Consider the following 479,142-nt stretch of genomic DNA (forward strand, 5'->3'; position numbering starts at 1 on the left):
CCGTTGTTATTAATGACACCCGCAGTGAACTGCAGTTCGCGTTCTCTTACGTATGTGAATGCCCTCTCCACACTACCATCAGCCCAAACAGGGATGAGACATGCACAGACTGCTCTGCACTGTTATTTCATAATGCTGTATGTCATGCACAGTGTGCAACATTGTTGGTTTATAACAACGCTTTTAGTGTTTTGGGCATTTAATATATTTGTGAGTATTATTTTTTTTCTATAGAATCAAACCAAGCAGACGTAGCTTCAGGTCTTTTCCCAAAATGTTTGAATCTCTCAGACAAACACAGTAAAAAGTGTTCTTTTAGCTTCTGTGCATTTAGTGCATATGCTTGGAAAATGTTTAGTATAAAAGAGCTAACTTGTACAGAGCGCATTTAACTATGATAGCTTTTAAATAAAATCAAATTAGAGTTTCTTCCAAGCAAACACGTTGCAGAAAAATCTGCAGGAGCAATAGTAAAACTTAGACTGCACTACTCCTGCTATGTTCACTACAAAGGACCAGAATCTTCGAGAAGAGGAATCTTCAGAATTGCATGATGAACTAACTTGTTATGCAACAAGTCAGAGAAACCTCAGGAGTAAACAGAGTATGACAACTTGCCCTGAGTCAAGGCTGTAGTTTATAATAGTCTTAAAGTACTTACTTTTTTAAAAATCTGTCTAATTAGCTGGTAAAACGAGTTTTTACTCATCTGTTTTACAGTTGAATATAGAAAGTGTGATAGCATAAGCTAAATTAGTAGCCCCAAAGTTTAAGACTTAATTAAAGAATTATTATGTGAAAAACCTGGGAGCTTCTGTCCATTTGTCCTCTATTTCATGTTTGGAAACACATACAGTAACGATGTGCATTCACAGAAACTCATACAAGCCCCAGGTAAATTAGCTTGTTGATTGTGCCGCTTTCCTTCCTATCGAGAAGCTTGGAAAACACACAAGACAAACATCAAACAATGGGAAAGTAGGAAGCAGTTTCTCACTCTTTACACATGGTAAAATCACTCTATACACCCGGACGTGCTAAAAATATCACTTTACAAAGGGCTGGCGTACAATATTAATTAACAAACAGGAAGAACCTGCCATAAACAGACATTTCAGTGATTGAGAGGAAACTAAATTTTGTTTTAATGTCCTCACAAAAATACTTCAGCTGCAAATTTAATTATTTGTTGTAAAGTTAATGGTATTGAGAAACTGCTCCTGCTCACTGTTCTAAAATCACAGGTCACTGACAGGTACAGAGCAGTGTGCTCTTCTTGCATAATGACTGTTTAACAGGGCAGATGCTTGTTAGCCTGTTGAATATGAGTTATAGTGTTGTTGCACAGGGATGTTAAGTGGGAGACTAGCCAATCAGAGGTGAGGCACAAAGTGTTAAATAGGTGATAGGCGCTCTCAGCTATGTGCCCCTCGGGATGATCTGATATCCTCGTGTTGGTGTTGTTCCCAGACCATCATGAAAATGTTGTTCCAGGTTCAACATTGCAAGTGACCAATCACATTGTTGCGACGTTATTCTTTTGCGCGCCAAGCCATTCGTGCATTTATGAAATTCCAATGTTGCAAGGACAATATCAATTCTGCTTACTGTTTATTAAAGGGTTAGAGTTAGGGTTAGGGTCCGTTGATCGGCGGACAGAGGCGGTTTCTCGCAGCTTAAGTACAGTTTTTTGTTTTACGCCGGTTTTTCCCGAAGTCGCAAAAGTATGACATCACAACATTCTGATTGGTCACTTGCAATGTTGATCCTGGAACAACATTTAGTATGATGATCTGGGAACAACACCAACACGAGGATATCAGATCGTGCACGTTCCTCGACTGTGCTGGGTTCGCTATATGGTTTGGACCCAAAGATACTTTAATAAGTTCATGTTTTATTTATTGTAATGTTTTATTTCTGTATTTGTACGTTATATTTACTTACTAATTCTCTGTTTGTTTACAGGGAAAGCAATGACTGCTGTTAATTTTAGGATGGTCAGTGTAGTTGGATTGTTTTGAGTCATGTTAGTAGTTGTGCTCACTGTAGGCTTTTATTTTGACCCTGTCCTCTCCTCCTGTGTTTGGTGGTTGTCCCCAGTCACGGGTACCGACACCATACTGGTAGTTTTTGGATGATATCATTTCTTTTTTCTCATCCTTTTGTAGTAAAGATTTTAATGACATGCCATTTATTGCACCTGAAGAACACTGACAGATGTGTCTCATGCATCTTCTTACATTTGTTACGGTCTGTAAAAGATGATATTACACTGCTCAAAAATGCTGCCAATATAATGAAGCAACATCTTGTTTAGGTTTATCCACTAAAAATTACTTTGTTAAGTAAAATGACTAAAGGTTTACACAGTAAACTATTACAACTAGAAACTATTCTGTGGGGTTTTGGCACTAAACTACTAGCTTATAAATCTAGAATCTCACTGCGACTACGCCAAAGGAATGGAGGACTGGACATTTTCCATCCATCCACGCATGCACCTATAGTTACCCTGGGAGCTTATCCGGAGGCCCGGTTTCATGGGGGCAGCAGTTTAAGCAGAAAACCTTCCTCCTCCGGATACCTCCTCCAGCTCATCCCGAGGGACACCAAGGTCTTCATAGGTCAGCTGAGAGATATAATCTCTCCAGCATGTCTTGGGTCTGCTACAGGGCCTCCTCCATTCTAGTCAGATGCCTGAACCACCTCAAATAACCTCCCTTGTATCTGTGATTTCATTCCTTCAGTCACTACTGTTTATAAAAGCATAAAACAATATCACAGTCCATTTTTTTGGTGCCATGCTGAGTGGCAGTCTGTTATAGCAGCTCTTTTTGTAGTTATCTACTTATTTAGTTTAAAATTTTGACTTTATTGCCGGAAAAGGCTGATTTTTCTTGCTTGTTGCAATTTTGTTTATTTTTACAAGTGTACCGGTGCTTTTTCGTCATATTACATTGTTGGCAACACCAGCTGATCGTGCTCACTGTTTTGCCTCCTGAGTGAGGGCTGTAATCCTGGAGGACCTAAAGAGGAAATGACAGGGTTTCATTGCACTGGAGCTGTTCAAGCAATCATCGTAGCGGATGTTTCAAAAATAATATCAATAAACTCTGTGAGCTGATTAGGATGAGTGGCGCTTGATGCCCTCGATGTAACGTTGCAATGCGACACAGTCACATTTCCCAATCCTCTGACAGTACCTGGCTTTAGAACATTGACAGAGATGTTAACCTGGACAATAGGAAGAAATGTGGAAAACTGATGTGACCCCAGATGACATTCTGTCAAGAGGTAGGTTCTATGTTCTGAATATTGAGCCACTAAATTTGGGTATGCATCCACGTCGTTCACCGTTGTTGCTGTTTGAATCGACGCTGTTTGGATTCCTCCATCAGGTGACAAAAAGCACTTCCAAATAACTGTAACTGCTGTGGATAATCAAGAGACGCTAACCACTCTCTGTACTGCTTACTGTGCAGCTGAATATTCTCTCTAACATTTTCTCACCTTACCTACGATGATTTTTAGGACCCTTATTGAGTAACTTGAGTTTTTTGAATCGCTTCTTCTATAAGATCCCAACTTTAGGAATAAAGTATTTCATTTTCTTCTATTTAAAGGAAATAACCGTTGACTGTGAATTGATTACACGGGAGGGTGAGCTTTGTGCCTAAAGGATATTTTTGCAATGAGGAGGAAGTACACACAATGCCAGCTAATCCAACTTTGAACTCAAAGTTTCATTTTTGCTTCCACAAAGAAGGTTCTTTCACTTTCTATTTGCAAATCTGACAGACTATTTGTGCGATAGCTTGAGAGATCAGAGAAAAGAAATAACAGCTGAATGGCGTACTTTAGCTGTTATTGTGCACTTTAAAACTAACATTTGTCTGTAAATACAGAAACCATTTTTATTTTTTTAAATGTCAAAACAGATCTCTACAAAGATTGTCTCCTCCAAATGAAACATTGTTTTAATTCACCCACAGTGGATGTTGTTTTATCTGATGTGACGCTTCTGGTTGTCTTATCTGGGTTGACGGAAAATCTGGAAGTCCCCCATATCCCAAAGCTCTTTTCACCACAAACCAACAAGATGGCCTTCAGCATCTGTTCATGTTTGGCTTTCATACAACTGCAGCCAAAAGGGACCAATCGGGCAACATTTACAAAAGATTTATCAGATTTAATTTATGAGATAAGTATTGACGTCAATATCAGAGGACTTTGTTTCTCCCTATTTTTCTCACGGCATGTGAAAATACTCAGTGTTTACTCCTTAACAAATGGATATGTGATGCGTTTCATTCACATGGCCAAAATTCCAAAACACAATTCGGGTGATAAGACTGATAAGATTATATTTTTGTTTCTAATCATGATTAAATGTTGTTGATGCTTTGTTTTGTTTTTTTACAAAATCACTGCTTTGGAAAATTCTTCCAAAAGGGTCACAGTGACAGGGCTCTTTGTGCGGGCAGGTAGAGATGAGGATCCAAATGCAGGACTCTGAGACAGAATTGTAACTGAAAACCTCAGATTTATTGCTGGCATGAAACAAAACCACAAACTGGAACACACACACAATTCTGAGGGTACAACGTGACACTAATACAAAGAAACACTAAATACACTGAGGAAGTCATCAAGGAATTAGAGACAGAAGGGGAACACAGCTGGAAGGAATGAGACCTAACGAGACAGGGGGAACAAAGCTAGAAACACTGACATCAAACATGAACAGGAACCTTCAAAGTAAAACAGGAAACAAGACACACTTAACTAAGACACGAACTAGACAGGGTGAGACAGACTAGACACTGAACTAAACCTGCAATAATAACAAAATACAACCAGAACATTAATCATAATACAGAAATATATCAGAATAATTGAAACATAGATTTATTATAATACTCAACAAAGCACCAGAGAAACAGAAAACAATCCATCATTCAAAAATAAAGCAAAACATAAGAAACTCAAAATGCTGGGTCAAAATGACCCAGAACCGTGACACACAGTAGCCCAAAAAACACAATCTCTCTTTCAGGATGCAAGTATCTTCCTGTGGGCCTTATCCTGTAACACCTCATCTAGGAGACATTCAGGAGATATCCTGGTCAGTTGCCTAAATTTTCTCAGCGGTCTACTTTCAGTGTGGAGGAGTCGTGGCTCTTCGCTGAGCCTCTCCCGAATGATTAAGCTCCTCAACACATTTCTAAGGGAGAGTCAAGACACCCTAAAGAGGAAGTTCATTTCTGTTTGTATGTCCAATCTAATTTATTACAAAGCCAGAACAAAGATTCAATGCACTCATCAAAAAGACAACAAACAACCTGGGACAACGACAGAAACTTGCAAAGGCTAAATCACCCAAGGAAGACTCAAACTTGCCACTTGCTGATGAAAACACTAGTCAGGCAGTGAAACACACAATGAGACTTAATTTATTCCAGATATACATAAATAACATAAAAGTGTGTATATTTTTAAAAAATAAAAGAAATGATTGTTATATAATTATTAAATGCGGCCTCACTGGACCTTCTTTATTTGTGTAAACAACATTAACCTCTTTTCTAATTTTTGTTTGTTTTTTGCAGCAATCAGTTGTAGGTTCTCTACTTTGAAGCACCTTGAGCTGAGTGTTTTTGCGATTTAGTGCTATATAAATAAAACTGCACTGAATTGAACTGAAACTGTTTCAACCATGTATGCAGGAAAGTTGTGCAAAAGCATTACGTTTAAAAAAAAAAAAATGCTGAATCTGCAGATGCTCTGTCAGGCGCACAGATCAGATGACACAGTTCAGCGTGTTAAATGAGGTTCTCCTGTGACCTCGTGCGACCTGTCCAGGGTTTAACTTGTCTTTCATCCTGTGACAGCTGGGCTCTAGCTTGGAAAGCTAGCTAGCTTATCTCAGTAACTGGAAAACTGGAAAATCCAACCACGTGGAAAGCACAGGAATGTAAAATAAGACACCAACAGTAAAAAAAAAAAAAAAAAAAAAAATACAGTGCACAGGTCCAGTTTAATTTTTCCAATTAACTGCCAGTGACTGGCAAACAGCTAGCAGCTACGATGCCTGATTTAAATTTTAAGCCTTAAAATAATTTAAACAGGTGAGTTAATGAGTCAGAGTAGCACGTTGGTTAGCACGGTTGCCTCACAGCACAGAGATCCTGGGTTTGAATCCACCATCTATCTATTCGTATGGAGTTTTCATGTTCTCCCTGTGTCTGTGTGGGTTGTCTCCAGGTACTCCAGAAATTACTAGGCTTAGGTTTACTGGTGATTCCCAGCCACCTCAACCGACTCCTCTCAGTGAGACTATATTATATATGTTGACTACTATATAGACTATATTCTCAGCAGCAGCAGCACTCTATTCCTGCTGTGTCACGAGACCATCAATTCCACCTCCTGGGTTTAGCACCAGAACAAGCACCAGTAACTTTGTAACAGCAGTTTTGTGCAGCAGGCTTAACATGGGAGGTGTGGAATATGGTCCATTCAGACTCAATGTCCCTAGCTTTTCTCAGGGAATCAGAATCAGAATCACCTGCACCCCTGCTACCTGATCCAACTCACCACCAGGTGATGATTTGCTGACACTAGAGTTCCTGTAGATGGAGCACCCACACTGTGTAGCTCCTTCTGGCTAAGCCTAGCTGGGGGCCATGGGCTAAGTCCCAGCGATCAAATGATAAGTCCCTACTCCAGGCCTGTTGCCAGGGTAGGACTCCAGTAACCCCGTCTCAGGAGAGGTGAACTGGTCTCTTGGTCTTCTGGTCATCACAGGTCTGGTCCCTCACCCAGGATTTATTTGCCATGGGAGACCCTACCCAAATGAAAATTGCCAGCATAGCAATTTGACAGCATAGCTTCTGGGATCACTGGAATACACAAACATTACTACCATTATAAGGTTGCAATATTAACTGGAGTGGGTAAACATAAATACAGTGGGATGCAAAAGTTTGGGCAACCTTGTTAATAGTCATTATTTTCCTGTATAAATCGTTGGTTGTTACAATAAAAAATGTCAGTTAAATATATCACATAGGAGTCACACATAGTGATATTTGAGAAGTGAAATGAAGTTGATTGGATTTACAGAAAGTGTGCAATAATTGTTTAAACAAAATCAGGCAGGTGGATAAATTTGGGCACCACAAAAAAAAAAAAAAAAAAGAAATGAAATCAATATTTAGTAGATCCGCCTTTTGCAGAAATTACAGCCTCTAAACCCTTCCTGTATTTTGGACAATTCCTCTTTACAAAACATCTCTAGTTCATTCAGGTTTGATGGCTTCCGAGCATGGACAGCTCTCTTTAACTCACACCACAGGTTTTCAATAATATTCAGGTCTGGGGACTGAGATGGCCGTTCCAGAACGTTGTACTTGTTCCTCTGCATGAATGCCTTAGTGGATTTTGAGCAGTGTTTCAGGTCGTTGTCTTGTTGAAAGATCCAGCCCTGGTGCAGCTTCAGCTTTGTCACTGATTCCTGGACATTGGTCTCCAGAATCTGCTGATACTGAGTGGAATCCATGTGTCCCTCAACTTTGACAAGATTCCCAGTCCCTGCACTGGCCACACAGCCCCACAGCATGATGGAACCACCACCGTATTTTACTGTAGGTAGCAGGTGTTTTTCTTGGAATGCTGTGTTCTTTTTCCTCCATGCTTAACGCCCCTTGTTATGCCCAAATAACTCAATTTTAGTTTCATCAGTCCACAGCACCTTATTCCAGAATGAAGCTGGCTTGTCCAAATGTGCTTTAGCAAACCTCAAGCGGCTCAGTTTGTGCTGTGGGTGGAGAAAAGGCTTCCTCTGCATCACTCTCGCATACAGCATCTCCTTGTGTAAAGTGCGCCGAATGGTTGAACGATGCACAGTGACTCCATCTGCTGCAAGATGATGTTGTAGGTCTTTGGTGCTGGTCTGTGGGTTGACTGACTGTTCTCACCATTCGTCGCTTCAGTCTCTCCGAGATTTTTCTTGGTCTGCCACTTCGAGCCTTAACTTGAACTGAGCCTGTGGTCTTCCATTTTCTCAGTATGTTCCTAACTGTGGAAACAGACAGCTTAAATCTTTGAGTCCATTTTCTGTATCCCTCTAAACCATGATGGTGAACAATCTTTGTCTTCAGGTCATTTGAGAGTTGTTTTGAGACCCCCATGTTGCTACTCTTCAGAGAAAATTAAAAGAGGAGGGAAACTTACAATTGACCCCCCTAAATACTCTTTCTCATTATTGGATTCACCTGTGTATGTAGGTCAGGGGTCGCTGAGCTTACCAAGCCAATTTGAGTTCCAATAATTAGTTGTAAAGCTTTTGGAATCAATAAAATGACAACAGTGCCCAAATTTATGCATTTGTCTGATTTTGTTTAAACAATTATTGCACACTTTCTGTAAATCCAATAAACTTCTTTTCACTTCTCAAATATCACTGTGTGTGTCTCCTATATAATATATTTAACTGACATTTTTTATTGTAACAACCAACGATTTATGCACGAAAATAATGACTATTAACAAGGTTGCCCAAACTTTTGCATCCCACTGTACATGAGAAAACGTGCAGGTTTCCCATCATGTCCTTCAAAGGTATAAAGACATTTCATTTATTTGGGTTTTTAGATTTTACCACTTCAAAAATATATATATATTTTTTTTAAAAATCCACTAGAGACATAAACAGTTATGTAGTATAAGTGTCTCTGAAGATAGCCACTGAGTACCTGAACCTGTTTGACAGGTGTGGCCTGTATACTGTATGTCCTCAGGGTGTGTGGAAAGATACTGTTAATCAGGGCAATATGTGGCAGACATGCAAATAAAGAAGTGAAGGTGAAAAAGAAACTGCTGAAAAAAATGACTTAATGACCGCACTCAGTCACTGGAAGGCTAAAGGTAACGTGTGTCAGTGTCCAGATATGAACTTCTTAAATGTTTGCTCAAGCGATGCTCTCTGTTTTCTTTGTTGATAATGAGAGGAGCAAAGATCAAACAAAGGAACCCTTATCCTGTCTGTTCTGTTTCAGGCGATCAGACAGAGATAGGAGGGTTTATTATCATTATATGTGAGTCTGAAGTTTGTTTTAAAGGTTGAAAGATGAAAAAAATTACACCAATTTGACTTTTCAAAATAACTGCTGGGCTATTTCATGTAAAATTAACAAAATAGGAATAAAGCTCCTGCCAGAGATCCTCAGAATTAGCTGGGGTGTTGTGGTAAAGTAGCTTTTACCTTCATTATATTAAGGCCACTGAAATATGGGCGTTTGCAGTATTTTTTTTTAACAGTATAGAGCCTTTATAGCTTCAGAAACACAGGAGATAGTCACATGAAAATTTTATGACTTTTTCTAATTAAAGTTCAATATCATGGAATATGACAGAGCTGCAGTAGTATGCCTGCACTAGTTTAATGGTGTTAAGGTACCCTGGATGTTTTGTATGTTTTCCGATCCAAAAAGTATATTTTATGCATTATAGCATTCAGAAATGCAGCTTGCAGCTGTGAATCTGAGAAACAAAATTGGTGTTCACATTTTTTATGTAATAGTTTCACATGCAATCCTGTAAAAAAAAGAACATTTTCATATATCTGCACAAAGTTGTGAAAAAATAAGTAAACCCTTTCTGCTTGCATGGGGAACTAAGAGAGCAGCAGCCAGGTGTTGCCAATCAGATATACTTAATTAGTAATCAGCAGATTTCTGGTCTGGCGTATTCAGGTGTATCTTAGCACAATGCCACAGAAGAGGATGTGCAAATTCATAATGTCAAGCCATGCAATACTCAGAGAAACTGCAAACAACCCAAGAATACATCTCAGACTGCAGGTCTCAGTTAGCGTGTTAATGTTAAACTTTATGACAGTACAATTAGAAACAGACTGAACAAGTATGAGTTGTTTGGAAGGTTTGCAAGAGCAAGCCTCTTTTCTTCACAAAAACATGGCAGCATAGCTTAAGTTATATCTAAACAAACCACAACACTTCTGGAAAAATTTCCTTTGGACAAACAAGACCAAAGTGGAGATGTCTGGTAAAAACCAAACACAGCATATCAGCACAAACAACTTATACCAACTGTCAGCAAGCACAATGGTGGAAGGGTGATGATCTGGGCTTGTTTGACCTGAGCACGTTCGGTCGACCGATTCAACCATGAACGCTGCTGTATATCAAAGTATATAGAGGGCCAATGACACCAAGCACAACAGCAAATTCACAACAGAATGGCTGACAAAGAAATAAATTAAGGTGTTGAAATGGCCCATAGTCCAGATCTGAACCCAACTGAAGTGTTGTGACCTTAAGAGAGCTGTGAAAAAACAAATGCCCACATTAAACTGATGCAAGAAGAAGAGTAGGCCAAAATTCCCCCCAACTGATGGGAGCGACTTATAAAGCCAAACAGAAATTGATTATTTCAGTTTATTCCTATGAAAGGTGGCTCTACAAGCTTTTGAAACATGGGGTGTCCTTTGTTTTTCACGTGACTGCATCATATCAATCAAGTTCTGAAGACATTTTTCAAAGTCACTGAAAAGAGATGGCTAACTAAATGTCGCCTTGATCCCTGAACATTTCACGTGGTTAGTTCCTGCACTCGTTTCTTACTGTGATTAAGTAATGAAGGCTCAAAACGTACTAGGATGACCTGCAGCTCGGAAATTCTTAATCAAGATCAACACTGTTTCTGGGATGGTCAAATCTTACCGAGCTTGTGGTAAAACACTACAAGTTTGTAACTTATACTGAGTATATGAGTTCAGCTTGAATGAATTTAAGGTATTGCATCAGGAGCAGTCATGTACTGCTAGCCTTAGGCTTTTTTTTCCCTTGAGTGTGTTTGGTTTTATGCTCTAGCAAGTACAAGTTAGGTATAAACTCAGTTTATTTTTAGGTTGCTTGACTCACACACACGTTTTTAGAGCTCTGCTTTCTGCAGTAAAAAGTAAAAAGATTTTTAGAGACATATTAAGTTTCCTAACATAACAGTTGTACTCAGAGCTGCACCAAACGATTGACAAACCTATCCATAGCTCATTTTCTCATTGCATAACACTTGAAAGTGTGGGAAATATCTGGCTGGCTACACAGCTTTGTGCAGGCTGGCAGTGCAAGTGTTAACCTGTTTGATTTCTATACCGAAGAAATAAAATATAGTAATAAGTAGCAGAAAAAAACACCTTCATCATGTCAAAGAATGTCACTGACATTTTACATTAACACACACTTAAAATAATTATACACAAGAGCGTCCTTCTTTAAAATATTTAGGTTCACTCCAAAACAGTAATTTTCCATGTTGCAAGACAGAGTCCTCGTTTTATGTCTTTACGCTGTGCTGGCGCTTTTTCCTAGAGGTGACTGTCCTGTTACCTCCTGGAAAAATTTCAAATAAAGACCATTAGTATGCCAAAGATGCATTCAGACCCATTTTGTTTTCAGTAGTTGAGAAAGTTTATTTCAACCAGAACTGACTGCACATTTGAAACGTGTCAAAACAGGCCTACATAGGCATAGTCATGGTGTAAAAATGTGCATCAGATTTAAGATAATTTTGTAGCAGGAGTAAAAAAAAAACCTCCCAAAACCAGAGTCTTCTGGTTTTACAGCGAAGCAGGAGAGAAGCTCACTTTTAAACCATAGCAAACCACATTTAAGACGTCTACAAATTTCATGCTTTTCTTGCCCCTGGTGCAAAGAAATAACATTGAATAACCAACACTAGAAAGAAGAAACCCCACATTAGGGGTTGTGGCTTCGATTTTAGAGCCAAGCATGCATCTCCAGAGCTGAAAAATGAAGCAACTGAGTCACATATTTTAATGAATGACAGATTTTAAAAAATCAAATGAAGTGTAAAAATTGGGTCTGCCGTTGCTAAATAATTCACTCCAACACTAGCCCAACCACCCTCCAAATGCGGACTTTTTTTAATGCTTAAAAAATGGAAAATAAATTTTGTGCACATGGAGATGGCATAAAAATAAGGATGGGAAATTCATGTTCTGGAATACAAATCAGCTATTTCAAACACTGCCCTTTTGCAAAATTGATAGCCTGTGGGGGAGATCGTTCATCAGTTTCTGTATTTTATAAAGGTTTGGGATGTATATTTAAGTCTATGGTATTGTGACAGAAAGCTTATTTAACTTGAACTTGAACTTTATTGTATCACTGGCCCCTGACATGACAGTTACATCACTCTATCCATGTAAATTCCTACCAAACTGTCTGTATAAATGGAATAAATAAGTAATCTTTAACTGGATGGAATGTAGGCATAGATATTGAGCCAAACAATGTTATAACAAAGGCCACATTAACTGTGTTTAAAGAGCTATTTTCTTTTACTTCTTCTTCTTATTACTTATTCACATTATTATTTAGAATTCTGGCTCTTTTTCAATGTTAACACTGAAACCAATTGAGGACTTTTATTTTGAAGGCAAAGTGTGTGCATCCGTCATATGTAGATGGACGTAGTAAAACCTGAAGAATCTGATCCCATTCAGAAATTCTAAAACTAAGACATTAACTGTTTATTTCTATTTTATTTAGTTTGTTTTGCAAGTGCACAGTGTGGTTTTAACCCTTTAAGACCTACCATAGAACCAAGTCCGCCAGAGCTTATATTATATTTTTACATGCTGTGGAGCCATTTTTGGGAGCATTTCAAGTTGCTATACATCAATACAACCATTATAGCCCAAATTTTAATAATATGTATGCATTAAGTGCATAGTACTTACATAAATTGCAAAAAAGTGCAATAAACTACAAAAAAATTGAAAATCGTTTTTGTTTTTGTAACATATATTTCTAGTTAGAGAAATTTAAGAGGCTTATCCCTCAAAACTGTAAATACAAAAAAGTTGCACAAACTAGTTTCCCACCACAGGAAACTTATTTTGAGTGTCTTCATAGTTTTATTTTTGAAATACACCAATTTTCATATACTGCAGGAAAAACGAAAATAAATATTATAATCCAAATTTGCAAAATAACAGCATATGCATCAAAATAAAAATATTTCCAGCAGTGCAATATGAGTCCTAAGCATCCCAGAAACGACACAGAAAGTCATAAAGTCAAACATAATTTTTAAAAACACCAGTATAGGCTCATGAGGCCTTGATGGTAAAAAAAACTACATTTCCACAAAATGACGTCACTTCCGGTTTCGGCTAGGTCATGGCGGACATGCGACAGTTCACGCTGATGGACGTAGGAAGTGTTACGAACAGCTGATCGGATCGGCAAAGCGTGTTTCTGGAATATTATGTTTTTGTTGCTACAAGCGCTTTTTATGTAATTTTTGCAAAGCTTTATGTGGAAGGAAACTGTGACCTAGGACAAGCTGATGGCATAAGATGTAAGTACAACTCCTCTGGTTTCATATGCAAAAAAAATTATTGCGCTAGCTTACATGGTTGCAGTGCTACCGGGATTTTAAAATAGTTACACAAAATGGAGCGTGTCCGCTCCAACCGGCTTTAAAGGGTTAATTAATGGTTAATTGTTATTTTTTAGCATAATTTTGAATTGAATTAATTTACTTTTACTTAGTTTACTATAATAACTGTCGGAACAAGCTGACTTCACGACTGTGAATTGTACCACATTCAGAGTCCAAAGCAACCGGAACAGAAAGGCCCTGGGTTTGAATCTTCTAGGTGTTTTGGTGCTTACCACAATAAAATGTACGAGGTATCTATTGGCATTGCCACAAGTAGGACAATGAAAACAGGAAACGCCTATGAAATTGACATTAAATACATAAAATAAAATACATAATAACCTGACACTGAATAAAACCATCTGTGTGAGGACCTGGGCCTGCAGGCGACCCTGAAAATCGTAGCCAGACTTTTTCTACACCAATTTTCCACACTAATTTCCTGTGGGGCCCCTTCCTCCCTTGCTCTTGGCCACCCTGTTACAAAAAAAGAAAAAAAAAACGTGGAAACGCCCCTGCTCTGGTGATCTCTTAAAAATTTTCATTCTTTTTGACTGAAGCTTCTGCGATTTAAAGAGGTTTGGATGTGTAAACGGTGTTCAGGAGTGCACCTGTAGGAAAAGAAAACAGGGAAAGAAGGAAGCGGATTTCAGAGTGGTTCACTCGTGGGCGGTGCTCGGTCCCGTTGTTCTTCATTTGCAGTCTGCTGCTCTCAGCGCTCAGTTTACCACCGGTTGCGCACGTGGACACATTACTACTCCTGCAGCTCCACGCGCGCGCACGCTCAACGAGCTTTTTGAAGCGCTTTTTGAAGCTTTCCCTGTCCGGAGCCCGATGCTGTCAGCTGTTCTTTCTGGGAAACTTTTAGTAAACTTGCAGAGTATGAACTCTGCATAGTTTCGGTTCCTGCTCTTATCTGCCCCCCTCCCTCTGTCTTTTTCCCCCGTCCCGCGCGCTCTCCGAGCCTTTGTGCAGAAGTATGGTAGATAAAGGTCCCTTGTTGACCTCTGCCATCATTTTTTACCTGTCCATCGGGGCAGCCATTTTTCAGGTGCTAGAGGAGCCCAACTGGAACCAGGCTGTAAAGCAGTACAATGCCCAGAAGGACAAAATATTGGAGAAATATCCGTGCTTGTCCGGGGGGGATTTGGACAGAATATTGGAGGTATGGACATCTTCATTCAAACGTTTCATTCTGTGTTTCACAGCTGCATGAAGATAACTTCCTGTTTAGTTTTACTGGAAGGCACTGGACACTTGAGTGTTTATTGAGCCCCAGCTGGTTTGTAAGCTTTTACGACACAAACCTCCTGGCCTGATTAACCAGCTGCTGTCAGACTGGCTCGACTTTTGGCGCAGTTTCACCAATATATAAATTCACTACTAAACGGTGCCTATTTTTAGTCCTTTATAAATCATAAATCAACAAATTTCCACGAGAAATTGATGCAGGGAAAAAGCTTAGCAGGCGAGATAACTTAGCTTTAACTGTTTACATGCCCCCAATCTTAAAATTTACAGGACCAGAACTCATGTGATAATTATCATCAAACCGTCTTATTATCTTTGCTGGCGTCCTGTTGTCCATGCCTAATGATTAGGATAATTATTTTATTACTTGTAAACGTGACAGTGTATCTAAAGCAGTGATTATGTGGGTGTGGATGTCCTAATCTGTGACCTCAGATCTTAAAATCTGCAGTACTTGTTGTTCCATTTACTTTCTTGTCACGGTGGCAGTTTCTTTACCAAAAAACCGGGGCCACTGGTTTCCCCCGTCAGCATGGAATGACCACAATATGTCAACAATCATGTAATTTTGTTTGTTTGCCCCACGCAATGCTGTTTGTTCATTTACTTTGACTGTCAGAGCTTTATGACCTTTTGGTTTCCATTTGTTGAATCTGAACTTGGAGGGAAGTCCTACACTGGAGAAGAAGAGTGCTGAAACAAACTGTTTGGCCCGTATTTGCAGTTTTCTAGCTTCCTTGAATCAGCCAAAGATCCAACTTCATCGATTAAAATGGATTTTTCATTAATTGCATTTGGGCCCCCCAAAACTGGGAATAACCCATGCTGGCTCAGCATGGGTTATAAGACTGAACTCGTGCTCCTCATGAGAACAGCAAGGCAGCTGGGCAGGGGTTGATGGTGAGCTGAAGCCACCAACTGACACCTTTTCTTGGCATGCAATGCTCCCAGCGTTAGAAGTCCTTCCAAAGGATCACCTGCAGAAACACACTTCTTCTAGAAGGATCTTGAAGACCAAAGCTTCTCCTTTTGTCATCTTGACACTTTAGATGAGCTAAACTGTGAATGAATTTGTGCTATGTGAAAATGAATGCTCAAAGTATGTTTTATCATCATTACATGCTTTATCACAATCCATAGCAGTCATATTTGGGACATATTCGGGCTACTTGTGGCACTTTCAGCTCTGTTTCAGTGCAGGAAAGGGGTGGAAGGGCCTGACGCATCCTGAGTGCCAACACAGGCCGATATAATCTCTCAGATTATTTCAGAGTTGGGAGCATCAGTAAAGGCCACAGAATACTCCCATATTTGGGCCAGGCATTCATTGCTTTCTGGGACGCATCAGAGAAAGGAGAGAAGCCTCACCATCTGCCAGAGGTGAAGATTTAGATGGTATCTGGGTCCTGTTTCTCACATTTTGCACTTGGAACATGTCTCAACCTGTTTCTACCCCCCTTTCCAGTATTGGGGGGATTCTCTTCCCCCCCGGTCTCCTCCTTCTGCGTCTTTGTGTTTGGGCAGTTGAAAGAGTCTCAAACAGCCAAAACCCCTGAAGCGGCCAAATCTGCATATGAATGTAGTTGAGAATAATATGGCTGAGAGATTTTGGCAGTTTCCCTTTCAGCAGCAGCTGCTGCTATAAATCAGCTGAGAGTGAGAAGTTTATTTGGTGTTAGTAGCTGCTCAGCTGCAGCAGAAATGACTCCTGCTTCTGTTTTCTCTCTGAAGTCTTAGGCTGTGTGTGTGTGTGTGTGTGTGTGTGTGTGTGTGTGTGTGTGTGTGTGTGTGTGTGTGTGTGTGGTCACATTGACATGTTCCCCCAGCTGCGCAGACAGTTGTTCTCCTCTTGTGGTATTATGTTTTCTCTGTTGCTGTTTGCTGAAACACCTGCTGCAAAAGCATTACAGTCATTTTAATAACAAGATATTTTTTTAAGAAGCAGATTCTGTTAGATTTCCACTGTGGAAACTCTGCCCAGCTCGTTAACGATTAAATCAAATGTAAGCAAGCTTAACGAGAGACGGTAACACTATTGTAAAAGTTCTGTTTTATTAACAAGGAGTTTTACTATTAACTGCAGGAGCCTTGAAGTGGTCACAGTTTGCAGATTGGATTTTATGGCCCATCAAAGTTGGCTCTTGAGAGGCTGCTAAAAGTTCAGCGGGGGGGAACATTATCTCTCCCACAAAAACAACTGAAGTTTCCTGAAAGCAGTAGCTGTTATAAGAGAAGTGGAAGCAGTGTGCTTTCTGTTACAGCCCAGAATAAACAAGAGGAGGAGGAGCTGAAATTTACACATGCAGGTAAAAAAGTGTTCTGAGCTGCATTTGCAGCCAGTGGTGTTTTATTTGCTTGGGTTTGGTTTTTATCTTTAAGCAATTATGGCACAAATAGAAGCACATTTTGTTGTATTCTTCATCACTACTATACACTAATCTAGTAAGAGAAAAGATGTACAATTTTCATGTGTAGCCCTGAGGCCTGTGCACACAATATTAAATAAGTGTTAAAGTTTTAAAAAAGTGTGATGCATATTCTTGGTCTGCAAAATGAATCCAGTGCCATAATGTGGTCAATCAGCATTCTTCTTAATGGCCACCAGGGGGTAACTTTCGGGTGTAAACAAAAATCATATTGTACAAAAGTCTGAGAAAATTAGCTAAATGAATCTACAGGCTTGCAAGTTTGAAGTCTTATGCAATACGATGTGATATTAATTTAGATCACATTATTGTCAAGAGGATGTGATTTATGGCAGTGCTAACTTGAGATTGACAGTTTGCTACCATATGAATATCTTTTAGTTTGCCAGGCAGGTTCACACCTTACTTGTCACCCTCAGCTCGATGTTTCAAAACCTGCCTTCTCAAACCAGTCGGTTACATCTCAGTGGCTATATCCATCTTTTATGTACAGTCTGCAGATTTTAACCAGTTACGTCATCATTATCCTGCCTATCATATACACCGAGATGGCTTCTCGATCACTTCAAACTGTACTATATAGCATAACAGGTAACAATTTTAGGCCTTTTCTTTTTAGCCTTCTGAAAAAAAAAAAAATCAAGAAGTCAGCCATTTTTAAGGTATGTGACATCTCTTGGAAGAAAATTTATCTTGAGATGAAATCATCCAGACTGGAACGGCTTTGGTGTTAAGTCATGTTTTTAGAAGTCTGTCATTACTCAGAAGCCTCTAAATAGTTTGGTAAGAGGTACAGCTCAGTTGTTACTCCCATTGGCATGAGTAAAATAAACTGATGCTATAAATCTGACTCCCCACAATCCCCCCCCAAAAAAGAAGGGGGAAAAAAAAACACTCCACTCTAACTCTGTGTGGTTAGAATTCTGCAGTAAAATGACTTTAAATGATCTTGGAAAAAGGTGTCCACTTCCTGAAAATGCAAGTGAATTACAGGATTTTTGTTTGTTTCAAATGACTGGCTCCAGACAAACATACAAATTGTAGTGCTTGTATCCTCTGATTATCTGCTGCGTTACCAGGTTAACCTTCAGTCTAAGGTGGGATTATGCTCTGTTGTAAACATGGAAAACTGCAGATAACCAGACCAGTGGTCACTCTTTGAAGTCCACTTGAAGAATGCATGTGTAGTTGGTGCTTTAAAGTGCAGTCTCTCCATGGATGAGTCTGAGTTTTAAAAGAAACTGGCAGGCAGACAGCCATCCACACTAGCAGATTCACTAATATATTTTAAGATTTAAGTATTTTTGAGTCTCTGATGGAAAGTTTTTGGGTTTGTTTTTTTTTTTTTCTCTTGCTAAGAAAATTGGTATTTTCAGTTTGGGGGGGGGGGGGGGGTCTTTTTTTTTTTTTTTTTTTTTTTTTTCTTTTCTTTTTTGAACTTTTAAAGAAAGAAATTTGAGTCTGAACAAGACGTTTTTAGCACTTTCACGTAGGACTGGGCGATATGACCCAAAATTCATTTCTTGATATTCTTTAGCTGGATGGCGATATACGTTATGTCTTGATATTTATTTTTTTAAAGCCATAAAGTAAGAACAAAAAAGAGTTCTTAGTCAAAGCTGTGTCCCAGATCTCACACAGGCACTTTTATTAACATACAGTGTAGATGTACATGAAAAAATTACTCAGAAATAAATGATCAGCATTTATTAAATAATAATGCTCCATAAATAAAATAAAACAATGTTTTTGTGCATAACAAAAAACTCAGAACTGTGCAGTTAAATGTAAACTAAAAGACGCTGAGCATAATAACAAAGACTGATTTCGCAGCTGCTCTGTTCCCAAGTTCTACTGTGTGACTGACAGCCTTGAGTTTGAAATCCTCTTTGCAACCATGTCTCTTACAGGTGCCATTTGTGGTCCGTATATGCACACAATACAGTAATATTATGTTGAAGCACAGTACGTATCACTCCGCGAGGCTCCTGACTACGGTAGCCGTAATGCGCCAACAATCCATCAAGTGGTGCGACTTCGCAGCTTACCAAAGTCGTACTAAAACATTTTTTGACAGATTGCTGAGCACCACATAAAATCGGTTCGAGGTCAGTAAGCACAACCAGAATTCATACATAAGGCTCGCTGTCGATTTTTGAGAAAATGAAAGGCTTTTAGGCCTTGCAGCCCCCGTGTGTGGGAGAGACAAAAGTAGACTAAAGAGAAGCAAACTTGCGTCTCCACAAGTATAATTATGACGTAACATAGACTATCGATATAAACTATATTGTTATATCTCAAATAAAAATATATAGATATATTTAAAAACTCGATATATCGCCCAGTCCTACTTTCACGCGTTTGGCAAGAAATTCAAAAGAAGCAGAAAAGAGAAATGGTTCTCTGTTTTTGGGGACAGCTTATTTGTCATGTGCCTGGAAATGTTGTCCACCGGTCACTGACTTGTGATAACCAAGACTTTGTTCCTCATTTTGGAAAGTGAAGAAATCACAGGGTGCAGCCCTGTAAGTTTCTGTAGGGTGTAGGTGACTCCCTTAAGGTGCTCTTCAAAACTCATACATTAGTCTCCAGGAGGTTAAACTGAGCTGAGTCCCAATTAAAGCCAGGATTGTTCTCCATCATGGGTGAGCACATGATTAGTTGTAGACACTGATCTAAAGGAGCCTTGAGTCTTAAATATTTGTACATTTTCAAGTGTGACATAAAGTTGGTAGTTTTTTGCGCTGACTAACATTAGGGCCAAAAATATGGAGTCCGGAGTCATTCAAAAACAAAATCAAAACATGTGATTATCTAGCGCTCTAACAAATACAGTATTCATTCTCTAATGAAGCACAGCATCATAACATCTCGTGGAAATGGGATCTGTTTGTTTGTGTACATGGACAGAGGTGCCAGTGGGACCTAATATGTTTTTTAATATGCACAAAGAGTGTGGTTCATGCCTTTTACTTTCTACAAAGTTCCACTAACTTGGCCAATACACAATCATAAAACTCAGATCAGCCTAACCAGTACAACAGAGGAGGATTTCCCCAGCTGGCAGCCATCATCATCAAAGCAATTAAATCAGTTTAACGATTTCTTTGAGCTGTTAATATTTTGTTAATAATTTTAAAAAATGAAATTAGGTGGTTTGAACCGATGATATTCATGCACATGCGTGTATGTACACTTCTGAGCACCACTCTATGAAGCATCACTGTTGTTGCACTACAATGCTGCTGCAGCTGACTCCTTGTGAATCCCAACGCCTCAGCATCAGATCCATCTCTCCAGATGCGAGTGAATGTCACAAAGATCATGATGGTCGCAGCACCAATTTTTGCAGATTCTCAGCAAAGTCTTCAACAGTCTGGCATCTTTCTAATTGCAGTCAAATACACAGGGCTCACAAGGATTACTTGAATATACACTGACCCCCCCCCCCTTTTTTTTTTTTTTTTTTTTTTATAAATATATAAACTTTGGCCATGTTTAATATGAAAACCTGCCATTTCACCAGGATATCTGATAGAAAATGTGGGCAAGCAGAGTAGTTCAACAGAAATTTGTACATTAAGGTTTAAGGGTTGTGTTGTGCAGTAATAGCATGGGGAAACCCTGCTGAAGCAAGGATTAAATAATCTGTAGCGTTTATCCAGATAACTGCACATACTATACAGTGTCTGTACATGCTGATTCAGCATTTAGGTCAGTGCAGCCTCTCTCCAGATAAGGCCCGTTTCCTCTGAACCTTCAGCGAGCCTGGTTTAATTTACTTAAATACTAATAAACTCAATAAATTGGATAATAAAGAACACGCTGTGGTGTCAGTAAAGCAAGCTTGCTTCATGTGATGGTAACAACCTAATTCAAAGCAACCACTCACAAATCTTGATTTCACCATCTTGGATATAAAAATCTTTTCACTTTTACTGGCTTACAATTTTATTCCCCTTTTTATACATTCATTAAATCCATGAAAAAGATGGATAGTCCTTTTTTTCCTTTACGGTTACTTCATTTATCCTAAAAAAGTTTGAAGACGTTGTTGTTTTTCCTCATGCTTGGATCTTTGGTTGCAGTACCGTACATGCAGTCAGATGTCAGTACTGTTACTCAGATGCATTGTTTGCAGCTTATCTGCCTCTTCCCCAGGAATCAATACATAATGAGACAGAAGAGCTTCAGTTTCTTCATTAATTGCAGCTCAGAAAGGGCTTTTGTACACTGCTGTTTGGTTCTGTTGCACTGAAAGTGGAAAAACACAGAGCTGGAGTGGTATGTTGAGCTGCTGCTGTCCTGATAACAGTTTGTCATTGTGGAGGTTTGTTTTTTTTTGTTTTTTTTTTCTTAACTGTTTTTTTTTGTTATCTGTGTCCTGCAGCAGAGTGGTAAACCTTCAGTTAGTTATACAGAAATGAAAGGAGCTTTCAGTAGAGGAGTGAACTGTGTTCTGTCATGCGATGTGTGTGTGATGAGTGTTAGTGTTGGGCTGGGTTGTTTGTTTTTTTTTACTTTTTTGTGACACAGTGGTGTAATTTGAAATATTTAAAGATTTCATCTCTGTCTTTTCAGTGGACAAGATTGTAGCTCTGAATTACAAACAAAAAAATGGCACATTGAAAACGTCAGACACAGAATTATGCTCTTCTCTAATTTTGGTGGAACAGATAATTGGTCCGGGAACTTTACGTGAGAGACACAAATGGTACAAATGGTAATGTTAGTTATTTGTATATTGTGACGTAAAACGATGCACTCTAATGCTTTCAATAGTTCTGTCATTAAAGTCAAGGTGTGGTTGCTCATTACAGAAAGCGCTTGTTTGCATATAACTGGGCTACTTTCAGTTGAAATGGAGTTGAATACAGACTTATTACATCCATCAGCTCAAGATGCATTAACATAAAGCTGCATTTTTTTTACTTTTTTTTTTTTTTTTTTTTTTTTTTTTATTGAGGTGGAGTTGTTTCACTCCTTCTTTTGGGTGTTCGGGGGGCTGGATTAGGATGGTCCATGGGCTGATTTCTGGGCCATGTGTGTCTGCCATGGGTTTTTGTTTGTTTTTGTTTTGTTTTGTTTTTTTTTATGTGAAAACTGTTCTGGCAAGGGGTGGATTTTTTTAAATTTATTTATTTTCCTCTCTCTCTCATTTTGTGAATGAGGCAGTGGGGAGAGCGGTCGCACATAGATCTCCATTTGGAAGATTTGAAGATATTGCCCAACTCCACAGTAGTTAAATTTGTTTGTTCTTTCTCTAATAAGCAGTCTTTGATTCCGACCTAACTAAGAATGTGCCATTCAGAAGTCCTCACATAAAGCTATCATGATAGAGAGGCGTTAAAGCATGTTAAACCTGATTAAAGTTACAAGCATCTTGCTGTCATTAATGTTATAGTCCAGTAATGCAGTGAAGTCTTTGTGTGGTTCATTTTATTGAAAGCAGCATTTTATTCATTTTCCCTCATTTAATTTGTCATGTGCTCTGTGTGCAAATTGGGGGAAATGCAGTTTGCTTAACAAGATTTGCCAAATTTCTTTTTATTTTACCCTTTTTTTTTTTTTCTTTTTTTCTTTTTTTAATTTGTGCATTTAGAGATAAACGTTTTATAAATAAACTTTACATTCTGTGATCACTTTATTTGCAAAATAAGCTGCCCCGCGGGAGTTTAATCTGTGTGGTTTAGCTACTATTTGGACAGACATGTGATGAAGCCAGTTTAACAGCTTCCTCCTGAGCTTGTTTGGTCCCGTTTTGGAACAAACACACTTTTGTGCTTTTTGCTCATTCCTCATGCTCATTAGTGACCTGAGGTGGCCTCTGGCTGACCTTTTAACCTTTCACGGACTTTTAGCTCTGCAGAGCTTGTTCGAGAGAAAGTTTAGTTGTGGAAACACAAGAAATTTGAAGACTTGCAGTTTCAGTCTGCTTTAATTTTAGATGTCATCACATTTTCTATTTGACTGACATACACTGGAGGTATGTGGTACTTGCTTCCATGCGTCAGCCTTTGCTGTGCTCATTCCATTCATGTGAATCAGTAGCTTTATACAGTGGGGCAAAAAAGTATTTAGTCAGCCACCGATTGTGCAAGTTCCCCCACCTAAAATGATGACAGAGGTCAGTAATTTGCACCAGAGGTACACTTCAACTGTGAGAGACAGAATGTGGGGAAAAAAAAAAATCCATGAATTCACATGGTAGGATTTGTAAAGAATTTATTCGTAAATCAGGGTGGAAAATAAGTATTTGGTCAATAACAAAAAATACAACTCAATACTTTGTAACATAACCTTTGTTGGCAATAACAGAGGTCAAACGTTTACTATAGGTCTTTACCAGGTTTGCACACACAGTAGCTGGTATTTTGGCCCATTCCTCCATGCAGATCTTCTCGAGAGCAGTGATGTTTTGGGGCTGTCGCCGAGCAACACGGACTTTCAACTCCCGCCACAGATTTTCTATGGGGTTGAGGTCTGGAGACTGGCTAGGCCACTCCAGGACTTTCAAATGCTTCTTACGGAGCCACTCCTTTGTTGCCCGGGCGGTGTGTTTTGGATCATTGTCATGTTGGAAGACCCAGCCTCGTTTCATCTTCAAAGTTCTCACTGATGGAAGGAGGTTTTGGCTCAAAATCTCACGATACATGGCCCCATTCATTCTGTCCTTAACACGGATCAGTCGTCCTGTCCCCTTGGCAGAAAAACAGCCCCATAGCATGATGTTTCCACCCCCATGCTTCACAGTAGGTATGGTGTTCTTGGGATGCAACTCAGTATCCTTCTTCCTCCAAACACGACGAGTTGAGTTTATACCAAAAAGTTCTACTCTGGTTTCATCTGACCACATGACATTCTCCCAATCCTCTGCTGTATCATCCATGTGCTCTCTGGCAAACTTCAGACGGGCCTGGACATGCACTGGCTTCAGCAGCGGAACACGTCTGGCACTGCGGGATTTGATTCCCTGCCGTTGTAGTGTGTTACTGATGGTGACCTTTGTTACTTTGGTCCCAGCTCTCTGCAGGTCATTCACCAGGTCCCCCCGTGTGGTTCTGGGATCTTTGCTCACCGTTCTCATGATCATTTTGACCCCCTGGGATGAGATCTTGCGTGGAGCCCCAGATCGAGGGAGATTATCAGTGGTCTTGTATGTCTTCCATTTTCTGATGATTGCTCCCACAGTTGATTTTGTCACACCAAGCTGCTTGCCTATTGTAGATTCACTCTTCCCAGTCTGGTGCAGGTCTACAATACTTTTCCTGGTGTCCTTCAAAAGCTCTTTGGTCTTGGCCATGGCGGAGTTTGGAGTCTGACTGTTTGAGGCTGTGGACACGTGTCTTTTATACAGATGATGAGTTCAAACAGGTGCCATTCATACAGGTAACGAGTGGGGGACAGAAAAGCTTCTTACAGAAGACGTTACAGGTCTGTGAGAGCCAGAGATTTTCCTTGTTTGAGGTGACCAAATACTTATTTTCCACCCTGATTTACGAATAAATTCTTTACAAATCCTACCATGTGAATTCATGGATTTTTTTTTTTTTTTTTTCACATTCTGTCTCTCACAGTTGAAGTGTACCTCTGGTGCAAATTACTGACCTCTGTCATCATTTTAAGTGGGGGAACTTGCACAATCGGTGGCTGACTAAATACTTTTTTGCCCCACTGTATGTGCCAAACTTCAGCCATGTATATCTGCCAGACAGACTATGAACATCCTCAGATCTTCTGTATAATGAGTTCACAGTTCAGTTTCAGAGTAATGAACGAATCGCTTATTATTTATTGCTTCATCTTGAGATTAAATATCCACCATGATTTCCAGAAAGTTAGCTGTGTTATTAGAAATGCCATCACTCTGCATTAAAGCAGCCCAAGCTGTCAAAGTCTGACACAGAACAAAAACCAGACAGGTTTTTCAGGTCTAAAAAGTGCATTGCTCAGATTAGAGCTGTGTTTGTTGCGTATATTAGATTCTTGGAGAGTCGTCATCATCTAGAAGATGACACGTTATATCTGTATCTAGAATTTATAAGGTTAAAGAGACCTTTGTTGATCAGCTGAATAGGTGCATTTTTTTTTTTTTTTAATACACTCTCTATGACACAGCCTTTGAAAAGATTAGTGAGTAGTACTGTGGAACAAAGCACCTATGTGGGAGTCTCTGTTACACTTTCTAACATGATTCACATGCCTGTTAAACTAGCTAATACCATGTGTTTTTCCCATCTGTTCATTTAGAGGCTGCAAAGCATCCTTCATCTTATTCAGGTTCCTCAGCTTGCTGGTTTCGGTGCCACCTGTTTTGTTCATCGAGAGAGGAGATCTGTACATAGATCTCTCCAACCTGGCAGCTTGCGTAATAGCTTTTTAACATGTGTTAAAACTTTCTAGTTTTTTTGCCTGACAGTGCAGCGATTGGTGATATGTTTGCACAAGCATGGATGTGCAATGCATGCAAGAATTCAAAATCCTCAAACTTTTAGGGATCCTTTGATTGTGGGCAAAAAGTGGACAAAAGTGAAAGAAAAATGGATCACACTGTAGTCGCACACGAGTGTAGGTGTACAGCTCTCCACTCAAGGTCAGCAAAATAAAAAGGATGATGGAATTAGCATATTTTTATACGTGCCCAAAAAAAGGCTGACCGTAGACTTGACCAAACATTGTTTATATCCAGCCAATTAGCCTGTTTATCTGTGACACATATTCTAAAAATCCTCTTAGATCCTAAACTCTTTTTCCTACCTCTAACCAAGGTCTGATACAATGCTACATTTTCTTTCTTTTATGCAGGTAGATTATTCTCTAAGTTAGATGCTTGCTCTGATCATCTGGTACATGCAGTTGCAGTTCCTGTAATCAGTTTTATGCAAGCAAAATTTAAGCCTCAACATGGCCAATAAGTAGTTTACCTCATGCATATAAATGTAAGCAGTCATTAGATGTGCTGGGTTGCTGGGAGGATTGGCAAAAGTGCGTAAGCGAACAGCAAACGACTGAGGTTTTTCCTCTTTAATTTCTAGTCATGGATTGAAAACAAACTTGGTCATCACCGCTGTCATCCTAAAGCCCAACAGTCCAACTGTGTTGTTTCAGAAGACAAAAGACTGGCCTCCCCTTGTTCTGGTAATTACAGAGGAGAACTGTAACAGGCCTGTTATTATTAGAGAACCAAGCATCTTTCAGGACTTGAGGGCTTATGTGAATTTTGCCAACGCCTGCACATTTCCCCTTTTCAGCCCTCGGGGAGAGAGAGCGTGGGGTAGTGCATTGTCCCGGCACACATGGTTGGGTGTTTGCTAATTCCCAGGAGGAAAAATTCAGTTTTTGTTGTGGTTGCGGATGGACACGTATGGTTGGGGATGATTGATTAAGCGCCTTTTGCCTCATCTGGATTTCAAAATGTCATTGAAAGAGTTGGCTGACATATTCCACACATAACTTGGTTAAACTGGGTTTTTGGGTCTTGGGAAAAGGAAAAACAGTCCAACAAAAGAACTGCTTTCAAACTACCTGATCTTTTTAATGCTGCATAATCATGCGATTATGAAATGGGTGTTTAGGTTTGAAGTGCTTGCCTTCCTGTTTCTCTACCAAAGTAAGCAAAGGCTTAGACTTAGAAGCCCTCAGGTTAAAGATGAGTCTCAAGGGTGCCAGAGTGACGTTTCAGCTCATCAGTAGTACTCTAGATACTGTCAGCATATCACAGGAAGGATGTGCTAGAAGAAACGCAGGTTGCACAGGATGCACTTCCTGCGTTCTTGTACTGAGCTCGGTGGACTGTTTTCTAAATGCTAGTTGACAGCACCCATCTGTTGTTCTATCTTTAATTCTCTCTAAGACAAAGTCCAGCCTTTTCTCATGCACAGTCTTTGTTTATTGTCCCCAGGTGGTGTCAGATGCTGCAGGCCAAGGGGTCACAATAACAGGCAATAAGACTTTCAATAACTGGAACTGGCCAAATGCCGTTATCTTTGCCGCTACAGTTATTACCACCATCGGTAAGTTCTTCTGGATGTTTGACAGCTGGATTTATAAAACGGATGCAGGATCACTTTAGAGCTGGGCTCTTGGTGGTTTTTATATTTTAAATGTCTTTATATTTACACTCAAATTTAATCTTAAAGGAGCACCGTGTAAACTTAGAGGACAGTTATTAATGACACCAGATCGTGCTCGTTTGTATCAGTCAAAGCGATGAGATATACAGTCTGTCCTGTTTGTAGTGTATGTCATGCAACCACTTAGAGACCGAGCCGAGTATCAGCATATTGACGGCAGAGTTTACTTGGACATTGTGAAGCTACTGATCTCAGATAGTTTTGTGATTATGTAGCCAAGTAACAGATTGATGGGTAACAGTTTGCTGTAGAAAGCCAGTTTTAGTTGCTTTTCTTTGTTTTGTGCCATTACGTGATTTCTAAAATCAGTACTGTAGAGTTAAATATTGAAGTAATTTGGCAAACTAGTCAACTAGTGTTTCCACTCAGATATGCTTTTTCTTTTGCTGGTGATATCGTGAGCCAGCAAGCTTTTGGTGACTGGAAAATGGGCAGCTGAGTTGGTAGGGCAGATGCTAGCTAACATTTTAGCAAAATCTATGTTTTTAGTTTTGTCCTTTTAAGGACTTCGTGTTGTCCCGGGAGCTGAATGTTTGTTCGCATTTGTGATTAGTGAAGTGTTGCTCACTGTTGAAGCTGTAAGTGGAAGAGACACTTGGGAACAAACCTAAAAGCTTCACATCCTTTGGATTCCATTACACAGAATTTAGTCCAAAAGCTCTTGGAGGCAACGGAGCAACTTACAATCCATTCAGATGTGAACAGTAAAATTGTTTATTGCTTGAAAGTAACATTACATCATGCATTTTTTATACGTTTCAACAGTGTGCTTATCTTCAAATTGTAAGAGATGCTCAAGTGGTGTCTTGGAGTCTTTTATAACTTGCTTACCTCTAATGTAGGACTCTCAAATCCTCTTAAATTATCTTTGCATGTTGCATTAAATGGCCTCTTGTTTTCTGATTATACAACGCAGGACATTTCAGGGAGTAGTCAGGAACCAATAGGTTGTCCAAATGTAAGCATGCTGTTAGGAATGATAATAAAAGTAAATTCAAAGATAAATCAGAAAAACAAATTATTTACAAATTAGCCAACAGGAGTATCAGATGTTGTAACTCTGACGGTAGTCAGTCCGCATAGTTTTGCAGATTTGATCATGAGCCACTTATTTGTATAATACAATGGAGGTGTTTTTTTGTTTTTTTTACCTTTCTTTCTTTCTTTCTTTCTTTCTTTCTTTCTTTCTTTCTTTCTTTCTCTCTCTCTCTCTCTCTCTCTCTCTCTCTCTTAAGGCTATGGGAACATTTCTCCGAAAACATCAGCAGGACGTGTGTTTTGCATCTTCTATGGTCTGTTTGGTGTGCCTTTGTGTCTTACCTGGATCAGTGAACTGGGGAAGTTTTTTGGCGGTAGAGCCAAGCACCTAGGCCTATTTTTAACCAAAAAAGGCCTATCACTGGTAAGCTGATACTCCTTTTTTTTTTTCCCTCACTCCCTTCTTTAATTTCTTTGAAAAGTACTTTAATCTGTTGTTCAGCTGAAGTAACTTTTTTTTCTTCCCTCCAGAGGAAATCTCAGTTTACCTGCACGGCTATCTTTCTTCTTTGGGGTGTCCTGATCCATTTAGTCCTCCCGCCTTTAGTCTTCATGTCTCAGGAGGGTTGGAGTTACATTGATGGCTTGTACTTCTCATTTGTTACCTTGACCACAATTGGATTTGGAGACATGGTGGCAGGTAAGCTGGCTTCTAAAATTTAGACAGTTAAGTTAGTATAGTAAAAGGTGCCTCTTGATGACCTTGAACTTCAATGCAAATCACTCACACTGTTCTTTGTCCATGCAGGTGTGGATCCAAACAAACAATATCCACCTCTGTATCGTTACTTTGTAGAGGTTTGGATTTATCTAGGCTTGGCCTGGCTTTCTTTGTTCTTTAACTGGAAAGTTCGGATGGTGATTGAAGCCCACAAAGCCCTGAAGAAACGCCGCAAGCTGCGCAAGCTATCTCTCGAAGAGCTCCGCCACTACAAAGAGTCTAACAAAGTTTCCCCTACTTCGCCTCCCACTCTGAATGATGTCAACATTTTCAGCTTCTTGTCCAAGAAGAAGGAAGGCTACAATGACCTGATTAAACAGATTGGCAACAAAAAAGATGGCAGCAAAACGGTCTGTAACTCTAAAGAGATCGGTCGCTCGAAGAGTTGCACCGATGCTCCTATGTTTAACGGCCATACCATCCTCAGCCTGGACCGCTCGCCACGTCAAAAGAGGCGCTATAGCTTTAGTGACCGCGTCACTGTTGCGTTTTCTAAGTCTAAGAACTACCTCCTGGGCTCAGACAATGGTTTACTGCTAAAGGAAGATCAGGTGGAGGGTGACCTAGAACTAAACCATGATCAAATGTTTGAGAACCAGCTTGACAAGGATGTGAATCTGGAGAATGGAGGAGAGAGAGAATGTGTATCAGTCGGTCACAGGGCGTGGGACTCCAAGGAGTACCATTCTCTAATGTTCCAAAATGCCAACATCACCTTTATCGACGAGGAGAACTTCCTCAGCAATAACTCTGAGGAGCTCGAGGAGGACGACGACGATTCTAAAGCAAAACTCTCCATCACCACGTGCGACGAAAACATTGAGACGAACTCCAAGGAGGAGCAAAGCTCAGAGTCCGAAGGATCTGTCTTCACGAGTGACGGTTCAGAACACAGCCACTCGTACGAGAAACTGGTAGAGGAATATGCAAAGGAGGAAAACACAGACTCCTGACACGTGAAGGCAACACACGTGAAGCATTGTAATGTGAAGTGTTTGAGAGGAAAGTTGCATTGCACTTTGAAGGGGTCTGATCATGAGAAGTCAAGATCAAATTTCAAATCAAACTCTTGAGCACGTGTTCTTTGTCTTGCTGAATCTGAACTGCAAAGTACGTGACACATAACCCCAGGAGTATTTAACGACTGATCTGTTTCTTTGTTTTATACGGTTTGGAAAAACTATAAGCAACATTTTGTCATGTCCAAAGAAGCAAGTATTTCTTTGTTTTGTTTTTTTTTCTACTTTCACATGGGATTTCTTCTGATTTCCTGTATTTTCATGTATTTATAATCACCATATTGGTGTTTTGTTTTGGTTTTTAATATATTTATTCAAATGAAGGAAAGGGTAGCTTTTATTCAGTGGCTACGTGGGTTTATGTTTCCCGTTGCACAATTCCACCAAGTGAGGATAGACCAAAGTTCATCCCAGTGCACATTGTTCTTTATATAATCTGAGCCAAGCATGTCTTAAAAAAATGAAGGGCCAAATCTTATTGCTGTGTCTGAGATTTCAATTTATTTTGACTGTAAGAAACTGATGTGACTGTACTCTGCTACACACGCGTCCTAGAACAAACGTCTTTGTGAACAGACTCCAAACTTGTGAAGTTGTGGGGCGGTGTTGTGGTTTTGTGCACATCTGTTCGATGCCTCCTTAGGCATTTGCTTCCTAAAGTTGATATTTTGACTTGGGATGGCGCTGCCTGACTGGAACAAGCCTTTAACAGTAAAAACAATCCTCCTTACCACTCTTACACGATTTTTATTTGCCATGTAAATATTGGCTGAAGGCCCGTCAGTAGCCTCAAACATGGCTCTGGCTCGGGACGCGGCCTTGCTACTCATGTTTGCCTTCGGGGGGCTCGCACTGCCGTCAATGATTGAAGTGCCGCTTGTGAAAGGGAGCCAAGGTTAACTCGGAGCAGATCGATCCTCTTTGACGCATGTTTGTCGTGCCTGCACAGGCCTGTCAGTTGTTGATGTCTGATGCGTCTCAGCCTTAATTATTTCTGCCTTTTTTGCACGTGAACTGGCACACAAACTTGAAACAGTATTACTCCGAATGGTAAAATGGCAGAGATCCAGTGCCACAAAGGGCTACTTTAAATCTAAAGCCAACTAAATTTAGTAAAGTTCATTAAAAACTCATAAAATACACATTAAAACGTTTTGTTTTGCTCATGTAAACATGAAAACTGCCTTGCAGGTGACCGCCATCACCTGAAATGGCTTTAAATCCACTGTGAAGCAGTAGATGAACATCACTGTAACATCTGTTGAATGTGACTCACTGAAAAGTTCTTTCACACTGGGTGAAAGAAGATGAGGAAATAAGTTCTGCTTCCTCTCTTGTGTTTCATCAGAGCCACTTTTTATTTTTCTTTCTTTTCACATTTTCCAAGGGGGGGGGGGAGACTGAATTTCTAGCAAAAAATGATTACTTAAGAACAGGTTAGGTAGATTTAGGGCCATTGTTCATTGTTTCCTTCCTAATGTTGCTCCATGGTGTAATAAAACTCCATTATACTCGTCTGTAAGTTTCTTTTTGTTATGATTAAGTTATTCATGTTTTTGTGTAAATTTTGTATATGAGTTCTGAACAAAACTGTATATTTCGTTAAAAATAAACACTGAATGAAATCTTGAGGGTTTTTTTGTTTGTTTGTTTGTTTTTGTTTTTTGAGGGGTTTTTTTTTTTTGTTTGTTTGTTTGTTTGTTTGTTTTTTGGTTTGTTTGTTTTCTCCATTTATTGGACTGGTAATGCATTGATGTCTTTTCCAGTGGTGGAGGTATGAGGTAGCTCTTGGTTCATGGTTGGCTGTGGCCATGCATCATATAACTGAAAGAGGGAGGGGGGGGGGGGGGCATTTTGGTGCAGATATTTTAAGTTTTTGAATGTAACTTTGCACTGCCCTTTGTTTTGAAGGGCATTTCCTCTGCGCAGGTAGTAATACACAGTTCAAATTATGCTACATTTGTAAACCCTATTTTCACAAATAAGGAAAAACAGTTGGATACACCAAATATCCTTTCCATCACTAGCTGCATTCCAAATGTTGTAGTCGTGGGTGGTTTAGGGGATTAAATAGTCCTGTATTTTTTATGTATGCCACTCAAAAATGACCACAAATCTATCCTGGTCACCCCACTGTGTGTGTTTGTTTTTGGGTTTTTTTTTTTTTTTTTTTTTTCCTGCTCATACCATGAAATGATCTCAGATGGTTTCCTCACATCTTCATGTCTCAGCTCTTTTGAGTCATGCCACAATAGACGAACGGTGTTTTAAAAACTGTGCTGTTGTAAAATTTTGGCAACCATAACATGCAGGTTATGGTTGTATAGCTAAAACTAAAATAAAGCGCTTTGTTCTTGGTGACACTTGCTCGACTAAATGTACTTCAGAGGGCAAGTTATTTAAAAAAAAAAAAAAATTACCCCTATGTATTTATGAGAGAAGTTGAAATTTTGGATTAATGTTCTTTTATACTTCAGCAAGCCATGCTAATTGCCAGATGAGTTCCACAGTATTCCCACTTCCATGAATGACAAAATTAAACTGGATGGTGAATCCTCAATGAATTGAATGCTTCCATGTTTGCAGACAAATTCCAGGGATGGCATCATTTCAATGATGAGTGACCGTGTAATCTGCCATTTCCCATTTTGTAACAATTTCATACCAGTTGTAGCTCAAGCCTAAATATAAACGGGTCAGAGATCTAAAGCATTTGGTGTTGCATGCTGCAAAATTTGGACATTTAAACACGCAAGTCTGGGCATTGACTCACTTTTGGAGCCAGCCTCAAGTGGCCGTTAGAGGGAAAAGTCCAGCTTTTGGCATTGTGCACCCATTATAGCTTTCTTCTTCTGTTATTTATCTATGCTAGGAGAAAAAAAATGTATTGCAAACATGTTTTTAACACCATCTCTGCTATGCAGCCCCAGAAGTTGTGTAGCACACATAGACTATCCATTACAGTGGGCATAATTTGTTTTTCCTTCTCAACACCTAATTTACGGAGTGAGTCAAGGACACTCACTAGTTCCAACCATTTTCTGTTCTATCTTATGATAGTGAGAGCCAGTCGATCAGAAGAAAGTTGGCTTAAAATACTAAACTAAGGATTCAATAAAATTATGAGATAAATGATACTAAATTGATAATTTACTTTGAGTTGTGAATCTTGCAAAGCTACTCTGGAAATGAGCAGAATGACTTCCTTTTAAACTGAATCCATATTGGAATGCATCTTAAGTATCCTTCAAAGGTTTAATGATACTTTCATATCATCTTGTACAGTCTGTCCTTTATTATAAGAAAGTAACGCTTCAAGTTACATTTACAGTATTAAAAATACTGTAATTGTGTTATTCCCCCCCCCCCCCCCTTTTTTTTGAAACACTAAGGCTACGTCCACACGTACACGGGTATTTACTAGGGGTGCAACGATACACAAAATTCACGGTTCGGTTCGGTTCGATACTTTGGTGTCACGGTTCGATATTTTTTCGATACAAAAAAATGTTCATGCCTTTTTAATTTGTCATTTATTAAAATTATAAATATATATTTTAACTCAAAAGTACAGTTTTTAAATTTAATGTTGCTGAAACAAAAGTAATTTTAAAAAATAAATAATCTGATTGAGGAATCACTCATCTTTGGAAAAGAGAGTTTATTACAGAGAAATGGCTCTTTCCAAAATAAAAGCTATACTATACGCTTCTTCTGGGCTATATTCTCAGCAGCATATTATAGCAGGTCAGGGCTGTTCGGGGTTCTGTTTGTACAGTTATGTTTTGTTTATGTTGCCATAGTGACGGGTGACGCCCTCTCGCTGCGACGGTGTGTCCTTCCGGGGTCAGAGGGCGCCCTGTGTGTTGTTGTTGTTGTTGCTGTGCGGTTGCCGCGCTGAGCAGTTAGCTAGCGGCAGTGTTCTTCTGCAGATGTCAATAAACGGCTGTGCTCCCTGGCTAGCTCACGGGAAGCAAGACCAAACGACACCTCCGTCTCCTCGTTGTCTGAGCTCGCCACATTGGTGTCAGAAGTGGGATGATGGTGGCACCCCATGTTCTGACCCGAGTGACTTTTCCCCCGCCGGTCGTGACCGGCCGGTGCGCCAAAAGAAGGCACCTGGACATTTGCAAAGTGAAAGCAAAAAACAAGCGCAAATTCAAACGCGATTTCAATATGTCACATATTGACAGTGGCTCACCGATGCCAATGACATAATTACCCAGCTACATTTCCGAAAGAATGCAAAAGCATTGACATATATTTTTCCTTCCTACAATAGCCCAACGGGCAGGGCAGAGATAGATTTTGGTAACCCGACTGGAAAAATCGCTAGCCCCGGGACATCGGGTTAGCGATTTTGCAAGCCCTGTGTTACAGGCATGGCCCTTTAAGGATGAAGCCTGATGGGAAATGTATTCGGGATGTGTGTAGCGGGACTGCCTGGTGTGTGTGTGAAGAGAGAGAGCGGAGAAGGGGAAAAAGTAACGGTTAGCTACAGAAGAGACGAAAAGAAAATAAATAAAAGGAATATAATAACTCCCTCGACAGCCAGAGTTGTGTCGGCGATGCTCGCTGTGAGTAAACTGTTTCAGCCCACTGTACGCGGTGTTCGTGCCTTAGAGAAGAAATAAAGTTCGGTGAAGCAGTTTCCTACGCCTCCTTCGATCTTTTTGCTAGCGGAGTTGACCTGTATAGTAAGCTGTTGCCGGCTACGAGTCAGTTACGGAACCTTCAAGTAACTGCCAGAGGTTTCCTTACTACGGTTCGGGGCCGCGGATCTGGCGCGGGTAACACCTGTATCTGATTGAGGAATCACTCATCTTTGGAAAAGAGAGTTTATTACAGAGAAATGGCTCTTTCCAAAATAAAAGCTATACTATACGCTTCTTCTGGGCTATATTCTCAGCAGGATATTGTAGCGGGTCAGGGCTGTTTGGGGTTCTGTTTGTACAGTTATGTTTTGTTTATGTTGCCATAGTGACGGGTGACGCCCTCTCGCTGCGACGGTGTGTCCTTCCGGGGTCAGAGGGCACCCTGTGTGTTGTTGTTGTTGTTGCTGTGCGGTTGCCGCGCTGAGCAGTTAGCTAGCGGCAGTGTTCTTCTGCAGATGTCAATAAACGGCTGTGCTCCCTGGCTAGCTCACGGGAAGCAAGACCAAACGACACCTCCGTCTCCTCGTTGTCTGAGCTCGCCACATTGGTGTCAGAAGTGGGATGATGGTGGCACCCCATGTTCTGACCCGAGTGACTTTTCCCCCGCCGGTTGTGACCGGCCGGTGCGCCAAAAGAAGGCAGCTGGACATTTGCAGGACTTTGTGTGGGGTAATGGGGTCGTCGGGGACGACTGACCCCTTAGGTGGGGGCTATGTAGCGGGTCAGGGCTGTTCAGGGTTCTGTTTGTACAGTTATGTTTTGTTTATGTTGCCATAGTGACGGGTGACGCCTTCTCGCTGCGACGGTGTGTCCTTCCGGGGTCAGAGGGCGCTCTGTGTGTTGTTGTTGCTGTGCGGTTGCCACACTGAGCAGTTAGCTAGCAGCAGTGTTCTTCTGCAGATGTCAATAAACGGCTGTGCTAGCTCACGGGAAGCAAGACCAAACGATACCTCCGTCTCCTCATTGTCTGAGCTCGCCACAATATTAAACATATCAGGTCCCCATAAGGAGAATCATGTGCTAACGGCTGTCTAAATGACTCGGGTAAAGTTTGTAGCATGCATGCTTGTTGTTTTTGTCTGCTTCCACTTGTCTTTGCACTAGGATGATGTCGACGTAAATGTGCAGTCATATTCGTTGTGTTCCCACTAGTGCTGTCAGCGTTAATCTCGTTGAAATGACGTTAACGCCACAACACGGCAAATCTCCGTTAACGAGCTATCCTGCGTGGGGCTAGACGGCCAACACGTTAACGAGCTAACTGCGCTAACACACTAGCTCCCACCCATGTAATTGAGCATTGCGTGGCACATCCAACATACTGTTTTACTTTAGTCCATGACGCGCTTACCTTCAGGGTCATACGTCACATGAAAACCAAAATAATTCCAAACGCCAGATCTGAATGAGGGTGGGAGAGGTTCAATTTGCCATGTTGCAAGGAGAGCTTAACTTCTGTCTCGCTAGCTTGCCCTGCGCTCTTCCTTCTGACGATGCTGTCTGTGTTGAGCGCTCAGTGGATCTGCGCTCGACAGTGCAGCCTAGGCGGAGTAGTCGAACGCAGATTCACTGAGCGCTCCACACAGACAGCATCGTCAGAAGGAAAGTTGATAAAATAAATTACAAATGTTGTATTGTTCGATACATATGCGTACCGAACCGAAAGCACTGTATCGAACGGTTCAATATCGATACGAATATCGTTGCACCCCTAGTATTTACGAAAACGGAGATTTTCCGTTTTCGTTTTAAAAAAGAATCCCGTCCACACGTAAATGTAGAAATGAAGAAAAACGCTGCTAGGAACATGCCAAAGCAGCAGGTGGCAATATATTCCTAACCGTGTAGAAATGTTGGCCAATCAGAAGTCTAGAAGCCTCGGTGGGAAATAGTAAACAAGGATGGGGCATAGAAGCAGAACCGAATCGTATGTGTGGAGGGACAGTAACTGTGTGTGTGTATATGTAAGCATTTAAACACTGCAGAGAGTACAATTAACAGTAACAGTATTGTAGAAATTCATTTCACCGAAACAATAACGTGGCGCACAGTGTGACGTCAAAAAAGGCGCACACCTTTGACGCTGCGTTTTCTCCGGAGTTTTCAAAAATATCCACCCTGGCCGGAGTTTTGAAAAATCTCCGTTTTCAGTGACCGAAAACACCGTTTACGTGTTGACGACAGGCGCAAACACATAGAAAAATCTGCGTTTTCAAAAATACCCGGGTACGTGTGGACGTAGCCTAATTCAGTCTGTACAGGGTCATGGTCATGCTGGCAGACAACAAGTAAACACAGACAAAGCAGCTATAATAAAAGCAATAAAAGCAGCTATAATAATGACACTGTTTATTCATAAGGGTGGAGCCAGGCTGCTGACATCTCCTGATCTGCTAAAAGAACATAAGGTTAATGTTTGCTTGACAACCAGTTTTTGTTGGCACAGTCGCCCACAGAAACTATGATCGTCTTCCACTTACAAGAAATCTGCTCAGAGAGCCTCCAAAAAGTTGTAGAAAAGGCTTAAAACGGACAGCGGCTGATATTTTTAATCTCTATTTAAAACTTTTTTTCTTTTTGTTTTGTTGCTTCTCCGTTTGAAGGTGTGTGAAAATGGTGTAAGATGAACATCATGTAGTTGGGGGAAATTAATAAAACAGCACACTGACACTGAGCAATAGTGGAGCAGTGGTTAGAACTGTTGCATCATATTAACAAGGTCATGGGTTCAAATCCACCATCTCAGAGGTTTTACTCAGAAGTGAGAATGAGTTTCTTAACTGTTGTTATGTCCACTGACCTTTTAGCCTCTTCTTAGAAGAGAGCTGCTCTCCCTCCCTCCCTCTCTGTTCTAGGTTACCACACCTGTTTGCCACAGCAGAGCAGCATCAAGATCATTTGTGGAAAAGTATATATAGCTCTAGCAACAAGTGCTTCGCCCTCTCTTTTAACCATTAAGTGCTGGGAAGTGTTGCATTAGTCCTGTCTAGCTTCAGTTGTTATTGAAGATTAAGGTGGCAAATTTGTGGGACGTAGTTTGTTTCTCCTGTTTTGTGGCCAGCCAGTGTGCCCCCTATACTTCAGAGACAAGGGAGGGGTCGTAACACGTGTCTTTCTCACTTGATGGGAGAAAATGTTGCAAGTGGCACCAAGTGTAATTACATAGTTAATGAAATCACTGAAATGATACTCATCATTCAAACACTTAGATAAACTATTAACGTGAGAACAGATTATTATTCATACATATCTGCTACACTGTAGAGTTACTGCATGAGCTGTGACAGATTTCCCGTATCTGTCGTTTGGGTAGCGGAGCCGAAACACAATTTAAAGATCCGAAAGTGCTCACACTTTGAATATGAGCCGATGCTGAGCACTGATGATTCTCACTGAACCGAACTAAAAGGTGAGCTCAGCATGAAAACGTGCTGAGCGTGGCAGAAACACAAACGTCTCCTGTTACTGTGCGGTTGAAGCAAAACTTAAATCATCACTCTGCAACTTCGTCAAAACGACTCAGTCTGAGTTTTTTGAATCAATTTCTTAAGTGGTCAGTTCAATTAAAATCAACAAAGTCTTAAAACAAATGTTCCCACCTCTAAATAAGCACATTTTCTATGCAATAACTCTTGCATATCTAATTTAACTCACAGAAGTATACGGGGGTGGCTTGAAATGTTCCACTTTTTCATTCAAACTTTGAGTATTTTTGAGCCTTAGATTCTTGTTTTATCTTGGTTTATTCTGTGGATACTTTCATATCAAGAAAACAAATTCAAAGTCAAATTAAAACAAAGGGGAATATAAGTACCATCTGCGTAAATGCTTACACTCCCTGTGCCATATATAACAAACAATATTAAATATCTCAAATCTAAACTTTTACATATTATATAGCTACTATACCCAAACAAATATAGGTAGAAGTTTACCACTTCTAGAGATCTAGTCCTTTATAAGTTAATAAGTACATGATTTATCCATATGAAAAAGGTCAGGACAGAAAAAAAAGATTTCAATCGCTTTAAAAATCAGGGAGAAAAAAGTCTTACACTCACTCCAATCGTCAAAATAATGGACTATAACATAAACATTAAACAGCAATGATGTCTAATGGCTGTGAGATAGAGTAACAGAAACAAGCTTTGGTGCTCTGGATGTTCGATCCAGTTTCTGATATGCACTGAAGGAAGATTCAAAAAGTGCATTTCAAGGGTCACATCACCATATGAGATGGGCTGCTGGTTAAAACAGGTTCTATCATATGAAAGGCCTCATTTTTACCTACAGTTTGTTACCCGGCTATCCTCCAGTTGTGATTCCATCCTAAAATAGGCATCGTTTAACACTTGCAAATAAAGCTGTGAAATGGAGAAACATCATCATTCATCCTGTGTTTAGACATATTCATTAAGAAAATCAATTAATGTCATTTATTCAATGATCCATTTGTTCTCTTTTCTTTGCCCTCACCCTCCAATCAGTTGTTATAGATGGCTGGCCCTTCACAAGTCTGCCTCTGCTGGAGATCTCTTTCTGTTAAATGGGAGTTCTTCCATCCCACTGTCACCAACTGCTGTTCAAAGTGGATTGATTGACTGATCTGATCCTCTTACCTGAAAGCAACTCTTATGAATTATTGCTACAAAAACAAAATTGAATTGGAAGGTTTTTAAAAGCTACGATCAGAAAAACAGCACTTTGTCTGCAAGTCTGAAAAAAATAGTCTGAAATACTGTCTATTTACCATCTGAATGTGCAACTAAAAGAGCCTCAATCGTACTGCATGTACGTGAGCAATTATTTCATGGTTTTATTATTAGAGCCAGGAATACCAGGCAGTTGTGGAGAGGCAGCACGTGTTGAACATCACAGTGCAAGTGTGTGCAAAGAGTGTATTCAAGGCTTTTCTCTTCATCATAAGAGTAACTGCAATGTGCAAGATGCCTTCGGGATACTTGGCATTTGGTCTGAGACAAGTCTCAGTTGGTCTCTGTGATCGGACTCAAAGAGTCAGTGTTGTCTGGCACTCGGCTCAAAAGGGAGCAGCTTGTTTGGTGGCTGTGTGTGCCGTCATGCTCATGGGGCGATAACCACAGGTGAAGGAGGATCAGAGGGTCTCGTGTCCTTGGTTTCATGGTGCTTACGCTTCACACATTTTATCACAATGTCAGCCATGAAGATTTTATATGGTTAGGGGATTTTTGGAGTCAGATTAGATCAGGGTGAGAGGTTTGTTTGCACTTTAGATAGAACATGCCTCCATCAAGTGTGCTGGCTCTATCTGGAAACTTGAATCTGAGCCACACTAAATACCCTAAGGTTTATGGTCCAAAGTTTATAAAGTTTATGTTATAATTAGAAGTAATATAAAGCAAAAGGGTTGCACATTGGCACTTGACACCTAGAATCTCAACTTGTAAAGTTCAGAGTTCACCTGTCATAAAAGAGTCTGACCTTTGAATCTACATTCCTGCAGCTTTTTATAAGCTCATAAAGAACAAAGACGCACGAAACAGGATCAAATATTCAGCGGGTATTTTAGATATTCTGATCACATCATGGAAAAAATAAATCATGTGTATCAATTTGAAGTTAATATCTCTATATAATGTCATAAAATTACTTTCTACATGAAACAGTGGAACAAATCAAGACTATAAGAGAATTTAAAAACACAAACACCTTTCTCTAGGTGTAGAGGGCGTGGTGGAAAATCAAACCTGTATCGGTCCTCCATGGATAGCCACAAAGTAGCAATGATGAGATAAAGTTTAACTGCTAACACTCAAATAATTATATCTATATTACAGTAAAACTTTAACTTTATCCTTGTTTAGCACATCAAATGACCTGCATGTTTTCCATTCTTCATGGGTGTGCTCTGTGCTGTTCGTTTAGGGAGTACGATAATGCAAGAATGACCTAAACCACGCTTCAAAGCCTCCTCTGTCTATCCCATCAGCAAAGCACCTTCTGGCACAGCTTCCTTATTAGCTTGTGTAATAGATTACAGTAAGACAGCAGCTGCAAGACTTCTGGGAAAACATTAGAAATCACACTGAAGCCTTTCACCTTTTACAAAGTTTACCCGCTTTGTAAAATGCAGATTCAAGCGAGATAGAGTGATTTAAGATATAATGACAGCATATCATAGACTGAAGCTGAAATGTTATTATTCATTTCAAAAGCGCTTCCTTCCTTGCACTGCTGCGACAGTTATTTGAAGCTGTTTCAAAAGACCAGAAAACAAAGAAAAGATCAGGTTAAATACTCAAATGAAGAGACTCAAGAACACCTAAAAGCTGCACAGCTTTTTTACTTTATATAATTATATGGTTGTGATATGGTTATGCAAGGACCTGCACCCTGCAGAGTTTCCTTAAAAGGTTTTTGTTTAACATTGCAGATTTCATGTGAAACGATTGTGAAATGTCAAAGACTGCTTAGCAAGCACTTTCTGTCAGAAAACTGAAACCTTTGGTAACCTCGTTACAAAATGGGTTTGGAGTTAAGCAGAATAGTGTGTGTGTGTGTGGTGGTGGGGGGGGGTAAATAGAAAAAAAACATATCACTGGTTGTTTAAGTGGGGGCTTGGTATTGTACTTTTACCTTGTTTGATATATCAGGTGCTTGACAGTTTGGTGCCTCCCTTGTCCTTTCTTACTTTTTATAATGTTTCTTATGGGCCTGGAGTCTTTTACTGTGCAGAATGCATGAAAACCTTTATTATTAAGTTTATTATTGTCTTGCTGAAACACATCTGTAGCATATGCTCCCCACAAACCTGTACACATCAGTTAGCATTAATGGTGCCTTCGCAGATGTACAAGTTATCTATGAAAAGTGTACTAATGACCAACCGCCACACCTTCACCAATGCTGATAACAAGCTAGCTGGTCCCTTTTCTGCAGCATCCATGGGACGTGTTTCCAGAGAAGGTGGCTGATAGCATTTCATGTTCTTTTTAGTCTTTGTTTTCCCTTTGCACGCTAAAGTTTGAATCTAAATTTTGGACTATGCTCACTGACAATGGTTTTTAGACGTCTTCCTGTTAAGATGTAAATTGGGCCATCATATGGCAGACTAGGATGCCAAATACAAAAAAGACCAAAAGTAATTACACCAAAAATACTGAGTTGAAAAAAAGCATGGGAAATAGGCACAACAAAACTAACATGAAGGAAACTGGAGGTCAAGCAGATGAGGAAGGAAGATGTGACTAATCATGTCTAAATGCCTGAATGCACTGAGCTGCTGCCATGCAATTACATACTGTATTTAGAATAATGAGCATATGAGCAAGTAAACCTAGAACAAAGAGTGTACATTATTTAATAAAACTATAGCTCTGTCAGTTTCAGATTTTTACATATTCTCTTTTTATTGTTTTCAATCAAATGTGGAATTTTAATGACAAAGTGATAAAAAAAATCTTTGTTTGTTTGTTTTTTACCTCTATTTACTTTTTACACATTGTTCCAACCCAAAATGTGGTAGAGAACAACTTAACATGCCATTAAAAAAAATTAGTTAATTTGTTTTATTTTAATAACACAACAAAAGTCTGAATGGCACCTATGACGTTACACATGTTTGTCTAGAACCTGCAAAACAAAAGCCAAAAGCTCAAAGCGGTGACTAATAGCGTGTATAAATAAATAAATGCCATCTTCCATTGTGTATCAGCAGCACATTCATCCTGAGACAGAATGATGCCAGCACGCTCTCCTGTCAACAAAGGAAGACGGGGAACCAGATGGAGAGTTGTTTCTGCTGCCTGGAAAACAGCAACGACACTTCAGGAGGGAGCGAATACTCCATGGACTTCTCTGACACCCAATTGTTTCCTGAGTTTCTGTGTCCGGCCTTCCGGACCGGAAACTTTTGGGCACCCCTCGGGGGCTTGCTTTGCATGTGTGTACTCATGTGTTCATGCACTCCACCGGGCGTTAGTGTGCGAGCGTGCTGTGGATGTGAGAGAGTGCAAATGAAGACGCAAAAAGTACACTGGCACGTTGCCCAGTGCTTTTTAAAGAAAGGGATGGGAAAGAAAGAAATGGAGCAGCTTTCAACACTGCCGGTAACAGCTGCTTATGTTGACCACAAGTTTCCAGGAAGGGAAGTGGCAGCTTTGACCTTTGACCTGACAAGATCCTCACTGAAATTATGCTCTATGTCTTCAGTAAAGTTAAAAAAGCAGAAAAGGAAACACGCTGAAAGAACCTAATGTGCTGCATAAATCCTTTAGTAAAGTTAAGGATTATAGCTGATCACTGGTGTATTGCACTGTATTACCCTGAGACTTTAGTGTGTCTATCACTTAGATTTATAAACTTACAAGGGCTGGAAAAAATACAGACAAGGGCCTACAACCTGCAAAAAAAAATAATAAATCAGCTGATTCTTAGTCACACAGCTTTAGTAGACAAAGATTCAAACCAATGACTGTATAAAGGGACAATGAACCCCAGTCTTTTATTGTTTAGTTTCTTAACACAATAGCTTTTCTGTCATATCTAACTTGTCAGGCTATTAAGGACTACAGGTGGAAATGTATTTATGATTATAATCTGGTTCAAAGCATCTTCTGTTTCTCATGACAGGAGGAGTTTGGTGTATGTGTGCTCTGTCCCAATCAAATAAACCCAGTAAACTAAAATAAATTACGAAAACCAAGCCAATTATGTGATATTACATTAAAATACCAGTTTATATTTCCGAGATTTAATTCAATTTCAGTGGCTTATGGTGGGATAAGGTGAACCGCTAACTCAATTTACCCCTTAGCTCACTCACAGCCCTTGGCTGCTGTTTTGGAAAAAGATGTAGCAGCTGTTACATCTGTTACATCAAACTTTTACTCTGACAAGCCAAAAGAAAAAGTTTCTGAGTAAACTTATTAAAGTTTTAGTTACTCATAATGTTGTAGATTTTAAAATAGAAATATTCAGATTTACAATGCTGTGTTAGTGTTGATAAATTAGCTGGTCTCATCATTTAAGCGGGCTAATTCATGACTTGTAATTGATTTGGGACCAGTTATTAAGGATAGGAGCTGAAATATGTTTGAGTCTTAGGTGAATTCATTTATTTTATGCAGCACCGCCACCTGCTGCTCAAACTAATATACTACCAGATAGAGAGAGAGATCTTTGTCTAATATTAAACATTTATTTGATTATCTGAATAATGTAAGTGGGACAAGTATGCACAAAAAATAATAATAAAAAAGAATTTATGACTATTATAACCTGTATCAGGAGCATGTCTTCATTGCTCAGTGCTGTAAAACAAGACCCAACTATACAAAATTCGGAGATACTGGACATCAATCTAAAAGTGAGCTCGTGTGTCTGTGGATCAATGGAGAGAATGGGAATGGGACTTTTTCACGAATATAAATTACGACTGAAAGAATCAAGAGGAGGCAGTAAGATAACATAAGGGGATGTAAAGTGCCAAGTGCCAACACCACAGAAGAAGAAGAAGGTCCCTTGCTGAGGAGCTTGTATTTCCTAGCAACGCCCCTTGTTGCTAGGAAAAGGTGGAGGCGCGCTCGTTGTGGCGGACTGTCAGCAGTAACAACAACAACAACAACAACAAAAACGACAGCATGGAACCTCCAGAGGTAATTTGCACGATTGCAGCTTGTCTTCTGGTGTGATTATAATGAAACTCGTAGTTCGGGAGCCTTTAAAGTAATTCTCAAGGCGGGAAATGTGAATATAATCACAGTGTTGGCGATATTAGTAGCTAGCTGGCTAGCTAGCTAAATGCTAACCGCTTTGCTAACTAGCATTTAACGTTACCCAAGTCTCTCCAGTATAATGTTCCTTGTTCCATGTCCAGTTGCAACAAACGTAAAGAATATGCACATTAGTCAATGGTTAGTCTCCTGAGTTACACCAGGTTAAATGTAACCTGTTGCTTCTAGTTTGTCAGTCCATTTAGTCTGTTAGTTATAAATAAATCACTTTGATGACTAAATGCTGCTAATGTGCCGACTCGAAAAACCGCAGATTTGTTAATAAAATTAACTGAGATAGAGATGTTAGATTACAATAATGCTTTGTTTATATAGTTAAAAAAAACTTGCTATGAGGATCATTACAGTCTGTAGCTATCCACCATCATTTCTAAAAGGAAGAACTCCAAAAATTTTACGAATGTAGAAACGAGGAGAAGAGCGTGTTCTTTATCCAAAATAGAAGAGTGTCGATAATTGTATTATGTACTGAGATGATCAGCAACAATACTCAGGTAAACTGCGGTGTTTAAATGATGCTCATTTGGTAAGAAAGGACCCACCTGAAACCAAACCAAACAACGTTTTTCTCGTCTTATTTTGTCCCGTTTGGGTGAGCCCGTTGCAGACTTTGGTTTCAGTTTCTTGCTTTCCTGTGATACCAAAGGCACGTGGTCTGGTCTTGCTGGTCCTACCGTAGCTTATTTGTTAAAGGTTTCATGTATTGTACATCTTCTGCATACTTTGATTGTAACAAACACTTGTTTGAGTTGCTGTTGCCTTCCTATCAGCTCAAATCAGTCTGGGAATTTTCCTCTGACTTCTGACTGGCAACAGTGTAATACCGGTGTAATCAAACTGGAATCAGAGCTGTATGGGATGAATGTATGAACTTTCTGCTTTCTACTTTGCTCATCAAGTAACAGACGTTTTTTCACAACAGACATTGGCTTGTCCCAAGCAGTGTTAATGATTGCTCAGTTTGATTTGATGCCCTCAAACCACCATGTAGTAATGCGGGACCTCCTGTTAATGAAATGCTGCCAGAATTAAAGTGTGATTCTGTTCACAGAGGAGGGCAGCATCTCCTCAGTTGCCAGCAGATGAAGATGTGAGCCGTTCTGCTGGACAAACACACATAAGCCAACTAGGAACACAAAGACATTCTGAACTTCAGCAGCCAAGAACACCCGCTCTACAGTTAGGTATGGATATTAACACAGTAATGATTGTAGATTGGAATTCTATCAGTATATTAAACCCCTATTTCCTCTGCATGATACATTTGGTAGATTTGGTATAGACAAAGTAGAGTTTGCAGATTGCATACTACTGGAGTGTCAGCAGAGCTTTAATCTCTTCATCTTTTGCAAGTGTCTCAGCCCACTTAACTCTGACTTAACTCTGACTTTGTCATCAAACAGATTTTGTTTGATGTATGATTTATTCATGACAACAGGAGGCTGCCAACACTGATGGGTTTTACCATAGTTTTATGTTAGATTGCTGCTTTTTTTTATTTGTGTGTGTTCATTCTGCACTTTCTGTTAGATTTTCAGGACAGTAACATGTCTCCAGCCCTTTCCCTGTTACCTGGAGTTGATCACAACCTCACTGAGTTTTCTTTATTACAACAAAGTGAGACAGAATTTGCCCCTCTAAGGTAAGAAAAAAAAGTCATCTTAATCGCTTGCTCTGTGTGCATAGTTTTCTACATATTGTGTGAATTTATAACATGTAGATGGATAATTATTATTTACGTTTTAAGGGCATACCCTGATGTTTCCATGGCTTCAGAGCGGTTTCAGTTTTTATCCCAGGATCACACCACTCGTACCTCTGAGCGTGGCTCATTATCCCAGCACCCATTGGCCCAGGCAAGCATCCTTTCTGAAGAAGGAGAAAGCAGCTGCTGCTCCCTCTCTCAGCACAGTCTATCACCAGGGGAGCAAAGTAAACGAGAGGAAAGGGTTCATCCCCCAGTGATTGTCATTGATATGAGTAGCAGAGAGAAGGACCTAGAGACCTTGATTAAACCTGGAGCAAAGCTAGAAGGAGAACCTGTTGAAGATGAGACTTTCTTTCTGAGTAAGAATATACCTGCTCAGCATCTTCTGAAGCTCCTGCAGAAAGATGTTGGGATGCTTAGCAGCAATAGCAGTGCTACTTCCTCTGCCTCTGAAACTTCTGTGAAGAGAACAGAGCCTTCTACAGAAGAATCTAAAAGTACTGAAGTTTGTGAACTGATCACTCAGCAAACTACTGATGTAAGAGAACACCCTCCAGGTGAAGTCTCTTTTCCCCATCAGCAGACACAACAGCAGGACAAAGTTTCAGATCCTGACCAACCACAAACAGTGTTATCTGAAGTGTCTAACATCACTGTGGGTTCCCGCAGTACTCAGCCTGATGAGAGTAGTGAAATGTTACATAGAGAGCTGCTCTCTGAAGTAGAGAAACGCAGCAGGATTGAAGCTGAATCCAAAAACAAACAGCAAAAACGTCCTACGCCACCTGGTCCATCTCTCACACCTAATCTCAAACAGATGTCTGAGGGGAAGCCAAGTGCGAGTAGAACAAATGTGGTTGGTATGCAATGGACAGGGCCATTTTCAACAGGTGTTGAACGGGTTTGCAGAGAGCAACACCTCTGGTCCTCAGGAAACCATACAGGGTTGGATGGCTCCTACCTGGGTTTTCTTCCACAGTCTCAGTCCACTCCAGGGATTTTTAATGCCCCAACCAAATCCAGTGTTAAGGATAAATTGGGGCACCTTTCCTCCATTGAATCTAGTAAAGAGAACTCTTATCAGTCAGTCACAAAAATTTCTCAACAACCAGCTTTTCCTGTAGTTTGCACCCATAACACACACACAGCCACTCAGTGCCAAGAGGACGCTGCCTCTGCAAAAGTCCAGTCCCTCCCAAGTCTAAACTATATGCAGAAAGTAGATGCGTGGAGGGCAAATCAGAGTTCAGGCAAGGTGTCTTTGTTTGATAGACTGTCACTGCAGGGATTTTCTAGCATCCCCTCTAAACAGAAAGGTTATGACACAGTATCTGGCAGCCTGAATGAACTGGTTAGTCAGAATATTAGGAGTTTACAGCAGCCTCTTGTTTCAGGTGCTGCCACACAGACCTCCTCAACAGCACCTTCTGGCCATTCTTCTCCAAGAAGAACGGAGGCAGTGGGCAGTGCTCTTGCTGATGAGGAGAACACGGGGTCTGCAGTACCACCCTCTGCCTCACCCCTAGGCAGGTCACAGTCTCACTCTTCTCTTAGCACAGTTGTGATGTCAGTTCAAAAAGATCAGCAGATCGACAGCCCTTCAGAAAGAGACAAGAGTCAAAGCCAGGATGATGATGCTCATCATCATGATCAAACCAATGCAATTCAAACCTCACATCTCACAAGCCTCGGTCACTTCAGTGATGTGTCACTTGATCGAGACTTGACACTTTCGAGTTCCCAAGATAGTTACAGCGGAGTAAAGTTAGGAACTTCCATTGGGACGTCATCTGTTGTCAGCCTAGAAATTGATAACTACGTACCCTCGTGGACTTCAAAACTGTCAACACCACCTCTCCCCAAGCCTCGAGAGCTCAACATTGATGAACGAATTCCGGTAAATTAAAAAAAATTAAAAAAAACCTGGGAAAAATACTCTATGTTTAGACTTACACTTTATTATCTGGTCTTCTCTCTGTTTTTTTGGGTTTTTTTTCCAGTTGTATCTTCGTAACTTGGGTATAGACCAGTCTCCATCTACAATCCTGACTCCGTTTGTGCCCAGGGGACCAATCAGAGAGCCTGAATTCTCTCCCACTGAGTTCTGCACAATTAAAGGATCTACTGGAACCCCAACTAAAAGCACTCAACCCTCCGAGGGTATCTAACCTCAACAATTACTATTACAGGTTTACTTTTATGAAAAGCTGTTGAGATTTTAAAAATTCCTCAGGCCATGAAAATGTGGTCATATATCCTGTTCACACACCTATTTAAGTACCCAAATTTGAGGGGTTTTACGTTTTGAAATATGGTATTGTGTTTTCAGGTGGCAGTCTCCACAAAGAGGAGTTTTCCCAGTCCAGCATTCTGTCAGTAGACTCCAGCATATCCATACCGTTCAGCCTGGACAGTCTCTGTCCAGCGGCAACTATCCCAGAGCAGGCCAGGTGGACTTCTCCTACATCACATACAGAAGCTAGACAGAGTAAACACAAACTGGCACCTTACACCTCACCCAATGAAAACACTCGTTCTTCCATACTGCAGCCTTGCCAACAGCAGAAGGACAGCAGTTTAAGCAGCAGTGGGGGAATCAGCCAGGTAGAAGACAAATTTAACCCTGACATGCCACCAGCTGTCAAGGAGAGGCACAGAGAAAGAAGCTTGGAGTTGCTTTTACAAACGAGTCGTAGTGCAGATCAAAATGCAGAAGATTCTTTCGTTAGCTCCAAGGCCTTGTTGGAAATCCGTAAACTGGTCTCTCATGCAGAGACCATGATGTCCACTGGGTCTTCTGCGGCTTCCTCAACCTCCCCCATTAGCCCCCGTCTTCTCCCCGATCAGGACATATCCCCATTACTGAAGAAGAAAACCAGCAGACTTGAGGATTTCTCCTCGTCCTCTACAACTGGAGACCAAAGAACATGTTCCTCACTGCTTTGGACCAGATCCTCCTCTGACTCCATGCTGACCTCAGAGAAGATGAGGAAAAGCTCTTTTGGTCAGAAAGGTGTAAATCGATCGTTGCAATCTGATTATTTATCCACACAAGCTGTTTTTACTGCACCAACCAAAGTGGCATACAAAACACCACAAGATAGCAATGTTAATGGTGCAGGGATGTCACTTGTCCTCTCCAAATCAGCCTTCCGGACAGAGCCTGAGGGCTGCAGTGCTGCACCTCCTGACAAAGCCCCCACACAGCCGGTGGCCATCAAACCTCCACCAGCTGTGAGTACACAAGAGCTCACTTCTACGCCTACAGATTCAGTTGATGTCCCAGAGGAGGAGGAGGAAAACACTCCCTCTGAAGGTGCTTCACAGAGCAGGTCCTCCTCACCCATCCTCAAGGATGCTGATCAAGGAGTGATGAGTGATGGGAGCTGTGAAAGCTCACTGACAGCCAGAGTGGCCAAGTTGCTGCAGAGTGAATCTCCATCCACCATGGTCTCCAGTACACCGAGCATTTCAGACCAAGAGGAGAGCAAAGCTAGAGGTAAAACAATTAACATGCACTCATGAATGAGTTTCTTACATCTAAGGTTTTAACATTTTAGATAAGTTCAAAAATTCACCTGCCGCACTGACCACTAGCTGCACAACTTGACCCTTCAAATTTGTTTAGATTTGATCTAGTTTAAATTGTGATCCTATTTAAATTGTAGCTTAAGACATCAAAGGCGTCTTTGTCAGATGAAAAAGCGTGTCTTAATGTTGCAGAATGGATTAAGCTGAAGCTATCAGGACAGCAGTGTGAGCCTCTGCAGCTGGACGAAGAAGATAGAAGGCGGATAGAAGAGATCAAGCGAGAACTGCTGTTAAAAAATCCCATAAAGGTAATTATTATAAGAACGACTCTTAATTACTGCACTTTACAAAGTAGGCAACCGCTGTGTGTAATTTGTAGCAATGTACTTAAATATAGTGAATTATAAAATGTAAATACGTACATTTGTATGCATTTTAAACTAAATTTGTGTAAACGTTTATTTATCATCTGCTACACGTGTCTGGACAGCTCTCATACTCAAGGTAACTGGTGTGTTGCAGGACTGCTGTGGGCAAATGTTAATTTGTTGTAGACAAATTATAATAATAATAAAACTGTCACCAGTTATGGTTCACATGCAGGTTTGCAGTGCAAAAATATTTGGTGTGTGGTGAAAGAAGAACACGTATAACACCAACAATGTCCTTTCCTGGTCTCCCTATTTGACACAGACTTGTTTTTTGCCTCTTTCAGAGCCAGTTCAGCACAGATACAGAGAGCAGTGTAGCATCCAGTGTTAAAATCTCGAGGGAGCTTGATCCATCTCAATCTGCGGAGACGTTTGCTGTTCTTAGGGATGCTATAAATGAGCCAACCCAGCTGCTGCACAGCCTGAGTAGGACCACCCGCGACTCCAGGACACTGCTACAAACTGCTCTTCAGTCAGACCTAGAAGCTCGAGTTTGTGAAATTGCTGCCAGAGAAGGAGTGATGCTTCCTACTAAAAAACCTCAGGTCTTCACATCCATCACTATCGCCACCCACAGAAGCTCCACCTCCCCCTCAAATTCCACTTCCCCACCTCCCATCAGCCCAGCCCCAGAGCCCCTCCGCCTGACCGAGCTCTCATCAGGAGCCGTCAGAACCACAACAGACAGGCAGCTTTCTTTAGAACTGACTGAAGAGCATGGGGTTGATTCACTACAAACAACAACCAGGGAACAATCATCAGTGCATGGATCTAGTAACAGTTTGCACAGCACGAATCAAAATGTAACTCAGTCTGCACCAGCCACTCAGAAGAGGCAAGACACTGAGGGAGGCCAGTTTGAAGAGCCGCTTCCTCCCTCACAGGGTTTAGATAAAGTAGATGTGACTGTCAGATACAACAGCACACAGTCATTCAGGCCAGATAGTAAGTTATCTGCTTCTGGTATGGGTGTTGGTCATGTTTTAGATCAGGCCACAGGCTCATCTGTAGTTGAAACCTCCGCCCATACAGGTCACATCTCACATGTCGATCTCACTCTGCCCCCCAAAGCTACAGATCCCAGCTTCACCTCTATAGTCTACTCCAGTCAGGCTGATGTAATCTCAGGGCTACCACCTAAAGAATTTGTCCCCCTGAGACATTCATTATCAGCCGCCAGCAGTCCGGATGAAGGTGTCGGTTTGTCCAGTCCACCTGAGTGGTGCGACACCAGAGAGCCATCACGACAGCGACTGCCTGAAAGATCCAACAGCTCTACTGTTTTTAAAACTGTTGTGCCTCAGGAGAGGATGACCACCACATCCGCACAGACCTTTACGCCACGTGAAAGATCTGAAATTTCAACAAGACCCTTTAACACCGAAACCCCAGGTAGTTTTTTTTTCCCTTTTTTAATTGTCTGTAATTTCAGCAATACATCAGTCATAATACCAACTGATTCCAACTGCATCTCCCTCCTACTTCAGTGCCTGTCCTGCTGCCTTATAAACCTCATGGCAGTGAGGAGGTCTTCTATGTCCCTCACACAGAGGCTGATCTCTCCTCCACAGAGGTATCTGACACCACCATGGAGAGCACCCACACAGGTACATTTATCACAGATTTTTTTTTTCTTTTTCAGCCTTGTTCCCATATTGCTGTGCTGAAGTGTCACAAGATGAGGATTTTAACATCTGCAGTTCAGCTCGCAGCTTGTAGTCTGTTCACACTGTTAGATCTTAAACCACAGTTTCATACCTGGTGAGTTTAGGGTGGTTTTTTTCTTTTCTTTGAACAAAATATATTATTTATGTCTATAACGTGAATTTTTGGGGCCATTTTTGCATCTTTAATGCTTTCGTAAATCACACTGCAAGCTGTAAAACATGTTCAAAGGATTAGAAATAAGAATTCAGAGGCATGCTGGGAATTGAATTGTGAGCTCTCATTTCTCCTGTGCTTGAATGGGTAGCAGCTGGTTCTTTGTAACGTACACCAAGCAGCACATTAATTATTCATGTTCAGGGGCTGGGTGAAACAAAGGCAGGGCTGAGACCCTGACACGACAAGCGCAGGCTGTCCCTGAACATCTTCATTTCTTTTCAAAATATTTACCCAAAATATTTCGCTTACTGTTTTTTTTTTGTTGTTGTTGTTGTTTTGCTTTTACAAGAAGAATAGTCGTGTTTTGCTCTGAATGCCACTCCTCATGAGATAACAGAGAGTATTGAATTCTAACTAGGCTCAGACGACGCCGTGCCTCCTCACTTTAGCAGTGACGTCCTCGGGAACAAGGACCCAGGGTTGGACCGCGGAGTGACCATCAGACACACAGAGGGCATCTACAGCAAGAGGCTGAAAACTGCCAACTTGACCATGCAAGAAAATAGGAAGAGAGGTAACCTGAACACGACGCATGCATATTCACACTGGATACCTCCTTTATTTCTTTGGTTTGATTCTGAAACATTATGTTACTAGTATGTGGAAAAAAGGTAATCATGTGAGTTCATTAATTTTATGAAGTTGCTGTAAATGTTAAGTTGGACAGTTTTGTGTCTGAAAACTAGCTGGTTCTTGGTGTCCTGTTACTGTGTGTAATTTTACTATGTGTGTGTCTCCTGACAGACGCCTATACAACATCGAATAAAAGCTTGCAGACTGTGAGCCAAAGACTAAAGCCTTCTTCTCAGGTTTCTGTCGCTTTTATCGAGGAATCTTTACTGAGGAATCAAGAAACCTTCAAGAGAGACCAGGGGACCAGCCCAATCCAGTTCACCCAACACCATCAAAGCGAGTCTCACCCTGAGAGGTTTCAGCCGTTTATTTCTGAAATGGACTATGGTAAAGGAAACACTCACTGGGACCAAACCTCTGAGCCTCAGACAGGAAGCGAGCAGCAGAGGGGTTCTGAGCACCCTCTGGACCAGTTGTGGCAAAAGTTCTGCGATCAGTGGACCACGGAGGAGTTGCATCCCAGCAGTGACAGAGAAGCATCACTTCTGGAGCGTTTAGAGCGCCTTTCTCGCCTTATTCAAAGTGCAAGGGGATTTAATGTGTGTGATGCACAGAAGGTGACTGGTTATCATCCAGAACAGGAGAGGAGGAGAGAGGATGTGTCAAAGAGGAGGAAAGAAATAAAGCAGACTTTGGGGGAGATTAAGGGGAGTGTAGGAGGTGAAGTCAGAGAAGATGGGAGTAAATTAAGAGGACAGAGAAAAACTGAATCTCCCATTCAACTGAGCTTTCGTGTTGATGAAACCTGCCGGTCTACAGAGGATGGCAGCCACACCTCCCTCACCTCCAGCTTCTCCCACAGCTCCTCCCCGAGCCACTACGCTTCTCCCAGAGACAGACATGTGTCGGAGACCCTGTCTACCACGTCTGGCTCCATGTCCACTGTGGACACAGCCCGACTGATCCGAGTCTTTGACCCCCACAAAGTACAGCACCTGAAAAGCGCCCCAAGCCTCAGTAAACTGTACAACACCATCAACAAGCAAAAAGAAGAGAGGAAGGACAGTGGAGGAAGAAACAGAAAGCCTCCTCACGCCTCTGCACTGTCAGTGACAACCAGCACTGATCAGTCGGTATGTATATCTGCGTGCTGCCAAGTAAGAGATTATTAAACCGATTTTAAGGAATGTTCACTAATCTGTAAAGCAAAAGTAAACACTAGAGATGGTTGTGTTTCAGTAGATCAGCAAGTTCTGAAATACTTTGACTAGCCCGTCTGGTACCAACAACCATGCAATGTTCAAAATCATGCAAATAACCTTCCTTCCCCAATCTAATATTAAGTTTGAATTTCAGCGAGTCATTTTGACCATCTCCACATGCCTAAAAGCACAAACTTGTTGCCATATAATTGACTAAATAGATATTTACAATAATGAGTAGTTGAACATTACCTAACAAAGTGGCAGGTGAGTGAAAAATGATAACTTTTTATAACATTTGATGTTACTGTATTCGTCTTCAGGTTGCTGCTGACTCTGTATCGTCGACCAGCACTTACAGCGTCCCTTCACACCACGGGCCTTCCCGGAGTCTGCCGGGTAGGAAGGCTGTTAAACTGGTGAACAAAAGAATCCAGGCAGGTCAGAGAAGACTCATGTCCCACTGATTCATCAGATTTAGTTCAAATTGTGATATACAAGAACATTCTGGTCCTTTTCGTAAAGGTTTATTGGCACCAGCTGCTGGTGCTGTAAAATCTTTGTGAAATCGTCTGTGCTAAGATTACATTTCTGTTAAAATTCCTTGGCATAAAATGTATTCATTTGTGTTTGTCACGCTTTTGGGCTTTCTCCTGAAAATAAGGCAGGAGTGTGTTTTAACACGAGTGAAGCACATGTGATGGAGTTAATATACATTCAGTCCAAATTCACACAGGTGACCTGGAGATTGTTCATAACGGGACTCGACGACACACCAGAGATGTTGGAACCACGTTCCCTTCCCCGGGAGGAGCTAGAGCTTTCAAGCAGATCTCGTTGTCTTCGTCCAGCGTAGTGAGAGAAAGAGGAGGGCGGAGGAGGAGCAAGAGAACCCCACCAAAGCCTTACCCTAAAGGTTTGTAAACTAGCAACGATTTGTAGCTAGGGATGGGTATCATTTAGGTTTTATCGATACCGGTGTCAAACCAGTACTTTTGAAACGGTGCCGGTGCTTAAAGAATGGAGAACACAAACTTTGTCCAAAAACCTCTCATGTTTAGCTGGTTTTTTGTAAAAAGAACAATGTTAGCCTTTTCTGCAGCTATAGGGCATATATGGCACTCTTGGCTGGAAGCAGTGCTTATCCAAAGGAAAAAACTCAAACTTTGTCCAAAAACCTCTCATGTTTAGCTGTTTTCTACTTTTTCTTTGGTCATTTTAGCCTTTTTGGCCAGGGTGAAGGGAGTATCTGCCATCAAACAAGAAGACAGCCGCATGTAACTACGACGGTGTTTGCTAGTTCACCTTACCTGCATTAATGTAATAACGTGGTTAGCCTACTCAACGTAAAATACACACGAACAACATTAAGCGACTCACCCAGAGAAGAACGGCTGCTGCTGCCATCATCATCCTCATCATCATTTCTGCTACACTGGCAGGGCTAGGGGCCAGGACTCTCCTCTTCAGGTTCTTGGGGGATTTTGCTAACTCCGGGTCCGATAACAGGTGCACACCCCACACCTGCACTCTGTGTGAGGTCTTGCAGCAAGTTATCAAATACGGTGCATTTTTCGGCTTTTAAAAATAACGCTATGCGTCGCCAAGTGTTTCATCAGATTCGAGATGTTACCTCCTTTGCACAGTATCACCTTAAAGCACTTGTTGCAGGCTGCTGAGTTTGCATCTTTTGCTGTAAAGTACAGCCAGACTTTGACCACTTCGCCTTGGACATTTTTAATCTGTAGCTCTGCTCTAAAAGAACGTACGTACCTGGGCCCGCCTACTACGCTTGCAAGGGTAAAATGATTGGCTAGAATTAAAAGTGCATGACATCTCAGGGGAAAAAATCTCAGGAAATGTGCGCTGCTTTTCGGTCTGGTTACTACCGTTTATGTTAGAACCGGTGCCAGTACCGGTTCCCATCCCTGTTTGTAGCTAACTGTAAATTTTCATTTTCTAAATTAAATCCCTGTTTTATTCTTGGTTAAATTTTTTCTGTGGGCTTTTTCAGCCGTTTCATGGTTCATCTCTGCTGACGGCCTGCTGTCAGAGGCAAGGAAGGAGAACCAGCCGGAGGAAGAGAGACCAAACATCGCCTGGTTTGAACCGTACAGCAGAATCAACCCATGGAGACAGCCGCTCAGACAGAGACAAGTGCATGAGGACACAAACAAACATCACTCTGAGCCTGAACTGGAGCCAGAGCCTGATCCTAAACACATGATGTCTTCTGGTCCAGCATACATGTCACTTCAGGTTAGCTTATATTCCTCTTTAGAGCATTATAGTCTTAGGAATTGTATGAAAAGATTTGAATTTCAGACGTGTAACTCACCTACTTAAAGGCTTCTATCATGGGTGCCAGCAAGGTAAACTTTACCATCATAATACCAATTAAAAAGGTAACACTGTCTGTTTCCTGTTACTTTGCAGGAGGCCTTGGAGATGCATCGTCCAGAGTTTATTTCCCGGTCCATGCAGAGGGTGAATCGTCTGTTTCTGCAGGTGGAGGAGAGGAAGCTACAAGCTGCTTTAATCCAAGAGAGGGGGGATCTATTTAACCACCAAGGAGGAGCTGGGAGGCTGCCAAGGCCTGCAGGTACCAAACAGCGGAGGGGATGGATGCTGCTCAAAGAACTTTTAGTTTACTGAGCTGATAATCTGTCCACTTGTCCTTCTTATATCCAGTAAATGTTATCTGAGGGACTATAAAGTCGCTCTCATTTAGCTTAGAGAGTTATTCAGTTATTTTTAATTATGGTTTGTTTCTCTCTCTGAAGGCGCTGCTCTGCTCCAGAGGGCCGTTCCCAGGAAGGAGATGATCCAGAGGTCCAAACAGTAAGCTGCTGTTATGATTCATTTTATGTGACGACATCAGAACCATAACTGTACCTCACACAGTATCAGTGTCAGTCTATCTTCTACTGAACACTGTCTCTCCGTCAGGATATACGAGAATCTGCCAGAGGTGCAGAGGAGGAGAGAGGAGGAACGAAGGAAAGCAGAGTATCACACTTACCGACTGAATGCACAACTTTTCAACAAGGTACAAACACCTTTTGTCATCCATGTGTCCGTGCTTCGAGCACTCCAATTACATGTTCCTATAAATAAGCCTCACGCGCTCAAATTAGAAGAAAGTTGTGTGTTAAAGCAGTTTGTATGATTGAAACCACAGACGTCTTTAAGACTGCTTGCTGTGTCAAACTGTAACGTTGTGTGAACCGAATCAATGACTGTGTTTTGTGTCTCTGTTAGAGAATCACAAACAGAGTCCTGGGCAGAAGATCAGCGTGGCAATAATCAGAACAAGAGACTGGATATTGAAATCAACGACGTGAAACTATTTTTTACACTTTTAATGTACATATTTTTAATTTAAAGATTATGTTGAAATTAGAATTACATTTAAATGGAAACATCTGATGTTTTTGTTTGTTTTTAAGGTCAAATTCGCAACTAGAAAATGTTTTTATGTTAAAATAAACAAAATTTGAACAAATTTACATGTTTTAGATGTAAATTATTGTTTTTGCTTAACCCACAGTAGATTCAAGACGGTGAAATGCTTGTTTTAATGTCTTTATTGATCAGTTATTGGTTGTGCATGAGCAGGAAGCCACACAAGGAAAAAGGTAAGACAAGCTGCAGTTTCAGTACATCAGCTGCTCACTGAGAGCACAGATAAATATTACAACCAATAAATAAGAGATGTCTGCATTTCCCTCTTTAACTACAGTTACTTAGATTCCCATTAATAAATAAAACTTCAAGTTATGACAGCACTGTGTAAACAAAACAGTCTATTAGACAAATTAATAATAAATTAAAAGCTTCTTGAAAATCAAACATGGCAGATGTGAAGAAAAACAAAGACTCTTTGGCAAAGATGTCGCTTTGCTTAAACAATGTTTGGTTGAAACAAATCTAAAATAAGGCAGGTGACTGATCTTTACCAAAAGGCTCTCTGCAGGTTTAAGGCTCGGACAAAGTTTACAAAATCTACAGCAACGGGAAGCTCGGCAGAACACAGGCAATGCAGTCGAATATCACCAGTGCGACCAGTGTGTCATTTATACCAAGCCAATAAAGTACACAGTTACAGGTTACACCAAAAGTGTAGTATATGTGAAATAATTTAAACCATGTAATGCTCTGGCTAAAGTGCAGCCAGATTGTGTGTAAATCTGCAAAAGAATTTCAGGAAATCCACTGAGCTTAATGTTTTTGTTTTGTTTTTCTGTTCTGTGCAGCCAGCAAAGGTTAATGAAACCACAGAGGTAAACACTAAAACCCTCAGTTTGTATTTAACTTCAGAAGGCTCAGTATTTAAATTAAATGTGCAAAAAAAACGTGTCAATGCCCGCTCACTTAAACTGGCAAATCCATCATTTCAGTGCTCCTTTCCTTTTACAGCGATGTTCTTAAAACGGAGAACGTCACAGTGACACCTGATGAAAGTTTACAGCACAGGCTCATGATTCTTCACATCTCGTTAGGCAATAACTGCAAACGGGAAATATGAAACAACATCCAATGTTCTGGCCAAATATAAACCACACTGAGCATGCTCCACACCAGGGTGCAGGAGGAGGCTGGCTCATTTTCTACTACATAGATTTGGTGAATCTGGGCAGCATGCAAGAGCATTGTCGCTTGTATCTCTGTTTTTCTGGCCATAAAACAAAATCTAGACGTAAATTACAAGGATGGCATCACAATCTCATCATCCAGGTTCCAATTTACAGCCAGCAAGGCCTCAGTCAAATGCAGAGTTGCCTGAAACGAGTCACATGTGCAAAGATGTGCAGTCTGATTTTGGCTGTGAAAAAACAAAACAGTCCTTCTCTTTAGCCTCTGACCTGGACTGAAAGTAATCACTAGTAGTTAATCTCCCCAGTTATTTTCTCAGTTCTTTTAAAAGGTCTTAAAATAGGAATAATTACAAGAAATTTTTCTCAAGCCATCAGTGTAGATTCCACTGATATTCAAATAACACATGAAAACCCTCGACATTTAAAAACGCTAAAAATCTGAGGAAGACTTCTCAGTCTTCAAAACTTAATGTGACAATGACTAACACAGTTGCCAATAAGCTGCTTGTCAGTCGACTAACAAATTCAGACTTCTATATTTCTACGTTTTAGCCTTCACCTGTGCACTTTGATGCCAGAGCTGCAGGTTGTAATCTCACAGCTAATAACCTAAAAAGCCTCCTGGTTTGACTTGTTTGGCCCTGGAGAAAAAGCTGATGGTGGTGGAGTGTTTTGGTGCGGCTGGCGGGAAGGCGGGGCATGTGATGTTTAGGTCCGCAGCAGACTGTGAACTCGCCGAAGCTCCGACTGTGACAGGACGAGGCGGTGGACCTGCTCCTGACCGCGGGGACACGGCACCATGACCCTTCCCACCAGCACCGTGTCACCCTTCTTCTCCTCCTTCACCTAAACACAGAAAAGCAGTCGGCTTTAGAACTTTAAATTCAGAAGTATTTGTACCCCGTTGCTACTGTGAGACCGCCAAAAGCTTTCATTCATCCACCTCCAAGTCAAAACCGAGCTTTATCAGAGTGCATGGACCAGCAGACTTACCTTAACAAATGAGGTCGAAGGGAACGTGGCGAAATCAGATGAGACTCGAGCTCCGGGCTGCAGGTTGACGACATGTTCTGCTACCTCGTCCTGACAGAAGCAGAAGAGATGAAGACTAAGGTGAGTACTTCAAGTTCAGCATCAGCTTGAACAGTAATGTTTTAATGTAACTTTTGTGCATTTTTATCAGCTTATTCTCTCTGTGCTTCACAGCTTTGTGTTTTGTTTGCACCTTCAGTCTGTCCAGAGTGTCATTCAGGGACTGCAGTCTAGCTGTCTGTTCCAGGAGCTGAGCACCAGGGGTCACTGCAGGGCAAAAACAATATGAGAAAATCTCTGAAATCAGTGCCCAACAATCAGTTCTAAATATTTGCACATGATTTCTGGTGTAATTAAGTTAAGATCATCCAGGATTCTATAGATTTAGCAGACAACACAAACAATACAAGGCAAATATTATGAAGACTTCCTGCTACCTAACCTGCTTTAGCAAAGTTATTCAGTCTAACTGTGCTGCTTTTGACACTGTCGTGTCAAATATTTACGAATTCCTTTCCTCGAGGAAGAAATGTCACATACCAGGAGATCTTCCAGTGATGTCCACCACCTTGACGTTGGCACTCATTTGCAGCAGTGTCTCCAGGAGCTGATCGGTCTTACGGTAGAGGGCGCTGGAGAGCACTTCAGGACGTCCGTCTTTGGAGGGAAGCTTGGTCACATTGAGAGGAGGCAGAGAGGCGAGCTGAGCACGCATCTTCTCCGCCTGTTGGAGAACACATGTTGATGGTGAATAAAAATAATCCATCTAATTTTAGGTGTGGTGATCTTAACCTAAAAAGCCTCAAACCATGTGGAAGTCGAGGTAAAATCTCAGCTTTGAAAATCTACAAGTTTGGTGGTTTTTTTACCATATTTGTTGTGTTTAATGAAGGAATAATTTCACTCTTCAGTTATTTGTGTATCCTCTGCAGGTTCTTTGACCTCTAAAGTGTGACTTCACTGTTGCATCCGTCGCATGCTGAGGTGGTGGAGAGGCATTCGTTACCTTCAGCCTGTTGTTCTCGTTCTTCAGGTGTTTGATGCAGAGCCTCTGAGCTTCGATCTGCTGAGTCAGCAGAGGTGAGTCGATCACTTGAACGCCCGATCCAGAGCCGACACCTGACACCATGTTCGCTGTGAACGATAACAGGAACGCCTTATGAGTATTTGAGTGCAGCCAAAGCTTTACTTAAACCTGAATGTTGGCAGTATTTTCACATTCGTTTGACCCTCTGACCACAGCTTTGCACTCTCGTCTTTAACATTGAGTTCTGATGAAAAAGTAAATAATCCTCTTGCATGCTAGAGGTGCACGGCGGTGGAAACAAAAATACATTTGACTTTTTATTCCACTGCATTTATTTGGCAGATGCCATTCCTGTGCATTATGACTGACTTGCATACAAACATATGCATAAATAATAAACAGATGTCCTTAAAAACATGGGAGGGATATGGTGTGCATGCCAAAACAATGCATATACACAAAAATGAGTTCCTACAAGGTTTACTAAGACTTTTAGATACTGAGTACAACACAAACAATATGATGCTGTTTGATCCACCGTCAGATTATTTATTTCAATGTAATTCAAAGCTCTTTCTTGTGCTACAACTTCCTGGTTTAGTGGTACGATTATTTGTAGTGAATGGGTTTGTTTTCTGACACCCTGGAATTTCCAGACCTGCAGACACATACATGTCATGTTTAACTCCTCTCATATCATGCGAGTGAACCACTAAAGGTAAAAAAATAAAATAAATAAGCATGCATCATCACATCAGATGCCAATAGAAGCAAGTAGATACCTTTTTGTTCCTCTGAAGAATGAGTAGGTGAAAATAAGAGGAATTAAAGAAGAGTTATACGGAGAGAAGAATCATTGGTTGTTGAGGAAAGGTATTAAACTGGAGTTAAAATGATGATAAATAACCACAAAATTCAGTATCAATCCTGCAGTGTGATTATCAGGTAGGTTAGTTAAAGTGGAATCCATTACCAGAGAACCACCAAACTAAGAGCATGTTATGCAGCTGCTTCACTCACCTCCGGCCATTCCTGTGACAATGGAGGCGATTCCTGACGGCCCGGTTCCTCTCAGCCCATCGATGGTCATCTTTGATTGGCTGTTGATTCTCTGCTTCAGTTCGGCCTTCTCTGCCTCAAGTTGATCGATGTCGGCCTGCAGAGCGTCCATCGTCTCCTCGAACTCTCTGCAGAGGAGAGGACAACATCACACAACTGTAGATCTCAGTAATCTACAGACGTGTTCTTATTCTTACTTCTCCTTCTTCTTCAGCAGAGTCTGGGCTTCATCCAGTCGAGTTTGGATCTTCTCAACACGTTCGTCTGCATCTTTGGATGAACTGTCCAGCTTCTTTTCTAGCAGGCTGAGACGCACGTTCGCCTCGCTCAGCTCTTCTCCCTGAAAAAGCACACATACCCCCCTAAATCAAAACACTGTGTCTCTGCAGAATTTGTGACTTTTCTTCAGATATTTTGGAGCAGATTCCCTCAGTGTGTACAGATGTGAACATTGACCAGTTCAGAAAACACAATTACACAAACTCCAGATACATACCTATCATTTCAGCTGCATGAACTCTAACCTGACAAAAGATTCGGCAGTTCTGTGTTTTTAATGTTTTTATTCACAGTGAATTTGCTGCTTCTCTCTACCTTGATCTTGAGAGACTTCTTCAGCTCCTTGATGACCGTCTCTCTGTCCTCCAGCTTCAAGCCGAGTCCTTCTGCATCTGTGATTTCCGCTCGAAGAGCTGCCGCTCGCACATCTACTGGCGGAGGGTTCTGGAAGAAAAACGGAGTAATATGAATATAATATTCTGGGTTCACAAAGCTAGAACAAAAATACCGACACACCTTCACAGTGGCCCCACACTGAGCTAATTACCTTGTTTTGAGGCTTCTCTGAGTCATACTCTCCCTCCTGCATAGCAGTCGCCATCTTGTTCATGGTTGCTATGACGATGCTACAGGACTGTCGCAGATACTCGTAGGGGTTGGCACCCTGGGATCCATAGATCTGAAAACGAAAGTATGATTGTCCAGGAGGCTGTCAAAACAGTTGTCCATAAACATGCTCAGACACACAACAAAAGTCAAAGTGCATGAACTCCTCGATTAGCAGGTGAGACTTTTATAATAGTTTCCGTTACATAAACACTTTCTCAGCTCACATTGAGTTCATTCACAAAATCACTGGCTTGCAAAATTTCCAATAATTCCTGCTGCAAGATGACTTCTAATGGAAACTGTTGTCACTGTGTCACTGCATTGTTTTTAATTCATTTAATTGAAATATTCTGCTATAAAAGAATTTTTGCACCTAAATCAATATTACTTTTTGTTGTCAGCCACAATTCTGAATTACAAATGACTAATTTACTCTAAGCAGTGTCCTGCACATACGTCTCAGTCAGGTCACTTGGCCTTTATCAATTAAGTACTAATGTACCTACTTGTTCTCCAGCTTTGAACGCCACGTCCTCCAGTTTGACGGCCGACAGCCCCTCCTGTTCACCGAGAGGTGACATCATCTGAGCTCCGGCTGCTGCCACTTCTTGCAGGACTGCCACCACCCAGGTCAGGTGTTTCCTGCAGTCTGAAAGGGTGTCTGACACCTGTTGGGTAAAAACGAACATGAAATGAAAAAAAGATTTAAAAAAAAAAAAAAAAAAAATTTTTTTACTGTGACTTTCACCATAGATCTGGGGTTCTTGTTGTTTGGGGTTTTTTTTTAACTTGATGGTTTGGTCACTATGGTTACCTGCTGTCCGAAGCTAAGTGCCGCTGGGATGCCGGGCGCGTCAGTTCCAGGCATTCTGCGACGGATCTTCTTGCAGAACTGCCTGATGTCACTACAGGATGTCTCCAGATCCTTCAGCAGCACGGCGAGGTCTGCTTTTTCCTGACCCGCGTGCAGGAATGCCCGCAGACGACCCACCTCCACAGCCATGCAGTCCAAGGCACTCTGGGTAAACTGCACATGAACATAAGCCACGAGTAACCAGTGAAGTCTATTTTCTTTAAGCAGCAGAAACAGAAGCATCTTAATAAAAATACATGAAAAAAGACTGAAACAAAGCTGGATTGAGGGCCAATGTGGTTTATAAACTTCCTACAGATTCCTCAGAGACTGCAGGTGATGTCGATACTCACTCTGATGTGATCAGCGAGCTGCATGGTGCAGTCCTCATTCTGATCTGCCAGGTGGATGCTGTACAGGTGCTGAAAAAGGACAAATATCATTAAACAAGCAGTAGGAGTCTAAATTGCATTTTTTCATCATAATGCAAATGAATTTTGTAATACAATATAGAAAAATATACCATAATATCTTGAAAATCTATTATAGTATAAAAATAAATAATATAAATATAATGAAAATAAGGCAGAATATTAGACATTAAATATTTTGTTTTAATAAAACACAGTTATATTAAACTGCAGTAATCACGCATTAAGTTTGTTTGTGTGTACCTGATAATATTTAATGGCCTTGGTGAGCGGCTCCACATTGACCGTCTCATCCAGCTGGTCTTTGTGCAGCAGGTCAATAAGGAAGTCCAGAGATCGCTCATGGACGCTCATCTCTGGGTACAGAGAGCCGATCTTCTTATAGACCTCCACGCTGCACTGAGACAGAGCTCTGACAAGCACAAGAAGAGCGTATGGAGGAGTTACTCTAATGATAAGCAACCCCTGAAAAAATTCTTTATTTGGAAGCAGTGAAACAGCGTCCGGCACAGCCAGGACATTAACACTGAAAATACAGTTACAACTTAAAAAACTGATAGAATAGTTGTTAATCTTTAGTTTAGAGTCTGTGGTGAAACTTACTGCTCATATTTGTGCAGCGTGGCCTGCAGCAGACTGAGCGAGTAGACGAGACCACCTGCGAAGCTCAGCTGCTCACCCAAAGCTCCCTTCAAGCCGGCTCGCTCCACGCAGTTTTCATTCAGGTCAAATTTCTCCTGTGCCTGTTTGCTGATCAGCTCGGCCTAAAAGACATGTAAACAGTTACAAAAACATGTTTAAACCTCACAAAGAGCAAGTCTCTTCTTCCAGTTTCTAAAAGCTGCAGTGGCTTTTACCTTGCAGATGAGTCTGGGGATGAGCAACAACACCAGGATGCAGTCGTGGTCTCCACCGTGACGGAGGAAGGACTCTGGCATGAAGGAGGTCAGAAGAGAAACGTGTCTGTTGGCCTGACCCACCTCCATCTTCCTCAGCTCCATCTCAATAGCCTAAAACATACACAGACATTAGAAGTTTTGTTTAGCTCCAAAGTTAAAATCAGAAGTTTTGATTTAAAACCTGTAAACACGTGAAAAGAGGATGAGAGCTACTTATTATTCAGACCAAAACCCTGTGATTGTTTCTGACCTTGGCGTAGGCCTTCGTCTCTGCAAATTTAATCTTGAAATCAAACATCTCTGCTGGCGGCTGCTGCTGCAGCTCTGCTGAGGCTTCCTGCTGGCTGGTCAGCTCTCTGTTCACCTCCTGCAGCAAACACATGAGAACAATCGTGACTGACTGACTGTAGGACACCAACACGTGATTAACAGGTTAGATGTGAAAACACGTTTTACATATTTCCTCTACATGTTTACCTGTAGGTGAGCTGTGAGCTCGCGGTACTTCTTGATGGTCTGCTGGTAATCGGCTACGGTCTCCTGTGCGGCTTCAACTCGTTTCTCTGCCTCTCGGACTCTCGCTGCTCCCAGATCCAGCATCTCCCTCAGCTCCAGCTCCGTCTCTCTGGCGTTCTCCTGCAGCTCGTCGTTCATCTCATTTATAGCTTCCTGCACGAAGGAGACGTGCACACAAACAATCAGGGCCACCTCCTTTTTTTGAATTTGATTTTTGAAATCTGTCTCTGTTTTTCTAGATCTATTAATTCTTGTGGGATAATAATGAGATTTTGCAGCTTGTATAAACTCATGTTTTGTTTATTCTTGGAAAAAACAACGTACGTTAAAGTTTCTTTAATCTGGAATCTATTTTCTTGTATATTTCAATGATTGTGCAATAAACTGAAATACTTTCAGACACTTTTGTCATTCTTTAATGACAGGTACAAGACAGATGAGTTTCTTGTGTGGATCATATGATCATTGTTCCAGGTCAGTGCTCACCAAAGGAGCACTTTAATCCAACAAAAGCTGCAGTGATGACAAACACCAGAGGGCTCCAAATGCATATTAATGACCCCGGCCCCATATTATTAATGAAATGAATCAGCAAGCAGCAATACTTCAATTTTTTCAGACCTTATTACTATGAATGTATGCAGGTAGGCCAGTCTGAGCAGTAAAACGAGATAGTGAGAAATAAATCAGAGTGTTTATGGACTGAAAATCACTTTGGGATTTTTTTTAACCTGCGCAGTTTATCGCCATGTTTGTTCTGGGCGATTGTCACTCACCAGATCTGTGACTGTCTCTCTCAGCTCTCTGACTTTCTCCTCCAGGTCCAAGTTCCTCTCTGTCAGAGTCTCCACCATCTCCTCTGCGCCTAAGGCTGCATCCACCTGAAACAGAGCACATGTTGTTTTTCTGCTGTTATCCATCCCACGAATTAAAGGATCACAGGCCTGGGGGGAGCTACCTTTCACTTCCTCTACAGTGTGACAAGTCAGAAAAGATGCAGCTCAGTCATAAGGTCCACTGACCTGCTCTTTCAGCTCATCAATGGTCTTTTCTGCCGCTTTCATCTCTTCCTGCAGTTTCTCCTTCTGGCTTCTCAAACAGTCAAGTTCCACGTTCTTCTTCTCCATCTGCTTCTGCAACTTCACGTGTTCCTGCTTCTCTGACGCAGACAGGTCACGCATCCTGGACACAAAAACACGCATCAGTGTTTTGGAGCTTGTAAAGTTCTGAATTAAAGTTCAGTTCAGTATAATTGTGGCTTTCATGAAGACATCAGCGGACCTACCTGACCAGAGCTTCCTTCAACCTGCTGTTCTGCTCCTCCAGCTGTTTCACATGGTAACTGGAGGCGGCACCATCTGAGCCTGACAGAAACCCAAAAACAAAACAAAAAAGAAAAGCTCGTCATTAAAGCTTGCAAACTTTTCACTCTAAATTGATGTTCATTTTACATACTTTAAAACCCAGACTCAAACTTCAGTATTTGTATTGATGGTTCATGTCCTGATTTAACAGAAATGAGGCCTGGATACAACATCTGCAATGATAAAAATCAGCTCTTCAGTACCTTTCTCCTCAATCTCATGCTTGAGGATCTCCAGGTCCATGGTGAGCTCATCCACTTTCTCCTTGAGGGAATCCACCTCCAGCTGCAGAGACTCTGCTCTCTCCTCAGCCATCTCCTTATCCAGCGTCGCCATCTCGATGGCGTCCGCTGTGTCCGACATTTCCTCCATATAACGCTCCTTTGCCTCCAGAGCTTCTTTAGCCTCCTACACACAGAAAAGCTTAGTTTCAACAAAGTATTACATAACTGCATGTTATTTAAACTGCATGCAAATCGTATACTTTCCCCCCTTATTAAAAGCCAGTTATAAACTATATTTGTTATATTTACATTTGTTTTTGTTGCTTCTCTTTAACCTCTAAAAACTCAGATCCTTTAATAATAATTTTACAGAAAGTAAGAAGGTATGTGGCAGCCAGGTGCTGTTAATCAAACACACTGTGAACACTTCACCAAAATAAATAAATAAATAAATAATCTGCAATAAAGGTTGAGATGAGTTTAGGCCCAATAATCTCAAAACCTACAGACTTAAATTAAGAGTAATTAATAAGATTTTTAAATTTGTAGTTCATTGGAAGCTAAGGAAGGAACGCAATTGCTGGCTAGTTTTTGTTAGCAGTCAACTGCTGCCTTTTAACACTTTTTCAGCCGAGCCTGAGCATCTACACTGCATCCCCTCCCTCCTCCTCCATCTGTGGCTCCTTACCCTCTTGGCCTCCTTGAGTTGCTTCTGCAGTTCGGCCTGCTGCTCTTGCATCTTGGTCTTCCACTCCTGCAGCTGCTCCAGCTGGATCTTGTGCTTCTCCAGCTCCTTCAGTTTTGCTTTGTCCTCCGTGCGCTTCATCTTCAGGGTCTCCAGCTTCTCCTCCAGATCCTTCACTTGATTACGCAGCGCCTCCTCTTCCTGGGTAACAGTTATATCAGGGGTGTCAAACTCAAATACACAGTGGGCCAAAATTCAAAACTGGAACAAAGTCGCGGGCTAACATTAATATTTATTGAAAAAAAAAAAAAATCTTCCTCCAGATATAAGAATGAATCTTTTCTTATGGACTCAAATAAGTTTTGCTGGAAAACTGAATATGGAACAAGCAAAGCTTAATACTAAACAATATATATATTAGCTGTATAATACCAGTAGGCCAGCTCTAATCCGGTTGTTCAGTCTGACGTCACTAGCCGTGTCTGGGTCTAAACTCCGCTGCAGGTCCATATATCAAACGATCACTATGGCATTACTGAGAGTTGAAAAACTGTCTAAAGTCTTTCATCTTTAATAAAATGATCAGCGTTCTGCTCTACCAGGTGTAACAATTGAGTTTAACATCCAGGCATCCATGAAAACGGAATTTATGACATTTAACGGAGTTAGAAGTTAGCAGGGAGTTAGCTCGCTAGCTTCTATCTAAATACAATATAGCATGTCCTGACTGCGGGGTTTTGGAAACAAATTCAAACGTACAGCTCTGCTATCACTTCCAACATAAATGAAGACAGAAAACTAAACAGCAGTGAAGTTTGTAGGGCTACTGAAGTTTGGCTAGCTGGTATATAATGATGTGCTACGTGACCGCTAGCGACACAGCTATGTTAGCATAATATAAACAAGCTAACTTTTTTTTTCCACTCGATAAAAGTTAACGTGAGTGTTCTCGGTGGTCAGGAACAAATGTAATCGCATGGCAGGATGCTGTAAAAGGACCAAACTTCAGCCAGGAGAACAACTGAGATAATCCATCCATAATACGAGGTTAGTCATTCATATACTGCTGCATGGGCTGGGCTGTAGTTACATCCTAAGGTTTTAAAAACTGAGCTTAAATAAATGATTAGCGGTCATAAAAGCTGAGGGAGGTCAACAGTGATCACTGACTGTTTTAGGAGCTTTTTGAGATCAAATAGAAGAAAATACATAACATTAAACATGTTAACAACAGTGTTGGTCAAGTTACTTGAAAAAAGTAATCAGTAACTAATTACTGATTACTTCCCCAAAAAGTAATCCCGTTACTTTACTGATTACTTATTTTCAAAAGTAATTAATTACTTAGTTACTTTTTAAAAACACGATTTACAACCTGAAGAGGTGATAAAGTGATAGATCTTTCAGCCCAATTCTACTTTTTCTGCATAATCCATCATACAAAATGTAATCAAATGGAAAAGTCTCTTTTTTTAACTTGTTTTATCAGTTTTAATCTTTTAACTTTATGCATCAAGCAAAAATTTAATTATATGCAACATTCTCTGACTTGAATAAATTAGTTTAACATTTAAACCTATTTTCTACACATTCCAGCACATAAAATATTTTTTGTGTTTACACTCACTCTTTCAAATAGATGCAAGTAAAACACAGCAGAACATAAATAAAGTCAAAGACTCAGCGGTCCTGTTGCTCTATTTTCACCTGTAAAGCAGGAGCAGGGTAGGCGGAGGTTTACCCTGGTGCAGGTGTGCCGCGGTCAGTTGAAGAATCCGCGAGTTTCTCTGTGAATTTCCCATTACGTCGTTGCGCACTCGGTGCTTCCTTGGAAGTTTAGGGGTTTTTTTTCGCTGTAAAAAGAAGTTTTCTTCCCATGCACGACGGACGCTAATGTTTTTGTCACTTTTTATGGAATCAAACTCAAAGTAAGGTCCACGCTTTAAACGCTGCACGCTCATACTCTCTCCCACAATCAATATGTGATCCATTGTTGATCTGCACACAGATGTTGTCACTAACGGCGCACTCACTTACGTCACTGTCGTGAGACATTCTCGCAAAAAAATCACGGTTTTAGTAACGCAGTAACGCAGCGTTCCTACGGGAAAGTAACGGTAATCTAATTACCGTTTTTGCAATAGTAATCCCTTACTTTACTCGTTACTCGAAAAAAGTAATCAGATTACAGTAACGCGTTACTTGTAACGCGTTACTGCCCATCTCTGGTTAACAACACAAAAGCCATATTAAACGCAGACTACTTTAGGCCCGGAAGTAGGATTCGTCGTGTCATCACTGAACAACCGGATAGTAATTTGGTATGGCTTCGCGGGCCAAATGTAATCTGGCCCGCGGGCCAGAGTTTGACACCTATGAGTTATATGGACAAGATGAAGGGGAAAAGTGAGATTTAAATAAACACATATTAGAGGAAACTCTCTAAAACACAAAAGGAGGATTCAAACTTGCTCCATTTTCTTTTCTTTTTATGAATAATTTCTCTTTAATGATTCTTCAGAATGAAGACCGAAAGCAGTGGATCAGGTTTAAAGCCTTGTGTTAGAAGCACTTACGCATTAAATATTAAACCTGCAGAAAATTCACCTGTGGAGAGAAAACACACACACACACACACACACATGCTGTATCACACATCCAGTGTGCACACACAGATAATCACACTCCTCTAAACACTCTCTGAATCCTGTGATAAACGTGCAGCAGAGACAATCACTGCACACACACAGGTTAGAAAAGGAGTCACGCCTCAGCTGATTAAAACGTTAGTGAGAGCAGAACAACACTTCAATACTTCAAGTGCAGAAACATCACATCACACCACCTCACTGCACCTGTGTTTCCATAGTGACATTTTCCTGAGGGGACAAAATACCAATTAGACTGATTATTCCAACTTTAACATTTCATTTAAAAAAAAAAAAAAAAAAAAAAAAAAAAAAAAACACACAGAAGGCGATTTTTACAAAAGGTTGATGTGATAATCGCTGATGTTTAAATACAACTTAATATGCAAAAGAAAACGAGAGACACAGATAAAATCTCGGTGTTGATTTGTTATCAGCACATTAACAGGCAGATAATTCACAAAAACAAAGGTAAATTCTGTCACGTTGCCTAAAAAGCGTTTCAGGCCTTCGGCTCTCGTTCTGACTCTGCTGGATGATGTCAACACAAAGTGACAGCTGGGTCATAAAATACACTTAAATTTAGACGAGAGATACTGACAAAGTTGTCACATCTGATTTTACTCCTTCGCTGTGCTTGTGTGGGTTATACTCAGAGTCCACTGACTCTGGTGGTACATTAAATCCTGTTAAACAAAATGTATGAATGAATTAATGTGACTATGGGTAGTGCCTTTTTAAGCAGGCTTTGCTCATTCGCATAATACTTGTTGTGGACTAAGTGCTGCCACAGAAGCTTCCTTCATAATGGGTCAATAAGCATTCAAAGAAAAGAAAAATGTATAGATAAACAGTAAAACATATCAGATCTGTCCAACGCAGGGTGAATAGAACTTCTGATCCAGACACACACTGACCTTGCTGGGGATGGGAGCTGGAGGGTTTCCAGGGGAGTGGAGGGTGGGGATGACCGGAGCAGCCAGGGGGGTCTGTGCTGGCGTGCTGGGCTCGCTGCTGCTCATCTCCCCAGCAGAGGCTGAAGCCGAGCCAGACGCGGCCCCCTTCCCTCCTGCAGGTCGACTGGGCTGCTGAAGGAATCGAGAAAAAAGTCCAATCAACAACAAGAATTAAAATTTTTATTTTTAAAAAAGAGAGAAACACTTTGTGCTGTGGAAAAGTCTTCCCTCATTTCTTTATATTTTCTTTCCAAGGAGCCCGATTAAACAGGACAACTTTTAAACTGTACCATTAAGCACATTGTTACTAACAGACTGCAAAAAAAATGTATAGCTCAATAAAATAAATATGTTGAAGAATAAAACATGTTCATAACAACACGGTCTTTAAAATTGTATGAACTCTGCCATAGATGCTGCATTTTCTTTCATGTTTGCGCATGATTTCATTAATCACTGCACCTCTTTCTCTTTCCAAGCAAAATGTAAAGAAATTGGGTAAGGTGCACCACTTTTGCACTGTGCTCTTAATTTAACTCAACTTTGAGGCTGGATTTAGCTTCTCTACAAAATCACCTACATCAAAATAATTGTTAAATTATTTATCATTACATTTTTTTATTCTACTAACTGAGACCTGAACATCTGTATAATATTAAATGTCTACATATTAACAGATATTTGATTATTCATGCTCATTGTTTTGTTAGCTTCAGACCTGAAAAGGAGAATTTCAGTTTATCGAAAAATTGACTGAGTTGTTTATTAGCTGTTGTAAATTTCCCAAAAAAATATACAACTGTGCCCTTCTTCAGTAGACCTCAATAGTGACCTCAGACACAATTAAGACCTTAAAATAGAGAAAACAAATACCGATGTAATACTAAATGAGAAGTGCTGAAAATATTCTGAAAATATATGAAAAAAGGTGTGCAGCAGATGGAAAGCAATAAGAAATAAAGCAAACTTTAGATTAATAAATGTAGTGTTGACATAAACATAAAATGTTTTAAAAAGTGTAAAATCTGTAAGATTAAAGTGGACTATCTTTTATGCTTTTGAACAAAAATATGATTCGTGTTATGAGTTATGTGCATAAATCTGATCTGCCTCATGAAGTGAAAATGATAATCGCATGTTCAAATAACGCAGGCTGACAAAAGGTGGAAACCCTGATGATGTTGAAGACTGGGCTCACCTTTGGCCTTCTGGCCGTGGTCTGAAGAAGAGGAGAGGAAGCAGGTAAAGGTCAAAGGGCAGCAGGAGGAGAGGAGGGAAGGGAAGGAAACAAACAACCAGGGTTAGTGATTCAAGGCAAAGTCATAGTAAAGAAAGATTACAAAAAAATAAAAAGTAAGAATGAGTGGATGAAGCTGATATGACTTTAGGCCATCGTTGAATATTTGCTGCTTCACTCACAGTTGAAATCCTGTTAATGTATTCTTCTTGACAAGACGCCCCTACTTATATTACTATCATCTATCATAATAACATCTACACAGATCTCTGCTCTGTTTCTCTAATGATCTTTATTGTCTTAACTGATCTCTGGGCCTCATCTCATCCACCCATATGACCACAGTCTTGGCAACAACAGAGACACTGACTGGTACTGCCGCTGTGACCTCAATGACCGCATTGTATCTCAGTTAGCTTCATCTATGTCGAACTACACTCATACTGCTGAGGTAACAGCAGCATTCAGGTACAACATGTGTTTCAGACATGCTACACCACAGGGTGGATGACAGGATTTGCAGTTGAGCTTGTAAAGAAACACTTTGCACTGTATAACACACATGGGTTACACTATTTTTGATTTCCTACCTCGAGGATGACAATGACAAATGCAGTTAAACTATAGATTCCCTGGTAACTTGTCCACAAGTCTTCAGTCACCCAGGCCTATAGACTAGCCAACAATCCCCTGTGAGGAATGTGTATTCCTCAGTGGGTTGGAGAGTGGTTTTTGAAACCAGTTGCAAAGTTGCTGCAACACAAATGCCCTTGTGATTGGTTTTGGTAGCAGACTACCATGGCCGACTACAGTTTTCATGGAAGATACCAACTTGTCTGCAAACACTTGCCATCTAACCACTACCAGTAGTAAAACTTATGCAAACTGGGAATGCCTCCAAAATAAGAGATTGAAAGCAATACATTTTAAAACTTTTACTTTGGTGGTCTCCATTTATGGTTTGTGTTACACTCTGCAGTTTTACGACTGCTTAGCAAGTATTTGGGGAGTATATGCAGACAAGCTGGCATCTTTCATAAGTCTGCAAGGAGGTGCTCGGTACAGCACTGTAACCCAACTTCACCTACTAACAGCAAAAAACCTCCAACATTCGACTGGTAGAAATACATTTTTCCCCAACTAACCAAAGGTTATCAGGGCTTCATAGACTGATCTCTAGGCCCAGGTTACATGACCTAATTATTTTCCAGCGACATGAAACTGAGAAACTGAGTCGCTATTCAGCAGATTAAAATCATAGTCCGTTTTTCTACAACATACTAAAGTTCAAATTATTTTCTTTAAAGATCCTGGAATTAAGTCTTGCGACTAGTAAGTCTAGATTTGCACATGGAAAAGATTTCTAATATATTACAAATGTACCAATTAACCATTGTCTCTGTTACCTGTAATTAGTGTTAAATTACAGAGGAAACAATCTTTGACGATACCAGAAAATTCTGAAGCATTCGGGCACTGCTACAATAAATCTACAGTTAACAATATTAATCTTTTCTTGTGACTATCACTTCATATTAAAGTACGTCTATGATGATGATTTAAACTTAACCCAAGCCTGACCAGACACTTGTATACTTTCTACCATATTCATGTAAAATGATCTGTTGCATCCAATTATCTTCCACTATCTGCCCTCAGTACACTCAATCAATATCCATCTCCATCTGGGCTTTGGCTCGTTATTGTTCTTTATTGGATTAAAGCACTACCATCCAACAGAAACTTGCCCAAGCTTATAGCTGTACCACCTAAGATCTGTCAGTCCTCTTAAACCACCATGTTGTGCTATAGTTGCCAGAACAAACTGTACTCAAACCACATCTGCCTGTTTGCCACATCTGCAAACAGTGATGGAAATCAACGTATAGTCTTGAGTAAGACATAGCTTCCGTATGATGAGGCTAAATAAAACAATAAATATGATACAAGGCAACTCAACAACTGCAAACACATGTAGAAGCATGGACAGCTACCGACAGCATGGGCAAAATAAACTTTGAAGTCAAAGAAAGAGCACAGCTGAGCTGCAAACACTTTTACTTTTATGCTGGGAATATTAAATATCAATGGTCTGGGAAAAAAAAAAAATGGGAAAAAAGGCAATTCCACCTTAAACAAAATGAGGACACATGACCTTTACAACAGCTCTGCCAACAAAACGAAAAGGATGATAACATCAACACAAGAAACCCAACAGAAAAAGAGCATCACATGGAGTTCTGTACCTTCCGGGGTGCAGGAGTCTGTCTCATCATTTTTGCAAGGGAAGAAGACATACACACACACGGTCACCCAGAAACATACAAACACACACACACACACACAAACAGGAAGCTGATAAAACAGGCAAAGATCCACAGACAGCGGGTTCAGAACAGACAGGCGGAAAGCTGAAGCTGAACAGTCAGACAGGCAGCGGCTCAGGCCGGGGAGCTGCAGTGGTGCAAATGGCCGCGGCGATTTATTCCCAGGCTCCCCCTCCCTCCTTCTGTTCGTCCCTTCCTCCTGCTATCGTCCTCCTTTATGTCCTCTTTCTCTCATAATCCATTTGCCGGCGCCCTCTGTCAGCACCTCTCTTCTGCTCTCGCCTCTGATTAGTACTCGAACATCCCTCTGCCACGAGCCTCCAGCCTGCTGCCGTTTCCTGCTACACCGGAGACGCCTCTCCTCCCCTAACCTCTCTCTCCAACCCTCTGTCTCATTTTCCCCCCCCTCTTCTCTCTCTCGCTTGTTGGGATTTGTCAGCTACTCCTGCATTACATCACTGTGTGCCCTCCTCCCTCCCTGCTGCTCACCCACTCATCACCACCTCTAACACAGACAGACAGGGGGGGAGGGGGGGAGGGAGGGATGGGTGTGAAGTGGTGATTGGGGACAGACAGGGGAGGAAAGGGATGGTGTGAGGCAGAGGAGGGCGGGGCTGTAAATGGAGGTGAGAGGGAAAAATGAGCAGCCATGCTGATGCAAGCCTCATATCTCCTAGCAACGCTGGCAGATCCTCAAAAAGGTTCATTAAAATGAGGCTGACAAAAACAAAAGGGGTGAGGGGGGGGGGGGGGGGGGGGCGCGACACCTGAGCGGCTTTATGAGGTCTACCTTTCTTAGTGAGTCTTGCTATTTTTGAACTGCGCCTAACCGTGCTTTACATAGACACATACCCAGAGTACAGAGGTTAAGAAAGCCTCACATAAAAACTCAGAAATGCAAACATTATGACAGCCAGAGATAAGATCCAAACTTTAAAAGTAACATTAACTGTAGCAAAAGGATTTTTTTTTTTAATTAAAAGGGAGATTTAATAGTTCGACAGTCTCCTAAAGAGCCGTCTAAGGAAGCAATCGTGATACCTTCCTCACTAATCTGTTGCTCTGCACCAACAGCTCAGCAGGAAGAGAGAGGGATCTCTAAGAGGATTAATCCACAAAGTATAAGATACTCTGATTAGTTGTGAGCTTTAAACCTCAAATACTTTCACGTCATGGGCAAAAAAACATGGGGAGAAAATGTCCAATGAGGTTTTAGTAAACGGGCGATGTTTAAGAGTATTAGGAATCTGATTGTGGAGAGAAAAAAACAAAACAAGCAACAGGACGTCAGGCTGCGGAGGCAGAAAGAAAAACAGCTTATGAGTATCTATTACAGAGCAGCTTAGAGAAAACTGTCCTGTTCAAATATTAAACATATTTTTTCATAATCCACTCAAATTCTCTCCAGCACACAGACTAAGTGCTACTCTGAGAGCGATGGAGTGAGAGTGGCCGACAGACAGAGTGGACGCTGAGATGGGTGGAGATGTATCAGGTTCCTGCTTTCCCAGCACACAGAGGGAGGATCGCTGCCTCCGAGGTCACTGCAATGCAGCTTCAACGAAACAAACGGAGATAAAATTACTGTCCAGAAAGCATAAATAAGCCCAAAACCTTAGCTGAGAAAAATAATGGCTTAAGGGTCAAGCTTCAGAATAGCAGTACAAAAGCATTTTACTTTGCTTTTCCTTCGCTGAGTTTCCATTTTGGTCTTGTCTGTAACATTTCCTACTCTTCCTCAGTTTCACCGGCTCTGTGACTGAACATTTGATCCTCCTGCTTTAAAGTTCCCTCCTGATGTTCAAAGTCAGCCTGCCAAGGAGGAGATGCAGACCAGGAGACGATAAAGAAGAACCGAGCTGACGGGAAATCTATACTCTGCAGGTTACTGCAGGCAGGAGGGCAGCTCATTTCACCTCAGTCGCATTCTGACATTTTCAAGGAACGCCTGCATGTATGAGTCAGCCAGGAATGACAAAGAGCAGCAGACAGCCAGCTTGGACCCTCATGATAGACGTGTGGGAACAAATACAATATTATAAGGAAATTATATTTTCTAACTTTGTGGCTGGTCTCAAAATTATTGTGTAACAGGATAATGTACACACCACCCTGTCTTTAATAAAGACCTTTATTAACAAGAGTAATAGGGAGTGGTGCAACAGATGGTCCAGCCCTCACAGAGCAGTGAAGTCAGCATCATGCAGTCAGTGTGGGATTACATGAAAAGACAGAAGAACTGCGGTTCTCTAAGATGCTTAAAACAACCTTGGAAACTTGGTGACGGTCACACCAAAGACTGGTTTAATTTAGTTTGTTCTCTTAATACTAATGCTTTAGTTAGTAATAAATGAAAGTGATTTAGTAAGGCTTTCATTCAAGAATCAAAGGCTGGATCACTGGACTTTTCAACAACAACCGAACTAATCCATCTCATTCACAAAAACAGAGACTTCAGGGTTTAATATAAAAGTGTTAACTTCCATAATAGGTTGCAAGATATGTTAATGTTATCAAAAATGCGTGAATATACAACTTAGTATCTAGACTGAGCAGAAATATCCCAAAAGTGACAGAGGAGTGAATGAGAGGCCAGGACCAAAACCCACGAACTCCAAAACATGTCCTGATCTTTACAGTTATTTTTATTTCATGCAATTAATCTGCTGCAAAAAATATCTATTGCCAATCAAAAAGTCTAAAGCTAAGGTGTAGAACATAAGATCCAGAAACGGCCTGGCAAAGACTCAAATCTGGCCGGTCTTTGGAGAATGTGATGGAGGATATACATTTTTGAAAGTATTTTTTACAACCTTTCCTACTAAACAAAGACCTCCCCATGGCCATTCATTCAACACCAAAGTAATTAACCAATAGAAAAACAGTTAAGTAAGACAATTTCCTGTTTTTTCATTGTCTACTATACATTTTTTTTTTAAAAAGTGTGTCTGTGAATTAACAAAAACACTGTGCTTTACAATTACAGGACAGTGTGGGTAACATGCTGCCACAACTTCTACACCTTTTACAGCCTGTAAGACACAGGTGACCCTCCCCTCCCATGCAGACCAAACAGCAGACCATGGCTTTAATGGGTGGGGGAGGATCCTAACAGTTGTGTTGACAGATTTCTTTATCATGTAGAAAACCTGAGACATACTGTTGAAATCATACTTCTTTTTCTTAATTTGATATTGCGGAGATTAAATGTGCAGTTAAACTTCTTTACATCGACACAAAGAGGATTTTCACCACTCTGGCCCATCCAAAAAAAAAAAAAAGAAAGAAAAAAGAAAAAAGGGCTGTATGTGGTGCATAGTGTAAAATCTGTTTGACATCCCTGGTCAGAAGCCTAAGATAGTTACATGATAATGATGGACTGCTTTTTGTCCTTTTTGTTAGCTCATGTGTGTCATTTTACTTTTATAGATGCAACCTTGCAGAGGCAGTAGGTGGTAAGTGGTAACCATTATTGTTAAAAAAAACAATGGTTCCATGCAGGAACCACTGCACGTTCACAGAGCCTCTGAAAAACCTTTGGACACTTAGCAAACTTAGCATGTTTGAATGTGCACAGAAAGCAGAAGACCAAGCAGACAATGTTGGACAGAGCTGCACCGAACAGAGAGCAGAGAGGGCGGTGAGGTGATGGGACACAGCTTTCATTCATACAAACACAGAGCGCTTCAGTACAGAGACCAGAGATGGCTGCGAGGAGTCATGGGTAAAATGAGGGGTGAGGCTCTGTTGCCATGCAGCAGCGAGGCCATTCAGAGCCACGGTTACCACGGTTACTACGGTCATCATCATAACATTACCACTGTACCGAGGTTAGAGAAACATGCAGCACCTTTTTGGGTTTCACTCCTCGCTGCGTCGGTCAAAGGAGGTAAGGAGACGAGGAAAGGAAGGAGGAGGGAGGGAGGGTGAAGGTTAAAGATCAGGAGTTTGTCAGCAGCATGCCGGAGGTGATGGGAACTGTGGTCCTTTGGACCTGTGTGTTGGACCTCAATAACTTTCACAAACACAAATCTCTTCATACTCACTTCTTCATTCTCATTTTGTTCATTTTCTCCACATTAAAAACACATTAAACTACACTTTCGTGTAAAAATATTTTCATTGCCTATTATTAAAATAATTTGAGCCATTCTCCCATGGCTGGTCAACAAAAAAAATTATTCTTCCATTTTCTATGACACAAGCAATAAAAATGGAAACAATGAGATCCTACAAATACAGTATATGTAAACATGAAGTACTACTTCTTTCAAGGGTAAGGTTTTACATATTAGGACATAAAAGATTATCTGGTCATTACCAGGTATTAAAATTAGATCAACACAACCTAAGATGAACAATAAACAGGACACAGTACAAGTTTTAATATATTTAAGAAAAACTGAGTGAAAAATCAGAAGCACACCCCATGATTCAGTACCTTGTAAAACCACCAACAGAAACAAAAACCTGAAGTGACTGTTTTCACTTTATCACTTACTAAGGACCAGATTATTTTCATTATGTCCTCATACATGAAACCTTACAGTTAACTTTCTTTTTACAATGACTGTACAATTTGCATAAATAAAACAACATATCTAGTCATAGAAAAAAGTCATTTAAATGTGACTAATTTGGAATATAGTTTTTAAATCAAATGCCTCCGTTCTGGTTTCCACTTGACAGAGTGAACTTATCATTACAGGTTATTCCCTGTGCAAAGATTCTCTCAACATGCTGACATTTGAATCCAGGACTGTCAGTGGATTAACCTTTAACAGCAAAGAGATTTTTTTTCCTTGATGTGTACAACTTTAAAGTTTAATTCAAACCCAAAACTTCTCAAAATTCCTTTAAATCCAGATATCCATACATCACTATAGTCACATCCATACACCATGTTTGCTTTTGCTCTTTTCATCAAAAGTGAACTCACACCATATTAACAGACTGCAGGTTTAAGGTAAATTTAACCAGTATACTTCTCTTCAGCACCAGATTTCTATTAAAACATATAACGAACATATAACAATTCCTATGAAAAATTACTGCAATGGATTTAAGTGTCAGTTTGACCTGAAGGCAAAAGTCAAGCACACTAAATAAATTATTAGTTAGATCAGTGCTTTTTTACTCCTGAGTCATGGCTCTGATGTGCTGGATTTTTTCTACATTTTTCTTAGTGTCTACCAAACATGCAGAGTAACACTGGACTTACGTGAGTAAACGGCGCTCTCTACTGGACAGAGAGAACTCATTCAACTCTAGAGCTACAATTTGGTTTAGCACATTTCTGAACTTGGTAAACTCAGATTAAACTATAATTGCATTAAGATGAATTAAATGGAAACATTTACAGATGTACATGTGCAAGAGCCTCATATAACATTTCATATTGTTTAATAATCCCATTACTTTATTTTTTTACTGTAAATTAGAACTAATTACCACATCACAGTGTTATGTTACACTAGTTTCATGTAGGAATCACCTTTTAAATTCCCAGCCATGCTATGATGAAGCCAAATTAAATGTTAATCTACTGCAGGCACTTTCCCCAAACACCTGGTCCTAACAAAACCTAACAAAACAGCAGCCGTCAGAAATAAATTAAATATCTCACATATGAATCTCCCTGCAGAGTGCAAATCGCCAAACAATAAACACCAACACATAGCACTTACTTTAGTACATCTATGTGTGTGTGTGTGTGTGCAGGTGGGAGTCTGTATGCATGAATGTGTGTACGTGCAGTGTGGGTGTGTGTGTATTCAGGTGTCAGGCGGCACGTTTGCCTCGGCTTTCCTGCAAACTTTGCGTCACAGTGCAGCGTTATCTGACTCACCAGTTTAGCAGACTTGGCTGACTCCAGGATTTCTGACGAGATAAAGAAGAAACACATTCCCAGAACATTAAGATAAAAATCTTTAAGAGTTATAAAAGTCCAACAGGAGGTAATGGCGCAAACAGAGTCAACATAATTTATTGTTCATTCACCAGATGGTCAAACCTGACTGGCAGCTGTTGAAACCTGTACGCACCCTTATTTAAAATTCACTTCTCCATGCCCTTTTTTCCCTACTCAAGTTATTGAGGGAAAGTGTTATTTGCATGCTGGTGATCTCACCGTCACTTTCAGAGCCCCATTTACTTTCAGACAAAAGCCAGATCGTAAGACAATAACTTTTCTTTCTGGCTTTCAGGCTGGCAGAGTTCCAAATTAAAGGCCCTAACTCACATAATGGCTGCAGCAGCAGGTAAGAGAGACAAAAATCTGCATCCTGGAAGATTTGTGTAATAGTAATAATCTGAATAATGTCTCTTTCTTCCACTCACACAAAATAAAACTAATAGAAATGTGATTGTGGTTTACAAACTTGCGTGTCAGAGATTATTATGAAAGGGCGACAGAACCGGATGTTCCAATGCCGATATTTTCTTGTTTTCAGTTGGCTGATTGATTTCATTTGTGTCTTGGAGGCCCTTATTATGTTTAAAAATAAGAAAATATTGGCAATAAGGCAGAGGTAAAATTACAATGTGTACAATGTGCCTTGCCGCAAATTAGCAACAACAGGCAAAACAAGAGAAAACTGTAAAGTTGAGACCCACAGTGGCTGAATATATTTGAAGATGTGAAAATGTAATATGGGAAGACTTGGGAAGGCATGTTATAAGAATTCAATAACATTGAATGGATAACGGTAAAGCCAGAGTGGTAGCTCACTTAAATAGACTGGAGCCTTTTGAATGTTATTACTTATACCTGTCAGCTACACTTACTGCTCATCTTTCCCTTTGAATTTTGGTGCATAGCAGCATTTACAGAAGCACTCAGCGTTTCAAGGCCTTTTCTTCGCGTCACTGCTTTAAATGAAAAAGTGTCTTGTTGCCAGGTTACATCTGAATCAACTGTCCAGTCTCATTTAATCTGCCTTTTCATGGCCCAGATGTCCATCAAAAATCCCACAAAAAAAGTGTTTACCACTAAAACATCACGAGTTTAGTGGGGAGAAAAAAACGTGTTATCCACATATATGTGTGTTAAGATCTCAAATCCACATTGGGATCCACATTCATAATTCCCTCACTTGATAAGACATGACATGATAACATATTTCCTCGTAATGTTAATCTGCTGTAGATCGTTTTATGTTTTTTTTAGACCTGCCACTTCTTTTGTCGTTCATTTATCCAGTTTCCTAATTTTTCTAAGGACATGCTACACACCAAGTTTTCAGCTAATAAGTCTTTCGAAATCACCTTATTTGTGCAAAAAAAAATCAATTTTATGCCTGTTAAACTATGTTATCTTTAACATTTTATATAGATTCAAGAAGTGGAGCACATTATATGTTCTTGTGACAGGCTGTTAGTAACAACATGCATAAAATGGGAATTTAAAGTTTGTTCTGTGCCAAGTTATCTGTAATGCGTAGAGACATAGACACAAGTTAAGTGCCTTTTTTATGCTTGAGCGATTTACGGGTCAGTGTTACGTGACTTTAAAAAAAATAAATATATAAAAACATTCCTCTGAAAACAGCCAGAGAAATGAAGTTTGGAGAACTACTGCTCAAAAGGTTTGCAAAAAAGTTTTTTATTTTACTGATAAAGCAGTACCAGCAGAATACTAAAGACGACCTGCAAATATGACCATCTGGATGTGTGTGTGCGTTCTCACCTCGTTTGGGAACCTTGCCAGTGCCGGGCTCAGGTGTCTCAGGAGACGTTGTGTCTGCCCCATCATCTACCAGCTGGATCTGAGACAGCGGGAGAGAGACGTTTAGTCATGTCTTCCAAAAACACAACTGTGAGTGCTGCTGTTAAATGAAAGAGGTGACAGAGAAGAAGAGGCATATCGCAAAAGGGGAGCCACAAGCGAGCCTTTTAAGCCAAGCAGGAGACACGCTGAAGAGGATTAGTGACACAACTGCTAATCTACAGTAAAGCTGAATCTTATGCATAAACGTGTAATTCTGCATAGGTTTGATGTTTCTTTTTAGCATTAAATTTGTATCACTTTTTTTCAGCACAGTCAAAAGGTAAAAAGCTTTAACAGTTACTGGTAACTGTAACAGAACACACAAAGTATAAACTGTTCTCTGCTAACATTTAAGTACAACCACCATCACATTAATTGGTAATGATTTTTTAGCCCTGAAGTGGATGGATTTGACGAGCAGCCAAAGAGTGATTGATGTGTTTGGATTCAGCAATGTAGACATCTCGTTCTGATTTGATGACTGCAACAACTTTGTGTAATTTGATCATAATAAGCTACCGTAAAATGGTGCTTGTCCCAGCACTAAAACAAATAGAATTAAACTGACAGTCACAAAGACAGATGTGACAATACTGCAAGTTACATTACACTGACTGTTTATTATTGTGTGCCCGCACATAAGAGATGTCCTGCAGGTACCATTTCTTCCAATCTTTTGACTTTTTCTTTTTAGTAGTAACAGTCCAGTTCCACATTAGGTTGGCAACCCTAGAGATGTAGATTACAGTCATATGATTAACATAAATCCTCACTGTAAACTTGCTCCTCCCAAACAGATTTATTTATTTATTGCCAGACTCAGTGTGGCCTATTCTCTTAGCGCTACTTATGAAGGATAAAACAGGTAAAGTAAGCCATCGTAATAATCACAGGTCCATAACCTTAGCCAGTATAATATTTCAGAAAGACTTTTGCAGGATAAATACATTTTTTAAATTTAAACCCAAACATGGAACTGGTCTGTGTATGTATATTTTAAAGGAAATTATAAACAAACACAAGAAAAGAAGTCATCAGTTTGTATTTGTTTTATTTCTATGCCTGCAAACCTTTGATTGTGTAAAACAGAGTTATTTTGCTGAGCTGAGTCATAAAGGGATGCCTGAATACATTGTGAGAGTTCTGATTTATTTCTATTCCAAACAGACGTTACAAGTAAAATGAAGAGACAGCATTTCAGCCCTAATAGTGTTAGAGGAGGAAGGATTTTATCCCGGTTCTTTTTAATATTTTGGTTGAAGATTTTGCGTGCCTGTAAAACTGTGTGCATGGTTGATAATATTCTAGATATTCTGAACCATATTATGTATGCAGATGATCTTGTGTCCTCGTACCGCTGGTCGCCAGCAGCTCCTTCACATATGTTCTCCTCATGGTGTGGAACATATACACATGGTTATAGAACCAAGGAGATGAACACCTAGTATTTCCAGAATTTGAATACTCAGATATTAATGCTGTCTGCAATAAGGTCAAATATCTTGAACATGTTATTATAGATCAAATGATGGATGACAAAGTTATTTACAGGCACAGCTGGATGATGTAAGCATAACCAAGCTTCCATTAATGAATATTTAATGCATGTAAGGACAGAGTGAAGATCTCTTTATTTAGAGCATATTGTACACCTGTACCTGTTTCTCTGAGCTTGAACTGTTGCTGTGCATTAGTTCTATGTAAATAAAATGGAACTGAATGAAACCCTCTGCAACTCTGATCAGGTTCAGCAGTTAAGAATATAGATGGACGGTTTCACAAGAAAGAAGTTTTAATTTACAAAAAAACAAACAACATAAGTAGCAAAAAAGTTAACTATTGTAATTTTAGTTTATTCTATCATCTCCTCCAGGTCACTATAGTTGAATTATGGTCACATTATGCAGAATTTTGAGGGAGAGAAACTCAGAGCTGTTGCAGATCAAAAAGAATAACCAAAGACCCCGAAGCAACAAAAAAACAAAAGCCCCACGGAAGACAATAAAGGAAAATATCAGCCCACACACACAGCACACTGTGCCACATAAAAGGAAAACAAAATCTCTTATGTGTTAAAAAAAATAACTGGGGTAAAGACATTTACTTAATACACCTGTATTTACCTGTGACTGTCTCACAAAAATCCCATGATTCTCTTCACAGGTGAAGTAACGCTTTCCCTGTACGGTGCCGTCATTTTTGCCCTTGGCTTCATCCAGGATGACCCCCACCCATTTTCCAGAGGCAAAGAGGGTGGTCCCGATGTAGGCCACTGTGCCACGCTGCCCCTTCCCAATCACCTCCACCAGGGAGCCCACTTTGACGGGCCGCCCGCCCCCGTCTGAGCTCATCCTGCTGCTGCCACTGCTGGTGGTCTGGGTGGGATGAGGAAAGAAAACACAGACCTGGGCTGTTAAAACAGGCATTTATAATCAGCTCAACATCACAGGTGATTTCGTTTGAGTGGTATTAAGAGGTATTTAATGTTTAGCATTAGATGTAGGTTAATGTATTTATGTTAAATACTACTGTTTAGTTTACTTTGAAAGAACCATTTTCCACATTGTGTTGGCAAAGGTTTGCAAAAAATTGATGTTTCACATTCAATAGATTGTCAAGATGACTGAACTGGTTGTGTTCTGGTTATATTTCTATATAAAAGTAAGGTCGCCAAACACTTGTGTCCTTTTGCAGTTAAATCATAGTCATGCAGAAACTCTGTCACAATTTGTGAGGGAACGTCTGAATTTCTTTAAAAAAAAAAAAAAAAAAAAAAAAGTTCAAATGAATTTGAAATTGTATATTTGTGATTTTCCCCAATTTATCACAGTTAATCATCACATTATAACAAACAACTGCATGTAACTACCAACTTAACCCAATTTAATCTGATAGCAGACTGACAGCAAACTGACTCAGTCTTATTGTTATTTTCTTGCACTCCTGATGCACCCAACACCCTTAGAAGAGAGTAACTGACCGCGAGTGGTCACAGGCGTGGTCGCCGACCTTAACAGGCAACAATATTGCAAGATGATTGCACATGTTAATAGTAATTTTTGGTCAAGTTGCTGTTTCCAATCACTGTTTTCCCTAGTGTGACTGTAGCAAAGACCCATTAGCTCAGGGATTAGGGTTGGTTGGGTGATACAACAGAAGGTGCTTTTATGAGACCATCCCGGTACACAGTGGCTCACCTTTGAGGGACAGAGGACCAGGCCTCATCCTGATGCTGCTCTCTCTAAATGTCAGTGCACGCTTGAACAGCACTGCTCTTTCTTTCTAGCTGAGGAGGCAAACTTTATGGTAATTCCATGGCAACAAACACCTGAGACGTCACAATGCAATTTGGATGTGTGAAGAACAAAATGCACACAAGAACGTTTTCAAATTGGCTTCAGCTACAATATTTTGTAATCAAATAATGCTGCATAACCCAATTTACAGAGCAATGTCCCAGAATTGATGGTGACTCAGCAGAACAGTGCAGAGAGGAGCAGATATCATTCTCTGCTTCAGCTAAACACACACTGTCTATGTGTTGCTGTTTAACTTAAAGGTTAAACTACACAAAAATCTTTGTGAAAGTTTAACCAAAAACAGAAAAACAACTATAGCATGAAGACTCTTCGACAGACACTGTATCCTCTGCTGTCACTACTTCTGCAAGAAGCTGTGCTGTTATGTTAATTTGGGGCTTTTAATGATTTCTTAGAAGTGTTCATTTTCAGAGTGGAATGATAGTACATCGTACATCTTTACTGACTTTAACAAAACAAGAGTTGCGTGCACAAGTTTTTTTTATCCAGTTTATTTTGGAATAACTGTAATCTACGCATGTTGAAAATTATACAGCCTTAAATATATACATAAACTCGCTCAAATCTGGTAACAAGTGGTGATGAAGGTTCTAAAAAGAGGCCTGTGTCTTTTAACTTGATAATGCCAAGCCCTATTAACTTGTCGTTAGCGATCATGACTGACAGGAACTGATAGTTTTGCTTTGTCTGCATCTCATTGAACTGCCCAATAGTCAGCACAGTATTAAAGTCCAACAAACTCAGTGAAGATAGAAGAATGAGTACAATTGCTTGACCTGATGATACCGATGTTATTTGGATGAGTCACCACTCTGCCTTTGTCTGGAAAAAGACCTAAACTGTTATCATCAGTTGTGGGAAAATTGGTTAGGATCAACCCAGGAACCACCAAGCATCTGTCATGGTCCTGAGACTGCTGACTCAGTGTTTTTGTTTTGATTAAGAGTTGCTTATGTTTCTGATTAATTCTTATTAAGATTTGCTAGTTCTTAGGTTTGATTTCTGTGCTCCCTCTGTTTAGTGTCTAGTCTGTGTCTTGGTGCCTGCCCTGGTCCCACATCTCCTGTCTAAGTTCCCTCTGTACCGTGTCAGTATCGGGTCTCTGAGTCTGTGTCTGTAAGTTCAGTTGTTGTGCTTCCTGTTTTACTTTGAAAGTCTGTGTCTGTATTCTGTGTTGCTTCCCTTGTCTTATCCTGCAGAATTAGTCCCAGCTGTGTTTCCCTTCTGTCTCCCGTTTCTTGATTACCCCTGTCATCCCCAGCTTGTTGTCACCTCGTACCCTTTCCATGCTGTGTCTTCACCTCTGTGTTACGATAGTTTTCTAGTTCTCTGTTCAAAGCTTAGCTTTCCAGTTTCCAAGGTAATGCTTAGTGCTTTGAGTTCTTGTTTTTTTGCCCTGTATTCATGAAGAGTTCTTCCAGCAATAAATGCTGCACTTTAGTTTAACCTTTTCCGAGTCCTGCATTTGGGTCCAATCTCCTGCCTTCCACGCAGCACAACATGACAGCGTCACTGTCCACAGTGAAGCCAGTTTCACGTTGCAATGGACTAAGAGCTATCTTTTGTGCCGACCAAGAAAGAAACCTCTGCTTCAAATCCACTACACATTGGGCCTGTGTAAAATCAACACCTTTAAGCTTGATTTAAATTTGTAGCTGCCCACATTAATAAATCAAACTAATTCTGGAGAAAGGTTTTTTGGTCAGACAGAACAAAGACAGCACCATTTGGTCACGACAAAAGGTATGTTTGAAAGAGTAAAGGTGAGGTTTTCAAACCTAGTACACTGTACCAACTGTAGCATCTTGCTCTGGGGCTGTTCTGCTGCCAGTGGTACTGGTACACTGAAAAAAGTGAATGGAACAATGAAGGAAGAGGACTACCTCCAAATCCTTCAACTTCACCTCAAATCAACAGCTACGGTTGAAACTTGAACACAGTATTCTAACAGGACAATCATCTCAAACACACATCAAAACTGGTTTGGAATTAAAAAAGCAGGCTGACATTAAATTTCTGGAACAGCCTTCCCAAAAGGAAGGAAATAAACCAGTTTAAAATGTAAATGAACTCTACCAATTTTTCCAAGAAACGTTGTCAAATATCCAGCCAAAGCACCTGGTCAAGGTGCAACCTGCCAAGGGACATTTAACCAAACTGGAGGTGGTTGTAACTTTTTTTGCCCTGTGTGGAATAGAGAAAGCCCAAAATAAATTTAAACTTGTGTTCCCAGTTCTTGCTTTTAAAGTCAATGAAGATGTATGCTGTACAATTATTCCACTCTGCAAAAAGAACAATTCAAAGAAATAATTCAAAGCCCTGTGACATGTATGTCCACAATGAGTCGATGTAAATTTCTGAACACAAAAGTACATTATGGTAATTCTAGTTCTAAACATAAACCTCAAACATTTGACTTTACTTCTTGTTTTCTGTGACACACTCGCTCCAAAAATGTCCAAACAGTTAACACCAGCTGAACAAGTTTTCCAGTCCTGTTTTAGTGAGCCTCGGTTAATGTCCTCTCTGGCCTGCATGGTGATTAAAGTGGCATCTAAGTCTACAGTGAAGGTCCTCAATAAAGGCAAAACGTATTATGAACAGGTGTCTACTCTCTTCAAAAGAAATCAACACAAGTACACTGGACTGCCATTTGTTCTTCAGATAGCAAAAGCTTCAAAAACAGTTGATGTGATTTATGGACCCAGACACACATTTTGTTAACTGGATTATAATTTCATGCGTTCAAGGAAACCCCTTTATTCAAACATGTGGCTTACCGTACTACATATTTGGTATAAGTTTGAACTTGTTAGCTTTTAGGTCTTCAAAATCTAATCTGATCATCTGCTCCACATAAAGCATGAAGCTTCCACTACATTGTGCATTATTCTTGAGTTTCAGTATTCATGAAAACATTAAAACATAAAATCTGGTTAAACCACATGCCTAAAGGTCTTAGACAATCAGTACCCTAATGTAAGGTCACTGAAACTTTGCAAAGTATACATTGGAATGCTGTAAAGTAAGGAGCGCTTTGCACAATCACTCCAAGAATTTTAATGGTCATAAAATCCTGGCTTGAAAAACATATTTAAAGTATAAAGTTGGTGTTTCAATGATTTAAAGGCACTCACCTCACACTGGATGAAAGTTACATACATGTATCTTTATTATAAACAACCATAGCTCCTCACACATAAAGTCAGACAGCCACTGCTGATATTCACTTAAGTGGCAGCTTTTATTCAAAGCCTGGATCCCCTTAATTGTTTAAAGTCGAATTAACTCCTCTTATAATTCATGACCAACATGGAGCGAGACATTTTAACTAGTCATGAGCAATAAATGATGCTTCCACAGTTTCTACGTCACAGCTGAGTCCTCGAAGCTTTTACTTAAAGCGTCAAATCACTTCAGTCTACATGGCTTCACAGGGCAACACAGCTCAACAATCCGCAATCACACATCCATCAGGGGATTATACTTGAAGCCATAATGAAAACTTGAAAGCTAACGAGTCTGTAATGATGTATTCACCGATGTTCAATCATTGCTTAGAACCGTTTGCCATGTGCTGGAGGCAGAAGACCCAACGAGGGCGTGCTGAATTATTTAGTGCCACTCTACTCTTACAACACACGCAAGGCTCGCACTGACTTTAAAGCTGAAATAAGATGAAAAACACGCATGTAGCTTTCTGATTGTCAGCACGATGTTTTATTTAAGCAAGAAAAACTGCCATATGCGTGCTTGCCACAGACCGCCTCCATATAAGTTAAAATCCATACAGTCTAGGAGCTATTTTTGCTTAGTAAGCTGACATGTAAGATCACACACTGATGTCATCCCTCCCATTGACAGCAAAGTCGCCTGACTCAGACACGGATGGCAAACAGGAAGTCTTCTGGGCTCATGGATTGTGTGTTTAGCTGATAACAAAAAGCGAGCCAACTACCTACCTACTAGTTCACAAGTCGTCAGAGTCAAGTCATAGCAAAGGTATGAGCTCTCAACATCGCAGCAGCAATGTTGATATTGCCCCGGAGGGGCATTTGAGCCGAACAAAGAGGCGACAATTCAGACAGAGGAATGCAGCAGTGAAATGGATTAGAAACCCTCCTATTGAAGGCAGGAATTGACAAGGAGGGGATGACAGAGTGAAACAAATCCAAGAAACCTTACAGAAACAATGGCCCGCTGAGCAGGACAAACTTAAACGCCACTCAGACCGTTCATTCAACTACCTTGAGCGTATATATATCCACTCACCCGGGTGTACGTATTCCTCCTAGTGTGTGACATGATTTCTGGTTGCTGAGCCCCCCACTCAAAACTGCCAGTCTTGACTGAAAGAGCGTGTTATTGGGGAGAGCGTCAGCCAGACAGAAGGGGGTCGAGGAGAGGGGAGTGGGGTTCAGTGATGCTGCCGGAGCGTCTCCCTCTTCCTCTCTGTCTCCTCGCAGAATCACACCATCCCTCTCCTATTGCTCACAGTACAGCCCGAGCTCCCAAAACTCCACCGTCCTGCCTCTCTGCTGCCCACAAGCCAAAGTCTGCGGGAGCTTTTATCACCATATCAGGAAGTCTCTGCTGGGGAGGATGCTGCCAATCCAGCCCGCTGATTAAAGGTGCCAAAGGCGAACAGCAGCGATACGAAGAGGGGGAAAAAATAAAGCCAAGCTGGGTCTGCTGTGAGCGCATCAGCTGAGGGGCAGCACTGCACTGTGCTGTGTCTAAGCTGGCTTCTGCAGGAGGGAGGGTGGTTTAGGCCCAGACAGTGCTGCTGGGTCCTAAAGCCTGCAGACATGCTTCTCAAAATAGACAGCTATTATTCCCGTGCATGCCCTCATTATTTAGGATGATGCAGAGGTTCAGGCTTGTTTTTTTACTTCTTATCATGAGTGCACTGATCAAAGGCTACTTTCAGCCTCGGCAATACAGACTTTTAAGGTAAAAATTAATAATATTGACTCAAGTTATGATTAATCAGTCAGGGAATGGGAAAAAAAACATACGGGGTCGTAAATACATCAAAAGAAAAGGCTGAAATTACACTAAACCTAATTTCTCGCTGCACTGCAGCCTATAATGGATTTCCAGGGGTTTTTTGTGTGTTTTTTTTATTACAAAGCATTCCACTTTCTTTCATCTGCTAGAGTGAGAACTGGGAGGGGGGAAAGTCAAGAAAAAACAGGTGCTAAGCATTTTTCATCCAGTGGGAGGTGAACCAGTTCAAGTTAATCAACTGCTGTTTCATTGTGGTTGAACACAAAAGGTCCAGGTGATGCTCCATAACACAGCACATTGTAAGCAAAAAGCAGCAGAGGTTGCATTAGGGTCCAGCCTAAAACTGTGGCCCATCACAGAGCAAGGATTAGTTCTTTTATCTGCTAACTGCATGGCTGGAGCTTTTCAACTCCCAGTCCTCTCTGTTTCTCTGCTGTCATCTCTTTGCAATGGAAGCAAGCGCTGCAGGGTTTCTGTGTAAAAGCTTTCAGCTTAGAGGCTGATGAGAAATGCTGGAACCCAAGCCTTCAAGAGAGGAGAATATTTTTCCTTTCAAAATGATGCAGGACATATAAAGCTTCAGCAACAAAGCATGGGCCAGGATAATAACAAAAACCAGCCATATATGCAATCCACAGACTAATATTTCAGCTGGGGGATAGCTGGGGATGTTTAGGGACAAAACAAACCTCTGCAGTGTCTTTGCACCCTTTTATGCAAATGATGGAGGCAGAACCAAAAAACGGGGGTGTTGGGCATTTGTGGGAAGAAATAGAGAAGGGGAGCCTCTTATCTCTCTAAAGACTAGCAGACAGTCTAATTCAAAGCTCGTCCTCCTTATAGAAGATGATGGAAGAGAAACTGAGAAAGAGGCGGTGCTGCTGCTTTGAGCCCACTCAGACCAGCGAACGGGAAGGACGCAGGAACAGAGGTGACACTCTGGGATTTTAAGCAGGAAAATTACAGCCACACTGCACCTCTGTCTGTCTGTCCGGGAGGAACAAATCAATATCACTCAACAAGGTAAAAACGAGCATAACTATTGCTCCAAGGGAGCTTTTATTTAGCACAAGCTTGGCTTATATGACACAAATTTTGCCAATATGGACACAGCAGCTGACGGTCGACTGAAAAAGAAACTGCAGCATCATCCAGGTAGTTTTAGAGGTGACCATTTTTAAAAGGAGACACTACGTTAAAGAAAAGAAACTAACTGAAATAAATTGAATAAATAATTTGTTCATTTTAGGTCAGGAAATATTGAGGTTACTGTGATTATTTTTAGCTTGGTTTATTAATCTTTATGTGAATAACAAACATAATTAATGGACTTACTTGAGTCACTGAATTATACATTTAAATTGTAATCAGTGTAGTTGAGCAGTGTCACTCAAGTTTATTTGAAGTGAGATTAAAACAGCAGATGTGACCATGCAAACCTTTTTTCAAACACTGTTTTTAAATGTGTCTAATTGCTGGAGAATACTGGGGGAATTACAGCCTGTAATGCTTGCATGTCAATGATATTCAGGATGGTCTCATCACTGAGCAATGCATACAAGAAAAGTAGGTCATCAGTTGAATAGTTGTGTAAAGCCAGCACTTCAACCCTGTATGCATTCAATTAGGATTTGAGTGCATAAAACACAAAGCACCCTTAGTATAAACTGGTATAAAGTATTTATAGTGTGCATGTCTATAGTCTGTACCATATGTTTACATATGTAATCTGGTGCCATCTAGTGTGTATAAAATCTACTGAAGGCTGAAATTCTGCTGCAATAATCGGGACATACAATGATATCTTATTTATACATGTATTACTGGGAAAGAATTAAGATACTACTACACAATAAAATAATAACTATATACATTTCTGCGTATTGCTTCTGCTGGTAATGATAATAAATCACAGCATGGGTGTGGCTGAAGCCCTACAGGACATTTTCTCCCGACAGATTAACCAAACTGGATGACAAATTAAGAAAAACAATCCGGATTAGAAGATTATTTAATTTAACCGAGAATAATCATCCCTTTAGGATTGGATATCGACACCGCCGCCTTAATCGCAAGCAAGGCTCATTACACTTGCTATGTTGTTCATTATTAGTCGTTTTAATGTGAGAATATTTAATTTTAACAGCTGTAACTAATACTAAACCTTAATTTTAACGCTCACATTTGGTGCTGTCAGCTGTCAGGCAGACACTCCCTCATCAGCTGCTAGCAGCAACGTTCGTTAGCTTCGTTTGGCAATTTCAATAAATGAATAAAAAATAATAATATCCAAGAGATAATATTAAGAAACCCCACAAGCTTATAGTTCAAGACAGGTGTGTGTGTGTGTGTGTTCTGAGTTAAAACCCCGACGGTCAGATGATAAATATGCACTAAAACCTACCTGCTTACGTCAAAATATCCGGCTAACTGCTCCGCTTCGTCCCTGACAGGCTACATCCATCCATGGAGGTCTGGCCGGACACATCCGCTTCGAGGTGGCCGAGCTGCTGCCTGACTCAGCCCGCCTGACACAAACTCAGGGGCCCGATGAAAACTCAAGTATTTAAACTAGCTCAGCAGCACAAAGATGACACGGTTTAAACACATACAGACTGAGGCTATATCAATAAAAAATTAAATAACTTTTTAATTGAAATTTTGCCTTTTTCTGTCGTTTTTGTGCTATTTATCGTGGCATTATTTTGTACTTATTTCCTGATTACAGGCAAGTACAAAAGTACCTTATATCACAATTTAAGTATAAATTTTAAATGAAACAAAAATACTCTTCACAGCTTTAATTATTTTTTTAAGGAATAAAACAACAACCTGACACAGGTGAGCATCATTGAGGTGGTAGTCATTTACAGCGAGGCATATAGCATGTAAAATAAACTCAAACCAAAGCAGTGACCCAAAATATCTGTTTGGGTTCTTCACCCTGCGGCCACAACCTCCCCCTGGCTCACAGTAGACACTGTTGGGCTGAACAGCTGTCAGCTTCCTTTTTGGGCCTCCAGCAGTACAATCTATAGTCTCAACACTCTGCTCAGAGGACCATAGAAATAAAGATGACTTCAGGTAGTTTTCCATGCATAGAGGTATTAAGTGATTTGTACATATATGAGTGTATTTCTGGATAAAACAGAAGTAGTGCATGCATTGTAACATTACACACCACTGTGCAAAAGTCCTAAGCTACCCCTCACTTATCTATATTTTACTCCAAGCAGCCAGACTAGCTTAACATTTTAAGAGGGCCTTGAGGAATACTTCTTCAAGGTTTCTAAAGCTCTTTTAAAGTTTTCTGTCGGCATTGACTGCTTTTTCATGTATTTTCAGTCCAGTCTTTGTACCTGACCAGTGGAAAAGTGGCTGTCAAGGATAAGGCATGGCAAATGATACAAGAACTGGACTGAAAATCAGTGGTAACAGGTCGATGGAGGTGATGGAGAGATTATTCCAAATTTGAAAATGTTTCAATACATATATGGAGGAGGTAAGGAGAGACATGCAACAGTGAGAGTGTAGAGCCATCTGTTAAACAGTGGAGGCTCTCTCATTGTTTGGAGCTGGCTAACATCTGGTGATGTTAAAGATCTTGTCAAAATTAATAGAATTATGAACACAGAAAAGTACAGTGAGAGAAATTTATAACCAAACTATTATGAATATTTTAATGACACCAGAGATTGTTGTGGCCAAGTTACTAAAAGGGCCTCTAGTGATCTCCTGTATTGGATCGATGCATCACAAACTGAGCAAAAACAACAGATTTGAAATAACACTGCAAAAGTGATCGCAGCTTTTGTGTTCAGATGTATACATTTATTGTTAAAATCATGTAGAAGTTAAATAAAATGACAAATCAACACAAAACCCTTAACAAAAGCTGAGTTTTTCTACTTTAACATTTTGTGAAACCAACTATTTTACACACAAATAAAACAGTAACGATCTTGTGTGTGTTTGAAACAGGAGAAAACACAACTGGACCAGTTCTACAAGTGTTGAGTAAACACCCCCCCCCCCCCCATCCCCGACCTGTCCAGAGTGTTTCTGCCTCAATCAAATACATGCTGGGAAAACACAGAGTGGAGGAACTAGATAAATGTGTTGTACTGCTGCCCTGAAATGGTTGTCAGTGTTTATATCTGATTCAGTCCATTCTTCAGTCCTGCTGTAAATCAAGTCTGTACTCAAGCAGGGTGAAGTTTAGGATTTTGGCAAGAAACTCTGGAACGACAAACTCTCTTATCTTTTTGTAGCCCATGTGCTCGTACAGCTTCTGAGCATCTGTCTGCACCACAGAAGTCTGCAGTATTACAGCTCCGTAACCCCTATCGCGAGTAAATTCAGCCACTGTACGACACAAAGCCTTTGCGATGCCCATCCCGCGGTGACTGCGGCGGACCGACATGCGTTTCAGCTTCAAGCAACCGGGAGCATCCTCAGCAGGAAGACAAGCCACCGAACCCACTACCCGGCCATCGCTATCAGCCACCCAAAAGCATGAGTCTTTCCCTTTCAGGTAGGTCTCACTGATGTTGTTGAGGTCCTTTCTGAGCGTGGCTTCGATGTATTTGTTGAACATGTAGACGACCATCTGCCGGGCTCCAGCCAGGCAGAAGGTGACGGCCAAGACGGGAAGCAGGAAGGACTTAGAGCTGGTCAGGAGAGCGCAGAACATGCACATGAGGACCATCTGGGTCAGCGGCTGCTTCAGAACGTGCACAAAGGATGAAGGCACGTGCTCACTCATCCCCAAGGTGAAGAGCTCCTTCACAACATCAGCATCTTCATCATGAAACTTCCGGATCTGTATGTTGTCCATGGCTCGTTCAGCTTTTCAATCACAGAGGTAAAGACATGAGAGATGTCAAAATACAAGCAGGGATCAAACAAATCTGCAATACACAATCACTTTTTTCACTCTGACAAAAGCTTTCTTTATCTCAGGCGAAAACAATCATTTTCTGTAGTAATTAGTGGTAGTAAAGACATCTAATCATCAACACTTGAATGCAATTCAATTTCCAGAAAAATATATTTTGTCTTTGCAGAAATTATAACCTAAAATACAGACACCAATATATTTCAGTGAGATAATACACTCAACATCTGCTTTATTAGGTACACCTTTCTGGTATCGGGTTAGACACCGATTTGCCTTTAGAATTCCCTTAATTCTTCTTCTTTGGTCCATGTTGACACGACAGCATCACACAGCTGTTGCAGATTTATCGGTCGCACACCCGTGATGCAAATGCCCTGTTCCGTTACCTCTTTTTTAAGACACAGCTGATCACGTTGTTTCACTAACTCTTCTGCACAAGGCATATTGCACGGGGTAAAACAGCCGTGGCACTTGAAACAACAAATGCAATCTCCACATTTTGACTTTATTCTCGAAATAAATGTTAATAATAATGAAATCCTCCATCGGATGGCTTGATTTATTGTAATGTGAGTATAATAACAGAGTCATTAAGACACTTGCAGAACAGGTTTCTTCTTTATTTCATATGCAACCCCTTTATAAATCCTGTTGACTGTAGTCTATTTCCAAATATAAGCGAAAATGTCGACCATCACAAAGATTAAGAAAACCCTGCTGGCTTAAATGACTCGTAAAGTATGCACCGGAATAAACAGTGTAAACATAAATAAACAAACACGGTGTGGCTGGAGTTGGAAGCTATTTTAAAAATTAAACAGTTTCATCTCTGATCGAAATGTCCGTTAAACACACCTGAAGGCACATCACATGAGTTAGCCCAAAACCGAAATAAGCTTTAGTAATGCTAACTGTCCGCTATTTGACCAGATATTAGACGGGACACACGTTCACATAATAAACTCGTCGTGTCCTTTCAGAAAAGGTGAATAAACAATCCAGATTAGCCAACAGAAGCTAGCATCAGTGCTAACCTCACAAAGGCGCTGAGGATTTGACTGCAGTTTGCTCTGATATTTTATGACTCACAAAAACCACAAAATAAATGCGACTTACCTGTTTTATGCCAGTCCTTGAAAGTGGAGTGTAAATTCAGTTTCCCCAAGTCAAAAGCCCTTCATTTCGCTTGGCTCCTAAACTACTTCCTCATGTCTACCGTGCTACATTCAGGGATCGTCGGAAGAACTTTGAAAGCTGGCGTGAAAGTGTTTTAGGGTTGATATTAATGCATTTAATGTATTAATGTATTTTTACTGTTACTGTTTTAGGCTGTTGCTACAGCCTTTTTGGAGATATTGTTCCAGATATGGAGATAATGTTGGGTAAAGTTTAAATCTTTACTTGCAATATCATTGTAATATCACAGTTTTGCAATGGTGCACTGCCAGGTTTCCTGCTACGTTTCCAAACAACTTCACTACATTACAAGGATAAATAGTATCCCTAGCCTTCTCTGTGATGTGTAAGTTGTATTGCAGATTCAGAAGTACACTGCATATACATGTTACTGCTTAAGAGTATTGTTTTGAAGACTCACCTTCATGAGTTAAAAAATTAAGATGTCCTCACACATCAACTATGTATAGCCCTAATATGCAGTATTCTTCTGCTCAATCACTGTTTATATCCTCAGATACACATATACTTATGTAATCAGCATTTTTTTTGTACATTTCATCATTTCATAGTCTGTATATAGAAACCATTTTTAAAAATTTTTCGTTGCAAAGTCATTTATTTTTTAAAGTGTCACACATATTACGATAATCACTTTTTATTTCATTTCTGAAAATATTTGAATGCTTTAACTTAACAAAGACAGTGAAGAGAGATGGGAAATGAGGGTATTTAGAGGATGGATAGGGGAGCAGACAGCCCAGCTAAACAGGAACCACCACTGAAGGCATTTGCTCCCATGTCTTATGTGTCCTAATCACTCCATTGTCAGGTCACCCTGAGGATAATGAAGAGAGCTCATAAAAAAGTAAGAAAACATGTTCTGATAAGCTTTTTTGTTATATGTCTTTGTCCAGTGGAGCATAGTAACTAGATTATATTGTGCTACATTAATTGCTGTATTAAAAGAGTTGCTATATCAATCACAGTTCAGTCTTGGTGTAATTATCATTCAGTTAAATCCCTAAACGAGAAAGGGCAGCGAAAAGAAATCTGCACGTTTGAAATACAACCGTAGCAACACAACCTGGAAAAGGTCAGAGAGGTCAAACATTTTCATTTTCCTGCCACAAAGGGAAACAAAAAATTTGGTTTACAGTGTAGCACTGAAAAGGTTAAAAAATAAAATAGTTCACAATACATGAAGACTGAAAAAATAATTTATTGTCTCCTTAAAATACATCTAGATTTCATACATGATGATGTAAAGGTATTCCCTTTTTATGGAGTAAACACTTCCACTATATTGATTGTACAAAGGTAGAAAAGTATTGTTTTAACTTTTAACATCAGGATTTCACTTTAAATTTACTTTGCAGTCCAGCTCTGTGAGCTGTGAGCAGAAACAGAAGCAGCTCGAATCTATTTTTATTTCCAGCTTGTGTCTCTGTGTCCTCTAGCCCAGGTTGATCTCTCCTGCGAACATGGTGATCAGAAGTATGATGGTAAACCCGGTTAGCAGCCCTGCATTTTGGATCAGGAAGAAAACGATCTTCGTAGAAGTTTTTTTTTGTTCCCGTGCTATGCTGTCCATCTCTGGGAACTGAAATGAGGAATAGCAATTAGCAAGGTTGAGGTTTAGATTTGGGAAGCAACAATATAAAAAGAAGAAGTGTAAATATTCAGGTTTGTATGGCTACAGTTATATTGTTCTCATGTGGTTCATATGAAACGAGGCAAGTTTTCTCATTGTTAACAAATTCTATGAAAACCAAAGCTAAATAAATTGCCCTTCTTAAATACGTTCCTTTACATGAAACAGCTGAAGGTTTGAGTTGATTAACAAAACAGGAACAAAAACAAAGTTCTTCACACAACACATTGTACTTATAATACTGAATACTGCAGTGAATATTTTTATGTCACTGGCCTTAATTAACCAAACTTAAAAGGTAGAAAAGGCACTGACAGCTTACAGAAATACAGGAAAATATAAGGTAATTTGGTGCCATGCACATTTCTGAACCTTTTAATTAAATATGTATTTTTGACTTAATTTTAAACCTACACTTGAATATTACCAGGATACTGCTATATATAATTGCTGGCCACTTTATTAGGTATTAGGTGTTAGTACCAGTTTGGATCCTCTTTTTCCTTCAGAAAAACTGGCATAGATTCAACAAGTTGCTGGAAACATTCCTCATAAATTATGGTGCATATTGACATAACAGTATCACACAGTTGTAGCTGTACAGCTGTACATCAATAATGTGAATCTCCCATTCCACCACATCCTAAAAGTGTTCTGTTAGATTGAGCTCTGACTGTGGAGCACATTTGAGTACCGAGAACTCACTGTTTTGATCAAGAAACTAGTTTCAGAAGATCTGAGCTTTGGGACATGGTGCATTAACCCGCTAAAAGAAGCCATCATAAGAATGGACACACTGTGGTCATAAAGGGGTGGAGATGGTTGGCAATAGTAGTCTGCCATGTTTAAACAATGCTCACTTGGTACTAAGGAGTCAAGAAATGATCTCCCTCACCTTCCCATGTTTTCAAGTTGCATATGTGCACAAACTCACTGTTTTCAAGTTGTTAATAGTTGTTTCAAGTTGTTGACATGCTCTTCCAACCAGATTTTCCTTTCTATTGTCCAATATTGGTGAGCCCACACAAACTGCAGGCTCAGTTTCCTGTTCTTTCATTTTGCCTTTTGTTTCTAAAGACTATCAGAGATGCTCTTCTGCATACCTTGGTTTTGAATTACTGCCACCTTACTATCAACTTGAAGAACGCTTAGCATTCTCCTCTGATTTCTGATATCAACAAGGTATTTTATTTTAAATGTTAGAGATGGTTGTGGAGGAAAATCCCAATAAATCAGCACCTTCTGCAAAACTCATACCATCGAAAGTAATTTAAATCACTATTCAGATGCTGGGTTTAAACTTCAGCATTTCTTTCTTGATCCTAAATGAATCAAGGTTAACGTGCAGCTGAACAGCTGTACCTAACATAGTGGTCACAGAGTGTAACTGACATATATTATCATATTCTATAAGCTGGCATACTGAATTTTTTATCAAACCATTCACAGCTGACAGTCTCTCCAGTATCTGCTAAAGATAGGTCCAATGTGTTCTCTACTTTTAATTCACATGAAATGTTTGTCTTAATGCTCCATTTTGCTCACAGCGTGTTTGAACAGGAGGAGTGTACACAGAGTTTACAGGTATCAGAGGCTTCACACAGATAGCACACAACTTTTTCTAGGAATAACACTGATAAACTCAACACGAGCAATTTTAAGCTGAAAAGTTGTGCATTGTAAAACAAAGACAATGGGGCTGAATGATCATAAAAAGCTACATGCAGACAACCATGAAACCCATCAGTAATTTAATAGAGTGGAAGCCTCGAACATGTTGGGGAAGTCCAGTGATTGACTAAATAAATGTTGGTTCTGCTTTTTTTTGTATCTGCCATCAAGAGAACTCAACTCACCATGTCCGCCAGAGCGATATACAGAAACATTCCTCCTGCAATGGCAAAGATCGCATTGGGGGCAAAGTTGCTGCCGAGCAGGATGCCAAACACAAGGCCGATGTAACACGACACGGCTGACAACAGGTTGAAGAAAATGGCTTGCGGGATGCTCATTCCAGCATTCAGCAGAATGACGAAGTCACCTTGAGAGGACAAAATAGCTCTTTTACACAAGCAGATTGAACATTATACTTAAAGCAACATTTTTTCTTTCTGTCTTGTCTGTTAGTCACATTTCCCCCTTTAAAGCGAGCTACAGTATATTTCATGAAAAGATTTGTTTTAATTTTTATACCCAGAAAGCAAGTTTGATCTCTAACTGTAAATATATACATGTTCCTTCCACTCATGTGTTTTCTGAAGTTTTTTAGTTGCAAGTCATATTTTCCATTATTTCTAAGAACATGTATTCTTGGGGCACTTCTGCAGCTTGTCTCTACATGCCCATAGATAAAGGATGTACAGGCACATTCAATGCAAAGTTTGGCTGCACAGCAGAGTTTGGAATGACTCATGAGGGGGCTGAAAGTGATTTTCCACTACTTATCACTCACCCAGCTCATGGGGAAACTCCTCACACACGATGGCAGTGGATGTACTGAACCCTGTCAAGACAGACACTGTGAAGGAAGCGCCGATAGCCAGACCATCTATGAAGTTATGGAGTGCGTCACTTAGAGTTATCATCCACGCCACAGTCTTGATGCTGCGGATGCGCTGGCCCCGCAACCAGCGGCACATGACATCAGGCACCTCGGCATCCTGGAAGAGTGGCAGGACAAGTTACACATACACTAATGCCTGATTGTGTTTTGATAGTGAGTGTGAAAGACAACATGTAGCTACATCACATACTTTCACTGTGAGAGGAAAGTACATCCTCTTTCAATTCTAAGGTTTTATATTATCATGACATAATAAAAATGATCTTGTTCTAACAGGATCAGATAAATAGAACCTCACATGAATAAGAACACAACAACAACACAACTTATTATTATTATTTACAAACCTGCCATAGTCTTTTGAGGAAATGAGGACAGCTATAAAGTCATATCAAAGACTAAACACACCCACCAGGAAAATGCTGCCCCCTGCTGGTGAATGTTTCGGATAATTATAAAAAGTAAACTAAGCGTTAATATAGTTTGACATCTTAGTTTGGAATGTTAAATTCTGACTGAATTATGATGCTAATGCCAATGTTGTTGCAATCCACTGTAAAGGATACACACAAATCTTGATATTAAACGATTTGATACAGTTCTTACGACATTTACCACAGAACATGGACATGATGCTAAATGAATGTGTGTTTCTAAGAAATTTATCAGCAGTCCTATTAATAGTTGGATCTCAAGGTTGAGCGATAGTTACACAGTCATAGAAAGAGTAACGCAGCTAGAAAGTCCAAAAATGAAGATGGTACTAAAGGCTTTAATCATGAAAGAGTCTTCATCTTTAACCCACAGAATAATACTGATTAATTGAAAACAGGAAAGATTTTCTCTAAGTGGATGCACTGCATTACTCACACAACTCCTCGCTTACACATATAATGGCACGCGTGCTGTTAACAGGAAACCTGAGAACATGCGGACACAAACAGCGCCTTTGGGATTTGATTAAAGACATTCTGCAGTAACAATAAACCCCTTTTACTAGCAGTGGGCACACAAGGAGTCTTTGTGCTCCTTTGACAATTCCAGCGTTTAGACCGAGGGGAAAGACCTGAAGCTTGGTTTCGCTGCTCAGTCCCTCCTTGTCATCAGCAAGCCTGTTTGCTTGGCCTCCGTATGGCACAAGAAATGTTGTTAAATATTAACAGACACGCCAATCAGCCTGAAAACAGCTCAATAAATGGCTCCAGAAAAAAACACTAAATGTCTGCGCTATCGCTTCCTGCTTAATAAATATTTTTAAATATTGCCTACCTTTTCAATTTATTTATGCATATCACACATCCTAACAGCATATCATGATTGCTTCCTGTGAGGTGTGTCTTTTATAGCAAAATTTGCTGGACAGCATGTCTCTATCAATTAAACACATGCTGTAGATATAATTTCAATGGAGGTTCAGTAGATTGACAAGCTTATCATAAGCTGATAAAAACAAAACATTTGAGCTACTCTAGATAAAATGTCTTTGATTATAAAATTGATTGTTCCATAGGTTGATGTGACCTAGAGCTGATACCTGTTGGCTTCCAAACCTGCGCAGTTTATTCTGCTATTAAAGAGCAATCACGTGTCAAATGTTACCTGAGAAGTTTCCACGTTTGTATCTAGGATTGGGCTGCTCTTGTCTGTAGCGACGGTGGTGATGGCGGTTAAAATGATGGAGTCCTTTGTTGCCACTACGTCTCCGTTGTGGATAGAGTTTTCCTGAGGTGTCTCTGAAAGTGTGAAGTGGCTGTGGCCGTGCTAAAAAGACAGACATCAAATTCAGGTTAAAGAAGCCTTTTCCACTTCAGGAACTTAAACTCATAACATTTAGGCTATTTTAGGCGTTTACTTGTTATCTGTGTCATGATTTATGGTTTTGGTGGGTTTCCTCATGTTTTCTTTTTCTTCTAGTTTCGATTTTGCATACTACCGCTTTGTTATTTTCCACATCTTTTCTCCTTTTGTACAACTTTTGGACTGCTCTTTGAACACTCTTTGAGTGATCATGTGTGGATGACCCAAAAGATAAAGATTTCAGTGTTGGACTTTTGCCCTAAATGTGCCCTAAATATACAATTACTCGTGCTAAACATGGGCCATGTATATAATAATTATTTGCATGCTGACCAAATAATAAGGTCAGCATGCAGTTAGATCCATGAATAATGAGACAATGACACATTTTTTATTTTGCAGCTTTGCCTCACTACATCATCATAGTGTATTTTAAAACAGTCAGTCTAGTCACTGTAATGTGCACATACTGCAGAAACTGTGTCACTGTCCGAACTGTACATGCACCTAATTGCTGTGAACTTTCATATCTCGCGTGTCATTTCTGATAAGAAATGATTTATGTACACATGACTACCTTGAAGTGTTATTAGAGTGATCAAATTATCCAATAAAACAGACATACTCAATGTCAGATGTAAAACAGGAGGGAATGACAACATTATAGTGCTTTGAACCTGAGAAACTTCCTGCACTGTTATCTTACCTCGTGGTCCATCCGGAGGCATAATTTCAGTATCTTTTCCACAAAGAACAGGAGGTAAAACCCTCCAAATATTGCAGCTGCATTTGTTGCATAGTGATCCACTTTAGGATCAAACCCCAGGGCCTATGGAAAAAACGAGAATGTCAGTGGTGCAGAGAAGACTTCTAGAGTGTGTGTGTGCATTCATAGGTATTATTCTATGAAACAATTAAACATCTCTCAAAAAAACCAGTGACAAGCTTAATTTTACTCACTCATCCATTTACAAACCTCTGGTATGAGCTGAAGAACAGCATTAGAGAAAAGCGTCCCGATGGCCAGACCAATGAAGTAGGTCAGCACTTTGGGGAAATAAGGCTTCTTGATGAACGGGATGAGCAGGAGACCAAGCAGGGATGCCAGGTTGATCACAGTAACAGCCAGAAACCCATAACCCCACACTGTCACGGCACAAAACGAGAAGAAAAGGTTCTCAAGAATTCAAGGTTTTTTCTTCTTTCTAGACTCTTAAATTCAGCCTCGATACCTCCAACATACCTACTACAATGGGGCCTGGCAATGTGACAAGAACCTGGAATGTGCAGGCAAATACCCGTGAAACACTGCAGTATTAAACCCTAGCTAACCAAACTCGCCTGCAGAAATAAATATACCTTCTTAAATGCATTTGTAACACCAACTGCAAATGTATGTGTTTTATTGTTTTTGAGCATTGCCAGTTTTTCAAAAGAACTTCAATAAATGTGCCAGACATTGTTATTAGACCAGCAATAATGCTATTTAGTGAAATATGACGATATAAGTTATTATTTTAATGTGGGCACAAATTACTTTTCTTAAATATAATCTAATGGTGAATAGATTTTCTTATTTTCAGTGCCAGGCCTCTTTTATTTCGAGATTTTAAAACATACTATTACTATTTATTTGCCTGAGAGAAATTCTTCTCAGGCCAGCAGAGGAAACAGCATGATTCGGGAACAACATGCTGAACAACAGTCACAGTTGGCTATAACTGTGTCAACAGCACCGAGCAGGACTGTTGATATGGCCGATATCTGCGAGGTCAGTGGCTCCGTGAGTCCGACAATGTGGCGCGTTATAGCTTCACAACTACAACGTTCTTCTTCTGCACTGTCCAGCAGGAATAAATTATTATTACCATTCTCAAACCATCTCTAAGCAATCAGAATCAAGAATGTCCCACATTTTCTTTATCAGGGTCAGTATAAGAAAAAAAAACCCATCAACAGCAGCTTTAAAAATCATCCACCATAAATGGGACTGTCCACAAAAATTTTCTTGACCCAATTCAAGTAAACAAGCAAACCCTGGCAAATTATTTAATTTACAGAGGTCTTGACAAATAGACACGTTGGGATGATTTGGCTCACCATAGTAGTCCACATGAAGCAGTTCCTTGGGGGCAATGTAAGGGCAGGAAGGCAGCAGCACCTGGGTCAACACAGCAGGGCAGATCTTCTCCAGATGTTCCACAGTCAGCTGACTGACATTATTGTAGCCAAACTGGGATAAGATCTGCTTTGCAGAGAGACACTGAGGGACAGAAAGTTGTTATTAGACATAATTTTCATGCATTTAAATATAAATGTACCAGCTTCTTTTCTGAAGCCCTTTGTGATGCATGTATTTGGATATGCTGTGTAATTAAAACTTTCATTATAAGTGGCAGAAGAGACATGCAGTAAAGAAATATTTGAAGACAATTCTGCTCAGTAATGAAAGTTTAAGGTCATTTAGAGTCTTTTTAAAGGCAGAAATGATACCATATGGCACATGGAGAAACTTTGAGGAATTGAGTAAAAATGTAAAATAAATTAAAATAAAATAATAATAATAAAAAGTAATAAAATAAAGGTTAAAATGTTCTATAATTGCATATATAGGGGTAAGAAATGAGTAATTACACTACAAGACTACTCATATATCATTGCTACACAATATTTCAAGGATTACATGCAAGGTCAAATAGTGTGTGGTTGTAAGCCCCAGAGAAACATTCTTGGTCGTAAGCAACTTTAATGATCAATAACTTTAAATAATAAAAACTGCAGTATATAGTAAATAGAATACGTTCGTACCTCTTGCTCTTCCAGTGGATTTTCCTTACTTATTAAGTCAGATCGTCTGGCTGAGATCAACAGCAGTAAATCTTCAAGATTCGTTGTTGTAATGGAATTATTTTCACCATAGTAGTGGATAATGTTCTCCAAAAACGCGTCTCCATCAGTGACATTCCCACGCACACTCTGGGAAGTTGTGATAAAAGCCAAGACGCACATTAGAAAACATATGAGGTTCAACATTGTCTACTTTTAAGCGATGTAGTTTCTACTTTTACGCGATGTAGTTTCTTCTAGTGGGCATAAATCTTTTTTTTTTAACTTCTGCTTTACTCAAAGCATTTCACTGATCCTCCAGGAAATAAGAATTAGGCTGTCCGTGGAAACCGCAGGCAGCGCAGAGGCAGATCCATTCCAGGGTCGGAGATATCGGGGTTTTATCCAGTTGCCTAAATTATTATAGAGGTACAATTTCCGCTGCGGTGCTCTGAGTGATCTGTGTGGAGTTAATGAGGTTCAAAGATCAGCCATGAAAGGAAAAAACGGAGGTGGAGGTCTACCGCGTGCGCTCACTGTTTGAGTACTTTCCTTTGTGACTGACTTTCTCCCCACAGAGCCACACAAACACACACGCAAGAGGGGAAAAAATAGTGTGTTTCTGTCTCGGTGACTATCTGTGTGAGGTAACAGTGAAGTGTTAGAAAGCGCATGCGGGATATCTTACTCAGAGTTGCTCAGCTCACAGCTGTGGCCCCGTCCTTTTGATCAATGGTGAAACAGCTGGAGGTAAACATAAACATGTGATTTGTTTTTGTTTTTTTAGGTATTTCTGTCGCCCTCCGGTGGCATCTGATGAACAACGCAGGATACAGGCAGTAAGTTTGTAAAAAATTATGAGTGATAAAATACTGCGTGAGAAACCTTAGTTTAACACTGCTTTAGTGGTACAGAAAAACATTTGTGTTGTGGAGATCTGGAGAAAGACAGCTGGACTTTTAACTTGTGGTGCAGTTTATTTATCTGAATTTTCCACCTACAATCTCAATAAATTATAATTTGTTGTTAGTTGTGTCTGCCTCTCTATCCTCTACCACATCTTCAAACGTAGTGTTAGCCCGCTTGATCCATTTCAAAACCACTTTTGATGTGTTTGGTCATGACTGTCATTTTTGTCCAAGTTTTAAACATCTAGCTACTGATCTAAGTAAAAATTAAATGCTTTGGAGGTAGTTCTTCTTAGTCATTATTTCCTTCACCTTGTGCAATGTACCAGTACCACTGGAAGCAAAGATCTCAAATTTGGACTCATCAGACCAAAGCTCAGATTTCCACTGGTCTAATGTCCATTCCTTGTGTTTTTTAGCCCAGACAAATCTCTTCTGCTCTTTGCTTCTCCTTAGTAATGGCTTCTTAACAGCTATTTGACCATAAAGGCCTGATTCTCACAGTCTCCTCTGAACAGTTGCTGTAGAGATTCCTCTCATACTGGAACTCTGTGAGGCATTTCTCTGGGCTCTAATCTGAGGTGCTGTTAACTTGCGATTTCTGAGGCTGGTGACTCAGATTAATTTATCCTCAGCAGCAGAGGTGACTCTAGGTCTTCCTTTCCTGGGGCCATCCTCATGCGAGACAGTTTCATCGTAGCGCTCGGTGGTTTTTGCAACTGCATTTGGGGACACATTCAAAGTTTTTGCAGTTTTACGAACTGAATGATCTTTAGTTCTTAAAGTAACAATGGACTGTCGTTTCTGTTTAAGTAGCTGATTGGTTCTTGCCATAATATGAATTCTAACAGTTTTCAAATAGCACATGAAGCTCATTAAGAGAAGGCCAAGGGTTTACAGCGCTGTACAAGACTTGAGTAAAAGACCACAGATATTAGCAGGTCAGTGAGAGTTGTTTTCTTTTATGTAATAAAGGACTTTAGGTAAATATTAAAGTAGAGGTAAACATTTTAGTTAATCATTTTTTAGCTATGCAACCTGTTTCAATTGTCTCATTGGGACCATTAAAGTCTTTCAAGCATGAAATCCTGATGAAACATCTGATTATTGCTGCTTTTTGTTTTTTCTTTCTCTTCCGCAATGAGTTGAACCTGGGCTCAAGCGTGATCCTGCTCACATAAAAAAGTGTAATCCTGAAAAGACAAGACATAAAGAACAAAGACTTCTGCAGAGCTCAATCAAGCTTTAATTTAACATCAAATCCAAAAAACAGTCCCTGATTGTTATTTGCTCATTGCTCATTCATGCACTTCACGGCTTTAGAGGCCTTGTGGAAAAATGCTTGTGCTCAGGTTTTGGATGTAACTTCAAAGTTTATTTTTTTAAATGGCAGTCATCAAACAGTGCTGCACGGTCCCTCGCTGTCCTCACTGTCATCCCACAATCCTCCACCGCTCGTGGCTGCTGCTGCATGGTTCACTCGCTGCTGAGCCAGCCCTGTCCTGAAGAGATGGGAGATGTGTTAGGAAAGTCAGTTTAGTGATCATATTTAGATTCATTCAATCGCAAATAATCGCAGTGCAATTTCCCCGAGCATGTTTGATCAATTTGCCTTGGAGAAAGGTTCACTGGTATCACATATTTGATGCTCTTACCTCAAATTTTCTCTGCTCGGGTTGAAATTCTGAAAGTTTTGCCTCGCTGGAGCCTGAATCGGAATGAAACCTTGCCTGTTGTCTTTCTCTGGGGCTGAATCAGCCTGCGTCATGAAGACACGTGAAGTGCAGGTACATATTAAAGCATTAACAGGCTGGAGAATCAGTCATGTGGTATCTGGAGATACTTCAAATTAAAACAATTCTCCACCATTTCACGATGATGCCTCAGATGACTGTCTTTAACATCTGTTTAGGTAAGACACCCAAACAAATTGACAGTTCTGAATGATTTGATCGATGGTCTGACTATTGATATTGATATATTCTCCAACAGATTTTCTAAATGGCAAAATCGTTAAGACATTATAGAGAATTTTCTGATCCCCTATTTGATTGAGGTCACTATGTGCAGAATATCAAAGCTTGTTTTGATAGCATTTTCCACATAAATAAAGAATAAGATGATCTCAGTGGGAGCTGTTGCAGCACTATATCACCTGGAAGGAACAAACTCTGCAAAAAAAACAGCACTGAAAGGTGTATTAAATTAAAAGTGAATACCTGCTTTGACGGATCATCCCAGATTGGCCTGAAGGCACTTTTCGGGTGAAGAGGAGGCGATCCCTTTCTAACGCTGACTAACCTCTTCCCGTAGGAGCTGACGAGACACGGCGTTGGCCCGTCCATGTGGGGTCCTGATGGGTTCCTCAGAGGAGGGTGAGGGGTCAGTCTTGGAATCTGCCACCTCAGACACACAGCCCTCTCTCTTGGTGTCTCTTTGACCTGCTGCTGCTGACTGTATGAGGGCTTTAACAGCACTGGCACCTGGCTGTCTTCCTCTTCATCCTCCCCGCTGTTGCTACCCGTCATCTCTCTGCGCAGAGTGCCATCAGGGCTACATGAGGTGACTGAGGAATAGTCAAAGGCAGAGGTGTCATCGGGGTCTGTCTCACAGTCTTCCAGGCTGTGGTTCGTGTGAGGTGCCTCTAGCTCGTTGGTGCCTTTCCCCGTGGGCTGGCTGAAGGTGCCCTGGCCTGAGTCGCTGTTGTCTCCCCATCCTGCTGTGTCTGGAGTGAGGAGGGAGCAGTAGGCATGTCCACAGTCATGGGCCGGCTGGTTCAGGAGGGCTCGGTCTCTTCTCACAGGGCTGCAGGACCAACACTCCACACGCATTGACTGGCAGCCATTCACGCCATTGCTGAGGCCGACAGCTATCTGCTCTTCTCTGCTGGCAAAAGTAATAAGATGACCCCACCATGACATCTACATCCACTGGAAGAAAGCACTCTGTGTGGTACTCATGTAGAGTGCTCTAACAAGATTTTTTTTCCTTTGTGTATTTCCCACAATGAAATGTTTCAAATTATCAAACAGATTTTAACATTAGACAAATATGACCTAGACAAAATGACAAAATGCTATTTTTTTAAAGAAAAATTAAGAGAAAAAAAGCTATGAAAATCTACCTGACCCTATGTGAAAAGATTATTTCACCCTAAACCTAACTAGTTGTTCTACCCTTGGCAACAAGGACTTTGATCAAGCATTTGTGATAACTGGCAATAAGAGTGTCACATGACTGTGGAAGAATTTTGGCCCACTCTGATACAGAATTGTGTTAATAAAGCCACACTGGAGGGTTTCAAACATGAATAGCTTGTTTACATCAAGCCACAGCATGTCCACTGGGTTCAAGTCTGAACTTTGACTAGGGCACTACAAACGTTTCATGCTGTTTTTGTTGTTGTTGGTTTTGGTTTTTTAGCCATTCACAGTTGACCTGCTGCAGATTTCATGGTTCCATCAGCTGATATTAAGTCTTCCAGGTCCTAAAACAGCAAAGCAGCTCCAGATTGTCACACTACCACCATCACATTTGACTGGCTGGATGATGTTCTTATTATGAAATGCTGTGTTAGTTTTACACCATATGTAACAGGACTCAGATGTTCCAAAAAGTTAAACTTTTGCTTCATCAGTCCATAGAATATTTTCCCAGAAGTCTAAGGGATGATCAAGATGGGGTGGGGTTTTTTTTGGTTTGTTTGTTTGGTTTTTGTTTGGGGTTTTTTTTTTTTTTTGGGGGGGGGGGGGTGTTTTGGGGGTTTTGTTGATGAAAACATCATTTAAAAACTAATTTTTGTGGTTATTTGGGTTATCTTTGTCTAGTGTTAAAATGTGATTGTTTGATGATCTGAAACATGTAAGTGTGACAAATATCTAAAAAAACAAACAAAAAAAGGAAATCAGGAAAGGTTCGAATGCCTTTTCAGAGCAATGTGAACCTGTACAGTTTAAAGTAAAAACATGCAAAACATTTTTGCAGATAAATGCCACTGAAATAGGCTGTTGCTTGATTTTGAGCAACACTTTGTGCCACAGCTGTTCTCGTGCATGCTGTATTGTCTGACGTCCGATGCGGGTGTCACTGACCTCTGAGCAGCAGCGTTTGACTCTTCCCTGGCCTGCTGAGACTCTCTGGTGTGCTGGCTCCTCGTGCAACAGTTTGCAGCAGAAACGCCAGCCCCAGCATCAGAAGTGCTTTTTATGCAAAGAACAAGTTTACTTGCAAAACTCTAAATGCAGACAAATGCAGGTGGAGCTATTGTGCTCTTCTGTATTTTCTCACACATATAATGTACTGTGTTATGATGTAAAAAGTTTCAGATAATGAGGTCAGCATATGTGGAATCCCTGTGAGTGAAAAGCTCAAAACACTGCACCAAATGCTTGTTTCTAGACAGTTTTTCTACTCATGGAGTTTTATCATGTGAATGACAGTGGATATCCTTACTACGATCATCTCGGGCACATAACCACAACCACCTGTTTACAGCGGGCAGCCAATAATATTTTAAACTATGATTCATGCAAAACTAGTCTAATAAAGTCCAAAAATAAAAACATGGAGATGAAAACTAGCAAATAGGTCCTTTGTGAGACTTCCACATCAGCAACCCAAATCTGAAACAAATAATCTGACATCTTTGATAATGCTCTCACCTTTGTCCAGCTACTTCTCCTTCTTCCCACTGGACGTCTTCCTCGAGAATTACATGACAGCGGGATAAAATGCTCCTCAGAGCTCGCTCAGTTCCCAACAACAGGCTGCAGTCAGGATGCTCTTTACCAGTCCACTGCAAGAGGTTCTGGAGAAGGAAGAGTAAGCTGTCAAGTCAAATCCTTACTAAATTAACTTAAATTAATACACTGAAAGTATCTGTAGATCTTCAAAATTGGATTTGCTCTGGCTGCTGACTCACCTGAATGTGACTCAGGTAGCTGTGTATGCGCGCGACAGGTGCCAAAAGCAAGGAGAGCAGTTTCATTTCCTCTCTCTCCATCTGGCTGCCCTGTAAAATAAGACACAAAGCGTCTTTCTGGTGTCCTTGGTGGATTTTAGCTGAACAATGTTAATGGTAAATCTCTTGAAATACCTGCAAAATTTGACTCTTGTCAGGATGATTGAGTCTCTTGAACTCAAGTGAGAGGAATGACGCCAGGGTCGTTGTGTATCCGAGGTACATGTCTGAAAAAGCTGTCTGGACAACACAAATGAGGAAGAATATGAAAACCTGTGTATCAGTGGAAATGAAAGATAGACTGAAATCATAAAAACGTCACAACAGAACATAGGCTTACATCGTTGTGGCCAATAAGCTGCACCAGGATGTCTCCAATCAGAGATTTCCAGTGTTCAGCTGATAACCGCTCCTGCAGTGTATTTCTGAAGAGCAGATGGCGCTGTAACAGCTGCTCCACAAACTTCAAATAGGTCTGACTGGATCACAGAAAACACACACGCATACATAGAATCTTTTACCACAAATGGAAACTTCTGTAACTCGCAGTGGAAAAAAGGGTCACAAATCCTCTCCAGCACTTACTATGGTTCTGCAGTCATGTGGTGAGCCGGTGGGGTCTTGTATTTGTCGTACAGCTGGTTTAAGGTTGACACATATTCCCACTCAGAGTGCAGGAGCTGCATCGTGACCTGATGGCGTGCATCTGTAAAACCCAAAGAAAAAAGAAAAAGGACGATGAATCTGCAAAATCAGAAGAAAAAAAAATAATACTCTGCATCTATACAAGCGATGTGTGAGCTCACCCTGTGCCTTCACTGAGACCGGCTTTGAGGCCCTGCAGGAAACAGTGGAGGAGCAGTTTTCCTCTGGACAGACAGGCAGGTGGAGCGGATGAACAATCACACTGACGCTGTACACGCTGCGGCTCAGCTGGATCGCTGCTGCACAGCAGTGAACAAATGACAGCATTTACTACTTATAATCTTACCTAAAAATGTTTACAGTCTCCACTGTGCATTCATATCATGAATCTAATTGCTTTATAACTCAAGGTTTGCAAAACTGGAAAAAGGTGTTACTCCTATGGATAAAATGTTGGAGAAATGAGCTTGCATTGACTAATAAAGGTCCAAACAACTCATGAGGCAAAGATGAGATGTAAGGATGAGGTTAATGACGGACTGTTCGAGGCTAAAAAATCATCTGAGCTGTGCTTTAATGATACCATGCTGAATTTTACACCGAGGTATGTCAGCAATAGCAATGCATTCTTCCAGGGTCGTGGTACATGTGTACCTTTCTCTTTGCTTGGATGTGGAGCTTTTTCCATCCTGCTGAGGTCTGTGTCTGTTGCTGTACAGCTGCACGATCTGACACCTCATCACACTGAGTTCCTCCTGTAGTTGACAAAGCACTGATGCTGAGCTTTTGATCTAGAAGTAGCTGAGCATCATCACTTGCGGAGAAATATGAGAAACCCTTCGGGTTAATTTTTAAGTCTTACCCTCAGTGAGTCGACTAGAGCCTCCAGCCTTAAAGCTTTTTTCTGACAGCTCCTCCTGTTCTCCTCCAGCTCCTCTCTCAGGTATGTGTCTCCATGTTGGATCTGACTGAGCTCCAGCAGAGCGCTGGTGAACCCCGACTTCAGCTCCGAGACCATGCATTGTAACTGGAGGGGATGACATAGTATCGTCTAAACGCTATTTTGGTCATCAAAGTTCAACTAATATGTCTCACAAATCCAGGCTGGCTGATGAGGGAAGGTTCAGCATACCTTGGAGATTTCAGTAACAAGCTCTGCCTCCTGAGGCTTCATGACCTGTGCAGGGAGACAAACACAAACACATTAATAATCAGTGTGTTTGCTGACACTCACAGTCATCTTTCTGATTTACATAATCCAAAAAAACTCAGATGGAGACCAAGCACGCAAGTCAATCTATCTCTCTTTCAGCAAACTAAACCTATTTTTCTTATTATTCAAAGAACCTGATTTAATGACTTCTGCGTCTTGTTTGTTTGTGGTACCTGCTCAGATGTTGCCCCTGCCAGCAGTCCCTCTGCTAAGGAAGTGGCGAGCCAGCCAAAGAGCTCAGCCCTGCAGGGGAAATGGCTGCAGGAGCCAAGATCCCTCCTTATAAGTCTGCTGACAGAAGGAGAGGCAGGGATCATCAAAAAAAGACAAATTAAACATTCATTGGATTCATTTTTTAAATATCAAATAAACCAGATACGATCACTTTATTATAGAGATTCATTATAGCCTTACAATTATTTCTAATTCTGTGAAATAATGCACATCATGGGTTTTTTATTCCAGGATGCCAGACTGTGATTTACAGAAACAAAAAAAAACAAATAAATAAATTTTATGAACACATACACATGTTAGGGATGTCCAAACATCAATCAAACCACTCACAATACATGAGAGAAAAGCTGATTATTGAAGCAAACAATGCAAAAGAAGGCTAAAGCAGCTCACCTTAGTCAGAGCTCCTCAACAGTGTTTCTTCAGACATCCGAAAGAGGTCCAGTAAATCCTAAAAACCTCCAGGTCTCCGCTTTTCTGCTGTTCTAACGTCAGAACTGGTTTGCAGCGTGAAGGGTCGTGAGGCTCTGTGTGCTGCTCTGTGCAGACAGCAGATGTCCTGCGTGACGCTCAGTGAACTATGAAGCAAGTGTTGCTTCATAGTGGATTGCCCGTTTGGTGCTGTTGTGCAAATGTGCTCTGTTTTTCAATTTATTAAACATATTTAAATTGTTGTAATGCCTATATTTTATTGGCATGACACTTAAATACACGTCCAAGGGTTTTCAATATGTAAATGGATAAAATTACAAATTTTTATCTGTTTGTTCATTTAAAAGGGACAATAAAGTTTGACATAGCAAAGAGCACGAAAATGTGTTTCGCGCACCTGGCTGCCACCTGGTGCCTGCTTGTGTGTGTTTTACAGTAAGTAAATAACAACATTTCCTCGTTAAATTGATGCAGAAATTGGCGCACAAGAATTCACCACAATGCAGAAAATGGCCACAATTTCTTTTACCTACCCCATTTCTTGAGAAATACGTTTTGAAATGCCTGCTTTGTTGTATTGTGTGTACAATACATTACGAAAATACGCTTAACTAAAATATGAATATTAGTATGGGAATATTATATGTGTATATACTGTACACCCCACCCTGTAAGACCCAGTCTGTTTAATTCTAAGAATATCCGATTTTGTGTAATTTCTAGTCGTATGTTTTTTCCGCCCGCCTCGATGACTCCTCTGGTTAAATCGAACGCACAAGCCCCTGTTTTGTTTTGCCCTGGGGTGTGGCCAAGGGTCATTGCTCGAATCTGATTGGCTGCGTGCTTCATGGAGTTTTTAAATTGTTGCAGCTGCCGACAGACTTACAGGGCTGTCAAAACAGTCGCGAGGAAGATCGCATGACTGGTGAGAAATGACGACACTACTCCGATATTCTGAATACTTACTCACAGACATGTATTTCCTTAAAGCTACGGAGCTTTCTGTTTATTTTGGGCGACAGTAAGATGGTGGTTTTATTTAATTTTGGTCTTGTTGTTATCGTGTTCTGATATGAGCTGCACAGCTAGCGTTAGCTGGGTTCGATGTGAAATAAACCGTCAGTTCTGATAATAATGTTCATAATAAATCAAACTTTATATTTATCGGAAATTTTATACCTTCAAAATATTGGAGAATCAAGTGTGTAGATATTTTGTTTACCTTGAGGCTGAAGGATTGGTTTGAAGCCTCCTTAGAGAATCATATATCAGAATAAGAATACTTTATTAATCCCTAAGGAAATTATATCCACACATTAACCTGACTTCTACATAAACCTCTTTAATGCCTTAATAATGGCAGGCCTAATATCAGGGCAGTTGCATTGTGTTTGAATATCATTTACTTTACATCATCATTGGCAGTATGACCTGACGTAGAGATATATTTTTTGTTAATAAAATGGTCAGGAAAAACATGATCATGCATAGAGTTCTGCTAAATGATTACACACATTTATTACCTTTACTGTGGGTTTTGATAATGCTCAACACAGTTAGTCACCACCTGAAAAAAAATCCATTGTGACACTGGAAAACTCTTCAACTAAAAGCAGGGAGCCTAGCCTTTTTGAAAACAAAAAAACCTACTACAGCAAGCTTGTTATGGCAGTAAATATATTACATTTTGGTATTGCAATGGAAATTTTTATTAATCTCTGCATGTCTGACATTACAGTGATGTGAATTTATGTGGCGATTATTCAAAACGGTATAATTCATGATATATTGTTGAATATTATCAGGACCGGTAAAGTGTCAGTTGCCAAACGTAAGTGAACTTTAGTGTGTCGCTTCTCAGCTGTTTAGGGGGGGGGCTGAAGAAATGAGGACAAGCGAGTTTGACTCTTCATCTGAAGATGAGGTCGGAGAAGAGGAGCTGACTCCACTGCACATCTCCTGGTAAGTTTGATCAATTTAAAAGCTGTGTGGATGTCTACGTGTTCTTGCTGACATGGACACAAACAAATATCACCCTGCTAATATTGGTTTTCATTGGTTTTAAGGTTGCCGCTATCCATAGTAGGGTGCCCGCAGTTTCTTGGAATATGTGCACTACCAGGTGAAACAATTTGTCTACTGTATTTACTGTATCGTATATTGAATTTTGTTTTTTTTCTGACTTTTTTTTTTTGTTTTTGCTCTTTTTTGTTTTGTTTTTGTTGACTAAAGGTTGCAAATACAAAGAAATCCGCAGATGTCTGCAAAGAGATATTGGTAAGTTGGTGCTGATCCTGATTTTACCAGATGTAATTAGCATTCACAAGCAGATGTTTGAATCTAACCACTTAATTAAGAAGCAAGATTTCAACATATATTTTAAATGTTGAAAAATAGTCTTTACTGTAAGATGTAGAAAACCTTGACTTTGTAATAATAATTAACAATCCTTGTTGTCATTGGACAAGTATTGAATGCAACCCCGTCTGTGCAAAAGTCTGTCAATTTAGAGCATGTTGAGTATGTTTTTTTTTTTTTGAGTCAAAGTCAGTCAGTGAGTGTTGTCATCTTATACAGCCTACAGTAATTAACTGTACAGATAGCTTCTAATTAGCGCACATTAAAAAATTTATAAAATACTAGAACTGAACTCACCAGAAGTCAAGCACAAACTTGATAGTGGATACTTTTTTAACTTTATGCAAAACATTTTATTCGCTTAGCTATCTGATTTATGATTTCATTTTTTCAGAGTATTTTATAAATAGTATGTTTATGCAGAAATTAGCCTTAAGTGGTGGAAAAAATGTGGATAACCTGGGGTTTTCCCGTTTTACAAGAGAAACTTCTCTACTTGTTTACAGAGGAGCTCCAGAACCAGGGGGTGCAGGATGTGTTTGTTTTCTGCACAAGAGGAGAGCTTAGCAAATACAGGGTTCCCTCACTGCTGGAGGTCTACCAGCAGCGGGGCTTCAGGGTTCACCACATGCCTTTTCTAGATGGAGACGCACCTGAGCTGAACCAGTGCTGCCAGATCCTTGATGAGCTGCAGATCAGCCTCAAGAATGACAGGAGGACGGTGATCCAGTAAGTCAAAACTGAGTTCAGTTTAATGTTCCACACAGTGCGTGATGTCTACCTGCTAATTAATACAGACAAAGCAGAGAGGAGAGTTAGCATGTAGTACTGTGTAAAAATCTTAAGATTTTTTTTAAAATCTTTTGCTAGTAAAATGGGGGATGTATTAAAATGTGAAACATGTAAACACAACTGAAGATGAAGAAAACAGAGTTTGTACAATTTGAACAAGCTCGAAAGTCAGTATTTGGCATGACCACCTTCATTCTTCAACACATCCTGAGCGAACTTGAGGAAAATATCTTGTTTGTGGTTCTTTGATCCCACACAAATCAGTTTTATAGCGAAAAAATGAACTTTTATTCTGATTAAGCTTTTTTTTTTTTTTACACATGACCAGGGTTAAACAGAGTTACCTACAAAAGCAGACCAGATTGGATAGTAAAGAGAGGTTTTTGTGTCGCTCTATAAAACCAGGAGATCTGAAGTGAGCAGAGCTTTTACTGTTGTTACTAAAAGGCCCCTGAGAAGCTCTCCACTCTCCCAGAGAGCTTATAAAGCTGCTCGCTAGGCAACAGGAGGAAACTGGTTGTCCTGAACTTGTATGATATGAGTGGGTTTTAATTTTAATGCTGAGAGGTATCGCTACCACAGTATTCCCTGTCCAATAAAGGACACCTTGGTATCATAAAACTTTGAAGTGCCAAATGGCATCATATCACCACAAATACATCTATTTTTAGCTCCTCGGGACACCTTTCATTATACAATACAACAGTTTTTTTCTTTAGCTGTCAATTTCATTGGATTTTGTCATTTTCCTTTTCCCTATCTCCTCAGCTGCTACGGGGGCCTGGGACGCTCAGCATTAAGTAAGATTATTATTCTTTTATTTTGAAGTTTTCTATCGAACATTCTCTGTCCAAAATCAGAAATGTCATGTAACCTAATTTAATGTCACTGCTCCCATCACATGGCTGTTGTTTGCCCTGCAGTCGCTGCCTGCCTGCTGCTTCAGCTCTCTTCCACAATGACGCCAAACAAAGCCATCGAAATCCTCAGGCACCACAGAGGAGGAGGAGCAATACAAACAGTGAGGGTGAGTCGCTGCTTTTCTTCCTCTTCATCTGTAGTTTTTAAGGGGTCATTTTGCTGCTTTTGTTAGTTTATTATAAACTCGTGTTTTTGTTGGTTTGTACCTTGCAGAGACATTTGATGGTCTAAAATTGGTGCGATTAATAAATTAGATTGGAATAGAATTTTTTAGCCCTGCGACAGCCTGGCGACCTGTCCAGGGTGTATCCTGCCTCTCCCCCTAAGCGGGCTATACAGACAGCTGGGATAGGCTCCAGCCCCCCTGCGACCCTGACAAGGATAAGCGAAAAGAGAATGGATGGATAGAATTTATTGTCATTGTACAGGCACAACAAAATTGTAGTTAAAAATTAACTCTAACATCAAAACGCTCAATTGAATCTGCTCGAGAAAAGAAAAGCATAAACGTGGAAGAACTATATGTAAAAAATGGACGTAGCTACTGAGCCTCCAACCATTGGTTTGTGTTTTGAAGCCTCAGCTTTGGCAGATGTCGCAAGCAAGCGGTGGATCTGATGAGAAACTGTAAATACTGTTACATACCTATATGAAAGCAGTTTGCTATTCACCTTATTCTAAATCTGATCATTCACTGCTATGTCACTGTTACTCTAAACAGATTGCAATAAGATCTGTAACTAGTGATTAAAAACAGAACCTCATGATTTTCAGGTAACTTGCTGCTAGAAGAGTCTTGGGGATCTAATTTATAAATGGGAAAAAAAGAAAAGAAAAAATGTTGCTTATGTAAAAGAATCAATTTACACCCAACTGTCACTTTATTAGGTACAGCTTGTTAGTACCTGATATTGGGTACTTGCAATGGACCCCTTTGCCTTCATACCTGCCTTAGTTCTTCATTCATCAGATTCAACAAGGTGCTGGAAACACTTCTTAGAGATTTTAGTCCACATTGACACAGTTCCTGGAGATTAGATTGACATCTTGTGACTGTGGAGGCCATTTGAATACAGTGAACTCAATGATATGTTCAAGAAACCTTTATAAGACACTTTGTGACATGGTGTCATCCTGGAAACACTCATTGGAAGATGGGTACCCTGGTCATATAGGGATGAACATGGTCAGTAATAATTCAGGTATGAAGGGACTCAAATTGTGCCAAGAAAGCGTCCCGTTCACCATTATCCCACCGCCAGGAGCCTGTACCACTAATACAAGGCAGACTAGAGCCATTCTTTCATGCTGTTTACCCCAAATTCTGACCCTACCCCAGGAATCTTGCAGCAGAAATTGAGATTCATGAGACCAGGCAACATTTTTACAGTCCTCTCGATGTGTGAGCATGTGTGAATTGTAGTTTCACTTCCTGTCCTGCTGAGAGAAGTGACATAAAGAGAAGTGACAAGTGTGGTCTTCTGCTGATGTACACTGTCAGAGATGCTTTTCTACATTCCTTGGATGTGGTTATTTGATTTGTTTTTGTTTTCAGTCTATTCTCTGTAAACCCCAGAGATGGCTGTGTCAACTGCCAGTCAATCAAAACACCATAAATTATAAATAAAGCCTCTGAATTCATGAAGAAAGTATCATCACAGCATTATATAGTCTCTGATTTATTAAAACTTTAGTCTTTCTGTTGTGTGATCCCTAATTTTCCATTTACCAGCATCTTTTTACTTTTCTGTAGCAATACAACTTCCTTCACGAGTTTCGGGAAAAGTACACAGCCTACCAAAGTGAAAGTGAAGCTCGCTCGGAGCGCTCGGTGTCTCGGTGATTACTGCTCCTTTCTACAGAGCTGGAAAAGTCTCGAGTTCCTCAAGCTTGCTTGTTTGCCAGTGATGCTTTCCTGATTGTGTGGTGGTATGATTATATTCTTGAGAAATGCACTTTAGAATGAACACTGTAATACATTGCTTTTTATCATCCTCATTATAATTAATTAAAGACTTGATGAGGAGATACTGCTTTATGTTATTAGATGGAAAATGTTGTTTCGTTTATATTGCAAATAAAATAATGGTGTGTGTTAAAGTGCTATGTCAGCTGGGCAATATATGTGTGTACTTTCCAATGGTCTTTTTATTTAAGGGGAATAAAACTGCACAACAGCTTTTCAGACATCAAGTCTGTCTCTAAATGTGGAGCTTATCAGTTATTTCTAAAATTTCTAAGTTACTTTCTTCATTGAAACCAGAAATTACTCAAATGGGGTCTTTGTGAACTAAATCTAATGATGAAATTAGGCTTGTGTGAACTGTAATGGTTCCTTCTTTGTAGCACAAAATCTAATGCTGCAAAGTCGTTATGTTTTATTTTTCATCGTATTAAAATATCCCACAATTTATATTTTTCTATCTACATTTTGTGACTCATACCACTTGCAGCAGTGAAATGCCAATAACGTTTGCATTTCCTCTATTGCGCCCTACATTTGCTATTAGACAACCTTTTTAGTAATTTTGTTCAGTAATCTGCAGGAATAGTTCTCCAAGCTTCTTGAGGGACATTCGGTACATCTTTTGATGTTTGCTGACACAGTGCTTAAGTAATGTCGAGCTCCGGGGAGGCCAGTCTACGACTGATAGTGTTCCATTGTTTGTTTTTTCTACCCAGGCATGCTTTTACAGCATTGGCAGTGTCTTTAAAAATGAAGTTGATGCGAATCAGATGCTTTCCAGATGGTACTGCATGGTGGATCACAATCCCACAGTACTTTTCTGCATTCATAATTCCATCAACTTTGACAATGATTGATTTTGGATTTAGTCCAGTTCTTGTATAATTTAGCATACCTCAGCCTTTTCTATTGCTCCTCTTTAAGAACGGCTTCTTGACAGCCACCCTTATCTTTTTTTAAGTGCAATAGATTTTAATAGAGTCAACTAAAGAAATAGGAACATTGTGTTTTGGTGACAGGGTACGAGTAACTAATTTTTATTTTTTTTGGGGGGGGGGGCGTGGTTTGTGGACAACACTTGCTGCCTTTTTATACTTGGATTATCATAGGCCAGTGTTATATGGCTTATCAAAAAAGACTGAAAAGAAATGGACTGAAAATGAGTGAAAAGAAACCAATGTCTGAATAAAAGCCTGAAGAAGCCTGAAAATCCAGGCAAAATATAAAGACATGAGGGCTGTCTTAAGGTTTTTTGTTGACATTTGCATAGAAATAACACTCCAGTCCACGTTAACAGAGCAGGATAGTTTATTTAGATTTAAATAAACAATTTCCTAGATGTAATTTGATGTGATCTAACACATAAAAACTTCTTTATTTGAATGTGACAAATGATAATCCTTTTCCCTGATAAATTTACATGTTAAACATGACAATAAATACTCTAACATGAATGAAAATTTTTTTGCAGTGGCCTAAAACATCAGTCTAGATTCTGATTCTGGAGATGAGCGATACTGCAAGGAGTGCTTGATATTCTGAAGAATTACTAAAAACAAGAAAAAAGGTCAAATTGAAAACATGAAAAATAAAACTGATCTTCTAACAATGTGGAATATTTGGTGTTGAAATTAAAACGCACAACGACAAAAAGAAATTCAAAGGTACATTCAACAGTATGGCACATCAGCTGATGTCGATCAAAACTTGAATGCCGAAAGGAAAGGAGGATAGTGTTCCTTCCTAACGGTGAATACATTAAAGCAGCGGTCCCCAACCCCCGGGCCGGTACCGGTCCGTGGCCCGGGAGAGTTGAGACTCTGGTGTGAAATGTATGGTTTTCAGGGTTTTTAAGCGTTATTTTGTTATCGTTTTTTTTGTTAACTCTGTTTTCCTGGGTCTTTTCACGTGTGTTATGAATAAATCTTTTTTCGGTACCGGTACTAGTTTTATTTTGTTGTATTTATCCGCGACACCTTAAAGGCCGGTCCGTGAAAATATTGTCGGGCACAAACCAGTCCGTGGGGACCGCTGCATTATAGTACTGTTGAGTCTACCTTTTATTTACAGATACCTGCAAGGACGGGTCTACAGATCACACACATGGCGGTCCACACTTAAGAAAACAAATATCAGCAATAGTTTGACAGGGATGCATGGAAACAATACATCAGATAGCTTGAAAGGTGATAACCGACAACCAGACTACTACTGTCCTTGTGCGGCACGTTTCGTTAACATGCACTTCAGCCCTCAAAGTGTCACGTTATAAGACCTTCTGCATCTGCGGGCAAGAACAAAAGTCTGTTTTACACTCCGCTGTTCATTTTAGTCATGGTAATGAGTCACGTGGCAGGTGTAAATTGGCTTTTAAAGCCCGGGATCTTATTCACAGAAAAAGCTAATGCAGTTCAGCACACAGCTTAGATTCTCACAGATAAATGCACACCTGAAAATGTCTACCTAGTCTGTAAACACTCAACAGTTGGGAACCGTGATGGAAAAAAAAACAAAAAAAAAACAAACAAACTTTATTGTCAATCCCAAGCATTTAAAAAAAAAAAAAAAAAAAAATCACACTATTAAAAAACAGGGAAAAAAGAAGAGAGAGAAAGATGTGTCCATTCAGGTCTGTCCGTATTTTCCATAAAAGCTTTGTAACTATAGTGCTATGAGAGGAACACTGCAACCAGGATTCTCTTAAAACTGGCTAAATGTTTCTGAAATGACAGGTTTGTCCACTTGGAAATGGCGTCTTGTGTTGCTGAAAGGTGGTCTCCAGCAGGTCCAGTGCTCCAGCACTAAGATCATAGTGTCTGGTCGTTTACTGTACATGCAGGTCCTTTTGCTTCATCGCACCATTTAAGAGCTCACCAGAACGTAGATCATCCTGTTGGAGAGAGCAAGAGGAATATCTAAATAAGCATCAAGGCTGGTACATAAATCCACAAATTGTTGTTTGACAAAGGAAGACTGAGCGCCTTTTTAAAAGCTGCTGGTAGGCAGATTTTAGACAGAGCCATGCTGTGTTACTCTCCTGTCACTACTGACTGCCTCTACCTTTCAACGAACAAATAAAGTGGTGTCCGCCTCTCTGACAAAACTACCCCAGGATCAACATATCTTCATATCCACACATTTTTTGCACTGCAAACAACAGCCGCCGTAATGAAGTCCAAGTCTCAAAGATTCTTCTCTCAGCAGATACAAATGAAAAGTAAAGAGCAGAAAAATACAAGTGAAAAACATACCCGTAGAGATAGTAGAAGAATGACAGGAGGTAGAAAGCCAGTTTGCACCAGCCTTCTTTTTGACAGTACGCCAGGATGTCAGCGTTCATGATGGTTGTTGGGTCGTAAAGTCCTGGACAGCTCATCACAGGTCTGCTCATATACCTGCAGAAAGGCAAACATGAAAGCAGCGAGTTACACGCAGATGTGACTTGTTTACAAAGGTTTAGTTATGTAAAACCAGGTGTTGATTCTAGGATCAGTGTTTTCGAATACGTACCTCCAGACATGATAAGCCAGCAGTGGTAAGTTGAGACAGAGGGTGAGCCACTCAGCCGCACAGAAGAACATCACGCAGAAGAAGAAGTGGATAAGATACTCTGGGAGCACCAGCTAAAGGAGCCAAGGAAGAAGACATGTCAATATTCGCATACAGCTGATAATTCAATTCTCTTGTTCTAATTCTGACTTAGTAATGTACTGTCTAAACAAAGTTAATCAATCCACTCAATGCGTGGAATAAATGCAGAGACTTAGAAATTGAAGCACACTGATCAGAGGACAACACAATGTGATGTAACGAATCCTCAAAGGTAATGAGTCCTTTTTACAAGGAGAAAGCGGAGCTATTTAAAGAAGCAGACGTCTAAAAATTGCAGTAGCTGAAAGAATACAAGAGAAGGACTGAATCACAAATGAACTCTGGTTAAGCTATAATTTTGTGCTTTACATGTGCTATACAGGCCTTTAGTGAGGTCCAGCTTCATCTTATATTATGTAAAACACATAAACACTGCCTTATTTTAACACATGAAACAGGGTGAAAAATTAAAATCATCCATATGCAGATTTTAAGCCATTCCTCACTTGTTTAATGCTTACAAAAGGTGCCACAGTGAAGCCATATGTGGCTACGCATTGAGAAAATTAATTTGTATAATCGCCTCTTTTAGTCACTGAAGAAACATGTGGTGCTTGCATAATTTTTTTTTAAATAAACTGTTGCAAATGGATAGAGAACATGGTTAATTTCCCACCCTGGTTATGCCATGCATTATCAAGTGTGACCACAATTAAAGGGGGACAAATTGCTCTGAAGAATATCTGCGCATCCCAACATCGACATTTTCTGCAGTGAGGGTGAACCTACAGATCATTCCACTTCCTGACAAGCGCACTGGACAACACACCAGAGAAGGACCATGCTGTGAACACACTTAGCATTGTCGATGCAGCAGTCTGCCTCAGGTTGACAGAGTTCGAGCTGGTTGCGGGGTTCAGGGGGGCAGATGGAGGCGCCACATGGAAGCCATGCATTAAAAATAAGAGCAGAGGGCGGAGAGGAGGGGGCAACCAACAGCCCACAGATGGAAGGGTGAGGGGTGTGTGGGAAAGAGGAAGTTGCAGGAAGGACGGGACGGGCTTTAAATGTGCTGAAATCCTGCACTGTGCTGCCAAATACAAAACAACTGCACAAAAAATAAATAAATTTATTGTGCCAACTGAGCTGAGAAAAAAAGAGGCCAAAACTGCAAATCGGACTGTGGAGCATGTCAAGGCTTAAACGTAGAGGAACCTTCACTTTTCAGCTACGAATCACTGACCAATCAGGAGCTCTAAATATTGCTGAGCTGGAGAGTGTTTGGATTCTGCAGCCATCTGTTCTGAACCGCAGGTGATGCGTGTTAGAGCCAACACTGAGATCATAAACAGTGGCCTAGGTCTGCTAATTGCTGACTCAAATTGTAGCATTCACCTTGCAGAAAAACAAGTTGCGACATGCATTTAAGAAAACCGATGATTGAAGAATAAAACAAGCTGTCTTGGAAAAATCAAACACGCAAAGTATTAAAAAAAAAAAAAAAAGGGGGGGGGGTTTACAAAATCAAAAGACTAGTGTTCGGACTGCTGTGATTCTATACCATCCTAACAGTTATGTGCAAGCTCTGCCAGAACTGCTGTTTCAAATGGAAAACAAGATACCCGTCTCTCAGAGTTTCCTGGGAATACTCTATACTTGTAACTATATGCAAACAAAGGGTAGGTTGTAGTAAAGATCATGCATGTTTTGAGCATTTGCAAGTCTTTTCAGTTAACAGCTATTCTTAATCCATAATCAATAAGGAGGACTGTTCGTCCAAGAGTATAGTGCTTACCCACTGTTAGATATCCATTTGCTTCTACGGCCAAAAAAAGGTAGTTCAAGAAAGCTGAAAACGTGCCTGTTAGTCAGTGCAATCAGTCTGAAGCTGAACTTTGAGGCGTACAGGAGAGAAATACAAAGAAGAGATTGAAAAGCCAAAAATAAAACTATAACGACCGTGTAGGTGGGGGGAGGAAATAAAAAGGACACAGGTGAGGCACAGGTGGCATGTTGTCTAATCCCGAGCTGAACCCTGACCTAAAGATTAGTTAACTGAAAAGACGTTTGCAAACCCTTCCCCGTGCAAAATGACAAGACTGCAGACTGAGTTGGAACTGAGCGGGCATTTTAAAGATTGGTACAAACCTTTAATGCAATTTTGACTCTTTTAATCTTTTTGACCTTTTCAACTGTCTTTTTGTCGTTAAAAGTGGTAAAAAAAAAAAAAAAAAAGCAGATAAGGAAAAACAAAAAAGGCTGTTAGAGTCTGACAGCTGACAAGATCACTGAAGTTATAACAGGCAGGTTATTTAGCATAACAGTGCAGAGAAATGAGAGAAAAAGACAGATAGGTGGATAAAGTTGTACTAAAATAAAGAGAACATATTTCATCAGAGCAAATCTGCATGCAAGGAAGGTGTGATAGCTGAAGAGGTGATATCACTTACCGGATTTAAAGTGTTACATTGATCTATAGGATTCTTGTAGTCAGTCTTCAGCTCATCAAAAGCGATTATCTGAAGGACCAAGGTGATCAGTGGTAAAATGTTAAAAACAGAGACTCAGAGGACAGCACATGCAATAATATTTTACCAGGTTACACTACCCATACTGCCCTTATATACCTTCACAATAAAATTTGATTTAATATGGATAATGCCTTGTATACTGGTGCTGTATTTACTGACTTTCAAAGGGCTTTTAATACTGTTAATCAATAGGTGACAAAAGGTCACCAGCTGGAAATGTTACTTGTGGTGTACCACAAGGATCTATTTCAGGTCTATTACTTTTCCCCATCTACATTAATAACAGGTCTGAAGCTCTGTATTGTGAACTTTTTTTCCCTAATCCTAACAATATTTAACTAAAATTCTAATCTGTTAGCCTCTGACTACAGGAAAATAAGCTTTGACTTCCTCTTAGGAAAACTGAAGTTATCCTTTTTGCCAGTAACTGCAAACATAACAAGGGTAGAATTCTGTTAGCCAAATGTGACTCTGTTTGAAATTAGCTCAACTAATCATTTAACACATCTAGGAGAAACTAAAAATGTATCATGTACAAGGTAACTGCAAAAATTACACTCCTATATAGACAAAATATTAATTCATCTCAGTAAAAGAAAGGCAAATGATAAATGATCTGTTCTATTCCAACCAAACTATGACTATGCATGTCACTCATGGTTAATGACTTTCAGAAAAGACTAAACCCCAAGTTATAATCAGCTCAAACAAACTCATCTGCTATAGAGATTGAAAATGTGACGTCATTCAGGGGTAAAACCGCAAAGAATTCTGGGAACTCGTGGCAAGAGGTACTAGCGCACGCAGGCTTTCAACTGAAATCAGTTATACAGCGATAAAAAGAAACACAAAAAATGGCAAGAAGCTGTTGTATTATTAACTGCAATAGCCGGTCGCATGACAGCCACGGAAAGCCGACGGGTAAAGAGATCGGTTGTTATCGGATTACGTCGTTGAAGAGAAATTGTTCGAGCCATGTTTCCGAAGTAACAAAGAGGCGACGGGTGGCCTGGATTGCAGCCATTCAAAGACCAAATATAACGTCTCAGAACACTCCAGCTCACAGGTTAGTCTGCTCCAAGCATTTCCACAAAGGTCAGTCTGCTGTTGTAGTTAATGCGTCATTTTTCTTAACGTAATTGGTGATATAGGTTACAAGCAAGTCTGGCGCTGAACAGAAATTGTTGCGCTATGCTCCTTTGTTTATTGTGCATAAATAGTGAATTGTTCTGACACAATATTGCGTTTCGCTTCTGTTATTACCATGGTACATTGACAAAAACATATACTTTTATTCACAGGATAAAACAGGTTTTTTGTATCACTAATTGCCCAGTACGATTACAGCATACAATATTATTGTCACTGCTACATTTCTGTGATGCTACCAGAAATTATTTCCACTACTAATTAATTACCATTGAGCTCAAAGGTCCTATTAATAAACGGTTAACGAATGTGTATTTATGAAGACGATTTGTGAGACTGGTAAACTTATGATATGTACGATGGTCTTTACTTTCTACACGGTGCATTTCAAGGTCCTGTACCCATCCGTCGGTAAACTGTACCTGAGCTTGTTGCAGTGACCTGAAGTTACTAAACTTCAGGAGTGTATGCACTCACTCCAAGAACCGTATAATTATAAATATGAGCGTGGTGAAAGTTGGGCAGCACGCTAACGTATTTTGTCCCTCTGTGTGCTCGTAAGGGTCTAACCCTTTCACTGGTTTGATTTTTTTCCTCGTATCTTTTCTATGACTTTTCATCAAGTCTGTCTTTGTACGGACCGGCATTGTTCTCCTTCGTTTTGTACATACCTTTTTGGGGGGCAAAGAAAAAGCAAGAATTTATTGGAACCGAAGAATGAACGTTTTGCGGTGCTGCAAATGCTTGCATTTGATGCGGTACTTTGATTGTTTTGCCACGAGTTCCCGGCATGCAATGCGCAAAAGTCACGTGGTCTGTCAATCTCTATACCCTCATCTTTGACAAACTTTTGCATAGAATAAAAGCTACTTTTTTACGTTTAAAACTTTTTTATTTAATGTAAAATTATATTTTGTTTTAATTTACTTTCAAATTCTTCAGTTGCTGAAGGGGCTGCATAGTTTTCATATTGCATAGTTCAGAATAGCTATAATTGTACCAGATGGTTGCATTCAGTTAAGTTGGACTAGACTGTAATACAAACCGTTCAGTTTGTCAACAATAAAACTGACTGAAATGAGAGAAAGACTGAGTGCGAGACTTTGATATTAGATAAAATGAATATTGATAAAGTTTACCTTTATGTACAGAATCTGAATATCGCAAAATATTTTAAAAAATTGCAATAATATCGTATCGTGTGTTAAGTATTGTGATAATATCGTATCGTGGGATGTATGGTGATTCCCACCTCTAGTGGGTAGGCTCCACATTTTTGATTTGGCAGAGTCTTTATGCTGGATGTCCTTCCTGACACAGCCCCAAAGGGATTTCTATCTCCTCCCGAAATCAAACAGAGGATCATTTGCTTGTTAGTAAATGATTCCTCGACCTTAAAGTGGTAAAATGTCCCAATAACACGTATAATATTCACACCAAAACTGCTCCCTTATTCTTTCGCTTGCAGTAACCAGAGACATGTTAAAAAACAGGAACAAAAAACTTTAAGATGCAGCACCATCTTTAAAAAAAAAAAAAAAAAAAAAAGCAGAATCTAAACAAAATAGGTCATTTTATAGGAAATTAATTTACTACATCTTCGGGTATTGAGTAGGCTGTGGCTCAGGTGATAGAATACTTGTCAGGTATCCTTGGGCAAAATACTGAACCCTGATTTCAAGTGTGGATACAATCGGATAAGCTAAATTCTCATATTTAACTTATTTGTGAGGCTGATTTGTTTGAAACATGGTTTGAAATACCATGTTTGAAAGACAGAGAGGGTCTTTTACGAAAAGGAGTATGATTACCTTGTATGATTGTATTACTTCAAATAAGCTTTTTAATCAGTGATATGAATGAAAATCAAAGAAAATTAGTCTTTGGTTTGCATTCAAAAGCAAATTGCATGTTCTCTGTCTTCAAGTTATTTATTCACAATACAACAGGTAAGTTCTCCAATATGACCAGCCAGAAGCAGAAAACTGAAGATATCCAAACTGGAAAGTTTAATTATCTTTTTTTTTTTTTTTTCATTTATCCCAAGCCACGTCACTGATTACCTCACGCTAGTAAATTACTGAACAACTAGTTAATTATTTACAGCTAGTTTCATGTGCTCCAAACCCCCATGCTTACGTTGGGGTTGTGACTGCAAAACCTATCGGTATTACACAATGCAGAGATGTGACATGTCGATAAACACATGACAGCCAAACGTTAGCTTAGCATGCTAACTAGCCAACACTGCACTCTGAGCTGGCAAGCGATACAAACAAAATAAAGGGGTATAAAACATGTAAAAGTGGTGTTGAGCTCTATATAGATGATGGGAAATAGTTTATTAAAAACACGTCTTGGTGTTAAAGCTGCTAACTTGTTGTCCTAGCCGACCGGACAGGGTGTGTGCCATTCATTCCCAGGCTTCGTTAGCTCACTGTTAGCCCGTCTTTCTCATTCTTTCACCTACTTTTACGTCCGCACCGTTTGGCAGGCGACCTAGAAATGTGTACTTACATGCCAGATAGCGAAGAAGATAAGCGCGGCCGTTAGCAGCAGTGCGAGCATGTAGCAAAAGGCCGCGAATGTGAACGCCATTTTTCTCCGGTTCTGCTGGTCGGTTCCTGGCTCGATCGGCGGATGATGCAGGCAGCTTCCCAACCGATTACTGCTGCTTCTTCCCCTTCTTCTTTGAGTGTTAGTGGCTGCAAGTCAACCATCTTACAGCAGGGTGCGTTACCGCCACCTACTGGACCATTTACTTATCTGAAATCACTTTTAACATGCATTAGCGCCATCTCCTGGAATTTCTTTCTGAACTTCGGTGTTTTCTTTATCTCCTGGAGTCCCACAGTTTCAGGAATAGTGTCCATTGTGTGGTTTTCTATCCAGGTATGCTTTTACTGCATTGGTAGTGTGTTTATGATCATTGTTGTGCCTAAAAATGAAGTCAGGGCCAATCAGATGTTGTCCAGATGGTATTACATGATGGATCAAATTCTGATGGTACTTTTCTGTGTTCAGACACCAAGACCATCTCTGATGAAGCTCATATGACCATTTCAGTTTGAAAACAGCAGTCTCTGGAAACACATGGGTAAACATCACTGTCATTTTATTTGGACAACAGGACAAGACACTTTTATAAAGTATGGGAAAATACAAATATCTCAAGTTTCACTGATGCCACGAGGCAGCTGGTTATGACAGATGTTTCAGGTGGTTTTTTTTTAGTAAAAAGGAAAGAAAATAGAATAGGCATTTAATCAGAGGACACCGAGCGCTGACAACACAATTGCAGGTTAAAGTAAAAAAAACAAAAAAAACCACTAGAGGCCAAAAACTATATGCGTTCACCACATAAAGATAAAAAGCTGTTAGAGATCCACAGGACATAACCAGATACATGGCTCAAAACCAAAGGGGGCCCTTAGTTAACTGGACCTTACATTAGGGAGACTGAGTTTGATACACGATGAATGGACAGTTTCTTATACATCCCATTTAAAATAGCAACAGCAGAGGCTTTCTTTTAGAGAAATTAATGTCAGTTTGGGCACACTTCAGATATCACACCTGACGACTGTGATGCAAACCTTTTCTAGCGTTCATGTGCAAATAAACGATGTCAGAGACTTTGTGTAGCTGTTCAGAAAGCATCGGTAAAGCCTTCTGTAAGGCTTACTTACTTTAAAGCATACACTTCTTCTACAGTAGCTCTCCACATTTTAGAGGTCTTTAGAATTTAGAAAGATAAATATATTCACATCTAACCCAGTACATTGCACATTTCAATTGCATTGAATAAACAGTGTTCATTTCAAGCTGTGCATATTCCTGAATTTACAGACTTTCTGAAGGGTTTTTCAGGTCATATAAAGGTCATTTAATCTAGTGAATTTGTGTTTTTCTGCTATTTCTGCTATTACACTTATGTCCCCTTTGCTCCTGTTGGATAAAACCCTGCCCTTACGAATGATGCACGTGGAGCAGTTTGATTGTATGAAAACATCTTTGAGCCAGATCTCTGGGAGAGTTTCTGTTGTTTATGAGGGCATAGACACCATCAGAGAAAAACAGGTTTTGGCCTTGCAGCATGGCCTTGGTATGGTAGCCTTAGCAATATAATATCATGCACTATCTGGAGAATTTCTGGGCTTTAATTCAGCAATATAATTCAGGGTAAAAGTGGACATTTGTAGTATTATAAATTAAAAAAAAGAAGTCTGCTACTCGGGTCACTTACTACTGAGGTTACTCCTGTTTTATCACAATAAAACCAGTCTGTATTATCTGCAATACATGCATAGTACATTCTTATACAGCTTTAACTATCTGGGGCTGGTCATGCTGCTACTAATCCTTTGGGTAGTGTGCTGCACTGGCTTAAATACTGACAATATTCAGCAGGGAACCAAAAGCCAGGAAAAAATACTGTCCCTTTGGGGCATGAAAAGCCAAATACATCCGTTTGTAAAGTGTTTGAGCTGCGTGCTCCAGCACAATGTATTTTAAAAATGCTCAAAGCTAAGAAAAATTGGGTAAACAAAAACTACAGACTGAGCCGAGCTGAGGATATTAGACATTGGCACAAAAATGAGCTGCTGGCACATTCAATACATAAAGATCAGCCTTTCAAAAAAAAAGCTACACCGGTCAAATCCCGCGTCTGCATGGAGAATGTAAATCGGCCAGATGCTGTCATTTACCTGCCAATTCTGGCACATCTGGCGTTTGGAGAAATCGCAGCCGTCATTCTCAAGGCTGCGACAACCATGAAGCAATTCACGTGGCTTTACATACGGATTTAAGTACGACATTCATAAACACCAATAACAGTAAGAGCTATAATGCACGATAGGAGCTAACAATCACCCTAAAGACACAGTAACCCATTTAAACAGAGTCGCCCAGTAGATTAAAATGAGGGCGGGAACTACCGCCCTGTGTAATGCAGTGTAATCATCACTGTCATGGTCGCTAGACAGAGGTTTTTGTGTGTAACTGTTCACATCTGGAATGTTTCAGTGGAAAAATATCGTTTTCCTGGAGTGTTGGATTCTTGTAATAAACATGCAGGTCAAACGCATTACCCACAATTCACACTGTTTTTTCTCTCTCCTCTATACAGAGATTTTTTAAAAAAAAACTGATGACAGACTAACAGGGTTACATCTGCAGCTAAATAAGCACCACTCAAGGGCTTCTGCCAGCTTGTGTTCTTGTGCACAGGAGAAGGTGCAACGCATATCATATAGATAGATGTATTAGTGTTACTGTAAATTATAACTGAAATGCCCTTGACTAAAGGAGAGACGGAGTAAAACAAAACAGAATTGTAGCTATGATTGTTCCGAGGTTCTGGCAGGAAGTTTGTCTTTCACAATAAAAGAAATGAAATGAATATAAAGTATATACTTAGCTAACCCTAGAGACACCAGAAATAACTAAATATTAAAAAAAAGACTCTCAGATTATTAAAATCTAATGAACATAAAACGGTAAAACTTAGGAGGTTCTGAGTGTAAACATCTAGAAGAAACAGAAAGTGTTGTTAAAAAGTGTTCGAATTCTTTTGAATTGTAGAAATGGTCAATTTCTGCACTTGAAGAGCAATGAGAACATTAATTCTAGGGCTGCCCCCCCAAACAAAGACTTTCTTAGTCGAGTAGAAGTTGCAATTATATGTTTCTCATATTAATTTAAGTATTTAAATGTGTATTTTAGGAGGGAGGGCTGAGAAAGAAAAGTGATAGCACAGTAATAACACTTATCCTGTTATCTCAAAGTAATCCCACCCTTTAGATTTCCTGTTCATAATACGCAACTATCAGCCAAAGAGCTCAGGGAGTAGCTGTGTAAACAATAGTATCTGGCACAAATAACTGAGTGTCAGTGTCAATTAATCATGACTTGAGTCTTTGGTTGACTAATGGGGGCAGCCCTCGTTAATTCAAAACAGACACGTAAGAGAAATATGGAGAGATTGTATGGAGACAATAACAGACCTGCTTTAAACAGTATGGTCAGTTTTAGGCTGCCAGATCGGTGAGGTTTAATAAGTGCCAGAAATGTTGGCAGTCACAGAGAAGCATTCAAACTCTTGTAATTGTGTGCACCTTCTGGCATCTTATGAGTTGTAATGAGCGTTAAACGCCACCGAGCAGGCCTAAAACTGCAAACACTATTTAAATCAGGTCTGATGCAGGGAGGAGGGAAAGGTTAACTGTGGTGTGTTGTCTCCAAGAGATGTCACGAGTTGTGCAATCAGGATTCTCCTCGTATCCCAGACCCCTGGAGGAGGTGATGGGTTTAGCGAAAGAACCCAAGTTTCTCTCTAAGCCATTCCTCTGTGAGGTCCTCTGTGTTTCTGATCTCAAACACCTTGAAAAGAAAAGGAAGGACTATCACTTTCTCACACGGCTGTGGGGGAGTTTTCACCCATTTTTCTTTACAACATTGCTTCAGTTTATTGAGTTTGCAGGTATGAGTTTATGCACAGCTCTCTTAAACTCCCACCCCACATTTCCCTGCATTTCAATCTAGTTAAGGTCTGATTTTTGACTGGGTCATTGCAACGCCTTGATTCTTTTCTTTTTCAGCCATTCTGTTGTAGATTTGCTACTGATGTTCGGATCACTGTCCTGTTGCATGACCCAGTTTGGGTTAAGCTTTAGCCGTTGAACAGATGGCCTCACATTTGACTCTAGAATACTTTGGCATACAGAGGACTTCACCGTGCAGACCCACTGACTGAAAGGTGCCCAAATCATCACCCCTCCACCGCCGTGCTAACAGCTGGTACAAGGTGTTTGTGTGTCTTTCTGCCTAAAGGATATTGTTCCAGACGTCTTGTGATTTCTTTAGATTCTGCTTTGCAGACATAAGTAGTGCTGCCATGTTCTTTTTAGAGACAAGATGCTTTCTCCTGGTAGCCCTTCAAAACAAGCCATACTTTTTCAGTTTTCTCTGATGAACATTTGAAATGCATAGTGAGGCCTCTATGGACTGAGATGTAGCTCTTAATTTATTTGCAATTTTTCTTAGCATCGCATGCTCTGATCAGATTTGCTGCTATCAGTTGATCAAGTGATTAGCAGCACTCCCCACTTACTCTGTGTGTAGGGGAGTACTTAAGTTTTTCACAAGGCTACACAGACCCTGTGAAACTTTCTTTTTCATATGACTACATTACATGGCACATGGCAATCTACACAGCAGTTCTTGACATATTTCAGTTTGGACCACAGTGGTGGGCTGCACTGCCCGTCGATAGATCTATGCAGTTAACACAACTGATAGAAGTAATTCCAATTTATGCCACCAGTTTATTTAATTTTAAACATTAATGTGGCAAATACAAGAATATAAGAGCTGCACCAAATACACCCATGACACTGGCTCATTTCATGAAAAAAATATTTCAAATCTGGACAAAAACTATTCTCAACTACCTCCTCCTTTAAGTTGATTTTTTTTAAATACAGTGTTTTAAGCATTTCTAAAAATTTACAAGGTCTCAAAGTCACATGGATTTTTATACATTTTAATTTGTGTTATTTCTTTTTGAGCCCTCATAATTTCATAGGTAGAGGAAAAAGCCACATTACATTTAGAGTGGGCTATATCATTTCACCAGTTTGATGTCAGCAAAGTGACATTAAACTGGTGTATCATAAAAGTCAAGTCAATTTATATATAAGCACATTTAGAAACAACAGGGATTGACCTAAGTGCTATACAACTAAATTGAATAAATCAGAAAAGGAAAAATACTGAAAAATAGAAAACAAATAACACAGAAACAAAAGAAAAATATCAAAACTCAGTCTTATTTAAAACCTTTACTAACCTTGGTCAGTTCGACAGTCTGCACCAGCTTGTTTTTGCTTCCTGCGTACATCATCTGCTGCTCTGGTCTGCAACCTGCCAAACACAAAATCAGCAACTTTGACAAAAGTTTAGCAAACAGTAGTTACCTAAGTTTTGCTCTAAGTGTACGTATATTTAAAAAGTAATCTCAGAGAGGTTCATACCCACGGGGCTGGAGAAGATGAAGCAGAGGGGATAAGACACACGCCCGTCGTCATGTTCGTACTTATAACTGTAGACGATAAATGTTCCTGGTGCTAAGGACTGAAACTAACCAACATAGATAGATCACATGTAAGACAAACCCACCGCCTAACCATTCCATATGACATACAGGCTGCTTACAACAATTATAATTCATTTTATGCTGATAAAATATTGTTAAAATAAGATCTATTCAAAGGATATCTTGGCTGTCTCTCTGGCAGCTCGTCCTTTAGATCATCAGGAGAAATATCCTAAAACAAACAGAAAGAGTTCAGTTGACATTATCAAGAAAAGCAATCATCTACTAACATCCAGCACCTGGCAGGCTGTCAGGTCAGAGCTTAATGAGTTCACCGTCACTTCTTTCAAACCATACACTGCTATCTAATTAAACATTTAAATTTTAAACCTGATTTTTAAATATTGTTGAATGTATTTGAAAGATAGAGTAATATAAAGCTCACCTTATGCTCTTCCTCCAGAATAACCAGCTGCTTGTCTTTATCAATCTTCACTGAATGGTACAACAAGAATATAAAAGCTGCATTAAAACAGTCACATTTTACAAGCAGTTGTTTAGTGCTTCAAAAATGATGATGATCAAGGGGGGAAAAAATCAATATTTTGGGCTGCAAAGCTCTAAAACGTGACCGTGAGTCTGAGTCCATGTCGTGCAAACAAACGGCTAATCCCATTTGACATTTTGATCCAGAGATGGATTAAGCTCAGGTTTGATACACACAGCCTGCTGCATTCGGAGGCAACTCATTCTTTCCTGCATACAGAACAGCAGCTACCTTAAAGTTGTATCTAATACCAGGAACATTTTCTTTTGTGCTATATTTATAACATTTGACTTTAACTGCAACAAACCACAGAGAATTGTACAATCCATGTCAAACCACACAATGCTCACAATTACATTGTAACCACTGCTGATTGAACTGCTGCCCATCTTGGCGAGGACACTCTTTTTTGAATCTCAAGAGTCACACAAGTTAGCAATCTAGAAGCTCTACGAGTATTAAAAGCTCCCTAGTGGAAAACAAAAAACGAATTTCAAGTTACTCCGATTTTTATAACTCAGATTAAAAATTCAGGAGAGACACTGCTCAGAGTCTGTGACTTACTGATGATCGCTGCATTGTTGGTCTCCTTCCGGAAACGAAACTCCTTCAGCTTTTTAACCAGATCTTCATCCACTTCACACACTACCAGTGATTCACTCTGATCCGGTGTGGGAAAACAAGGCAATGGAAACAAATAAATGAATTTCAAATACATTAACAGTTTAATATACAAGTCACTCGAAACACAAATTAAACTGTATATTACTTCTTTGGGGGTTGATGCAAAGTTAAACAAAAGTTTATTATCTTTATTTTTTATTTTGTGTGATAAGCAGTTGACATATTAATCATTCAAGCATTTAAAAGGGCACCTATGAAGGAATTACAGTCAACTTAGCAAAGAACTATCATATATCTACAGCTGATGAATGGTATTTTAAAGAAACAGGAAAAGAATCCACCAAAGACCTGTAACACAAGACCAGAGATATGCATCTGGCCCTTCACCTGAATCCTCATACTTTTCACTCAATCCTAATCAGCAATGGCCTCAGTGGAAGGGCAACTGTCAAGAAACCATTTCTAACAAAAACAGCTACGGTGGAGCTACGGTGTTGGTGATGTTGTCAAAAGTGTTAGAGTGTCAGATTTTGATCCTACCATCTAGAAATCAACTGATATGCAACAGCTGATTTTTTTATATGACAATGATCCCAAAGGAACTGTCAACATTACTGAAGCAGTGTGGGATCATCATGGCAGAGAACAGAAGAAAAGGCAGGCAGATTTCAAAGAAGAGCTTTGAATAACTTTCAATAACCCTGGAGAACTATTCCGAAAATTACTGTTGTGGGATTTCTCTTTAGTGTATTGTCCTGTAATGTATTGTCTTGCTTTCATGTTACTTAGTTTAGTATGGGTTGTGGGATCTCTCTTTAATGTATTGTCTTGATGAAATGCCTTCATGTTACTTAGTTAGTATGTCTGGTTCACACCTCATTCACGCTGGGAAACAGACGGTGAGAAACTGGTGAATGTCTCCCAGGATGCGGAAGCTCACACAGGAAGGCTTGACCCCAGAGTGGGGGAGATTCACACAGGTGATAGAGAGTCTGTCTGTTTAGAGCCAAGGTGTGAACTGCAACTGTAAAAGCCTTTTGCTCTGTGACTGTAAAAGGACCTGAACTGTTCATTGTCAGAGACGACTTTCAGTGCCCCCTGACTGACGTCCCTCCTTATGCATGAGATAGCTGAAATAAAGGTGTTGTTACAACTCATCGTGTCTGCAGGCTTTGGTAATTAAAATTTCCACAACAGTACTAAAAGAAATCACAAGAAAGCTTGTCTAAAAGAGCTCAGACTGAAGAATAAAGGCAGTATTAAGTATTCACTATAAGTTCATTAGAATTGTACAAACTCTGTTTTTGCCTTACATACTGTAATTCCATGCATGTTTGCACATTTCAATAAACTGCCACACGCATTTCACGTTTCACAAAACATAAAGACATGAGGGGGGCAGCCTAAAGTACTGTAAAGCAAATATTCTAGCAGCGCCATGATGAAGTCAGAACATTCATATATGTTTGACTTTTTCCTGATGTGAGGTAGATGATTTTATATAGTCAATGATACTGTGGCTTAATAGTTCCAGACTGCCGGGGGATTCCCATGATGCATGGGTCTGCTGGAGGTTTCTTCCTGTTAAAGGGAGTTTTTCCTTCCCACTGTCGCCAAAGCGCTTCTTATAGGTGCTCATATGATTTTACCTGTTGTATTATTGCAGGGTCTATCTTACAATATAAAGCGCCTTGAGGCAACTGTTGTTGTGATTTGGTGCTGTATAAATAAAACTGAATTGAATTGAATAATGAAGTGGAAAACAGAAAACACCACTATTACTGCATTGATGTGATATTAGTAACAAAACACAGTTGCAGTAGTACATATAAAGAGCATCTTACACACTGTGACATTCAAGCAGAAAATGAAATCAGCAGAAATTTTACATTCATCCTAATCTACTGCTATATGTGTTAATTTTAATTAATATTTGAAGACAGCTTATCGGTAAGAAAGACAGCTGCAGAGTCACAGATTGTGGCTTTAAGTGGTTTTCGTGCAATTTACTACTTTGTCATAGCAGCTTTAGTGAGCCAGGGTAAAAAAAGAAAAGAACAAAAAAACCCACCAATGCTGGTGCAATTTTTTGTTTTATGTAAATATTTCTGTCATGTTTACAGTTCCAACCTCAAAACGGAAACTCCATGTTTTGGATTTAAAAGATTTGTACTTTCGTGAGGAGCTTCACGTCTTCTTGACCTCTGCTTAACTTTGCTGTGTCTTTGTGAGATATGTTATCCTGTGTTTGTGTATAGTAGTGTAATAGAGAAAGAAAGGAAAAAATTATATATAACTTGTGTATAAAACAGAGGCTTTTTAAGAACACCGAATAATCAGCATGTCTCTTCCTGCAAAAGTCCAATATGATGCACGGGATTTCATCCAAAAAACAAATAAATCGATTAAATTAAATGAAAAATCAATGCACCAGCCTGAACAGGATTTCATTTCTCTGAACCTTTGTCACGTCCACACACAACATTACATAACACCATCATAAAGACATAAACTCTCCACGAGTCTCTTCAGACTCTCTGAAATCTATAATTACACCTTGGAGAACAGATGGCTGGTGGGAGTCGGGATTTCACTGAGCTCAAGGAAAGATCTTCATAGATTAAGAGGAGGCTGGAGTGTCTGTGGCTGCTGGGACTCTTTAAAAACAGGATGCATGGGGAAGGGATTAGGGACAGCCAGGACAATGAAAGCTGGGGATGGCCAAAGGGTTACTTCTGGTTCAAATTCCTCCAGTCAATGACAGCTAGCTCATGAGTTTGGCTGCCAATTCAACCAGGAAATGAGAGCCAGTTAACTTAAACCACCAGTTAATAATGGACCCGGTGTGTTTATGCAGTAAATCAGTAACACTGCTCTAATGAAGATAGCTGAACTGCCATGACACGCAGCGAAAGACCCAGAGGGAAACGAGATTCATCTGGACAAACAGCCGAGCTAACGTTAAGGCAGCTCCCAAAACCCAGACGTGTTGAAGCACATCAATGCAGACTGCTGCATCAAGCCACCCGCGCCCAGCTGCAGGAAGTGCAACAGCTTCGCCTTCAAAATATAAACATGCACAAACTTGCTCTAACCTCATACTAACCTCATACTAAATAATGTCTTGTTTTCTTCATTTAAACACCTAAACTACAAATGTTTAGTTGACAATTAAAAACAAAAACCAAAGAAACGTCACTTCTACACCTCATGAACTTAAACTACTCTTTTTTTTTGCCTTTTCTATTGTTATTATTAAATATATTGCAATGTTCTCCTGAATTATAATCAGGCTGCTCTAAAATGTCCTTGGAAAGGTTTCAGTTGATTAAGTTAACTGAGACGAGGGAGAGAGCGAGAGAGAGACAATATTTCTCCCATACTGGCTTCCCTTGATTGGCTCCCTGTTAAATCCAGAATTCACTCTCAAACTACTTATTTACTTGTGGTTCCCAAAGTTTCTTAAAGTAGAATGGGAGGCAAAGCCTTCGGCTTTCAGGTCCCTCTTCTTTGGAACCAGCTACATGTTTGGAATCAGGAGACAGACATCCCGTTCACTTTTAAGATTAGACTCTAAACTTTCCTTTTTTATAAAGCATATATGTAGGGCTGTATCAGGTGACCCTGAGTCCTGGTTTAGTTAGTCTGCTGAGGGATGCACTGAGTATTTCTTATTCATTCACCTCTATTCACTCTCTCTGTTTATCCACCACTTTGCATTTAATCATTAGTTATTATTAATCTCTGGCTCTCTTCCACAGCTTGTCTTTTGCCCTGTCTCCTTCCCCTCCTTCCAAATGATCATGTCAGATCGGCTGGCCCTCCTTTAACTTGGTTTCACTGGAGGTTTCTTATTGTTAAAAGGGAGCTTTTCTTTCTCACGGTCACCAAGTGTTGAGGTTTCTTTCTAATATTGAAAAGTCACTAAAATATAAAGTCCCTTGGACTAATTTTTGTAACTGTTATTGTATTTAATAAGTGGTATATTCAAGAAAGTTAAATTTTAATCATTGAGTGCTAAAATTAAGACTATGTGTCTTACAAATTCATAATTTAGTGGAGATAAGCACCACAGTGAAAACGTACAAAGCACAAAATAATCTTGATCCAAACTGGATTCAGATGTTGTGTGAAAATAGAAAGACAACGTGTGAATTCAGAGGGAAAGGTCACCTGAAAAAAGGGAAAAAATAAATAATAAAAATATTTTAAAAACAAAAGATGTATATCTGTTAGAGGGGTAAGCGTGTAGAGTAACTGTAATAAGGACCTAGTATTGTATTATTTACAACGTAATTATATTTTTTTAAAGGTAAAAGAGAGGTAATATTTAGTTTTGTCCTAGTTTATTTTTTATTCTTAATACTTAGTGTCAAAATCTAGTTTTAAAAAGTGTCGAGATTTAGAATATGCAGTACATAAAGGTTCATCTTTCACCTTTTCGGCCACTTGTGCCATTTATGTATTCGTTTAGATTAAGAAATGCTAATAATGACCCAAATTAAAATATATTTTTCAATTTATTTTACGGCACAGCGTTCTGGGGGGTTTTTTATTTTGAAATTCATGGCAGGAAACGCGTCACTTCTGCTACGGCTGACTTGACAGGGTGGAACTAATGCTATGCTAGCAGGCTAAAGCTAGCCAATCTGCGACCTTACTTTTTCCTCAATAAATTCCGCATCTGCCAACAGCACACGATTAAAACGCAACGACGAAGCTCGCAGCAGCTCACTTGCAAAGAAAACCGAGTAACTTACCATTGTTGTGGAGTTAAAAAATTCCCCCGGAGCTGCAGCGGCTGTTCTGAATGGTAGGGACGCTTTCAGTGTTTTTTCGTTTTTTTCTACCTCACATCATCTTGTGACTGGTTTGACCAATCCCATACAGGCGCCCCCTCCTTCAAAAGTTTCCTGTAAATCTGTGCTCAGTCTAATTTAGAGTTAAATTTGAGTTTGAAATCCAGCGTCTTACGTTAAAAACACTGCTAAGTCATTTTTTAAACGACTCATACTCGTTACTATTTAATAACAGTTGATACTTCTGCTTATTGATTCCCACCTAGGCGGTATTTCCTGCTGGGACATCAATAATGTTTCAGTGTAGTTAACTCAATATGACCTCAACTGAGAAATGATTACTTATGCTTTTACTTGGAATGCATGATTAGAACCTTCAGAGTATTTCACTAAATTAATTTGGTAATTATTTTAAACAAAGTGAGATTACTTATTTTTAAAAATTATGTTAAGACATGACAAACAATGTTTGGATGAATAAAAGTGAGGCTTTCAAACTGTAACTAAAAGGAGAAGTGTTCTGTAGTTTTATAGAGGGTGGTAGGAAATATTTCCTTTATATTAGCTCAGCAAGTCTGTGGCCACACTTGAGAACAATATTCATCATATAAAAACTATTTCCTTTTATGTCTACAGGCTCAGTCTCTTCAGAGTGCAATATTATTAATCAAAGTATAATAATAAACTATTATTAATTTATTATATTTTAATGTTATGTGGAATATTTTAATTATTTTTAATCAAAGCTGAGTACCAGATTCCACACAGTTTCCGCTAAAGCATAATATCAATTTTTTTAATGCTAACATTGAGTTGTTTTGCTTTGTGCGCACATATACTAGAGATCCCGGTAGAGCAATTGAGACCCGATTTCAAAATAAAAGTGATCTCTAGGTTAACCAGCACATTTACATGAGTCCAATATGAATCATATAGTCATGAAATAAATAACAATAGAGAAATAAAAATTATTTAAAAAACTGTGATATTACAAATAACAGAAATATTTGAATATTACAGATAGTAACTATAATCACATTTTAAAAATAACATTTAAAGAGATGTGTACGGCCATTACAAGTAAAACCACTGTCCAACAGACTAATTTTAAAATTAAAAACCAGACTGACGTCTTCTGTGGAAACAGAAAACAGTAATTTTGATTGACAGTAAAATTGATATTTTGTAATATTTGCATTTCTGTAATGTTATGTTTTTTTTATATGATTGATAACTTGTTGGTTAATGTTAAACTCACGTTCGCCTTAAGATTGCTTTTGTTTTGAAATCGGGTGTCAGTTTCTCTTGCCGTAGAACTTAGTATATACACACAACGCAAATCAATTTGTGTGCTGGTTTGTGCTCGAAAGCGACCATTTCTTACCGTAATTCCTAGAATACATACACATAACACAACTGACGACATTTGTCCCCTAACCTTTAGACTAGTTTTCCTCTGGCTCTCACTGTGTCGTCCCCAGCTTTAGAAGGCAAACCTGACACACCTTAACAGGCTGACACGGAGTTTTAAAGTTCTGTCTGCAATCGTGTTTAGTTAGGGTTAGTTTATTGGTTTGTTTTAGGTATGTGTGGTCGTGATGTTGAGGGGTTAGGGAGTAAACTGTACCAGCGAGAGCTCTTACAAAGATAGAAGGCGACCGGCTGTCTGTGTGTTTTCCAGCCTGAACGCGCCCACCCTTCACAATACGTCATCAGTGAAGCGCGTGTGCGTGCCTCCTTTTCAAGAGTTGTAGTTGTGAAAGCAGATAAATCGTTAGCTTCTACTTGTGTACCTCGGCAGGCTAAGTTAGCGAGCTAACTGGTTCCCACAGCTGAAGAAATCCTCGCTGCTACCCGCCGTCTTTCTTTGGAGAGGAGTCCATCTTCTAGCGAGGTAGCATCAAAATCTAGCTTTCAGCAGTTTTTTTCCTCAGGCACCATGAAGCTAAAAATAAACAAACGAGCCAGCGTTAACTAACAGTTAGCTGCTGCCAGCTAGCTCGCTAGCCAACTCTAATTTAATTTATGACAGTTTTTGTGACTCTCTGCCCTGATTTGTAGCCTGGAGTCAGTGTAACATCGGTATGTCTTGTCTTAGTAATCTTTCATTGAGCTGGAGTTTTGTCAGAAAGGTTTTTGAGGATGGAAATATTGAGTGTGTTGTTACTCAGAGCCTTTGTGTGCCACCACTGTTTGACAACTTGTTATTGTCAGTTGTTATAACTACCTAATAAAGCTTGTCTCTTGTTTTGTTGTAGATCATGGATGATTTCTCGGTGAGTTCAAACAAATGCACATTTTATTTTTATTATGTTCAATTAGCTTACAGTTTATTGTACAAGTCACTTCCTTTTACTCTTCTTTTATAGCTAGCAGATGCCTTAGGAGATGATACTACAAGCCAGGCTAAGAAAATAGGCAACAACAACCCATCTGCCCCCACTAGCAATCCTGCACCTCCTTCAAACCCAGGATGGCCTAGTTCAGCTCCTGGAGCCCCCACCCAGCCCTCTGCTCCGCTCGACTACCACGGTGGATCATCTGGCCCAGGGGCACCAGGGCAGTTTCCCTTCCCTTCAGGTCCTGGAGCACCAGGGCAATACCCTGGACCTCCTTCAGCACCTGGTGGGTTCCCCCCTGGTCCTGGGATACCTGGACAATATCCACCTGCACCAGGAGCTCCAGGTCAGTTTCCCTCCGGCCCTGGAGCTCCTGGGCAGTACCCTGGGCAGTATCCACCAGAAGGAGCTCCAGGACAGATACCTGGAGGCGCTGCTCCTTACCCAATGGGACCATTTCCTTCGGGCCCCGGAGCTCCCCCTGGCCCTTATCCAAGTGTGCCTTTCCCAGGTGGCCAGCCAGGAGGCAATGGTATGTATGGGCCAGGTGGTCCAGGTGCATTCCCACCTGCAGCTGGACCTGGTGCTTTCCCTGCATTCCCCAGCGGAGGCTTTCCCCCGATACCACCCGGTTCTTGGGGACCACCAGCAGGTGGAGGCTTCCCAGCTGCCCCTGGTCCCTTTGGCCCTGGTCCGGGGCCTATGGGTCCATATGGTGGGCCTGCTGCCCCAGGAGGGACACTGGTGAGTACTGGTACTTTAATGCAATATTGCTTGCTGCATTTTCCTGCTTGTGTCCTTCTCTGGTGTGCAGTGGAGCATCTGGTGTGAAATTCTTTTAGAGTAACATAATCCTGTAAGTGGTGGATAAAGGAAGTTAGTCTTGTTTCTTTGCTGCTGAAGGAGGGTTAATGTATTTATTTATGTTTTTCAATAACGGCGGAATTGGGATGATTATTTCTGTCTCTTTGGCTCTGCTGGGGTGCTAAACAAATATAAAACAGTATTCAGAAGCAGTTCTGAAAAATGTATTCTTGTCTTTCAGCCCAGATATAGGCCACCGTATTAAGCAATGAGCAATGAACTCAGCTTTTCAGTTGGACAAGGACATCACTTCCAGAATCAACATATGGTTTGATTAGTGCCAAAGACTCAATATATACATAATATTCAACTAAATTGCTCAATGTATTGTCTTAATTAAGTGCAATATGATATAATTTACACTTTTACTTGACCCATGTTTACGGCATCATGACGCCTTTTATGATCTCTAATAAAATTATGAATTGATCAAAACACACTTGTAAGTTGTTTCCATGATAATAATAAATTGAGGTTTTTTGTTTTCTTTTACTTTGCTCAGCTGTTGTAAAAATATAGTGAATGTACTTTTCTGTCATTGCCATGACCTGTCACTGCTACTTGTGTAATAGTGCTGGAATAACCGAAGGACATAATGACTCACTTGGGTGTTGCTGTAGGAATGTGGGCAGGGTCAAAGTTTTGAACAGTGCTTAAATAAAATTCTCTATTATACGTCATTCGGCATGCTGCTGTGTTTTGCCAATTTAAGACTCAGTGATCAAATGTTTTATATGTGCATATTTTTTCTTGGAAATCCTAGAATTGCATTGTGACACATAAACTTAATATCTACACTAAGAACAGTACATATATTGTCACGGTTTAAAATGGAAGTATTTCTTGCAGATGGTGCCCTACGATCTCCCTCTTCATGCTGGAATAATGCCGCGACTTTTAATCACAATAATAGGGGAGCCTCTTCCCTGTGCAGACAGGTACAGTAATCATCCAACATCTGTGCCTGCTAATAGCAATCCAAAACCTGATTCCTTCAACTCATACTTACATAATAAAGGGGACCTAGTATACTTATTTTCAGCTCCAAATGTTTATTCTTGGACGCTTCTAGAGTAGAATAGTTCAAAACAATCTTTATTTGTCATGTACTGAGCCTTTGTATAGGATAAATCTTAACACCTTAAGCTTCTGATTGGCTACCCCTGTTTGAACAGCAGGTTGGTGAGGTGTCTGTACCTTTATATGACCATGTTATATGAAGAGAAGTGTAATAGGTCTCCTTTAAAACACATCTATGATTTGCACTGTGGGAATACTCTTTAAAATGTTTACCACCGTATTATGTTAAACCGATTAGCAGCGGCATTTCTTTCTGCTAATGCTTTGCTTATGTTTTTTTTTTTTTTGCAGGTTCAATGTTGACTTTATCAAAGGTCCAGACGTAGTCTTTCACTTCAACCCTCGTTTTAACGAGCAAACAATTGTTAGAAACTCCAACTTAGGCGGATACTGGGGACCTGAAGAGCGGGAAGGAGGGTTTCCATTTGTTCAGGGACAGCGTTTTGAGGTAAGTTAGTATAAAATCTTTTTCTTTTCTTTCTTTTTAAAATTAGCTGATTAGATTAGCGAGATGACATTTAACAGAGCCCTTGAATTTAACCAAGGATTTTGTTCATCTTACACCAGTATAATTTTTCCTTCATGTCAGTGTGATATGGGCATAAATGAGCATGTTTATGCACATTTTTATGTGGTAGAGCTCTGACTTCAGTGCAGAAGGTGAGGCTTTAGGTGAGGAAGAAGTGGGTGGTGTAGAAATAATGGAGGACAGAGACATAAGGAGAAGGAGTTGATGAAAATATGATGATGAAAAGATACAAGTACAAATGTTAAATGGTGAGATAAAGCATACTATGCACGTTGCTGGACTCTAGCCACATACTAGCTACGTTCTGTCAGTCTACCAACCAATTAATTAGCAACTGGTGTCCCCTACAGCTGAAGATCCTCGTGGAAGAAGACATGTTCAAAGTGGCGGTGGACGGCACACACCTGTTGGAGTACGAGCACAGAGTCGGTGGCCTGGAGGAAGTGAACCTCGTGCGAGTGTGCGGAGACCTCGTCCTCTACAGCGCTGCCCCGAGCATGATCTGAACCCACGGCTGAAGCACACGCTGTACAGGCGACCTGAGTCAAACTTTACCACTGTATTTGAAATCCTTTTTAAATACTTGGTCGCATTGCAAAGCGCAATCGTTGCCTACCTGGCACATTTGTCACAGAACAGCTGTACGCCATAATCCTTTTCTCTCTTTTTTTTAATAGTTGCTCCAATCCAATTAATTTGGTCACATATGAGAATTTTTAGTGGTAAAAGAGTTTAAAAGCATTTAAAATAGGTATTTTTGGGAGAAAAATTAATTTATACTTAATGAAAAGATTGTAGGCTAAGAAGAAAGGCATGACAAGTCCCAAACATTTCAAATATTTTCCACTGGTATCTTGTTTTTCCGTTTACATGTAATCATTCTAAGTCTCTGTAATTGCATGAGAGTGTGATGCTGAAAATCATTTCTTTTTTATCTGCTGGCCTGCAGACGTGCTGTACAGTGGAACAATGATGAGGTTTCTTAAAATGCACAGAGTAATATAAAGAGAATGTGTACTTCTCCTTTCTTCAGCTGTAATCCTCCTGAGCTCTCAGGCTGGAGGGTCAAGAAAAGATTTAAAGAATTATGATTTCATGTTGAAGTCAAAACCCTGATGGTAAAAAGACATATTAAAGGCTGGTATTAAAGAAAAATGCAGAGGGATGGGGTCTCTGTTTGTTGCCAGCACTGACACTGTTGAGGTTATAAATTGAAAGGAGCAACAAACAAGAAAAATGACTGATGGAAGAAGATTGTTTACTTCCCCTGAGCTTCTGACGTGCACTTATAATAAATACAGGTTACCCCACGTAGTGTTTCTGAATCTAAAGCCAGGGAATCAGTTCCTGTGTTACTGATGGTGTAAGTTTGTGTGTTTGACTGAATTTATATATCGTGCCCCCTGTGGTGCAAGTGCCAGATTCTGATGTTAATAGATTTGACTACAGTTATGCCACTCAGTACAAAATAAAAACATTTCAACCTTGGACACTTTGCTTACTTATGCAACTCACGAGGGACTCTTGTATGTGTTGCATGTATTTCTTGTGTCTTCATGGCTGTCTTTGGGTCACACATTGCAGATCATGTTTTGGTTGCTACTGTATCTATAACAGGATTTAGACCAGAAACATCCACCATTCAAGATGATTTTTTACCTAATTTCTGAGATGAAAAACTCAAAATCAGATTTGATGTTTTTCACAGCAGTAACCGCCATTTGTGTTGAACCTGATTGAACCTTAATGACAGGGTGCCTCATGCCGTGGGCAGAAAGACCATCCAGGTTAACAGTTTTCTGGTATTTTCAGTACTGCTACATAACCCGAGTGAGCTTAAGTTTCAGGGCACAAATGATAGCCAGACGTTCTCCTTCAGGATTTCCTGGTAGAGAGCAGAACTGTTACTTTAGGGGTCACCACAGAGATAATCTTAACCCTCTACATATCTTCCTTTACTACATTCATGAACCTTCTCTATTTGGGTTTTCTGCCATATTCCATGTCCTTTGTCCAATGTGTCCACGATCCCTTCTCTTCTCCACCCACTTCTCCCTGCCTGCATTTTGTTCTTAAGCTCTCTTGTGCACCGTCCATTGCTTTGGATGGTTGGCTGCAGGTATTTAACTCATCCACCTTCACTACCTCTATCCCTTGCAGCTTCACTGTTACACCTGTCTCCTTCTCGTTCACACACATGTATTCTGCCTTGCTTCTACTCACTTTAATTTCTTATCACACCAGAGCATACATCCACCTCTCCAGACTCTCTTCCACTGGCCTCCTACTCTCAGTAGGGCTCACAATCTCATCGTTCACAGAGCCTGCTACTGGACTTCATTTGTCAACCTGTCCATCAACACTGCTTTGCACATCACTTTTATTCGTGGAAATCTGTACCAGTACATTTTCCACTGCCTAGCTATCTATACAGGTATGTCACCAACACCCTTTCCACTCTTTACATCTGTTCTCACTTCCTCCTTACTAATTCTCTTCACTTCCTGATTCACTAACTGACCTCCATCTGCCCTCCTTTCTCTTTTATGTCTTTTATTCATCAACTCCTCAAAGCACTCCTTGCACCTCCTCAGCCCATTAACTCTGATATTGAGTATTTTTTAATAACTTGTCTCTGATTTGCCTCCCTGCCCTGTAATTCGAAAATCAGCCTGGAGTTCCGCCTCTTGCCGTCAGGGGGCACTGTTACAGCTCTGTCTGCGCCGGTGGTGGCCAAAAAGCAAATCGAAACTCCTCAATGAGTTCACCTTCAGATACATAGTTTGTCCCTCTTCTCTGAAGATTTATTTTACCAGTTTGACGTTTGGACACAATGAACGGCTCTCTGGACACTTCTTCCAAAGTGGAAACCATAAGTCTGAAGCGAGGACCGGCTGGTAAGGAGATAATTAGTGGGACTGTTACCAGTGGATAGCACCGCTAGCTAGCTGCGAAAGCTAGCAAAAATCATCGCTGTCAGGCTGTGCTCAGTGTCCTGAAGCTAAAGGCTAATTTGCAAATAAAAGCGACCAAACCTCCGCGTCGTTGTGGCGTAAATGGAGGAAGTAGATTATCGAGGCCAACTGAGTATTAGCAGCTGCCTTATTTGCAAAGGAAAAGCTGATTTATGCACTTTGACCCAGTGTTAAAATCTTTAAAAGTTATCGGCCCTATCACGCTGATGGACAGCTCGTTCATAGACACCAGTGGTTTATTTATTTTACAGACTCGCTTACACTCGGTTATGTAACATTTTGTCAGGTTGGTCTTGCTTTTAATCTGCTCGTCTAAGTAGCAGTGCAGCTTTGGAAGATTTCCTCTTGAACTTTGATCTACTTGGATAAATATTATTGATTGGGTCAGCAGCTGCTGGTCTGGTGAACCTGATTATATACTGATTACACTAATGTGTTTTCTTTTGAGGCTTGGGTTTCAATATAGTTGGGGGCGTGGACCAGCAGTATGTGTACAATGACAGTGGCGTATACGTGTCTAAAATCAAAGAAGATGGAGCTGCAGGCCAGGACGGAAGACTACAGGAGGGCGACAAGATCCTCTCGGTAATAAAAGCGTCATGTTTTTGCTTTGGACTGAAAAAGACACATTTGAAGAGATGTCATGCATTCACCATGGCCTTTTCTCTTAACAGCTCACTAATAGAAAATGAAACCAAATATATGCTGCAGAACGGGTTGGAAGTGAGCTTTTATTTATTTATTAACTTTAATATTTCTAGATAAACGGAGCTGTGCTAGAAGGCCGGACACACAAAGCCGTGGTGGAGCTGTTTCGGACAGCTGGGGAGGAAGTGGAGCTCCTTATACAGAAAAAGGTCAGGAGTCAGGAGCTACACTCTCAGATCAGAGAGACTGACTGCTTGTTATGTGGTCTCAGTAGCTCTAGAGCATTATTGTTTCAAGCTTTATGTTATTAAGACAATTTTAAAATTAATTCTGAATTTCACTGGTAACAAGAGTAGTGGTGATGTGCGAGTGTCAGCAGGTTTTTATAAACAGTCTCACTGCTGCAAGCTAAGGAGGACGGAGAGGTGCATTATGCAAAACAAGTCTGTAAAAGTTTATAGCTCTGCTGGAGGAATTTAAATTGCTGATTGCCCTTTAGCATCTTTTAATGTTTCTTGAATTCAAAGTGAGAAATAAGCAAAAAATAAGTCTGGCAATGCCAATACAAACAAAAAACACCAAAACATAAAGAAGAACTGCTACCAGTTAGTGCAGTACAGTGCGCCTCCAAGCCTATCAGATCCTTTCTGTTAAAACTGTTTCCCGACGGTTATGCAAATCAGTGATGTCATGAACATACCTGTAGAGATGAACATCTTTAAACTGCGCATGAGAGTTTCACTTTCCGTCGGTTGTTGAGCTTAAAATAAGAGTGCGTATGTGCATGCATGTATAAACAACCACAGAAGATAAGTTTTCTCTGTCCACCACAAACATTTGTGTCAGTACCCCCTCAGTGCAACTTTAATCTTTGCTCCTTTTTATGTCTTGCAGGAATCCCACCACATGAACGGCTCCACGGGCTCCGAGTCCGAACACCAGTCTCCTGCGTCTATTCTGGGATTAGTGGCAGTGTTAACGGGAGCTGCCGCAATCCTCTTTTACATTTATAGGCGGCGCGCTTAGAAAGCGCAATGTCTGTACATAATTTTTAGGATCAAAAACCATTGCTAAATGCCAACTACATGAGAGAGGGAACAAAATGTGAAAAGTAGATCTTGTTTTTGCGATTAGCAGGTGCTGGTGTCACTGATGAGGTCCCCCCCCACATACATTCGTGCATATTTTGTGATTAATGATAGCTTTTTGATACCCCTCCTATGCAAAAAGTCTTACCACAGAGATGAGATAACTTTTATTAGGTAGCTTTACGATGGTAAGTAAAAGAAGGGTGTATACATTCCTGCTGCTGGACTGAGTTTCTCAGGCAGAAAAAAATGGCTGCTTGTACATGCAAAACTATTTAACCTTTGGATAGAGTCTGACTGCTTGAACCTGATCATTATAAACTGAAAGAGTGTTAGGTTCAGTCACTTGTAGGCATCTAAGCCTCCATCATTGAATGGGGGATCTCTCTGAACTCTACCTTCATGCTTCACACACATAGGTTTGATTTTCATTTTGAAGTGTTGCACAGAATTGTTGGAGGAGCAGCATCCTAATGTGGTGTTTATCAGGAGCTGTGGCAACTGATGAAAGCAGTTGCTGTGATAAAAGCTCATAATGGACTTTTTTTGAGTGCCTTTTTCCTGTTTGCAAAGAAACGGAGGAGATTGCGTTGCTTCATTTTGCTCTCAAAATGAAAATCAGACCCATCCGCCCTTACTGTAGCCTGTTAAAAGACCAGAACCTATAATGAGCCAGTCGTCTCTCTTAAATGTTTAAAAATAGACATCAGATATATTATTTCATAAAAAAAAAATTTATTTAAAGACTTCTGGTGACTGAAATTTATTGAAAACCTTACTCAAGCGGGAGGAAATGGTGTATTTATTGGGGACTGTTTTCAGCTGCAGATGAATACACATTCAGTGTTCTAATGAGCATTCCAAGTACAGGAAGTTGTGTGTGGGATTAACATTACTTGGTGCAACAGAGCAGCTGGATGACAGCGTAGAGCCCTGTGGCTCAGACAGCTAACCTATGAGAAGATGGGTTAGTGAAATCACCTAATATTTGGTTATTAGTCTGTGACACTTGTCCACAGTTTGGTAATATGAATTCAGTAGTATGAATTTGGTACCTTAGAAAAAAAACTCTTGGTCAGGCCACTCAGGGTGAACCGCTGATCTGAAATCAGGCTCATTTCTTCAGGCTGAAACACTCATCTTATTGCGATTTGAGGCCAGTGTGTATAAAGACACTAAACCTCCTGCTGAGCTTGAACATAGATGAACATACGAAAGAAATTGTTTGTATTTGTCTGACGGACCAAACAGCAGCTCGACACTGAAACGCAGCTAAGAAACGATTTGCTGTCAGCCTCTGTAGATGTTTTTACGTTTCTTTTTGCACTAGCCACAATCATGCAACTCCTCCATTAAGGACCATAGTGCAAGTAAAGAAGAAGTGAATCGTGTCCACTGTGGTGGTGTATGGTCTGTAAATACATTTCATGTTGCTTTGCTGAGTGAGACGGTAGGATGTAAAGTATCTCAGAGAAAGAGATGTGAAAAGTGTAATAAAATATGCAAATACTGTGTGTTTGTCATCCAGCAGGCAACTATTAAAATTCATGAAGAATTAACTAGTGTGTGTGTGTGTGTGTGTGTGTGTGTGTGTGGTTGTCATTTTTAGTTTGGGTTTATTTGGGGGGGGTCGATCTTTAAGGCAAGAAATGTTTTACTTAAGTGAATAAAAACAAGACGCTAGTGGAAGATTGCACAAAATAAAAAGTACTCAATAAGGAATGTCAGAGAGAACTGCAAATTCAGGATGTTTAGAATTGTGAGCCATTTAATTATAAACTACAATGTTGTGTTTAGTTTTGAGGGTCAAAACTGAGGTGACTTTAAGCAGGTGAATTACTAATTCAAGGGGGAGGTTGAGTTTTAATATATATATATATATATATATATTTAAAGCAAATATAGCAAGTTAGTATATGTTTCATCATCATCTGCATGTGTATTAATTGTGCTATCCTATTTCATGTAATCCTCTCTGTAGATTGAAAATAGTTTGATCTGTAATTGTATTTATTTGTTCCAAACAAAGTGCCCATCCAGCCATTATACGTTATCATAAGCGGATTAATTTATTCATCCAAATTTACATCTAAGTTTCTAAAATGATAGTAAATTAGGAATGCGTGCACATCTTAAGTTTTTAATGTAGTCTAAGTAGTTTTTTTTTTTCATGTTTTTTTTATTTAAAGTTATTGGTTAGTGAGTTTCGTTTTTTTAAAACTGAGATTTCCGAAACACGAAAACAAATAATTTCATTATTTGACATTAAAGAGAAATTATAAATTATCTCTTTTTTTCCTTTTTATTTCTTTTTTGGTTGGAAATTTGGACGTTGACCAACACCGGATGTGGTCTGTTTGTTTTTCAAAGTAAAAGTGGATTTGCGAATATTAAGAGTATTTTTTCCTTTTTGTGTTAAAGTGTAGCACCAGTTGAGTTTTTTTTAAGTACACAAAACGCTGAAATTGTTTCTCTCACTTTAAACCGAGTGTTCCCTAAATCGGTGTAAGTTGGAGGTGGAACATTAAGAGCATTTCAGTCTGTCGAGCGGGCTGACAGAAATAGTAAAGAGGTGTCTTTTGTAACAAAATGTGCTCCTGTACTCCCACCAGCGGCTCTGTCTCCCATCAGCTGTTGGAGGATGCCTTGCAGGCACATATGATGTAATCAACCGGGGAGGCAGAGCCAGAGCTGGATAATAGCCGCACAATACGGATGCATCTCGGCCGCTTCGGGACTTGGTGAAACCGATTTGAAAGCCTTCGTGGAGCGGTCTCGGGGAGAGGATCGGCGATGTTTTGGGGGTCGTATCGCGGAGGTTTGAGTCTGCTGTCCTCCCTTCTCTACGAAGAGGATGTTGGATGCTGACCAGCAGTAGCAGCAGCACCGGCTGGGGATGCTCCTGCTGAACTTGACTCCCCTATCAGCTGTAATTAACCGCCATGGCCCAGGAGTCTTTCCCTCCCGCAGTTGCTCCATCATCCTCCGCGTGAAAATGGCCCGCACTCCGCCTCCATCCTCGACTTCCATCTGCTCTAGCTGTCGCCTTTTCGCTCATGATGACAGGAGGGCACCCGCCTCGGATTTCAGCGCATGCAGGGCCTTCGTGTCGACTATGGATCACATCATCACCCCTGATCTGATGCTGTGAGCTGAGTGCCGTGGTTGCTGTTATTACGCAAAGGCGCCTGCTGCCACCATCGATTTCCCTTAACAGCTGACTATATTTCGGGGCTCGGAGATGGGCCTCTTTCACTGCTGCACCTCGCTTTGCCCTGCTCGGATCTGAGTTCCTGACCGTACTTGCCGTAATGGCTCTGTGACATCTATCTCAGTCCTCAGCTGCCCACTTTCTTTAGACTTTTACGCGCGGAGCTGCGTCCATGCAGTTTTGTTGCCTTGTGGGGGAATGAGCATCGGCCGTCCCTCCTGCAGAGGTCTGCCCGTTGCAGCTCCTGCCTTCCACCGTGTGGCCCTGTGACTCCACCGGGTGAGGAGGTGCTGACAACCTTAAAACGCGGACTAAGGTTTGCCTTTCCAGCTCAGGTTAAAACCATGGCTAATGAACCCGTCATCCTTAACGTGTATGATATGGTAAGGATCCACCTGAACCAAAGTGCACTCACTTTCTGTTCTCTTTTTAGTCACTGTCCTCTGTTTGGTATTTACACTCAGAACAATGGCTTGGGGAGTGAAGGAATCCACATGTGCTCATGCTTTGAAAACCAGGGAGTGGGGTACCTGCAGCAAAGTCCACTCTTACAGTATCACTTTTAAAGCTGAGGTTTCCACTTCACATTCTTGTAGTGTCACACTAAAACAAAGCATTTTTTTGTATAAATTTTTGCTGTTACACCCACCTTCAAAGATTTACTGCAACGCCAAGTGAAGAAGAGCCTGGGTGGTTTCGTAGCCGCTCAGCATGTAGGTTGGTCTGCTGCAGACGTGACTACATTGTTTTATTCTAGGCATTATTTAACTGTGAGCCCCATTTGGCAGGTGGAATCATTTATCTCTGACATTTAAATTGAAGAAAGTAAGAAAGAAAAGAAGAATGATAGGAAAATTTTGTTTTATAGGCCACTAGGCAACCACAGACCTGTGAAACAAGAGACTCCCTCAATCTTCTGACCTCTGTCTCTGTGCCTGGGATTCACATCATATGTATACACAAACACACCAGCAAAGGACAAGGGTCCTCATTCAGACTTGGACCCACTGGCTGTTTTCGCATACTGTACTGCTGAGCAGTGTCCTGTGTGAATCTTATGCAGAATTCCTCCATTTAGATTGAAACAATGTTATCATTTAGCAGCATGCAGACAAATAAAATACGATTCTGTGCAACAACAAACACAGAATGTGTTGTAAATTCAGGGATTTCACTCAGTATCCAAGACAAAGTTTGATAATAAAGCAAAATGGTGGACTTTAGCTACATCTCAAAGCCAGGACAGAAGAGAATTTTAAAAATATATATAAAAAAAAACCATTCATGAGTAATTAAGTAATTTGCAGAAATCTTGAGGCATGTGTCATTTCTTTATAATTTGAGGATCCAGACTTTCTTGTAAACTTTAAAGTGGTCATCAGCAATAGTTCTCCAAGCTTTCTGAAGGTCCTTCAGAGTTTTTCTGTAGACATTTGGTGCGTTTTCACTCATTTTCAGGCCACTTTTTATACACGACTGTTTTCAGAAGTGTTTTTTGTTTTTTTTAAGCCACTTACCACAGACCTATGAATCATTCAAGCATAAAAAAAGCATTTAACTCAAGGGATGAACCAGACGGACAGCTTAGCAAAGAACCAATTTTAAACTGTATCTTTAGGCACTTTTGTTACTAACAGCCTGTCATGAAAAAAAATGTTCTTTTGGTGACTCTATGAAAAATGGCAAATATAACACAATTTGACAGGCATAACATTTTTTTTGTACTAATAAGGCACCAAAACAGCTATCAGTCAAAACCTTGTCATATCTCAGGATGCTGTACAATGTGTTCTTTAAAAAATAAGATAAGTGGACAAGTGGAGGACAAAAGAAGTGTCAGCCTTAAAAACTATCTACAGCAGATTAAAAGTATGTGAAAGTTATTAAGAATTAGGGGGAATCCAACAAAGACCTGACACAGGTCAGAGAAAAGTACCATCATATTGTGAGACACCATGTGGAAAGCATCTGACAGCACCTTCATTTTTCAGCATGACAGTAATCCCACTGTATATGCAGTAAAAACCTGGATAGAAAAAACATGCAAGAGAGTCACTATCAGTCATAGACTGGTCTCCACAAAGCCTGGAGAACTGTTCCTGAAGATTTCTTAAAGGGAAGGTTCTCACTTGTAAAATAAAACTGTAGAGCTTATATTTAAAGCAAGAAATTTCCCCACTAGGTATTTGAATCCCACATTTTTCTATTCTTAGTGAAGTTAAATATTTCAACAAGTGCTTTCATCTCCAAGCTTTAAGACTGTTTGGAGAAGGAATACAGTCATGATTCACGCCAGAACTGAGAGTGTATACTGGCACGCACTTGCGTACAACCACAAACGAAGCCAGGTGCAGCTTTGGACCTGGCAGCTCCCTCCTGATAACTTCAAACTATCTCACAGATGAGGATCTCATTGTGACAGCAGAAGTAACAGCTGCTTAAACAGCTGATTAAATTCCAGGGTGGTGGCTCCACTGTGCTGGGACTTAACAGGTCATGTTGTTGTTGTTAAACTGGGAGAAAGTGATCACGAGGGCGGTGACAGCCAAAGTCAGCCTTAAATAATTTGTGGGGAATTCAGCACGACAAGAAGAGGAAGCAGCAGGATGAGAGTAAATCGACGAGGATGATGAATCAATCATCTCTGAAATGAAATCTAAGCGATTTGTAGATGTGTGCAGCGATGCATGCTTTATCTGCAAAGGCAGGAAATAAAAGAAAGCTCCGCTAATGGGACTCGGTTGTTTGTGCACTCTCGGGGAAGTCAAGTCATTGGACATGTTTGTCCTTGTAGACTGTTTCCTTCTGGTTGTATTATTCTTCCATCCCTCATGTGAGAGCTAAAAGGCAGGAGGTCACTGCAAAAACATGAGGAGAGCCTGCTGACACGAAGCAATGCGGTGGAAATGCTTTTATTGTATTATTCTACGTCCGGAAACATGATTTATTATTAATAAGGGACAGCTGGGGTAGCAAGGATGGCTCTTAGCATGTTTTCCCTGGGGTGTCTGAGGATAGGGGAGTGTCGGTGGGTGTTGGGTGAGGGAGCTTTGGACCTTCAGTGAATTATCTCATAACTGTCTGCAGTGAAGGACAAGCAGGTTGGCTCACAACACCACCATCAAAGGATGATGGGTAAAATTTCCTCCCGTAGTCCAGTCTGTGATTGATCGCAATGCTGTTCTGTGGCAAATCTATCCATCACTGGGCGTTCTCAGTGGATGCTGGTATGCCAATGCTTTTGCAATCTGAATAGAAATGTGTAGGTAAAGCCAACAAATGCACTGATTCGTGCTCTAAAGTGCAGGGAAATTAAATTAAATACTTTCTACCAACAGTAGGAGGAATTGTAGTATTCTGCCTCAGGACAAGCATTTTATGCTAAACTAAAAACCTTGCAACAGTCAGATGACCTGCACACAACATGGAGAAATAAAGCACATAGACATGTGCTAATAGGAATCCTCACAACACTGACACGCAAATTAAATCTGCACATTTGTGTCCACATCTGTATTTATATCCATTTTTGTGTCCTTTTTAAAGTGCAGCTATATCGCATTTCTAAATATGCAAAGCAGCTGAAAACACTACAGTCAAGATGGTAGAATAAGAATTATTAACAAGTCATTTATTATTAAAGCGGTAATATACAAACCAGATAGGGCCATTATTTGTTAGACAAAGACACAGGCTTTAAAACTTTGCTCCTGTTGATGTAAGCACCACAGTGGGTGTGAAATCAGTTAAGATGTGACTAAAGTGTCAACTTTTAACTTTAATTCAAGAGGTTTCACAAAATGTTGCCTTATTTTTGTAGGAACTGCTTTTTCAGAGGCTCCAAATTAATTGTACAAGCCCCCATAATCTTATATTTAAGGGCTGTATTTAATACTTTGACTGCCTGAAATCAAGAACCCTGGGACATCACCAAATGTTGCGTTTCCTCTCATGAGATGCGTTGCCCAGCCTTTACTGCAGCAAAAGGCTTTCCTTGCTGATCGTTTGCGGGTCTTTCTGTATTCATTTTTGTCTTCAGTAACTGAAAAGCTGCTCTACTGGGCTGAGATCAGGTGACTGCCTTAGCCATTGAAGAATATCCCATGTCTTTGCCTTAAGAAACTCTTGGGTTGCTTTTGCAGTATGCTTTGGGCCATGGTCCATTTACTCTGTGAAGCTCTGTCTGTTTTGCAGTAATTGGTTGAATCTGAGCATTGATGTCACAATACATGCCCATGCCATAGCACTGCCACCACCATGGTGGACAGATAATGTGGCATATTTCAGATCAGGAGCAGTTACTTTTCTTTTGCAATTTCATTTCTGTTTCATCATTTTTTCAGACCTTTTCAGGCTCATTTAGATGTTTTCTGGCAAGGTCTAATCTGGACTTCGTGTTCTTTAGTGTAACCAGTGGTTTGCAACTGCTTCTAAACCCCCTGTATGAATTGAATTCATTAAAAATGTCTCTTGGTTGTAGACTTTTGTATTGTATTGTTATTTAAAAGCCACCATGGTGTTTGTGTAAAACTACAAAAAAAGAACCTAAATGTAGCAGAAACTGAGTGGTAGCTAGGTTAACTAAGCATAAAGATGGACTGAAGAGGTTAGCTTGGCTCTCTCCAGAGGTAACAGAAAAGTACAGCTATACTCTGTAGTTTCCCTGCTCCAGGCCAAGAAATATTCCAGCATGTAACCCACACTTTGGTTTAATTGAACATTATAAAAAAGTGAACTTTAGAGCCGCTGGCGGGAAGGCTTCGTCACCTTTGTACAGAGCAAGCTTCTGGTATAGCTTTACTGCACAGGCCTATACAAACAGTACAGAGAGTAAGTGTATTCTAAAAATGCCAAGAAAGTTGAAAAATGTCCAAAATGCACTAAAAGATGCATGTGCAGTCAAAGCCGTTCACTTCTTATTTGGTAATAAAGTATAAGACAGTGCTATTATAGATCGCAGTGTGATTCTGCAGGGCAGCCGCATGGTTTCTCCTTCCTGACTCTTTCCTTCTCTCTGTGTTTCTCTGCAGTATTGGATAAACGAATACACGTCCAATCTGGGCATTGGTGTCTTCCACTCAGGCATTGAGATTTATGGGAGAGGTAAGAATGGAGCTTCCTGTATGTCTCTGAAATCCAAGTTAGTGGCATCAGAATAACACTACGAGTGGAAACTCGGAGCGGTGCATCACTGCACAGATGAAGTCTGGTTTTAAAAATGGAATAACGGGTTATGTTCCTAATATCATGACCCCATTTCCCTGGGTTGAGTCATCACTGACTCACTGTGTGTGTGTGTGTGTTTGGTTTTAAAATAGAGGCAGAAACCAGCATGAAACCAGATCACTGGGAATCCATTACATCCTTGCAACTGGAAATATTGGCTCTCTGCACAGAGAAATATGATGATAGCGAAAATATGGGCTTTACTAGGAGAGGAAATGACTCCATTAATGGAATTTACTCATAATAACCTGAGTTTGAATTAATGACCCATGAATTAAATATACTGCCGCTGATCTAACGCTACTTTGGACCTAATAATAAAGTATAAAACGCGTAGACTTGGTTGCATTTAGTCCATCTTTTGGACAAAATCAGGTGGAGGTTTTATTGGTGTAGTTTAGTTAACTTAGTATTTACTAACTTGCATTTAGCTACATGTTTAAGCATCTCTATGCAATACTTTGTTGATCACAGTTTTTCCTAAGAAGGCTGTAAACAAAGGGCTGAGAGACCTGCAATTAACCAGGCCTAATGATTTAAGAACAGTGTGTCTGTGATTAATTGTGTGCTTCTGTGTAATTACAGTTGCTCAGTGCTTTCATTCAAAGCGCTAACCTGTGTTTTGCCTCTTTGTCCTCTGCCACACAGAATTTGCATATGGAGGCCATCCATACCCTTTCAGTGGCATCTTTGAAATCAACCCCGGCAATGCTGCCGAACTGGGAGAGACATTCAAATTCAAGTGAGCGTGCTCCATTTTAGCATACAGTGCACTGTGATGCTGTTAATGGTGGAGGTGAGTGTGCTCACGTAACTCTTTCTGCTTTTAAACAGGGAGGCCATTGTTTTGGGCACCACTGACTTCACAGAGGAGGACATAGATAAAATCATGGAGGAGCTCGGTAAAGAGTTCAAAGGGAACGCCTACCATCTAATGCACAAAAACTGCAACCACTTCTCCTCCTCGCTGTCTGAGGTCAGTCTCATACAACTATGTTCCTCTAGGTCTAAGTAAAAACCTGTAAAAAAGACAAAAGAAATCTTCCTTTTCAAGCGAAAATTTGTGCACAGGAATACATTTAGAGCTACACATCGAAGGTCAGTTAAGTCATTACAAGCAGTCTTAGTGAAAGTTGTAAAAGTGCCTTCTGTGGTTCAGGAGGTTCATTCAGCATCAAACTACCACAGGAGAAGAACAATAAAAGGACAAACAGTTTAGTAGTTGTAAAGCATCCAGCTTTGGGGTTTTATAGCTAGATAAAGATATTCAGACGTTAACACGAAGACACAGACAAAGAAGGCCTGCAGGTCAAAGATAAAAGAGAAGGATGAGACAGAGGAAGGAAAAATTAGGGAAACCCTGAGGGAAGTAAACACATGAAGAACAATAAACTCAAAGTAGAAACTGTAATTCCATGGAAACTAGACTATAACACTGTCTGTACAAGAATAATTAAAAAAAAACAGATGCATTCTATAAAGGAAGAAAAACAGAAACTCAAAATTAAAGCTATGCAAGAAGTCCCGAGTCACAAATAATCGAAAAATAGCAAAGACCCTATAGAAGGTTATCAGCTTTGCTAAGATAACTTAATATGTTTTGTTTAACAACACATTGCCTGTTTGTAATTTTTTAGTAATGCTTTGTAAGCATCGTGTCAAGCAGTCATACCACCAAAATCCACACTAGGAATTTCAGTCATGAATGAAATGGTATTTGTTGAGGTAGGAACTTTTTGAAGACAACCTTTGCTGTCCTTTTCCTCCGGCACCATTATGAGGTCAGCAATTTGGGGTTTTGGGGTTCGTGCAGTATTATGCAAATGTTCTTTTCAAACACATGCCTGCAAAGTTAACTACGAGGTATGAAGTAGATAAAGTGCTTAAAGTGGACAAAATAAAGAAATCCCTGTATGAATGTGAGCATCGCTAAGGGCACTAATGCACTAGTCTTAGTCGTTTTTTCTGCCTCTTTATTGGTGGCTTACCAATAAAAACCTAATTAAAGAAAAAACATCCTGCAGTAGCATTGCATCACTTGGTCAAGCTGCATCTTGGGAAATGTAGGATGTACCCCAAAAAGCTGTAAGAAAATCTAAAAAAAAAATTGCGATTTCCTTACCTGGATGATTGAGCGTGCATCAAAACAAAATGTATGATACTATGGCTACGTTCACACTGCAGGTCTTAATGCTCAATTCCGATTTTTTGATCAAATCCGATTTTTTTGTCTGCTTGTTCACACTACACATAAAATGTGACAGCAAACGCACTCCAGTGTGAACCCTCAAAGCGGCCCGCATGCGCTAAAGAAGACATCACTGATGGCCCTTAATATAAAGACTTGTTTCGGACTTTTTCGGACTGCAGTGTGAACCTAACTGCAGGTGAAAGCGCATCAAATCCGACTTTTTTGTCCCTGTGTGACCCATATCCGATCATGGTATGTCAGTGTAAACAGCACAAATCTGATATGTCCAAATCCGATCTGGGTCACTTTCGCATGTAGTACTGAATCCGATACAAATCTGATGTTTTAGAAAGCGACTGCTGTTTGAATGGCCATGTCGCATTAAATCTGTCTTTTACGTCACTGACACAAGACAGACACCAATTATCAGCGCCCGATAAGACATCGCGAACGCTTCCTGGCCATCCAGTGAAACTATTGGGAAGACAACGTTGGAGAAATGTGAACATTTTATTTGTACTGTATAATCTGCAGATTCTGACAGAAATCTGCAACTATCCTTTGAAGCACTGCTCCTCTCTAAAACAGCAATAAGGATAATTATTAGGCCAAATGTAAATAATAAAATAACTTTATAACTTAAAGCAAAATTGGGAAATGTAAAGTCCAAAACAAGTCTTTATATTAAGGGCCATCGGTCAAACAATACTGTTTGACTGATGGCTTTTGCGCCTTCTGTCTTCTTTTGCGCATGCGGGCCGCTTTGAGGGTTCACACTAGAGCGCGTTTGCTGTCACATTTTATTTGTAGTGTGAACAAGCAGACAAAAAATCAGATTTGATCAAAATATCGGAATTGAGTATTAAGACCTGCAGTGTGAATGTAGCCTTAGACACTGCAGAGTGTATAAATTAGCATATGTCTGTCTCCGTTTCAGTAATTCCATCATAGCTTTGTATTTGTGTCTTTACTGAGGTCTGCTAGTCAGCCGCTAGACTTTAATTTCATTATACATAAAGAGAAATAAGGAACACATCCACATAACCGTCTATAACCACATTTTCTTCTAATGTTTAAATGCCTTATGCTCTAAAACAGCTAAAACAAAGACAGTATGTGGGATACAGCTCTTATCATCACTTATTCAAACTTTTTTCAGTTGCTGTGTGGACGGGAAATCCCCCGCTGGGTCAACAGACTGGCGTACTTCAGCTCCTGCATCCCTTTCCTGCAGAGCTGCCTACCCAAGGAGTGGTTAACCCCGGCCGCCCTGCAGAGCCACATCAGCCTCGGCCTTCACAAAGAGGAGCATAACGAGTCGAGCGACGAGGACCCTTCGTCGCCGTCTGGAGCCACGGCCGCTGGCTCGGGCTCCTCCCACAGCTGTCGTCACACCAGAGTGTGACGTGACCTCTGGACCTTCTCACCACTGCTTCTGATGGCATTAGTAGGCTTGAACAACCACCTGACCTCATACTGTTTGTCCTCTGCGTAAAAGAGGCAGGAAAAGAAGAGTTTCCTTTTTGAAAAGAGAGCTGCTGCCAGAGACTTCAGGCCTACAGACTTACAGAAAAGCCGTTTGTCCTTTCAGCAGACGACAGCATGACGAGGGCGTGCTTTTCCCTGAGCCCTGAAGTGCGTGTCTGATTTTGACAGTGACTACTTGTAGATCTGAAGTTTGTAGTATGTTATTATTAGTCTTTTCCACAAACTTTGAAATCTTTGTCAGCCTTGTTCCCTGCCCTGCCTTCAGAGCTGCTTTTGTAGAATGACCACATAGACACTGGATGGTTACGTCAGCAGGAATCTGCTCGACTCCAACAAGTTCTCGTTCGATAACCTCTATGTGGCCTTTGCCTGATGTTGTTGATTCGGCTTTCTTTGTTTGGAGCTTTTCTTTGGCCATTTTAGAGGGTTAACGGGTAAAAAAAAAAAAAGGAAAAAGATTTGATTGTTCCCTGAGTTCAATCTGAGTGAGTAAAAGTCCTGCATGTGGAAAGAAATTAACAAAAGATCCCACTTAACTTACTTCAGATAGAAGCTCCTTCTTCTATTTTTTAAAGCGATTACCTTCGTTCAAGCTTGTTTTAAACATAGACGGTTTGAAACAATCAAGGGCAAACAGTGCCGCTGTGCACACAGCCTCGGACAGCCCAGTCACGATCTGTGAACATCTCAGAGACACAAACACAAAGAAAGTCAAGCTGCTACTCTGACAAATATTGACTTTGTGACCCAGAACACATTTTGTCTATACTTTTATATCCAGGTGATCTTTATATTATAAAGGTGCGTTAACTTACAGAAAGGGAAAATAGACATTTACAGACAGATTTCCCCTGGATGACATCTTTTTCACCTTTGAGACCGAGCTGCCACGAGAAAGAATGACAGACATTCAGTGTTTCCTCTAAATTGCAGAAGTCATTAAAGATAATGTTCTTTTTAAATACCCCCGTTGGCTCTCTTGCCTAGATTTAAAAGACAACATAAAGTCCATGTTATGCCTGTACAGTTAATATCGAGTTACAGCCAGCAGGTAAACATCACTGAAGCTCACAGTTATATTGTGTTTGTTTAATCAGACTAAGGCGTAGGACTGGAAAAAAAAGACCTGTGGGTCTTTTTCTTGACTGGGACCAGTCACAGAGAGACACCTGGTTCCAACCAAAAAAGGAGGTTGTTGCACAGTGTTTGTGAGTATTAAACAAGCCATATACAACATGTTAGAGGTGTTAGCGGAGGATTATGTGACCTTTTTACAGATCCATGCTAGTCCTTGTAACTAGTTCCTGTCATGCTAAACTGAGGTAGACAGTTTCTTAGATATGAATCCTATGAACATTAGACTGGTGATAATATCGCAACAGTATAAAAGAGCATTTTTCCTAATATAAAACTGTTAACTAAGTACATATTATATTGATTGATTTCCCCAGTGATGTTTTTACAGAAAGTATTTGAGCCTTTTAAAATAACGAGTCATTATGAGGAGATAGAGAGAGAGAAGCTCACGTTCTCAGAGGGGGGAAATTGTGATGTCGTAAAATTAGTTCCAGTCACTGCAGGTTTAGCATACATGTCAGTAAAAGACAACATCAATGACTTTGGACCCTGATTAAGAAACTGTTATAACGATGAAGACCTGCTCCTTGCTTGAAGAAGACGAGGCCACGTGTTTGAATCTTTGTTCCCCACCTCTCCTGCTGTGGTGCGTTGAAGGACAGCTTTCTTTTCTCAGGAAGGAAATCACCTACTTGTAGTAGTGACAGTCATCCCGTTCATAAATGGGCTCAAAAGTGCAAATTAACTTTTTAATTTTATTTTCTTCTTGTTCATAAATAAGCTACCATATCTCCCTATTTGTTGGCATATTCTTAGTTTTTTTGAAGTGTGCTGTGATCAACTTTTTGGTTCATTTTGAGTTGATAGGAAGAGGGAGTGTACAGTGATCAGTACTACATGCTCAAAAGTCTTCAACACTTTCTACAAAGCAAACCAGACAGGTTTTTTTTTTTTCTGTTGTACTGTGTCAACCTAAACCTTGTATTTGTTTTTCCTAACCCAGGACAATTTTAACAATGATGATAGTGCTAGAATAAAAGAGATGGAATCCTAAGTGATGCCTGGCTTCTTCTGTTATACTCCAAAATATGGGCACTGGAGGACCATAACACATATATTTGTATATTTCAAATTATCATTCACATTTTTAGTATAAAATACTTATTCTTTTATCTTTTGGATGTTCAGTACTGTGAAAGAATCATGAACCACCCCTCATTTCTTTATATTTTAATAGGAAAAGGTGAAAGAGGTGCAGCAATTTATTTAAATGTGCAAAGATACATGGAAATACAAGAACAGGGTTTGTACAGTTTTAATGAGTTTGTTGAAGCAGAGAAATTGGCGACAATGTTGCAAGAAAGAAGCCATTAAGAAAAGACAGGAAGGAAGGTCTGACTGAAGAAACTGAAACAAACAAAGAGAAAGTTAGAAAAAAGGCACAGCTTTCCAAAATGTTTCCACAGGAGTGTTAATAGTTAAAGAAAAATAATTTAAAAATGTTTGCAGTGCAGTAAGAATAACACATTTTTTGGTCAACTTGAAAGAAATGCATATGTGAAATGTAAAAGAGAGATCAGAGGTCAATTGGGACTATCCATGTGATACTTAGAATCCCAGTTTACCAGTATTGTTTCCTAAATGTTGCCAATACAAAGAAAGGCTGTGGGATTCTAAGCATATTGTTAAAGATAAAAGTCATTTTTTGTAAGTCTGACCGTATTTGACCTTGAAGAAGAGGTCAGAGGTCAACTATGACATAATATTTCAAGTCTTTTAAGGTATTTTTTTATATGTCGACAATACACACGAAACAGGTTACAAGACTTTTTGTCAGCTGTTGACCAATAAATCATTAAGTTCACCTTGAAGACATCAGTGGATGTGAGACAGATTTTAATGGATCATTAACATGAACTCACTCTACACCCCTACAAAGTTTTATCAGAATTAATTCAAAACTTTTCAAGCTGTCTTGTTTACAGACAGAATGACAGGCACTCATGCAAATAATATCGAACGCATCGCCTCCTTGGTGGAAGTAATAAACAGGAAGCCAGATGAAGTTAAAGAAAAAAAAGAACTTGGATTGCAATAAAAAGTCATTTTCAATGAAAGGTGTGCTAGTTTAAGATTTGATATGAAATAAGGAATACAAGAAAAAGATTTAAATTAAAAGGTCAAAGTCTACGCCTTTACATGCAGTATTTTGTATTTTTACATGCAATTCTATTTTTTATTCTTATTATTTTATTTTAACTGCAATTATGTGCATTGGCTTTTGGTATTTTGGAAAAACGTGTTTGACATTATTATTATTAGTAGTAGTAGTAGTAATTATTTTAAAGACTTGCGTTTTAGCTTCCTAACACAGCCAGGCCTTCATTTGTTCATGCCACGGTAAGAGGTACTTATAAATTGGTTTATAAAGAACAAATTCAATATTGATAAACAGAGTAAGAGTTTTGTGAGTGACAAGTTTACGCTTAGGTTTGTGCTTCAGCACGGTTAGGAAATGACGCCCGTAGGGCTTGCGATACAGGATGTGAAATGAAATGAAATGTTTTAATTTTCTTGAAAACTAACCCTACTTGTGATATATTATGTACTAATTTTAATAATCCTTAAGGAAATAATATCATAAAGGAGTAAAATCATTGCAACTAGTATGAAAATTACTTAAGATTAAGGCATGCAGAACGCTGCGTATCCAAGAATAGGCTGATATGAGTTGCCAAATCTCTGTCTTATCCTCCTTTCAAGTATTCGAAGACGCTAACCCTAATACATGTACTCGTTTGTCGTTTGCACACATTCTTTGTTATTTTATGTGGATGGTTTATTATTTTAGCTGTAACTATTACTGGGGGTAAAGCCCATGGCTCTAACAGCGTAAACCTAGTTAAGCGTTACCTGCTGCAATCACGTGACACTGTGAGGGCAGCAACGCATTTTGCGGTCTCTGCTCTTTTTATGCTCACTCGCCATTTTGATTCAGCACAGTCGGTGACTTACTTTGAGCAGGAGAGAGCCAGCAGCGAAAGCAACAAGGCCCAAGCAACTCTGTTAGGAACAAAGAAACAGGTGAGCGGTTATTAAAGCGTAGTTGTGTTATTTCAAGGATTTTGCGATTTTTGTCAAACGTTAAATTGGCGCGTTCTTCGCGCTGAAACCGAAGTTAGGTCACAGGCTAGCTTCGGCTAGCTGGGGATGACCTCGAGGCGAGCGTCAAGAGCGAAATTGTGGTGAGGCCTGCTTGTGCTTACCGTTACCCAGCTAATATAGCACGTTATTTGTCAGATCCGCAGTCTTTTACATCCCCTTACCAGCGATCCTCTAATTTAAGGTAGGATTGCAATAATAATCGACGCCGATGGTTTATCTGAGGCCGATTGGCAAGGCTCCAAGTCATTTTTCTGGTGTCTCATAATCGGAGAGAATCGATTATTTAATCATTACTGATTACCTGCAATGTAATCGGACTATTTTTTTTTCTCCTTTGATGCAGATCAGAGATCCATTGAGCTGTTTTAACGGGCCCCTTGATCGCCGTTGTTGTGCTGTCTGCACATTTCATATCGCATAAGAAGAAAATGTGTGGAAATACCTGTAAATATTGATAAACGCGCTTTAAATTACAATTTAGCCGTGAGAATGATTGTACGGTTTCAGTCAATAGCTCCATACAAAACCGTCTTCCATTTTGAGCTCGGTGATGCAAATAGCCTGCGAACCGTCGGGGTACGCTAAGCCCTGTTTTTTTTTTTTTGGCTTACAAGCTAAACTACACTCGTTTAAACCGGAGAGGGATCATGGTGCGTGTTCCGATCCTGTTGAGCTTTGTTCAGTTTGCCAGGGGCCTGTTTTTCACCCTAGCTTGAGTGTATTGCAAGTCTCTTTACGTTATTTGTCATGCAAATCTAAAACGGATTAACATAATTAATTTTGCTAAAGTTTCATAAAATACATGTAGTTTAAACTATCTGCTTTTTTTTCTTTTTGTGGTTAATATTCAATTTAGAAAATGGTTGATTAACTTGTATTTTTGCAGCGGATGTGACCTTTGTTTCAAGGGGTGTGGCCTGCTTATCTTGGCCATAAAAGGCAGCACATGACTAGCACATAAATAAAAAGCAACGAGTAAACACTTTGTGCGGTAAAAGCGCTGAGCTAGATGCTGTTAACTAATTACTCTTTCATCTCAGCTGATAAAATCATCATGAGTGGCTGCCGTGTCTTCATTGGACGCTTGAGTCCTCACGCCAGAGAGAGAGATGTGGAGAAGTTTTTCAAGGGCTATGGTCGCATCCGTGAGATCAACTTGAAGAACGGGTTTGGCTTTGTGGTGAGTTTGAGCACTTCTTTTGTGCAAAGTGAGAGTTTTCAAAGTGTTTGTGCTTATACATAATCACATTTTCCTCTTCCTTTCAGGAATTTGATGACCACAGAGATGCAGATGATGCTGTGTATGAGCTAAATGGCAAAGAACTGTGTAGTGAACGGTAATGATGTTGTCTTTGTCTTATTTGGTGGGTGTGGGTCGGTTACATTTGACTTTTTTTTTCAGCAAGATGTAATTGCTACTTTATCGCAGCTCTAATAAGTTTATTTTTTGAGAACCTTACAAGCTGTTTATACTCTATGACCGAGCAGCTTCTTCATTTTATAAGTAAATTTCCTTGGCTGGTCCCGGTTCCTCTTTCTGTGCTGTTAGACTGCCACAGACCTTTTAAAGGCTCATTTGTGAGTGTTTGACACAACTCAGGAGGCCCTTCAAAACAAGAAGTAAACATTCAGACAGTGGCTGGAAAGGAGAACTAGTTCCAAGTTATTAAGAATAATTTCTCTGAGCTGATAACTTCTTTTTCTCAGTCTTGCTTATCGCAAAATAATGACGTCAGGCTCCCTGTGGTGGAGCTGTCGCATGCCTGAGTCACATGGAGCACACATTTAATCAGATATAATTACTTTGTATATAATCTGATAACACTGAACCTTTTTTTTTTTTTTTTTTGCCCATCAGGGTCACTATTGAGCATGCTCGCTCCAGAAGAGGAAGAGGTGGCGGCCCTGGAATGGGACGTTTCGGAGGCGGCGGCGGCGGTGGTGGTGGTGGCGGCGGCTATCGTCAATCTCGCAGCAGTGGATCCAGGTACAGCACATTGTCAGTAGCTTCCTTTAAAACAAAGTAATAATTTTATAAAAAGCACTTAAAGATAATATTCATGTAAAAAGAAATAATGATGTTAAATAAATAAAATTCTAATAAATGGACAGATGCAGATTAAATATTGATATTAGGTTGTAAACCTCTGACACGTGATAACAGATCCTGTTACGTGGAAACTGGGTGTGACAATAGTTTATCTGGTCCAAAGTCAAATACAGTCCTGTGACAGCTCAACCAATATTATACAAGCTGGAAAGATACACATACAAATTTGCATACATGTGGCAGGAAAGTAGGATTGAGAGTCTCTAATGGACTACACTAAAATAGGATTGGCCAGTGTTGAGTTTCACCTCTGAAGCAAACTCAAATATTTACAGAACCCTAAGGTAGACTGTGAACGTGACGAGACACCAGCCGTGTTTTCAGGCACAAAGGCAGATTCAGATTTGGATGCATTCACCGGATCTGTGCTCCTTACAGAAAATGTATTCAAAGCTGTGCTGGTGTTTGTTGCCTCTGCAGATATGGCCCTCCAGTGCGGACTGACCACAGACTCGTTGTGGAGAACCTGTCTTCGCGGACGAGCTGGCAGGTAAGAGACAACAGGACACAAGCTTTTTAAAAATGACCTAGTTTTGTAAAGGAGCAAAATTAATTTTATTGGCCGGGTCAGTTTCTTTAAACACACAAGGTACAGAAAACAACACATACCAGGCAATTTTCTATTTACTATAGGAAGCCCCCTAGTGTTTATAAATACTTTTTCTTTTTAAACACTTTTTTTTTTTTTCTCCACACAAAAGCACATGTTATTACTGATGCCAGGCATTCTAACAAAAACATTTAACTGTTTTTATTTTATTTTTTTTCAAACAGCTGCTCTGATATGGTTTCCTTTGTATCAGAGGTAAATGCACACCCTCCACTGGGTGTCACAAGTGTGTAGCGCCCTCTGCTGGTTGTTTTTCTGAATAGTGTCCATTTGGTGCCTTTCCTTACACGCAGTTGCCGCTGATGTAAAGTCTTGGCTGGGCCCAGTAACGGGTGAGAGTGGTCTAGCGCAGGATACGGTAGCCTTAGGAGGTCCGTAGCCACAGTCTGGAGGTTCTGTGGGCTGGCACTCCCGACTGATGTAACCCCCCTCAAATCCACGGTCCCTACACTCTCCCATTTGGGTCTTTTTCTGTTGCTGATGGAGCTGTGGGGGGTGTTGGGTCGGGCGCACACCCCTCCTCCTTCTTGATCTCTGGTGGTTCCTTACTTGTGGAGGCCGGATGCTGAGTCAAGGCCGAGGGCGTTTCTCAAGGGCTTAACACTGCATTGGTTCCCATTTGCTATTTGGACAAGTGGCTCTATGCTAATATCTTCCTGGGTATGGAGCGGTAAGTAGCATAAAACTCATGTGATTGGGTTTGTTTAGGGTCGGGTGGTAACGGGGTGTAGAGTTACAGTCCTAAAGGGGACTCACGTAAACAGTGTATCTCTGTTGAGCCAAATCTCTTTAGAACTAATACATCAACAAAAAGGAAGTCCACATTAGGGGTTTTTTCCACCTACCCATAGTTTTGCCTGTAAGTACATAGCATTATCTCAATCGTATAAATAGTTGGCATACAGAAATTCATCCGTTCACCCAAAAAAACCAAACACAGTTCTGTTACCCTTCAGGCGTTTTATAATACAATTCAATCTGGTTTTGTTTGATGTACTTAAAAATATAATTTAAGGGTACAAAAGGAATTTAAAAGAATAAATAAATGAAAAAGCAACACTTGTCCACTCTCAAAATGCAATTTGTGTGGCTCTTTTGTTTACGTGGCCTCCACTGAAATGGAAGCTTATCACTAAGTGACAAACGTCAGGACTAGATGACCCAAATTTCAGTGGTTTCTTGCTGCCTGTTCATTTCTCTCCCTCCAGGTCTGAGAAGGCTCTCGCTGACACCTCAGGTTTCATTCCCTGTTGCTAACCCGCCTTTATGCTTTTAAAAATAGGACCTGAAGGACCTGATGAGGAAAGCAGGGGAAGTTACCTTTGTGGACGCTCACAGACCCACCAAAAACGAAGGGTGAGTTGCTGTTTTTTGAGTTGAGCCTTTTTGTATTCCTAATGTGAACTGTTTGTCCACTAATTTCTCTTTTCATGCAGGGTGGTTGAGTTTGCATCCCGCAGTGACATGAAGAATGCCATATCCAAGCTTGATGGGACAGAACTGAATGGTCGCAAGTTGAAGATGTTTGAGGACAGCAGAAAGTAAGGTTTTTTTATTTATTTTAGGTTGTATCCATAAATTGTTCAGGAATTTGCGAGGTTTCAAGTCAGTTTGACAAACTGTTAAGAGATTTAATATTTTATTTTGAAAAGCCAAAACATTGTGTTGTAATTGCGCGCGCTCTCTCTCTCCCCGCAGTCACAGCAAGAGCCGCTCTCGCTCCCGCAGCTACTCCCGCTCAAAGAGTCGCTCCAGGAGCCGCAACCGCTCCAGGAGCCGATCCAGATCCGCCAGCCGGACTCCCGAGAAGAAGACGTCAGGAGGGGGCAAGGCCTCAGCCAGATCCCCGTCCCGCTCCAAGTCTCGCTCCAAGTCGCGCTCCAGATCTCGCTCGCGTTCACCTGCACCGGCTCAGGACAAACAGTCTCCCCGCTCCCGTTCCCGCTCTCGCTCTCGCTCCCAGTCCCGCTCCCGTTCCCGCTCCGCCTCAGCAGACAGCAAACACTGAGATGGGTACACCTGTATGTTGTAACATAGACTTGTAGTTGCTCGGTGTGGGTCTAAGTCTTTTTCCTTTCTTTTTTTTTTTTCCTTCTTTGTTTTAGTGAAGGGGATGCATTGCCTTTTTATATGGGTTCTTTTGAAATAAAGACTGTCATTAATGACACTTTCGTGTTTATTATTTGTAAATCTTAATTTTGGATGCGTCTCAGTAGAAGGAAGTTTTGTTTTTGTGAGATTTATGTATCCCATCTTTGTACAGGCATTTCATAAATACGAAATACTCAGTTGGTGATGATGCCCGTTACAGTCTAAGCTGTCTGCCATGTTTTGATTCCATCCAGCACTCTGTGGCTTTTGGTCACGTCATTGATTCTCCAAAATGTTGATGAGTATGTTTTGGTAATGCGAGCTCCCTGTTTGTTGCTGTGATTACGCTTGTGATGACGTATTTGTACACGTTTCATTCACTGCCCTGATATGTGAATCTGCAAAGACTTCAGCTAGTTATTTGTCTGGGTTTTTTTTTTTTCTTTTTTCATTTTTGTAATGGATTTAGATTGGGGTTTTTTTTTTTGTTTTTTGTTTTTTTGAATCATGGCCTTATTCCACCTGCTGAGTTTTCTTAATCTCCACCCTATTGGGTGTTGAGGGCCTGAACACGTTTGTCTCTAAATAAGTTTATAATTTGATACTAATAAAATGCCCACTGCATTTCCTTTCCTTTTTTTTTATGTCAGTTTTTTAAAATACTTTGTGAATGTGGTTCAAGAGATTCACATACGCATTAAAATTTCTGCGATTGAACTCAATAAAGCTTCACAACTGTTAATTCTGTTAGTTTGTCGTTTCTCAGTCAGTATTGAGCAACATTAATTAAAATTGGAGAATTTGCAGTGCAGGTGCTGCAGCTTTCTTGTGTGCACATACAGTAGTGGATAAGCTTGAGAGTGAAGATTAAGCCAAGCTCATAACTACCACAAGATCCTGTTTGAACACGTGTGGCTCAAACCTTGCTGTAATGAAGCTGATATAGCAAAGTGCAAACATTTATGGGTTGTATTAAGATTTTGACTTTATTTCAAGTCCTCTGATACAATTCAAGGTTTTTTGTTTAGATATTCTATGTCTTGTACAATGAAGAGGCACACAGGGTGAAAGTCATTGGCTCTTAGGTGTAATAAAACTGCAGTTGTGTTCGAAGTTTACATACACACATAGGCATGAATGTGGTAATTTGCTGCTTTCCATGATTTCTTTGAACGGTTCTTTTTTCGGTGTGGATACAGAATATATCTTTAATGACTTTAAAAACAATTCTGAATTTATTTTTGGCTCAGTTATATAAACATATTTCAGATATTTGGTTAAATCCCCCTTAGCAGGTTACACCTCAACTAGATGCTTTTGGTAGCCACAAACAAGCTTCTGGCTTAATTCTGGCTCGATATTTGACCACTACTCTTGGTAGAATTGTTAAATTGATTGCATTTCCTGCTACGGACCTGTTGAGGATACTTGAGTTGAGATCAGGATTTGGGAAGACCATTCCAGAGTGTTAGCCTGCTCTATTCATTTACACAACCAGTATCTTTGTATGTATCTTTGGGATCATTGTTTTTTTGGAACCCCAGATTGTGTCGAAGTTTCAACCATCTAGCTTTTGATTTGAGGTGAAGTTTCTGTGTACATTATACCACCTGTTTTATGCAGTGCCAAATCCTAAATAAATGCAAACTTGTGCACCCAACTCTTATTTTTTAAGAAGCACTTGTTTTTGACTTTTGGGGCTGGTCCCAAAAGCGAGTCACTCCCCATAGACTTCCATGTTAACGGGCCCAACTTTACAGGATTATAAAAGCTAACTATAACAACATCATGGGGCCAAATGTATTTGGAATACATCTGAATACTGGGCACACATTTGACTAACAGGTGTTCCAACAAAGCCATCTGTACCTGGTGTGTGCTAACTGGACCTCTCTGCTATGTTTGGGCTGTTGGTGCATTTTGCAGCTTATAACTTATTGCTCCTCCCTTTCATCCACATATGATCACTTCTGGCTCCAGTGGTGACTACATCCACTTTTTTGTACAGTCTTTGGCTCTGACGGCCTTTATACTGAGAAAAACCTGATTTTGAACAGTAAAAAATTAATTAAAGTTCATTTTTTCGTTTGTTCAAGGGGACAGAGGGGCGATTACTGAGCAAATATGATTATAGACAAGCTTTCTGAGGATTAATATAGTAACAGCTTATCCAGGAGCTCATGCTAATCCTTAAAGTGGCCACGTGCTTTAAAGATGAGTGGTTTCTCTTTACGTTACTCACCGTTAAAGAGTAAAACATGTTTGTTGCGGTCTTGGTTAAATGCAAGCAGTTTTAATTACTTTGGCTTTAATCCCATTCATCGTGGTCACCACATGGTGGCAGTATCTACTCGCATTGCAAAGTCGCTGCATGGCTGTACATGAGTGATCCACCATTAGGGATGACAATAATCAGGACATGATTTTCCAGGTGAATGAATGGAAATAATTTACGCAGGTAAACTGCTGTGATTTTAAGAGTGAAAGATGTAATCAAGCCACTCGAGCCGTTGAAATGGAATTTAACATGGAGTTTTTGCATATCTATCTATATATCTATATATATATATATATATATATATATATATATATATATATATATATATGATTATCTATCTATAGTTCAATGTAGCTCCACCCCCAGCTGCTCTCACAGCAAAGCTTTGTTGTTGTTATTGTTGTATCACTCAGGTATCACTCTACCTGCCACTGCAGGGAAGGAAGTCCTGCGGTGACGTTTTGTTCTGGAGAGAAATATATGAGGGATAATTAATGCCCTGTTGAAGCGCAATGAATGCAAAGGCAGTCAAATTTAAGTGCCAGACTTATAGAAGGAAATTAATGCCATATTTTAAAAACTAAAACAAAGGTTTTGCATATAATGACTTAATCTTAGTGAGATACTAAAAGCTGTATGCTTTCTTACCACTGCAGTATCTATGCAGTAATAAAGCTCCTTGAGTCTCTCAGTGGAGGAAGTATGATACTCAGACACTCGTTTTGCCTTCAAGGAAATGGTCTTTGTTATATGGTAATAAACAGTTACTTTATTAGGTATTCATCTTGTTTATGTCTAATTCTGGCCCTACCATCCAAATGTGTCATTAGAACTGAAAAAAACTAAATAACACACATCTCTTGCTGTATAAGTAACATCCTAACACTTTCCTTTTTAAATAAACAGTGTCACTGTGGTATTACAAAATGCTGTTTCATCAGTCTGAAACGCACCAACTTCCTCAAAATGCCTGGTTTATCTCACAGCGACACTGATCCAACATACAATAAAACTTAACGCTATTTGATGTCAGTGTTGCTAAGCTTTTAGCTGAACTGCAATCAGTAGAAATGATTATCTGGAATAACTGCCACTACGCCACTATTTGAGCTTTTATGGTTTCACATCAGTTGGAGGGTTTCGTGATGTAAGGTTGTGATAGTTATAGTGTTCTATCTGAAGTTGGTGTACTGGGTTTAACAGCTGCTGATAGATTTAATTTCCTTTTGTTTATGGATACACTGATTTTGCTTTTTTGGAGAAAAACACGACTCATGGTGCATATTTGCAGGACTCGGCTTGATAAAATAAATTTACTGTACTGCAAAGATGAGTGCAACTGTGGGGTGGACTAAACCATTTTACCATCTGTTTCCATCCATCCTTTTCCACTTATCTAGTTAACCTAACATACAACTCCACAGAGAAAAGGCCCAGCAGGCTGGTGGATTTCAAATCTGTATCTCTAAATATGGAAATGCAAAACTGCAAACAAAACAGGCTTTGGAGGACTCCTGCCACTGTCTGTCCTTAGGTAGTCTCTCCCACTCACTCCACCCCACCTCAGCAACTAGGGCCCCCTGGTAAAACACTGAGTTACTCCCATCTGATTGGTTGATTAAATATTTACATTAACATGCAGTTATACAAGTGCATGCTCTCTTACCACAGTTTTATCATATAGCTGGCATCATATGTGTCATATCATACATGCTTTTCCTTTGCAAGACACATTTTATTATCTGGTGCAAAAACAAAAACACAATGCAATGAATGCTGTGAATAAGTGTGTGAGTGGGTAAAATGTTCCCCTCCCTCCTGCAACAGGGCGGCACGAATCGCTCTCCATACACTGAGAGCAGCGTGGTAGGCACAACAAGCTCAGCGGTGGCTCCGCTGCAGTCCCTCCCTGGCACAGAGGACCACACCGGAGAAATGAGCTCGTCCTCCGCCGTCTGCACTGCATTAACGTGAGTGCGTAACGGCTCTTTTTCACGGAAACACACGCGTATACAGAGGACCTGCACCGGTCTGCTGTTTCCACCCCCCCCAGCTTGGTGTCGGATAGTCCCACCGGCAGCTCGGACCATGGCGGAAAGAAGCGGCCGGCTGAGTTTCCCCGGGAGCGGGGCTCTCAACAGACCGGTTCCCATGAACCTGTTTGCAACGTGGGAGATAGACGGATCGTCCCCGAACTGCATCCCGAGGTAAAACGCGGCTGGCGCCGTATCTCGGTGTCCTTTTAAACTTTAAATGCGACGCTTGCACCGTGCCATACGCGCAAGCTGTCAGTTGTCAGTTGGCTAACGTTACGCTTGCACCAGCTAGCTGTATCATCATGCCAAGTGGATGCCCATGCAGGCAGGCCCTGCACCGGGATCCTCCATCCATCTGCAGCACTGTTTGAATGTAAATATTGCAAAGGGAGGGTAAACTGTGCCTTGTTGGTAGGCTACAAAAACAAACACGTTCAGTGCAAGGTTACATCCCACCGTGAAGGTGTGTGTTCTGCAGAAGAATGAAAGGTAACCAGCCCCGTGCCAGATCACTGTGCCCCGCTTCATGCATCATGGAGACCCAGTGGGTTCATTGGGTTCTTGTGAGCCCCCCCCCATCCTCCACCCTCCACCCTCGAGGAGACTTAAATGCAGTGTGCATTCCAAGGTTGCCCCGATTTGGGTGCATTTCTATGATTTCTAGTGTTCCTCATCTCAGCACTGGTAACATTTCACCCATGATAGGAGAGCAGCTCACAACAATTTTCACTATCGATTGTCTTCTGCCAGAAAGTATAGTTTAATACCTTCACAGACAATAATATCTCAAAGTCTCTGGAGGCTTTGGCATTGTTTTTAGTTTACTGCCTCATATCTCCCACTATGTAAACATACTGTAAAAAACAAAAAACAGCCAAGAAACTTCAAAATGTCATTTCTGTAACTTCTCTTTAAATTTGTGTGTGCAGCTGCTGAAAAAGCAACAAGCAATTTTAATTTTCCTTTGTTGCCTATTTGGTTTTCAATACTCAAAACAAAAAAAGCTCTGTGTAGGTGTGTTTGGTTCCTTCAAACTTATGCCTTGCCCTCAGGTTGCAAACAGAACAGAGCAGTGTTTGTGTAGTTGTTCTCAGCTGGAGTGTCACTGTGGTTTTACTGGACTGCGCTCCTAAAACCCAACAATGTCTAATTATACGGTGATTTAAAAGGGAGAAAAAAACCAGCAAATTTTCACTTTTCTGATGCTGGAGTTAATTACAGTAGCGTAAACGGTTCATTCATTATTCAAATGAACATGGGTATATAATTATGGCTATAGTAAATACAGGAATATATGAGATTTCCTCCTCCTCTGAATATATTTGTCTGTTAGGCTTTTCCATATATAGTCATGGTAAAAAGAAAGTACAGTTTTAATGTCTAACATATCAGGACATAACAAAAATATCCTGGCCCTTAACAGGTCTTAATATTTGGTAAATACAACATCAGGTGAACAGAAACGCATGACCTATCATGCTTTTATTTATCAGCTTGACTCTTGCACTTGAGTAACTGATCATCAGTAAACGTGAGCTCCTTTATAAAAGCTAAAGTTTTGGTGGTCTGGAGCATTCAGGTGTGATTTAAGGAGGAATTACATCACCACTGAACCAATCCTTCCTGTTCATCAATCTGGGTGGACAGATTGATGGACAGGAAGTTGTTTAAAAGGCCATTTCCAAACGATTTGAAGTCCATAATTCTACAATGAGAAAGATTATTCACAAGTGGAAAACAAGACGTTTGGACGGGCATCCCAGCAAATTCACCCCAACAAAAAAGAAGTTAGTTACTATGTTAAATGTTAAAGTTATTAACGGTACAAATTTCCAGGAGAAAGCATTTCTAAAAAGAACAAACCACAATACTTTGGCAGCAGCGTCCAAAAGACAAATTAGGCCAAAGTAGTTATGACTGGTTATAGTGAAAAGAGAAGGGAAACATCAGCAGAAGCACATCACACCAAGCACGGTGGTGGAGGGTTGATGATTTGGGCTTGTTTTGCTCCCAGAGGACTTTGGGACCTTACAGTCACTGAATCAACCATGAACTCAGATGTATATTAAAGTATACTGGAGTCAAATGTGAGTCCATCTGTCCAACAGCTAAAGCTTGGGCAAAACTTCATGCAACAGGACAACGATCCCAAGCACAGCAGCAAATCTGCAACAGAATGACTGAATTGTTTTGATGGGCCGTTACAAAAGCTATTCATAAACAAATGCCCACAAACCTCAATGAACTGAAATGACATAAAAATAGTGGGCAAAAATCCCCCACAATGATTAGAGAGATTGATAAAGTCAGACAGGAAACTGATTACTTGAAGTTGCTGCTGCTAAAAGTGAGTCAACAAGCTACTGAATCATGGGGTGTACTTAGTTTTGTTAGTTTTTCAGATGCTGTTTCAATAGACACAGTGTAATATGTCATGTGTTGTCATTCATCTTGGCTTGTAGTTACCTAATTTTAAGACCAGCTAAGGAGCAGTTGATTGTTCACTGTGGCGTTATGCATAAAACCTTATAATTGAAAGAGGGTTTACTTTCGTTTTGCTATAACTCTGTGTTTGAAAGCCTAATGCAAATGTTCAGTTTGAGAATAATAATTCTGAGTGTCAGACCTTGAGCTCAAACGCTGGGTTATCGCACAAAATAGTCGATCTGATTATGAAGTGGCATTGAATTAAGCCACAGCCTTGGTATAAAACCTTGGTCAGCAGTTCTACAAACTATCCTTTAAACCTGATCTCTTCCGATATTTAATGTTGTAACTATCAGCACAAGCATGTAATGTGGTTAGATGTGTTTTTGAATTAAAAACAGATATGAGGCATTTCAGTACGAGTATAACTGTAAATAAATCTATGTTTACAGGCATATAATCAAATAAAGTTTTATTTTTTCCCCCATAAAATCAGAGCCAAAACCTCATTAGAGGAGGTCAGAAAATAAATCTTTTTTTTAATGGTCGTATATCAGATTAAAATACGGTAACTATTCAGCACTTGGATGCAACACAGACAAAATCCTGCTGTCAGACTTTGGTCAGCATCTGTCAGGCTGCAGAGAAGAGGGAAAACGCTGCAACTGATACAGAATATGGAGGAGTATGTTTGTGTGTTTATTTACTGTTTTTTAAAACTCTCTCTCTTCAGCCTCGATCTATCCTCTTAAGTTAATACCTTCAGTGGGCATTAAATTGCATGGCTTTTAGCTGAAATAAAACTAATTCATTTCCAGGAATAGCATAGTCGAGATGTTATTCAGCTGAGTGGACAAGTGGATAAAAAGGTTCCTGTAACTAAAAAGTCCCGGGTTCAATCTGCACCGACCCTGCACGTCTGTCAGCAACAAGAGCAGCGTGGGCTGTCGTATGAAGCTGCTTTACAGAGTGGATTTACTTCGCTTAATGTGTTCGTGGGCTCAGACACTGCAGCAACTCGCCTGCTAGTGTGAAGTGAATTCAAGACCTTTAAAGGCTGTAGCTCTCTATTGACTGCTGTCTGTCAGAGTTTAGACAGGAGGAACTCAGCTTGTTAACCAGGTGTCAAATCAACTGTCTTCCTCTGTCAGTCTCACACGGGAACTAAATAAACTGAACGCCTCACTGCCTGCACTACTATCTACTTCTTTTAGTATTTAGTTGTTTTTTGCTGAAACAATGGAGAGGCTCTTCTTTCAGTTTTCTTTTCATGTAGTATAATTCATGGTTATGATAATTAAAAATTTAGCTTTGGATAAATAATGTGAAAAATGAACTTGGTTATTTCTATTATTCCAAAACATAGACTGTATATAAAAGATGGACCGGGAAATGCAGAAGACCTTTAAACCTGCGTTTCTTTCCCCTAATGGTCAGCAGGAGGTCATTTTTTTTTTCACTTACAAAAAGAAGTCTGATTGAGAAAAGGCCAGTAAATACATTTGCATTAAATGTAATAATCTTCAGCGGTAGCTTCAGATCATGAAATGTGTTAATGCTCATTTTGTAAATTGTATGCTTTAGGGCATGGGCACCTTATGTTTGACAAATCAGTCAGGGTCTAGAGTTCATCATTCACTGCTATGCAGATGACACCCATTTATATTTATCTATGAGGCTGAAAGACCAAAATAAATTAGTTCAGTTAAAGCTATAAAGCCTCTGATGACTGCCAATTTCCTACTATAGACACAACTAAAAATCTTAGCAACATTATGTCTAACCAGATACTTACTGTAGATAGGCCTTGGCTTCCAGCAGCACTGTGAGGAAACTTTCAGTCATTTCTAATCAGGATATATCCTTCACCATGCACATTAAACAACTATTTAAGATTGCTTGCTTTTATTTGATTCTAGCTAATGTATTAATTGCTTCTAGTATGGCTATTTAATTCATTATTATCAGGTTGTTCTAAAAATCCCCTTACAAGCTTTTAGTTGATCCAGAATGCTGCAGCTATAGTAAATTGTATCTTCTATTTTCCACTCCCAACCAGGTGGCTGCCCCTCCCCGAGCCCTCCCAGAGGTCTATTCCTGTTTAGAAGGGAGTTTTTCCTTCCCACCTTCTCAAAGAGCTCTTATTAGAGAATCATCAAATTTAGAGGGGTTTTTTTTCTCTAATGCTGTAGGGTCTTTACCTTAGTATCTGCCGGTTCGTGACAAAAATTGAGATATATTTTTGTCGATAGCTAAAATGTTAAGAGCAACTCTGCAAACTAGTGTTTGCAACTCTGCAAACAGCTAATAGCTAAAGGCTATTAGCTGTGTACATCTTTTACATACAGTCTATGGTAAACGACTGAAATCTAATTGTTATCACAGGGCTCTAGAGTGCGACCAATTTGGTCGCAAATGCGACCAAATTTTTCTGTGGTGCGACTAAAAAACAATATTTGGTTGCACCTGTGCGACCAACTGTTCGGGTAGCAAAAATAAAAAATAAAAAATCTGCAACCTTCCCTGTGGTCAACAACAGACACACATTATGCCCCTATCGTGGACTAAACCAATCAGAGATAGTAAGGGGCGGGACCTCTCTGATTGGCCGTGGTCCAGTTGAAAGTGCAGGTGGAAGTGGGAGGTGAGTAGCTTGAATAAAGCGATATTATTCATTAAATCCTGAATCGACTGTTAAACATAACTGTGTTTTGCCAGAAACGCCAGATTCTCAGATTAAAGCTCACAAAACCATTTCAACAACAACCAAACAGCAAATGAGAGCAGATACACGGACTCCACACAAAGACGTAAACACAGAACGGACCGACGCATCAGAATCAACTTTGTCTTTCTCGGCTTTCTCACCCGACGGCCCGTAGACGGACACGCTGTCGGAGCTTAGCGATTCTGATGCGTCCGGTCCGCGCTGTGTTTACGTCTTTTTGCGCTGATTCTGAGCTGCAGGTTTTGTCTCTCCAACCAAAATTCACCGAGCCAGCAGCAAAAGAAGCAGCAAACTGCGCTTCACATTTGATCAAGTCATGAATTTTGCTGTTTTTCTTCCACGACTATTAAAATCACACTTCATGCACAGCTAGCTCTCTCTCTCTCTCTCTCTCTCTCTCTGTACTTCAAGAACAGTTTCCCGTCTCCAATCTCTGTTTTCTGTATTATTATCTATTACCCACCAGTCTACCGTTGTTTACAGCGCTGTGGCTGCTGTCTTTTTCTTTTCTTTTTCTTTTTTTCACTTAAATGACCTCGGACAAGAAAGCCTGTTTTTTCTGTTGTTCAATACTGAAGAAATTTAAACTTTATATGCAGAACATTGTAGAATATTTTTAAGGTTATCTGCTATAAAAAGCCAGACCAGGAAAATCTCCTTCATGTTTTTCTGTGTTTTATTCTCAGTTACTTTCACACAAAGGCATCTGCTGTGATGTTCACAATTCTGAAGAAGTCAGTACTGATAAATGATCAGAATTATAATATTTCTGACTGTCTGAGGCTAAGTTGAATCGAATCGGGACTTTGAAAACCGGAATCGAATGGATTATAGAAATCAGTGATGATACCCAGCCCTAGTGAGCAGCCTAGGCACGACAGAAGTGGATGTAGCTGTAATAGGAAAAGAACTATTGCTCACTTTTGTGTTAAGGCCTGATCCTTCTGAAATTCATAGCCAGTGCTCTGACACGGTGTCATCAATCTTTGAATGCTGAAAAAGCACAGTGTATCCAGAAAAACACATTGTATTATATAAATTATTATAAAATTTGTGTGCGCCTAACTTTTGTGCCGGTACGCCTAACTTTAAAAAGTTAGGCGTACCGGTATGCCCATGGCAAAAAGTTCGTCTAGAGCCCTGTATCATATTTGCTTCCCTTCGCAAAAATCATCCTAATTTTTGCAGTTGTACAAGCAAGCCTTCAGCTTATGCATTGTAATAAGAAAAACAGTGCAGTTCTTGTCAGCAGCGACCATGACAAGTTAGTGGATTCTCTATGTGAGACAGAGGTAGTATGAAGGGAAGAGTACTTAGCATGAAAAGTGATTTTTTTTTAAAAATTTTAAACACATCTTTTTAGTCCTCGGGAGCCAGAGTTTAATTTTTTATGGGGAAATCAGGTTTGGTGTGAAGAGAGTCAGTAACATGGTTCCACGGAGCTGTACTCATTATACTGTTCTGTTGCCAGAATGAGGCTTTAAATTAGTAAACTTGTATACAGTGCTAATCAGATCCTGGCATCCCTTTACCTCACATGGGTTCATTACATTTCTAAAAATCAGCCAAGCTACTGTTTGTAACATGGGACCAAGCAGCATTTTTAATTTGAACTAGCATATGTGCTCTTCTCCTGATTTTTATCATTTTATCCTGTACCTTCCTCATCCTTCCACAAATACTGCTCGCAGTGGCTCGGAGGTCTCTGAAGCCCAAAGGCTATTAGCCTGGGAGGCTTATAGAAGTGCTGCCTCGGCACTGATCTCACGTTTCCTAGAGTCACTTCAGGACACGTGCCTCTCCACGCTGAGATACTTCATAATCACCTACCTCAGGAGAGGGAGGGGCCTTAAACACATAACGTAGAGGTTGGTGGGTTGTGAAAATCCAGATGTGAGATCTAAAAGTGGCTGCAGTTTTTATGAGGTAGCACTAAGTGGTTATGAGGCTCTGATCCGTGCTTACTAATAATGCTAAGAAAGGAAGCAAAGAACATGATGGGTACAATGAAGGCTCCTCTTATATTCTCAGCATCCTCCTTAAGTGATCCCAACTCTGAATGTGAAATGTAGTGGTAAGTCCTGTCACCTCATTGTGAGAGGCATTTGAATGAGCACCAAATGCGCTGTTTCATCGCTCAGGGCATCTGAACGCTGTGCTATAATTGCACTCTTGTTCCTAAAGATGCTTGTGTCTTCTAAGAGCCTCTTAAGACCCCTATCATGCATGTAAAATCAATCAGCTGCTGATGCTACATCTGCTCTTAAGAGCCAAGGGCAAGGAGCTGTGTTTCATTTTGGTATTTTTGAAGTGGGCATCAGCTGCATTTCTGCACATCAGCCCACAGGCGTGTGGCTAAGTGCTACAAGAGACGGGGCCAATCTCAGAGACAGAGCAGGGATTGAACGGGCCCTCGAATGGCAGCTGGAGCCAGTAGGCAGTCATATTTGGGCCTGTTGGAGGCGAGACTGCTGAGATGTCGCTTTGAGCAGCAGCGAGACACTTGCTCTTTTGTCCCCTGGCTGCCTGGGATGGTCACACTGCGGGAATTTAGAGTAGGATGAATGAGGGGTAGTTAAAGCCTCTCATTGTTTTTTGTTCCCTTTGTTGTTCTTGTTGTCCTGCACTCGGTGCCTGTTCTGTACCAATGTTTGTGAGTTTTAACAAGGCTAAGAGGCTACAACTATGCCAGAAGCCCTGTGAAGCTGTGCTTAGGAAGTTTTTTGAGCTAAATGATAACGTGCCTAGAATAACAATGCTTGCGTGCGGATCTCCAGCAAGTATAGTGTTTACCATCCTAGCTTTGCATGCAAGAGTGATAAAATCAATAGCAGAGGTTAGCAAATGGTTTTTATTCTGAGGGTAACAACTGGAATTTTTTTCTTATTATAACAACTTCAAAACATTTCAACAAAAAGTAGGTTTCATCATCTGGGAGCACATTTGTTCCTTCTTTCCTGCAAGTGTTGCCATTTTTTATTGGTTAAGTCAGAGGGTTTAAGTTTCTTGTGGTGATATATAAAATGCCAGATGTTCAGAAAATGTATATAATTCATATATCCTCTTGGGACCATGAATGAACCAATTTCATGGGAAAAGTGTGAACAGTCATTGAGACATTTCATCAAAAGAAAAAATAGCAAAATCTCAGCCCCAGTGGTGGTTGTAGATTAGGTCTCAGTCACGCAGCCCCAGAGACTCGTTGCTAGGGAAAGTATGGAGATCACTGGATGTCACTGGATACAAATTAGTCACATAAAGGGTTTTACACTACGAATCATCTCTGGGTTGCGATGGTCGCTTGCAGATTGCTGCTGTCACCCATATTTTGCACAGGAGATGTCGACTTGCAAATATTTGCTAACTGAACCACAGAACGGCAGTTAAACAACACAATTGACAGACTTGACATAAGTTCACCTTCAAAATAAAAATCTTACTGTACCTCACTGTAGAAATCAACATTTTAAACCTTACAACTTTTAAAATGTCTATTAGTGACGAAAGCAATCACCAGGTGCTGCTCAGCGCAGCATCGCATACCTCTTTACATCTAGTTTCACCTAGCATCAGCAGGCAGCCTCCTGCAGACATTTGCCAAACTGTTTGGGGAATACACAATCTTCCTGTAGCTGCGGATGGGTGCCAGGCAGACCTGTGCAAACCATGAACTAAATTTCTTGGTTGGTTGATTATGTCTATGCCAGGCACAGAAAAGGAGGCAGGAATTAGAAACTGTATTTATTGCAGTGTTATGGGAAGCTGGGGAGCAGGTTTGGGAAAGCTTGTGCTGGTAGCTGACTGGCTGGATTAAAGAGAGGAGCTGTGTTTGAGGTCTGAGAAGCTGCCCTGAGGGAACAAAGAAGACACAAGTGCAGCAATACTGATGTGCAGCAGATTCTACTGCTAAAGGATCTTAAAAGCAAAGATGTGGAGCGCCAGTGGACTGACACTGCCATACACAGAGGCCCAAATGCTGTGATGATTTCCACACTTTAAACAGACACCTTTGTAGAGTCATTCTCCTACCATGCTCTTTGAATGTTAACTTAGAAGGTCTTATGTAAGAGATCCCCCCTGAATCTTGCTGATGCAGAGCATCCTGTAGGACAGAGAGGGCAGGACAGGAAAGGGCAGTTGTCTCCTCACTGCAACACACACACACCCTCCAAACACACATTTGAGATGCTTTGTGACTCTGCAGGCCGATCAATTTTGCCTACAGCTGACTTCACTCATGCCTCAGCGCCCAGCTCCATGCTTGACTGCCTGCTTTTTGTGCTCCTCTTTTATTTCCCCAGACAATATTAGATTTCTATGAACCTGCGTTGATAATATCTGTTTTGCTTTCCTGCAGAATGAGATTACGAGCATGAAAAAAATGCTGCATGGCAGCCTGTATAGGTTCTGTATGCACAATATGGGATTGTTTACATTGAAGAACAAGCCTGTGGCAGACTTAATTTAAATGTCAAGGCCTGCAGAAGAAAGATGATAAAGTGCAGACATAAACATCAAATTACTGTAAATGGCCCAATGTAACCCAGGTTGGTAGGGTAGCTCAAAAATGAAAGACAGCTCAGGAGAAAAAAACTGCTATAATATGCTGCATGCACCCGCAGCACTGATGTCGCATTAACATATGCACCACAAATGAATTTCATGCTAACCGGGAAACAGAACATGTGCCCCCTGAGATATGGAAAATTACATTTCTTCTACAATTCTTGGGCTCTTCTTGCAAGAAAATGCGAGCCCCAATGAAACAAATGTAAACCAACCATCGCCGCCATCTATGTTCTTGAAATCTTCAGTCCAGGGACACAGCGTTGTCTTTAGCAGGTCTTTTAGTCTAAATAAGATGTCTGAAGACTAAACGGTGTCCTGCTGAACCCAACACATAATAAAAATGTCTTAATAAGACAATATCAGCAAAACTGGCTCAGGAAATGTTACGTCTACTACTGATTTCCACACAGACTGATAAATGTATCTGAATGTGGCATTTTTATCATTTGAAAGACTGATCTTTTGCTTATCGGACGGCACGTCCTGCTATATATAAAATTCTCTTGGAAGTTTTGTGTTTCCTCTAAATGTTTCTGGCATCACTTGACATTTAGTTTGGTTATTATATGTTAAAATGGGGCAATAGTAATAGGTAATAATTAAGCAATAGCTGGTATTTACAAAGAACGTATCTGACATTTGCGTAACGAGATAAAAAGGGACCAAAAGAAAGCACGAAAATGGTGAAACACTGTATTAATAACAGAATGGTCATTTGGGTATTTAAAGGTTATATTTAACTACAGATCAACTAAAAACTAAAAGTAGCAAAAGTTTTCTTTTCAGAGTAGGTGACGGTGAGGTGAGCGCCCTCATCATTCATTTCTGAAATCCTATGATGGTGTCAGCAACACCCACCGCAGTGATAACCTAGATAGGATGGAGGAGGAGCTTGTTGCTGGTGGGAAAATATTGCCCTGCAACATGTGGTTAATGTTGTGAAAGGAAGTGAGAAGCGATTAGAAGTAGTGTTTGTTAAAGTAGTGGACTGTGTGTTCAATATCCCCTTTGGGAACTAGTGTGTCGTGGTTGAAGTTGTGTGTGCTTGATCTTTAGTAACACGAGGCTTTTCTCCTGTAAGTGTGGACTTTGTGGATTTTATATTGAGAACAGCCATAAATGACTTTTTTCATATTTCTTGAAGGTGTAAATACATTTTTTAAACTTCTTGAACTTTTACAGTACTTTATATTTTCTTGCAAGGAGCCAGACTTTCTTGTCATTTTTAAGGTGGTCTTGAGCAATAGTTCTGCAGGTTTTCTGAAGGTCTTTCAGAGTCCGGCTGCTTTTTCACCCATTTTCAGTCCGATCATTGTACCTGACCATTTTCAGAGGAATGTTTTTGTTTGCTGTTGAACCACTTAACACTGACCTATGAGTCAAGCTTAAAAAATGCATCTGACTCAACAGATGAACCAGTGTTGTTTTTACACATAACAGACAAAGTTAGCAGTTTTAAATATATCTTCTGGCGCTTTGTTACTGAATCTATGAAACATATCACAGAAAGTATTTTTGCACCAAAAAAATGATTCTCAAAGAGTTAATAGAGGAAAACTTGAAATCTTTCTTCATTGTTTGTCCTAAAATATTTAAGGACACTGGACCAGTGGAGAACAAAAGAAGAAGTGACAGGCCTAAAAAAAAGTTGTTTACAACATATGAGCAGTTTCTGAAGGGAAACGAGGAGAAAGGCTGAAGTATGCCAAATTACGCAAGAACTGGACTCAACATCAGTAATCTGCAAAATACAGTGGATGCTATCTCATAGTTTCGGGCTACATTTCAGCCAGTTGTGTCAAAATTCATGAAATTATAAATGCAGAAAGATACCATTAGATTCTTTCTGATCCACCGTGCAATTCCATCTGAGAAGTGTCTGATTGCAGCAGTGTTTGTGAACAGCTTCATTTTTCAGCTTGATAATTATCACAAGAGTGATAGAGTCCGAACCTCAACATTACTGAGTCAGTGTGGGATCATCTTGACAGTGAATAGAACAAAAGACAGCGACTTCCAAAGAAGAGATTTTAAAGGGCTCGGGAAGCCTGAAGATCTGTTCCTGCACCCATTTTCCCAACAAAATGTGTAGAATTGGGGTGGCTCACAATACTAAAGCTCTTGTACTTTGGTTAAACTAACAGTTTCCTGTAGCTTCATTTGCTTTTGTAGAGTTTCTCCTTGTCTTCATTAGGCTTTGCATAGTTTTTAAGCCTATAAGACGCTTGTTCGTGGGCCTTGAGTTGATTAATTCTGTTGAAAAGGTAACATTGTTACGCAGCGCTCATTACTTTCATACCCTGTTATGTAACTGTGATAATGCTCCATTCTGTTACAATAATGCCCACTTGGTTTCCGCGCCCAAATCCACAAATCGCATTTAAATCTCAGTTCTGCTAATAGATGAGTTCCATTTCTAAAGAACATCACTGTGTAAAACTGGATTTTCTGTGATTGCTGGAGGTGACCTTATTTCCAAATGTGGCTCAAATTATTGAAATAGCTCCGTGATTACACAGGCCATCATGGGGCCTGTTTACTTTATCCCATGTTCCAGTATTATTTTTTTATGTGTAATGCAGGAATAAAAAAAGAGGTTAACAGGCTGAAAATAGAGCAAGACGTGTCAAAACTTTGTGCTAGATGTAGATGAGATTTGAGCTCGTCCCGCTCTGAATCAAGATGTCTTTGTAGCCCAGAGGAAAAATATTGATGAGTCTATTTCCTCTAATGAGGGTGATAAAGTTTGGTTAACGAGACAACAGAAATGCAGATTTAATCATTACTGTCACAAAAATGTACAGAAAATTAACAACAAGAATTGATGTCTCAGGCTTAAAGTTAATTTTCCGCCTCGCTAGTGATGTAACCTCAACTGGCTGTCTGAAGAAGTTTTATATTTACACTTCGGCTTCTTTGCGGCATTAGTATTCATCGAGCACCTCACTTTGATTTACTTGATTTGTTCCCTCGTTTTCATGCGAGTGTTTTTTGTTTTGGGGTTTTTTTTTTTAGCCTGCGGAAAAGTGAATTTCTGTGCTGAACGGACTTATTGTTTCTCACTGCGACCTTATTTCCAGTGTAGCCGTGTGGTTTTTGATTTGTGTGTCCAAACAGTGGCTTCCAGGGAAATCCTCGTAATACATTAATCACTGATTTCCTTAGCAGCAGTGTTTGTGTCGCGTTTCCTTTTGGCAGCAGGTAAATCTGACATTGTTTGTTGATCATTAATGTCATATGTGCCTCGTGCCTTCCTTCCCTGCATTTTTGTGCGGTCTCTCATGAGCGCGCCCTTTCATTCTTGCGGTTTTGCAGGAGGACCCTGTAGGCTGTATTGTGAGCGTGGCTCCTGCAGCACCCGGCGTGAGAAGCAGTTGCTATTTCGGTTCTCCCTTCACAGAGACTTAAAGAACTTTTTTTTCTGAATTCAGAGCATGCAGGAGAAATGTAGGTCAGGTTTCTCTGGAAAACTTGCAGCCGTGAGGACAGCTTAGAAGGTTTTACATATTGTAGTAATTAGGAAAGCTGCTATGCCACATCTGGCATCTCACTCCTGGGTGGTTGAGTCATATGACCTCGTTCGTGTTTCCACCGAGCTCCTCCCTGATGGCTGGACAGATGGACACGGTGAAAATCCTGAGGTTGGCACAAGCAGCTAAAACCTCTCATGTGTCCCTGGATAACTGTAGAAATGAACGTTCATTATCACTGCCAGTCAAAAGTAAAGCGTAGCTTGACAAGCCTGTGAACATAACCTTTTTGACCTCCTGGACGCTGAGCAAGCTTCGACAGCGCAGTCCTGTTAATCTGCTCCAGTACGGATGGTCAATAAAGTTGTGGGGATTTTAACAACGGAGATCAGTGATTCAAATTATTCATCAAGTCTGCTATGATATTTTTTTTTAAAAAAAGCTTTGTTTTGTCCAGAAGGAGAGGATTTTTAGTCTCTGACCTGACTGTTAAATAGCGCTTCACCTCTTTAATCCATTTTTGTTTGAGCAGACAGACGACATTAAAAGCTTCTCTTACAGCTCAGACAGGCTCGTTCTTTGAAATGGGTTACCGTGTGATGTGTGACCCCATAAAGGAAATATTGTGCTCTGACAAAAGGCAGCTGAGCCTCCGTGAAGCTGAAGCAGGTCACAAATGTAGAGCCGATTGTCCAAAAAAATGGTGCAGAGGGTGACCTATAAAAATGAAACGGAGATGACTGTTTAGCTCACCGGGTACAGCAGATGACACATATGCCATAAGGTTCAAATCCACCCCGAGGCCGTTTACTGCAGGTCTTACTCATAGCTTTCCTGTCTTGGAAAATCAGAAAATTGAAGAAAAAAGTGACTATATTGCAAAAAAGTTTTAAAACTTGCTAAATAATTGGCTGCAGGAATGAGAACTGCTGTCAAATAATATAAAGTCAGATTTTAAGGTAATTTTTTTAATGATTCGCAGATTTTGATGCATCCTAACCTTCTCCAGTGATCCACTGCACAGTTTGCACCACTAGTTGTTTATTTTGATGACTACTTATATCCAGATAAAAGCACTGGATCCCAGTGGGCTTCAGTTGCCATTTTCCTCTGTCATTTAAAATTTCTCTACATTTAGATGCAACACAAGCTGTCATAAGCGTTACAGAAAAACTACAGCTGCACTGAGCTTGAGTTAATAGCACTTAGCACGGATTCCAGAGGTTTCCTAGCTTTGAAAATGAACTTGCTCATGCTTTTACCTTTTCTCATTCAAACTCCTTTAACAGGCTTTTTACTTCACATATTTTGGCTATTCTTCGTTTGTTGACAGTTAATTATTAGAATTCATTTTAAAATGTTAGTTTTAACTTTTAGAGCCCTATGTGGTCGAGCCTCCCAGTATGTTTCTGACCTGCTGAAGCCTCGTTCTTCTTCCTGAGCTCTTGCGTCATTGGCTCAAAGGTTGCTGCTTTCCTGGCGAGGATCGGGCTTTTCAGACAGCCTTTATGTTGTACAGACTCCACTGAGTCTGTTAAAAAGCAGCTGAAACATTTGTATACAGATAGTCTTTTGTTTAAGTTGTTATATGTTATACTTTTATTCCTTGTGTGTGATTTTAAAGTACTTTTTTTTTTTTTTTTTTTTACTATCGGCCAACTCTGAAATATCTATTTTTAGTTTACTACAAAATACTCTGCAGCTTTTGATTCTTCTTCAAAAAATACAGGACTTTATGAGAGGGTGAGAAGAAGGGTGAAGCATGCTTTTAAAATGTTGGCTGGAACATTTGACCATCTGAATTCATGAGATCTGTTGTGCATCTGCTATTATCAGCTACTGCAGGGAGGAGCTTCCCTAAAGGAAGACTTCTATTTCTTATCATTACTAAATTTGTGCATTCTGTGCTTCGATAAGATAAATTATTTTTGATGTTTGCTGGATTTTTTTTTTCTGTAAATGAAGCAGTCTTTCGTTCTCATTTATATCCAGAAGTTATTTTATTTGGAGTATCAAATGGCGTTCTGAACATACTGCGTTACGTTCAACATCCACTTTAGCCACAAAACGCACACTCACGTGCAGTTCATACACTCTCACGGGCCATTTGACTAAAACAGTCAGAGGTCCAGGTGGCCACAGTGTGACCCTTTCAGCCACTTCAGTCAAAAAACATTCATATAATTGCTCAGAGCGCCCTGCTCGTCCATTTTCAGCTCCCCTATAATGCAGAAACCTGTCAGAGCAACAATATGAGATCTGTACGAAAGCGCCCTTCAGCTGAAGAACATGGTGAATACAGCAAATGTGCCTTCTCTGTTGTGACTGCGCAGTTAATTTGCTCCATAATTACACAGGCGAAAGAGCTCCCAAACTCTCGACTGGTATGAAAATCATTATGTTGGACACTTCAGACTGGCTGCAGTGGAATCTGAAGTGTCTGCTGTTTGTTTAATGCATCTTTAGATTGGATTTTTAACCCCAGCATGGTGAAATGAAAGTTCTGGCAAGATTTGAGGCTTTTTAAAAATGATTGAGTGAATCATTCTCAGTCATATTTTGCAAAAACTGAAAATTTGTGATTTTTTCCCCTTTTCCTGCATTGCCATTCCTGTTTGTGCAAAGCCAAGTACTTAAAGAGATCTTTTTCCTGTTGTGCAAGACGTTAACTAGCCTGTACAGATTCCAGACCTCAAACACATCCAACACCTTTGGGAGGAATTGGACAAGTGGGAGCCAGGCATTGCTGCCAGACATCAGTGATGGATCTCACTAATGCTCCTGTGACTGAATGTGAGCAGCCAGATTGTTTTTAAAGTTGCTTTTTCTTCGTCCTTCTAGACTAGCAGAGACTCTGACAACAATCTTGTGCAATATATGTTGTTTCAGTGTACCAAAATCGAAATTTTCATATCAGAGATAAGCCCACACGCCAGACTTACACAGCATATGCAAATGTTTTGCGGTAGTGTGGCAGCTGAAAGTTTCGTGTGGATTAAAATGACTTCACGAGATCATCTTGTTTTGAAAAGTCCTGGATATGGACACTGGTCTCAGACATGCTGTAAATACCAGGATTTGACAGCCTAGAGATGATTAAAGTGGGTGTCCAGAATGCTGGCATCATAAGAGGAGTGTGTGCAGCACGTTGCTGCATACAAAGCTCTCATTTGTATTCTGGTTTGGGGTTTTTTTTCCTGCTCCCAGAGGCCACAGATCATTTTATTCTTTAGTGCATCAGTTTCTCTGCACTTTGGCTGCAAAACATGAAACAGAGACTTTGCTTTGGGCTGCCTGCTTCATGTTTGTCTGCTGTTCTGTAACTCAAAGCCAACTCAGAACCTATATACTTTATCCTTTTATACATACACATTTTTTCCCCCCAGACACTCTTCCTTACAAAGTAGACACATCTCCCTGGAGATAAATCGGTTTTCGTATCCATCGTGCTTTTAATTGTTTCTAGGTCATTCAGACTCTGAGCTGATGTAAAACATAGAATTCAAATCTTCCTGTCCTGCATATTTAATGGAGTACATTTATTATAGATTTTTTTTTTTTAACATTGTGAATATAGCTCTAATAGGTCAGTGTTTTCTCACTCGACCATCAAATTTCATGGCAGAGGATATCGTGGGGTAGATAGCAGATGTGAGAAAATTTGATTATTGGGCCGTTTCTGTCTGGCTGGCCCTTCATTAGGCAACACACTGTTATAGTGTGCTATTTCTGTGTGATGCTTAGAGAAACTGCAATAAAAACAGGATCTCAGACTCTACAGGCTTCAGTTAGCATATTGAATGTTAAAGTTAATGACAGTATAATTAGAAAAAGACTAAAGAAGTATGTATTGTGTTGAAGGATCGCCTCTTTAAAAAAAACAAAAACACACCAACAAGAAAAACATGGCAGCACAGCTTAGGTTTGGAAAGTTGCTTCTGAACAAACCACATGACACCTGGAACAAAGTCCTCTTGGACAGACTAGACCAAAGTAATGTTTGGCCCTAACACACAACATGTTTTGAGAAAACCAATGCAGCACTAACACCTCATACCAGCTGTCAAACACAGTGGTGGAGGGTTGATGATTTGGGCTTGTTTTGCAGCCAGAGAATCTGGGAACCTCGCAGTCATTGAGTCGACGATGAACTCTTCTGTAAACCAACGTGTTCTAGAGTGTAATGTGAGGCCATCTGTCCGACAGCTACAGCTTGGCCAAAACTGGGTCATGCAACAGGACAATGATCCCAAGCGCAAATCTACAACAGAATGACTGAAAAATAAAAAAAAATCAAGGTGTTTTGAGTCCAGACTTCAATCTGACTGAAATGCTGTAGGGACAGCTGTGCACAAATAGATGCCTGCAAACCTCAATGAACTGAAATAACATTGTAAAGAAGAGTCGAGCAAATTAATTACGAAACATCGTCTGACTTTGGAGTTTCCGGGGATTTTCACTCTCCGTCAGACTTCTTGGGAGCCCGCTGCTTGCGTTGTCATAATGAAAGTCTGATGATATATAACAAAAGAGCAGTCAACAGTGAGTATTACACAGCGGCTGTTTTTCAAGAGCCATATATTGAAATTTATATTAAAGCTATTTATTGCGCACTATATCTGATCCTCATTGTGTCCAAAAACGTCTTCTGGCCAGCTTGATGGCTAAATGTGTGCTCTTGTTTCAGTGCACCTTTTCTCCCATGCTTTTATGGGAGCATGAACCTCTCCCCGCTGGTTTACTGTGATTTCATTCAACAGCTCTGGTGTCTGCAGGTACTAAAAGCCATAAACCACCATCAGCCTGACGTCCAGTGTACACAGACTGGGAGATAGGGAGGGAGACTGCTATTGATTACTTTGTGGGGCTTTTTTACTGTAGGGTGCAGGGAAGGTTAGCCTGCTCAATACTGTCTTCTAAGTTCACAAATTTACAGTGCAACTATTGGCTGTTGCTGGTCAGTTGGGAAGCTAGTTAATGTGCATCCAAAGCCTTTTTTGATAGAAAGTAATGCATTATTTATTCGAGGAGGCTGTTACTACAACTTTGAACTTCCATGTCAGTCTCATTTAGTGTTTCATAGCGTCATGCGTTTGAGGTTACACCTAGTATGGATCCATTTTTGCTGTTCTGTTTTAGAAATGGTGTGTATGTCAGGGTGGCAGCGTCTGTCAATCCAGGATGAAAAATCTCAAAAACCAGTGGAAGGATTTCTGTGAAGCTTTTTCAAGATATTCGTGTTCTCCAGAGGATGACCCCTAACATGTTCAATGATCACACCCCGGGGTTTCTCACTGATGTTTGATTTAAAATGATTTAAGACCTAAATCAAACCAAACGGTCATGCTTGTTTGAGGTGATTTCAACTTAGACTTGTTAAATCCAAACAAACATAGTATGTCTCAAGAGTTTATTAATACAGTGCTCACACTGATGCTAGTATTGCTTTGGACAGTGCAAGAATTGTTTGTGCATGATTGCAGGCATAACTGTGTCATTGACGCAGTCATTCCCATTTAATTGTCTCAATATACACATAAAATGTAATAAAAGCACATCTTTGTTTCTTTTGTCCCCCATCACACCTCCTTAAATGTCGACTTTCAGCCTTCACGAGTGATTGAGTTTGCTCTTTGATCGATGGCCGTCTCTCCCTTTGTCTCTGCTCCTTCTTTCAGCTTGAACTGGGACAACGTCAGTGAAGCAATCAAGCGTGAGTGTTGGCAAACCTCGAATTTGTTATCTCGAGATAATGAGGCACAGGCTTTACTTTGCTGAAGGAATATGTTTGATATCTACAGCCCCTTTGAAGAATACACAAACCTGCCTCAGTCTCTGCAGCCTTTGCAAAATATGATTACAGCTCTTTCTTTTTTTTTTAACCTCAAAAGAGACGTTTCAGGAAATGAAATGAACCCATTCATTCCCTCCTGCTTCTGTGATGATAGCCTTGCTTCTGCACTGTCTAACATGTACCACCACAGTGACGGTGAAGACTCCTCTGTTGTGCGTGAGGCTAATTAAGAGGCCGTGTTACAGTGAAGCGTTGAGCAGATGCCAGAATATGAGACAATAAGAAAGAGGTGTCTCGTGTGAAGGCCGGCGGTGCTTTGTCTCGGAGCACACACACAGTGAAGCCGACGTGGCCTCGTGGCCTAATGGATCTCTCTATTAATAAAAGATAAGCAGTCAATTATTGAGCTGTCAAAATGACTTTTGGGACGACACGAGTTGGAGGGCTAAGGGGAGGCGAAGAGCCAGAGTTTTAAGTAGAAAAGGGAGTGTCTATCCTCAGAGACTGTCACCTTTAGCACTCTGTTGCCTTCTTTCTCCTTCCTCTTTTACATTTTTCCTCCTTTTTCTGCATAAACTAGTCCCCAAATTAAATCCGCCTTCTTCCTCTTCTCTTCATATTTCATGTATAAAATGAATGAAACTGCATTTAAACTGCTTGCGACTGCTGCTGCTGCTTTGGTTCGTTTTTAAAGTAGTTTTGCTTTCATTTCAGTCTAATTCGGTTTAGCTGTGAGTGCTGTGACTTAACTGTTGTTTTTCTCTTTCAGTTCCATTTTTCACATGAATTTTACGGTTTACACGGCAGGGAGTTACGCTTTTGAAGCTTGCGCAATTACTTTTTGTGCTCATTATTACCCTGCTGTGCAATTAAAAATTTAAATTCTCTCTCACACAATCACTAACACAACTCCAGTTTATTTAGTCCAAACCAGATGCAGAAATACTACTTTAATTATGTTTTCGTGCTTTCGTTTTTCTTTCTACTTTATCTTTCATGTGCACCCATTCACTCCTACTGGCTTCCCTTTATGCCGTGTCCTCCCTTTGAGCCAATTAGGAAATACCAAGCTACAATCCTAGCATACAATTTTTCCCCCACTGCCATGTAAAGATAAAAATCTGAAGTGCTCTTTCTCGCTATTTTTTCCTCGACCTAATAAGTAATGGCATTCCTGTGTTTGGCAGTGTTGAGGAGAGCCTCAGCCAGCATTTCCTCCTCACCACCTTTCATGATAAAAGCATGCTGTTGTGCAGACAGAAGTGGAGGTGTGAAGAAGCCAGAGCGGAGCCGAATGTATCTCCTGCCGCTGCGCTGGCCTTCAAAGCTTAATGATCTACTGACACAGATTCGCTGAGCAAATACGAGCGTGATTTATATGGAGGGAGGGCGCGGAGGTTCAGGATGGAGTTTAGACTTTGCCTCAGTCGTCTGTTTATTATTCATGAGCGACTTCAAAGAAGGGATGAATGTGTATGAGTGTATGAGTACATGCGTGTGTGCTTTTGTTGTGGACTGTATGGGTTCAGGTTGTATGAGGAATGATCTGATCACAGTTTCCATTTGTGTCCTGCACATCTGTCACTACTGAATACTCTGCTAGTTTTATATTTAACAGATAGAGATGAGGATGATGTTCATCTTCTGAACTAACTCATCGCCAACATGTTTAACTTGGCGTGTGTGTGCACTTCAGCGCTCATTCATTCACAGACTTGTACTCTTGTTGTCAAAGCTGTCTTCTCTTGTCAGAAGGGTTGAAGTCAAATCTATTTTAATCTCTGTTTGTCCTGAGCTTCATGACCAACACACACACTTACACACAGACGCGCACACACCCACACACCTACTAGGCTTTGCTCTGTCACTTCACTGCATCTTCTCCTTAGCCAGCCAGTAAACCCCGCAGCTGAATATTGCATGAGCAGCTGAGCGCTCGAGGGCCTCCGGCACACGCCTGAATAATGGCAAAGAACCGCAGCAGATTGATTATAGTGTGCGTGGTGTGACTGCTTGGTCTGCCTACCATGGCAAAACTCTGGACCTTTATTGTGTATAGAAACTTACAACGTCCATATATGTGTCTGTGACACTCTGTAATAAGGGTATTAGTATCTCCTGATGAGGTACGCTAACATTGCAGTGAATAAGATTCAGCTCCTACTTGGTCGGCAGATACTTTGATCATTTCAGTTGTTGCTGCACTCATTTTTATCTTTATACACTATATGAATTTATTGTGGGACTTCACTGGATTAGGCCTCAGTCACACAGGCCAAGAGCTCTGTCATGTGGTAACCATTGGTCCAGACTGGTATTGAAATAGTAGTCAAACACTGAAATTTGGACACAAACTGGAAACCAGTAACGTTTGCCATCAGGGTAAAAGCTGGCCTTTTGAAATGTGTTGGCGTAAACTTTACTTCAAAGGCATTTGAAGTTGCTCATGAATAATAAACAGACGACTGAGGCGAAGTCTAAACTCCGTTCTGGTTTGCATCACACTTTTTCAAGTTTTACTACAGCTAAATGGAGCAAAAAGGCAAGTGTTTGCAAACAGCTGAGCGTCTTAGATGCAAACCATAAGCAAAGTCAGCAATCACTGAAAAGCGAAGCAATGGGATTGTTTCGCTTTTCAGTGATTGCTGACTTTGCACCTGATTTAACCCGGCAACAGTCAGAAACTTGCAACAATCTCACCTTACAGTTGAGGAACGCTCATCTTTCCCTAGCAACTAAAGGTTGCCAGGGCATTGCGAACCTGTTTTTGAGTAACTGAGGCCTAAGCTTTACACAGTTTCTGTATTATGTGTCTTGTCAATTTCTGGAAGCCAGTCGATGGGCAGCTAGCAGTATTTGTATTATATCCTGTACATTTGTGTGTATGCTCTCCATTTAGAAAATAACATGATGAATAACATGAACATCTCCAACCTGATTGGCTACTCCTAATATTCTAACCTTTTTCCACGCCCAAGATGCTGGCCTCAGACTTGAAGCGGGCTCTGCACAGTGTTTGCCTGCTGCTAATTAACAGTTCAGAGAAGTCGAAAGGACAAATTCCCCAACAGGCTAACAAACTGAAAATGTGCTGACGCAGCGCCATGATGTTCCCAGGCATTTCTTAGATGTCATGACAGAAGCGAAGGACTCAATGGTGCATGAAAATTGTATCTGTGGTCAATTAAATACCAAATAAAATAAGACACTTTGCACTCTGTGGGTAAAACAAGAAATCCATATTTCTTTGGTGGGAAGGCATGCAAACATTGGAAACAAACTTTCTTTTTACAAGTCGTTCCACAGCACAAGTGACAGGCTGCATCTTTGCAGCATGCTAGTACAGCACAAGCTGGGGGTTTCCTCAGTCCTACTAATAAGTTTTGACAACATCCATTACCCTCTTATCTCTCCGACTGCGGCTGTCAATCTTCATGCAGGGATGGAGGATGTTTTCTTTCCTAACCATTTGTCATTGCATGAAAACTAGTGACTTTCTTAAATCACTGCACTGATGTTTTCATGCTTTACTGTATACATTTAAGCGTGACTAAAGGTTATTATGAGCCCGAGTGGGAGCCCACAGGGTTTGCTCTCTGCTCTGATTCTGACATCCGGGATTAACATTACACTCTCTGAGTGAATGTGTAGTCAACGGAGACAGCTGTAAGCTTGTACAGTTGATGGTTGATGTCTGAACAATGATGTTGTGGGTTTAGTCACTGCCAGTTCATTCCTGAAGCACCCAAAAGGTTGTCATGTCCAGTGAGACTTGCTTTAATGTCTCCAACAACCTGCCAGATGCTTCTCAATGTGCCAGAAACTTTGCTGTATGTCAGTTTGTGTGGGAACTTGTTTGTGCACTCATTAAAAGCAAATACACACTTTAAAAGGGACTTGCAGTTTCTAATACATAATAACTTACTTATTTCATTTTAAGCTGGTATGCGCTTTATTTCTGAAGTTAGGTAACCACTGGACCTGTGGTAGAAAATTTACATAGTCGTCGACTACACACAATCACTGACTTTGAATAGTTCGTTAGATCTTCTGTCTCTTTAGCTTCAGCTCCATCTGACAGTCTTTATCAGCCACTACATGGCTCTCTTCTCTGGGATGGTGGATCACTTCATCTCCCTTAGACCTCAGTCACACAAGCTGGGCGATCTTGATCGCTACCAGGCTGCCATTGTCACCCATCCAAGATGCCACTTATTTCCAAACTAATCACCAAATGGTAGTGAAACCATGAACTCGCACACTCGCAGGGCAACACACTCTTCTTCGTTGGATAATACTTATGCAAAAGTGTGCAAGGTTTTCATGTATGCACATCTAGTTTTGTGTATATTAGATTTTTAGTGTAACTTCCTAGAATATATGCATTGTTTTCACAATTACTGAACAAATAGTTTGACTGAAGGATGCAACAAGGACGTGCAGGGGGTTGGCGTGATGGAGGAGGATGCTAGGGATAGGGTGAGGTGGAGGAAGATGATCCGTGTGGTGACCTCCAAAGGGAGCAGCTGAAAGAAGAAGAAGGACTCAACAAGGCTAATAACGGACAGGAGTCAGTGGAGGTTTTCGACTTTATAGTAGTTTATGTTCTGCGGTCAGCCTTTAGTTCACCGCCTGTCGCTGCCTCATGTGCCACAGAAACTATTCTAGCAGTAAATCCCAGAGTAGTTCCAGACTGAGCGAAAAATAACCTTTTCTTGGCAAAGTTTTATTTTTGACTTGCTGCTTTAAGTTTCCTCAGGAAGGTGCAGTAATTGAGAGTTATAGGCTGGCAGATGTCAGTGCTTGAAACCAAAACCCTGAGAAAGAGCATCTGGCTGTCAAATCTGTTTTTGCACCATCTAAAATAAGTTGTTGCATCTGTGCAAGCACTGCCCTCCTTCTCTTTCTGTCTTTGGTGTGCTTTCACTCTCATTATAAAGCTTTTCTTTTCTAGCTTTACTCCCCCCCTCTCCCTCTCTCTCTCCTTTCTCTGGTCTCGCTGAGTATAAATTCATCCTGCCTCTCTCCCAAAATTGCAGCCTCATGCACATTTGTAAAGCTCAGAGATGTAAAAGCAGTGTTTTAGGGGGCAGCCTGGGCACTGATCCAGCTGAGGACTCCCTCCCTCCATCCTAAGGCTTCCTGGCGTCTCACCATGTGCCTCACTCTATCAGGATAATACTATCCAACAGGAGAGAAGAAAAACAAGAAGAAATTGCCTGATCATCAGTCTGAACCACTCTCTTTCTGGACTTGAATTGGTTTATAGCTTTTACAAATTAAGCATTCGGTCTCACAGCTGCTTTGGGTGATTTAAAAACTGGAGCTGATTCATCTTTGAGGGGAAACAGCAGACAGACACTAACATGGCAATTAACAAAGGTCAGAGTTTACATACAGTCGTCCATAACCTGAAACATGACTCATGTCATGCTTCCATAGTGGTGAACTTTATTATAGAGAAAGAAACTGTCAAATCTGAAGAAGAAGATCAAGTGATTAAGGTCCCAGTTACACAGGGGTAAAGACCAGTCTGCAACCATTTGGCAACTGGTGGTCGTGGAGGGAAGAATCAGTATTCCCCGACTGGTTGTGAATGGTTGCTGGGAATTGAGGGTACTTGCTGTGAAATTTATTGCTAAAGCCTTACTCATAGACTGGTCAGTGAACTGGCCAACTGAGTCTGATCGTATGGAGATTTATATGAAAATCATAAAGAATACACGAAAACATCAAAAATCTGAGAAGCTCAGATGACACCGCTTTGGAGATTGTTTTCAATTCTCTGTTTCACTTCAGCTCTTTGTACATAATAATTTAGCTCTTCTTTGTGGTTGGCTGAGAGTAGCCCACAGTCCAGTTGTCTGTGACACTGCCCCCTGGTGGCAGTAAACAGCTACAACATGTAAACACCAGAAAAGCTGAACCCTACCTGCTGCAACTGCTTCATAATTAAAGTGACTTCACAATAAGAGCTTCGCTGGTAGTGATGAGAAATGGTTGGAGGGAGGTTTGTTCTTTTTTTGAATGAAGGATGGATATTGAACTTTCAGTTCTTAGCATTGACTTAAACCTGAGGTAGGCAGAAATTGGAATATTCCAAAAATTATACTTTAAACCGAAAGTATATTTTTTGAAATTATATTTTTGCTAAGTCAGTTGTTAAGTAAATAATCTGAGTCTTTGCACGTAACACTGTTTAGATGAGAATAAACAAAAGTTTTTGGTATTTTGTGGGGGGGGGGGGGGTGGTTCTTTGGGGGGGAAACACACACAACAAATTCAAGCGTGGTCGCTCATTCCTGTCATAAATCCACCACTCTCACTCATCTTTCCTGTCTGTAATGCTCACCAACCAGAAATGTCTAGAAAATCCAAATCATCCAGTCTTGTTTACCAGCATCAGTTTCTGACTACAGAGGCGGGTGAGGCATGCGGGGGTTGGGAGTGGGGGGAGGGGGGGGGGGCGGTGACGCCTGTGGTGTTACAGAAGCTTGTGCGTAGCATGTCAGCCATTAAGGCTGAATGTGTGAGGCATGTTTACAGTAGGATGACACCAACCCCAACTGTGTGTGTGTGTGTGTGTGTGTGTGTGTGTGTGTGTGTGTGTGTGTGTGTGTGTGTGTGTGTGTGTGTGTGTGTGTACAGAGGGAATCTAAATAGCTGGAATGCAGTATTCCTCTGCGACGTATGTGTCTCAGATTTCGTTGTGAGCCTGGCAGACAGGCAGGACACTGTGTCCCCTGTGACCGCTGCCGCTTCTTCTCTCTTTGATTTCACAGCACGCTAACAGATCTGCTTTCAGTATTTACACTGTAATGTGCATGTACCATATGCTGCAGTATGTATAATCCCAGTGCCCTCAGTGACAGTAACCCACCAATCAGCCGCTGCATGTCTGACTTCAGAGTGTGACAGGTGCGAGACGCATCCTCGTCAAATCTAACGCTTAACTTTTGAAAGGATGTGATGAAGTGGCCGCCTCGCCTCATCGAAGAGGAGACGCAGATGTGTGAACAGACCAGTCGTGCTGTTGGAGAGATGAACAAGCAGCAATTACAATCGCACCCTAAATGTTTATTTCAGGCACACAGGCATTTAAAGAAGGGTTGCATCTTATGAAGTCTGCCATTTTCTCACAGATGTGTGGCTAATAATAAAGGATTGATTTTCTTTCTGTAAGATGCTGGAAGAAACATTAGTTCATTCACAACAACTTTGTAAGCAGGTGGGACCACTTAAGATTAAAGACTGTAACTATAACTTTAATGAAGGTTTAGGTTCGACTTGTCAGCAACTCAAATCTCTAACCCACTTCATATAAAAGTTTAAAATGACTCAAAATGTGTTAAAAATCAAAAAATATACGGACGAGGGATTCAGAGAATCCATCTTTCAATCCATTTGCTGCTGCTCATCCAGATCTGGGTCACAGAGGCAAGAGGTTTAAGCAGAAAGGCCCAGACTTACCTCTCCTGGGTCACCTCCTCCAGCTAAGTACGAGAGATGTAATCACTCCAGCAATTTCTGGGTCTTCCCCAGGACCTCTTCCCGGTAGGACATGGCTGAAACAAACAGGAGGCATTCCTAGTCAGATTTCCGAACCAGGGGAGAGTGGAGCTCTTCTCCTTGTTGCTAAGGGGGAACCCAGACCCCATTTAAAGGAAGCTTGTATCTGTTTGTTTGTATCTGTGATCTCACTCTTTTGGTCATTATCCAGAGTTCATGACCATAGGTGAAGGTAGGGATGTAAATTGGCCAGCAAATCGCCACCTTTCACGTTCAGCTCTTTATCACAAAAGATTGTTAGAGCGTGTGCAACACTGCCAACGGTGGACCAGTTCATTCCTCAGTCTCACGCTCAACTCATGAGCAAGCGTGGGAATCCTGACCCAGAGTGGACACTCCACTTTTTTTCCAGCTGAGAATCACAACCACAGACTCGGAGCTCCAGTGTGAGCTGGAGGCCATGACTCGATTAAGCCAAAAAGTAGAGACGAGGTGCTGAGACCACCAAACCTGAAGCCCTCCACCCCACAGCTGCACCTCGAAAGTCTGTCGATAAAAGTTCTGAACAGTATCTGCGACCTACTCAAAGAAAATAAAACATAAAAATAGCTGTTTTTCCATTTTACTTTATTAATACTCTTTGCACAGATTTGTTCACCGTTTACATTTTTTCCCTGAAAATAACATACAGCTGTCCATTGCTGAGGTTCTTATACACTTAAACATGATTATTCAGTCCAAACAAGCTCCTTTTGTTACCTGTTAGACTGCAGATTGACTTGTTGAGTGGTTTGAGTGGATGTTTTTTTTTTTTCTTCCGAAATTATTTTAGTTTTAATACGGTCGCACAGGTGGTACTTATGTGTCAGAGAAAGAAAAGCGAATTGGAGCGATCTTCAACCATTTTCTTTCATCGTCAATGGAAAGTGCTGCTCTTAATGTTGTTACTAACTTAAAAAAAATGCATTTTCAGCAGACTGTTTTTATTACGCTGCCCTGTATTTGTGTGTCAGGAATTGACTGTCATTATGCTTTACAAGGTTGTATTTATTAGGATTGAAATGTTATGTATTTGCACTGTCAGAAAAAGTATTTTTCTGGAATATCAAATAAAAAAATTAATAATAAAACACATCTTTTTTTGATGTAGGGTTGGATTTGACCTATGAGCTATGATTTTTTTTAAGTTTTTGCCCCGATCACTGCCAAGATCACTGCCCTAACACAAAGACTAGATATATAGGTCGTTATCCTTGAGTCTCGCTGAGATTACAATCTCTCTTTCAAGAGGGACTTGGACATAAGAACATAACAAAAAAAGAAAAGCACCTGAACCGATAGTCAGTACAGACAAGTGACCACAAACATGCAAATCATGTGCAGTAACAGATCATTACAAGAGCATTAACCAGACATTAAAAGTAGTCAAACCGACCCAAAGACACAGACTGGTTACATTCTCGAATGTAACCAGTTCTGACAATTTCAGCTCTTTCTGTAGATTATTCCAAGAAATTGGGTCCACGTATTTAAAAGCAGTTTTTTGTTGTTGTTTTTTTGCAAAGCACAATGATGGGCAGCATCCAAACTCTCTCGTGACCGGTCAGGTGATTGATAAATTCTTAATAAAAAAATAAAGGTAAAAATAAAAGCCTGCAGTGATCAAGCCCTTGAATGGTTTGGCTCTCTTTGCCATTTGAGAAAAACATGATTTACCTTCATTTAACACCAACTCAAGTAGAGTTAAATGAGATGGAACAACATCCATAGATCCAGATAATTCCGTCAGGGAAATTCAAGTGTAGCTCTCAAACAATAACGGTTAAATAAGGAGAGTTCACTTTAAAGAAGTGAGGTGGAGATGGGAGTTTGAAAGGGAGATTGACCGAGAGCACAGATTTAAATGATGCAGAGTGGTGGCTGATTGGCTCTAAGAAGGCAGGCAAGAAGGTGATTGGACAACAGTAATGGTGTCAGTGTCTTCCTTGTGGAAATGATAAGAAAGCAACAAAACAAAAACTGAATAAAATAAATGGTAAACAATAAAAATCAGTTAGTTGTCTTGGAAGACAGTCATGACCAAGCTGTGAGTCTCTTGCACTGAGCAGGAACTTCCAGTAATAATAATTCTAATTCTAATAATAATGATAATAATAATATATTTAATTTGTTGGCACCTTAAAAAAACGACATATGGACACGTGTAGAACATTTCTCAAAACCTGTTTAATTTTAATAATTAATGAGGCATTTCTTTCTGTGTGTAGTGCGTAGTTTCCTGCATTATTAGACACACAAAACAGATGCTGCACCTTCCCAGACTGTGGTTGGTAAGCCTTGTTAAGCCTGTGTCGGTGCAGACTCGCTGTTTGATGGTTAAGTAACACTTCCACAGAACTACTTGGTTTTAAAGAGCACTTAATTTGGTGGATCCTCCACTCAAAAGCACAGAGTGAGTGTGTGGAGGGAGAGGCTCCAGGGGCCGGATTGGAATTGGGCCACAGGGAGGTTTAATGTTCCACAGGTGAACTTAATCAGACACTAACAATGGGGAAAAAACAACAGAGCCACACGAGGCAGTACTCTTTAAAAAAAAAAAAGAAGCGTAAACCGTGGGTCCCTCCCATGTGACATTTTTGGTCTCTGACAGGTGAAAGATGTGCGGTTGGCTGCTGGTGCATCCGACAGTTGCCTTTCTTAAACTGCACACAGCATTCTCCAGCTGAGGAGTTGTTTTGGTGATTGCAGACTTCTTTCTCAATGAGTCATAAAGCTGGAGATGGGTTGAGTGTGACTAACTGAACGAGAGAGGGAGAGCATGATTACCTTAATGAAAGAAGGATGGGCTGACACAAGAGGACGTGGATTTTCCAGAATCCCGGGAGACGTGAGAATGTAGGTCAATCTAGCCCTGTGACATGCAGCATTTGTACACAGGGAGGAAAATCAACGCTGCACGAGAGGCTGGGACAGGCAGGGACCTGGCCGTGATGTTCTCTAGCACATACGGTCGTATTTATGCCAGACCGGAGAATATCGAAAACAGTCAGATTTCCATTTGTTCCTAATCACAAAGAAAAATGCACCGACTGCAAAAAACCCCAAACAACTGCCATTGAAACAAACAGTGTTCAGGACCTTTGGTCAGAAAGGACTGTGCAGAGGTAGATGGCAAACGAGTGAAAGGACAGGGGAGCGACATTTCTCCCTACTTCAGAATGAAAATCTTTGGAGGGCTTCCACATTAAAACCAGATTTTAATACCAATAAAATATTAGTTATAGCTCATATTCCTAAATAAACTCGCATTTCATCCCTTTCAGCAAACATGAGTCGGAGATCATGGGACCCTCTCACTCCAGGGCCGGTTGGTAGGTTGGAGAATTAACAGGAGAATTACTGTAATCGGACTACAGAGCGCACCTGATTAAAAGCCGCATGCTCTAATTTTAGAAAGAAAATCATATTACACGTGAGGATTTTTAACGTTTAACATAAACGTGGTAACATAAACATTATGGTAACATACAAAAATACATACTGCAAATGCTTTTTTTCCTCGAACAGCGCCTGTAACACAGCTACCTTTAAGTATACGTAAGTATCAGTAACACACAATTACATAGCTTATGGTTTTTTTACGGAACAGTGCACAAACATTACGTCTCTTAACAACCGGTAAAAATATATACTACTTATCAATTTTCTTGGTCTACTGTTACCAGGCAAAATGTTTTTGGCCGCATGAAAAAAAAATGCATTAGCCGCACGTCAGTATAAGCCGCAGTGTTCACAGTGTGGGGAAAAAGTAGCGGCTTGTGACCCGAAAACTACGGTACACGTTGTCTTGCTTCTTGTATTCTCTCGAAAGCTGTGTAATTACCAGAAAATAATACATAAATCCATAGCCAGGGTGGTACCATGGTTGAAACACCCAAAAAGGGGGAAAAGAGGAAAAAAAGAAGAAAAAATGGGTTTTTTTTAAACTGTTGCCACACACATACAGCAAGTTTGGACATGGAAAGTCACTGCGGCAGTGAAACGAGTGAGACATTAACACAATGCAGCTGAGCTCACATCGCAGAACAGTTATAATTTACAACAGGGTTCCACCGCAGCGGGTAGAAACCTTTCCTGTTCATGGTTAATAACCACCTAAAACTTCTCCAGCTGGCTTAGACACATTAGCCCATTGCAAACAAACAAGGCTGAAACCCTGATATCATCTCCTCGGTCAAAAAAGTCATTATACGACAGCAAAAACTGAACCATAGACAGACGGATGTTATTTGCACGTAGAATGGAGGTCAGGTCAGAACGTTTTTTACAACGCGTGAAATATAGATCACATTTTTCTTTAAATAAACATTTTTAGTTTTTTTTTTAATCATTTCACACATTTAAATTCTATTTTATTTTTATCTGATTGCTTGGACTCTTGCAATCATCCCCTCTGTGCCTGTGATGTCTGAATCATTTTGGAAAAGCTGGTAGAAAATTATTTGTGTGCAAACTTTCTCTTACTAGCAGGTGTAACAGTGAGGTCTATGCGCCCCTCCCTGAGCCTGGTTCCTTCCCACTGTCACCAAGTGGTTGCTCATAGGTGTCGTCTGTATTATTGTAGGGTCTTTATCTTGCAATATTAAGTGTCTTGAGGCGTCTGTTGTTGTGATAAAAATTGAATTGAATAATATCCTCTGTGTTTTGAACACTGTCCTCATACTGCACATTGTGTCTTCAGCTAAAAGCTCTGTGGGAATCTTTTTCCTGCAAAAATATAATTTTTATGCCTGTCAAACTGTTGCATTTTGCATTTTCTTCACACATATTCCTACTAAAAAATGAAAACAAGTGGTGTATTTTGGTAAAAGGTTGCTAATAACAAAGTGTCTAAACGTTTAACATCTAAACATGCAGTTTAAAATATTTTGTGTTGACACAACACAAGTTAGGTGTAGTCTTTATGCTTTAATGAGTCACATTTCAGGGTTAAATGATTTCGTTTGACCTTTGAAAACGTCAGGCACAAGGACTGAAAACCTTTGAAAGACCTTCATGAAGCCTGGAGAACTATTGATCAAGACCACTTTAGTATAATATGAGAAAGTCTGACTCCCTGGAAGTGAAATATAAGGATTTGTGCACAGAACTGCAAGTGCTTAAAAAATTAAATAAATGGATACCAATTATCTATAAATAGATAAATGGTTGAAACAGTCAAAAACCTATTGAACAGTACATAAAGTTACATGAATTACTCTGTAAATATAATGTACTGTTCTCCCTCCAAACTGCAGCAATAAAAATCCAAACTTTGACTTTTCAGCTGATTCAGTTGTGGTAGCATCGGTTTAATATGAAATCAGATGGATACATTTGAAGCATGATGGGTGTTGGAGCTTATCAGACAGGCCCGTGGGAGCATATCTAACAAAAATAGTTGGGAGTTACATGTTTGGGTAACATTCTGCACCAAGACAGGATAAACCTCAGTGTAGCATCTGGTCACACTTTGTCCAATATTAGTTTTTTCCAAGTTTTTTGTAGATACTGGTACTTTCAGGATGTGTCAGTTTCCAAACAGATTTACTTTGATAAACATGCAACATAGGACACATAAATGCTGTAGTGAAATATATGATATCAGCTGTTCGCTTAAGCCTTCCACAGTGCTGGCTGTACTCATAGAAATGTCAGACCAGGAGAAGTGCATCAGTATGACACACATCAAACTGGCTCTTAATGCATTCCAGCCTGCAAAGCAGCGAGCACTCAAAATCATTGCTTACGCACACGCTCGCATGGTCTGCACTCTACTTTATTCATAACTAATGGCTGCCTGTTAACCTACATTAGACGCAGAGAAACAAAACAATTCCCTGGCAGGCCGGAAAATTCATGCTGCAAACTAAAGTGTCTGAATTAAAAAGGATTATCAGAGACTGTCCAACTGCCACTGCCATCAGTTTGTTTCCCATCAGTCCTGGGTTCATGCTTGCGCAGCTGTCGCATGTTTGGCTCGGTCTGCCTGCATGGAGCGGGCTAATGCACCAACTTTGCAGGCAGAAAATTTAAGACCCATGCACTTTATCTCCATCTAAAGATCATTAATTACCCTCCTGTATACAAGCAAACGGATACAGCATGCTTCCTCTGTGTCTTGAGCTCAGTAGTACATTGAACAACAGCCAAACTGCAGGTGAAACGCTTTTAAGTGTTGCTAATAAAAAATGCTGCTTTATGCTGCAGAGGCAAGTCGTTCCCTTTGGCTCCCAGTTAAATACTCATTTTATTAGTGAGGAAAGAATCCCAAACACGGATCAAATCCAGGACAGGAAAGAGCAATGACCGCTGACAAGTGTGGCTTCTTCTTTCCACCGCCGCCTGTAGATTCTCAAATATGATAAAACCTGAACAATTAATGGAATTAGAGTGTAATGAGATTATTTTTTATTAATAAATACTACCCTGGAGAATAACCCCAGATCAGATTTCAGTTTCTGAGGAAAAGACTGCGTTGTGAACTGGAAAGGAAAGGTTGTGTGGTACAATTTGGTGCAGTCTGCTTCGCTGGCTCAGCCAGCCTGAGGTTGGAGTGCTGAAGGTGTAGAAGAGCTGCAGCTATAGTGCTTTGTGCAGCTTTGAAATCCCTCTTTCTGCTCAGCCCTGAAGTGTGAACATTACAAGGCTGGCTCCAGTCCATTATCAGTTCGACACATTCAGAAATTGGATTTTCTCTTAGTGATTGAAAGATGCAGAAAGCATGACACGGCCTGTGTCGTGTGATGAGATTGACTGGCTTGTTATTTAAGAGTGAATTTGTGTTTCACCATAAAAAATTTCTGCACTGATGGGGAAAAATGATTCTCCACCGCTCCTCTAAGAAAAATATTGAGTTCTCTCCAAGCTTTTAATAAAAAAGCATACTGCTATATGGTAAACCCTTTACTTTATCATTTGCTTCATGGTCTAAGACTCAGTTTCTACAAAAGCAGCATGTGGTACATTATTGTTGAAGCTGGATGAAAGCGTTGTATTAGCTTATGGTACACGAAGGCAGAGTACCCACTGTCTTGTAGAACCCACCGGACCCCTGAGATTGTTTCACTCATGAAATCAGAAATCTGATATTGTTACCTAATCCCTATATCATGCTCTACCATCTATTTTAAGTGCCTCGGTGTGTGGGTGGAATGTGGGGCAAAAGGGCAGGAAGTCACAGTGTGAAATAGGAAATCTCATTATCGATGCAGTTTGCTGCTCAATGCTGCAGAGCTCCCAGTGTCCAGTTGCTCAATTCACACTATTAACAGAAGGTGAAAATCCAGGAGTTGAAACTGAACCTCAAGCATGTCTCTGCTGTTGTGCTCTTCCCTTGCCTCCGTGAGTGTTTTTTAAAAAAAAAAGAATTTAGTTTTAAAATGATTCCTTAAAAGAAATTATATATTTTATTTCACTGAATCCATAACACAATTATTTCTATCTTGGGATACGGTTCTGAACACATAATAGAGCGGGACTCGGTGAAAGCAATGACACAGAAAAAGTCAGATACATTATGAAAGGAGCAGCTGGGGAGAGATACTTGTCTGAGCTGATCTGCCACGTTTGTACTTAACTTGTCTTTTGCCTGTTTTAGCTAATGCTGTGCTCGACTAAAGAAACAAAACATCAGCTTTCATTTAAATTCCAGTAAAATTTAAATGCTTTCCCGTGTAAAGATGCCAATATGGAGCTGCGTCTATTAATAAAATGCAACCTAGCTCCTTTTTGAAAGTTGCAAAGTGCTGTATATTCAGTTGTATAGTATTTGTTAGAGTTGTGCTTGAGAATTTTGTAAAAATTCTGAGTAACCTCAGTGTTTGCTGGCTTGTTGTTAAGTTATTTATAGTCTCGATTAAGAAGAAGAAGCTGGTTGATGAGCACCAGAACAGCAGTGACCCCCTGTTTCCATCCAAGGGGTCTGTGTGAGATGAAGGATTACAAATACCCCAGTATTTGGAAAAAGTAGAAGCCCTCTGCAAGAAGGGTTGAAGTCATTCCTTTCTCAGATGACTGAGGTCTTTTAATATCTGCTGGGCGATTTTCTGGATGTTTTATTAGTCTGTGGAGATCCTCTATGCTGTGGAGTGCTGGGCCAGCAGTCAGAGCAGCACACACCAGCAGACTGATCCTCAGTGCCAGTAATGTTGTGGGTGTGGAGCTTGACTGTGATGGCAGAGTCAGAAAGGAGCATGCTGTGCAAATTACAGACAGTATTGGACAATCCTTCACACCCTTTCCATAAAGTGCTGACCAGTTACTGGAGGATGTTCAGCCAAAACTCATTCCACCACAGAGTGGCAGTCACAGAAAACTAGCAATCACCTCCATAAATTAACTGAGCATTTCCCCTGAGCGTACACATGAAAGGAGTCATGCTGGCAGCATCTGATCAATCACAGTTATGTGTAAGTTCACTGGCAGAAGAGCAGCTGATGTTACAAATGAAGTAAAAAAAACTATACGAAGAGATTAAACACATAATACAGACTGAAAGCGACACAGCTGCTGCAGACAATGAAGAAGAGCTGGGGTGAGAGGAAGAGTGTGCAGTAGTTTGACATTAAGAGTGCTGAATGAATGAGTGAGCAATTTAAGTGCTTTGGTCAGTGAGACTGGAGAAGAGATGCCAACTGCCTAAGTTAACAGACTTATCAAGATCACAGCCTTATCTTTAAATGACAGGAGAATCTGATGGATTATAAATTGAGGATTTCATTAAACTAATGTCTAAAGGACAGTTTTAGTTTTTATTCTTTTGATTGCAGCCCTGAGAGCAATAAAAGATAAATATCAAATAGACTACACTTTAATTCTGTGTGCAAATTGGGTATAAGATCAGCACCTGGAAATAGGTACTCTGTTTTAGGATGACATGTTAATGCTTAGAGGAGTGGGTGGTAGTATCCATCTGTACTATCCACACACAGAGGTCAGAAAGATCCTCCAGGATATTTAATAATTTTAAATTAAATGTTATAAAGTTCATAGATACGTATCAGCCAGAACCTTCTTCAAGGACAAGATTTACAACTTTACCACTTTAGACCATGAAGCAGTGGTAAAGATTTAGATTTACCACTATACAAACAGAGCAGTTATAGAGTACTGAGATAGATACTGCACATATCTTGAATAAGACATTGTCATGGCAACAATAGATGCAAACTGAGCAATGTAGCTAAAACGATGGTATTACACTAAGTGGTTTTAACATCTTTCCATCTGAAAATGTGATTTTCTGTCCACTATGCAGTATCAGGGTCTTTATCCTGTTATTTTGCTCCTTTATTCTTTTTTTAACAGGGTAGGTTCAGTGATCCAAATGAAAAAGTTCATGATTCATAATAGACACATTTCAGGACATTTCTTGTAGTGTGTGGTATCAATATGATTCTGTCCTGTTTCACCAGTGAATGGTGTTTATTTTCAGTGACACCAAAACAAATTCCTGTCGGAGTGTTGCTGTTGGCAGAAGAAGCAAATGTGATGGTGCTATCACAGCACCACACTGGGCCCGATGCTAATTCCCTCTGCCAGAGCATCTGTGCCGAGCTTGGCCACTGGATCGGGATTTGGCAGGCAACGCTCGAGGCAGCAGGCCGTGTGTTTCTTAAGGCCGGAGTCTCCCCTGGGGTGACAGAGAGGGGACAGAACAGGGAACAGGTTTCTTTGCTCCAGCGCCAGCAGCACGGCTGTGTGTGAGCACGAGTGTCGATGTGTGCACTCACTTGCGGGAGATGGCGAAGTGGTGGGAACGCCTTCGAGTTCAATGCAGAGTGAAAAAGGCAGCAGCTGCTGAGTGAAACGCCAGCACTGTGCATTGTTGTCATATATTGTTCTTTGGAACAGTGAAGCTGTTCAGGCTGAGTCGGATACTCCTCACGGCCTCACCAACTTTTACAGCCTTCAAGCAAACTAATGGAAGCTTCCTGGAGTTATGTTGTTGGTAAAACCACTGTATTAATATTAATTATCAATTAACATTATTAAGTCCGGTGCAATTGTCGATTTTCTTTATGTCTTTACAACATATGACATTCGGAAATGATAAAAATGACGTCTATCGTTTTTCCTTGTTAGCATCAATGACCAGTAACTTTTCACTTGGAAGCTTCCCTCTGAAAGGGCAATTATCAGATCATGATTTACAATATGTTACAGTACTTCACTGTTAAAGGCTTCCTGAGAGTCTGTGCGCTGCACAGAAACAGAGCTATTAACCTTTTTAGTCCTGGCTTCATACTCAACTGAATGAAATTATGCACTTAACATTCAAGGCTGAGCTGACGACAGTTTCTCCTGCCCATACGTCACAGTGTTATAGCACAGAGCGGTAATGGGATTGCATAATGTAAAAATGGCCCAATTAACACTAAAGTGGACAAAGTGAATGGTAACGTTTACGTCTGCATTTAGATTTACTGCTTGACATCTTAAGTGCTGCATTTTTGTTGGCTTTGTAGTAATAGGTTTGCAGTTTCAGGCCTAAGAAGATGCCCGCTCCAGTCATCGCTCCAGTCTTTCTTTTCTGTCTTTTTGTTTAGTTTTGTTCTGCGATGGGGGGAAAACATGGATGAGCAGAACATCAGACATATGTAGGCGGTACCACAGATGTCTCGTACCAGGCTACATGGAGTTTGCTCAGGCAGAGATGGGAATTATGCGAAAATAAATACAATACATTTTCTTAGGAACAACACAATGTTGTCATATAGTATCTAACGTATCGAGCAAAAGTCTTTAACCACCCCTCATTTTTATCATTTCTTTGATTGAATCTCTGAAAACTATCAAAGATAACAGCTTGACAGACAGAAAATATTATTATTTCAAAAGCACGGTGATTCCAAAAGAAGTATTAGTCAAAAGCTTGGCATATGTTTGCAGAGTGTGCAGGGTGACTTTAATTTGTTTTTTTAATGAAACTGGACAAGTGGAGGAAAAAAAGAAGTGGCAGACAAACAAAAAACTATCTGCAGCAGGTGAACGGTATCTAAAAGTCATGTCCTTAAGAAACAGAAAATAAAAACCACAGGACTCAAAAGGGATGCTGTCAACAAGAAGCCATTCTTAAGGTAGGGAAAGGGGGGGAACGGTCGATTAATGCCAAATTATAACAGAACAGTTTTTGCCTTATATACTGTATTTCCACATGTGTTAACACATTTTAATACATATTGCACCTATTTCCCGTTTTTACCCCAAAATATAAAGAAATGGGGGTTGTCCAAGTATTTGCATAGTACTGTATATAGATGGGTATATTTGGTACACTTTTTTCAGATTCGATGCAATCCAATGCAACAGCTGTGCAATAGATTCTACATTTGCAAAGCTTATACATTTTCACTCCACTGCTTAGTGAAACGGCAAAAAATGTGACCACTGTTACTGAGCGAAGAAAGTCAAACAAACGTCAGAGGGTTGTTTGACCAGTCGTGTGATATCAGTGTTTGACTTTAGTTCCTTTAAGTAGATTTGACCCCAATGCTGCAAAATAGGACAAAAAAGCCAAATGTGCAGTCTGTGCAGCAGGTATCATTCAGCTGTCAGTGCCTACTCAAATCAACATCTAGCCACCTATAGCATAGCTCAGACAGATGCTGTTGTTGGCTTGGGACCAATGGGAACAGGGTAGAATACAAAACAGGAGTACAAGAATGCTGCATATTGTCTGTGTGTGAGGCAGCTCGCACACAATGCGAGCCTTCATTTGGTTTGCTTCCATTGTGCCTGGGATTTCTTGGGTCCTGTCTCAGCTGAAGAACAGAAAAGTCTTCATTCAGCCTGCTAGGGCTTCTTCAGACCTGCCATTGCCGTGGCATCTCGTCTCTCTGTCGCAGTGTTTTCCTTTCCCTCGAGGATGATTGATACCTCTCCGCTGCAGAGACACGACTTTATAATTGTCGCTCAGCAGACTGTGCGGTTTGGAAGCTTCTGACTGATACTGGTGCCGCCTCACCTCTTCGTTTCCTGTTCTCAAAATAGGAAAGTCAGAGAGGATTGAGATTACTTGCAAGGTCAATGAGGCAGTCTTGCTAAACGATACTGAATATGGTTGATGGTTTAATAATGCAGCCGCCTTGGACTTTCACTCAGACATTTCTCTCTTCCGTGCCTCCCATGGCTGTTTTAACCAACAAAACTTGGTGAATAGCTACTTTTACTCCTGAATGCACCCGAATAATTTAGGAGTGATGTCAGTCGAAGTAGCAGCACTGTGAACACACTGTTTAATTTTGCCGTAAAAAGGAGAGCCAGATGATAAATGGTTGACCTCCAGACTGAGCCTGCTCTGAATGATTTAGTCAAAGCAGCCAAAGAGTGCCTCGAAAGAATGGCTCCTTTAGGGGGAAAAAAACACAGACACACACACACAAAACTTTTCTTCTTCTTACGTTTTCTGAGGAAGTGCCTGAAAAAAGTCGTGACAGGCTTGTTAAAGCAGCCCCCCCTCCTCAACACACACCACCCTAACAATGCTACCCACCACTGTTCTCCTTCACTGTTGCTCTTCTGCTCTACTGGTTGATGACGACTAAGAGGATTTAGCTCAGCCTGCTGCAAAACCCTTGGTTCCCTTCAAGTTAGACTAAGAAGTGTAGGAAAATGTTCGTGTGAACTTCACTTTCAGTTAGATGGGATTTTCTTTTGTCGTTATTCTGAACGGAGATCACTTTTAGGTGCTCACGGGCCACTTCTGGTCACATGTTTGATTGCAACCTCGAAATTAATTAAAAAGCCAAAGTTCCTAAATGTGAATATTTGGTTGACACTTGGATCAAATAGAAGAGTAAGGGGCTCATAATACCCGCTATCCGGCTTACATCAAAATAATATCATATTAGCTGTTATAAGCCGCCGTGTCTACCGGTCGTTCACGTCTCGATTTCAGACAAATTTTACACATCAGCACTGGAAGTGAAAACCCAAAGCAAAGACATACTTTTGCAACACCTCCCTCTGCATAATCTGTGAATCCCCGAGTTTCTGTACTGATATGTCATTAAATCTGTGGTAAAAATCAACACGATCATACACTTGTGTCTTATGTACACTGTATATAATGGCAGCTAATCCCCCACTCTAGAAAGCGACAGCTCTAAGAAGACTTATTAATATTTGCAGGAGTGCCTATTATGCAGGAGATGTCCATTAAAGTCACAGTTAAAGAGTTCTAAAAGAAAAATGTCAACAGAAGTTTAAATGAAAGTCTTTCTGGCAACATGGCCTAAAGGCAGTTTTTTTCTTCTTCTTCTCTTCTACTAAATGTGTCAATGCTACAACCCACAAACGTTTCTACAGAGTCTCAGGAGGTAGAGTGGGTCGGTGGCTCGATCACGCCGGCAGCATCTTTGGGCAAAATACAGAGGATCCTTTCTGTTTCGAAAATGGGAAATTTTTGAAACGTGTTCAAACAAACATGGAAAAACAGTGTGACATTATTTTTCTGTGTTCATAAACCTATTAGTTTTGGCACGATCCCCAACACCACTGGGTCCAATGTAGCCCCGAACAATGACAGAGCCTCGACCAGACATTCACGGTCTCTCCTGACCTCCTCCACACACATATTGATAACAATTAATAGGTCAGGAGAGTTAAAATTTGGATTCAAAAGACCTGTTTCCATCATTGGAGTCCACTTCTTGTGTAATCTGGCATACGTCAGCCATAAAAATAGCTACTTGAAAGCCATTGAGACAATTTCTGATGAGGCTTTATTGAACACTAGCTGGATCAACTGAAGTGTGGGATGAATCTTGCACGTCTTGTGTTAGGTCTTTACTGGATTTTTTTCCTATTCCTTTAAAGACATGAATTTTAGATACTGTTCATTTGCTGGAGATAGCTCTTTGGGAATCATCTTAGTGCAAAAATCTTATTTTTATGCCTGTCAAACTGTGTTATGTGTTGCATTTTTTTTAATAGTTAGGTGCAGTTTTTATGCCTGAATGAGTCACAGGTTATACGACTGATCTGAAAATAAGATAAAAAGCAGCCGGTGTTCAAAGAAAAACTTTGATAGACCATCAGAAAGCCTGGGGAACTATAAATTACAAGAAAATCTGACTCCATGGATGGAAATCTGAAGAAGTAAAGGGTGGCTCGAGACCTTTGCGCAGTTCTGTACGTGTTCTGTGCAATTGTTGGCCGTCATCTCTTTTCCTGAGCGTGTTTAGTAAACTCACCATCTGGGTTGTTGTGAATGACTCATGTGTTTGTGCTTATTAAAAACACCCCAGCAGTACTAAACTAAACATGTTTTCCTGCCTTCATCTCTTTCTGCGTGTCTGTGTTTAGATTGTGCAGTCTGACCCTGAAGAAGCTGGTCGTCATGAGGGAACTTGATAAAGAGCTGATTTCTGTGGTCATAGCAGTAAAAATCCAGGTACGCTCTACATACAGTTATAAACACGACACAACAGAATGTGGTTTGTGTGTCCTGCTTGAGGTAGTCATGTTGATTGATCTCATTTTGGTCATTTAAAGAAATGTTTTGTTTTAAATGGTAGTACGCATCATTTTAGGTCCTTCATATGCACACTCTATAAAGTGTTGCAAAGTAAGTAGCAGCTTTCAGAGAGAGTGCATACTTCCAGCATATAGTGCTCATTAAATGAAACACCAAAGGGTTAGTATTTTTTAAATTATTTAAATATTCATGTGTGTTTTTGCAGGGCTCCAAACGGATTTTAAGGTCCCATGAGATTGTGCTGCCACCCAGTGGGTCTGTGGAGACTGATCTGGCTCTCACCTTCTCGCTGCAGGTAAAGGAGAAAAAAAATCATCACCTTAAAAAAAAAAACAATGAGAAAACTCAAACATATGTTCCCAAATAAACCATATGGGAACAGGTCTTAACTCTGCATTTGTTCTTCTTCTCCGAGGTAACATCTGACATTGTTAACTATGCATGGGATGAGGTTTATTGCCATAGTTGCCATGGTAACACAGTTCCATTATAGATCATTTTGAGTATTGTAAGAAATGAAGAAATGTATTTTCCGCAGTGCTGAAAGCATGTATTAGTCTTTGAGCGTGCACGGATATTAAGCCTGGCAACAACAAAATCTGCATCAATTTGCGCACGCACACGCGTTCACTACAAGCTGGAGGCTGAGGCAAACTTTAATGGCGTGTCTCTGGACTATTTTCAGTCAGCTCGGTTTCAAAAACAAACCCACAGGGTGATGAAGAGGCAGATTAGGCGACTTTTAATTGAGGATGTTTGAATCGCTCGTAATGCAATAATTAGCATTTGTCATTTTAAGTGAACAGTTCATCAGTTTATGATTATGTGCAGCTGACTCGAAGGAAAACTACAGCACCTCTCTAATGAAGGAACTGTCTCACAGTGCTCCAGTTTGCCTCGCTGATGGTTTTGAACACCAGTGCTGGCTCTTTCTATCTATTTGTTTTTGTTTTTTTGTCTTTTTATGGACTTTGAGTGAAATATAGAATATCAACAGACCTTTGCTTTATTGTTCAAATCTATACTCCAAGCTGTGGGTCCAAGTATGAATGAGTAACTTACACTTTTTCCTCCTTGTTTTCCTGTTTCTCTCACACTCAGTACCCACACTTCTTAAAGCGGGAAGGAAACAAGCTGCAGATTATGCTCCAGCGGCGGAAAAGATACAAGAACCGAACCATTTTAGGCTACAAGACTCTCGCGATTGGATCTATCGATATGTCAGAGGTACAGTCTTGCCCTGCATATATGCTCATGTTCTTCGCCTCGAGTGTTAACAGTGGGTTCAGGAGCTCTGCTGCACTTGTGTTCTGAAGACTCTCTTTAATAGCAGAAAAGTGCCGGTCATTTTTCTACCATCGTGCCAAAACAATTAAAACACTTAAAAATAAGTAATAATTGAAAGCCTTAAATTATCCTTAACATGTCCCTCTGTGTGGATACAGTTGTTTTTTTCCCCCGTTTCAACCCAGATTATGATTTTTATTAAATAAATACATGTTTTATTGTTGTTCAAATTAGAGGCTTATAAGTTCTAATAAAAGTATCTTCTGAATTAGGGCTCATAACCCAAAGAGATGTTGGGCAGCTTTTTGTGCTCATCCAAAAACCAAGTGACTGATTATGAGCCCTTGGCACAGACTTGTAAAAGATCCTGTCCTATATAGACTCTCAAACTTAAAGAAACACACAGCGACCTCAAATCTCAAACCACAAGTCAAGCTGTTGGTGTTGTTGTTGCGTTGGTTGTCTGTGGTCATTCTCTTTGCAGTGGTTTGGCTTTTACTTTAATAAATTTTGTGTCTTTGTTGTTTGCAAGTCATTTTGTGCATTGTGTTGCATTTTTTAGTTTCTTTTTGTGTTTTTGGTGAGAGTTTAGTCAGTTTTGGATTTCTTAGCAGTTTTTTTTAAATAATTTTGAGTTTCTTTGCTGCTGCTTTGAATTATGCTGAGGCTGAGTACAGTAATATATCATATCTTTGTCATGCCTTGTACCTCGTTGTGGTAGTGAACAGCTGCTTCACAGACTCTGTACTGAATGTTGTCCAGCAGGCCTGGGGTTTTTTTCCCCATCTTTTCAAAATCCAAATAAAAAGAAGGTAACTTCTCTTTGAAAATTTTCTGTAACCACCATGAAGAAAATTGACAGCTTAATAGCAATAACACAGGTTTAATGCATTTATTCTCTTATACTTTTAGTAGATGAATCTTTTATGTTTTAGGTGCAGTTCCATGATCTTTGCATAAGATATTAAGCATTTGTAAAATCATCAAACATATGTACAGCGGCATCAGAAAGACTTTAAAAATAGAGGAAATAATAGAAACAGGCTTTTTGTGTTTTAAGAAAACCTTGAAGACACAAATGAATGGCTTGATTTCACTGCACATGATGCTGATCCACCAAGGAGTTCCCATTTGGCTGACAAAGCTCAGTGGAGCTTATTAAGGTCACATCTCGGCAGCTGAGAGAAGGATAAAAAAAGCATTAATGCAGCTGAGATTGGGGGGAAAAAGAAGAAGCACAGAGCTCTACTGACTCGAAAGAAAGAAACAGTCCCTACAGTTTCAGCTAAAGGATTTAAATCTGTGAACAAAACCTACCACATAGGATACAGTGTAAGCTGCTGCAAGGGGATGTATGCAGTCTCGTGAGACTGTTGGAACAGAAAGGATCGGTCTGATTTTCAGCAGTATTGTCCTTAAGTGACCTGGGTTTGTTCTCTGCTTAGGTGCCGTGGAAGAAGGCATTTGACCTTCAGCTGTTTGTGTGAAGCCTCTTAGGTAGTGTAGTACCTGCAGGAGGTGACTGAACTGGGCATTTCCTCTCTCGCTCATGATGTTTGGCCTCTCGCAGGTGATGCAGCACCCGACAGAGGGAGGCCAGGTTCTGCCTCTCTGCAGCAACCAGAAAGACATGCTTGGAAAAGTGGCAGAGATCTGGATCTTTTCCCTGTCCAGTCAGCCAATAGACCATGAGGAGGCAGCCCTGCAGGGGGGACAGAAGATCAAATGCTCTGGTATGCTTTGCTTCTCATTACCCCTGATGCTCTGAGGCAAAAACAGCGTGACGCCATCATAATCACCTAATATGCTTGATGAGTTAAACAGAGTGGCGTTTCACAGGGTTTAGAGTGTTTTTTTCCCCCACTTCTCTTTCTCTAATCACCATGAAAGCAATAAAATCCAGGTAGCATGCAACATCATGCATATATTTAGAAACTGGCTGGTTGTCAAATTTTAAAGGGGTCATCGAAAAATGTATGAAGCATCTTCTACGCTCAGTCTTTAATCTGCCTGCTGTCTCCAGATAACTACTCAGAAGAAGAGTACGAGAGCTTCTCCTCAGAGCAGGAGGCCAGCGATGACGCCGTGCAGCCACAGGTGATTTTATTTATTTGTTTATTTTTAAAGGCTTTTGCAGTTTGGGGGGATAACATGTTTTACATTATTCAGGTCAGTCTGTATTCTCTCTGTATTGGTTTAAAAAATATACGTGTTGTGTCCTTCATGTTTTCAGGATCTCGAGGATGATGAGTATGACGTGAGAAAACCAAAGAAGCAAAGGAGGTCGATTGTAAGGACTCCCTCCATCACCAGAGTAAGAGATGTGAAACAGCAACTGCAGATCTACTCTGAACATCCTGCCTGCAGGGAAACAAAGCTTTCTCTGTGACAGTGAATGTGTGGTTAATTCTCCATCCAACCACAGCGTGACAACTTAAACTTTAAGAGTTTGGCCTGATGAAGAAAGCCGTGTTAATTAGAGAGCTTTAGATTAATTTTGTCGCCATTTTCACCTTTCTGCACTCTAACAGCTTAACCAAGGTTAATTGGCTTCTCTTGTAAAGATAATTTAGTTTCTTTCTTTATCTTGGCACGTGTCCTGAACCGCAAAAAAATAATTCCAGATTCTGTTGAAGTTCTGTTGCTGCACTGGGCCTGGGAGTCCAGTTGACTCGTGGGTTTTACTTTTCATTTGTTTATACCTGAGGTAAAACTACTAGATAGTGCAAGAAGGTTCTGGATGCAGAAAACTGCTATAAAAAAAAGCGCCACACCTATAATTAGCTGCTTTTCAACAAACCTAAACAGCAGATGATGGATGTTATAAGGCTCAGCAAGCCAGAGCAGCAGATGAAAGCCTCAGAAAGCAGATGGAGGATGATGTTGCTTGATTATTGATTTACATAAGCACACACTGCAAAATCGATACCCGGCCAACACTGCAAATGTATCTACTGCTGGTAAAATTACTAAGTTGGGCTCAGCAGTGGCTGCAGCTGTTTTTTGTACTGGCCGAAGTAAATCAGAACTAGGTCACAATCTGACTTGCGGTTCTGCGTTTGTTCTCCTGTGTTTTAGCAGCAGAACTTTAAGCAGCGTGTGGTGGCTCTTCTGAAGAGGTTCAGAGTTTCAGATGAGGTGAGTGTCACTGTCTTGCGTTGGTCTGGTCGTCTGACTGTGGAGCTGCAGAGCCATCGGATATGTGATGTTTTTGTATTTGTGAAGGTGTTGGACTCGGAGCAAGATCCTGCAGAGCCTCCTCCCGATGTGGAGGAGGAGGATGTGGACCTGGACAGCGTGGAGTTTGAGAACCCCAGCGACAGCGGCCCAGACATGGATGATGACGACAGCGTCCTCAGCACGCCGAAACCTAAACTCAAGTGAGTGACATACTTATCCGTGGTGTTCATGGATTTCCTGCTGGTTAGACTACATGGACTGTATATAAAAGACAGATGTAGCTTCTGGTCTTTCTAATCGCCAGCAGGGGGCAGTCCTCTTGTTGCAGACATATCTTTTATTGTATATAAATCTGTAAGAAAAGCACCTTTTGCTCACTTTAATCTGTGACCTCAATTGAGTTTATGTTCTCCTTTGTACGGTGGCCCTGAAAGGCCAAACGGACTGCAACTTAAGAAAACTCCAGCAATAAGAAAAATGCTGCAAAAGCACACAAAACACAACGCAAATGGGAAAAACAATAACGGAAATAGGAAAAAACAAAACAGAAATAGGAAAAAACAAAACAGAAATAGGAAAAAACAGATTTCCAAAAGCACAAGGGAAGTGTTTCTGGGGAGACAATAACCCGAAGGACCGGTTGCAGGAACCAAAATATGCTAAGAATTGCGCTGGGAGACACTTAAAAGAAGTGGAGGATCTATTGGTTTTGTGAGGAAAGAAAAGATGAGAGGTAAGTTAGTGTTAGCCTAACTATTAGCCTAAAAATCCGTCATCAGTATTATATGAATCGTGATAAAACACACCTACTATGTTTTGGGTTCCTGCAACTGGTCCGTCGGGTTATTGTCTCCCCAGAAACACTTCCCTGGAGTTTTCTTAAGTTGCAGTCTGTTTGGCCTCTCAGAGCCACCGTACCTTTACAAGTTTCAGCTCTTTGTTAATACAGCACAATGTTTATTTTGTAAATAGTTTTCCCGTTTACAAGATATTCCCTCAAATATCCCTTAAAATAGACAACAAAGGAGGGGCGCGCTTTAGGATGTGGCCTCTTTGTGACTGACAAGGTGTGAATCTGTGGTTTACTTGGTGTATCAGTCAAATCTGGCTTCTCTGTGTAAGTCAGCAAACCAGTTCACAGCAGCTGCGTCCATTTTACCTGCTCTAATGTAACGTTGGCAGAAATTCTTTTTAATTTGTTACAGTTGGTCCATATTTTTCCAAAAATATTCTGAATAGTGAAAATGTTTAAAAACGATTTATAAAACGGCCCAAAAGACTCATGTCTTTATGTTTGGGAAACAGGTGCAGAGTTTATTGGGACATGTGCAAACTTACTTGGAAATATAATATGCAAGTCAAAACAGAGTTTGCACAACTCAAACGTTCAGATTTGGATTCCTCACTCCATAAGACTGATTTTCAGTCCAGTTCTTGTGTAATTTGGCATAGATCAGCCGTTTCGCCCTGTTTCTCTTTCTTAGGAATGGATGCTTGACAGACTGAACTCATTTCTGGCCGTGTACTTACCCCCTCACTCAGAGGAGACTGCCAAGTCAATAAACCTCAGCAGGTATATTTACATGATGTGAAACAAATGTATTTCTGTTTCAGGCCATATTTCGAGGGTCTCTCCCTCTCGAGCTCTCAGACTGAGATTGGCAGCATCCACAGCACTCGGAGCCACAGGGAGCCTCCCAGCCCGGTGAGACCCCCGACACACGAGCACATTGTGAAACACCAAATGGCCTCGAGTAGTTTCTGCTTATCTTCCACATTAATTGATTTCAAATCTCCTCCTTCACTTAAACAAATGAGTTAAGTAACATTGGAGTGAACAGCTGGAGGCAGGTGAGCTGTTCTGATGGCTTCTCCGGCTCAGGTTTTTCCTTCAGCCGTCAGGTTTATCCCTCTGGTTGCCTGTTTGCGAAACTGTAGGGCTTCAGTTGAACTAACAATTCATGATGATATGTCGAGTCAGACAATGCTGTACTTTCTCTGAAATTAAAGTTTCCCAGAGTCCATCAAATCCAGGTGATGTTTATTATTCTTCCCACAACCTCACTCCAGGTTGACCCAGATAAAACCAAGTGCACCGGGGATGATGGCGTGTCTGATAACATCCCTTTTGTGAGTGTGAATCTAAGCTTTTTCAGATTGATGCACTGACTCAATATTGTATTTTTATAATATGTAAGAAAGGCTAAAGAAGATCTCCTGTGTTCTCTGTAAGACTGTCAATAAAACCAGTAATCCAAAGACGATCCTTAAGGCATTTAAGATGTGAAAAAGTGTTGAAGAGCAAGAATGCAGAAACACATCTGCCAGCTCTTAGCTCATAAACACTGTTCCAGTTTTTCTCTGCTTTTGTTTCACCTCAGGAGCAGCCAGAGGCGGTGACCCCAACCACAGAGCTGGAGATGGACAACATGGACACGTTTTTAGAGAGACTCCCACCGAGTGGCAAAATGACCAAAACAGAGTCTCTTATCATTTCATCCAACAGGTAAATATACATATACAACACTGCGAATGCGCACGTATGATTCTTCATGGCTGAATGCAAAGAATTGTTTAACTTGTCTCTCTCTTCCTTTGCTCTTTTTGCTTTCAGGCAGGAACCAAAGTTGGCAGGGAGGCGAGGCAGGAGCACGTCGCTGAAGGAGCGCCAACCCAGCAGGCCCCAGAATGAGAGGGCCAACAGCCTGGACAATGAGCGGTCTCTGGATACCAGATGCCACCTACAGGTAGGAGGGTAGAAGTGCAGGGGAAACCAAAAACTGTGAGTTTTCTTGTATTCACAGATGTGGGAAAGATTTTCTGAATATTAAAGATTTATTTTTGGCATTTAGCCTTTATTTGACAGCAGGGAAAAATAGACAAGAAAGGAGGGAAAACGTGTCGAGGGAAGACACATAACAAAGGGTAGCAGGGTGAACTCAAAACCAGGCCGCCTAATTTCAGCCAGAAAGCATAAGCCAGTGCACAGGAACGTTAAAACAGTTAATATGAAGATTGTTCTCAATTCAGGCAAGAGAGTCACTGTTTTGGCAGCATATATGTATAGGACAGAGGTGCTTATTGTAATGACCGTCCGTGTGTTAATGTATTCATAGACATGTCTAATAGATTGTGCCAGAAAAGAAAAGTATGAGATCTTACATTAACATGAACCTAACATTAAGGTTTACCTATTTTACTTCCCTAGATTCCCAGAAAGACAGTGTATGACCAACTTAACCACATCCTGGTATCTGATAACCACCTCCCTGATAGTATCATCCTCATCAACACGTCTGACTGGCAGGGCCAGGTAAGCAGCAGGCCTTTTCAAAGATAAAGGTCTTACTTACTTGTATACAATTTTCATTTAGGTCATTTAATTAATTAAATTTTCTTTGACCAGTAGTTTTTAAGTTTTTAAAGATTTACAGAGCATTAATTATTGGCTTATAATGGAGTCCCTCCTCTCTCAGTATCTTTCAGACATGCTGCAAAACCACCATCTGCCAGTGGTCTGCACCTGCACCACGGCTGACATCCAAGCTGCGTTCAACACCATCGTCTCCCGCATACAGAGATTGTAAGTCTGCCTCCCATGTTTTATGAAAGCACGCACACTGTGGATTAATGTTGCAGTAATGCAGAGCTGCGCTGCTCGTTTTTCTCCCTAGCTGCAACTGTAACTCCCAGACGCCTGTTCCTATAAAGATAGCGGTGGCCGGAGCGCAGCACTACCTCAGTGCAGTTCTGAGGCTTTTTGTGGACCACCTGTCCCACAAAACTCCTGACTGGCTCGGCTACATGAGGTTCCTCATCATCCCTCTAGGTTTGTGACGGCGTAGCTCTCGTCTCTTCTGTTGTTAGGTGCACCAGTGAGGTCATGCTTTTGTTTAGTGGGATTAGGCAAAAACTACTTTGATGATTTTCTTTAAAGTTGGTACAGAGGTCGAGCACGGACAAACGGAGGCCCATTAAACTTCAGGTGGCGCTTACAGCAGAAGCAAATGGTTAGCATGGGTGGAGGACTGGGGGCTAGAGGTGGAGCTAGACTGTTATGCAAGATTATCCATGTAACCTTTGAGCATACCCCATCACGTACGCTATATGGACAGAAGCGTTGGGCCACCTACACATTACACCGACAGGAACTGCGAGGCTATACTGTGAAGCTCCCGGCACACAGTTTTTGTGCTGATGTTAATGCCAGAGCTGATTTAGAGCTCTGCAGTTAGAGATTCAGCAGAGCTTGGGCGACGTTTACACACTCTACACCTCAGCACTCTGCAGTTGAGCTGAGCTGCTGTGGTTCCTAAATGCTTCCACTTTTCTTCAAGAGGAGGCGCAGCTTCCCTCGAAGGGCTATACTAAAACGTTGATGTTTTATGTTTTTATAACAACATGCTGACCTATGCGCTAGAAGCATTACATACTAAAATGATGTAATTTATTATCTTCATATCCATATGATTGGAGCAGAATCGGCTGAAATCTTTGCCTTCTATAAGCTGTAAACACTTTTTAAAGATATATTCATTTGTGACTGCAAACTGAAGCTACTGCTACTTACTTGGAAAAAATTACTTTATATGATTTCTCACATAAGTTATTTTATTGGGTTTTGCTTTCCAGACCCATTTTCTGTCAGTCAGTCAGAATCAGCTGTGAAGCTGCTAAACAGGAAGTCATACAAGGCTCCTTTCTCAGTTCTCAGTTTGTGCCTTCTCGATTCCTTTCCTCACATCTTAGTCCCTTCAACCAGGGAAGAAAGAAGGAGAGAGGAGCTGAGGCGACACACATTTATCAAAATCCTTAGACATCCTTGCTTCAAAGTCTGCTGTATCCCTGATATAACTGTGTTTGTGACTTTTTTATTTTTAAGGCTACTTCTAATAAAAATCAAATAGTTGACCAATTTATAAATAACTCAAACACTTTATGAATAGACATAAATTATTCTGCTCCTTCCCTGGTTTATATATTCCAGCTGTGTGCAACTCTGTTATACGCTGCAAAAATACTTCTGCAGAGGATATAAGTGTGCATCCTCAATTATATCTCCTCAGGCAAGCCTCCTCTGTCCTCCGACCTCTGACCTCCAGATAGATGTTGGGATCCAGTAACGTCCTTTAGTATGGCATACAGAGGCACAGGCAGGAGGACTGAGGACAGAGGAGACAAGGAGGCACAAATGAGAGAAATGAGAAAGCGACGTGCGCTCAGGGCCTCACTGTAAGGAAGCAAAAGCAACTTTGTGTGATTTGACCACTAAAGCTAAAAACTTTCATGAGCCGTCTGGATATTTCAAATTTTCTGTTTGTTTTTTTTCATATTCGCACATTTGTGAAAAGCAGACCAGCAGCTTTTTCAGAGGTCTTGTGCTCTACTAATTTTTCAATATTTAAAAGTGCTGTATTTGTGTAAATTGCAGTGCTGCTTGTTAATATTAGTTTTAACCTTGTTGTAGTGGAAACGCGGTGGTGATATTGATGTCAAACTGCAGCAGCTCTGCACTGTTTTTTTTTAAATCACGACTCTCTCTCTTTTCCATTGGCTTTAGGTGCACATCCAGTCTCCAAGTATCTCGGCACTATTGACTATCGATACAACAGTTTGTTCCAAGATGCTGCCTGGAGGGACCTGTTTCACAAATCAGAGGCTCCAGTTGTTGGTGGGCTGTCACGCTTTTCTTTGAACAACATAACACTCATTTGTTCAAAGTTTAAAGAGCTCTTAAAGAGCCACTGAAATTATTTTAACCAGAAACATAATTATGATGTTACATGCTCACTAGCCACTTTATTAGGTACACCTATTTGCTTGTTAACACAAATATCTAATAAGGCATTAACCTGCTGAAGCTCAAATTGAAACTCAAAATGAGGGAGAAAGGGGATTTAAGGGACTTTGAATGTGTCATGGTCGATGATGCCATCTACTTCCCATGCAACCATCTCTAGGGTTTTACAGAGAATGGTCAGGGAAAAGAAAAAACAACATCCAGTGAGTGGCAGATTTTCTTTGAGCTGCCTGGACAGTAACACTGAAGAGCATCTCTAAATGCACAACACCCCAGACACTGAAGCAGATGGGCTACAGCAGCAGAAGAGCACACCAGATGCTTCTCCTGTCAACTCAGAACATTAAACCGAGGCTACAGTTTGCACCAAAGTTGGACAACAGACGAATGCTGCGTGTCTGGTGGTCTCAATTAAGCTCCTACGTTTGCTCAGATCATCTCAAAGGAGTTTATTGAACATGACAGAAAGTTTTCTATACTCAAATGGCTTCCACAGTCACTGGATCATAGTCCAGTAAAGCACCTGTGAGATGTGGGGGAACTGGACTTTCTCATCAGGGGTGTGTAGCCCACATATCAAAATCTCTGAGGAATATTTCCAGCACCTTGTCGAATCTATAACAAGTATTATGGTAATTCTGAAGGCAACAGTTGACCCATACCGGTACCAGTAAAGTATACCTAATAAAATGGCTGGTGAATGAATACTGTATGTTGCTGACTCTGTAATCAGGTACTAATCACCGTCTCCTTTACAGTCCAGGAGAACCCAGATGTAGTTTCCAGGGTAACACAGTATATGGTGGGAGCTAACGGAGCTCATCAGCTCCCTATCGCAGAGGCCATGCTCACCTACAAGCAGAAGAGGTACGTGCTTTTTTTCTCAGGATTTCACCCTCATTTAATGACAAAATAAAGTTACAATCTAGTTGTTATCAGAGATGCATGGAAGCCTTTGTTTTAGGCGTTACAGTCAAAAAATCTGAGTCTATGTTTGCTCTAACAAATGCTTCTAATGCAGAGCTTTCAGTATTTTTAAACGGGGTTTCAAATGTTTATTTAAAGAGAAATCCACAGTGATAAGTTACTAGAATCTCCCTGAACATTACAAATTGAATTAAAAATACCTGCACTACATATATTATTACGAATATGCTGTAAGTATGCTTCTGTGGTGCAAGTTACTCACACGCACAAGAAGGTTTTAAAGCAAACATTAACTACGGAGAGTAGATTATTAGACATTTGCTAGTAGTAAACAGCCAGCTTAGCTCAGGCGAAGATTAAAGGCCACAGAAATGAGGTGCACCTTCTGGTTTCCATTCATCCCCTTTTTGAAAGAAATATTGAGTGAATAGTTTCACTAATGTTGCAGGGTTTGTCTGTTTGTGTGGGGGTGGGTAGTGTGTCTTCTAAGCATCACTGTGTTTCCATCACTGTGTGAGTGAATAACATGATTTATCTTTGTGTTGTATGTTTTCTTTCTTTGAAGGAAAAAGAGCTTTCATTTTGATTTTGCAGTAAGGTATTGTGAACGATAGTCTGTTTCTCATGTAGCCTGGTGATTCATGCGCTTTCTCTGTGGTTCACGCATTTCTCCTTGAACCCTCTCATTGTTTTTTGGATCTTGTCGCTTTAACAGCTGGCTAAATTATCAAAAGTTTCAATGTAAGCTTTCCAGAGTAAAGCTGCAACGACACAGAAGCAGTATGAGATGTTTGAAGCTGCACCAGATAAAGTTTTGATTTTGACGTTTTTATGAAATCAGCCAGTGGGATGCAAAGGAGCTTTATACACTGATTACATTTCTCAGCATATAAAGATATTTAAAAATAAATAAAATAACCCCATTAGTTAGGATGTTGTGTAAAATATATATGTAACAGGTCACCTGTTACCACACAGTGGTAACAGGTGACCACTGTGTGTGTTTTCTATAAGTTTCAAAGTTAAATGTTTCCCCATTTCTCAGTTCAGATCCTCCTTTGTTGCAATTCTCCCTTCTGGCAGCATAGGTTGTTCAAAAACATGTGTGTCTCATTCAGCATTGGAGCTTCCACACATGTGCATATTTCATAAGTCTGGTGCACTAATGTGATAGCATCTCTACTAATATGCATGCTCTCGTTTGAGCTCTGAACTCGTACAAAGCCAGATGGGTCCCCCTCTTGTATGGTCCAGAGGACGTCAATTTAAAAAAGGAATTCAAGTTTTGATTGGTCAGGCCAAAAGACTTTCTGGTACATGTATCAAATGAGCACTGCCTCATGTATTTTATTAACATGTAGAGGTTTAACGGTTCTTCAGAACTGCTTTTCACACCATGTGGTTATTTCCACTGCTGTGCATGTTTGTTTTTAATGCAGTGCCATCTGAAGATAATTTTTTTAGCCTTGCATCTTGATATTTCCCCTGATTCTTGGAATCAGATGTTTAAAAACCCTAGATTATTTAATTAATTGACCAACTTTAGTGGTAGATGTTGGAATAGCTGTTTACTTTCTCATTCTTTAGTTGCCCACTGTTTTTGCAAACAAGGCTGTTGTGGTAGAGAGAGTAATAGCTTCGTAGTGCAGTGTTTAACACAACAGTCAAAAGTCATTTTGTAGTAATAGAGAGGGGAAGATTTATATATCATTTCTATCTGCTCATAAAGAAACAACTATTGGGTGATTAGTAAACTGAGCTGAGCCCATCTCTGTGCTAAATGTGCTAAAAGCTAACGAAAACTGTTTTAAATGGATGTTACAGCAGTAATAACCCTGCACATAATCCTCTGTCAAACGAGGAATTGGCATGGTTTGGTATGGATTTAATAACCATGATTTAATATTTTAATTAGTGAACTTTTAATGTGCAGGAAGCAGATTCGGTTCCTTTTGATTGGACCAATGTTTTAATAATTAAATTTTATCAGCATCCGCTGAAGAGCTTTTAGTGCTGCATGTATGCAGGCGTTTGCTGAAACAGAACAATTAATTCTCAGCGCTGAGCCGCCGTAATTTTCAAGGAACGATGGTGCTGTTAAAGTGGCAGGTGAACATTTACAATCAGCCTCTTTTGTTTCTCCCTCCCTGCTGTTTCATGCTTCCCGGCCAATCATGTCTGTCTGTTATTTATCTACTAAGATGTATGAGATGTGGATACTGTCAGTAAAAATAGGGTGTTATGTTGATGCACTCTTCTTTTATTTAATTATGAGCTGCAACCACCAACAACATTGTTTGGTTGAATCCAGTTTAATATCGGACAAACATATTTATACATGTACACACAAATTACACATACGAGTCTGTAGGGCTTTAATAGCTAAACAGGCATTTTATTGTATGAATATTATTTATTTCTAAATTATTTTAATAGGCTGTGTCTCGGAGAGGTTCAGGTGATTTGATTATTTTTATTATATTTAATGGAATAGCTCAATAAGCACAACTATATATCCATTTATTTTGGAGAGCATCACTCTTTCTATGCGCTTGTCTGTAGGTAAATATCCATGCACAAATTTGAGGTAAATCTTTAGACGATCCTGCTGGATGTTCAATAAATAATTTTAATAACTTACTGGAAATTGTGCAAATTTGTTTCAGTGAGAATTATTAAGAAAATATTTGTAGATTATTGAGATCATTGAGAAGTGCCACTCTTGGACGTGGAAAAAGCTTATTTTAATTAGAGGAGTATAAATGCTTCTATAAAGTGCATGTTCATAATTCAGCTGTCTTCAACTGTTTACATGGGTTGATGTGCATGTGCATCTTTCAGATATCGAACATTAAATTTAATGAATGGATGAAGTGGCTCAAACAATACTCACGTACTCTGTCGTGGTCCATACCAGGCAGACATCAGGCTCTCTCTCTCTCCGGCTGCTCTGAAGTGATTACAGCAGAGATGTGTTTGTGTTGGAAAAACAAACTGTTACCTACTGTAGGCTGTCTGTCTCTCTCTCCCCCTCCTCTTTAGTCTCTCTGTTTCTTCCCTGGGGGGGCGATGGCAGGTTTCTTCAAGGCAAGAGCAACAACCTTTCGTGTCGCTGAACATCTTTACATTCAGAACACGTAGACCTACAGAACAGTAGAACTTTATTCCGGCTATTTTTCTGGGTATTTCCGGGAAAATAGTTCACACTGTAGAAGGCTTGTTAAATGTTGTAATGCACTACCTCTGACAGGTAGTGCATGGAGCCAAAAGGTTTTGGACTTAGGTTGGTGCTCTTCCTTTTCATCGACTCCTTTATGACTCTAGTTGACTTGTTCCCCTGATGGACTTGCTGCCTTGCTGAACGCCCTCATGACTCTGTTTGGGTCGATCCAGTCTGGTGCTGCAGTGATTTGATGGCTTTGTTCGAGGCCCCAAATCGGCCAAAAGCTTGCATGTTTTGCTCTCTGCTTCTCCAACTCCAATCAGAGGCCTGCTGTCAGGAAGTGAACCCGTTTTAGTGGAGGTTAAATCCAAGCAGCATGTGCAGCTGAGCTTTGCATAGTCCCCTATGCAAGAGAGGACTCAATTATTTCCAGATGTAAAACAATGGAAATCAGCATCACCCAAAGTCATTATGCACAAGCTACTAATGACTAGATTTCAATGTTACTAACTTTAGATTTACATTTCTTCAAATTGTAATCTTAATTTCTTTTAGTACTCTTTGTAGCCAAGTTTAGGAAATGCCTGTAGCATGTATTCCCTTTAGAGCTGGCTACTTTATTTTGATCAAACTCTAATTTCTCTCCTTGTGCCTTCTTGTTACCTGCACTCATTACAGCCCAGATGAGGATTCATGTCAGAAATTCATTCCTTTTATCGGGGTAAGTATTATCTCTCTCTCTGCCTAAATACACTGATCAGGCATAACATTATGACCACTGACAGGTGACGTTTACCTCTTTATCGTGACACGTGTTAGTCAGTGGGATATATCAGGGAGCGCGTGAACATGTTGTCCTAAAAGTTGATGTGTTAGAAGCAGGAAAGAGCTTGAGGATTTGTGCGAGTTTGACAAAAGGTCAAATTGTGATAGCTAGACGACTGGGTCTCCAAAACTACAGCTCTTCTGGGGTTTTCTTGGTCTGCAGTGGTCAGTGTCTATCAAAAGCAATCCAAAGAAGGAACAGTGGTGAACCAGCAACAGGGTCATGGGTGGCCAAAGCTCACTGATGCACATGGGGAGTGAAGGCTGGCCCGTGTGGTCCAACAGACCGCAAATGAGCTACTGTTGTGGAAAAACTTGATGCTGGTTCTGATTGAAAGGTGTCAAAGATTACACAGTGCATCGTATTTTTGTTATGCGTGAGGCTGCATAGCTTCTGACCAGTCAGGGTGTCCTTGCTGACCCCGTCCACCGGTGAAAGCACCAACAATGGCCAAGTGAATAACAAAAGATGATCACGGAGCAATGGAGGAAGGTCTGGTCTAATGAATCACAGTTTCTCTTGCATCACCGGGTGTGTATGCATCGCTTACCTGGGGAACATCTTTCTGTGAATAGAAGGTAACCAGGCGAAGGCAATGCAATGCTTTGGGCAATGTTTTGCTGGGAAACCTTGGCTTCTCCCATTCATGTGGATGTTACTTGGACAGGTACCACACCTAGCATTGCTGCAGAGGATGCACCCCCTTTCATGGAAATTGCATTCCCAACCTCTTTCAGCAGGATAATGTGCCCTGCCACAGAGAAAAAATTTGATCAGGGATGATTTGAGGAGCACAGAAACGAGTTTAAGGTGTTGACTTGACGTCCAGATTCCCCAGATGTCAATCCAAGTGAGCATCTGTGTGATGTGCAGGACAAATAAGTGTAGGTGTGAGGGATCTGTTGCTAACATCTAGGTGACAGATACCACAGCATGCCTCCAGGGGTCTACTGGAGTCCATGCCTCGAGTACTCAGGGCTGTTGTAGCAGCAAATGAGTGACCAGCACAATTTTAACCAGGCAGTCACAGTGTTATGTCTGATTGATGCAAATGCTGCACTTTTCAGATTATCTGTGGGTTTTTGTGGCACTTTGAAGTGGTGCTTAAAGTGATAAACCTTTGCTTTTCCATTCTGTTCTGCAGATGGTGAAAGTTGGCATTGTGGAGCAAACAGCTGCAACATCAGGTACACCACTGTTTGGCCACTTTGTGGTTGTTGAATTTTAAAAGAGATGTTTTGTCATAGGCTGCATGTTAAACCTTTATATAAGACTTCATTAGACAGCTTTACTGAATGAAGTGAGCAGCATTGCCATATCTACATTCCTGTTAATCCTTATGAGCTTATTCGATGTAAATATATTCTCAAGGCATTGATAATCAATTCCAGAAGGACTTGTTGATTTATACTGTAGCAATTAATCCTGTGAGCCTGATGTTATATCACTTTGTTATGTTGAAACTTTGAATAAATAAAAAGCTTCATGTTAGTGTTGCAAGTCAACAAGAAGACATTTTTGTGTTTAAAGTCATTTAAATGGAGAGATGGCTAGTTTACTGATTGTAGGTATGATGCAATCTAACAATATTTCAAAAGAAATTGCAAGAAATTGTTATTCCTGATGCTGCTTGCCTCCTTTCACAGCTCTTTTTTTGCTTTTTCCTTTCTCAGGAGACTCTGATGATGCAGCGCCTCTGGGCTCCTCGCTGCTCTCCTCCACCCCTCCACAGGTATCACCCGCTTTCAAAGAGGCATCGCCCACGCCGCCCTCGTCTCCCTCTGTCAACACCAGCTTTTGTGCTTACAGGTAAAATGTGCTGCCTGCTGGAGGGAAATTACATCAAGTTCTTTTTTACTAATGTCCTTGTAAATCAAAGCAACGTCTCTGCACAAAGTTTAAAATTAAATGTTTGAGCCAGAAGACATTTCATCTTCTGAGACTCTATACAAAGTCTAAGAGCAAAACTGGCACATTGCAAGAAGCTTTATGCAACGCAGTCTCTTTGAGGGGTCCCAGCTTTCAGATTCAAAGCTACTGATGCAAATTCTTTACAAAAATCTGTAACGTTTTACGACTTGTACGTGTATTCCACAGCTGTATATTTGTCTTTCATTTGTTTCATTTAAGCACATCTTTCCTTTAAAGTCTGAAGTTTCACATATCAGGATATAAAAATCTGTTTTTTTGCAGCTTCTAAAATGTAGAAATATTTGAGTGTGTCATTGTTTATTTAACAAAGAATCAAAAGAGAGAAGCAGTGTGAATAAACTAGAGAGATTAATTATTTTAAAAATGAATACCATGTTCGTGTACTTATATAGTGCTGTATTTATGTACATTTTCCTAAAGACAATGACTGCGTGAATTCCTTCTATACGATACTGCTCAATTCTCTATATTATCTCATATTGTTTTTATGTAATTTATGCAATAAAGTTTAAAATTAAAGCCTTTTCACAGTATCAACATTGCTGTTTTCCTGCAGCTCTGGTGGTCAGGTGGAGCTCATGGGGCTTCAGGTGGACTACTGGGTGGCTCCGACAGAAAGGAAGAAAGATGTGGAGAAGCGAGACTCCTCCTCCAAAAACACTCTCAAGTGCAATTTCCGCTCGCTGCAGGTCAGCCGGCTGCCACTGGGGGGCGCAGAGCCAAGCTCCCAGCCCACCATGTCTATGACTGTGGTGACCAAGGAGAAGAATAAGAAGGGTATGTTGTATGACTGTGTTGTCACGGTGCACTGAGGCAGTCGTGGGAAGCCCAAAGGCAGGGGTGTCAAACTAATTTTGCATCGTGGGCTGCAAACAGCCCACTTTGATCTTACAGTAAGGGGGCCAGTCCTGTGAAACTCCGCCTTTCTGTCAGTATAAAGAAGTTTAACTACATAATATCTTAGTATTAAAAAAAAGCACAATTTCAAACATAAATCTCGGGCTTTCTACATGAAAAAGAAAAACCTGCTGTGGCAAAGAAAGAGAGATCTGTGAGCATGACTCCTCTGGCTTAAACTGAGAAATAAATGTGCAAAATCACAGAAAATAGTAGCTCGTTGTTCAGACCGCCTTGTAACTATAAAATAGAAATATTTAGTTAATTCACAGAAAATGTCATATTCTTTTATGTAGTCCCTTTGTATGAAACGAATTTCTGTTGTTTTTTGTTTTTACTATAATTTAATTGTTTATCTATTGATTAATTACTTTGGTGTAATATGAAAAGCCAACGGGAGAGGCCTTAATCAGGTTGAAAATACATTTAGAAGTCCAAGATTTATTCCCTTCTTCACTCATTCCAGAGCCATCTAGTGGGCCGAATTAGAGGCTTCACTGGGCCAATTCTGGCCCCTGGGCCTCATGTTTGACACCCCTACCCTAAGGGTAGACTTTGGTTGTGAATGAACCCTGAAAAAGTCAATAAACTCTATAGTAGTCATTAAGAAAACAGTGTAAAATGATTAAATCCAGTCTTGCAAAAATGTTTTCATATACAACTCCTGAGAGACCAGAAAGATTCTGAGATCACAGTGTGCATCTCTGTTGTTCCCTTCTACCAGTCATGTTCCTGCCAAAAAAGAGCAAAGACAAGGAGGTGGAGTCAAAGAGTCAAGTGATTGAGGGCATCAGCCGCCTCATCTGCACTGCCAAGCACCAGCAGACCATGCTGAGAGGTAATTTTCTGCACAGACCTCCTGCTTGGTTTACTCTTCTTGCTCAGCGGCCCAGACATCCTCAGACAGACCACAGCTGCTTCTATTTTGACTGATTACTCACATTTTAAAAAGATCAGATCAGGAGTTGTTCCTCGCCGACCACTTCGTACTAATCAGTATCTAATCAGTCAATCACATGGTGGCATTTAGGCATGTAGACATGTTCAAGATGACAAGATGGCATGGTTGTCGGTGCTGGACAAGCTGGTCTGAGTATTCCACAAGCTGCCGATCTACTGATCCGCATAGAAACAGCTGCGTTTTCAAAGATGCCCGTGTAGGTGTGGACTTAGCGTAAAAGAGTTAGTAGTGTATTACTACCTGATTGAATTTTTGAGGTGTGAAATAAACTGCAATGGAGTTTTACAACAAAATATGGGTGTGTGTGGCTGGAGGATGTTTGTGTGCGGGGGGGTCCCCAACTTTGGGAACCTAATCAATGCAAAAATCTATCTGGTCTATTGTGGAACTACTTTATTAACAGCTGGCTACACTTTTCTGTTGTAGCTCCAATAAGCAACTTTGCAAAGTTTAAAGTTTAAAATTTGCATGAGCCGTGGAACTGAGACCAATAACCACTTTCATACTGAGAGCACTTTTTGTTCCGTGTACTGCGGTGCGGCAGTTTGGCAGTTAATATGTACATTTGAAAGCAGTAACACCTGTTACATCACGAAGAGGACCGTGTGAATTTCAGCTGAAAAGCAATGTTTATTTTTGTGGGAGGGGCGTTCATATCTGGTGATTCACATCTTAAGACAAGAGGAATACTTGTTCAGCATTTATTCCCAAACTTTAGCGTCACTCATATCAACAGGAAATGAATCCATAAAAATTGTGAGCTATTTGAAGAGTAGTACTGGATAATGCAAAATAATGCATGCCTTGCATATACCTAGAAGGAGTATTTGTTATTCAAGGACCCTCAGGATTCAGGGAACCCGAACCTTGTTAAGAGTTTAAAAAAAGCCATTTCATAATGAACTCCAAAGAAGACCACGACCATGTGCTTTTACACATTCACTCAGCTGCGAACTCAAAACCCTAAAGTGCCATGAATGGGTGAAGTGTGTCACCTCTTGCTAGATTTGCAGGTAGAAATACTTCGGCGTGTAACCGTTTGTCTCTTCCTCCGCAGTGCTGATAGACGGCGTCGAGTGGAACGATGTCAAGTTTTTCCAGCTGGCTGCTCAGTGGTCCTCACACGTCAAACATTTCCCCATTGGGATCTTTGGACACACGAAAGGCCCTTATTAGCAGCACCTAAGAGACTGAAACATGGAGGACAGCAAACCCACCCTCCCTGCCTCCCTCCCTCGTGCCAAGAGCTCTTAACCCCCTTCCTCCTACCTTCGCCTGCACACTTCCTCCTATTCTGCTGTCTTAATTTAAACTCCTGCTTTCCACACTTGCATTGTCCCCGTTATTTAATCTTTTGCGTGTTTTTTTTTTGTTTTGTTTTGTTTTGTTTTTTTAATTTTCTATTTATGTAAACACATCTCAAGGCAGAGCTGCTATGAGAATATTTCTTTACTTGGCTTTTTAAAACAAAAATCCTGCTGACGTTTTATAGACTTTTGAGGAAAAAACATTAATTGAATAACAACTAGAAATGACTTCTAACCTTTAACATAATGAATGAGTGCCCTGGTTTCACTTGGCCATCAGTTTTTTTTTTGTTTTTTTTTTCCTTTTCAAATTCGATGAGGATGGTTTTAAACACTTGGCCAGCACAATTAATCACAGCTATATTATAAAAAAAGAGCCATCTGCCTCATAATAAAGGTCATATTTTCTAATTACAGAGAAGAAATTTTGGATTTGCAGCCACAGTGACTGTTGGCAGTTCATTGTCTTAAGCCAGAGGGAGAAAGGATAAACGGCCTCCGTGAAGAAGTGTAATGTGCAATAGACGAAATATTGTGTGAATGCGATTCTGCTAGAAGATTACACACTGCTCTTAGTGGTGATTTTCACTCTTTGCATCCCTTCTCTTCTTTACTTTACCCTCCTGATAAACTAGTTCAAGGTTTGAAGAGAAGCTTTTTATATTAGAATTACGAGCGCAGTTAACCACAAACTTACAGGAAAAACTTCGGGAAATGCTATCTTGTTGAGAATTGAATGAGAAGATTAATACCTCTCTTATTTTTTATGGTAAATTTGAAGCTATAGCTGTTTACAGTAGAGTAAATAGGTACCTTTGTTCTTTTGAAAGGTAAAAGAATAACTACTTACCAGCACTTCTGAACCTCACTTAATTAAAACCTTATATCTTGTATGTTTAACCCCTATAGAAACTGAGCCAACCTAACCGTTTCTATGTTTAGTAGAGTAAGAATGAGGCATTGTGGTTTTATGGCTGGCACATAATGCACCCGCCCTCCAACACACACAAAATAAATAAATCAGGTTTTATACATTCTATATAAAGCTAAGCTAATGGTTAATGACTGACCCGGCTCTAAACAAACGGAACAAAATCTTCTTACCAGCATCTCCAGATCTCACCGTCTATCAAACATCCACATAGAAAATGAGACAGGCTAGCTATTGCTCTGTTTGCAGCGCTGAGCTACGCTAATTGGCTGCTTACACATCTGGTATCAACTACAGTACTGTGCAAAGGTTTCGAGACACCTCTCATTTCTTTATACTTTGCAGGAAAATTAGAAATATGTGCAGTGAGTTATTGAAAAACGAAGCACAAAACAGAATATGTATCATTCTAATGAGCTTGAAAGTCAATATTTGGTATGACTATCTTTGTTCTTCAACACATCCTGAACTCTGTTAGGCAAGATTTCTTGTCATTTATTTAAGTAGTTTTCAGGAATAGTTCTCCACGACATTCATAGCTCTTCTCTAGATGTAGACATTGCTTTCCAGATGATATTGCACGGTGGATTAAAATCTGACTGTACTTTTTCTGTGTTCATAATTCCCTCCATTTTTCCATCAACAACTGGCTGAAATGCAGCCCCAAACCATGACAGAGCCTCCACTATGTTTTACAGATGGCTGTAGACACTCACAGTTGTACCTCTTTGCTCTCTCTTTGTACATATTTGAGAGTATTTATTACTCCATATGACCTGTTGCCACAGATTTTCCGTGTAGTTCTTGTGTAATTTGACTTACTTCAGCCTTTTCTCCCTGTTTCCCTTCTTTATAAATCACTTCGTGACAACCACCGTTCCAACACTTCTGATGATAAGCAAACAGCAGATGGATAAACTCACTTTTTATAGATTCAGCTAAAGAAAATTCGAAAAAAAATATGTGTTTATGACAGGCTGACAGTAACACAGGGCCACAAATACAATTTAAAACTTCTTGTTTTTATGTTCTGACACAACACTGGTTCATCCCTTAAATTTTGATTTTATTTTTTTTCATGCTTGAATGATTCATAGTTCAGTTTTTGGTTCCACAAAAAAACGTTCCTCTGAAAATAATCAAGCACAAGGGCTGAACTGAACAGGAGTTACAAACCACCCAATGTCCAAAGAAAAACTTTGAAAACCCTTCAGAAATTCTGGAGAACTATTTCTCAATACCACTTAAAAAACATTCCAAGAAAATCTGTCTCCTTGGAAGCAAAATATAAAGACACGAGGGGTAGTTCAAGACTTTTGCACAGTACTGTACTTGAGAAAGTTGGAGCCCAATGTCCACTGTGTTTCCTAAGAGTTATCTGAATGAATCAGACTTTGCACAAGTGTGGCACACATCAGCTCAGCCAAAATTAGGAAATGCCCCACTGATTATTGGAAAAAAATTGACCACTTCCTGTTTTGTTTTAGTTTTTTTTTTTTTTACTATAATAAAATCAATAAATAATCTATTGAAGCCATGGGAGAGGTCATTATCAGGACAAAAATACATATATGCCCTTTACATTTATACCCTTCTTCACTCATTCCAGAGCCATCCAGTGGCCCGAATTAGAGCCTTCGCTGGGCTGATTCTGGCCCCCGGGCCTCATGTTTGACACCCCTACCCTAAGGGTAGATTTTGGTTGTGGATGAACCCTGAAAAAGTCAATAACCTCTATAGTAGTCATTAAGAAAACAGTGTAAAATGATTAAATCCAGTCTTGCAAAAATGTTTTCACACACGACTCCTCCTTAATGAAACCGGTATCACTCTTTTAAACATGACTCTTAATGAAGCCATGTAAGACACAAGAATCCTACTTAAATTAAACAGAAGTCATCACAGTTCTTTGGTGTGTATGCAGCAGCCATAATCTGCAGGCAGGTCAAATACCAGTGCACAACGCTCATGATTAATCATATTTAGGCATGGTGCAGACTAATGTCACCTCATCTCAAAATGTGTGGTGTAGAGCTGTGGCAGTGGTACTGATCTTCTCATTTAACTCGGCAAAGAAAGCAAAACAGCATATCTCTCGAAATGCCAAACTGTCCTTTAAGATCAGCATATAAGGTGAAACAAAAGCGGAGAGTGTATTACATTACATTCATGAATTCTTCCTCCTTGAGCTCCACACTCCTCCATACACTCCATATGTTCCGCTAAAAGCAAATGTTACTTTTGCCAAAGGAAACGCTCAAGAACTGCAGCTCGCTCATTACTTGTGTGGTATTATAGATGACTTCATAATGTAGAGGTGAATGTATTGACGGTACCTTAATGTAAAGCACTTTTAAATGTTTGTCCAGTATAGATTAGTATGTTACACCCTGGGAACCTGCAGGTACTATTGGCTGTCTGCCGTTATGTCTGAGCAAAGTAAAACAAGCATCCGTGTCTCCTCAGTGCTGTGAAAGCAAAGTTCATGCTCGGCTTGAGGCCTCGTCAAACTATTTTAGATTTTAGTTACATGTTCTGTGAGGTTAGCCTAGAAAGTGTATGTGGATTACGTCTGTAGATTTTGCTCCATCTTTAATTCACTTTTAAGACTGAGTAGTATTTTGCTTAAATTTCTTTCAGTAGCAGTGTCATCATAACCTTTACCAGTTTCTTGATAAGTGCCTAAATTGCTTAATTTTGACAAATCAACGGAAGTAAATATCCCTGGCTGAAATGGTGCTGATTCGAGCCCGGACAACAACAAAATATCTCAGTACAGCACATTGATTTCGCAACGTGCGGTGTGCATCGGTGGGAAGTAAAGTCACGCTTGACCAGCTGATTATCAGTAGTTTAAAGAACACTACGGTCCATTCATGGTGAGCATACATTTGTTGTTTCTCTGTTTAGAGAATATTTTAGATGTTTTTTTTCCCATGTTGTCTCAGAAAAGGCTTGTTGAAAGTTCCCTAAAGACTACCACTGTAATCCCAACAACTGGGAGTAATAAAACTACTATACACACTAAAATGTACTTTTCATGTGTGGGTTACTTGACTTGGTTGGTACTCCAGAACTGATAAATTTAAAATAAGAATATGTGATTACAAACTTTATATATCTCGTTAGCCCTACTTCTTAAGAGGACCTATAAAAGGCTGCGACTGTATATAAGAATGTCCATGTGATAAAGCTTACGTGGACTTTTTGCACCATCTTGTGGTACAAACTGGTTTTAAACAAAAGTACCGTCCAGCCCTAGTTCAACTTTCCTCGATATCTTCAACACAATACGCAGGTTTTTTTCAGATTTAGCATTGCATTCACAATAACTAGCTAATCATAATACATTTGATTTCTAGGTGCTGTTCATGACACTCAAGGACGCCTTACAAGCCATTAAAAAACAAAATCATGGTATAGAAACCAGTCTATGGAAGATAAAAATAAAATTACACAGAAAAGGAAAACCTTGTGTTTTAAGGCTGGCCTTGCGAGGCGATCTAAGTTTTGTATGTGGTGCATAGGGGGCCACTCAGCTGAAAGCTCTTAAACCCATGGTGGTCAGGTGGGGAGATACTACAATGAGGGTAGAGGAGGTGGATCTGAGAGTACAGCCAGGGACGGTGATGTGTAGAAAATCAGAGAGATGTATAGGTGTGAGATTGTGGAGAGACTTGAAAGCAAGGAGCGGAATCTTAAGATTAATGCGATATTACACAGGAACAGGAGGAGGACAGGAGTAATAAGGAAGGAAGGGATTCTGGTAATGCCACGAGCAGAAGAAGTCTATGAAGAAGTTTGTATGGTAAGGTTAGATGGAGAGGACAGAATTATAATAATCAATACGAGATGTAACCAGAGCATGTACAAGAATAGCACAACTGTTAGCTATAAAGAATGGGCACAGCTAACAAATACTGCGTAGGTGGAAATAATGCAGAAAGAGCTATATTACTAATGTGTTTCAAAATCTAAGGTGGGAAAGATGACACTTTTGTCACTGTTTATTTAATAAAAACAACTATTTAAAGGCATCTACCTGTTAATCAAACCTGATCATTTTTATTAAAAGATCAACTACCAAATAAACTGAGGGGCTGTTTTCAACATCTATAATAAACTCAAAACCAAGAATTCATTATACTTCTCAAAAATGTGAAGATCTACATATCTGGTGAGGACCATGTGAATGAAAGTGCAAGAAAAAATTTGGTGATCTTTATTGCACCAGTCTGTTAGTAGCAATGGTGGAAAAAGTGCAAAGTGATACAAATACAAAGAACTACAGGGAGTGTGTGCATAAGATATGGGAACAAATCCAGGAAAGACCTGGCACATCTGACCCTTTAGTTGATCCATCTACTGTTCACTGAAGCTTCATCGGAAATGAGAAACGATCTGGGTGGAAGGGTGGCTGTCAAGAAGCCATTCATAAGGAAGGAAAATAGGGAGGAAAAGCTGGGGTATGCCAATGATATATGCATGTGTTTCTAAAGCTCAGCTCCTGGGATTCCTTCCCTAGGACTGTACTGTTCTTTACAGAGACCTGGAATCTGCTGGATCTATTTGTCCAACTTGGGGTTTACAGCTTCAAACACTCCTATTACCACTGAGATCACTTTGGACTTCACCTTCCACATACGCCAGTTGTTCCGTTTCCTGTACTTCTCTTTATAACCCTCTATTTACTCCTCCTTTCTGTATGCTGGGATTGTTAAGTCTTCTGCTCCTTGTCAAGCACCACTGCGTCTTGCTGGTTGGCCGGCAGCTGCTTGTCTATCTGGAATATAATTACAGAAAACTACACAGTTTTGATCTATAACAAGGTATTGCATAATAAATAGATACATAAATATACGGATCAATTTGGCAATAAGAAGAAAGTAATATACTTCATACCTATACGGGAACAGATAAACCATTATAGTGTAAGTACCAGAATAAGAAGCACTAAAAAGTAAATACAAAGATCTCAATTAATTAATTGCCACTCTCTTGTGTAACATTTGCATTAATTATTAACCTGTAATAAGAATAATAAGACTAATTAGCGGCATTTGTGCGTCACATGGATAGCAAACTAAAATATTAAAATGGTACAAACTTGACAGAGGGTAGTTCAATGGTAAAATGTGAGCTGAATGGTGTGAATTAAAGGGACTGGAGTGCTGGCTGGTGGTGCCGAGTGACAGCCAGGGGGAGAGAGAGGTCCTCCTCCACCGGAGCAGGAAGCTGCTGCTGGGACTGGCGAGAAGACAGAGGAGGTGCGAAATAACGTCGACATCAGCAGGCAGCGGGGTATCCACCATAATGTAGACCCAACAGTGCGCCACATCTTCCCCACAGTGTGAGCAGATGTCCCGGGTGCAGTAGTGAAAACAAAAGCAGAGCGGGCCGTATTCGTGCACGGTGAAAATGAAGGAGCTGAAGGGCTGCGCTATGCGCTCCTCACTGGGCTTTCTGTCCCGCAGAGAGCTGACTGGGCAGCCGCTCCTGAAGGAGGAATTCCAGAGACGCAGGCTGGCAGGCTGCACCAGCCTCTACAAGAAGGATATGCTCGGACATTTCGGCTGTGTCAACGCCATTGAGTTCTCCAACAACGGCGGGGAATGGCTGGTGTCTGGTAAGTTGTCAAACCCTCCTCTTCTTCCTCTAGCTTGCACTGTTTTAATTTGTTAGCATGCTAACGCTAGCTAGCCAGGCAGTCAGCTGTAACCGTAGCCGATGCTAAGTTAGCCTAGCTTTTCTTGATGGCTAGTGGGAGTCAAACAGTCAGAGGGGGCAGCAGCAGCAGCTACCTCGGACCGGTCCCATCTTCTGTCAGTGCAGAAGACGACCCATGTGGGCTCTGAAGTGGACATTTTTCCCTCTCATGAGTCAAATCATGGCGACCTCATGGAAGCTGTTAGTGTCCTGAGAGGATTAAAAACAATCATCTGGCCTAGCGTGACAGCCTGTGGCTTGCCATTTTGAGTCTACAGTTTACATTGCACCGTGGGATTCCAGCATGTTAGCATGAGTCCGCCTTATGACACGCATCTGTTTATCTGCCACAATAAAAAGTAAAAGATGCATACAATACAAACTTGGCTAGAGTTAATTAGCATGTAAGGTTCTTGCATGAAATGCAAATCACTGGTGTTTTAGTCTTGCTGGTATGCAGGCGGTGATATAGAGACTTGAAGGGAGTTGGGAGACAAATGTATCTCATTGCAATCCTGTGAATTTGGATAAGGAAAATATTGTAACAGGGAAACAGTGGTTCCAGGACAAGCAAGGTCCAGTCATGTTGTTAACGTCACATTCAGGTTTTCTCTGGCAAAATGTGATTAGTGTTAAGGGTAAATATGTAGTTCCTGTCTACTTAGTTTAGTACCCCAAACACTTTCTGTTGCAAGTCTCAATACATTCATACAACACTACCATGTATGTCTAAGCACTTTGTTTGGTTTGCTAAACAACATATAGAAAATATTTTTATTTTATCTAGTATTTTTGCTCAAATTTCTGTCACTATTCTGTTACTTGTTGCACTGATTTCACGAAGAGTTTCTTTCCTGCAAGCTCATTTATCTGCAACCCGTGAGAAAGCGTCGTTTTTTAAAAGTTTGGTCGTAATGCTCCATCTTTACTTGCAGGTGGAGATGACCGTCGGGTGCTTCTGTGGCACATGGAGAAAGCCATCCACGGCCGCTCCAAGCCTGTGAAGCTGAAGGGGGAGCACCTCTCTAACATCTTCTGTCTGGCCTTTGACAGCACCAACAAAAAAGTCTTCTCTGGTGGTAAGAAAAAGACAAGTACTATCTGATCCCTGCTGGACGTAACTACTCTTTTTAACCTTTGAGCTGGAAGTGTTTGTGGGACGTGTACAGCAAACAGAATTTAAAAAGTATTCAGACAGATAAAATGTTTAATAGAGACTTTGATGTGCACTGTGGAAAAGGCTGAGCTTGATTCACTGCACATGAACGATGTTGAGTATAAATAATAGATGGGGGGGGGAAAAATTAAATTAGCTGCAGGAGTTGCTGATTTCAGTCTGGCTGCTATGCAAAAGAGTCCAGAGACTCTAAAGTTCTGTCAGGCTTTACTGAGCTATTATTTGAGAATAAAATAACTATAGTATCTAACACACCCTTTAAAAGAAAACTACAGTTGTGGTCAGAAGTTTACATCCAGTCATTATGGGCATGAACTTCATGGTAATTTTGAGCTTTTAATGGTTTCTTTGAACTGTTCTTTACCTCAGTGAAATTATTGTACAGCATACATCTTACACTTACTTAAATCTTTTAATAAGTGGTGCTGAAGGTTCTACAATCACTGATCAAGATTGATTACAACTAGTAGTTTGTCTTTGCAGCATAAAAAAGGAATTATTTCACAGCACTCACTGGACTGACCAATACTCAGAGCAATGTTAAAGTCCAAGGAACACTGTGATGATCTAAGAAGGAGAACTGCAGATTTATACATTGGTAAGGTCTCTTCCAGTCATTTCTAAACAACTGAAGACTCTAATCATCAGTTCAAAAACTGAGTTTTACATCGTCATGGGTGGGTGTCGACTAAGAAAGAAGGCCCTACTCCAAAATGGACTTCTTCACGCTTGAGTGAACTTTCCAGCTGCCCACATGGACAAGCCAGATGCCTTCTACAGAATAATAGCTAGTTATTTTTGGATAATTAAAAGTGAGGCTTTGAAACCTGTGTAAAGTACACCAGCTCTAAAGCATGATGGTGGTAGCATTATTCTCTGAGGTTGTTTTGCTCCTACTGGTAGTAAATTGCCAAAGTGGATTGAATAATGAAGGAGGGCCACCTCCAAATTCTTCAACTTCACTTCAGATCAACAGCTAGTTGGTTGAAATCTGTGCACAATTGGTTGTTCCAACAGGATAATGATCCCTAAACATGCATCAAAACTGGTTATGGAGTAAATTAAACATGCTAACATTAAACTTCTGGAATAACCATTCCAAGGTGTCTGTGCCAGGAATCCAACCAGTTAAAATGAACTCTACCAATTCTACCAAGGAGAGTGGTTAAATATCCAGCCAGAATTCTACCAAAAGCTTTTTCATGGCTTCAGAAAGCATGTGGTTGAGGTGCAACTCGAACATTTACCAAATATTTTTTAGCAGTGTTTGCACATATTTGAGTCTGTATGTATACTCTGACCCTGTGTGGACTGGAGAACATTCAAATCAGTTTCAAATTTGCTATACAATCATTCCACCCTGGGAAAAAGAACAGCTCAAAGAAACGACTTAAAGCTCAAAATTACTACGACATTCATGCATGTGACTGTATGTTAACTTTTGACTACAGCTGTAGCTTGAAGTTTAAAATGTATTCTTTTCCTTCACCTTGTAACCTGCTTTATGTATTTGTTGTTGAACAGGAAATGATGAACAGGTGATTCTTCACGATGTGGAGAGGTGGGTAAAATGACCCTTGTTACTGTAGTATCAAAATGTTTTGATGAGCTCATAGCCATCATGAAAAGGTCAGCGATTTAACCACGCTAACAAAATGATTAACGCTTGACTTCCTGCAGGAGGGAAACTCTGAACGTGTTCCTGCATATCGATGCTGTGTACAGCTTGTCCGTCAGCCCGGTCAATGACAATGTGTTTGCCAGCTCATCCGATGACGGACGGGTGCTTATTTGGGACACTCGCGAACCGCCTCATGGAGGTAAGAGCAGTTGGATTAGATGATGAATAAGTTTGTATAGATCAGTTCAAAATCCCATGCATTTCGCACATTGGACGTTTCAGACACCGATCTCTTATGTTTGCTGTCATGGTTGTAATTGATAAAGCTGCTAATATCCAGTCACACGGTGTATTTTAAGTGTGTGTGTGTGATGGGTCTTGGTGAGACTTGTTGATATTTTTACAAATGCAGTGGATCATCTTGCATGACGTTTCCATCCTGCTATTTTAGAAGCCTTCCTTGTGACCAAGTTGGCCTGATAATACATTTAGCAACATTGGGCTTCCTTTTCTGCCTGCAGGCTTTTTTTTTCACCTGCTGTAGTCCAAAAAAATGTTTTTGCGTTCCTCTCATGATGGATCCAAACATAATTTCCACTGTATGCAGAAAGCCCTGCGCTGCTATTTGAATGATTGAGTGTGATCGTTTGAAATGTAACATTCCTTTATTAAAAACTGCTGTGAATATGAAAATCTTCTCTCCCTGTAGAGCCCTTCTGCTTGGCCAGCTACCCCTCAGCCTTCCACAGTGTAATGTTTAACCCCGTGGAGCCCAGATTGCTCGCCACGGCCAATTCCAAGGAGGGTGTTGGATTGTGGGACATCCGCAAGCCGCGCAGGTCAGACATGCTTCTCTTTTCTGTGTCCTTAAGAGATGATTAACATTTGTTCTTCGCGAAGAATAAATTGACTCAGCAGTGGAAATTATTATGATGTTGAAGCATAAAAATAAGATGGTGTCTGCTTGTATTTTATCCATTGTAGTAAGAGCCTTTCATGCAGTAAAACATTTTTTACTGAAATGGAAAAAACCTGAATCTAGCTTTAAAAAAATAAATAAATAAATAAAAAAATCTTTGTGCTTTCACATAAAGCAGTCTAAGCCAGAAAATTATTAAGTAACAGATTTACCTGACAATCTCCACCAGATGGCACTGTAACATCACCATTAAACTAACACCTGCTTTTCCTCTTCCAATAGCACAACTGTATGGTGGCCCTGAGAGGCCAAACGGACTCAAACTTAAGAAAACACCAGCAAATTTAAAAAAAAAAAAATGCTGCAAAAATATAAAACAAAAGGTTATAAAAAAAATAAGCGACAAAAACTGAAGTGTTTGTGGAAACACAATGACTTGATGAATCAGATCTGGAAGTGAAAAGCTACCAGTAAACATAAGTGTCTTAATTCATATAGAATGGATATCAGAGGCTCAAAGAAGCTAATTTTTGCTAAATGGGGCTTAGAAGGCAGTTGATACAAACACATAACATCCTTACGATATATGGTGTAACACTATAGATAAACTTACCTCAAAATATATAAAGCATATTAAGATCTGCAGCAATAACATGCAACAAACAGCTATACTATTAATCCATATCCAGGCATATTCATATAACTGAAGAAAAAGAAATAGTGACATTTATTTTTAGGTATGGGTCCAAACTACACTGTGGTCATTAAGGATGTTGTTGTTTTAACTTGTTTTAATGCTTTGTATCTTATTCTGTTTAATATGAACAAGCACCGAAAAGTGAAGTCAGTGATCACTGTCGGTCTCACTGGGTTTTTATTACCGCTGTTCATTTGCAGCACGTTTTAAAGCTCAGTTTTTAAAACCTTAGGATGTAGCTACAGCACAGGGCTCATTGCTCGCCAGACACCAGATATTTAAAGGGGTCAGAAAAGAATGACTCTGAGGATAACAAAGATTTGAAAGGAACAGGAGTTTTATATAGCGAGTAATGCTAGCATTCACAACCTGTCTGCATTTTTCAGCACCTTCTGTTTGTGCATTAACTGGCATTAATTATCCATAAAATTGTGCTTTTACAGCATTTTTCTATTTGCTGGTGTTTTTTTTGTTTGTTTGTTTTCAAGTTGCAGTTCGTTTGGCCTCTCAGGGCCACCGTAGGACTCTCCTCCCACTGCAAAACAAAAACAAATGTTTGCACCAATAAAAATGTGTCTGTGAAAACACTGAACTGAATGGCGCCGAGTGTGAGTTTAGACATACTTGGGATTTTAGCGCAGAAATGATGGCCAGTAAAAGTAAACACTGAGTCATTTCTCCCCCACCGGTGTTGGCTCTGCTTCTCTGCAGCGAGGGGGATGTTTAGAGACGCTCCTGAGAAATGTCCTCAGTTCACTATCAAGTTTAAAAATAGCTTCCAGCTAAAAGGTGTTTCATGAAATATTTAATTTACTTAGCCAGAGTAATTTAACAGTCTCCCCTTGGCTAAAGGGCAGACATGCTTTCTAATGATGTCATTTTCATCGAGATTATGATGTACAGTAATGTGCAAAAGTCCTGAGCCACCCTCATTCTTTTTATTTTGCAGCTAGACTTTCTTATAATTTCTAAAGTGGTTTTTAGCTGTAATCTCCAGACTTTCTGAAGTTTTTCAAAGTTTTTCTTTTTGGCTGCTTTTTCACTCATTTTCAGTCCAGTCATTGTATGTGACCATTTTCAGAATAATGTTTTCACCCATCTAAAAAAGCACCTAACTCCAGGGATGAATCGTTTTTGTGTACACAGACAACTTAGCAATGAGCCAATTTTCAATTGTATCTTTAACTAGCAGCCTGTCATAAAAACACAGCAGTTGCTCCCATTTGCCAAAGATAACAAAGTTTGAGAGACATAAAAAAGTATTTTTGCACCAACTAGGTGATTTCCAAAGAGCTACTAGCTGAAAACTTTCAATTTGTCTTCATTGTGTCCAGTATGTCCAGTGGTAGCCCTTAAGAAAAAAAAAACACAGCAGATGAATAACATATGGATGTTATGTCCTTAACAAAAAGGAAACTTTTCAGGAACGACTCCAGACCTGAGACATGTATCTGACCCTTCAGTTGATTGATCTTTTTGCTTAAAGTCCCCAGTAGACATGGAGTGAGTGAAAGGATGGATGGCAAGAAGCCGTTCTTAATGAAGGGAAATGAGGACAAAAGGCTAAGATCTGCTAAATTACACAAGAACTGGATTGAAAATCAGTGGCAACAGTTCTTATGGAGTGAGGGATCCAAGTTTAACTTTTTCTTTTATACAAAAACACACTGTGGAACATTATCAGTCAGTGGCCTTTCCAGAGACTGAACTTCAACATTATTGAAGTTTTGGATCATCTAAAGGCATCCAAACATCCACAGACTAGCTTTGAGAGCTTTTCCCGAAGGCTATAAAGAATTACAAGAAAGCTTGACTATGAGAGTTCAGGGTGTGTTGAATTAAAGGTGTTTATCCCAAATATGGACTTTCAAGCTCATTAGAATTGTACAAATGCAGTTTTTGATTTATATACTGTATTTTCATGTATATTTGCAAATGTTTGACTAAGTCACTGCACCCATTTCCCATTTTCTTAGCAAAGTATAAAGAATTTACTCAAGTCTTGCACAGAATTGTATCTTTCTCTCGCTGTTTTCTCGTGGGGAGTTCTTTCAAAGGTGCCAAAGTATGTGGAAAAGTATGAAGATCAGTACTTAGAAATTGTGTAATGCTGTTTTAGTAAACTTTCACAGCATGTTAAAGTTAAACCACAAGAAAAAGGCGTGCTATTCATCTGTCTGAATAATGACTCATCAGCACTGTTGTTTCTCTTAAATAAATACTTAAATATTTTGGCTCTCATTATTGGAACTACAAGATATTTATTTTGGGATTACTTATGTAGTGAAAATCACCTTGTTTTATCCTCATCTGGTTGTTTAAAAAAAGCGGTTACCTACATATTCTTGCTGTCTTCTGTGATTGTAGTACTGTGAACAATGAGATGGGTATTATCATTTCTCTCCTCTCGCCCTCTCAGCTCGCTGCTCCGTTATGGAGGCAGTATGTCCCTGCAGAGCGCCATGAGTGTTCGTTTCAATAGCACTGGCACCCAGCTGCTGGCTCTGCGGCGCCGCCTGCCGCCGGTCCTCTACGAGCTACACTCCCGGCTTCCCAGCTTCCAGTTCGATAACCAGGGCTACTTCAACTCCTGCACCATGAAGAGCTGCTGCTTCGCCGGGGACAAGGATCAGGTCGGTAAACAGATCATATGTGTTTACCGACCCGTGTTTTAAATGATACACGGGACAGCTGATTTTCTCGAGTGGGATTTAGCTCCTAAAACAATAAGCACGTACGAAACATAGAACAGTGATTGTTTTAACTGACTTTGTGGATACCTCAAATGAAATTTAAGGAGGGTATTTGGAGACACAATAAAAATAGAATATATTAGTTCCTTCTGTGAAACTGGGACTTTTGAGTGCTGGAGGAGCACCAGAAGCCCCTGGCCTCAGTCACTGATCCTCCTGTTGGTCCTCTTCAGACATGACATCAGCCTCTAGTCATGTTTATTACGTTAACATTTGCCTTTGGTGTCAGTTAGGCTCAGAAAGGCTTAAAAAAGATCTGAAGGTAGTTCAAAGAGTGCAGAATCGGGTCAGGACAGCACAATAAGGTTTGAATTTCCTCAGCTGCTGATGGAATGGAATTTCTTTAATACCTACACAGCAGTCGCGAACTTTTCTAGACATTAATTGATGAAGGCACATGTGAGGAGGCAAATTTCCAACCCAGCCAAGTCCGATATCTAAGTCTTTGACCTGCTAGCTCCTTAATACAAAGACTGTAAATTCTGATTTGCACAGATGTGAGATCAGTGCAGGTAGTTGTCCAATGAAATCACAGCTTGTAAGTGTATTTCTTGTGTCCTGCTTCAACCCCCTCCACTCAGAAAACACCGTTGCCTAAATTGTTTGATTTTTGACCAGCGAGAATGCATCTGACAGGAACTGTTTCCTGCTCTGTGTCAAAATGCAAGAAGAAAAACAGACTTTGAACAGTCTTCCTGCCTTTTTCTGATATTTTCCAGAGTTCATTAGTGGACTCATTAATCTAGAATTTGCAGAGTTCCAGATAATATTTTAAGATGATTCATTTTTATTGAACTATTCTCAAAATTTACTGATAAAATCAACCTTTCACTTTATTGGAAAACGATAACATATGCAGTAATAACATGCATTAGGTTCCAACTATGTTTAATTTGTAATCAGGGATGTAACGACTTTCAAATTGTCAGGTGTACAGTCACATAATCATGACCTGAGCTGTACTAACCTGTTTGTGCAGCAGCTGTTCTGGGCCTGTTTACTCACAAATCATTTCCCTGTGTTTAATGTTTAGCAGGTTTTCATGAAAACTTACTTGCTGCTTTGTTTGACATAAACAAAGCAGAAGGAATCTTGCAAAGGGTTATTATATACACAGTGAGCCATCGGTGTAGCTATTTTTTGCCATAATCAGTTTATCTTTTTTTTTTTTTCAGGAAAAGCACTGCATCATAATTACATTGATATTTTAAAACTGAGTTTACTGAGCCTCTGAGTATTTTGAGATGCTGTGTGAGTGCAGTTTGAGAATTTCCTAAGCCAAGTAGAATACTCTCAGCTTCTTGTACTAGGTGTACTAATTACACAATGGATGTTGGAGGATAATGAGAAGAAGTGTTATAAGAAACCAAGCAACTGACAGGATGTGATGGAGGTTTGACCAAATGTAGCAGCTGTAACCGAGTAGCTCTTTTTTTCATGCAGGCTCTGCTTGTAGTAGAGGATTTTCTCAGAATGGTGTGAGAGCAGAAGAGCTGAGTGGTGACTTGCTGCATGAAGCTGATAGAAAGGAAAGAGGGGAGTTAGTTTTGGGCACAACATTCCTTTCCTGATGTGTCCTCTGGGAACAGGAGGCAAAGCACACAGTTGTTGAGCTAAAAATGTGTCCATGACCAGCAGCTAAACTAATCTCACCGTCTCAGCCTCAGGCATGATTACTTTTCATCCCTGTTGATCATTTTATGTAGGATTTCTCTTAGATGAAGACACAGGACATGGGTTTTCTGAAAGCATGCATATAATGTTGGAAAAGAACTGTGTAAAAACAGTGGACAGTAAAACCCTGTGAAGAAAAATGCACCGGCGCAGACCGGCAGAATGTTTACAGAAGGAAATTGAAGACATTCATTTAAAGTAATTTGCTGATGAAACACCACAAAAATATTCCACAGTTTGACAGACTGTAAGGAGCAGATGACGATGCCTTAAAGCGATTGTGAATTATTTTATCAGAGAAGAATTTGCCTCCACTTGTAAAATGGGGCTTGAAAGACATTCCCATTAAATAAAAATCTGCTAAAAAGAAATGCAAAGATGTAGATTTTGTTTTGTTTTTTTATTCTCTGAACACTGCTGCTGGTTACCTAAATAGGGTAACATCTGCATCTGCAAAATATGCATTCACTGGCTGCTTTATAAGCTGTTTGTTCATGCAAAAATGAGCCAAATCTATTGTCTGCAAGTTAATGCATTTAGGCTTGTAACCATGGTCAAGATGACCCGCTGAAGTTTAAACTGAGCATCAAAATGGGGAAGAAAGGTTATTTAAGTAACTCTGAACTTGGTGCAGTTGTTGGTGCCAGACTGGTGTGAATACTTCAGAAACTGCTGATGTACTGGGATTTTCCCACACACCCATTTTCAGGATTTATAGAGAACGGTCTGAAAAAGAGGAAATATCCAGTGAGCGTCTGTTCTCTGGATGAAAGCGCATTGTTGATGCCTTAGGTCAGAGGAGAATGGCCAAACTGCTGAAGGCAACAGTAACTCAAATAACCAGTAATTACAACCAAGGTATGCAGAAGAGCATCTCTGAATCAACATCCCATAAAACCTTGAAGCAGACGGCTTACATCAGCAGAAGACCACACTGGTTTTCACTCCTCTCAGCTCAGCACAGGAAACTGAGGATTTAAGTCATACTGACTCAACACAATTGGACAAGAGAAGATTGGAGCAATGTTGCCTGGTCTGAGGCTCAATTTCTGCTGCGTTGTTCACAGGTTAGGGTCAGAATTTGGCATAAACAACATGAAAACATCTTTCCCTCCTGCCTTGAATCATCGGTTTAGGCTGGTTGTGAGGATGATTAAATGCCACATCCTACCTGAGTATTGTTGTGGATCACAGCCGTTCCTCTATGAAGGCTTTTTCCAGCAGGATAATGTGACTTGTCACATAGCTGAAATCATCTGAAACAGGTTTTTTGAACATTAGAAAGAGCTCACTCTACACAAATCCCTTTCTTTTTTTCTAAAACTCTAAAGTCTGGTTAACATCACCAGGACATGTAATGCAGTGGATATGCTAGCTGTAAATGGGTTTTAACCATAAAGTAATTCTTCATTCTAGTCTTTCCTTCTTCATGCTGTTTTAAGTCATACGTATAAGAACATAGAACACCTCCACCCCGACTCTGTCAAAGCCTACCTTAAGCGACAGGTTCAAGTGGAACCATCTGTTCCCAAAATCCAACAACAGTGAAGACGGGCAGCAGGAGCTCTGTTGGGGTCAGACTGCCGTGTCGTGTGAAGGCGGCATTTGATCGCACATTATGAGACACGGTGTCGCGATAAGATCGGTTGTTTTTGTGCTACGTATTGCCCAACCACCCAAATTCCCCATGGTTCATTACTCCCAGCATACATACTCATGTCAGCAATTTTCTCTTTATAGCTGAAATGGAAAGTTTAAGTCATACAAACTGGGGCAGATTGCAATCTAAACATCCTTTTGTTTTCCCCTTTCTCCTTCAGTACATCTTGTCTGGGTCAGACGACTTCAACCTCTACATGTGGAAAATCCCAAAGGATCCAGAAGCAGGTGAGTTATTGGATCTAACTGCACCGATGGCATATTTATGTCTTTGCGCTGTTATGTTGAGCAGGATTTATTGCATTTTTGACATTTTGGTGCAACAAAAGAAGTGAAATGATTTGATAATCTATATCCCAGTGTGAGATTGTCTTCTGTCTAGTCAGCACATTAAGCCTGACAATGTTTTGCATTTGGAGACATCATCAGGGCAGACTGTGGTTTACCCTCAGCTCATTTGGTTATAATAGACTTTCCAGGCATGAGTAACTACAGAATAACCTGTAGCTAAGCTTCAATGCAATGTCAAATTAACGTTGAATGTTTCCACCTGCTCACACGAACTAAAAACAATTTAGAAATTACTGCTCGATATATTCTTACAGTGAAAATGCCTCAGATATAATTACTCCAGGAGGAAAATCCCCAGAAATGCAGCAATCCAAGAATGTGGTATTTGTAGCTCTGTAACACCACCTGCCATATTTATGACTTTTCAAGGAGTTACTCACATTCGAAATATGCACACAGAGCCTTTTTGTTTGTCAGGCTAATGGTATATTATAAAGATTAGAACTGCTATATTTCACAGTCTGCATTTTCTGTCTCAGGAGATCAAGAATCAGGCTGAATTGCTGTATAACCGAATGTTTTTCTTCTTTAACGAGTCCCTGTTGTAGTCTTCTATTTCTGTGGCTCTGAACGATGTGTTTTGTGTGCCGGTAACATGTTAACAAAGCTTTTCTTTTAAGGAGGCCCTGGTCGTGTTGTTAACGGAGCTTTCATGGTCCTGAAGGGTCACCGCTCCATAGTCAACCAGGTCCGCTTCAACCCTCACACATACATGATCTGCTCCTCCGGTGTGGAGAAAGTCATCAAGGTAAGTAAAGGAACCTTTATACTGTGATTTGTTTTTCTGATTTTACTAACTGCATATAAGAAATGTTTGCTGCAGACACTAAAACATTCTGACCAGGCTGTAAATATAAAATAAAACAGGCAGTTTAACAGGGAATCTTTGAGTTAAATGGTCGTTTGAGGAACTGCAGTTTTTGGCGTCAGCTCTTCTTTCGGGCTTCGTGTTGGTGCACAGATGTGTCTCTTCCATTTTCTGCAGCTTCAGGGTGACGAGCGGTTAGAGAAATGATCCTGTTAGTGGACTGTCCCAACATCCGAGTCTCAGCATCATCTGTTGCTTGGACAGCAAACGTGCCCTTAAGTGAGACATTGGTCTCCAATGACACCACTGAGTAACTGACTGAGCTCTAACGTCCCGCTTGTGCAGTGAGGATCGAAAACGGATGGATTTCCCCGATCACTATTGTCGACTGAAGCAGATGATGCTGGGCGGTGTTCATAAAGTGGGTCATGAAAGATGTGAGAGGTTCTACAGATACAGTATTTCTGAAACCAGAGCTAGACTATATTATGAAATACAACAAGGCTTTCTAAAATCTTTGCAGTTTAAGGCAGCTAAAGGTTGTGTAAGCGTTGAAATAAACACGTATTATTGCTAAACTCTTCACTTGAGCTCAAGCTCGATTAAGCTGCAGTATCAGTTAAATATTGTAGTTAAAATTAAAAAAAAAACTGAGGCTTCTCATTAAGTTCTCTCAGTCTGCTGAAGCCATTTGTTTTCATCTGTGTATCACATCGAATCTGGTTGTCTGCAGATAGTGAATCATTTGGTACAGCATGATTTTATAATATTAGAATTAGAGCTGCGTTTCTGTATTATCTTATGAGAAAATATGCTGCTCATGTTCTCAGTAAACCAGGCAAGCAGTGAAGTTTGCTTCATGTCTCAAAGTTAATAACACAGCTTTGCATCATCAGTTTGCTTCTCCCCATAGAAGCGGTTGTTTTATCCTCTTTGCTTGTGTGTGTAAGTGGTCCACATCCTTGGATGTGTGTTTCTCAAAAAATCCTGAAAGTAGAGGAGGTGGGGTTGTAAACATGCAGTACTCTGCAATAATCTTGAGCTACGCCTTATTTCTTTATAATTTTCTTTGAAAATGGTTGCATCATCTTATTTAAACATGTGCAAACATTCATGGAAACAAACATATCAGGCAAATTAGAAAGTGAAACCTTTTATTCTTCAGCACAGTGTGAACTCTCTTTGGCAGCTTTCTTGTAATTTAAGAATCTTCAGGAATAGTTCTCCAGGCTTCTTGAAAGACATTCAGCGCTCTTCTTTGGATGTAAAATGTTTTACATTATTTTTGACACTACCTCCCAACACCACTGTAACCCCAAACAATACAAATGCACATACAATTATTTCAATTTAAAACAGACGTCTCGCTAAGTTGTCTGTTATGTGCAGACCCAATACTGAGTCATCTCTTGAGCTCGGTGCAATATTTCTGCATGAATGATTCAGAGGTCAGTGTTAAGTAGCTTGACAAAAACAAACAAACAAAAAAAATCCTCTCAAAATAGTTGGGTATCGGAGCTGCAGTGAAAAAGCAGGCATAACCTTGTAAGGCCTTTCAATATCCTGGAAAACTGTTGCTCAGCACCACTTTGAATGATTCAGGAACGTTTGGCTGCTTGGAAGCAAAATATAAAGAAATGAGGAGTGGCTCAAGACTTTTGCACAGTACAGTTATACCTGTGCATGATAATAAGCAGACTGCTAGCATACAACATAGCCTAGCTGAGCTCTAAACTTTTTGTATTTGTTTATATATTATATAAAAATTAAAAATGGCTTCTTCGGTTTAAGAAATTCTGTCATTGATGGTGACAAAAGCCAGCTTCTCTTTTTTTGTTATTTTGGTTACACAAACTTGTACGTCACTGCTCTGAGTGGAAGTCGATACAGGTACAGGTGTTATAACCTGATCCTGGCTCACTCTTCCTACTCCTCACTTTCTCTCTGTCATCTCATATGTTTTTGTGTGTTTTTTAACTGCATCTTTCCCTTTTCCTTCCTTCTACTTCACCCTCCACTCACCCACCTTTACCCTTTTATGTTTCTGCCCATCTTAGGTGTGGAGTCCCTACCAGCAGCCTGACAGTCTGGGAGATCTGGAGGGTCGTGTGGAGGACAAATCCCGCAGCCTCTACACTCACGAGGAGTACATCACCCTGGTTCTCAACAGCGGCAGTGGTTTGTCCCACGATTATGTCAGCCAGTCTATCCAGGAGGACCCCCGCATGATGGCTTTCTTCGACTCATTGGTGCGTCGGGAGATTGAGGGCTGGAGCTCAGACTCTGACACTGACCTAAGTGAGGAGGCCATCATGCAGCTCCACGCCCGGGGACGCCGCTCCACACGAACCACACCAACCGCTCCTACTGCTGCCTCTGCTGCGGGTCACCACAGCAACTCTGATAACTCCTCCTCCTCCTCCCTGGCTGGACCTGATGCTTCAGGAGCGGAAGAGCAAGCCGGAGACGAGGGGGAGGAACGACCCAGGAGACGAAGCAGACATCAGCGCCATCAATCTGGCTTCCTGGTGAATGAGGACTCAGACTCCAGCGAATTTTGGCTCGACCCAATGCCCCGGCCTCGATCCCCAAGCCCCAGGGACAACTCCACAATTTCCAGTCCCACCTCCTCTCCTTCGCTTCCCGCTGGAGCCTCTAGCTCCTCCACATCCACTTCCAGTTCCAGCAGCGACGACGAGGAGCGCCGTAGCGCTGTGAGGCGGCGTAACGTCATGAGGCGCAGACGCATGCATGTTGTCTCCAGAGCTGGGGATCGTCCCGAGTCCGTACAAGCTCTCTTTTCCGCCATCGACTCTTGCAGTTACCCATCAATCTCCATCGATGACCTGTCTTCCTCCTCGTCAGGCGAGGAACAAAACGCCCTCGAAATCAAGCCCCGAACCGGCGGCGCCACAGAGGAGGAAAAATGTCTGAGCCCTTCGGACTTTGTGTGTCTGAGCCCAGTAATGTCTCCTGAGAGCCAAGAGAATGAGGAAGGGAGTGACAGGACTGAGCTGGAAAGACATCCAGCTGCATCTCCTCAGTCACTGGATGGATGCAGGACTGAAGGGAGGGCTGCTACAGAGCCAGTTTTAGACAGCTCTGATAGCGGAGAAGCGTGTGGCAGCTCACCGGCCGTAGACAGCACCTCCCAGAGCCGATGCACCCCCGGAGTGAACGGGCAGCACCGGACTGTGGCACCAATGGGAGAGTACACGACTGAGGGCCCACATGTTGCCTCAGATCCAGAGGAAGAGACTGGCGTTCCACCTGAAGACAAGTGGCCACAGAGAGAAAAAGTCCCCGCACTGAGTGCTCTAAAGCGGACTCACGTGGGATCAGACGAAGCAGAGTCGGCCTCCTCGCCCTCAGAAAAGAAGCTAAAAACATAGTGATGCTTTCTCGCCCTGGAAAGAAACTGTTAAGAGACTTCATTTGGGAAGTGGGTTTTCTATGCGTTTTTACAACTCAGCTTTTCTCCTCTGTTTTTTTTTGTCATGTGACACACACTAACTGCTTACGAGCAGGAGGCGCTAGGAAGCTAAAAAAAAATGACAGTAATTCGTTTTTTGTTTGAGAACAAATCAGTCAGACGTTGTCGTCATTCTTCAGGTCGAACCACAGATGACATTAAGAGATGTATAACATAAGCTTAATATTGTTGATAACAGTGAGACGTGTTTAAGTGAGACGCATTTATTTTCATGCATCATCAGTGTTTCTTTCTCAAGCTCTGGTTGTTGCACAAAACTCCACCCTGGATTTGGAGCTCTTCCAACCATAACAACAAAACAGTCTTTTGTAGGAAAAAAGCTTGGCGGAATTTTAATTTCTGTGATTTCACACTGAGTGTAAATCTGGTTAGGCTTATTCTCATTTTTAAGTGATTCTCGGCTCAGACTGCTTCAGGGGGGCCTGAAGAATTGACTGCCTCCATAGAAATCCTGAGGAGCACCGTTTGTATAAGCTGTGTATTGAAATGATGCTTTCATTGTCTCAACCAGCTGTTCTTGGTCTCATTATCCAGCCCATGGGTACCATTACAAGCCAGCTCGCTTTTGTTTTCTTGCAATTAAAGAATAATTTGTTCTCTAGTGACAAAGCAACAGCGTCTTCCTAAGGCTGACTCGCCGATGGGTGAAACATTTACTCTTTCTGACACACGTCTGTCTGAGGTAATGGAAAACGAGTCATTTTATTGTAGATATCGGCTACTCTACTGCTGTGAGCTTACGGAGTTGCCATGGCAACGCAGCCTCAACTCTCCCGTGAAAGAAACGTGACCCTGTGCAAACCGTATCAGTCCGAGTAGAATCTTTTATTGACTTAACCAAAAAGCTGCATTTATTTAGGAGAGTGAGTTCAGTCAATTATGATCAGTCTGCTAAGCTGACAAACACTAATACTGCAGATTTGCATGTCAATACAAGTGATTAATTTCTGAAAAACACTGGAATGGGACAGGACCAAAGTCTTGGATTTCACTCTTAAGGAACTAGATTGGGATCAAGGATAAAAAAACAAACAAACTATATTTTCAGTCCATGAATTTCCAGAATTTAGAGGAAAAATGCCAGAAGAAAGTCTTTTTTTTTTTTTCTTCTTAATTCACAGAACTACAAAAAAAAGACAGAAGTTTTCTCACATGAAAGTCTGACTCTGTTCCACACAAGTCTGAATTTATTAGCCAAATTCTAAATATGTATATGTTTTCCTGTGGAAGTCTAATTTAGTAACAGAAGACAGTTTATTATATGACTTTGTTTCACAGACTTGACTTTTTTCTTAGAATTCTGACTTTATTTACGATTTTTTTTTTTCCACAGAAGTCCGAAGTCACACTATTCTCAGAATTCTGATTTGTCTTCAAAATAGATTTGCAGCAAGTCTGACTTAAATTCTGGGAGGGATTTAAAAAAAAAAAAATAGCCACTGAGGACTTCCACTGAGGGTGGGGTGGGGGGGGTGTAATTGCAAATACTGCATTTAACACAGCTAACAACACAAAGTCACCACAAGCTCCATGTTTCTTAGATATTTCACGTCACATGATCTGTTACTCACTTGGCACATGGATACGTTCCGGTATTCTGAATGTGTTAATGGCTTTTCATCCACCTTTATCAATTTATTATCAATTTTAATATAAGCGATATTAGAGAGTGTACAACACATTGACCAATTAAAAGCTTCAGAATAGCTTGTTTATTGCTTACCTTTACACTTTATTGTATGACTGATCATTGACAATTTATTGTACTTTGGCCATGTCTACCTTTGAGTATATTTAAAAGGTTGCTTTCCCAGCTGGTCAACATTTTGACAAACTCTGTGCTAACAGAAAGATTTGGGGAAAAGTAATAAAAGTAGTCATTAAAGGCAGTAGTGTTTCATAAACGGTAAGTTTTACATCAATAGCTTCCATTGGAACATAAACCCCACCCCCTCAAAAAAACATCAGAAATGCAGATTTTTAGGGATCTGGCTATATATAAATTTGAGTAATTAGACATTTTTTTTATTATTTACAAGACCTAAAATGCCAGCTCAGTCATGGACATGATCAAGATACTTTGAAAAAGCTGTACTGCAATTAATAGGCATTTTGTTTTTGTTCCTGTATCGTCTTTTGAAATCGTTTCACAGCAGTAGGCTCATTAAGCCTCGTGCTGTTTAGATACCAGCCGGGAAACCAGCATTAGAAAGTTTAAAACAGCCATGTGGGATACTCATTATGGCTTTGGAAGTTTTGTATGGACTTAGATAATTACCACAATATGTTTTTATGCTCGGAAGAAGATGAGTAATGCGGTTTTCTGTCTTTCAGGCTACTGTGAGGATTCACATTTAGAAACAATTACATTGTCTTTCTGATACAGGTCGTGGTTTCTGCCACAGCTGTCACCCATCTGGCTTGTACCCTTTAGTGCCAAGCAACATGCCACCAAAATGAGGTAGACAAGAGATGGACTCAGATCCTGAGATTTTCTTGTTTGTATTAAGCTCCACTTAATGAATCTTTCCCTAAACACAGTGTCCCCACAATCACATTCTTTATACACAGAAACTGTCCTTTTTTCAAACTCCAAGATTTTTTCACATAGAATAAATTATATTGGTGTTCTTTAAGCTGTAATGTAGACATCAATCAGCAGCCCAGGAGGTAAAGCATGACATTTTTAACCCGATATGAGAAAGTTCTGTATATCCAGCATTGCAGAAAAACGTTATCATTCATATAAATGGTCTCGTCACACTCCTGTAGCTCTGTTTTTGGTCTCTACCATCTCCAAAAATGGACTTGGTTGGTTCACTGTGTCTAAAGCAGCTCCCAGTTGTGTTAGTCAGGTGTTTGGTGCTGAGCAGGAACTTTAAGGTAGATTTTAGAACTTTTTTTTTGCCAGAAATAGACAAAAAGGAGAGTCTATTTTAGCTATGCTCAAATATTTTCAGCAGATAGCCACACCACGCCCCCTCTGACTACCACTCAGCTCTTCTAACAGTGTAGCGATTGTCCACGAAGCATGCAATGTCATTATTTTCTGAGGAAACTGGCATCCTGTCTCCGTTTGAACGATGAGACTCTTCTGCCAGGCGAAAGCAGACTAACAGAGGGCTCACCAGCAGCTGTCGAGAAAGATTACAAAAGAAAGCACAACACAAGGCATCGCAGTCTCGGGCTGGTGGTGAAGTGGTAATCTGAGGGCAGGCTTATCGAGCTGCCTGCACAGCTTTCTTGTCAAAATAATTTCCTTTTCTTCTTACTACTGGCTGTCACTTATCTGCAGGAAGTAGACACCCTCGTTTAACCCATGCTTCTCCTCGTACAAGTATTCAAGTTGCGATATTATATGCTTTGGAGCTGTTTCTGTTTTGCTAGGCGTGCGCCTGCTGGGTGCATGTGGCTTAATGATTAATTACAGACTACAGGCACACACGGGGGCTTTGCCTCTTTTATGAACTAATTGTACTGTTTCACACATTGATGTCAATCTAAATTATGTGGACAGTTAAGAAACCCGAAAAAGGTCACACACGTCACAGAAAACTCAAGTGTCCTTGGGTGGTCACATTAGGAGGAGAACTGCACTTGTTTGTGAACTCTTTATCTGTATTTGTTCAGGGAAGGTTAACTGGCTCTCTGTTCCCTTTCCTTCCCTCATAGAGGGCCACTCGAGCCAAAGCCTTTGAGGACTTCCACTGGAGCAGGAATGGGTTTAATCACATGTATTGTACTGGCCTGGGAGGAGACACCGTGTCAGTTTAAGTTACATAAAAGTCTTGAAAATCTAATTTTCCCATTAGCCTCCTTGTGGAGTGTTATGCTCTTACACAAAACATCTTTTTCTGACAGTTTTGGTCGTTTCTGATGAGGGATTTCTATATTTTCAATTTTATTTATATTGCGCCAAATCACAGCAACAGTTGCCTCAAGGCGCTTTATATTGTAAGGTAGACCCTACAATAATACATACAAAGAAAAAATACAGAAATCATATGACCCCGTATGAGCAAGCACTTTGGTGACAGTGGGAAGGAAAAACTCCCTTTTAACAGGAAGAAACCTCCCAGCTCAGGGAGGGGCAGCCATCTGCTGCGACCAGTTGGGGTGAGAGAAGGAAGATAAAAGACATGCTGTGGAAGAGAGACAGAGATTAACAACAAGTGTGATTCAATGCAGAGAGGTTTATTAACACATGTTGATTTAGAAAGGTGACTGAAAAAGAAATATTCAATGCATCTTGCATATTTTGTCTTTCTCATCATCAAGTAAGGATTTAGCAATATCTCCATACATATTTATTGGAAACTCAGTCCAATTAAAACCAACTAAATTCAGTCTCAATGGCATAATCAGGCTCTTGAATGCTTGAAATATAAGATTTCTGTAGTTCTGACATTACAGGAAATAAACACTTTTTCCCCTGGTTTAAATCTGTAAACTGCATTAGCCACTGTTCAAGGTGGCAACTTTCTAATTCACAACATCAATCTAATTGAGCTGCTAAGCCTTTTTAGATTTATTCAGATAAGTTTCCTAAAAACTTGGCCTATTACAGGCATAATTATCCAAGGACACTGGTCCTGCTTTGTTTAAGAGGTACAGATTTTAAACCAGGTTTTTAGGAGCTTTGTCCAATCTCGTTTTTTTTTTTATCCTGAGCTCTCAGTTAAAATCAGCTCCTGCAAGCTGCTGCAAATCTGTACGCTAAAAGCACCAACCTTTTGTTTTGGACCGAGTCGTGCTGTTCTCTATCCTGTTCCTGCAGAATGTTTCTTTTGATCCCAGATGGTGTTTTGGCTCCTGATGTTTGACCACAAACCCAAACACATGTACAACTCAATAGGATTATCATGGTTGTGCTGCAGTATCCCATACATGGCTCAGCTTTAACAGCAAGGACAGCTATTTAAGAATTCCCCTCCCGACATGACTGGAATACCTTGGGAACTTGCCAGAGACCAGACTGAGCCAAATGCACCAGCTCTTCACATGACCCGTGTGCCTCAGAAAGCAGGCCCGAGCGTCTTTGCACCACTAACTCTTCAGAAGATATTCTGGGATTCTGCTGAATGTTGACGTCAAGCAGTTGGACCGCACAGAAATTCCCCTTGTCTGCCCACCCAAACTGTGTGGCGTGGAGTGTGCCACCAGAGTAATTATACATATTTCAGCGGTTAATTAGAATGGGTTAACTGATGCGTTTAATAAGCCATCATTTGCAGCACTGAGAGGACGAGCCTCTTTTGTCAGACGGCCAATTAGAGCTCCTGTTGCTGCTCTCTGGGGTGGACTTCTATTAGTTTTGGCTGTATATTAAAGCATAAAAATAGAAACCTTATTAGCCCTGCTAGCAGTATAGCTGTAGAGATCACAATATTGGTCAGTTCACTAGTTTGAAATGGCTCAACAACTTAAAGTGTCCTGATTTTTGGAGAATAAAATAAAATACTCCCTCTTTCAAGTCTAAGGTTTTTATATTTCAGGTCATAATAAAAATCGTCCTTACCAGATTCTAAAATGATTTAAATCCAACTTCAGATGGACAACACTATACGGCATATTGGATGTTATTATTTATCAAAGAAAAATTAAGTCAAAATACTGCAACAGAGTGTGAAAAGTACACCCCATAATGCCACAGCTGGTAAAACCACCTTCAGCAGACTTTGTCAGTCTCTCACATCACTCTCGAGGAATTTTGGCTTCTTTTCAATGTGATTCAGTTCATTGAGGTTTATACACAGCAGTTTTAAGGTCCCACCACAGCATTTTAATCATGTTGAGGTTTGGATTTTGACTGGCCATTGCAGCGCCTTCATTTTTTTCTTTAGTGCTGTACTTGAGATCATTGTCGTGTTGCACGACCCAATTTCAGCCAAGTTATAGCTGCCAGACAAACTGTCTCCTCTATAGCGGAGTTCATGGTCAAGTCGATGACTTCAAGGTGCCCGGGTCATGTGACTGCAAAAAAGGCCCAAATCGTCACACCACCACTGCCGTGCTGACAGTTGGTTTGAGGTGTTTGTGCTAATATGCTATGTTTTTGGTTTTCACTAAACATGGTGATGTGCATTATGGACAGAAATCAGTCACATCTGTCTAAAATTTTGTTGCAGAGGTATTGTGGTTTCATCCCTTGCAGCTTTGCAAATCTAAGCAGTTCTTTTTAGACAGATGACACTTTCTCTTGGTAATCCTGTCCAAACAAGCCATACTTGTTCAGTCTTTTTCTAATTGTGCTTTTGTGGAGTTTAGCATTTAACATGCTGACTTAGGCCTGGGGAATCTGAGATGTAGCTTTTGGATTGGATTTTTTTGTTTGTTTGGGTGTTTGTTTTTTTGCAGTGTTGCATAGTCTGACCTTGGGGTGAAATTGGGACATCTACTCCTGTGAAGACTGGTAACCGTCTTGAATGTTTTCCACTTGTTTATATTCTTTTTCGCTGTGGAATGGTGGACTTCAAGTTGTTTGGAAAGACCTTGAGAACAACACATATCTGGATGCTCCAGACTAGAAAACTGCCAAAACATCTGTGTTTTATAGAGGAGCTCACACTCTCTGAGGAAGTTTATTTGATTGACACAGCAAGGCTGTATTTATCTATTATAAAACCTGCTAAGGACAAGATGATTTGTTTTATTACGTTGAGAAATGTGAAGTCATAGAATTTAAAGAATGTCTACTTTCTTTTTTCCATGAATTTAATTTGATAGCAGCAGCATCCATTAATAACAAATGTCCTCTTAAATGCTCTTTTTTTTCCAGGTGGGATTTTTTTTTCACACTTTAGCTGATTTCATTATCATTCTCAAAGTTTGGAAAGCTTGTTCATGTTACAAGAGGAGGACATCATAAAACTGGAAAGAGACTGAGAAGCTTGTCATAAGTAATCTCAACTTCCCTTCAGGGTCAAAATATACTTTTCCATCATTTTGGCTGCATTGTGTGTGCTGGCCCTTTAATTGAAAGCAACCAGAGTTCCTTTTTTTAGTTCACGTCTTATCTGAGAGACTTCTTCAGATATAAAAACTCTCGGACTCCCACCGCCCACTGGAACAAAAACTTGGTTATCATGACCTCGCACTGCTGAGCAGAGAGCGTTTCCTCTTAGGCACGAGGGACAGAAAAGGGACACACAGCACATTAAGAGAGCACTTAAAATATGTGGTTATTAAACTTGGCCTTGGAAAAGATATTAACCAGGGAGAAGCAGAACAGCAGGAGGAACAACACTGGCGTTCTTTATGTGGCAGGTTTGTCGGAAAAACTCAAAATTTTGTCCAAACATCACATTCGGCATGCTTCAGACCCAGCAACAGCCTCGGACAAAATCTGGTTCATTCCAAGGACAAAATAGACAAACAAGCTAAACAATAAAACATATGCTGTGTAAGAGAGTTTGGGTCTTTACATAGAAACAACTCCTCAAAGCAAGACTGAGCTTTAAATCTGCACCTAAAGGAGAAAGGACACCATCGCTGAAAAGAGGTGGTGCCCTAGGACACAAAATATCAGCCACCTATAATGCACTCTTGAAATCTCTTTCCCCATCATTCGCACGTTGACTGCTCCTTACCAAAGCAGAGCCAGTTATGCATTACTAGCAATACAGCTTGATGGCCACTTTCAGCTCCTTCCTTTCCACAAAGGTAGCTTTTTACACCAGATGCCCTTCCAGACACAACTCTAAAGAGAATTTTCATCTCTGGGTGAAACTGAAGTAGATGCCTTTTTGATTGCTAAATGAACATGTTAACCACTGCACCACTAGAGGCATGATCACTAACAATATGGTGTAACACTTGTTTGTGCTTCAGCACCCTCATGGATAGCAGCTGGTCTGTGTTGTGAGTAATATACAACAGTGGCAGTACAGACTTTGTAGAATTTTACTGCTGTTTATGTGCACTGCTGTCATCTTGGATTGTGGAGTCTGGGGTGGGGTAGCATTACTCTGACTTTTGGAGTTGGAACTCCAACTCAAGTGGGAGGGGTTTCCAGTTGAAAATTCTGATTGGGAACTTGGTATTTCGGATTTCTAAATTCAAATTGAATGCCCCAAGATTTAGATCTTGGCTCATGTGATCCAAAATTTAGGAGTGGGGGAAGAAGTCCAGTTGCTTTGAATTTTAGCCCTGACTTTGAGAACCTACACAGACATACTAAATATAAAGTATCAGCTTACTAACATTGGATAGCATATAACTGTTAGCTTCAAGACCTGAAGATGCAAACGGTGTGGCTGCAGGCTCTGCTTTCTTAATTAAATCATTAGTCTGCAAATGATTTATCAAACAGAGTTAGCTCACATAGATAATAACCACTGTTTCACCTTTTAGCCAGCTATTTGTGGAATTATATTAAAAGTAAATGTAATGAACTGCTTTGCTCTTCAAATGGCTGTAGGCTAATTAGCTAATGGGAGTGTGTATGAGTCCAAACTCTTTAGTAAAAGCTGCAGCCAACTGCCTCCATCTTTAAGCCACAGAGCTGCTGCTGCATGCCTCTTTCTGCTCCTTTGTAGGTGCAGAGCAGTGGCAGGCAGCTTCCTTTTGGCTGGGGACTGCAGGCAGTGAGCTGGCAGCCTGCTCTCTGACTGTGACATCACTTTTCCAAACACTTACCACTGGAAGTTTGTCCATATATGGAAGAGCTCCACTTTCTCCAGACTGTCAGGTCTATCCCGCTTTCCTGCATTGTGTATGCCTCTGTGTGTGTGTGAGACAGAGAAAGATATAGCCGGTTTTACCTTACAAGGCAGACAGACTTGGCCATCTCTTCACATGTTTGCAGGAGCTTTGTGGTGACTCACCTTTCTACTCACAGCTCTCATACTGTAGTAAATGGATGGATTATGAGATTAGCAGCACTGGGGCTCAGACAAAAGGAACCCCCTTACCCACCTTGTCCAATAATCTATTATTTTTATAGCATGATGTTGGATTTAATTTTGTTGTTTTTACATCTCATTGTTATCCAACCTTGCTCATACCAGGTTGGACTTAAGAATTGACTTAATTCTTTGTGGCATAGAATTACAAAGGTGCAGAAAACATTCTGCACCTTTGTAATTTTGGTCCATTAACATGATAGCATCACACAGTTGCTCCAGATTTGTAAGCTGCACATCCATGATGAGAAGTCTCTGTTCCGCCACTTCCCAAAGGTGATCTGTTGGATTGAGATCTGGTGACTGTGGAGGCCATTTGAGTGCAGTGAGCTCAGCTCTTAGTAGATCAGCAGTTTCTGAAAAACTCGGACCAATAACCATACCAGATTCAAAGTCACTAAAATCAACTTTCTTTAACTTTAACTCTCAATTGTGGACGGCTGAGTGAACTGTGTCACAGATGCTGATTTCTGAAGTGTTTCTGAGCCAAAGAATTGTCCCTGTTTAGTAGGACCAGTTTTTTCTTTGTCCACACTCACTAATTTACAACACGTTTGCATGGAGTGTCAGACTGGTTTCATTCATCCACACTTTGCATCATTCTTTGCATTTGCCAAGTGTGATGTGTGAACAGGCATCAGTTTTGGCAATGATTTTCTTATTTATGCATGATCTCTCTTGGATTGTGCTTCTTTTCATTTTTAAGCTGGTGACTGTACGATCTTATGACCTCCTCTTGGATGTCAAATATTTTCTCCAAACTTTAGTTGGAGTTGGTTCATGTCATTGGATCCCAACTTATGACTAAACAGATTGAAAGAAGAGCTTCGTTCCTGCTGGATAATATCAAAACTGTTGGAAAGCATCTCAGTAGTGACCGAAATTTTTAACACAACACCACAACATGAATGCAGCCCTCTTTGAAACCACTCCTTTATGTTTGCTTTACAGTCACAGAAATAATTCCAGTTTGCTTAAAATATAAATGTAGTAAATATTTTTAAAGATATCCTGCTTATGTGTTACTGCCTGAACAATAATGAAAACATTTAAAGCAATACCAGTGCATGATATTCTGCATAATGAGGGGACTACTTTACTTTTAATACCTATATAGCCTTTTAAATTCAAAGTGTGGCATTTGGTATAACTGCAATGCACTCTGCAAAACAACCTACCAAAATATGACTGGTCCCCTGGTGCCCCATCCACCAAAGCCACTGGACTGGAGTACTGTTACTTAAACACGTGGTTTTTCCATATTATGCTACTTTCTGCTTTTACCGCATTGCATTATTTTAAAGGTCTTGTTAGTGTTTTTGCAGATTAATTGCCTTATTGTAGATCAAGCTACAGAACAATAAATAAGTGATTAAAATCATCAACAGCTGGAAAATTAAAAAGATACATGCATCAATGAATCTGTTAAAATAATCCAATAATATCATTTTGAAAAGTGTTACTGGACATAATAAGTGCATTAAATATTGGGAATATATTTGGATTATACAACCTGTGCATTATTAAGCTACTGAAGTAGGATTATAGGTTTTACTTGCATTAATGCATTTAAAGTTTAAATGCATTAAATTCTCCCTAGCAGAACAATTATCCAACATGCCTTCTTGTGAAGCTCCACTCTTCACATAAGAAATATGAAACAGGAAACAGGGCTGCACATGAGCACGAAAATCATGTTTACTATGCCTGTTTTCTACCATAATTTTATTTCTGTTTTCAATATTTTCTGGGGAGCCCCCACCGCTGAAAAAAAAAAAAGAAAACCTAGAAACGCCCCTGTTTCTAGGTTACTTTCCTCTACTTCACTTTGAATGCACAGCTTTTAATTTTACTTTTTGATACTTTGACTTGCGGAAAGATTATTACCTCTAATTATTTAAATAAAACAATTGAAATAAAAAAAAAAAAAAAACTACACTTGTTTTATTCTGATTACAGGCCGAAAGATATTTGGCTCGACCCAGGCAGTCAACCTTGGTTATAAAGCCTCACCGCTGACAGCCCAAGCAGCCAGTCTGCTTCGGGGAGGCGGTTTCTGAGTCCCAGAGGCGTCCAATCGGATTCCTCGGTCTGCTATCGATTCCAATTTGTCTGAGGCAAAGTTTTTGCGTCCGTCGCTCCTCGATACTAGACCTGCCTACTCCCTGCCTGCTTACGGCTGAGTGCTCCTGCTGGGGGAAAAAAATAGAGCAGATAGAAGAAGAAAAGAGCCAGAGTTGGAGGGAGAGAGAGAAAAAGAGAGCGAGAGAGGGAAGCCGGGGGTGGACCGTTAATTTCATCCACACACCGTCTTGAATGCGTGGAGGAGAGTAGACTGAGCTGCTGTAAAAAACATCACCTCGCCGAGGACCGGAGGACTTACGAGACAAGCAGAGAGCGTCTATATATAAAGCTTTATATATACATGTATAATATGGAACAGTATGATGGAGAAAATGACTATATGCAACAAGAAGATGACTGGGATCGGGATCTCCTCTTGGATCCTGCATGGGAGAAGCAGCAGAGAAAGGTAAGGGCTTTGACTTCCTTCTGTCTCCCGTGCGGAAGTGGGATTGTTGCCTGTGATAATAATTAGGCTCTAATAACACAGCTCATTAATATTATCGCCACACATCCGCTTGGATGTGTACTTGGCGACTTTGGCTCCAGATCGATCCGTTAGTGGAGCCAGCAGACAACCAACGGCAGCCCTAAAAACCAGCTGGCAGTGGTTTGCTTTAATTATCAGGCTCATTATCGCGGCCAAAATCACCTGTGCGACTTCTTTGGGTACTTTTAAATACGGCTCCAAAACTTTTCTCGCCTACAGATCTCGGAGAGACTTGCGGATATCCCGCAGAGCTGTAGACGTATATCGACCGTGTGTAGGAACAGCACTTTACGTGAAGCAGGAGGGAAAGCGTATGAGGAGGGACAATTAGAAGGCGGACGGGACGGCCACTTTTTCAGCGCAACAGATGTCAGCCATGCGCTTGACTGCATATGGTGTGTACCTGGCCCCTCCTGTCATCTGGCTTATGATGCGACGTGGATTAGGCCATGATTAACAACCCGGGGATGGAGTGTATTTGTGTGAGAAGGGGGGTAAACTCACCATAATTCCCTCCGACTCCGCTTTATTTAGCCATTTTACGCGCGGATTCTACGTATTTTCTAGCGCCACTAACAAAGGAGTACTTGTTTCTAGTTAGGAAGTTGTTTGCGGTGTTATTACCAGTGATAGAAAGTTAGCCATTTGACTTCTGACACTACTTTTCTTCCCCTTTGAGTGATTATGAGCGCTGTAACCCGAACTGCACACAGTTTATATTTTCAATAAAGAGCTTTAAGACGTCTTAACAAGTCCGGATCTTCTACACGCGTCTCCCAGCTGCTGCTCGTTTTCCAAATGGAATATGAATGGTCTGTTTCGAGAATGGGTGCTACTTTTCCCCCCTCCCTGTTCCCCATACTTGTCCTCTGCTTTGAAAAAGGGGGAAGAAAAACGCTGTGGAATCTGAGTAAGCTGTGGTTTGGTTTGGGCTGGGCTTGGATGGGAGCAAGCGTGCCCAAAAATGGTAATAATCGGCCCCTCTCGCTGCTGTTGGAAAACTTCTCCCCGAGTTTCTTTCTTGCTCTACGAAGCTCTCGGCTTCTGGTTTCCTGGATTATGTCATCGGCAGGCTGCTACCGGTCGAGAGCAGATAAAGGGGAAGTAAAGGAAAGGTATGCGGGGTTGATGTCAGGTGTGAACAGTAGACAGAAGTGCTTCGGACATCAGTAGGTAATTGTCTCCTGCTGGCGCTCCTTTAGGGGCTTTTGGTATATAAAGGTCATCATGCAACAAACGGGCAAGTTTCACCTGACTGTTTTGTTCTGCCCATATCACAAACAAGTCAGAATTTGTGGTGAAACGCTTGCCTGTGATAACCTGCACATTCCTGTGCCTGCATGGCCCTCATTGATCTAATCATCCAGCAGAGAGCAAGAATATTTATTCATGTAAACCTCCCCTTGTCTGACAGAGCACTGATGGGTTATATTGAGGTCTGACCAGACACCATTACAGACTGAGAGGGATCACAGCAGCCCCCACCTTCCTCTGCAGGCCTGCACCTCTGTCCTTTGCCCCAAGGAGGGCATAGATAACTGTCACACGCGTGCACGCAGCACTGAAAAATTTCTCCCAAGCTTCAGCAATCAGCTCTACTGCTGATGTACAGATAACCAGGAAGCCTTTCATTCTTTCAGTCTCTCCCTCATAACTTTCTTTATTCTGATCTTAGTGTTTAAGTACTTCAACATCTAAGATGTTGGTCACTGTACTTAAACATAAAATGAAACGATAGCTGATTATTTGAAGGCTTTTGCTGTTGTAGAATATAACTGGAGTTATCTAAACTCACTGGTGTTTGGATACTGATACAGACCACCAAGATGTGATAATTAGGTGGATAAAAATTTACAACCAAATTAATTCTTTGGGTCCAAGTGGCCATATGTGTCCATGCTGGGTGTCTCTTTACTGTTCAAGTGTCTGTTAAACTTTTTAACAGTGCAAAAGTACAAAAAAAAGAGCACATTACACAGGTGAGGGCTTTTTTCCAGGCTCTTTTGCAATTCACTAACACACACACACACACAAGCTTGGCGTGTCTGAGAGTGCTTAAAATATTTGGAGTCCGATACAAGTCTTAACCTGACTCCAACGCACAAAGATATCTTCTAATCTTGAAATCCTAATGTCTTTGCATACCCAGGTGTCTGCTGCCCTCTGCCAAAGGTTACATGAAGCTCACATATTGTCACCTTTATCACATGATACATTCCTTAGTGATCACTCTGAGTGAACCTTATCGTCGCGCTCCTTTAATTTTTGGTCATTTTGTTTTTCTGTAGCTGGAAGGTGGAGTTCAGGTGTTAACTGCTCTAGCTAATTTGTCCAGGTTTGTCCTTATAAGGGTATGAGCTGCAGCACGTTCCACCAGATCTGCCTGTAAACCTCCCGCCTCCTACTTCCCATCTCACACACCCCTAAACTCTGTGTTCCCAACCCACACCCACATTCCCCTGGCCAGACTCTACAAGCCAGGTCACAGATCAGAGCCTCTGATCTCACGATTTGTTCACCTTCGCCAATAAAGTGGAGACAGACGCAGAGCATACCTGTTCTCTGAGGCAAAGAGCAGAAAAGTGGTGTGTCTCTTTAATTTGTGGTGACTGCCGGCAGCAGAATCAGCGTGCTGATCAATAGATTTCTCTGAATTGTGATGTCAGAGAGTTCATGTGCTATGTGGCCAGGAAGGCTTTGCAGAGGCTTGCCTGTCTGTGTGATGCATATGTGGGAAGTGTCTGTAACGCGAATCAGTCACCACTGTGATCAATCAGCACTGGGCGTGGCTGTCACAGGCAGCAGACTTCCCAATTCGGCACCCTGACCAACATCCACGTACAGTCACTCAACCTCTTCTGGAAGAAGTAGCACGATTAATTTGATAAGCAATAATTTCAATAACTGAAGTAAAAATTTCAAAGATTTTCCCATGTGGCAATCTGCTGAGTGATTTCCTTCACCATACATGGATATTTTAGTTCTGTAAATAAGCAAGTCTGTTGGCTGCTCGTGTCCTAAAAAACATCAAGTTTCATCACTCAGGAAACTGACTCACATGAATGACGGTGTGACGTTTTACTTCTAGTAAGAAAACCTTTAAGAGATGAGTGTTTTGTTCCACACTGGCAGCTGTTTGCTACATTGCATAATAGGATGTGTAATGTCAGCTCTGGCCACCTCTCAAAATGCTTCCTGTCATCAAATTCCTCTGTTCCCATGATGCACCTTTCCAAACCCTGTTTTTTTTTTTTTTTTTCTTTTTTTTTTTTATAAACAAAAGGAGAAGAGTGTCAGATCGTTGGTGACAAAGCGGTGGATGTCAAAAGAGTAAAAAAACCCTCCAGCCACCCACCTTCCTCTCTGTCTCTGTCTCCCAGGCAGCTCTGCTCTCCACACTGATCAAGGCGTCAAGTGCTGAAATGTTGCTCCTCTTCACTACATAAAACATGAGCAGGCTGAAGAGTGTGTCACATTTATTTTCCATTTTCAGTAAACTGCCCGTCTGTGTCATGTGATGTTTTCCTTGCTGCGGCCTGTCATTGAGCCCTGATGACCACTGCCACCAAGGACTGCACTCAATCATATGATTAAACTCACATGTGCTTATCATCGTTTGTGTACATAGCGCTTGAATGATATTTTGAGCCAGTAAAATGTCATTTTGTCAGTGACCTTATGAGAGAAACAGTTTTAAGTCTTATAATAGCAGTTAAATGAAACACACGATAGGACGGAGATATGCAGAAAATATGAACAACAAAAGAGAAAATGCTTTTTTTTTTTTTTTAAACTTGTGAGGGTCAGTTTGGGAACATAAATTTACACATGTGAATTTAGTTTGTTTAAATATACAATATAATCTAATAATATGGATAATATTTGCACTATTTCCGGTCTACAAACACAGAAACAAACACACACAGTCAATGGGAAGAGTTGTTGCTCAGCCAGCTTTGAGGTAAAACATTCCCAGCATGTGGTTTGCACAATGTGCAATAGTCAAAGTTATAGTGTTAAAATATGTCCACAGTCATGGTTTAACATGTGAACAAATTCAGGTTATCCGCTTCCTCGGGGTGAGACAGGCTACAAAAAAATACAAGCAAAGACATTTTCTTGGTTTATCCTAAACAGTTTCCAAGTTTGGAAGATGAATTTGTGTTAATGTTCTTTATATCTTCCTAGGAAAATGGGAAACATTTATTAATATGTATGTAAACATGGATTTAAATACAGAATATAAGGTAAAAACACAGTTTTAAGCGCTAATGAGCTTGAAAGTCAGTATTTGGTATGGCGATCTTTATTCTTCACGCAGCCTGAACTTTCTTAGGAAAGTTTTCTTCCCTTGATGATTCTGATTACGAGACTGGACGTCAGTGGAAAAAGCAGCCAAAGACCTTCAGAAAGCCTGGAGAGCTATTGCCAAGGTTAAGAAGACGAGATGTGACATATTGCTGGGATGTGTTAGCCACTCTCCCATTTCTGTGATGTATCTTTATATTTAGAGGACTTTTTTTTTTTTTTTTAAAACAAAAAAACAAAAAAAAAAAGATTGCGAGACTGTGAAGTCCTGGTCGTTTCTCCGATGCGGCCTTTATCTGATTCAGAGATGCTTCAGGGAAGTGAGCAACCTTTTGTCTGTTTGTCAGCAGGAGGCGGTTCAGCATCCTTTTCTCAGTCACTTAGTCATCTGTCAGGGTGGCTGCAGCTCCCTGTGAAGCACTAAAAAGTCTCAAAATTCAATATGTGAGTGAAAGATATCTTATTAGAAGACTCAGGAACTCCCAGGTGGATCCTACTGTTGTGGTTACTGCAGCCAGACTATAAATCCCAACAGGGGCTCCCAGGAGAAGCAGTCATGATACCCCGGTCACGGCTCTCAGGGCTCTGTCTCGTTTTCTGTATTGATGGGGTCACATGCTGACACCCAGGCTGAGAGCGCACGGGATCATCCACTCTCCCCATCATAGGAAGTTTTATGTGCGTGCTCCTAGCTCAGCTGGAGGGGTGTGCTCAGAGGAGTTGTGCAAATTTTATATTCCAGATATTAAAGAGCAGATGTTTTATCTTGAATTGAAATGCAGTGCTTTAATGACACAGACGTGTTTATAATTTTGACTGAAATAGATTTTTATTCATGAAAGAAGCATTTACTGTCAACCTGTTGAATGCCATATGCACGTTCCCATGAAAAACTGAATGTCTTCCATGTTTCTTCCAGTTTTCTCATTTGGGATTCAAACCAAAAACAAGATTCCTGCCATGAAACTGCTTCCTTTCTTCTTTTGTAAAATCTTCCTGTAAACTGGTCCGGCGTGAACGCGATGTGGGTTTGATGGAGTCGGTTTCATAATTAGCTGAAACATCTTGTTATCTGCTGCTAATGAGAAGCTTTCAGTCTGGAGGAAACCCTCTCCTCTTTATGGCCTGAAGCTTTTGGTGGATGTACGTTGTGTCAGAAGACTGACCTGTGTCTAATGACTCTTACATAACCCCACTCTGCGTCTCAAGAAGGTGTTTTATTCTGCTGGGACTTTAGTTGGACTGGTGTCACTGTTTGCCCAGGAAATGTCAAATTGAAGGAGCTGTTTTTACTTTAATTGCTTCTTATGTGATGTTCCCTTACTGAGTTCATAATTTTTGGAAGAACTACTGGATGCACTGGCACACAGTTGGACATTAATGGTTCTCAGATGTAACTCAATGAGTTTTCATGATTCCCAGCTATGCTATGAAGTAGGTATTGTCTGTATCTTGTGAGTCTGTGTGTGTTTGTCTTCAGGGGAAAATTGAGACCTGGCGACACAGTCTTTCTTCAACCGCACAGGCTTTTTTGAGTTTATATTGACTGGATTTGTCAAGGAAATAACACTGCAACAGTGCAAGGTAAAGGCATGAAACTTTGTTAGTTCAAAGTAAAGAGTGCTGGAATCAGAGGGGCAAATGTCAGTTCCCACTTTATGTCTAGTTTCCTTATGAAGTGCAGGAGTATTTTCTCAGAACTCACTGGCATTGTGGTGGGATCTTTTTTCTGGCATTAGTGTGCTTTAGGTCCCTGCATTTGGAGCATTGCTTAGTGTTTAGTTTTTTTTCACCTGAATTTTTCCTTGGATACAGATTTTTCCTGATCAGATGCTGCTGGAAGAATTAGTTTAAATTTGAATATCTGAATAGCCATGTGCAGCACTGTGGATGTATCTCCTCTGTGTGTGTGTTACCATGCAGTGAGAGCCAGCGACTGAGAAAGTTGTTCCCAGCTGTCTGAAGAAAGAAGGTCAGACCACTGCACAACTTCTCGTCCGTTCTTGGCCTGCAAAAACATTTCCATGCCGTCGGTGAAATTCTCATCGCTGAACAGTTTCTCCTTTATTTGTTTCAGGAAGGTGCATGCTAATCTATCCTCATCCAGCTGAACAGTACATCTTAGTTTGTAAGAATCCACTGTTTGAAAAGTCAAATGTGAGCAATTACCAGGCTCTTATCTGAGCAGCTCCCAAAGGCCCAGGCCCTGATGCAAATTCTTGACTTTTCTCTAGCTCCAAATTTAGAAATGTTGTATATAGAAGTCAACCCCAAGCCCTCGGTCATTAAAACAGTTTCAAGACCCATTGTGCAGTGAATTTTAATTACTTAGTTTCCCGGGTTTGGATACGTTTGACTGCTTTGCTTCATTTGAAGTTTCATGAATGACAATTAATGCTGCATAGACTGCAGTTTGTTGTTATGTGTACGTTATTGTAGCCTCTTTGAGACCCCAGACTTTTTAGATTCTGCATTAACTCTGAGCTTTGGGGTCAAGGTGCTTTCCTGTGGAGACGACACTGCCGATCCCAAAAAAATAAATCTGCTCAATACCCAATATGCAACCATGTGTGGATCCACTGCACACTTATGGTCACATGTTTTCAATACCGTACGACCCAGAGGGGCGTTTATAGGTGATCTGTCTGCATGTTTCCAAGAATTTTTTTCATGCACCACATGGGAAGGATGTAGTCGAGTCTTTTTTCCGCTAATGCTATTAATCACACCACATGCATTCTCAAGTGCATGTGCTGACTGCTTTGAAGCCAGGAGGGGGTTTGTACTGTACTCAGAAGGTCTGTGCACATGCTAGTGTATTAGCTTTAAGCCTCCTCATGGGAGCAGCTGTAGTGCGTTTCCTATACAGAAAAAAAAGGGGGGAAAAAAAGCTTTGAGTAAACAGACACCATGGTAAAAACAGGGCGCAGGCACACCTTTCCATTCATTCATCTGTGTGGGTGTAGCTCAGGGGCAGAGAAAGGAGAGCATGGGGGGAGGAGGCAGTGAGTGGAAGAAGAGACTCGGACAGAGGAGCTTTCAGGGCTCGGGACAAAGAGAGTGTGTTCAAGAGGCCGTCTATTGTCACATTGTCAACCTGGATTCAATAATTCATCATCATCAGCAAGGTTAGAGTTTGAGCTATCAAATGACTTCCCTCTTCAGGTGCTTTAGCTTAGCATAAACACTGGAAACTGGGGAGACGGCTAACCTACACCGATTAATAAAAGAGAAGATTTGTTTCTATTCCTCAGTTTTTGTAGGAGAAAAAAAGATGGTATGGTACAGTCACATGGGTCCAGAGACTGGTCACTGACCACCTACTAACCACCAGTTATGAGGGCAAAAATTAGTATTCCCCAACTGGTTGCCGACAGTCGCTGTGGAAAGTTTCATTCATCCAGTCCTAGAGCAATTGCAAAAAGTGTCACACCCTCATTGTGAAAGATTTTGCCCAGCGATGTCCAGCAACTGCTTGACAACTGGTTGGGAAATACATGTTTTTCCTGAGAGAAATGTGGTTGCCAAGCAATCTCTAGCTAAGCTAACCAAGCTACTTTTTTATTTTTTTATTTTTATTTTTTACATTTAATAGACAGACATGTAAGGCATATAAACCTCCTCATTACATCTATACCAGATAGCAGGTAACCTCGTTTTCCGGAATTTGCTTTTGAGTTCTTCATTTAACATTGAAAGAAATGGTAAAACAGGACTCATAGCACTTAATGACCAGCTGCAAAGTTTCCAGACTGAGGGGAAAAAACAGGAAGGACATTCCTAATTAGCAAACGAGCTAAGAACATGGTCAAATTAAACAAATGGATTTCCAGGAAGCAGTTTGCCACCCTTTTTACAGAAAATAATCCTACACCCAGAATATGGAGGCCTAGTAACTATAATATTCCTGAATTCCAGAGTCTGATCTTACACTTACACTTCCTATTCCAGATACTCCTTTTTTTTTTTTTTCTCTTTATCAAAAATCTGCTTTTGCTGATCACTTCCCACATGATGTAAGATTGTTTCTTGGATGGCTTAACTGATTTTGGAAGCTCACTAACAAAGTGGATGTGAAAAACTCATCAGATATAGGGTTAAAAACAATCACTACAAACATCATTCCATAACATCAGCTTGAAACATCTTATCCATCATATTATATTTTCTTTTTCCTTCCTTTCATCCGTTTCTCTCCCTCGCTTCCCGTTATTTACTTTCTCTCCACTATCTATCCCCCTTTGTGTGGCTGAGTGGGTGGCAATGGATTTAAGGAAAACTTGTTTTGTTTTTTTCCTCCGTGCTTGTTTTAGTCTGGGCATGTTGAAATCTCCCTCCAGCTTTATCAGGAAGCCACTGCGCACAGGGTGGTGCATCACTGTTTGCACTGTGTGTAGTAAATGGGCAATTGGAGCATTTGAACAATACAGGCGGGATGTTTCTTAGTGTTTTATTTACACTGTGGGCAATTAAGTCTAATTCAGAAGGAGTCAAATTCACTGCAGTGACTAAGCCTTCCTAGGTGGCCAGAAAGAGATGAGAGGAAGTAAATATGAAGATGAAAATGATCCTGTGAGTGATAATAAGTGAGTTCTTGGCGTGGGGAGTGTCACTGGGAAAATTGAGGCCGGGGGCTATTTGTTCTGTTGTACTCCTACACTCTTCTAAAGTGGGACAAGTATTGAACGTCTGAATTTCAATCAGTGGCTGCTATTGATCCTGTGCTCCACCGGCACTCATGGTCAGTTAGAGCGGACTCCCTGCAGGCACGTCACATTGTGGTCTGATGACTCTGAGCTGTTTGTGATACGCGTTTAAATTGCACAGTAGCAGCGAGGGCTGAGCGACACCTCGGCTCCCTGCCCTGCTCTCTTTTGTCAGTTTCCTGCAGGATTAGCCTGCAACCTCCTGACGTCACTTCATTTATGACGGTAAGCAGCAGCAGCAGCAGCTTCTGTGAAGTGCTCGCAGCAGATCTCATTACAAGTTGTAACAGACACCTCCCCTTGATGGCCCCACCCCGGCAACCCAAAGCAGGAGGAAAGCCAGCCTGCTGCTTGTTGGTGTGTAGTGGAGAGCCCTCGGCAGAGCGGTGGGGCAGCAGAGTGGTTTAAGCTGCGTGAAGTGCTGGCAGGTGCTGTTGCTGGTGGATGGACTTTAGGAGGGAGGGTGGTACAACCGTCACAGTAGCTAACTGTGGAGTTGAGTTGTAGTCTTGGCAGATGTGTGCGCGTGGGTCCTCCTAAACGCCCATAAAAGTCTTCCCACACTTTGTTTTTCTCAGTTTTTTTGAAGGATAATCTCTATGACCAAAAACCAATACAGCTCAGAACAGCCAGAGGAGAAACGTATATCACATATCACTTTATCCACTGGTGTTGGATGGTTTTATTTGTATGAAGTTTTCTCTCCTTTCTGTTGATGATAAATTGTGGTTCAGCTGTGTTGCCCTGAGCACAGAGTTTCTCTCAGGAGCAAAACAAAAATAGGAATAAAAGAACTTAAACTGGGTAAAATGGGGTACATTCATCCTTTCTAATAAGTCAAGTTATCCATTTCTTGGTGCGTTTGATGGCTTTGATTTATGAATCAATCACTGATCCAGCTGAAGGTCATCTCAGCCGAGCATTTACTAGATGAGACTCCAAAGGAAGAAAGAAGAAAGGCCACTGCTCGTTTCAATACTTTCATTAAAGTGTTTCATGTGGGGCCGGTGTGCCTCCATCATAGCTCTCTGCACTTTCTCCAGGACATTTATCTCAGCTTGCAGCATCAGTCTAATCTAGGCTTGTGTAGCCATTTTTGGTCATTCTTCCAGATGTGGGAATATGAGCCCACATTTAAATTATTTTTATAGTCCACATACCATGTGACTTTTTGCTATTTGCTGTTTCTCTAAACGAGCAATGAGCAAATCATCCATCACAAGTCTTAAAAAGAGTTTCATAAACTTCATACAGGATTATGAGTACAATTACAAATGTAACTGCCACAGAAAATATGTGGTGCACATATTTAGATGGAAGCGTTTGATTGGAGCTTTTCTGCCACGTTTATTCTGAAAAACTGATATTTAAGCTAAACTCTTTGTTCTTTGGGGTCAGCAGCAGGTTGGCACCACTTTAAGGGGCTGTTTCATGTTAGAGCAGGTCAGCGGCCCCTGGAGCTGAGCTGTATAGGTCAAGGACGCTGTAACCAAGGTTTGGGTGCATGTATTACTTGGACCTTTGGCAGTGCTCGTTTCTGTTGAAGCAAATTTTCAGTTCAGGTTTTTTTTCTGAACTGAGAGAGTTACCACTTCTCTGTTTGACTCGCAGGTGGAACTGATGAACACGAAGTTTAATTTTGTATGTCTGGCTATCAACAGCATCAGACTGCATTGTTTTTATGGCTCAGTGCTGAAACTCAACCGAATTATACACAATAAATTGATGTGTTCATGCAAGTTTCTTTCTTTTTTTTTTTCCGTGTAATGCCGTATTTAATGCTACATTAATATAAGAAATTGGATGAACAGGTCTCAGCATTTTCCCTTTTTGACGTGGGGAGCTTCACAGATAACATTTTTAGCCACAGAAAAACAAGCAAAGAACCTATTAAAGGCTTGAAACACCCTCATGTGGCCCACGTCACATAGCATCCCTCGAGACTCTCCCATTAACATTAAAACACTGAACAAATCAGCATTTTTGAGGACAACTTTGGAAACAGATCATCAACAAACACCAAAAACAAATCTATTCCTGTGTGAATTGTGCTGTCTGCCACAGTGAAACAATTACAAAGGTAGAAAGAGGAAGAGAAAAACTACAGATATGAGGTTTTTTTTGGACATGTGAAAGACACACTGACTCATTGCTCTGGCTACCTGCAGAATTAAATATGTTAATTCAAGTAATTATAAATCGGGAAAGCATATTTTGTTTGCGAACTTGGAGAGAAATGTCTGTTTTCCTGGAAGCTTCTAGTTTGGTGCACAGAAAATTACTGCAGAAGTGCATCGGCCTTAACAGGACATGTGCAGTATAGCTGATGGGTGGATGAGTTGAAAGTGTCTTTTGTTTGAGTGCAGTGTAGCTCCTCCCCAGCTCAGCATTTCTCTGAGTCAGGTGATGGTCAGCAGTGAAAAACGCTGCTTCGGCACAAAGCAGCACCACGACTGGCTACCTACCATCACACGACGGCTGCTGGCAAACCGAGCTCGAGCTGACTCACGATTACTCTGAACCTGGCCACTGTGCTTCATCGTATCTGTTTACATTGCTGTCCAACTGTTGTCAGAGACAGCTCAGGCATGACTCAGGACTCAAAGCTGTGATAATAAGTTCTCTTTACAGTGCCAGCATCTTCGTAAATTTGTATTTTTTTTTTTTTTAAACAAAATTGTATTGATACTAACACTGCAAACAAACAATATAATTTAATTGACGCAAGCATATAAAAGAAACATTCAAACTACAAGTGTATGCACATGCTGTAAACTCAGCCTCCTGCAAAAACACAGACCTTAATGTTTGTTTAAGTACTAGGAACGTAAGCTGTACTTTCATTTTGGACACATACGCTGCAGTGAAATGGGATCCGTCACAGAGTGGCCTTTGTGCGGTGGGAGACTCCTGCTTTGAGCCAGCGAAGCGGGGAGATACATGTTCACGCTGGGCTTTTCAATGACTCGCTGCTCAGCAAGGCCTCTTTGATGCCCAGAGTCTATTTGAATAGCATCTGCACATAGATTTGCATCCAATTTGTGTGCTGTGAGATCATCAGAAGTGCTGCGTCTTCTTATCAGCTTGCGTCATACTCAGACATTTGTCTGGATATAAACCTGCTTGTTCTTAGTCTCATCAAATATGTAAAATTCAGGAAGTAGATAGAAGCTATTTGCTGTTTTATGAATGTCTTCAAAGTTTGCACTTTGTACATTTGAGGAAGAAGAAATAAAACTACATATTGTAAGATGTTTTTAGTTATTTATTTCTAGTGCATTCAAAAGCTGCAAAAGGGTTAGATGGTGATGCATCTTTCAGGAGAAGTGGTGCTCAAAGTGCAAAAATTTCGAACAAAATTGCTGAGTACAGCTTCAAGTCAAGTCAGTTTTATATAGCGTATTTTAGCCAACCCGAAGTGCTTAACAGGCTCTCTTCCACAGCATGTCTTTATCCTGTCTTCTTTCTCTCACCCCAACCAGTCGCAGCAGATGGCCGCCCCTCCCTGAGCCTGGTTCTGCCGGAGGTTTCTTCCTGTTAAAAGGGAGTTTTTCCTCCCCACTGTTGACATATGATTGTTGGGTTTTTCTCTGTATGTATTGTAGGGTCTACCTAAATATAATATAAAGCGTCTTGGGGCGTTTGACTGTTGTTGTGATTTGGTGCCATATAAATAAAATTGAATTGAACAGATACCTTCATTCGCAATCCAGGTCTCCAAGAACCCACAACACCGAACATGCATACACAGACAATATAGTAAAGATAATAACTTGAAAATTAGTCAGAATAAAAACGTTAAATTCCAACTGTGGTAAATAAAAGAGGAATAGATCATATTTACAGTGACCAAACCGTGAGGGACCTCAGAGGTGACTTAAAGCAACTGAGACTAGGTACAGCTGATTTCAACAATTGTTGAAGAGTTGTTTTTTTTTTATGAGGGAAGGCCGCCCAGAGGCAATGACATCAAAGGCCTGATTGTCTTTAGTGAGGAGATGGCACCGAGAGAAACTGTTGGATTATTTAGAAACCATTTTCTTTCTGTCATAATACATCTGGCTAAAGATTAGCTTAACTGAGGTTGAATGCCATTTGATTTACCTCCCAACACGCCGTCACAGATAGATGCTTCCTTCTGTGCAGTGATGTGGTTGACAGTTGTAATTAGGGATGTCGCCAGAGCCTCTACTTATGGTAACTTTCCATACCAAAATTTTGAAAGTGCTGTGGGACTTCTTTCAGTGCTATAGGTAGCGAGTAGGGTTGTCAGAGAGATTGATACTTGGACACTAATTGATAGTAAAGATTAAAATTGGAGTTGCAGCAGGTTTGACAGCATTGTTGCAGACTGGCAGCACAAACATGAACATGAGCACCAAAAACTCTGTGAAGTATCTTAAAGTTGACCTCACGCTTTTTATGGAGAATTTCGAGACCTCACTAAAGCTCTCGTTTCAACAAGTGTTGTCAGTCCTTTGTGTCTGTGATGTTACAAGATGGTGCTACATTAATAGGATAACACAATTATTTGTGTCTAAGAAGTGTTATGTTTCTCTTAAAGTCCCAGTTTGAAGCAGAGAAAAGTTTGCCAACAACTACACAGAAACGGTGTCAACCTACCTTAACAAATATTTCATCAGCAATGACAATATGGTGCCAGAAGCACAGAAAATAAACAGAACTGCTGCTGCAAGAGCCACTGTAGTTCCAATCATTGCTAACCAAAATCTGCCTTAATTTCCTCAGTTTCTGCCCACGGTATTGAAAGCAGTGTCTATTCTTGGGTGTCGTATGGAGTTTGAAGTTCGAGCATCATGACAAATCCTGGTGTAATTTGGTAGAAATAAGAGTTTTGGAAAGAACTGAGCTGATTTCTATGGAAGCTGAAAGAAATCTTTTTTTTTTTTTTTTCTTTTTTTGTCATTCGTAAGTCAAAATTTCAGGTTATTATCTCAGATGGTTGAGTTAGTAAGTCAAAATGTGGCTTCGATAGGGGGAAAAACATTTCAGTGGCTAAAAAGCTTTCGTAGATTTCTGGAATGTGACCTTGCTGGTAAGTTTTTGGTGCTTTGGACTAGGGCTGCCACAAACGATTATTTTGATAGTCGACTAGTCACCGATTATTTTTGCGATTAGTCGACTAATCAGATCATGCATCCATTGGACGTAAAACCTACAGCTTATTGCACCAGCATGCATCTGCTCTTATATAACTATCATTAGCTTACAGCTTTAAGTGTTTAAGGTATATGCTAATTAAAAATAAAGACAAGATGATAGTTTATTAAATTTTATTGAAATTAGCAGATTGTCTTGGTGGAGTTTAATAAACTGCTCCTTGCTATCTAAAATATAACAGGACACTGGAGTATATTCTCGAGCATCTCACACTTCTGATAATCAGCTGTCTGCTTGACGTTTATTCAACTGTGTAAAAACTATAACTTTAATCTCAGCCAAACCGATTTACTCAAGAACAAATAAAATACTGAAAAAAAGCCAAACAATAACATTTTTAAGTTATCTAAGTGACTCATATATCATGTTTAACCTGAGTAGCGAAAGACAGCGGTGGGTTTGAAAACGATTTGCCGGGAGTCCGGTGCTCTCACGGGCTCTAGTGAGCCTTGCCCCGGCTAGCTATCGAGCTAGTGGGTAACAGACGTCTCTGAAAACGTCGGAGCGCTTTTGAAAATATGTGGTGTCTTGATAAACCAAGCAGATATTTGAAGTTTACACAGTTACATTCTCGCCTGAAAATATGTTAAACGTTGATTGTGTGACCCAGAAAGAATAATAAGAGCAACATTGAAACTGAGCACGGCCGCGCTATGAATTCTGGGACACAGCTTCTTCTTCTTCGGGGTTTAACGGCAGCTGGCATCCTTCTACATCTAGTACCGCCATCTTCTGTTTCAGTCCGTTATTACACTCTTAAATCCTACTACTTATTCCTGCGTCTTTTTGATCTTACAAAGCTTCAAACGATGCGTCGACTATTAAATTAGTCGTCGACGATTTTAATAGTCGATGTAATCGTGACTAGTCGACTAATCGTGGCAGCCCTACTTTGGACACTACAGAGGGAGTGCCACTGAGTTCCATTATATATGAAAAATGAGCCGATATCTCAAATACTGGGTAACTCCCACCAAAAAACAATCAAGATGCCTTAATGGAAAAACATGTTCCTTTAATTTTGGAGGCACGGTGGTGGAATGGTTGGCACCGTCACCTCACATCAACAAAGTCCTGAGTTTGAACCTAACCAGCTGGCTGAGGCCTTCCTGTGTGTTGCTCTAACCAGGTACTCTGGTTATCCCCCCACCGTTCAACGGCATGCATGGGGTTTGGTTAGTTGGTCATTCTAAACTGGCTGTAGGTGTGAATGTGAGCGTGCATGGTGGTTTGTGTCTCTTGATAAACTGGCGATGTCACCATGGTATATCTCGCCTTTTGCGCTGTGAAAGCTGAGATAGGTTTCAGCTCAACCATGACTCTGAACTGGATAAGCAGAAGAAAATGGATGGATGTTCCTTTGAATTCATTTTGTGAGGATATACTTTTAACTGACTAAATGTTCTGGTGAAAATCTTTGAATCTACAAGGTAAGTGTGTCTGTTGCATAAACTGTCTGCATCTAAAACATATTTTTATTAAATAACATCACTGTTGCATCCTTTAGAAATCTAAATCTGATGGGAAATTGATGCAGCATCTGTGTTATTATGACCTGAGCGAGATTACATGAACTTCAGGAGTCCAACAGATCATCTCTAAAAAGTTGCTGACATCCAGGGAGGAAGCCACGCACTGAACACAGATGCTTTTGTGGTCATAAACTTGTGTTGCGTGGGGAGAGTGTGTGTGTGGACTCTGTTTTTTAAGAGCCTCTGAGCAGCCGAGCTGTTTGTTTGCGGGTCTCCAGGCTTTTATGGTTGTCATAGCAACCGCCCAGTGTCGGGCACTCTGCAACATTTTCACAGACGAGCCGGTCTTTGTTAAATGAACACGCCGGAGGAAAGAGCTATCGCCACGCTTTGACTTTCTATTGTGACACACACACACATGAATATGCAGCAGGGCAGCTCTGGGCCACGAGAGAGTAAATATCAGTCGACCGGTCACAATGGCTGCTATTCTTTGTCGGTCTGCGCTTTTTGGCTCGTCCACAGCTCGGTCAGCACGCGCGGGAACAGTGAGGAGCGTGTACATGCATGTGTGCAAAGTGCCTCTGCCTGCACAGCATACAGTATCTCTCTGCACCAGCTGCACGCTGGCTATATGTGCTCCTGTGTCGCATGCTGGGTTTTTTTTTTTTTGGTTGTTTTTTTTTGCACTCTCTTTCTGAGGCACACTTGCCTCCTTGCATGTGTGCATGCTGAAGCAGCAGCCAAGGCAATAGTTAAATGTAATGGGATGACTTTGCTGAGTTGGCAGTTTGTAGTAACAGCCTGTTTGAGTGCCTGGTTGGATGGATGCTGCACCTGAGAGACTAGACTTTCACACGCCATCGCACGGCTGGACTGAAATGAGCTGTATTAATCTACAGTACGTGTTTTTGCAGATACTTCAGTGTCATGCATTATATTTGACATTTTTTAGATCTTTAGTCTGTAGTTTTATGCACACATCGTGCACATATTTGAGTACCGCCTAACTGGACTGCAAAGCTTAGCAGATTGAGTACAGAAACACTGGCAACAATTCTGAGATCATTTTCAAGCAAAACTTCATTATGATGCTTTTCCTTTCCTCTGTTTTATATTTTTGTCAGGGGAATATTTTCCAGTTTTTAGTTGGAGATTTTAGGACACCGTCCATAGACAATAACCGCTCTTTTCAGCTGTTAATCAACATTTTATAGGCATAACAACTGGGCAGTTAATTGAAGGTGAGGGAGTTTCAGTTTTATTTGAATATTTGTCCAGAAGTTTTGTGATATTCGCTTAATTTTCAGTCTGGCTTTGTTGTGTTTGTCATCCAGAAACTGTAGAGAGCTGTAATACAGGAAGTAACTGAGAGAACAAGACAGTGAGAGTGAGTGGTTTAGTCATGCAGCTCTTAGGGGGACATACTAGGGAAACAACAGTGCTGGGATTATACCAGAGATTATACTATCACGATATTACAAGCACTATATGATATTATTGTGATTTTTAGCATTTTGTGGGATGCTGAGTGTTGCACTAACATGTTGAGATGTAAATTGAGATTGAGATCATGTCCTCAAAGTTAATCTTTGTTGATATACGATAAGATAAAGTTATCTCACTTCAGTTATTTTTCTTTTTTTACTGTCAAATTAGATTATTAAGCACATCAACCGTAAAATCTGCCATAAAATGGAAGTCTGCTATCAGTCTGTGATTAATTGGGGCCAAGTTGGCAATTACATGCAATCGATTTCTAATGATACAGCAATTAACTCATAAACCATCAAGAATCACGTATCTGTTGCAGTCTACATAGACACAAATTCAGAGTTAACTGTTAAAATTGTTCTCTGCAACCTTCCTGTTCTATAGAAAAATAAACAGAATACAACTAGCTGGCAGTCATTCAGACTGATTGCAACATGCTGCCATGTCTGCATCTATAAATTAGACAGCAAGACCTTTTGCAGACCTTCAGCAATCTCTCTCTAAGAGTGGTTGCAGGCTGCCCAAGTCAGACTGTAACTGTTTGCAGAAAGGTTGCATCCTATCAACCTGTGCATTTGCCTTATGGTGAAATGTGGTCTTGAGTGTGCAAAAAAAAAAAGAAGTTAAAATCACCAGAAAGCCACTATCTTTATTTATTTGTTCATAGATGTAAGGAGGTTGCTCTATTATTATTATTTTGTGTGTGTGTGTGTGTGTGTGTGTGTGACTGAGCCATTAGCTTGCTGTGAACAAGGAGGTAGCTTTGTCATGTCCAGCATTAGATGTTTTTTGCTTGGCTAATGTTATCTTAGGATGGTAGTGCAAGAGCTGAGCCCTCTTCTTCACAGCATTCCCAGATTATTATTATTTTTTATTCAATAAAATATTGGTGTCCTGTATCAATACAATATTGCCATGCAAATTATTGCGATAGCATGCTGTATTGATATTTCCTCCCACTCCGCTAGATTATACTGGTAAGTTTTGGTTCAGCCAACTGGACCAGCGGCTCACATGTGCCCTGCAGCCTCAGCCTTGGCCTGGTTCACAGTTTTCACTGCCAGAGAAGTGAGTGCTTAAATATCAGTGTGGGTAGTCAGGCTGCATCCTCTAGTGCGCTTTGAAGGAAGGAGACAGAGGGGGATGAATGATGACCTTTGACCCTCTCAGAACACTCCCTTTGCTCGTTGGCACTCCTGCCCTTCCTCTGTTAGGGAGAGAGAGCACTGTGACTACTAACAGAGAGGGAGAGAGAGAGAGAGTAAAGCAGATGCCTTCCCTTCATCTCTCCTCCAGGTTCAGGAGTCAGAAAGGTCATATTGTTCCTGTGCATGACTCACTCTGAGCAGGATGGATGGAGCAGCGGCTTTCATTACACACCCGTGCAGGGATGTTAGGAGCCTCTGTTTGGGTGTGCTTGTTTACCTGTCTGACTGACCGGTAGCATCAATGTTCCTAAGTACACGTGTGACATAAATAGATAGTAACAGCTTCATGTTACTGTTGGGAGTTCTGGTCACCGTATTCATTGCTTTTGGTGGATTGTAGTACAACAAACTGCATTAGGGCAGAAGAGATAACAGCTCAGTGATCAGATGTTGACAGACAGTAAGACTAGACTCTGGGCCAGACTTTAAAAAACAAAAACATGTTCCCAGATCCAGGAGTTGAGCCCAGAAAGTGACAACACTGAACTCATTTCTGCTATGAAAGATGTCGTAGTAGCTCGGTTTGGCTTACACAGTGAGTTCAGTCAATCAGCTACTTCCTGACAAATGACTGAAACCCCTGCTTCATTCTTTAAAATGCATGCTTTGGTGAGACTTTAATTTTAGTGCGTGGTTTCCTCAGTTTACTCTGTGTTCCCTAAAAGGTCAGCAATGTCAAGACAGATTGCAAATCCAGTGAATCATTCTAAAAGACTGCTAGAATTTTATAAATAGCTTTTTTAGTTGGTAAAATGATTAATGAAATGATGAAGCATTTTATATCCCAAAGGTCAGCTTGACTGTGACATCACACTGTTTTTGGTCATTGCGGAATGCTATAACTCAGGAACTGAAGGGTGGAGGGGTTGCAGCTATGTTTCATATTTGGTGCTCACCTATTGAATTCCTTTTTAAATTATTACTCTGAATTTAGAAAATATACATCCATGTAGGGCTGTTCGATATAACGATATATATCGGATGACGATATAAAAACGTCTATCGTTTCATTTTACGATATCGTTTGTTTCGTGGTGTCCCAAAATAAACGTTTAGGCAATATTTTTTCATCGTTTTGATGGTTACTGTAGTGGCTATATTAATTTCTTAAAGTTCTCTCTTTCTCTTATATTTAATATAACCACACTACGGATGGACAAGCACCTCTTTTTATGGGTTGTCGTTAGCAACAACGACGGTGAAACCATCGCGTGTCTGCTTGTTTATTTTCCACATAAACCTTTCACAATAAAGCTCAAGATCCTGTTGAGACTTTTCAAAATAAACTGAATCACGTGAAAGAGTATGCAGAGTATTTACGGATGAGAAGCAACAAAGAGCCGTCAGGTGCTAAAAAATAAACCTTTGACTCAAACGTTAGAACAGGCTTTTCCCCGCAGCACGCCGTGTAATAAATACAAAGAAAGCAGCGGCCGTTACAACTTATGTCTAAAAATGTATCGGTTAAAACACTCGACTTCAGGTACACGACGCCCAGCTGGAAACACTTCACGCAAGTAGAGCTGCCTGAGAGTCACAGAATTTACAGAAAATGTTACATTTTTGTGATTTATATCGTTATCAGGACGATAGATGTCTTATATCGGGATATGAGATTTTGGTCATATCGCACAGCCCTACATCCATGTAAACCTCATGCAACTGCAACTTGGCTAGTTGGTGAATGCCTACAATCTCCAACCATCCAACAGTTTTCATCTGCTTTTCCGAAGTAGGACTGCAATGGCAGTTGTCTAAGCGCAACATTTTCCAGATCCTTCTGGGGAGTCCTGAGACACTCCTAGGCCAGGCAAGATCTAAAATATCTCCAGTGAGTTATGGGTCTACCTGGGGTCGTCCCCCCCCCCCCCCCCCACCAGCTGGGCATGGTTTGAAAGGCTTAGAGATAGTAACTCTTGCTGGCTGTTCTTCATCGTCTCTGTCTGTGAACATATAACATAGTTATTCCTCTCTGTACCATCAGTTTCTTTTTTGTCTCCCCCTCAACTTCTGAGATGGGTTTTAAGCCTTCTTGCATGCCAGATGCATGGAGCCACAGCGCAGCAGTCTGCAGAGCATCCAGACAGCAGTTTGGCTCGTTCTGCAAGGTTCTTTTTCCCGCTATGCCTCCAAACTGAAGACGGCAGTAACACGAATCTTATTCGATCTGCTCTGCCAGACCTTTATTCTCAGTTCTGGGTTTTGGATGGAAGGATGTAACAAATAAATGAAGCCAATATCAGATTATGGCATTGTCAGAAATGCACAGGGAAGCATCAGCTGTGGTTTAACTTTAGCTTGGTTTTCATTCGTGTTTTGTGGCTTTTTGGCCACATAGAGGCTTCTCCTGGATGTGCTTTGGGCTCGGTTTATACCACAAGGCCCTGTGTTTTTGTCTCCTTGGACCTCAGTTTCCTCAACGGCATTGTCAGAGTTCACCAAATTTTAATTAAGCGTGAATTATTTGTACTGATATGCTTTGCATGTCTGAATCTACACATTTCTGTAATTTATTGGAAATAAAATTACAAACACAGCTACGATTAAGCTTTTTTCCTCTTTCCCATGAACAGGAAAATGAGGAACAACTCAGCCTTTTATCATTTACCGCTCACGTATTCTTGAGCAAGGCACTCCTCTCCTGCACAGCTGTTCCTCTGGGGTGCCATTTTAAATCAGAATGTGCTCTCTGTGAGCATGTCTGGTTAAATGCAATGTCCTAATCCATCACACATCAGGAAATCATCTGGGGGTCTGAAGAGGAGGAAAGTGCTGTATGACTGTTAGCAGTTCAGTTTTCCTGGAACAAAAAACTCTCTCCATCAGCACTTTCCTGCCCCACGAGCCAGCGTGAAGTGAAGGTAGGAGAAATACTTAGGATAGAGATGACAGTTTTTACCTGCCTAGGATCTACAGAGGCCCATTTCCATGTCAGCTCATCCAGACAGTATTTATTCTAATTACTGCAGGAGCTGCAAGCAGCAGTACAATTTTTCATGTTGTGGATTTGATTATAAAACAGAAAAACTACTTCTTTTTTAACCATCTTTGTTAAACATTTTGGAGGAGATGCTGGAAAGATATTTTCCTAGACTCTATTTTTTTCATTGCAGTTTATCTGCCTGTTTCTGGGGTTTTGTGGGGACACGAGAGGCCCTGAGCTGGAGGCTGAGGCTTGAGAAACCGGTCGCAGTGTTGAAAACCGCCTTCCTGTGTCAAAGGCTCTGCCAGCACAGTCTGCCTTTCCTCTTTCGCCTAAACTCACCCTGCCTGTGTGTTTGGATATGGCAGGGGCTCGCACTCATGAGCTGGCTTGTTTCACTAAAAGGATTGTACTAATATGGAACTGGCAGAGAGGCAGGAAATCTTTTTTCTAAGTGAGGGTGATTAATGAAGTGGGAGAGAGGAGAGAGTGGGCAAAAAGGGGGAGGATGGGAGTAGAGGAAGAGGAGTGAGGGGAGGTGGTGGGTTTTTAAAGAAGAGGGAAATATGTGAGAGTTTTATACCGTGAGAAATGATTGTAGTTATTTAATTCAGTAGTGGGTAAAGCTCTTTGTAAGTGTTAATACTATTAATCATAGTCACTGCTTCAAAACATGATTAATTCTTTAGTGCTTTTTTAAATAAAAACAACAGTGGCTTACTCACAGTCGCCTTTTAATTGAGTAATGTCATATGTCAGGATGAGTCTGCTAAAACAAGTTAATCTGTGTCATCTATAATCAAGCTTCAGTCGAGCTGACCTTCATTAGATATTTAAAATTCCCAAATCAAATCAAATTATATTGGTAGATTTTTTTCTTGTAAGTCTGTTGGGGATTTTTCTCCCATTTTCCAATATATGATCAGTATTATCATTTATTCCTGGTAGTTTGACAGGTTGAGGTCTACATATAAGTGAACCTATTAAATCCTTACAGCTACACAAAACAGCTTTGTAAAAAGCACTTTAAAGAATGGCAGTATGGTTGAAACAAAAGAAAAAGCTCTTAAGTTTACAGAATTCTTTTATTTATTTATTTGCTTATTTATTTATATAATACATTTTTCTTTTTGCCCCACTCCCTGCAGTTAAACCTGGTCAGTTTTATTCTTTTATTTATTCATCCGTATGTATTAACATTGCCCCAGATGTTCCCAGAAATGTCCAAACCCACAGAAATATGCATGTTTATTGACTTTAAAAGTCCATTTTATTTTGGTTGCAGTGAGCTGTTTCATATCCTCTTTATGCATAACAGCCACCAAGCAAATGCAAACGGTAACAAAACAAGTTTTACGAGTATATTAGCAGAATAACTTTAGCAAGAGTATCTGTGGGTAAGCAGTTGGCTTTGACAATCACAAATAAAAATTTCATGCAGTACATGTCTGTGAACTTCTATGTAACAGGTCTAGAGACTGGTTAGCAACCATCTGGCAAATGGTCACAAGGGAAAAGACTTGAGCTTAAGGAAGTACAACTCAAACCAGATATTAAGAATGTCTGCCTTCAAAGTAAAAGTTGCACCTTTTTAAATGTGTTGGTTGCAGCAGTAAGACTACATTTAATTTAAAGGTGAATTTTCTCTGTTTCTGCTTCGTTAGCATCTGCCAAACCGACATCTGCCATGCAAACTACATGCAACCTGCAAGCCATCACAAGAAAGTTTTCAGTATAGCACTCTTTACAACCAATTTCATAGTAGTAACTACTAGCAACCACCTTTCCCTAGTGACCAGGAGTTACCACGAGGTTACCGACCGGCCTTTAGGGCTGCATGAATAGTAATCACAGCTACTGCATACAGATTTTTCCCTTGCAACCAGTGGTTGCTAGATGGTTGCTCACTGATCTCTAGCTGTATTTTACTAACACCTGAGTCAGATTTCTTTCATTGGTGCTGGTGGTTAACAAAATACCCAGTGACATAAATTATTATAGAGTGTTTATAACCACTGAGTACAGGTTATCCAGGTTGAGTATCCTGTGGTATTCAAGGGTCCTGAACTGTGGATTCGGTGGTTGCCATGGGACAAACATTGCATGCAATGATGCTCACTGGCAGACTTCCCCAAAGTTGATGTGGAGCAGATTTCTCCCACTTTTGACCCCTGTTGTTTTTACAGCCTGCCTCAGTTCTGGGAGGCTGAGACCAGACAGAGAAAGAGAGAGAGAAAGAGAGAGAGCAGAGAATGGGGGAGGCCTCCAATTTTTACAACCCTTCAGTTCCTCCCACAGACACATTCAGCCCTTCAGTCATGCTTTCACTTTGCTCGGTTACACGTTATGCTGCTGAAGCTGAAACAGACTGCGTTAAACGGCAGTAATGAGAAAGATTTTGCACTGGCAGGGCTCTGGAGCAGACATGTCAACAGCTTACAGAGATTCACAGCACATACTGTACTGACACAAACTGTACAAGGACCAAACAGTTGCACATGGAGTGCAGAGGAATAATACGAGACACGCCACACCGTGGATTCATATAATGAGCAGTTTTTAATCGCTTTAGGTGCTTCACAGCTGCATGAGTTTTTGGTCAGTTTGCTGTATTGACGTGGGCAACTCTGTCCTTTTGTTGCAGATCCAAAAACAATGACACAGTTTTTTTTTTTTTGTTGTTTTTTTTTAAATCAGTCCCTGCTTTTCAACAATCAGACAGAGAGAAGTTGACGATAGTAGAGACACAGAGTCTCAGTGAGCTACAGAGTTGAGATGATGGGCAAACATGGGCTTTCTTTAATATTGGTTTTTTTTTTTAAATAAAAGTAAGTCTTGAAGTTTTAAGTATATTATATTGATGTCGCATCATATTGTGCCTGATGATACTGTGTAAGGTTTTTTTTGACGATGCTACTCAACCTGCATCCTCCTCAGGCTATAAATATATATGTGCTAAGCACAGGGAAAGCCCTTCAGCCTCACTCTTAGGTAACTCTCAGAGGAGGTTTTTCTCTCTTAGCTCTTTTGGGAGTCCACCACGGCTATTAATTAAGTAGGGTTGGCAATCTTCTGCAAAGACGAGCTTGAGTCATATGGAAACTCATTGCACAGTTGTCACTTTCAATCCCAAGGAGGAGCAATGGGGAAAACGCCACCTTTCCACTCTGTAGCAGTCAGTGCTGGACAAGCAACTATAACCTGGCTTGTTTTAAAACCAAGAATCCTTCAAAGTGGATCTTAAATCTGGTCTTCCAGGATAAAGTGTTTTATTCCAGGAAAATAAATTATCATCCTAACAATTTATTGATGGAAAATTTGAAACAGATCAGATAGTATATCTTCATTTTTAACATTACAATAGAAAGACTTTTAGGTTGAGGACTGAACTGTGCTGGGTAATGTCGCTGGCAAGTCCCACAGATGCGGTGACCTCAAGTGGATCTTGGGTCAACAAAATGTGCACATTTCTTTTATTAATTTTCTTTTTTGTAAGATTAGACTGACTATAGCCTTTCAGTTCAAAGCCATGCTTGGCTGTCTGCTCGTGCAGTAATCTGTCTCTGTGTGATCAGTGGAGCAGCAACTCTGAGCCCTGCCCTGCCAAGAGCCTCAGAACACCTGAAGGTGTCTGGGAGTGTAGTCCACAGCGCAGCCAGAGGGGGGTCATGTGATGGTGCAGGTGGCTGCCAGCCTGGACTGTGTGCTGTTGCCAAACTCCACAGTGACCCAGAGACTTAGAGAAACTGCAGGAGGGCCGGCTAATTCCTGTCAGGAGGAGGCCTGTCGTCCAACCCGAAGCAGCCAAACTTGCCCTCCTTCCAAGACATTTAACAAGCTAACATTCCTTCTGGGAACTTTTAGTCGTTTTCACAACTGTGCTCTTTGCAGCTTCACTCTGAGTGTTTTCAACACTCTGGTCTTCATAAACCTGCACTAATCACGAGTTTTAGGTAAAAACTCATTTTATTCTGCTCAGAGCATACAAAACACTCCACTTTGTACTTTTCACACCATTTCCTGTCTTTTTTGCTCTCTTTTAACATGAAGCTGTTTGCAGGTGATTAGCAAAATTTTCCTGATATAATTTAGATCGTCTTTCTGTTATTTTGAAGGTGTTTCACAAAGAGGAGGGAACAAAAGAGCTGGCACTTGTCAAGAATGACATCTTAGACAAAAAAGAGACAGAACATTGTAAGAATCTGAACCTGCAGAGCCAGCAAACACTCTTATCTTAATACTTTGATTAAATTGCACAGTATTCACCCAAGCTGCTGACACCACAGCTCTGCCTCGACTGTTTAAAACATTTGGAAAGCCCCTAAAGGGACTATTGATTAGAATTATTTCAAATATCTTAGTGCCTGTTGGAGCTTGACTTAAATCATGAGTAGTATTGCTGGAAAGTAGTATCTTCTGGGTTCAGGGCGTGTGCCTGCTGTTTGCACATAAATCTTCAGTGCTGGTCTTTTTCCGTCAGTCCTGCCCTTAGGGATGAAACACCATATAATCTGTTTGTTTCCCTTCACATCTTCTACAGTATCTACAGAGTTTCCTCCAGTTTTTTTTTTTTTTTTTTTTTTTTTTTGCTGGGTGAAACTCCACCACACGCCATCAACCTCGCACACATCTTAAACCCAGCTCTTCCACACTGTAGTTTATTGATAGCCGTGTAAACCTCACGCGACTCCATTTTTAAGCGTGATCTCATCGCGGAAGTTCCACAAGTGCTTCGAACCAGATCGCCAATGACTTTTAAGTGGCTTTTGTTCCCCAGCAGTGGAAAGCAAGCCAGTGAAAGACAGTGTTGGCTTTCATAAACGCCTGGCTCTGCTCCTGCAGGTCCTCCTTCAGCTCTCTGGAGGAAACACAGTGTCTGATCTGCGCACAGTGGATGCAATTAACCCGGGAACTCATAAAAAGGCGTTTTGCAACAGGGTGCATAACGGGCCCAGTCCTCATGCCAGCTCCTGTTGGGCGGTTGAGGTCCTGCTCCAGATGGTTTCCATTAGCATGTTTGCATGCCAGCAATGCCAGACAATCCAAGGCTTGCTACACCTACTGTATGTATACAATGGTCCAGTGTGTGGAAGTTGAGTGAAGAAAATCCAGAAGTCAAGTTTGTCGGCACCACAGGAAAAGGTGAAAGTGTGGGAGCAGGGATTGCATCTGTCCATCAACAGATTTCCATTGATATGTAACTTTTAAAGGTCCCGATGTTGTGGTTTATTAGTCCTTGTAGGAGAACTCCCTTATCCCTCAAACTGTAAACGGAGCTGGCAGTGTTTCAGTATTTTGTTCACAGATATCCTAACCAGACATGATTTCCTGGCAGCTTTTCCCTGTGGATAGCAATGTTGGGCTAGACTGAAAAATGTCAGCATCTACTTCAAATTCTCAGAAAATGCACAAATTTTGTACAAACATTTGTAGTTCCCAAAAGATGAACTATGTTGATCCTCTTATTTTTTTTTACCAAATTTGTGCCCTAAAGCTAACAGCATTCCTGTGAGCTGTTCTTTGTTTTACAGCTGATAATTCTGGTGCGCTCCTGTACCCACATTGGTGTTATTTAATATGTCAGAGAAAGATTTAGTCCCATTATTTATGCCAAGTGCAATGAGCCAAAAATGCAGGATTTATGGCATTCACCATCCACTGTGCCCGTTACTCTTACAGCAAAAAGGTTACAGTTCAAGACACAACAACAGTGTGTACTTTGAAAGGGCAGATGAGGTCTGAAAGGAGGAAGAAGTGGTGTGTGATCTGGAAGGCTGAGAAAATGATGTTATAACCACCTAAGGAAAAAAACACACTTAATTAAATAAATCTGCTAATCCAAATAATCTCCTGCTGATGATATTGTCACCGTTGCTTGCTTGATTTTTTTTTTTGAACTAGTGCCAATATCATCAGATTGTAAAACTGAATAAGCCTGCAATACAATACAATGCAAACAAAGAAACTCTAGTTGCTTGATAAGTAAACTTGCCCCCTTTAAGAACCTGGTTGGCTCATGTTTGGTGTATATTTTGCAGCACATTAAATACACACATGTGACGGTGTTTTTATCTGATTTCTTTCTCCATCGTATAGACGTTTACAGCTTGGTGTAACTCTCACTTGAGGAAAGCAGGCACGCAGATTGAGAACATCGAAGAGGACTTCCGGGATGGACTGAAACTCATGCTGCTGCTGGAGGTCATCTCAGGTGAGGAAAAAAGCTCCTTGCTTAACAAGATTACCTGAATGAAAACAGCACTTGTTGATTTTTAGCCACCAGAATTCCCCTTACAGGACTAGTCCAACAGTATGCTTGTATAAAATGTATTTCTGACAGCTAAATCATAGTGTTGATAACACTCTCGTGTTTGTTTGAACTAAAGAAACACACATTTTAACAGCTTTATCTTCTATAATGTGTCTGGTTATGAGAGGAATTTAAATTAAGGCCTTCATATTTGATTATGCAGATGGAAACCAGAGCTGTAGGTCAATTTGAAGGTGGAGTTCAGAACGAAGTATTAAAATAACATTACATTGTTTTTGTAAGATGTCATGTATTTTTGCTAATCAAAAAACATTTTTTTGTAATTGAAAATGTGTTTCTTGTCCAGGCGAACGCTTGGCCAAACCAGAGAGAGGCAAAATGAGAGTCCACAAGATTTCCAATGTTAACAAAGCCCTCGACTTTATCGCCAGCAAAGGAGTGAAGCTGGTTTCTATTGGAGCTGAAGGTGAGTGATGTCACATCAAAGCAAAGGTCAGACAGTTTCCACAAAACCCAGAATGACCTTCTCTGTAGTTAGTTTGCATTTCACGTTGTCACCTGTTGATTTTAATTAGGTCATCAGCCAAGTCAATAGCTACTGTTCTGTTGTAAATAGTTATGTATAATGTGGCCTCCGGCCCTCCCTCTCGCTTTCTTACCCGTTACCATGGCAGTGGCACAGGCTGCTGTGCGGTTTAATGAGATCCTTATTGCCGAGTGCTCGGGCAGAGCTTGTGCTTTGCAGTGCATTTTCTGAGAGTAGATCTTAGGATCAGCAATCCCCTCTGGGGCTGAGGCTGCTCATTGTTCAGCACAAATAACTTGGGGATGTCCATCCTCTTCCCGCCTGAGAGTAAACAAGTCTTTAGCAGAGTAAACACTCGACTTTCACTTTCTGTCTCTCTCACTCTCTCTGACTGTCTGTCCAGTCTTGGCCACATGCATAGTTTGCATACATGTGTTGCAACAAACAGGAAGTCTGTCAATGGCTGTAGATAATCTGAAAAAAACCATATACTGTCAGATATTTTTTGGCTTACCGTTTAGTTTAGAGTGAAAGTAAACAGATATTTTGCAGAGCTCCTCAAAACGCTGAAAGATGGCTTTAAAAACTACCCAGAATTACTAAAGATGGTGTGCTGATTTTGCTGTTAACAGTTTAACATTTATGTTCCTGAACACATACTGCAATCCCTAGTTCACAGGTGTCGAACTCCAGGCCTCGAGGGCTGGTGTCCTGCAGGTTTTAGATGTGTCCTTGATCCAACACAGCTGATTTAAATGGCTAAATGACCTCCTCAACATGTTTTGAAGTTCTCCAGAGGCCTGGGGTCCGTTCTTCGTACCTCGCTTACTACATCCAAGATCAAATGACACATCCAAGATCAAATCATCGCGCTAACTTTGAGCTCGCTATTCCAGGTTCTCCGAACACACATGTTGTTGACGATTAGTATAGCTGGATGAAGTAATGTGAGATCACTGGGTGGCTTAAAAGGGGCTATGCATCGATAGTAGAAACATTGATCGGCAACCCTTTGATTGGTCGGCGAAAATGTCGAAGGAGCGCGCTCGGTATTTTTCGGCAGCAGAGCAAGAACTCTTGATTGAGGGATTTCAGGAGTTTCAGAGTTTAATTAAAACGCAAGGGAAAACTGCAAAGGCTGCAAAAGCAAGGAGAGAGGGCTGGCAGAAAGTTGCTGACAAATTAAACTCGTAAGTAATTTAATAATAATAATAATAATGGATTGGATTTATATAGCGCCTTTCAAGGCACCCAAAGCGCTTTACAATACCACTATTCATTCACTCTCACATTCACACACTGGTGGAAGCAGCTACGGTTGTAGCCACAGCTGCCCTGGGGCAGACTGACAGAAGCCAGGCTGCCATATCGCGCCATCGGCCCCTCTGGCCAACACCAGTAGGCGGTAGGGTAAATTTATTATATTACACTATATTATCCAATATTATATTACATTATATTATATTATGTTATATTATATCCCCTTTCACATTAGAGCCACAACAGGACCCACTAGAACATGGGAACAAGTAAAAGTGAAATATAAGAATATTCTACAGAATGGTAATATTTATCACTTATATTGCTTTTAGTCTCTTGAAAAGAGACCCTGAAATGATCTGTTTGTTTTATAACAACAACCAAGAAAAGGGCAGAGCAAAAAAAGACAGGTGGTGGTCCTGCACCTCCTCGTCAACAAGTTGGTTAAGTAAATAATACCCTCACGGGAAAATCGATATCTCTCTATGAGCACACTGTCGCGCTGAGCTAAAGGATCCTGTCTATCCCGCAATATACGCTGAATTCTGAAGACTCTCCTTATCAATCTTGCACCTTCCGCAATGGGTGGCTCGCGTATACGGACAGGACATGGCTGCGACAGACTTCCCAAATCCACCTTCACTTTTATAGCCGTGGTCTCTCATCTTGATTACATGAAGTAATTTACTATTACTACTCTAACATATGAATTACATCTGAAATAATCAAATACATGAAATAGAATGGTTAATAGTACATTTCCCTTTTTTTAGGAAATGACCTGTATGCATCTGTATGAAATCAATGAAAGGATCAAGTACTGCATTATCTTTAGTTACATTGATAATATTTATTTATGGTAAAACAGTGGTAAAATATCGCTGTTGCTTTCGTATAAATGAAGCGGACATACCTGAGTGGCCGCGATCTAATCCTGTTTACATAAAGTAAGCCTGCTCCCAAGCAGGTTTACGCTTACGGATCTGTTGCTATGACAGCAAGTCCCGGATGAGCTTCGGAGAACCGAACGATCCAAGATCACGCGAAATCGTCAACAATCAAATCCAACTAACTTACTTAGCGAGGTACGAAGAACGGACCCCTGGTAATGAACTAATCATTTGATTCAGGTGTGTTGACCCAGGGTGATATCTAAAACCTGCAGGACACCGGCCCTCGAGGCCTGGAGTTCGATACCCCTGCTATAGTTCTTGAGTTGGAAACAGGTATTTCTATATATCGTCCAAGGGTGGGGGGAAATCCAGACCTCAAGGGTTGGTGTCCTGCAGGTTTTAGATATCACCCTGGGTCAACACACCTGAACCTTTTGGCAGCAACCTTTTGGCAAGTGGTTGCTGGGTAAGATCAGCTTCACCCAAAAATCTCCCTTTTTCCTGGAACTGTGGAAAAAATGGGACAGAGAAAAGGAAATTGGAAACTTCAGAGTAAAAGTTTTGCCTTACTGTTGCAATCAACAGGAGGGGAAACTTTTACTTTGAAGGTGTATGTTCTCTGTTTCTGCGGTAAACTACTGGTGACAACCTGCTAGCAACAAAGAAATCCCAAGGAGGAGTGCAGCACCATATATCTCTTTGTGACCTGTAGCAACCTCCAGCCGCCACTCACCTATCAGTGGGATTTTTTTCTGGTTGCCATATGGTTGCTGACTGGTCTTTAGGGCTGTGTGACTGAGGCCTAATGCAGTCAACTCAGCCACACAGCTCTGCCTATGATAACAGAAGTCCTACAAACCTGCATGTGCAAAGGGAGGTTAATCTTAAAGTGAGACAAGCGAAAATTTCTTCATCAAGGAACAATTGAAGGTAAATACAGGAATAAGGAATAATTTTAACTGTAAAAAGCACTCTAGCAGAGTCTGTTCTACTGAAAATAAACAAAAACTAACACCTTAGAATTTAAGGTTAATAGATTCTCCTTCAATTTATAACTGTATTGACTAAAGATGTATTATATGTTTTAATGTTTTTGTGAAGTGTCCCTTTAATGAGTATGATCCCTTGGACGGTGGCTAAGACGGGCATTACTGTCCCTCCCCAATGCCTCCCTCCCTTAATAAGGTTAACCTCTGACCAGTCTTAACGCCTGCTGTTCAGAACCTCTAGTCTTTCCATCATAAGCCGGTCTCTGTCAGCGTCGTGCACAAATCTTGGAAGAACTCCTTAGCTTGAGAAGGTTTTAATGACAAAAGCTGAGCTGCAACTTAAAATCTGACAAAGTCACAATTGTGCTTCATCTGCGTAAACATGGATTGAATGAAAAATTGATTTAACATATTTTTAATTCACAAGCTGTATAAATGTCAACTTTTTAAGTGGCTTATGGTATTATTTTATTTTAAAATATAGCAACTGAATAAGATTTTAGGTGATTTTTGCAATTAGGGGGAATAATTAGTTACTCTGGTCCACCTCACATGAGCTCAAACTTGCGCCCATGAGGTAGATGAGTTTGACAGACCTGATCTGTAATGTCTAAAATATAAAAAAAAAAACTGGTTGTGTCATTTTTCCAGAGCTCGAGAGATATCAGTTATGTGTTCAATGAGACCAGCAGTAGGAAAGTCAAAAATATTTGATTACAAACAAAGAACACCAGCGAATAATCACAACCGAGACAGAGCAGGTGCATTTTAAATTTAAATTAATTGAAATAACTTGAAATTAACTAGAGATTTTTTTTCTGCCCAGAGTAATAGTATAAAAACTCCTAAGCCAGACCAACATTCCAGACAGATTATCTGCCTGGAATCCCCTCCTGGTCCTGCCGCTCTGCTAGCTGTGTTGGTGGGAAGTGACTAGTCGAAGGCTCAGGTCTTTGCGACTCCTCAGGGGGTTTGTTGTGGGTGAGGGATAAAAGACGGGGGGATGCAGTTTCAAATGGAATTAGAAGGATTTTTGTTCTTCCCCTGGTGGATCAGTCATGTTCATTAGAGCTAATCTCAACATGTATCTGCATGTGTCAGCCTGAAGCACCGAGCTCGACTTTTTTCTGCCTCCTAATTCAATCGCGGGCGTCTTTCGCACCGCGTTACACGCAGAGACATCTGACTGGCATCTCGCAGTCTGAGTTTGTCACAGTCGAGCGGCCGTGCTCCAAGCCTTATTGGATTAGAGGCAGAAACAAATAATTATTGAAGGCGGGCAAACAGGGTGACCTGTTGAAGGGGATTTTCATTATCGACAACACAGAGAGGGCTGGACACAGGCAGTTCATTCACAGCCTTCAGCTGCAGGCGCACAGCTGATTGACAGCTTAACAGGTCTTGGCTCAAATCACTGAATCATCACATGTTTCATTCATAAAGGCTTTGCTGCACACATAAGAGAAATCATTAAAGTGGAGTTGAGTGTTTAGTTGACCTCTTGGTTATCTTGTTGTCTAATCTAAGCATCGAGATTAAAAGATTTTGAACACTGATATCTCAGCAAGCAGCTGTTTTACTAAATAGGGATCAAAATATAGTGGAGTTCTTAGCAGCAAATGAGATCAGCCTCCCTGCGCGTGAGCTGTAACCTGAGCGTCTCCACTCTCTGTTTTGGTAGCTGGTTCGTGTGCAAGTGCATGTTAGGTTATGTGAGTCTGTTAAACTGCTGGCCTCACAAGCGTTCACTCAGTAGTTTAAGTATAAGAAACTACTCCAAGTTGGGATATTGGTGCCTTAGGATGACATCCAATTGTTGTGCTGTATTTTTAGCATCTTTAAAATATGATAATTTTAATGGAAATGTTTTCCAAACACCCAAAATACATATAAGTTTTGTTGCAATAACATTTACAGTAAATGCCTGTATCTATACAACACAGAATAGCAATATAGTCTTTTAAAAGCTGTTATAAGTAATCTTAACATCTAATATTACTGTACAAGTCTCACAGAGCAATATGATGGGGTTTTTTGTTTGTTTGTTTGTTAAACGTGTGTGCGTTCCTGAGAGTTTCTTCTTTTATTTTTTTTCCCCCTGTTGAAGGAGTTTTATTGAGTGTTTTTTAATCCACATCAAGGGACTAAGAATAGGTGCAGTCTGTAAAGCCTGATGTGGCAAAGTTTCAAAGTTTATGGCAATCCATTAAATAGATGAAACCAAAGGGCTTTGCCTTCTCCTTAGAGCCATGGACAAAATTGTCAGCTTTTAAACCTAAAAATTTAGTTTTTCTTTGCTTGAAAACCACCAAACAAGCCAGATGTGAGAAAAATATATTATACTATAAGTGCCTGCTGAATGCATCAGTCCTGAAATGTTACTGGTTTTCCCTCTTGCAGAGATCGTAGATGGCAACGCCAAGATGACCCTGGGAATGATCTGGACCATTATCCTCCGCTTTGCCATTCAAGACATTTCTGTGGAAGGTAGCATTGTGTGTGTGTGTGTGTGTGTGTGTGTGTGTGTGTGTGTGTGTGTGTGTGTGTGTTTGTGGGAACATTTCCACACGCGTCTTATTCATTTGGTTTATTGAAAAGAAGCCTAGCTCACTGTCTTCATTTGCAATTGAAAACACTTTTCATTGACACAGTGTCTCAGTGTTAAGACCTTTGCACGGAGCTTAAAAAAAGCTTCTTTTTTTTTCTTCAAGGTGGAAACGTTTGCGATGCGGTCCTGTCCATGGTTAACGTATATAATGCACTTACAGGATAATCCAATTTAAACGCCAGACGTTTGTAAAGTTTGCTTTGTGCGGCATTTCCACACTGTGTTTATTAGTGAACTTTGCTTTACTGGTTTGCTAAAAGAGGATGCTTGACACCATTTGGTATTGACTGGAAATAGGAAAGCATGAAACCTCCAAGCAGTCACACATGCTTTCCATTCTCTTCACCTCCACTTAATCCAGCACTAAACAGGGATTAGTGGAGAGTCGGTCAAAGTAAAAGCCCGAGAGTTCCTCCAACTTCACAATGATCCCTTCTCTCCGACCACAGAGACATCTGCCAAAGAGGGCCTCCTGCTGTGGTGCCAGAGGAAGACTGCGCCATACAAGAATGTTAACATCCAAAACTTTCACATCAGGTACGAGGCTGGAGAGGAGCACAAATTAAGCCACACAGATGGTTGTTTTACTCACATGCTAAGCTGCAGTTACAGTTAATCACATGAGATTGTGGAACCATAAACATAACTATCGGCGGCTCAAAATTTGATGTCAAACAGGGAAAATTAGACTAAAGAATGTGTACAAGCAGGGGTGCCTTCACCTCAGCTAAAGACAGTTTTATCTAGGCTGAACCTCAGTGGAAAAATTTACCTTTTGTGCATTTTTGCTTTTGGCTCTTCGTTGTTCTAATGCTCATTTATAAGCAAACCTTAAAATAAGATGAGGGGAAAAAGGAAAACAGCCCAGTTTGTTGCTTAGTGTTGGAAATATTTCTGACAATCAGGAGATACAGTAAGCAGATATTACCTGAGCAAAAGTTCAGAGCTGGATTACAGGAGGATGGTTAAATATCGTCCCGTCCACTCTGGCTTATGTTACCTTTGTCTTTGTCGTTCGTCTTTGTTTTGGAAACTCTGGGAAAAACAAATCTTTGCAAACGCACAAATCTCATCATGGGCGGATGATGAAACGCTTAAGCACCTGAGGCATGTTGTTGCTCGACTGGCAGGTGCACACACATATAAACAGAAGTGTATTTGTGTCACCTTGTGATCTAGATCTCTTCTAACACTATGAACTATGAATAACCTTAATGCAACACAGATTCTTATGTTGCGTCCCAGCTGTGAGACAACCTGTCAGAGATTTTTTTTAAAAAAAAATCTCTGACAGGATGCTTCATCATGTGTTTAGATTCTGTATTTGGGTTTAGTCTTTGTTCGTGTTCGAGGACTTGCACTTTCAGGTATCCTGTTGCAACCATTTGTTGCCACCTATGCCAAAAAAATTAAAGCGTAAGCCTCTTTCAGTGAAGTGTTTTTAAATTCTGGAAGTCCCCTACTAACACATGATACTTTCCTACTGGTAAGCTTTTTATGCATGAATCCTTCTCCAAATATCGGCAAAGGGCACTGCTTCAGTTAAAATGTGGTTTTCAGCTTGGCTGTTTCAGTGAGGTCTTTATGTGGAGTTAATTTTTTAAAACACCCGAATTACACAAACACATAATTTCATAAATAGCTCAGACTCAATGCAGATGAGAGCTGTTGCCTCAGACAGTGTTGATAGTGAACAGATCAGACTTGAAATAGCAGAGTGCACACCGTTAACCAGGAACAGACAGTAGACATCTTCGTAAAGTATACTGTGAAACGCAGGAAGTGGAAGTAATTATAGACATGTTGCATGCAAATAATTAATCAAATTACAGCAACTAGCTGTAAGTTCTGAATGTGAAAATACAAGTGAGGATGCTACCCAGGCATCCCTATTTCAGGCCTGGCTGGGCCTGGATCCATGTCACAGAATGCCTCCATGTATGTTGAATTATTGAAAGAAGACCTCTGTGATCCTCAGATGTGGACGAAAGCTGAGATGAGAAGGTGGAGATGAGGTCATTTCAGGAGAATGGGATTGCCAGAGCAGAGTCCCGATCTTTGATGTGGTCTCACTGTGAGAGATGATAGCAGGGCGTTTGAGATGGAAGAGGAGGAAAGAGTAGAGAGTTTGCTTTTTCTCTCTGAACGCTCACATACTGCTGCTTCAGGTATAAGAAGCAATGAGCACCCTTGTAAAAACTTCTGTTGTGCGTTGCAGGCACTTTTTTATGGCGAATAATACATTAAGCATCCCATCTCACTAATTTGTTGTTTGGAGCCAGAAAGCACTAATAAACCTTCTCCAGCTTCCCCAGATTGATGATATTGTGAGGCTCCATCTCATCGTGCTGCATTTAGACCGACTGGTTTCAGCACCAAGGGCACCAATCAATGAGCCACAGAAGGCCAAGCTAAAAATATATTTCAGAGAAACAAAATCACGATCAAAATCAGATTTAGCTGCTATGCCTTGTATGGATTTTACAACCTGGGATCCAAAAATAATAGGATGCAATGACTTGGAAATAATTTCAAATCTAATATCTAATCTTAAAATCGCAAAATATCCACATGGTCGGCTTTTCTCCACATATTGGAGATACGAAAGGCTGGAAAGTAGTGAATTATAAATAAGAGCAAAACAAAACAATTGACAATAGCTCAGTAATATGATACGGAATTATTTCTCAGATTACATCACGGTGCATGATAGTTTTAAATGATTGAGAATTATTTGTATACAAAGGCCTTCTTTGTGCTTAGGCTTACTTAGGTTGAAGGCAATGACAGTTTCCTTTATAAAGCACATTTTATTACACACAATCCTGATGTGCTGAACACAGTCCTGTTTAGGTTAACGGTGCCTTAAGGCAGTGAAAACGGCAAAATATAATAAAACAAAAGAAAACCAAATAAAACAACACAAAAAAACACCTGTGGAGTGTAAGCATGTGTGATCAAAGTTTGAAATTCCTTTTGAAAATCATAGACACCCCATGTTCTGGGTGAAAGAGGATCTGGCCATCTGGTGTCTTATGAACACATGGTTACATTACCAGCATCTGGATGATATGGGAGTATATTAGTGCATATAACATGTTGATCATCAAATGGCCAAATGTTAGCATTATTGCCAGTCTCATCAAAAGGGAAAGCATAGGCAGAGAATATCTGCATGAAGATTGTTGTGCAGCATCGTTTAAAAATGACAAAATGCAGTAAATGCTGAAGATGAATTATAAATAACTTTATATGAGTCACTAAAACCTGGCATTCTATTGTATTTGTGCAGAAGAGAGCCAGTTGGTTTCTACATACAATAAAAAGCGAACCACGTAACATCTGTTAGTGAGTCGCAGTGAGATCGCTTGCCAAGACAATTGCTCTGGAAAATGAAAGAAAACCAGTACCAAGATATCATGTCTGTTCAGTGTACAAAAGTGTCTGAGCAGGAATATCTTTTTCTTTGAATGTGTTCCAGGCTCTGGCACTCAAATTCCAACAGATATCAGAGTTTTAAACAGTTTCTCTTTTGAAAAGCACCAAAAGCCCCACCTTGGGTCCCGAACACACGTTGAACATCTGTCTCGTCTTAGTATGTCTTATTTCTTATTCTGCAACAAAAGCACAAAGGAAAATTTCATGGCAAAGGATAAAAAACATTGAATTTCTTAAGAGCTATTGTTTGAGCACGTTTGGTGCAGAAGATAACGGTAAAATGGCACGTGGTGTTGGAATGATTCGGGGTTGACACAGAGCTGATTAAGGAGGACAGACTGATGGGGACGGTCTTGATTAAAGTTAAATTCCTGCCATTTTTCCTGATCACTCTTTCTCTGCCTTGTTCTCTCAGCTGGAAAGATGGTTTGGGGTTCTGCGCACTCATTCATCGACACCGTCCAGAGCTCATTGACTATGGAAAATTGCGCAAGGTGAGTGTGCTGCTCAAAGGCAATGGAAACCCCGAACTGGAGCTGTAGACAGGAGTCACTGCGTTTCAGATGCCTCAAATAAACTCTGAAAATAAGACAAGGAAGTAACATGATTGTCTTCTGACCAATTAACGTGAAACTCTAGCTGTACCTTCTTCTGTACTGGTTGCCAGCCCCTGTAGCTAACTTTAATTACCATGCTTATATCTCCAATGATGATGTTAACTATTTCTATGGTGCAGTTAAAAGCAATGTAAAAGTCTTGATGATCTGCTGGTTGTTCCTGTTGCCAGGACGACCCCATGACCAACCTGAACACAGCCTTTGACGTCGCAGAGAAGTACCTGGACATCCCCAAGATGCTGGACGCAGAAGGTGAGCAGGCAGGGAGTCAAACTGTAAAATCACGTCACGAAGAGCAAATTTCTTGCCTCTCTTTGTTTAAAAGCAAAAATCTGCTCTCTTAGATTTCCTCTTCAGAAATCTGAAAGCTCTTTGAAGACCTCGGTGTCACCTTAACTCGATCTTTGTATATTGCATCACTTTATTTCAAGTTTCAACCACTCTAACTGCTTTAGTTTTTACAGCTGTGAGAGTTACTGTGCCTTCAGAAAAGAGTGGAGGAATGCAAAAAATACCACTTTTTCTGTCTATTTGTTGATTTTTTTTTTTTTTGGTAATGACATTCTGCTTTGACTTTAAATGACCAACTTTTCAACAAGTGCGCGTTATCCTGATTCCTGAGAGGGTATATTTTGGCCTTAGCATTCACTTGTGCAGCTGTGCAAACAATGGGAGACTATTTTCTACTAAATGTAAATATTCAGTTCTTTCTCTACAAATAAATTAAGCCTTACTGACGTCATCCTGTATCTTCAAGTATGGTTTGCTCACCAAGTAGTTTTTAGATTTGAAAACTGGAGGTTTTCTGTTAAGAGATGGAGCTAAAGCCCATAAGCGCATCTGGTCCATACCACTGATTTTGTTTTCGTTCTAAATATTATTTATGTGATGAGTTTTGTTTCCTGTTTCTTCATTTAACTGTTCTGTGTTTAACAACCTCAACCTCCTCCCACTCAACCCTAACCTCCATCCCCTCCCTGACGTCCTCTCTTCCCCACAGACATTGTGGGCACTGCCCGTCCGGACGAGAAGGCAATCATGACCTACGTCTCTAGCTTCTACCACGCCTTCTCAGGCGCTCAGAAGGTATCCTGGATGCAGCGTCTCCTTCCTCCTCCTTCTCCTCTTCGCCTCACTCCCCTCTTTCCCTTTTTTCCACCTCCACGTGTTTCTCCTAACAGTATCCTTCTCTCTGCAGTGCACAACGCCCCCTGCAGGGGTCGTCTTCTTTACTTTCCGCATGGTTCACACTACCAAATGCATGATGGGACAAAAACACGCTGTTCTTAGAGGCAGCGAGTGCAAGTGTGTCTCCAGTCTACCTTGTTGTAATGGCACTGCAGGCTAGCAGAGCCACCCCTCATTAGGGTTTCATGGTGCTGAGCAAAAGCAGAGTGGGAAGTGTGGCGACGTTTATCTGATCGGAGTGATGGTGATTGGCTGTGATAACAGCAATGGCTTGACATAAATTAGCCTGAAGTGTATTACAGAAGGGGATATGTAACTGTTTAATTGGACGATTATGTTCAGCCCTCGGAGTGACAGCTTAAATTGAGAGTGAAGGAATGAATACAATTAAAACTGGTGCTTCGTAGTCAAGCAGGAGGCTGGATATGTGGCAGCTGGTTACACACAGGAGTCCATTTCCCTGTTTCTTTACAGGAAAGAAGTGCCACTTTGGAGTTTCTCAGTGGGATAACGAATTCCTGTCTGTTAGTTTGACAACAGCGTACATAGAAGTACAACAGGAAATGTGAGACTGTGCTGCACCTCTGCAGCATCATGAGGCAGAAGTTATATAAGAGCCAGGTTCATCTAAGAGGCCCAGCAGTGGAGAGAGCACTTCACCACAGCTGTGTTTAAGCAACATGCACCAAAAACGTCTGTGTTTATAAGTGGAGAGAGTGGTGTGCCTCATTGAGAGAAGTTAAACTACAGCTGGACTCTGGATTGCATCATAGATAAGGAGGTGTGGGATGACATACAGCTGGCTCTCAATGCAACAAAATGAAAAGTTAAAACACTCAAGAAACCATTACTCCTTATAAAATGAATGTGTTTTCACTTCATGCTTCCACCTCCCACTTTGAATCAAGGCAAGCATCTCACTTTTCATGAGAAAAATTAAGAATCGCTAATAACAAGCTAACTTGAAGACCAACTGCAGGTAAACTGGAGATAATTTGTCACTGCACCCCCTGCTGGCCTTTTTTTGTCTCTGCACACTTTTACACTGGTGCCTTTTTCTCTTCCCTGTCCTCTCTCCTTTTCCTCTGTTCCCTTGGCAGATATCATTAGCACCTTGAGGCCAGATGAGAAGGCCGTCATGACTTATGTGTCGTGTTATTACCACGCATTCTCAGGCAAACAGAAGGTGAGAAATAAAACATAATAAAAAGTAAAAAAAAAAATATATATATATATATCACAAAATACCTGCTGTACTTGGTGGCAGTATTTTTTGTCTTAGTTCTCTGAAGCTTTTTAGCATTTTTTTTTTAGCTCATTGTTTGGGTTATACAGTTCCATGTTTCCATTCACTTACACCTCCCTCATAGCAATGTTCAAAAACCCTTACTGTACATCATTGGTCCAGCTTCAGACAGCAGACAGAAACAATAAGAGTTTACGTATTTAACATAATGGAGCATTCAGCAGCTAACAGGAAGTCTGTGGAGATGAAAAATAGAGCTAAAAGCAGGGTCTATGTTTTGAATTCGTATGTAAAGTGTCACGTTTCCTACTACAATACCATAAGTTTCTAAAGAACATTTTCTCTTGTCCTGCAGTAAAGGCAGGGCACCCAGAGTTCTTCCTCTCTGCACAGCAAATCCTGATTATAGACTAGGTGGGAGTGGGATATCTGGTTGCTCTGACTTCATATTAAAACATTAAGCAATCCAAGAAACACACACATATTTGCATTGCTGACATCATTGCTATCTGAAAATTGAGTTTATGTGCCTCGAAGTGCTATCGCTTGATGCATTTTTATTGTGGGTGGCACCACTGGGAGACTTGGCTTATTCAGAGCCTCCTTATCTCCTCTCTTTCAGCAGTATATTGATCCCTGATACAATGTACACCCCTGCAACTAGTCCCTGCACTCTCAGTGGAATATATTATTCCAAAGACATGCCAAGTCCGCTAAAGATCTCCGCAGCGAGTAATAGAGACTTATCACACATGCAGGATATCCGCTAAGTCTCCTGTACTTAAAATCTTTATTAGGATCCACTTCTTAATGGAGCTCTCCTGAGAAGCAGGAGTCCGGAAACTGCTGCTGGCTGGCACGCAGTTTTACAGCTCTGGCGTAGATTTCAGAAACAATGGGTGGAGGAACAGTTACTCCTCCTCTCTTTAACACCTCCGATTTCACCCTTTAGGGCAGATATTTAGCAATAAACACTATGAGTTAGACATTCCTATGTTGGAACGCTCTGCACGTGGAAATCCTCACATTAAATCAAATCAAATCAAATCAAATCACTTTTATTGTCACATCACATGTGCAGGTACATTGGTACAGCACATGTGAGTGAAATTCTTGTGTGCGAGCTTCACAAGCAACAGAGTTGTGCAAAATACAATAATGTAAACAAGCAAAATACAAGAATGGCTACATCTGAAACTAATAAATATATGTACAAATATATAATAGTATATGCATTTCGTATATGCATTTATATGCATTAACTCCACAAAGTTAAATAACAGTATTGTTTTTTAAGGAAGTGTAATTCCTGATAATCAGGTTACAATTCAGTCTCTGATCCAAAAATAGATTCTGTGCTACATGATTATGTTGTTATTCCTTTTTCTCCCTTGTTCCAAAAAGGTGGCAGCAAGGAGACACATGTGTATCACCTGTCTGCTACATGACAATGGAACATGAATATAAAAAACTATTAGTTATTTCTCTCATTGTGGAGGTTTCATTGAGCTTTGATGGAGTTTGTAGTTACACACATATTCCATCTTCTTTAAGGCCCAATTTTAAGTTACGGCCCCATAATTAATGTTTTTATTAACATTGGATCACATGGTCCATTTTTATTAGTGCATAGTCTGTGTGGCGAGGAGAGTGCCCAGAATTTTATCACAGTTTGTCGCTCTTCTGTGCTTTGTTTTAGCTTCTTTCAGCTCTTAATTTTGCTGTCAGACATGCCAGTTTATTTCTTTTGTTTCTCAGTCAGTGTTGTCAAATGTTTAAAGTGAAAAGCTCAGTTAAACTTCACACTAGACAAAAGAACTCATTTATAGCTGCTAAAGAGACAGGAGGGAATGTGAGGAAAAATTGCAATCATGCTCAAAATCTGTTATTTGGTAGAAATTTGTGGTGTTTAATGAGTGTTTCTGCTGTCCCAAAGGGGCTAAAAATTAGTAATTGCAAGTTTAAGGGCTTGAATCAAAAAAGGAATGTCAAAAGAATCAAAGGACTATGATCTCTAGGTTTTAATGCGGGACCTATTATGATAAAATTTCCTTTTAATTGTTCCATTAAAAATATTTGTTATATCAAGTCTTGGTGCGCCCCCTTAGTTTTTCCACTGTCTGAAACAAACCATCTCTTCTAGTTGACTTTCTTCTGACCTGAAGGTTTGAGCAGCAGGTCTGTGGGGCTTCTGCTGATCATACAGAAGAGACACAAAATAGGGCAGTGTCCACAGTGGCACCGCAGATGAATGGGAAGATGGTTTTCACCTTAATAATCCTTCCCTCTGGTCGCTGTGATGTCACAACAAAGTAATTCATGAAAGAGGTCCTGGCTGTCGAGCCTTTCATTAAACAGGCCCAGCATGCAAACATTTGCTCACAGAAGCACGACCTGCACATCATGGCTCTCCTTTTAAGGCAACTCCTGGTGGAACCCCCGGAGCATGTCTCTGACCGAGCCAAGTTTCCCCTGTGATCTCTTAACAAAAGAGGCTGGAAACAGTCCTCAGTGTGGGATGCCAGGCTGTGAACTATGAAATGGGGCAGCAGGGAGACTCGGGTTTAGCTTACTGAGACTGTGCACCCTCTAAAAGGACACTGCTGCAAGGCTGTGCTGCCTTTTCAATCAATACATTTACTTGTCAAGCACTTCAGAGGTATATTGCCAATGGTTTTGATTTGCTGCAGTCGCAGATGGAGTTTCTTGTTTTATTCTAAAAACTGTGTCTGGGTGTGCTGCATTTCTCAGCTAAAATCTGCTGCATATTTTCCAGACTTTATGCATGTCACTTCAGTTTCTGCTTGTATTTTCTTTCAGAATTCTTTTCTCTTTACAGCATTTTCATCTTACACACGACAGGTTACCTGACTAAATATCATCACAGTGACTTATTCATACATTGTGCATTCAGTATTAAAGACTGAGAGAGGTGTTATGTCAGAGATGAGCCCCTCTGTTCCCCCCCACTGGGCTTCACTCTACATTTCTCCAGTCAGAGCTCTCTTTATGTAGGTTGAGAGGCTAAAATAACACTATTTGCTGCTGCTATGCTATAAAAAGATAGTGTTGCAGAGAGAACGCTGCCCCTACACCTGATGGCAGGTACAGTTTAATGCATCATTGTTACATCTCTCTGAGTTGTCACCGTTGCTCTCTAGAGTCGTGCCTGCTGGAAATAGGCTGGACTCTGTTTAATCTTGGGGCATTTCATTGACATTCTCAGTACAGCACACACGTCCAGGCATCATTATACATTATAGGTATGGTAACATGCAGTGACTGTCCTGATTTTACTTCCCTGCAGAGCTGTTGCTGATGTATTGCTTCATTCCCTAAAAATGACTCATTTGGGAAATCTTGGAGTGCTTCTGTGTAGGCAGTATGGATGGATGGATGGATGGATGCAGTCAGATCAAATATATCACCTGTGGCACACTCACCAGTTAGATATGCAAGGAACATTAGAGATAGCTGCATAACACCAAGGCTCAAAATTTGCTCTGTCTCTCTCAGCTGTGGGTCTCACTCTGTTTCCCCCCCCCCTCGCTCCCGCCATTTAGGCAGAGACAGCGGCCAACAGGATCTGCAAGGTGCTGGCTGTCAACCAAGAGAATGAGCAGCTGATGGAGGACTATGAGAAGCTGGCCAGTGATGTGAGCACACCCCAGTTTTTATCCTTTAATTGCCCTGCAACTTCTCTACTCCCCCCCCCCCCCCCCCCCCCCCCCTTTCTGTTTTCCTCACCCTTACTGAGCCACTCCTTCACCTCCTACCCCTGGGGGTGTTTGTGCTCTAAACAGGTATAAACATGGCAGATCAAGATAACCAGCGGCCAGACAAACAGGTTTTAGGCATAGAAGTGCACCAGATAAAATCAGATTTTTTGGTAGTCTGTCTGTTTTCTCTCTCATTTTATACCATTTGCTTATAAATGAGGTTTTTTGATGTAGCAGAGAATTAGACCAGACTGGTAAAGTACATGCTGCATGATAACAGTATAGAGTTACCTCACAGTTATGTACATTGTCACAGATTAAACAAACAGATGTGAACTTAACGTGTTTATTTCATTCTATCCTTACGTATTTACCTACCACAGTACCAGTGAGCAGGTTCAGGCTAGCACTTTATGCCACTGAAGCTGAGACTTTTATCTCTCATGACAAAAGAAAGTATGTCTATTTCCCCAAATGATGAACAATTCCTTGAAAAAATCAGTGGATTTTTAAAAGTTAACTGTTTATTAAAAACTATTTTAAAAAGACTTATTTTTGGTGCATTCTTGTTGTAAAGTCAGGTTAATTCAAGTGAACTTTCAATACAAAAATATTTGTGTATATCTGATGCTGTGTTATAGATAATGGTAAAGAAAATGAGAGAAAACAAAAAGACACAAAACATACATTTCGTTGCAATCAGTTAGTAAAATGTAACTAGTCAACTAATTATCTCACCTTATATTCTTTCTTCACATGTCAATCACATCCAACACATCTCATCTTCTTCCTCTCTGACGATCATTACGCTCCATTTTCTGTGATTTGCATGGTTCTTCTTCCCCATTCATCTCCATGAACTCATTTTCCCTCCATCTGCCTCCTCATAATCTCATCCTTTACCACACACATATACATACATACACTTTACCACACATTACACAACACCCCAGTTGTTGGAGTGGATCCGTCGCACCATCCCCTGGCTGGAGAACCGAATGCCGGAGAACACCATGCAGGCCATGCAGCAGAAACTGGAGGACTTCAGAGATTATCGCCGCCTCCACAAGCCGCCCAAAGTGCAGGAAAAGTGCCAGTTGGAGATCAATTTCAACACCCTGCAGACCAAGCTGAGGCTCAGCAACAGGCCTGCGTTCATGCCCTCTGAGGGAAAGATGGTCTCGGTAAGTCAGGGCAGTTTCTGAAAGAACAAACTTGAAAAAGTTTGAGATGTCAGAAAACATTGTAACTTTTTTTACTCTAACTATTTTGCATTTTCTACTATTACATAATATGAATAATTACACCGTGACAACAATTACATAAACATTTTACAATTTGTAAAGTCTCAAAACATCAGGAGGCATTTTTCCCATTATAACTGTGAAATAAATAGTATACGAACAAATCGAATAAGATTCCACCAACTGTAACTTCACTGTTTTCAATTCCCTTTTGGTTCAGTCTTAAAACTTTCATTATTAACTGAAAAAGGCAATAAAGCCTCATCTGCAAAGCATTTATCACAGCTCAAATACAGCCAGACAAAAGTAACAACTGCTTTTGAACTTCTAAATGGCTCAAACGCCAAGTTTCTAAAACCATTTTTGTGTAATTAAGGTGCTCAACATTTGCACATGCAAATTCCAAGCAATTTGAATGCATGTAAAACATTTAGCATTTTCAAACAGTGCAACAAATAGTACCTTAACATTTTACACTCAAGGTTTAGCAGTCTCAGCTCCACGTTGAGGACTGATCTAAACAGAATAAGTCGTCACTCCTTAAGTAGAATATATACAGTTGCTAAGTACAGACTTAAGACAGTGAGCCATAAAAGTAAATGCGAGGTTTAAGTAAAGTAATGCTAGGTTGTGGATGTGTGTATTTGTAAAATAATATATGTAGTCGCAGAACATGAAAGCTGTTTTGTTTACTTGGATTTATAGCTCAGATTTTCATCCGTTGAAGTCACAGCCTGTTTTAGACTGTTTCTCCTTTGCCTCATGCAGGACATTAACAATGCATGGGGAAATCTAGAAGGAGCAGAGAAAGGCTACGAAGAATGGCTCCTCAACGAGATCCGCAGGCTGGAGAGACTCGACCACCTGGCAGAGAAGTTCAGGCAGAAAGCAGCCATCCACGAAGCCTGGACTGAAGGTATCTGCTGTTTTGAAAAAAGTGCACATATGAACATAACGAACCAGAGCGCTCCTGTGTTTAGTGCTGTGTGGCTGAGGTAAAGTAAAAATGCAGAAGTATAGGTGGGAGATATTTTAGCTTTAATGATATACTTTCTGTGTCTCCCCCTGAAGGTAAAGAGGACATGCTGCAGAAGCGGGACTATGAGACGGCCTCTCTGTCAGAGATTAAGGCTTTGCTGAAAAAACACGAGGCCTTTGAGAGTGACCTGGCGGCACACCAGGACCGCGTGGAGCAGATTGCAGCCATTGCACAGGAGTTAAAGTAAGAGAAGTGAACAGATGGAAATCGTAAATTGTGCAGGAACCTTCTGTGGATCAATAAAAGGATGAAGTAGAGTTGGATAATTTGAGGGCTCCTGTGCATTTACAGCTTGCCTGTTTGCACAGTAAGAGCTGAGCCTACAACTAGGACATTCTGCTCATTCTCATTTCACGCCACATAAAACACAAAATCAACAAATCAAGATGACAGACAAACAGGAACAAAATTCTTATCTATGAAAGATGATTAATGTGAGTTAAAGCTGCTCTGCTGCAGATAACGAACCACTTGTGTTCCTGTCTCTTTTGTGCTCCAGTGAGCTGGACTACTACGACTCCCCCAGTGTTAACGCTCGCTGCCAGCGGATCTGCGACCAGTGGGACGCTCTGGGAGGTCTGACCCAGAAACGCAGCGAGGCTCTGCAGGTAACATGGGACAAGCCCAAAGGGAATCGAAAGTAAACAACCTAGCAAAGAGTCACATTTCTGACTCGCTTTAAAGAACTCACTTTAAAGTGTTTTAAATTCCCCCTGTCCTTCTTTATGCTGGTGAGGGCAAAAATTTAGAGATGAAAGAGTTTTTCCTCACAGTGAGAAACTGTGACGACAATTTCAGAGTTTCTGCTGGCCTTGAAAAGCCTTTCAAGTTTAGAGACTTTATTTGTGACGATATAACCCCCCAAATCCCTCTATGATCTTTGTGAATGCTCATGCAAAAAAATAAGCCTCCGCGAATTCTTGAATTTCACCCAAATAGACTTTGAAGGTCAATAAAAACCCTGTAAATTTATGTTTATCATATTTTTAATGCTCAACAGAGAACAGAGAAGCTCCTTGAAACCATCGACCAGCTGTACCTTGAGTTTGCCAAAAGAGCGGCTCCGTTCAACAACTGGATGGAGGGCGCAATGGAGGACCTGCAGGATACATTTATTGTCCACACCATTGAAGAGATCCAGGTGAGATGGGGAAAAATACATGTGACTTTAGGGAATAAATAGAATTGTCAGCCTTTAAACACACAGCAGGGGTTATGTAGCTGCGAAGTTAACGCAGGTATTTGTTCGTTTGGTGCTTCTTTACTTTCTTGATGAGCGTTGGCTAAGCAGCTATCATCTATGTCAAGTTAATGTGAAGAAGCAACATATTACCTGCTACCTTAACAGCATATTGCACCTTCTAGTGGTACATAATGGTAATAAATGAACATATGACCAAGTTGATATATCTTCAGTAAACTAAATAGATGCTTTGGATAAGTCATAATGGTTGTTACTTTACATTTTGCTGAGTACTTCTTATGATGTGAGACTACTAAAATCATAAATATGCTAAGATTTATGGTTTTATTTCATGACTACATTATTATATGGAAACAAATTCTCCAAAACTTTTGCTCCTAGCTAGACCAACACCGTCTGTTTTAGAAAGATCATTCAAACTCTAAAATGACCGGCTCAATTGTGCAAAGTGTGCTTCTGTAAAGTTTTGGTGTACGATTTACCATTATCTAAATATTTAATGACTTGTCACACAAAAAACAAATTCCATTAATTTCAGTTCCATTCAGTATTCAGAGCCTTTGATCTGTGGGCTAGAACAGGGAAGGAAGCAACAGCAGAGTTCTACAGGAATGGGCTCTCTTTTGTCCTCACCCCCAACCAGCTGTAGCAGATTGCTGCCCTTCCTAAGCCTGGATCTGCCAGAGGGTTCTTCTCGTTAAAAAGGGAATTTTTCCTTCCCGCTGTCACCGAGTGCTTGATCTGATTGTTGGAGTTTTCTCTGTAATATTTCAGGGTCCTGAGGTGACTGCTGTTGTCATTTGGCACAATAAAAATAAAACTGAATTGAATTTCAAGGTCAAATGACTCCAGGAGTATTCTAAGATCATATGAAAATTATGAACTGGACAACAGGCAGGGTGTTTTTGCTACTTAATGATTAAACAGCGAAAACATGATTATTACCATAAACTGTTTGTTTTGAATTTCTCTCTATAGCTGTTTAGCACTGAAATTTCATTAGGGAGCCTATTGTTAACAGTTAAGCACTTCCAGGTTTGTTTGCACTATTGTGTGAGGTACTTTCTCTTTGCCACAAATCATATTTGATCTAACAGAGGAGAATTCCAGCCCAGTGGCAGGATGGCTGTAACAGAAAGCTTTCATAAAATAAAGCACTGTCTGGGGCCTCTTTAAAACTGAATTTTTTAAATTAAAAACTCTCAGCAGGTGGATGTTGTTCTCTTCTGATGGGCTTCAGACTTAAATCTAACATTTATCAAACAGATTTGACACAGACACACAGACATGGATCTTCTCATCTCACTCACAGCAGGAATGCAATTAAACACAATATCAAATTTTGACTTTGTCAGATTCTGGTATAAAACCATAAAAGCAGATGCAAGCAGACCTAAGCAAGTTTGTCTTAACTAATGAATCAATCAAGAGAACAAAAATGAAAATGCAGTTGTTTGAATCAACACTTCATCAGACTGAGGAAGCTTATATTACATGTGTTTTGTTTTGGCTGCTTCTTTTTTAAATAAAACTTTCTTAATATCTCTGCACAGTGTTATATAAGTTCCATATGACTACAGTTTTTAGGCAAAAACATTCAAACTCTAATTTTATTATATTTCATAATTCACAAAAAAGGCTAGTCGTCCTAATTGTTTGTCTACATTTTGTGTCTCAGGGATTAAGCACAGCCCACGAGCAGTTCAAAGCCACGCTACCAGAGGCTGACAAAGAGCGCTTGGCCATCCTGGGAATTCACAATGAGATTGCCAAAATCGTGCAGACCTATCACGTGAATATTGCCGGCACCAACCCCTATACTACCATCAACCCACAGGAGATTAATGCCAAATGGGACAAGGTAATATAATCCATAAACATGTAAAATATTATGTTTTTTGTTTTCATTTGTTGGTGTTTTCATGTGTGGGTTTTTTCCCCTTTTTTTTCTGTGCATGATGAGTGAGAATTTGGGGTCTAGTGCATTTTTTTCCCCTTTCAGTTATCCATTCCCTTCTTAATCCAGATTTTTAAGTGATCTGGACTGTCCATACATCCAAAAAGAAAGAAAGAAAGAAAGAAAGAAAGAAAGAAAGAAAGAAAGAAAGAAAGAAAGAAAGAAAGAAAGAAAGAAAGAAAGAAAGAAAGAAAGAAAGAAAGAAAGAAAGAAAGAAAGAAAGAAAGAAAGAAAGAAAGAAAGCCTGTGAAGGAAATAAAAGCAAAAATGTACACGACAAAAACTTTGGATGAGGCATAACATAGTAAATAATAGAGGTCTTGGGAGAACAGTTGGTAAAGAGAAAAACATCAGGGAAAGAAAAGCTTGTTTTGTGTCATGTTGGTTTTTATTACTTTTTAATATTTAATCAGTCAGAATACAAACCCACATTTTATTGCCTACAATTCTGCATAATAATTCAGAGATAATTAAATTTAGAACAAAAGACGGGGAGAAAAAGGCAGGCAACAAAAGAGACAACAAAGAAAATGTGAGCTCTTTAAAGTAACGTAAAATGAGTATGGCAGCTCCAGACTAAGCAAATTCATGCTTTGGTAAGCTTTAGTGGCATAAGAGATTTATTTTTATATTCAGTAAGAGAATAAGAACTTGTGTTATGAAAAGAGTGAAGCGCTGAGAGAAGATCTTTTAAATTAAAAAAAAGAAAAAATGGGGGGGAGAGTTTCTCCATTCATTACAGGTTGCGTTGTTCCCATCTTTATTATAGCCACACGAGTCAGTATTAACGCACTTGGGTGTTTCCATCAATCTCCCGGCTGCTGCAGGTCAGGCAGCTGGTGCCGCAGCGCGACCAGGCTTTGATTGAAGAGCACGCCCGGCAGCAGAACAACGAGCGTCTGCGCAGACAGTTTGCCAACCAGGCCAATGTCATCGGGCCTTGGATCCAAACCAAGATGGAGGTCAGTGTGAGCAGAAACCGCAGTCGGAGGAGCACGTTATAAGTTGAGAATGAGGCCAGAGTGATGGTTTGGTCTTTAGGTCTGAACTAGAGGTTATTAGTCTTTTTTCCTGTCACAGAATTTCATATTCAATTTCATATTAAATAATGATAAAATATATAAGACTTTAGTTTTGGCTTTTTGATAGTTGCTCTTATTTGGTGTTAAAATATTATTTGATAGCACTTTGAAATGTGGGAGCTACTGTAGCCGTATATAAAGGAGACATTTTCATGTTCTTGAAAGCTTGATCCAGTTGGTACTTACATAATGATGACATATGTTATATTCAGTAAAATAGCAGAGATGCTGCCCTTTTTAAAAAAATAAAAATAAAAATAAAAAAAATTGATGAACGAAAAGCTTCAAAGCCAGGCTGTGGTATTTGATTTTTGACTATTCTTGAATGGATTCATGTATGCATGTCCTCCTCTCCGCTGTGACTCATTGTTCTCATTAAAAGGTGTCATAACCCTCTCTGTGTGCTTACACAGGAAATTGGCCGCATCTCAATCGAGATGCACGGCACCCTGGAGGACCAGCTGACGCACCTCCGCCAGTACGAGAAAAGCATCGTCAACTACAAGCCAAAGATCGACCAGCTGGAGGGAGACCACCAGCTCATTCAGGAAGCTCTCATCTTTGACAACAAGCACACCAACTACACCATGGAGGTAAACATTTCTTCTGGCGCCAACAAATATTCACATTACTGTTCCTAATTTCACTTCTCACTCCGGCTTTTTGACTCGTCTGTCTGACTTGGCTGTGTCCTGTGAATACTTTGGTTTTCTTGGTTTCCAAACACTACAGAACAATAGATGGCGGTATGTTTACATGCCCACAAGAAGGCCTTTAAGAATATGGAACTTTTGGCGGTTTACCATCTGGTCTTCAGTGTACAGTATCAACTTTCTGGCTCATGAGCCAAGTTTTGGGGAACTATCCCCGCCAAGAATAGCTTTTACAAGCCAAACTAATTTGTATTTTGTCTGCATAATTACAGACATATTTTCCAAACTTTTATGTAGGCATCTGTCCAGAATCAGCTACTGAGAAGCAACAAAAGCACCTCGTCTACTGTTTTTTAGTAAATGAAGGACATTCTTTTTTCTTATGAGAGTAGATCTCTTCTTAATCTACTTTCTTGTTGTCTCACACAACAAATTACATGAAAATATTAAAGCCAGCAATAAATTCACTAAAAGCTCATTGGTGTATTTCTGTGCCAGCGAGCTCTACTGTTGTCCAAAAATTAGAGAAGAAACACATCTGTTAGCCGTGATGTCGCCCTTTGTTTAAGGGTCAGTCCCGTATATACAGTCCTCTCCATACACCACAGGTGTCGAACTCCAGGCCTCGAGGACCGCTCTCCTGCTTGTTTTCCAACTAACCTGCCCTTGTAGCTTCTTATTGGCAAAGCACACCTGATCCAGGTAATCAGCTGCAGGTAGGGCAAGGATATCTCAAAAACAAGCAGGATGCTGGCCCTCGAGAACGGGAGTTTGACACCCCTGCCTTACGCGCACTGATCTGCAGTTGAAAGTAGAATATTGGCTCCTGTTGCAATGTTTGCCATGCTCGGCTGGTTTAGTAAACTATTTTGCATATTTGTTTGTGTTTTGACCATTTTCTAGTTGCACATATTTGAGCAGAATCTAATGGATTTGAACCCTGAGTACCACACACTGTAAAATCAGTGCTGAGAGATGGTTTAAACATGGTTTTGCTGTTTTTATGGGCTTTGTTGACATGAACATAGTTTGGAGGATGCTGTTTTATACACAGCTGAGTGAATTGTACTCAGTCTGGAGTGCGGTTGATAGACAGCCATCATTTTTCACTGTAATCTTTGTACCTGTTAGAGCAAAAGGGCAGACAAATAATAGAATGTGCATTATCAAAGCATTCAGATAGTTGTTCTACCATTTTATTCTTCAAAAGTTCAATTTACAGTCTATATCTGACACATCTGCCTTGTACTGAGCTGCAATTTTCCTCTTCTCTTTACACAGGGCATAAAACAATCTACAAACCACCTCGGCTAAAGCTCAGCTAAAACCAGTCCCTCTGAAACTCTTCTTTAGCCCACCTTAACACTTCCTTTGTCTTCATCTTTCTCTCCCCTCCAGCACATCCGTGTGGGCTGGGAGCAGCTGCTCACCACCATCGCTCGTACCATCAACGAAATCGAGAACCAGATCTTGACACGAGACGCCAAGGGCATCAGCCAGGAGCAGCTTAACGAGTTCCGGGCTTCCTTCAACCACTTCGACAGGGTCAGTACTCGCACTGTGCAGACACACTGGAGAGGTCCGGACATTTGCAGACAGCTTTAGTTTGTTTTAAACTTTTTTTGACATTTGGGAAATATGCTTTTAGGTTCCTTCACTAACAAATTTGATGCATCTCTCATGTTTGTCTGATAAATGTGAGACTAAACCAGCTAAACACAGAAGAAGAAAAATGGTTTTCCATGTTCAAGTAACCGACATCAGACACTAGCTGGTTAATTAGCATGTTGTACCTCATTTGCATTCAGCAAATGAGATGAAAAGGTTTCAAAGTGCAAGTTGCACAGTTTGACAAGGGTATTAACTCAGACTGTTTCCTGGCCAGGTCTTTGGGGTTTCTACACATACACGCACCAATAACAACAACCTCAAACCTCTTTGGGATGTGCCAAAAATTCCTCTATGCAGGAAAAACTCTGCACTTCTGAGGTGCCCTTTTGTGAGCTTTATGAGCTCTAGGCTAACCATGTACTGCCTCTACTATTAGACAATGCATTTTTCCGAAATGTCAAACTATTCTTCTGCAGATTTAAGTAACACTGTGGCATGTGGAGTCACTCATTTTTCTGTATATTCAGACATCACCAGCAAAGCAAAGAAGATGAGGTGAGGCTGTATAACCTAACCGGTTTGAGATAATTTTTTTTATCCTGTCATGCTGCCCGACGTGTGGCTAACAGCAATCCTTTAACCAGAAACTTGAAGAAAATGAGTGTGTAGAGTAGAGTTGTTTGTGGAACGCGTAAGGGTGCACCCAAGTGTTATGGCTGGGTTGAAAAGAGACTTACAGTTCAGTGACGCAACATTCATCTTTAAAAGCTTTCAGACATTTTTGGAAAAGTGGTAGTCTGGCAGAATGAGCCTCAAGGCTCAGCTGGATGCTTTTGTGATACGTGAAATTAAGATGGAACAGAAGAGGAATATTAAAGTTCACATTACAGGCTTTCCTTGCATAGCTGCCTCTGTAAAGCTCCTTCTCCTATCTCCAGAGCTTAGTGTTTACACTGGCGCAGACATGTCAGGAGCAGCATCAATTATGGATGAGATTTTATTTATCTCCACCACCCCACCCCCGCACATTACCATAAGTTCATGCCTTCATCTGGAGCCATCCTATTGTTAATCAATACCCGAGCTCAACAATCAGAGTCCACAGGAGCACAAATGTAGACCTCATCCTGCTTTGGTTTACACATGTTTAGCTGAGCTTTCAGCTAAACATGAGTTGGTAGATGTGATGGGGACCTAAAGTGCTGCAATTATCTGCTTTTTAAATTCTACTGAGGATAAAAGCAAAAAGTATTTCCTGGTTGTCTCAGGATTCACATCTTTCTCTGAAGATTTTCTTTGTTCATGTTTAATTTAAACAGTTTTTCTGACATTGCTTGATTAGCCAGATATTAAGCCAGATTAGCCAATACTGAAAAAAATAACTGAATAATGATGGTGGTTACAGCTTCTCAAATGGGAATAGTTGAGGTTTGCTTCATCTTCTCTCATATTAAACTGAAAATGTTTGTTTTCGAAACCCAAACTGACGCTCTTAAACCATCTGATTTTGTGATTTAAAAAAAAAAAAAAGACTTTGACTTATGATTGTGAGAAGTGTTTTATGATGTGCTCACTCCAGTGTTTTGCTGTAAAAAGAAAGTTCTGCTTCTAAGAAGGATAATCATTGTGTTGCTAAGTACATGTGCCATCAATGATATCGATAACCTCTCCACAAGGTCCTGTAGTCTGCCTGCCACACTGCACATTAACGCCTCTGAATGCCTCGCCAAGCATGGCAGCACTGCTGCCACCGTGTGTTCACCTGCCAGATCCTAATGAATATGCACTGTGTTCTCTGTTTTCTATCTCTTGTGCATGGCCCTCTTCACCCCCTCACCTCTTTTTGCCCCCACCGTGCATGGTGCACTCCCCCCTCCCCCCACCCACTTCTACTCCTTCCCCACCAACACCACCTCACCTGTCCTGCCCCCTTCCACCACCACTCCCTCACCTCACCACCACTGACACCCCTGTATGTGTTGCTGCATGGCCTGTGGCCCCGACGCCTCGCCTGGCACTGGCCTCCCACACCCCAGGACCACTCGGGCACTCTGGGCGCGGAGGAGTTCAAGGCCTGCCTGATCAGCCTGGGCTTCGATATCGCCAACGATGCACAGGTACTTAATTGTAGCCACGCCCTTGCGGTGAGAGGTTTAACTGGTTTCTTTTTTTTGTTTTTCTTTGGCTTTTTCCCCCTTATACTTCAATCCCTCCCCTTCGATTCTATTCTTGCTTTTCTTCCTCCTCTCTACATGTCCCTCTGTGGTTTCCCCCTCACCTTGCAACATCCACATCGCGAATTGTGTGGATTTCTTCCTTAATTCTACTCTTTTAAACCTTTAATGCTTCACATGGCTATCCCTGCCCCTCCTTCTCTGTTTCTCTCTTTTCCGCCTGGTTTTGTTTTTCCCTCGCTGACATCTTGTAGAAGAGAACAGGAATCATGGACCCTGAAGACTTCAAAACCTGCCTTATCTCCATGGGTTACAACCTGGTAAAGCCATGTGCAGTTTTCAAGTATGACCATTTGTTTATGTGTTAGTAACAAGAAGCGGTAATGAGATTTTTTTTTTTAACCTTAAATATGATCAAATACTGTGCTGTTGATGTTATTTTGGACTTGTATAATTTTTTTAAGTGCAAGTCAATTTATTCTGAACTGCTTAAAATTTGCTTGTTTATTACATACTTGCACATTAACAGTAGGACAAATATATCACTGCATGCAGGGTGTCAGTCATTTGCTGTGCTTTGTGCATCGTCTCTCATACATCCTCTCTGTTACCACAGGGTGAAAACGAGTTCTCCCGCATCATGAGCATAGTGGATCCCAACAGAATGGGCCTCGTCACCTTCCAGGCATTCATCGACTTTATGTCCCGCGAAACAGCCGACACAGACACCGCCGACCAAGTCATGGCCTCCTTCAAAGTTCTGGCAGGGGATAAGGTAAAGTATTATATTAAACAACACACAGCCTATATATATTGGTAAAAATTAAACATAGATAATTCTGAAGCTTAATCCTTTAGAATTGCACTTAAAGTGGTCATAGTTAATAACTGAGAGCTAACAATGAATGGCATGACTACCATAAGTACACAGTAGATTATCAGCAATATTTGCAATACATCTCAGCTCTGCAGAGCTTTTGACCATCATCGTTTGGTTTCCTGGCTTTTCTATTAGCTTATGTTTGTCTAATTTTGTAACATCTCTTGTTTGTTTTTGTCATGCCTGTTAGAATTACATCCTAGCTGATGAGCTCCGCAGGGAACTGCCCCCAGACCAGGCCGAGTACTGCATCGCTCGCATGGCCCCGTACACTGGCCCCGACGGTGTCCCCGGAGCCCTCGACTACATGTCGTTCTCCACCGCCCTGTATGGAGAGAGTGACCTCTGAACACTGTCAGTCGTCCTGGCGCGGGACCACCAGCCTACTCTAATCAACCGCCACGTCCTCCGAAATGCCCAGTCACCACCCTCCTGTTCATTTTTTTTTTTTTTTTGGTATGTCTCTGGCCTTATCTTTTTGTCATTATCCTATGTCTCCTCCTGCTTTTCTCCCCCTCCACCTGTCCAGCCTCTCCACTGCTCCCTCACACTCTGTCTCCGTTGTATTTGCTTCCCACGCAATGCAGCAGCTCTCCAGGTTTACAAAGAGGGAGAGACAAAAAATATTTTTTCTGTTTTTATTTTCTTGTTGTCATTGTTTTTCTTCATGAAATGAATAAAGTTAACATATTTTATTATACTGAACAAAAAAGGTATTTTTCTTCACCTGATTGAAAATAAGAGACAACAATTGTAATAAAGAAAAAAATGCTATACTTTCTCTTCTAATTTTGTTTGCTCCAGGAATCATCAGTGGCATTTTTTTTTCCCCCAAAGAGGGTTAAGTGGGGAGTTTGTGCCTGTAGTATATTTTCTTACATCTTTAAACTACCTGTATGACTCCTAAAATCCAAAGAAAAGCTGGTAGCCAGTGTATATATATGTGTGTGTGTGTGTGTGTGTGTGTGTGTGTGTGTGTGTGTGTGTATATATATATATATATATATATATATATATTAGACATTTTTAGGCCATCTACTCATCGGAAGGTTAGTGTATTCCTGGCTGCTCCAGTCTGCATGCCAATGTACCCTTGAGAAAGACACTGAACACCAGGTTGCTCTCTGATGCATCCATCAGATTATGAATGTATGTGAATGTTACACAGAAACTAGAAATAGTGCTCGAATGAATGGGTGAATGAGACATTTTTTACACAGAGCTTTGAAAGCTCAAGTAGAGTAGAAAAGCCCCATATAGCAGCCAGTTTAGTTACCATAGATGTACATCAAATGATCATTAAAATTATTCTCGATGTCACAAATTAGAAAAATAATGGAAAAAAAAAAAAAAAGTGGGAAAAAAGAGGGCACACCAGAAAAGAGCCAGAGGCAGCTTTCGCTTATTAATAATTATCCTTGCGTTATTTGTCATGGCCTAGAGGTGAGTGAGATGGTTCTATGATAAATTTGACGTAGAGCGCCACAATAATCCACAGAGAGTATTCCTGTTAAAAACATAGAAACTCAGTCATATACAGTGGCTTGCAAAAGTATTTGGCCCCCTTGAACTTTCCCACATTTTGTCACATTACAGCCACAAACATGAATCAATCACGTGACAGACCAACACAAAGTGGTGTACACGTGAGAAGTGGAACGAAAATCATACATGATTCCAAACATTTTATACAAATAAATAACTGCAAAGTGGGGTGTGCGTAATTATTCAGCCTCCCGAGTCAATACTTTGTAGAACCACATTTGGCTGCAATTCCAGCTGCCAGTCTTTTAGGGTATGTCTCTACCAGCTTTGCACGTCTACAGACTGAAATCTTTGCCCATTCTTCTTTGCAAAACAGCTCCAGCTCAGTCAGATTAGATGGACAGCGTTTGTGAACAGCAGTTTTCAGATCTTGCCACAGACTCTCGATTGGATTTAGATCTGGACTTTGACTGGGCCATTCTAACACATGGATATGTTTTGTTTTAAACCGTTCCATTGTTGCCCTGGATTTATGTTTAGGGTCGTTGTCCTGCTGGAAGGTGAACCTCCGCCCCAGTCTCAAGTCTTTTGTAGACTCCAAGAGGTTTTCTTCCAAGATTGCCCTGTATTTGGCTCCATCCATCTTCCCATCAACTCTGACCAGCTTCCCTGTCCCTGCTGAAGAGAAGCACCCCCAGAGCATGATGCTGCCACCACCATATTTGACAGTGGGGATGGTGTGTTCAGAGTGATGTGCAGTGTTAGTTTTCCGCCACACATAGCGTTTTGCATTTTGGCCTAAAAAGTTCCCATTTTGGTCTCATCTGAGCAGAGCACCTTCTTCCACATGTTTGCTGTGTCCCCCACATAGCTTGTGGCAAAGTGCAAACGGGACTTATGGTTTCTGTTAATGGCTTTCTTCTTGCCACTCTTCCATAAAGGCCAACTTTGTGCAGTGCACGACTAATAGTTGTCCTATGGACAGATTCCCCCACCTGAGCTGTAGATCTCTGCAGCTCGTCCAGAGTCACCATGGGCCTCTTGGCTGCATTTCTGATCAGCGCTCTCCTTGTTCGGCCTGTGAGTTTAGGTGGACGGCCTTGTCTTGGTAGGTTTACAGTTGTGCCATATTCCTTCCATTTCTGAATGATCGCTTAAACAGTGCTCCGTGGGATGTTCAAGGCTTGGGAAATCTTTTTGTAGCCAAAGCCTGCTTTAAATGTCTCAATAACTTTGTCCCTGACCTGTCTGGTGTGTTCTTTGGACTTCATGGTGTCGTTGCTCTCAATATTCTCTTAGACAACCTCTGAGGTCGTCACAGAGCAGCTGTATTTGTACTGACATTAGATTACACACAGGTGCACTCTGTTTAGTCATTAGCACTCATCAGGCAATGTCTATGGGCAACTGACTGCACTCAGCCCAAAGGGGACTGAATAATTACGCACACCCCACTTTGCAGTTATTTATTTGTAAAAAATGTTTGGAATCATGTATGATTTTCGTTCCACTTCTCACGTGTACACCACTTTGTATTGGTCTGTCACGTGGAATTCCAAGAAAATTGATTCATGTTTGTGGCTGTAATGTGACAAAATGTGGGAAAGTTCAAGGGGGCTGAATACTTTTGCAAGCTACTGTATAACAGCTGACCTACTGGATGTGATGAAGAACCCATTATTACATGTAAATGCGCATACTTAAAAACTGTGATCCTCCAGAAATTGCTTAAATTTTATGGAATGTTTAAGGTTGAGCCCAGTTTAAGCAACAAGGACGTAGATCTATGTTTTTTAGAGCTGTCAATAAAGTAACTCTCAGCAGCATCAATATAAGACATGCTCCCTGCCCCGAAAGCTTTAATAAATGTTGTCCCTATGAGGGACCTTATTCTCATCAGAATTGTGAGTGAAAGTCAGGCGACTTTTGAGATTAGTTGGAAGACAACAAAAACAAGAAACCCTTTACATTATGGAACCATTGGCAAGAGATATATTTGACCGATCACAGCCAGATGCTGAAACAACAGCCAAGGAAGAGCAGCACCGGCTGTTTGCTTGCATCGTATTGCTCAGAGTCCTGAGGAAGTGTAATGCTCTCCAAAGCTGCACTAAAGACAAGCATGCCACCCACACTAAAGTGCTGCTAGACCAGATAATGGAGGGCCTCAGCGTTCCAAAGAGCATAGATGTGTCAAAAAAGCAATGAAAGTTTCAGCAATGAAACTGAATTTAAAAGAAAACCACCAAGATCTCACTGCCAACAGACATTCAGTAATACTCATTGCATAGTGTTAATAAATATCTTTCACTAAACATGAAAGTTTTCTAAATGTCCTAGTTTACGTGATTAAAATAAGTTATTATGTGTGAGAATCTCTCAAATGTCAAATACTTTTCCACTAAACAGTCGTCTTCTACATTGGTTAGGTTTTTTTTTTAACAAACATTTATTAAAACTTATAGTTTGCTTTGGAGGCTGAATTGGAGGACCAGTGTAGGAACCAAAATGATCAGATAGAGATGCTCCAGAAACAGCTCCTAGCATGTCAAAATCAACTCCAAGAACAGGTAGTTAAACATAGCCAGGACCAGGAGACACTCAAAATGGAAATCAGACACCTGAAAGCCCAGCTCTGCTCCAACAAGACCATTCTTCAGGAACCTCTGGAAGAAAAAGAGACCGGAGAACAAGAACAGGAAGAAAAAGAGGACTCCCTGCCACAGACCTCATGTCTCTTCAGGAGCCTGCGGGAGAAAAGGACACCAGAGGTTAAGAGCCCACCAGAAGTAAAACCACAGAAAAAGAAGAAGCGGAACTGGTGTGAGTAATCACATCTTGACCACTTCTTTGCACCACATTTACATTTGCGTTAGTTCTCCTTAATTGTAGACCTTATTTGCTCCCAATAACAATTCTTTTCTCTACACATACGACCACATTTCTTGGTGAGGAGGAGCTGTGCCAGACCTGGAACAATTGTAAGTTATAGTTATAAAAGAAAGAATACTAGGTAAGGGAGTCATCTTCCAAATTGTCAGTGAACATTTAAACGCCACCTGGTCGCGACAGATGGCCACCCCTTCCTGGGCCCGGTTCTGTCAGAGGTTTCCCCCAAAGGGGGGTTTTTCCTCCCCGCTGTCGCCAAGTGCTTGCTCATAGGGGATTTGGGGGCTTTTTTAAAAAAATGTTCACTGGCATCTCGCAAATATGTTTAAATTTAAAACATATTTGCGAGTCACATTTAGTTGTATATAATAATGAATAAAATTAATTAAAACATGAAAAAAGAATATTGGAAAAAATACATGTCTCATTGTTTCATATATAAATTTCAAATAACCTACCATTTGATGTCAACATATATTTGTTACATTTGCAGTGCTCATAGTCTTATATTCTTATGATTCTGTTCATTTTATGAGTATATCCTTCTGCCTTGCTTCACATATTTACTGCTGCTTGGTTAGCTTTAATCATGCCAGCATGAGCACAGGCAGAAACAGGTACCAATCAGAGATATCACATGTAGCTTGTGTTTATGTTCAGAGTGTTACGGTCCTGGGCTGGTGGCCCAGTGTCTTGATTTTTTAATGTTGTTTATTAGTCTGTTTTCCTTTTGGTTAATGGCTTATGACTACTGGTGTTTTGGTTTCTGTTGTGTGTTTCCTAGCTTGTGTATTCCTTTGCCCCTCATGTCACTCCGGTCCCTGTACTCTGTGTTCCCTTCTTTCTTTCAGTCTGTGGATTTCCTGTTTTATTTTGAAGGTTTATGTCTTATGTCAGTGTTCTAGTTTCGCTTCCTCTGTCTCATTCGGTCTAATTTCTCCGGGCTGTATTCCCTCCCACCTGTTCCTTGTTCCCTTATGTGTATTTATAGTGTGTGTCCTCCAATGTTCAGTGTCGTGTCGTACCCTCAACTTGCTGTGTGTTTTTCATCCATGCTGCCAGAGTTTATGCCACAGTGCAATAAAGCTGCCTCTTTTAGTTCACTGTGGGCCCTCTTGTCCTGCCTGCACACAGCACACCATGACACAGAGTAACATCTGATTTAAAATCAGGGAGCAAAGCACACTGAGATGTTCAGATGGTTTCTGACTCTCAGTGTTCTAATCAGCTGTCTTAGCATTGACATGTATTATTTGTTTCATATTATTTCTCTTGGAGGATGTAAGCTACATAGGTGCACATTCAATTCAATTCTGTTTTATTTATTTAACGCCAAATCACAACAGCCGCTACATCAAGGTGCTTCATATTGTAAGTAAAGACACTAGAATAATACAGAGGACACCTCGACAATCAAACAACTCCCGATGAACAAGCATTTGGTAACAGTAAGGAAACACTCTTTTCACAGAAAGAAACTTCCCACAGAACCAGACTCAAGGAGGGACAGCCATCAGAGGTGCAGCCACATGTAACTTAATGAACAATGCCTTATTAAGAATGATGCAGACAGATTTTTAGTATTGATATATGGAAAAAACAAACAAACAAACCCCAAAGAACCCCCAAAAAAGAGTCTCCTGAAAAAAACAACAACTTTGACTTAATAAGCTAAAATGTCATCATTTGGTTTCAACACATAATTATTGTTGTTTTTTAATTTAGCAGGTTTCTTTTATTTTATGGACATCAGCTATGCCATCAACCAACTGAGATACCTGCTATAAAATGAAACTGATTCTATAAACAGTTTGTTTCAGCCACAAATACTGTGAAAACATTTTCACGATACAGCGTTAAATTTGCAGTTAATGAGGGACTGTTGAAATACATGCTTTTTCTTATTTTAGTGTTACTGCCTTCACAGAAGTGGAGAGAGACGGAAACATACCAGTGTTTACAGGAAACAAGCTCCGCGACGGAGCTGAAGAAGAGTCCAGATTATTGTTCTTACAGTACAATATTAATGATAAAAGTAGCCTACATTAATGGCAGCATTATTTAATGACTGCGTGAATGCAGCCGATTTTAGATTTATTGTGGTGAAGAAAACATTTTGGATATGTTATTGTATGAACAGTTTCTAGACAAAAACAATTAAAACACTGTAAAAAATGCTTAAAGATCCAGTGTATTCCTTACTTAGAAATGACCTATCGGATGTGATACTAACACATTATTTACCGATCATCACCATATGATCCTGGCAACTCAACCGTTGTTCCCTCGTTTCATTAAGCATTTCTGCATTATCGCATTTCTGGACTGAATGCGACACTGCAGGCATTCCTTAAACTTTAAGAATCTATTTTCCACACACACGTTTGGGACACTGCATTTACATATATAAATAAAACCATTTCGATCAATACTTGGGTTGCAGTCACGTGGTTCTGATGACGTGCGGAGGCAGCGCGATTTTTGAGTGGAGGGCGGAAGTAAACATGGAGGACACTGTGGAGAGTCAGGAGAGCAGCTATTGTGCAACTTTAGACCCCGTTTCTCGGGAGAGATATAAACAGATAGTTAAAAATATATCGGACGTGATCCGTATTCTTTGAAAATGTCCGAATACACCACAGAAGTAAAGGATTTGCCTACTATCGACGCTGTGGATATCACCAACTACTTGGTCCTCCAGACTTCTTACTACACTAGGCAGCAAATGAAAGCTTTCAAGAGTCTGGAGGCGTACAATTTTTTTGTCAGCGGGTGGGTCCACAACCTTGGAACAAAACGTCTCCGTGATGGATACAGTTTGGTGTTTGCAAGGGTGAGTGTTTGTTCTTATATTGCTTTATCTTAAACACGCTAACAGTTAGCGTTAGCGGCTTTAACGTCAACAAACATGCCAAATCCTTAGGACTTCGTTAGAGTGACAGTTGTTTGTTTCAAGGTAAACCATTCTCAGAGGTCTAACGAGACACCTCTGAAGACTTGGGTAATTGCAAAGGAGGATGGAGAAGTGATTGCAAAATACTTGGGCAGCCTATAGTCCCAATCAAGTCAATATTAGACTACTAACTTAAAAGCACTAAGTAAACGAGAATTTAACGACAACATAATGCTAATAAGTTCGTTTGCAAACATAACATTACCTCTGACGAAGTGGTCGCTGCAGACACGGGCATTGGCAGACTCTGCTCCTCCCGACTGTAAACGTAAATTTAAAATCCATTTTTTCCTACGTTTTTCGGTTAGAATTTTCCATTTTTCTCCTCTTCGTTGGGCTATTTTTGGTACCCTAAAATACCGTTTATCAGTTTCTCGGGTCGACCTACTGGAGCATCCGTAAACACAACAGGACAAAGGCATTTTGCGTACTGTCTGTCTGTGATTTTGCGCTGATCTTTTTCACTTCCGCCCTCCAGTCAAATTTCGCGCTTTACGTCGACGTCACGTCTACGTCAAATGAAACCCAGCTATTCACCTGGAAATACAAACAAAAAAAAAAAAGATTTATAAGTGTGCAGGTGTGCGCATGTGCGAATGTAAACATTTGATGCGTCACGAGTTCTCTTTGATGCGTCACAGATATGAGAATTCGCGAGAGCACATATAGGGACCTTAAACTCACCAACATTGTCAGTGAACTTTTGGCGAGTTTTGAGATCAGTTGGAGAACAACAAAAACAAGAAATTGTTTTCTTTTCTTTGTTTTGCATTTATATAGCGCTTTTCGATTTTCATATTTAAATTATGGAACCATCTGCAAGAGATATATTTGACCGATCACAGCCAGGTCCTGAAACAACAGCCAAGGAAGAGCAGCACCGGCTGTTTGCTTGCATCGTATTGCTCAGAGTCCTGAGGAAGTGTAATGCTCTCCAAAGCTGCACTAAAGACGAGCATGCCACCCACACTAAAGTGCTGCTAGACCAGATAATGGAGGGCCTCAGCTTCCCAAAGAGCATAGACATGTCAAAAAATGTCGTCAAACGGATCAGCAGGACTGTCCTCAGTGACCTTCAAAAGGTACTAACTGCTGAGAAACTGAAAAACACAATTACCACACCAGATCCTGCTGTGGACAGAATAATTGTGAAGGTTTTTCAGTTCTGTATGAACGAAATCCTCGAGCAGATTGCAAGGAGGCCAAGGGGTTTTTGGCGTGATGATGCCATCAAATTCCTAATTGCTGCTGCTGTATTTGTCTGTGCCATTCTTTTGGCGGCATTCCTCATCTGATAACAGAGCGTAACAGCTGCAGATGGAAGTTTACAACACATTTGCGTTAGTTCTCCTTAATTGTAGACCTTATTTGCTCCCAATAACAATTCTTTTCTCTACACATACGACCACATTTCTTGGTGAGGAGGAGCTGTGCAGGACCTGGAACAATTGTAAGTTATAGTTATAAAAGAAAGAATTCTAGGTAAGGGAGTCATCTTCCTTACAATACAGCTAAATTGTCAGTGAACATTTAAATGCCACCTGGTCGCGACAGATGGCCACCCCTTCCTGGGCCCGGTTCTGTCGGAGGTTTCCCCCAAAGGGGGGTTTTTCCTCCCCGCTGTCGCCAAGTGCTTGCTCATAGGGGATTTGGGGGCTTTTTAAAAAAAAAAAAAAAAGTTCACTGGCATCTCGCAAATATGTTTTAAATGTAAACATATTTGCGAGTCACAATTAGTTGTATATAATAATGAATAAAATTAATTAAAACAAATGAAAAAAGAATATTGGAAAAAATACACGTCTCATTGTTTCATATATAAATTTCAAATAACCTACCATTTGATGTCAACATATATTTGTTACATTTGCAGTGCTCATAGTCTTATATTCTTATGACTCTGTTCATTTTATGAGTATATCCTTCTGCCTTGCTTCACATATTTACTGCTGCTTGGCTAGCTTTAATCATGCCAGCATGAGCACAGGCAGAAACAGGTACCAATCAGAGATATCACATGTAGCTTGTGTTTATGTTCAGAGTGACATCTGATTTAAAAGCAGGGAGGAAAGGACACTGAGATGTTCAGATGTTTTCTGACTCTATTTTTTTTTCTTTTGTCATTACTCAAAAGAGCTACTTTTCAACTTTCAAACTTCTGTGTGAATATCAGTTTTCAACAGTTCTGCACTTTTGTTTTCAAGTGAAAAACTCTCTTTTTCAGCTTATTCAACATTTTTAACTTAACATTCAGCAATCATTTTTGAGGCAACAATTTTGCATAGTTTTTTTTTTTTAAGTTCTACGAACTAATTAGATTTTACAATGCAACAGCTACAGTTGCCCTGGGGAAATCAAGCAAAGGAAATGGGGTCTAGCTGGGTCTGGACTGATTGGTCCAGTGGTTTGTAGAAACGTACTCCATTTCTTTCATCACAGCTGTCCTGTGCCAGATGAGGCAGACATTATGTCAGAAACATCAGGAACCCTGAAGTTCATTCCAGTAATCAAATAGGACCCAGCAGCTCCCTCAGAGGGAAGAATTGTTTTTATTTATTTTTATTTTCTTTTTTTGTTCTGAGACATGTGAAGGTAGAGACACCAGTAACCATAGTCAGTTGTCTTCCAGGGGCCAGAGCAGGTGACAATGAGGGAAATTTAAAACTGCTGGCTGAGGGTAAATGTAAATTCAGTAAAATGAAAAAGGCAGTAATGACACTCAGTTACGTCAATCGGAGGTCATGAAAATCAATATTGAATTGGTGTGTAACTTTACCAGAACAATATCGGGCTCTGTAGTTTTCTCTGGTCCCCTCCCCAATTGGACCAGGAGTCACATGTTTAGCCACATGTTCTCCTTATATTTCTGTCTGTCTGAGTGGAGTCCAAAAAACAATGTGGGTTTTATCAATAATTGGGAAACTTTCTGGGGCCTCTGGATGTCTGGGGCCTGGATCTCCTCCATACCTGCTTCATGCCCTGAGGGACGGGGCTATGGCTCCCCACACTCCCTAGCAGATCGTTACATGGAGAAACCTTTTGAATACAAGCATGCTGATCCACACAGGTGTGCACACAGATGTACACACCGGTGTTCACAGACACAAACTACACCTTTCTTGGCTGCTACCCCAAAGCACATTGTGCACTGTCGATCTTGCGTACTGCACAATAACATGTAATATTTAGTATCTACTGTTATCTACTGTTAGCTAGTTTATTGTGATGGTGTTGTATTTATTATGTTGCTCTTTTTTGTTTGTTGTTTGTTTGTTGTTTTATTTTATTCCTTCCTAGTTAAATTGACCCTTTTTAATTTTCATATTTATTTCCTATCTTATTCATAGCCTTTTCTTTTTTTCTTTAAGTCACGAGCAGTTGTCTAAGCATTTCACTGCATATCGTACTGTGTATGACTGTGTACGTGACAAATAAAATTTGAATTTGAATTTGTTTTCTCTTCTGTTTTTTTCTTATCTCCATACAGGTAATCCAGATGTTTTGTTTGTTTTTCTTTTTTTTCTTTCCCCCCCTTTCTCACCGTCTCTTCTCCCCTCTATTTTTCTTTCTCTCCCTCTCTTTCTTTCATTCTTTCTCCCTGTCCTCTCCCGTCTGTAACAACTGAAAATAAAATAAATACATAATTATAATAAAGGTCAATCAAATGGACCAATATGGCATGACCATGATGATCCAATTGGTAAAGTAAATCTGCTTGGCATCTTTCTTGGCCTTCAGACAACAATTCTGATGGCTAAAGATCCAAAGGGGACAGGCACAAAAAAAAAAAAAAAGAATAAATAAATAAATAATAATTGGGAAACTTTCTGGAGGAAACCTGGTCTTGTTAGGAGTTATGGCATCTATCCCACGTTGGATGGAGCAGCTCTCATTTCTACAAATCTGGCAAAATTTATTAAACCCCCCAAAATGTGACTATCCAAAGTTAGGACCAGGAAGCAAAGTTGCAGTCTTACACATCTCTCTGCAGCTTCTCTCCTCCTGTTATCCCCCTAAAAGTTCCATGCCTTTAGCAGCTCGCAAACAGGCAAAAAATAAACTAAAAAACACCAAAAAAACGACTTAAACATAAAAAATCACAAAGAAAGAACAATATCCACATCTGTACCAAAGAGTAAAACAGACATTTTATCTGATTTAGTACTCAGCTCAGATAAAATAATTATTGTGGGTAATTTTAACATTCATGTAGGTGCTAAAAATGACACCCTCGACACAGCATTTAATCTGTTATTAGACTCAATTGGCTTCTCTCAAAATGTAAAAGAACCCACCCACCACTTTAATCACACTCTAGATCTTGTGGTATATGTATATATACATATATACATATGGCATAGAAAATGAATATTTAACCCTTTCACGCATAGTGGTCACTACAGTGGACAGCTATTCAAAAGCTGTTTTCTTGTATTTGTGTCAGTGTTGATGGTATATTTGCACATAAACCACTACATTGGACTCTGATGTGTCACTCCATACATATCAGTTGTCCACCTAAGTGGCTGTCCACCTAGGTGGACATGTGAAAAGCTTTTTGAAAAGTACGTTTAAAAAAAATGTTTAAAAAAAAATAGTTCAAAAATCCTTTTTTCATGCCTAAAGATGAATAAAAATTCTTAAGAAAAAAATCCTGATTGAGGTTGTCGTAATTTATGCATGAAACAGTGTTTCCTGAAAACCCTCTTCTGTCTGATCATTTCCTGATAACATTTTAATTATCAATAATTGATTACACGGCAGTGGGGAGTCGAGTTCATCAAAGTAGATGTCTTTCTGAAAGTGCTAAGTTTAAGAATATAATCCACCCACTGTTATCATCTTCAATGCCCTTCATCCTCTTCATCTGCCCACAGAAGTCAATTATCTTGTTAATAATTTTGTCTCCTCACTACGTATGACACTGGATACTGTAGCACCAGGGAAAAATAGAGCATCAGATCAGAAGTACTTGACTCCCTGGTATAATTCTCAAACACATAGCCATTGCACAGCAGCTTTACACTAACGGACCTGCAAAGTGTTGGACTGATGCCAACACAAACCAGGTCCCTGACAATAAGAAAACAGCAGTTGTTGTGCACAGCATGTTGGGGTCAACATATAACATGTGAGACAAGCGCTTCACACATGAACTCAAAAACTCTTTGAATAAATGTTCTGTGTCATTAACTGATATTTTCTGGTAATAGAAAAATTGAAAGTTCTGTTTATATTACCATTTCCAAGCACTTCTTTTCACTTATTATGACTCGTTTGTTTTATATATAAGATATTGTTTATATTGTTTGCTTCTGTGTTTTGTGTGAATGTACTTCTTTATATCCTTAAACATACAATTACAACCTAATACACCATTTGCTCAAAAATGCGTAAATTATAACTTATCAAATTAATCTGTGCTTAGTACACAACAATTAATGTTAAATATTCTTTTATTCTCCTCAACTCAAACACTATACTAAAATATAATGACAGCGTCCATCTCATCATAAAACAACTAAACAGCTAATACACGAGGACATGAACAAAATAACTCAGAAACTTTCAAATTTGAGCATTTTCATTTCCTTGAAATCAGGTTCCTCTCATGTAAATGTGTTTATATACATTCATTCAAGTGGCTCCCAAGTGTTTTCTTCAAACAGGACACCCAACAAACAATAAATGTCATTTTTAACGATATGTCCACATTTAATAATACCCAGAGTACCTTTAAGTTAGAATCACTGCCTTGTGGTTGTTTTGCCTCAGCCAAACAGTTAAGGTGTGGTTTACATCCATGTCTGTCCACTTATGATACAGTATACACACATAGTCAGTTATAGCCACTCACCTTTAATTACTGAATTGCATTTACTTCATCAGTGACGGAGCTGTAATTTGCCATTATTTGAATACATTTGAACTGAAAACATTTGAAGGTCACTTTGTGAAATTCTCAGAGATGTTTTTTCATTATTGTGTAAGCAATCATCAAACAAAAAACGTTTTATCAGTAAATTGCTTAATCGAAACTATTTCAGTGCAGAATAAACTTCAGTTGGCGTATCTTTAAAAAAATAATTTTCATCTGGTTTTGTGGGATATAAACTACTTCAGATCACCTTTGGATATTTTGGATAGAACTCAGTTTTGTTTCACCTGACAGCAGCCCTTTCCACTACTCTCCAAAGCTTTCTGTGAATCATTTTATATTATTTAATTGAATTTGGATCATCTGTACTAATCGTCGTTAGAAATTAGACGGTGCATAATAGAGAAAGATATCTATTTTTATTTTTATTTTTATTTTTATTTTTATAAAGATATTTCAACAACAGTTTCATGCTACAAATTCACAGGATATAAAGTGATTGGTGCTCAAAATATCCTGCTGGGAACATTTATAGAGCCCCTGGTTGAGCGACATGAGTAAAGATCTGATATTTTACTTTTTATCTAAACCAACGAGAAAAAATGTGACAAACTCTTTTCCCTTATACGAACAGTCATCGGAACAATTCAGCGTGCCCTCAAAACTATACGGACCAGTTTGAGTGTGGGACCTTTTCAGGAAATGCATCTCAGATGTCACCTGTTTGTTGTTTGAACCTGTAACATGGGCTTGTAGTCTGAAGGAGAGTTATGTTTAATTTAAAGTTGCTGCAGAAAAACAAAACGGTGAAATATGGAATCCCTATGCTTGTAAGTAACTTTTATGCGAAGATATTTACGGAGACTAAGCAGTTTGAGCTAATATTTGCTAGCAGCTTAGCTGTTTTATGAATGCATGACCCCACCGTGGTGCGTGTAAATGACTTCTTTAACCAGTTCACTCCTAATATTGAAGTAAGATCTTGTATCTGGAACTTCATAATAGTATTAGTTGTTTTTTCGTTTTGTCTTAGTTATAGTTAAATTGCGTGTTAAAGCCCATTTTGGGCATTTCCTTTCTTTGCTTCAACGACATTTATCTTTAATCGTGACTGTTTAACAGTATTTCAAACCGAATCCCAGGCTTCTATAGTTTCACTTTTTTTAGGTATACAAATGTGAGTCGAAGCATCTTAAAGGTTGTAGTGCTTGGTTTTGTTGACAGTTTTAGGAAGGAAGCTGTATTTGTTCGTCTGGTAGGCATACAGGCTCATATAGTGGACTAAATCATTAAGGTTTTAGATAGTTAACAATTCTTGTTCTGTTTTGAAAGTCTTGAAAGCTACAGTGACCGCAGCATTTATTTTCTTATTTATTTATATCCACTTTAACGAGAAATACCTAAGTTATACCATAAAGTACTGTGCAAAGGTCTCGAACCATTCCTGGATTCTTTATATTTTGCCTATCCTTCCTCGTAAGTCACATCCTTACGAAATAAGGGAAATAATCGGTCAAGGACATGACAGATGACCTCACAGGTGCATTTCACCCTTCAGATCCATCTACTGTTCACCTCATCATAAATGGTGTCACTGGCTGTCAGGAAGCCATTCTTAAGGAAGGGAAACAGGAGTCATCCTGAAAATCAGTGACAACAGGTCTGTTGCAGTAATGAATAGAAATCTTATCAAATTATTGGTTCAAGCTGTCACCAATATGTGCAGAGGACCTCAGGAGACAGGTACAACAATCCGTTAAACATTGTAGAGGTCTGTCATGGTTTGGGACTTCAGTTCAGCCAGTGGTGTTGGAGATCTTCTCAAAAATGATGGAATTATGAACACAGAAAGTTACCATCAGATTTGATCCACCATGAGAAAGCACGTGATCGGCAACAGCTTCATTTTTTCTGCTTTATATACTGTATTTACATGTGTGTTTATTTCAATAAATTGCTTGATGCTATTTACTGATTTACCTAGCAAAATATAACAAAGTGTGGAGTGCTTCCAGACTTTTGCACGGTGCTGTAGATAACCACAATGCTTATGGTTCCATTCTCTTATATTTCTTATTTCAGTTGCTGGTAGTTGGTGGTTCCTTTGGCTTGCGGGAGTTCACACAAATCCGGTATGATTCCCAGAAGATCAGAAAAAGGGTTTGTAATTTGATTCCTTTTGTATTTTAAGAAGAAGAAAAAGGATTTGGTCGAGGTTTATTCAAAGTCAGTTAATTGTCAGTTACATTTAAACTCCCAGATCTTTATGGTTACATAAACTGTTAAGTGGGAAAACCCCTTCCTATACAATGTAATTAAGTGTACAGTTAGCGGGTAAAATAATTTCTCTCTGTACAATACAGTAGACGGTGTGCAAGTTCTCCACCCAGTGGTTGGAACTGTAATTGCAGCAGATTTCCTCCCAAGTGTAAGGTGTCAAAACAAAACACACTTTGTCTCATTGTTAAGACTCCTGGATTGTTACAGATTAGTACAGTGTGGTCAAGTTTTAAGACATCTGAATTGAATACTTAGTCTACCCATCTTTTCAGACAAGCGGTAGAGTCGGTAGAAGAGCAAGCTGGGAGAACAAGCTCTAATAATACATTAAATGACAACCAATTCATTAAAATGATAAAAGGTTGGGCATTTATTAGAAGGCATTACAGTCTGATAAGCTGGCTGTGAGGGGAAGTAATAGCACAAGTTTTGTGTTATTTTATTTCGACATACGTTGATGCGTGATACCTGGGTGGGAGCCAGATAGCAGGGGCTTCTTTTCTTATTACTGTCCATGTGAAGCAGCACTAGACTGATGATGATGATGATGATGATGATGATGATCATCATCATCATCATCATCATGGTGGAGGAGGAGGAGGGGGAGGGCATTGGGCCCCTGGCACTGTGCATGTGCAGCAGCCCCCACACGTATCACTCTCTTCTGATTGGGCCTGCAGCAAAGAGAGTCTTGTTCCTCTCTCTCTGACACTGTGGAGTAAATGTTGAACTCTGCTGTGTGTGTGTTTGCATGTATAATTTAATGCATTGCATATCTAAAAAGTTGTATGCTCATGATTAAAACCACTCTTACTGTTTTTAGCTAGCCTGTTATTGGCCAGTTTCATTCTTTTGTTCTCGCAGATAAGTGCTCACTTAAGTCAGTGAAGCCACTCAGAGTAAGTCACTGTGTGATCCAATTTGCATCTTCCCTTCAATGATTTGGTTTAGCCTGTTGGCAGAAATGAACCTGAATGCCTTTTTTATTCCCTGTTCAGATTTTTGTGAACTTTCTTTATTTCTGGCATACCCAGTTTGTACCCAGTTTCAGCTGCTAACACCTCCACAGCAGGTACCTGACTAACTTAGGCAATTAATTCCCTGGTGTCAATGCTCTAGAATATTCTATATATTATTAATAGGCTGTAGTAATGTAGGTCTAATTGTAAATCAATCATGGTGTTATGAAATTCATCAGTCAGCTGTGTAACTGCAGCATTATTGCTGTGAAATATTAGAACTCATTAAAAGTAATGATTCAGAATGGGATTCATTTCAGCCCTATTCTCAGGCAAAATCAATTTGAATTGCAAAGTCCTCATAACTCGACTGGACTCAACTCTCTCTCCGATAACCTTCTTGTGTGTGTGTGTGTGTGTGTGTGTGTGTGTGTGTGTGTGTGTGTGTGTGTAACTGAACTGGGTAATGTTGATGGCAATTCAAGGAGAACAATTTGTACAGTAAAACAGGGTAAATTGGATCCTCCCTCTGGGTTTAGAGAGTTCTACACCGGTGAGACAAAGTGTAGAGTGTTTCTTACTTCTATTTATAGTCACAAGAAAAGTAGTTCACCTCTTCTACATATGTCATCTTTTAAATAGCATAATACATAATATTTAATAACATTGTGGGAAATGAAATGGTGAACTCATTTGCAAGTTGCAACTATACAAACCTTCTCTTACCTCATTTTAGTACTTTTAATTTCCTCTTAACAAACTATCTACAAATCAGTCATTCAAGCAAGGGGAGCCTTTGCATAACCTCTTTATTGCTTACTGTTGGAATTTAATTCTGTGACGCTGTGACAGCTAAGTAAACATTTTGTTACTCCTCTTTTTTCCCCCATCCTGCAGTTGGATCCTTCACTGGAGGCTAAAGTGAACATCCAGAGGCAGCCGGTCATACTGGAAGAAGAGTACGAGGTAAGGGGAACAAGGCTGTGAGACTAGCAGTGGAATAGATCAAAGACTCTGACGTGTGTAGTGTGTCTGCAAGAAAGCTGGGAGAGCAAAAATCATGCTTTTAAGTGTCAAAATGCCTCACTGACAGAATTTTTGGTGCATTGTTAAAAATTTTAAGTACCAGGTTAATTTACAGGAAAGATTAACAAGCTAGTGAAACCTGCTGTGATGTATGGTTCGGAGAAAGTGGCACAGACAAAAAGGCAGGAGCTGGAGGTGTGGCAGAGGAAGAGATGCAGAAAGTGAAGATTTGGATGTGGACAAGATTGAAAATTAGTACATCGGAGGGACAGCACAGATTGAGTGGCTTGGAGACAACGCTGAGATGGTTTGAGGATGGTGGATGTATTAGACAAAAATGTTAAATATGGAGCTCAATAAGGCAAGAGGAGAGTTTGTGTGACAGAGGAGGATGTTAGCATAGGATGAGATGGGGGCAGATGATCCTCTTTTATATTTTTTTGTTTGTTTTTTCATTCAAGGCATCTTGGAGTTTAACTCTGCCTCTTGTGGGTTTTTTGCTCTGCAGAAGCTAAAGGAGATGAATTTGGACGAATGGAAGAACATCCGTGGCCCTCGTCCCTGGGAGGACTCCAGGGAGTACCAGGAGCAGCAGCGCAGGAAGCTGAGCAATAAAGACTGAGACTGGAGGACATCAGGCTGAGCAGGCACACACACAAATACACACCGTGAACATTACAAGAATGAACTGTGGAGAGACCTGAGATTCAGTTATGGTAGTCTCTGCAGCTTCAGGGCCTGGACTCTTTTGTCTTTGCTTGTGCAGGAATTCAGACTTGGGGAATATACATTAATAGGCGATAATGGTTTCTTCTGGTTGTAACATGTTCACAGCTATTAGTCAGACTGATGTATCATCAGGACCATTTCTGCGTTCACAGATAAATTCATGTGGTGTCCAATATTAAGTAATATTATTATTAATTTTCAGATATAATGCAGTCATAAAACACATGCTGTCTCCATTGTTTTCAGCACGTGGAGCAGAGTAGGCTTCACACCTGAATACGTGGTGGTGCAGAGTCAAGCGGTGTTTTCTGATTTGCTGGGAAGTTGATAAACAATGACTTTATCATCATTTTTTTACACCCAAAATACCAGCATTGTGATTGGCTCAAGCTGTCCATTACTACTATTATTATGCCATAGAAGAAAAACTGGTGTTATAATTAAAAAAAAGTTGATACTTATAATTTAATGCACAAATATAAATCAGGTGTCACCTGTCTCAGCCAGCAGGTGGCCCATCTGTGTCCTGCTGCATCTTCCACAAAGAAAGGATTATATATCAATGTATGATTTACATGACTCAATAAATTATTGTTGTTTATCCACGGTGTTGCCTTCACTTTCATTTTGTTTTTGACAAAAGCCGGTGGATGTGGTGGGTCTTTGTTTACAATGGTATTGCATTGATTTACCAGTTGGAAGCATAAAGGAATAAATAAGAGAACAGTCCAGCCTTTCCTCGGGCTTTATACTTCTCGACAGTAATCTGTTTTTCTGACAGTTATTACTTTGCACTGCAGTGGATTTATTGTGCTTATAATAGAAATAGTATTACCTTTTTGCGTTTTTGGTCCTAAAAACAAAAGAACATGATATTTTCTGTATGCAACAATGGCCCTAGATTCGTACGTTTAGGTAATGTGTGGGTGAGTGACAGATAATGCACGTGCTGCCTCATCTCATTCAGCTGTGAAATGAGATGTAATGAATATTCTTCAGGTGCATGAAAATGTCTTGGGATACATTTTCCGCAATCCCTTTTTTACGTTCCTGACTTTTGAGCTGTTTTAATACAGAGTGTTCTTGGGCTCAGGAAACAAACAGCAGATCATATGTGAGGGTTATTTTTCCCATGCACAGGTTGTACAAAAATACATCTTGCTCAGAGTGCTGTTTTGTCATAGGCTGTTTGAATGTGTGGCAAAGCGCCATGAAGTAGCAATCGCCTCTTATCCGCCAAACACCTCTGAATAACAAAGCGGAGTAATCAAGTGTTTGTAACAGGATTAGCGGATCACATCAAAGCTCTCGCGTCAGGCAGAGGGTTGATAAAAATGTCTGGTGTTTTGCGAAGAGGCTTCTAAAATTAGAATAGCCACATGTTGGTGCATTTGTAATCTTAGAGGTGAATCACACACTCGTGCTGGATGCTCCACCGGGTGGCTCCAGGGCTGTTTTTGATTAGATGAATACTGTCTAGAAATAAGAACTACAGCGAGGATGCTGCTGTTTCTTTGGGACAGAAAAGATATTGAGTTTGATGATGCTCATTAAGCTTGGCCTCAATATACTGAGGGGTTAGCTGTGGTGGTGGAAAAAAATATTATTTTCTTTATTAAATAACAGGAACATTTGAAAATGTGATACAATAAAAAGTGACACATTCAAAGTCTAAGTAAAAGAAGCACTACAATCAGACTAACAAACAAATCAAACAGTTGTGGTAGAAAGGGAACTGGCAGTGTGTTTTTTCGTGATGCGGAAAAGTGTTCCATCAATTTTGACAAGATCATCAACATCACTGGATGAAATGCAGCCAAAAACCCTAAAACATTCGTGAAAAAGCAGCCAGTGTCCAAAGAAAAACTTTGAAAGACGTTAACAGAACCTAGAAAACTATTACTCATGATCATTTTTTCCAAAAATAACGAAATATAAAATTAAAAATCTGGCTCCTAGAAAGCAAAGATATAAAGAAATGGGGGTAGCTCAAGATTTTTCCGTGGACATGATAAATATTTGTCAGCATGAACGTGGTTGATATTAACATGGTAACAAATGGATCACAGCATGATAGTATTAGCAGTTAGCTTCCTCACAGATGTCCTTTCATCACTGCAGACTTTTGGCGTCGGTCTCCTAAACACAGATTGCACCATGTCCTGGAAAAAAAACAAAAAAAAAGAAACAAAAAGAAACAAGATTCTTGGACGAAGTGTAACACATGTCTAGGAAAGTGGGCCCTTCTCTTGCTAGCAAGGAAATCTCTAGAAGACAAAATGATGTGTGAAATTAGGTGAGGTGGCTTTGCTTTCAGCTAAACATCCCACTCATTTAGCCGTTTCTTTATTTCCTCCACACTGTCCTACTTCACTGTACATTATATGGAAGTTATTTAGCTCAGTGTTTGGTGAACCGTGTAACCTTGTTAATTGTGTACGGCTCTACAGCCTCGCAGCTTTTCCACAGAGCCTACTTCAAGTGAGTCACGTGAAGAAGACTTAAGAGCGCTGAAGCAAAAGACAGCTCTACAGTTCTACGATGAGGAGATATAGCGGGGGTGTAGTCATCAGAGGCCAAAATAGGTCAGCCTGGAAGGCCTTGCTATCGTAAGTGAGCTGCCAAGATGTGTTATGAGATGGAGCCCATATTTGAAAAACATACGCCCATTCACATGCACATCAATTTTTTATTAGAGAATGCAAGAAAATGCAATTAAATATTAAGTGGACAAGGCTAAACAAGGGGGAAATGAAATTCAATATTTACCATGTTGTTTGATGAGAACTAATGAAGTTTGAGAAACAAGAATTGTGGAGTCGGTTGAGATTCTGGGCAATGTGACAACTGGGGCTCTCAAAATAATCTTGAGCATCTTCCAGTGGCCCTATTCAGCTCTGGGGCCCCTCCATCAGTTGATTCCCCCTTTAATTAGCAGCCCTGCAAGTCTGGTTTTTAATCTGCCAAATCATCACAACTCTGATGTGGAAACGTTGCAGAAAAAGCGTTCTGCTCACAGTCCTTTTGGCCCTTGATGAATGAAAAATTCCCTCTCCGCAGATTCACTCACACATTCCCCAGATGATGATTAATTACCACTGGTATTATCTCATGAGAAGACATTTTTCACAAGGATTGCAGACATGACTATTCACTTCAGTGAGAGAAATGCAGAATATAATATCTCATTTGTCATCATCGGGTGAATTCTCACACCAGACTGAAATCGCAACGTTTTGATATTTGTTACTTAATGCTGATCAGTGACAGCTTAACCAGCAGACTGTCACTTATATAGGGAATGGTAGTTTGATTAAAAATCATCACCAGAAAATTAAAAAGAAATACTGTGTCACTTTGATGACACAAAGTAAACACTGGAGAATTGATTCTTTCCAGGAACTGTATTTAATGTGATCTTTGACGTTAGCATCAATGCTGCTGTTTTAAAGCTGCAACAAGCAGAAAGTTTGAAATCTTTAAGTCACAGAGACTGACGTTCAGATTTTTGATGAATTTGCTTTTTAGAGAACTCGATGTACAGGCATGGTAAAAAAAAAAAAAAAAAAAAAGAACGTACGCCCACTATGTCCAGATTTGACATATCTGGACATAATAAAAAAATATCTAGTTCTCACCAGGTGTTAATATATCAATATTATAAACAACAACACATATTACAGAGTGTTGTTATTTAGTTAAAAAAAAGCCAAGTACGCACCATGATCCACTTTTAGCAGCAATAACTTGCAGTAATAACTTTCTGTTTGATTTTATCACTCTCACATCAATGTGGAGGAATTTTGCTTTGCTCTTGTTATTTCAATTCATTGAGATTTTCAGAAATTTGTTCATGCAAAACAAACAAAAAACTGCACACATCTGTATTGCACTCATTTGATTTCGGCACCATTTTCTCTGCAATAAGTTCAAAAAGGCCAGTTTAGTTAGTACTTGTGGAAACCCCTCCTGCATGCCTATGTCCCTTTTAGTAGGGTAGTCACTCGCTAACTGTCTGTTGTCTTCTGTATTATAATTGACTGAGGATTTGAATATTCTTCCTGACTGGGGGCAAAATAATTAACATCATGGAAGAATAACTTGTGCATATCATCACAGATACAAAGCTTTCTCTGTAATATATCAATATGGAGTTATATATTTTAAAGAAACATTGATTTTTCTGTCTAAATTCAGTCATCTATCAGTTAAAATGTTAATAACTCAATTATTAAACTTAAACTTAAACTTTGTTTCATGATGATGCCTGGTATTAGACTCCATTCAGTTAGTATCAGTTTGTAGTTTCAGGATTTTCTATGTTATATCTGTGAAATTTTATACATTAAAGGAAAATAACAGAGTTTTATCAAATATGAAAACGGTCTTTAGTTAGGGAGAGCCTTCATCACCCTTCTGAGTCTCAGAGAGATGCAGAAAATAGAGACTTTTACTACCTGGAGGAGGGGGAAGAGAGGAGGAAAAGTGAGTCGAGAAATGGCCCTTGTGCTTATTTTATTTAGGCCCGCTTTCTCTCTTTTTCTTTCATTTCTATAAATAGACAGACGCTTGGCAGCTGAGGGGGTAGTCCACGCAGAACAAATGCACCCCCTGGCTGTTTCACTTCATTCGCCACATAATGAGCCAGACGGAACACGCACAGATCGCCGCCGTCACTTCCACTCTCCCTGCGACCGAGGCAGGGGCCACATGTTGCCATGGAGATGTGGCCGTGGGGCACAGGGGCCCGGGCGATGTGACGCTAAGTCCCTCAGTCGAACTGACCTCTCCGCCTTGATCTGTGTCTCATCCGGTCTTCCTTCATATCGCCATCCTGTACTTTTGATGCTCCACCCTCCATCCTGTCCTTCTTTCTGTCTTTCATTCAGCACCATAAGGCACAAGGGAGACGAGTAGATGAATGTGGAGTCCAGTGTCCTACACTCGTCTTCTGTGCACCGTCCCTCTGATGTAATGGAGTCGGTGTGGGTATCCCTCACTCACCCATCTTCCCCTGCAAATATATTCCGGACCAGTGAACCACTGAATGCTCAGCTCCAATAGCTGCAGCTGCGGAAGTGGCACTCTTCATAGACAGGCTACACTATGTGAGCAAATACTGAAGTAAAAGTGCATTTATCATATATTTGGGAAAGCTTAGTGGTTCCTCTCTATCTGCACTCAGTACAAATTTATGGACTGTCAGGTTTTTATTTGAGGAGAGGATTTATTGGTGCACAGTGGTAAAGCTTTTATTGCATTATAGAAAAAATAACCAGCTCGTCGTCTCAATTTGATTATGTGCATCCCCACCTAATCAAGCTAAAGCATGTATGTCTGGATGATGGGATAAAGGTGATGGTGTTTGGCTAGATGCCACAAAAAGAAGAAAAGATTTCTAGTGCAGTGGAGGTGTGAGCTGTTCTACCATATTAGGATTTTTCCTTCTGGGACTACAACATTGTGAGTATATTTATATGGCAAACATATTCAAACATTTGAGCAAATTCTTGCAGCACATTTTGTACAGCAATCTACTGTTATCTGTAAGCATAGATGCGGAATAAAAATGCTGGTCGCCCTATGGTGTGATTTGTTCCCATTTCTTGAGCTGAATATATGAGAAATGCCAAAGATAACACTTTGCTGGGCATAAAATAGTATTTTGTTTTGTCCCAGACAGCCATTAGCTGAAAACTCGGCATATCTCAGCAGGGTCCAGGGAACTAGAAGGACAAAGAAAAAGTGCCAGGCCTAAAAATTATCTACAGCAGATGAACTATGTCTTAAAGTCACGTCCTTAAGAAAAACACAACAATCAAACAAAACTGACAAAGGACATAGGAGAGGTTGATCTTCCCCATTGGTTGATCCATCTACTGTTCACCGAAGCCTCATCTGAATCCTGGACCTCAGAGGTCTCAGTGGATGGTGGTAGCTCTCAAGAAACCAAGTGTGGAGAAAAAGCTGAGGTGTGCCAAATTACACAAGAACTTGACTGAAAATCTCAGACAGCAGGTCTTATGGAGTGATGAATCCAAATTCTAAATTTTTTGTTCAAGTCATCGTCATGCACGAAGGAGGTCAAAATTGATGGAATTATGAACAATGAATAATACAATCCGATTTTAATCCACCATGCAATACTATCTGAAATGAACTAACTGTCAACTGACCTAATTTTTTCATGGGGAATGATCCCAAACAAACTGCCAACGCAGTAAAAGTATGCCTGGATAGAAAAAACTCACGGTAGAAGACGACCAGTCCTTGATTGGACTCCCCAGAGCCTGGACCTCTAGATTATTGAAGCATGAGAGCTTTGAATTTACTTTAAGAAGCCTGGAAAACTATTCCCGAAGACTGGTTAAAAAGAAATTACATAAAAGCTTTCCTAAGAGAGTTCAGGCTGTGATACCAAAATCATACCACTTTCAGTCTTGTTACAATTGTACAAACTGTTTTTGCCTTATATACTGCATTCCCATGCATGTTCTGTGTTTCACTGCCCTTGCTTCTCATTTTAATTGCAAAATATTAAAAAAAGAAAAAAAGTGGTGGCACAAGACTTTTGCACAGTTCTGTATAAGAACAGCAGACCGTTATGTTGAGTCTCCTTTGCTGGGAGTATAAACTGCCTCTAAAATAAACGCAGCCTCTCTTGAGTTTACTGTCTTGACAAAATAATGAGCGATGATTGAATCATAATTTTTCTGTTTCAGGCTACGATGTGCATCTGAGCTTCAACGCCAAATTAAATTTGCTGTAAAGTTTTCTTGTTTGATGAGGCCATAAGACACAAGTAAAACCAAGATTTTGCCTTTATACTGTATTTATTTTCTCTAATTCTTCAGAATTAGATGATAGATCTTCTTCTGATGCATCCTGGGTGATGGTAGTGTGTGTCAGCTCATCTCAAGGATAGAAGGGGCTACCAGATGTGGTCACAGGTTTCTCAGGACATTACAAATGCTACAATCAAATGTCTACATGGTAGATAACACTAAAACTAATGTATAATGCCAGACAGCCATTTAGCTAAGCAGTGAAGACCAAATGACCCTTCAGCCTAGCCATATTTTGATTTAAATCACACTCCATGCATCTTTTAAGTCTTCAGAGTGACTGCCATCCCTGAGATCTTGATGCAAGGTGACTCTCTACCTTTCTTGTTTCACAGGTTCACCGTTCATTACCACCTATTGTAAGTGGACGTCGCCTAGGGGGTGATGTTGATGTTACCTTTCCCGATGACCGCTCCCTCCTGTTTCTCTCACTGGCCACTCCCACAGTGCCTTTGCCTGGGTGGGCAAAGTTGTTGCATCTCAATCCTACAAATTATCAGCAAGTGCCGAGTGCAGCACACAGAGAGAGAGAGAGAGTGAAATTACGAATCAGAAAATGCAAGTGCAGCACTATTCTCTCCTGCTATGCTGTTTTATTCCCCACTGCTGCTGGTGCTCCTGCGTGTTGTGGCATGCCGTTGTCAAGCTTCTTGTGGTAAAACAGTGAAGAGAGAAATTAGCAAGGAGGAGCTGGAGAAAAGTTGCCTTATTCTGAGAATCAATGTCAGCAGTCAGTTTTCAGAGCTAAGACCATCAAGCCACCCTCCCCCTTGTAAGTGCTGCTCCTCTCAGTGGGTAGCACAAGCAGGCCTGGTGTGTTGATTACAAGTATAATCCATTAATCATCACTAAATGCATGGAGGACTTTGATGAGAGAGGCAAGAGCAGGCATTGAATTCCAATCATGTGATGCATGCTGGGTGCAGGTACACTTAAGCACCACCAGTATGTCCAGTGTATTCTCGGCCTCCACCCTTTTTCCTGCAGATAAGAAAACTTCATTAAAAATCCAACTGTAGTCTCCATACTAATTACAGCATTGCATGTAGAGGAGTGGAGGATGGGGGAGTGCTAGTGGTTTGGACTACCTGGACAGATTGGCTCATCATAGCACCCCTGCCCCTCTTTACCTCCGCACTCCTCACACACAGACGCACGCACACAAAAACACAGTCTGTCCATTTGGGGAGTGATTGTTTTTGAATCTCAGACTTGAATTCAACAAGCATGGAAATCTGAGGAGGCTAATGAGATTCTGTACCACAGTGCCGGACTATGTAATTAAAATCGGATCCAATTGATTTTTCCTGCTTTGCATACAGGCTCCGTCCCAACAGAGAGGGACTCGGCATGCTGCAGTAAGAGTCTATCCTTGTTGTTTCTAGACAGGGGAATAATTATTCATTATTGATTAACTGCTAATTATTTTAAAAGACTTAAATACCGGAATTAATTTTACATACAGTTTGGTTTGCTCTGGGAGTTTAAGGATTTTTCCCCCTCCCTCACAGTGCCTCAGGCCTGTATGATGCTATAATTAGAGGTGGTGGTGGTGTCAACATCCTCCTGCTTTGCTCCCGTCTCTGGGGCTTCGTCTGTCTCGTCAGCAGGGTGATTGTGCTGCATCAAGGACTGTGTGCCCAGCGAAGCTCTTATTGACTAGTAATGCATATAACTGGAGATAGAGATCATCGGGTTGTGCAATGCAACTAAACAATGGGCACAACAACACAGAAGAGCTGATGAGAGATCATTGAGAATGTGTTCAGCAGGACCACCAAGTGATCCCTTGTCGGTGGTAACCATATTCAAATAACTTGAACGAGTTTTCTTTTATGAAAGAATTATACGTATTAGTACTCATTTTTGATGTTACATGTTTTAATTTTTCTAATTCCTTGGTGATTTGATACATTTATAAACACATGCATCCAATATAAGTACAAACATGATATAAAAGCTTTTTTTGCCCTGTTTTGTTACTTATAGTTAAATTACACCTTTTGTGCCCTGACACATTCAGTATGTTTTCATGTACTCCATCTGATTTTCTCAGGATCATTAATAGAATATATCCTATTCTAATGTTACACCTCTAAAGGCAGCCTTTATCCCTAATGCTGATACTAATTAGGGTGGTAAATGGAAATGGAATAGTAATTATATTATACTATTTTCTACTCTTACTGAGCACTCAAAGTGCTTTCTGCTTAGTGAATGACCTGCTCTGCCTCCTGAGCCACAGCCACCTGGATATAATTTGTATGTTGACAACTTGCAAGTGTTCTTGTTGTGTGATTGATTGTACCGCTGCCTGATGACAATATAATGCATCAAATGTGGGTTTAACTAGCAGGAACGACAGATTGTGGCGCCATCAATTTATTGCTTATTTTTCAGGGACTTCTGTATTATAAACGTCCAACAAAGACTCTTATGAAAAAGCTTCTGTCGCCTGATATGAAACATAATAAATAACAACAACAAGCACCATGTCGTCACTGAACATGCAGTTCATCCAATGGCCACTTGAGGCTTGTTTTTTTATAGATACCCATGCTAAAAACGCCCACGAGAATTAAGAAGACAGCAGACAGCTTCAAAAAAGTATTGTATTTTAAATCTCACACGTTTTATTTGTGTTAATGAATATTTGCCACTTCAAACGCAGGTGTCTGTAGGCAACAGATGGCTGCTAAACTGAGTCACTGAATTGGACCTCTTGACAGAGATGAAGGTGTTGGTTACTTTTGGAGCAAATTTTAACGTCATTATTTCACAAATCATAATTAACTGTACTAAGGGAGCTCGAGGAGGTGGTCAGGAAGAAGGAGGTCTTGACGTCTCTGCGTAAACTGCTGCCTCCACGACCCGGACTTAGATAGTTGGTAGAAGATGGATTGATGTCCACCACTCCAAGTCCACCTCTGAGTGACTCCAAAACAACAGAATGAAGGTTTTGAAGTGGACTGGTCAAAGTCTGGAATATATCATATTGAGATGCTTTGGAATGACCTTAAAAAGCCTGTAATACTAGGCCCTCCAGTGTGGCTGATTTAAAACAATTATGGAATAATTGTTATTTAATAGTAGTAAGTAATAATAATAATAATAATAATAATAATAATAATAATAATAATAGTGGGCCAAAATTCCTCCACAGCAGTATGAAAGAGTCTGTGTCAGTTATAGAAAACACTTGATTGCCGTTCTTGCTGCCATGGCTCTAACGAATGGTTCCAACTGCCTGGAAAGGACACCTGTCACTCAACAGACATCTGACTGACTCAGTCCTTCTGGTGGAAGAGTTATAAAACTAATTCCCCTCACCCCACAACTTTTCTGAATGATGTAGAGGTAGCCATTTTTAACGTGATAATCCAGGAGGATTGACTCCCTTTTGCAGGCAGCCTCTAGTGGCACCTAGGGGAACTGCCATTTTTGTCACTTGCCCTGCTTGGATTCAGCTGTAGCTTCTACTAACCAAGCTGGGAAGCATTGGCTGATAACTTCGTCTTTGAGATCAGCCATCATGACATAACAAAGTAAGTTAAGAGTCCGTGTTTGTGTGAGTAAAACACGTGTGCTGATGTGTTGGGCCTTTAATGTTTGCTGGTATTATAAGTTGGCTCTTTAAGTGCATGCCTACAGCCATTGTAGGTTATATAATAATGCTCATAAGATGGAAAGAAATTGTTAAGATTAGTCCATCGTATCATATACGCGTATCCAGCGTATCCGCGCATTATTTCTGTGGGAATAACAAATAATAATAATAATAAGTATCTGTGGGATGTGGCCAGCCAGAGTAATTTTCATCTCGCTTCTGTGGCATATTGTATTTGCTAGAGTTAACAATTGTCTAAAGAACTACAAAATAAAAATAAAAACAAACAGGAAAAAACAGCAATCAGTTTTTGTGTCAAAACCTTTGTGATCTCCTACCTCTCGATTATCCCCTTCCTCTCATTCTTAGCAGCAGCGGACTGTGGGTCTGGAAGAGATTCACGGTTTGTGTTGCAGGTTTCTTCTCTCAGCTGATGGTGACGTAGTTGCGCGCCTAACCGAGTCTGTCTGTGTGACTTTTAGAAATGGGGGGCGGAGGGCTGTAGGGCGCAACCATTTCACACCATCGTCGCGTGAGAGTGGTTCTAATATTGATAACTATACAAATTTTTTAAATATTACTCACGCGAGGACGGCACGCTCATCTCCAGCTTTTACTGCAAGCTGCAGAAACTGACTTTGAGGGGAGCGCACAGGAGACACACCGCGGTCATTCCGATGGTGCGCCAAGTCCAGCAGAGAGCCCTGGCAACTCAGAGAGCTGGATGCACAGCTGAGCTTTCCATGAACACACGATGTCACATCTGTAGCGAAGACAGCAGGCGGGGAGCTTTATGCCAGTGTCTCTAACAGCCACATCACAGATTTCTTGCGCTATCGCAGCCGAGAGAGGAGGAGGAGGAGAGCGCTGATTCACGGCTTGCAGGAGGAGGGAGAGCCGTGCGGACAGGCTAAGAGGATCCATCTCCACCAAGGCTGCAACCTTAAAATACTGACCACCCCCCTCCTCCTCCTCCCTTGTCACTGACAGCTTTGCGACCCGGTCAATCCGTCAGACGGGGAGGATCTGGGCAGGAGGGCGCCAAGGCAGGAGAAGACCAAAGGCGATCACCTCTGGCCAGTTTGATCCAATCGCCAATCTCGAGCAGGCTGGAGACCGAGACAGCGGCATCACTGGGGGATTTTGGTCCGAGGAGCACGTTAGACTAAAGAGATCCAAACAGCGAGGTTATTTTGAGACTGTTGGCAGGCTGATCTGCGCGGTAAAACAATAATAAAGGGGGCGGACAGGAGCTATTTCGCAGTCGCTAAACTCCCCGGAATACAAATCCAGGTAGGTTACAATGAATAAGGCATGATTCAAACTCGCAGGTATGTCTATAGAACCTAGTCTTCGTGACATGGAGGGCAACTTGGTATGGCACAAAGACAGAATTTTAAATATAATATGCTGCTGAACACGAATCACATTACATGCGTTTTAAGATGCAAAAACTGGCGATAGCTGGATGCGGTCTGTCACTCCGGAGCGCTTCATTCTGCCCAGGCTTTAACCTGTCTGTCCGCTCACACTGCTCCTCGTGATTGTGCAGATATGATCCATTGCAACGGACTGAAATGGATTCGTGATACACTCTAATGGGTGTGCCATTAAAATAATTGGCGTCTGGCAACGCAACTGAAGGATACCGGTTGTTACAGCTTGCCGAGCTCATCATTGCTGGTGATTGGCTGAACACCTGGACTTCCAGTTTCACGTATGTGCTTTTATGTTTACGTTTATATCCCGGATTCTCCTGTACGCTGTGTCTCAATTTGGAGTTAATATCTGAAGACGAGTGTCTTCAAGACATGTGCAGCCCAGGCCTGCATGCACACTATAAGTTAAACTGCGGGCCTATAGTCTCTCCAGCAGGGATTCCCCCCTCAGGTAGTACTGACACTGGTACGGAGAGCGAAACGGCCTTCTGATGATTAATCAGCAACAGCTGCGGCTCCCTGTCTGCTGAGTCCATGTTTCACGGATCTCAGATAGCCTCCTTAAACAAGACCCCTCTTCCCAAAATAGAGAAAGAGCAACTGTCTCGTCCATAATGCTATCTGTATCTGTCACAGGACATATAGAAGGGGGTGCACAGTGATTACTATATGATGCACATGATAAGAAAATGTGCATTTCTCTGTTAAACCCCGCATGGTATACTTGGATACTTTTTAAAAACTGTTTTATAATCCACAAATTGTTTACTAAAAAACGGATTTGACATCTAAGAAAAAGCTCAAAATAAAACTAACAAATATATTCTGTTCAATTTAAGGAAAACAACAAACTGACATTTTTAGAAGCTTTAACAAGAAGAACAAAAAACACTGAAATGATGATTTTGTGCAACACTGGCCTGTGTGCTGATTAACTGGAGGCTCCCCATTGATAATAAATATCTGTAACACTTTCAGTTCATGTTTTAGACAACTTTTGCTAAAGGTTGTTGCTAAAAGTTGACAGGACTGCCTAATCTTAGCAAAATGAAATCAGTTTTATGCTATGCTGTTGTTGTCCTTTGATCGTAGTCTCTGTTTGGTTTTCAGGCCTGTAGGTTTCAGCTTAAAATCTCCTCAAAATGAAGCCAACAATCTGTTTGCATTTAATCTGCAGTAGCAACAATACTATGACTCGATATTTGTTGTTAATTATCTAGATTAGTGCCTCGTCTATTAAATGTGCTTGGCATATGTAGATCAGACGTTTGGATTTTTCACCATCAAGTTAAATTATATACATACACAAAGAACTCTGCATATTCAGAATATCACTTGAACTTCATTTTCTTGAAGTAAAAAGTGTTTCAAAGTTGTGTGAATGGAGTTGAAATGTTTTCACTCTTAACTGTTTGTGGTTGAAGAGGTCACTGTTGGATTTAATTGGAAAACGTCAAATCTGATCTTTAGCCTTAATTTAGAAATGTCACTTGTGATGTGGTTCCTATGCTAATGTCCAGCATATATTAATAACTTGGTCTTATCTGTTCATTTTTAGCACATTTCCGGGAGCTGCTGAACGGCCTCGATTAAATGCCCCTGCATTCACAATGCAAAATACAATCCTTAAAACAGTAATTAGTATGCAAATTGTTCTGTGTAGCTCCTAATTTAGGGGTCACGGTTCTAATGGTGATGCACGTAGAGTAATGGGATGGTTAAATCTCCACTGCCTAACAGCCCCCGAATGCAATTTGTGTGAAGATAGAAAATCAATATTTCAAAAACAAAATCCTCGCGGGGTCATACACCTGAACAGTCTCTCTGAGTGCTTAATGTAATTACTGTAATGAACTTTACTTTATTCCTTAAGATTATGTACTTTTGTGTCTTCGGTTAGTCAGTCAGTGAGTCAATCAATCAGCTCCTCGCTTTTAGGGCTACAAATGCGAGGAAGGAATTTTTACATGCATAAGGAATGACTGTGCCCTTAAAATGGCAAAATCTACAGCTTAGAAAAGTACAAGTGTTTATTATTTGTCTTTTAGGAGGCATGAAAATGAGCACGACTATGGTTTACAGCTAAAATATTTTTTCCGAGCATGATTTTATTCAGCTTGTGAAATTTATAAGTCTAATGGGATAAGACAGGAGGCAGTTACCAAGCAATTGACTCTCTGTGTCCAGTGTCACTGTATGGCATTATATCTTTAAAACCTCTCTGTCAGCCTGGTAGTTTGCTCTTGGATTCGTGGGTATTTGGCTTGTTTGCCATTTTGTTTTACCTCTGTTTATCCAAGGCAGAGTGACTGAACACATTTGAGTGTTTTTCATCACTCCCCTTCCACACACATTACACTTGGAGGCACAAGAGTGCCGCTGCCTCAATTAAAGCTGCAGGAAATGACAGCAAAGTGTTAAAATCATAGGGGATCACAGCTCATTGGAAGCAGCTAGAATCAATAATTTTATATTAACTGCAATGAATGAAAGGCGTCATTTGTAGCAATAAATCAACAGCAAATTATCAGTTAACTCTGCAGGGCCCGTCTGTTCTTGCTTTGGTCCATCCATCTGTCTTCTTCTGCTTATCCAATTCAAGGTCATAGTGGGGCTGGAGACTCACACCAGCTGTCACAAGCTGAGAGGTCGGGTACACCCTGGACAGGTCGCCAGCTTGTCGTGGGGCCAACAACCATTCACACTCATAACTACGGCCAATTTAGAATCACCAGTTAACCTCTGGCCTTGCAAAGAAGCCAGAGTACCCGGTGAGAACCCAGACAGGCCTGGCCAGAACATTCAAACTCCACACAGAAAGGCAAGGACCTTCTTGCTGTGAGGCGACAGTGCTAATCATCACACCAGCGTTTTACCCCTTTTTTGTTGGTCGTGATCTGGTTTTATCGTTTTGAAAGTGTTGAAAATTACCCCATAAGAGCGGTGTAATCTGCACAGCTCTTGCAGTGTAATTTTCAGCTGATTTGAGCGAAAAAGCTCCGAGAACCAGCTGCGCTCTACCTGTTCAGCACAACACTGGAGATAAACAGTGACGATATGTAATGCAGCATTTAGCAGATAATATATTTCCCACAGGAGTTATTATAGTAATAAGTTGGACAGGCAATGTACTTTTTAAATTCATGACCTGTTTTGAGTTGACACAATAGAAGATGATACACAGTAAGAACAGTGTGCGGATTTCAAATTATTTAAAGTCTGTTAACTGAAAATAACACAAAGACGGAGTATCAAATGCTGAAACTCTATCGTTATTTCTTTTTAAAAAAAATATGTGCTTAGGGCAAATTTGAGCAAGCAGCACATTTAAAAAAAAAATAGATTGCAGAAGTGCAACAAAAGACTGTCACACCTGGTGGAACGTTTCACAACAAAGCAGGTTAATAGGTAACAAGACAAGGTATAAAAAGCATCCCAGAGAGCCTGAGCGTTTAAGAGGTAAAGATGAGTGGGCTTCATCTCTCTGTGAAAGACTGCATAGCCAAATGGAAAGGACTTTTCGGGGATTTAATTAAAGTATATAAAATCATTAAAAAAAAAACAGGAAATCTGGTGACATCTAAAAGGCTAAAAACTGTTTTGGGAATCTGAAACAAGTTGTCTTTGTAAGGTTTGAATTTACATTTGCAAAGGGGTCTAATAGCAGGGCAGGGTATAGCAGCAGCCAGGCTTTGTGGTATTTGACAAAGAATGACAGTTTAACAAGTACAGAATCATTTAATTTAACAAAACTCACAGAATCCTTAAAAATTTCTATTGCAAAACAAAGTGGACTTGATTTTTGGGATTTTGGATGGCGCGTCTTTAAAAACAGCCAACGTTCTGTTGTGAAAATCACCAAAAAGCAGCGCCAATGAACACAGTTCATCACTGCATCACAAATACAAGTTAAAACTCTTTCACTGAAAGAGAAAAACATGCATAAACATTTTCCAAAAATGCTTCCGCTGTGTCTCATTTATGGTGGCAGGTTAAATAAAAGGTTAAATATGGTCTGATCAGAGAGATTTTGAATTTGACATCTTTATCAGGGGAAACTTTGACTACTTTAGCAGCGCAAAAGCACATCGTGCATGCATTACAACAGCATGGCCCCACTGTAAGAGGCCAGGTGTGAAACTCACCTGGCCTGTCTGTGCCTGTTCCTAAAGCATGCACAGTGTTATTAAAAGTAGAGGTAATGCGACATAATGAATAAAACTTAAAACTTTTTAAGTTTTTTTGGTATAACTGTTCATTCAAATCAGCTTTTATTTCTTTATGGAAACAGCAGTGTGAATTAATTATTGCCATTCCCAACATGTATCATGCAGAGAGGCTGACCCTGTAATCTTAAATCCTGTGTGCTTCATTGCAGTTTTTACCCCTCCACCTCAGCTTCTCACTATGCAATAAAAAGACAAGGAGAAGCTAGCAGCTCAGCAGTACTGCTCTTGATTTTAAAACAGGAAGAAGCATCTCTTTAAGCCTTTCTCAGTGGCTTCAGCAGCTTTTTAATACCTGCTTGTCAGTTTGACCATTTTCACATTTTTAAATTAAATGGTTAGTACGTGTTATTAGAGATTTATAGCACTAACAAGGGGAATGCACACATATTATATTTAATTCCCCCCCAAGTTTACTCTCATCAGTGTCCAGGTCCAAACAAAGGCAAAAACCTGAGTTTTTAAATTCAAATTTTCTCTCGCCAAGTTATAACTTTGTCACTCAATTATTCTCCTGTTGGTTTTGTTTGTGCTCGGCGCTGTTGGTTCTCACAGGGATTGCATAGCTGGCTCCAATCCATATAAATGGCTCTGCTGATTCAGTTAAATTTAAGTTCCTTGTCTCCAGCTTCTGCTGCCGTTTGCTGTCATCCCATTTTCTATCCTCCAGATCAGTGTGCTGTGCTGCAATCAACGTCTTTTTTTTTTTAACATTAACATCAGAGGATTGTTATATCGAGCTGAGATCGCCTCTGTATCACCTCTAAAAAGACTCATCTCTGTGGATGTTATTGAGGTTATGATCTCTCAAAAAGACATTATGGTATTGCAAGTGATGCAATTATTTATACCTGTGAACCATTAAATTAGAGATATTAAGGATAATTTATTCCAGAATAGATGAATTGATCTTATCAACGCTTGCACACAAGACCTTGACAGAGATTTTCCCGGTTTCTTGCAGATTTCACAGAAGGTGTGGGTTATCATTGTCCTATCCAATATCTGGCTTTTGAATTGGTGTACTTTTTAAAATATGCCACCAACTGTTTGCTGTGCACACCTCCAATAAACGTTTTTTTTCAGCTTTCCAAATTAGCCAGCGGTCCACCCGGGTGATATCATATCCAAAAACATCACCTGGGAGTTCAAGTAGTTGGTGTTATTGTAAGAGCCTTTCAGATTGAATGAGCTAAATCAAATAAGAAAGGTGCATTACATTGCATAAAATATGTCCTTTAATGGATCTCTTTTTTTTTTCCCGAGAGTGCTTTAAAGTGCCATGGGTTTGTATTGTACACCTTTTAGTGCAGGGTGGCCCCAGAGGTAATCAACCCTTTAAGCAGGAATCAGAACCTAAGAATGCACTTTTTTGTGTACAAATTGAAAAAAGACTTGAACTAGATTTAGTTCGAAAAAAGCAAAGGGAAGTGTGACAGTAATACAAAAATGTAATCCTCTGGTGAATTTTGGGTAGCGTTATTAACTTACCCTGCATGTATCTCTCTTAAGAGATCATTTTAATTCAGACTAAACTGCCTGTGAGCCTCAGGAGGTCCGGAGGTGTTGTGGAGGCTGCATAGAGGGTCCCATCCAACTCACTGAACCGTTAAACAATCGGGTAACACCAAGGAGAGAGCCTTTATAATAATTCCCCCCTGTGTTATATCATCTAAGTTTTGGGGTGGTCAACTGTTCATTATGCTCCTGCTGCCTTAGGCCCCAGCTGTTAGCATCAGAAGGATGGTCGAGTCGTATCTCATAAGAGCTGAAGAGGTGCGTAAAATGCTTAGCTAGGGCTTTTATGAATTTGGACAGTGTCTGCATTGCTATTGTAATGCTGCTCTCTCTTGCAGAAGTGGTAAGTGCGCGTTTAGGGCTCAGTGTATAATGAATTTGGATGGGACATCTGTAGCCTTTGTTTCACTTTGCCTCTTGACAATCTCCTGCCTCCCTGCTGCTGTTTTTTTTGCCAATGCGACATTTTGGACAGTGCTTAGTTTGGCAACATTGCATGCCTGCTGAGCGAGCTGTTCGGTTCAGAGCTGTGTATTACCCGAGAGATTTCAGACAATCATGCTCAAATCCACATTATTTGTTGCATGTATCCACATCTCAAATCAAAATAAAGTTTATGATAGGAAATGAGCCCGCAGGCTGTAATTTTATTAAACTAATGTTGTCTGCATTGCTCACATATTCATTTACCGACCTGAATCGCTGAGCATTTTCGGAGATAACATAAAGATCTCATGAAAATGGTGTTTGTGAAGTAGAAAGCAGAAACCCAATTAAGCCGCACAGAAGGATGGTTGGATAATTTGAATTCTTGCGCTCATTTAAAATTAAGAAATTCTTTTCTTGCTTCAGTTCGTGTTTGTTTCTCCCTGTGAAATGCAAACACAGTCTTGCAGACTTGTACCACTTGAAGTTTAAAACGATGTGAAAATACCCTGAGGTTGGATACTCCTTCCATTATGTCATTACATTAAATATTAAATTATTATGCAACTATTGAGAATGCACTGTACTCTAGTACAATAATATTTATTTGGTGCTAAAAATATTCAAGGCAAAAAAAAAAAAAGCTTACAAAGCAATGTGGGACAGTTGCTTTGTAAGGCTGAAAATAAAGTCTTTCATTCTTGTAATAAACTGTATAATATGTGTTATTTCTGTCTGGTGTGTTTAGGTGGTGGGCGGAGGAAAGACACAGCCCAGTGCTGGATCCCAGAGGGACTCTCAGTGTGGTAAGGACCCTTGAGACGAAGGAGGGTGCATGGAGGGCTCAAAGCCTGTAAAACCAGGGTCTTCAGCCTGCCTCTGGTTGGGGCTGGTCTCTGTGGCTGTAGCCTTCCTTTGTACAGAGGCCCGGACCACTCCGAGCCCTCTGCTCAGCCCCAGCAATGGCACCTGCAAAGGGAACACAAAGTGTCATACAGGGATTATCCTGCCCATCTGGTATCCCGAGGATCCTTCCATGGGAGACAAGATTGCACGGGTCATTGTCTATTTCGTGGCACTGATCTACATGTTCCTTGGAGTATCCATCATTGCTGACCGTTTTATGGCCGCCATTGAGGTCATCACCTCCCAAGAGAGAGAAATTGTTATCAAAAGGCCCAATGGGGAAACAACCACCACCACGATCCGTGTGTGGAATGAAACGGTCTCCAACCTTACCCTCATGGCCTTGGGCTCGTCGGCTCCTGAGATCATGCTTTCTGTAATCGAAGTTTGTGGACATGAATTCAAATCTGGTGAGCTTGGGCCCTCCACAATCGTTGGCAGTGCAGCTTTCAATATGTTTGTCATCATTGGCCTCTGCGTGTCTGTCATCCCCCAAGGCGAGGTACGAAAGGTCAAGCACCTCAGAGTGTTCTTTGTCACTGCAGGCTGGAGTATCTTTGCCTACATCTGGCTCTACATGATCCTGGCTGTTTTTTCTCCCAATGAAGTCCAAGTCTGGGAGGGTCTAGTCACGCTGGCCTTCTTCCCCATATGTGTACTCCTTGCATGGGTGGCAGACAGACGACTGCTCTTCTATAAGTTCATGCACAAGAAGTACCGCACTGAAAAACATAGGGGTGTCATCATTGAGACCGAGACCGAACGCTCCAAGGGGATTGAAATGGACGGCAAGATGGTTAACTCTCACTTCATGGATGGAGGTGCGACCAGCAATCTGATTGGTCTGATTGAGAGCAAAGAGGTAGATGAGTCCCGACGCGATATGATTCGCATCTTGAAAGACCTGAAGCAGAAGCACCCGGAGAAAGAGTTGGATCAGCTTGTTGAGATGGCCAACTATTACGCTCTCTCGCACCAGCAAAAGAGCCGTGCCTTTTACCGCATTCAAGCTACGCGCATGATGACCGGAGCTGGAAATATCCTGAAAAAACACGTAGCAGAACAGGCGAAAAAGAGCGCCAGCGTGCAGGAGGTGCACGTGGAGGAACCAGAAGAGTATGTTTCCCGGATCGCTTTTGAGCCTGCTGTTTACCAGTGCCTCGAGAACTGCGGGGCCGTTATTCTGACCATCACCAGAAAAGGAGGCGACATCAATAAGACTATCTACGTGGATTATAAGACGGAGGATGGCTCGGCTAATGCCGGGGCAGACTATGAGTTCACAGAGGGTACGGTAGTACTCAAACCCGGAGAGATGATCAAGGAAATAAGCATTGGCATCATAGATGATGACATCTTCGAAGAGGACGAGCACTTCTTTGTACGTCTCAGTAATCTGCGCGTCTTGGAAACTGAGGATGAGGTGTTGTCTGCCAACAGTCTCCCATATCCAAAGGCGGTGTTGGGGTTCCCCACTGTGGCCACTGTCACCATTCTGGACGATGATCATTCAGGCATCTTCACATTTGAGAGTAACTCAGCCCATGTCAGTGAGAGCATCGGTATCATGGAAGTCAAAGTGTTGAGGACTTCTGGGGCAAGGGGGACAGTCATCGTGCCTTATCGCACTGTGGAGGGACTTGCCAAAGGAGGAGGAGAGGACTTTGAAGATACGTACGGAGAGCTTGAGTTCAAAAATGATGAAACCTGGTAAGGCACCAACATTTTCTTTGTGTGGTTGGAGAGGAGTTGCTTTTTCTTATTGTGTTTTTGGTATTTTTAGTTAGCAAGCTTATTCAAAATGAAATGCACCCAGGAGTCATTGATAATTTTGGGTTAGTTTAAACTCACTGATTTATGTTTTGCTTTTGAATTTCAGTTTGATGCCGGTGTACCTTTCTAGAAATAATATACTATTTGATAGCTTCAAAGATATTCAGCAGTCTGCGAGAAGGCTGTGAGAAGCTCGTCGCATTTGCTTTGAAAAGAGATATTGTCTTCTTTGCCTGTTGACATCATTTAGTTTGGAGCATACTTTGATAACCTGTTCATGTGTAGCTTGCACTCATCACGCTGTGACCTTTAAATGCCTTTTTTTCTTTACATGGTTGGGTGATGTATCCTCTCATCTGAGCGTGCACTCGATATCCCCTTGTTTTCCCGTCAGGAGATTTTGCTGTCATCACAGTGCTTTGGTAGCAATCCTGCGTGTGTGTCGCATGCAAAAGGGATTCAACTTTTGGATTCGTCACACGAATTCGTCTCTAATCCTTGCTGTTTTTGTTTTGTCAAACTCTGGGATTTTGCTCACTTCCTTTTTTTGGTTTTGTTTCCGTGTCTCTCCACTTCAGCAAGCATGAATGGAAACAGATATTAGAAGAGAAAATTAAATCTTCGTACATGGCATTGTTTTAGGTTAGCAGGTAGACTGTAGCATGATGAGACATGTAGGTGTGATTCCTCCATGAGGCAGCCCCGATTTAAAAAAAACAAAACAAAAAAACCCTGAATTTAATTTAGATAGTACAATTACGTAAATTGTGTGTGTAGCCTTGTCAGCTGTACCATCTGTGTACAATATTGCCCAACAACAACAACAACGGAAAAAAACCCAAAAACACATAGCCTTACAAATGAGTGGGCATTTTTGGCGGTTTTTGCAATAACACCAACATACCATACTGTAGCAGAAATTTTATCAGGGCCATATATTGTATGACACTGCTGCATTTAAAAAAAAAAAGATGTATACAAAGCAGTTCTCTAGGATACTGGCTTGTACACAAAACAGTGGCTCTTAAAAAATATTGATTTGTTTATTTCACAGCTTGCATCCGTTTGCCTCTCACATATTGGTCTGCAGGCACTGAATCAAAGTGACATGCATCTGTGACATTCCCTTCCGCCGCCAATCAGGACCCACTCAGTGTGCCGTGGCGGACTGGCAGGGACTGTGCTCCAGGCTGTGGGTTCCTAAGGGCTGAGGCAGCCCAGGGGACCGGGGGGTGTGTCGGGGTGATCACCATGCTCTCGGGGCCCGTTGAGCTCTCAGGCTTTTGCTTGATTTATGTGAGAGATGCTTTTTTGGAGCTGGGCTGCTGAGGGAGTTAGAAGGGAGAAATGCGGAGAGAGACTGCTGTGATGCTGTCGGCATTGTGAGGGAATGTTAGCGTATCGATCTGCTCATTGTGTTGAGCATCATGCTGCGAGCTTCTTACAGTGCGGCACAGCTTCAGTATGAGTGCACAACACTGTAAATTGATAAAGACCAGTCATGTGTTTGAAGCAGAATTAGCAAACGTTTCTTTAAAATGGTACAAACTATTTTCGTTATTGTATATTGGATGCGTTCAATCTCACAATATAAACAAGCCAGGTATAAAAATGAGAATCCATGTTGAAATAATTAAACGAATGCTTTTTATACTTTTTAATGTTTACCCTTAATCGAAACATGTAGCTTAAAGCCACAGCCTGCAAGCCTAGCTTTGCATAAACACTGGAAAAGGGGCTGATAAGCGAGCCAGGCTCTCTATAATGTTAACTAAATCCTCCTAACAAGCATTTGTAAAGCTCACTAATACTCTTTATAGCATCTATCTTTGCATGGGGTGAACGATCTGGGTTTACATGATGGTGGATTTTTAACTGTTTCTTTCTTTGTGTTTTAGTTGTAGCTAAATTATAAATTATCAGATTTAAAAGTCCCGTGTAACAGAATGAAAGGCTGTATTTGCAAAATGGAAACACTTTTAACGCTTTGTTAACTTAAAGTAATTTTAGTTCTTATGTCACATGCAGACCAATTTAAGGTCAAGTTGGCTTGGCAGTTAAAACCAATATGTAATAACTTGTATATTTAACAAAAAATGGCCTTTAAAAAAATCATTTATCAATAATTAACCATTAGGTCTTATTATGTCACTTAATTATTACTCTCCTGGTATTATATCTGCAATGCAGTTCACAGAACACTCTCACTCTAAAAAAAAGACATATCCAAGAGTCGACCTGGCCCCCTCCAGCTGTTTCCGATTCTGATCTGATACCAATACCAATACTGTCTACCGAGTGTCAGTATTAATTATTATATCATATTAATAATCTGGCTGTCAGGAAGAGATTAGGAACCATTCTTAAACAGCTTGGATGTCACAAATATAAATATATCCAAGAATATAAATTTAGAGCTTTTTTCTTTTGTATGAAATAATAAATGAAAACAGGCCCAGAATAAATACAGTAATTTATTTGCTTTATTGTGCACTGGTGTCATTTCAAACTGCTGTCATTTGAAGTGACACCAGTGCACTTTCTCCTCAGGAGACAACTGAAGTGAAATAATATTTAATACTGTTGACAACACCATAAATAGCTCAACAAGTATTGCACTCACCCAACTCTCTTCTCTGACTGAATGTAAGTAGTAAAATAAACAAGCGAGGGAAAGACTGACGAACGAGAGAGAGAGAGAGAGAGAGAGAGAGAGAGAGAGAGAGAGAGAGAGCATCCCGTTGTTGGAGCTTTTCATTCTTGTCAGCTCACTTTGACCACAGTTTGCAGTGAAGTGAAAAATCTTTGCAAACATACAGATAGAAGCTGTTGGTGTAGCAGCGTGAAATACCTCCAAACTGCTGTCCCTCTGCTGTTAGCTTCCTCCATGCTACATTAACTCTGCCGATAGCTCCCGCCGTCCAGTGATGAAGTAAACTCGGAACAGCATAAAACTGAACTGAATAGATCGGCTCATTGTCACCGATAGCCAATCCAGCTTTTTGGGTCAGTATCGTTCCGATATCTGATCCAGATATCAGATCAGCACTTTGTTACTCATGAGCACTTGTACTTTACGTCTCTATGATTCAAACAACTTGTGATCTAGAAACGCGTCCGCTTGTCCATGCATTTCCATTCCTGTGCTTTATTGTTACCACATCAGAAATCTCAGTACATTTTCTTTTTTATTGGAATTGCTAATGGATTCTTTGTAGTTTCTTTTACTTTGCAAAGCCCCTCAGTTTGACAGAACAGGACCTTTTTGGCATGCTGCGTTTGGCCCATGGGCCTTATGTTTGGCATCCTCTCTTTCAAACTCATTTTAAACTAAGAAAGAGCTAAATAAATTACCAAAACACCTCCTGAAACATAGCCTTACTCTCTTATACATGCACCCAGGATGTGAAAATTTGTGTCAACATTTTGCAATGAATTATGAGGCAAAGGTTAAGGACAGTGAAAAAAGTCAACCCTTGATTCTTTTAGCGAGCTCTAAAATCATAGTCTGGCTTTTAAATCAGTGATAAATATCAACTCTGAGGTTTTCACTGGCAGTGGAAAGAAGAGGCTGTGCACTTTAAGGAAGGAATTATATGGTACGCAAATAAAAAGTCAGTTTTCCTGCAGTTATATAGACATAACGTGTGTCAGTCTGTACAGAAGTGAAGGCTACAAAATAAGACTTTTGTTGCGAAAGCACATCCTGAAACATCGTAGGTATTGAACACCGTCAGTGTTGATGAATGTACTTGTATGCAGTAATGACAAATGTTGAATGAATTTTCAGTTAAGCAGTTAAAATATTGAAAATTGTCAAAAGCATCAACACGCTCCGGTATTAATATGAAAATTTTTGCTCCTCTCTGCAGAGACTATTAGATCTTTTGTAGAATGGCAGACTGCTGTTTCAGAACTTCCAACAAATCTCCAGAAATTTCCATAATTACACTTGGGTAGTGATGAATTAGATTCGGTGTGTATCCATAAAAAAGACAGAGAGACAGAAAAAGACAGTGGAAGTGACAGCTTCATCCAGAAGCATACCAGAAGATTCATGAGAACATTTCCATGTACAAAACAAAAGGGATGAATGTGTAGAATATTCACTAAAGGCATAATTACAACAATGTTTCTTCTACTGCCTTGAAAGCTCTCCCCAGGGTCATTTTCATGCTCTTTACATGAAAAAATACTGAATTTATTTCCCTCCTTTGCATTCATATTTATATTTAAAAATGGGAATCTTCTGTTTATTTCCATTTTGCAGGAGGATTCCCTGTTTGGCATGCATATAAAAACGCTCCAGATGCTAATTCATTGGTAACTGGCAGCTGAGTGAGGGCAGAGTCTAAAGAGCAGGGCACTTTTGATGCCCTATAGGGCAATGAGACCACATAGTGCTTCCACTCTTTCACTCTTCCTTTTGTTCTCCCCATGTTTTATGAGGCATTGACTTTCAATCTCTTTTGACATACTTTGGTCCCATTGTTAACAACCAGACTGGAAATGTATTAGGGTCCTAATCTGGAGCTCTGGAATACATCACTTCACTTCTTAGCTGGACAATAGCTGCCATAGTTCAGTTATTGGTGCCAGTAATTATGGGCCAAGCCAACTGGTATGAATCTCATCAAGATAACATAAGCGTCTTATATTATACCTCTTAAATTGGTGGTCAAAACTGCTCAGTAACTTCTGACTCCAAGATTGCTTCCTAATAAATTATTAATTTTGGCTAATTTAACTGGTGCATATTTCAGAAATTCATAAAAGGAATTCACAGACCAGTGGGTAGCTACATCTCTCATTTATAATTGCAGCTAACCATTACCATAAATTGATTTGTATCACTTTTAGTTTTTTTCCTAATCAATTAATTGATTACAAAATTCCAATAAAAACAGTCAAGAATCTTTCCTAATCAACACTCAGACCCCAAATACAATCCAAATGTATTTGATTTACAATATTACAACAATTTATTTATTAAATTATTAATTTCATTTAAATTAATAATTATTTAATTTAATCAATTATATTATTTGATTATATTAAGTTTAATTATATATGTTAGAAATATGATTATTTATCAATAATTATTAAGCAATGATCAGTGAATACGATTGCTGCAGTTGTATTCATTAATTAATTGATTAGGATGAACATAATAAGAAATTTGGAAGCCCTAATGTGGCACAAAACCAGTGATTGCCGGCATTTATAGTAAAACTTGAAAAAGTTTTACATATAACCAGAAATAAAGAAAGTTCCTTGTTAAAGTAAAAGTTTTGCCTCAGAGGTGCAGCTAACATGTTTCAAAAGTCACAGCTTTTGCTTTTAAGGCACATGGTTTCCATTTCCAATTTACAGTGGGGCAAAAAAGTATTTAGTCAGCCACCGATTGTGCAAGTTCCCCCACTTAAAATGATGACAGAGGTCAGTAATTTGCACCAGAGGTACACTTCAACTGTGAGAGACAGAATGTGAAAAAAAAAAAAATCCATGAATTCACATGGTAGGATTTGTAAAGAATTTATTTGTAAATCAGGGTGGAAAATAAGTATTTGGTCAATAACAAAAATACAACTCAATACTTTGTAACATAACCTTTGTTGGCAATAACAGAGGTCAAACGTTTACTATAGGTCTTTACCAGGTTTGCACACACAGTAGCTGGTATTTTGGCCCATTCCTCCATGCAGATCTTCTCGAGAGCAGTGATGTTTTGGGGCTGTCGCCGAGCAACACGGACTTTCAACTCCCGCCACAGATTTTCTATGGGGTTGAGGTCTGGAGACTGGCTAGGCCACTCCAGGACTTTCAAATGCTTCTTACGGAGCCACTCCTTTGTTGCCCGGGCGGTGTGTTTTGGATCATTGTCATGTTGGAAGACCCAGCCTCGTTTCATCTTCAAAGTTCTCACTGATGGAAGGAGGTTTTGGCTCAAAATCTCACGATACATGGCCCCATTCATTCTGTCCTTAACACGGATCAGTCGTCCTGTCCCCTTGGCAGGAAAACAGCCCCATAGCATGATGTTTCCACCCCCATGCTTCACAGTAGGTATGGTGTTCTTGGGATGCAACTCAGTATTCTTCGTCCTCCAAACACGACGAGTTGAGTTTATACCAAAAAGTTCTACTTTGGTTTCATCTGACCACATGACATTCTCCCAATCCTCTGCTGTATCATCCATGTGCTCTCTGGCAAACTTCAGACGGGCCTGGACATGCACTGGCTTCAGCAGCGGAACACGTCTGGCACTGCGGGATTTGATTCCCTGCCGTTGTAGTGTGTTACTGATGGTGACCTTTGTTACTTTGGTCCCAGCTCTCTGCAGGTCATTCACCAGGTCCCCCCGTGTGGTTCTGGGATCTTTGCTCACCGTTCTCATGATCATTTTGACCCCACGGGATGAGATCTTGCGTGGAGCCCCAGATCGAGGGAGATTATCAGTGGTCTTGTATGTCTTCCATTTTCTGATGATTGCTCCCACAGTTGATTTTTTCACACCAAGCTGCTTGCCTATTGTAGATTCACTCTTCCCAGTCTGGTGCAGGTCTACAATACTTTTCCTGGTGTCCTTCGAAAGCTCTTTGGTCTTGGCCATGGCGGAGTTTGGAGTCTGACTGTTTGAGGCTGTGGACAGGTGTCTTTTATACAGATGATGAGTTCAAACAGGTGCCATTCATACAGGTAACGAGTGGGGGACAGAAAAGCTTCTTACAGAAGACTTTTTTGCCCCACTGTATGTCACACAGTCTCACCACAGCTCAGAGAGCAGCTGGGCAATGTTTGGAGAGAAATAAGTCACTTCAATTCAAACTATGACTGCAGCCATATGCAAGCAAACCAAGCAATCATAAGGAGTTTTTTGGCAACTCGTTGGGAAATAAAAAATTTACTTTAGCGACAGATGGTTCTCTGATCAGTCTGTAAACCTGCATTACTGTGGTTCCAGCAATCCCTACCATTCAGCAGTCACCAACCTCCACCAATCACTCACAACCGGTTGGGGAATACTGATGGTCACAGTCCAGTCTCTAGTCCTATATACATGAGACCTTATGGACTTGATCCTAGACTGTCAGCGTAACTGTCACAGTCCAAAACGATGGACAAGTTACTATCTTATGCTCACGTATTTGCAAAACCTCACATTGGTTGATCATCTCCTGTTTCAGCAGCTGTCCTCAAAGCAAGTCCTTGAGTTTGAATAATTACTAAAGAAAAATGACTATTGGCTGCTTCCCTGACCTGAATATCCATGTGTGTTGAAGAAGACACCTCAGACTTCTCAGTCTTCGACTGAATTTTTGTTTTGACAAATGAATAATCAAGAAAATTACTGAAATATTAATTGGTAGTAAACCTTTGTGACCCCTTATTTGTGTCTTTGGGTTTGAGGGGTGGCTGTTCTTATCTTTAGCTCAGGAGCCATTGGTATTAAGCTGCTGAGAATAATAAATGTAGGCCTCTGTTTCCTTTGACCCATTAAAGATAACACAGCTGTGAAGTGGAGATGCTCCATCCCCCGGAGAGACGGCTGTTTAACCAGGCACTGAAAGATTAATAAACAAATGAGTGGTGTGCAGCAGACAGACCTGAATCACCTACAGTAATTGCCACAGTAGTTACGCCTCTGCGAGCACGCCTCTGTGCTTGTAAACTCGCCTTATATTTTTGTATGAAAAACATTGCATTGGGGGTTGCATTGTGCTCATAAGGAGATGAATGCCCACCTCCCCTAAATCCCCTCACGCAACATTTTTCCTTAATATCTAAGGACTGTGTAGCTGTAACACCCTCTGGGTGCCATGACTGACAGAACACATGTCCACACTGATCCTCATCCTGCTGACCACTCAGCTTTACCTCCTCCTTTGGGGAAAAATTCTCCTCACGTGTAGGTTAACATCAGTCCGTTTTTGGTTCAAAAGGTGATATTTTTTAAAAGGTATTTATATTATAGCTGTATTTCATAGTGAAGCTTGCTCTCTTTTAGAGCTCACCCTGGGTCAACACACCTGAATCACATGATTAGTTCATTACCAGGCCTCTGAAGAGCTTCAAGACATGTTGAGAAGGTAATTTATCCATTTAAATCAGCTGTGATGGATCAAGGACACATCTAAAACCTGCCGGGACACCGGCCCTCGTGGACTTGGATTGGGGACCCCTGCTCTAAATATAGAAATTTCAATGTTGATAATACATCAATTCAATTTTATTTATATAGCACCAAATCACAACAAAACTCGCCTCAAGGCGCTTACATCAGCCATCTTTGCTCCCGAATTGAGTCCAATTTTAGCCTGTGTATCTAAGTCTTGACCTGCATGTCACCAGATCAATAAATCAGTAGTTATGGGTGGGCCTGTGAAAGGTCACAGGTCACCAATACTATTAGAGTTCATCCTCTTGGGGACGATGGGTGTTTCCATTCCATGTTTGGTGTTTTTTTTTGCAGATAAAGAAATATTTCTGTCATTAAATGAATATTCACCTGAAGAATTAAGTCAGTGAAGCATCCTCTGCAAATCACAAGTGTTTGTTGTAAGTTTCATGCCAATCTAGCCAAGAAACTTCTGCAGGAGACAAAGATTTTTTACCTAATTGTGACACTAGGGAAATAATCTGGGAATCACACAACACGACACGAATTGCTGTGCTTGAGCCCCCAGTGCTTGTAGCAGTTCTTTGTAGAAGAGCAAGAAGCTTTGGGCTAGATTATGATGACAAATTGTTAAACATCCATCTTCCTAGAAAGATGAAGCAATTTTGAAGTGGTCTGTTGTGACCAGTGCCACAGTGAGTATGCACATAACTTCTATAGCTAGAGTTTGCTTTGCAGTGTGCTAAGATGACAAGTGATGCATTGAAGGGTGTTTCTGCCTGTTTGTCAGCAGCTAAATAGTCTGTAAAGAGCTTTCATGAGGATGAAAAATTACATCTGGAATGGCTGAAATTAATTTTTGGAGGCAGTTTTTCCTTCAGTTCCTTCCAAGTGGTTGTGTTGCTCAGCAATACTTATGCTAAAGCTAACCTACCTGTGGCTGCAATGCAGAAAATTTGTCTTTTTGAGTGGTAATTGGTGCAGCTAGATGTTTCCTTTTACCATCAAGGGTCAGTCTTCGCTTCATAGAAGCTGTATGAGCTTAAGTTGAAAGGAGCGCTCTTTACATAGGTTTTGCATTATTCATTAAGGTGTATTCCAGTTGGCTGGAGGTAAATACAGGGCTACACCTCCAACCAGTCACAGTCATGAAAGGTCATAAATAATAAAAATATGATATAAATAGCTTCTGGAAACAGCCTACTGGAGGACAGATGAGAGTCTGAGCTGTAAAGAAAAAATAATCAGAACGATTGGATAACATCACAAAAAAGTATAAAATAGTGAAACGAAGGCCAAACAAATGTTTCACACAGGCTCTAACCACAACTGCAGACGTACAGTAGCAAAAGATTCATGAAAACATTTCCTCTGCCAACTTAGTGTACCTTTTGCACTTTGGTCTTACTTACAAATACCGTAGAGGAACACGCACATACAAACACACACCAACACATTTAATCACGTACAGGTTTAGTGGTAATAAATATGCTGCCTGTGCGTTTGTTTCTCTCAGTTGGGGAAATGCAATTAAGTTAAAGCTTATTTATAACACTGTTTAGTGCAGGGCGTGTCACCAGCTCTGAGCCCCCCCCAACCATCCTCCACCCCCAGAGTGTGTAAATCTGACTGGGATTGTATATTCAGGCTCCCCAAACTTTTGACAGCTTCTCCAGCCTAATGGAGTTAGGATGGAAGTAAGTGCATCAGTTTGACCCATTTGACTGTCAGAACATTTAGCTGCAGATGTTTTAACAAAGGCACCCTGCACTAATTTACAATTTGCTTTCATTTTATAACAGATGACAATTCATAGCTATAGAGATCTATTCATACGTGGTGATTTAATAGTGCAACGTTGTAATTTTAAGTGCTCATTCAACAGAACAGTGATTCTTTCAGAGACCAGCATCAGCATTGCATTGTAGGGCTATTTCACCTTAAATCTGCAGGTATTCAAAGCAATAATAAAATTTAAATAATTCAGCAAAATGCCTCCTTTAATTAACCCCAAGAATATGTGTTTACCCTAAAGTGTCACACACTTGAAAATGACTCTCATCAGCTAATGTTAGAGGCTAAAATTAACAGAGATTGCACTAATAAGCGAGCAGTTAAAAAAAGAAAAAAAAGAAAAAAGATAAACGCTATTGTTGTGTAGCCATGTGAACATTTTCTATTATGCATACTACAGTAAAATGCTCATTAAAAAAGGGTTAATTTCTGAGAATTATAGGACTGAAAATGGCTGCTGTGGAGTGCAGTATCAGTCTTTAGGTTCATTGGTCCAGATTGATGATCATCTCCTCTAAAGACACCATAAAATACTGAAGAAGCTGATTTTTATGAAATTTAGTTCAGACAGAGATCTGTGTTTACCCCCATGACTAATTAAATCGCTGTAATGGGTTTGCCAATATGTTAATAATCTCCAACTGGACATTGTGAGTCCAACAACCAATGATTGCAAGTATAGTCACGGTGCTTTGGGTAACCATGCTATCAAATGCTTAAAGTGCACAACCTGTAAGGTCGTGAATCACTTCACTAAATCAAGTCACTTGTTTAGCCCAGGTTCCAGGACCCATTGGAAGCTCAAAAATTTACTGAATGAAGATTTTCATATACACTGCCAGAATAATTTTTCACTTGTTCCACTGGCAGTTTTTTTTCCTTTAATACAAGATATTTTAGCTTGAAATGAGTTTTTGCAGTGTAGTCATACTGAGATGTCCCTTAGATATCCAAAAACTCTTGATGGCAGGTTAGGTTTTAATAACAGATAATCCCAGGACTTACTGAGTGAAAAAGTGTCCAGTACATTTATTTCTTACCAAATACTACAAAATACTAATGATTTTGTAGTATTTGCAGGGAAATATAACACAGATCCTCCTTAAACGCATCCTGTTCAGCACAGCAACATCATAGCTGATGTTATGATCATGTGCAGCCTGAAACCTGAGCGTGCTGCGGTGTTAGATATGTGTCTTTAATTAGTGCGAGCTTGTTTGTGAGTCGACTATTCAAGCACTCTGAGGCTGCCTTCAGTCATATAACATGTGCTGTAAATAGGAACTGCCTGCTGGGAAAAACATTTGATGTTGGCCTCCTAGAGGTGACAAGTAGGATATGTGGGAATTCTTCATTGGCTGTGATATCTACAGCTTGACATAAAAACATGTGGAAGTATGTCAGCAGAAATGGCAAGACAAAAAAGAGCGAATATTAAAAACATGTCCATGATGATCTAGTAAAGTTTTTAGAGAAGTATTACTTTTCTAAAGTCTGGAAAAAAAAAAAAGTTTCCAGGTTGTTTTATGCTTCGATTTGGAAGCTGCACATTTTTATTGAAAATGTGGAAGTGGTAAACTGGAGGTCGAAGGCTGTATACCATTAAGCACAATGGATGATACTTTACCCACAGGGACTATAAAAGTCAGGACGCTTTGACTGTTACTGCTTCAATTTTGACTTGTGGAGGCTGTGGTAGCTCTTAGCTTTTAGTTATTTATAGAGCACTTTTCAAAAATGTTGACAAAGACAGAGCCATGTGTTCTCACACTTTACCTACTGGAAGAATAAACAAATACAACAAGCTCGCATACAGGCAAAAGTTTTAAGATCTTTAAGATAAGAAAGGGCTATACGACTGCGGTCAGGTTAATACTTCATATTGGACCTCATAAGGAGCAATCTTCTCATTCAATGGTCTTGGAAAAAAGCTTTTTAAGACACTATATAGTTTTCTTTTTTTAGTAATACTAATTCATTTTTCTGCCCGTCACTTCATCTCTAAATGTGACTGTGTTTATCCCCTCTTTAGTTTTACACTGCTGTTGATGTCTTTTTTTTGTGTAAGTCTGGATGTAGATTCGAACTTGAAAAAAGGGGACGGAGAGTAGTGTTGTTCAATACAGGTCACTGCTCCCATTTTGGTCCCTACCTGCCAGGGTGGCGGTCTGTGGTGCCAGTGGAGGTGCCCTTGCTGCCCCTGCACCTACATCCAGCATCTGCATACTTTGATAAAGGTCAGTCTCGCTTCACAGCATCTTCCTCCATGCACAGCGCAGCAGCATTAGGACTAGAAATCGATACGGCTCACAGAGAGAGGAGCTAAGGTTGCAAAAGGCTGAAGGAGATGAGAGAAGATGTCAGCTTTTTTTCTCCCCTGCTCTTGTCTTATTTTTGTAGTACCTTAAAGAACAATCGAAAAGGATATGAGAGAATGGGATGTGTTTGCAAATGTTCAAATGTACTACGGTGAATATGTGAATTTGGCTACTGGCATTTGATGTCTGACCAATATACAAAGTGCTTCACTGAGCAACCCCGGGGCAGATGAGAATCAGTAAAGCTGAATGAATGAATCTGAATTAGGTCTTTTTTGTAAACATTTCTCACGTTTATTTCCCTTCCTTCTGCAAAAAGAAAAGAAGCAGGGAATTTGTATCATCCTTTTTACTTATTGCGGAGGTGTCTTTGGTGTTGACTGTTAATTGCTGTGAGTTTTTAGCACTTCATTTCCCAGAGATCACCTGTCAGTCCTGCAGAATAATTTGACATCTTTCATTTTTCTGTTTTTAAGTTATTATTTGTGTTTCCTTTCTTTTTCTATTAAGTGCTGAATTTATATGTCAGTTAACTGGTAATTTATAGTCCAATATTGTATTCTGCAACAGCTTGTAGAGTGGTTATTGATTGGTTGCTGGCATGGAATTGGTTGAAAATAGCCATATGCTGCTTCAGTAACCTCCCTGCTATTGCTCTGTTCGCTAGCAAGTGGTTGTGATGATCTGTAGTTTGAATGGAAGATGCCCACTTGTCTGCGAACTATCACAAACTACTCGTCAAGCAGTAGCAAAACTGTGAATAGTGCAACGTGAACTGGAAACAGAAAACACTTACCTTCAAAATAAAAGTTGTGCCTTTTGAAACACGTTCCTGCAGCTCTGCAGACACAGTTTTATTTCACTTTAGTTTGTATTGCACTTTTTCAAATTTCAGTACAGCTCTGAGATTAAACGGCGAATATTTGCAGACAAGTGTGTGTCTTGCGACCAGCGCAACCTTCAGCAACCATACAAGGTTATTCCCCTGACTTGAGGTCAGCAGGGGGGTGCTGATCTTTCTAGGCCCGTGTAACTGAGGCATGATTACTTTTTGAAAGGGAATTTGTAAATTACCATTTTTAGATCACTGTAACTTCACCCGATGGTTTGTCAACATCTGGGAAACCTCAAATTTAGCAATGTGAATGTCATCATCTTGGTCCATCATCTAACGTTTTAGAGCTGTATGGAAGTGTATGGATGGATGAGCTAGTGGCCTAGCTGACATGTCACTTAAAGCTGCCACAATATTACATAAACTTAAGGCTTATTAAAATTTGAACTGTGAGTTATAAATAAAATCACCCCCTGTGCGCTTACTTTTGAAGCCGACCTCAAGTGGCCAGTAGAGGAACTGCACCTTGGTGCTAAAATATTAAAATGTAATTGTATTACAAGTAACTGACTTTGGTAGCTCTCTTTCTGCTAATCTGTCCAGTCGATCTCTGTTATCTTCTGGTCAGGTCAGTGAGTGAAATGCATCAGCCTCAGGTCCATCATTCACTCCCCGAACTCAGACAACTGTCGTGCCACAATGTAGCGATCCATGCAGAGCATTCAAGGAAGCTCACATTCAGCTGTGTGTGTGTTTCTTTCTTTCATCTTTGATTATCCAACTTGTAGCAGTATTCTCTTGCCAAAGTCCACCGTCCCTGCAGTGGGGTTTTCGTTCTCTTGAAACACCCCGAACAGATTTTTGTTGTGATCTCTTTCCAGTTTTACCATGTAGACTGTCCACAGTCCCCTAGCTCTCCTCTCCTCTCCTCTCCTCTCAGGCTGGACCAGCATGCTCTGTGAGCAGCTCAGGGGACCTTCTTTGGGGGGGGGAACTCATTTCTCCGTAATATTCCCTGGATGCTGCAGCAGAAAATACGCCAGAATGCATCAGTAGTTCCTCGCTCCTCTTTCCTACACTGTAAAAACTCAAAATCTTACCAAGTATATTTGTCTTATTTCTAGTCAAAATTATCTCATTACACTTAAAATAAGACACAATCAGCTACACGGCAACATTTCAGTAAGCTAAAGGAACTTGTTTCAAGACAGTGAATCTTGAAACTAGAGAAAAACTAGAGATTTTTCACTTGTTCCACTGGCAGATTTTTTCACTTATTTTAAGCTAAAATATCTTGTATTAAGTGAAAAAATATGTCAGTGGCACAAGTCTCTAGTTTCAAGATTCACTGTCTTGAAACAAGTTCCTTTAGCTGACTGAAACATTGCCCTGTAGCTGATTGTGTCTTATTTTAAGTGTAATGAGATAATTTTGACTAGAAATAAGACAAATATACTTGGTAAGATTTTGAGTTTTTGCAGTGTATCCTGTTTCTGCATGTCAACCCTCACCCTTCATCTCTTTCCTATGCTGCCTCCCGTTTCTCCTGTTTCCTTTTTCATCCTTTTCCTGTTGGGGCAGCAGCTCTTTGGTGCAAAAGCAGGCGTGACCTCAACATTCACGTATCAGCTGTTTTAAAAGAATTGCTTAATTTGTGTTTCGAAGCTAAATTAGGGTAGGCAGTGAATCTTGCTTTGCAGAGCCAGCAGGACTTTTCTATATTTAACTTAAAAGACTGGAGACATCGATTCTTAAATATTTTTTGGTGTCTGTGAGGAACTGCATAGCTGGACAACATCTCAGTGAGAATGCAGAACAAGAAAAAGTGAATGTTGTGTCATAAATGCACTTTGTTATCATGACTCCATCCACTCTTATTATCTACATGCTTTGTATTATTTAGCATTTCGTCTGCCTTTTCTTGTTTTCATCTTACTTATGCAGCTGTATTTGTCAGATCATTTTTACAAACAGCAGAGGTGGAGAGTCAGAGAGTGCATTTACTCAGCTTCTGTACTTAAGCACATGTGCTTTACTTAGACATTATCATTTTACAGTACTTTATCTGCACTGCCTTTCAGGAGGAAACTTTGTATTTAATTTAAATGACTGCAATAGTTCCTCCTTACTTTGCAGACAGTCATTTAACATGTATATGATCAATTCTGGTTATTTTACAATATTCCACATAATAAAATCATTTCACCTGTTTATATTACACTTTTATCCATCAGTATGAGGGTCACAGGGATCAAATCAATTTATATAGTTGTTCTATACAGTTTCCTGCAAAGTTTTGAGCTACTTTTTATTTAAATTTTACTTTTGCTTTCTCAATTTTTTTTTTTTTTAAAAAGTGGTCTTCAATAATATATATTTTTGCTTCCTGAAAGTCATTTAAAGTTCCTCTTTGGACATTGGCTGCTTTTTCACTCATTATTACTCAAGTCTTTGTACCTTCAAGTATAAAAAAAAAAGAACCTAACTTAAGGGATGAACCAGTGTTATGTTAAAAAAAAAAAAAAAAAAAAAACTACAGCAGATGAACAGTATGTGAAAGCTATGTCCTTACAAAACAGGAGGGAAAATTCAGCAAGGATGACAAAGGACCTGAGAGATGCTTTGTCTCAGTGGAAGGGTGGCTGTCAAGAAGCCATTTAGGAAGGGAAACAAGGAGAAAACAAGGTGGAGGCTCAAGCCACAATTTAGTCAGTGGTGTTGCAGTCTTTGGCCAATACCAAATATTAGCTTTCAAGCTTATTAGAATTTTACAAACTCTGTTCTTGTCTTTTATATTAAATTTCCATTTTTCTTATTTCTGATTTCTGATTGTCCTCACAAAAATATAAAGAAATGAGGGGTAGCTCAATACGTTTGCACAGTACTGTATCACAACTTGTACTATGATGTATCGCAGTAGAGTAAATCATTCATCTGAGTTTAAATTAGGAAACCATCTGCAGATAAAACTGTTACATCAGAAAGTCAGTTAATCCAGTTAATTCAATGAATAACACAGATGAATGTTCAACTTACCTCACCATAATAAGAAATAGTCTAATTTTGGATTTCAGTGGAGAAGCCATGCTAAAGTTGTGCTAGGATACTTTAGTTAAAACAGTGCAGCTAAATCTCAGGTGTAGATATTCCCAAAATATAGACCGATATATCGCCCAGCCATAATTATGCTCCACAAATATGCATACCGACAGCCTGTGACTATCCCGCTGCATAATGAGTGCTTTTATTTTTCCAAGTTGGTGAAAAAACATTGGCAGTGTGGTTCAGACAGTCCTATCATAGATTCATTGTGTTTGGTGAGCAGCACTGTGTGTAAAAAGACAGGAAGAAAATGCCAGCTTTTGATTGGAATCACTTTGATGAGAGGCAGTGTGTCTTAGTGCTCGTTTGTGACAGATAAATCTGAGCTCAGACAGACTTGTAATCAGTGGAAAATATTTTTTCTTTCTCTTTTTATGCATCTCTTCTCTGTCCAATTCCCCCCCCGTCCGTCTCAACTTTCCTTCTTCCCCCTTGAGGAAAAAAACAATCCGGTCCCTGAGGCAAAAGCTAGCCAAACACTCTCCCTGGTGCCTCGAGGACAGAGCTGAAGACAGACTGCATGCTCGACACATATTGAATGCTTGTCGGGGTGCGTTTGTGAGACTGAGTGTGTGTGTTTGTGTGCGTGAAATTTCTCCCTGATGCGTCTGTGCCGGTGGGAGAGAGGGAGAGGAAATAGATCTTGTGTTCCTCCTAATCCTCCCTGTTGATACTCGAGTGGCAGACTTATTAGACAACGTACGCTTTGCACCAAGGGAAGGTTTGCTCTCAGGGCTTTCCACGTGCTTCAAACCCACAACAGTAGGTGCAAAATAAAGCGTCCTCTATGCAGTGTGCCACATCCCTTAAGAGGTTGAGAATTGAATGTGGTAATAGCGCAGCAATCCCTCCCACTTAGGCTCACAACAGGGGGAAAGTTGCCTGATAACTATATTCCTCAAGGATTTATTGGATAGCACAATATGAATCGCGACAGGGAACAGGAAGCATAAGCCTCGGGTCGGCTAAGGTTGCGGGTGATCCGATGAACTTTGCTGAACAGCAGAAAGATATCCCGAATCCAGGAAACCTCTAGTCTAGTCTTTTGTTTCAGTCCCTTATCTTTTATCAGTACATTTCTCTGGCGTCTGTTTCTGTCTTGTTGTTTTTTTTCAGCATTTCTGTTTTGTCTCCTTTCTGGGTGAGCTCCTTTTTGTAATTCCCATTGGGTTTTTTGGCTCTACCTGTGGAGTTATATTTATATTCCTCTTTTGTTTTATGTGTTTTTAGCCTTCATTCTAAAAAGCCTGCACATTCTTAGTTCTAAGAAGTTGTGTCTGCTTTGCCCGCCCCAGGAATCAGACATCACATTTTTATGTGCTTTGGTGAATGCAGACATCTTCAGGTCCACATTCAACAGAACTTGAGTTTTGTCTATAGAGATAAACTCTGTGTTTGTTTCCCTGTCTGTTGTGCTTCTTCACTTCTGATGTTTTTGTCATTTGCTTGCCATCTCTTTTTTTTAGTCTGTGTGTTTGTGGGGTGCTGTTTTTCACGCTTTTCTTGCTTGTTTGTACTCTGTCAGTTTTGTTTACCTTTGGAGTTTGAATTTCTTTTCCTCGCCTGTGTTTTATTTTTAACATAACGTCAAAACACCAGCATTACAAGCTGCCTCCCACGTATAGGGTCTACATTTACCCCCCCCCCCCCCCCCCAAAAAAAATCACAATTTACTTATAGAGCCTCTTTTTAAAAAAGGGTAAAAACCCACTTGTTTGCTGAACTTTTAGGAAAAACTTATTTGAGGTTTCTTTCTGAAATTCACTGATTTCTGTTTGTTTGATCTGACTTAACTGTGGATAACTACAAAGAACTCCCACTGGATGGTCTGGAATGACTGAGGCCCTGTGGAGCGCTTCTGTAAATTTTCATTATAGCAGTAGCCAGATATAAGGTTTAGTTTGCTTTTTTATTTCTTTAGATTGTAAAATACATTTCCATAAGCTAAGGATAAGAATTAAAGCACCAGCAGAGAATTTCTAGGCGCTGCCAGCTGATAACTGTCACCATCGACCACCTGTATGCAATTTAACTATGCTTTTAAAGGTTTGAACCTTAGTGAGTACGTCCTCTTGTGAATGCCTAATTGACCAACCAGTGTGCTTTAACAATATGACATCGTTTTGGGGGCGGGACGACTTTATTGTATAATAAAAGAGTGTTTTTATCTGTATTCCCCACTGAACCTGTTACCACTTGTGTGTTAGCTAAAATTACCATAACATGTGACTTAAAAAAAAAAAAAAGAGGTAAAACGAACTGAAATGATTTTGTGAACTTGGAAAACTAAAATAAAACAAAAATATCGTCTTAGTATTTGTTAGTTTGGTAAAATTCTTTATTACAACTTGCCTGATTGTTGGGTGTGCATATTGAGATTGGGTGTTTACAAGAGTTACTACTTTCAAAACATAGTGTGTATTTATTTACATGTACTGATTTTCCAAAGTCTTGCCTGTGACATGTTCCCTCTATATAATAATAATAATCAAAAAGACTAAATCTGACACTAAAATTAATACAAGCTAAACTAAAACGAAAATCCACTAAACTGAAACTAAACCGAATTAAAAACAAAAATCCAAAATGAAGTAAAAATAAAAACTAATTAGAAAACATAAAACGATAATGCACATGCAACAACGCTGTATAAATAGCTGCCTATGTCTGTACAGTGGGATTATTAGAAAGTGCAGCATTTTACAGCTGCCAAAGACAAAAAAAAAAGGTTTTAAGCGCCTTGGAGCGACATGGCAACCAGAGACCACAGAAAGCCAATGACTATGGATGGTGATGCAAAGTAGGCGGATCCCGAGAGAAACTTCTGTCAATTTCGATGCAAGCGGTTGAAGCCAGCGAGAGTGCAGGATACTGTAATATGACAGGGTAGCAAATACATTAGAGGGTTACCTAGGCAACCGAAGACTGCAACATCCGCTAGCGACCAGTGAGTCGTTCCTTGTGTGGATGCAGCTTTACATTCATGAGCTGGCCAGAAATTACTCCAAATAAATGCTGCTGTTGCTGCTCTTTGCTTACACATTCTTCACAGCAGCTTAATAAGGTGATGGAATTTCACTGCAATAATTTTAAACTGAGATGCTTACATTTTGGCCACTTGTATGTCAAAGGCCAGACCTGCCAGAGGCTTAGTAATGGGACTGCATGGTCGGTAGGAGGGTCAGTTTGGCAAACAAACGTGCCTGCGCTGCCCCTCTGGGGTCCAAAGATGGGAAGAGCTGTCATGTTGAGGGAGCTGGCGAAAGATGAAGAGGTTACGCTGTTTGGATCACAGCTCTGCCAAAGCCTGCAGGACTTCTTTCCCTTTACAACACTCAGCCTAATCTCCTTCACTATCACTCCTTTCATTACCCTCTCCTTTTCTTCTCCTCAAGTTCCTCTGTCCCTTATCGTGTTGGGGATCCTTGTTCCTGGCTCACTTATGCCCCCTCCCCAACACCCCCTCCCCTGTATGCTGCTCTCTGTTTTATCCCCGCAAGCCTATTTTCAAACAACCTTTCTCACATTTTTACCCAGGTTTCTATTTTCTCTCCATCCTCCTCCTCTTTATATCGCCTTAATTTCTTTTCATTTGAATCGTTCTAATTCCATCTTATTTCTTCTCACCCTCCCACTGCTCATATTTATTATTTAAGCCCTCAGCAGTGCCTCCGTATGTGCCGTTTCCTCTTTATAGATGTTGGCCTACTTCTGTCTCAACCTGTAATTGTGCTTTGGACTGAGAGCTGCTCACACCAATGTCCCTTAGAGTGTCACAGCATCAGGGCTGAGGTGTTAAACTTGTGGGCACGCACAGTTTAATAGAATAGATCATTTCTGGTGAACTGAGATGTGTGAATTAGTACATTCTCCCACTGGATGTAAAGACCATGATGTTAAGCTGCAACTGATAAATCATTTTCTTCCCCCCCTTTCTTGAGTTATTACATTAATTATTTAGCTAAAAAAATCACAATAACAGACCCTACAATAATACATCAGCAAAAACACAGAGAAAACCCCAACAATCATATGAAGGAAAAACTCCCTTTTAACAGGAAGAAACCTCCAACACAACCAGGCTCAGGGAGGGCGAATGAAGACAGGATAGAAACATGCTGTGAAAGAGAGCCATTATAAGACTGAAATATCTTATAATTTGCAAAATTGTTGAATTTCCGTGACACCCATAGGCGCTGTTTGTGTGTTATGATGCATTTAAATATTTTTTGACTAACATTTGAGTTGATTATTATGATTTTTATTTTTATCTTTATGTTTCTCCACAGATTTACATAGTAAGTGATATATCTAACAATAAGTCAACATAAGTTAATAATCTAAAATACACTGTACAATATTACCACAGATTTAAACATTTTGCTTTGCACAAGTTTATTCACAATTTCCAATTTAATTTATTATCAACATAAACATAAACCTGCCAATTTCATTCATTTGAACATTTCTTTGGGTATATAATGTAAGATTTCCAAATGTTATACATTTTGTTTATCAAAGGTGAAGATAACTTGAATTAGATTTAGAGTCAACATATTTTTGCAATTAGTATTTCACTTCCTACAGTATCCAAAAGATGCTTGAAATTTTCCTCTATACCAAAAAATTGGTGTCATCAGCAAATAAAGTCCTATTTAAGGACTCTATGAAATGGACAAACAGATAAATTTCATTCATTTATTTGTTTCAGTTTTTAAATTTAATACTGGCCTTCATTAGATGTGAGGTATAGTAGTGCACATGGCATGGGTAAAGCTACATATATAGTAAAATAATTGCTTATTTCAGCAAAACAATGTCTAACCACTTGCTGTATATGTTACAGCAGCACTGCTCTTTAAAAAAGAATATGGGTGCTAAACTGGCCTCCGGCTCTGTTCGGATCTCTCTCCTAGTTGGAATCTTTTATTGAGCAACAATGGAAAAACATTTTTCTTTCAAGTCTATAACAGTGGGTTCCTTCAGTTTCCAAAAGCTTACAGAGTGTTATTAAAAGAAGAGGTGATGCAATGCAGGAGTAAACATGCCGCTGACACTTTTTCAACATCAGATTCAAACGTTTCACTTTCATCGTTTGATGTCTTGTAGTTTTATTATTTTTTGTTAATTCTAATGTTTAGCTGTTGTGAAACTCTTTTAATGCTGTTTTTTTTTTTTTTTTACATTTAAAATGATGTATCAGCTTTGGGTTGTTTTTTTTTTTGTTTTGGAAGAGTAAGTGTATTGCAGTCTCAGAAAATATTGCTGTTAACTTGTGATGTACTAGAATCTAGTTCAGGGTGTTCCCAGCCTATGTACACAGTGGTTATTTATATGAAATGAAGCCTTTAAAACATTCAGACCAGTGTCAAAGGAAATGAGAGGTTGTCATTTCTGGATGTAAACTCCAAAAAAATACATTGCCTTCCTGCAATAGTCAAGGCAACTGTCATGTTGGATTTCATCCAACTTGGTCTAGCAGCACTCTTTAACATGCCACCAACTGCAGCAACAAGAGGACAGCGGGGTGGAGGAGGTTGTGACGGTGAAATGAAACGTGCAGGCAGCCAGTAGAAATGGAGACAAAAAAGGAGGGATGGAGAGAGAAGAAGAAAGAATGAGGGGCAGAGACAAAAGTGGAGTTTGTTTGAGAAGGAGAGTGAAACACTAGGCAGAAGCGAAGAGAGAGGAACCCACAGATGTTCTCTGACCAGGCCTGAGGAAACAGGACGAGGAGGAAAGCAGCGTTTTGGTCACTCCGGAGGGAATTGAATTTCCTCACAATCAACACTGATTATTGAACCGGACACTTTGAAAATCTTCCATCGTTAGGAGACAAAGGAGAGAAGTCCAGCCAGATCTCTGAGTGAGATCAGCGAGATAATCTGAGCGAGATTATTTGGTTGAGCCAATCACAAACTGAAGAAAGCCACACAAATTTCTGCAACACAATCTCTTCAGCAATTCAAACTGGTGAAAAAAACCCTGATAACTAAAATTAGAACGCCAAAGGAGCTAGTTACAGAAGTTAGTGGCATTTGATCAAACTGACACTTTTTATTGTGGATTTTCGGAGCAAATGAATGTCAGAAGCATGCGTAACTGTAAGAAAAATATTTATCTTGCATTCGCCATCCATTAAACTTTTGTGCCAAACAACAGATATGTGACAGGCCGGGGTCAGGAATGAAACTGGTTTTTTTTTTTAGCATAGTTTGATTTTGTTGAGGATCTGTTACCTTTTTAGAACTGTTACATCCCCAGGCTAGTCTAGGGGTTAGAAGAGACTAACATAAAGGTAAAATAGTGAAGGAGGAGTCAAGATGATAGTTTTAAAAGGTTTATTTTCTGCTAGCATTAAAGTTCTGGTTCAGACTGAGGAATAACTTCAGGGAGAGCCAAGGCCAACATAACAAACAAAACATCGCTGATACGAAAATAAAAGAAACTTACCTAACTCCAAAGGAAACAAAATATACTACCTATAACTATAACCTACCTAACAACACATAAACAGGAGAAAACAGGCGATCAAAACAAAAGGCAGCTCTCCCCTACAAGCAATCTGAACATGGAAACACAAAATGCACATACACGTCAAAAGGCATGCAAACCAGCACAAGTATGGCAGTCAGAATGGCCGGAGGGCCCAGAAACACAGCTACCCATGGATTATATAGTGCTCTGCTGATTGGCAATTAGGCAGATTCTCTGAGCAGCATCCAATCAGGACAGAGGAGCTGGAGCCTAAACAGAACATTTGGGATTATTTAGCAAGAGAGAAAACAGCATCCACCTGGGGGATGTAACAGAACTTAGGACTGGGTTTTTTTTGGTATGTCAGTCATAAAATCATGTCCACCAAGATATTTTTAGTTCATTAAAACCTTGGGGCTTTGTCTCTCCAGACATTCATGTGTAAAAACATCTGTACTGATAAGGGAAGGCTAGGTGACTGCTCTTAGTGCTGCTAGTTGGCTGTATGTAGATGTACAAACTTTTTGTATCAAACAGTCAGGTGGTGGAATTCTGGCAGATCATATAGCTATGACACCTATAACAGATGTTATTATGTTGACACTGCAGCTTGTTGTACTATGAGTGTATTAATTTGTACAACAAGTGGCTCCAGTGGGAAATGAATACTATACGCTTGCAATTGAACTACACAAAACTGTAGCAAAGTGGGTGTCAGCAAAGAGCCAGGTCTTTGAAACCAGAAATAGGCAGGAAGCACGTATTTCTTCTTCTCATTGTCAGAGACCTCATAAAGAGAAAGGCAGCGAGGCTTTAGACAAGCCTAATTAAAACTTCCAATGCTATGAATTCTCTTTGATCTCTCTATAGAGTCCCAGTGGATGGGCTTCAATGTCGCAGTTCCCCTCTGTACTTCTGTCCTATAACCCACCATCTCCTCTTGTTTGAGTCTCTTTATTGTTCCTCTATTGTTATTTTCATCAGAATAATGGTCACTTTGCTGTTTTTCGTGGGCAATTGATAACTCTCTTGATGTTTTAGTTCTCTGAGTTAATCACAGAAGCAGGTTTCCAAGTACAGGTATATATGATGTACATATGTGTGCATTCAGATGAGGCATTTTGTAGTATTTTGCAAGTGCATTGTAGCAGAACTGGATCAAAATGTACTGCGAGTTTAAGAAAGTCCCCAGGGATACTTTGAATCTCTTCGCATAAGTTAAGAAATGCTTTGAAGTTTGCTCTCTGGCAGAGGGTCAGATGAGAAGATTGGTACCAATTTTATATGTACCTGTTTAATATGAGGTTTACCCCAGCAGCTGCTTAGCTTAGCTTGGAATGAGCCAAGCTAACTGTTTCTAAGTCAGCCAGCAGAATGTGGGTAGGGCTAAGCTTTGATTATTATGTTTGGGTTTGGCTGAATCAGTAGTACTTATAACCTATTAATAGCTAGCAAGTGAGAAATAAACAGCTTAAAAAGCCACTTTTGCCTTCAGAGCTGCTGTAACTCTTCATGGCACAGATTCAACAAGGTCCTAGAAACATTCCTCAGAGATTTTGGTCCATATTGACATGATAGCGTCACACAGTTGCTGCAGATTTGTCAGCTGCACATCCATGATGTGTATCCCCCATTCCACCATATAACAGAGTTGCTTTATTCGAATATAATCTAGTGACTGTGTGGGCCATTTGAGTGCAGTGACTCAGAAACCAGGAGGGAACAGACGAGTACACTGTGGTCAAGGGTTTGACACGGTGAGCAACAATACTCATGTAGGCTGAGATGCTCAGATTGTACTAAAGTTTGCCAAGAAAATATCCCCCACATCATTGCATCATGACCACCAGCCTGAACAGTTGATTTGAACCAGAATGGATCCATAAAATGGAGATGGATCATGTTGTTTACGCCAAATTCTGACCTTAAATTTTAAGACAGAACTTAAAACTCATAGACTAGCAATGTTTTCCAATCTTCTGTTGTCCAATTTAGGTGATCTTGTGTGATTTGTAGCCTAAGTTTTCTGTTCTTGGTTGACAGGGTTGGTACACGGCGTGGTCTTCTGCTGCCTTAGCCCATTAACTTTAAGGTTCAAAGTGTTGTACGTTCAAAGATGGTCCACTGTATAACTTTGCTGTAATGAGTGGTTATTCGAGTTACTTTTGCTTTTCCTATTAAGAGTCTGGCCATCCTCCTCTAAACCACCAGAATTAACACGGCATTTTCACCCAAACGACTGCCGCTCATTGTATATTTTCTCTTTTTCAGACCATTCTCTATAAACCCTACAGACGGTTTTGTGTGAAGATCCTAGTAGATCAGCAGTTTCTGAAGTATTCAAACCAGCCTATCAGGCACTTAAATCACCTTTCTTCCCCATTCGGATGCTCAGTTTGAACTTAAGCAGTTTGCCTTGTTCACGTGCCTAAATATATTGAGTTGCTGCCATGTGATTGGCTAATTAAATATCTGCATTAATGAGCAGCTGAACGGGTGTACCTAACAGTGAGTGTATGTTTTGCTCTTTAAATTCAATTCTCCATACACAAGGCCTCTGTGCAGCAAGCATCCATATCCAGGGTTTTGTTTGGTTAGTTTGTTCTCTGCTGTGCTGATGCTACTTTAGTCTGAAATTAACTCAGCTTTTCAGGCGAGTAAAACTAATACTGGCTGTCAGTTAAGGTAGAGTAAATTACAATCTAACTTTGAAGGGCATTTTGGAGGTTTCAAGTCTTTTCACTGGGCTAGACAGGCTGGGCTGTAAATTTGCAGGTAGTTCATAAACATGAGATGGTATTAATCTCTTAATTCCATCATCTATCTTCTTGTGTGAAAGCAAATAAGAGTGTTTAGAGTTTTTATGATAGAAATTAGTTTTTCTATAGGTTTTGCAATAAAAACACAGAGTTCTAGGTTTTAAATAATGCCTTCATTTTCAGTAATTTCTTCCTAGATTAATTATAATAATTAAAACTTTGCAAAAACATTAGGGATTTCAGAGTAGATTATAATTTACTCCCTAAACTGCAAAGTCAACTGAACCCAACCCTGCTTTACACTGTAGTAATGATGCTAATCCTTTCTCCCATGCATATCGGACTCTCTAAACTCCTTTGGTAATTAGACTCCAAACTTTACATAATAGGCTTGAAAAATATATTAAACATATTAGCCAAAAAAAATCACATGGCTATTATTTAAGAATTAAATTACAGAAACGCTAATAGCTGTTTCAAAGTGCACTCTCTCTTTGACTTAGCTTGACAGACGTCAACATGGAAGTGGGCAGAAATGCATCTCTCATTCCTAACGTGTCGGGAAGGGTCATCTCTGGTCTTCTTGTTCCCTCCTGCTTTCACATCGCAGGCATCAATCCTCTGAGATATTTAAAACGGCTCTTTCTGAAGCCTCTGTTGTTTTCCATGTGTTCTCTTTTGGAAATCCATCCTTTGATGTTTTGACATCCTCAAAATTGCTTTAATTCCTTTTGCCACAATTTATGAAACTGTTAATTGAGCAATTACTGCAGTGTCGATCTGTCAAAATTACCAGTTGTAATGCTATGCTGGTTTTTTTTTAAACACCCTAAGTTTAAAGTGATCCACTAGCTCGTTTGCAGGAACAACCCAGCCAACTCTGACAAGGTAATTTGGCGTCAAGATAAAGGCAGTAGCAGACACTTTTAATCTTTGATTGTTTGAAGTTTGGCCTGTTTCTGAGTCAGCCTAGATTAAAGATGGAGTAAAAAGTCTGTGGATAGGAAGTGTGTGTGTGTGTGTGAGAGAGAAAAAGAGTGCAGGAGACAGCTGAGGTGGAGGTGTTCCTCTGTTGATGGGTCGCGGTTAAACATGGGACATCGTGTCTTCGGAAGGCAGCGCGCTGCGTGGCAGCCCTGGCTAATGGGAATCTGTTGCCTGTCATCTTTGGCCAGGCCATTTCATCAGAATGTCAATAAGGGGAAAAAAGAGTAGCATAGAATTTCTGTTGCCTACTGATGAATGCAGCAATGGCTGAAGCAAAAGGAGAACAGAACAAATGTGGCGCCCAAAGGGGAGGGAAGGCCGACTCCGACTTGGGGGAGATATAGATTGATGAGGGATTGTTCGCTGGGAATGAGATTTCATGAGAAGCTGTAGATTTTCTCCCTCGAGCTGCAGGTATGAAACAGAGTTGTGTCACAAAAGCAGCAATACAACCCCCCACCCACACACACACTGTTCATCATTGAGCTACAATGACGATCGTGTTTGGCCAGAGTGGAAACTCAGACATTTACTTGTTGTGAGTTTGAGAGTTGATTGGAACTTTTTTTTGTGCCTATGTGTAACAGATGAAAGCTTAAAAGAACTGCAGCTGAATAATTGAGGTCTTATGTGATGGTAATTGTAGCCCATAAATAGGGATTTGCCTTTCGCAAACAAACACAACCTGTCTGAGATCTTTCTCTCTTCTCTTTTTTGGCTAGACTCTCTTCCTCCCCTTCATCTCCTCTTTACGTCTCACTCTGCCCGCCTTTATGTCTTTTCCTGGATCTTTTTTTTTTTCTTCTTTTGGTGTGTCCCAGTCTTTGTCAGTTACATGCAGACAGAGAGACGCGCGCACAGAAAAGTGACAGTTTCAAAGGAGTGCCTTGTGGAAGAGCCAGTATTGAACAGGAGACTCGGTTGCTTTAATTGCTGTCAGAGGCAAGATGGGAGTGGCAGGAAGATGGAACAGCTGAAAGGTTTCATTTCAAAACACGGTAAAGCTGTTTTGTGAAAAAAGTTCACCTGAAACCTAGCAGCACAGAAGTAACATTTCAAAGAATATTATGTGTATATATATTACAATACTGTTTTTTAGCTTGCCAATTAGTTATGTGCTCTATAAGTCTGTTACACCCAGTGTAAAAGGCATTTTAAATATAACTTAAAGTGTAAATATCTGATATTTTATAAGATGTTTTGTGCTTATATGTCAGCATCCAAGCTAGCTGATTAGCTAATTAAGTTTATAGTAGTGTGTTATGTCAATAGCAAGTTCAACATAACCAGGCCTTTTCTGGTTCTTAGTTCAGTCATGATTAATTAGTAGTTCCTAAATCTCAGCTCTTTGTTTTATGTAAATGGATATTTTCATTAGTATTCTGCTTTGGGCTCATCAGGTATAGCCTCGATATTTTCCTAACCTTTCCCTGGAGTCCTTCTGTGTCAACTTCTATATTAGTCTTGTCTCTGTGTGTAGTTACTTCCTGTTTTATTTTGATAGTCCTGTGTCTTTTGTGCTTCGCATTTGGTTTTCCTCTTGTGTCTTGTTATCTGTGATTTGTTCCCACTGTGTCTCCCACCGGTTTGCCCTCTGCCTCATTATCTTGTGTGAATTTATACCTCAGTTCTCTTCTTGCCCTTTGTCATATCCTCCCTCTTGGTTGTGTGCTCCCTTGTTCTGTGGTTTCCCCTGGATTCTTAGTGTTTGAATTCCTGGCTCCACCGTGGCCATTATTTTGTTCGTTTTTTTGTTTTGTTTTGTTTTTTTTACTTTAAAGCTGTTTTTGAGTTGAAGTCTTGTCCCCTGAGTCACGGAAATATATTAAAAAAAAAACATTGTTGAAAAGTGCAACACAAATAAGGCAATAGAAAAACTGTAATCTTGTATATATGTGATTAAATATATTTATTTTACCGCTGAGAGCTCTTTTGACACCTCCTGCTGTTTATTTATACAGTTTTATACCATAACCAAGTATTATAATCAGGTCTTATACTAGGGGTGTCAAATATAAGGCTCAGGGGTCAGAATTGGCTAGAAAAAGACTTCAATTTGGCCCACTAGAGGGCTTTGGAAAATATGGCTTAAACTTTGGACTTTTAGCAGTTTTGTTTTTTGTTCTTTTTAAGTTTTACAGCTTTTCCTGCTGATAAAGACCTCCCCCATGGCCAAAGTTATTAAGTAACAGATAAACAGTTAAATGATCTACTCTACAAATTTCTGTTTTCTTTCGTTTGTTTGTTTGTTTATTTTGTTTGTTTGTTTGTTTTGCTTTTTACAATGGTTCCAGAGCTAAAATCAATGTGTCAATTTCAATTTCCATTGCAACATGCATTTATCACAGCACACTCCTGTAAATATACAGTTTAATTTGGTGCCATTACTAATTTTATTTTTCACATCTCAGCTGAGAATCTATTTTTACTCTGAGAGAATATTAAATGGAACCTAAAAAAATATGACCCTACAGCCGATTTTAACAGAAACTGAATATAACCTCCTCTGGAGCAGGTCAGGTGTGCGCCATAACTTACCATGATGATCCAGCCAACTTCATGGCATTAAAAAACTTTACCCTCAGTACCTCCGTAACCATTAATCTTACTGTGTAGTATGTAGGAAAAAGAGTCCCTTGGCTTTGGAAGTAATGATATGTAAAATTAAGACTCTACGGAGGAAGCTAAGCAAGCTGATCATCCTGAAGTCTGTAGCTATTTTCATGTATTTCTAGAAAAAGATGATCATCGTATGATTTTGTGTTTATTTGGCTGACCTACGTTTTGAAATACTCACAGCATCCTCTAATCTGAAGCTGTGATATCTGAAGCAGTAGTACGCTTGCTTTGTTTAAATCTCGTTTTGGCTTTTCAGCATCAGTGCCAGTGTGCGTGACCGCAGGCCTAACGGGTCACTGGGTCTTTACCCATCATGCCTCATTTTCTGGGAGTTGCTTGGCTGCGTAGCAGAGATGCTCCTCTACATCCTCAGTCTCCCAGTGCTCACCTTCTTGCCAAAAAAGCCGAGACAGGACCTTGATGAATGTCTGGTTCATAACAGTGATGTGACTGGGGGAAAGGAGGGTGGTAATGATTTAATCATCGTATAATGGATGGAGGACATCATTCAGGCTCGGATTAGTGCAGGTGTTTGCCACCCCAAGAATACTCAGGCTGATGAATCTCATTGTCAGCGCTGAAAGTGATGGTGTGGTTTAATCTCCACTGTGAACTGAAAACACAAGTTATTTTTGAAGTGTCAACGATTCCTCTCCGGCAGTAGATGCATAAGAATTAGCCCAAGTGTTCATCTGAGTTTGACTCATGTGCTTGGCTCATGATTTACATTGTCCTTTGGTCTGCTGTTTCCAAGGCTGCAACTAATGATTTTTCTCATTGCTGATTAGTCTTACGAATAATTTGTTGCTCAGCTGATTCATTGTTAGTTCAAAACTGTTAAAAAAGAAATAGAAATTAATAGGCATTACAGTCCAAAAGCCTGCACAGACAGCTTCTTCTTGCTTTACTACTCTCAATTCTCAATATTTTACATATTTGCTTAATAAAAACAATAAGTAATTGATTACCACTGATTCATTTTGAACTGAAAAGTCATTTTTCTTTCATATGTATAAACGCTTAAAGCTTAAAACTACATTGTTAGTTCTTCTGATGCAATATCTGTGCTGATAGTCACAGATAACTCAAAAAACACCGAATGCATGATGTTTGTGGTCCATTTGCAGAAGAAATGTGCTGCTAAATATATTCAGTTTACCTGCAGCGCCCATGTAGTGTCGGGCTGTGGGAGGCAAAGACAAGAAAAGATGGTGAGATTTTCTTGTGGTTTCAGTTTGTGGACCAAGGGCAATGTAAGTTTGTGTAATAAGGGTAAATTAACACCTGCTGTCTTCACTTTTATATAATGGTTAAAGTTACTAAGCAACAACAGACTGGCACTAGCAAAAATAAATGCAGATGCTGTGGTCATTTCCTGTATACAGGGGACTAATGATACAAAAAGACGACACTTGGTGACCGGTGTAGTGTGCATAGGTTATTGTTACTGCACATGACCTTTTGTTGTCTGCTTCTAAAAGTGGCTGAACCACTGGTATACAGGATGATACCATATCACTGATATTTATTATATTGTTATCCATTCAATAGCACTCATTCACTAACAGTGTATATGCACACATCTGCACGCAAATTGTGTATAAGAACGTTTCACACACAAATCATTACTTTAGGAAAACATCAGTATACTAATACTACTGATTGGTGGGATTGTTGTTGTCTGTCATGTTTTCTCTTTTTTTTAATCACATCATTCCTACCTGGAAATGACCATTGCACTGCGGGCTTTGATTTTCTAAATTTCGTACTGTTTCTGAAATATTTCACTTTTTCTGGAGATGAAGTCCCATCAACTTTGAGGGAAGAGCCAGTCCTCTCTCTTACCTCTCACTTGTATGTTGAAGGTCGTGAGTTCAGCTACAGCTCGGATGTTTTTCACAATGACAATCAAATCAAATTTTTGTCTTCTTATAATCTTGGACAGAAAACTGTAAACATTTATTTTAAAATATTCCATACTTTAGAGGTATGGCTTTACTACAAAAGGGTAAATATCCCGGAACAGTGACGGCGTCTATACTTATATTACAAAAATTTGGACGACCATTTAGAGCAATTCTATTATTAAAATTTATTAGATGATCTGAAACATGTAAGTGTGACAAATATGCAAACAAAAAAAAAGGGAGCACAACAACTACGTGGGTCTCTCAGTGAATTCTCATAGGCCTTAAAGTGGCTTTGAATGAAAACGAATGGAAAATGGAACTGTGCTCTTTGGGTGAGAGTCCGTTCTTTGAACGCAGCAATAATTGGAGAGCCTGACAAAAGCAACGGGACGACAAGGGAGAGCTAGTGGGACTCTCCATTCTCTTGATTTGGTTTGGAGACAGGCTTGTGACTGACTGAGAAACCCAGGTAGAGAGAAAGAGAAAGCAAATCTGTGATGTGAAAGCTGCACGCTGAGACATGGAAATAGGAAAAATAAGACCTGCCGGTGGGGTACAAGTTTCCCCCTCAGCTTGAAGCTTCCATGCTAAATCAGGTATTTTTAGACTGTCTAATCTAAGCATCTATTTTCTTTATTTTTGTCAGACTGTCATAATGTCAGCCAAGCAATGTCAGCTTAAGCATAACAGGCTGTCTGCATTGTTCACATGCTGTGAAACACTCTGTTAGTATTACTAAGATATTCATTCAGAACAACACAGAAAGAGATCAGTTGCTGTATCCTACACGTACCAATGTGGCCTGTGAGTACGTGTCTTTGCCTGATGGCGTGACCACGTTTTACGGGCTGTAGAAGGCACTTTGGGATGAGCAATAAAACGTGTAGATGGCTGCCCATGTGACAAGGCCTTTGGGATGCCCTCCAGGTTTTTATTTGTGGCAAGAGATGAAGGGGATTTTTGCAAGATGAGCTAGATTGTTAGTTAGCTGGTGCAACCTTGTAAGAAGTTGATACGTGTGTGAATGGCTCCAAATGTGTTTGTGTCAATACGCTATTTGTATATGTCTATCTGCCAAAGAGACCCAGCACATTCCTCTAATGTCCATGAATTTCAGGGGCCTCGTTGGAGGCTATAGGATTACAATCCATCTAAAGTTACCCTGAGACCAAATGTGGATTAGTTTTCTGTCTGAATTTATACCAAGCCTTGATCATATCACCCAAGGATACATTATACATGTGGTATGCAATGAGGAGATTAGCAGTGAGAGAGCAGTGAGGAACTGTAAGTAAGACTGTGACACAAGGACCCAAAGATTCTGCAGGTTGTTTTAGCAAACTCATTTTTATTTTGCTGTCACAGGTATCCACCTGTGCAGCTGTACGCTTTCCAGCGTGCTCCAGTCCACTGCTCTCCTCTCCAAACCTCACACACCTCTTCCGGGCCTTGGCAGCTACTGAAATAGGGAAAGCGTGGTTAACGTGATGTACCTCAGCTGTGCCGGCCCATCCTCTCTGGCACTGTCCCCCAAACCCACCGCTCCACCCCTCCCCTGTAGCTGAGCCACAAACCACACTCCGCCACAAAGACTATATCACACTAGCTTGTTTCTGTGAGTTGTACATAAGTACACATGCTTGTAGGAAGCTTTCAGATGATGTAATGTCCCCTCTGGGAGTCGTGACAGAGGTCCTGAGGTCATGGGCAACAATGACTGCGAATGTCACACTGGGTTTCTCAAGTGAAGACATGAAAGTCGTGGCTGTCTGGAGTGAAAATTGTGTTTGACATGGCTAATTTCTGCACTGATTTAGCTGGGAGCTGATCACTTTGCTTCTGACACATCTTATCAGCTTTGATTTGATCATCGTAGCATGTTAGCAAATTTTTCTAACTGGTTAACTAAAAAAGTTTATATAGAAATATCTTCATTCCTGTGCCAAACACAGGAACCCCAAAAGCTTAAAAAAAATTGTTTTTGGAGTGGGAATAGCTCTGAAAGGTGGCTCTTAGAGTTTGCAGGCCGCTCTATAACCTGCTTTTCAGTCATTAAAGCTACTTTCTCTGCAGCCGAGCTTAGCGCTCAGTGTGTCGCATACCTCCTCAAAACTAAGAAGCAATACTTTTCTTTGAATGGACTGAATGTTCAGGTCAAAATAAGAGAAGCAGATGTGTAAAACCAGGACCAGTGCAAGCTGACTACACGTAATTTGCGAGCACTTAAAGATCCAATATGTTAGACATTTAGTTCAAAAATAGTTTATAACCTTCAAAATTACCTAAAATTATTAAGAGTACTGGGTTGTGCAAACGTCTTGAAAGTCTAAATCTTTTTAAAGAGGTATCTGGCAATACTTCTGCAGGCCTTTGATAGGTCTGTCAACACTTTTCTTTGGATATTGGCTGCTTTTTCACTCATTTTCTGTGCAATCCTTCTCAACATTTTCATAATGATCAAATACAAGTAAAAAGAAAGTTTTTCAGATATAATTCAGGTTGTTTTGATGAATAACGGCAGTCATTTCAAATGCTGACTTTCATATGTATGTACTGTGTTGCAGAAATCTCTGCTGAATTTAGCACGCTAACCAGCTTGCACTCGCTTGTATCCTCACGTAATGCAACTTTGTATCTCACAGTGAGAAACTGAATCTGTGTTACATTCAGTCGGCCCTCGGGGCACACTGGTGATGGTAGAAACTAACAGTCGTTGCTCAATGATCCACAGAAATTTAAGCCAGGATATTAAAAAACAGCAACTCTGCCTTAAAGAGCTTAAAAAGTTAAATATTTTACATGCTGAACATTTAAAGGATGATTATCTAAGATATCAAAGATAGAGTTTTGTAGGATGGGGGGTATTCTCTTAATATTTTTATTGCAAATGACATGTTTATGGACAAGCATGATGTTCTTGATGGACCAATTCTGATGTACTGGTGATTATAATCTATGGGAGATTGGCTCAAAATAAACTGTGACGCCTGTGCTCATTGTGATAAAGAACATGTTTGGCGTTTATTGTTTGAGTTCTGTGGTACAGAGGAGTAACCGACTATATTTAAGTTCTTGTATTCACAAACAACACCAAATTCATGTGAAGCCCTGAGCAGCCTGGACCTGTTGCAGGGTAATTAATTAAGGGAGGGTTCAGACGTTTCGATAGCTACTTTTGGCTTTTCCCTTATTCACAAGGAGTAGCTTTGCATGCTTGATTTGGCAGATCTTTCAGGGCGCATGCCCTTCCTGATGCAAGTCCAAAGGGATCTGTGTCTGCTTTCGAGTTCAAGCAGGGATCTTCTGTTGTTAGCCAAATGTGTAAATCACTACATTGTAGATATCAGTAATGAATTTAAAAAAAAAAATCAGTGGATTGAAATATTGGGATGTGATTTCCCTGCCAAATAGATTCTACCTGGCAGGTGTTAAAGTGGAAACATGGAGCTGACAGCACAAAAGTATTTTACAGGTTTCACGTTTGTTACATTTAGATGTTCTTTTGAGCACAGCCAATTCTCTCATGGTACTCCGTGATGGCAGCAGCCCAGCCGTTGTTGCTAGGGAATCTGTGTTGAAACTGCAAAATCTCTACAAAGTGCATGTGTGTGTGTGACTGTGTGTGTGTGTAGATTGTACCTGTGTCATCATTATTTTGGGGAATGCACCGCTAGTGCTTTACTGACTGGAGTGTTGCTATTTGTGTGAATGCACGTGCTCTCACTGTGAGGGGGAAAAAAAATCTCTCGAGCCCCAGATAGTGTTTGGGTCGCTGCTCTTTTGCCACAGTTATAAGTGTCAGCTGGATGGATCACATGTTTCCAGTAACTGTACCCTTCCCACTCTATCTCTGGACACCCTCGTTTTCCCCGGGCGTCCTCCTGATGGAAGCTGATGTGATGTGGTCCTCGGCTGCAGGAGTGGAGCTGCTAAAACAGATGAAAGCGGCTCTAAGAGGCCCTTGTCTCACCCCTGCCAGGCGCTGATAGAGATGGATGGAGGGGAGCGCATCACAAGCAGCACATGAGGAGATTACTGATGAAGGTGTGAAGGGGATGAGTGGCAGACTCATCCTTGACTCTCCAGAGGCACAGCAGCCCCAGCCCTCTGGCTCCTGGCCCCAAGTCAGTGAGGGCTCTCTGGAGTGCTGATGATGGGATTTATGAATACGCGGGGGTTGGCTGGAGGGGTCAAGTAAACACACAGAGGAAAATAAGACAAATGAAACACTAGCGAGGACTTGAGAGGAGGAAATTAGACAAAGAGAGAAGAGAAAGAGAGGAGAGGCGCAGAAGCGAAAGGAAAGGGAGAAGGCCAAGGAGGATGATGTGATGCATGCTGGTTGTGGGAGCGCCTCTGCTCTGCTCTGCTCTGTCCCTCCAGGAAGTCATAGCACTTCTCCTTTCCATTTGAAGGAGGCTACGTCGCCATGGCAACGAGCGAGAATCTGCACCCGTTTCCCGGCTCACCGGGCTGGGCTGTACGTGCGCGTGCATGAATGTGTGGTGCGCAAACACATCGGCTCATCGCCGCTGCATGTGTGCCTCCGTCTGAAGTGTAACTGTTGTTCGGTTGGTTTGTGTGTGTTTGTGCGTGTGTGTGTGTTTTTCTGTGAGCATCAAGTGCAGGCATGTGTGCACAAGAGGGAGATACACACTGGTACGCGCACACACAGAGCCTCACATTCACAGTTTGTACTGCAGGCTTTATTTTTAGCACGTGGTGCTTATATAATCAGGGTGACACTGGGGGGAAATAAAAGGAAGGGGAAAACATCTCCTGTATTTCCTTTAGCCCCTATCTGCCAAATTTGCTCTGCTTTTCCTCCTATGTGTTCCCTCTCTTGCTTTTTTTTTTTTCTTTCCTGGTATTTTCTTGTTTCTCCACTCCTCTTTCCATCTCTCCGGCCTCAGTCTCTAGTCCCCCCATGCTCCCTGCCTCATTATATATTTGACTCAACATCTTCTCCTTTTTCTTTTCCTCTCCTCGTGCATTTCTGTCTTTCCCACAACTGTCATCTGTATCTGTTCGCCTCTCCTCTCTTTTCTTTCTTTATCCTCGCCACACAGACATCTCTACCTTTGCTATGGCACTCTATAGTCTTGTTAACGGGGGGTGCAAAAGAGCAATGTAGCAGGAGAAAGAATTAGAGAAAATGTGGTAAGGCAAAAGAGATAGAGACATGATGAGAACACAGAGAGAAATGGGTGAGTAAACAGATTGTAACACTACAGAATTAGAAGAAGGTGGTGCAGAGTGCACAAAGACTTCTCAAAGACCAGAGATCCTCTCTGACAGTCTTGCTTGCTGCTTTTAAAGACTCATATCCCCAAGTGGGCTGTGATCCACACTCTTGTTTAGCCCTTTTTTTCCCCTCCTCCCCGTCTGCGTGAGCTCATTCCTTAAGGTAATTTGAAAATAGATGACATTTCAGGATTAGTTAGTGGATCAGAGGCAGAGTGGGCTCATGAAGGCCAGCAGCCAAGCTGGTGGGAATAACCCATTCTGCCTTACTCCCGTAATATTCAGCAAATCACAGCTTTACCCGTAAACAACCTCTCTGTGGATTTACATGTTTGCTGGTCTTTGCTGTACGGCGAGGTGTATGTGATGCGAACGAGTGGATGAATGCCACATCCGAGGAGTCATCAAAAAGTAACAGTAGCTACTGCATGTATGCACAGCATCCCACTTCTGTACAGCTGTGGAAAAATGCTTACACTATCATCTCTAATTACTTTTGCTTGACACTTGGTCGTGCCAGCATCTCAAGCAGTAACTGTACTGTAGTTAGGGAGGCGCTGTAAGCAGCTATGATTGGGGGCATAAACTGAGGATTGCACCGCTTCTTGGTCGAGGTCTGATTTGTCTCTGATTTCAGGAGTTACTGACCTTTTCCTTTTCACTCCACCTTTTCCTAACCCTCACCCTAACCAAGGAGTTTTAATGGACTACACACAACCATATGGTTTGTCTGCTGGACCTCAGCCGGAAACACTTTTGGATCCAACACAGACAGTCAGGCATTTCACCCCGAACCAGAGTTAGAAGAGGCATTAAAATCGATCTAAAATCAATGTTAGTCACTTGTAAATATTTTAACTCAACCAGGTCAGTTAAGCTCGAGGTGACAAGACAAGATTTAAATCTAGTCACTGGTCAAAAGTCATTTGTGTTTATTATGTCAGCTAAACCACTCACTTAATTCTTAATATACACTGTTTCACTTTACTTTAAGTGGAAACTATCGAACTTGTAGTAATTTACGGGTATAGATATGCTTGTATGTATTCTGCAGTAACATGCATTGTTATACTTTGTAGCAGAGTTACTTTTATTCACATCCAGTGTAACATAATAGTTTAGATTTTTAAGGTAGACACTTTATTAAATATACTCTGTGATTAAATATTTAATTAAATGATGCAGTTTTGTTTACATTTTGTAAAAAGAGATAAAAACTCACAAAATTCCTTCATCTTATAATACGCAAAACCTGTGTCTGTTTCATCGGCCTCAAGCTTCTGCTAAACCATCGGGAATTGGGCAGCCACATGTGTACATGTACTTCAGAGATTATGATGTTAAAATGTTGCCTCACTCCCGCCTTACAACAGGCTAAAATGGCTTGTTTTTAGCATTTATCCACCTACAGCACCTCAAGAAACCATCTTATCATTTTAATTTCACAACAATAACATTTCATTTGTATCTACAAAAACCGAGTTATTCGTGATATATTATGACGCCATTATGCTGCCTGGCAACCACTTAACAAGGGGCTATAATGATCTGTTTTTAGCCCTTTATGCACCTACAGAACCTTATGAAAGCATGCTTTCATTTTAATTGCATTACAATAACATCATTTGTATCCACACTGAATTATACATGCCTAGTAACCACCTAGCAACCAGCTAAAATGACCCACTTTTATCACATATATTGCATTTACCGCAATTTTATTTGCCCACAGCACAAACAGCCAGTCATTACTGTAGTGTTGGCTTATACTGGGCTATATAATAGAAAAGAGCAATAGAGAACAATTACCTGCATCTTAACATTTGAACATGTTCAGTAAAAAAATTGAAACAAACTAGAAAAAAATAATAATATACATTCAATGCAGTATAACTGTTGTTTTGTCCCAAATGACATGTCATAATATCATATTTAACTTAGTGCATTTGTAGTTCTTCTGTGGAAATAACACTTCCTCTTTTAAATGTATGCTAGTATAATTTAGTACTACATTTATATAATCTAGATATAATTTACCTATTTCTGGAGTTTGATGGGGGGATAACTGCTTCCCCTTAACTTTTTTTTTTTTTTTTTTTTTCTACTCATAATGTAAAACAACAACATAAGATGCAACTCACCAAATGCAAGTTCACAGTCCTGGTGACGTAGAGTCGTAAATTGGTTCTTCAAAGAAGGTCATTAACAACATGTGATATTCTTTGAATGATTCAACTTTTCCTATTTTTTCTGCCGTGAGTAAATTCAGCTAGTAGTGATTATGTTTTTACCAAATGTGTGCACTGCTTGCTAGGAAACCTGCCCCTTTCCACATTGTTATCTTGACCTTATCCCGTGTAAAAACCTTGGATGCTCACCCCGAGCTCTCAAATCTGATAATATGAGAAAACCTTCTCGGGTCAATCAGGAAATTACATCTGACGCCCGTCCAGGCATTATGATGGCAGACGTGGACAAAGCAGTGTAATATTATTGTTGATCTTGGATTACAGAGCGAGGCAGCAAAGCGATGACCTATCACACTGTTGTTGATACAGCTTTTTGGTAACGACAGTCCCGCGCTGGCTTCTGTTTCACTCAGAGTCATTTCATCCTGCTCAGTCATTGTACGAAGCTGGGTCTGATGTTCACTGCTGCAGCTGAGTCGAGAGAAACAGCCGTGAGCATCACGGAGGGACTGCTCTGCTGCTCTACAGTGATGTTTGGTCACAGTCGGCTGCAGATGGGGGTTGCGTTTGTATGTATGAAAAGGATTTTGAGGCAATATGCATGAGCTAGCCAGGTTTACGTTTCGAAAACCCCATATGTGAAATGCAGGAGCGTTTACGTCTGTGTGTGCAGGTGTTGTGCAGCTCAGACGTGGCTTTTTGGGGGGACTGACAGGCAGCCGCAGAGAGGGTTTTCCACTGGCTGTAGTTTTCTGCCTGACAGCTCAGTGACACATCATTACATCTTGCTCAAGGCAGTGCGAGCAACAGTGACCTTTTATGCTCCTTTTGAGTTCCCTGCACCTATGTTCTTCTCTATATGTGGATGCATGTTTAGGATTGTATGCCTGTCGTGGTTGTACTGTCTACTCTTTCATTAACTTTCTGGGTTCACACCTCCTCTGGAATCCATCCGTTGGGTTTTCCAGCGAGCAGTTTGATTCACTGTGAATTTTCTGGTGACTGAATCTGACCTTTTATACATTTATATTCACTTCACACTACTATACAAACACAGCTGCATGGATACATAGCTGTACATATAAGGATATATTTTTGATAGCATCTGCAACCTTTGTGGGATACACAGTTAAAAAGAAGTATGGAAAGATGGTCAATCTCCTTACAAAGCACTGTATCTTTCACTCAAACAACAGAAATAGAAAATGCTAAAGAAAATTCTTTGTACAGGTATACATCGATATACCTTAGTTATTATTGAGATTTAGGGATTTAGAAGTGCTGGTAGGAGGATTTAGTTCCCTTAAGACAGAGCTTTACTTGCTGTTTTTCTCCTTTTCGATGCTTTGCGCTCATCTGTGTTATGAAGCGGCTGGTTGTACTGTCAGGACCATGCAGAGTGATGTTGATTTAAAATACCACAAACCAAAGTCGATGACAGGTGTGGAAGATGCCGTTTACCACATCTCTTTCCTGTCACGCCAGGGCTTTTAGTATCTTTTATAAAAAAATTTCATCCCTCCATTCAAGCGAGACTGACCTAATATTCTGGACATGATTAGTCTGGGATGCCATTCTTTGTCAAAATTCAAAGCGCATGTTTGCGTGTTTTTCCCCCCCTCCCCTCATCTGGCTGCGAGGCAAGGCAATATCGAGCCGGGAAAGTGTTGACTCAGGGGGAAGGAAAGTGTCAGATTAATAACGAAGAGGGGCCACGAGAGGCAACGGAGGAAGCCATAGAAATTAGACGGGGTGTCTTCATAGTTCACCCGAGTGAGGGGTGTGCCGTGAATTTGTAGTGTTGCAGGTTTAAATCAGGCTCATGTAGGTTTGTCATCCTGCATCGCTCACGTTCCTTTTGTCTTTTTTTTTTTTTTTTACCCCAGACTGTGTGATCTCTAATGAGAGCAAAAAGGCAGACAACATTTTAATTTTTAATGACAAAGATGAGCCATGACAGGCGGTGGAGGAAGCGTGGAAATTAAATGGGGGGAGGAGTCCCTGGATAAGGCAGGAGGTAAAGAAGAGAAGTTTGATGTATGAAGAGCATGAGGAGGGAACATTAAAGCTGATATAACGCTAAAGATTATTCAGATGATTAGATTTATCTGCCACATTCTGTGATTAAGTACATTTAAGCCTGTGCACTAAAATTTTGAGGTATTTGTAGTAGTTTACTTAATCATTTCCATTTTATAGTACTTAAACTCTACATTTAAAAGAAAAATACTTTTGCTGAACCTTAGTTGAGTCTAACCATGAATATGTATCTGTAAAACATTTATGCCTTAACAGTAACATAATATTAAAGGCTGATAAAGCATTGTATAAAAACTTATTTTATTCTTTAATATAACACTAAAAGACTTCTGATTGTCTGCTCGTATTTTAAAACTTTGCATTTTGCTGCTAATAAGTGCAGACAGAGAGAAGTGGCATGCAACAAAAGTCAACAACCTGTTATAAACCTCCAATTAGCACTTTTTTTATATAATGTAATCTAAATAAAATGTGTCAGAATATGTGCATTTTTATCAGACTGTCCAAAATCTGAAGTCCAGTGTTGGAAGCAGAACAAAGGACCAAATAAGAGAAAGGAGGAAGTGAATAAGAGAAGAGTCATGAGGTAAGAAGTGATGGGAGGATAGCAGAGAGAGAAAGAGGAAGGAGGATGGTGTTATTGGATAGTAAGACAGATGAGAAATGAAAAGAGGAGAGGGAGAGACGGGACTGTAGGGAGGACAGACTGGGGAGATGTGTATGTGTGGCGGTGGAGCTTGGGGAGTTGCTCAGGGTGTATGTGACACATACCATCAGACAGGATCAGGCAAAAGCAAATTAAGTACATGGCATCTCTCCCTGCATCCTGCATTATGCTAATGAGCCTTCTAATGCTGCTACTCTTCCTCTCTGAGCTCACCAAATGTATCTTAAGTATGCACACAAACATAAAACAAGGTCTAGGTGTGTGTGTGTGTGTGTGTGTGTGTGTGTGTGTGTGTGTGTGTGTGTGTGTGCGCGTGTGTGTGTGTGCGTGTGTGTGTGTGTGCGCGTGTGTGCATGTCTGTGTACCTGCATACATCCATGTGCAAAAGATTTAGCAGACGTTCTTATATAATCATGCATGCACACCTTATGCATGGCTGCACAGACTTTGGTCAAAAGAAACAACTGTCCGCCCCCCTACCTCCTCCTCCTCAGCTTCTTTCTAACTTTGTTTTTTTAGGAATGGCCGCACTTCTGATGATCAGATATGTAGTCTATTACTCATGTTTGTTAATAGAAAAGTCACTAAGGGTGACATCATCCTCCTCCTCCTCTCTTCCTCTCTCTCCCTCCTCTTCTTTACCATTTTTGTCACATGACGTTGTGTCACTCTCTGAGTCAGGATGTGTAGTCCAGAGCCAGATTTGTCACTGGTCAGAGACAGGAAAAAAAAAAGATTATTGTTCTCAAAGTCCACTTACCTGGAAATTATTCAGCACACATCAAAAAGTGATCATTTCCCACTGTAGAACATGGTTAATGGCTGTGATTTGCTTCAGTTAGTGATGTTTTTTTTAATATTCTGCTGAATGACCTTCTGTAATTTTCCCTAAAAGATTTTCTGTATCTATAACTTTCCATTTACTTTTATTAAATCAAATCAAATCAAATCAAATCACTTTTATTGTCACATCACATGTGCAGGTACATTGGTACAGCACATGTGAGTGAAATTCTTGTGTGCGAGCTTCACAAGCAACAGAGTTGTGCAAAATACAATAATGTAAACAAGCAAAATACAAGAATGGCTACATCTGAAACTAATAAATATATGTACAATATATAATAGTATATGCATTTCTGGATGTGTATACTAAATATTTTTCTACGTGTGTGTGTGTGTGTGTGTGTGTGTGTGTGTGTGTGTGTGTGTGTGTGTGTGTGTGTGTGTGTACACATATTTTCCAAATTAAATAGAGTAAACAATAAATAAAATATATAAAATAAAATATACAGAGTGAGACATGTGCAAAACAGTGGCGTTACTGTACAGTATGGAGTGCATAATGTTAAAGTTCCAGTAGTGAAGCTGAGGTGTCTATGACGTGTTCAGCAGTCTGATGGCCTTGTTATTGTATTATCTTTTTATTGTCTAGTAGATACAATAGTCGTAAGTTTTCATTCATTGTATCAGTGTGTGTCCACATATTCAGAGAAGAGGAAGCACAAGTAAAACAACAAAGACAGAGGTTTAGTATTTCAGAGTGTATTATCCACATTTCCTGATGCCATGTTGGTTCAACATTTACTTACCTAGGTTGGTCGGGATGGTAGGATAGCATGACCACGTGCAGCCAGTCATTTCCCAGCTGTGAAAGCATCTCATTGTTGCGTGAAAAGAAGCAGCTGGTGCAAGTGATAGGCACGGATCTCCTCAACCTCCTCAGGCCAGAAAGAGTTAGCAGTGATTAGGAGGAAAGTGAGGTGAACTGGCCGTTTCAAATTGGTTAAAAATAAGGCTGCTCTCAAAGCTCTCCATTAGAATGGATGCACTTGCTTAGCCTCAAAAACAAGTAGTTTTGGTGAGAAATGTTGAGAGCAATATAAGATGTAGTGTTGGCACACAGTTTACATTTCGCATTCACAATGACAGTGCATCTGGCACTGAAAGAACCGTCAGAATTTATTTGCTTTTTACCCACATTTAAACCCAGTTTTCATCCAATTTTCATTAAAGTGCTTCTGCATGTTGATGGTTCGCCGTGTGCTGCTCTGTTGCTACAGTACTTTCACTGAGGGCAGAGTTAAGAGAGATAGAGTCCATGTGGCTATGGTGGTTTGCTCAGGTTTTGGTCACGTGAGCAGCGTTGTTTGTTCAGCTGTGAGACAGAGGCTCCCAGTCAAAGTTCATTCATATCTGTTTGGTAATATAAATTATTCATGCCAGAGTGGGTTTTTTTCTCGATTTCTCAGGATGAAAAAGGTTGAAAAACTTGAATGTGATCTTACTATTTCATTTAGGTGTCTCTTTAACACATTACAAGGATGAACTGAATCTTTTTGCGTTACATAATACCAATATTTTATTTATGAAGTCACGAGTAATATAAAATTGACCTGCAGTGAAAAAGAAAGTTTCCACAGGACTGTATGCAGTTCTGTGAAACCTGCGTACACCCTTGCAGCTTCCATAGGAATTAAAAGGGTAAGTAGCAGCCACTTGCTGCTAATTTAATATACTTGATTAACTGATCATGTGAGCACTTCTATAAAAGCAGAAATTTTGCTAGATTGGACCATTCAGGTGTGTGTTAATGCAAATCCACAATCTTTTCCAGAGTGGACGTCTTTAAACTTTGCAATGTTTAGAGAGATTGCACAAAATTTAAGAGCTACAGCTCTTGAGTTGTAGCCTCAGACTAGCTGTGCATGTTAGCATGGTAAATATCAAAGTTCACAACAGTACAATTAGAAAAAGACTGAGCATGTGTGACTTGTTGAAGGGTTGCCAAGAAAATGGTTTGCGAAGCCTTCTGGAACAATGTCCTTTGGACAGGCAAGACCAAAGTGGAGATGTTTGGCCATAATGCACAAAATCAAACAGAGCTTATCAGCACAAACACATTATACCAACTGTCAAGCATGGCGGTGGAGGGTTGCTGTTTTGGGCTTGTTTTGCAGCCACAGAACCTGGACACCTTTTGGTCGTTAAGTCGACCGTGAAATCCTCTGTATACCAAAGTATTCTGGAGTCAAATGTACGGCCATTTATCCAACACCTTGGCCAAAACTGGGTCATGCAACAGGATGATGATCCCAAGCACAGCAGCAAATCTACAACAGAATGACTGAAAAATAAAAGAATCAAGATGATGCAATTGTCCAGCCAAAGTTCAGACCTCAGCTGGACTGAATGCTGTGGCGGGACCTTCAGAGAGCTGTGCACGAATGAATCTCTGCAAACCTCAATGAAAAGAGTGGGACAAAACACCTCCACAACTATGTGAGAGACTGATGAAGCTGCTGTTGCTGCTAAATGTGCTTCTCCAAGTTACTAAATCGTGTGATGCACATAGTTTTTCACAGGGCTGCAGATAGTCGTGTATTCAAACTGTTGGTCTAAATCGGTTGGGTGTAACACATCCCACAGTAGCACATTACTTTAAATACATTTTTCTTTACATCTTTGTTGTGCTAAATTCAAATTAAACAACTATGCTTTTACATTTTTTTTCCTTAATCACCTGGACGATAGGCAGAAAAAAAACATCCATCATGTCTTTTAGTTTTTTGCATACTCAGCTGACTTCAGTTCCTGTGGGAGGGAGAAAAAATGCTGTGGAGCAGTCTATGACTTTAAATGGATATTTATATAAATTAAGATTTAAGACGTAATTCAGTTGCACATTTGTAATATAATAAAATAGTGTTTTCTTTTCTTATATAATTTACGTGTCTTTTACTGTATGTCCTAAAATGCCAGTTTCAAAACTCCGATTCCCAGCAGTGCTGGCTAAGAAGTGGAATACTTGGAAGAACTGTTTACTCAGTAGCCTAAACATGTTTGCTCACTATCCATAGTGCTGTTGTGTCCAAAGGGGAAAGCGTGTTGAAGGACAAACTCTCTGCCCTGATCAGATGACACTCATTTAAAGCATGTCAGCCAGCTCTTCCCTGTAGGCCACGCTTTGTCTACCATGTTCCTATGTCATTTTTTTTCCTTACCTTGTCATATGTCATCCCTGTTTGCATTGATTTACATCAGTCTATGTCTTGCGGCCTTCCTGCACACAGACAGACAGATAAATCTAATGGTTACCAACTAATGATGCCTGGCTGTGGAGTGGACTCAAATTGAATGAATGAGGGCTGTGTGCAAGCAAGAAGCAGAGAATCCAAGTGGTTGCTGCATGCCAGAAGGACATAGCAGGCAGACGATCTGTGCACCTCCCCAGCAGACTTGAAGCGAAAGAGGCGTAGGTTTGGATGTGTGAACAGCTGGTGACTGAACAGAGATGAGTTTGGGATGATGGGAAGGAAGCAGTGTAGAAAACAGAGGATGTGAGATCAAGGACACAGCAGACTATGGGTTAATGCAAGACTTGAATGATCCTGACCTATTCTCTCATGGATGTGAATCTAAGTTTATTGTGGTGTTGTATTGTTTTAATCTTCTAATGATCAAATAGTCATTACTTCCCTCCACAAGGTCGCCAGATACAGCTGAGAGGTCCTTGTGGATTAGGCTGGTCATTTTGTGTTTCCTTTGTCTTCAGCTTTACTGTTACTTTCCAGCTTCAATGCATTTTAAGGATACCAGTTGAAGCAAATAAAAAAATAAATGGATAACTTAATTGGGTTTAATGCAGGCCTGCATTATTCCTGTGCCGTTTGGGCTTCTTCAAGACGGATTTCATTACAGACTCTGAAGACAGACGTGCAGGTCAGAAAGGATTGAGATTTTAAATTGCAAATTCCTGTCTGTGTTATTTCTGCAGTGGACTGGTAATCCCAGCCCAAGATTCCCAAAATCTTTTAAGACTGAAAAGGATCAAGCATACAGAGACAATTAATGAATTGCACTTGTTACAACTCTGATTTTTTTCACATCTAACAGACTAGCTCTGACCTTCAGCATACCTCAACCATGACTATGATATTGTTTGACTACTACAAGAATTTATTTATTATGAAGGCATTAATAAAAGCTATACGAGGTATTTAGTCATGACTCAAACACCAGGCTACGCTGGACAAATTAAATGTTTTGTTCTAGATGCAAATTGAATGGATTTAAAAGGTTAGAAAAGGTTCATTCCAATACTTTAAATAGTCATTCAGATGTTGTTCACCTGTGGATCACATTGCATGTTTCCGTGACTTCCTCTGAAACCTCAAATATTCATCGTGAGTTGGACAGTTGTTCTATGACCACCTTAGAAGTCGATTTTCTTCACAGCAAATGCCAACACGTATGCTGGAAAGTAAAGAGGTGGCTGTCATAGATGGTGGCTTGAGATGGGATATTGTTTAGAAACTGCAATAACAGCACACATGTTTTGACCCTAGCACTGCCAGTATTGAGTGGAGCTGTACATATTAAACATTAGCACAAACAAAGTCTTATAAATGAAAAAAGAGAGCCAGGGCAAAAGGCAGAACTTCTTCAGATCCGGACACTGATGACATGCAGTGAGCATCAATGTTAGTTCTTAAAGTTAAGTCTATTTCAGTGGTTATCAGTCATAACTATTACCAAATCCACACTTTTAATCCCAGCTTGTCACAGTGTTTCAGGGACTCTGATCTGTTTTTGATGGAGGTTAATACCCCAAGTATGCTCCCTTGGGGTCTGGGCAGCTGCTGGACATTCACTTCCCCTCCCAAATATCTCATTCCTTCCTTCGATCCCTGTATTTCACCTCCTCCCTGCTTCTCTTCTGTATTTGGCCCAGCTGGCACACCTACGGTGCCGTGAACAGGTGTTATTTCCCTGTCGGGGGCCACACTTGAAGGAGATGTTAGGAATGAAGTTGGCATTGAGATGACTAGGAAATCGGGTCAGCTTCCTAAACTTGCACACACAAACATTGCTACACACTGCCAAAAGTGTCTAAAAATAATGCTGTCACCGACTGGGGGTGGACAGGAAAATAAAGTAAATGAAAGCAGAAGCATTTGCTGAAGTGGAGGATATGATGAGCGCAAGGGTGGCCCGGAGAGAAGGTAGGTAGAAGATATACATAGAGTGAAAGAAGGAGCGTATAGGGGAGGAGAAGACAGTGGGGAAAAATGAGAGAGACGATGAGGATGGAAAAAGGAAAAGGTGGCTGAATGGGGCAAACCATATCTCCATGATTGCCCCTGCCATGCCTTGTTAAGGTGTCCTGCTGTGCTCCCTCGTGACCCCTCCTGTTTCCTTAGGTGCTGACACACTGTGTTCCTGACATACACAGCAGGGGGGGACACGAGAAAAAAACCAGAGCTCCTAAGGAACAGTGGCTGCAGGAGGCATTGCTGTATTGTTCAGGCTGAATTACATGGTCATGCAGGGTGGGCAAAGGAGAAAGTCGACGAACAAGAGAGAAAGAAAGAAGACACATACTGTAAAGAGGGATTAGCTCACATAGTACGGGAAGGGGGATGAATATGAAACCGAGTCATAGCAGGGTCAGATGGGATTTGCAATAACTTCTTAGTGTTTGCTTTGACATGATTGATGGAGGCTGCTCGAGTACAGTGAAGATTTAAATAAATTTCAACAGAATGTTCTGTCGTGACAGGCGACAAAACGCTCTTTTCAACCCCAGAAGTTTTCCAGAACACAACCTTTTTTATGAACTTAGGGACTATGTCTGCATTTCACCTGAGATAGGTTCTTAAATTTAACTTCTAAACCCCCCAAAACGAGCAGCTTAGTGGGCGTTTTCTTCCAGTGGGCCCTGGAATGCAGGCCAAGTTAGCAGCACTGCACGCTGCTTAGTGTTCAAACACAAATCAACGATCATTCACACTGTAAGCAAACATGAAATGTCTTTAATGTGTTGCCAACAGAAGGAACTGGAGATGCAACTGATCTTTAAAAGAATGGACTCGACTTTTTTGGGAATACAGAGCTAGAGCAAAGTGCTGAGCTTAAAACTAGAAATGCATACACAGAAGGCCTAGCTTTCTGTGTATGCATTTGTACATCTAACATTGCTCAAATAATAAATGATTTGTGCTTGTGAGATAATAACTTGTGTGCAACGTCACAAAGACTTCAGGGATTGTGTGGCATGTTTAGTTGAATACACCGAATACATAAAAGAAGCTTTAAGTTCCCGAGTTTAGTCCCTGAACTAACTTTGGTGAAAAAACATAAGAGCCAAGAGAGATAAACAGGGATAATGTGGGGAAACAGAGATGAAGATAGGGCATGCCAAAGGAGGCACAGAGGGGAATGCGAGCAAAACATCAGGCAGGCATCTTAATCGAATAGGCATGTACAGCTGTAGAGCTTGTCCTCGAGAGGTTTTCAACAAATGTCATAGTGAATGAGGTGAGTGACGGAGGACGGTATCGATCGTTTAGTTCCTGCTGGTTCTTCCCTTGCCCCCACTTCTCCTGCTATTTGTGCATTCCCATCTCTGCCTCAGCGAACCTAAATGCTTCCACTGACTGGCTGACTGGCTACATGCTCTTCATTTCCCCTCTTCCCCGAGGCATACAGCGCACCAGCACTTCACCACCCCCCCACTTCCTCTACTGTTGGTTCTTGCCATTTGCATGTTCCTTCTACCTGGCTGATATCCTGCTGCTCACAAGGTCATCATCATCATAAATGCAGCAAAGGATGCTGGATCTAATCTTACAAGTGATAGTGTAGATGGACATCCGAAGTATGTTGAAGGTTCCTACAAAGTGGATGACTGTGTAGCTGATGCCACTATTTTTCTTTGTTATGCACCACAAAACAATTAAAGTTAATAACAAGCACTCAAGGTCAGAGATCTGATGTTCATGGCAAGGCTTCAAAAGCCTTGTTTTAAATTTATCCAAAGGACAGACAGCAAACTTGAAGGTCTGTTGCATTCCCAGATTATGGAAGGATCTATAGGTAGCTTCCGACCGCAAAGGTAAGCCAGGATTTGGGTTTAACTTGATTTGCGCCCCTGAATTTGTTGGACCTGCAGACTTTATGGGTAATAACGTTACTTTAAAAACATGATTAAACTCTCAGTTAATTTTAAAACTGCATGACCAGGGTGTACTAGACGCATACCTCAGTCTAGAGACATTTGTTGAATTATGATCGGAAAGTCAACATCTCTCAGGTCATGACAAATACAAATACATTAAGCGTTTACACATTTTATGCTTTATTATAAATTAAATAGTGTGTAAATTAGTGAAAATGGATAATTATAATTATACCTCTGTGGAGTATAAAATATCATAAAGGAGTCATTTCTGAATATGTGATTGCTGTTTTTAAGATGATGCTGTACTCAGTGTTCCAACTCAGGTAGACGTAATTAGTTTTGCCCAGAGGCTGTTGGATCTCAGTTGTGAAATGATAATGATTTGACGTGGCGTTATGATAAGATGTGAGAAGGTTCATATCAGCAGCTCATCAGCCCACACAGCTCGTTATTTATAATCTGCTGGCTTCACCGGTAACAGTGTGGTCTGTCGGCCTGTTAACTGTTTGCTGCTGCCAGTAAATTTGGGGAAAGAGGCCTCAGTCTTTTCCAAACAGGTAGAATACCTCCCCAGCACTGGGCTGTGCTTAGTAGGACAGATTGCGTGACTCGGGCACCCAATCCGATCTCTTGTGCTGTTAGCTAATGGTAATCAGGATTCATGAGGACGGATGATGGCAACACGCTCCATGGGATGGAATTAGCGCCGAGCATTTCAACTTTCCCTGTGAGGCAGAGGCCCTGTTATCCCGTCATTATTGGCAGAGACAATGGTGTGGTTAATCTTTTTAAGACAACACAGCTGAGGGCCAGGAGGGAGGGAGGAGCCACCCAATAATCTCATCAGAGACCAGAGGACATACACTGCGACGGAGGCGAGTTCCTCCCTTACATGTTGAATCATCCTCCTCTCCTGGCTCATCTCAATGCTTTCCTCTCCTGTTACTCCTCCACCCCTATTTTCCCTGTCGCTATGTGTGTGCGCGAGATGGGAATACGCCATGCAGCCATTCATCTTCTGTGTGTGTGTGTGTGTGTGTGTGTGTGTATGTGTGTGTATGCAAGCATCCTTGTCTGCATTATAGAAAGGTGTAATGTGGCAAGGGAGCTATCAGTTGTACAGAGTACATGTAAGGTGAAAGTGTGAAGGAAATTCAAGATTTTTATTTTTTTTTGTAACAAACTGTCAGCTGTGCTTTGAAGTGAAGACAGGATACAGCACGCTGGCAGGACAAACATCTTCTCAGTAACTGTTAAACACACAGTGATCGCACTGCATTTCTGCACATTTGTTTTCAGATTTCTATGCATATTTAAAATAACACTAATACCCCTAATACTGTGAAATTATGCATTTACAGGTCTTTGAATACAGAGTGCACATTAACCCTGACAGTCTTCGAAGAAATTCTGTTCACTATAATCAAGTCTTTTATTGTCCAAAACACACAATATGACAAACAGATTTTTTTTTTTTTTTTTTTTTTTTTTACCACTTTAACGCTTAAAAGTAAGTCATCTAGTTAGGCTTTTCTAACATTAGTTTTAATCACAACACTGTGATACCTGTTGGAAGTTGGTAATGCTTTATCCAGTTAATTTGTTAAACCTGTTCAACAGCTCATTAACGCAAATTCTCAAATCAGCCAGACACATGGTCGTGTCTCAATGCGTTTAGGCATGTAGACATGGTGAAAACGACCTGCTGAACTTCAAACTAAGCATCAGAATGGGAAAACAAAAGGTGATTTAAGTGACTTTGAATGTGGTTGTTGGCGCCAGCCATGCTCATCTACTGAGATTTCCCCACAGAACCATCTGTAGGGTTTAGAAAGAATGGTATAAAAACAGAAAATATCTAATGAGCAGAAGTTCTCTGGAAGACAACACCCTGTTGATGTCGGAGGTCGGAGGAGAATGGCCAGACTGTTTCAGGCTGATAGGAAGGCACCAATAACTCAAATAATCACTTGTTAGAACCAGGATATGTAGAAGACAAATATCAGCAGGAGCTGTGTGATGCTATCATTTCATCATGGACCAAAATCTCACGGATCTCTGGGAGGAGTGTTTCCAGCACTTTGTTGAATCCATGCCATGAAGAATAAAGACAGTTCTGAAAGCAAAACTGAGTTCAACCCAGTACTAGCATGGTGCAACTCATGAAGACGCTAGTGAGTGTATATGCACAGTATATAGTGTCAGATTATGCTACATGAAATCCCTTAACTTCTCTTTCTTAATGGGAGATGTGCAAGTCTTCACCACCGCTCTAAGCACAGGCAGTAAAGTTTTAAGTTATTTTATCATTTGTTGTACTGTTTTACTGTCAAAGAAATCTCCCTAAAGTCTACTTATATTGTATGCACAGTAGGGTGCCCAGCCAGAGACTGTCAGGAACAGACACACGATATTGCGCTTTGGATTGAAGCCTGGACTGGTAGTCATGCATTAGTTCTAGAGACTAATACAATAATATGTGAATTCCATTCATCAAAACTGGAGTACAGCTTTTAGATAGGTTTTATCTTCCAACAGGCCATAGTATCTGTGTGATAAAGCCCTTTAAAAATATTCCAAGAGGCTCCAACAACACAAAGGTGGCCAAGAGGTTGAGTTCTGTGATTGGATTGCCTTTAATATAAGATAACGTCTGGAAAGTGACACTATATAAGATTGAATTTAATACACAGTTAAACTGGCAGTAAAAGCACTAGCATATTATTAATGTCTTTGCAGTTCCTGCTAAAGTTTCACCTTTCTTAACTCACATCTGGAAGCTACCAAACTTTATTTTAAATTGTGCAAATGTTTAATGATCATCTGAACAATATTCTAATATCAGTTTAATTTAATGGTGACTTATGAAAAAATAAAAATGCTTGGATTTGTTGCATAAACCGGAGCTGGAAAAACAGACTTCCAAGCACATTTATGGGCAGATAGTGAGTTTAAGAGGTTAAACTAACATACAATGCATAATGCAGTACATCCTCTCTCAGGGACAAAGCCAGCAGTCTTCTCTACCCTTTGTGCTCAGTTCCTAAGCTGACTTCATTTTTTTTCTTGTGGGTTTATCTCTCAGCACCTAGAAGACAAGGATAGATACTGTATATTATAATAGGGGCGGATTGATTTAGAGGTTAACCTTGCTGTTAACAACCCATTCCTCCACCCAAACCCTCATGCCAGCTGAAGAAACCTTGCACCTGCTCGCCTCACAGCACTACATTTGAAGACGTGAACAGCAGGGGCATGAATTTATGTAAGGTTCAGAATCTTAGTTTTTGCTATTCAGCCCTGTGTTGAGACCAAAATACACATTGACCCCAGTAACTACTGAAGGAAATGTTTAGGTTGAGGCTGTAGACTACATACAGTAGAGGAGTGTTTTAACGCTCCAGAGGGCAGAAATAAAGCTGCTCTCATAAGCCGGTCAATGGAAATTCATTGGCAAGCTGTGTGACGTTTTATACTTGTTCTATGCAGCCCAAAGGCCATTTGAAGACATTCCACAGTCATTTCTGTATAATTAGGAATTTATCAAGGGACCCATTTCAACATCAGAAGACACTGCATTGGTTGCCAGCCCTAAGGTTAGAAAGCTGTGTTGTACTGTAGAGAATTGCAGAGTAAAACCTAGCTATGAGCATGTTATGTATGCGTATGTGGAGTTTGTATGGCAGCATTGTGTGTGCAGGACCCCAGGCTCTGAATAGTGATCACAATTTCATGGTGTTTTCAAGAGTTTGTGTTCATGTGAGTTAAAGTGCGTTGCTGTATTATAGAGTGCATGCTTGTAGTCATTAAATGTCAGAGACACAGAGGTATTTGACTGACACACACACACACACACACCCTGCCAGAAAGAATCCATGTCCCTGACTATTTTTAGAAATGTGTGCATCTTCCCTGTGCGATCCGCTTCCCAATCAGTGATGTCTTTCAATGTCTGCATCGAATCAAATGAGCCCCCCACTGAAACCAAACAAGTCTCTCACACACACACACACACACACACACACACACACACACACACACACACACACACACACACACACACACACACTATCAACTGTAGTTCTTGTTAGGACTCTCATTCACCCTGTTTTTGCTTATAATGCCTCAAATCAAAGACACGTCACATCTACTTAAAGAGTGGTCTAAAGGTGTGTATCTATTTGTTGTACAATCAAAACATGATTTTTGTCTTTTCAGCCTGTTTTACTTCATGGCATATAGGGGGTATACTAAAAGTCTCTGTATTTAGCAAGAAAAAATAGGATTTTAGAAATGTGATCATCTTAACCTCGAGGCAGGAGAGCACTGTTCTTAACATCTCCATTTAGAGATAATTCTGTGAGCGAGGCTGCCCAAACATTACTAATAACCCATCATTGCACACAAGAATTGTCTGCATGCTACTCTAATAAAAGCAGGAAGTCAGCATTAATGGCTGTTTACAAGAGATAGCTGAAAATTTTACCATTCACACCTCTGTCTCTCTTTCTGTAAACTATGGGTTTGTTTACTCTGTGTCTACATAATGTGAGCAGCACATTAGCACCAGTGTATGTCCAAACAGTGGGAATTTGAAAACAATATTGATCTGTAGGTCATCTGCATTTTGGGAGCACTCAAAGCCCAATTCACAGTGGCCATATCCCAAATTATGTACTCAAAAGGTGAAAAAAAACCCAAAAAACTTCAGGTAACAAAAAAGACAACCCATAATGTGCACCTGAACAGCTGGGATTGGTTAATGTAGTAGCTGGGTGACTGAAAAACACAGCTGAAACTGTGTGCTCTCTATGATCTTCTGACCGCTTCAGCTCCTGTCTGATCGTGTAATGCTTCCAAATCTCAGCAAATAAGAAATAATATGAGAGAGATGCAGGGTGACATTCATGGTTGTGGCCATAACCCCTAGCCATGAGGGCCCTGCCTTCAAAAGACACAGGATTTTATCATCACTGCTGCAGTTCCTTTCTTTTCTGTCTTACCAATTGTAAGCAGCAGAATGACACTCAGTGGCACCCGTATTTCATTGGCTAACGCAGTGCAACTGAGCCAATTTTTGAGCCAGGTTCAACTTTTCTTTCTGGAGGAGTTCATCTGTCAGTACCACTGATGTTCTCTCGAATTAAATAAATTTGGAGGTTACAGTGGACGAGCAGAATAAATATCACAACAGCACCCTTACCTCATGTTGCACTCATACAATAATGGTTATGAGATTCAAGATTCTTTATTCATCACATGCATAGTTATACAAGCATAACACGCAGTGAAATGTGTTAGCAGTGTAACATTGTGGCAGCCAAATATACTGTAGGTTTGCAGCAAGTTGTTTTCAAATCGGTTTTGTAGTCACAAGAATAACTAAGCTGTTGACATTTTGAAATACTGATTTATTCTTCAGACGGTTCACTCCCTAAAAAATACCCTTGTCTTACATTCGTCCTCATTCTCAATATTTAAAACACCATTTATCCTGCTAAGAAAAGCAACATTTGGACATATGCAATAAACTTCAATCCCTCTGCCACATCTGTTCTTTCCACTGTAGCTGTAAAAATGGTGACATCCACAGAATGCGCAAATTGACATAATGCTCAAGAACATTTGCGCCAACTGACATATTCACACTCATAAATGTGCTTTCTTTTGCTTGATTAGAGATTTGCTGAGGTGTGACACTGTGTTTTTCTTATTTTCTTTTATTGGTCTCCTCTGTTCCTGGTGCAGGAAAAAATAAAAGAAGCAGAACATAACACTAATGTGCAGAACGGGAGCAGAGGAAGGGATGCCTTATGTGTGAAACGTGTGCTGGGGTTGCTCTGCTGCCCAGCTCCTCTAGAGCGTAACACACAGAAAAGCCAACATGACAGACAGGTGTGGTCGTGAGCTCTAATTCAGACATTACAGGTAGTGACAGCGTGCCCTAGTAATTACAGAGAAGGATTTCATTGTGATGACCCAGCTTTAGGGATCATCATTTAGTAGGCGTCTAAATTACTGTTCAAAAACCACCATTCGATACGTGATGATACCTCTATTTGGTACATACTGTGCATAACAAAGAGGGCACACTAGATTTTATTTTAGGCTTTATTTATAGTGTACAGACCTGTTTGTGTTAACTGTTATACTGACAATGATCACTTGTGTTATTGTTGCACAGTACTATAACTGTTAATTTGTGCTACATTAGCTCTGCCAAAGAGGTCGTGTTTTTGGTAGCATTCACATGTATTTGTAAATGTGAATGCTCGAAAACTTTGTAGGAGCGTAGAGTGGATTTCTGTTACATTCACCAAGGTCTTCAAGGCCAGCTTAAGGATTTATTGGTAAAAAAAAAAAGACAAAAAGCTTTATAACTACAAGTTATAAGCTACAAGTGTGTGATTCTTGCAAGTGTGGTTTGTATTCTCAGGGCATAGAAAGTACCTTATAAAGATTTAAAATATTATGTCACATTTGACCTCTGACCTCTCCTTGAAGGACAATGATTGATTTGAAGGTTAAAGTGATAATAATGCTATATACAGAGCACCCAGAAAAACTTATCCCCATTTGCACTTGTTCTACATTTGGTCATGTTACAGCCTTATTCCAAAGTGGATTAAATTCATATTTTCACTTTACAATTACAATACCCCATAATGACAAAGTGAAAAACGTTTGCTTTAAAGTCTTGCAAAAGTATTAAAAATAAAAAAGGATAACATGCACATAGGTATTCACAACCTTTGTTCAAGAACCTTTGACAGCAATTACAGCCGCAAGCCTTTTTGATGACGCTACAAGCTTGATGCACTTATTTTTGGGCAGTTTCTCCCGTTCTTCTTCTTTGCAGAACCTCTCAAGCTCCATCAGTTTGGATGGAGCACGGCTCTGGCTCTGGCCACTCAAGGACATTCAGAGAGTGGTCCCAAAGACACTCCTTTGTTATCTTGGCAGTGTGCTTAGGGTCGTTGTCCTATTAGAAGATAAAACCGAAAAACATCCCAGAGCATGATGCTGCTTCGCTGTGGGGATAGTATTGGCCTGGTGATGAGCAGTGCCTGGTTTCCTCCAGATATGACACTTGGCATTCAGGCCAAAGAGTTCTTTGTTTCATACTTTCAGATCTCCTTGCACCCTCTTTTTTTGGTGACTTAATTACGCGATGCTAGGTGGTCACCGACTGGTCTTTAGGCTTTTGTGACTGAGGCCCAAGTTCTGACAGCGTTCGTGGACTTGGGCTCATTAGTCTTGCTAGATGAATAATGATATGTATATATGATATATCATATATATATCACATATATATGGCATGATATAAATCAGCTATAACCATTTGTTTAAGATTTCTTCTTCGTATTTCTTCATGAGCAGGATCACTGTACTTTTTAGGTTTGCAGAGAGTGTGAGGGAAAATATTTAAACAACTGCACATTTTCTTCTAAAATAGGTCCTCTGTGCTGTGTCCTCCTTGAGAGCAGGGGAGTAGAGAATTTCTGTACAGCCATCAATGATGTATGACATTTAGTCCCTGTGGACATTAACATGACTTTTATGTTTGCTTTCTAGCTAAATTATTTTTTGTTCAGTGGGAGTCAGATATCTTGGAACAGTCGTGTTCTGCGAACGACTGTGGTCATGCTGAAAGAAAAACCGGCAGGCAGAAATAAATTAGACAGTAGGCTAAGTTACCTTTTATCTTTGCTGACAACTTTGACACTGGCCGTGACAGTGTGGGGAAATTATTCTCAGTCATGTGGAAGTGAGGCTCAATAGCCTCGTATCCCAAGTCTAAATTAAATTCGAAAAACCAACTGATAAGGCTGTTGGGCTAATGAATAATAAGAATATGTTAAGGTTATTACTGTTCAGATAGTGATGTGGGACAGTGTGACAAGAAGTGGAGACAGACTCGAAGCCACAATTTTATTTCCCTTTTCTGATAGAAATTAAGAAGAAATAAAGTTAAGGAAAAAATACAGGGTGTACACTTTAATCAGTAGAGCAACAGGATACTATTACTTACATATTTTGAAAAAAATCTATTTTCACTTGCAAATTTAGCACCTGAACTCTTTCTACAGAATCATGCACATTGCGGTCTTGCTGAAAATAAGCAAGCAAGCCTTTGCTGAAAATGATATTATCTGGATGGCATCATGCTCTATTGCTCCAGTACCTTTGTACGTCGATTAGCATTAGGAAGTTACCAATCCTGTGTTACTAATGCACCTTCAAACCATCATCAGATTCTTGCTTTGAAGCTAGATGTTGGCTCTTGTCCTCAGCAGACGTATTTCACCAGTATTCTCACCATGCACTTCTTGAATGGAGTAACTTAGTCTACTATACTGTGTATGTTAAGCAAATTTATTAATTTTTAAAGTCATCAAATAAGTAACAGAGAAAATAACAGGCAATTTACAATTATTTGCAAACCTACATATTTTGACGGTTTATATACAGTCAAAGAATCTAATGGCTTTAGAGTCTTGACCCAGGCCCACGGACGAGCAAGTAGAGCAACAGCGGAGACCAGCTTTCTTTTTCCGAAACTGTAACAATTTGCCTTGTTTCTGCACATGACAAGAAAGGTTATGCTTTATTATGTCAGTGCACTGCATTTCTAAGATTTACTCGTCCCTGATGCAATGGGAGCTTTTCATTCTCCCAAGTCATTCATATATGATGGTGTTTGTCATTTGGCTGCCGGCGGTTTAACTTAGCCTGCTTCGGCTCTCTGGGCTGTCACGGACCCACACCAGACACCCAGAATAACACTCGTGCATTTCTTGCCCTCAGCTCGACCATCTCCTTCATCCCCACCAGGCTGGTGCTCTTTCTTTCTTTGTGGAGGCTTGACTCCATCCTCTATTACTTACTCTTTCTCCTCTCCTTCCCTTGTCGCCCCCTATCAGACACTTCATCTCTGAGTGTTTTATAGCGTTGTGTCCTTGTTGAGGAGGACCTTTGGGCCTGCTCCAGACATTCCTCCCCCCACAAAAAAATTAAAAATATAGAGCGTGCACCCCCCCAAATCCCACACCCAATGCTCGCCTTGCTCTCTGCTCAGAAAATATGGAGCATGGCTGTCTGCTTTTTCACTTGCTCCCCCGTTCTCTCGCTCACCTTTGAGTGTCCTCTCCCTTTTTTAATCTTCTTCTTTTGTCTTTTTCTCCTTCAGTGCTGGCAGTCATCATGTTTTTATGGAGACAGTGTTGCAAGGGTGCATGACAAGTGAAGCCGACCAGCTCCACTCTTCCTCCTCCTCCCAATCCAGGCCTCTCTCTTTAGATCAGTGACAGTCTCTTGCCTCTCCAGAAAGTACATTTCATTCTCAGCCATGTCCCTCATGTCTTTAGTATTCCTGGTTTATCAGAGCTCTCTGTTTCCCCGCTTTCTGTCCAAAATCCGTACCCTGGCCTTTCTCTTCGAATCTTATTAGGAAAAATCTTCCCTTTCCTATGACTTAAGCTAGCGAATGCATGATGAGAGCTATTTTTTGCGCAAAGCGTTAAGAGTTAAGATTAAAGATTTGATTGAGGTCCAGTTAATGATTGTTACCCAGTTTCATAGCTTTCCAATAAATCAAGGTCTATGGTCAAAAAGGTAAAATGTTTATTCAGACATTAATAATGAAGCAATTCTATTTTCTAATAATAAACTAGAGTGATCATGATCATTGTAGCCAAAACATAATTGTATAATCTGCTCACAATTTAAACTTCCAAAGCAAATAAAGGGGAAAAAAGTAGTTGAAACCCAATTGCCAAAAGTACTGAAGGATTGTATTTATTTGTCACACATTTGTTTTAAATTGATAATGCAGACATGTAAATTAAAGATAGACAATGGATACTTTATCCTTCCTCTTGTAATTTTTGAAAAGCGAATTTCCTTCCTCATTTTTGAATTTGAAAGCCTGCATTGTTTACATTAATGCTTACTCACTCTCAGTCATCATCTTTGCTGCCAAACGCCGTGCTACCACCACCTGTTGATCAGATATGTGATATAAAAAGACATGAAATAGTAAAAAGCTCATCCCATTTTCTCAGAACCATGGGCCCTGACTGTTAGATTCAGTTTACGTTCTGAACGTAATGTTTAAGGAGCATGTCAAGAGTAGGGTACGTGCTGTTTGTGCCCTCTGCAGGGCCAAGAGAACTATGAAATCTCAGCTGTTACTAATGTGGACAATAGGTTTAAGTGCTGGAGTAACTATCCAATAGGGCACAGGAAGCAAGCTGCCACTGTGTGAACTCCTGGTCCTTCCTCCTGCCACCTGCAACAGCTGCTGAGGTTAATGTGTGTGCAGGTCGGAGATGAAGTAATGGAGTGTGTGTCAGCAGACAGAGGTAAACCTGTTAGGGCTCTTTATTCCCTCCAGGGACAGGTTCATTGTGTTGCTTAGCTCGATGCCTTCACATGAAAAGAAAATGAATGGAAAAGTTTTGCAGAAAGTGCTCGTGTGTCATGCGTCGCATTTAGAGAAGAGTCGGGCTGGCGAAGGGGTTTTGTATCCATGACAACAAGGAAAAGCAAGAGCAGCAAATGGGAGCGGGTTCTTTACATTACACATTTCTATCCGAGGCTGGAGAATTTCATACGTGTCTTGTCTGTGAGGGCATATACGATCACCCCTCTCTTAAATGTAACACACACTCTAACCTGATCAGCTGCCCACCAGGCAAGATAAATGAGAGATATAATGTTCCCACAAAGATGGATGCAGGTGTGAGAGGCTGTGCTGAAGAAAGCGAGAGGGCTGAGAAGGGACAGCTGCAGTCCTGCCATGGAATCCATAAAATCTGACACCTAGTCCAGCATCGTGACTACCCATGATTCCTCTTTGCAGCAGTATTAATAAACCTGGCTGCGTTCTCACTGCAAGCTCTCGACATGAGTTACACCCCAGTGAGTTGCAGGAACGTGTACCTCACTGCGAGGCGTCACCTTTCCATCTGCTTCTGTATACGTGCGTGTTTGCATATGCGCCTGCAACTGATAAAACGTTCCCTCCCCTACGTCCTCTACCTGATATTGTGAAGTCATGTAATACTTTATTGATCAGTCTGTTGCCATGACCCATGACACTTCCCCCAGAGTTAACTGCAGCTGTGTCCCCTGAGCTTGCCGTGATTGCTCAGGGTGAAGGCTGGGCACACTGCATTTCTTTTTTTGAAGCCACTGACAATAAATAATAGTGGACGAGGTGAAAGTGACATCTACCGCTGGTTTCTAAATGGTCGTTTTAAAGGCATCAGAAGAAAAGCGGAGTGAGTAAACCAAAGTAGAGCTTAGTTTGGGGGCTTGGAATGATTTAATATTCCATTTATTAGTCAAGGTATCAGATAGTTGTCCAAAATACCAATCTGAGGGACTACAGAGCCCAAGGTTACCTCTTACACCTTATGTAAAGAATTGTGGTGTTATTGAGCAGCCCTGTCACAGAGAAATTACATTCCTAGATAACTAAATTATTTTCTTAGACACAGTTTTTGTGGCATCGTAATCACTGGCTGGATTTTTTTCACTTTCTCATCTATGGTCGCGAGCTCTGGGTAGAGACCGAAAGTAAGAGATTGTGGATACAAGCGGCAGAAATTAGTTTCCTTTAAAGAATGTAGAAAGGAGTTCAGTCATTTGAGAGAGTAGAGCTACTACCCCTCTATTGCATGTCCCACCGGAAGGAGGCCCCAGGGCAGACCCAGGACACGCTGGAGAGATTACATCTCTTGACTGACCTGGGAACGCCTCTGTGTTCCCCTGGATATGATGGAGGAGGTGGCTGGGGAGAGGGAAGTCTGGGATTTTCCATGTAGGCTGCAGGCCCTGAATAAGTGGAAGATGGATGGATGGATGGATTTCACCTGCAATAAATGAAGCTCCATATTTATGACTTGCATCCGCAGGAGGGCGTTGGGGTCAATGATAAGCACAACTTTAATACATCAGAGACTGGTGTTCCATTCAAACTACAATCTTTGGCTAAGCTTGGAGAAGGATTTCAATTTTATGTAAATAAGTGTTGTGTAACCATACAACTGAATATTGTACAAGACAAAATAATCAAAGTTCTCCAGGGAAGGAAACAGTAAACAACGTGTTTGTTATATGCCAAATACGTTATTAGCAAAAATGCTTTTTCTTTTTAGGATACAGTGTTGTAGAAGCAATGGTGCTATCTGCAAATATAAATTTGTCTTATCTTGGAAGAAATTTTACAGATTTTATAAAAGTGATTCAGACAATGAAGACGATGTGTGTTATTAAGTTATTATTAAGTTTTTTCTCAAGGTGTAAAGTGTGTAGTCCATAATCGAAATCATGGGAAGTGAGTGAATCTACACAATATCCTGGAACAGAAATATGAGATACACAAGAAAAACTACTACAAACATAAGGCAGAGGTCAAAACCCTAGAAGTTCCAGTTGTCTTCCCCATTTCTGCTGAAAAATAATAATAGTGTCCAAGTTTTCCATATTCACACACTCTGAGATCAGAAATTTCCATGTGGAAATAGAAGGAGACTGGATCAGGGGAATCTTCCCAAGCAGATTCTTTCATTCCCACAGATCTTGCAACCAGATGGTGTGCATGAGATTTACTTTTGGGGCAGTTTGGTGATGTTCCCATTCTGTACTTACTTTAGATGTGTGGATATGATGCAAAATCTCTTTCTACACATTATTGCACACCAGGATGTTCTTAGGTTCAAGCTTAACATCTCATAATTTGGATATAAAGTGTTTTTGTTGCTTATACTTAAGGAAAAAATGTAACAGAAGTGAGTCACACGGGATTCCCACTGAGTGAAACTGATGAGTTTTAAAAGCAGTGATTAAAACAAAGTTCAGGATTTTTTCAAATCATTTGCGCTGATATATTTGTTTCTGATCAATTTAAACCTGTAGCACCAAGTGTGTTATATTTGATACATGAGTTTTTGAGATCTCGACATCATCAGTGGGATTTTTTTAACTCGAACTCTCTGATGTTTTGCTGTTGTTGTTGTTGTTTTTGTTTAGGATGAAAAAACAGTTAAAAAAATTATATACAAATTTAAACTCATATATGCAAATTCATGTTTTTTTTCTTAGTGAGGATGTTCATCCATTCTTTTGTCCTTTTTTCTACCCCTCACCCCCAACTGCTGTTGGCTGCCCCTTTTTTCTTCCTGTTATAAGAGAGTTTTTCCTTCCCACTGTCACCAAGTGCTTGCTCATAGGGGGTCCTCTAATTGCTGGGGTCTGCTCTTTACCTCATAGTAAATCAACTCTTGTTGGTGACTTGGTGCTTTATAAATACATTGGACTTAAATAGAATGGGAACTGAATTGAACTGATTTAAAATAGAATGAACTGAACTGGCTTTACAGGGCTAAGTTCCACCAGAGGTCCAAATGACTGAACTAAATCTACAATGCATTATTAAACTAGAAACTCAAAAACATTTTCTTTTTTTCATTAAAGATTATTGTATTATTTCTAAATCACCACGCAAGTCCCTTGGCAGTACTGTAGATACAGAGTGCATATTTGTGTGTGAATGTTATGCCCCTTTTAAAACATTAGTTGTATAAACACTGAAATCAATTTCTCTCTACAAACAACCGCTGCCTCTAGTGTGATCACACCCTTCATGAACTGCTCAAGGACACTTAAGAAGGGAGGGTGTTTGCCAGAGCGGGGGCTTGACTTTGGGTTCTCAGGATGAATGACTGTCTCTCACATACAAGGCCAACCCTTCCCCTCACACTGAGTGAACATAACAGGGACTACATCACATCTTCAGTATTGGTAAATTTGGCCAAATTGCTTTCTCCCTCCTCCTGAATCGACTGTGCACTGTTTAAACTGGGAGTCACTTTGACGCATGTACTATTCAAACAACATCTGGCACCACTGCACGAACTCTGATGCGTTTTCCCTTAAACAACTCCCACTCAAAGCTCATCTGGCTAAAGTTTGTCCAGCAAATTTGCAAGCGGCCAAGTAGAGACTTTCAGTTTTGTTTGATTTTGTATAAGATTGATGTCTGACTCAAGTAGGTCAGTCACAATTTCTTTGTTTATCAAGGCTTTTGCTCTTTGAGATGATTACTAGTAGGTCAAGTATAGTTTGATTTCTTTTTAGGGATGAAAAGAATGAAAGTAAGATGAGCGTAAGAGGAAGACCAGTCATGTAGGCCTGCTGGGTGTGGAATATTAAATCTAATGTGAGCTTGTCAGATTGGCAAGAAATCATTGACAAATGTGTTTACTGGCTTTTTTTCTGTGATTGCTGGGGAAAAGCAATAATCAGGACTATAATGAGCAAGGCCCATAATCCCTGTGCTTGGTGACAGAAACCAGGCCTGCTTAATTAAGGCACTGATTTCCCACAGGGCACCGGGCCTTTTTTTCACCCCCCTTGTCCTCGCCCTGACTTTATAGGCTTCGCTTTATTTAGTATTTTGTGCGGAGATGTCTCCAAGATCTGTCGAAGGAAAAGAGATTGGTTTAGGAATATTTGGTTTTTACTGATCTTTTATGACATGTTTGCTTTTACCTCTAGCAATATTCAAATGATGTTTACTACAAAAACTTTTTAGGAAGTGAACTTCTCACAATCCTACAACCAACAAGGGCTGCTCCATTGAAGTAGAAGTAATGGGTTCTGTTTAAAAACCCTGCTCGAGTCCCTTCGTGCATGCTGTGTAAAAGCAGCCTTGCGTGAGGGTGAAAAAGCAACTCAGTCGATGGAAACAGAGGAAAGACATTTTGGACACACTGTCTTTAGTTTAAACCAGAAAGACAGCAGGTTCGTGTTAGCAGGTGTTTTATAGAGAAGGACGACCCTGGAAAAAAAAAAAGGTCACATTTAATTGCAATGCTTTCAGCTGCCTGAGTACCCGAGTCTTTCCAAAGATTTTCTCAAAAAGAGAGAACTTTGCTGAAAAGCTGAGCAATAATCTGAGGGTCAGTCTGCACCAACAGACAAGCAAAAAGTCAAACTGGAGATTGGATATCACACATCTCACATATCACCTCCTCTGATGTGTTACTCCACCACAGTGGCTTCACACTCTGAGCGGTTGTATTATTTAGTGTTTGTGGAACGGAAGCCAGCGAGGAGACCAAAACAGTAAATCTGCTGTCGAAGAAGAGGCATCTGAAAATGGAGAGGAGGTGGCAGCTAAAGCAAATTTCAGCTGCAGTGTGGATTTTGGCCACAGAACAGAGGGAGAAAGAGGCACTCTGTATCAGCCTCTCCATCTCTTCTCCCTCTCTCTCTTTGGCTCCCTGCACCACCTCCACTTTCATGTCTCATTCCCTTTACTTTTTTCTCCTCCCTCCCCCCATCCCTCTTTTTTTCCTCTTCTCCATCTGCTTTGGACTTGGGGAGCACAGAGACTGCTGGCCGCCCGGCAGCCCAGTGCAGCGGAGGTGTGAACCCTCTAATCGTCTGTCATTACCCACTGGCACTTCCCACACTAATACTCAACTTAAGGGCGTCATGTCTAGTATGTTAGCATCAATAAATCATTATCACATTAATTCTGACACATTAGGGTAATTCACTTTAACAAATGAGGACGCTGGTGCGAAGACTGACATCATTTTTACTCTGCTGTACTTTCCTGCATGATGTGTTTCTTATTTCATAACAAAGAATGCATATTCAATGACACAGAACTGAGCAGATTCAACTTGATGTTATTTTTGCTGAATTTCATACTTGAGCTTTATGACTTATTATTTTTTCCACATTTTAGCGCAAACACAATTTCCATAGAAGTAGAACAGTAAAGGGATGCAGTAAGGGGGTACAAGGATTAAAGCCACTTGCTACAGATAGCATCATTGAAGGATTAGTTTGGCATCATGGGTAATATACTTAATGACTGTCTTGCTTACTTGCCTTTCTACTGTAAGTACAGTGCAGAACTACAATCTGTTGAGAGTTACAGGAAGTACAGAAACTTTGTTTCCTGAGTCACAAGTTCTATCCTGCTCTAACCTCGCAGCTCGCAGTCATGTACCAAAAGTAGAGCCTTTCTGACTGACATTAAACTACTTATTAATATTTACTTAATTTTTTTCCCCACCATATACATAAACACTTCAAATCCTGCTCATCAGTAAATTTGCCTTCTCTATAATATTTAAGTGCTCTGCCAGTATGAAAATGCCAATCGGATGCTTTCTAGATGGTGGATTAATATATCTGATTGTATGTTTCTGTGTTCGCATGATCTCCAACAGCGTTCGCTAAAAAGCAGCCAAGAATTATGACAGAACCTCCACCGTGTTTTAGAGATGGCTGTACACAGTTGTACCTCTGTTGTATCTCTCTCCTGCATATTGACAATTTGGATTTCAAATTATTCATCACTCCATAAGTCCTGTTACCTGTGAATTTCAGCCCAGTTCTTGTGTAATTTGGCACTCCTCAGCCTTTTCTCCCTTTTCTCCTTCCTTAAAAAAGGCTTCTTGACAGCCATGCTTCCACTGAGACCATTTCAGTGAACAGTATATGGATCAACTAAAGGGCCAGATGCAACTGTCAGGTCTTGTGTCAGGTCTTTGCTGGATTTTTTCCCCATCGAGGACATACCTTTCAGATACTGTTCTGAAAGTCATCTGCTCTAGATAGTTTTTTTTTTTTTTTTCTTTTTTTCTTTTTTTCAGGACTGCCACTGTTTTTTGTCCTCCACTTGACCAGTTTCATAATATTTTTGAAGCACACACTACACACCATGCAGAGATATACTGTATACTGAGATATACTGGCTGTTAGCTCTTTAAGAATCACCTTGTTGGGGCAAAAATATTTGTTTATGCCTGTCAAGCTGTGTTACCTTTGTCATTTTTCATTGATTCAGTTAAACAAAAGGGACCAAATTATACATTTTTGCAGCAGGCTGCTGGTAATAAAGTGCCAAAAGATAACATTTAAAATTGTTTCTTTGACTGTAATATTACAGGCACAATACTGGTGCATCAATTGAGTTAGGTGCCTTTTTTATGCTTGAATGATTCATAGGTCAGTATTGAGTGGCTTAACAAAAAAACATTCCTCTGAAAATGATCATGTACAAGGACTGGAATGAAAATGAGTGAAAAGGCCGACAATGTCCAAAGAAAAAATGCTTCAGAAAGCCTGAAGAACTACTGCTCAAGATCACAACCTCCTAAAACCTGAGCTCTTTCATGGCATGCATTTTTAATGTCTCTTTGCTCTTTGGACTGATTGGGACCTGATGAATGTAAAAACAAAGATTATTTTAATTTTTTTTTAACCTGATTTTGTATTTTCTGAGAACAATGAAATCCACATGAGGACATTTGCTTTAAATTTCGATAGAACAGTGGCAGTATAATGTCCTCGTAAGTGGATATCAGGCACTTGTAGAGCAAAATTTTGTATTTTGGTCTAGACAACCCAAAATGTGATGTCCACACAGGTCCTAGGAGGTTAAAAAAGTCTGGCTCCTTAGCAGCAAAATAGAAAGAAATGAGGGGTGGCTCAAGACTGCTGCACACTACTGTATATTACGCTATAGCATCCTGTGCTAATGTGTAAAGCCACCATCTGCCACCTTTGTCCCTGTGTTATCACTATTAGCCTGTTTTTATAATTAAAGGTAGAATAACATCCACTATTTACTTCCATGTCATGCAGCTTCATTTGAAGACATGTACCATTTTCTCATGTCATTTAATATATTTAATAGATTGAATTGTTATTTCTTGGTATTTTGCACACATATTTCTCTGTTACATGTCAGTAAATATAGTAAATTACTAATATGAAATTGCATATCAACACTATGCATTTGTCTTTGTACCTCTGCTGCTTTTTTCTCCTTTGTAATGCGCATGTCAAGCTAACTGCATAAAGAATGACTAAAGATAAGTGTTTAGATAATCACATCTCAACTGGTTCATGAAAATACCTGTTACACCTCCGAAAAACTAATATCACAGCAGCTCATACTCAAAAACATGTATCAAAAAACTAGAAATAAAACCAGAGCAGCAGAAGCTTACAGTACTTTGTGTGTCTGTGTATACTGTATCACTTTATCAAACCCTCTGTGTCTTTTATGTCAACACATCAATCCAAAGCTTTGCTGTTACACCACTCCCTGTAGATAAAGGCGATATTAAAACTTCTCTTTAAACACTCTGGTTTGCGTCAGTGTGCACAGCAGATGTTTGACAATGCACTCACACAAACTGTATCAACCTGCCTGAATGAACGAATTATTGACAATTTTCACAGACAAATCTCATGTCATGCACAGTGTCTAACAAATTTATTAAACCCCACCCAGTTTAAGGTTTATGCCACAGCTGTCCTACAGTATTGGTAATTACCAAAATAATGTTTAACCTACTAGTGTGTGCTAGTCTTTTAATCTGAATGACATTTTTAATGCTATCCATGAATTTTCAAATTTACCATTTTGCAAAAAATGCATAAAAAATAGTCGAGTGTGTCATTATTATTTTTTATTATAATGCCAAATTACTTACCAAAATTAATTGTTTGTGTGAGTCATTTTAGTGGCTGAATGTTATGTATGATTCATTTCTGACTTGTTCAAAACTAAAAATAATGGTATTTATTTTGCAAATAACAAAACCGAATTAATGTTGTTATAACCAAATTTTGAGCCGGCCCTCTGGACATGACTGAGTTTTTGACAGATTTCCAAAACATTTGTTTTCTTGTTTTAACGATGGATGTTTACATAAATTTGTTAAGCACTGTATAGGTTTGTGCGTGATTATATTTAGCCTGTCGGCAGTTATGATTGCGATGCTTTGTGAAGTGTGGCCCATGGGTGTGAATATTACTCTAAATTAGAAAAAGGGAACACTGCAGGACACAGATATTTTCTTTTCCTTTTTTTTGCCACCAGTCATATACAAACTTATAATAAGGACTTATTGTATGGACTCCTTTTCTATTATCTCTTATCTTCTCACCCTTCCTCTTCTTTTTCTCACTTGCTCACTGTGTCTCGCTTACGCACAAGGTGTCCTTTGGCGGTGGTGCGTGACACACTAGGTTGTGGCATTAGTGAGACAGGGCTGTCACTTCTAACTTGTCAACATAAAGCATTACTGATATGAAGGTGTGTGTTTAAAACCAAACCACAGTCTTTTACAATAAAAAACAAATAGTTTTTAGTTTTTTAAACCAGCAGGTGAGAAAAGTGTATAACTTTGCGGAGGAGTGAACCATAGTCCATAGCTGCCCCTTTACCTTCGTCCTATGCCATTACCATCCCTGCAAACTATGGTTTGTACTGATCTTGTCTAAACAGGCTTGTGATTGGATAAAATCTCCTTTCATTGCCTAGATCAGGGGTCTCCAACTCCAGGCCTCAAGGGCCGGTGTCCTGCAGGTTTTAGATCTCACACTGGGTCTACACACCTGAATCAAATGATTAGCTCATTACCAGGCCTCTGGAGAACTTTAAGACATGTTGAGGAGTTCATTTAGCCATTTAAATCAGCTGTGTTGGATCAAGGACACATCTAAAAACTGCAGGACACCGGCCCTCGAGGCCTGCAGTTGGAGACCCCTGGCCTAGATTTTTAAAAGCCTAAAACCAGAGCCTATTGGGTGTGCAGGAGTGTAGTATCCAATATGCAGAAAGGTTATTACTGACTTCAGTTGAAGAGGCTCCAAAAGCATGATGCTTACTCTGTTATCAACACAAACAAAAAAAATTAATTTTGTGATCTCATTTACTCATTTGCCTGCTAAATGTCCGGAGAATCTAATGAATGTGACTCATTCTTTGAGAAGTTACTCAATAACACTAATATGGTCATTTATTATTAGAAGATCATTTTCATTGGCATCAGTCCCTTGTCAGGTTGGTCAAACTGTCATGGAAAATTAAATATGATTATATTTTTTTCCAGATGATTTTCTACTATATTAGGTTTAATCAGTGCAGAAATCCAATAACTTTAAGATTATTGTGTCTAATGTGACTCTTTTAGGTTTAAGGCATAAAAAATTTCACTTGTCTAATTATTTGTTGCCTATTTCTAAATTAACCTAAGGATCTAAAAGCAAGGATAGCATCTTGGCTTGAAAACTGTAGTAAGTGCGTAGAGAAAGTTGGGAATCTGGGTCCTGTAGCTCCTTTTTCCTCAGCGTCATTAAATATGTAGCCGTTTTGGGGGTTTTTGCATGTGGGATTAGATTAATCGAGAGGCTGCATTTGTAGCTTCGCTGTGAATGTCAGGCCAGATTACCGTTGCCTACAGCAGCCAGGCCGTGTGTGTGTGTGTGTGTGTGTGTGTGTGTGTGTGTGTGTGTGTGTGTGTGTGTGTGTGTGTGTGTGTGTGTGTGTGTGTGTGTGCCGTGTTCCACTTGCTCATTAGACTCCAGGTCTTTCTTCTTTCAGTCCTGATGACAAACGAGGCGCTTTTCACAGCACTGGAGACGTCTCACCTGCCGATCTAATGTGAAAGGAGAGGGGGAAAGACAAACATGGATCTTTTTTGTGCTAACAGGTTGAAACTATAGGCTCACACCCCGCAGCAATTCAAATTCAGATCTAGAAAATATCCCGGGCAGAGACAGGAATTTGGCTATACATTACAGCAAGGTTACTTATGCATTTTCATTCCTCTCGAGATGCTCGGATTAGGAGTTTTATATGCGTGGCATGTGTGCAGCATGCTGGTTTGTGCGGCAGACTTCTGTGCGTGTCAGTGCTTTGACTGACACAAGCGGCGCTACATGTCATGGTGCTGGAAGTACATCAGCGGGATTTTGGGAGAGGGAGCTGCTTTTTGACTTGATACATGATACATGAGCAGCTATACATAATGAATGCTTCCCTGCTACTTATCTTATTAGCTGAACCCCTGCTTTCCAAGTACTTTCCCTAAATAACATGCGGAAAATTGTGTTTTTTGGCAGATGAAGACGAAAAGCGTCTTCCTGTGAAGATGTCAGACGCATAATGAAGTGTGTCATCCCTATCTGAGGGGCGGCAGCGTCGCTGTTAAGTATTGTTGACCTGTCTGTGCTTGCAGGGAATGCTTTCAAGGCCTTGATGTATTGGATGCAGCAAGACTTGAATTTGCTTATATTTTCCAGCACCAGACAACGTGCGATGAGCTGTGTTCGTGAATCCCGTTGAATCCAACAGAGCTGTTCCTCGAGGAGTTCCTGCTGCGATATGGCAAGGCACTGAGGCATCTGGGTACCTACTGACCACTTAACTGCCTGCGCTTGTCGATAACTCTTTATAAAGATCAATTAGGGCGATCAGTGGTGAGAACGCTGCTGGGGCTGAGGTGCCATATTGAGCTGTTTCTGTGTGGTGATGTCACAAGCAGTCCTTTTCCAGAGAAGGAGCCTGAGCCCTCCAGACATTCCACTTCATTAAAGGGGTGTTCTCCCCAAACCGGAGCAGTGAACTCAGCAACGAGCTACTTCTCTCTTTCCTCTGCCACGTCTGTGCCTCGAGAGGTGGCCGAGCTCTCGCTGTGTCCAGCCGGCCATCTCGTTTAAAGGGGTTCTGACTGAAACACTGAGCCGCAAAAATCAATTTAGGTAGTAGTGGCAGTTTTTTTCATTTATCCTTCATTCACCTTCTTGCCCTTGCGAAATGTTCGTTTACACATTTTACAACCCGAGTGATTACACGCTGCTGTTTTCAGTTCATTGTGCTCTTTTTATCTGCCCTGCCGTGGTGTGCTTCTCCTCCCTCTTACTCGTTCCACTTGTGTCTGGCGACGTGATAAATGTGGTTGTCATGACACCCGTTGTAGCCAATGAGCTCACTGAAACCAGTGTGTGTGTCATGTCCAGCTGCTGACAGACAGGCTGGTCCAAAGCAAGCTGACCTTCCACCTCCTAACCTTTCTTCCATGCTGATTATTAATCCTACTTACAGCACACTTCCTGTGTCCCTCCATCACAAATTAACCTTTTTCTTCTTCTCTTTCCCCTCTCTCTCCTTTTCTGTCCTTTTTTCTCTCACGCCCCCCCCCCTTCCTCCTCCCCTCCTCCCTCTTGCAGCAAATTTGTTCACGTGAAAATAATTGACGATGAGGAGTATGAGAAAAACAAGAACTTCTTCCTGGAGCTGGCCGAACCTCGCATGGTAGACATGAGTCTGCAGAAAGGTGCAGTACTGTCTCTATTTATTTATTTTTTAACCACTTCCCTTCTTTCCCTCAGTTTCTTCTTGCTATCTTCTTACATTGTCATTGTATTATATCTCACTGTTTATAGCCTCCCTGCTTATCTGTCCTCTTCCTTCACCTACTCTTTCATTACACTACTCTACGACATTGGCGCCCTATTCACCTCACGACACCCTCCTTTTATTTTACGCCCATTCTCAGCTATTCTTTCATGCAAAAAAAAAAAAAAAAAAACAGCTGCAAAATCAAACCATCGCTATTGTAATGACAGTCTCCCCAGACAGCATCATCATCTGCATAAAAAGAGAACAGGGAGTCTAGGAGCTGCTTTCATTTACCTTCTCAAAGGAGCAAGTAGCCATTATTATGCAAAGACATGTTTTACTAAATGCAGAGTAGTAGCTATTTTTAACCATATTCTTGCTTGAGTGAAAAATGCAAGCATGCTGTTGTTGGTGAAATTACATTGCCGATTTTTGTTTTGCTGTGAGACAGAATAACTCACAGGAATCTTTGAATTTCATAGTTTACCTGAAACTATATGAGCCTAAAACATTGTTTTTTATCATAGCATCTCATAATGAGGACATGTGCATCTCTTAGCTTCTTATATTTCTTCTCCTGTATAACAAGCATATCTTTTTTTTTTTCTTTTTTTTTTTGCAACAAGGTGAATAAGAAAATAAAAGTAAGATAAAAGAATCCAAATCAGAGCAAGTTTTCGTCATAAGTTTTGTTTGTTGCCTTTTGTTGTTGATAATGTGTGCTGAAAGAAGCCAACAGGCATTTTCTTAAGTTTTGTGCACCGTTATCTAATGCAGTGTTATCTAACCATGCTCAAGGCCAGGCAACGGGAGAAGCTCACAAGCTGGTGCGGAGGGTGCAGAAACTAACACTTGGCTGTTCCCTCCAAACATTACAGCTCATTATGTTTACGTTATTGGGTCTGGCAGCACTGTCTGTGCGCCGGCTTCCCATGTTCTCAGAGTCATGACGAAGAGCAGCTACTACGCAGGTCTCCATGAGTGACGGCCGCGTCACTCTGCCGCTGCTCTGTGATGCTTCTTGTTTTTAAATTCCATTTCTGTGTTATTGCAGGGTTTTTTTCCCCATATGCACACATACAAGCTGTCTGTCAAGCATCTTGTTTTAAATTTGTAAGATTGCCTTTAAGCTTATCCCAATTGTGAATGTAATAGTAAAAATAAACTATAATTATATGGCTTTTTCTGCTCTATTTGATCAACCAAAGCACTTTTTTACCACAATCTTCAATCGCTTATGTGCTTACCAAGAGTAACCAGTATCAAAATGATGGGAAGACCAAAGCATAGAGAACGGGAAGGAAGAGCTCATGAGGTGAAGATTATTCAAACATGGTGGAAGCAGTGTTGTGGCATTGTCATGTATGGCTGCCACTAATGTTCATCGATGATGTGACTACTGATAGAAGCAGTAGGGTGAATTTTGAAGTGTACAAGGATATAATCTCTGCTCAGATTCAGCTAAATGCTGCAAAACTAATTGGGCTTCACAGTACAAATGGATAATGACCCAAAGTATACTGTAATAGTAACCCAAGAGTTTCTCAAGGCAAAAAACGGAAATACTCTTCAATGGCAAAAGGTCATGCTGAAGACAAAATGAAGGCACAGAGACCCACAAACAAACAGGAGCTGAAAGTGGCTGCAGTAAAAGCCTGGCAGAGCATCACAGACGTCAGACAGTCACTGAATGCAAAGATGATTAAAAAGAGTTCTTATATGTAAAATCATGTTAGCTTGTCAAGTTCATTTTAAGACTCTGAAAATAGAGACTCTGTATAAAACAATGTGTAATTCCCAAACAGTTAGTGCAAAATTTTGGTGAAGCATCTGAATCTACTGTATAACGTTTCCTTCACGTCCACTCTTTGTTTTTGAATATTCTCTTAACAAAATAAGCTTCAACATGCAAACGTAAGCTGTCAATCAAACCTGTGACACATACATTCATTAGTATCAAATCAAATCTGAACAAGATTTTACTAATTAGTCACACAAATTAGCATTTAGTATATAAAAAAACACAAAAATATATTTAGTAGTGTATAATATTTCTTCCAACATGAGTAAAATTAAACAAAAAGCCAAAAACTTTAAAGAGATAGGTGCTTAAAAGGAGATAAGACGTTTGGAAGCATTTGTATCGACAGGTGAAATAAATATATTTTGATAGATTGCTGTAAATATGATTAGACCTTGCAGTAGGTGCCTCCTGGTGCTTTAATGCAAAAAAAAATTTAAATCACTTGTGCGTTTGTTTTTTATTGCTTCCAACGGTCGAGGTCTACTGCAGGACTACTGGGTTCACTGCAGTGAACACGAGTGAGGATTGTTACAGACAGAATAGGTGAAGAGGAAGTGGAGGAAGAGCGAGCTATCTGCTCAGATGGAGGGAGAGATGAAGATGGATAATGACGGCTGGAGCTAAGGAGGACACATGCCAATGGCCAGGTTCAGTCTAAAGAAATCAGAACAGCTGCTTTGTTGGGCCATAGGCTGAAGGGAAAGAAAGTGAAACCTTTTGAGTGGTTTCTGTATGCAGATGATAAAATATTCAATGCATGTTTTTCTTTCAATTTCTTTCTATTAAACATACTCGTGTATACTTATTGCCAGACTGATTAAAGTGTTACTAATTCTGATACTAGAAAGATAAAAACACAATGAAAGTGCAGACCGTGTTGACAGTGAGTAATGTGAGCTCTGTCTACTTACTTTTTTAAATGCACGGGGTAATAAATGTTTGATCAAGGGTAATAAATGTTTGATCTATATGTGATGAGGAGGTAATGAAAAAGCTTTTCTCTATTTATTTCCCGTGCACGATTATCTTTTATGAATGTGCCTGTGCTGATGAAATCTGTTTGATTTGATATTAGAGAAAGCACACACCAGTGTTTTAGAGGTTACATATACACCATTCTCCTGCTGCCATAGTAGATGCTGCTGGATCACAGTGATGTGGATGATATGATAATTTCTCCGTTTTCATATATAATGTAGCGATTATATTGTTGTTCATAACCACTGATGTGGGGCTGATTGGGTTTGTTTTTCTCCTTATTAAAGCTGTAGTGTAGGAGCAGAATTGATGAATATTCTATGAGAGTCTTTGTTTTGTTGCCCTTTTTTTCATATGCAACAGCCTTGCTCCATTTTCCTCGAAGCCTTTGCATCAAACAACAACAAACTTAGCTCTTAGTTCTTTATTCTTTCCTTCCCATGATGATCAAACTAGGAGAACAAAAAAACAACTGTTAGATTTTTGATCTTCACGGTGACATCACTCATTGTTGCAGCCAGGGGCGATTCTAGGATTAGAGCTTTGGGGGTGCTGAGCACCCAGAGAGCTGCCCAGCCAGGCAAGATAAATCATACGATTCTTAAATTCATCAAGTCTCTCTGTCCCTGGGTCCTCGTCTCAAAACATGACATCACTGTTTTGTACATTTTAACACAATTTAATCCCCACATTTGTGAAAGAAAAGCAAAACACTTTTTTGAAAAGTCTGTAACAAAACCATCAAATCTGATAAAGGTTGTTTAAATGCTGCCAAAGAAGAATGGATTGGAATAAAAAAAATACATATCCTAACCTTAATTACTGGGGGAGAATAATGAATGATGCTCATAGTGAGTAAAAAGTAAACTGAGTGCATTTTTTGGACAGAGATTCACTTTTAATGTGTATGTATAATATAATACAGATACATAAAAAAAAAAAACACTCCCAAAACAGAATAAATTATTACAAATAAAAATATTTACTGCAGACACTAATTTTACTAATTTAATAATACTAATTTTGTGCTGTAAGATTTATGGGTTTCATTCTTTCATAGTGGTACTTAGGAGAGCTTGACATTTTTATCAGGTGGTACACACTGTAAAAAGTGTATGTGTGCTTTTGGAAAACATTCTGCTGTACAGAATCTCTGAAACAAGCTAGCTTAAAACATTTTTAGAATATAAACAGAGCACTCTACTTCTCCTTACAGCTCCTCACTCCACCAGGGCACCGTTTGGCACTTTCTGATAGCGCGCAAATGTGGCGCACGTACTGCAGCTGTCAGGGCTCTGTGTGCGGGCAGGTGGAGGTGTGGATCCAAGTGCAGGACTCAGAGATGGAAATGTAACTGAAAACCTCAGCTTTATTGCTGGCACCAAACAAAACAGAAACCAAACATGAAACCACCAACTGGAACACACAGGCAGGATCTGAGGGTACGACACAACACTGAGCGCAGGAAAACACAGGGCTAATATACACAGGGTGGTAATCAGGGAATGGGCAACAGGAGGGAGACACAGCTGGGAGAAATTGGACTAACAAGACAGGGGAGCAGTAGAACTGAACACACTCACATGAGACAGACCTTCACAATAAAACAGAAAATAAGAAACCACTAAACAAAGACGCAGACAGAATATAACACATGCAACTCAAACAATACATGCAACAACAAATCCTTTAACACGGATAAACAGAAACATGAAACTAATAATCATCATCACCACCACAAGCCCTACAAGAGAATAAGAAAACAATCCATAATGCAAAAACACACCAAAATAACTGAAACACAGATTCATCATAAAACCCAACAAAGCACCAGAGAAACATAAAGAACAATCCATAATTCAAAAATAAACCAAGACATAAAAAACTCAAAATGCTGGGTCAATCCGACCCAGGACCGTGACAGCGGCAGTCATACAGACAACTGGATGGTCCAAAAGTTGGCCTACCTATTACTGGCTGAGGTTTTAGTAGAGTTGTGGCTGAACCACATAAAAATATATTATTAATTTTAATCTCCGCGATCAATTATAATGTTATGTTGGAATGTTGTTAAAGAGGGTCAAAAATGTTTCAAACCAGTTTGTTTTGCAGATTCTGTATAGCAGCTTTAATATAGGGAGAACACAACTTCCAGACTGTATGAGTAAATAAGGTTTTTTCTCTTTGTCAGTTTAATAGTTTCTGTTTTGCCTGTCACTGTTCCCTGTCTGTTTCCTCACCTGGTTCTTCCTGACCTTGTACTTTCTCCTCACATTCACCTCTTTCTCCTCTTCCTCTTTGGACTGACAATCATACACAAATAGATTGTATTCAATTAGATGAAAAATTACATTAATATGAAAAAAATACTATTAAGATCACTAACAAAAAGTCCTCTCTCAGTTTACTTTCAACCAAAAGGAAAATAACCAAACCACATGAACATCTAATAAAAGTATAAAAAAAATATAAAATATTCAATATAAAAAAATATTGAAACACTGATCCAACATTATTCTTGATTGACGGATCATTTGATTTTACACTTTTACCTGAATGTGGCTCCTTTTTAAAAAAGAAAACCCAAAAACTTCCTTATATCCATTATGAACCTGGCTGTCTCTCTGTACAAAAAAATATGGTAAATGGCCTGTATTTGTATAGCGCTTTACTAGTCCCTAAGGACCCCAAAGCGCTTTACACATCCAGTCATTCACCCATTCACACACACATTCACACACTGGTGATGGCAAGCTACATTGTAGCCACAGCCACCCTGGGGCGCACTGACATGTGTGCGCCCCAGGGTGGCCCCAAAACACACACACAACAGGAGTTCTAAGGTTAATGGGCATTCGGTCAGTTAGCTAGTTAGTTAGCTAGTTAGTTACCACTGTCCTTAAAACAGGACAGTGGTAACAACAGTAGGCTACGGACAATTTTAAGTTTTAGGTTTTAAATAGGCTGTATACATTTCAATGGGAGCAACAGGATGGTCAAATGTCGCTGATTTTACTACAGTGTAGGACAGATTGTAGGGTATCAAACATCGCCGGAAAACGAGTTTTTTTTTACACCCAGGTTACCTGGTGTAATGTTTTTCAGCTAAAAAGAAACATGGTCTGACTCCTACCTAACTATATAAAGAGTAACTGAAGGTTAAATGCAGCTTTTGGGAGGGGGGGGGGGGTATCTATACTAAAATGTTATGTCTCAACAAAGTACTGTATGCTTTTTATATTTTTAGCAGTGTGTCACACAAACAGCAAATATTGTCAAAAAAGTAAGAAATCTTTGGGGGTGCTTTGATTCATTTTTGGGGGTGCTGAAGCTGGGCGCTGATGCTGGGTCAGACTTTGGACAGTGTTTGAGTAATGAAAGCAATCAAGCCAACAGTCACCCTGACCTGTCAGTCTGGAGTTGTTTACTGCCAGCTCTAGCAATGCCCTTCCCTAACTCACAATGAAGTGGTCAATACCATTAGCACCTTTGGTGAGGTGGCCAGTCCAGCCAGTCCACTTACGCGGCTACAACACAAGCTGCAGAATTAGGACTTGTCACTTCCCAGTCCACTGAGTTTTATTTCAGGCATGTCGATATTCATGTCAGACATGTGTGGAGACGTTAGGCCAGGGCTTCTGTAGAATAATAAAGAATGGATGTTCACCTAAAACACACATATTGTAATATGCAACAAAGCTATGTTGTTGTAGTTGATTTGGCACAAATGTTTGCCTTTTTTTGACATATGTTACATTTGATTTAAGTAGTATTCATTTTTAATTCTGCCATTTTTTTATGTGCGTAAACCAGATAAATATGCAGCATTAAACTATTAAACTCAAGTGAAACTCACTTGAATGTCCCTTGTAACATTCAAAAATGATGGAATCTTATTTAAAATTATATAAAGTAACAAATCTTTGGATTGTTGACGTTAATTAAATTAGCAGCAATCCAGGCCAAAGCAGTAAAATACATCTGATAGAAAGCAGTAAGTCGCGTTTGGAGACATCACTATTGAACCTGGCGCGGTTTCTGTTGTGGAGTGCTGCTTATAATCAGATGTTTTTCAAGTTTTCTTCACAGGAATGAAAGCTTTAGCAGCAAGGTAGAAAGAACAGAAAGGTAGATTTTATGCAGTCTTGTGAAAAACTGAGTACACCTCAAGAATTCAAGAACTTACAGAACCATCTTTAGCGGCATTCACTTAAAATCAGCTTTACAGTAACTTGGCTTTTCAGTATCTCACATCATCACCACAGTATTCCAGTCTTTGGGGGTCTGGACTTGTGACTGTGCCATTACACACCTAGATTCTTTTATTTTTCACCCACTCTATTGTAAATTTGCTGTCGTGCTTGGGATCATTGTCCAGTTGCATAACCCAGTTTTCTCCAAATTCTAGGTGTTGGACTGATGGCATCACATTTGACTCCAGAATTTTTTAATATACAGAGGAATTTGTGGTCGACTCAATAACTGAGCGCCCAGGTCCTATGGATGCAAAACAAGCCAAATGATCAGCCCTTTCACCAACGTGCTGACTGTTGGTATGAGGTGTTAGTGCTGATATTCTGTGTTTGGTTTTATTAAATGTGGCATTTTCACCTTGGTCTCATCTTTTCCAGAGGTCTTTGTGTTTGTTCAGATGCAGCTATGCAAACCAAAACCCTGCAGCCAGATGTTTTAGAGGGAAGAGTTTTTTCTTGGCAATACTTGAAAACAAGCCATACCTGTTCAGACTTTTTTGTAATTGCATTGTCATCAACTTTAACACTGAACATGCTAACCGAGGCCTGTAGAATGTGCAATGTAGGTCTTGGGTTTTTTTTTTTTTTGCACAGTCTGACTTCAGGGTGAATTTCCTGGCACATCCATTCCTGAGAAGATTCTAGCACCTCTGCTTTTATAGAGATGGTGAGACTAGCTGATAATCAATTAATGAAGAAGCACTTGGCTACTTACCCTCTTAATTCCTGTTTAAGCAGCTAGGGTGCACTTAGTTTTCACAGGACGGCATAGAGTGTGACTTTTACACTGCTGAGACAACAAAGGCTAATTTTCACCTTTTAGCCTCTGGTTTGATTATCTAATAACCACTGTTTTACAGATTTAGGAAAAAACGTAATGGATACTGATTACCTGTACTACTGACTTGTCAATCTCAGGGTACCCATGCACTAACTCGTACCCTGATTAATAGTCTATTTTGCACAAAATGGAAGCTTAATCTGCAAAACGAATATCCTGCTGTACTAAAATTTGACAAGAAAGTACCAACTCCGACCAGCTGGGAAGGTTTTACTCATGCATTACATCAAAGTGGCTGTAGAGTAATTTCTCATAGACTTCTATGCAATCAGACTCATAGCATGTTCCAAAAATGTCAAATGTAAATGTCAAGTTTGTTCATTCTGACAGTCCAAAAATACAAAGATATATATTTACAACAAAAAAGGTCACATCTTCACATTATATGCATTTTTGCTTTTAAAAGACTAATTAACAAGTCTTTTGAGCGCTAGTTGCAAATAAAATTGCCCAAACTAATTAATCTAGCTTTCTACGGTAAGTAGATGCAAATTAATAATCATACCCAAACAGTCTGCTTCCTGACATCTAAAGCCATTATAAACTTGGCCAGTTGGAGTCAAGACGTGATAATAATTGATATGTTCAGGAAGAAAGGAAGGACAGAGGAAACAATAAGCTACTTTAATGTTTCAGGAAAAACATCAATATATGAGCAAAGGGGATGGAGGAGGGGTGGAGCATCCCGGGTAGACTTGAAAGTGTGGGACCTTCAAATGACACTGCAAAAAGTGTGCTACAAAGCACTGGCTGGCAGTGTCATCATTCATGTACTGTGGTGTGTTGTGTAGGAGCAAACACTTGAGTGTGTTTCTTGCATTTGTTTAAAACAGAATCAGGGAGAAAGTATTCCTGGCTTTAGCGTGTTTGTGATGAAAGTATATTATTATCCCCTACATTTGTTGCATGTGTTAATGCGTTTGTGTGTGCGTGGCTATAGGATTAATTCCCTTCTCCTCCCTGTGGTAATCCATCTCCAACCCTGCCACTTTTCATTCAAATCATGCCCATTGTTGGGAAATGTGCCACCCGTCAGGCGCCTCGCTCAGAGTGAGCTCTTGTGGCATCTAAGGGCACTTCACATGCTGTTCTTTGAGCTTGGCCGGGTCCTTCTTCCAGATTTCTCTCTCCATCTCACACAGACACACGCACACACATTCATTACCGCCGAATGAGGGGTGAGTCATATTGTGGCGGGATGCTCAGGCCAGATCACCAACGCTAGGACACGTGAAGTTCAAATAGACAATTTAAAATGTTGCTGCAAGTGCCCTCTGAGAATATAAAGACATTTGTGCTGTAGAACATTATCATGTTGAATACAAATACATATATAGGAGGTGTTTGATGTGGTATGAGACACTTATGTGTTGCACAAAATTATACTGACATCAGCCTGAGCCAGAAATTAAATGTGATGCTCAACCAAATCTGAAACATCTGCTGTGTGTTTTCTAAATTAATGTCTTGCAAACACAGTTCGCCTTTGGGAGACTAACTAGCAGTAGGAATAGTGTGTGTAGAAAGAAGAAAAAAGTAACATTAGCATTGGCCATGGTTGTAGGCTTTGGTAGCAGTTTTAGCTGTGAGTGGCACGGTAGTTAACAGTGAATATGCAAAAGTTGGAGAGGTAATTTCATATTGTCAATCAATTTGTTGGAAGAAAATCCAACAAGCTAACCTCCTGCTAAGTTCTTACTCTGTTAAACTGTGTAAATCCTCTTTTTCATGGATGCCATGTAGTTAAACTAACATGCGGGACAACAGCCACACTGAGATGGAAGCATTGGGGCCGTTTTTAACTCTCAGTGATGCCACAGTCTTTGTTTGAGTTTGCACCCAGAAATAGCTAAAGACATCTAACTTAAGAGGTGAGTTACAGCTAGACACCATTTGATTAGAAACTAATTCAAAACGTTTGGGAACCACTTCAGATTATTTCAGTTGTGACCAGCTTTCCAGCCGTCGACATTTTCCTGTACTTCTCTGTGTTTCTGAAGATACCTGCATCTAAAATGTTTTACTCACGAGCTTTGTGTGTAAAGGGAAAAAGTTGTCTTCATTAAAGAAGCAAGACTAAGTGTATGTGTGGATGAGGCCTTTACATGTGACCACAATACTGTAATATTATACCCAGACTAAATTGTTTAAAATGGCATCTCTTTGAGATTTGCTTTATTTCCATAACCACTAGACTAACCACTAGAGACCACGTGATGCTCCACACAGTCTCCTCCATGTCATCATCCTATGAATAATATCTGCTTTTTCCTACGTGATAGAACCAAGAGCATACCACTTATGAACTTGACGCTCATTACGTTCCCTTTGCTGAGGTCACGGGCTGCATAAATCTCTATGACTCAATGAATTTCATGTACCTGCTCTTTGTCTTGCATTAAAAGTCAAGCTTATCATCTCTTTGTTAGCAGCCAACCTGTATTTGACCTCAAATGAATCGCCTGCTTTCAGTGTGTCAAGAAAAAGAGTTATTTGCCTCCTCAGAAAAGTGAAATGGAAAGCCAGAGGCAGTGCTGGATTAGCACCATGGGAAATGAAAGGCCACCTCCATCTCTGTAAATAGCACTGTTCTTATGTTGCAAGTATAGGCTCAGTAGGCTCATCCTTTTTTCAGAAGGACACTAAGAGAGCATATTCTCAATCAAGGGCAGTGTCACACTTTGCAGTTTGATCCTGATCTGCACCTAATCTGATCGCACATCAATGGAATTATGGAAATATGTAGATAGATTACATAGAAAATCCAGGTGTTATAGAACATAGAATGGATAAAAAGATGTTTAAATATTTCGATTTGAGAAAGTGTTAATCTGCAGTGCTCTTTTATAAATCGTTTAATAGTAATTGTGCAGTTTGTAATAAGCATGTATGATAGGTTGTACTTGTTACAGATGTTGACAATAGGGACAAAATTGCTGTGTATGCTATTTGAAAACATGAAATGTCTTGCATTTTTCAAAATCTATGCATTCACGTGTTTTCTGGTCTCCACTCCATTTATCCATGTTTGAGTCATAAGGCCAAAGAAGCCCAGACCTCCCTCTCCCGGGCCACTTTTCCCAGCTCATCCAGGGGGGACACCAAGAAATTCCCAAGAGTTATTCTCCCCTGGGGCCTCCTCCCCTTCACTTAGGAGGCGCCCAAGAGGCATCCTGATCAGATACCTGAACCAACCCAACTGGTTCGTTCAATGTGGAGGAGATAAGATGAATGACCGAACTCCTTCATCCTATCTCGCAGAGCTGAGCCACCCTGCAGAGGAAGCTTGTTTCTGCTTCTTGTAATCATGATCTCTGCCCACAGCTCATGGTATTAGTTAAAGGTAGGAATGTAGATTCACCAGTAAATTGACAGTGCTTTCACACTTTGCTCGCTCTGTACCTCAACAGGCCAGTATAGCAACCGCATCACTGCAGATACTCAAACTCCTCCATTTAGGGGAGCAATTTGTTCCTGACCCAGAGTGGGGCACTCCATCGTTTTACAGCTGAGAACGATGGACTCAGACTTGGAGGCGCTAACTCTCATTCCATCCACTTTACATTTGGCTAGGAACCAATAGCCCACACAAAAATAGACACATTTTGAAGCATATCATGTTTTATATTACTATTAACATTATATTGGTCAATAATTCCAATAAACACCCATAAAAATACTCTAATATCTTTTAAAAAAATGCTAATTGATCACTGCGAAGTTAAAATGAGACAGTTTTGTCTTATAATCAATGAAACTAGTCAGAGATTAAAGTGACAGTTAATATTAAGGGTTGAATCTCTCGTCAGATTTACCCATTTCTTCCTATTTAGAGGATTTAAATCTAGATTATAATCTACCTCCTTTGCAGGGTCAAACACAATCTTTCCCTGGTTGCTCCCCTGCGGGGACCTGATGTCTTTTCAAAGGCTTGAAGTGCTCAATCCTGAGCCTGGAGGAGGTCTAAATGACTGGTATTGAATCAATTAGCTGCCTAATTGGGCTGAGATAAAGACTCACTTTCCTTATCACCAGCCCCACCAGCCATTACAGATGGCACTGGGGATCTCCCAATGGATGTGCCAGTATGTCAGAATGAAGCTGTTCATGTTTTTTGGCAATCTCATAGTAATCCAGGAAATCTGAGGAAAAGGATGTGTACTGTACGCGCACCACAACTATACATTGTATGACTACTTATTATGAATTTATTATGAATTAATATGTCTTTTATTAATTTCAAGTTTTGAGGAAGTAAAGTAGCACAGCATAACAGATTCTGGATTATGTTGTTCAGCGTAAATTATTTATATTTTACGTCAGTTCAATTTGTCTGGATGACAGGTGGCCTGTGGCGGGTATTTCCATAAAATACCTTCCTGTTCCTTTCTCTTTTGTGTTTTTGTGTTAAGCTCTTTAAGATTAAAAAAAACAAAACAGGAGACTTATACTGCAGCATGGTTAGGTTTGCATAGGTGCGTGAGCTGAATTACACTGAACAACCATTTATGTGATTGTGCAGTGGAACCTCCCACGGCACCACGAGCATGTAAGGACACATTCCCTTCATGGTATCCTCTGAGAAAGGTGGATTAAATATTCCTACAATTTAACAGGTGTGCAGAGAACCGACGGCTGCAGTCCGCACAAGAACACACAGGAAGTGGTAATCAGAAAATCCATGGATTAGATGCCATTTACTGATCAAATGACACATTTTATGTGGGTCAGTATAGGCCTGAAATGTAGTTTAATAAGGGTTTATGCTATCATATGCATCATTACACAACATAACCTCCCACAAAGCCTTCCATTATTACCTTAGCTAATGACACACAAGAGCCACTAATCTACTAATACCTGTCATTTTAGCTGTCTCCCGGTGCGTTTGCCATCAGTTTTCCAGAGGCTCATCAAGCTCTGCCCTTGTTTCCACGAATGATGGCAGAAACAGCAAGACCTTGGTGAGTGAGCGATGGGGAACAGCTGCCACTCCCTGCAGGAGCAGCAACCTCACCACCTGTTGGCAAACAATTCAGGGATGTGACCCTAGGACCTCAATCTGTTTTCTTAATGCAGCTCAGTTTAGGAAAAAAAGAAAAGTGGGTGCCAGAGATGGATGAACGCTGACAATTACAGTAAGACCTGTAACATCAAGCAATGTTCAGGCTTCAAATTGAAGTATTTAAGGTGAGTTTTGCCTCACTACATGATCCTCAACACCTTCTGTTTGCTTTCCTACTGAGAATTTAATTTAAAAGATCAGCTTAGTTCCTGTACATAAAGTTTGAAAATGCATAAGGAATATCTTGGGAAAAAAAACCAAAAAACGAGTAAACTGGACAAAAGAGAAAAAAAGAAGTTGCAGGCCTAAAAATCTGCAGCTGATAAACAATATGTGAAACTGATGTCCTGAAGAAATAGGAACAAATCTGCCTGGCACAAGACCTGAGAGATGCATCTGGACCTTCAGTTGATCCACCTCCTGTTCACTGGAGCCTCATCAGAAATGCTGTAAGCGGAAGGGGGACTGTCCAGAAGCCATACTTAATGAAAAACAGGGAGAAAAGGCTGAGGTTAGACTCAGCCAGGTGTAAATATGGTGGAGGCAGCATTTCAGCCAGTGGTGTTGTGGACTTGGAAAATGTACGCAGAAATGTACCATCAAATTTTGATTCGCCATGAAGTACTGTCTGAAAACTACTTTAGAAGAAGAAAACAAAACAAAAGGTAGCCAACATCTAAAGAAGAGCTTTGAATGTCCATCAAGAAGCTCGGAGAGCTATTGCTGAAAGCCACTTAAAGAAATGACAGAACTCTTTCCTAAGGGAGTTCAGGCTGTGTTGAAGAATAAGGGTCATCATACCAAACATTCACCTTCAAGTTTTTTAGATTCTACATACTCTGTTTTCCCCTCATATACTCCTTATTTTTGCATACATTTTGATAAATAGCTGCACCTATTTCCAGTTTTACTGGAAAAATATAAAGAAATGAGGTGTGGGTTTACACAAAGACTAAGGAAACAAGTATTGCAACTTACAAAAATAACAGTTTATACCTCATCTGTGTGATAGCTATAGTGCATGAAAAATAATTTCTTATTTTTTATGGACTCTTTAGATTCTTTTTTTAGACTGGGAGCAGGGCTTTCTGCAACATACTGTAGTTGCTTTTTTCCATCTGTGCTAAGCTAATCAGCCAGTGAAAGCGACTTTATATTTATCAAATAAGACTGTGTTGATCAGTGTTTCGCTTTAAGTTACAATGTATTTGACAGCTTTGCAGAAATGGCATTACCACAGAGACCACTGACACAATAAACAATGCACAAAAACAAAGTGAGACAATAGATATGACCAGTTTTTTTGAAATGGAGCTACTAAATAACTCTTTTGTGCCCTGAATTAAAAATAAAGACAATCTTCATTGAAACATTGCACAGTGATTAATTAAATAGTATGGGAGCACAGCAGTAGGCTTTGACTATTGATCATTATCTTGGCTTAAACTGTCAGATTTCAGATTTACTATACGAGTTAACACAGCAGTCCTTCAACAAAATGATAATGAGCTGCAATTTGGACTTGATGCTTTGTGTAGTCTGGTGATTTGTGGTGTGAATGATGTTTAATAAGAGTGTAAAAGGTGCATATCAAGCTCGTTCCCAGCTCCATATTTTTATTCTTTGCTAGAGTAATTGTGCAGATTCTATAATAACTAGTCCGTATTTATCTGACAATGGGACTTGGTGCAGCTGCTGAGTTTAACCTCTCCCTTTAAGCTAGTTTTATAATAAATTTTTGCTCTTGAGTTTTAGCTCATAGTTATGACAGAAAATAGGAAAAAAGTAGGATAGGTCCACTTTATTAATAATAATAATAGCGCATGGACTACAGTGTATAAAACTACTTTCAGCATTGTGCTGCAGTTCTTTCTCATAATCAGTACTTTGACATTTGAGCAATGAAATCAGCCTCAAGAACATCTCTTATATCTCTGATGTGCTATTTTCTCTTGTCTTAATTGCTGGAGATCTGCTTTGCACATTGCACATCTGTCTTATGAACTTGCATCAGTCCTGGTGGGGGTTTAACAGTTTGACCTCCCCCTGTCTAAAATCATTTAAATCCCTTCTCTGTTGTCAGCAAAGTCTCTTGGTTTGTTCTCAGCTCATTTTCAAAGCGTGCAAGGCTCTCTTTGAATACACATGACAAATTAATATTGAAATCTGGGAGGGATTACTTTAGTATGTCGAGAGACTTCTGAAATTAGAATCGTGTGACACTGATACTAATTCCCATGCAAGAAATGGATTTAAGTAAAGATTATTATGTAATCATAAAATACGCCCCAGAGACTGTGTGTCACAGGTGCACTGCAGGAAGTGAATCTGGATGCTCCTTTGTTGGTGTATGTGGAAGAATAACAGTGTTTGCTTGTAAGAAATGTGTTTCTGCTTTTCTTTCAAATAGACACATGTATACATGTCTGCTAAAACACCTGGTCACAAACCTATTACACTGTGATTTCCTTTCCCCTTATCTTTCTCATTCCAGGCAAAGCCTATGTATTGCAATGGGTTTGGAATTTGTGGTCAGGGATATAGGCAGATGGGTGTTCACCTCCCAGCCTGCTCCACCAGCCATGGCACAAATGTCACGACTCAGAGGGCCTTCGGTTTCTTCAGTACCACAGAGAAATCACACTGGCATGGATGAATAGATTTAATTCAAATGGGAGTCCAGTGCTATTCATGCATTCGCAGACCCTGACTTCATTAAAGCTCCACTTCTTTCTCGGGTCACTGAGAGGATTGTCAGAGGAAGGGTGTGACATGATAATGAAGGTTATATAGAGTTAATGTACTGTCTATATAACTGGGATATCTTCGACACAGAAAATTGTCAATTAAAAGCTGAAAACTGGAGATATCAAAGTTTTGATCAATAAAGATTCATAAAAAAACACATCTGCTTTGGCAGACGTAAACAGATATTTAGTTGGTTCATCTGTTTATAGTGCAGCCAAGAAAACTCAAGTTTTGTAAAGAAAGTTAATAATAAGCAGTTGACTTGAGTTTGTCACCTATGGCTCTTCAGATGCTTCACAAGGTGCCTTGTTTCCTAATGTGTGCATAAAATGCCCACAAAATCATCATTACCATAAAATGTATGTACGTGTCCACCAGCTTGGTTTGTTCTGACCTCCATTCCAAACTGACAGGTCTTTGATTGCTATCTACAATTTGCATAGTGCCATGAAGACAGCCGTGAAGTTGTTAAGAGAGAAACTGGCTGCTAATGCCAAAAATAAAGAAAAAAAGCAAGAATTTCGGCATCCAAAATAACTTAAATTGAGCTGGTACATGTTGGAGCTTAGTGAGAAGAATAAGAAGGAAGCTGCTGGAGGACAACGACCACCTTGCAGCTCACCGTTGCTAGAAAAGTGGTGAAAAGGCCACCTATTAAAATATGTTTTTTAAAAAGGGCACAATAGCAAGCTAAACCTTTAGCGTACGCCGCTTTTGTCAAACCTTTGTGCTCTTTGTCTTTGGACCAGAGCACCTGCAAAAAATGCAGATTCACAGGCCCCAGCAGACTCGCAGGTACCAACCCAGAACCTTTATGCTCTGCGGTGACACTGATAACCACCTCTTCGTTTTCTGTGTTTGGATTTGAGGCCTGTTTATTCTAAATCCACCAGTAACAGCAGAGGAGGTATTACAGTATGGAACGGAATGACTATTGCAGAGAATAAAGATTTCAAAACAGTGTCAGAATTTGCATCGAGTCCACAAAAAGTTTTTCAGACAGCTTTAATGGTATGATGGCAGCAATCATTTTCCAAGAACAGTTGCCACTTATTTTAAAAGGCAGATGTCTTCTTTTAGAGTTTCCTTCCATTATAGTGAAGAAATGCATGATAATTTTCCCCTTCTGCTAGCGCCAAGCTAACTGTCACAGCAGCATTGATTGTATCAACATGCAATTAAATGGTAATTCATTGATGCAGTGTTATTGTGGGAAGCACTGCATGAGCAGTCCCTTTAATTATCTCTGATTGTGATTATAACCTTGCATATTTTCACTGTGAATCTTTATCTTTATGTACATTGTTTGCCCAACTTTGCATGAAACAAGACAATAGTGGAAGTGCAGTGTATGCTTACAGCACCGCCTTCCAAGTGGAAAGGTCAGAGCTGAGTTTCTCTGCTGTGATTACTGTGGTTTTGTACAGTAGTTAGTGTAGGATGTGAGATGCTGTGTTGATGATTTAGCGTGTCTTTACTCTTTCTTCAAGGACGGAGGCTTGGAGCAGGTTTACCTCAGCCATCACTGCTGCTAAATTCCTACCCATGTTTACTCAACATCATGCTCAGCAGATAGGAGGGCTACTGGGGCAGCCATGCACAGGGAATGACAATAGAAGGATGCCATATTGCTATCAAATTAGATTCATCCTTCTGCTTTGAATTGTCATGCTTTTAAACAAATATGTTTCATTCCGTCAGCACGATATGATTTATGATGTGATCTTTTCCCCTTCCACATTGGGGTTGCGGTTGAAGGACGGGACCTGTCACTTAGCAAATGACACAGGCATTTACGTCAAAACGCCCCACATGCCTTTAGTGCATCTCCCTGCCAGCGGTGGCCTTGCTGCAGAGTCACAGCGAGAATGTTGTCTAGTAACGGTTACCATGGATGCCACACTCTGTCAGGGGCTTGGGTGTAATGGATTTAAATTGAACTGTTGAGTTTGGAGCTGGGAGAGGCAAAGGGGTAAGGCGGAGGAGGAGGGGTATAGAAGCAGAGGGAGGAGGAAGCAGACAGAAATAGTCTAAGCATAAATAAAAAAAGACAAAAAGGTGGAGAGAGACAGACACAGTCAACCAAAGATACAATGAGACGCGGAGGAAAGACGGCGAGGGGCGGGGGTCGCTCTGAAAGCCCTCGCCATCTGTGATGAGGAGCTGGAAGAGCGGTAATTGTTCCTGAGAGGTGTGTGGAGGGGCTGTTCTCAGCACAGAGATATGGATGAGCTGCACTGCTACCTGCCATGCCAGTGGCACACTACAGTGTCAGGCCTGTCTTAACACACGGGGGGACCGGCAAGGGCACCGGCTTCTGTGTGGGCCCTCATTAAAGTCTGTGTCGCTGATGACCTTCTTGTGTTGCCCCTACCCTCCCGAAAACCAAGCTCACCCCTCACTGACACACCTAACAGGAGGAGCAGCTCATGTGCTTTTTCTTGCATTAGTGAAGGTCCCTCCCTTTAATGCTAGATGGCTCCCAGTAGTCACTTGACTTCTGATTTGATTTATTTTGACTAAACCAGTTTATTTTGGGGCATGTCAGCAGTCACCTCGGAGGTGTGAGGAGCACGTGTGTGGTTGTGTGTCCATGCTCCTATGTATAGTACCCTCCCTAAAAAAGAAAAAGAAAGAAAGAATGATTTCTTTTTCCTTGACCAAATTCAGCTGAAGAAAGCGCTTAAACCAGATTTCACTGTTGCAGCTACATTGTAGCTTTCATTTTCATTTCAACCCAAATACTGTTACAAAATTGTATCATCAAACCAGCCATAAATTTACAGGAATGTACACAATATAAAATTTGATCCCTATTGGTCTAAAAGTGAGTAAAGTGAGTGAAATGTAGGTCTACATGTATGCAGAAGCTGTTAGGCTAACTATTTGAAATCTTTACAGGTGACTTAGATTACCATTTAATAGTTATTTAATAGGCAGTGAGAGCTGCTGTGATGTGTGGTTTGAAGATGGTGGCACTGACAAAAACACAGGACGCAGAGCTGGAGGTGGCGAAGTTGAACATGTGAAGCTTTTCATTGGGAGTGACCAGGATGGACATCAGGTTATAAAGTCTGGTGACAAGGTCGAGATGGTTCGGACATGTGAAGAGGAGAGACCGTGGATAGACTGGACAAGTGATGTTGAAGATGAAGTTACTATCTGGGAGGAGAAAAGTAAGACCACAGAGGAGGTTTATGTTTGAAGGAGGACATGCAGGTTGTTGGTGTGACAGAAGAGGATGAAAGCAAATGATCCACTGTAGCAATCAGGCACAGGAAGTTAAAGAAGAGGAGCGTGTCATCCGTGTCATCTAGAGATTTTTCACTTGTTCCACTGGCAGATTTTTTTCACTTAATACAAGATATTTTAGCTTGAAATAAGTGAAAAAATCTGCCAGTGGAAAAGGGGAAAAAATCTCTAGTTTTTCTCTAGTTTCAAGATTCACTGTCTTGAAACAAGTTCCTTTAGCTTACTGAAAGGTTGCCCTGTAGCTGATTGTGTCTTATTTTAAGTGTAATGAGATAATTTTGACTAGAAATAAGACAAATATACTTGGTAAGATTTTGAGTTTTTGCAGTGTACCATAAATGCATAAAATGATGCAGAAATTAGGTTTTTTCTCTTGACAAGATTACTTGCCTGTAAAAATTCATTATTTCTAGATTGAATCTCAGTTGGCTTAGTCTAAGAAATTGTTCTTTTTTGTGTCAACAAATGAGTAACATTGCTGAATCATTTGTTTTAATTGTGTGGTGCCAGCTATTCTGAAAGATGTCTCATTTAGGGACAAAATACACATGTTGAAATATTCATATGCAGGCTGTCTTATATCCAGAGGGTAAAACAACCAAAAAAAGTTACTTCCAGTTTAGTGCTTAGTAGAAAAGGCATAATAATGGTGCAGATAATAATGTTGTATATGATAAGTGGATATTGAGGGCTTTAGAAGGACCCCTTGGGCTTTAAAAAGCCGATGAGACGACTTAGTGGCGGCTGCAGCTTTGCCTGTGCGATTGCAAAGGCCAAGCAAGGCAGTTAATCAGCTCTCAGGGTAACATCAGTAAGCACAGTGGCCACAATAGATTAAATCGAGTAGCTGAGAGACCCCTCGATTCCCAATGAACTCAGCACATCTCCAACACACAGTCTCCAGAGAGAGAACCCTCTGGTGGATTGCAGACCAATGCATAGTCCTCGCTAAACAGATAAGAACACAATGCAGATGTTTTTGCCAGACTGCAAAAGGTTAAAATCCAGTGTGGACATCGCTAAAACATGATTCATGATTACAAGCTTCTCTGCAACATAGCAGTTGCATCTCAGTTTAACAAAACTTCTCTGTCTCTGTGACTTAGTCATTGGAGTGTGACAGCAACACAGTTTGAACACCCAGTCACCTGATCTTATCTTAACTACACAGTATTGCTTTGGTGCAATGGTGGAAGACATTCTCAAACCAGTAGCAAAACTACAATTTTAAATAACTTGGTTTAAAGTAAAAATGCTACTAAACCTGAAGTAAAACTGTTATCAGCAAACATAGAGTATAAAACTATTACAGAAAAGGACTTTGTCAGTGTTCTATTATTTACTATCCTGTTTGACTGTATGATAAATGATTCCTCTTGTATACCATTAATAATATATTTTAGCTGTAACGTAACTACTGCTCTCAGATAGACACAGTAATGGACATTTCCCCCGAACTATAGTGAAGTTAAAGTAGAAAGAAGCATAAAATAATTTTTGAATTGTACTTCAGCATACGTCCATTGCAACACTGGCTATAAAGGCAATCATTTTAAGATGATTTGTAGAAACGATATCCATCTAGGGTTGCTGGAGGTTGGGCGAGGGTGCACCCTCGACAGATCACCAGTCGCAGGGCTAACAATGAGAGACAGACAAGCACGCACTCTCACATCAACAGCTACCACCAATTTAAAATAATGAACTAACTTGCATGTCCTTGGGCTTTGGTAGAAAGCTGCAGTAGACCCAGGAAAATACCCAGCCAGGTGGCAGGATTGAACCAGGAACCTTATAGCTGTGAACTGTTAGTTTTAAACTACTGTGTTGCTCTATGTAATTACTCAATTTATTATAAATGATCACATACAGCTGTCAGTTACAATGTAGCGGGATAAACTTTCTTTCCACACTGGCGGAACGCTTGTTTACTTGCAGGTGTAAGTTTGTGCTTATCCCCTACATGTTGGTGAACTTCAGTGTTTAGTTGTTTGCATGCATATGTGTGTATTCACTGCGCGTGTTTGTGTCGAAGCCTTGGTCTGATGACATTATCAGAGCTGGTAATCTGCTCTGTAATTGCCTGCTGCTGACACGGTAGAGAGGCTGATATGGCTGCAGAATAAACAGTGTGTTAACAAGTAGAGGGAGCTCGTCTCCACTTGATCCGCGCAGCTCAGCGTGAAATTTGGACCAGACAAATCGGGGAGAGAGAAAAACAGAGGCGAGGAATAAGAGATGCATAAAATATGGAGGCAGGATGGAGAAAGGCGAGGAGGATGTGTAGGGAATGAACATAGACAAGAGGTGGTGCTGTTGTAACAGTGGCATTATTTGGCAGAATATGGCCTGTTTTTTAAAATAGTGAATTATGCTATCTCTACAAGCAATGGGCAGCTAGTCCTCAAAGCCAGATCAAAGAATCAAATAACGTCCGGTGTAAACAAATACAGAACACAGAGTAAAATTGGAGGCCAAGAATGTGTACAGTAGTAGCAACGTTCTAGAGTCAGCTGCAGAATACAAAATCAGCTGAAAGGTGTCGATTGAGATAATAGTTTTTTTTCTCCTTGCAAGCAAATAAAGTTTGCTTAGTGTGTTAGTGTTCCACATGGAAATGTACTGTGCATCGTTGAGGTTTAACTAACATGTTTCCTCTGTGTTCATTTCATTTGCTTCACCAGAACATCTTTTCAAAGTTGATTTTTAAACCCACATTAATTACGTCCTCTCCTGCTTGTTTAGCGCAATCAGTCAGAGGGATCATGTGAAACTACTGCAGCACAGCAAGTCACACGTCGCGCGTGGGTAGAGACCTCCACACATCGATCAATCCACAGAAGCTCAGAATGGTGCCTTTACAGAGGCAGAAACTGCTACTCTGATATTTCCTGTCAAAATGTTAGCCGCCGCATGATATTAAAAACTATTTTAAGAATGCTCAAGAGTCATGAAAACCGAAGCAGTCAAAATTATATTAGTGATCCAGGACTCTGTGAGATATCTTTGATGCCAAATATCAGTAAAGCTGGCCAGTAGCTGATCCAGAACCAGAACATCTTTCTAATAAGTCTTAGAAATTGTTTTCATGCATAAAAGCAGGAAACTAGTGTACTAGTTCAAACATTTGCCTAACAAATGAAAGATTCATTTCAATCCCGAGAGGAGACGTATATCCCTTTGAGGTTGCGTCGGGAAGGGGTTGTGCAAAACACGCAGAGCTACCTGCTATGGTGACCCCCTTTGAATAAGGGAAGAGCTGAATGTAGCTTATGTAAAATCATGAAATTTCTTTTTTACTTACAACAGGAAGACCCAACCTGCATTGAGTTTTACGTAGCCTAGTTTTAATCTAAAAGGAAGTGAAAAAGACAGAAAGACTGTAAAGCCCGGTGACCCTAATTTTTCAGTTAGTTTTACCCTTATAAAAATATAAATGATAGATAAAAAATGACAGTGAAAATCAGTTAAAATCACTACCTTTTAAACCTCACACCTACCAAGTTATTATAGCTAAAGAAAACAAGAAAATAAAGACAGAGGTAGATGTACAAATGAGGCACAGAAAGAAGATGTTAAAGAAAACATTCGAAGGATTAAAGCAAAGATCCAGAGACAGACAGGGAAAGGCCACAAAGAGATGATAAGGCAGTAATAGTGAGAGGAACAAGACTCTTGTTAATATAAAAAAAAACTCCCAAGCGAAATGCGCCATATGTACCGATTAGGAGCATCTCTGGTGTGTCCCGAGGCAGACTGTCTGGGGCTTTGTGGGCTTTCCCAAGCAGCCGTTATCTAGAGATGCAGATTAAACCAAATATGGAACCTAGCAACTGATCAGTTCCTCCTACAAATGTTTAAAAAAACAGTTTTTTGGGGAAATCCCCATAATTAGTGTTTTCTACCAAGTGAGTACCACTTTAATCATTACTGTACCTATATTAGCAGAAAGAGTGGGATCAGAGAGGAGAAGCTGGCTTTGTTGTATTCACGGTTAACAGAACTCACCTACCAGCATCTCTAATCGTCATATTATATGCTGTGATATGATATAAGATGGATTACACGCAATAAATAGGAAGATGGGAGAACACAAAACTCTTCCTCATTTGTCGTAAACCAGACCACCATCAGCTGCCTGCTGCATGTTATTTAAGCACAGTGTTGTGTGTGGTAGGGTGTGCCAATCTTCTTGCCAATGATTGTATTTGTTTACAGTAATCACTATAATATCTCAAAATTAATGTGCCGACGATTTGTTTATGTCAAAATGTTACTCATAGCGGCATTAATTAGCGCAGCAAGATTAAAAACATGACTTTTCATCCATGAAAGACCTCTATCAGGATGCTCAAGTGAAATCATCCAGCATTCAGTTAAATTATCAGTTCATTCAGTCTAGCAGCGTTGCCTGAGAAGATGAAGCATGGTGTGTGCTCAGCATTTTGACTCCCTCCGATTCCACACCGTCAGAAACATGGGTACAGCATAACAAGATGATGGACGCGTTACACAGCCTGCATATTGAAACATAATAAAGGCAGCTGAAGCATCCGTCTTTGTCATCTTTTTTCTCTCACAGGCTGACAATTGTGTGCGTGTGTTTGGTGCAAGCTGAGTAGCGGCGCAGACCGGAGACGGCGGCCACTCAGCTGCAATCCTGAACCATTATTATTTAACGAATCACTCTGAGCTGCAGGAAACACTCAGATTGTCTGCTGAGATTCCTGTGCACCACGTTTTCTCTCACAGTCGCTTTGTGTGTGTGTGTGGAAGTGATGTGCAGTACGGGTGTCGATATCTTCACAAATGCAAATGTGTGCCTTATGAAGACTGATGACTTGTGCTCAGTACAGTAGATAATGTCTCTTCATGATTGGACGATTGCAGGAAACAGATGAACATCACTCAACCCTCCTTCCTTCCCTCTATGTCCACATCTTCAGCCTTCCACTTATCCTTTTTGTCCTATCTGATCGCATTTCTGTGTATGTGTGTGTGTTGAACTGATTTTGCCAATACAGGGATATCACAGCTCTGTCATAGTCGCATACAGTCGCAAACGTTTCACATTAAATCACATAAAAGTTAAGTTTGAAGGTGATTGGCCACTTTACACCCTTGACTCATATTCTTTCTAGCCCTCTATATAAGGTATCTGTACCTGTTTCTGATATTTTCAACTGCAGGTGTAGTCTGAGGTTTTATTGCCTGAGCATGTCGCTGTATGGTCTCTAGCTTACATCCTGCAGATTGTCTTTATTTATCTGTTTGAACAGTGTGGTTGATGAGACCTAATAATTTTCCTGATCTCCAGTGGCACCATGAGACTGAAAAAATTGGTGAAGTTTTTGCAACAACAATAACATGGATTGCAGATATCCTCCTTAAGATGACTTGTAATAGCTTAGTTCTCTAAAGGAGCTCTGAATTGTCTGAAAATACCCATGAATTCCAAGCAAAGTTGTAGAAAAAACTTGAAAAAGTGCAACGCAAACTGGAGACTGAGATTGCCTACCTTCAAAGTAAAAGTCAGCCGACACATTTTAAAAGACGCAACTTTTTGCATTAGGAACAAGCGGCCTTTGTTTCTGGTTTGTCGCTCTTTTTCCAGTTTCGCTACCAATCAGAGAGCAGCTGGCGAGTATTTGTAGACAAGTCGGCATGAGTCATGCAAGCTACAGGTGACCACAGCAATCTTAAGCAGGTTTTGTGCCTCACAGTTTGGGAATACACATTTTTCCATGGCAACCAGTGGTTGCCAGGTGGTCGCTGTGTGTTTGGGGCTTTAGCAATTGATTTTCCAGCAACTGCTATGAAACACATTTTTCCCCTCACAACTGGTAGTTGCCATGTTGTTTGTTAACCTGTGTGAATGGGACCTTATTCACTAGAACCATGACTGTCACACATGCGAAATGCAGACAAGTTAACATCACATCCAACTGTATGCTCCAGCTTTTCCTTTAAGCTGTGATCTCTTTCTTATCAAGAATCTGCAATCCCTTCTTTGCTCCATAGCCTGTTCTTGCAGTCTCTTTCTCCATTTCCATTCATCTTTCTGTATATAGATCAATGGTGCTCATTCTGTACCTCTTCTATCCATCAGAGAACTCATGCATCACTCATCCTAGCTCTGTTAGTACCTTTATCCATCCTTTCAATCCCCGCAAGCATCCATCTGTCCTCCTGTCCATTAGTTCATTCGCTGAGATTCCCATTTTTTCTTTCATATTCCTTATATTAGTTGTCCTTGTTTTGGCTGTGGCCTACGTATTCTTTCCTCCACTCCTTCTCCTTTTTTCAACCTCACATCTTTGGTTGCTCTGTAAATTCTTGCCCTCCCATTTCTGCCAATCCCTCCATTAAACTACTCACTAAATTATTATTCTTCCTTGCATCCAACAGATTGTTCATCTTTGATCCCATCTTTTTTTCCATCCACCCACTCCTTTCATTCCACTCAATAATCCCTCTTTCTTTTTTTTATCATATCTACTACTCCCTTCATCTGTCTATCCGCATGTAGCAGTTCCTGCCAGTGTTCATCCATCCATCTCTTCAGATTCTATCCTTTAATACCCCTTGCTTCCTCAATTTCTTTCTCCATCCTTGCTTCCACTGCTACTCTCCTTTTTCCACCAATCGCTCATTTCTATTCTTTTGTTATTGCCTCATAAATCTATTTAGCCATCTCCCATACTTTGCTTGTGCACGCACAAAATTCTCCTTCATTTTGTATCTCTTTCCCCAATCCATACGTACGTACATCCACTCCTTCATGTATTCACATACAACACTCCCAGCACAGCCACTTTGTCCTTGGCAACCAGAGTAGCCCCAGTAAGTCAAATGATGATTCTTCCGTAATGAGCTAAAGAGAGAAAAGGCGCCCCATTAGTGTCGTATTGATGCCGGTCTCAGAGTCCAGATGTGTGCAACATCAAGAGGAGGACTCACTGTTTTGTAGCCGGACAGATCTGATGAGGCAGAGCACACAAAAGAGCATGCTGATGATGGCAATTAAACAGAGACACAGATACCCTAGCCCTCCACTTACACATTCACTGTCTACACACACACACAAGCACACTCCTCCACCTCTACAATTACATCTCTTAGGTTAATCTTCCCTATCGCAGTTGTATTCCTGGCAAAATGACAGCACTCTGGCCTGTGAGTGCAGTCAGTACTGCCAGCCCACTGCCTTTAAAACACTCCTGTTTATGTGTCTGATAATAGATTTGTGAGCTTGTTTGCTCCCTTTTTGGCATGACTGTGGGTGCACACGCTGATGGTTGTGCTGAAAACGGCTCAGAAATTATCCACCGAAAGTGAAAAATGATACAGAATAGAGGCTTCCTACACATGTTGACATTCTGGGCATTTTGTTCTTAAAGTAAATGAGCATTTGCACAAATAAACAGCATTTTGTTTTTGTTTTTTTGCATCACAGTCCAGTATTTTGTCAATCTGTCTAAACCCCCCGAGCTCATACTTCATGAGGGCTTCATGGCCTAAGAACATGCATGTCACTATAGCCTTTCATTCACTGGAGGCCCTAGTTATGACTACATGCACATAGCTCATTTTATGTATTTTTATAAACAACTAATAAAAAAGAGACCAACTAGCAATGATCTCTGTGTGCATGTTAGACAAAAATGAGCCCTTGCAATCAAAACATGGCTGTTCTGGATTAATAAAACATACATTTATGTCATGAAAATTGGAACATTTAGATGCAGCTAACTTCCTCGTACCATTCCACATTATCAGCATCATTATGAACAAAATAATGAGCAAAAACACTTCTTTCCTACCTGGAAATATTTATTTATTTATTTATTATGGAGTCTTTATCTTACAATATAAAACACCTTGAGGCATCTATTGTTGTCATTTGGCAGCGCTATATAAATAAATTAGAAGTAAATTGAATTGAATTTTTGTTCACCAAAGACAACATTTGTACTTTATAGATATCATTCTGGTGTTCAGAACAGTTATTGATGAATTAATACATGCTAGAGATTTTAAGAAACCCACTTTAACAATGTGTAGTTGTTTTAGTGTATTTTCTGCACCTGAATGTGTGAATGCGAGAGGCTCCCTTCTCAGTTTTTTTTTAAATGTCATCCTATTATTACTTAGTGTGGTGTGGTCACTCCACCACATTTGGCTTAAGATCAACACAGCTCGGCGACCACTAATGATAATGAAGCAAGTCACCCATAGCAATTAATGCACTTAGCTTCTAATCATGATTAACTGTGGACTGTATTTGATTTCGGGAGTTGATAAGGTGCCTCTGAACACAAACAGGTCAATTAGTATCATGTCTCAGTGAAAAAGGTTTCAGTAAGCAGCCGGTCCATTCATGTTGGATGTAGACAGCTTAGTTTCTTCCTGCTTGTTGTCCTATTCCTTTTTTAAAGTCATGTGAAATCTTTGGTTTGTAAATTTAAGGAGAATTTGACCGTGAAGACGTCAAAAGGTAGAGCTGTCACCGTGAACCTCTAGAGGCTGAAAGCCATAGGGACGCTTTTCTCCTCACTTTTCATTCACTAATGGCATAATTTGTCATGCAATTATCTTTCTTGCCAAATTACTTTACAAACCCCCAGTTTTTTTCTTTATGATTTCATTTTTGTTATGGTTTAAACTTTCCCGAGGGCATCTGAGTGTGTCAGTGATCCGCAGCTACGGCATGCAGATAAACAACCAGGCAAAGTCAAATCAAAACGTGGGGAAAGGGGAGTGATGTTTCTGAGCAGCTGTGAGAGACATTCTCATCATCGTGTTACAGAATACCACATCTGACTAAGAATATTTCAGCAAGTGCACAAGTGCCTGCTTGCTTATTCTAGGTGAACATATACTGCAGAAGTGTATGTTTTGTTTTTTGTTTTTTATCACAGCCTCGTCGTCCTGTGACATTTTTTGATCGGCCCAAAAAGAGATTTAAATACAGATATTTGCTCATAGTTTCAAGTATGTTATTACGAAAATACCCAATAACAATGTGGGTAGTTGAGTATAATTGGCTCCATGTTTTGGATAATGATTAGCTTGTTCACAAAGGTGAAAGTTTAGCAGCTGAAAAACCACCTAGTGTTCTCAGCAGTGCGTGGTGACCACAAACAACTAGGTAGAAATTAATGATTGCTGATACTGACGCACACATGTGTATTACAAGACGATTATTTATCATTGCTGAGGGGCCAAGCACCAATTAATGCAGGTTTAAACTGAAAATGACTAAAATGACTAAAATCTTTAAATTCAGGGAATTTTCATGAACTGCTTGTGTTTAGTTTTGAATCTCTGCAGAATTTAAAAGCAGCGTGCAGGCTTTCGTGACACACTCCTTAAAACACTCATTGGGTTTTTAGGCTGGCTGGCAGCTATTCACGACAGGTTGATGCAGGTTTTGTTGTTGTTGTTTCACGGCCCACACCCCCTAACCGAAGCTGCCAAATAAATTCTTGTCATCCTCCCCTCCACCATATTGACAGTAGTGAATCTAGCTTTTACATAATACAGTATTTATAGAAGTGTTACATTTCACGAGTTGCAGATGCCCACAGCAAATGCACTTTTGCAATTGATGCATATATTAATTTGTTTCAGGGGTTAGTATTTACCGTACTATTTCTGTTTATTAAAGGGCTTGTAGAGGAGGAGAGGTCATTAGTAGTTTAGGAGATGAGCGTTCTTGTTAAATATGTGTTCATGTGAAACTGTCATCTCTTTACTCTCAGTTATCTGACCAAAGCTGAGAGTAAAAAACATGAAAAAAAGGCGGGGAAGGAAAACTTTCAACAGCTTTGTTGATTTCTAACAGTTTCCCCCCTAATGAACATAATAAATGCTTGTAAAAAGCTACAAAGTGCCGTAATCCTTCCTCCTCATCAGCCAATTGAACGTTCGGTTGCACCTCGGGGTCAGTACAAAGTAATTCTCCGAGGCCATCACATTTCTCTCCTTCTTATTAACCATTTTTCTTTCTTGTTTGTTTCTTTGTTGCATTTCCATTGCTCATTGCATTTTCTGTTTTCTCCATGCCTTCCTCCCTCCCCTCTTCCTCCTCCTCCTCCCTCTCTCCTCTCCATCAACAGCCCTGTTGTTAGCGGATGGTAAGTTGTCCATTCCTTCTCTATAAGAATCTCCACTAACATCACCTCTTGTGCGTGCTGTGGTCTTAACATGAGGCCTTAATGATCTGAAATCCAAATCACAACAATTTTTTGTCACCATCAAATATGTTGAGTCTGAACTGATACTTGAGAGGTTTGGTATAAATAAACTGCATGCCCACGCTCGTGTCCTCTTCTCTTGTCATTGTTACAAACAATACATGGCTCCTTTGAAGCGCTCTTCTTCACTTAATGATGGTTTTGCATGCTAATCAGAGGATTATTAATCACAAATCCATAAATTATGTTCTCTAGTCAAGAGCAAGGTACAAACAGTTGATAACAATCAAGATAAAAACCTACAGTCCTGAAATTAGAAATTTAATTACCTCTTTGTGGTTCTGTTATTATTATATTTCCCATCCTTGTCAAGCAAATTGTGTCATGTAGTGGTGCAGCACTGTGCCAAGGAATGGCTGGATAATCAAATTTTAAACATGAGCAAAAGGAATGCTGTCAGGAGTTGAGGGTACACACTGTCTTGGATGTGTAATTGATTTAGCTTAAAAGTGTGTGTGTGTGTGTGTGTGTGTGTGTGTGCGCGCGCGCGCGCGTGCGCAGGCACTCATGCACTGGTATATTATGCATGCCCGCGTGTGTGCACTTGCAAACGCGCCCTCCTATCAAGGGGACTTGCCTGTGATCGTTAATGGCAATGTTAATATTTAATGGTAAGCATGTTGTCAGCAAAGAGCAGCAGGGCTAACTCTGGAGTCGTATATAAGATGACAGGGTCTCTGCACCAGGTGGCTCAGTGGGGGTGTCATACGCAGAGTAGGATGAGAGGCCTCTGGATGCACAAGGGCTCCTTCCTGATAGAGCTGAACAGCACAGGACTGATGTTATGGGGCTTGATGGAATGTACTTAGGAGCTCAGTAAAGCATTGCTGCTTCTTTGCAAAGCAAAGGCACGCAGGCACACATGGACTGGACGCCAATTCATCAGAGCTTCCACATTACAGTTGAAGGGGACCTGTCATGCTCATTTCCATCTCCATGTTTATTGCTCTTTCAGCTTTACTTGCAAAACTTTTCATTTATCTTATACTGGGACCTGGTGGAGCCCCTCAGTTTATCCTCTGCTTCAGTCAAGCTCTCTTAGCTGCTGATTCTTTAAACCAACTGTCCCTCAAAAACTGGAAAGTGAAGTCATGTGAAGGTTTTCAAAAAACTCCATGCACTCCTGTGAAAAACAATTAAGTACATCCCCATGATTGATTATAACTCAGAACCACCTTTAGCATCAGTAACTGCAAGTAATGGTTTCTGGCATAACTTTATGAGTCGCTCATGTTGTGAAGGAATTTTGACCCATTCTTCTTTACAAGATTCCTTCAGTTCATTGAGGTTTCCCAGCATTCATTTAGGTGCAGCTCTATTAAGGTCTCACTACAGCACTTCAGCCAGATTTAGGTCTGGACTGGGCCCTTGCAGCATCTTGATTCATTTCTTTTTGAGCCATTCTGTTTGTGCTTGGGATCTTTGTCCTGTTGCATGACCTACTTTCAGCCCAGTTTTAGCTGTCAGACAGACTGCCTCATATCTGACTCTGGAATACCTCAGTATACAGAGGAGTTCATGGTTGATTCAGGTTGATTCAGTGACTGTAAGGTGTTCAGGAGCTGCGGCTGAAAGGCAAGCCCAAACACTCACCCAACCACCACCATGCCTTAGTAGGAGGTGTTTGTGCTGATAAGCTGTGTTTGGTTTTCATCAAACGTGCTCTGCATATTGTCCAAACATTGGTTTTGTCATACGCAGCTTTGCAATCCTAAGCTGTCCTGCCATGGTCTTCTTTGGAGGTGTCCTCCTTCCAAATAAGCCATACTTGTTCAGCCTTTTTCTGATTGTAGTTTCATGAACTAAGTGAGACTTGTAGAATCTGTATTCTACTGTATTAAGCATATCCACTATCACTGTCATCACACAGAGACAGGAGTAGAAAAACAATGTGTCAGATAAAGTTTCGTTTTTAGCTTTCATCTCTCAATTACTTGCACTTCTGTGGAATTTCAGCCATGTTTGTAGCATCCACCAGTGGAACAGTGTGTGGATAACAGAAAATACAGCAAGGAATAAGAATAGATACTTCCAAAAGCGTCCTACTGGACTTTGTTGTTAGAGCGCTGTAGCTTGAGCTGTCAAATCCTTAAAAGTTCATTATTCCTCCTAAGGTTGATAAAATAATTCTAACTTAAGACTCACTCATTTTCGTGAACTTTCTTCGATATCAAGCTGTCTTCATCGGTGTATGGATCTACTCTGTTGTCATTGAGATGAATCTGCTGACCTTTTCCCAACTGTAAAAATCATATCAGCCACTGAATTTGCAGACCAACAACATCCATCTCACTGACAACTGAACAAGCTCTACTCTGCCATGTAAAGATCATGTAATATCATTTAAAGCCAGTATGTGGACACTGAGCAGGGAATGCCCTTTCTCACCTCTCATATCATGTAGCTACATGCAGAGTTATACTGTATCAGGTTTATTATGCTGAGCTTTTGAGACTTGTGTCTCTGAAATACAAGAAATACTGAGTGCTAAAGCCTGGAATAAACCAAATACGTCAAATACGGCTCAACATTTGGCAATAAAACCCTTTCTGATTCTGATTCTGATTATAAAGCAGTCAGCTTAAGTGAGACTGAAAGCTCACCAAAAGCTACAATGTTTTTGGAGATGGAGGAATTTACAGTAAATACCTATAAGACTAACAAGAACGCATGACAGATTTCCTGATGAAGTGCTGACTTATAGTATGAAATTTGCTGTAAAGTCCAGCACATGTGGATAAAAACAGAATCATTGAAAGCAAAATGGAAAATGTTTACACCCAATATTTGCCTGGGTTGAGTTTTTGCTGTGATCGATAAAGAATGCGTTTGTCTAACCTTTAAACAACTAAGTTGGCTCACCACCAAATGCAGTGCAGAGAGACTTTTAATGCTTTGCCACAATGACTGTTTTAGTTTGACACAGAAGTAACTTGAACACCGCACATAAAAAGTGTTTTCTGAGCATAATATGAAAGTTCTAAATAAAGCAACCTTCTGATCTTTTGTTTGTGCGCTCCAAAGTGCAACACCACACGATGCTCAGCTGTGCGTCTGCTTGTTCTGATTGTCATCTTTCTCACTTTGATTCCTTTGTCTTTTGCTCCCTCCTGCACCGTCTGCTCAGATGTACCAGACAGGAAGCTGACTTCTGACGAGGAGGAAGCCAAGCGCATCGCGGAGATGGGGAAGCCGGTGCTGGGAGAACACTCCAAGCTAGAAGTCATTATTGAGGAATCGTATGAATTTAAGGTGGGAAAGGTTACTCTTCAAACAAGGTGAAGATAGCTTCGCGTACATGGTTGTTGTAGTAAGACAGAGATCATAATAACTAATCCAGCTGCGACCTTGCATAAAAGAACAGCTACATATTTCAAATTTCAGCTTTTCTTCCGAGGCTTCCCATCCCACATAGATTTATTTCTGGAGGTGATTTGCTTTTAATGCATCCTCTGCCCTCCAAATATACCCTCCATGTTTGTTTCTGGTGTGTGTGTGTGTTTTTATCATGCTTTAAACGGGTTTTTGTCATCAGGGATTGGAAAGCACTGCCATCATGTGGTGAAGCTCGAGTATTTTTCTTCAGGAGGCTCCATGGATGCAGAGTAAAAACTCTGGGGCTAAATAATGGATGGATTTGATTTGTGTTTTGGTGTCGTGTCATGCAGAGCACAGTGGATAAGCTTATCAAGAAGACCAACCTGGCTCTGGTGGTGGGAACAAACTCCTGGAGAGAGCAGTTCATGGAGGCCATTACAGTCAGTGCAGGTAATGTAATCCGCTCTTAGTGGGCTGTAAAACCCAAACTTTACTTCAGTATGAGATGTTATATGTGACTCTGTATGACAATAAAGGCAAAAGGTATACAAAGCCAAGCCATTTATCTTTTATGCGTTTTTCTGTGTAATTATTTAACATAAAGAAAGAGTCTAATCAGGCGAAGACTCTGGCAGCACTGTTTGCTTTGCCGCAGTCTTCAGTCTAAAAATATAGACGCCACTATTCGTTTGCAAAAACTCATATCGGTGAAAGCAAAGCTCTTGAATAATGTCTTGTACATAACACATACCTCATCTATCACGTCAAGCCACAACAGTGAGCGCCATGAAGGCCTTGGTTTGTCACTTTGCTGCTGAAATATTAAATCCTGCAATGCTCTTTATTTTTTCATGATCCACCACTGGCTGAAAAATGCATGCAGTTCACGTAGTCTGACACTTTGAGTCCTGACAGTGTCCCTGCCTTTCTGCTAAGTTGCCTTTGAGGCGCTGGGACACAGAGAGTACCCTGTTCCTTCACCTGAGGAGGGTATCCACGGACATTTTCAGCTGCTGAGATGAAACTTTTATCCGAATGCGCTCGTAAGGAGCATTCTCTGGCCACTTGGCCATCCTGCAAATCAAAAGGGCTGCGTTCATCCCTTGAAAATCCCTCTTATGTTACCCCAGAGTTTCTGCAAGGGCAGCTGATTTACAGTACTATGTGCACTGCTTTTTTAATATGCTAGAGTTTACATCCATGTCACTGTTAACTGGGTAACACTTCTGACACGCTCACTAAACAAGGGAAAACATCAAATCTAATTGCCCAAAACACAGTGTGATTGAAACATGTCATTCAAACCAGAACGTAATTACATTTCGAGAGTAAATCTGAAACCTTGTTAAAACCTGCCTGGAATTACTTCGTAGTTTGGTTTAGGGAGAGTTCATGCGAGTTTTCTAATATCTAATGTAGTTTTGAAATTTTTTTAACGTTATTGTTGCAATAGGTTTTTGTTTTAATCTGTAATCATCAGTTCTCATCCATCCTTCTGAAATTTGTTCCCTTCCCACCAGTTTTCTGCACTACCTGTGTTAGTAGTCTGCATTTGCTTGACCTCCGTTATCACTCTGGAATATTAAAATTTGGATTTGTATTTGCTCCTGTTGTCCTTTCGTCCTTTTCAGCTTCAGCAGGTTGTCTTTATGTCTAAGTGTCCAAATGTATTAAGTTTCTTCCATGTGATTAGTTATGTAAACAACTGTGCAGACAGACAGACAAACAGATAGATGGTTCTCTCTGTCTCACACTGAGAAATAAGTTGAGATGTCATTTTAAGTAAATGTTGTTCTCTTCTTTCCCCTCTGTCATCCCTTATCTACTTACTTTATGGATCCTTTATCTCACCCCTTTTTCCAACTCTTGGTTCTTTATCCTCTTCGCTCTCTCAACTTTCTGCTTCATCATCTGTCATCCTTCTTTCTGTGTCATACTCCCCTTTGCTTCTTCATCTTCTGTCTCTCTCTTCTTCATTGCTCCCTGTCTCCTCACTTAATATTTACCTCTCCTGCTTCACGGCTGTCTCTTTATCTTTGTCCATATGCTGCTATTTTTCCATCCTCTCCTCTTCCCTCCGCTCCTTCCTGTCATCCTATTTTCCCTCTCTGTCTCCCCCCGCTCGGCCCCACTTCTGCCCAGGAGATGAGGACGAGGATGACACAGGGGAAGAAAGGCTTCCTTCCTGTTTTGACTACGTCATGCACTTCCTGACCGTCTTCTGGAAGGTCCTGTTTGCTTGTGTTCCTCCCACGGACTACATGAATGGCTGGGCGTGTTTCACCATCTCTATCATTATAATCGGCCTGCTCACGGCCGTCATCGGCGACCTGGCATCTCACTTCGGCTGCACTATTGGCCTAAAGGACTCTGTCACTGCTGTGGTTTTTGTGGCACTCGGCACCTCAGTCCCAGGTGAGTTCAAGAGTAGCAGAAGGAACTGTTTTTGAAAAGCACGTGTCATTTTCAATACACAAATTTTTATTACATACAAATCTGGGCTCTGAAATTGTGTTCATTATTTGTTATGTCGCTTGATGGATATGTGGTTCATATTTTTGTTATGAAAATTGTGACTTCATGGGCTCCAACAGTAAACATGCTTTGTCATCAAGATTGCTGATCTTATTTACTCCAAAATGACATTTTCCACCCTGACAGGAACAATATGTCACCAAAAACTCTGACTGCATCAGCATTTTCTGCTATATATATATATATATATATATATATATATATATATATATATAATTTTTTTTAAAAACAACCAAGCCTGGCTCACAGAAGAGCCTTTCACGATTTGTGGGAAACGTAGTTTCCATTTTTGAAAATATCAACTGCTATTCTACAAGAATCTAGATGACAGTTAAACAAGGCTCAGAAATCTTCATCAAATCAGATGCTTTGATTTGTTACATGAAGTTATTAACAAGGTTTACTTTGTCCTTTTTTGCAGAGTTACAAAGTCTGCTTTAAGAGGTTGAAAGAGTTGCGGTGGAGTAAGTCAGATGTTTGTCAGACAGGACTGAAGGTTTAGGAAAAGATCATGGTTTGGGTTTAAATACACTCTTTTGCAGCCTTAACTCTGCAAACTGAAAAGTAACACTTACCCACTGTGTCATTACCCACAGCGTCAGGAAATTTACTCCAGCAGACACCTTATGTATAATCAGGAAATCCCAGCAGCTTTGAGAGGGTGTTTCTTTTCTGTGTTTTGCTGTTGTTGTCATTATTTTTGGGCCTTCAGTTTATGCTTGGATTTGCTTAAAAAGCTGACTTCATGTAGTTCTGCCCATCAAACCTGATTTAGCAGCATTTCAATCAAAATCTAATGTTACCAGTACTGAGTCAAAGCAATTAAGATTAGCTTTGTTAAGACTCTTTTAACTCTTTTATCCTCATATATGTACTGCTCTAGAAAATGCATACATTAAATGCCATAAAATGTTTTTATTTTTTCTGCGCTTATTTGAAGCTGTTGCTGTGATCAACACTGTAGCCTCACACTGTGGAGTTTGCGTGTTCTCCTTGTTATTGTGTGGATTTGCCACAGCTTCCTCCCACAGTCCAAAATAAAGAGCGTGCATCTCAAGTTAATTAGTAATTCAAAATGCAAATAGATAAAATTCTTAAGTCCACAGAAAATGTGCTGTATGAATTTATATGTGAAAAGGATCAAATTTGTAGAGCTTTGTATTGCGCTTCAAAAGGTTTGTAAGATTAGAAAAGGGCTATGAAAATGCCTTCCCATTACCATAAATGAATGAGGAGAGAGCATTAACTCTAAAGCCTATTCATTGTCCTGTGCTCATTCTCATTTCTTTATTTATCTTACACTGAGCCTTAGTGCAGCCCCTCAGTTCAACGTCTGTCTAGAATAAGCAGTTTTAGCTCCCTTCTCCTTCCCATTAAGGCAGCCTTCTTCTGATTGGCTGCCCCTCCAAAACCTCTGAAAAGACTAAACAACATGTGGGTGACTCATAGCCAGAGCTGTGGGGATATTGCACTGATTGGTATCATATGGAGCAGAAATAACTTGGTCTACAGTGTACTTACCTTCCTCTTTACGTCACTAATCTGCTGCCCACCAGCACAATTAGCTCGTGTTTAAATTCAGCTGCTTTCACCATCACAGCTTTTGTGATTTATCCACAACATTTAAAATAATTAAATCAAATTAAAATATTCATGACAGATGGTTTCTCTCTACAGACACCTTTGCCAGTAAAGTAGCAGCAGTCCAGGACACCTACGCAGACGCCTCCATTGGGAATGTGACTGGCAGCAACGCAGTCAATGTCTTCCTGGGAATCGGCATGGCCTGGTCAGTGGCGGCCATTTACTGGCACATGAAAGGGAAGCCGTTTGTGGTGGAGGCCGGCTCGCTGGCCTTTTCTGTCACTCTCTTCACCATCTTCGCCTTCCTGGCCATCTCGGTGCTGCTTTACCGGCGCCGGGCCCACATCGGAGGAGAACTGGGCGGGCCCCGGGGACACAGACTGGCCACGTCAGCCTTCCTTTTCAGCCTCTGGTTTCTTTACATTCTCTTCTCCAGTCTGGAGGCCTACTGTCATATAGAGGGCTTCTAAACAAACAAAAAAAGACTCCAGTGTGACACAATACAAACATACAGGGGTTTAAAGTACAACTTTAGAGGTAAAAGAGTGAATTCTCACTGTGGAATTTAGGTCAATCTTGTATGGAAAGGACAGGAGAGGGTTTTCCTTTACACCTCCCTACTCCTCTTCCTCTCTCAACCCCTTCTGTAAGGATACTTGGAGGTGTGTATCCTGCCCTCTAGTGCCGACAGGCCTGGCTGATAAAGGAGCGACCCTGAGCCTGTGTGAGTGTGCTTACAGTTGGGATTGGGATACCACCGAGTACAGAAGATGGCGATGCCAATAGGTGGTCCTGCATTCCACTGGAAGAGACTGCAGTCTTATATCCGGAGAGGGTTGAGTTAATCAGAGGTCTATATTTTTCTCAACATCTGACGAGAATGACTTTTTTTAAAAAACAAAAAAGTATTTTGGGGATAAAAATGCAAAAAATAAACGAAACAAAAAACGAACACACAAGGACACAAAGAGGAATCAAAGAACTATTTTCAGATCTATGGAGTAACAAATGATTATAGTGAAAATGGGAATATGTTGTTGAGTGACAGTGGGATGGATTCATAGTATTTATTTTTATTTGCATAGTTTCCTAAGGAGCACGGCAGAGTTGTCAGAAATTACACTAAGAGGAAAATCAGCAGCGACAGCGGCCGTTCATACTGGCAGACGAGTCACCATTCAAACAGGAGGGGAAGAGGTGGACGCCGTGAACATGGTCAAACTGCCCTGAACATTACTTCCGTACTCTAAACGTATCTATATATAATATATTTCCATATTTTCTGTATATTTTGAATATTTGTTTAAATGTGGTCACCTTCTGCTCTAACAACAGAGGATAGCTGTGGCTAAGTGGGAGGGGAGGGTGGGGGATAAACTATATAATGGAACGATGTCTTCACATTTCTAAGAGTTATGTATCTTGCCTAGGTAAAAGTATGACATTGTATTTTATTTATTTACTGATATCTTGGTCTCACTCAAGTTTTCACCTTTTCAATCAGAAATCTGAAAATAGGAAAAAAAAAAAAACGTGTTGCTGCAGAGATAAATTCAGAGGTATTTTTGTACTTTTCCTTCCATGCACTTTGCTGTATAGTTCGACTTCTGGAGAATTCTACTTGTACATGTGCAAAAGGCCAATAAAAAGGTGTCGTTATGGACTGAACAGAGTGCCTGTGGAGGGAAAGGCGTTTGCTGCAGCTGCCCACAACCACCAGCTCTTTGCTCTGCTGAAGAACGCGAGCGTTTCCTTCTTATATGGTGCATGAGCTTTTATTTATTTATCTATTTTTTTAAGCTGCATTAATTGATTGGAATCATGGAATTAAGGGCTTTCCAGGAGCACATACCCACTCAATTTGGCTAAGATCTCTCTTTCAGGTATCTGTACAATCACAAAAAGCTTTCTCCTATGGATTGGTTTTGCGCTTAGCTTTTTAGCTATACCAGATGCCCTTTATTCACCATCACATGGTTACATTAAAAAAGGTCCTTCAAAGGTAATAGGTTTTGTGGGGTTTCACGGATTTTTTTTCTGTGACATTTTGGTTAAAGCAGACATTTTTAAAGTTTAAGTTTAGAAAAGACTATTATTAGGGTTATAATCCATCCATGTCAACCGTGTCATTTAGAGCAGAGGTGTCAAACTAAAGCCTGGAGGTCAGAATGGGCTATGTTTGGCCTATGATGTAAAATGGGTTTGACATCCCTGCTTTAGTTCCTTCAAGCATTCAAACTACATATATTTACAGAGGTCTCCAGACACCCTGGAAATTACCTTAACCAATAAAAACCAAAGTCTAATATTTAGAGTAGAACATTTAGGTACCTAATCTGCAACCAGCCACCAGCTTGTGAGTGCAATGTCGCCCATCGTCGACTGTTAATGATGGGCATATCCATCCTCACATCATCCATTGGTTGGTCTCATTATGATGACATGAGCTGGGCATTATTGCTGTTGTCTTCTCTGTCTCAAACCAGAAGATGATGAGCAAACATCTGACAGCAAACTCCTGATATCCTGGATAATCCCCCATCGATAACCCAGAGAATAAACTTCATGTTTTATTTAGTATTACCTGAAACTAGCGATCAGCCCATGAATTCATCATTAAGTGTTTACTGGGGTTACAGAGTGAGGATTTCAGGGTTATTTTTCCTTCTTGCTCATTATACATCCACAGAAGTCACCCCCTGCTGGCCAGTTCATGCATGGACTTGACCATCTTTTATAGTCTACTTGAGCTTGAAGGCTGAAATAATGAAGTACGTGATAGCTTTAGAGTTTTCACTTTCTTTGAATTATCACTGAATATTTAAAGGAAAATTTTGTTTACCTGACGTGTGCAGAAGGCTAGCTTCATTTCCGATTAATTGCAGGCATTTAGCACAAATGTTTAGTTACTAAAACTGCGAAAATACTTCATTCATTTCAATACACTTTCCATAAATTTATTTCATAGTTAAGAAATGGTCATTAGTGCAGCTTTGAAGTAATTAAATGTTTCCTTGCCAAAGTCTGCAAATGTATCCTTCCTTAGAATTATTATTACTGTATTAGTTTTGTATGTGTTGCATAATTTTGGCCTCCTTTTGCTGTAGTCACTATGTAAAGAGCAAGTGTCAGCGGTTCTCCGTTTGGGGTGAAACTGCTCAGCATCGAGAGCTGTTGGTGTGGGCGTGAGAGCAGCAGGTAGCTCCAGGTTGAATTTGAAAGTAGCCCGATATTAATAATGAACTACGTTTAACACATGACTGGTGCTTTGTTTTTAAAACAAGAGTTTAAAAAAAACTACAGAAACTCCCGAAGTGTCAGAAAACATGTTTATTGAATAATTTGAAAGTGTATGTGGGAATTGATTCTTGGCTAATTTTAAAATCACCCAAGAGATTACCAAAGAGGAGGGGGGATGCAACATCTGTTTTAAAGTATATAAAGAAAAAATATATTGGACGGAAAAAACGTTTTTTAGAGTAGGCGACAGTAAATGGCAGTGACACTGTATTTCCACAAGGGGGATGTCAATCTCCAGTCCCTGTGGTTGTTCCTTCTTTAATTTCTCAGCACTCTTTCCTCCTCCTCCTCTTCCTCAGTGTTCTTCCTTTGTGGTGAGCAGTGTTGTAAATACGTCTCGTGGCTGAATCGGATGCTCTTTTCCTGGCCCTGGACCACACATGCTCACCTCACGCTATCTCTCTTTCTCTCACACTATCTCTCTCTTACATATAAACACACACACACATATATTCAATGAAGAGCAATGGGTCCACTGCTGCACAATAGGGAGGACAGTTGGAGGGGCTTGCTGTCCCAATTCAGATGCAACACAAAACAGATTATGTACATAACTTTCAGTGTATGTTTACATAGACACAGTTTAGGTGTCCTGGGGGGTAAAAAGCATGACAATACAACTCTCACATTTCATCTACAGGTTATCTGCAGTCGCTTCGTCTGAGCCAGTGGAAGTGTGAAGATTTTCTTTTTTTTTTTTTCCCTTTTTTTTGCAAGTCACAGGGGGTCACTTTGTTATCTGTCCCTTTGTAAAAATCCTGAAACAGGAAATATTTTGGTCCTCAGTTGAACAGGTATTCATGAACAAAAGGAAGTGCCAGTGTTCTTCATTTTATCCCTGCCGTTAGTGGCTGTTTATATTGTTCATTTGGTTGTGTTTTTGGTTTTATCTGCCAGGACTTATTGAGTTGAAACGTTGGCCAGTGTGTGTTTGTGTGCTGTGCATGTTGCCGTGCCGAAGCCAGGCTGCGCATCCTCTTCACACCCGTGTGCACAGATGATGTGCACGCTGATGATGATGCTGTTGTCGTCACGGGGACGCAACTCAAAATTGGTTCTGTCATTTTGTCGTATTAATACATGTCTTAATTCTGTAAAATAATTATTTTTTTTAAAAAAACATAATCATACAAATCACTTCTGAAGGCACCAGACTTTTTTTTTCTTCTCTGTCTATAGGATGGCATTGAAATATCACCGTGCAGTAACTGGACTAGTGGTTGATGATGTTGTAAGACACTGTGGAAGGTTTCATTGATGAGGTGAATACTGTTCTTTTAACTTTGTTTTTGTGTAACAGAAAAGGGGCACGTTTTAATGGATGGGTATGTTTTCCTGGCCTGCAATGAGATGTCAAAAATAAAAAAGCAAATTTCCAAAGTGTTTTGAGATTAAACAGTTTTGTTCTTTTTTTCTGTGAAATAAAAAAAATGCTTTCTGGTTCATATGCAAACATTGGTTTCACTCATTTAAATCAACCCTGACTGTTTTAAATATAAATTTGCATCACCAGGAATCCAGCAACAAACCAAATGATTTCATTAGAATTCTGATAAGATTTCAAGGCTCTTGTGTTAAGTTGAGTTTGACAACACAAGAAATCTCAGTACATATCATGTAACTGCAGCTTTAAAGCATATTTCGAGTATTAGGTTGTTTAGCCACACCTCAAATTGCCTGTTGTTTATGGTTTAATGTTTATCCTGATGCTGTTAAAGAAACCAAGAGCCGGCAGTAGAGGAACTGCTTTGTTAGCATTTTTCTAAACCTCAGAATCTTCCAAATTTATATTTGACACTTCTTAAAGTCAGCACTGAGGAAACACAACCATAAGCAGATAAGAAGCAACTTCTAACAAGGATTGTTGTCAATGTCTGTATATTACTCTTTTTGGAAAACATTAAATCAAAGCCTCCTTGAGAATCTAAAACTCTTTTTTCCCTTTTCTTTTGTTTTCTTTTCTTTGTATCATTCTTAGTTCAATAAATCCATCATTTTCTTTCCCACTCACAAAATAAATGAAGTCTTTGTTTGCTGCTTCATAAAAATAAGCCTGTTAGAAAGAGCAATTGTCTAATAAGCTTGCATAATATTTTTTTTCAACTATATCGAAATATGGAAGCTCTTTTGTGCCAAAGGAGGA

General features: G+C 40.4%; 18 protein-coding genes and 3 long non-coding RNA genes across 47 annotated transcripts; 13 read left to right on the plus strand and 8 right to left on the minus strand.

Moving 5' to 3' along the window:
* The first annotated feature begins 14,167 nt into the window (after window positions 1-14,167).
* Window positions 14,168-31,714, plus strand: kcnk5a (potassium channel, subfamily K, member 5a). 2 transcript variants are annotated; one of them, XM_040041873.1, is made up of 6 exons: window positions 14,550-14,662; window positions 16,832-17,054; window positions 27,076-27,187; window positions 28,543-28,709; window positions 28,817-28,985; window positions 29,094-31,714. In XM_040041873.1, exons 2-6 carry the CDS (start codon window positions 17,049-17,051, stop codon window positions 30,017-30,019), a joined length of 1,380 nt encoding a protein of 459 aa, XP_039897807.1. In that variant the 5' UTR covers window positions 14,550-14,662; window positions 16,832-17,048; the 3' UTR covers window positions 30,020-31,714. The 2 variants fall into 2 exon arrangements, with proteins under 2 accessions (XP_039897806.1, XP_039897807.1); XM_040041872.1 differs by lacking the exon at window positions 16,832-17,054 and having other exon boundaries at window positions 14,168-14,662.
* A 12,330-nt stretch (window positions 31,715-44,044) lies between these two features.
* alms1 (ALMS1 centrosome and basal body associated protein) lies at window positions 44,045-58,241 on the plus strand. Its single transcript, XM_040041335.1, has 18 exons — window positions 44,045-44,375; window positions 45,565-45,697; window positions 46,044-46,155; window positions 46,261-48,118; window positions 48,222-48,381; window positions 48,551-49,720; window positions 49,945-50,060; window positions 50,468-51,575; window positions 51,671-51,790; window positions 52,426-52,581; window positions 52,812-53,773; window positions 54,166-54,283; window positions 54,579-54,758; window positions 55,857-56,101; window positions 56,279-56,444; window positions 56,626-56,683; window positions 56,792-56,891; window positions 57,104-58,241. The coding sequence occupies exons 1-18, from the start codon at window positions 44,361-44,363 to the stop codon at window positions 57,146-57,148; spliced, it is 6,822 nt and encodes a 2,273-aa protein (XP_039897269.1). The 5' UTR covers window positions 44,045-44,360; the 3' UTR covers window positions 57,149-58,241.
* LOC120739551 (dynactin subunit 1-like) lies at window positions 57,418-93,218 on the minus strand. 10 transcript variants are annotated; one of them, XM_040041343.1, is made up of 32 exons: window positions 93,097-93,218; window positions 84,478-84,729; window positions 82,274-82,352; window positions 80,435-80,466; window positions 78,413-78,457; window positions 74,506-74,523; window positions 72,221-72,241; window positions 70,984-71,154; window positions 70,274-70,297; window positions 67,422-67,619; window positions 66,713-66,917; window positions 66,431-66,509; window positions 66,168-66,327; window positions 65,922-66,026; window positions 65,107-65,298; window positions 64,880-64,996; window positions 64,588-64,740; window positions 64,334-64,494; window positions 63,974-64,142; window positions 63,653-63,721; window positions 63,261-63,473; window positions 62,953-63,114; window positions 62,385-62,516; window positions 62,153-62,281; window positions 61,756-61,898; window positions 61,520-61,686; window positions 61,282-61,293; window positions 60,479-60,606; window positions 60,013-60,196; window positions 59,666-59,739; window positions 59,434-59,523; window positions 57,418-59,286 (listed from the first exon to the last, which is right to left on the minus strand). In XM_040041343.1, exons 2-32 carry the CDS (start codon window positions 84,703-84,705, stop codon window positions 59,149-59,151), a joined length of 3,798 nt encoding a protein of 1,265 aa, XP_039897277.1. In that variant the 5' UTR covers window positions 84,706-84,729; window positions 93,097-93,218; the 3' UTR covers window positions 57,418-59,148. The 10 variants fall into 10 exon arrangements, with proteins under 10 accessions (XP_039897277.1, XP_039897276.1, XP_039897270.1 ...); XM_040041342.1 differs by having other exon boundaries at window positions 93,089-93,203; XM_040041336.1 differs by lacking the exon at window positions 93,097-93,218 and adding an exon at window positions 89,947-91,221.
* A 799-nt stretch (window positions 93,219-94,017) lies between these two features.
* On the minus strand, window positions 94,018-96,825 carry nat8 (N-acetyltransferase 8). The gene is made up of 2 exons (XM_040041352.1): window positions 96,701-96,825; window positions 94,018-95,532 (listed from the first exon to the last, which is right to left on the minus strand). The coding sequence occupies exon 2, from the start codon at window positions 95,519-95,521 to the stop codon at window positions 94,859-94,861; it is 663 nt and encodes a 220-aa protein (XP_039897286.1). The 5' UTR covers window positions 95,522-95,532; window positions 96,701-96,825; the 3' UTR covers window positions 94,018-94,858.
* Window positions 96,709-105,837, minus strand: slc39a8 (solute carrier family 39 member 8). Its single transcript, XM_040041351.1, has 8 exons — window positions 105,583-105,837; window positions 104,875-105,037; window positions 103,751-103,920; window positions 103,481-103,603; window positions 102,577-102,738; window positions 100,867-101,074; window positions 100,271-100,455; window positions 96,709-98,363 (listed from the first exon to the last, which is right to left on the minus strand). Exons 1-8 carry the CDS (start codon window positions 105,805-105,807, stop codon window positions 98,217-98,219), a joined length of 1,383 nt encoding a protein of 460 aa, XP_039897285.1. The 5' UTR covers window positions 105,808-105,837; the 3' UTR covers window positions 96,709-98,216.
* A 49-nt stretch (window positions 105,838-105,886) lies between these two features.
* LOC120739554 (rho guanine nucleotide exchange factor 33) lies at window positions 105,887-114,243 on the minus strand. 4 transcript variants are annotated; one of them, XM_040041350.1, is made up of 15 exons: window positions 113,957-114,243; window positions 113,500-113,614; window positions 113,246-113,290; window positions 112,976-113,140; window positions 112,768-112,868; window positions 112,276-112,409; window positions 112,054-112,174; window positions 111,809-111,947; window positions 111,604-111,708; window positions 111,430-111,519; window positions 111,170-111,315; window positions 110,600-110,707; window positions 108,728-109,394; window positions 108,164-108,267; window positions 105,887-108,010 (listed from the first exon to the last, which is right to left on the minus strand). In XM_040041350.1, the coding sequence occupies exons 3-15, from the start codon at window positions 113,285-113,287 to the stop codon at window positions 107,905-107,907; spliced, it is 2,028 nt and encodes a 675-aa protein (XP_039897284.1). In that variant the 5' UTR covers window positions 113,288-113,290; window positions 113,500-113,614; window positions 113,957-114,243; the 3' UTR covers window positions 105,887-107,904. The 4 variants fall into 4 exon arrangements, with proteins under 4 accessions (XP_039897284.1, XP_039897281.1, XP_039897282.1 ...); XM_040041347.1 differs by having other exon boundaries at window positions 112,276-112,412; window positions 113,957-114,232; XM_040041348.1 differs by having other exon boundaries at window positions 112,276-112,412; window positions 113,500-113,617; window positions 113,957-114,232.
* A 556-nt stretch (window positions 114,244-114,799) lies between these two features.
* cdkn3 (cyclin-dependent kinase inhibitor 3) lies at window positions 114,800-120,856 on the plus strand. Its single transcript, XM_040041353.1, has 8 exons — window positions 114,800-114,920; window positions 115,857-115,957; window positions 116,062-116,117; window positions 116,228-116,272; window positions 116,860-117,082; window positions 117,914-117,945; window positions 118,069-118,172; window positions 119,820-120,856. Exons 2-8 carry the CDS (start codon window positions 115,881-115,883, stop codon window positions 119,907-119,909), a joined length of 627 nt encoding a protein of 208 aa, XP_039897287.1. The 5' UTR covers window positions 114,800-114,920; window positions 115,857-115,880; the 3' UTR covers window positions 119,910-120,856.
* A 1,215-nt stretch (window positions 120,857-122,071) lies between these two features.
* Window positions 122,072-130,276, minus strand: cnih1 (cornichon family AMPA receptor auxiliary protein 1). Of its 2 annotated transcripts, XM_040042785.1 has the most exons (6): window positions 129,821-130,276; window positions 126,074-126,142; window positions 125,772-125,819; window positions 123,543-123,655; window positions 123,284-123,427; window positions 122,072-122,922 (listed from the first exon to the last, which is right to left on the minus strand). In XM_040042785.1, exons 1-6 carry the CDS (start codon window positions 129,899-129,901, stop codon window positions 122,895-122,897), a joined length of 483 nt encoding a protein of 160 aa, XP_039898719.1. In that variant the 5' UTR covers window positions 129,902-130,276; the 3' UTR covers window positions 122,072-122,894. The 2 variants fall into 2 exon arrangements, with proteins under 2 accessions (XP_039898719.1, XP_039898720.1); XM_040042786.1 differs by lacking the exon at window positions 125,772-125,819 and having other exon boundaries at window positions 129,821-130,052.
* A 125-nt stretch (window positions 130,277-130,401) lies between these two features.
* Window positions 130,402-141,453, minus strand: gmfb (glia maturation factor, beta). Its single transcript, XM_040042787.1, has 7 exons — window positions 141,333-141,453; window positions 136,513-136,609; window positions 135,847-135,896; window positions 135,584-135,633; window positions 135,340-135,422; window positions 135,156-135,229; window positions 130,402-133,687 (listed from the first exon to the last, which is right to left on the minus strand). The coding sequence occupies exons 1-7, from the start codon at window positions 141,333-141,335 to the stop codon at window positions 133,616-133,618; spliced, it is 429 nt and encodes a 142-aa protein (XP_039898721.1). The 5' UTR covers window positions 141,336-141,453; the 3' UTR covers window positions 130,402-133,615.
* lgals3a (lectin, galactoside binding soluble 3a) lies at window positions 141,167-147,671 on the plus strand. Of its 3 annotated transcripts, none has more exons than XM_040042778.1 (6): window positions 141,167-141,385; window positions 143,630-143,647; window positions 143,741-144,454; window positions 145,424-145,512; window positions 145,946-146,102; window positions 146,534-147,671. In XM_040042778.1, the coding sequence occupies exons 1-6, from the start codon at window positions 141,383-141,385 to the stop codon at window positions 146,687-146,689; spliced, it is 1,137 nt and encodes a 378-aa protein (XP_039898712.1). In that variant the 5' UTR covers window positions 141,167-141,382; the 3' UTR covers window positions 146,690-147,671. The 3 variants fall into 3 exon arrangements, with proteins under 3 accessions (XP_039898712.1, XP_039898715.1, XP_039898713.1); XM_040042779.1 differs by lacking the exon at window positions 141,167-141,385 and adding an exon at window positions 142,796-143,265; XM_040042781.1 differs by lacking the exons at window positions 145,424-145,512; window positions 145,946-146,102; window positions 146,534-147,671 and adding an exon at window positions 144,756-145,254 and having other exon boundaries at window positions 141,169-141,385.
* Window positions 147,672-148,887: 1,216 nt separating this feature from the next.
* Window positions 148,888-152,453, plus strand: LOC120740409 (synaptojanin 2 binding protein). Its single transcript, XM_040042788.1, has 4 exons — window positions 148,888-149,080; window positions 149,607-149,743; window positions 149,920-150,015; window positions 150,701-152,453. The coding sequence occupies exons 1-4, from the start codon at window positions 149,017-149,019 to the stop codon at window positions 150,830-150,832; spliced, it is 429 nt and encodes a 142-aa protein (XP_039898722.1). The 5' UTR covers window positions 148,888-149,016; the 3' UTR covers window positions 150,833-152,453.
* Window positions 152,454-153,194: 741 nt separating this feature from the next.
* LOC120740406 (deubiquitinase DESI2) lies at window positions 153,195-164,392 on the plus strand. The gene is made up of 5 exons (XM_040042784.1): window positions 153,195-154,488; window positions 159,136-159,208; window positions 159,980-160,073; window positions 160,166-160,307; window positions 162,682-164,392. The coding sequence occupies exons 1-5, from the start codon at window positions 154,450-154,452 to the stop codon at window positions 162,925-162,927; spliced, it is 594 nt and encodes a 197-aa protein (XP_039898718.1). The 5' UTR covers window positions 153,195-154,449; the 3' UTR covers window positions 162,928-164,392.
* A 2,650-nt stretch (window positions 164,393-167,042) lies between these two features.
* srsf5a (serine and arginine rich splicing factor 5a) lies at window positions 167,043-172,805 on the plus strand. 2 transcript variants are annotated; one of them, XM_040042782.1, is made up of 8 exons: window positions 167,043-167,171; window positions 168,293-168,432; window positions 168,519-168,589; window positions 169,111-169,251; window positions 169,783-169,852; window positions 171,255-171,328; window positions 171,409-171,513; window positions 171,671-172,805. In XM_040042782.1, exons 2-8 carry the CDS (start codon window positions 168,307-168,309, stop codon window positions 171,978-171,980), a joined length of 897 nt encoding a protein of 298 aa, XP_039898716.1. In that variant the 5' UTR covers window positions 167,043-167,171; window positions 168,293-168,306; the 3' UTR covers window positions 171,981-172,805. The 2 variants fall into 2 exon arrangements, with proteins under 2 accessions (XP_039898716.1, XP_039898717.1); XM_040042783.1 differs by having other exon boundaries at window positions 169,111-169,239.
* Window positions 172,806-176,188: 3,383 nt separating this feature from the next.
* pacs2 (phosphofurin acidic cluster sorting protein 2) lies at window positions 176,189-241,636 on the plus strand. 3 transcript variants are annotated; one of them, XM_040042774.1, is made up of 25 exons: window positions 176,189-176,548; window positions 217,224-217,311; window positions 217,601-217,690; window positions 218,497-218,622; window positions 220,253-220,415; window positions 220,706-220,779; window positions 220,916-220,996; window positions 221,761-221,820; window positions 221,908-222,062; window positions 223,477-223,567; window positions 223,933-223,992; window positions 224,244-224,368; window positions 224,477-224,609; window positions 225,071-225,175; window positions 225,339-225,445; window positions 225,537-225,691; window positions 227,423-227,533; window positions 228,421-228,529; window positions 229,155-229,187; window positions 232,431-232,473; window positions 233,723-233,765; window positions 234,252-234,387; window positions 235,067-235,287; window positions 236,132-236,245; window positions 237,426-241,636. In XM_040042774.1, the coding sequence occupies exons 1-25, from the start codon at window positions 176,430-176,432 to the stop codon at window positions 237,542-237,544; spliced, it is 2,661 nt and encodes an 886-aa protein (XP_039898708.1). In that variant the 5' UTR covers window positions 176,189-176,429; the 3' UTR covers window positions 237,545-241,636. The 3 variants fall into 3 exon arrangements, with proteins under 3 accessions (XP_039898708.1, XP_039898709.1, XP_039898710.1); XM_040042775.1 differs by having other exon boundaries at window positions 221,764-221,820; XM_040042776.1 differs by lacking the exon at window positions 229,155-229,187.
* A 2,207-nt stretch (window positions 241,637-243,843) lies between these two features.
* Window positions 243,844-260,073, plus strand: dcaf5 (ddb1 and cul4 associated factor 5). Its single transcript, XM_040042777.1, has 9 exons — window positions 243,844-244,232; window positions 245,248-245,391; window positions 247,014-247,050; window positions 247,170-247,309; window positions 247,820-247,949; window positions 251,146-251,359; window positions 254,974-255,040; window positions 255,784-255,911; window positions 258,029-260,073. Exons 1-9 carry the CDS (start codon window positions 244,025-244,027, stop codon window positions 259,361-259,363), a joined length of 2,403 nt encoding a protein of 800 aa, XP_039898711.1. The 5' UTR covers window positions 243,844-244,024; the 3' UTR covers window positions 259,364-260,073.
* Window positions 252,575-255,811, minus strand: LOC120740412. The gene is made up of 2 exons (XR_005697362.1): window positions 254,648-255,811; window positions 252,575-254,409 (listed from the first exon to the last, which is right to left on the minus strand). It is a non-coding gene; the product is annotated as an uncharacterized LOC120740412 (long non-coding RNA).
* A 10,434-nt stretch (window positions 260,074-270,507) lies between the features above and the next one.
* actn1 (actinin, alpha 1) lies at window positions 270,508-327,570 on the plus strand. 4 transcript variants are annotated; one of them, XM_040042773.1, is made up of 21 exons: window positions 270,508-270,900; window positions 298,370-298,484; window positions 298,891-299,010; window positions 304,613-304,699; window positions 305,270-305,357; window positions 308,674-308,752; window positions 309,046-309,127; window positions 311,164-311,249; window positions 314,873-314,965; window positions 315,982-316,212; window positions 317,041-317,188; window positions 317,344-317,494; window positions 317,811-317,919; window positions 318,312-318,452; window positions 320,194-320,376; window positions 321,300-321,434; window positions 321,968-322,147; window positions 323,606-323,752; window positions 326,247-326,312; window positions 326,609-326,767; window positions 327,063-327,221. In XM_040042773.1, the coding sequence occupies exons 1-21, from the start codon at window positions 270,793-270,795 to the stop codon at window positions 327,219-327,221; spliced, it is 2,667 nt and encodes an 888-aa protein (XP_039898707.1). In that variant the 5' UTR covers window positions 270,508-270,792. The 4 variants fall into 4 exon arrangements, with proteins under 4 accessions (XP_039898707.1, XP_039898704.1, XP_039898706.1 ...); XM_040042770.1 differs by lacking the exon at window positions 326,247-326,312 and adding an exon at window positions 325,855-325,935 and having other exon boundaries at window positions 270,509-270,900; window positions 327,063-327,570; XM_040042772.1 differs by lacking the exon at window positions 311,164-311,249 and adding an exon at window positions 309,876-309,961 and having other exon boundaries at window positions 270,510-270,900.
* Window positions 327,571-340,746: 13,176 nt separating this feature from the next.
* Window positions 340,747-345,677, plus strand: LOC120740410 (cytochrome c oxidase assembly protein COX16 homolog, mitochondrial). Its single transcript, XM_040042789.1, has 4 exons — window positions 340,747-340,907; window positions 342,160-342,237; window positions 344,214-344,282; window positions 344,851-345,677. Exons 1-4 carry the CDS (start codon window positions 340,848-340,850, stop codon window positions 344,962-344,964), a joined length of 321 nt encoding a protein of 106 aa, XP_039898723.1. The 5' UTR covers window positions 340,747-340,847; the 3' UTR covers window positions 344,965-345,677.
* Window positions 345,678-351,750: 6,073 nt separating this feature from the next.
* On the minus strand, window positions 351,751-355,973 carry LOC120740411. Its single transcript, XR_005697361.1, has 2 exons — window positions 355,862-355,973; window positions 351,751-352,897 (listed from the first exon to the last, which is right to left on the minus strand). It is a non-coding gene; the product is annotated as an uncharacterized LOC120740411 (long non-coding RNA).
* slc8a3 (solute carrier family 8 member 3) lies at window positions 355,062-478,452 on the plus strand. Of its 5 annotated transcripts, none has more exons than XM_040042765.1 (8): window positions 355,062-355,461; window positions 363,881-365,748; window positions 436,891-436,997; window positions 466,125-466,142; window positions 469,390-469,514; window positions 469,931-470,030; window positions 471,726-471,995; window positions 473,793-478,452. In XM_040042765.1, the coding sequence occupies exons 2-8, from the start codon at window positions 363,968-363,970 to the stop codon at window positions 474,167-474,169; spliced, it is 2,778 nt and encodes a 925-aa protein (XP_039898699.1). In that variant the 5' UTR covers window positions 355,062-355,461; window positions 363,881-363,967; the 3' UTR covers window positions 474,170-478,452. The 5 variants fall into 5 exon arrangements, with proteins under 5 accessions (XP_039898699.1, XP_039898698.1, XP_039898701.1 ...); XM_040042764.1 differs by lacking the exon at window positions 355,062-355,461 and adding an exon at window positions 356,098-356,816; XM_040042766.1 differs by lacking the exon at window positions 355,062-355,461 and adding an exon at window positions 357,128-357,240.
* Window positions 442,650-461,482, plus strand: LOC120740413. The gene is made up of 2 exons (XR_005697363.1): window positions 442,650-449,902; window positions 450,018-461,482. It is a non-coding gene; the product is annotated as an uncharacterized LOC120740413 (long non-coding RNA).
* Window positions 478,453-479,142: the final 690 nt, after the last annotated feature.

This window comes from Simochromis diagramma, unplaced genomic scaffold (genome assembly GCF_900408965.1).
Source record: "Simochromis diagramma unplaced genomic scaffold, fSimDia1.1 OVJJ01000304.1, whole genome shotgun sequence".
Lineage (NCBI taxonomy): Eukaryota > Metazoa > Chordata > Actinopteri > Cichliformes > Cichlidae > Simochromis > Simochromis diagramma.

What these genes read in the sequence shown, in the direction of transcription:
- nat8 (XM_040041352.1), bottom strand. Translation starts at nt 95,521, where the DNA reads ATGGACAACATACAGATCCGGAAGTTTCATGATGAAGATGCTGATGTT.
- slc8a3 (XM_040042765.1), top strand. Translation starts at nt 363,968, where the DNA reads ATGGAGGGCTCAAAGCCTGTAAAACCAGGGTCTTCAGCCTGCCTCTGG. An exon ending in AGGAATCGTATGAATTTAAG is followed by an intron (nt 469,515 to 469,930) that starts GTGGGAAAGGTT and finishes CGTGTCATGCAG; the next exon opens with AGCACAGTGGATAAGCTTAT. An exon ending in ACTCGGCACCTCAGTCCCAG is followed by an intron (nt 471,996 to 473,792) that starts GTGAGTTCAAGA and finishes TTCTCTCTACAG; the next exon opens with ACACCTTTGCCAGTAAAGTA.
- srsf5a (XM_040042782.1), top strand. Translation starts at nt 168,307, where the DNA reads ATGAGTGGCTGCCGTGTCTTCATTGGACGCTTGAGTCCTCACGCCAGA. An exon ending in AGAACGGGTTTGGCTTTGTG is followed by an intron (nt 168,433 to 168,518) that starts GTGAGTTTGAGC and finishes TCTTCCTTTCAG; the next exon opens with GAATTTGATGACCACAGAGA. An exon ending in ATGTTTGAGGACAGCAGAAA is followed by an intron (nt 171,514 to 171,670) that starts GTAAGGTTTTTT and finishes CTCTCCCCGCAG; the next exon opens with TCACAGCAAGAGCCGCTCTC.
- LOC120739554 (XM_040041347.1), bottom strand. Translation starts at nt 113,287, where the DNA reads ATGAAGCCTCAGGAGGCAGAGCTTGTTACTGAAATCTCCAAG. An exon ending in ACAAGAGTCAAATTTTGCAG is followed by an intron (nt 111,520 to 111,603) that starts GTATTTCAAGAG and finishes CTTATTTTACAG; the next exon opens with GGCAGCCAGATGGAGAGAGA. An exon ending in TCAAACGCTGCTGCTCAGAG is followed by an intron (nt 109,395 to 110,599) that starts GTCAGTGACACC and finishes TACTTTTGCCAG; the next exon opens with CAGAGAAGAGCAGATAGCTG.
- LOC120739551 (XM_040041336.1), bottom strand. Translation starts at nt 89,979, where the DNA reads ATGTCACACACTAGGAGGAATACGTACACCCGG. An exon ending in TGGCAAGGTTCCCAAACGAG is followed by an intron (nt 80,467 to 82,273) that starts GTGAGAACGCAC and finishes TTATCTCGTCAG; the next exon opens with AAATCCTGGAGTCAGCCAAG. An exon ending in CTTCGACCTCATTTGTTAAG is followed by an intron (nt 59,287 to 59,433) that starts GTAAGTCTGCTG and finishes TTCTGTGTTTAG; the next exon opens with GTGAAGGAGGAGAAGAAGGG.
- alms1 (XM_040041335.1), top strand. An exon ending in ACATTGATGAACGAATTCCG is followed by an intron (nt 48,119 to 48,221) that starts GTAAATTAAAAA and finishes TTTTTTTTCCAG; the next exon opens with TTGTATCTTCGTAACTTGGG. An exon ending in CATGGAGAGCACCCACACAG is followed by an intron (nt 51,791 to 52,425) that starts GTACATTTATCA and finishes AATTCTAACTAG; the next exon opens with GCTCAGACGACGCCGTGCCT.
- kcnk5a (XM_040041872.1), top strand. Translation starts at nt 14,477, where the DNA reads ATGGTAGATAAAGGTCCCTTGTTGACCTCTGCCATCATTTTTTACCTG. An exon ending in CCAAAAAAGGCCTATCACTG is followed by an intron (nt 28,710 to 28,816) that starts GTAAGCTGATAC and finishes TCTTCCCTCCAG; the next exon opens with AGGAAATCTCAGTTTACCTG. An exon ending in ATTTGGAGACATGGTGGCAG is followed by an intron (nt 28,986 to 29,093) that starts GTAAGCTGGCTT and finishes TTGTCCATGCAG; the next exon opens with GTGTGGATCCAAACAAACAA.
- LOC120740410 (XM_040042789.1), top strand. Translation starts at nt 340,848, where the DNA reads ATGTTTAATTTAAAGTTGCTGCAGAAAAACAAAACGGTGAAATATGGA. An exon ending in AATATGGAATCCCTATGCTT is followed by an intron (nt 340,908 to 342,159) that starts GTAAGTAACTTT and finishes TTCTTATTTCAG; the next exon opens with TTGCTGGTAGTTGGTGGTTC. An exon ending in TACTGGAAGAAGAGTACGAG is followed by an intron (nt 344,283 to 344,850) that starts GTAAGGGGAACA and finishes TTTGCTCTGCAG; the next exon opens with AAGCTAAAGGAGATGAATTT.
- lgals3a (XM_040042778.1), top strand. An exon ending in CTGCCCCAGGAGGGACACTG is followed by an intron (nt 144,455 to 145,423) that starts GTGAGTACTGGT and finishes TATTTCTTGCAG; the next exon opens with ATGGTGCCCTACGATCTCCC. An exon ending in TTCAGGGACAGCGTTTTGAG is followed by an intron (nt 146,103 to 146,533) that starts GTAAGTTAGTAT and finishes TGTCCCCTACAG; the next exon opens with CTGAAGATCCTCGTGGAAGA.
- LOC120740406 (XM_040042784.1), top strand. Translation starts at nt 154,450, where the DNA reads ATGGCTAATGAACCCGTCATCCTTAACGTGTATGATATG. An exon ending in GGAGAGACATTCAAATTCAA is followed by an intron (nt 160,074 to 160,165) that starts GTGAGCGTGCTC and finishes GCTTTTAAACAG; the next exon opens with GGAGGCCATTGTTTTGGGCA. An exon ending in TCTCCTCCTCGCTGTCTGAG is followed by an intron (nt 160,308 to 162,681) that starts GTCAGTCTCATA and finishes AACTTTTTTCAG; the next exon opens with TTGCTGTGTGGACGGGAAAT.
- gmfb (XM_040042787.1), bottom strand. An exon ending in CTGCCAGAGAGACAGCCAAG is followed by an intron (nt 135,423 to 135,583) that starts ATATCCTTTGAA and finishes AGCACCAGGAAC; the next exon opens with ATTTATCGTCTACAGTTATA. An exon ending in AGACTGTCGAACTGACCAAG is followed by an intron (nt 133,688 to 135,155) that starts GTTAGTAAAGGT and finishes TTTCTTTTCAAG; the next exon opens with GTGTTTGAGATCAGAAACAC.
- LOC120740409 (XM_040042788.1), top strand. Translation starts at nt 149,017, where the DNA reads ATGAACGGCTCTCTGGACACTTCTTCCAAAGTGGAAACCATAAGTCTG. An exon ending in AGGGCGACAAGATCCTCTCG is followed by an intron (nt 149,744 to 149,919) that starts GTAATAAAAGCG and finishes TAATATTTCTAG; the next exon opens with ATAAACGGAGCTGTGCTAGA. An exon ending in AGCTCCTTATACAGAAAAAG is followed by an intron (nt 150,016 to 150,700) that starts GTCAGGAGTCAG and finishes TATGTCTTGCAG; the next exon opens with GAATCCCACCACATGAACGG.
- cdkn3 (XM_040041353.1), top strand. Translation starts at nt 115,881, where the DNA reads ATGAGGACAAGCGAGTTTGACTCTTCATCTGAAGATGAGGTCGGAGAA. An exon ending in TGGAATATGTGCACTACCAG is followed by an intron (nt 116,118 to 116,227) that starts GTGAAACAATTT and finishes TGTTGACTAAAG; the next exon opens with GTTGCAAATACAAAGAAATC. An exon ending in CCTGGGACGCTCAGCATTAA is followed by an intron (nt 117,946 to 118,068) that starts GTAAGATTATTA and finishes TTTGCCCTGCAG; the next exon opens with TCGCTGCCTGCCTGCTGCTT.
- actn1 (XM_040042770.1), top strand. Translation starts at nt 270,793, where the DNA reads ATGTATAATATGGAACAGTATGATGGAGAAAATGACTATATGCAACAA. An exon ending in CCACGAAGCCTGGACTGAAG is followed by an intron (nt 317,189 to 317,343) that starts GTATCTGCTGTT and finishes CTCCCCCTGAAG; the next exon opens with GTAAAGAGGACATGCTGCAG. An exon ending in ATATCGCCAACGATGCACAG is followed by an intron (nt 325,936 to 326,608) that starts GTACTTAATTGT and finishes CTGTTACCACAG; the next exon opens with GGTGAAAACGAGTTCTCCCG.
- pacs2 (XM_040042774.1), top strand. Translation starts at nt 176,430, where the DNA reads ATGGCGGAAAGAAGCGGCCGGCTGAGTTTCCCCGGGAGCGGGGCTCTC. An exon ending in GATCTATCGATATGTCAGAG is followed by an intron (nt 218,623 to 220,252) that starts GTACAGTCTTGC and finishes GGCCTCTCGCAG; the next exon opens with GTGATGCAGCACCCGACAGA. An exon ending in GGTTCAGAGTTTCAGATGAG is followed by an intron (nt 221,821 to 221,907) that starts GTGAGTGTCACT and finishes GTATTTGTGAAG; the next exon opens with GTGTTGGACTCGGAGCAAGA.
- slc39a8 (XM_040041351.1), bottom strand. Translation starts at nt 105,807, where the DNA reads ATGTTGAACCTCATATGTTTTCTAATGTGCGTCTTGGCTTTTATCACA. An exon ending in GCTTCATGTGGACTACTATG is followed by an intron (nt 103,921 to 104,874) that starts GTGAGCCAAATC and finishes GTGCCGTGACAG; the next exon opens with TGTGGGGTTATGGGTTTCTG. An exon ending in GGAGTTTCCCCATGAGCTGG is followed by an intron (nt 100,456 to 100,866) that starts GTGAGTGATAAG and finishes TGTCCTCTCAAG; the next exon opens with GTGACTTCGTCATTCTGCTG.
- cnih1 (XM_040042785.1), bottom strand. Translation starts at nt 129,901, where the DNA reads ATGGCGTTCACATTCGCGGCCTTTTGCTACATGCTCGCACTGCTGCTA. An exon ending in GAGTCAAAATTGCATTAAAG is followed by an intron (nt 123,656 to 125,771) that starts GTTTGTACCAAT and finishes TGGCTCCTTTAG; the next exon opens with CTGGTGCTCCCAGAGTATCT. An exon ending in CTGGCTTATCATGTCTGGAG is followed by an intron (nt 123,428 to 123,542) that starts GTACGTATTCGA and finishes GCCTTTCTGCAG; the next exon opens with GTATATGAGCAGACCTGTGA.
- dcaf5 (XM_040042777.1), top strand. Translation starts at nt 244,025, where the DNA reads ATGAAGGAGCTGAAGGGCTGCGCTATGCGCTCCTCACTGGGCTTTCTG. An exon ending in CGGGGAATGGCTGGTGTCTG is followed by an intron (nt 244,233 to 245,247) that starts GTAAGTTGTCAA and finishes CTTTACTTGCAG; the next exon opens with GTGGAGATGACCGTCGGGTG. An exon ending in CCCAAAGGATCCAGAAGCAG is followed by an intron (nt 255,041 to 255,783) that starts GTGAGTTATTGG and finishes TTTTCTTTTAAG; the next exon opens with GAGGCCCTGGTCGTGTTGTT.